The sequence below is a fragment of the Macaca mulatta genome, chromosome 6 (genome assembly GCF_049350105.2).
Source record: "Macaca mulatta isolate MMU2019108-1 chromosome 6, T2T-MMU8v2.0, whole genome shotgun sequence".
NCBI classification, from domain to species: domain Eukaryota; kingdom Metazoa; phylum Chordata; class Mammalia; order Primates; family Cercopithecidae; genus Macaca; species Macaca mulatta.
This window is the reverse complement of record NC_133411.1, coordinates 79,911,302-80,403,677: the sequence shown is the minus strand read 5'-3', so window position 1 is coordinate 80,403,677 and position 492,376 is coordinate 79,911,302. Positions and strand designations below refer to the sequence as shown.

Below are 492,376 nucleotides of genomic sequence, written 5' to 3'. Positions count from 1 at the left end.
ATCTGATCCTTATGTTTGTGTATCACTGGGCCCCATTCCTCTGGCTTCCAGTTGGTTTCCGTCAAAGGGAGGCACCAGCAGGAAAGTGGAGGGCAAATGGTTCTTACCTTAAGTTGTCTTAAAAATCTCAGCTGAGACTGGGCACAGTGGCTCACGCCTGTAATCCCAGCACTTTGGTCGGGCAAAACAGGTGGATTACCTGGGGTCAGGAGTTCAAGACCAACCTGGCCAACATGGTGAAACCCTGTCTCTACTAAAAGTACAAAAATTACCCAGGTGTGGTGACATGTACCCATAATCCCAGCTACTCAGGAAGCTGTGGCAGGAGAATCACTTGAACCCGGGAGGCAGAGGTTGCAGTGAGCCAAGATCACTCCACTGTACTCCAGCCTGGATGACAGAGTGACACTCTTTCTCAAAAGAAAAAAAAAAAAAAACTCAGCTGAATGTGCCTCCTGGTCCCCCTGGTTCTTGCCAGGACCCTGTGTGACACACCACATTCTGTGCCGATGTCCTCCTGCCCAGCAACAATGCCATCCAACAATTCATCTAGTTGTTTGTGCCCCATAAACTGTTGGATGTCATTGGTAGGGGGTTTGAGAGCTTGCCTTTGTAAACAAGGAGAATCTGCTTGAATGTTAAGGATGGCATCTTTATTGGTTATTGAAAAAAGAGGTTGGAAAATATGTAGGTGGAGTGGGGGATGAAGAAGGTCTTCTGTGTAAAAGTAAGAATACTTTCCAATTTGTTTCTTTCATATTTTTCATGAAGGTCTCATGTGCTGGATACTGTACCAGGTCCTGGGAATGCCAAGATTAGTGGGGGAGGAAGAAGTACAAGGAAATAATTAGAGTATAGGAAGAGCTAGGTCAGAGATATGCATGAATCTGAGACAAATACAGAAGGGAGTAGCTAACTAGAGGACCAGGAAAGGCTGCCCAAAGGAGGTGATCTCCAATGTGAGCCTTAGTGGTGAGTGGGAATCAGTTAGGAGATGCCTGGAAGCGAAATTTCCAAACAAAGACATTCTAGGCAGAGACAAACAGGTTACCACGTACTTTCATACTCTGGGGTAACAACCTTTGGATTGAAAACCTATCTACACCAGTTGTTCTCACACAGCAACTGTGCATGGTGAAATCACATGGGGAACGTTTGCAACATATTGATGCCTGGGCATCCTTAGACTTACTCTCAAACAATAAAGTTAACCTTCAGGGTCACTCATTTGCACGAACTGTTTCCAAGGCTCTGGGATAGAAGGGACCACAGTGATGTGTTCATAAAGTCATACTTCTGTAAAAGTCGTAAAAGTAAGATATTTTGTTCTTCTTAACCAGGCCCTCAAACTGAATGCTCCTCAGGCCCCATAGACCTGGATCTGTCCCTGGACCTAGGTACTACACCAGCCCAAGTCAGAGTCTCTGGAGATGTGGCCTGGCCATCAGCATGTTTGGAAAGCTGCCTGGGTTTGAATTTAATGCGTGCCCAGAGTTGAAAACATTATACATTTTAAAAGCTGGAAGAGATCGCAGAGTCCTAGTAAAATTCTCTCACTTTAAAACTGAAGTAACCATAACCCAGGGAGGAGAAATGATGGGCTGAAGGTCCCATAAGTCATTATTGAAGAACCAGGACCAAGTTTCCCCAGCTCCAGATACATGCCCCTCCTGCTTAAATAGCTGGCTATTTCAGGAACAAATGCCAGATACCAAAACACATATGCCAGGGCTTGCCCTAGCTTTGTTCAAAATCTGGGTCTTCCAGCCCTGAGCCCATTAGCAATTTGTGGGGCTTGCTGAATCAAGGAGGCCCAGACGGGACTGCAGTGGGGGCAGAGAAGGCAGGGGAGTGGAGGTGTGTGATGAGGGCCCTCAAAGGCTGGAATCAACAGGGAATGCCTTTGGCTAATCCAGCTGAAAGTCCCCAGGGTCAGAGAGAATAGGCACAAAATTATAGCTGTCCTAGCCAGAATCTCCCATGAGAGGCTTTTCCAGAGCTGGTTTTTACCACACTTGCCGTCTATGTAATTATCACCTGGGCAGAGCCTCCCCTTTTCAGACAACTCTGTATTGTGAGAAGCCCATGGAACCCACTGAAATATGCCCAAGGGCCCCACTGAGTCATGCAAAACGTTTTACCCTCGGCCTGTAAAGCTATTCATTTCATCATAGTGCACTTCCCAATATACTCATAATTAGTCTTTAAAGACTTCAAAATGCCTTTTAAAGAAGTACTCCTGTATAAAAAATCGCTAGGGAAAATAGAAATCACAAAATGATTTAGGGAAACTAGAATAGCCCCATCTTGCCTAGGAACTAAAGTAGTCCCTGGGCATTTTCAGACAGGCCAGCTGGGGGCAGAGGGGACGACAGGAGGGATGGAACTCCAGGTCTCCAAGTCTGTGTGTGGAAGGAGGGGGCAACTGGGGCTTTCACCCTTGGAAGGAGGCTGTGTTTAAAAGCCTATAGGAGGCACAAAAGTGTTTGAGTTATGGTAAGAGAGGAGCGAGGAGGAGGAATGCCCACACTAAGACACGTGATGAAAAGCATCTCCCACCATCCTCCCGCATAATGATGGCTGGATGTGGGGCAATGTCTCTTGGATACTAATTTGCTCTTTAAAATATAGAATTGGTATTACTACTATGATGTTGATGAGATACGGATATTACTAGTTCTGCCTTTACATACCTGAAATTTCTGCTTCTTCCTACCCACCACAGCCATGCACCCCTGACTGCTCCTGACAGGCGTGTAGGTGATTTGGGCAGTGCCATGTTGCTGGGGGCCAGGCGTGGTTGGCCAGTTGTGGATCCAGCCCTGGATCTTTCAGCTCCCATAATGTTAGACTCATGTTCAGGAGGACAGATTCTTGCTCGTGTACATGGGGAAAGAGGATGAGAAACTGCTTCCCTCGAGAGACACTTTATAGGGATCTTCTATTCAACAGAGCGTAAAAGTTTGAAAGAGGATCTCAGCCGTCAGGTGTTACCTGGCCTCCTGCCACAGATCCCTGATTTAATAAGTATTGATAGAATGATGGAGCCAAATGTTGGAATCCAAACAGGATGGATTTGAGGAGAAATCTGGAGTGCCCTAGCTTCAGAAAATTTATGGTCATCCTTGCTTCCTTGCTGTGGGAATAAATCAGTCTCAGGGGCATCTAAATTACATGTTTGCATTGTTACATCCTAACTGACAAAATATAAGTATCTACTTCAGTTTAGGAGCTATCATAAGAAGATTAAGACACAGCTCCCATTCTTAAGAAACATCAGTCTAGACAGGGGAGAAAAAGAAACTCATGGGAAACAACCAGAGAGCGCCAGAAGCTGCGTGTACTTGGACAAAGCTTCACAATACGGGTGAGCTCAGAGAAAAGGGGGATGCTTGAAATCGCAGCCCTGTCCTTACTTATGAGTGTCAAATGTGCTAATATGTATAAAGACCTTCGACAGTGCCTGGCCGTTAGTAAGTCTTCAATAAGTGGCAGCCACTGTTGTTGCTGTTGTTTCAAAGATTTGAGTCCAGGCCAAACATGCATTAAGGAAAGATTCCTCTCTTTCCCAGGGGTGCAGTGTTTACCCCCAGCTTCCCCTTTTCTACTCTCTGCTAATCTACAAGGAATAATTCAACTCCCCCTACCCCCACCAAAAAAATCCCTTAGTTCAAATTTTCATTATCCTTCCCTCGGATTATTGCAATAGCTTCCAAAGTGGTGTTCCTGCCTCTTGGACTAGATTCTCTATTTCCAAACCATTCTCTGCTTTGCCCAGAGAATGATGTTTCCAAAATGTAGATATGGTCTCTGCTTGAAAGCCTTGAATAACTTTCATTCCCTGCAAAGAAACAGTTACGTAAAACATGAAAGCTAAGGAACATGGACCCTGCTTCTCCCAGAAACAGTTATATAAAACATGAAAGCTAAGGGACATGGACCCTGCTTCTCCCTAACTGTTCTGTTGTCCCAGACTTCAAAAATAACAACTTAGTTTCCTAAACTTGCCACACTGTATGCTGGTTTTATGGTTCCTTATATTTGAATGCTAATCTCTCTGCTTTCATTCTCCACCCTGAATTCCGAGAGCTTCTGGGTAAATTCGATTTATTCTTCAAATTCCTTGCTATGGACTGAATATGCATGTCCTCCCCAAATTCATAGGTTGAAGCCCTTATCCCTCAAGTGACGGTATTTGGAGATGGGGCCTTCGGAAGGTAATTAGGTTTAGATGCAATTATGAGACACTAGTGCCCTTACAGGAAGAGCCAAGATCTCTCGCGCTCTCTCTCTCTCTCTCTCTCTCTCTCTCTCTCTCTCTCTCTCTCTCTCTCTCTCTCTCTCTCTCTGCCATGTGAGGAAACAACAAGAAGGTAGCCATCTGCAACCCAGGACTAAGGCCTTTGCCAGACATCAAATCTGCCAGCACCTTGGTTTTAGACTCCCCAGCCTCCAGAACTGTGAGAAATACATATTTGTTGTTTAAGCCATCCAGTCTATGGTATTTTGTCATAGCAGCCAAGACTAAGACACTCCTAAGTAACATCGGTCTCCAATGCCCTTCTTCATCTTTTCATTCATATATATATATATATCTATCTTAACTGAGCATCAAGCATATAGCAGAGTTTTGCTGCATTCTAGGGATATAAAAACTATCTCTGGCCGGGCACGGTGGCTCACGCCTGTAATCCCAACACTTTGGAAGGCCAAGGTGGATGGATCAAGAGGTCAGGAGATCCAGACCATCGTGGCTAACAGGCTGAAACCCCATCTCTACTGAAAATACAAAAAATTAGCCGGGTGTGGTGGCGGGCGCCTGTAGTCCCAGCTACTCAGGAGGCTGAGGCAGGAGAATGGCGTGAACCCTGGAGGCGGAGCTTGCAGTGAGCGGAGATCGCGCCACTGCGCTCTAGCCTGGGCGACAGAGCCAGGCTCTGTCTCAAAAAAAAAAAAAAAAGAAAGAAAATCTATCTCTGCCCTCAAGATGTACTTAGTTTAGATAGAGAGACAGATAAATAAGGCTACAATTACAATAGGTTGCCACCACAGAATAGATGAGGGACAGTTAAACCAGACCAAGGATTGAAGAAGGGCTTTCTACGGGGGTGGTGCTGGAATTCAGACTTCCGTTATCTCAGGTGCTTTCTAGCCCCATCACATAAAGTTCATCACTCTTCTCACTACCAAGCTTCTCTGTGTATGTGCTCTTACTGTCACCTCCTCTCTAGTTGTACTGTAATTTAATTATACATATGTCTTCCTGCTAGAATGAACTTTTAAGGGCAAAACACTATCTTACTCATCTCTGTATTCCCGAACACTGTTACAGTATCTAAAACGTAGTGGATACTCGGTTAACGTTTGATAATTAAATGGATAGAGTTTCACTCTGCCTTTGGATGGATGGATAGATGCTTAATAAACATTTCCAGTGTTTCGTTATCTGAGCAAAATTGAAACTTGGAAAGAACCCTTTAAATCACTTAAAATCTACATGACAAAGAAAAAATTAACCTAAATTTTATGTTAAAATGACATTAAAATTATTAAAGTAAGTTCTTTTATAATACAAATATAGATTATATATAATTAGGTACTATTTTTAGAAATTGAGGGTGAAAATTTTTCAAAAAAAAATTTATGATAGCATCAATGAGGACATTGTAATTTCAGGTTGGATTATTGTGCCATAAGTAAAAGGAATACTTTTGAAAAAATATTGACAGTTTCACAACTTTTCAGTAGGGCCTGTCTTCATATTTTTATATGTAATACATTACATTTAAGTGTGTATTTGGCCAATTTCCCTTCTTTAGTTGATAACTTACAAAATTCTCTGGTGTCTTTATTTGTCAATGGCTATGTGTGTTTTGAACAGCAGCTCAATATCACTTTCATCAATGTCTTAAAATTTTCAATCTTTTGCAAAATTTTATAGAGTATATAGTTTCACTTTGCCTTTTGTTTACTGAATTTTTATTTTATTTTAGGCGTTTTCAACAATCAGTAGTAAGTGGTCCAGCAATAATAATAACCCAATGGACATGAACAAATCCAGTGATTTTCTGGTAATTTAAAAAAAATTATCAGAAAGCCAAAAGCTCTGACTTATACTGTTGGCCAACTGCCATAGTGTAAATACTGCACTATGGCCAATGTCAAGCTTCCAGTGTGATGTCACTGAATTGGGAGTTCGGAAAAGATCTGTATGTTGACTCTGAAAGTCCCTCTGAGCCAGCTTGAGCACACCATTGGCCAGGTACTAGTGTTCAGCAGGAAGTGATGTTTGAGTGGTCACTAACTGTTAAATTGGTTCATTTTCTGGTGGATATGTCTACGCTATGATGACTTCTTTCTTTCTTTCTTTCTTTTCTTTCGTTCGTTCGTTTTTTGTTTTTTGTTTTTTTTTTTTTTTTTGAGACAGGGTCTGGCTCTGTTGCCCAGGCTGGAGTGCAGTGGCACAATCTCAGCTCACTGCAACCTCTGCCTCCTGAGCTAAAGTGATCCTCCCACCTCAGGCTCCCAAGTAACTGGGGCTACAGGCACACACTACCATACCTGCCTAATTTTTGTATTTTTTTTTTTTTTTTTTTTTGTAGAGATGGGGTTTCACCATGTTGTCCAGGCTGGTCTTGAACTCCTGAGCTCAAGCAATCCGCTGACCTTGACCTCCCAAATGCTAGGATTACAGGTGTGAGCCTCTGTGTCTGGCCTGACTTTTGTTTTTCGAGTAAGCCTTGAACCCAAAAGGATTCAAAAATTAGGAAACACATGTACATCATTTAAAGCTTCCTAGTTGCCTTTAAAAAGGAAATAAAACCTTGGTAATATTCTGTAGTATCTCTAGAGGTAGACCCTGGTTCACTGATGTTTCCTGTGCCTTGGTGAATTATCTTGTTCCCAAACATAATACTCTTCCCAGACCGACCACCACTCCTATATTCAGGGTCTATAATAGCAAGATGCTCATGCCTTCTTAACAATATTCTTCCTAAAACCATCAGGAAACTGGAACGAAGCCTAAATTCTGTATTTCCCTTGCTCCTCTTGAAGCCTGGAACCCCCTTGCAAATTGTTATGGACTGCATTGTTTCCCCACAAAATTTATATGTTGAAACTCTAACCCCCAGTGTGACTGTATTTGAGATAGGGCCTTTTAAGAGACAACTAAGATTAAGTAAGGTCCTGTGGGTGGGGCACTAATCCAACAGGACTGGTGTCCTTAGAAGAGGAAGAGACACCCAGCAGGTGTGCACACAGAGAAAAGGCCACATGCAGCAAGAATTATTTTATAAAATAAAATTGCGGCCATCTACCAGCCAGGGAGAGAGGCCTTTGGAGAACCAACCCTGATGGCACCTTGATCATGGACTTCTAGAATGCAGAAATGAGAGAAAAACAATTTCTATTGTTTAAGCCACCATGTCTGTGGTATTTTGCTATGGCAGCCTGAGCAGACTAATATACAAATGAATCACTGGAATACCTTTGACCAGCTCCTAATTCTTTATAGTAAATGCACAAACTAACAATGACCCTGGTATATGTGTGAATATGCTTACATATAGATATTTTGTATTATTCCAACCCTGTAATTTGGCATATAGGTTCCTTATTTAAAGATTGTTGAGAAGATTGACACTGGACAGTCTGCAGATTATTATAACTTGATCTGCCAAGTTAAACTTGTCAGTCTCATTTTAAGATATTTATTCTTTTTGGGAATTGACATAATTAATATAAAATATTCTTGCACATACTATATTAAAGTCATATAATCAAAGATATGTAGGCTATTTAAAAAACAACCTTTCAGTTTGCTGAAGTGAACCTGGAATTTAACATAACCCTGTCTCTACTCACTCTTATCTGTGTGTTTCTCAATAGGATAATGAGGGCAATTAATGAAATTGCCATTTTTTTCCCAAATGAAATGGGCCAAAGAATGAACATAATTTTATTTAAAATAGTTTTATTTGGCCCAAGCACACACGAATTCGAGTAATCTCGGACCTCACCAATACAGTTCTATTTGCCAGAACACCCCAGTCACTTCTACAAGGTTGCCAGTAAATCCAGATCACTGGTATCACCTGCAAACACACACAGGAAGCCCATAGTCGGAAGAAACTTAGATTTGGTTCTTAGATTTTAATTCCATCTCCATTTGCTGCTAACAAAGAACCTAGTTAGTTGATATTCTGGGTTAGGTAATAGGCTCTCTCTGGCTTTCAGAGCACCTTAGCTTATCTTCTCCATCCGACTTCACCCCTCCTCCTGTTCCACAGCCTCTCTGCACACAGAGCAGGAACAGGAATCTGAAGGGTTTGACTGGCCTCTGTGCCCTTGGTGCCCACTCTGATACTACTCCTTGAAACTTAATGAAAATATGACAAAGGTGATGAACAGTCAGTACCACCAAAGAGGAAATAGAAATGGCAGATAAAGAGGTGAAAGTACATTATGTCTCATGGGTCTTTAAAAGAATGGCATATTTAAAAATATTTGCTACTTATCAAATTGACACATATTTAATAAAATGATAGCCATTAAGATAAATAACCTTGGGTTCAACATCTCTGTCATTTATTATCTGATGTTACTGAACAGCAATTTTGCTTTATGTATTAAAAACATTTAAAGTGTTCATTTGCCTTCTGCTTTTCAGCCAAGATGAAGTAAAAGGTATTGGATTGACTCTCCTGCCTGCCTGAAATTACAAAAAAGAAAAAGAAAAAATATGTTAAATAATGATTTTCAAGACACTAGACTGCAAGGAATGAAAGATGATTACCATTAAAAGACAGGAAACAAGTGAGGTAAACCCTACAATTGCTTAACTTACTGCCTTGAGAGTTCCTAGACCACGATACAGGGAGGGGAAACTCAAGTGGAGTCCAGAGGCTTCCTAGAGTTTAGGATGTGTGGAGCTGAAAGTGTCAGAAACTCAAATTAGAGTTCTCTGAGCAAAGTACTGGAAAAGTAAGAGCTTCACAGAGATCCGCAGAAGGTCTTCCTTGAGTATTCAGCTGAGTATTGATCAGAAAATACATGTGAGGAAACCACCAAAGGCTGGAGAAAGAACCACCTAATAGGATTAGAGGTCAAAATTCCTGTCACACACTATTCACGATAGCAAAGACAGAGCCAACCTAATGCTTATCAACAGTGATTTGGATAAAGAAGATGTGGTACATATATACCATGGAATACTATGCAGCCATAAAAATGAAATTATGTCTTTTGCAGCAACACAGATGCAGCTGGAGGCCATTATCCTAAGTGAACAGAAATGCGGAAACAGAAACCTGAACACCACAAGTTCTCACTTATACGTGGGAGCTCAACATTGGGTACACATGGACATAAAGATGGGAACAATAGACACTGAGGACTACTAGAGGGACGAGGGAGGAATGGGGGAAACAACTGAAAAACTACCTATTGGGTAGCATGCTCACTACCTAGGTGATGGGATCATTTATACCCCAAACCTCAGCATCACACAATATACCCATGTAACAAAGCTGCACATGCACCCCCTGAACCTAAAATAAATGTTGACAATTTTTTAAAAAACCAAACACTACACAGGGCTGAATATAGAGCATGTTCCCACAGACAGATTTTTAAAACTTCACAATTGATTAAATAGCTACACAGAAGGATCTTACCTCAGCAACGGAAAATAATAAGCCCTAGACTAAGCACTACTCACGTCTTATATAACAAATCTTAAAATTAAGACTACAAGGATCCAATTGTTTCCTACTAAGTTAACTGCATCACAGAACAAAGTCTATGAATATTGATAGGAATATAAAAAATGTATCCAGCAAGACAAAATTTAAAATGTCCAGAATATCATAAAAAAGTCATGCAAATAAGCAAGAAAATGGGATCCACAATGAGAATGATCTATCAAAACTGACCCAGAATGGACACAGATGTTAGAATTATCAGACAAGGACATGAAAGCATTTATAACTATATTCCATACATTCAAGTAGGGACATAGAAGATTTCTTAAAGATCCAAATCACACTTCTAAATGTAAAATTTACAATATCTGATATTTAAAAATACAGTAGATGGTATTGTGACAGATTTGATACTGCAGAAGAAAAAATTAGTGAATCTGAAGATATAGCAAGATAAAATAGTATAAGAAAATAGTTTTTTTAAAAAATTAAAGCATCAGAAAGCTGTGTGACAACTTCAAGTAACCTCATATATGTATAATCAGAGCCTCCAAAGTGGGAGTCAGGAGGGAGGGAAGTGACAAAAAGTGTTTATAGAAATAATGGCCAAAATTTTACTGAATCTAATGAATATTATAACCCCCAAATTTCAAGAAGCCCAACAAACACCAAGCACAAGAATCAAGCACAAATAATGAAAACAGTGGAAAAAAAAATCTTCAAATCAGCAGGAGAAAAAGGACACATTATATACAGAGCAACAAAAGTAAGGATGATATCAGATTTCTTATCAGAAAACAGAACAGTGGAGCAATGTCTTTAAGTACTAAAAGAAGTTGTCAACATGAATTCTATACCCAGGAAAAAAATTTTTAATTGCTTAGTTAAAATACTTTTTTAGACATACAAAAGCCAAAATAATTCATCACCATCAAACCCCAACTGTGAGAAATATTAAAGGATATCAATCAGATAGAAGAAAAATCAGATATCCCACAAACAAAATAAGAGAACCAAAACTACTTGGATAAATATATAAACTGTTTAATTATGAACTAAGCATCTTTGATAACTCATTGCTTAAACAAAAATAACAAAGTGTGGTGTTTATAATGTATGTACAAGTACATGGTATGACAATAATACCACAGTGGTTGAGGGAGAAGGAATGGAAGTATGCCATTGTTAGATTCTCATAGTGTATATGAAGTCATACGATATCATTTGACAGTAGAGTGTGATAAATTAAAGATGTATGCTATATGTCCTACAGCTACCACTTAAATTTTTTTTAAAAATGTAACTACTAAGTCAACAGAGGATACAAAATAGAATCATTTATGATATTTAATACAAAAAATAAGATATAACAATGAGGAAAAAGGGAATGAAGAACAGATTGAAAAAATGAAAAGCAATAGCATGATAAATTTAAACATAAAAACATAAGTAATCATTTTAAATGTAAGTGGTCTGAATATTCCAATTAAAAGGCAGAGTGTTAGATTAGAATAAAAGAGCAAGACCCAACTCTGTACTGCTTATAGGAAACACACTTCAAATATAAAAGCACAAAGAGGTTAAGAGTGAAAATATGGAGAAAAAAAAAAAAGACGTGTCGTGGTAACAGTAATCAAAAGAAAGCTGGAATGGGCTATATTATGAAGTAGATTTCAGAGCAAAGAATATCACCAAGGATCAAGAAAGTCATTGTATAATTATAAAGAGACCATTTCATGAGAAGAATCCCAAGAGTTCATGCACCTAATAACAGAGCTTTAAACTACATGAAGAAAAAACTGATAGAACTACAAGGAGAATTAAACAAGTCCACAATTATAGTCAGAGGTTTCAATATCCTCTTAATAACTGATGGGACAAGTGCATTTAAAATTCGGTAAAAATACAGAATATTTTAACAATATTATCAACCAACTTATTGACATTTATAGAACACTTCGACTTACAATGCTTTGCCTAGTTACACACAGAACATTTATCAAGATGGATAAGATATTCTAAGGCATAAAATAAGCCTCAATAAATTTAAAATGACTTAAGTTATATAAAATATGTACTCTGGCTACAATGGAATTAAATTGGATATCAATAGCAGAAACAGCTCTGAAAAATTCTGTATTTTAAATATGAAGTTGAGGTTCATAACAGATGTACAAGTAAGTTGTATGTTTTATATAATACAATTTTAAAGAAATTAGAAATAATTTTGAATTGAATGATAATTTTAAAAATGTAAAAATTTGTAGGATATTACTAAAGCAGAACTTGAGAGAAATGTATTGCACTAAGTGCCTTTACTTGAAAAGAAGAAAGTTAAGCTGCAGTGGCACATGCCTGTAGTTCCAGCTACTTGGGAGCTGAGATGGGAGGATACATTGAGCTCAGGTAGGCTACAAGACCAGCCTGAGCAACATAGGCCAGGCCCAAGAAGAAAGTTCATAGATCTTAGCTCTCACTATAAGAAGTTAGAAATAGAAGAGAAAATGAAACCCAAAATAACTAAAAGAATGGAAATAATAAAGATGACAGTAGAAATCAATAAAATAGAAAACAGGAAAAAAATAAAGTCAATAAAACAAAAAACTGGTTCTTTTGAGATTTATAAAATTGATAAATTTCTAGCCAGATGGAATAGGAAAAAAGGAGAGAAGACACACATATTACCGATATCAAGAACGAGAAAGGTGATATTACTACAGATTATATAAATATTAAAAGGATAATAAGGAAATATTGCAACTTTATGCCTACAAATCTGACAACTTGGATAAAATGTAAAAATTTATTGAAAGACACAAATGACCAAAACTCATTCAAGAAGAAATAGATAACCTGAATAGCCCTATATCCATTAAAGAAATTTAATTTGTACTTTAAAATTTTTCCCACAGAGAAAATTTCTATGCCCAGATGGTTTCACTGGTACTAGAGCAAACATTTATGAAGAAATATCCACCCTGCATAAACTCCTCCAGAAAGCTGAAGAGAAAGGAACCCATTCTTCGAAACCAGCATTATCCTAATATGATCACACGAAGGTATGGCCAAAAAACTAAAGAACAGTATCTCTTGTGAACATAGATACAAAAAATTCTAAACAAAATTTTAGTAAATTATTCCAAGAATATATATAAGGGATAATACATCATGACCAAGTAAGATTTATCCAGGAATGCATGATAGGTTTAACATTCAAAAATCAATTAATTTGCCCTATATGGTAGTTGATTGTAAGTATTGACTTGATTGTGTTAAGGGATACTTATACTCAGAGAGCTGGTAAAGCATTATAGCTGGGTGTGTCTGAGAGGGTGTTTCCAGAAGAGACTGACATTAGAATCAGTGGACTGAGTGAGGAAAATCTACCCTCACGCATTGTGAGCAGGCACCATCCAATAAGTTGAGGGCCCAGATAGGACAAAAAGTCAGAGGAAAAGCAAATTCATTCTTCTAAAGTTTCTTCTCCCTTGGACATCAGAACTCCAGGTACTCTGCCTTCGGAGTCCAGGATTTGGAACTCTCCGTTTCTCAGGCATTTTGCCTCATTCTGAGAGTTATAGCATAGGCTCTCCTGTTTCTCAGGCCTTCAGACTTGGACTGAGCTACACCACTGACTTCCATGATTCTCCACCTTGCAGATGACCAATTGAGGGGCTTCTCAGCTTCCATAATTGCATAAACCAATTCCCATACTGAATCCCCTCACACTGATCTGTACATATATATCTGGTTTATTCTATTTCTCTGGAGAACCCTGACTAATTCATCATATTAACAAACTAAAAAATAAGAATAAATTTGATCATCTTAATAAAGAAATGAAAAGCATTTGACAAAATCCAACATCCATTCCTGATTTAAAAAAAAAAAAAAAAAAAAAAAAAAAACAACCTCTTAGCAAAGTAAGAATCGATGGAAAGTTCCTCAACCTGGTAAGAGACATCTACAGAAACCCTACAACCAACCGTACAACTATATTTGATAGTGAAGATCCCCCTAAGATCAGAAATAAGACAGGGTTTTTGCCCTCATCACTTCAGGTAGACAATGTACTGGAGACCCTAGCCAGTGCAAGAAGTCAAGTAAAAAAAAAAAAAAAAAAAAAAAAAAAGACATATGTATTGAAAAGGAAGCAATGTTGTCTTTATTCACAGATGAGATAATTGTCTGCATAGAATATACAGTGGATCTGCCCAAGACCTACTTGAACTAACAAGTGCATTTAACAAGGTTAGAGATGATAAGAGCAACATACAAAAAAGCAGTTGTATTTCTTTATATTAAACACAAAAAATCAGACATCAAAATTTAAAAACTTTACCACTTAAAATAGCATAAAAAATATGAAATACTTGGAAATAAATCCAACAAAAGATGTGAATAACCTAAACACAAAAAACTACAAAATATTGCTAAGGTAAATTTTAAAGGATCTAAATAAATGAAAAGATATATCATTAAAAGTAATAGCAAAGGGAGCAGTTGCTTTTCCACCAACCCAATATTAGCATATCAGTGCTCCCCAAATTGGACTATAGATTCAACACAATTCAAATCAAAATCCCAGTACTATTTTTTATAAAAATTAACAAACTGACTCTCAAATTTGCATAGAAATACAAAGGACTTAACCTAAACAACTTTGAGAAAGAATGAAGTTGGAGAACAAACACTACCTGAATTCAAGGCTAATTACAAAGTTATACCAATCATGGCAATGTGAGATTCGCATCCAGATAGATAAACTATCAAGGGCATAGATACAGAGTTCAGAAATAGACACCCACAAAATGGGCAGCGATTTCTGACAAAGGTGCAAAGGCAATTCAGTGGAGAAAAAATTGTATTTTCAACAAATATGCTGAAATAATTGGACATATATTTGCAAAAACTTGAAACTCAAGCACATCCAAAAATTTACCCAAAATATTTAAGAATTCAAAATGCATCACAGCCAAAGCTAAATAAAGACAGTTACATTCTCAGTTAGTACTTTGCCTGATGTTATTTGCTTTGGGACAGGTGGGATAGGAGAAGCTGTTCTTAAGCACCTGACCCCACAAAAAGACGGGAAGGCATAACCTACAAAGCCATGGGGCAGAATGGGAGGCATCACACTCCCTTCTAAGCAGGCTATATGGAAGGCTAAGGAGGCTCTAGTGTCTCTAGACACCAAGAATATTTTGCAGACTCAAGATCCCAGGAGAACAGCCTACTGGGCAGGGAAGCAGGGCTCCTCTCACAGAGCACTCCTGCTCCCTGGAGGGATGACCACATGACTCCCTCAAGTCTCTGTGGCCAGGGCACATCCACAGTGCAGAACAGGAGAGGGTGAGTATGTGGGATCCGGGGCTACCTCAGATTCTCCCAGATGACTGCTGGAAAAGTTGAGGCAGCACTGGAGATCCATCCCACACTCTTCAGCTGGCAGGAAAATGTGAGCAAAGACACTCATTTTTAAGAGACCTCATGTGATCCTATAAATGGGTGAGGCAGACGGACTTTGGGTTACAAGGGCACCATAGAAAAAACTCTGGAAGAAAATAAATCATTTTCAGTTGCTATCTTTAAATGGTGGAGTTCCAGGTCATTTTCATTTTCTTTATAATTTCCATTGTATGTGGATGTTTTACACTAAATATGTAATTACCTTGATAGTCATAAAAAGCAATATGGCCATTTTTAATTTATTAAAAATCTCTGAAGCAAAATCAGATCTTAAAAGTTTTATAGTATATGGCCCCATTATTATGAAATACAAATTCATTATAAATGTATAGAAAAGGATGAGAGTAAATATACCAAAATATTAATGGAATGAGGATTTGAATGGTAGAATTGAGTACTTTTTTTTCCATTTTGCTATTTTGGGTTCTATTTTCCTCATTTTGCTCCAGTGAACATTTGTCACTTTTATAGTCAGAAAGATTGTAAAGCTATTACAAATGTGTTTTAAATCTTGTAAAGAGAAATGAAGGCTGCCTGGATATGTAACTATATACAAGTCTGACTCTCTGTGATCTTACTTCTACTTGCAAAATGAGAAGGTTGAACTAGATACATTTGAAAGGCCTTTTTACTATAAAATTTACTCACTTAAAATTTTCAGAGATTACATGTGAAAAACTCTGGTTCTCTTATGTTTAAGCTTAAAAATAAAAATGCTACTAGGAGAGGTTTTTAATTTCTCCCAAAGCTCTTCCTTCCTCATACTGTCTACTGAGCCAGGCATTGTGCCCTAGATTTTCTTCTTTCAAACTGAGTCCCTTATTGGTTCAGATGAGATTAATTCTGAAGTTCAAGATTGCTAGGCCTTCATGTTTATTTATAAGTTCCTTATTGAAGCACATAACTTGTACTTGCTCACACTGATGCAGCCTTGTTCATGCCATATTGCCCATAAATTATCTAAATACCAAGTTTCCAGATTGACTTTTATTCTCCTCTCCCCCATTAAGTCATTATATTAATCACTCCAACATTTTCCTTCATTGAGGGTATTGATGAATGGGAAGTAAATTATCTGCCAATTGCATATTCACCAAAATATGTAAGACTATTCCAGACTTCTTAAAAAAGTAGCCATCCAGAGCTGCTCACTAGAAATACCAGGAGTCTGATTTCTTTTGAGTTACAGCAACAGATGTGCTGGACTCTCCCTGGAAAGGCTAACGTTCAAGTAATCACATTGGTGCACATGAATTGGATTTTATTAGTTGCCATTATTATTTATGGTTTGCTGAGGAGCACTGATGCGTAGCTCTTTGCAGACTCATGTCTTAGCTCATTTGCCATGGCAATACTGAGCCTAGGGTATATTTTTCCTTTTAAATATCTCTTCCTTAAAGGCATCAATTCACAAGCTCAAAACCAAACAAGTCTGGAACAAATGTAGGATAAGATGTGATGTTTCCCTACCCCTGTTATGGTTGATGACCTCTTTTTGGAGGAGCCTTTTTTTTAATATCTTTCCCAGACAGGTATCCTAGAGGACAATAGGACTCACCACACATTAATGTGGGAGGTATTGTGGCATCATGGTTACAAATGTGAGCCTTAGAGTCACACGGATCCCGATTAAATTCTGGCTCTGCCACTTACTGGCTATCATCTTCAGAAAGTTACTTAACCTTTCGGGGCTTCTCTTTGCTCAACTATAAAATGAAAATAACAACGATAGCTATCCCTTGGGTTTTTAATCAGGATTAAAAGACATAAGGTATTATCGTAGACCCCTTATGAGAGTGCTTAGAGCACAGATAATATCCAACAGGTTTTCACAAGTGTGATTAAGGAGATTAAAAAAACAGGGCTGCTGCACAGGTTCACAGTGAATTGCAATTTTCTTTTACCTATTCCAGAGAGGTTATCTGACTTCCCCAGGCAGCTATTACAATATTTTGTGTGCATGGGTTACTTTTTTTCTAGGCAGGTCATTTTCATTGCTCACTGTGTTTTCTGCTATTGCTTGGACAAAGATCTCATACGTTCCTTTGTTCTGTGTTCTCACTGCTGCTTAGTGTTCCCCTATGTTGACACGTCTCTGGACACAAATTGTGTTGATGAGCTAATGACTGAATGACCTAGCTTAACACAATAAGCTCTAAAAGCAGTTCTTTCACTTCCAAACATTTTAAAGCCCCTTTTCTGTAAAATGACAGTAAAAGAAAGAAAAGAGACTATATCACCTGTGTTAGTGGTAGGGAATAAAAGTCTGAGCATCCTCATGGCTGAAAAGAAAACCACAATAATAATACCTTGCATTTCCCTTTCCAGAGTGCTTCGCAAAAAATATTTTATTGTTTTTATAGAAAACCAGGGAGAGGAGCAGAGGTACACATACTTTAAATGTATTTTATCAGCTAAGAGATGAAAGCCAAAAGGAGGCTAAGGAGCATGTTTTCTTTTGCAGCTGGTCAGCTATTCAGAAACCAGTAGTTTCACTAATGGGGGGCGGAGCAAGATGGCCGAATAGGAACAGCTCCAGTCTCCAACTCCCAGCGCGAGCGACACAGAAGACCGGTGATTTCTGCATTTTCAACTGAGGTACTGGGTTCATCTCACTGGGGAGTGCCGGACGAATGGTGCTGGTCAGCTGCTGCAGCCCGACCAGTGAGAGCTGAAGCAGGGCGAGGCATCGACTCACCTGGGAAGCGCAAGGGGGAAGGGAATCCCTTTTCCTAGCCAGGGGAACTGAGACACACAACACCTGGAAAATCGGGTAACTCCCACCCCAATACTGCGCTTTAAGCAAACAGGCACACCAGGAGATCATATCCCACACCTGGCCGGGAGGGTCCCACACCCACGGAGCCTCCCTCATTGCTAGCACAGCAGTCTGTGATCTACCGGCAAGGCAGCAGCGAGGCTGGGGGAGGGGCGCCCGCCATTGCTGAGGCTTAAGTAGGTAAACAAAGCTGCTGGGAAGCTCGAACTGGGTGAAGCTCACAGCAGCTCAAGGAAACCTGCCTGTCTCTGTAGACTCCACCTCTGGGGACAGGACACAGTAAACAATAACAAACACAGCAGAAGCCTCTGCAGACGCAAACGACTCTGTCTGACAGCTTTGAAGAGAGCAGTGGATCTCCCAACACGGAGGTTGAGATCTGAGAAGGGACAGACTCCCTGCTAAAGTGGGTCCCTGACCCCTGAGTAGCCTAACTGGGAGACATCCCCCACTAGGGGCAGTCTGACACCACACACCTCACAGGGTGGAGTACACCCCTGAGAGGAAGCTTCCAAAGCAAGAATCAGACAGGTACACTCGCTGTTCAGAAATATTCTATCTTCTGCAGCCTCTGCTGCTGATACCCAGGCAAACAGGGTCTGGAGTGGACCTCAAGCAATCTCCAACAGACCTACAGCTGAGGGTCCTGACTGTTAGAAGGAAAACTATCAAACAGGAAGGACACCTACACCAAAACCCCATCAGTACATCACCATCATCAAAGACCAGAGGCAGATAAAACCACAAAGATGGGGAAAAGGCAGGGCAGAAAAGCTGGAAATTCAAAAAATAAGAGTGCATCTCCCCTGGCAAAGGAGCGCAGCTCATGGCCAGCAACGGATCAAAGCTGGACGGAGAATGACTTTGATGAGATGAGAGAAGAAGGCTTCAGTCCATCAAATTTCTCAGAGCTAAAGGAGGAATTACGTACCCAGCGCAAAGAAACTAAAAATCTTGAAAAAAAAGTGGAAGAATTGATGGCTAGAGTAATTAATGCAGAGAAGGTCATAAACGAAATGAAAGAGATGAAAACCATGACACGAGAAATACGTGACAAATGCACAAGTTTCAGTAACCGACTCGATCAACTGGAAGAAAGAGTATCTGCGATTGAGGAGCAAATGAATGAAATGAAGCGAGAAGAGAAACCAAAAGAAAAAAGAATAAAAAGAAATGAACAAAGCCTGCAAGAAGTATGGGATTATGTAAAAAGACCAAATCTACGTCTGATTGGGGTGCCTGAAAGTGAGGGGGAAAATGGAACCAAGTTGGAAAACACTCTTCAGGATATCATCCAGGAGAACTTCCCCAACCTAGTAGGGCAGGCCAACATTCAAATCCAGGAAATACAGAGAACGCCACAAAGATACTCCTCAAGAAACTTGGCAACTCCAAGACACATAATTGCCAGATTCACCAAAGTTGAAATGAAGGAAAAAATCTTAAGGGCAGCCAGAGAGAAAGGTCGGGTTACCCACAAAGGGAAGCCCATCAGACTAACAGCAGATCTCTCGGCAGAAACTCTCCAAGCCAGAAGAGAGTGGGGGCCAATATTCAACATTCTTAAAGAAAAGAATTTTAAACCCAGAATTTCATATCCAGCCAAACTAAGTTTCATAAGTGAAGGAGAAATAAAATCCTTTACAGATAAGCAAATGCTTAGAGATTTTGTCACCACTAGGCCTGCCTTACAAGAGACCCTGAAGGAAGCACTAAACATGGAAAGGAACAACCGGTACCAGCCATTGCAAAAACATGCCAAAATGTAAAGACCATCGAGGCTAGGGAGAAACTGCATCAACTAACGAGCAAAATAACCAGTTAATATCATAATGGCAGGATCAAGTTCACACATAACAATCTTAACCTTAAATGTAAATGGACTAAATGGTCCAATTAAAAGACACAGACTGGCAAACTGGATAAAGAGTCCAGACCCATCTCACACGCAGAGACATACATAGGCTCAAAATAAAGGGATGGAGGAAGATTTACCAAGCAAATGGAGAACAAAAAAAAGCGGGGGTTGCAATACTAGTCTCTGATAAAACAGACTTTAAACCATCAAAGATCAAAAGAGACAAAGAAGGCCATTACATAATGGTAAAGGGATCAATTCAACAGGAAGAGCTAACTATCCTAAATATATATGCACCCAATACAGGAGCACCCAGATTCATAAAGCAAGTCCTTAGAGACTTACAGAGACTTAGACTCCCATACAATAATAATGGGAGACTTCAACACTCCACTGTCAACATTAGACAGATCAATGAGACAGAAAGTTAACAAGGATATCCAGGAATTGAACTCATCTCTGCAGCAAGCAGACCTAATAGACATCTATAGAACTCTCCACCCCAAATCAACAGAATATACATTCTTCTCAGCACCACATCGTACTTACTGCAAAATCGACCACGTAATTGGAAGTAAAGCACTCCTCAGCAAATGTACAAGAACAGAAATTATAACAAACTGTCTCTCAGACCACAGTGCAATCAAACTAGAACTCAGGACTAAGAAACTCAATCCAAACCGCTCAACTACATGGAAACTGAACAACCTGCTCCTGAATGACTACTGGGTACATAACGAAATGAAGGCAGAAATAAAGATGTTCTTTGAAACCAATGAGAACAAAGATACAACATACCAGAATCTCTGGGACACATTTAAAGCAGTGTGTAGAGGGAAATTTATAGCACTAAATGCCCACAAGAGAAAGCAGGAAAGATCTAAAATTGACACTCTAACATCGCAATTAAAAGAACTAGAGAAGCAAGAGCAAACACATTCGAAAGCTAGCAGAAGGCAAGAAATAACTAAGATCAGAGCAGAACTGAAGGAGATAGAAACACAAAAAACCCTCCAAAAAATCAATGAATCCAGGAGTTGGTTTTTTGAAAAGATCAACAAAATTGACAGACCACTAGCCAGACTAATAAAGAAGAAAAGAGAGAAGAATCAAATCGACGCAATTAAAAATGATCAAGGGGATATCACCACCGACCCCACAGAAATACAAACTACCATCAGAGAATACTATAAACACCTCTACGCAAATAAACTGGAAAATCTAGAAGAAATGGATAATTTCCTGGACACTTACACTCTTCCAAGACTAAACCAGGAAGAAGTTGAATCCCTGAATAGACCAATAGCAGGCTCTGAAATTGAGGCAACAATTAATAGCCTACCAACCAAAAAAAGTCCAGGACCAGATGGATTCACAGCTGAATTCTACCAGAGGTACAAAGAGGAGTTGGTACCATTGCTTCTGAAACTATTCCAATCAATAGAAAAAGAGGGAATCCTCCCTAACTCATTTTATGAGGCCAACATCATCCTGATACCAAAGCCTGGCAGAGACACAACAAAAAAAGAGAATTTTAGACCAATATCCCTGATGAACATCGATGCAAAAATCCTCAATAAAATACTGGCAAACCGGATTCAGCAACACATCAAAAAGCTTATCCACCATGATCAAGTGGGCTTCATCCCTGGGATGCAAGGCTGGTTCAACATTCGCAAATCAATAAACATAATCCAGCATATAAACAGAACCAAAGACAAGAACCACATGATTATCTCAATAGATGCAGAAAAGGCTTTTGACAAAATTCAACAGCCCTTCATGCTAAAAACTCTCAATAAATTCGGTATTGATGGAACGTACCTCAAAATAATAAGAGCTATTTATGACAAACCCACAGCCAATATCATACTGAATGGGCAAAAACTGGAAAAATTCCCTTTGAAAACTGGCACAAGACAGGGATGCCCTCTCTCACCACTCCTATTCAACATAGTGTTGGAAGTTCTGGCTAGGGCAATCAGGCAAGAGAAAGAAATCAAGGGTATTCAGTTAGGAAAAGAAGAAGTCAAATTGTCCCTGTTTGCAGATGACATGATTGTATATTTAGAAAACCCCATTGTCTCAGCCCAAAATCTCCTTAAGCTGATAAGCAACTTCAGCAAAGTCTCAGGATACAAAATTAATGTGCAAAAATCACAAGCATTCTTATACACCAGTAACAGACAAACAGAGAGCCAAATCAGGAATGAACTTCCATTCACAATTGCTTCAAAGAGAATAAAATACCTAGGAATCCAACTTACAAGGGATGTAAAGGACCTCTTCAAGGAGAACTACAAACCACTGCTCAGTGAAATAAAAGAGGACACAAACAAATGGAAGAACATACCATGCTCATGGATAGGAAGAATCAATATCATGAAAATGGCCATACTGCCCAAGGTAATTTATAGATTCAATGCCATCCCCATCAAGCTACCAATGAGTTTCTTCACAGAATTGGAAAAAACTGCTTTAAAGTTCATATGGAACCAAAAAAGAGCCCGCATCTCCAAGACAAACCTAAGTCAAAAGAACAAAGCTGGAGGCATCACGCTACCTGACTTCAAACTATACTACAAGGCTACAGTAACCAAAACAGCATGGTACTGGTACCAAAACAGAGATATAGACCAATGGAACAGAACAGAGTCCTCAGAAATAATACCACACATCTACAGCCATCTGATCTTTGACAAACCTGACAAAAACAAGAAATGGGGAAAGGATTCCCTATTTAATAAATGGTGCTGGGAAAATTGGCTAGCCATAAGTAGAAAGCTGAAACTGGATCCTTTCCTTACTCCTTATACGAAAATTAATTCAAGATGGATTAGAGACTTAAATGTTAGACCTAATACCATAAAATCCTAGAGGAAAACCTAGGTAGTACCATTCAGGACATAGGCATGGGCAAAGACTTCATGTCTAAAACACCAAAAGCAACAGCAGCAAAAGCCAAAATTGACAAATGGGATCTCATTAAACTAAAGAGCTTCTGCACAGCAAAAGAAACTACCATCAGAGTGAACAGGCAACCTACAGAATGGGAGAAAATTTTTGCAATCTACTCATCTGACAAAGGGCTAATATCCAGAACCTACAAAGAACTCAAACAAATTTACAAGAAAAAAACAACCCCATCAAAAAGTGGGCAAAGGATATGAACAGACATTTCTCAAAAGAAGACATTCATACAGCCAACAGACACATGAAAAAATGCTCATCATCACTGGCCATCAGAGAAATGCAAATCAAAACCACAATGAGATACCATCTCACACCAGTTAGAATGGCGATCATTAAAAAGTCAGGAAACAACAGGTGCTGGAGAGGATGTGGAGAAATAGGAACACTTTTACACTGTTGGTGGGATTGTAAACTAGTTCAACCATTATGGAAAACAGTATGGCGATTCCTCAAGGATCTAGAACTAGATGTACCATATGACCCAGCCATCCCATTACTGGGTATATACCCAAAGGATTATAAATTATGCTGCTATAAAGACACATGCACACATATGTTTATTGCAGCACTATTCACAATAGCAAAGACTTGGAATCAACCCAAATGTCCATCAGTGACAGATTGGATTAAGAAAATGTGGCACATATACACCATGGAATACTATGCAGCCATAAAAAAGGATGAGTTTGTGTCCTTTGTAGGGACATGGATGCAGCTGGAAACCATCATTCTTAGCAAACTATCACAAGAACAGAAAACCAAACACCGCATGTTCTCACTCATAGGTGGGAACTGAACAATGAGATCACTTGGACTCAGGAAGGGGAACATCACACACCGGGGCCTATCATGGGGAGGGGGGAGGGGTGAGGGGGGAGGGATTGCATTGGGAGTTATACCTGATGTAAATGACGAGTTGATGGGTGCAGCACACCAACATGGCACAAGTATACATATGTAACAAACCTGCACGTTATGCACATGTACCCTACAACTTAAAGTATGATAATAATAAATAAATTAAAAAAAAAAGAAACCAGTAGTTCACGGCACCATGAATCACCGTGTCATTTAACCTCCTCAACCAGAGGCTTCCATTCGCAGTTTACTGGAGCTGCTTCTGATCATCCTCATCATCATAACAACAGCAGCAATAACAGTGACTAACATCACTGAATCCCTATATACCAGATGTTCTGAGTTTTTCACAGGTATTCACTCATTTCACTCATTGAATCCTTCCACAACCATAGGAGGTAGGTATAATTATTCCCATTATAATGAAGAAAATGTGGTACAGCAGATCCTCAAATGTCATTTTATTATAACATTGAGGGAAAAAAAAAAGGAAACAACGCTTCCCAGCTGGGGCCGCTGTCTGTGTGGGTTTTCTCCAGGTACTCCAGCTTCTTCCCACATTCTAAAGCTGTTGGCGTGCCTTTGGATCCCAGTCTGAGTATGCGTGTGTGCTTATGTTGAGGGGAGAGGGGCTGGCTCCTACCCTGTGCTCTAAACTTCTGGGATAAGCTCAGAGCCACCCATATGACCCTGAACTGGAAAAATTGAATAAATAATGATCTTACCTGTTTGTATTCATCTTTCTTAAATGTATGTATGGCTCACATTTATTTCAATGTTTAGTGTTAGCAGTGTTTTTCATTTTGAAATTTGGTGATGTTTTTGTGAACATAAATATGCTGCAGTAACTTAACTCTTATTTATATCAATTCATCTATGGTAAAATTGGTTTCCTTATCTGTCATTTTGCTTAATGTCACAGTTTCCAAGAACCTATCTATGACATTAGGGGAGGACTTGCTGAACTTGTTAGGGGACACACAACTGGTGTGTAGTGTGGAAGCCAAGGGCATGGGACTGGCAAAGATGACCCTGATGAGCAGCTCTCTGGACCCTCTGTCTCTTTCCATTCATCCACCTTCTCATCCACGGCTCCCTGCCACTGTGAACTAAGAGCATGACGCTGTTCCAAGGCAACTACTTCTGGGTCCATGAGTTGACACAGCTTTAAATGAAATAAATTTTAAAGGAAAAAAAAGTATGGGCATAGACCCAAACCTCAACTTCTTTTATCAAACTTCTGCCATTTCTTATCCATAGTCATGAGTGATTAGAAGAAAGATGAAGGCGCATAAACAAAGTTGGATCAACTTGAATAATAAAAGAACAACAACTTGGGGACCAGCTGTTCAATCTAATGCAGACTGCATGTTGAATCTCTAACCAGACTTTCATCACACATTTAATATTAGAATTTTCTCTCTCTCCATTATCAAATGGATGTGTCAGCTATCATAGAGTTGCACAGAAATCATCATAAGTATTGCTGTTCCATCATTAGGAGGCAGTCAAGCCTTCAATAAATTCATGCTAAGGTGAGAGAGGGAAAGGAGAATGGCTCTATTTCATTGATAGTCACAGGTTGAAAGCTGATTAAAATCTAGAGTCATTACCAAACCCTAACACCTGACATACATTTGTGAAATAAGGCTACTCTGAGAAGAACTTCTTTAGGCCTCTTGAGGCAGAAAAACATCATGTTCTTACTTGGAAAAATCAAACTTCTAAGTAAAAGACTTGCCTTGAAAAAGGTCCCTGCCTAATGATTACCTGGTTAATGCTGAGAGCAGGGACAGAAAGAAACTGGGAGGCCTGTTTGTCTTTAGGCCAGCTGGGGGCTCATTAAAACCCCAAATCATTCTCAAGCAGGAGAAAAAATGAGGCTGATGGCAGAAGGCTCAAGCAGGTGAGAATGTCACTATTATGAAAGTAGCCATCCACCCAGATCCCCTGAGCCACAGAACCACAGAGATTCTCCACATTGCCTGCTGCCGTGTAAGCCTTGTGACACTTCCCTGGAGTGTAGGCTGCATGGGACATAAAGGATGTGGAAAAAATAAACTCATGCCAAGAGGCTGGCTTCAAAGTTTGCTGAGGATTTTGGTTTCTTTGGGAGGCAGTCATTCAAGCATGAGCTCCTGCTCTGCCCAACAGATGGGCTGTTATATTGCTCCTGTCCCATGAGGATTCCAAATTCGTATGAAGATAAGAGGAAAAGAAGACAAATAAGTTTTTAAAAAAATCCTCAATACCTAAATAAAGGTATTGGGTAATAGGTGTCGCTCACCTTTACGGAAACAAAATATTTTGTTCAACAGGAGTCTTGGGCCAGGCACAGTGCCTCACACCTGAAATGCCAGCATGTTGGGAGGGTGAGACAGGAGGATTGCTTGAGCCCAGGAGTTTGAGACCAGCCTGTGCAACATAGGGAGACCCCATCTCTACAAAAACTTAAAAATTTTTTTAAAAAAAGAGTCTTGCACCCCAGCAGAGTTTGGAAGACCAACCACTCTGAGAGGTCATGAGGGGCTCATAGAAGTGGAAGGGCAGCTGAGATGAGGTAAAGATGTTACAGTCAGAACAATGGCCAGGCAGAGAAGACCAGAGGCTGGGCCTGGCATCGAAGGGTACTTAATGTTGCTTACACACACTGCATGCCTTATCTGCATCAGTTTTTACATTACTCATGCATTATTAGATATTTTCTGCGCTGCATACTCATGGATTATTATTTTCCTGGCATTTGCTTATTTAAAGCATTCCAAGAGCCTAACATATAAGTGTAAAAATCATGAAAGAGAAAATATGAGTTTAAAATTATAAAATGTCAAGTATCAGAAGTTCAAATTAAAACCACAGTAAACTAGCATTTTTCACTTCCAAAATTAGCAAAGAGTTTTATAATGTGATACCTGTCGTTGGTAATAATGTATTAAAGGAATGTATTGCCCTTTCATCATAATGAGGAGGAGGAGGATAGTATCTGTTAGAGACCTGGAACCTATTCAGTGCTTAATAAAGAATTGAGTGAATGAATAAGTTCAAGAAATTTTGTCTTTCAGTTCACCTTGGACTTAGCCTGGCTCACTCATGCTGGTAATGGCTTTTCCGTGCAGGACAGCAAGGACACTGCAAAGCCTCCTAAAGGAGAGTATTGTAGGAGCCTCTGTCTGCCCTGGAAGAGTTTCTTTATCATTCCAACAAATGACTTCAGGGCAAATGACTGTCTTCATCCACGTTGAAAATTCTCCTTGCCCCTGGTGGAAAATATAATGAATTTTGCCATGGACTTGAAGTTTAAGGTGTGATTCATGTTCTCTGACAGTAATCTGTGCAGAGAACATTCAACAGTAGAAATTTCCCTTCTGGGAAGGTTTGGCTAGTGGTGTGATGGTTATAAACAGAAGCACTTGATTCTTTCTATCAATATATAAGTGAACCATAGAAATGGGAGTGGGTTATCATTTGTTCATCTTGGGCAGGTCCTGCACTGGTGGTGGGTTGACACTTAAAAAGGAGTCCTCAGGACACATTTTGGGGTAGAAAGTGGTGAAGCGCTTATACAGGAAGCACAGGGTTCTGGAACTATTAGGACTAACTTTCACATATTGCAGATGAGAAACCCAAGGCCCAGAGAGGTTAAATAAATGCCCAAAGCTAAACAACCAGAATGGGAGCCGTGACAAGCTAATACCCAGTCATTGGCTTTTTCTACTTTGACCATGTAGACCATAGACTATTTCATGAAACACAACTTCTAAAAGATTTTCCAGAGAATGAGAGCAGAAGGAGGTTTTATGGTAAAAGAAATGTTGGAATCATATATGCACTATACTCTATTCACTCCCTCCCAGTTCCACTTCTACCTGGAGATTTACAATGAACCTCAGCATTTCAAAGGCTCTGAGAAGACATGCAGCAAGGAAAGCTTTTTAACATCGTTTAAATCAATGTTTCGAAGTTCATTTTACCACAGAATCTATTACATTTAATGATATTCTATAGTATTTGCATTCCTCAAAACCCACTTTCAGAGATGCTGTACTGTAACTTGCCCAAGTATTGCCTTGTCTGAAATCAACCTCACACAAATGCTAAAAATTATTGCAGGACTAAAGACAGGACTTACAAATAAATATATATTGCTCCTCCAGGAAATCTGGTGTGGAACATTGGAAGGGATCAACAGACTTTAACCTCTATTTATCCGTAAGACCTCAATCCTTCAACAATATTGTAAACCCTGTCTATTTTTTGTCCCTCTGAAATCTCAACTTTGCCAGCATTTTAGTTATGCCATCTCCAATAATGATATAGACAAGAGGCAGGGAAATACTGGGTAGAAGAGGGCGGTTCCCCAGCAAAGGCCCCCACCCTCAAGCCTGGAACCCTTGACCCTAAATGGAAACAGGCATTCCTGTTTTCATGCTCCCCTATCCTGTACTCATATAAACCCCAAACCCCAGGCTCCACAAACAGAAGATCAGAAGAGCCACAGAGCGGCATGGCAGAGAAAAAGAGAAGAGAAAGAGCGTCTGAACGTCGAAAGGAGTTCGGCTGTGGGATGACCAAACTCCAGGAGAAGATCATCTTCCCACTCCATCCTCTTTCCAGCTCCTTATCCATCCTGCTGAGAGCCACCTCCATCACTCAATAAAATCCCTGCATTCACCATCCTTCAAGTTTGAGTGACCCGATACTTCCTAGACACCAGACAAGGACCCGGGTACCAAGAGGGCAGGGTGTAAATAACTGTCACCCTGACTCTCCACTGAGCTGGTTTAACACTTAGCCATCTGTGGACAACAACTGCTAAAAGAGCATTAACTGTAACACATCCCTGGACACTACCATAGGGCTGGAGCCCAAAAACGCTCACCCCAGTTCCTACACCTGCCTGTCTGTGTGCTCCCCCCTCCCATAAGGGGTTTGAGCGCAGCTCAAACGAGCCACATCCCTGTCTCATGTCTTGCGAGGGGGTCAGGGAGCACTCCCATTTCAATAATACCTGATGTGCTCCACTCCCCAGTCTGCCTGGTATGTCTTCTTCCATAATCTCTGCCCAGAAAGATGGCCCTTCTTAGTAAAATTACCACTTGGTTGTTTAAAAAAAAAAAATGCTTCCTCTTCAAATAATTAGAATAAATGTTTGCATTTTTCTCATTATAGAACTTTGCCTTAGCTTTAACTAAAATGTAAATAATTAAATAGCTTCCCAAGGTCACTTCATTGACATGATCTATCATGAGAAAGAAGTTGATACCCCCCAAAATGTTGTCGTCCAATATCAGAGAATCAAAGAACTTTCCCTAGGTGACCCATTTCAGAGTTCAGAATGCACTCATTAAAATATTGGCCTCTCCTACATATTATTTCTCAATTCTTTTTTCAGATTCCAGACATCCTTTTAGCTCTCTGTGGTTTGTGAAGAAACATTGGCTCAGGTGTGGCTCATTCATTCTTGTCAGCAGAATCACTTCCCACTTTGGAAGGTCCCCTAATGGCTCCTTGTCAGGCTAGCAGTAAGGCTGCGATAGCCCATTGCTGCCTCCCGCTCTCTTCTACCATCTTGAATTTCTCTGAAAGGTATATTACTCAGAACTGAGCAGGGCCACAGACGGAGTTTGAGGACCTCTTCCCCAGCTTAGAAAAACACACCCAGGACATGGCTTATACCACCCGTAAAGGGACGATGGGTAGTTAGGACAGGCATGGCTCGCACTCCGAAAGGACCTAGGAACTCCTCTCAGGGGAACTGAACCAGAAGCTTAGTTACGGGAGGCAGAAAGGAGGTGGGGTAAAGGGAAGGGGTAAATGGTACCCTCTCATAAAGATTTTAAGCTATTGATATGCAGTTAATGAGATGTGAACTTGCATGAAATGTGTGATTAAATCACCAGTGGGCAGCTCATGGGACAAACTGAAAAATGTGATGCATTTGTCACGTGCCCTCTCCCTCAGTCACCACAGGGACATAATCCCCTCATACTCCAGCCCACTGCAGTCAAGTTCCCCAGATGTTAAAACCTAGCGAAGCTTCTGTGTGGAAAAGCCTGGAGGGTATTTTCTTTGCTGCTTGACCACTCCAATGGAAATGTTGTCCATTTTGAGTTAAGTGGGCACTTGAATGTGTTTAAAGTAGTAGCAGAAAATCCTGTGTTCCTGAAGCTTTCAGATTTATACCTAATTCAGACTAAACCATGTGAGACCCAGAGAGAATCTGGGGGCAGATCTGGACAATTGTGACTTCCACTCTGGGCACCTGAGAAACAAGAACGAGGCTGATAGGTTAGGGTGAAAAAGGAAGAGGCATAGAGTGATTTATGAGAAAGATTAAAGCAGTTAAAAGAGCTTGGGCAAGGCATAACTAAGATTAGAATGAAGGTTAAAAAGTCCATAAATATTTGCATCAGGAAAAATTTTCATACACACATACGCACATACACACACACGCACATACACACGCACACACTCCAGCAGCCCAGAGAGAGGGTTAAATGTCTTTCTTTTAAGGGTTTTAAAATACACTGGTGGAAGATTTACTGCATACCTGAAAAGGTCTGTTGGCTTTTCTCAGGAGAACTGAACCACAGTATTGAAACCAGAAGTTTAGCTTGGGGAAGACAGAGGGGAGTCATCAGGGAGAAAGGAGTGATTTCTGTCCCAAGCGCATTCTCCAAAAGTATCATTGTCTTTTGTTGTCAGGGTACATGGTCATGCAAGGTGGGCAGCATTGAAATAATCTCTCATGACTGTGATTTGGTGCTTTGGTTGTGATAAGACTTTGGTTGGGAAAAGTCAGAAGAAAGGTCCTAAGATAATGAATTATTGTCACTGCTGGGTTCCTTGAGATAAGGACATATTGGCTGCCCTGCTTGCTCACCATTGCTAGCCCAGTTGGATGTACGCTTCATTGCCCCATTTGAGATTTGCAGAACGGTACAAAAGGACTTCTGGTGACTTTGGTGTCTGCCCATTTTGGAATACAGTGACTAGCAGCCGCTCTTGCTTTCAGTTTTATATTCCTTGTAAAATCATGCAGCATTCCATGTCATTCTCTCAAGGTACAGGAACTCTTCTTACTCAGGGAATTTGATAAGATAAGGCCTGCAAGATTGCTCAAATCAGAAGGCAAGTTCTTCCTGGGAGTGTCCTAAGGATACTGGTAGAAACTGGCAGGATGAGATTAGAGATAATCCACATAGCCAGTAAATATGCTGTAGATCTCAGCCAGAGAAGAACTAAGCAAAGCACCACTGCTCCCGACTCTTTATTTTACTGCTCATCTTTCTGAGTCAGAGGCATTTGAACCAGAGCAACTCCACCTTGAGTAGGGGCTGGGTAAAATAAGGCTGAGACCTACTGGGCTACATTCACTGACAATTAGGCATTCCAAGTCACATGATGAGATAGGAGGTCAGCACAAAATACAGGTCATAAAGACCTTGCTGATAAAACAGCTTGCAGTAACAAAACTGGCTAAAACCCACCAAAACCGAGATGGTTCTGGTCACCCTCACTGCTACACTCCTACCAGCACGATGACAGTTTACAAATGCCATGGCAAAGTCAGGAAGTTACCCAATATGGTCTGAAAAGGGGAGGCATGAATAATTCACCTCTTGTTTTTAACATATTATCAAGAAATAATCATAAAAATGGGCTACCAGCAGCCCTCTAGGCTGCCCTGTCTATGGAGTAGTCATTTTTTTATTCCCTGCTTTCCAAATAAACTTGCTTTTACTTTATTCTATGGACTTGACCTGAATTCTTTCTTGCACAAGATCCAAGAACCCTCTGGGAGTCTGGATCAGGACCCCTTTTTGGTAACATGAGGAACCACATATTAAATAATAAGATTATTATTCCACAAGTGACATACATGCACAGTGGGGTAAATTAGAAAACACATTTAAGTTGTGTTAGATTACATGATAGTTTCCAAATTTCACCACTTCCTACCATGCCCTTTGCCATGTGGCTTTACAGACCCTTCCACTAGAAATAAAGTCTATTTTTCTCCCCCACTGATTTAGGACATGGGAGCAGAAAGGGCAACGTACTAACCTCAAATCAAACCTTAAGAGATAGCACAGGTTCCCACTTGCCCCTTTGCATATCTGTCATTGCCAAGAAAAGAACACACCCTGCTGAGCCTGCTGGTCCAAGGAAGATGTGATACAGAGAGCAGACCTAGACCCAAACTACAGTTGGAAGCCAATCTTAGCTGTGCTGAGCTCAACCTAAAACAGCTGACCCCATAGACATATGGTCGTGAATGAGAAAAAAATGGCTGTTGTTTTAAGGCACTGTGTTTTGGAGTGGTTTGTTACACATCAACCCTGTGGAAAAAGTTAACTGTTACAAGTATAAAGAGGAAAAGAAAAGATACTATCATCTCACCATTCAAAAATAACTACCATTTAGTGTGTGTTTGTCTCTAATATCTGTATGTGTGTGCTATACATGTGATAACTTTTATAAAGCAATATATATATACTGTTCATATTGCTCTGAAATATGGTGGGTGGTTTTTTCTACTTAATGGGAAAATTTCCAAATCAAAAAGTGTATCTTACAGCATAACATATTAATGACCACATAGTGTTTTACAGTACTGATGTAGCATATATATTTTTTAATTTTAGTTGCTGAATTTGAGTAGTAGCTGAATGTATTTTCTTTGTAAACAATACAAAAGTATGTAGACTAAAATTCAAATCCTCCTTAATATATGCTCTCCCTAATATATCCCTCCCTTCTCAAAGATAATAACTGTTAAATGTTTGATTTGTCTTCTTCCAGACTTTTTTTGTGTATTAATATGTATATATAGATCACCTAAGGCCAGGAGTTTGAGACCAGCCTGGCCAACATGATGAAACCCCTGTCTCTACTAAAAATACAAAAATTAGCTAGGCATGGTGGGGGGTGCATATAATCACAGCTACTTGGGAGGTTGAGGCCGGAGAATCGCTTGAACCCAGGGGGCGGAAGTTGCAGTGAGCTCTAGCCTGGGTGAAAGAGCGAAACTCTGTCTTTAAAAAAAAAAAAAAAAGTGTGTGTGTGTACACATGTATAGGATTTTAAAGACCTGTGACTTTTCTTTTTTTCTAAATAACCTCTTCTAGAGCTTGTTACATGTCAGTCATGTTATACTAAAGTATTAAGTAACCTACCACAATATGGACATGCCAGTACTTAGAATGCTTAAGTACTCTATCATTTGCAGACATGTGAGTCATATCCAAGTTTTTGGAGTGTTCAGTGAACATTCTTCTTCATGCCTTTTTGATTACGTATGCAAATGTTTCTCCAGGGTCAATATTTTGATGTAAAATTAACAATTTTACTAAATGCTGTCTAAGTGCTCTCAAAAGCTTGTGTCCAATTTATCCTCTACCAACCGCATATGAGAGGACCCATCCTCACCAACACCAACCAAGGCCTCTGTATTTGTTTACAACTAACTTTGCCACTTGTCTCAAAACTTCAGCTTCGTAATCTGTAAAATAGCCATGATAATTCTTATGTCATCATGTTATTAAAGGAAAGAATTTACCATGATTCATAGCAGTAGCATGGCTGTCATTTTTCTTACTATTGTCTACCAGAATTTCTCCATGAGAACCTTCTATTTCATCCATCCAAGCCCATCCTTTTTCCCACCTCTGAGTTTGAATCACACATTTCCCTAGACCTTCTCCCCTTCCTATTTTTCAAAACCCAACTGTTATCTTTCAAGGTTAATTGTAGGTTCCTTGGCCACTCTTTTGAACTCCCACATGTCTTTTCTGCTGACCCATTTTTTGACTTTACCTAGAATCACCAGCCATCTAATAATAATGTTAAAATAGCTACTATTTGATTCATAACCCTGTATGAACCACTGTGCCAAATGCTTTTATAGACATCTCATTTGTCATCCAGACATTATTATTATCCTCATTGTACAAAAGAAAATTCACAAGCTCAAACAGTTTAGACAACCTGCTGAAGGCCACACATAAGTGGCAGAGCAGGGATTCAAAGCCACATCACCATGCTGTGAATCCTATGCTATCAGTCACCCTACAATATGGTTCTTACCCCGTCAGTGAGTGCTATGGTCTGAGTGTTTTTGTCCCCTTCAACCTTGTATGTTGAAACCTAATTCTCCACACAATAAGAGTATTAAGAGGTGGAGCTTTTAGGAGGTGACATGGTCATGAGACTGGAGCCTCATGAATGAGATTAGTGCCTTTGTATAAGAAGCTCAAGGGAGCTTGTTTGTCTCTTCTACCATGTGAAGAGATAGCAAGAAGATAGGAACAGGCCCTCACCAGACATTGAATCTGCTGATGCCTTGATCTTGGACTTCCCAGCCTCTAGAACTGTAAGCAACAAATGCCTGTTATTTACAAGCCACCCAGTTTATGATAGCAGCCCAGACTGAGACAATGAGACTGGAAATTCCTGAAGGCAGAGGCAGAATCCTGCCTTTCTTTGCATCCTCCTCATATCACAACTCAACGTCCTGCATACGGTGAATACTCAATTATTCTGTTATTTGGTTGAGTGGTTGAGTCTTTTTCTTCCCAGGTCCACGTTCTAGGCATGAATCATCCATCATTCCTGTGGGGCATATCCTGTCATCTACATCATTGGAAGAGATCTAAGATTTTGTTGAACCAATACTATGTACCCTCTCCCCACTACACTACAAGAACTAGTTGGGCCACAAAAGAAATTACCTAGCCCTTTGGCTTAAGGAACTTCTTTTCCATATTTGAGGGATAAAATATAAACAACTGAAATAAATTAGGGTGAATCAAAATGCCCCAGAACACCTACCTAGAAAACAAAGGCCTGAACCGAATCTAGAGTCATATGGAATGCAAGTGGTTGGAAGAGAAAATCTCTGTAAAGTTGAGGAAGATGTTTGATTTGTCTTCTTCCAGACTTTTTTTGTGTGTATTAATATGTGTATACAAATATAACTGTACACATGTATAGGATTTTAAGATCTGTGACTTTTCTTCTAAATAGCCTCTTCTAGAGTGACATCGTGGGGAATGGGAGGAGGACACGGCCAATGCGAGGAGCAGCCAGAGCAGGGGCATGGGTCCAGATTTCCAACTCCTCTTTCTTTCCCATGCTGAGGGCTTCCCTGCAGTTTCCTCTCCATAAAGTGGTGATAATAATATAGCACAGCACTCATACTTAACCAGCATAATAAAAATGATATAATTACGCTATGACTATAAAGCACTTTGAACTCCAAAACGGAACTGACTACAGAGTGGAAAGTTGTTATTAGTGTGAACGTGGGATAGCCCGTTTGAAAAAACATAGCAAATGTCCTCTCACAACTAATTCTAGCCCTAGAAAGCAGTGGCCCTGCAGATTCCTACACAGAGAATGTTCTCTATGTTTCAGACAAAGGCATTGGACTGGAAATAAAAATTCTACCCTGAAAATAGAAAAGTCAAAGATGATCAGGTCCCACTGATATCAGAAGAGATAAAATATTCCATATATAGGAAACAAAACAAGGCAGGCGATAAAGGTGATTAAGAACTAGTGATTCAATTGTAAGCCTGAAACTTGGCCTTGGGCTGAAATGACCAAATCTCATACTTATGCCCACTAGAACATGTTTGCACAAAACTGTTAAGCAATGCTGATTGTTTTGGTCCAAAAAACAATCCACACAGAAAGTACTTTGTTTCTAGCATAATACTAAGACTAGTCTTCAAGGATTGGAGCACTTTCTCTCAGAAAACAGATTTTGGAAAGGAATAAATTGCCAACTACCGAAACTGTACTTAGGTGATACCTCCCTCTTGTGGGAGAGGGTGGGGTGGTACTCCATGTAGACAAGAAGGCAGGATGAGTGTCCATTTGTAGATGTTGTTAGAGGGAAGCAGATTTCAGATTAGCTCAGAGAAAGAATTTGTAATAGAGCTAGCGGGGAGTCACTCTGACGTTGTCTCAAGGTCAGGAGTGCCCCAGCACTGGGGTCATTCAAATGCTAGTAGAGAATCTCCAGTGGAGGGATTACCGAAATGGGAAAAATAGACCCAGATGGCTCAGGGTGGCCTATTTATGTCTGTAATCAGTGTGTTTCTTCATAATCCACCGTGGTTCTGCTGAATAGAAAGTGAACCTGGACCCAGGAATGGGGTGGAAAATGTTGTCCAGTTGCAAATTATTCAGCATCAACTGTGAGCATTGAACACAGCCCTGTCTTCAGTGTTTCTTGAATGAGAATTAGCAGAGTTTGGGATCCGGGAATCCTTTTCCCTTTTTCAAAAAAATAAAAAAGAAAGCAAGGATGCCATGATGTGATGGGAAAGAGAGTGTGCCCTGCTTCTTCTTCCAAGATCCTCTTAATCCCAGTGGTATCATAGCCCAAGGAGCTCAAGGTGTGTCCTCATCAAACACACTTAAGAAAGCCATCATAATAATAATGAGGGCAATAAGAAGAAGAACACAACTACCACAGAGAGTGCTTATTGGTCTTAATATTCTTCTAACTATATCAACTCGTTTAAACCCATTTCACAGATAAGTGGAAACAACAGTCAGAAGAAGTCTGGTTCCAAGTCCAGGCATTTAATCATTATGCTATACTCTTGACATTTTAAAATTCTTTTTCTATCTCAATGTTATCTGTTATATGTGCTGCATTTCCAGCCTTTTCTCCCTGATGCTTTCAGAGGATGTGCCCTTGGGGTCCATGGCGGTAGCCCTGCTGACAGGCAAATCGGATCCTCTCGTCTCTCATCTCTGTCACTTACCAGCTTATTCTCATCAAGCCTGCTTCCTCATCTAGAAAACAAGGGTAGTACTATCGACTTCTCACCTTTCTTGTGAGGATGAAGAGCGGTCATGTCTGTGCTGGCCTGGCATGATGGCTAGCCCAGAGGGATCCCTCAATGCATGGGGTGGCTCACCAGGGAGCACCCTGGAATTCCTCTGTCACGTGTTTCCAAATGTGGTTTTTTTTTTGCGGGCATCATGTTGATTTCCAGGGTAGCCATTCTAATCTGTAAATGCAGGTCACTTGCCAATATCCAGGCCTTCGAAAAACCAGCCCTAAGACTGGGCAGGCAGAGCCCACCAGAAACCTGTACTTTGGATTCAGTACCTGAGACATGTCAGAGCAAAGGCCAGTCTCCTTGGTGTTTACTGCAAAAGCTGCCAAACATGCTCAGTGAGCAGGAATGACTGCCTCCCTCTTTCCATGGTTGGATTCAGGAGCCCGTGGGAAGTCAGAATCAAATGAGATTCCATGAAATCCAGTCAAGATGCTTGCAAGGGGGTGGGGTGCTTCTCAAAGTTACACATTAATTTGGGTAAGTTCAGATTTATCTCACATCCCTTGTAACTTGATTGGAATCAGAATCACAGGACGCTTCAAAGAGGCCTGATAATCTTCAGGTGTTGGGATTTAGCAAAAGACAACAGAAGAAAAACAACAGTGCTATCAGCCAAGTCTTTTCTCAAATAACAGGGCCCTGTAATAAATCCACCGATCCAGGTTGGTGCTAGAATTTGTATGGATGTTAGCTATGCCCTGCACCACAGTGCAATGCAAAGGGAACGCAGATCAGAAGAGCAAAGGTATATGTTTGTTTCGCTAGAATTCAAATGGAATGAGATTGTTTATTTCCATATAAGAACCATGTGGTTTTAAACTGTTGTGTAAAGAGAGGTTTTGTCTATTTCCCATAGACAAAGATTGTCATTTGAGAGCCTTTGTCTTTACCTAACACCCGGAAATGTACTGGGGTGACCAGCCATCCTGGTTTGCCTGGGACTGAGGGGTTTCAAAAAACACAGGATTTTCAGTTTTCAATTCAGAATAATCCCTGGCAAAGTGGAATGGGTTGGTCACTCTAAGAGCTTCCTTAACCCTTTAGACTGTGGGTTTCTTCCCTACTCTCCTATTCTCACTACCAATCTAAATCAATAGTTCTGAATTCTGGCTGCATGTTAGGACCATGTGGGGAGCTTTTGAAACTCTCAATGCCCAGGCTGCACCTTCAGATCCATTCCACAGCGAGCTCCTGAGTGGCGAGCAGGGACCCCAGCAGCTGGCAGGAGGCAGCAGGGTGTAGAAGTACTGCTCTGAGTAGGCACCAAGTTGACAATTGGTGGATAGGGCTGCTAATGCCTATGCCTATTAAAGGAAATACTTTTGTAAACCAAAATGGTTCATGATAACAATAATCTTATGCTAACAGGTTTGATAAATTGGTATTTTTCTCTCATTGTCTTCTGAAAGCAAAACCCAGCGGCAGATGCTTATGTCTAGGCACTCATCATCTGCAGCACTAAGCGTTTTGCAAAATAATTTACATCTATAGTTTTACAATCAAATAAGTTTGAACAGCAACAACCCAAACTAGACTGAGATGTGACCAAAGAGCTCTTGTCCTTGAGAATACCAGCAATCTTCATAGCTCTTAAAATATCTTTCTTCACCTGATTCATGATTTGTGCTTCAAGGAACGGAGGACAAAGTATGGGCACTGAAGGTGGACAGACCAGGGTTCAAATCATTCCTCTGACGTTTCCCATTTACTCTCCATAGGAAGTTCAAGTCATTTCACCACTCTGAACCTCAATGTGCTGACCTTCAAAATAGGGGAGTGATCATGAAGTCTTCTTTAGCCAAGCCACTACTGAGGCTAGTAAGAAAATTAATGTGTTGAGTTTGGTCCAGTGCCTGGGGGCAATTCACAAGTGGTAATGTCTTCACTCACCCAAGGGACAATGAAGCAGGTGGATACCTACCTGGTAAATGACAGTTGACACTATGGAAAAGTCAATATATGTGGGGGAAAAATGGCTTTGAAAATTGGGGCTCCCCTTCTGAGCCAACAGAATTCTTCTTCCAGAACAAGAGGCAATGGAAGTCCTCAGCTCATTTGCAATATAGTTCCTCCCAGCTCCCCAGAAGACACTGTATTAAAATTTGAGCCATGGGCTTTGGTCAGCACCTCCCTGAGCTGTTGCTTTAGAAGAGGGCTTAGAGCTCAGATCTTTGGTAACAAAGCTCTCATCAGCAGAAACAAGAAAGGAGAGGACCATGTGCTCTGGGCAAGGAATCCGCCTAGAGTTTAACTCCATCTGTTCCAGAGACAGGGAAGGGAAAGGGGAAGCACCTGGGTACAACTTAAAGCTTCTCATAACCAAGTGAAGTGCCTGCACTTGGCATACAGGAGCCACATGAAGAGGGAAGGACTGTTACCATCTGCCCTAAAATGGAGACTACTGTCCAGCTATGTGCACGCTGAGACCTAACTCACTCTCCAATTCTGCATATTTGAGAGTTTCAGGGTGAGTCCTTCCTGCTCATTTCTGATTTTTACCAAATGGAGGGCCTTTGCCCCAAGGTTTCTCATCTATGTATTGGTTAACAAGCTCAGTTTCTATTGTCTTACAGCCTCCTATAGAAGGATAATGGCTCTTTCTCCGGTCCCCAGATGCTATCACCTTGCAGAACAGTGTATGCACACCACTAGCTCACTTCATTCCTTCCTTCCAGGAAAGATTAAAAAGGTCAGATGTTCTAATTTTCAAGTACTCACTGTCTACAGGATTAATCCCCAACAGTTTGTTGGGAATGCAGAGATTCCTATGTAGGCCAGTGGCTGCCTAGTCTGGATGATTATCAGAATCAACCAGGGTGCAGTCCAGAAATATCTTGGAAGTGTTCTCTCATTTTGAATAGATTCTGCATTGCCTCTTGTGGTAAACATTACTGACTGATTGACTCTAATATCCATTCTCTTCTGCCTTGCCACCATTTTCCCAGCCTCGCTGGTGGCCAAGAAAGTGATGGGATTTTATACTGGAGTGTGTGACATAAGCAGAAATCTGGTCATTTATGGAAAGTTTTGCTATGTTGCAAATAGGGATTGGTCCCTGCCTATCCCCTTCCCATTTCCTGTGCCTTGAAGACAGACTTGATAGCTAGAACTACAGCAGCCACTTTGTGACCATGAGGCATGTCAGGAAAGCCAACAGAATCACAAAGACCTTAGCCAGGACCAAGCCACTGACAAAAGTTAGGAAATATCCAAACTTGTTATGCTTTGAGAAAAATGGACCCCTCTTTAAGCCACTATAAAGTGGGCTTTTAGTTACTCACAGTTGAATACATTTCTAATTGATATACCTTTTCTTTTTCCTTTTAACTTTTTTTATTCATCTTTCCAGTAGGGTTGGGTAGGATGGGAGCCAGGGATAAAAGGAGGAAGAGAAGGGACAGAGAAAACCTTATGAGCTGGCTGCTGGTGGAGGGCATGGCCACTGGAGCTGACCTATTTGGGGGCCTGCTGTGTGCTGCTCTCTTACTGTGGGCCGGGCATCTTTCCAGACCTGGCCCGGCACCTTCACACTGTGAGTTACTGCTTCAGATATGTCCTTCCCAGTCCCTCCATGAGTCCTTTGTGTTCTAGTCCCTCTCCACATTTTCAACATTTTTTTCTAAATGGGAAGTTTCTTAAGGACTACTATGGCTTTAAATTTAAAAAAAAAAAAAAAAAGGCTTGGCGCAGTAGCTCACACCTGTAATCCCAGCACTTTGGGAGGCCGAGGTGGGCGGATCACGAGGTTGGAGATCAAGAACAGCTTGGCCAACATGGTGAAACCCTGTCTCTACTAAAAATACAAAAAAAAAAAAAAAAAAAAAGCCAGGCATGGTGGCATGCATCTGCAGTTCCAGCTACTCAGGAGGCTGAGGCAGGAGAATTGCTTGAACCTGGGAGGTGGAGGCTACAGTGAGCCAAGATCATGCCACTGCACTCCAGCCTGGGAGACAGAGCGGGACTCCGTCTCAAAAAAAAAAAAAAAAAAAAAAGTGCCACTGGGTAGCAGTAGACATATTAGTAATTCAACAATACCACTCCAGGGTGACTTTCTTCTTAAACTGTTTTGGGAGCCTGATTGTATGGTCTTAAATCCTCTGGGAGAATAGCCTCCCAAAATATATATCTCTTGGCTGGTTTTTCCTGTGAGATAACCATTTGACGAGTGTGGAGTTGAGGCAAACCCAACTCCGCTATCCACAAACCCAACTGGGAATGTGGATAGTCCATGGGAAACAGGCACATCACACACTGGAGTGTTTGACCAGAGGTCAGAAACTGGTGGTCTCTGGTGAGTCTTTGAAGCTTTGATGGCACTTTTCATAGGCAATCTTGTGCCTGCTCAAATTGGGGTGGGCAATAGAAAGATGGGGAGACATGGGGAAGGGGTAATGCCCTCTACTCTCAGGCCTGAAGAGAAAGAAACCAGTCTACCAGCTTGGTTTGTTGCACTGTCTTGAAAGCCAGGGATAATCATATTCATTTATCTTTCTAAATAAGCTCTTTATGAGGTTCAGGCTGCCTGCAGTTCTCCCTAAGACTTATCTCAAGCCATTGGCAGACGCGCCTTTCTGCTTCTCCTTCTGACTCCTGCAAAACGAGCTTTTTGTAAAAGGCCAACCATTCTGTTTTAGGCTTCTCTGTGCTGAAATGTTTTCCCAAATAGGTGAAATCAATTGATTTCTTTCAGGATATACTTAATGGTTTCTTCTGAAATCAGCTTTTAAACTTCGTTTTCAGCTAAACATTGTATTTAGAACACTTAGGAGTCTACAAGGATCAGAAATGAATACTTTTCCAGCTCTCGGTGAATGTGCTTCACTTACTACGATTCTTGGTTGGTCAGATGGGACCCTTTTGTAATGATATTATGGTCTTAAAAGAGTAATTGACCTTCCCAACATCCTAAAATTTTCCCTAAAGTCAAAGTCCTTCCACTGCCAGGAGATAGAAAATGTGAGCACCTTAAAATTACCTTTTCTGGATACACTTTTATAATAATATGTGTTCCAATGACAATACGGACAGATATGCATGACTGAATGTGAAGAGAATTCTTAGCTCCAAGAAAGACAGGTTGGCAGGGACACTCACGAAGTGGCATCACAATTCTAGACCTAGATTTAATACCTTCTAGTTTTTTATTTGCCTATTTTGGTTTTGCTGAATCTGTTACCTTTGAATAACACGGTTAGCTATAATAAGAGTTAATATTTTTGAGGTCTTCCTGTGTGTCTAGCATTGCTAAGGTCTTCATATGTGTGCTGCCTTGCTGAATCACTACAGAAGTCTGTGGGGTTAGCAGTATTGCAACCCTTTCCTCCCCATTTTAGAGAGGAGAAAGTTAAGGCAAAGAAAGGCTACATGAGTTATCTAAGGCCCTATGTACCAAACCTGCTTCCAGAATCTGTGCCCTAAACCCCTGAGCACACTGCCAAATCCTCTTGCAGGCCCACTGACATATGTAGAGAAAAGGATACCCTCCGCCCCCATCTCCACCCTACTTCCATGGCTGGTGTCATCGTTGTTAACCTCCATAGGACCTGAGAGACGGCACAGGCACATAGATTCTTTTCTTAAGTCATTACCCAGTTATTCCTGAAGCTCAAAATTATCTTTTCATACCACACTGTTTCCAGTGCCAGCATATCTGAGCAAAACATCTGGGGCATGTCTCTTTCTGCCTGGTCCCACCACTCCTTAGTCTCCTGCATGTTGGAATCCAAGGATGGGACTCAAATCAGAAAAACTTCTCTAAATAGTATTACTCTAAAGTGACCATGTTTTTGTTTCAGGCTTCATTCTTATTGTAATAGTAATTCAGCAGAAGTAGTAGAAACAGCAGCAGCGGGTATCACTAATGAGCGTTGTATAGGTGCCGCGCACAGTGCTAATTGAATCACTTCCTGTCTCAGTCTGTTTTCTGTTGCTTATAACAGAATACTTGAAACTGGATAATTTATTTAAAAAGAAAAAGAAATTTATGTCTTAGAGTTATGGAGGTTGAGAAGTTCAAGGTTGAGTGACTTCATCTGGTGAGAGCCTTCTTGCTGTCGGGGGGCTCTCTGCAGAGTCCCGAGGAGGTGCAGGGCATCACGTGGCAAGGGGGCTGAGCATCTTTGCTCAGGTCTCTCTTCCTCTTCTTGCAAAGCCACAAGTCCCACTCTCATGATAACCCATTAACCCGTGAATAGATTGATCCATAAATGAGGGCAGAGCTCTCACAGCCCAGTCATCTCCTAAAGGCCGTACCTCTCACTACTGCCACATTGGGGATTAAGTTTCAACATGATTTTCAGAAGAGACAAAGAGCAAAACCATAGCACTGCCTAATTTAATCACTTCAAACACCTTACAAGGTTGTTGTTATCTCCATCTTAGAACTGAGAAAACAGGCTCGAGGAGACTCTACCCAATTTTATAGCTAAGTTGTTGAGCCAGAAATTAAATCAGGCATATGATTCCTAATTCATTCTTCTCAGCTTTTGCCCTTGGAAACTAACAATGTGACCCACTCATTGTTACCCAATCATTGAGCTCTTTTCTCCACCAAGTGTTTAAAATACTTCTATTTATCAGGAAGTTTTCTGTTTACTCACTTATTGTCTATGTTCTAAAAGTGAACTGAGAAAATGTTCCAGTGGCATTCTGGAGTGACGTCTGAGGCTCCAGGATTGGATTGTGTTCTGCAAAGGCTCATAATAATATCTCATGGATACTGCTTGTTTCTCATCAACAGCATCTCCCCCTCTCCACCCACAGCTGATCTTTTTCCTCTCTTCTCTACCTTCACACTTAAAAGTATCTGTTTAAATGAAAAGTGCAAAGTGTTATTGCATCTACCCAGTACGTCAAAAATTATCTCACTTTGTCCTTCAAACAAGGCAAGTTTTATTTGAAAATTGAGAAATGAATGCTGCAGGCATTGGAGTGATCTGCCCTGTGCTACAAGTGGTGGTACCTGGCCAAACTGGGACTCAGCAGAGCCCGTTGGTGTCAAACCCATCAGAAATGCAACCAAGCTACTCAGGGCTAATGGGGCTCCCTGCTGCCTGCCCAGGACACTTGCAGCCCCCCAGGGCCTTCTCTCTCCCTACTCAGGATAATTTGCACCATGTTAGTATCTTCTCTCTTCCATTGCTCACCGTTCAGACAACATCATGCAGTGGAAACAATGCAGGCTTCAGTGCCAGAAGGACTTTGGATCTGACTCTGGGCTCAGCTTCTCACTAGCGACTTTTGAGCATCAATGTCTTCATCTGCAAAAAGAAGGTAATCAAATAATAGGCTTCCACAGTATTTCTGAGGATCAAGTGAGACAATGGTGAGTGAGAAACATTGCACACTGCCTGAAACCTAGCGGGTGCTCCTCTAGTATGTATATCTCCTGAATTGTTTCCCTCTGTCTACAATTACAGGCCCACCTCCCTGCAACTAAGCAAACAAATAAGAACCCACAGTTTTTCTCCCCTTTTGTGTCATTTATATCAGCATTTCTTGACTGTAATTTTACAGCACTTAAGTTGAAAGGTGAGTTGCCAGCAGTAAAATGGGAAAATGCTACAGAATAGCTCATAAGACGGAGGGTTCCGGAGTACAGCTGCTTCATATTTTTCCATCTAAGGCTTCACCACTGACCAGCTGGGTTAAGCAAATAAGCTCAGGCTCCATCTCTATAAAAAGGGAATAATAGTACCTACTTATGAGGTGTTGTAAAGACCAAATGAGATGCTCATGTCATAGCATTTCATAGACTGGAAAGTCTATGAATGTGTGTATGTTGGAAAACATACAGTAAATGCTCAAATTCAGCTGTCATTATTATTACTTATGAGAACTGAAATTTATAGATCATTTAATTTTTAAAAATCAGTCCTCGTTCAGACTTACCCCTAGAGTAATGTCACTTTCTTTTTAGCATTCTGAAATGCTGCCCTGAGTGGAAGAGAAAGGAACAGAGCCATAGCTACAAGCCAAGAAATGCCCAGAATCCTAAGCATGCCCATGGGAATGTCGTGCGTATGGATGGTATGTGATGCCTGCCGTCCTAACCCAGATCATAGTGAGCACATAGACAGGGTTTATGAGGAGCCAGGCATTATTCTAAGCGCTTCACACATATTAACTAATTTCTTCCTCACTACCACTCCATGAAGTAAGTGCTATTATTAACACCATTGATATTAATACATGAGGAAAACGGCACAGAGATGCTGAATGACTTGCCCAAAACTACACAGTATCAGTCAGGATTTGAACCCAGGCAGTCTGGCTCTAAGGTCTACCTTCTATGCTATATTACCTAGAAAAAGAAAGTCCTTCATTAACTTCACTTCCAACAACTGACTGCCTAATGGAGCTTTAGGGCACAACTAGAGTGTAAAGCTGGGATCATTCACACTTTCTGTATTCCATGTGGAATTCCATTTCTGCATTTAAATTCATTTAAGCAGATGAATCCCAGATAAAGTAGAAGCCTTTGGATCCAGCCCTCCCTGGCAGCTGGGCGGCCTTCCCAACCACCTGTGGCAGGCAGCATCCTAGGATGGCCACAGCGAGTCACAGCCATCTAGCAGTCCCTCCCCTTCAGTGCAGGCAGAAACTGTAACTGGATTCTAGCAGACAGGGAGCATGAAGAAGGCAGTGGGATGTCACTCTCATGGTCATATTACAGAGGGAGAGATTCTCTCACTGGCCTTGAAGAAATGAGCAGCTATGTTGTGAGAAGGCCCAGGAATTGCGAGGAATCCAGATGCGGAGAGCATTCCCCAGCTAGCAGCCAGCAATAGAGCAGGGACCTCAGTCCTCCAGCTGAAAGGAACTGAAGTCAGCTGACAATCATGAAAGCTTGGAAGAGGATCCCAAACTCCAGAAAGAAACACAGGCCACTGGCACTCTGATGGCAGCCTTGTGAGATCCTGAGGACAGGATCCAGAAGTCATGTCTAGACTCCTGGCCTATGCAAACTGTGAGATAATAACTATGCTATTTTAAGCTGCTAAGTTTGTGATTGGTTATGTTGCAATAGAAAACAAATATGTACTACTTTTGTCGTCCTGCAGGTGAAAAAAATTGGATTTGAAAAGCCTAGATAAGGCCAGGTGCAGTGGCTCATGCCTGTAGTCCCAGCACTTTAGAAGGCCGAGGTGGGCAGATTACGAGGTCAGGAGTTTGAGACCAGCCTGGCCAACATGGTGAAACCCTATCTCTATTAAAAACACAAAAAGTTAGCTGGGCATGGTGGTGGGTGCCTGTAATCCCAGCTACTCAAGAAGCTGAAGCAGGAGAATTGCTTGAACCCGGGAGGCAGAGGTTGCAGTGAGCCAAGATTGTGCCACTGCACTCCAGCCTGGGCAACAGCACAAGACTCCGTTTCAAAAAACAAATTTAAAAAAAAAAAAAAAAAAAAAAAAAGCCTAGATAATACCAGAGGGATTAAAAAGCAAAGGTTCTAACCAATCTCACTCCTTAATTTAACACAAAAGAGTGTCCATATAGGTACTCAATTAAAAATATAAAATAAAAAATGCAGGCAGATTCCCTATCTAGGAGCACAAATATATCAACAGAGAGGTGTTTCTTTCCTTTGAGTTAATTTTTTTCCCAAATGGACATTTTTTTTTTCTTGCTTTTTCAAGTTTGCAGACTCAAAAAGCAGAGAGCACCTCCTAAGTCTATCTTGTTCATTGCCTGGCTCCAGGAAGGGGCCCATCTAAATCAAATTTAATAAAGAGGTGTCTACTCTTGCTTAAAATTCTCCCTTGACATTCCAGCGACTTAAAACCTTCAACCTCAGAAAATTCTTTCTGTCCACTCGAAGTTCTTCTTCCTAAGCCTGCCTGCTTTTGGCTTATTCTCGGAGGAGATGGAAAGCAGGCTGTCTGCATCTTATGCACAGCAACACTTCATATATTTGAAGGCAGATAAATCCCTCTTAATGCTTGTCTTCCTGAAGCCAAAATCCCCTCACTCCCACCCCGTCTCTCCAGTTCCCTGATGGCTCTTGCAGCGGTTTCCTGCTACCTGTGTCTTTTTCTTCCTAGAGTGTGTGAAATCCAACCACATGAAGTAACAATTCCCTATCAGGATGGAGGAATCAGAGATCCCATTTTACCACAACATAGCTGGAAAGGGCCCCCATGGATTACAAAGGGTTAAAAAGATCAGGAACAAGAATCAGGGAAGTATTAAGGAACCAGGAGCTGGTGAAAATTCTTCTTAGGGAATTAAGAAGGTGCTGGCAGATGCAAGTAGAAATTATTTTGGAAAGAAAATTCATCATGGACACTGTAAGGGCAGATAGGAGTTGAAGAAGAAGGAAACAATCTAATTAATTTCCCTAAGTGGTTCTTAAAGGGCCATATCAGGACCACCAATATCAGCATCTCCTGTACTCATGTCCTAGGGCTGCCCATAACAAATTACCACAAGCTGGTGGCTTAAAACAACAGAGGCATATTCTCTAACAGTTCTGGAGGCTAAAAGTCCAAAACGAAGATGTCAGCAGGGGCACTCTCTCTCTGAAGGCACCAAGGAAGGATCTGTGCCACGCCTTTCTCTTGGTTTGTGCCATTGCCAGAAATTATTGGCCTACTTGGTTTGTAGACACATCACTCCCCTCTCTGCTTCTGTTGTCACATGGCATTCTCTGTGTACCTGTCTGAGGCTCTCTCCTTATTAGGATGCCAGGCAAATTCGATTAAGGGCCCACCCTACTCTAGTATGACCTCATCATAACTAATCACATCAGCAACAATTCTATTCCCAAATAAGTTTTTATTATGAGGTCCCGGGAAGGACATGAATTTGGGGTTTGCTATGGGCTGAATGTTTGCAATACCCCAAAACTTATATGTTGAAATCCTAACCCTCAAGGTGATGGTATTAGGATGTGGGGCCTTTGGGAGGTGATTAGGTCATGAGTATGGAGCCCTCAGGAATGCAATTAGTGCCCTTATAAAAGATTCCAAGAGACATCCCTTGGCCCTTCTGCCATGTGAGGTTATAGTAAGATGACAGAAGGTTTTGAGGAAGCAGGCCCTCGCCAGACATCAAATCTTTTAGCGCCTTGATTTTAGACTTCCCAGACTCTAGAACTGTGAAAAATCAATCTCTGTTGTTTATAAGCCACCCAGTCTACAGTATTTTTTTAATGGTGCCCAAAATGGATTAAGACAGAGGACACACTATCTGACCCAGCATATCCAGGAACTAGACATAAATGCAAACTTTGAGTCCCACCTAAGACCTACTGAATCAGAAGCTCTGGGGGAGGGGCCCAGTGAGCCATTTTTAACAAGCCCACAAGGTGATTCTGATGCTTTGGAGAACCATTGATTTTGATGCAACTGAGGTATTTCCCAAAATGCACCAAAGTGATCTTGACACAGTTCAGAAATGTATAGAAATAGAGGAGAGGCCGGGTGCAGTGGCTCATGCTTGTAATCCTAGCACTTTGGGAGGCTGAGGTGGGTGGATCACGAGGTCAGGAGTTCAAAACCATCCTGACCAACATGGTGAAACCCCGTCTCCACTAAAACTACAAAAATTAGCCGGGCATGGTGATGCACACCTGTAGCCCCAGCTACTCGGTAGGCTGAGACAGGAGAATCACTTAAATCCGGGAGGCAGAGGTTGCAGTGAGCCGAGATCCTGCCATTGCACTCCAGCCTGAGCGACAGAGTGAGACTCTGAAGAAATAGGGGAGACTCCTCGGCAACACGTGAGGTTACATGGAGTAAACTTCTAGGCCACTTCATCTGAAATCAGCTCTATGAGTATATTTTGGTGGTGAAACATACTGTTTTGCTATGAATACGTTTAGAGGGTGCCTTGTATTTAGAGACCAAGGACTGATTATGACTGTTTTCTGTCATCATGCACTCAGGGGCCGTTGAGAAAAGCTCTGAGTGGAAGAAGATTCTGATCATAGACCACAGTTCATAAAGGGCCTTCCACCCCTGCTGAGGGGACTCATCCCCAGGGCATCACAGTACTAAAGATCCAGGCAACCATAACCTCCAGAATGCAAACAGAGCCCCCGGAAACTGGTCTGACATTCAGAACTGGCCAAGTCAGGGATCAAGGCAGTCCAGAAGGAAAATACACCAACTCTTAGCCCATGGGAAGAAGAGAAGCCATCCTCGAAGGAAACATTTCCGGCTTCCTATTCGCTGAATAGACACACCTGCCTGGGATGCTAGATGAGGCTCCTGAATTTTAGTACCGTCAGCAGAACTTCCTGGCCGTCTGGGAAGCTTCATGCTGTATCCTCTAAACTTGCTGAGTTTTTATTGCAGAGTGTGGCCTGGAGATTTTGACTGTCTCTCGGGGTGCAGTAAATGAAGGGACATGAAAAGACAGTAAGATAGTGTTCAAAAACACCCCTTGCACAGTGTGTAATGGAAAATAATCACACCGAAAATAAATGGGAATGTGTCCTTCGGGGACCCTGCGCTGCTGCCTTGAGCCTGTGTTTCTATTCTTCTGGAAGGAATTACGCAGTGATGGCGGCTCCTGCGCAGGCTGCAGGCTCAGGTTTCCTAGACAATATCCTGACTGTGGACGCATGTGTCTTAGCAAGATATATGTCCACTGGCTTGGGAGAGTACAATGGCTGCTTGGTGGCTTATTAGAAGAGAGAATATATTAAGCAAGACAGCAGTTTTTATTTTTAAAATTCAAGCTCTTTCTGACACAAAGATACCTGGTGGAATAATACCGATTGCTACCTTGATTTTTATGTGACCTTATTTCTCCTAAAAGCTTCTTAAGAGAGAAATTGGGCCATTTAGATAGTCAGATGTTGCTCAGGTTCTGTGACTATTCTACAGTGTGCTTGAGATTTGGGGAATTCACAGCCATGTAGGTTCTGTGTCTAAATAGTATGGATGCTCCCAGTCAGCTGCCTCATTTGCAGGCATATTTTTCAGGGACTCAACTAGGACTCCCCCTCCCCGCCCCCCACCCCTTGCAGAGGTTAGGAGTAGATGAGACAAGACATTATGTAGATGAGACCTGTTGCCCTCTCTAAGGTCCACCCTGCTCACCTCCTTCCACAGAGGAAACCCTCACACATCCACCCCTTCCCAACCCCAGCCTACTAATCCTTCCTCCCTCCCCACTCCCTACCAATCCCCAACAACAGAGCAAGGGGGGAAGCTTTGTACTCTGCCTGCCCCATGACTGCTTCTCATGGGCAACAGCATTTGAAACTAAGACACAATTTCTATTTCCAGCAGGTGGGCACACAAGAGGAAGGAGAGGCTGTCTCCCCAGTCCACCCTTGACACCGTCTCCTCCCAGGAGGGAAAGTTACTTAGCAGTACTCCCAGAGCCAAAGGAGGAAACCAGGCCCAGTGGGAGAAATGTCTACTGGAAAGTAAATGAGCTCTTCTAATGAGATGCTTACGTGGCTGCACCTGATATTCCAAGTAGTTCCTCCTGTTCTAGCCCACTCTAGGGCAGAATCCTCAACCATTTGTATGTGAAAATACAGAGATGGTTATTCTATGGAAAAAATCTCTAACTCCATGAGTTCTAGAATGTTTATAAGATCTATTGAAGATTAGCCATCAATGACAAATGTCAATGCTGAGTAAAACAGAAAAAAGAAAGTTTCCTAAAACAGAGTTCAGTGCTTGCTGTTCACTTTAATTTCAGCAGACTATTCAATCCAACTGGGGCTGTGGGTGACAGGAAGTAGACAATTTAGAAATGTAGCTGTATTATGTTGTGTCTGTTTTCTCTTTCTTTTTTAATAGAGATAGTAGACTCACTGTGTTGACCAGGCTGGCCTCAAGCCATCTTCTCGCCTCAGCCTCCCGAGTAGCAGGGCCTACAGGTGTGTGCCACCATGCGGACTTGTTATGTCTATTTTCTAATCTGCTTCATTAATGAGTAGATTTATTTTGGTGCCATTAAATTATGATAAATTATGAAGCTGCAAACAAAACGTGAGGCACCTGAACTCTTTCTGATAGTATTGTCAAATGCCTTCATAATACTGTCAACTGTACAAAATTGGGAATGCTCTTACAAGCTATACTGTTAAAGATAAGGGATTCCCATCCCAGCTATTATGCACAGGTTGATTAATCTTTTTAATTAGAAAATTTGAAATATAATACATAATATCCCAAAGAAGTTCCTGCCTAAGGCAATATTGTGTAAATTTTTTTTTTTTAATGAACGTTTTTGAGTCTCATGCTGTTTTTGTTTCTTCTGCACATAATTATTTAACATCTCTCCTTTGTTCTAGTCCTTGTGCAAACTTTTTATTTTTTTATTTTTTTAGTGCTTTTTATGGGCTTGTCTCTCTTTCTCACATTTCCTGTCATGGAGTAGGAGGATACATTTTTATTTTGTAATAAAGTTGCTTAAATCGCTTCCTCAATCTCTCTCTGGAGAACAGGGTTTCAATAAAAACGTTTCATGGGCTCTTAGAATGTCTTTCCTTTGTTGCTCACTGCTTGGGAGATGGGGAGAAATGGAAACTGTTGTCATAGATCCGGGCCTGGCAATGAAAAAAACATACAGGGCTAGGGAGATTAAATACAAATTGGGAGGGGTGGGGGATGCTCAGCACTTCCAACAGCAGCCATCCCCCACCACCAGCCTCCCTCCCTGGGGCAAACAGGAAAGATAAGTGGCTGTCCCGTTGGGTTAGTCTTCCCACACTCCCTCGCTGGCTGCACTTCTCTGCTCCCAGGGGCCAGTCTGTACAGGGCGGTTAGTGTTAGAGTAACTGCTTTTATCTCTCTTGAAAATATTTATGGCTAAACACTGGAAATTGCTCTGGGAAGCAGCCCTATAAATTTCAAGACCCCCACCTTTCCCTATCTTGAAATTCAAGATGAATTAATCCTAGAGTGAGAAAAGGGAGGAAGAACTTTCAAGGGTGAAATCTGATAGCAGTTTCTTATCTTATTGGCAACTCTGAGTCTTACATGAGCTGCTTTGTTGGGCCCAGGTGACTGATCGCTGGCTGGGAAAACACAATTTCTGAGAGAGGTTCAAAGCCTCCCATCAGAAACTGGAGATAGCTCAAAGATGCTTCACTCTGTTTTGGAGATAGTGACACCTCATTCTGCGGGAAGAGGTGCCTGCAAGCCTCCAGGAAAAGAGGTCACCCGCTCCAAAACCGCACCGTGGCAAGAAGAGAACATTTGGAATGCAGAAGCACCAGCCCCATCCAGGGCTTTGTTGAAATTCAGCTGCAAGGCCTCCTTTGCTTTGTATGTGAATTTTAGGAGACTCCCTTTCATCTGATTCAAGCTGGGTTCTAAATGTCACATGAAGAATCCAGTGTGGCATTCAGACAAGACTTACCATCAGAGTGGCTTCAAAAGCTCAGGTGCCCCTAAGGCTTCTCACCCAGCCTCGTGCAAGGTGAGTCCCAGGCTTTGAGTGTAGGGTCACACTGACCTGCATTTGCTTTTGGCTCTGCCTCTTATCCATGGTGTGAGGAGGGAAAGTTTCTTAAACTATCTGAGCTTCCTTTTCTTCATCTCTGGGAAATGAGTAAAATAGAAATAAGAATGTCTACTTCATATGGTAATGGTGAGAACTAAATAAGACAACACACATAAATCTCTTGCACAGTATCAGGCACAGAGTAATCCCTAGGGAAAAGCTAGTTGTCGCTGTCATTGGTGGAATGGTGATATGATGGTTTCCTAGCCACCTCTGGGTTCTTGGTGATTTCGATCCTAGCAGTAACTGAGAGAGTCCATGCTGACTGCAGAGCCTGCTTCTGGCACCTGGCCCAGACCCAAGGATGGGTCAAATGTCTTGTTAGGAAATTTAGCCCACCTTGACATGTAAGGCACCAAAGCCTCCCCATCAATGCCCTCTAAAAAGAATTTACATTACAGACAAATCTCCCTGACATATAAGTAACACATGTTGAGCCCATGAATATCAGCGTTTTGGCTGGAATCAAGTATCACAGTCTTACGCTGTCAAGTACTATTCATGACCCTTTTCATGTATCCTTGTCATGAGACCTCAGTGGTAAGCAGCTCACATATATGACTGTAACTGGTCTGACTTACACACAATTAAACTCTAAGTTTCATTTTATTTTCTCATTTTTCTAGTTCTCCAGAACATAGAAACAGTATTTATGGAGACTATTTTCCTGATTCTGGAAAAATTTCAAGAGATGATGAAAGTTAGATAATGCTTTCAAAATTTCTGAGATGTATCACCACTTCCCACTGTCTCTAAGGCCAAGTGGACGAGGCTTCCAAGGCTCCATTACTATCTTCCCAGACAGTGTATTCATCTGTTCTTGCACTGCTATAAAGAAATATCTGACGACTGGGTGCGGTGGCTCACGCCTATAACCCCAGCACTTTGGGAGGCCGAGGCAGGCGGATCACGTGGTCAGGAGACCATCCTGGCTAACATGGTGGGACCCCGTCTCTACTAAAAATATAAAAAATTAGCCAGGTGTGGTGGCGGGCACCTGTAGTCCCAGGTACTCGGGAGGCTGAGGCAGGAGAATGGCATGAACTGGGGAGGCAGAGCTTGTAGTGAGCCGAGATCATACCACTGCACTCCAGCCTGGGTGACACAGCGAGACTCTGTCTCAAAAAAAAAAAAAAAAAAAGGCCGGGCGCAGTGGCTCAAGCCTGTAATCCCAGCACTTTGGGAGGCCGAGACGGGCGGATCACAAGGTCAGGAGATCGAGACCATCCTGGCTAACATGGTGAAACCCCGTCTCTACTAAAAATACAAAAAACTAGCCGGGCGAGGTGGCGGGCGCCTGTAGTCCCAGCTACTTGGGAGGCTGAGGCAAGAGAATGGCGTAAACCCGGGAGGCGGAGCTTGCAGTGAGCTGAGATCCGGCCACTGCACTCCAGCCTGGGCGACAGAGCGAGACTCTGTCTCAAAAAAAAAAAAAAAAAAAAAAAAAATACAAAACAAAACCTGACACTGGGTAAAAAAGAAAAGAGGTTTAATTGGCTCTTGGTTCTGCAGGCTCTACAGGAAGCATGGCTGGGGAGGGCTCAGGAAACTTACAATTATGGCAGAAGATGAAGGGGAAGCAGGCACATCTTACATGGCTAGAGGAGGAGGAAGAGAGACAAGGGGGAGGTGCTACATACTTTTAAACAATCAGATCTAATGATAACTCACTCACTATCATGAGAACAGCACCAAAGGGGAATTCTGCCTCCATGATCCAATCACTCCTACCAGGTTCCACTTCTAATATTGGGGATTACAATTTGACATGAGATTTGGTGGGGAACACAGACCCAAACCATATCAGACAGCAAACTGAATTTCTTTTTACCTTGAAAGGCTTCCCTTGAAGTTCATTTCTATATGAACTGCCTGCAAAAACTCCCGTGTGTACTGCAGGAGGGAGCCTGCATCCCCCAAGAAGGCTTCTGCAGACAGTGTACTCTCTCTCTCCTCCATCCTTACCTCCAGGCTGTCCCACCTTACCACAAGGACCAGTGCCTCATGCCCCTGCGTGCATCTCAAGGGATCTAAAGCATTCCCCAATGCCAGGAGCCATGACCAGTGTTTGCCACTTGCTCCACAGACCATCCTTGACCTGCTCAGATCTCACTTCCTTCACCCACAGATCCACAACTGGTGACAATGTCTTCAGCCTCACTGGAGTCCTGGGAGGAGATTTCTAAAGGGTGAATAGATAGTAAAGCCAGTGAGTTTAGTAACCTGAAGTCAAACATTGGTGCTGCCTACCTCACAAGAAAGAAACATATCTTTGCCACTGTGGGGGGTCCTGTTGCAAAGGAAGAATGGAAACCAGCATTTCAAGAGGCTCAGCCCTTTCGTTCCTTGGCTTAAACCCTTAGCCTTCTCGGCTCTGATTGGTTGTAAATGAATTTAGGTCAACAAATTCCAGGATATTTTTTTCCCCTAATTTGCCATCCCCACTCATGACCAGAAATAAAATCTCTCTGGGAACTAGTCCCATTTTGAATGGCATGTGGTTGCTAACACTCTTTCAGTGGAACAACATTGAAAGGCTCTCCTTTATATTTTGAGGTCCCTGAGCCTATAATTAAATCACTTATGATCAAAGAACATTACTCATATTACCACTGAAATACACAATCCCTATATTCCTAGACAGAGCAATCATGAGTTACCACCAAAGCAATGCCCTTAGGCAATTGGTACAATCATTTCCATCTTAGAAATTGGCTTTGGTTTCCTTTAGCTCATATGAAGGCCCTACCCAGGGTACACTCTGAGCCTTCCTACTCATGGCTGCTATTGATTTCTGTATAAAGTTAAGGTTCTGTTAGGAAAGAATAGAAAGGATGGGATAAATATTGGGTAGGCAACCAATATCCTACTCATTATCCTTTTATGGAGCAAATAGAACACTGAGGTTATCCTCAATCCTCAGAGCATCCCCATTTATTGGAGAAAAATGTGGGTGGTTGCTAATTCCATATGGAAAAATACTACACAGAAATGGCCTACTATAAATTTCAAGGTAAGTTCATAACAAAGACCAGGATACTACCTTGTACTCCCCACTTCCTACTTCTCTTGGATAAGCCCTCTTCAGAGGTAAAACTTCACTGTCCACTGTCTTATATAGCCTTCCAGAATTTTTGCCTATACTCTTCTCTCTTACTTGAGAAGGAACTTGATACTAGTAAGAAGGCACACTTCACTTCACTGTGCTTCCTTGCCATGCAGTTGTTCCTTTAGAGGTGGTGAAGATGAAGTTGAAAGAGTTGCAGGAAAAAGAGGAAAGCAGGTTGTGTGGTGAAGACAGGCTTGTCCTTGTCACAGCATTATGTGGCTTGTTGGCTGAAGAGTTGGAGGACCTGGATATGAATGTCACCAGATGCTTCTGCTGTCTCTATCACTCATGTCCATTGCAAAGTTAAAATCCCCTTTTGTCTCTCTTCCCTCAAGAATGGCTGATATGTGATTGGGAATAAGAAAAAACCCAACTCAATGGTGCTTAAATGAAGAAGACTGATTGGCTCATCTAAGGAAAATGTAGGGAGACCAGTCACCAGGTGTGGTTTATCCACAGTCCTGACTCTACATTTTGTGACTCTCAAGGTTATGGAGAGACATGAAAACTCCATGGATAGGTTTCATTTTTAAGCTATTATTAATGCAGCTCCAAGAGTTCTGGACCTTATGTCTCTGCATAACAACTTCCATTCTAACATTCCAGGCAAGAGTCCTGAGATTCATCCTCCCTGGATTACTTTGGTCACATGGGTTTCTCCTCAATAGACTGTTCAGTGGCATAAAATGCCGATTGTCTTAATTGATAGAAATAATCCCTGAATCATGGAATATTATTAGGCCAAACCATATGAAACTACTACTAATAGTCAATGATTTTTGACCTGTGAAAACATTAATTTCTTATGGTTCAATCTAATATATGAGATGTGCATGCAAAATGATAAAAACCAAATAAAAACCCAGGTGACTAAGAGCAGGAAGGAAGTGAACATATCCAATGTGTGAACATCGTGGGGTTGTGGGGAAAGGAATTCTTCCCTGGCTGGCTTCACTATGCACTAGCTGTGTGAACTTGGTTAAGTTTTTGTTTGTTTGGTTTTTTAAATCTCTCTCTGACTTAGATTCCAAATTTACAAAATGGAGATTACAACACCACCTACTTCACAGAATGGTTGTGAAGATTCAATGAGTTAGTTCACAAAAATTTTAGAATGGTGCCTGGCTCTTGGCAGATATAAGCCTCTGTTATTGTCATTGTTTTTATTGTTGTTTCTAGGCAAATGTGATGGCCTCCATTTGTCATCACCATGGTGCTTCATTCATTTTGGGGTGATATTTGATCTTGTAACTATCATCAATAGCTGCACTCCCAGAGCACTCATGTTCTGGGGGTTATTAAAAATTGGAGTCATCATTCAATTACATTTCATCACACTGAGAAAAGGTTGTTTTCATTTGTGTGTTACCCACAGAGGCTCTGCAATCACTATACTCTCAAAGCCAATTACAGTCAGCGAATTACCCAAAGACATAAAATTAATGAAATTTACTGGCATAATTGTTTTCTAGAAAGCACAAGGTAGCTAGAGAGGCATAGACTCAAATAAGATAACTCATTTCATGTGCTTCTCAATCCCAAGGGAAATGCCAAGCTTGCTCATTCTCCCCCATCCCTCTTGAAGTGGGTTCTCTCTCTCTCTCTCTCTCTCTCTCTCTCTCTCTCTTTCTCTCTCTCTTTCTTTCTCTCTTTCTTTCTCTCTCTCTTTCTCTCTCTCATTCTCTCTCTCTCCCCCTCTGTCTCTGTGTGTGTGTGTAAAATCCTGGGCCTCAGTATTACCAGCAGCATCCTAGGAAAGTCATCTTGGTTCATCCCTACACCTCTAGGCAGAATTATATCAAAATCATCGCAGGCTAGAGGGACAGCCATACTACCCCCTGGGGAACAGCTCAGCTCCTGCAGGAAGCACACCTTCTACTAATTCCTGTGCTCTGCTTCAGTGGGAACAGGAGCTGCATTGACTGAGCAGTGGCAGGAACAAGAGCAACAACACAAGCCCACCCCTCCCCAAGCTCCATTCCTCCTAGCAATCGCCCCTCTGAGTAACATGGATACAGGCAAGCAGGTTTCTTCTTCCATAAAATAAGCTCTTTAGACTGAATGACTTTTACAATAATGTTCAGCTTCAACCTTTTAGGGCTTGGATTTGGGGGCTCTGGTGATGTCCCTCCTACTAAATTCTAAATTCCCAGGGAAGCCATCTGTTAATGCATTTTACACAGCACTAGACTCCAAGAAAACAAAGCCACATGAGGCCATACTCTGCTTTGTACCTACCAGAGCATCTTCCTCGGGACCACCCTCACAACACAATTCAAGGGTACAACTTCGGCCGGATATTGTGATTTATATCTGTCTGCCTGGACAATAAGGCCATCATGTGGGAACTCTCTCTAATTCAGTCTTTTGTATGATGCCGAGTTGTCACAGCCACAAAGACATGAGCCAACACTTAATGTATGTGGACTCTGTGCCAGGAAACTCTACTAAGCTCTTTTCCCCACTTTATCTCATTGAACCCTGCAGAACCTTTGGGTTAAGATGTGCTAGCCCCATTCTATGTATGAAGACCACTGAAGTTCAAAGAAGTTAAGTACCATCCCCCATGTCATACATGTCAGTGATGGGACTGGCAGATGAAAGTAGGGGTCTGCTTCTCTACTGAATCCTCTTAATGTTTAAAGTGCCCACGTTGTAGGCTCCTTGGGGGCAAACACAGACAACCTGCATTTCTTTGGGCCTTTTCATAGCACGCAGCACAGGGCTGTGTACCTCCTAGAACATCATTTGCTGTTCTCCTACCAGCCCATCATTCTGGGCTAAGGCCTATGAAGTCAGCTGAACTCCACTTCTGCCTTCCAACAGCTGCCATGTCCATTTCTGGCTTTCACCCCATCTTATTATTCTTGTCATAATATCATCCATGACTACTGTGTACCAAACAAAAACAAAAACTATTAGTTTGGGAAGCTATCACAGGTATGAAATGAATTCAGAAAATTTGGCTCCCAGCCTGCTGAAACTTGAGGAATTGAGCAAGCACATGTTGTTGGTCAAGTTTAGGGATTTTTTTTAAAAGATGTGTGGCTCCCTTAGCTTTCGTTTCACATTCTTTGGGTGCTTGGCTGGATGTTTGATGTGTAGCATTAAATTAACTTCCCAGCCCCGAAAACATCCCAGGGTTGTTAAATGCACCGAGGTACTTGGTAATTCATCTCACTTGAAATTTTCACAGCTCGGTAAGCATGCGTTCATTATCATAGAAATCACTTTAATGCTTAACAAACATATCTGGCATATTCTCAGCGTTCACATTTTCCACTTTCACCTAACCTGTCGTGAAACATGCTATGTGTATACAAATAAACAATTCACGCAGAGATGATTTTTCACTGTGTCTAAGGAAAGACAGTCAAGTTTCAGGTTCTTTTCAGAGAGAGGTTTCTCGTCCTCAAAAGTCTCTACATTTTGATTCTGAGTAGTAGTTTTCCTGTAACTTGGTGGGTCCTCCTTCCATTTAAGACCCGGTTTAAGATTCATCCCTTGCACGAAGGTTTCCCTGAGTAACAACACATCTTCTCATTCCCCCAGGTCGTAAGCATGCAGTTTGTGCATCACTTTCTTTCCTGTGTTTACAGGCTGTGGTTGCTGCTTCCCTCAGGTTGTGAGGTCATGTGAGTGTGCTCCCTTCCATGAGACCACAGGGATTGCTGCATTTTTTTCTAATCCCTTTTCGTTTCTCCTGCACTCTTCTGTGTTTCTCACTGTGTTATGCCCTCTGTAATAAATGCGTATCAGCGTTGGGTACCATGACACTATATTTCCTTGAAAATCTCCTACAAAGACCCAACAGACATGAAAAATCTATGTATTCAACCACACAGAGGGCATCCAAAGGAAGTGAAAGATGTAGCCTGTTTCTTTCTTTCAGGTTGCCTACAATGGACTTGTAGAAGTAAGATTTCATAGATAAACTAATAACAACATACATTAGTATGATACATCCTTAGCGTTCTCCAGTGCACAATTTGAATGAGTTCTCATGAATCATGATTGAAGATATAAAATTACAACCAGCCAAATTGTCCAGGTATACATTTATAGATTATCTTATACATTGTCAACTCAGAGTATTTAAAAATTTAAAAATTGGTCGCCAATAAATTTATAAAGATAGGACATATTACCAATGTCCATATTTCTGTCTTCTCTTGAAAAATTCCTCGTGCAACCTGTGATGTCCACCTGAAAAGTGGATTTTGTTTCCCTTTGTCAGCTTCCATGCAGTAATGTTGGAGAAATTATAAAATTGCATTTCTTTGTAAGAAGTGGTGCTAAAAATATAGTGAACTAGCTTTATAAATAACTTAAGTCCTATATTTATACACATTAAGAGACTGAAGGAGCACTTAACTTTTTCTACAACACTTTATTGCATTGCATGAAGGATACTATTATGTTGTCATAATTTTTGCAATTTTGAGATTTGCTAAGGTTTTAGAATGTATCTCTGGTGAATTTCAGGGGTCTACTGAATATAATAAGCCACTAACTGTGTGGTAGAGATCAAAATGCTAACCTTAAGGAATCAGGGAAGGGATTCATGTGGGTTAGAATGATTAGGAAGACTTGTACCATTCACTACTGGAGCTAATGGACACACAGGCAAACTAATTTAAAGAGATAGATTAGTTTTTCAAGATCACAGCAACATCTCTCAATTACCTAGAATTAAGATGTCTTGTAAATTTCCCTATCTAGAAAACTTTGGGGAAACATCAAAAGGACACTACAGTATTCAAAATACATCTCACAACATCCATGTACTGAAATGTACCTATTTTATTCCTAAGAAAATCTCATTCAGAGACTCTTTACTCTCACCTTACTTAAAAGTCCACTGAGATTGGGTACTGGTCTCTTCATTCAAAGTTGTGTAGAAATGACTAATTTAAGGAGAAACCGTAGAAGTAGGCCTACTGATAGCAGCAAGAAGTTACACCAACAGAATGACAGCAATGAAAGACAGAATAAATATTCTAAAAATCAGAATCAAGAATTCCAAAGGCCTCTACCCAGAGCCATCTAGTGACAGAATCTTGAAAACACTTTGGCCAAGCCTGGACCAGTATAATGATGATGGTTTAATGCTCACTCTGACTTATCAAAAAAAAGGCTAACTTGTGCTGAGGATTGTTGTTCAGGACGTCAGAGAACTATGTTACACATTTCCAAAAAGATTTTCATTTAAATGACTAAAATAAATACATATTTACTCAAACGGAATAAGTCTCAGTTATCTGGAATATTCTTATCCTGGAAGACTTAATTCCCCAATAATGCTGGAGAGGTGTGACTGTATTGTATCTCGTAAAGTTATGTGTGTATGTTCAATTTGTAAAAACATAAGGAAACAATCAATGTTCAGGGAGATAACCATTCTTTTTAATTATAATCCATTTGAGTCAAACTGTAAATATTGCCATACTTGAACACAAAATGAAATAAACATGCTCAAGGATATTTACTGACCCACACTAACTCTGTAAGTCAATTTGATTTCAGAATGAATTGCCTCCAAAGCACTCTCAACCCCCTTCCTCTCACATGTAACAGAGGCAAGGCTGGACATTACAAGACAGAAAACAGAACAACCAAAATATAATGCTCATTAACCACAAGCATATGGAACACTCAGGCATGTTTTAATCAGTGTGGTCCAACTGAACCACAGTACTGAGGTACATCACTTCCAGTAAATGGACACTAAATATTTTCCATTAAAGAAGTATCAAGTAGCAGCCTCAAAATCAGGCCCTTCTAAATTACTCTTCTGTTCAATAACCCTGCCATCTATAAGGGTATGCATTATGTGGTGTTTGATACCCCAACGGAAGTAATACAGAGCTACTCTGCAGTCAGTTCTTCTCATGTCACTTTGATAGAGAGGGTGCTTTCTCCTCCAACTCAAATGGAAAAAGGGTTTGGCCTTTAGTGAGTGTCTTCTCTCAGGTGTTTGTGGTTAGGTCAGGCAGGACCATCTGCACCAGAAGTGGGATAGATAGCAAAGGAAAAACACTGCTCTGGAGGCTGGAGACAGTGTGGAAAAAAAGAGGAAATGAACATCTTGTTCGCATATATGAGTCCACACTTAGGTCCAATGTCTGCAGGAAAATTAAGGCTTTTGGAAAGCATCTGGAGAGCAAAGTTAAACACAAAGAAGAAATCGGCTGGGCATGGTGGCTCATGCTTGTAATCCCAGCACTTTGGGAGGCTGAGGCGGGTGGATCACGAGGTCAGGAGTTCAAGACCAGCCTGGCCAAGATGGTGAAACCCCATCTCTACTAAAAATACAAAAATTAGCTGGGTGTGGTGGTGCAAACCTGTAATCCCAGCTACTTGGGAGGCTGAGGCAGAAGAATTGCTTGAACCTGGGAGACGGAGGTTGCAGTGAGCCGAGACTGCGCCACTGCACTCCAGCCTGGGCAACAGAGCAAGACTCCATCTAAATAAATAAATAAATAAATAAATAAATAAATAAATAAATAAGATTTCTGAAGTTGAAAACTGAAGCATCTTTTTTCACTATCAACTCTGACTCTCAAACTAAGAATTAGCATCATTACCATCATTTTCATCATCATCATTATTACATCACTTATTTTTTCAGTATTTTGTATAAATGAAGCCCTATGCCAAGCATTTTACATACACACATGCTCTTACTTAATCCTATGAGGTAGCTATGACTTTCCTATTTTTATTGTTAAGGAAACAAAAAAGTAGCTAAAGAGACTTGCTTAAGTGGTACTAAGTGGTAAAACTGGGATTTGAATCCAGACATCTGACTCCAAAACCCATTCACTAATCAACATTCTTACACCCATCGAAGTAACCACATCACCCCTACAATCTCTTCCACGGTGTCAGGCTCAAGGAAACCCTCTAAGTCCTGGTTGGAGGAAGTGGCCTAGTCCAAAAAGGGTTTCAGTTTAGAAGTAGAAGGGCTCCAACTCTCTGAGACTTGCATGGCCAAGCTCAGATTCCTGTCTTTGCTGCCCTCTGGCCCCCTATACCTCCCAATCAAAATGTCTAGTGTCTCATTATACCCTAAATTTGCTTTCACTGCCATGCCCAAGTAGTGTGACTACAACCCATCCATGTAATTATACCTTAGGGAAAGAATGATTGAACTCTAGGGAAAGGACTTTCCTCGTTGTAGTTGTCTTTAAACATACAAAAGATCAATTGCCTAGTCCGAGAGCTGCCAGGTCTTAAATAAGTCCTAGGTAGGTTAAAACACCAATTAGTGGTTTCTTCTCATCCATCTGCCAATCATCTCAAATGTGCTTATCATAATCATTTTTATTTTTGCATAAAGTTGATTGGTTTCTTGCAATTAAAATCATTCAGCATCACCTTCCCTTGAGTTCTCATTCCCAAATCTTTAAAATTTCCATCTTCTTAATTAGTTGGCCCATGGAGATGAAGCCAAATTCTTTGGCTGGCCAGGAAGAAAAATGTGCCATAAGGGAAGAGGTGACAAAACAGTTGATCTACCCTTTTGCATCCCATCTGTTCCATCCCCAGTCACTGCTTTTGCTTAGGGAAAGAGGAAGACTTAATACATTTTCCTTTTCAGTTGAACTGTGGGAATTAGCTTCTTCTTTCTTTCATCTCTCTCTTTAGGTACATAACCTGCTTATTTCTTTTGCCTGGTTGATAGTTTCCTCTGGGAACTGTGAAAGTTATCAAAATCAAAACGGAGTCACTAATGTGAGAAGGAAAAAAAAAAGCTGACAAATAGAGCTGGGGAAGGTCATGAAAAGAGAGTTCTCATGCTTTTATGCCTGATAACAAAAATTATCACAAAAAGACTGCACAAACCACAACCTTGGCCAACAGCCATCACAACCTTACACACACAAAAAAATACTTCTGCAAGGACATCTGCTCATCAACTACCCGTCCAACCTCAGACTCGTGTCACCCTTGTTATTGATCTTTGTAGCCAAAGATAATTATTTTAAAACAAATGTGTAACCCTCCTTATTTTTTTCCTTTAAAAACCTTTGTCTTCCTTTACCTTCCTAATATGCATATCATTTGCTGTACCACACATATTCCCATGGCATTGCTCCATTCCCAAATAAATATCTTTTTCTATTAGAGAGCCTCTCCCTGTTATTTAGGTCGACAGAACTAAGCTGTTAGGTGATTTGCATACTTGGGTAGCCAACAACACTTAATCCCTATATTTTTTTCCCTCCCTCCCCATTTACTATCGGACCCTTTTATTACAGCTATCCTTCTCCTGAAATCATAAATAGCCATCAGCTTCTCATGGCCTTTGCCAGAGTTGCCCACTCTCTGAAGACTCCTCCCTACTTGTGGGAACCAAACAGAACTAGCTGCGTTTCCCACCTCCTCCAAACTTATCACCAAAACCTTCAAAGCCTGTTGTGTCCCTGCCCACACAGTTGGTTGGGGAAAAGGGAGGGAAGTCAGATCAGCTGGAGCCTAGCACAGAAGAGTGGCTGGTGTGGAAAACTGGGAACTGAGGGAACATCAAGGTCAGCTCCAGGCAGGGCTGGGCCCAGGCAGGGCTGAGCCTGGGAGCAGGAGCCAGAAGCCCTGGAGGGTTAAATTGAGAGCAAAAGTACATAGACCCAGAGTGAGGCAAGAGGTGGGAACCAGAGGAGGAGATGAGTCACACGGAGCAACAGAATACCGGGGGCCTATCCAAAGGAAGAGCTCCGTCCAAACAAGTCAGGACAGGAGACACACGAGTGTGAGGTGAATCCAAGGGCAGGAATCATGGAGTCCTGAAGGGAACAGGAGCTAAAGGGAAGCAGGGGTCATGTGCAAAGCAACAAGAAGACAGAAGGGGTATGTGGTGTGCTCTCCAAGGACTGAGTCTATCATCTACCACTGAGACAGCATTCCCACCATCTTCCTCATCTGCTCATTCTAGAAGCATGTGACAATCCACACGCTGTAAAGCCACCATGAGTGGCTTCTGACAGTCTGTCATTCTTCTCTGATCTGGGGCATTGTTTTCCAATCAACAGTAAGGACAATTGAATCCAATTTTGCACTCTAAAGACTATTCCTTTGCTAGTTAGGGGTCAGACCTTGACTCGACTTCCAATTTTGCTAGGTACTATTGATTAACTTGATTGGTTTTGACCTACAAATGGCAATTTCACATGGTTCAACCTAATTTTACATGACCTTGGACAGGTTACATCACTTCTCCAAGCCTCAATTTTCTTTCCTTTAAAATGAAGAAAATAATATCTACCATTCACTGGTGATTAGATGAAGTCATATACTTTAAAGTGCTTGGTATAATGTCTTATACCTGGTAAATGCTCAATAAATATTAGGTATTATTATCCTGGATTTGCATGAATAATAAACATCTTAGAATTGAATTTGACAGTAAAACACTCTGAATTTCTCCCTTAGGTAGCCTTTGACATATATAACACATTTGGTATTCTGTAGAACAAGGCCCATCATAGGTGTTTTATCTGCCTCTAAGTACAGTGGAGCATATGCTTAAAACTATGCATGGGCTTTGGAGTCTAGCAGTCATTGGTTGAATCCTAGCCTCACCACTGATTGACCTTCAGCAAATTACTCAACTTCTCTGAACCTCAGCCTGCTTATCTGTAAATTCAGGATACTAATAGTACCCGCAGAGACATACTGCCTGTGAAGTGCTAGCATAGTGCATGGTAGATCATGAGTGCTTGATGAATGGTGGTCCCTGCATGCTGGCCAGATCTCAATTCCAACCTAGATCTGTCCACTCATTCCAGCTCCAGTATGAAGCCACACCAACCCTTATGTAGGAAGGAGAACATTAAGCACGTGCTCCTACCCTCCATTCTGGTGGTCCTCGATTTACCCTGCCATTGGCTCGTTTTGTTGGGTGGCCAATTGTTTCATTTCAGGTAAATCTGGAAGGCAGTTTGGCTTGGTCTTAGAACAATTCTTTGCTTGTGGTTTCTGAGTTTTAGTTTGATAAAGAATTCTTGGCGGAAGGAGACTTTCTCATTCAAAATAAAACAGCTTGTTCTTAATTTAAAAAAAAAAAAGCTCATTAAGTTTCTGGGACATAAAATGGCTCTTCTAAAGGAGAATGTAAATTGGCTTCAGCAGAAGTGTCATACAGAAGCAGGGAGAGTACATTTCTTCTACATGCAGATGGTTTTCAGAACTTGGTGCAAAGAGCCAGCAAGGCACACATTGTGTGCAGTTGAGGCTGAAATGTCTGGAGGCGTCTGGCTGAGCCTGGTCTGCCTGCTGCTTTTCCCAGTGGGGAGTGAGCGATACCAACAGCACTGCAGCCAGATGGCATGTCATTACTGGGAAACATGTTATATCATCTCATAGAAAAATCTGCACTAACATGCCAACTTTCTTCGGCTCAAATCAAAGGCCCACTCCTCTTTCATCTTTCTGGCTCTGTATCTTCCAGGCCCCCAAGTTGCCATGTGTGGCTCATTCTTTGCATTGAGATCATCAGAGTTTATCAGTTCAGCTAGAGTAGAGTAAGTCACACTGCAAAAACAAACCACAGTGGTAACATGGAAGCTGCGAAAGTAGCTAAGTAAACACCATCAGAACATGGGCATACTGCAGGGAAGTAACAAGGGCCATAGGGCAATTGCATTTTGGGCAAAGGGAATGAGATATTTGGACTCTATAACATAAGGGGATAATTCTGTTGGAATTACTGGCTTAAGAAAAGGTATTAGTGGTCAATTAATGAATCCATCAAGATGCTGATATCCTTTTATCTTTTGATATGAAATAATCTATGGATTCAGAGTGGTCTTTGTGGAATCTGTAGGAACAGGTTCAAGCACGGGAAGAAAATTAGAGCTGGACCCAGTTAGTCTCCAATATACCTGCAGAGATTCAGGGGATTTTTCTGCCTTATATAATAACATATCACACTGGGTTCAACAAATTGTAACTGAGAATTCGCTGTGTCAGAAGACAGAACCGATAGGAATTCCTATGATACCCAAATAGAGACAGCCAGAAGCCTCCACTCCTGGGAAGTGACTCCTTTGTCTCCGAGTCTAGTCTAGGGAATATAATTAATCTTGGCCCAGGGAAATGGATTGAAACTAAATTGGTCTTGTTGTGTCTTATACTAACAGCCAATGTCTCACCCCTCTTGATTACATGTACTACACTGGAACAATCAGATCATTTCTCCTAAAATTAGCATCTTGCTTGAGAGGTAGCTTTCATCAAAACAACAGCAAATGCCATTCCTTTTTGTTCTTTGGGTTTTGTGGTGACTCTAGCAGAAGTTTCTGAGTAGAAAAACAAAAACCATTATACTTCTGTATCACTCAAGTGGTGACAACTTGAGGATCTCTTCATTTCTCCTTCCCTTTACCATCCCTTCTGGAGGGGTGGAAAATTCACCATCAGCAGTTCCCAGGGGAAGTCATGAAGTTCATGGTGCTCTGGTGAAAAGAGACAGATGGTGAAAGGCCAGAGAACGAACCAGCTAATGATGATCTAAGAGCATGCAGCATCATTCTTCTATCTTTGACAATGATCAATTAGAAAAACCCTCTTTCCTTTTCTACTGTGGGAAAGTGGCTTATACCTGTTCTCTTATCTACTTCTGGATGATATTGTGAGAATGAACAAAGGGTCTGAAATCTACTTTTAATTTCTCAGATAAAAGAACTTCTATAAATAAAAGTTTTATCAAGGGAGTAGTGGGGATGGTGAATGCCTTTGTTCAAATGAAGTATCAGGAAGTCAGCTCCAAATAACAGCTATTGATATAGTGATGGAAGGGTCCTGAGGGCTTGCTATGCATTCTCTAAGAGCTTTACATGTACCTCAAAATAGCCTTACGAGGTGGTATCAGTCCGTCTGGGCTGCCATAATAAAGCACCATAACTGTGTGGCTTATAAACAACAGAAATTTGTTTTCTCACAGTTCTGGAGGCTGGAAATCTGAGATCAGGGTGCCACGCTGGTTGGGCCATGATGAGGGCTTTCTTTCTGATTGCAGACTGCCAACTTCTTGTTGTATCCTCACATGATATAGAGCACAGAGACAGAGCCTGCATCTCCTCCTTTTTCATAAGGGCATTAATCCTAGTCTGAGGGTCCCACTCTCATAACCTTATTTAACTTAATTTCCTCCCAAAGGCCCTACCTCCAAATACCATCACACTGGGTCTAGGGGTTAGGGTTTCAACATATGAGCGGGCGAGGGGGACACAAACCTTCAGTCCATAACTGAGGAAGATAATATTATTATCCCCAGCTAACAGATGAAAAATAGAGGCACAGAAAGACTAGGTTCCAACTTAAGGACTTACAGGTAGTAATAGTAGCACTGGGCGTCAAATCCAGGCAGTCAGGCTCTAGAACCTAGGCTCATAACCACTACTTTGTGTTGCCTTCTATATTCACTTTAGGTCTATTGAGGCCCCTGGCTCTATGGCATCCTATTTAAGCTATTTCTGTGAAGTAGAGAAAATGATGTGGACAAATTTTTCGGAGGCTAGGATTCTCTCTGGCAGATTCCAGTGGATGAACACCTACGTAATGAATTCTGGATGAGTTAAGCTTAAATCACTTTTGCCCCCTATGCTCTCCCTGCACCACTCCCATGCTTAGTGGACACCTTCAGACTGCTCCTCCTGGAGGAGTACTTTGGAGCTTCAATACAAACCCTGTTGAACGTTTTGGAGGCAAAATGTCTACACTGGCAGCATAAACCCTAACCCTGTTCATGAGCAGGGCCAGCAATGAAGCTCTGCCCCCTGGAATTATGCCAAGCATTTCTAGATGCTAATTTGTAATGTGATGTTGCCCAGATGAGTCCATCAGCAAACTTGTCACTGGCAGTTGTTAGAATTACCCAGCCCGCTAAAGCCCTTTCTTGCTTTGCAGTCAGGGTTGGAGCCAAGGGTGGGATGGCTGTGCCCAGTGGGCTACACAAGGCTGGCAGCCAGTGCTCAGAGCCTCTGGCAATTAGCACAGTTCCTACAGTTCCTTAAACAATGCTGATGGACCCTTGTCTTTCATTAAGCTGCCGGAAAGTCAATCTCCTGATGGATCCCAGAGGAAAAATCAAAAAGGAAAGAGTTTATTTTCAGACAGTTTAATAGCAACCAACTTAAGTACCTAAAAAATGATAATTAAATATTTCTCCAAGGAGCAAATTAAGATAAATACCCTAAGAGTTATTTCACATAGATCTGTTTAGAAAATGTCCAATTAGGATAATATATACCACATTTAAGGACTGAAAGGACTGTTTTGCTTCACTCTTTTTTGCCATTGTTGATATTTTAGGTTTCTAAGGGAATTATTTTTTTTTACAAGTTCAGGAGTAGCATACCCTCTCAAGGGAAGTACTGGGATATGATTTGGCGGCACAGTATTTTATTCCACCCTCGACTTTGTGAGTCAATGCCTTCTTAACAAGAGTCCGAACTGAAGTGAATTTAAACCACTGAATTGGAGCCTCATTAAGATGACAAACCTCATTGTCAATCAAATATTGTGCCTTTTGATATGACTTCTAGGGTAGACTTGTGCTTTTCTCTCCCTTTAACAAAACGAGCATCTACTTTTTCTGAAAGGAAACTAAGGGTTCCTTTGTCTGGTCGATGTTGACTGGGCTTCCAGAAGGCCCTTGTCAATCTGGCTTCCAGATAAATATCCCCTGGAATAATTTCATTCCAAAGAATTTAAAGTATCTGGAGTTGATCCTTTGAGTTAAAATCCTTTACAAGTCTCACTTCATTAATCTTCAGTGAGAGGGTGAACTTTACGATGAGACCATTTTATGGATGGGGAAAACTGAAGCACAAGGGTTTTATGGCAACTGAGAAGGGCCTGAGGATGGCTCTCAATGATGGCTTCTTCCCACTCACAGCCTTCTGGCTCTATCGTGCCTCACAGCAAAGCAGAGTCAGCCTGTTCCCAAAACAGATGATCGATTTCCAAAGGAGGGTGGGTGGTTTAGCTTTCTGGTCTGAGTTTTTCAAACCTCCCACGTTTGGCAGGTCAAGGCAGGACCAATCTACTTCTAGACTCAATTTTTTGTTGGTTGCCTATAAGGCTAGTACGTCTCAAGCACATTGGGAAATTAAATAAAACAACCGTTAGTATTTCTGACACATGAAATGCATACCAGGGTCTTTTCTACCAGGGTCTTTTTCCTGCTCATTATCAAGGCTAATATGAAAATATTGCTATAGTGAACAGAAGAAAAGCAGTATCTGAATGACTTTTTGTCTCAATGCAGTGCAAATGCCTGCAGTTCAAATGCAGGAACTGCCTCATCTCCTTTGCTTTTGGCCAGGAAGAGCTCATTTATTACCCATCACTAGGAAGAGCATGGCAGAGCCCTCATTATCTTGGATCCATGCTTTCCAAATCAATCAGCTCCCCGCTACACTGCTGGGCTTTCTAATTTAAATGTCAGCTAAAGTTAGAATATGTTCTTTAAAAATGTCAGAGCCTCATTAACTTTGGCTTTGTGTTGTCCTGTCTATCACAATTAGGTTGGCAATGTTAAGGAAATTATTTTTCTAAGAATGCTTGAACTAAGGCTCCTCTTTGAATTTCAATGATACTCTTCCTAAAAATCTTGCTCTGGTTAAAAATCAAGATGTTCCATATTACCGGCATCTACAAACAGCCACTTTTTAGAATGTATAAGGATTTCCAAATACCTTCTCACTTTTGAATTCACATTGTGAAAAATATTCTAAAAGCTGAAATTTGATCAGTGTTTCTCAGTGGGCTTTTGGGGTTTGGCAGCTGATCTTGCACAGGACTGTCCTACTCATCACAGGACCTTCAGCTTTCCCGCTTCTCCTGCTTACTTAATGCCAGTAATTCTTCCCAGTTATTGTGATACTGGAGTGCAGAACATGATACCTCAAAGTATGACACCTTGGTGTGTTGAGTACTTTAAACTGAATGAGACTGGAAGGGCCTCAAAAGCAAGATCTTCTGACCTTCCCACACCCTCCTGTCTCCTGTCCCTCTCTCTTCCCCAAGCAAGTCATACGAACCAGAATTCCTCTTCCCCAAAGGTGAGTCATAGAAACTCAAGTCCCTCTCTCCCAAAGCAAGCCATAAAACCTAGAAAGGTCACTGTCTTCCTTTTCTCTTCTCCTTTGAAGACCCTTATTCTAGAGAGGTCCTGTTCCATACCTGGGAAGAGGAAATGCTACACGGAGAGGGGACTGGGATTAGTGCCCTTACAAAAGAAGCCTCAGAGAGCTGCCTTGCCTCTTCCGCCGTGTAAGGACTCAGCTAGAAAGAGCCATCTATGAACCAGAAAAGGAGCCCTCACCAGACACTGAATTTGCCAGAGCCTTTAGCTTGGGCTTCTCAGCTTCCAGAACTATGAACAATAAATTCTGTCTTCTATAAGCTACCCCATCTATGGTATTTCCTTATAACAGCCAAAAGACTAAGACAGTGGAATGGTAAATCGTGTCTACAGCATGGTAGCAACTGGGCAATTGGGTACTTTTGGCCTCATACTAACATATGGAAGGACAAAATGGAAGGAAAATGGCAGTTTGTTTAAGTTATACCAAAGTGACTTCAAACAGAGTGTGTGTATACAAACAAGTATGGATGAAGGCACACACACAGAGAATACATACTAACGTCTGCCAAATATAAAATACTTCTTGAAATTTGATGATTTAGAGGGAAAGTGGATTTTCTTCTTGAATTAACTCCCTGTGCTGGCTCTATTTTTATTGGTTTCAAGCTTTCCATTGTTGCTCTTTTACTAAAGCATTTAACAGATGTCCCTTCAAAGGCATCGAACCACTGCTGTTGTTTTTTCTCCCACCCCAATTTCCTTTTCAGTTCACAAAGTACCCAGAATATACTTTCTCCTGTATCTATACATGGTGGGGAGAAAGAAAAGGCAAACAGAATGATATTTAATAAGTCACTTTTCTTATTAATACCCAGAGATGTAAAAATCAGTCACAGTTGATTCAAATGGCAAATACTACTTTCTGTAGTCTCTCACTAAATGCTTTCTCCAATGAGATAAATGGACATAATCCTCAAATGACAAGAAACGTGGAATATACAACAGATTTAACAGTCATGTTTAAGGGTGAGTGAACTTTAGGTCACAGTTGTAGAGGACAATGTGGAAATGAAGATGCTGACTTAAGTTTTCTCCCCAGATAGTGATAAATTCACATTTATCCAATTTGTCCCTGTTTCCCTGTCTCTATGGCTCTTAATAGCACAACCCAAAGATGTCTGATTTCTAAGATGGAAGACTGCTGCCTGTAGCCTTCACCTAGTTTTTTTTTAAAAAAAAAAAAAAAAAAAAAACAAGCAAACAAAAAACAACTGCCCCATTTATAGACTGAAACCCTCACAGAACCAGGCTGTTTAATTAGTGGCATGTAGGGACTGGGAAAAAGTTATATCTGTGCATGTGCCTGACTCCTCAGAGGTTTAGGAGTTTGGCCAGACACATGCTTTAGTTAAGAGTGTGCTCTTGCACACACCACCACACACACACACACACACACACAAACACTTGACCTCCCAGGCCACGCAATTCCCCATTGCATTATTACTTTCTAACTCACCCTGCATGGTCTGTGGGTGGGAAGAGGCCAAATTTGGGCCACTAGGACACTGTCCACCAAGAGACAAAGTACCTCTGTGATGCTTTTTGATTCAGACAATTCCACCTCCACAGTTGCGAGACAAACAAAAAATGATCATGCTTCGAAAGCTACCAGTTCAAGCAAAACTGCTGCCAACCCAGCAGAAAAGCCTTTAGACATTTTTAAGCCATTAACTACTTCCTGCCAATCAGGAGGCTATATGGGGACACCACTCACTGGGGCCACTAAGCAGTATTCCAATGGAACCTAATCTGCTGAATTCAGACCTAAACCTAATGTTAATATTTTACTTAAGGGGAAATAGAAATACAGTGTTGTAAAGAGCAAAAGATTTCATTCAAACTGAAACAAATATTCTCCAAATTAAACTCAAACCAGATTGATGTTTCATTGACTTTCCAATCTTAAAGGCATTCCCATGACAATTTCTGCTTGGCAGTTGGGCAGCCAATGTCTCTCTTGGCTATCAATTCACTGATGACAATACTACCAGGGGGTTGGACAACTAATAGAGCTCCAGTCTGCAAACTTGGCCTTCCTGCCAGCTAGCTTAAAAACCATTTACACAGTCCAGTTTGATTTTTAGTGTTCAGACAGATGGGTCGTTTGAACCCACTGATCCAAGAACGTGTTTTTGTATATTCCTGTGCCTCTTATAAATCAGACCAAAAAAGAAAGAAAGGTTGGACTGCTTGGCCATTTCAAGCAATTATTCTGTCTGGCATGGGTGGAGGAGAAAATAGAGTAGTGTCAGCAGAGTTATCAGCAGTTAGTTTTACTGAAGAAAATGTCACATGTCCAGTGCCAAGCACGTCTGACTGCTTTGTCTTGGATTGTCTCTATTTTTCTTTCTCTCTCACGTACACACATACCCTCTTTAATTACTAACAGAAAATAGTGCATTCTGCACACTTCACATCTGTTCAAGCCTTAATTAATCCAACTCTCATAGTCTCCATAGCAACGATGCTTAACAGGCTCAGATTCCACATTAGAAAACCTTCCTCTAAGTGAGTGACTCAAAATATGGCCATTACAAAAATATGTTTACATTAATTCTGTGTCAGATATAATGAGAACTTTGCACGGAGGGAGTTTGCATGGAAAGATCGAGTTGTATGATCATATTCAGCATCATGATAGTAAAAACAACTGCCCCAAACTAGGAACAGAAGTTAACATTAATTTTCTAAGCTATTGCAAAAAAAAAAAAAAAGAAAAGAAAAAAAGTCCCATTACTACCTTGATGTTACTAGCAATTACTGTGCTACAGAAGATTAATGACTACAGTTGCCTCAATGGAGCACAGTTACTGTTTGTAGGGTAGCGAGAAGAAATGCAAGTGTTTTTTTTATTTAAAAAAAAAAAAAAAAAAAAAAAACCTCTTCAGGAGGTGTGTTTCCTGAGCTATGGCTCTACAGACGTTAATTAAAAGCCTATTGTCCTTTGCTGGCATGTGCCATACCCAAATCAGAGCTTGTCAGCAGCAGAGAGGTGGACCAAGGCTTTCCAAGGAGGCTGTGAAGCTGCCAAGGGAAATGTCAAGCCCATTTCTAAGAGCCTGTTTTAGCTCCGTGGCCGATGCAGATGCTGTCGTTCATGCTGGCTATGTTTGTGTTTATATTTGAAGCTGTTATGTTAGAGATTGTAAAAATAAGCACTGGCAACTATGCAGAAAACCTGCTCAGACATTATACAGGGTGTGGGGGGCTGGGGCAAGTAGTGGTAAAGAGAGCATGAAAAAATGAAGCCAGGAATTTACCCCCAAATGGCATTTCAGCCCATACCCACTTCCATCATTAAATGTTTAACTTGGGTTGCTAACAAGAAGTAAACCATTCATCAGAGTTCTAGCTGCTTTCTCCCTCACTGTTTCCTTCTATGAATAGGCAAACATCCCAAAACCGGCTCAGGAGAGAAAGAAAAGAACGTAGACACGCTCTTGAGTAAGTAGAAATACATGTTCGGAGACAAATCAGATCTCATTTATGAAATAAAATGGAGACACTCAAATGAGCTTCTGAACAAGAAGAGAACATTTTCAAACTTTCCCTAGGGACTGAAATTTTGTGCCCCAGGAGACAGTTTAACCCTGGATTGCCTGGAGACTGAGCCAAGTTAAATTTATTGCCAGACCTATGCATAAAAAAGGGGAAGGTAGAAATTGGGGCTCTTGCAGAAATAAGGAACAGTTCTCTAATGTAACTATAGAATCTAGTGAAATCAGCAGAGAAAATATAATCCTATGTTTGTACCAAGTTCATTATTTCTCCTTAGGCATTTGTTGTGAGACCCATAGCTGCTGGTAGTATCTAAAACCTTTGACTTTCTGCCTTTCAAAGAGTTTTATTAGTAGACAGACAACTAGGATTCAATTAATGGCATGTTGAAGTTTCTCAGCCATGCAGCTTCTACAGAACCACTGAACCATGCTCCCTTGTTACTTCACCCAAAACGATGTTCAATCATCAACTTGAGCTGACTGCTTTGAACTCACCAGCCAGAGGCAAAGAAATGTAATGGATCAGGGTTCTAGTTCTAGTTCTGTCAACTCTTTGATCTCTGATTTCCAAAGACTCTTGTTCATCCTCTCATCCAATAAGTAGTATGAAGCTCTTACTCTGAGCCCAGCATCCTAACAGACTTTGATCTTTGACATCTCTCAGCACAGGAAAATGAGCTGGACAAAACTGAAGTAGTGATGCCCCACTTACTTCGGTTCTTGAGCATGCCCAAGCCTGCCGCCTTTCTACCCCTATCCCCAGCATATAACAACTGCTCTCATATTTAGAGTGCCGACTGTATGCCATTTACTGCACTGGGCTTCTTCAAGTAGTTCACAACAGCCCTGCAAGACATGGCTATTATTATTGTTTTTTATTTTTTTTTTTTTTTGAGACAAAGTCTCGCTCTTGTCCCCCAGGCTGGAGTGCAGTGACACGATCTTGGCTCACTGCAACCTCTGCCTCCCAGGTTCAAGCAATTCACCTGCCTCAGCCTCCTGAGTAGCTGGGATTACAGGCGCCTGCCACCATGCCTGGCTAATTTTTGTAGTTTTAGTAGAGACAGGGTTTCACCATGTTGGCCAGGCTGGTCTCGAACTCCTGACTTCAGGTGATCCGGACATAGCTATTATTATTATCATCATTTCATAGGTAAGCAAACCTAGCTCAGAAGCAAGGTTGCAGGATTGTACAACTCCATAAGTTTCCACTCATGTTAGAATCTACAAGCATGTGTGCTCCAGAGCATGCGTAGTGCCCCCTGGTGGTGTGCAACCCTGTGGCCCTGGGGGAGATCCAGTAAGTAGGGCCCAAGTCTGTTTGGCTTTTCCATATTTTTCACTGCCTCTCTCACACTGGTAGAGGGACATCTGTGCATGAGAGGCAGTCAGGAAAGAAAAGAGCAAACTCTGCATGTCAATCAAGATAATTCTGGAATCTTCCATGTGTTCCCCTCCTTTTTTTCTTTTCCATTCTCCACACAGCCTTAGGTGGTAGATTAAAACAGGGAGCTATGAGTAGCATCAGGGTTGGGTAAAAAATAAAGCAGAAGAGGTACATCAGCCTGTCTTTTTTTCTCTACTTACAATCTTGCCTTGTGGGTTATCATACAAGTCATCAATCCGCCCCTTAGCAGTACACTTAGGCATCCTCCTGGTCCCCTTTGTTCCAATAAGCATCTTCAGGTGATCCCAGGACTCCTTTTACTCTTAGTTTCTTCTGACTTGGGATCAAATGGGAAGATATCCAATTCCCCATTTGACTAGAACCTACATTGCTCTATGGAAGAGGTGGATGTGGAAAGGTGAGGGGATGAAGGGGCATTTGATTACACTTTAAGTGCATAGCATCCCAGGAAGGAGTCTGCTATTGCTCCATAGCCTGGAACCTGATCAGTTACCAATGAGGTCAGGGGTGGACTTCCACATTCCCCCACTTCTTATATAGAGTACTTGAAAGAGGCAGAGATAGATGGACATTCTCATTGGACACCTTAATCTAGAGGGGAGGAACTCTTTTTAGGTATCTCCAAATATATGCCACAGTGTCTCTCTTGTCTTTTGTTTCAAACCTCCAGACTTTGGCTCAGGTTTCCCTCTGTCTTAGTCCATTTTCTGTTATGATAACTGAATATCTGAGACTGGGTAATTTATTTCAAAATGTTACAGTCTTACAGTTCTAGAGGCTGGGAAGTCCAAGAGCATGGTGAAGGCCTTCTTTGCTTTGTCATAACATGGCAGAATGCATCATATGGCAAGAGGGCAAGAGCATGCATGTCAGCTCAAGTCTCTCTTCCTCTTGTTAGAAGGTAACGAAGTACCATCATAGAGGCCTAACTCCGATGACTTTATCTAATCCTAATTACCTTCCAAAGACCTCACCTCCAATCAATATAAAAATTTGGGGATTAAGTTTCCAACAAATGAAATTTGAGGACATATTCAAACCATAGCATTTTGCTTGCTTAGAATGTCTTTCCCTACTCCCGCTCTCTATCCTTCCAGCCTCAAGCATCTTCTTTAAAACAACTCCATTTCACATATTACTAGCCTCCAGTGTGCTCTTCCTATGAGCTCCTATGGCAACTTGTACTTCTCTATATAATTATTGGCACCTCTCTACTTTAGGATCATCTGTTCATGTGTTAGTCTTCTCCAATGGCTTGCATGCTTATTCATCTTTATTTTGTCCCGCACAGATTGCTTGGCCTTTAGCAGACCGTCAATAAATGTTTACTGAATACCTGAGTTAAGAGGAGATTTAGAAATGCAAATAAGTTGAAAGCTAACTTTCAACTTACCTAACTTTCCCCAGTCTTATGTCTAGCAATCTCCAGACGTTTGAATTTTCTATTCAGTTTTTCTGGCTATGCGGAAGCAATCTGCCTAAAGACTGGGACTAGGCTGAGCAATTATTAACAGATTTTTTAAACAGTATGATAATACTGGCTAGCATATATTTAGTGATTACTATATCCCAAGCTCTATTCTAAGCATATTGCATATATTAATCATTTAATTCTTGCAACGATTCCGTAAGGTAGTCATCCCTGTTTTATAAATAAGGAAATGGAAACAGCACGAGGTGAAGTAACATGCCAAGGACACACAACGAGTTAGTGGCAGATGTGGATCCAGAATCCATACTTTCAATTTCTATGCTCTGCTGCCTCTCAATGAGAGAGATACAGAGGGTTGGACATTAACAATCTCAGGTTGGTTCTCAGTTTGAAAGTAACTCATGCATTCCTAGGTCACAGGAAGAAATACATATTCCTCTCCACTTCTTTGTCACCCCATGATGTAATTATACTCACATTCTTCACCTTACATAACTCTCACACACACAGCAAGTCCTCTGCACCAAGGGCTGTTACCCTTTTCTGAATGAATAGGGGCTTCAACTGTGAGTGGGCTGGGAAGTGTTGCACGATTCCAGGAATGATATAGTCCTGATGAAATGCAGAGTAGCTTGGACTCTAAATGAAATGATGAATAAATTCATGCAGCCTGGAAGGGACAGAGCAAAAAATATTGCTTTTCTTTCTAGGACAAATCTCTAAAGGAATGAATGTTTCCTTTAAGCTCTTAACTTGGTGAGAAAAGTAGGTCCTTTTGGGGAAACTCATTTATGATCCTGAAAAATAGAGTGGTCATCTCTTAAGATTAGTAAATTTGTGCTAGAGTCACTCTGTGACTCTGTCTTGAGACCTTAGTCTGTTTGGGCTACTATAACAAAAGAGACCATAAACTCGGTGTATTACACACAATAGAAACTGATTTCTCACAGTTTGGAGGCTGGGAAGTCCAAGGTCAAGGAACCATCAGATTCCATGTCTGGTGAGGGCCAACTTCCTGGTTCACAGAAAGTGTCCTCTTGCTGCATCCTCCACATGGCAAAGGGGCAAGAGAGCTCTCTAGTGCCGCTTTTATAAGGGCACTAATCCCATTCACAAGGGCCCCATCCTTATGATCTAGTCACCCCCTAAAGGCCCACCTCCTAATTCAATGCATTGGTGATTAGGTTTTCAACATATAAATCTGGGGGGACACAAACATTCAGACATTCAGACCATAGTAGGATTTGAGCTCATTACATAGTGAGGACATGGAGAAAAGGAAGAACTTATCAAGAAAGCTTTAAAATGTAGTTATATGCCATTGAAAAGTCATCATATTAAATAAGAGAATTGCCCAGAGGAACCTATGAATGTAGGTACTTAAAAAAATGCTCCAGCTTTCCCAGAGGAACTGCATGCAGACCTGTTTTGCAGGTCTTGAAAATCCAGAGCTCGCACATTTTTAAAGAAAGAACGCCATGAGGATTTTGAACATCTTAACATATTTTCACTATTTCTATATATAATGTCATGAAGAAAGGAAAGGTATTTATAGTTATTGGAGAAAGGATTTAGAATGAAATATCTATATGCTTTTCATTCAAGAGATAGAGGATTCTGGACTAGACCTTATTGAAAAAGGAAAGACAGATATTTCTAGATGTCTTTAGGAATGGGAGATACATGTTGTAATTGAGGAATTCAGCTTGGAGGTGAAGTGATTGAATAGAATTTTAATAAGTTATATCCATTCTGTGAAAAGATCACTGAATTTTTAATGTAATTGTGACAAAAATAGCCAGAAGCAGCAAAAGCCAGAAAAAGACAGCCCCCGAAAGGGGCTTTTTAAAAAATTAGGATTGGACTTGCCTAAGTAAAAATATAATGTAGATATCCAACTTAACAACTTTAAGTAGGGAGAAAAAACTATTGGAATCTGGGTGATTTTTTTTTTTCTGTTCCTATCACATCTCACTCCTAGTAAGTGTTGCATTTTTGGATGAATCTAATAGTCTTCCTTTATTTTCACTTTTCATGAGGTGAGATTATATGTGTGTGTGAAATGAGTGTTTTACTATGGTCCTACACACAATGTTAAAATTACAAAGTAAAATAATGAGGTAAAAGATATTTATTGACACCAAAATACATACAAGTACTTCCGAACAAGATAAAAATATCTCCTGGTTTCTCACACAGACCCATACTACTCAGAAGGCAGGATATGCCAGTTTTCCTTTGTGGAAACGTGTTTCCAGGCAGCAAGCTTCATGAGGAGTGGGCAGTTTTGTCCTTAAAAAAACTGCAGAGAAGGGTTCTTTCCAGGGAGTGGTAGTTGGTGCTCTAGGTGCTGGGAGGGACAGGCCAGCTGATAGAACTGAGGGCTCTAACAAAGTTCACTATTTACATCAAAATGACTTACTGGGAGCTCTAGGCCTCTGGGCCTCGTTAAAAGATGATGCTGAACTGTGTCTTGAAACCCCACCAGCATTAGGCTTAGGTACTAAGCAAGTCCGGACTGTATCCCTAGCTCAGTGACTGACCAATCACAACAGGTGCCCAGTTGAATAGTGACTGTAACAGATCACCACTTTTAATGCTCCCAGAAGAAATAAGCACATAAAAACTAGCTGAGAAAAGCCCTTTCCCACATCCTCCTCTGCCTATGTGGGCACTGAGGCAACTGCCCTGGCTGTGAAAGTTCACCCCTTGTGAATACCACTCTTTAAATCCAAATTGCTTCATTGAGATCTTAAAAGGAATCTCGAAATCCAGTGATTGGATAGAAAATGTGACATGGAATTTTACTCTAGAGTCAAAACAACTTTTAAAATATTTCTGCTTGTTCAAGTTAGCTTCTCCTCCAGAAATCTGAAATTAGATGTGATAAGTTAAAGATTATACAAACAGGGCTGCTTTCAATAATTTAATTAGACTTATGCCAAAAAATGAGCTTGCAGGAAATATTAAATATTATTCTTAAAGCAATTTGGACACAGACAATCACACATACATAAGGAATGGAAAAAAAAAAAAGTTTCTCCCAAAAGTGCCAGTGTTTTGTTTTGTTTGGAAAAATGACAACACAATTAGAGGTAAACAATATTTTCTTTGGCGCCATCTCCAGTTTCCCCATCTTGTCTGGTCATTGTCCTTGCCGGTAGATTTAGCTTTCCTTCTGTTATAAACGCCTGCAGTTGAGAGCGGTGTGAATTTGAGTCATGAGGGGTTGGGGACTCAGTGTGGGAGGTTTCCAAATCTGCAAGAAACAGACAGCACAGGTTATAGGAGTCTGCCTGAGATGTACAAGACAGATGTCTTGGCGTTCGAGCTAAGATTAGGAAATGCAGTGCCCATATAGTCAGCCACGGAATGGCCAGGCCCAAGGAGAAAGGAACATAATAGTGTCAAAATCATTCATCAGTATCATTAAGATGTGTTCGATTGTGTGCACAAATGTCTCCTGTGACTAAATATGGGTCACCGTTCATAGGCCCGTAAACCACTGCTATGGCTGAAAAAGGGATGCCCGTTTATTTTTAAAATGGGTGAAGGTCATGGAAATACAGTATATACTCCAGCTATGTGTAAATCAACTGTATTTGCATCTGCAGAGCACCTTCCCTCAGCATATCTGTAAGTCAAGAATTGACTTCAAGGCTCCAATAACATATTTGGCACTTTACTGATGTGGGCAAGGGGTGGGGGCAAAAAGTGAAAGAATGAAGGAGACCCTCCAGCCTCACCATTATGCTGTTAATAACAAATCTGTTAATACTACACAAAGTACTCAGCAAGAGCAGCCAGGTTCCTAGGGAAAATCGAGCCAGTTTCAGCTCTGACTGGGTTTGATGTTTTCTGGTTACCTAGCAACAGCAGGACACTGTGTATTCTCCCTTTTTCTGATAAAATCCTCTAATATTATCGTTTCAAGGAAAGACAAAAGGGAGGCTTGATTTTTGAAGAAAGACACTTGCTGCAAACCATTTTCCCTGCACTTGTTCCACTGACCACTCACCCTCAGGCTCAGCCATATGGCAAAATTACAAATAACCACCTTGTGTTGGAACAAAAACCTAAGTAGGAATGGAAGTCCAGGTGGGAAAGGAGGGCAAATAGCTCTCAGGCCCACCTGCTTTTTTTTTTTTTTTTTTTTTCAGTCATTAAGAGGCCACACACACCTACTACAAACTTATACAAATTAAAATTTTTAAAAAATTAAAGAACATAAAGAAAAAAAAGAGGCCATTGTAACCCTCGCCACATTTTCTCAAAGCCTCTGTTATTTAGATGGATACACACATGTGCAGACATTCTAATGACACAAATGCTTGTGGCCTTTGCCCTCCTGACAAGGATCTTTGGTTGCTAGAGAAGGTAGTAAGCAAGGCTTGGCAAGAATGAAAGGAAAACTGCCCCCAGAAGGCTCCGTCTTTGGGGACATGGTGGCCTTGCCACACCTCATTTCATCCCATCTTCCAATAGGAGGTGGGTCAATAGGGGAGGAGCAGCCAGGACCACAGGAGCAGATAAAGATCCCTGGAGGAGCTGCACCAAAGCTGGACTGTGCCTCTGAAGCAAAGGAGGACCCTCGAGGCAGGTGAGAGGAGGAAGAGAGGTAGGGAGGCACGGGGGTGAGGCTGCAACCACAGCTCTGCTCAAAGGCTTAGCCCATCCCTGACCCTTTAGATGCCAATAGGCACAAAGCTTGATTTTACTGCTCCTGATTCTAAATGCCGTACATCCAATTCCAGGAACTGACTAACAACTGAAAGTATACCTGCAGAAAGTGCCTCTAACTGCCACCATTTACAGACAGATTTCTCTGGGCACAGGAGTTGTCCCAGGTCTTTTACATTCGTCATCTCTCTCTAAGTCTCAAAATGCTAAAACCCACAATTTACAGGCTGGGAAACCAAGGCTCAGGCTAGTGAAATTCTGCCCCTCATCGTGCAGCTAGGAAGTGATCTGGATCTGAGCTCAGAGGACGGCGGCCATGTGATGAGGCCTTGCTCTGATGATCAAGACTCTCATGCTTCTCATTTCTTTTTGTGCGGAAAATGGCTTGGCCATCTTTTCTAAATTAAGAGACCCTCGATGTTTAACACTTTCCCTCCCTTCAATACTACATTTTGAAGAGTCACTTGCCAAAAAAAAGAAGAAAGCAAAGGCAAAAAAAAAAAAAAAAGACATATTAATGTTAAGCTTCTCAAAACTGACACAGCAATTGTTATAGAACTAGGAACCTCCCTTAATTGGGCAAACAAAAATATTCCCAGGCAATGATTTCCTTGTCAGGGCAACATTACAAATCAACCTGGAATGCTCTGAATCCTATTTTACCACATTGGGAGACAAAGCATGCCTGTGGTCACGACACGCAGTCACACTTCCAATTCCTTTTCCCAGCCTTCAACTGAAGCTATTTCACCTCTAAATACAAATATGCACAGCTAAATTGCTGATGTTTAATTTTATACAACTTCAAAAAAATGCCCCCAAATTTCCATCCAGCAGACACTGGCAGACTGAACAGGTCACCAGAGCCACAACAGTGCTGCCTCCTTGCCAACAGAAGGACCAGCCAGGGCATAAAATGTACTACATTGAGGATGAAAAATCATCCAGTGAATGAGGCAGCTGGGAGGTGATTGCTGACACATCTGACAATGCCAGACATACTGGAAGCCCTTAATCTAGGTAGGTTTTCTTCATCTGGGGTGTGAAACATGGAGGAAAAAATTCAAAATACTGATATTTTGAGGTACATGGAAAGTCTCCTTAATGGCTTCAAGAGAAGACTTATTCAAAAACAGCCAAATTGAATGTATATTTAAAAAGAATTATTTCTAAGTTACACTGTATGCTCTAGTTCGGGAAGATAGAGAACCAAGAATGAATGGGGATGGGGGGTAGGGAGTAGAGTGTCTGTGTGTGTGTGTGTGTGGTGTAGTGTGGAAGTTTAATCAGAACTTTTTCAAATAAGAATAAAAATACAGGAGAAACACATTCCTAGGTGAGAGCTCATCGTGCCCTAAGTGAACGGCCCATGTTGTAATTCCAGATGTATTACTGGAGGTGGCTGTGGTTGTATGTCACCTGGACGGTAACTCAATTTCCTTCTCCATGTTCCTTCTTGGTTTCTACCTGAACTATGTAGGCAAGGTCAGACAGTCTGTCTTTGAAATTAGAAACCGTTTGGTGATTTCTGATTTTGTTACTCCATTTCAACTCTGAAAGAACCAGCACAGCAATTGTATATTTCTCAAGGCCAGCCACCTTTTTCCACACTTTTTACCCTAGAGAATATGATCATCATATAGAACCCTAAACTGAAAAAACATTTGTTAATATTAAACCTCACTGACTCAGAAAGCAGAATTCTTGCTATGTAAAACTAATCATCCAATTTCATTTGTGATTGAATTGCCTGTAAACCGATGGACATAAAAATGTAATAACTTATTTATAATAAGCAAGGAAACAGTAATACAATCACAATTTGGTCAACTAAAAACCAATACTATTATAATGAAACAAAACCCAAACAACTACAAAAAAACCTTTCAGCCAAGTATCTCAACACAATTTTGCCTCTTGACATAAAAGAAATAATTTGATCCCTATCATTATCTCTGGAAACTAAACAGACTGAGTATTATTAACCTTTAGAGCAAATAAGCTAAAACACACAAAAGCCCCAAAGTCTGACTAAACCAAGTAGAAAAGTGGGATCTTGGTTGAGGGTTTTTTCTGCTACATTACTGAGCTTTTGTTCACAAACTAAAATTTCAGCCTCTGCAGGAAACTTCGATACTCACATTATGAGGACCACTGTAGGGGGTCTAAGTTAGTCTCCTAACATGGTTTCAAAAAATTACAGGTACCTACATTTTGGCTGGCACCATTCCTTTTCCTTCTGGGTATGTGGGGCATGAAATACTTAGACTGTCAGGAGACACACTTGCAGATAGCACTGATATCCAGAGAAAGTTTCCTAAATCTTCCAGTATTTAACCCTTAGGTGCAACCTGCTGGTTGGCACTTGCGTTTATTATTTTCACACTTTTCTCTGTTTACCCAATATTGACATTTCTAACAGTGAAGAGAAATCAGCCTTCCCTCCATTGGCTCACCATTATCATCATTCTTTTGAGCCAACTGACTAGTTGGCTATTTTCAAGACCAGACTATCATCACAGTGCATAAAATGCAACTATGTGTCATATTTAAAATGAACAAAGTGGCTGGGCAATGGTAGTTCACACCTGTAATCTCAGCACTTTGCCGGGCCAAGGCAGGAGGATCACTTAATAAAAATAAAAGTAAAAATAATAAAATGAACAAAGTGCCCCCTAAACTGGGAAGTGAATAAAATCTTTTAAATCACAAGGTAAAATGTAATCTTAGGCAAGTCATTGCCCCTCTCTGGGCTTCAGTTCGTGAAGGATTGAAGTGAAATCATCATTAAGGCCTCTTACACTTCTTATGTTACGTGTGAAATTTTACATTTGTATTTGGGCTCAGTGATTCACCAAATAATATTCTGGAGGTACAAAAAAAAAAGCATGCATTTTTCAATTGCTTTATACTTGAGAAACACAACCAAATTTATTACCTGATGCAGGTATGAAGCATTGAAATGCAGTGTGAAGCATTTCAAAATCATGGTTTTAAGGCAATTGCCACACTTGTCCCATCACTATATTTTCAGTCTTCCTAAGAACATACATTTGAAGTGAGCCCACACACCATCCTCAAAAGATAGTATTTGCAAAGTTAACTAATGAGTAGAAGATACTGTCCATAATCAAACTCCACACTTGATCTTCCCTCTGATGAATAGCAAACTTGAGTAATTTGTCATAAAGAACAGGACTGTGACAAGTAAAAAAGGGTTGTCTTACAGTTGAAAAATACTTAATGTAGCCTTCGCCTTTTTCTGAATTTCTTCCTGCTGAATAGAAAAGCATCATGATCGTGATCATTGTTAAATCAAAGTTTTATTTAAATCTAAATGCAGCAGTATCATTTTCATCATAAACATCCACTGTCAAGGTCTGAATTTAGCTCACCAGTGCACCCCATGGCCAGGCACCCAGAAGCCCAGGGCTGCACAAAGCGTGTTTAGTCTGCTGTTGAGAGCACTGATGACGCGCTGTTCAGTTCTCTCCCTGTCTTATCCCATTCCATCCTCCCCAACAAAGGTCACAAAACAGAACTTCATGTCTTCTGAGCCTTGGCTCTATTCTTGCTTATTTTAATCATATGTCTGACTTGTACTTCTTATTACTATATCCCTTGTGCATGTTCCTAAATCCAAAATTCACACTTTCCTAGAACAACTCTACTTCAAAAAAAAGCGGGGGGGGGGGCTTATCATTAATGTTCCAACTCTGTAAAATAAGTTATATTCCCTATTTAGTGGTTGATTCATATTTACCCTCTGAAACATTTAAAAAATCATTTCCTGATGGCATTACTGGCAATCTCTAAGTTTTCTCAGGAGCATTAATGCACAGCATTGTTTCTTCTGATGGAAAACATTTATCATACAGAGCTCGAGGTATCTTCAGAACAAATAAAAATTGGTCTCTGTCCCTAATTTTGTGCAACTCAATTTTCTGTAGTGAGCCATAAATAGGATGTGAGCCCCTGGCATGAAAACCAGTCTGGAGTTTATATCTGAAGCAAACACTCTAAATTAGTGTTATAATTCCCTTTTCTATTCTTCATATCAATACCGCACCTGATATAAAACAACTGAAGTGTGCTTTGGGGTGGGCATGTGTTTGTGTTTGCATGGGGCATGTATAATACATGTATAAATTTGTAAAGTAAGAGCAAATTGTGTTACAATTTTTTAAGTTGTGATTGTGAGAGTTGAACTTTAATCAGTACTTAACATATTTGGAATAGTCAATATGGGCTATATAAGTAATGCTGAGAAGAAACAGAAATGAAAGCAATCCATACAATGAAGATGGCATTATATTAACAGGAGATATGATATGGTACATCAGTCCTCTCTGCTGTCTGAACTTTGATTCGTTCTCATGCTCTTCATTCCCTCAAGAAGAAGGCTACTGTTAGGGAGTCATGGCCTTCATGTCACAAGCCCCATGGGAGTATGGGGCAAACAATTCTACTTTTCCCTCTTCCTTGAGATGCATTTCAAAGTATGTTTCTCTAAACAGGATGCCAATAGATATTGATGATAAAATAATGCAGTGGTCAAATAAATTGATGAAATTCTGGGTAAATCAAGTTTGTTAATCAACGGATCCCCCCGAACTTCAATAGGCTCATGTGTATTATCAATTTCTCAGAGCAGAAACCAGTATGTAGCATCCCCCAAACTCAGGGAGCCTTTTCTCACAGTTACCCTACAGCATTGTGTTCCCTGTAACATAGTTGGAGAATAGTGCATTCAAGAATTATAAGTCTATTAAAGATTAAGAGACAAAAATGGTCAAGATGCCAGAACAAATCAGGAGTGAGAAGGTGGAAATAGGTGAACTTTTCCAAATTCAGAAGCTTCTAAATTCTGTATGTAACATCTATATTAGACCCAGGCAATAATTATCAATGGCTATTAAAATCATTAGGAAAAAAGCTGATGTGAAACTTCATAACAGATCAAGCTGACAACATCTGAACCCAAGGATCAATTTTAATAACACAGAAAGAGAAACAGACATTGTGTGCCACGTGATGAGATGCAATTTACAACACCATCTATGTATTTTTTTTTCATGTCAAAAAATAAAGCCTGCATCTAATCAAATTTATATTCCCAGCTACTAATTTACAGGAAATATAGGAGCAGAAGAAGATTTCAAATGACACGATGGGAATGCAATCAGGAAAATCCAGAATGTGGGGAATATTTCAGGAAAAAAATTGAACTGGTCTTTTCCACAAATAACACAGTCCTTATGACTCAAGAGGCATTTAATAAAATAAAAAACAAACAAACCCAACCCAGTCTTCTTAACAATTGTAAAATTTTTAAAGGAGGCAACAGAACTTTAGATTAAAAGAGACTTAAGAGACATACCAACCAAATGCAATATATGAAATTATTTGGATTCCAACTCAGAGGGGAAAAAAAATTCATGAGACAATCCAGAGAAGTCCAAATACTGACAGCATGATTTTAAGTAACAACTGTCAATTTTTTTTTAGATGTGATGATCATATTGTGGTTATGTTACAGAAAAAAAAAAGTGCTTATCTTGTAGAGAAAAGTATTTCTGGATGAAATGATAGGATGTCCTGGATTTGCTTTAAGAGAGCCCAATGCAAGAGAAGAGGGAAAAAGCACTGAATTAAGGTTGGCTGTGGGCAGATGGGGTTCACTAAACAATTCTCTCTACTTTTGAATAGGTTTGAAAATTTCTATAACATTTTAAAAGTCTATAGGCTTCCATATATTTGGACTACAATATTATAAAGGGTTCTGTTATTCCAACAGTCTAGCTTCTATATATCTGATATAAATGGAACACTGTGGTAATAAATTAGAAGCCTCCTCTGGATGCCAACTATGTTTAGATCAATTTTAATGCAACTGTATGACAAGTCATTGGCTAGGGCATGTATGGGTTTATATCTATTTAGAAAGATACACAAATTGTGTGAACCTACGCTATAAAATGGATAAGCTCATTTGAGCTTATAGCTACCCATTAAAAAGAAGACAGATTCAGGTATGGTCTTTGCTCTTGCCTAGAAAATCTAATAACATCTCCTATGTAAAACAGAATTCAGGAAATATTTCATTTTATAGCCTCGGTGTATCTGTCCTTAGAAATGAGTTAAGGTTTTCTTGGAATTTGGATTTCTATTCTCCAGTCTTTAAAATTTGTGTTCATTTGAAGCTTAAAAAGTAATATTTAAGAAATAGGAAATAAAAAGTAGTATAACTAGTCCAAAACTACCAAAGTAAATTTCAGGTTATAATAGTGGTAGGTTTCAACGTATATTGTCAGATGAATAAATGAATTAGTGAATACTTAATTTGAAAATTCTAATATAATTAGAGTCATGGGAAATCACTAATTTGGAATTCTTATGTTTAGAGAGGATATTAAAATTTAATTTAGCCTAATCCTTGTCGTCTTAGCAAAAACAAACTGAAAATGTAGTCAAGATAGGATTACATTGCAGGGCTTCTCCTGTTCAGCCACTAGCATTATTTGACCTTGGGTAATAACTTTATCTGGAACTTCCATTTCCTTATTTGTAAAGCACTTGAACTAGATAGAAGTCAGCCCTCAACTTTTTCCCACAATGACACTCAGAATGACATTCACTCCCATAGATTTACCCAAATTATAGGCTGTGTCACAGATGAAACAGACTGTAAATTATTAGCAATTCCTAGGCTAACGCAGTCACTTCAAGCATTTCACTCCACGAAAAAGTATGTCAGAATTAAGTGAGGGAGAGAACTGTTATTACGAGGAAAACTAGAATTTTCTCTAATTTATAATGATACATATCAAACTTTAGTAGTTTACAAACTTTAGTAGTCTCTCTATTATTTCTGACATAATACTTGGGCCACTTCTCAATACTGACAAAAATAGATGAAGGTACACATATGCTTGAACTGAAAGATTTCAAGTTTCTTAGAACACTAACCTTTTACATTTTAACACCAAAAACTTCAACATTTACGTTTGTTTTTAAGGTATTTCAAGGTGATCTATAAATGTAAACAGCCAGGCTGTGGAAAACCTTTAAAATTACGAAAACAACATAACGTATGGAGTACTTACTAAATGCCAGGCATTGTTCTACATATTTTGTATACATCTCTTATTTGATTCAATCCCACGCCAATCCAAAATGGTAGGTAAACTATGAAATAGGAAAACAGGAGTCTAAAATAGAGACAAATCTAACTTGGAGAAAACAACACAACTCGGGAACACAGAAAGCTGAAGAAAACTTCCAAAAACCATAGTTACTGTCTTCAAAGAACTCTTTAAGAGACATTTTGAGCCACAAAACCAGATTCTTTTGAGCCACAAAACAAGATTCCATAAAATAGGAGCTGTAACAGGAAAAATACCTTGAAAATTTTCAGTATGCTAGCTAATATTTTTTAAACAATCAATGGAATAGCAGGAGTTAAAGAACAACAAAAAAATCCCCCAGAAAATAGAACAAAAGTGCGAAGAAATGGAAATAGAAGGAAAATGAAACAGAAAAATCAGAGGATATAAAAGGTCCAATTTCCAAGCAGCAACAGTTACAGTAAGAAAAAACTGAAGAGAAGCAAGTATTTTTTTTTTAAATAGAATATCTCCCAGAACTGAGGGAAAAACATCTCTAAAGTGAAAGAGCCTAATAAATAACCAGTAAAAATGACTTTAACAAAAGATCTCACTGAAGCACGTGATAAAATGCAGATGAGGGGACAAAAAAGACAATTCTAAAATGATGCAGAAACTAAGAACAGGTTACCAAAAGAGAACCCGGAAGCGGAAAGGCATCAGACTTCTCAACTGCAACCCTGGAAAGTGGAATCAAACCCTTCAACAGGCTGGAGGAAAAGTTTTGTATTCTAGAATTCTAAGCCCAGACAAATTATTTAAAGACAAGTGTCAGAGTCGCAAAAATAAAATGAGAAGGACACTTCAGCTAATCTGGAAAAAAATTTCCTTTTATCAGACTTTTTCTTAGGGAGGTCCTGGAGATACGTCCAACCAAATAAAGGAAAAGACTATAAAGGGGAAGCATGAGACTGAGGGCACAGAGGTTTCAACACAGGAGAGAGAAGGAATGGCCCTGGGTGAGCATGCAGAGCAGGCCTGGAGAGCAACAAGTCCGTATTGGAACAGAAGTACAGAGGACCCTAAAGGCAAAATTTCCAGGAAAGAAAATGAAGCAGATAGACGTTGACTATATTGAGTGTGTGTAAAATAATATTGATAAGCTATTGAGAGAGGCACAGGAACTTTGGAGGAAAACATAGCAAGGAGTAAGGAAAAAGGTATGCAAAGAAAACACAAGGCACATGGTTAGTCTCAGCAGGATGGAACAGCACAGCCAATAACATTTTGTGTAGTTTCTGCACTTGCAATTGAGTCTTCTCCACCTAGAAAAAGCTTAGTTCTCACGAATGTCCTTTCCAATTTTAAAGTGTTCACATGTCATTGTAAACATGATTTCTCTGAAAACTACTCAAAGTACAAAATATATTAAAGGTATTCCAAAAGAGTTGTCTATATAATTAAGAGTGAACACATTTGAAATTCCAAAATCTGCTGTGAGTCAGAAAATACTTTTATGAACAGGAAACTCACAGAAGGAGGCATCTAAACAGCCAAAAAAATGAAATGATACTAAATCTCACTGGTAATCAGAGAAGTATGAAAGAATGGGTTACCATTTCATGCCCAGCATGTGGGCAAATTTTAGAAGCCTAACAATGCTACAGGCTGGGGAAGGTCTGGAGGAACTGGAGTTCTCATATCTTGCTGATGATAGTTATATTGTACAACAACTTTGGAGAAAAATCAATCATTCCTGGCAATAGTGAAGACATCCTTCCCACTTCTAGGTGTTATACTTGAAATAAATTCTCACTCATGTGACTAAGGAGATGTACATAAAAAGGTGTTTACTGATCTTCACTTCTAATAGGAAAAAACTGGTAAGCTCCCCTAAATGCTCCTTAGTAATATACTAAAATTTTTTCATTAGAGTGAAATAATATATAGCAGTTTAAAATGAGCAATTTGTGTCGCATGTAGGAATATGCATTTTGAGTGAAAAAACCAAGTTGCAGAAAGTACATATATATTTAAATGGCTATATGTGTTAAAAACAAAATTATGATATTTTGTTTTTAGATATAAATATGTAGCATTATAAAAATGTAGCAATAACATAGAAACATACTGTGGAAATCATATCCACCAATTTTAAGATATTTGCTGAGTAGGAAAAACAAGGGAAAAGATATGGGTAAGGGCCTTTAGCAATATCTGTAACATTTTATTTCTTTAAAAAAGCAAAAAGGCAAAGATCTGAAATAAATATGGCAAAATGGCCGGGCGCGGTGGCTCAAGCCTGTAATCCCAGCACTTTGGGAGGCCGAGGCGGGCGGATCACGAGGTCAGGAGATCGAGACCATCCTGGCTAACACGGTGAAACCCCGTCTCTACTAAAAATACAAAAAGAAATTAGCCGGGCGTGGTGGCGGGCGCCTGTAGTCCCAGCTACTCCGGAGGCTGAGGCAGGAGAATGGCGTGAACCCGGGAGGCGGAGCTTGCAGTGAGCCGAGATCGCGCCACTGCACTCCAGTCTGGGCGACAGAGCGAGACTCCGTCTCAAAAAAATAAATAAATAAATAAATAAATAAATAAATATGGCAAAATGGAAACATTTGTTAATTGCCTAATACATATTTTCTATACTTTAAAAATTTTCACAATTAAAACTTTCATATTAAAAATTTTATTAAACTACAACACACAATGTGTGGCCTTTATTTGAATCCTGAGTCAAAAATACACTGGAAAAAGCATACACACACATGACATTGTGAAATAACTGGCAATCTAAACATATGACTATATGTTGATATTATGGAAATATTTTTTCCTAGGTGTGATAACGATTTTTAAAAGAGAGCCTTATCTTCTAGAGACAAATACTGAAATGCTTATGGATGAATAAATGCTTATAGATGCTGTTTAAGATCCGCTTCAAAATAATACAGTGTGTACTGGGCGTAGGAGTCTAGAAGAAACACAATGAGGCATAAGTTCCTGAATTTTTGAAGTTGACTGATCAGAACATGAGTGGTTATTATATTCTAATTTTGTATATGTTTAAAATTGTCCATAATACAATCAGGTAGACAAGAAATATGTCAAATTCAATTTGTAAATAATCAAAACAAATTCAGATATTCAATCTTGGAGTCCCTGTTAAGAAGTAGGAACTTTTCTCAGGAGGCTGAGGCAGGAGAATGGCGTGAACCCGGGAGGCGGAGCTTGCAGCGAGCCCAGATCGCACCGCTGCGCTCAAGCATGGGCGACAGAGTGAGACTCCATCTCTAAATAAATAAATAAATAAATAAATAAATAAATAAATAAATACAAGTCGGAACTTTTTCTGAGTGCACTGAATTAAATGACGTACAGGTCATCAGCCTCAAGAATAGGGTAGTATTTTCATGACACTGAATTCCTCTTAAGGCTCTAGAGACCAGAGACTTCTAAGACTTCTAAGCCAACTTTCTGGGGAACTGCCTGCCTCACAATCCTACCCACACTAAAAGAGTTATGCCTCTCATTTTGCTGAGAATAGAAAAATCAAATTCATTTCTCTGCCAGCTGAGTAAGGCAGGAAATCAACCTAGGAATTTTAATGCTGCAGTTATACTTCTTACTGGTTCAGTAGAGGGAAAAACAGCTGTTAAAATTCTTAAGCATACAAGATGCAATGCTTTTCTTTGAGCCAGAGAAGAAGGCAAGCAATTAAACCTAACACACCCAAGCTAATTAGTTCTACCTGCTTCTTAATAATTATGTTATTACCAGACTTCTTAAAAACTGGCAACCCATTCTTTTTAATTTTTTTTTTTTTTTTTTTTTTTTTGAGAAAGAGTACGACTTTGTCACCCAGGCTGGAGTACAGTGGCGCGATCTCAGCTCTCTCAGCTCACTGCAACCTCCACCTCCCAGGTTCAAGCCATTCTCCTGCCTCAGCCTCCCAAGTAGCTGGAATTAAAGACACCTGCCACCATGCCTGGCTAATTTTTGTACTTTTAGTAGAGACGGGGTTTCACCATGTTGGTCAGGCTCTCGAACTCCTGACCTCAAATGATCTGCTGGCCTCAGCCTCCCGAAGTGCTGAGGGTACTTCTAAGGTCTACAAATGATTGTTTCTTCCTCTTTGTCAGCTACAAAATTGAGATGTCAAAGAACTTACAGACCTATTCTGGTTTCAGAAATTGATACAGTAATCAAGACAACATAAAACTTTTTCCTTTTAAAAATGAGAAACATTATTTTTTAAATTCTTATTTGTTTGAAATGACATTTGCTAAGAAACCAAGCCCTGAAACATCTTTCCCAACCACAGCCACAGCCTTGCATTTGCGTCACTCATAAATGATTATAATCTTAAAAGTACAATATAACATATAGACAGTGTTTTGTTTAGTGCAGATACTAATACCCTCAGGTGTTCTTTCCACATGTAAGTTTGCTATACGAATAAAGGTCCCTCTTCCATATTTCTAGAAATTAAACATTTTTAGGAATTATACAATTATAAAATTAGGCAGTTTGTAAAACAGAAGCAAAATTAGGACCTTAAGTACCAAAACAGCAATCAAAAGAGAACATAAAGCCATGTGTGGTGGCTCTTGCCTGTAGTCCCAGCTCTATTCCTTTACTCCTTGGAGACATCTTTCCCTATGGGAGATGACTTTAAATTGTTTTGTGCATGCAAATGATACATAGCAATAATCTAGCTTTTGATATCTGTGCTTCCTGACAACATCTGACCTGTGACTAACACTGGATCCTAAAGCATTTTTTAAAAGCCAGTTTTGTTTTGTCACACAAACTGGAGTGCAGTGGTGCAAACACAGCTTACTTCAGCCTCCCAGGTTCATGTGATCCTCCTGCCTCAGCCCCCCAAGTAGCTAGGACTACAGGTGCACTCTGCCATGCCTGGCTAATTTTTTGATTTTTTTTTTTTTTTTTTGCGATGGGGCGGGGGTCTCACTATGTTGCCTAGGCTGGTCTTGAACTCCTGGGCTCAAGCAATCCTTCCACCTCAGCCTCCCAAAGTGTTGAGGTTATAGGCATGAGCCACTGCACCTGGCCAAGAAAGCGGCTTCCTTTCAATTGTCCACCAGGTGACATGAATTCCCAAGTTTGTACTAAAGCCTCCTCTTAAGAAGGAGCTGTGACATTACCATGTAATTAACTCCTCTTTAGTGGAATCAGCCATCAAGAGCAAGGATCATGAAGAGTAGCATCAGCTACTTAGTGGCCAGCAGACTCAGCTCCTACTAGACTTCTGAGGGCCACTACATATGTGTCCCTGAAGAAGCCTGTTACCTCACAGAGCAGAAAGACACAAGTAGAAGAAAGGCAGAATATCCTGCTAAGTGGCTAATGAACATTGTCCGCAGGTGGACACCATCTCAAAGACTCTCCAAAGAGAGCAATCTTCCAGACGTGGTGGCCAAAGCAGGCTTCAGAGAGGAGAAAGCGTATGAACTGAGCCTTGAAAGCCGCCCAGGGTGTCAACAGGAAGAGATGGTTTGGCCGCATGTGGGAGGCCTTCCGGGTGGAGTCTGCAGCCATTGCAAAAGGGAGAACATGCAAGATGTCACAAAGAAGGGAGAGTTGTCAAGTTTGAGTGAAACACGGATTTGTGCAGGTGAGCCAAAGGGTAGCGGGGATGAAAAAGGAGGTTTGGGAAGGTCTTGAATGGGAGTGTTGGGAGATTTAACTGCAGGAGGTGAGCTCAGCTACTACTGGTGATCAGGACCCTTCTATGGCCTGTGTCAACTTGCACACCTGATTATACCTGCACATGCTGCCACCCTGAAACGAGAGAGGCAAGTCTAAGAGCAGAGTAAGAAGGAAGCTGTGTCTTTCTTGTTTTTTCCTGCCTATAATCAGCCCACATTTAGCCAATAAAATTTCCATCTACTTAATGGACAAAGCATACATTTTTTGTCAGTTAGTAGTGGGGATGTCAGAATGAAAACTGATTTGAACTTCCTATCCATTCATTCTTCAATAAACACTGAGTGTCTAGCATGTGCCCTGCCCTCAACTGGACACCAGGAAAGTCAGGTTGAACAAAACCTGGTCTCAGCACCGTGGAGGTTTGTAGTCAGGACAATCACTATTTCACAGTGTAAAGCTGTTGCACAGTTTCTTGGAAGTTAAGCAGACACCCACCCTAGTAGCAATTCTCCTAAGTATTAATTCAAGAGAAATATAAACATAATTCACAAAAGCCTGTATAAGAATGTGTAGAACAGCTTTATTCAGACTGGCCAAAAATTAGAAATAAGCCAGATGTCCATCAACAAGGAAGGGATAAGTAAACTTTGGGATATTCATCAATGAAATGTAATACAAGGGAACCAATTATGGGCTCATGCAACAACATGGTTGCCTCTCAAAAATAATATGCTGAGTGAAAAAAGCAGACACCAAAAGGTAGAGTGTTCCATTCCATTCCATTCTAGAATCAGCGAAATTCACCCATGGTGATGGACTGCAGAGGAGTCGCTGCTTTGAAGGGGAGGCGTTGACTGAAAAGGGGCATATGGGAACTTTCTAGGGTGACAGAGTGCTCTGTCCCTTGATATTCTTCCCACAAAACTGACTGGACAGTAAACAGTATCTGAGCATTTCCCTCTCTATAAATTATGTCTCAATAAATAAACTGCATAAAGCAAACAACTGAGAAAATATTGTGGAAGCACCTGGCCCTGGAGCCAAGTCCTGAAAGATGAGTACAAGGTCTTCCGGTTGAGAATAAAAGGTAGAGGACAGAATATTCTCAATAGAGGAAACACATGTACAAAAGGTTGGGGATGTGGGGGGCGTAGCCTTCCACACAATGGACAGAACTTCCTATGGCTAGAACGCAGGATGAGAAAGAGAACAGCATGAGCTGAGGCTGAGATCGAGGTGCAAGCACATTGCCTACTGTGCCTCATAAAGGGTGAGGGACTTCCAGCACATGGAGGGTTTGAATAAGCCCTGGAATGCTGATGCAGAAACGCCCTAAGAGGTCTGGATACCAACCCTTATCCACAGGACCAAATACTGGCCCGGGGGCTAAACAAAGCTCTATCTGAAATTTGTTGTGTTAGATTTGGGTTTCAAAACACAACCCATGTGGCAAATTATGCTAGGATATGTCATTTGAATTTCAACTGTTCCAAAGGGAGGAAAAATGTATTTGAAGGGTGTGCCACATGCAGTGAGTTTATTTCAATATCCCCTGACATCAGCGTTTTTTCCAAAGCATGTTTCAAGGAATAAGTAGTCCTGCAAGATGCTGGTCTCCAAAGGAGGATGCTGTGGTTAGAAGGGTTTGAGTACTCGGGAAGCTGAGGCAGGAGAATGGCATAAACCCTGGAGGCGGAGCTTGCAGTGAGCTGAAATCCGGCCACTGTACTCCAGTCTGGGTGACAGAGTGAGACTCCATCTCAAAAAAAGAAAGGGTTTGAGGAGGGCCACTTCTGCAGATTCACAGTGCACAGGAGCACAACAGAAGTTTGGAAAAAGTTGTGCAGTCCCAAAAATCAGCATTTCTCAATATTATTTGATTATGGGAGATTCTTGTATAATACCTAATACTAACAGCCAGTCAAATTGTGGAACAAGTTTTGAGATGTGCTGATTCATGTGATACACAAATGAGGCATAACAAGTCTCTCTGGTCACCACAGCAACCACTTTAGAAGCAGCCCAGTGGCTCGAATGCAGCAGATGCACTTCCTAATAATGTACTCCTTTCTCACCACAAGATATAATAGTAACAGTGATAATGGTAGTGTTCATTAAGTGCTCACAAAGGTCTAAGAGTTGTACACACACTGTTTTATGTAATCGTCATACCACCTCCAAAGTAGATAGATACTATCGGAAATCCAACTGTAGAGATGAGGAAACTGAGACACCAAGTAAGTTAAACATCTGCTTACAATTTCACAGATAATGACTGAGTTGGAATCTGAACCCAGGCATAATTCCCAAGCCTTCCATCTTAATCACTATGCCAGCCTGTCATCTCCATTTTTCAGTATAAATAAAGTACACTTGATATACTCATCTATTCTTGTCTTCACTCAAGTCCCTCACTTAATAGTGAAGTATCAGTAAATGCACATAAGGCTCACTACATTGGAAAAGTGTGTTTTTAGTCAACTTTTGCTGAAACTTGGCTGCAGGCAATGGGGGTTGGATTCATTATTTTTTCGTCTTTGAATGGCAGTTCCTCACAGGAACATGTCTGGTCTGATTCAGTTCTTGGTCATTCTGGTCAAAAATGCTATTGCTAAGCATTTCACTCTATGTAAATTATGTATCAATAAATAATATAAATTGGATAAAGCATTTTAGAGTCTATTGCTAAACAACATCATTTTTGACCAGAAGAAACTAGGGTTTGTTTCAACCCTAGTGTTTTTTTCTGGGTTAGTGTTAACTCAGTCATTTAATTATCCCTTCATGCAGCATATTTTCTGAAACTTTCCTGAACCATACATCCTCAAAGTTAGCCAATAGTCTCTCCAAAGAAACTGAAAATAGTCACCACCAGAAGTCCTATAAGTTTGTTTGAAGAGATCAATGTTTTACCTTTAAGCCCACCTTGATTTATACAAAGAAGAATTTAATTGTGTGTCTATCCTATTGTAGAGGGGGTGAAGGGACTGGCTATCATAGTAGGCAAGAGATTGAACCTGACAAATATATTCATCTTATCTAAATCTGACAAATATATTAATCTTATCTTACATCTATATCTCTTACCTGACAAATACAAAGAGAAAATATTTTAATTTATTGTCAGCAGCATTTGAAAAATCCTCTGTAGTCTTGCCAAGACCAATGATAACTTCTACCAGTAGCATACTTTGATGTAATTTTTCCCAGTACTTTGTTTGCTTCCAGCCGACAGAGTTCAGATTTAGGCTTTTTTGCCCCATATTCATGAAGGTAACAGACTCATAGTCGGCTCATCAGAGAAAAGGAGCTCATAAAGACAAATTTAGTATTTGACTTTTTTTTACCATGCTTTATCTCAGACTGCTTGTTTAGCATAAACTAAAACATTTTAAAAACCAAATTATGTAGGTAGTCCAGTGGAGTACCTTAAAGAAGGCTAAGCACCCCCCTTGCAGTATTACCTTTCAAAGTGGATGTGGTTCTAGTCCACAGTCCCAGGGGAGATGTCAATGTACAACTGCACTTTCTCATACTGGAGCCCGAATGCAAAATATGGCCTCATTACCAGATGCTGACTAACAGACCATCACATTTTGGCCAAAATATTCATTGTGTTTTTTCCCTCCAATTTCCATGCCGATGAAAAGTACTTTGCATTTGCAAAACTTGGTATTTTTTAGGGCTTATGCTGAACAGAAGCATCAAGCATCTAAAAATACAGGATGTGCTCTACTTGTGTCTAACATGCCAATCTGGATACATTAACAAGTAATCAAAAATAGTACAACTTTTTGATAGGAATAAATCCATCATGAACTAGAAGCTTAAACTACTCACTGGAAGTAAAACAGTCTTGAAAACCTTTAGTTTCTTTAAAGAGGGTTCAGTTTTAGTCAGATGGAATATATATTAAACTTCCAGGTTCTTGTTATAAGAACATTCCAAAAACAAAACCATATGAAAATGAACAAAGACAACACAATATATACACATCCAAGGGTTTAGGCTTACATAATTTTAAGAATGTTTAATAGCTCTATATTTACTATGCTAAAATTAGAAAAAAAAAATCCATCATAGTTAAACAGTTAACTGCAAGGGCACATCTGAAATGACAAGCCCACAAGCTTAAGATCCTGAACACGCAGATTCCAGAAGCTTTTGGCAAAGCCAAGTACGTGACGTCTTCTTGACTTCTGATGTCACACTATCCTATCTTCTGCCATCTGCCTCTAGCAAATGTCAGTGTATTCCCAGGATGGAAACATGCCTCCTTTCTGAATCATTTCTACAAAGACTCCCCAAACTACAGCCTCTCGCAGTTGAAAGTGACTGCCCTAAATTCAGAGGAAAACACAAAGTCATGGGCTTCTCTTGGTAATTCAGAATCAAGAATTCCCCATCTAAATGATCAGTGACTAAACTGAATGAGGTGAAAACTTATAAACTCCTATGTTGACAGCCCAGTAAAGGGCCAAACAGTATTTAAGAAATGGGAACTTCAAAACCCAGAATCCACAAGAAAGTCTTAAGGCTTCTGAGGACACTTTAGAAAACAACATAAAATCACCTTCTCATTTGGGGTTTTGCATGAAGAAGTCTTTAAGCATGCAATTCCTGTTTTTTGTTTCTGGTGGATTTATGAGACTCTTAGAGTGCAATGCCCTCATTGCAGTGTTACAACATTCTGTATGATGAATTGATTGCAAATCACTGCCAAGATCACTGGTAGGAAGCAGGTCATTAAATATAATTAAAACTCTGCCAATGTTTTGCTTGTAAACGGTTCTTCCAAAGCCTTACAGCACCATTCCTTAAAAACAGTCTCAATTCATCAGAGAAGCAGAGTCTCCCAAATTTCTAGTGGATGATCCAAATATTCTATATTTAATACAAGCATTCACTATGTTATGTTTTAGAAAAAGCCATAGTGTAATAAAACTTGTACAAAAAGAGCATGGAAAAGAGTCACCATGAAAAACAATTAAATTTTGAACAGGCTTACTATGAAATTGTTCAGCAAAAGGTTCAGAAACCTATCCTGCATAACTACACCCTTTGGAAGCCTACATTTTTCCTTAAGTATATCTTCAAACATTTCAAATTAAACTGAATTAATATCTTATCCAGAAAGAGAATGGATACTGTGGCCCCTTATCCAAAGAAACTCTACAGTGATTTATTGTGGCAAATTAACATCTCCACAGATCAAAACTAAGGCCCAGGCTTATTCATCATCTGGTCAAAGGTCTGAGCAGAACAACTCTTCCCCCTTAGCTGTGTCTGAAAGTGACCCACTAAGAATACAGTATGTTTCAGTCAGTCTGGGGTAAGCAAAGGGATCTATTTCTTAAGATTCAATCACACTCTTGCTACAATAAATATGTGATGTTTCAGGCAACATTTTAAGGCTGATAAGTAGAAGGCCATGCCAGGCAAATTGGTTCACATTCTAGGAGCATATTTAACTAAACAAATACTGATTGTTTTTGCCTGGGGAGATGCGCTGGACTGTTGAGTAGGATTTAGCAGAAGCAAAAAGAGTTTAAGAAAGTGTTTCATTGATGTTGAGCTGGGCACCCATGCTTGATGTCGTGGGAGTCACGCTACTTTCTGGTTAAAAAAGAAATACCCCAATGAACAGATAAGCTGACTAATTGTTATTGACATAACAATTAAATGGTAAATGTGTTGTCTTCCTACAATGACAGCACTGGATTCATTTCTAAAGCTCGAGGTACCATAAAGCATTTTATGGGAAACACATTTTAACTTTTTAAGTTCTCATCTCCTATGCATGGCCATATGGGGGCTATATGTACAATGTTCTAATGGAAAAATAACTCATATCAAGAGATGCTCTCCATTAGGGTAAATACCTAATGCATGAGGGGCTTAAAACCTAGATGACAGGTTGATAGGTACAGCAAATTACCATGGCACATGTATACCTATGTAAAACAAACCTGCATGTTCTGCACATGTCTCCCAGAACTTAAAGTTAAATAAAAAAAGATGCTCTCTAGAATTGAACAAAAAGTACCTATGCCAAACTGATACATATAGTACTATATACATTGATAAATTTACTCCAATACTAATGAGGTGGAAGAAAAGCTTGTGATTTTTTAAGTCTACTGCTAGGAATCCAGGAAGGTATTAAAGGCAAACAATCTTACAGTTACCCCAACATTTTAAGAATGCTGGCCGGGCGCGGTGGCTCAAGCCTGTTATCCCAGCACTTTGGGAGGCCGAGATGGGCAGATCACGAGGTCAGGAGATCAAGACCATCCTGGCTAACACGGTGAAACCCCGTCTCTACTAAAAAATACAAAAAACTAGCCGAGCGAGGTGGCGGGCGCCTGTAGTCCCAGCTACTCGGGAGGCTGAGGCAGGAGAATGGTGTAAACCTGGGAGGCGGAGCTTGCAGTGAGCTGAGATCCGGCCACTGCACTCCAGCCTGGGCGACAGAGCGAGACTCCATCTCAAAAAAAAAAAAAAAAAAAAAAAAAAAGAATGCTATCTAACATGTACCCATATTACAAAAAGTTTAAAACAAACACTTGATCCAGTTAGCCAGCCAGAGACACTCATCTGTCCTGCTTGTGTTAACCACCATCACACACCCCATTTCTCTGATACCTCAACTTCTTTCAATGCCTTAGTAAAAGAGTCAACTGTGTGGTTTCAGCTCATGGTTGCTTTCATTTCTGCTAATGAGTGTGGACCTGGACTCCTCCATTCATTTCATAAATGTTTATCAAACCTTCATCATATATCAGACACTGCTTGGTGCTGGTGATAGAGCAATTAACAAGAAAGAAATATGCAATGCTCTACCCACATGAAGCGTCCTCTCTAGTGGGACAGACATTACATAAATTATTACACCACATAATTCAAATTATAAGTGCTAACAAGAGATGCTTTCTGGTGATTCTGAACCATGATTTTTATCAGTTTATCCAGAACTAACAAGTTCGAATTGATTCAGGATAACCAAACTCAAAAAGAGATTAAGATGATAAACTAGAACAGAATTTTTAGACTTAATGACAAAGAGTTTACACTAGAATATTCCTGTAGGCTGCTTTTGACATTTTCTTTCTAGTAGGAGAGCCCACTCTGGAAACCAAAGTATAATTAGAAGTCTTCCTGGGGGTACGTTTACATGATGTAACCAACAAGCGTTGGATGGTCTGTAGATAAGGAAGCTTTCCATCCCAAATGGAGGTGATGTTCAGTCATGTTGTCAGAGTATTTGACATTTGGGTGTTTATATCTGGTTCTAAAAATGTGGTTGACTTACATAACTTGTTCCAGTAGAGAGAGGAACAAAAGGAAGAAGCAAAATGCTGTGCTATCAGAGCTTCATCCCCAAAACAATTCTGGTGATCCACTGACAAACCCCTCCTCTGAGATCACTATGGAAAGATAGTTACCCTTTTTATTCTAATGTATTTCCAATCTGAGTAAAAAATTTCCCAATTTACAGCTAATTATTTTATATTTTAAACTATTGGCTCTCTAATAACATTTAGGAAACACTTTCCTTTTGTTGGCAGGCGACCCCTGAATCACAATCAGAATAAATTTATTTATTATTTCCAGAATGTAGGAAGCTGATGCTCACTGGATCCCCGGGACATGTCAGGCCTTTTTTTTAAATAGTTATGTTAACACTTCCTTCCCGTTTGTATAGATAGGGAAACTAAGACCTAGGGATCACACAACATTAGGAGCCAGAGTCAGGGTTTGAAGTGAAGTCCTCTTATATGAAGTCCAGTGTCCCAGGCCAGCAATCCGGGGACATGCATCAGGCTGGCTGCTTCAGAATCAACTAAGAAGAATGTTAGATACACAAGTTTGCAGGCTCCAGCCAAGCCCTGATTCAAATCACAATCTCTGAACAGAGGAATCTGTATTTTTTTTGTTTGCCACAGTAAACTCAGATGCATAGTCAGCTATGGGAAGCATGATTCTAGCAAAAAATTCCTATCTATGTATCTTACTTCTCATTAGCTGCATAGTCAGAGGGTGGCCCTCCCCAACACCATCACAGGATTTGGGGAGCTGGAGTTGAGAAGAAGGGTTTCTCCAAGTTTTGAGCCTCTGGCCTTAAACTCCATCCAGCATATTCAGCTATCTCTTTCTGAATTTATGTTTTCAGAGACTGAACAAAAAGTGAAAGAGAAAAGTTGTCTCTTTACAGAGACAATAACCATCATTTCACAAAATCATTATAAAGAGCAAATGAGATCATGATTTCAAATCTGCTTTTGAATGGCATGAAGTGCCATATAATATTGCACTATTAATTCACCCAAAGGTGAACATTCCAAACAAGGAGGAGTGTAATTGTCACTCTTCAACTTAAGTGGAGGCAAAGAAAGTTTGGAAACCAGTCTCTGGGGTAGGCAAACTACAGCCACCTGTTTTTATAAAGTTCACTGCAACACAGCTAAACTCATTATTTACATATTGTCTATGGCTGCTTTGCAAGCTACAATGACAGAGTTGACTAGTTGTAACAAAGATCTGATGGCTTGCAAAAACTAAAATATTTACTATAGGACCCTTTAAGGAAAAGTTTGCCACCCCCTAAGATAGATGGTCATATTCTTCTTAGGCAAACATAAATCGATGGTACTCAGCTGAACATTCCACATTTTAAGCAAACCTTAAGAACAAAATCTGCATGGCTGGATGGAGAGAAGACAGTCCCCAGATTCTGATACATGGAGAGTGATGCTTCCTTTCCTTTGCTGAAGCCAGATTATTACCTCATCAGTCACTGTGACTGATGGCAGCAAGCCTCATCCTTCAGTTATGTTTGGTATATAAATTTCCCCTCCAAACCCAAGCCTTAGTCTCTTTGAGAGTAGTCACATCATACTAGAGGTCAAACATGTAGCCGATAGATCACGTGTGTATGTATATCTGTGCATGTATTATTTTTTCATTTTTAAAGCTAAGGATGGCCAGGGCCAGGCCTAACCTCTGAGGCTCTTTGGAGCATTCATACCACGTGGACTCCCACACTTCAGCAGCTTGTCCAAACTAAACTGGAACCCGGGGTGGAGATGAACAGGCAGCCGCATGGCTGGCTGGCTGCCTCTGAATCCACCCACCTGCTGGTTTGCTCTCCTGCTGTGTCTTAGGCTCTGTGTGCTGAGGTGGGATGGCCCTGGCCCAGTTGGCTCACATAGCCAACCTGCCCCCAGAGAAATATGCAATCAGGAAGTTGGCAGTAAGCACTCCTGGCTCACCAGGCTCTACAAGCGAATGTCATGTTTCCTTTTCCTGGTATAAAATCTGCAAAAGGCTAAAGTCAATCATCTCCACTTGTCGATGAGAAAGATGAAAATTAAGCCCTTGAGCCCAATACTTTATATTTTTGTCATGATATAGATTACCAAGAGCAAGCAATATTATAGTTTCCTTTAAAACATCACCTAATGTGATAATCGCGATTCTAGAAGAAAGAGTTGCCAGATGATTCCCTCAGTTTGATTTCCTCAAACTCCTATATATCTCTGGATAATAATTTGATGTTGTAATTAATGTCCTCAACCCTTCAGCTTTGTTTTCATTTAAGCAATCCAAAATAAAGGCACATAATGTCCCTCCCAATCAGAGAGTACTCACAATTCCCAAAGCCCCTTAGTTAAGGTCTAGGCTTGGAAATATAACTATAAGTAGGAAATGAACCTATAGACTCAATATTTTCTGCTCTAGTTTCACTAAGTAGGAAGTGGATTCAATATGTCCTGCCTTAATTTCTATGTGTTGAACTAGGCTTGATAACAAACATCAATATCTATCAATATACAGATATAAATATTCATCACAATTTTGCTATCATGTAATTATTATTATTTTTTTTACAAAGTTCAATTCACTTCCCTTACCAAGTCAAAAAACTAAAAATGTTATAGTTCAACTTTGGGGTGGGTGTGTGTGTGTGTGTGTGTGTGTGTGTGTGTGTATGTGTGTATATATATATATATTTTTTTAATTAAGGCTTTCATGATACCTAAAACTATGGTAAGGAGAAAAATCATCATTTTGTCCCCTGTTAAGAGCTGAACTGTGTCCCCCCAAAATTCACATGTTGAGGTCCTACCCCCCAGCCCCCGGGTAGCTCAGAATGTATTTGGAGATAGAGCTTTAAAGAATAAAGTTAACTGAGGTCATTACGGTGGGCCCTAATCCAATATCACTGATATCCTTATAAAGAGAGATTGGAGCACAGACAGGCACAGGGGGAAGACCAGGTGAAGACACAGGAAGAAGATGGCCATCCATCTGCAAACCAAGGACAGAGACCTCAGAAGAAACCAATATTGCCAACACCTTGATCTCTAATTCTAGCCTCCAGAAATGAAGAAATAAATTTCTGTTGTCTAAGCCCCCTAGCTTGTGGTACTTCGTTATGGCAACCATGGTCGACAAATACATTCCCCCTCTTCAAATACACTCACAACATAGGAGTTTATGGTGTCTAATACCAGTTTCAACTTCTGGGAAAATTGCCTTAAGTTCTTTGGGCAAAGCTTCTCTCCACATAGATTACACAAGTAAGACATCAATTTCTGAATTATGAAATATTTCAAAGCATGAGAAATTATCATCCTCTCACTTCTTAAGACTGTTATTTAAATACTAAGTATGGCATGGGTTTTCATTTGGAAATTTTCTATTTTCTTGCCTTACATAAAAAACTTGTCATTGAAAGTTTAACACAGCTGTCTTTAAAAAAAATTATCAAGATGAGGTATTCTAAATACAATGCTTTGAATTTTGAAAATAGTTTTCTTGGCAGCAAATTCTAATATGTAGTAAAAGGAAAGAGAACTCAAACTTAATAAAGTTACTTTTTTTCCCAGTATCTGTATCATTAACATAAAATTTGGCTTCACTTAAATTTTATCAAATGCATAACAAAATCATAATGATTTAACTGAATTGAAGAGAACTTCTGGGAAACCTGCAAATATTGAGGTATACAGAAAAATATAACTGAAAAGGGAGATTAAGATTTCAGATTTTTATACCATAAAATGTTTTCTCTGTTAATGAAAAAGGCAACACATATATAGTTCAATATATAGTTCTAAAATGCATTCAATATATAGTTCTAAAATGTTAACGCTAGGAGATAGAAAGTCACAAGAATAAAATGTTGGGGGTTTTTGTTGTTTTTGTTTTCTGTTTTTGCCTTTCAGAGTAATGCTGTTGAGCATCTCATAGGGCCGATTACATACCAATTGTCCCACAGAGACTATTGTTTAAGGAAATTCAAATACTCTGTAGTCTTGGCTGGTGTCCCACAGAGGAGTACAGAAAAAGTTCTTAAACCAACCATCTCTTCCACTACAAATAAAATACCAATTTGGATTTAATGTTTGAACATCCAAGAATTTTGTTCATGAAATAACTTCCAAAGCTAGAAAGTTCTTTAAAGTGCTATCTTAAAAAATATTTACAGATAACATGGGGTATTAGGCAACATTAGAGAAACAAAATATTTTTAAGAAAATGTCCCATATGGGGAAAAAGTAAAGCTAAAGAGTATTTATGATACTGAAGACGTTCAGGCCCCATGCAAGAGTTGGCCACAGCAATCCAAAACATTTAGAAATATTTTCCAAATGTTGCTATTAAAGAGGGAAGGAGGGGAGGGAATAAAAACAATAAAAACAAAAACCTGGTCCTTAATCATGAACATCCCACTAGGCATTACAAAAGGATTAGGTTAATTCTATATCTAAACCAACTTCCTTAAAAAGTACAACTCATAGCTGGGTGTGGTGGCTCATGCCTGTAATCCCAGCACTTTGGGAGGCTGAAACAGTCTGATCGCTTGAGTCCTGGAGTTCAAGACCAGCCTGGGCAATATGGGGAAACCCCATCTCTATAAAAAAGCCAATAATTAGCTGGGCATAGTGCAAGTCTGTAGTCCTAGCTACTCAGGAGGCTGAAGTGGGAGGAACCACTTGAGCCCACGAGGTGGAAGTTGCAGTGAGCCAAAATCACGCCACTATACTCCAACCTGGGCGACAGACTGAGACTCTCAATCTCAAAAAAAAAAAAAAAAAGTAAAACTCAAAACAGCTTTCTAGAAATTAGTAATTTAGGCCGGGCATGGTGGCTCAAGCCTGTAATTCCAGCACTTTGGGAGGCCAAGGCGGGTGGATTGCTTGACATCAGGAGTTCAAGACCAGCCTGGACAACCTGGCAAAACTCTATCTCTACTAAAAATACAAAAATTAGCCAGGTGTGATGGCGGGCACCTGTAATCCCAGCTACTCAGGAGGCTGAGGCAGGAGAATCACCTGAACTTGGGAGGTGGAGGTTGCAGTGAGCCCAGATGTTACCACTGCACTCCAGCCTGGGCGACAGAGAGAAAGGCTCCTTCTCAAAAAAAAAAAAAAAAAAAAAAAAAAAGTAATTAAGAACGTAGAGTGTAATGATTGACAGCATGGGCTGTAAAGTCAATCTTCCCAGGTTCAATTCCTGGCTCTGCCATTTACTAGGTGTGTGACCTGGACAAGTTACTTGGCCTTTCTGTATCCCAGCTGCCCCTCTCAAACGACAGAACCATCTCAGTGGGTTGTTGGGAGTATTAAATGAGTTTCTCCATGTAAAACCTTAGCACGGTGCCTGAAATTTGATGTGTCATATAAATACTCGTGGCAGGGGTGGGGGTAGAGCAATTCAGAAACCAATCACAATTAGAACACAAAAATGTCTGCTGAGGCTGTACTGAACAAACCAACAGAAATTCCTATCTAGGTGGTATCTAAACACATTGGAGAATTGTATTTATATACAATTTTTCCCATCAGCTTTACTGTTCCAGAAATTCACATTTTCACTGATCTGAGCTGATCCTCTACCCACAGTACCAGACTAGGCAAAAGAGCAAACCATTCTTTAAGGTGTTACCTAAAACAGCTGACCTTAAGGTCTAACAATGAAAGAGTGACTGAAGACTGAATGAAATCATGGTTAAGTGCACATTTAGCAAAAATACCAGCCCACAACATTATAGGCAAATTATGTTAGATTGTGGTGAACTATGGAGGTCCTCAGTAGTGGTCACTGATGGCCACTCACCCAGATTCAGTAGCAAAACACAGAAGAGGGGACAACAACACTGTGTGGTCCTTGGTTCTGCCACATCAACTGTCACCAACCAGCACACCCTGGAGCCTACTTCTTCCTGTCCAGCCCCCCGCAGTCACTGTCCCCCAAGGTCATGTGTGGCAAGCACCCATGAAGCCCAGCTAAGGCCATCACCAGCGGCTGATGTTGTGTTACTGTCAATGATAAAAGCTGTGAAAGCTCTGCAGTGGTTTGAATAATTTTATCTAGCCTTGACCACTCTTTTAAGTATATATATCCAATTTTCATTCTACTTTATTATCACCTCCTATTCTCTGACTTTCTTTTCTCTCCTCTAGAAATTGCTTATCATGAAGTAAACAAACTTAAAGAAGGTTTTTTGACTAGTTGCAAAACTCCAGTGGTGAACAGTACACACAGCATTTCTGATGTAATCCCTACTTATAGAAACCAGGACGTTCCTGAGAGATTTAAGCCAAAGTTGATTTTCCTCTCTCCTGTCAATGTCCTGAGTGTCCTTGGCCTACTCTGGACATACAATTTCTTAAGCATAAGTACATTTCTCAGCATTTCCTTTGGCTCTAATTCCTTACATGTGGATAGACTGGTTTTGTATATAATCACTGTTTATTTCCTTAGTACATTTTCTATCTACTGCAAGTATGCTGCCAAATGGTTTAAAAAGTTTTTACTTTGAAGCACAAGTCAATAGAAAAAGATGGGAGATACACAAAAAGTAAAAGAGACATGCTTCTTTTAAACAAAAGCTGAATGTGGTTTAACTCAAACTGAGTTTTGGAATTATACCAAAGCCAGTATGTAAAACCATGCTGACAAAAACACAGGAAGCACTGTAAATAGCAGGTTAATGGATCAACACAGCAAAGCAATATGTGCTTAGAAAAAGCATTCTGCAATGTGCTCTCTATTGTAGTAAAGTTGCAAGATAATATATTAAAGAAGTTACATTTTCTAAATTTTGCTTGACCTTTTATTTAGTCTGAACTATTCCATCATATTTTTTCTTTATCTAAAGAATATTTGAAACAATACTTTAAAAAACTATTTCATTCTCTCCTATATGCTGACAAGAAATAAGAATGTTACCACAGTGACTTAAGTAATGTAAAGAATTAGTCACCAGTAAGAATCAACATCTTTTGGATCAGTAATAAATCAACTTATAAGCAGTGTCAGAATTATTACTCTTGAATTGGGGGAAGCCAAATACCTTCTTTTTTGTTGCTGAAAAATTATCCTCCAACTGACAATCTAAGAATATATATTAAGCATAGAAACAAATCTGTATCCAGTTCTGAAGACTTCTATACTACTGCTTGTTTTATGTTTCTGAAACATTTTGCTGTGGGTGATTTATTTCATATCCATGTGGCCAGCCATTTGTTTATTCTATTGCATACCATCTGTTTTTCAGTAGAGAGGTTTCAAGTTCTTCTCATTCCCTACCTCATGTCCCACAGAAAACAATTTATAATAGACATAGATTTAAATCATTCGGATTCATGTAGAGCTGGTAACACGAGCTGCCTTTCATTTATACTTGGCAAATGCTTTAATGGGATTAGCAAATTGTGTTATTATGAGGTACTTGTGGAGAGACAACACCTTTTTTTTTTTTTCTTTTTTTTTTCTTTTTTTTTACAATGACAAATGATGTTAACAGTTTCATTTTGGGTGTTTAACAGCAGTACAGAAGATTTCACTAATGTTACAGGAAATTGCCCTGATAAAGTGCCACTACCAACCCTGTTGGTATCTTTTATTTCTGAGTGTCAACGTAGGTGTTTCAGGATGTAGTGGGGTCCACAATAGTGGGGAGTAAATACCAAGTTGCTTTACTTTTAAGAGGACATTATCATTTTAACCCACATATCTAAAAATCCTGTCTGGTTCTTACATGTTGTGAGCATTCGCTAAGCCCTATGACCATAGTCTCACTTGTCTAGGTAACTTACAAGCAAAGGCCGTCCCCAGACTTCTCCAAAGAAAAGTGAATGCCGCAAACTCCAGCTCATCAGTACCAATTTATTCCCATGCTAGGGAGGACTTTGATGCACTCTACACAAGAGCCAACCGTTCAGAGGGACAACTTCTTGTTCAAACTATACAGATGACATTTAAAGTGTTAATTACCATTTTTACAAGAATCCTTGCTGCTTTCGTGGAAAGGAAGTATCTGATGGCTGGACCCAGCGGCGGCTGTCCACAGTTCGTGACTGACATTCGAAGGCTGAGAAGGGTCCATCTTGAGGTCTACTTGATTTTCACTAGTCCTTACCAAGTCAGAAGGAGATCGAGTTGTGGGGTAAGTGGCATCCTGATGTATAACTGATGGATTCGGTTTGTTGAAAGTGTTAAATGACATTTGTACTAAAGCTTCATTGATGAAGAATGAGTTTTCATGACACAAACTCTCAGATCGATTAAGTTCCATTACCTATGGAAAGAAACAGAGGAAAAGTACAATAATTTTTCTAACTTATACAAGTTTCATAAAGTATTTATTCCTGAGAGAATCTTAGGAATCAAGATTTCAGTAAAAGTAAGGTCAAGATTACCACTTCTTTTCTCCCCCCACCCCATCCTCTTTTAATGAGCTAGTACCAAAAACTTCAATTTGTTATGCATGGCATGTCTTTAACAAAAAAAAAAAAAAAAAAAAAAAAAAGAGTGGCGAGAGTGGCGTTCTATGACATTAAAGTGTTTCCACTTTATTTTAATCAGAGAAAGCAGCATTTTTTACTTTTGCTAAATAAAAAAGTTGAAAACATATCCATATATACATGAGGAGTTAGCAATAAACATAATTTAGCCAACTTAAAAGGAAAAACAGATTGCAACAGAGATCTTGTAAGCTTATCAACTTCTACAACTTCATGCACTATCAATAAAAAAACATACATGCTCATAACACAGGAAAATAAACTCCTGGGACCAATGGGATTGTCAAGCATGGTTAGAAAAGATGCAAATAAATAACTCTTACTAGTGAAATGGATTTTGAATTTACTATATCAAATTTACAAAGAGAGAATAAGCTCGGCATAACAGAATAGTATTATACTTGCTAAATTCAGTGCCTATAGTATTTATTAATAGTTAATTGATCTTCTAAAAGCTACTTCTACATAGAACTCTTAAGACAGATCATATAAAGACAGTCCTTCAAATACTGGGAAAGAGCAAGCTCACGGTGAGTGTGACTCCAGGACAAACCCACTTGGGCCTTTCTAGGACAACTAGATTCTATGTTTGTTCCTTAGGTAAGGGCATCTCAGGCAGAGTGCAGTGATCCCATAGGACCTGGGCCCTTACACTGTCCATTTTTTTTGAAACGGAGTTTCACTCTTGTCACCCAGGCTGGAGTGCAATGGCGCAATCTCGGCTCAATGCAACCTCTGCCTCATGGGTTCAAGCGATTCTTCTGCCTCAGCCTCCTGAGTAGCTGGGATTACAGGCGCCCCCCCACCAAGCCCAGCTAATTTTTGTATTTTTAGTAGACACCAGGTTTCACCATGTTGGCCAGGCTGGTTTCGAACTCCCAATCTCAGGTGATCTGCCCGCCTCGGCCTCCCAAAGTGCTGGGATTACAGGCGTGAGCCACCGCGCTTGGCCCACACCATCCATATTTTAAGTCAACATGGATATGTACTGTCTCTGAAAGCTTCCCGCTTTGGCTACCTACAAATTGAGAAATCCTCATGAGGTCTTACACAAAAACCAAAATGACAGATGTGTGGTTAGTGTCCTAGGAACCCCCAGGCCCAGCCCTGTCTTTGAGAGGCTGCCTCACAGCACCCTAGAAGGTCCATACCTCGGGGCCACCTGGAAGGAACACCGCGGGCAGGCTCCTCTGCCGGCCGTGCTTCCAGTGGCTCAGCAGGCTCTGCTGGGCCTGCATCCTCGCCCGCTCCCTCTCTACCAGGCGCTGGCCCTCCCTCAGCCGCTCCAGGCTGTGCTGATACTCCTGGAGCTGGAGGTCCAGCTCCCCACGGCTCCGCAGCAGCAGCTCCTCCTGCGACTGGCACTCCCGCTCCCGCTCCTGCAGCCAGCTCTCCTTGGCCGCCTGCGCCCGCTGCTGCTGGTCACACCTGCGGAGCCAGCGCCGCTGCTCCTGCTGGAGCTGGTGCTGGAGCTGATGCACGTTGGCCAGCTCCTCATGCTGCCTGTCCGCGTCGCGGGACTTCTGGTCCTGCAAAGGGCCGCCTCGGAGGACAGAGTGGCCGAGAGACAGGCCCTCCTGCTGCTCGAGAACCAGCCTGTGGATCTCAATGTGGCTGTCCTGAATGGTCAAGGCGGCCTGTCAGAGCAGACAGAGGAAAAATAATCAAACACAGGCTTCCATTGTTATTGTTTACGCTTTCCGCTGGAACTACCTCGAAACACAAAACGCAGGCCCGAACTCATTTCTCTTAATATTTCTGGCCTTTTCCTAAGTTACCTCCAAAGGCAAGATTTGTGGCATTCCACAGAGGCTTGTCTACATATGTCCTAGGGGTATGACCTGTGAATTCATAGAGAAAAGAAACAAAGCCCAAAAGCTGTATCATCCTCTCCTATGGAAAGGTAATTTGGTGCTGGTTGTTGGGTGATAGTTAAGCCAGTCTCCCGAATACGAACTCGGCATGTAAATTCACAAGGCTGTGCATTCCTGTTCTACATCTCACTCTCTTGCTGAGGTCTCCCTAGTCAATCGTTCATGAGAACTTAAGAATCCACATAAACCTAGTAGTATCCTTTCTTTGAGTCCCAAACCAGAAATTACTTGAGCTACATTGCATTACAAAGACATAAAAATAAAAATCAACTATTTGGAGACTTTTGGTAAATAATGTTTTTATAACATAATGCCTGAGAATAGCAGTTAATACCATTTTTAGGAGATACGTAAGTGGCTAAAGCTAGTCTCATTACTGTTACATCTTTGTATTATAGCAGGAAGGTCATGCACACAAAAACTAAGCTGAAATTTATTTGTTTAATAGATCGCTAACAGGAGGCTGAAATGATGAAGGGAAAATAGATACTCTAAAGCCCAGAGGACATTACCAACCAGATTAAAAAAACATTTTGAGTTACGGTATCTGCCTATGAAAAGTTTGGCAACATCACAGGAAATAATTACCAAGATTTGGAAAGATTCCACAAAACCAAAAAGATCTCTGTGAATGCCCTTGGAAGCTTTTAATTTTAAAAGTTCCCATTTAGAGTGCAAAGCAGAACAGAAGGGACAAATTGAAAATGGACACATACTGGGTATGTGTGTATGTTTTGACTCCATATGAGAAATCATTACTCTCCTAGGGATAAATTCACATTTTTCCTTCCTCAGAATTTTTTAAACTGTCCATATAACAGATATTGGGAAGATGGGGATTTGACCATAAGTTCTTTGTCAGCTCAGCAGTTTCCTATACTTTTGAAAGTTAAAGAACTAAGGTATATTTTAAATTCATACTTGTCTTGGAATACGACTCAAAAATGTATTCACTGGGGCCTTTTGAAAGAAAATTCATATTTTTAAATTTGGAAATTAATCTTTAAAATTTCAGACACATGACTAGTTAGTGGCTTTTGGGAGTTGTTATAAATAAAACAATGATTATCATTCAGAATAGGTATTAATTACTATGATCTTTAAATATGAAATAATGAGCATGCAATAAACCACTTAGGACTCTGTTGATCTGGCTAAATAAAATTGTAGACTTTACATCACCACTTAACTCTAATAAATCCTAAGGGACAGTATGGTAAGACAAACAAAAATCCAATACTTTCTAGGTCAAAACTACCACAACAACGCTCACGTAAGGGTTACAGTTATAGTAATTAAGTGCTGCTGTGAGGTACTCTTCATGTCTATCTAACATTTGGGATAAGGCCATTCTTTTCCCTTGTATAGAGGTGGAATCTGAAGATTGGATATTCATCTAAATTTAAATATTCATTTAAAGCTAAATGAATAATCTTCACACTTAAAGTTTACATTTATATTTAGGACAGAGAACAGCACTTGCTTTTCAAGTTTAGGGAAATTCCCAATTCACTCGCTTAACTTTACTTTGCTAGAATATCTGTGTCTTTTCCTTTTTGCCCTGTCTATGCCTCATTTATAACTCTATTTTCCTAATACAGGGATCAAATTTCATTCCACCTGATTCAAAATTGTTTATATAAAAACTTCAGTCACGTATAAGACATTCAGCTTCAAAAAAGACGACTGTGCCATGAACAGAAATCTTTCAAAGCCCATGGCCTTGGACCAGCTCAGAAGCTCTGGTTAGGTTAGGAGAATTCACTGTAGACTTTGATATTTCCCATGTTGCTTTAACCTAATGTGTTGCAAAAATTAGGTCATTCAGGTGATCAAGCTTTTCTGGACCTTGAATCTACACAGAGCTGCACTCAGGGTTGAAAAGAAGACACATGACCTGTGAGTGTTTTCATCAGGCAACACCAGCCAGAATGCTCAATGTTTTCATCCCCCAAGTTAATGGCTGCTGCTCAAACTGTATCCCTTCTCAGCTGACATTTAAAATAAAGATTATTTGTCTTACATGATACATTGATTTCTAAGAACATCAACCCCAGAACCGCACCTCTAGCCCAAGACACTAAAAGCATTCTCACTAAATCTTGAGCAAGACAAAGAGCTTGCTATCACCACTATTATTTAACACATTTTTAAAAGTCCTAGCCTAAGCAGTAAGCCAAGAAAATGAAATTCATGTAATTATTGACAAATAGCCATAATATCATTACTTTCTAATTTTTATTTTCTACCTGGAATACTTCAAAAAATCAATGGAAAAACTATTAAAATGAAAAATAAAGTTCAATGAGTTGGCCAGTTACAATATAAGTACCCCAAATCAATACTTTTATTTATATTAGCAACAACCATTGGGGACACAAAATGAAAAAAAAAAATGTATTCATAATAGCAGTAAAGAGAACTATGAATAAACTTAGTGAAAAAAATGTATATATACACACACATCATACTATATGAAGACAATTACAAAGCTCTCCAGCAAATCATAAAATAAGAGATGACTGACCAATGTTCTTATATGAGTAAGTGATTAAGGTAAAGGTGTTGATTCTCTCCAATTTAATTCAAAAATGTAATGAAATTTTAATTTAATGGCGTTGGTAAGAGATAAGAAACTTGTTTAAGAGCTCTCGTGGGGCTGGGCGCAGTGACTCAGATCTGTAATCCCAGAACTTTGGGAGGCCAAGGCAGGTAGATCACTTTGAGCCCAGGAGTTGGAGACCAGCCTGGGCAATATGGTGAAACCCTGTCTCTACTAAAAATAGAAAAACTCACCAGGTTTGGCGGCACATGCCTATAGTCTCAGCTCCTTGGGAGGCTGAGGCGGGAGGATGGCTTCAGCCCGGGAGACGGAGGTTGCAGTGAGTTGAGATCGTGCCACTGCACTCCAGCCTGGGTAACAGAGCCAGACCCTGTCTCAAAAAACTAAATAAATAAAAAATAAGAGCTCTTGTGGAAGAATATATAAATATGCATAGAAAAATAAGATTAGCACTGTCATATACTCAAATGTAATCCAAGGCTTTAACAATTCAGATTTTGGTCCTAGAGCAAGAATAAAAGGTCATAAGAGAAAGAAGTCCTGATGGAGTCAAAATCTAAATAACTAAACACTGAATGCAGCATGCCTTTATATTTTCTGCTGAGAACTTAGGCTTCATTTTATTTTCTTTTAAATTCAACAAGATATGAAGCATGAATGAATAATAAACCAGTGAGGGAAAAATGTTTTGTCTCAGTAGTAGTCAAAGAAGTACAAATAAAATAATCAGATACCCTAATCCATCTTCAAATGGAAGAGAAAAAGAGAGAATGTTGGTTGATTTGATTATTTTGGCAAAGTCTATTGAAAACCTAAACAAAATGATTCTTCTTATTTATCCTAAGGAAACGGTCAGATGTATTCAAAGAGATGAGTACACAAGGATGTCCTCTACAGTGTTGTTAATAATACAAAAGTGTAAACAATAAGGGATTGAATAAACCCCACAGACTTGAATTTAATATATACTCATTAAAAAGTATGCTACAGAACAATAATTGATGACAGAGAAAGTTACATGTTACAGAAGAGTGCATAGGAAACAATTCTAAAATCGAGCTTTATATACCAACATGATAATTTTAATTCTCTTTGTAGAATCAGAAATAATTTTCTTTCATTTACTTGTATTCTCAAATTTTTCTACAAATTTCTCAACAATCCAAACATTGCATGCATGTATATCCTTTTGAGATATATTTTAATGAGTAAATTAAGCCATCGGACACACTGAGCCTCTTTCTTGTGCATGGTCTAAGCTAGTGGTCTCCAACCTTTCTGGCAGCAGGGACCTGTTTTGTGGAAGACAGTTTTTTTTTTTAATGGATGGGGTGCGGTGTGGTGAGAATGGTTTCAGGATGAAACTGTACCACCTCAGATCATCAGGCATTAGATTCTCATAAAGAGTGGGCAACCTACATCACTAAATTGCATGCGCAGTTCACAATAGGGTTCACGCTCCTAGGAGAGTCTAATGCCACCACTGATCTCACAGCAGGCGGAGCTCAGGTGGTACGGCTCACTTGCCCCTGGCGCACCTCCTGCTGTGCATCCTAGACGGGTACCACCCTGCACCTAGGGGTTTGGAGACCCCAGCCTAAGGGATCATCCCACCATTTAATCCTAAATGCAAGCATGATTTTTTTTTTAATGTCTCCTTTTCCTTGAAAGACAGTAAGCCATTTGAGAGCAGGCTGTGTGGCTCATTTGCCTTTGTGTGCTCAGCCCTCAGCATACTCAGCACAGAGACGGGCACCGCGTGTTCATCCCCTCAACATTAATAAATTTATAAATGTTGAGTGGATGAACAAACAAAAGAGTAAAGCAACATATGAATTACTTAACTACTCTAAAGGCTGATGGCCACATGGAGAAGTCAAAGTTGTTTAGGTGTGAATTTAGGTTTTCATCAGAAAATGTGAAGTCATGCTATACTCACCTAAGAGTTTCATTGTAAATGTCAAGCCAGATCATATTCAACAATATTTTTTAAAGATATGAACTGTTTTATTATTTCAGAGAAGAATGGTATAAAATGTAGTCATGGTGTTGCCTCTGATTACAAAACCATGTGGGTCCAACACATTATACTTAGAAGGTTGCCATTCTTTTAAGATCATTCCCTACCTCTCACTTTTTCTCATTTTTAAAGTCTGGGAATCATCAAAGAGAATTGCATTAAGAGAAACATTCACAAGGTCAAAGATTAGAGGAGGGTAGTTACCTGAAGGCTATATAAGAGACGGGTTAAATTCTGTATGGCTTGTATAATCTGAAAAACAAAATCCTAAGTGTCAAATTCTTGAAAAAACTTTCGTTCTCCACAAATAAAGGCTGGTGATACATTTAAGGTATGTGCAGCTCACCTCTGACTGTGAAGAACCTGGAAAATTTCTACATTCCACCTAAAATACATAAAAAAACAAGAAAATGAATAACCATTCTACTTTTGAAAAGCTGCCCTGTAGTGTCCCAAAATGTATGACTTGGGTAAATCACTTTGCTGTCTCTAAACTTGATTACCTCATCTATTTCGACTCAGTTTCCTCCCAGAAATAAAAGCCTATAGAATTAAACAAACACTTGACAAGAGCGTCCTTCACGCAAAGTTGATGTTTGAGATACATGGCAATTTTCACCCAATCACCCCTTAAAACAACAAGGGATGACAGTAAGAACACCCTGAAAACTCAAGTGGCAACATTTACCTTGTGCAAACCACAATGTGAATTGAGTTCTCTGTGCTCGGATTGCGGTTGTCTTTTGGGTCAGGCTGACCTTTTATATTCTAGAGGCCAGATTGGAAGTTATATCATGTCTGGCCTCAACTCCTTTTCTCAATATTTGAGATTCATGATACCAAAATATACAGCAGTTGGGGAAAAAAAAAAAAAAAAAAAAAAACAGACTCAGACCCTGGCCATAGGGGCATGCTTAGCTGGGCTGCTCTAGATCCCACCACAGTCAGAGATCACCAGACCAGTGACTGCCTTAGTAGAAGTACTAGCAGCAGAGGCCATGAACCAGACACAGGAGACCATCTGTTCTTTAGGGACAGGGTCTATGCCTCATTCATTGTCTCTTCGACAGCACACATTAAGGGCACATGTGGATAGTGATGGTTTGCAGTCTCCAGAATTGAACACTTGTTTATTCATTTATTGTCTGCCTTCTTTCCCTAGGATGCAAATCAGTGAGTAGCGAGACTTTATCCGTGTGCTCCATATTATAAGAATGATGCCTGATGTAGCATGGACACTCAACGAGTGAATGATTCTAAGTTGAACTCGACGGCATGCCATTCAATCAATAAATATCGATCACCCACTATAAACTTCACACCTTATGCTATGGGAGACCATCGGATACCCTGTCCTCAAGGGCCTACAGTCTCCTGTATGCTGCTTGCTTTCATCTGGGCACATCTAATTTTAAGCCATAAAAAGCAGCCAGCCATGGTCATGTCCTCAGGTAATTTTGAACTTGTTAAATTCAATTAGTTTAGGCTGATGATGCCAGGATGAGTTAGCCAGACCTCTGCTTCCCCTGGACTGCCAATTAAAGATTTCACTCGTGTAAGCAGCACCTCTGATAGGGAAAGGACAGAGGCTGAAAAAGGAGATGAAGCTTAAAGACATTAGATCTGTGCCCAACCCTGTGGGAGAGAACAGGCTCTAAGAACCCCCGCCCTAGAGGAATTGTTGGCGTTCTCGCAGCTCTTCTGGCTCTGTCTTGGCCCATCCACACTCCACTGCTTCTGTAGTAAGACCATATGGCACAGAGTTTTTATAGTCTATAAAAATTAGAACCATAGAAATGAGCTGGACTGTGCTACCTGTGGTTATGCCCAAAAGCGCACTAGGTTTGACACAAGACAGGAAATTTCGCGTTTTTAATGGAGTTGTTCCGCCACCTTGTGGTGAATATTTAAAACTGCAGTTGGTGATTTATCCATTATTTCTGCATTTGAGTTAGATTTCATTTTTAAAAATTATTTCAGAAATTTGTTCTAACCTTACCTTGTAGAGGAAGCTAATGACAAAATATCAATTATACACCTTTTAAAAGTTTGGTTTCAAGGGATCCTTCCCTTTACCTGGGTTTATTAATTTATTAATTTTTCAAAATGCCTTATTAAGAGAAAAATTTTGCAGATAGCTTAATCCAAAGAAGAACCTGGACACTTAACCTCAGTTGTCTACCTGTAGCTGAACTGGAGTGAGAGAGGGAGACTTCAGGGGTAGCAGCCACCCAACTTTGAATTCAAAATTAAACTATTACTAATTCACTCTCTCTTTTCTATTAACACAGCTGGACACCACAAATTTCGCACTTAAAAGTGAAGTCTTCACCGAAAAGGATGAAAAGCAGGAACATTTTAAGAAGCAATACATTAGAAAGCTTACAATCAGAAGGAGTAGAGTAAAATATTACATTCCTATGCTCATTTTGGCCTGTGAAGTTTAAAAAAGAACACTCAGTCACAGCTGTCTTTTCTCTGGATTTTAAAAGTTCTGGACTTGATTTCTCAGTCCTATGTAATATACACAAAAAGTATATAATATGTAAAATATGTTGTATATATAAGAGCAGATCTGACATTTGCCATTTTTTCACATTGACACATATTGGCACCTAGTAATGTACCTAATTCAATTTTAGAGAAAGCTAAACTCTGGAGCCCCGACAAGTCGGAAGAGGCCAACTTGCCACCTCCCAGAATCATATTTTATTCCTTCCCTATTTCTGACATCTCACTTTTAGTGGACATTAGTAGGAAGTTTTATGTATTTAATTCTTAAAGAGAGAGTTAACACCTATGTATATAGCAGTAAGTCAAAAAAAGAAGCATTTAGAATCGCTGTGCCCCAAGGAAAAATTGGTCAAATTAATTAAAAATTGACCACAAAAAAAGTAGGTGAAATGTGGGTGGTGACAGGAAATCAACTGTGCAAGGAGAGGAGGGTCAAGGAAGGTGAAAGAAGCAAGAATATTCCAAAGGAAAAGGTGTTTCAATTACTTTGGCGCCATCTGGTTGCAAAAGGGCCCCCGGGTGCCAGAGCTGCCAGACAGAGTGCGTGAGAAGCAAAGGTTTGCAGGGCAGAAAGACCAGGAGTCAGAGAGCACAGACACACATATACACAGGAGAGTTTTTAATCTTTTTAATAACTTTTCAATCGTCGCTTTGTTTACGCCTACATGACACAGGAAGTGCAAGGACATTTGAAGAAGAAATGAGTTAGAAAGTTTAAATATGAATATTTAAATCAATCGAGAACAATTCAGAAAAGCACCTTGGTCCCACTCACTGCCGTGACAGACCAGAACCTGAGGCTATTTTATTACACACAGTAACCGCTGCCGTTTACTAACAAATCAGTTCACAATACCTTCTCCCCTGCATCAGAGACGGCCAAGTCGGTTACCACACCCTGGATCCCGGGATCCACATCCGAACAGCCTCTTTCTTCTCTCCCTCCTGTGACTAATGCTGGAAGCACGCCATCGAGACAGAAACAAAAAGGACAGCGTCAAACATCAGCCAGCCGATCGGGTTCTCCTGTACACGGCCGACACATATTTCAAAATAAGAAACATCACAAAATACTACGTATTGAGTATTCTTAGACGAGGTGCTTGGATGAGCGCAGAGCAATGCACGTGGTCCCTGCCCGCATGGGGCTTACAGGCTAACAGACAGCAACTGACGAACAGCACAACGTATCACCATCTTTGCGCTTTTCTTTCTTGTGCTGAAGTGTTCGTGTGTTGTTTGTGGTACAGAGGTTAGACTCTACATCTCACTCTCACTTAATAGGAAAAAGCCTCCTGGGAAGGGTGAAATTTAAAACAGGTGCTGTAGAACAAAGCAAGGTCTCTTGGCAGACCCAAGTCTGTAAAAAGTCTCCCTTGTGGCCAGTGCAAGAGCAGCAGATGATTAACAAGGGTTAGGAGGAAGGAGGATTCCGAAGGAGGAGGGAAACGTCTTTCTAGGAAGGCGGAGATGGCTCATACTTCACAGTCTCATAGTCATACAAACCAAGAACCTGTCCTTATCTCTGAATAACTTATTTTTGAACAATTTTTAAATGTGTTGTTTTTCTCACATTTCTTATTTATGCTTTAAATTTACAAATACTATGTATTTAACCTATGAAAACACAGAAACTAGTCCAGAAATATTTTTAAATACCAAATACAGATTTCACTTCATCCATTAAATCTCTGTTGGCAGGATTTTATTTATTTCTTTACCCATGTGAACTCAGTTAAAACTTAAACTGTGCCCACCTTGCACTGATTAAAACTAGAATTTTCAAAGCCCAAAACACAGTGTTTTATTAGAACCATGTCCAGTCTTGACCCTGACAAAATCGATATTCACTTTGTGACACTGTTTGTATAATTTTTTATTGTGTCATCTGGGAACTTTATTTCCAATACAGGAAATGTTTTTCTTTAAATTAATAAAAATACTTATGTCTTTGGAAAATGAGAGTCCTCTAGGATTTCAAAGTCCTCTTCTAATACAAAGACATTTTTGTCTAAATAGAAATGGCTTCAGATGAGATCAGCTGAAAACAAGTCCATTTTGTTCAAGCTGATCAGCACTTACTCACTTAGTGAGGGGACATTTCATAGGTTTCTCTGTCATTTGAAAAATGGTTCTACTATTGGGTGCTATTCCTAACTCTTAAAGAGTGGCCAAAGGCATCACTAAAGAATTCACCATTCTGTTTCTCACTCCCTCATAGAAATTAGGAAAATCAAATGGGAAAGAAGCTGATGACAAGGCAGAAGAATAAAACACAGATCAGGTCCCTGTCCCTGTATCCAGTTTCAGGGGGACTAGAAGGTCTCCAGTGGACAGAACTTTCCTAGAAGTAGAAGATATTCATCATGTATACTGAAGACTGAAAATAGAGCGGTCTGCTTGGCTTATAACCTCAGGCTGACATAAGCCTGATGCAGAAGAGCCCAGTCCTCCAAGTCACTTGCAGAACCAACCCATTCGGTCACAGTTGTAGACCTTCATTTAGGAATAGCCTTGCGCCTTGAACAACTTTATAAAGAGAATCAAACTCTCATAGCACCATGTTCCAGTCTGACCCGGAACTGAAGAGGCCTTGGGGTACAGGACCCCACCAGCCTGCTTTGGTACTTCCTCTGCCTGAATCCCGATATCAGACCCCTCTAAAGAGCCTCTCAGTGGTTCTGGCAAATGCCACGTGTGTCCCTTTGGAAACTCTCCCCGGTCAGGAGAGATGTGGATACAGACAAGGAGACCTTCACTGCCTGGCCTGAAGGGAGGGAAGGCTCGGCGCGGGCTCGGGCAGCTGCGGAGCGGAGCCTCTCCAGCTGTCCCTGGGGCGAGGCTGAGAGCAGCAGATCCCTGCATGTATTTTTAGACAGAGCCTCCTCAATGGCATAATGAGGTTCTTCTTTTAAAAGGAAATCACCCAGGGCAGTACAACTCCCCTGATGAATCTGGGCTGTGTCAAAATGAAAAACATATGTGCGCATTCTGAAAATAGAAACCCAGGATTAGATAAAGCAGAACTTGACAGAGGAAGATAATTAGTGGTGCTGGTATTTAAAAAAGGAAAAAAGAAGTATAGAATGAAAAAGCTATACTGCATCTATATATCTTAATCAAGGGATGTTGTTAAAGAAGTTCTGAGTTCAATTGTACCTTCCAATCTCTAACTATTGAAGACATTTTATCCATTTTATCTTACGCACATAAGACCTTGTGGAAGTAAGGTCGTTACCACCTGCACAGGATGAAAAGTATACTCTTTATGCTTTTATCTTAGAAACCTTTCTGGAACTAAGTAGCCTACAACTATACATGTAACAGGATAGCTAGGTTCTGGGAAATCACCTAAACCAACTCTCTACGTTCTATTTTTTTATATTTAAAATGTATTGAAACAGTGTTTTAATAAATGAATTCTGACATGAACTAAAGTGTAGGATGGCACAGAACAAGAATTTTCTGGCACTTCCGCTTTAACCATACCACTAAACTTGGTGTGTGAGAGACAGAGAGAGAGAGAGAAAGGAGGGAGGCGGAGGGAGCCGTGTGTATATTTCTGGTTTTCTGAGTTATTTTCTCAGTTGATGCACATGAGATTAGGTTTAAGTGCTTGTTCTGTAATCAACTGCAGGGACTCCCTTTTTAAAAAACCAGAAAAGTTAAAAAGTGCTTTCAAAACTGTATTCAATAAATCTTATCAAAAATGAGGCAGAGTAGGTGTTGGGGAAGGTCCAACATTTGGCTGGCAAACAGAGCAGTATAACCCACCAACTCCTCTTCAGATCCTCATACTTGAAACCCCAGTGTCATTATTATATGCATATGATATTCATTTTGGCTAGCATATTTATTCTCAGTGTTTTTCTAATTTAAAAAAATATATCAAGTCCCCTGCAACCAGAGACAGTCATTGCCTTTACTTTATGTGACCACTGTAAGCTCCAGGGGCTGCGCTCGGGCTCATTGCCAAGGCCTGCATTTTCACTTACAGGCAGTCGGCGATCCTGGTACATCATGAGAACTGAGTGTGTCCACCAAGACAGAGTCTCCACGGCTGTCCTCGCGTGATTGACTCACGTCGCCCATCTGTGAGGCCTTCACTGCAACTTGTAGGCTCTCAGCTAAGATAGAGAAAAACAAAAATAAATCTAAAAAAACAAAGATAGGCATATATTTAATCTAGACCAGGAGTTGGCAAATTGCATTTGGCCTGTCCCTGTTTTTATATGACCCAGGGGCTAAAAATGATTTTTACATTTTTAAAGGTTGTCAAAACACGGGCATGTGCCTGCGTGCGCACTCACACACACACATGCACACACACCACTGCATCCCAGAGACTGTGACTTACAAAACCCAAAACACTTCATATCTGGCCCTTTATAGGAAAAGTTTGCAGACCTTTAATCTAGACCAATACTTTTAGCATCATTTTACAACAGAGAATTAACTCAATAAAAAACTATAAACCCATTATATAAAAATATCTCAAATGCAACTTTCAGTAAATTGGTAGGCCTAAAAACTTCCTGTCATTCAGTTAGTATCAACATACCAGGCATTAAAATTTTAAAACCTGTTACTCAGAAATATTAGCTATTCCTCAAAAGAGTATTTTCCCTACACTTGTCTTTAGAAATACAGATTCCCAGTCTTTGGCTCTAGACTTACTGGATTTGATTCTCTGGAGGAGAAAACAGGATTTGTATTTTAAACAAGCACCTGTTCTAGGGGCTATTGGGCATTTGACAACTAAGAGGGTAGTTTACAGATTGGAGGAGGAAAGAGACATACATGACTCACTAGGCTATGCAGAAGCAAGTGTTCAGCACTCATCTCCATCAGCTTTATTAGAGCATCATAAATGCTACTGCAGCATGGAGGAGGAAGAGCATTCTATTAGCTAGCAGGATTCGGAATATGTTTTTACAGGAGGTGAAAACTGAGCAGGACTTGGAAGGATGGATGGGTTTCAAGAGGCAGAGACAGAAGAAAAGAAAAGAAGGAGGAAAAGCTGTCCAGCAGAGTGAAGTCTCAAGGAGACCATTCAAGGTGCACTACGGAACTGGTTTTTTGTCAGAAGATAACTCCCTCACTCTGATAAGAACTCCTGCTCAATCTTTTGGCTGCAGCTGGTGCTGGATGCTCAGTGACCGAGGGTGGATTATCCAACTGCAGCTAAGGCAGCACCTCCATTGCTCTGGGTTCTAAGCAGCTGGGTCTGCCGCTGCCCTGGCACCTCTGTCACTGTGTGCCAGAGGAATGGAAGCAGATGGGCGTACAACCCAGCATTAGTGAAAGTTTTGGTGGGGGAGAAAGTTAAAGCCACTGGCTGATACTGAGAGTGGGCGATCTATTTGATCAAGGCTTTATCAAAGATAATGAGGGAGGTCACTGCTTCTTGTCAACCCACTTGGAAGTTTCTTTCTGGCTTTATTTCTAAAATATATCTTGACTCGGCCTCTTCTCTCTGCTCCCATTGTCAATGGCACTGGTCTAGACCAAGGCTCATCTCAACTTCTGTTATCACTTCCTAATAGGTCTCCAGGCAGATTTGTCTCCTTCTAGTCTCTTGTCCATTCAGCAGCCAGTGAGTTAAGACATAAACAAGATCACGCCACACCCATGATTCAAAGCTTCCAATGCTTTCCATCATGTTTGGAATAACATCCTCTTTTAAAATTATTTAAACATGGCCTACAATGATCCGATCCCAGCCTGCCTGGCCCACATCACCTCATTTAATGGTGATCCATGCTGACATCTGCCACCCTGGCCTCCTTTCTTTCCTTAAACACGTGAAGCTCACTGCAGCCTCAGGGGCTTTGCACTTCCTTCTCTCTGCCCAAAATGATCCTCCCCAAGCTCTTGAGACAGCTGGCTTCTCATTTCTCAATCCCCATCTCAAAAAGAGGTCTTTAGGCTAATCTCTCTGAAGCAACACCTTCACCTTATCACAATCCCATTATGTTTGGGATAGATAACTATCCGAAGTTCTCTTTTTTCCTTAAGTATTGTCTGTCTTTCATCACTAAAAGTTTTACAAAAGCATCACTGCCTCCCAAGCACCAGCAACAGTACAAGGTAGATGCTCAATGGATATCTGAGAAACAGATGGATGAGGGGTTCTATCAGTGAACCCTACTTCAGACCTCTATGCCCTTCTCAAGACCTCAGTTTCCTCAATTGGGAAATAAAGATGGCTGATTCTAAGATTTCTAAATTCTCTTCCAGAGCTAATATTCTGAGATTCTAAACCAGAGGCCGGCAAACATTTTCTGCAAAGAGCCAGTTAATAGTTTAGGTTTTGTGGACTAAACAGTCTGTCAAAACTGCTCATCTCTGCCACTGTAGGAAAAAGTAGCCACAAGCGACACATAAACAAGCAGATGTGGCTGAGTTCTGGTAAAACTAAACTTACAAAAGCAGGTGGTGGGACGTGTGTAGTCCGTGGTCTGTAATTTACCAGCCCTTCTTCTGTACAACAGCATTTCCTGCCAGCCTCTCAGGAGGTAGCTGGTTTATCTCCGAAGCCCTTTGTCCCACTGTCACTTCCAGACCATTATCTCCACCTCTTCTTCAACTCCTTTCTGCTTTGAAGCTCCTGCCCTCCGGTCATACTGCTTACTACCTTTCCTTGTTGATTTTCCTCTATAGACCTTCAGCCACTCGCCTGCCTTCTCTGAATGAGTCAGCACACGGCACAAGTTCTCCGCATCCCACCAATGCTAATCCTGTCAAAATTCTCAATATTTTCAATTCTATAAACTTAGTCCTTCCATCACCCTGGCCTCTCATCCTCTGGACTTTCTCATCTCCAGTGATCGTGCCCTTCACCCGACCTCGACCACCATCTCCCATTGTTATTACCAACATCTGCACTTCGCCCCCTTAAGTCTATTCGCCACACAGCAGTCAGGAGGTACCTTTCAAACCACAGGTCAAGTCCCTGCTCCACTCAAAATTCTCTAATGCTTCCCATCCCACTCAGGATGAAACTCCAAGTCCTTCTCTCCTGCCATGCAACCTGAGACCTAGTGAACCCTGGACTCATAGAACCCTGGACTCATCCCCTGCACTGCTCACCCCACCCTCCCTTCCCTCTGCCTGTGCTGTCCCCCTGCCTGCTCCTCAGGCGAGCCTGGCACTTCCCTGCACCAGGACCTTTGTGCCGGCCATTCCCTATACCTGGAAGACTCTCCCTCAAGATATCACTCGGCTTTCTTCCTTCATATCCACTTACACATCATTATATCAAAGAGGCCTTCCCTGACCCCCCATCTAAAACAGAGCCATCCCAACTCCATCACCCTCTCTCCCCCTTATACTGCTTATTTTTCTTCATAGCACTTGATACAATCTGACATATTTATTTCTTTATATTTGGTGTTTCTAGAAATACAAGTTCTAGCTGAGTAAGGACCTTGTCTTGTTCTGCTGTATCCTCAGCACCAAGACCACAGTGCAAGGCACATAGTAGGTGTTCAATAAACATTTTCTGAACGTGTCAACCCAAACCCTTCTCAAAGCGACTTACCTTCTTTCAGTGCTGCTGCCAGTAATGAGGCTGCCTGGGGAGGCTCGCCTGGGTCAGGTTTAATAAGGAGGTGGGGCTCTAGATGGACGTCCTCAAATCCACTCAGTTCTCCAAGTTCAGCATAGATATGCAGCTTCTCCTCCAAATACGCACAAATTTGTTGGTCTTGGTTAGTGAGCATTTCTATGAAATAGTATTTACCAGAGAAGATTATCACTAACATGAATACTACCACTAATGTGAAAGTCCACGAAAAAGATGTAGCTAATTAGCAAGCAGTATGACCTCCAAGAGAAAGCCCAGGCTGATGAGTAGGGTAGATGCAGGTATCAGTCCTGACCATGCTGCTTAGTGACTCTGGCCTCCAGCAAGTGACTTAACAACTTTCTCAGCTTCCATTGTCTTTTCTGTAAATAAGGTTCCTCTCTCAGTCCCTTAATTCCAGAAAATTTGCAAAGCTATTCTTTGTTTATTCAGGCTGGTTTCTATTAAGACTAAACATTAAGCTTGGGAATGAAAATTGAGGTAGTCCCGTTCATGATGAGTGAACAATACAAATGCCTGGAACGGCACAGGCTTCAGCCAGTTTTGGTCAAAACCAAACATACTGGTTTAAGTTTTTGTTTCTAAACATCCAATTTCTTTGCCCATCTTTGCATGCATCATTGTCCTCAGATTTCAACATATTGCAGAATTCTTAAAGCTCAAAGGGACCTTAACCAGCATTGAATCCAGGAATTCTCAGTCTCCTCTGTGCTTCAAAGTCACCTTGGGAGAGCTGAAAACCCCAAAGTCTACATCCCACCGGCCACAGATTCGGATTCAATTGGTGGAGGGTGAGGCCCAGGTATTCGTATTTTTAAAGACCTCTCAACTGATTCCAATGTCAAACCAGAGTTGAAAATCACTGAGCTAGTCTAATCTCCTTCTTTCACAAACTTGGAAACTGGGGACCAGATCTGTTGGGTTCCTTGTCCAAAATCATTGACATGACAGTGTTGAGACCTAAAATTAAACCATGAGACAAGTAACTCCAACATTCCTCTGTACCACACTGCCCACAGCTATTGTTTCATGTGCATTTTTTACATCCATTTTAATCACTAAGGTGGAAGTGAAGAGAATGTCATCTTATTTGAGCATTTCTAGTGTAAGTTTTTGGTTTTCAGTGTTTCTTGGGAGGGTGGTCCAGATGGGCCTCAGGTGCACAGGATGAATCATGTAGTTATAACCTCCTGTTCATGACACTCAGGCTTTCCCAACACCCAGGAGAACACCACGATCAGGGAGCCAGAAGTGCCTGCACTGTACCTTGACATTGCTGAATTTTGGCCACTCTGGCTTCAGCTTTCCTCTTGTCTTCGTCAGATTCACTTGTCCTTCCCCCTTTTTCTTCAGGACAACTTTAAAAGACAATAGTCAGGAGACACAACTGAAACCAAATGCAAGTATCTGTAGATTCATTGGAAAAACTTGGGAACTTGGCAATGGATTTATTCATAAAGGGAGAAAATTTCAGCATAAAGGGAATGCATCATGCCCCCTGGCCAGAGACTTGTTTTCTTGAGAATACAAAAAATCTTGCATAACATTACATGACTCTCAAAATCAGCGGTGTGGGATGACTCAAATATTCCAGTGAACACAAACACACTCACCACACACACCCATAATGGGAATAAAGTATAAGAATTTTAGGGAATAGAAGTGGGGTGCCAGATCAGATGAGGTGCAGTGGAGGTACAGAAATTGTATATAACTTCAGGATCTAACTAATTAAATTACTGTTGAGAATGATCTCCTCCACCCTTGTGCTCCCAATTATAAAAACTGTCCTTGCACAAGTAATGAGGAATAAATTGACTTAGAATACTTAGATCCACCAATTCAGAAACATTTATTGAATGATTTCTCAGCACTAGGCACACAGAGAAACATAAGACATTGACCCCTGCCCTCGAGGAGCTTCCAATCTAATTAAAGAAACACACACATATGTACATAAAAAAGATAATAGCTACAAGGCAGTATATAAGAAGCATTGAGTAAATGCTTTAGTGAGCAGGTGTTAAAGAATTTCAGGCAAGAAAGAGATCACCAGGACTGAAGAGGTCCTCATGGAGGAGGGGAGGCCCGAGCTGCATCAACGCCTGGCAGGGCACACACAGGCAGAGGGAGGTGCGGGCATTACATGCAGGGAGGCGTGGAGGAGAAAGCTGCAGATGGGGGGCTATCGCAGGCAGGTGCAGGGGGCAGGGAGCAGACCATTCTGGCAGAGGCAAAGTTTTCATGCAGGAAGACATGGTTAGAATATTTTCCCCAGTTGAACAACTCTGTTCCATAGATTATGGACAGAAGGAAATGTTACCTTTCTACAGCCTGCTGGATCCGTCTCATCCAGTTATTGCGTTCCTCCTTGGAATTGGTATGAATTTCATACATCTCAGGACCAGCAGACGAAGCACTGATCAGAAACATTCCTCTCTCCTCATTAGCAACTTCTCTAGCAATAAGCTTTTGAAGGGAAATAACCGATGGCTTCTGATCCTACATAAAATAGGAAGGTGCGCAGATGAAACAGCGTCCTAGCTAAAGTAAGGCTCTCGTAAAACATGAGCTAAAGGAAGCAACGGTAGTAGGTAAACCTTTCTCCACTTCCAATCTTTTCAAAAGAGCTGTAGACGTTGATACAATCTCCCATGGAGACGGTATGGAAAAGAGAGGATGGAAAAAGAGGAATTACGGGAATGCTCATCCTTAAGACCTGGTGATTTAGGCTGGGCACGGCTCCCTCCTATAATACCAGCACTTTGGGAGGCTGAGGCAGGTGAATCACCTGAGGTCAGCAGTTCAAGACCAGCCTGACCAATGTGGTGAAACCCCATCTATACTAAAAATACAAAAATTAGCTGGATGTGGTGGTGTGCGCCTGTAGTCCCAGCTGCTTGGGAGGCTGAGGCACGAGAATTGCTTGAACCTTGGAGGTGCAGGTTGCAGTGAGTGCACTCCAGCCTGGGCAATAGAGCAAGACTCTGTCTCAAAAAAAAAAAAAAAAAAAAAAAGGAATTGGTTGTTTAAAAATTGAACTGTTTAAAATACAGAACAATCAGAGAAGAAAAATATCAAAATGCCATAGTCAAGGCAGGAGTTTTTCTAAGACAGCATGAGATAGGAAACTCATGTGTCAAATGTCACAGAGATTGAGAAGGATGGAGGCCCTAAAAAGTCCATTTGACTTGCAATATTGTTTCAATGAGGTAACTGAAAAGAAGCCCAGAAACTCAGAAGCCCAGCCCGTGGACTATAAAAGATACTAATAGGTGGTAAGACCTTCGACTCCCCAGGCATAACCAATCCTTTTTGCTACTGTCATGTGGGCCACAGCAACAAAATGCCTACAAGTTCTTGCCTCTTCTCACCTAGCAGATGAGCCCTTGGTGGGCAGGAATGGGTCTCATTCATCTTCATGCACCTAGCACATAGCCTTGCATAGAGTAGGCACTCAATAAATGTTGGTAGGACTATTTTCACATAAGTCCACCAGAGGGTAATAGGAAGAAAGTCTAAAATTTGGCATGTACGCCATGATTAAACCACCTCTTCTATCAGCATCTACTGTGATCCTCCAATGTTCCTTTCTAAACACTGGGGATTGAAAGAGGAACAGCACACTGATGATGCCTGGTAGGTAGATGTAGTTGAAAGAATGGTGAAAAGAATGACTTCAGGATGAACAGTTTGGGGGATAACATGAAGAATTCTTCTTTGGTCTGTGGCTTCCACCACTGTTTACAGAGCTGGTTACAGTGTGTGGTTTTGCTTCACCATCATGGACTAAGCGACACCTTTATCCAGAACAAGCCACAGTCCCCTCACTGCTGACTCCTTAGTGCTGGCTTGTCAGCTTTCCCAGCATCATACAACTTGGCCACATCTGATGCCGTGTGCCATGGTGACCCAGAGTACCTCCTCACCCCATGCTTCTCAGAGTAGCATGAGAGAAAAAAATATGATGAGACAAGACCACTGGTCTATGAGGCCCTGTGCTCAGCCTCTGAAAATGGAAGCAAATGCAGCCCCGTGGCAGAGTTGTTGGAATACTGCCCTCTCTAATTAGGGAGATCCTTGGAGCATTGGTAATCTGGCTTATTCTATTATGGACCTACTCCCAAGACCTTATCTGTTTCCCTGATTCCATGTGCAGTTTTAGCTTCCTCAGCTGACAAAGTAAACAGCCTCTGTATATAAAAAGGCAGAGTAGGTTTACTTGCTTAAGACATGAGCAAGAGTGAAATTATTTGAACTAGTTGGTTAGTGTTGCAGGGGAGGGGAGGTGGCAGGGTAAGATCTTTTCAAAGTGAAGAACAGGTAAGTGCAAGGAAAGTAACATTCATTCGATCACCATCAGACCAGGGGGCATAGGAACCTGTCCATCGGTATTCATACTAACCACGCACAAACACTGGAGATGAGCAAAAATTCAATTAACTCTCCAGGAATGGAAGTAGCATGTCTGCCTTGGAGGTAGATGTCAAACACTAGTGATGCAAAGGCCTAACCCAGCTTGCAGAGATGTTTTATTTGTGCCACGGCATTTAACAAACAAAGTTTAAAAATAAGTTCTCGGTATTTAAATACTAGGGGATATCACTTTTTAAAACCTTTAGATTTCTGGGTTCTTGGGGAAAGCAGAAGATTAGCAATCCTGGGCCCATATTCCCATTTTAAAACACTGGCTATAGCCCAATAATCCCTGCCATCTTTGAGACAGGGCGCAGACTCACTTTTCACTACAGTCCCTACAACTTTCTATTGTCTCCTCGCTTCTGACCCTGTCATGTTCACTCAATCACACTTCTGCCCAATCCCTACAGGCATTAGGAGTTGAAGACCTCTAATGTAGGAGAAGAGGAAAGGAACTGCTACGCTTAGCTGTATTGTTACACCGTATCCATTCTGTGCTGATTCTACTATTCAGGGATTCCATTGCGATAAAGACATTTTATTTATTTATTTTATTTTATTTTTATCTTTTGAGATGGAGTCTCACTCTGTCGCCCAGGCTGGAGTGCAGTGGCGCGATCTCGGCTCACTGCAAGCTCCGCCTCCTGGGTTCACGCCATTCTCCTGCCTCAGCCTCCCGAGTAGCTGGAACTACAGGCACCTGCCACCAAGCCTGGCTAATTTTTTGTATTTTTAGTAGAATGGGGTTTCACTGTGTTAGCCAGGATGGTCTCGATCTCCTGACCTCGTGATCCACCCACCTCGGCCTCCCAAAGTGCTAGGATTACAGGTGTGAGCCACCGCACCCGGCCATGATACAGAGATTTTGAGACTGCTTCCTATTTGGAACTTCAGCTTGCAAGTCCACACGTTCACTATGTCTTGGTTGTTTGCTCCTTTTGAATTTGCCTTCTTTGATGTTCAAGAGATTCCTCCTAGACTCAGTATTCTAAGACTTAGTGAACACATCTACTTTTTCTTACACATTTTGTAGGTTTGGGCTTTGCCCCAATTTCCAGCTGAGTCCTTTATAAAAACAAAAACAAAGCAAAACTTTCTTGTAGGGACCCACTATTCCATCCTCTTGTTACTTTCAGCTGTTAATCTTCTGGCTATTTCCAAATTAATCACATCTTCTGTAACATACAGCAAGACAAGCACCTGAGGAAGAAGTTTTTTCTAAAGGGCACAAGGAGTGGAGAATCTCACCTGTACTAGCATGAGGGAAACTTTCTAAAATTCTAGGATGAGAACTAGGAAATCCAGATATCTGTATACCGCTAGCCAAATGCTTCAATTCCCTACAATTTAAACTATAAGATATTGTGACACATGGGCTGTTGTCAGATAGATGTAACTCAGGAGTGTATGAACAGTAGGGTGCACCTGACTCTTCAAGGATAAAATGATGCTTTCTCTTTTGCCCTCTGATACCACCAAGGGCTTAGCTGTCATTTATGAATGCAGCTACCTGTCAGGTTAACATCTTTAAAAAACAGTATCAGTAACATTTTACTGTTGTCCATAGCCAAACACATTCCACCAAGAACAGCTAGGTTGTAACTGTCTTCATTCTCCCATTTGGTGGATTGCATTCCTAATACCCCACTTAATGGTAAATGTGGTCTAAGGGTAGCACAGATAATGCCTCAGGAGGTCATATGAGACAAGAGGGAAAGAATCACATTGCAAGTCACTCTCTAAGTTGAGCATTACAGGATCTGAATCCATATGCTACCTTGTCCTAAAAAACAATGTAGTTGTCTTTATGTTATCTACTTCATGATCAATCAGCAGGACATCTGTCCGGTAATATCATCCAAGAAGCAGAATTTGCTTTTCTTTTAGGTCTTTGGTTTTAAAGAAGCATTGGTTTCTATAAAGATGTGAATCTGTTTTCTCTTCCTACATGGCCCTCACCATCCCACAGGTTAAACAAAATGGTACCCACCTTCCCACTTATTTTCTCATGTTCTTTCAGAGAATCTCTGAGCATCTCAGATAACAGCCTAGAGAAGCCACTGGACAAACCAATAGGTTTTCATGAAATTTGTAATACAGTTCAAATCGATTGGGAACGTAGAGACTTCTTTAAGTCTTCTTATTATCCTCTAGTGTAGCTCTGTGAAAATGTCTTTGACCTTTATACAACTCAACATCATTGTGTTGATGAAAGGGAATGTGCCAAACAGGATGAAGAAGCCTCTCAAGTCAGCCTGCCTAGTACACAGCGGCAGATGAGGCACGGCTCCCGCCTCTTTCCCAGAATCTCATCCCTGGATAGACATGCTTCTTTGTTTTCTCTGAACGAGGTAACAGAAGCCACATTAAGCTTTGCATTTGCCAAAATTGATTGGAATTAATGGTATCTGCTAATGGTACCCAAATGTCCTAACATTCAGTGGATGATAAGCACTAGCGTTTTAGGGAGCCACCATTACACTGCCCATATTGCTATTATGTGTCTTGGATTCTTTCCTCCAACGGGGTCTGATGCTCCATGATGCTAACAAGGAATTAACTGGCAATATCGTCCTTCTCTAAGTCATTTGGACCAATCAGATGCCATGTAGTAAATGTCATAAAATACTGGTTTTATTGCTAGTGTAACTCGACTATACAAAATGTCTTAAATTCTCATTTTATGGCTAGTCTAAGTCTATGTGCTAGAAATTAGATTACTCTAACACACTACAAAAATAGTTTCATACACTGTCTTTAGAAGCTACTATAGTAAAAAGAAGAAAGAATCTTCTCTAAACATTTAAGCATCAGGATGGTATCCCTTGTCTGGCGGAAGGCACATGATGGCAGTCACAGGGTTAGTAAGTGGGAAAGCAGGGCCAATGGGCATGGAGAAAGCCCAGTGCTGGAAGAGATCAGCTGTGCCCAGCATTCACATTTTAGTTGCTGGATCTAAGGGAAGGGGTTTTGGGGCCGAAGGGGCAGGGAAGAGAAGAGTCTGGAGGAAAGACCAAGATAACTAGATGGTATGGGGACATTTGGGAGGCTCAGAGCAGTGCCTGTTCACTAACCACTACTGAAGGACTGCAATATTCTCACAGTTGGTTATGCTGCCGAAACAGCTAAGTACCAGCCCTGGTTGTCATGAAGCAACACTTACCATGCTAATTTAACCTAATGAGATGCTTGTCTCTAAACACTGCAATCACAAATAATAATGGAAACGTAACATAAGCATATACTTCCCTGTGACTATTTTATTTCACTAAGAATTTTAGGCATTTTTCAAGAAAATGTGCGATTAAACCTATTTTTTAAATGCATCACATGGTCATATACTTACAACGGCTGCAAAGATGTATTTCTGGTCTTTTTCTTGTAAAAAGAGCAGCACATCAGTTAGAAGTAGAGCTAGGATATCTTCAAAGAAAAAACATTACTAGTATTAATGAAGCAAACCACAGTTCAAATAAACTTAATAAAAATAAAAAGACTAACATTTAGTCTAAGTATTAAACTTTTATAAAAAAACACCTGTGTTATGATAGCCAAAGATATATGCTATTAACAATTTAATAGAAAGCTGTCTTTAAGTGTGCATGTTTGTGTGTAGCTGTAGGTATAGGTAAATCTCCAGCAAAGTTTAATGTAGTCACTTTCAAAACAGAAGAAAAATACCCATAAAAAAGGAAGTTTTAATAAAATGGAGCAAACTCTTACCTTTGGCAGGAAAAGTGCTGAATTAAAAATGTAAAAGGGCAGCTTCTACCTCAAATTATATATGCCTGCTATTTTGTTTCATCTAGATCTAAGTAAGATTTAGGATTCCGTACTTCCCTTACAAATTGTTCACAAGAAGTCATCTTCATTGCATCCACTGAATAGTCTAACACAAAGTTACCAAACTGATTCTACTAAACAGATAAAGAGCAAATGACTTCGAGCAATAGAATCTACAGGTTGTGGTTAATATTTTTTTCAATACAACATTGCTAGTTGTTGATCAACAAATCCCATTTCAGATATTAGTTGCAACCTCCATCAAAACTTGATCATCCTCCGATGGGTAATAATTTTTGACTAGCTAGAATTTAACAACCTCTTCTTCTCACTGCCTACCTATGGATGCTATTAAGACGAACTGTTAGAAACAGTGGTTCTTAGGCCTGGCTGCATAGTAGACTCACTTGGGGAGCCTTTAAACATCCCATGGGTTTTGGTTTCATCCTCACAGCGATAAAATCAGAATCTCTGGGAGGAGACATGAGCATTCGTAATGTTTTTAAGCTCCAGAGGTGATTCTAGTGTGTGGCCACGGTGAGAAAGCCTGGGTTAGGCAGTGTGACAGCTAATAATGAGTCCTTAAGAAATGGAATTATCCGCTTTAGACTCCTGAACAGAGTCAAGTTCGTGCCAGTTAGCAAACAGTAGCACTGAGGAAGAGCTTAAACCAGTGTCAGCAGGTGTGTGGATGTATTCTATTAGTCAGTAACAAAGATGACATTCAGAGTTCTTTTTATTTCTCCCCTCCATGGTCTGACAGCCCTAGGCTGTGTTGACACACAACAGACCCTAGGTGTGTAGGTGTACTGCCTTGCTTTCAACACACCACAGTTACCAGAATAATTTTTCTGTGCCAACGATTAGCAGAACTCTCAGTTCCTTTGATTTCAGACATCACAAACTTGCAAATTCATAAAATACGTATAAAGGTTTTAGCTTGGGCAACAAACTCCCACCAAAGATTTGTATCATTGGCCAGATTTGCCTACTGAAATTCACAAATCAATCTTTCAACTGACCTGGGGTTTGTGCATGTGTACCTGCAATTCTGAACTGTTTTTCTTTTGAAAATCTGTCCTCTGTTAAATGAATAATGTATATGAAGGGAGAAATTGGTATGGTCGAGCCACAGTACCTTTGAAACGACCTGTAGCAGTTTTCCAGTAAACAAGGCCATCATATAACAGAGTCCTTTCTTCACTCATCAGTGCCTGCTTCCTAAACACATGTCCATTTTTGAGCTTCGTGTATGTTTTGTTTTCAATCTTATTTAGGATCTCAAGCCATTTTTGGTTTTTCTCATATTCATTGACTTTTAAATCCACTGTTGCGATCATGTCTTTAATTAAGCAAAGAGCTTTGCATAAGTCCTTATGTTCTTCGGTTCTTTCTGTGTGGGGAAAAAGAAACAAAAAAATATTATATAAATAAACCAGAGTACTAAGGAAGACAATTTTTTCTTTAGTTTAAAAATATAGTTAAATACATTATCTAAACAATAAAAACCCCATAAGAAAAATGTTGGATGAAACTTAAATCCCTAGCCTGAGCAACATGGCAAAACCCTGTCTCTACCAAAAAAGATACAAAAATTAGCCGGGCATGGTGGTGTGAGCCTTTTGTCCAGCTACTCAAGAGGCTGAGGTGGGAGGATAGTTTGAGCCTGGGAGGTAGAGGTTGCAGGGAGCCAAGATTGTACCACTGCATTCCAGCCTACGAGACAGAGCAAGACTCTGTCTCAAAAATAATAATAATAATAATAATTAAATCCTATAATATCACTCTGTACCTTCCCCCCACCAAAAAGATGTTAAAATATTTTATTATGAAAGGTTTGCATTATTGAATGTGCTTCAGCTGACAGTAAGATGTCTGAATTCTAGGGATGAGTCTGAGCTTCCCCCTAGGGCAGGAAATGTGTTATATAATAACTTAGGCCTTCCTTCTACCTTCTTAGACGTGGGTAATCAATAATCCTCATGCCAAGTTTCTTAAAACTTAAGCCAGCTGTGGGGCCAAGCCAGTAATACTCTCAGAGTCACACGGTGATATGAACAGCCTCAGAATCACTTATATTCCTTGATCCCTTCCTCCATAAAATAATATTCAAAATCATACTTTATAACTGCATTAGCATAAATCTGAATATATTACTACTATAATTAAACCATTTTCTTTGACCATTTTCTTTAAAATTAAATATTTTAATTTCTTTTACCATCAGAAGAAAAAAATGAATTTTTTTCTTCTGATGGGTACCATGAAAATATTTTCTTTTACCAAGTGCTGTGCTAATAGATAAATCAGCCATGCTCATACCAAGAGCAAATAATTATTGATTTCAGTTGTTATTCTTTAAAATACTGGCTACCTGCTCTTGTCTCTAGATTATCTTATGAAAATACTCTGAAGGAGTCTCTGAAGCAGCCTCCTGAGACTCCATATAAAAGTATATTTGGTGATAAAGACCACCTAGTTGATGTTTATTGAGGCAACTGGAACTGAAATGTAATGTTTCATGTCATTTTGTAGTGGAGATAACTGAGGCTCAGTTAATAATTTGCCCAGTGAATGAGTGGCAGAGCTGAGTATATACAATGCAACGCGAGTGTACAATATTCCAAACCCAAGCCCTTTTTAACATAACACGCTACCACCCTAATAATAATCTTTACTCAAGATCAATATGTTAGCTTGAGGATTAGACCATTTTATTTATTCATTCATGGCATTGATGTTTTTATTTATTGATCATCTAGTCTGTACCAGCCATTGCACTAGACATTGAAGACCCAGCTGTAAACCAGACAGACACAGGTCTTGTAGATCCCACAAGGAGCTTACAGACCAGCCATGTGCATTCATAGCTTCTTAAAAGATGCCCATATGTTACTCCCTGGAACTTGATGAATTGACAGGGTCAAAAATAAATCCTTCTTATAATCCCTCTCAACTTAGTAACTGATTGCTTGGGAGAGTTGACATTTCATGATAGGATCAATAGCATGTTTCATCAGACTGTTGTGAAGGTAATAGGAAAATAAGGAAGAGGAGGTAGTAAGAAAGCCCAGTGGTGGGGAAAATAAAGAGGGGAAACGCAGGTTCAAAGTAAGAAGAAGCCAGCTTGGTTTGAGCTACCTGTAGAAATTCAGACTATTATCCATGCTGCAATATAAAAGATAATTTCTAAAATTGAATCCAAATTCTAAGGCTTTAACAGTTTCTCCATCATGAAACTCTTTATGAATCAGAGACCACAAACATTTATGCCTGTTTAGAACACCTCAGCTATGTTTAAAACTAATAAGAGGGGCAAATGTTTATCCCACAAATCACAACTTACCCTTTGTGTACTGCAATATCCTTTCCACCAAGACAGGGTATTTTGTAATACGCTGAGTGACCAACAGAATGCATTCTGGAATTCCTCGGCGTCGAGCCAAAAGATTACTATTTCGGAGCTTAAAAAATATATACATTTTATATACACAAATTCTACCTGTCTTTACTTTTCAGGTGTGAATTTAACAATACAAAGAATCTGCAAGAGTACAATTTTATGCAGACTTAACATTCATTGTTATCAAAATGATGCATTATCACTAATTTAAGTTGTATACTTTGTCATAAATTTTAATACCCCAACTCTCCAAGATTTTAAGAAGTTTCAAGTTACTCTGATGTATTTGTAGTTAATTCCAAAAGAAGTTCCAATACTTCTAAGTGTTTTGATTTATAAATAGCGAAATTTTTGAAAAATAATCAGAAATCAAAGTCAGACTTTGAACATCAGTTTGCAGTTTACCATTTGTTTTCCCAACAGGTCTTCCTTCACATTTGCTGTTATTCATTATAGCCCTTAGAGTTCCCTTGAATCAGGACAACTTTTTTTCTAAAAATATCAAAGTATTCCTCATAGCATTCAAGTCCTCAACACATATTTATGTGGGAAAAAAGGGAGAAAATCTGGTAGCATTCTTAACATGGCAGATAAAAATTTAGAATCCAGGAAACTTTATAAGACAAATTTCTTCAACAAATAAATCAGCAGAAGAAAAAAAGGGTGGGATAACATTCAAATTAAAAGAGATTTAAGAGATATAACCACCTCATACAATGTATGAACCTTGGTCAGATCCTGATTTAAGTAATCCAATTTTATGAGATAATCAGTGAAATTTTAAGATATCAAAAATTATGGTTAGTTTATTTGTATAATAATGTCATAATTTTTAAGTTTTTCATCTGGACAAAAATATTACAGATGAAATTATATGATGTCATGAATCTACTTCAAGCTAATTCAGAAGTGGAGTAGATTCTGTGTTTATTTTCACTTTGATTTTTCTGATATATAACTTGTCAGGGCATAAAACAGCTTCCTAGTATGTTACAAATATTCTCAGATGGTTGGAAGACATGACCTCACAAATATACAAAAGGAAATGATTTGGGGGCAATATCATTTGAGTCTTCAGAAAAAGAGACTTTACATCTTTGCCACAAACCTTCCACCTCCCTTCTTCCCCTGAAAAGCATCATCTAGCTACGAAATTTGTTTAAATCATTAAAAAACAAGCATAAACTATTTCTCCATGCTGATTTATCACTTTGTAATAAACTTTTAAAATACTTGCCTTAATAAAATTCTGAAACTTTTTATTCTGCTGGAGTTCTTTAAAGAGGTTAACAGCTTCTTTATGATGGCTACAGAATTCTCCATATATTTTCTTCATTTTACTTGCATTTTCTTCTGAAAACTGGGAAGAATAGCATTTCAATAATGGTTTGTAAATTTAGTAAGTTCTAAACACACAAAAAATATGCAATTTTCATCTATTTCAAAAGAGTATTTGCAAATAAAAAAATAAACATCATAGAGTTTCTGAACACAATCACTTATCTCCTCAGACATTTTTAAAATTAAAATAAAAGAAAGTTGAGTGGTAAGGGTCAACATAATGTGATATTATATTGAACTAATATAATTATCAAATAGCCAAATAAAAAACATTTGATATATTTTATTCTCTTCTTAGTTTTTAATACAAATTTATCATTTCAATTTATAGTTTTAATACTTTTATAGATTGAAAGAAAAGTATATGGCAACATTTGGGGGCCTTCAGGAAGGTCTGACACCCTCCCCCCAAAAAAATCACTCATTTGGCATTTACACTGGCTAATGACCATGTCCACAGACTCAGTCCTTAGTAAGGAATTTTGCTTTTTTGTTCACACATTACAAGTAGATCAAGAGCAGGCTATCATCAGCCAAGATGAAAGAGACCAGTGAATAATAAGACTGCCTGTTTATTGGCTAATGAAGAGAAGTGGAGATGTGAGCTGGATGTTTCAATAAGCCTTACCTGTAGAAAAACACCTATAGAAAATCCACATAGGAATCAACTTAGAATCATAAAGTGGTGTGAAGAGAACTAGCTGAATGACTTGAAAGCCATTTTTTTGGACTGTGATGGCCTTACATGCACATGTACACACTGAAGAGCATTGTAATGGAAACCAGAACACATCCATCCCCTTAAAAGTACTTAAAATTTACATCACAACCTCTTATCTTTTCATCTTTGCTTATATGAATGTGTGGGGCCAATAAGCCTCAAATGATAATTCTTAAACTACTTACAATCATTCAAAAAATTACTTGAGTACAAATCTAACAAAACACATATATGACTCATATAGTAAAAACTATACAATGCCAGTGAAAGATGACAAAAACCTAAATAAATGAAGTGCTATACGATGTACATGGATTAGAAGACTCAAAATAGTAAAGATGTCAATTTTCTCCAAACTGATAGACAGTTTTAATACAATTCTTAACAAAATCCCAGTATGCTTTTTAAAACTATAAATAAGACTATTCTAGAATATATATGAAAAGGCAAAAGAACTAGAATAGCTAAAACAATTTTGGAAAAAATAATACAGTGGAAGGACTCAGTCTTCTAAGATTATATAGCTACAGTTATTAACACTATGGAAAGACAGACCCATAGATCAGTGAAACAAAATAGGAACCCGGATACCCACATGATTTTGACAAAAGTGGAAAAGCAATTAGACAGAGGAAGAACAGCCTTTTCAATGAATGGCCCTGGAGCAACTGGACATCCATAGACAAAAAGAAAAAAAAAAAAAAAAAAACCCTCAACCTAACCTAAGTCTTATAACCTGCACCAAAAAAAACTCAAAATGCAACACACACTTAAATGTAAAACATCAAACTGTAAAACTTTTTTTTTTTTTTTGAGACAGGGTGCCACTTCTGATGCCCAGGCTGGAGTGCAGTGGTAAGATCTTGGCACACTGCAATCTCAACCTCCCAGGCTCAAGAGATCTGCCTACCTCAGCCCACAAATAGCTGGGACTACAGGTGCATATTACCACGCTCAGCTAATTTTTATATTTTTTGTAGAGACGGGGATTCATCCTGTTGCCCAGGCTGGTCTCAAACTCTTAAGCTCAAGTGATCCATCCACCTCAGCCCCCCAAAGTGCCGGGCTTTACAGGCGTGCGCCAACATGCCCAGCCAAAACTGTAAATCCTTTTTTAAAATAGGAGAAAATGTTTGAGACCTAGGGCTAGACAAAGAATCCTTAAACTTGAAACAACAGCACAATTATTAAGAGGAAAAACTAATAAACTAGACTTCATCAAAATTAGCAAATGAGAAGACAAGTTACAGATTTGGAGAAAGTTTGTCAATCACATATCTGACAAGAACTAATGTCTAGAATATGTAAACAAACCTTAATATTCATCAATAAGAAAACAAACAATCCAATTAGAACATGAGCAAAAGACATAAACAGAAATTCCACTGAAAGGGATATACAGATGGCAAATAAGCACGTGAAAAGATATTTAATATCATTAGCCATGAGGGAAGTGCAACTTGAACCATAATGAGGTGACTTTATACCTCTAAAAATAGCCAAAATTAAAAACAGTGGCAATATCAGATGCTGGTGAGGATGTAGAGAAACTGGATTACTTGCACAGTGTTGATGAGAGTGTAAAATGGTACAACCACTCTGGAAAACAGTTAGCAGTTTCTTACAAAACTGAACATACAACTCCCATACAACCCAGAAACTGCATTCCTGGGCATTTATCCCAGAAAAAATGAAAGCTTAGGTTTGCACCAAAAATCTGCACATGAGTGTTCATAGCAGCTTTATTTATAACTAAATAAAAACTGGAAAGCTAAAAACTGGAAAGAAGAAGATATCCTTCAATAAGTGAATGAGTAAACGGTGACACATCAATAGCATGGAATACTACTCAGCATAACTCCCCCATTTTCTGCATACAGACCAACAGCTGAATTCCATTGCTGTAAATGACAGGACGAAACAGCTTCAAAAAACAGTACCTTTGGAGAAGATGGCATTCTAGCATCTACCTAGGGAAAGCCATGCTAAAGCAACTGCAGATGGAGCTCCCTGCCTTTCCAAGTGTTGCAGACCACTGTAAAACATGACATTCAGGTGAATTCCTGATTTTTTTCCCCTAAGTGGCCCACTCATTCAATAAATATTTATAGTATCATGCACTGTTCCAGGTGCTGAAATATAGCAGTAATCAAATAGCCAAGAATCCCTGCCTTACTGGGACTTACGAGCTAATGATGGTCAATACATCCTCAGAATGTCACTATGAATGTTTCAAAATAACATTTTTTTACTCTTGTTGATGAAAGGGCAGATTTTGATTCAAATCCCACTTACATCCTAAAGGTCAAGGACTTTAAGCTTTTCTTACCTGCTGTACCAGAATATCTCCAATTCGGTCGATCACAAAATTCCTGTCACTGCCGGCACAGGATTCCTGCCTTCGTTCCTTCATACTGTAGAAGAAAAGCCTGTGGATTTCAAGCAACTCATCTAAACAGGGGAAAATTTTATCCACGGTGCTGTGGTCCAGCTGAAGCTCCTCTTTCATGCCTTTCCTGAAGATCTCAGACATGATGAACAGGGTCTGGATGTGATGCATCTCTGTTTGCATTAGCTCTGAAATGTGTGAGCACACATAAGCCTTAAGCTTTAAAAAGCAAGTATCACTATTAAACTAAATTAGTAACTCAACACTATATGTTACACAAATAAAAAATAAATGTTTGAGAATATCAATAATATTCCAATATAAAAGTCAGCCTTAAACATTTCATTCACCCTAAAATATTAAACCATTTTCTTTTATCCAGATATTAAAGAGGATATATATGTCAGGTCCAATATACAAGAATCTAATGTATCTGAAACTCAATAATATAACTAGCTAGGATCTTTAGATACCTTCAGCTAGGAACTAGGTCTTATTCCAACCTGAATGCCCTTTAAAATACAACTTAGTTTGTTGGCTTCCTTTCTTCCTTTCTTTGTTTGTTTGGTTTTTGCATTGAGCAAGAGCACAATTAATTTGGTGAAATGAATGGAACTAAATAAAGGTCTTCAATGCAGAAAACCATAAGTCCTTTCTATTGCAGAATCTGTCTCCAAAATTCCACTTTCTCCAGGGGAAAGCAATGCATCACAACCAATCGAAGGACACCATCAAGAAAGTGGAAAGACAACCCACAGAATGGGAGAAAATATTTGTAAATAATTTATCTGATAAGGAACTTGTATCCAGAATATATATTTTTAAAAATCTTGTAACTCAACAATATAAATAAATAAATAATCAATTCAAAAATAGTCAAAGGATTTGAACAGATGTTTCTCCAAAAGGATATACAAATGGCCAATAAGAACATGAAAAGATGCTCAACGCCATTAGCTATTGGGGACATGCAAATCAAAACCAAAATGAGACATCACTTCACACACATTAGGATAATTATAATAAAAAAGCAATAAACAACTGTTGGTGAGGAGGCAGAGAAACCGGAACCCTCATACATTGCTGGTGGGAATGCAAAATGGTATAGCTGCTTTGGAAAACAGTCTGGCAGTTTCTCAAGTGATTAAACATAAAGCCACGGTAAGACCCCAAAAGTGGAAAAACCCAAAATGTCCATCAACTGATGATTAGATAAACAAAATAGAATATTCGTCATCTATTAAAAGGAATGGTGTACCCGTACGTATTGCGACTAGGATGAACCTTAAAAACAGTATGCTAAGTGACAAAAGTCAGCCACAAAAGACCGCATATTGTACCATTCATGTAGAATGTCTAGAATAGGCAAATCCGTAGAGACAGAAAGTAGATTAGTGTTTGCCGGAGGCTGGCAGAAGGGGTAAATGGGGGGAGTGACTGGTAACATGTACAGGATTTTTGAAGTGATGAAGATGCTCTGAAATTGTGATGGCTACCCAACTTTGTGAATATACTAAAAACTACTAGATTGTGTACTTGGAGTGAATTTTGAGCAGGTGAATTATACCTCAATTTTTAAAACGCATCAGGAGAGAAAATAACAACTCACAATTTACAGGTACACCAAAAGTACTAGTTGCACATTAATGAGTATTTCCAAACTTACTGCAAGTTTTGGGAAAGAACCTTAAATATCAGCCATGGAGAGACAGCAAGTCTAAACATAGCTTTAATATTTTATCAAAAATAAAAATTTCTTTAATTAGAAATTCACTAACTTTGAATTATTATTTCCTATCATGTTTTTAGTGCCTACTCTATGCTAAGCACTTACCTATATCATTTCATTTAATCTTTTAACCCATTAATACATTATGACCCAGAAAATAGGAATGATTTTCCTCATCTTGAAAAGAGAAACAGTGAGGAAGAGAGGGTAAAGAATTCGCCCAGGAACACAAGCCTTTCTGACACAAAAGGCCATGTAATAATTCATTCCAATGGGTTAGATTATTTTTAATAATATGAAATTGAGAGGTAAATGAAGAAAATTGACAGAATATAAATTGCCTAAGAAATACTAAAAGGGACAGCATCTTCCTTTCCAAAGTAACTCACACCTACACAGCTCTTGACAGATTTCTAAGCACACTCGTACACCATCTCACCTCATGTCCATAACCACCACCTGAGGTAGGTGACAAGGTATCCTAACTGCCTATGGACTTTGGGGCCCATATTTGCATACACAGGATTAGTGAAAAGACCCAGTGTTATCTTTAAAGTAGGGCATCTTCTTGGAACCACATTTTGGCATCTACTTTGTACTTGAAATTTTTCAAAGTTTCATTTCTTTCCTAGTCTACAATTTAACTTTCCCCAATCCAGAATGCCTTCATCCCAAATAGCATGACAAAATACAGTCTCACCACAGCTGAATTCTGTACTCAGGATGGCAGCACACAGTCAAACCCTGCCCTAACCCAGGTGCAGCTACTCGGACTGCCCCTGGTCTCTGTGAATGGCTGGTGTATGCAGCCAAACTGGAAAGCCATATGCAATAGCCCTACATTAAAATATGTGAAGGTGTACTGCAGTTCTTATATAGAAGAGGTAAGAGTATAGGCCAAACCGAAGTAAACTTGAAAGGAATATGGGAAATAACATTTGCTCTGTGCCAAATACATATTATACCTCATTGCAATCTCAAAACGGTATTTAAAACCTGAGTATTATTAGGTTATTGCAAAACTGATTGCGGTTTTTGCTATTAATATTATCCTCTTTTTACAGATGGAGAAACTAAGGTCGAGGTGATTTAAATAATTTGTCTGTGATCAGGTAAACAGCAAATGATAGAACCGGGATTTTACCCAACTCTGTACAGTTGCAAATTCCATGTTCTGTTCTCTGCACCATACTGCTTCAACCCAAAAAGCATATTTGAAATGCTTACCAAAAATGACATCCTGTCTTTTGATGACATCCTTCTCCTGCCTATTACAAAATGAGGGATCCACCACAAGACTCCAAGATTCTGCTTCAAACTCCTGGGCATCACTGCTGAGGTCACTCCACAGAGAATAATCCACAACATCTAACGTGTGTTTAGAAAAGAAAAGCCAGAAGTATAATAACGCAGCACAAATACACCTTCGTAAGTCTACGGATTCCTCACCCTAAATAAATCTGCTATGAACATGGAAACTATTAAACCAAAATATATTAACATGGAGTGAAACACTTTTTTTTTTTTTTTTTTTTTTTTTTTTTGAGACAGAGTCTCTCTCTGTCGCGCAGGCTGGAGTGCAATGGTGCGATAGCTCACTGCAACCTCCGCCTCCCAGGTTCAAGCAATTCGCCTGCCTCAGCCTCCTGAGTAGCAAGGATTACAGGCATGTGCCACCACACCTGGCTTAGTTTTTATATTTTTGGTAGAGATGGGCTTTCACCATGTTGGCCAGGATGGTCTTGAACTCCTGACCTCAAGTGATCCGCCCGCCTCAGCCTCCCAAAGTGCTAGGATTACAGGCCTGAGCCACTGTGCCCAGCCAGAGTAAAAACTTCTTAAAACTGGACTGATGAAATAGTCCAAATTAAGACAGCTTTCATGAACGCAAAGAAAAATCAGATATTTAAAAAGAGTGATTGTTTATATGAAGGAAAAAAGACATTTGAAGATTATTTTGCTTGTTTTGGCCTGCTCTATTTTAGTTTTATTTTTGGTAACCTACAGAGTCCATAATGTGTGTACACAATCTTGAACACATGAACTTCTTCTGCTCTGGGTTATTTTGCACCGTTTACTAAAATCTGAATTGTGTACTCATCCATTTGGTTTGCTCTTGACTTGCTAAGACACAAAGCAGTAAGTACTTGAGTCACAAATGAGTGCAGATTTTTCTGATAAAATTACAAACAAACCACACATACATACATGCAACCCTCCCCCACCACTCCCCCCATACACACTCCTCAGGAAAACTAAACCCTATTTACCCAACGGCACTCATTAGAGAAGTTCCAGCTCAGAGCAGTACAAATGAGATGACAATGAATTTAAAGACTTAAGATTAAAATAAAACAGATTCCTGGGGCAGAGTCCACTCCTCTCTCTTGTCACTACTCTCTTTCCATTTGTTTTTCCTTCTTACTGGTGGATACAAAAACCAATTTCCTAGATTAAGTACTGCCCTATAAAATACGCTTTAAAAAAATGCTTTAATGGCTGGGCACAGTGGCTCATGCCTGTAATCCTAGCACTTTGAGAGGCCGAGGCAGTTGGATCACCTGAGGTCAGGAGTTCAAGACCAGCCTGGCCAATGTGGTGAAACCCCATCTCTACAAACAATACAAAAATTAGCTGGGGGGGAGGGGGGATGTGCACCTGTAGTCCCAGCTGCTCGGGAGGCTATGGCAGGAGAATCGCTTGAACCTGGGAGCTGGAGGTTGCAGTGAGCCGAGATCATACCACTGCACTCCAGCATGGGCAAGAGTGAGACTCCATCTCAAAACAAAATGTTTTTATTCCCCTAGGAGGCAACAGATGGGGTAAGTATCTCAGAGATCCAAAGAAGACCAGTCTCAACTAATTAAAGTATGTTTTGATATAGGATCCTATTCCAATTCATCAATGGCTAGAAAACATTTTTAATAATAAGCACATAATATATTTCATTCTCCTCATTATGCTTGTGACATTCTTTTAGTAATATGTCTATTTAAAATTTACATCATATTTCCTTGGTCACTATCTGGTTGTCTCCTCTGGGGCTAAATTTTCATTCTTTTAAAAAGTAGAACCTGTACCAAAGAGATACCCTGAAACAGACTTCATTGAAAAAGAAAAAAAAAATGCTTCAATCTTATTTCCTTCAGAAAATATCCTTTTGGCAAATGCTAACAAAAACACAAATAAATGGAAGTGTGTCTTCTCCTCACCTTCCATTATGAAAGACTCTGTAGAGGGAGAAGAGCCCATGGACTGTAGCAGCTCATCAGAATGAGACCTGCTTCTGCAGCTGTTACTGTCACTCTCAGACTCCAAGGATGTGGCTGACCTCCTGAAGTTAGGAGAGAGGGAGGGTAGCAAAGTTAGCCCCAGCAGCCTCTCTGAGCCATTAACACGTAAAAACACACTCAGCCTTACCTTTCCAAGGTGGTGCCTGGAACACTTCTGGACAATGGATGAGCGTGTCCCGCAGTCTCCCTCTTTCCAGTCGGCAATCCAACAGGCATGGAGGAAGAAGGGTGCAAGGAGAGACCAGGCTGTGGGATGTCTCTAAATGAAGAATCTGGAAATCGGAACAGATGCTTCATGTGGTTTCCAGGTCAGTAATTACAAGTAAAAGTAGTCACTTAAAAGCCAGAAAGCTAAACCCTGCAATGACCACTTGTAATCTGTCGCATGCTCTGCCTTAAAACCAGTCTCCCTGCTACATCCTGACCCTTGCTCCTAGTGTCCCTTTCATTTGACACCCTCCTGACACCCATGCAGCAGGCCTACTTCCGCATCTCCACTTGGAGACTGTGGGTGTTTTGGATTGCACAAACAAACAAGACAATGGAATGGAGAAATACTGCGCCAGCTTTCCATAAATCACTGCTTGTACTCCTTGGAGCCAGCTTTAAATAGTTGCAAGGTGTTATTAGTACTGTTACTGAATGCATATTGTGTGTATAAACAAGCATCCACACACAGAGAACACATCAATGGAATGGAATGATGCTGGAGAGCCTATTCTTCACAGTATAAGGATCTCAGGCAAATGAAACCTGCAAGCCAAGCTGGGCTATTCTCTCTCACACATGGAAAACTAAATAGGGCTTCTGTATTTTTCTGGTCAGTTCTAAAATATTCTGGGCAGAGATGCATTTACATTTGATGTGTACTATAAATGACTCAGAAGACATTTCAGTCCCATATTACAGCTGTGTAGCATATACATTCTCAAGCAAAAGGGGAAAAATACTAACATAGATCCCAGACATTACAAACCATTTTACACATGCATAAGTTAGTTTTATTCTTACAACTCCCATGTGACGAGGAGTAATACATGGTATTTCATCAATTCTAATATACTATTTTCACATTTAACCCTACGAAAATGAGAAGCCCCTTATAACTAACATCATCAAAGAGACTTTTGGGGTCAAGGCAAAAGAGTGATGTGACAGCTGTTACTACCTACACCAACTTAACCTAATATAACGTTACACCCAATAGCATGTTACCACAAATTTGCATGCCTAATTGTCCCCTGATTAAAGTGGTTTTAAAATATCAGTCACACTTTGTTACATGGAAATGAAAAGTTACTATGCACTTAAAATTCCTGCCACATGTCAAGCAACACAACTTTACGCAGAAGACATCACAAAATCTCTCACAATAAAGCAAGAGATTTTCCAGTTTAGGAGACATTGGTGTGATTGGTTCTTGTATGCAATGTAAAGAACTGTCAAAGGGCACCAATTATTTTCAAGAGAAACTGCTTAAATTTCAGCAATATACACTTCAGGAAACACACAGCCACCGAATTTTAAAATATGCAAACAAAACTCCAGCATGCCTTGAAATTTCACGGTCATTCTAAAGGTGCTAATGAGATCATAGCCTCAAGCACAGCTAATGAAACACCAGGTAACTATAATAATGAACAACAGAAACTGATAAGAATCTATAGACTCCAAATTTGAAGATTTTTTCCATCAAACATTGCAATTCTTAAGAAGAATGTGGTGTGTATTTGTATAGACAAATATATTACTGCAATATTACTATACTATGCTACTGCTAGGAAAACAAAGTAATGTACATTTCATGTAGTATTTCTCTTTTCCTCGAAGGATTATTAATACATCAGCAGAGCATATTCCACTAGACAGCATCTTAGAATTGAAGCAACATGGTAATACCTTCTCCTTATAGCCTTCCCTAATATAAAAGATCATATGTACATACAACACAAAAGTTCTTAGGCTGGGCTAGAAGTTGATAGCCTTCTTGACCACTTTATAAAACTAAAAATTATGCCAAGCATATGTTATGAAAGAAGAAATAACTGGATAAATGAGAAAACAAAAGGAGATATTTTTATAATGGAAAAATGTGTAGTATGTATTAAATTTTTTAAAGTTCTTGTCGTTTTCCACATCACTTACTTCCAAGGATGGTCTGTGGTTTGTTCTTGTTATGTTTCTCTTGGAATTTCTGGTAAAGAATATTAGAAACACATAAAGTAAGATCAAAGTATCACTGGACTGCAAGAATATCCACATAGTTACACAGAACAGGATTCTTATCTACATCATTTTTGTTATTTTATTTCTAAGAGGAATTCAAAGCGAAATACATTAAATGCAATGAAGAGTAAAATGTGATAAAACGCGCAAGTTGTAATGAAGGGGGCCCCAAGAACACGTGCCTTGCCTCCTGAACACTCCTGGCTTCATTAAAAGCCTCGGGGAACCAGAAGTCTCCAGCTCACGTGTCCAGACCCAGGCTGAAAGTTCCTATCAATGCTGCCTTTCTCCTTCTTGTTTCTTTGTACCTCCTGCTATCCTTCCTAACTATAGGAGACAACCACCTGGAGCATTGAAATGTCACATTCAAAACAGCCCTCAACTCTGTAATCTGACACAATATGTGTTCCTATCGACATAGAGGTTTGCAACTGCAAGTTTCCCCCTGAAGGATCATCATGCTCACTCACGTGCATCTGTGACATGACTACTGAGTGGGAAAGAAAGGAACAGAATCACAGACACCTTCACCTACTCAAGCCCATTCCCAACTACAAAGGACATTCTTCTAGTCCAGTGGTTCTCAAACTGAGGTCTCAGAACCAGCAGCAGCATCATTACCTGCAAACTTGTTAGAAATGCACATTCTCAGGCCCCACCTCAGATCTATGGAATCAGAAATTCTGGAAGTGGGGCCCAGAAATCTGTGTTGTCACAGGTCTTCCAGTGATTGTGAGGCTTTCAGACATTTGTGACTTCCTACTCTGCTCTTCATTTGCATATACCCAGGGCTTGCACTGGTAAACCAAGCAGGTCTCTACAGAAAGCCTAACCTAGCCACAGCATATAACACAAATATCTGGACTTGAGCTTTCCTTCCATTTCTAACAGTGTACAGTTAAGCAAATAACTATACACTTTGAGCACATGTTATATTATTGCTATCATGATCATTTTAGAAATAAATCTATAGACGGCAATAAAAGAGTAAAAGCTCAAATAGATACTATGAAGCAACCATGCTAGATACAATATTCACAGATTACTGAGCAATTACCTTGGTGCATGGAGGCGCAGCATCTTTACAACCCTTGTGCACATTTGCATTACAGTCTGAAATAAAGGGAAAAGATACAAAAGCATCCATCTTAATTAGTCTGAAATTAATAAGACTGCATCATGCTTTTACTGGTCATTATAAAAATAACACATAAACATTACAGATATCTGGAAAACTGAAGAAGGAAAGACAAATATTTAAATCACAGGTATCCTCACACCTCAAGCACAAGCAGACTGCTATTATTTTAATCTCTTTGGCGATATTTCTCCCCATATGCACAGGATCTTATCAATTACTAAATCTGGAGTTAGGAATGACATATACTTCTGCGAAGCTTCTGTGTCTCCCTGAGAACTCACTTCCTATTACATGTTTTACATTGCATGGGATTTCTGACACCTGGCTGGTAGTAACTCCCCACTCCCACATTGGGTAAAATGCCTATCACAACCAGAAGAAAGAAACTCTTAATGCTGGAAAAAAAATGTATTGTGAGGTTTTGGCAAGAATTCCTACTAACTAGAAGTTTTAAGTAGTCTAATTAAATGAGAAATGTTAGCCCTGTGCCCATTGTTTTATATCATAAAAGATCCCATGTTTTATATCATAAAACAATGGACACATGTCATAAAACAATGTCATCTCACTGGAAGAATGTAAGGGAATGTAAGAATGTAAGGGAATACTTTCCCTGCCCCTTTCTGCCCACGAACACAGACACTGAGGCTGTCCTCATGGAAAGCTCCACTGTATGGGCACTGGTTGCTGCCAGGGTGCTATCTTTGGGTCCTTTCCCCTTCCACCTCCACATCACCACCCCCCACATACTGTAGCATAGACAGAGGAGCCTGGGTGCACTGGAAATGTATGCAGAAGGAATCCTTCTGTGGGAGTGGAAGATCCCATGTTGGTCCATCAAAGCCACACTGCATAAGTGCCACTGACCCACTGAGAACTGGGCAGGAAGCTGAGCCCTACAACTGTCCTCAGGCTGCCGGTCTGAAGAGGCATTTCAGTCAACACGCCAGTGGCCAGCAAGCAGGGCCCAAGGCTAATCTATGCATTGGCCAGGCTGATAAGTATCAGATTCAGACAGCCCTCTCCTCATGGCAGAGTGAGTAAATAATAGAGAAAATGTAGACGCCGTAAGATACCACAGAACAAAGTTACACCAACAACTCACCAGAAGAAGCAGCCACTGAATACTAGATCCAGAAATAGGAAAGAAACTTTAGATACCTGAAAAATTGTTCTTGATAAGAGGCAGAAGACGGGGGCCTCAGTAAAATAGAATGAAAGGGCATGAAGGGAGAACAGGATGTGAGACTTGGCCTGCAGGAGGAGAGGAAAACAGAGCTTCATGAGACAGGCAAGGACTGCAAGGAAGGGAAAGAGACAAGAGCGCAATCTGAACTGAATTGAGAAGAATCTGTGTGGTGCAGACATCAAAACCAAGCTATGAAATTACACTGGAAAGCCTCCCTCCAGAATGTGGAGAAGAGGAAGGGTATAATTATCAAATAGACGTCATACAAACAACATAGACAGCAGAGTTCACACTTACCCAAGGAAGAGATCAGAAAAATTAGATCAGAAGCAGTGACAAAGCCACCATAGACAAGAATTCTATAAAGCTGAAAAAGCACCCAAAACGACACATCAAAAGTTCTCACTGTTTCCTAAGAAAAATAATTAAATGACACCTATACTATAGACACATCTTGACAATATCCATATGATTAAAAAATGAAAAGTCCTCAAGCATAAGGCAGAAAATGAGGGTTATCAACAAAGGAACAGGGTCAGGTTGGCCCTAGACTTTTCCACTATGATAATAAATGCCCAAATCTATTGCAGCAATGTTGGCAAAGCAACGAAGGGAAAAGACTTTGGTCTAAGAATTTATTTAACTAGGTAAGTTGTTTTTCTTGTGTGGAAAAAAAAAAGAAAAAGGAAGATATGTCCCTTGGTACACAAAGTTTCAGATCGACAGATCACTCCTATTTTAGCCTCTTGAGGACAGAATCAAAATTAGGAGTTCGAGAAGGATTCACTGTAGTTTTTCTGTTTTTTAAAGAAAAAAAGTGAGCAGTAAAACAAGTGAAACTAAAAATCCCATCTAAAAAGTTGTAGGTAGAGACAGTTGAATAAAAATGTCAACTTTTTTTGAAACAGAAAATTATACTTGAAAGATTAAACATAATAATCTTATAAAGAGAATACTTTAATAATTAATTCAGTGTATTAACAGAGGCTGGGTGGGGGAGAATAAACATAAGGGAAATAAAAAAGTATTAAATTAGTAGCCTTCCACAGCCTTAAAGCTACCATTAGTTGATATTAAAAGAGCATATCTTGCCAAATCCCTGGAGAAGACAAAAGCAAACACCACATGGTCTAAATAGCTAAACTAGACATCAAGGAAAACAGCAAAGACCTATAAAAGATATGTTGGTAGCAGTAAAATTAAATGTAAAATTTTGAAAACCCTGTTATAAAACAAGGTCCTTCAGCTACATTGTAGATTATGCCTAGCTAAATTAAAGACATGCACCACAAATCGAAAACACTGAAATAGTTGAGAGAAATACAAACAAATGGAAAGCAGGAGGAATATTAAGTTCAGACAAAGTAAAATTAAATGCAAAAGGCATCTAATGACATTAAAAGGATAACTTTATGTTAAGGTTAAATCTACAATGAAGGTATGATATATAAATTTCTGTGTAACAGATAATGTAACATCAAAATAATAGCCAAGAAACTTATTTATAAGCAAGGGGAATTTTATAGAAATAGAATTGTGTGGAAAATTAGCAACTCAGGCTTTAACAGAGGAAAATTACACAAGAATTTTGAATACTTATGCAATACTATGTGTTGTTTTATATCATATCTTGCTTTAAGATTAGGAATATTAACCTTCACAATTAAAAACAAAAATGCACCCATGGAAAAAGATTATTTAACCAAAACAGCTGTACGTGTCATATTTGTAGTGCTCAATGGAAAAACCTTAATGTGAATAAGCAAAGTTTAAACCACCCTCTCCCCCGCCAAAAAGAAATGCTGTAAATTTTGAAATTACTTCTAAAAAAATTGTGGGTAAAAGAGGAAATCAAATATACACTTTGACCTACTCATCTGATTCTATAATTTAATCTTAGGCAATTGCCAAATATGTGGACAATCATATGTGTGAAAGAATGCTCATTGCCAAATTATTTATGTTGTTTAAAAAATTAGGAAAAAATTAAATGTTCAAAAACAAATAATTAAAAACATTTGATGTCAGCATCAAATGAAACAGCATTAAAAGCTCACATATAGCCGGGCATTGTGGCATGTGCCTGTAGTCCCAGCTACTCAGGAGGCAGAGGCAGGAGAATCGCTTGAGCCCGGGAGGCAGTGGTTGCAGTAAGCCGAGATCGCACCACTGGACTCCAGCCTGGGCAACAGAGCAAGGCTCTCATAATTGTTTATGGTTATAAGGAACTCCCTTAAAATATTAATAGTCTTTAAGTGGTAATACTATAAATAAAAAGTTTCTGCTTAAACCTTGTAACCTCTATGAATACTATTCCTTTATTAAGAAATGACTGTTTTTAAAGCTAAATGTATCCTAGGTACTTAATTTCCATCACATTCACTCAACTCAATGAACTACAAAAGTTTCCCTTTCAGTGAGCCCTGGCTCCCTAGGCTTTACTGGTCGCCAGCTCTGCATGAGTGATTCGGGACCAGCTTTGTTAGAGCTGCTGTAGGGGCTACACGGGAGTCACCATGTGATTAGGGCCCTAAAATAACCTTGTTTCTTTTAATAGTTAAAACCCAAGGAGACTGTACATAATCCAATTTTAAATGGATATGAAAGTGACAGGCAGGAGTTTGGGCCACAGTGGTCAGGGAAGACCTCCAATGAGGAGGTAAAATACCAGGATCTATGCAGAGGAGTGGGAGAAACTGAGAGGAAGGAGATGATCACAGGCAAAACGGCAACGGCAGGAAATCACCTGCAGTGGGAGGAAAGGGCAACGGAACTGGCAGGGCCTGACTGTAAACTGAGGCTGAAGGGGGCCTAGGGGTCTAATGAGCAGGTCACAGGCGAGGGAACCAAATGCCCATGGGAAGAGCTCGGACTTAGCCCAGTAGACAACAGAGGTCCTTAAGTTTATGTGGGCTGATGAAAGTGGTATTTTATAAAGATTACTGTGGGAAAAGTACGGATCATAAATTGTAGATGAACATATCTGGAAAGGAAGAAACTAGCACAGCTCCCTCCCAGCATTCTAGAAGACGGTGATGAGAATCTCCCAGAGTGGCAACAGTGAGAAGGGAAAGAAAAGAGTGACTGCGCGACATTGACAGGAGGGACAAGAGGGCAGTGGAATCAAAGCAGCCAGGGTTGAAGCTTGTGATGCCAGGAGCACGAGCCCAAGGATGGCCTGTTGGGCGTGGACTTTGAGGTCGGTTTTAGACACGGTGGGTTTCGGAGACGATGAAATCTCTGAGTGATGATTCCCACACATGGTCTTTCTACGAGCTCCTGTGCCTGCCACAGTCTTAGTTTATACCTGTAGTTTTTACCATAATTCTCAAAAGGGGCCATAAATTACACAGGTACTCAGCCTCTGGGCAACTGAACATGGAAATACAAAGTGAGGAAAGAAGATATTAATATAGGAGTAATAGGTCTAAATATGATATTTTAGAATATAAGATTGGATGACTATACTTAGGAACAATCAAGGAAAAACGAACAAGTGCCCAAGAACTAAGTTCTGAGCGTACCCAGTATTAGGGAAAAGGAGACAACCCAGGTGGTAAAAGAGAAGAGTAGTGTGCCACGGAAAAGAAGAAACATCCCTGAAAGGAGAGATGTCACCCTGGAAACAAGAGACCAGTGAGTCTGAACAATGAGGAAAGACTCAGACTTGACTAGAGAGTGACTCTCACTTTCCATCAAAAGCAGAACTTCTGCTAAGCAATATGCACAGAGGTCAAAATGCAGATGGTTAATGAAGAAATGGCAGGGACAGGCTTAAAAGCAGTGGGTGGAGATTATCCAACTTGAGGAGTCTGTCTTTAAACAGGGAAGGGAAAGGTCTTGGGTATGGCCAGGGATGCATCGAAGGGCTCAAGTCCACAAGTCCACCCACAAGGGTGGAACAACAACCTAAGAAACACATGCTCATCACACGAATGAACCGACCGCTGAAGTGTGGGCAGCCCAGAAACAACCCATAAATGCTACTTGGAGCAAATCTCTAAAAATGTAGGAAATTAAACCACATCTGAGCAGCCTGATGCTACTTCAGATCCAGGAAAAGAAAGAAATCAAGTGTTCAAGGAAAGCAAAATTCAAACATGCAATAAAGACAGCATAATCAAAGACAGGGTCAACTGTGAGAAGAAAATTCGATCTGCCTCTAATGCCATATGCGGATTGTATTTTCATCAGATGTCCAGCTGTAGATAAATTTTTAGTTCAATCATTTTCAACAAATTTAATGAGGAACTTCAGATGTAAACTTCCCCTGCTCCTCTCTTCCCTTTGTGCTCCCATCCCACCTCCCAAATATTCCCACAATTCTGGCAATCAACAAATACCCTGAAATCTATTCCGCCTGCCTGCACCTCACTACTTTTTCTCTGAATTATTCTTTCATTCATCAGTTATTTACTAAGCCCCTAGTATGTTCTAGCCACTCTGCATATAGCAGAGAACAAATTCAACAGACAAAAATCTAGCCCCCATATGCAAACTGTATAGTAAGTTAGATAGTGGTAAATATTCTAATGGGGAAAAGTGCCAGGAGGAGGCAAGGACGAGCCAGGTACTGGGTGATCAGGAAAGGCTGCCTGAGAAGCTGTCGTCTGAGTGATCCACGTGGGTATCTGAGGAAAGAGGGTTGCAGTCAGAAGGAACAGCCAGAGAAGGCCCTAAGGCAGGAGCATGACTGCCATGTTTGAAAAACAGCAAAGATGCCAGTGTGACTGGAGCAGAGGGAGTAAGGGAGGGAGAGGATAGATCGCATGGGAACTTGTTGTCATTGCAAGGACTTAAGGACTTCAGTCTATACTTGGGGTATAGGAAGCCATTGGGAGATTTTTTGAATGCAGTGATATATGCCTTAGCAAGCTCACTCTGGCTAATGCTTTGAGAACAGACTTTAGGGGTAAAAGCACAAGGAAGCCAGTTGGAATGCTGTAGAAATGGTAGCTTTAGAGCGGAATATCAGTGGTAGTAGTGACAAGTGCCTGGGTTTTATATGTTTTCTGAAAATAGAGCCAAGAGGATTGTTGATGGATTGGATGTAGGATGTGAGAAAATGGGAGGTATAAAGATGTACTCCAAAAGTTTTGGCATGAACATGTGGTTGGAATGATCAAGTTGCCATTAAAAGCTGAGAGCATCAGCTTTTAGGTGAGCACAGAAGGAGGAGATTGTAACATCTGAAACACTCTTTAGACATCCAGGTGGAGACATAAAGCAGACAGTGAGGCATACAAATCTGGGGTTAAGACAAGTTATCAGTTATGGACAAAACATACTGACTCTAACCAGTATCAGTCATTGCTTGGTAAATGGTTCAGTCATATGTGTCGCACTGAAAAGGTTTATGTAAATGTATTGAGCAATAAGCCTCTTCTCAAGGTTACTGTCAGGAGATGAAATGCAAAGACAGCGCACATAGACCTGAGAACTTACTGGAACACTGCAGTGACTCTTTCCCCAGGAGTGTTTTATCACAAACCAAGCACTGCAGAACCCCAGAGAAGGTTCCTGGGGCAAACTGATGTCGATTTAGCTTCTCTTTATCTTTGGCATCCTTGCTTTTTGTCTTCAGATGCAGCAGCAGCAGTAGCAGGAAAGTGGGGAAAAATGAGAAAAGGAAAACGCTGTGAGCCAACCTTCTTACAGACATCATCAAGCAAAGTCTCTACATTTTCCATCAGAATATAAGGATTGCACACAGAGGGACACCATAACACCTAAATGTGATATTCTGGGCTTTAGCAATATTCCATAAGAAATATATGTAAACAAAATCTAAAGTAAGTGATTTTAAAGGGAAAGTAGAAACTATACTAACTGCTGAGAAACTAAAACATCTATATTTTATAGAAAATACGTGAATAAGTTTAATTACCTTTGATTTATTCCGAGGGCTAGTCATCCTATTCATGAGGAAACTGAAAGTTCGACTCACTTTATATTTTTCAGACTCTGATTTGGCAGGTATGATGTATTTATCCCATTCTTCTTCCTGAATTCTACAAAAACAGAATCTGTTATCATGGCTTATAGGACGTAAAGAGGAAGAACAGCATATATGTGTGTGTGTGTGTGTACACATATATGTATGTGTATATATTTTTTTCGGTTTTAGTGGTTGTTCTAAAGAGAAAATTTATTTAAAATACACTTATAGCATAAGTGAACAGACATGTGATTAGAGCAACAATCTCACAATGTCAACAATTACAGAACACAGGTGGTGGAAGTGGGTATACAGTATATAATTCTCTCAACTTTTCTGTGTACTTGAAAATTTTCATAATATAATATTAAGGAAATAAACCTTAGACTTATAATTTTACCCTGAAAACACTCATCTTCCTGTTTACTATGCTAGTAAGAATTCCCTAGAGCACAGACAAGCCAAATACCCAACAACATGCAACTGGATTTTATTTATTTTTGGAACACAGAGATAATAGTCAGTAGACACAGGTTTCCTTTGTTGATACAGCCTGAGAAACAGACTGCCTGCCACTCTGTGCAGCCTCTCCCACTCAGCACGATCTGAGACTCTCCAGGTTGTGGAGGAGAGAGGCTGTGGATACTCCATAAAATCAGCAGCAAGATAGAGGTAACTGTACCCACCCATGAATGCCCTGAACACCACTTATTTTCTTCTAATCCACAATACAATTATTCTCTAGAAAAAAAACATATCCAGACTATGAAAGTTACAATTCTCCCTAGAGCTTCCTCTGATAGTCTTATATTTCTATTATTATTACTGAGGAAAGAATAAATTAAAAATCAACCTAAATATCATGTCAAACCAGGTAACACTTCTGTAGATGATTTCCACAGGGATTATTTCCTAACTAAAGTCTCTCCTACCCCCTAAAATTCTCACCTTTCCGTACTGATAACTAACATATTTATCTCTGGGAAGTATTTAAAAGCAATCAAATTACTGATACACACCAAAATATATATTATTATATTTTGTGAAAATATTGCTTTCAATGACAACTTTCTAGGACTTTGATTTTTCTTATCTAATTAATGACAGGCTTAGACTAAATTATTTCCAAGACCCGTTCCACACTTTAATATGGTACATATTATAATAAAACTTTAAGTTATTTAAGCTCTACATTAGGTTTTAGAGTTCAAACCTGTTAATGCATTTAGAAAAAATAATAATAATAACACATGGCTTAAGAGCTGCCTCTTGACCACATAGATCTAAAGGTATAGTCAGAACAGTGTTATGTCCTGTTACTCAAAGCCTACACAGTAAATGAAATTAGATTTGCTGCGTAGAGAAAACATTTTGAAAGGCAGAAGAAAAAGGAAGTGAATAGAATTAAATATACTCTATGCCAAAAGAGTAGTGAAAGAATCTCGGACCCTCTTAATTTCCTTTCTACTTCCATGCTACCTCTAGTCATTTTTACCTAGGATAACTGACTGGTTAATAGAATCCAAAATTTTCCATAACCTCTGGTGTCTTACACATCCTAATTTGAAAAATTTGTGCCATAATATTCAATAGGCTCACTTTCAGAACTGGGGGAAAAATACATTTGAGAGTTTGAAAAGAGTCCTCTCTTGGAAGGCCTTTTGTGACCCCACAAAATGCTATCCAATGTCTAAGAGAAGAGAAGAGTGATGAGGAGAACTAATGTCAGAATTAAAAAATGATTAGGTCATTGCGGATTTTGAGGTCAAGAAACCCCTTTTCTATTTCCCAGGAAGAACACAACTAAACTATTGCAAATAAAAGAAAATTAATTCTTGGTTACCCAACTCTACTCTCAACTCCCCTGCTACAGAAGACTATATCAAAAACGACAGTTTCCACATTGGTTAAAAACTTATAAAATGCACAATTTACCATATCCTTTATACTTCTACAACATGATACTTTTTTTTTTTTTTTTTTTTTTGAGACGGAGTTTTGCTCTTGTTGCCTAGGCTGGAGTGCAATGGCGTGATCTTGGCTCACTGCAACCTCAGGCTCCCAGGTTCAAGCGATTCACCTGCCTCAGCCTCCTGAGTAGCTGGAATTACAGGCACCCACCACCACGCCCGGCTAATTTTTGTATTTTTAATAGAGATGGGATTTTGCCATGTTGGCCAGGCTGGTCTGGAACTCCTGACCTCAGGTGATCCGCCCACCCTGGCCTCCCAAAATGCTGGGATTACAAACGTGAGCCACCGAGTCCGGCCAACACTTCAACTTTTTAAGCTGAGGTTGATAAGACCTGAGAGATAACAATGTAAACATAAAAATGCTGAAACATTAAATATAAAAACTTAAACCATCACCCAGCCTGGCAGAAATGTGAATATCATAGTCATAATCCACTATCAGATTATGAAGATGGGTAATACAGTATAACCTCTGGGCAAATGTAGAAGGTTGGTTGCTTCATGTCAGATCTAATTTAACTATGTGATATTTACCTATATTAAAATTAGGCACTTTAGAAAATAACTGAGAAGAGAAAACCCTCAAATAATTTCATAATAGAATTTAAATAGCTTTTACATTTGTAAGAATCTGGAAAGATTAAGTTCTTTTTAACATCCCAGAACAAGAATGTCTAATCTCTATTATGAATTTGTTGACCGATAGCATCACTCACAATAAAGTTTTACAAACCCTTCTTTAGGGCCTCTAATGGTATTGCCTTTTCCATAGGTAAATAGACATTTAAAATATATTAAGAATACAGATTCTTAATATTTTAACCCTTAATCTATTTAAAGAATTGGCATCTGAAGTGTTTTTTTCTTGTTGTTTTTGGGGTTTGTTTTTTTTTTTTTTTTGAGATGGCTGTGTCACCCAGGCTAGGGTGCCATGGCGCGATCTTGGCTCATTGCAACCTCCGCCCTCCAGGTTCAAGCTATTCTCTTGCCTCAGCCTCCTGAGTAGCTGGGATTACAAGCGCCCACCACCACATCTGGCTAATTTTTGTATTTTTTAGTAGAGACAGGGTTTCCTCATATTGACCAGGCTGGTCTCAAAGTCCTGACCTTAGATGATCCGCCCGCCTCGGCCTCCCAAAGTGCTGGGATTATAGGCATGAGCCACCGCCCCTGGCCTAAAGGGATGAAAGAAGTTCCTGCTGTGCAGATTGAAAACTGACACAGTGGAACTTTTGTTAACACTCAGATCCTCAGATTTGAAGAAAGAGGAGGAGAAGGAGGAAATATATATAATAGATTTAAGACAGACGGTGGTAGTAAAATAATCAAGTCGTGCCATATAATCCTTAAGAAATTAGAATAGAGTGCTGGAATGAGCCTGCAAGGTATAGAGTAAGCTCATTTTTTACATGGATGTCTCCTTTTCTAGAAACTAAGTGATTCGTACAAATAAAAGAATATCAAAGAAGGCACCATCTCAGGTAAATACCTACAACATGACCAAAGCAAAGCATTAGGTGTGGCTTGGGATCTTATTGGCATATCCAACAAGATAAGATAGCAGGAATAGAGTGCATGAGATGAAAGATCTACTTTACTAGATACACCAAGGAATATGACTGAGAGAGTAAGATGCTTTCAGGATGTGAACCAAGAAAGATTAAAGAATAGAAATAAATAGAAAACAAAAACAGGAGTGACAAAGAACGAATACTCAGATAAAAAGAAACTTCATACGCGTGCCATCGAAGTTAAAATATTTTATAGACTACTATTTAGCCAAGTATAACATTGGCTCCTTTGGTCTTAAATCTCTCTCTTAATGAAAAATAAATATTTTTTATATTTTTAATTTAAAAATATCTTGATAACAATCCATTACTTCTCCAGTTGTTAAAAAGATAACAGGGAGAAGACTGCTAATCAAAATGATGACCAAGATGAAGATCAAATTCCAGAATGAGGAAGTAAATTGCTTAAATGAGGTAATAAATGTAAGCTGCTTAAAACAGTACAAGGCACATACAAATGTTCAATAACTGTCAGTAATTACTGCTTTTGCTATCATCATCCTCACTGCCATTGTCATGAAGTCATCTTCATCATCATCCTATCTTTCAAGGGCATTCGTAACCTTCCTCTGTTTGTATCATTTGAAAGTTTCTATTCTGGTTTCAGAAAAAAGAGAAATGAACCAAAGGAGGCATTTTCTTATTAATACTTTGATTCTGAGATTTAAAACAAAACACCCCATCTTGATCCGTATACTAAAACGTTTCAAAGTTTTAGCATTAATCTCAAACAAAATTAAACCATTTCACTCTTTTCAGATGGTCTCTTAAAGTCAAACATGTGTGCCATTCTGGCACTTGTTTTGCATATAACCCTGGGGCTATTTCACAGTGTGACTCATGGGCAGTCAGTTATTCAACACCAACAAAAACCAACCATCATGCTTGCACACTAGTCTGCTTCCCAAGCTATACTACAACAACAGTTTTACCTTCTAGGAGAAAGAGAAGCTTAGGTTAAATCTGCCTCTCAACCAGGAAACTGATCATGCTTAAAAGTCTTCTGCATTGCTTATTCTTTGTTTCCAGCTGAAGGGCTACTAGGCAAAAATCCATAGAGAGACAGTAGGGATATTTAGGCACTTTCTATAATTGACCACCCAGGGTTCTATTACTAAAGGAAGTCCCCTAGTCACGGTGGAACAGAGCTAGAGAAGACATGTTGCTTTTCTAAAACAGGTGGTCCTCACACTGCTCCCCTTGAAGGTGTTTGGCTTTGAAGATACCCAAACAGAACATGCTGTCCCCAGTCCTGAGGCCTGCACAGCCAAGGACTGAATGGAGAGGGCTGGCAGATCTATCCTGATGCAGATCCCAGAGGGAGCAAAGGGTCTTAGGCAGGCTTGTTACATGGAAACCTCTCAAGAACTAGTGAACAGATAGCAAAAATGATGTGCGGACATTTCCAAAGGAGGATCATGCAGTTCTTCAGGAAAACTGGAACAGTTAAAGTACCTTTTTCCTCTTGGTGGCTCCGGTAGGCTGTAAGCTCTTTGCTCTACAAAACACAACAATAAAATGAAAACTAAGGCAGACAAACTGGCAGTCATATGTTAGTCTGAAATGCATACTCAACCATATTGTATCATTATACACAATACCAGCTAGAAAATAATGAGAAAATGAGTAATCTTATATAAGTAAGGCATTGCTCTGGCTTTTTTTTTTTAATCACTTCCTGTAATTTAAAGAGGGTAGGGAGAAATATGCCAACATTTAATGACTTTATGAACTAAGTTAGCATCAGCAAGGGACAGCAAACATTTTCAGAAGTGCAGAAAATTAGTTCTATCTTTTTGGATACTTTTCACTAGAGTCATCCGTATTCTTCATAACACTAATCCCCTAACATACGGAACCAATAAATAACCACTTTTAAACAAAGCTCAAATGAAGTCTTGAAGGACAGCATAAGAAGAGTTAATTTTCATATAGCTGCAATGTCCTTATAAAATCCTAGCAGCAGCAACTTCAGAGATGTCCTCTGTGGCTCATGAGAAAGGGAGGACCGCTTTTTTCATTGGACTTGTAGAGGGAGGCAGAAGGGGAGGCTCATGCAAGCAGCTTGGAGCCATCTTGTTTCCAGAGTCGAAGTACTTACTACAGGGGTGGAGGAGAGACACTGATTTAGGCAGTGAGAGAGCCTGAAGGAGGAGGCAGCCACTGTGGAGCACACCATCTACACAGCAGGGACAAATCCTTCACTCTTGCAATCCACAACAGTGAAGAGGCAAAACTAGGTTGCAAGGGGAAATGACACATAAGGAGGAAAACAAATACATATCCCCTGAAATGGGTAATATCAAATGTTGCACCTAAAACTATCTTGTATGTAATAGGAAATCTACTTTGAAGAATTTGAAGGCTTTATTTTATGAGCCATTATCAAGTGTTTCTCAAATTAAGTCATAGGCAGAAATCACTATTCTTATGGTAAATAGGCCGAGGTACCAAGAGAATAAGCCACCAACTGTTCAAAATCCAATCAAATTCCATCCATCAGCTCACAACGTTTTCAAAAGTACGTTTATGTCATTCCTCAAATTCTTAAATGCAGAACACCTTTGTCCCCCTTGGTGAGACTGTAGTTATCATTTTAATATTGGCGATGTTCCTATCTACATAAATCTACAATAGACCAAAGGGAATTATAAAACTAGATTCTGTTTTACAAACATCAAAAATAAAGTTGCCATCATTGTACTCTTGCCTCAAAAAAAAAAAAAAAAGACACATGAGATATTACAGTAAGTAACTCTTTGGAAGTGACAAGGAAGACAGAATATCACAAATAATAATAAAAAGGACAGAAAGCATCCTAGATTTGTATATCTGCATTACAGCTCTTATATGGGAGCTTCCCGCTGGGACGTAAGGAGACTTGGACTCTGTTCGAATAGACCTGAAATTTTTTAGGACTATTCAAAACTCATCAAGAAAGGATTTGCGGCAACACAAACGTCAATTTACTTTTCATAGTCCTATGGTATTGACTGACCTAAATGGTATCAATCCAAATGTTTGCAGCCATATAAGTCTATCCATTGGAATCTTCATATATTTAGTGAGTAGCCTCAACCTAAATTGCCTGGTTCTGTTACCTTCTGGATAGTATCAAACTTCATTCAAGTGGCCTTGTCTTTAAATATACTGTCTAAAGATAAGGTTTTGTTTACTGAAAACCAAAGCAGTTGATATCAGCTTTTTATTCTTTCTAACTCAAATGCAAAGGTTTCAGGCTTGCATGTAAGGTAAAGATATCCTTCCTTGATCATTAAAGAATAAGTAAATTAGGGCTATTTTCCCTGGTGAACAATCAGTTTCCTCTTAATTGTGTGGTCAATAATTTCAAACTCTAGAGATATCTGACTTCATAGATCAAGGACCACAGATCTAAAGGCAACGCCATAATCTGAAGCACAGAAAACTTAAACATGTTTTCCAAATAATAACAATGTGAAGTTAATTCACCAGCTGGGACTATCAGTGAAAAGGTGTCAAGCTGCTATTAAAAATATACCAACCTAAACTAAGGCTGGGGAGACCCAGAGACCTAGAAAGAATCCATAAAACAAAAAACAAAAATCCAGAACAAATTCAATCCATCTTTATCCTGTCCTCTCAAGGGAGTTGTATCCTTTCTTTCTCTTGTAACTTTTCCTCTTCTCCCATTCCAAAAATAAAAACTGACATGTATTATCAGTCTTGATCTCTTCTCTTCTACCATTACATCCCAGAAAAAGGAAAACAAAAATCATGGTAGCATTTCTTTTGTATTTTATCTATCTTTTTTCTCATATTCACTCAACAAATATTTATTGAACATCTAGCATATATGTCATTATTCTAGGACAGTATTTCAAGCACCAAGATTATGTCTTTAGTATTGTTCTGCATGGCATAAAAATGCAAAATAACAATTTAATAAGCAAGAATAAGAAAAAAGAGAGGGAATAAAATAAATCCTATCTTATATATTTTATCTTGAGAAAATATTTGAGTAGTACTTAAGAGTACTTAAATTCATCTCTTGCTTTCTGAATCTTTTAAGTCCCTTTAAGGATAATAGACTAATTGACAATAAAGATATTCTCTAAGACACTGACAAAAATTTCATTATAATGCTATGTATTATGCATTGGCATACTTTCAAATATGCTTTTTAATATAATTATTACATATTAATTACAGAAAGTATGAAATAATTACATTTCAAAATGGGGGCAGGTGAAAATGGGAGGAGTGACTTAGAGAGGATACAAGAGGAGCTCCAAGTTGTACATAATTTTTCCATTTATAGATCTGAATTCACTTGAAAATTCAAGATGCATGTTTATGATTTGCACTCCTTTTTGTATGTATCCTATATTTCAATTAAAAGTTTATCGCCTAAAAGTTATATTTCTAATTGCTTACATTGCCAACAAAAAAATGTTGAGATATATTTACTCATGTTACAAATATGTTATTTCAACTCTCCAAAGTCCCTTTCTAAAAAAAGAAAGAAGAAAATCCATTCTGCAACACTCCGGCTCTGAGGAGTTGGATTATGTTAGCAACGTATATGTGAGACAAAAGTAATTTTTATAATTTACTCAAATAAAATCCTCTAAAGCCCTCATAATAATATAACTGGAATCAATTCCAATTTACACTATCCTTGAGGAAAACATTTTACTCAAAGAATAAAGCAGCAGAGAGGTGTGTATGCATTTGTAATTTCAACAAAATCAAATCTGATCAAAATCAAATTTGGCTGTTATCCAATGAGAAAAGAATTTTGTCAGGCTTAGCAAAACCAGTTACGAAAACAGAACTAAAAATTCTTGTCTGCTGTTCTTGAATATTTTAGGTACTTATACTAACTGAAAAATCTGTTCTGGAATAAAGTGTTTTCAAAGCCAAATGTCAAATGATGCTTACCTTCACTTGAATTGCACACTGTTAATTCACGCACCAAACGAGTTTTTCCTAAAGAAATTTTGGGTGATGAGCAAGAGTAAGAACGTGAGCGAACTCCAGAAAGCAATGATTCCTAAAAGAGATTATAATAAAGTTTTTAAAAATTTATACATGAGATCTGAAAATATATGTTTACCACCTCAAATGTTACTAAATTAGCACCTTTGAAAAGAGATTCAACCTGAACATTTCTCATATGATCTCATTATGTGTTTCTGTTTTCCTCTCACAATTTTTAAAACGTTATTGTCATTTTAATACTTTAGCAACCTTCAGTCTGGGGAATAGTTCCTGTATATACTATAGAATGCAACTATGATATCCTAGCCAACTTGACTAAAAATGAAAACTTAAGACAAATGACTTTTTCTTTGTATATTCAACGAGTTTGACTTATTATTTTTACCTGAGGTGTCAGTTATTTTGTTATTTTACTGTAGCCCTCCAACAAAATTCTATATTAACTGAGATTTCTACATTTAAGGATTACTAGAGGATAGTGGAATAGCCACTTACAATTATAAGAGTTTTTTAGACTTCCAAACCGTGATTTAAATTTATAACATTAGCTGCAATATTTAGGGAAAAATATATCCAATTAATATACAAATTCTTCCAATCTGTACTCAATTTTTGATGGACCTTCCATCTAGCACTTTCTGAGATGGATGTTTGAATATCACTAATTTATACATCCTTAATATTACTGCTTTTAAATGACCTGCCAGTTTTGTTCCTGTTGTCCCAATTACTTATTATTCCTATCATTATATTGGCAACATACATGAAAATGCAAGATGGCAAGATCATTAAGACATAGTTTTCTTATATATTCCAGAAAATTTAAGTGAATATGCAATAGAACTCCATTGAAGCCATTTATAGCACCCAACTTCTATCCCATAAAGGCCTTAGGATTGATCCTGCCCATGCATTTTTAAGATATCGCTTAAGGTTAAAGCTAAAAGAAAATAATGCAAAACTCTTTACTAAAATTAAACCATCAGAAACTGACCTTCACGAGCACTGGTCCCTTTTGTTCCCTCTAAGGAAAAACACATGGTTACCCTAAGTTCATTAGTTCAGTTAAGGAGCCTGGAGGAAAGCTGAAAAATAGAAGCCTGACCTTGCTTCAAAGGGCCTTGGGCTGTGGCTGCTATCTTATTGGGGAGCACCTACCGGGCCTGGATGTCAAGAAGGCCAACCCAAGTTGTCCTATAACCGTAAACAGTGAGCTGGCCACTAAGAGCCCTCCTCAAAGTCATGTATATGTGGTAACCATTTGTCATGACAATGGAACTTTGAAAATTGTCCAAAACTTTGGCAAAAAGTTATACTGGGTAATAACAGAGGCAAGGCAGATATACTTATGGGACAGATTCTTCCTAAAAATGAGCAACATGAAACTGTTTCAAAGGACTGGATTATTTTTCATCTAAGTAATGATGAACTTTTCACAATTCCACTCAACATGCAAAACTTAGAATTATCTACATAACAACCATACAAATTTCTCATTATCCAGAAATATCACATGACCTTCAGATGCAAAAGATGATGGCAGCTCTACAGGTCTTAGAATAGAGGGTAGAGGATGCAGGATCTGTGCTTAAAAGACCCCGAATTGAGTTCTGATTCTATCACCAAGCTGGTGATACAAAGCTGGATAAAACTCTAACCTTTCCAGAATCTCATCTACTCAAAAAATAAAATTAAATAAAAGCACTACTTATGTAATAGGTGAGTTATGAGGCAATTATATATTGTGTACATACATAAAACATATTTTGTATATTATAGGGCATGCTACAAAAATAAGGTATTATCATAACAACCATACGTTAGAAAAAGAAGTTTTGCCATAGCACACATTGTTTTACAGTAATAAGTAAACTCAAGAAGAAAACAAGTAGAAAATAGCAAATCAAATAGGAAAAAAATAATATGTTCAAACACAAAGGGCTTTCTTACATTCAGAGGAATGTATTTAGTTTTTAATAAATAAATAAGTAAATAAATAACAAATAAACAAGCACACCTAAATGAAACTCCAATGTGAAATGGCCAACAAGAGAAAACCTGGCTCCTATGGAAAAGTTGACAAAATTTGTGATGTTCCGGATTAGTTCAAGCACCCAGAAATGCTCAATAAACATCACTTCTACCTTTTTAACATCATTTACCTCATCACCAGGGCCACGCAATAATTTACATGAGCAAAACAAGATTGATCACTAAACTCATTTAATACTATCAGTTTTTCTCCCTTTGCTTAAGAGATGATGGGAGAAATCATTGTATGAAATGATAAAATTTTCCAAGTATGTGAAAGAAAGATCGTATGTACTCATGGTGAATTAATGAAAACGTAAATCAGCCATTTTGAGTAAAAATCATAAAAATTAAAACACAGTGGAAAGATTTAAAAGACAGACTCAATCAGATATCACATGGGTCCCAAAAAGTAGTTCATATGTATGAATAAAATATAATATGTCTTTCAGACACAGATGGGTAAATGTAGACAACATATTCTCCACACTTGCAATATACCAAATTTATACCAATAAGAATACCTTCGACTGTAGATTACTTGAAAGAGGAAGTGATTCAGCCCTGGAGATATTAAAATCTGGTTCAGTGTTAGTCTCAAAAGAGTCCAATTCATCCCCACTAGGAATCCCAGTTCTTGAGGAGCTCTGAGACCCTGGAGTGTAACAGATGTGCGACGGCTCAGAATGCCCTTCCCCTTCACTGTCGGCGTCCAAGGCATCAAGGCTGGAACTAAAGCACAAAGCCAGCAAGTAAGTAAAGAAGCAAGGAAGGACACAGAGCGTCATTGGTTTCTAATTCTCTGAATTCAGATTCATCGGGGTGGGGTGCAATAGGTATTCATTTAATTTCCAACTCGTATTTAATTAGCCTTTTTCTCCTCCCTCCAAATCTCTTTTTAAATAAAATTTTATCTTACCCCAAATGAACATTCCTACCTTGCAAAAGCCATTTCTTTCTTTCATTTTCTTTCTTTCTTTTGTTTTTTTGTTTTTTTGTTTTTTTGAGACACTTGTGTTCTGTCGCCCAGGCTGGAGTGCAGTGACACAATCTTGGTTCACTACAACCTCCACTTCCCAGGCTCAAAGGATCCTCCCACCTCAGCCTTCAGAGTAGCTGGGACTACAGGTGTGCGCCACCACGCCTGGCTAATTTTTGTGATTTTTGTGTTTTTTGCCATGTTGCCCAGGCTGGTCTCAAACTCCTGGGCTCAATGGATCCACCCACCTCAGTCTCCCAAAGTGCTGGGATTGCTGGAGTGAGCCACCACACCTGGGGCAAAAGACAGTTCAAATACCTGAAGAAACAAAAGCTGGTTTGAGTTAGTACTAACCTCACCACTTCTGTTTTGTAAATATAATTATTGATATCGCAAGTCCCAAGTGGTAACCCATCAAATATTTCAAATGCTGGTGGAAACAAAGCCACTGGGCTGTTTGCAGGGAAGCCTCTGGGGGGGATCTGCATGTGACTAAGCTGCAGAAGTGTCATTCTCTCCCCTGTCCCTCAGCTGGGAAGCTCAGGAGGGCAGAGGCACACCAAGGAGAGATGTGTGAAGGTCCCACCCATCCGCCCCAGGGCCATGTCAAGACACAGTTCTGAAGTGAGTCGTGCAATGTCCCAAACATGTCATACTAAATGATCATTTTTAGAGGTTAAAAAAAGATGATTCCGAGGCTGGGCATGGTGGCTCACACCTGCAATCCCAGCACTTTGGGAGGCTGAGGTGGGCGGATCATGAGGTCAGGAGATTGAGACCATCCTGGCTAACACAGTGAAAACCCGTTTCTACTAAAAATAAAAAAAATTAACTGGCTGTTGTGGCGGGTGCCTGTAATCCCAGCTACTTGGGAAGCTGAGGCAGGAGAATGGTGTGAACCCAGGAGGCAGAGCTTGCAGTGAGCTGAGATCGCGCCACTGCACGCCAGTCTGGGCGACAGAGCGAGACTCCGTCTCAAAAAAAAAAAAGATTCCTTTGAAAACTCTACCTTAGAACCAGGTAGTAATTCTGTTTGACAACAACTTTTTCCTCATTTAACTTTAATAAACCATGAAATTAAAAGGAAAGAATTTGACCTTCCACATCCCAGGTCTATTCCATAATATTACATTTTAAACTATTCAAACTTGGAGGCCAGTAGCTTTCCTGGGTGCATGTTAATGCACGAAGCATTTCAAATGTATGTTTTGTGGGGTTTTTTTTTTTTCGGTTGTTACAGTTCTGGAGTTATAATTTTAATTAAAAAACAATGAAACTGTCTTGATTTTGAAATATGAGAACCAGAAAATGAAACTTTGAATTAACCTGTTTAGGTTATTTTTTTAAAAAAAAACAAACCATAGGCTATTTAATGGACACAGTAAGTCAACTGAACACATGGTGTGAGTCCTGGTCTTACTCTACCATGCCTCTAACGCAAACACAGAGCAGTTTCTAACCCTTGAACACCTTCCCAGGCACTACTGGGTACCAGAAAACCCAGCAGTGAGAAGAAGCCTTGGCTGGCACCACCAAGGATTTCCAAAGTGGGGTTTTCTCCTTTGGGAACTCATTGAGGGCCAAAGTGAAGACCTTGGCATTGAGAAGAAGAACACATTAGAAGTGGACTTCACACTTTACCTCAATCAAACACCCAAATATCATGGAGTCTATTCGAGTATTTCTCATAAAACACTGAAACTTCATGTTAAGAATATCTTCCTGGTAAACATTGGTGATTTAAATGCTCCGGTAAATGTATTATGTCGGTGCAAAAGTAATTGTGGTTTTGGACTAATCTAATAATTACAGGTATTTCAAGTTGCTACGTGGCTTCCTAGTACAACAACAATCTGAGACGGAAGGAGACTTCAAGGCGGGTTGAAGCTTGCCGATGTCTTGTACCTCAGCACTTGTCTTTCAACTTGTGATCTCTGTACTAGTGGAAAATAGTTCTTCAAATGATTGGCAGCCCGCAATAATATCCGATTTTAACACAAGCCTTTCCAGTTACAGACAGCATTTCATCATCACTATGAATACATCCTAGAAGTATCAGTATTTTATTTTGCATACTATAAAACATTGTTTCTATTCATTCAAATGGGGCTACTACTTTTCTTTGTTAAGCTATTGACATAAGATATTGGTGGCACAGGCAATGTTCTTCAGGATAACCTCTAGGTTCTTGTTTTATGGTATTATTTTTCTAATTCCCAGTAGTGGGATAAGAAATCAATTCATTAGGTTGTAACTAGAGTTTTTTTAAAAAAATACAGAATAGAAAATATCAGAATATGTTGCACATGTCATTTTATAAGACTTCACTTAAATTTTAAGGGAGATAGGGGACGTTCATGGCGGCATGTATTTCTTACTGTGGATTGTAGTTTTTTAAAAAGGTTTGAAAAATACAAGCTTTAGAATGAAACAAACACTTGTCTACTGCTTAATTTTTTGTTGCATAGTATTTTTAAATTAATGTTTTATTACTTCCCTTTGTGGTTTCTCAAAACAGTTATTACATTTAAATAATATAACATATGGCTATATAGTATGCATGTTTTAGTTTCACCAAAATATTCTTTTAAACGCTAGAAAACTTAGGACTCAGGTCCCAGTCAGCCATGTCTTTATATTAACTCCAGTTTTTACTGTGTGCCCCCAAATTTCTCCTTCATTAGAAGTTTCCAGCCTCTAGGGCTATTATCCACTTATTAACAAATTAAGTACATCTCACTTTGAGTTTGTTATCAACTTGCTTCCTACCATGACATCTACTGAAGGGAAGGACCCACAGCCACCCTAGGGCTTTCCAGGGATTGCGACTTCTCTCCCTTCATTCCTACAGTTTTCAGAGGAGAGGGAGGGCAAAGGAGATGAAGTCAGCTCGTGGAACCAGCCAGAAGGCTTTTCTGTAGAATGGCTTCTCCGTCCTCTCCTGGCCTCCTCCCTTTCCCCCAAGCAGTGACATCTTCACAGAGGCTTCTAATTACCTTTACTCAGAACAGATATTTTTTCTAAATTATATTCTACGAGGAAAAATTATATCTGTAGCAGTGAAATGTTTAAACTTTCCAAGGCAAGACCATGATCAGAAAGTATAATTTAGATACTCTGCAAGTATCTGCATAAGTATTAATAAAACAGAGACCATTTGTGTCTTTTCCATGCTATATTCCTAGAGGGCTTCTTCTAAAGAACTTATTTATCTCTTGAGATGTGGGGGCTCACACACTTGACAGATTTTTTTTTTTTTTTCTTTAAGACAGAGTCTCAGTCTGTCCCCCAGGCTGGAGTGCAGTGGTGTGATCTCTGCTCACTGAAATCTCTGCCTCCCGGGTTCAGGCAATTTGCCTGCCTCAGCCCCTCCCCTGAGTAGATGGGATTACAGATGCTTGTCACCACGCCCAGCTAATTTTTGTATTTTCAGTAGAGAGGGAGTTTCACCATGTTGGCCGCCTAGGCTGGTCTCGAACTCCTGACCTCAGGTGATCTACCTGCCTCAGCCTCCCAAAGTGCTGGGATTGCAGGCATGAGCCACCATACCTGGCCACTTGACAGATCTTAAAGATCCACTAGAATGGATTTATCACATATAGCTCAATTTACTTTTGCAAAACTGTACAGAAGCTTGTCTGGACTGGCAGTCTCTTGTCCCAAGCAGACGTGTGGACAGTTCAAATTAGCCTTCACTTCAAATTACAGTAGTGACTACCTAGCATCTATAAAACCATAATTCACAAAGCATAAATGTAAAGCAAGTCTTTTATTATTTACACATCACACATAACCCTTGGTACCAATATGTGCTAATGTTTTACAACCTCAAATTGCATATTGTGCTGTATCTCAGTGTCGGGCACCTACTGATTGCTGGTTCCTCTCCCTTTCTCTCCCCTCTATATTAACTCTCTGCTGAATACTCATTCACCTATGTGCATGTTCATTCATAGAGAAATATTTATATACATAGTCACATATGTGTATTTTACGTTCACTTTGATTCATTTTATATGTGAAAATGAACATATAATCACATGGGTAGGATACGGGGGAAAAAATAAGCTACTCCCTAAGGAAAGTGTGATCAACAGGATAAAATGAAATTAGTGGAAATTGGCCTGTTCCCTAAAGAAAATAGACAATCAGATAGACAGATACAGATATACAGATACAGACACACACATGTGTGCACACACACTAATATGTGCAATCATATCAGATGCAATGAAATATCATTTTAATGACTTTTATATACACAAGAAAATATAAGGTAACTGAAAGTAAAATAAAGATAAATTTTATGTTAAAATATAAAATATATATTATGTAAAATAAAACAAACATTCATGAGCCTACCCAACTTGAAACTTGGATACTGGCCATCAACCATGGAAACTCTGTAATGATTCATTCCATTTCCATTTCCCTATTTTCCCTCCCTAGATATAACAACCATTTTGAATTCAGGAATTTTTTTCGCCTTCATTATTTTGTTTTTCTTTTTTTCCTTTTTTTTCTTCTTTTTGAGACAGGTCTCACTCTGTCACCCAGGTTGGGGGTTCAGTGGTGCCATCTTGGCTCACTGCAACTTCTGCCTCCCAGGTTCAAGCGATCTTCCCACCCCAACCTGCCAAGTATCAGGGCCACATGTGTGTGCCGCCGTGCCTCGCTAATTTTTGTATTTTTGGTAGAGATGGGGTTTTACCATGTTGCCCAGGCTGGTCTTGAGCTCCTAAGCTCAAGCGTTCTGCCTGCCTTGGCCTCCCAAAGTGCTGGGATTACAGGCGTGAGCCACCACACCCAGTCTCTTGTTTTTCTTTATAGCTTATGCACATATGTAGGCCCTATAATAATATATTGTTTAATTTGCATTTTATAAAAATGAAATCTAACAAGTATTTTGGGGCTTTTTTTTGTTCCTTCATGCTTCTAAGGTCTATGTTATTATTCACACAGATGTATTTGTAGTTAATTCACTTTCATTACTGTACAGTATTCCCTTGTGTAACTATATATAATTTATTTATTCCACTTTTGGGTTATTTCCTGCTGGTATAAATACTCACATATAGGTCTCCTAGTACACAAGAGGAAAATGCGTATTTGACTTTACATGATAATGTCAAATTATTTTCCCAAGTTATACAATTTTCTCTCCTATCATCTTTACGCAGGAATTTCCATGTTACCCATTCTCACCAAAACATGGGATTGCTAGATTTTTAAATTTTTGCCAGTCATGTGAGTATAAACTGGTATCTCATCGTGGTTTTCCTTTATCATATTTTAATCAGTTTTCTTAAGTGTCTTACTTTCAAATCAATGAATATAGGAATCTAAAAGGGGACAACATTTTGATGGACAGATAAAAGTGGTAGAGACAATAAAAAGTTTAAAACTAGAATTTTTGAAGTTTACCTATAAGGTTCTTTGATTTTCTACAGTTTTCTTCTACAATATAGAATCTTACCTTCTTTTCTTTAGATGACTTTGTTGCTTTTCAAATCCATGCCAACCAAAAGAAAGATTCAAGTTGGAAGCACACGAACTCGATGGTGACATGAAGGACCTCTGGGCTTCAGTATGTACTGTCCCTTCGTCATTTTCACTTAGTGGGTACACACTGGGGCTGGTTTCTGTAGGAAGGGTGTGTTTGCTGCTCTGAGGCCCCAGAGTGCAACCTCTGGATTCAGGGCTGGTAGTTGCAGTGATTCCCTCTATATTAATATAGCTGATATCCAAATCGCCAACCTGGAAGTTGAAAGAAAAACATTTCCTGAGTAAAAGCAGGTAAGATTGGCCTAGCTAAGAATTAATAAAATTTTCCCAATTTAAAAAACTTCTGGCCAAGCGTGGTGGGAGGCTGAGGCTGGCAGATGACTTGAGGTCAGGAGTTCAAGACTAGCCTGGCCAACATGGTGAAACCCTGCCTCTACTAAAAATACAAAAATTAGCCAGGGTGTGGTGGTGGGCGCCTGTAATCCCAGCTACTCAGAGATTGAAGCAGGAGAATGGCCTGAATGGGAGGCAGAGGTTGCAATGAGCAGATACTGCACTAGTGCACTCTAGCCTGGGTTACAGAGTGAGATTCCATCTCTAAAAAAAAAAAAAAAAAAAAAAAGACCAAAAAAAAAAAAAAAAAAAAAAAAACCTTCTACCTTATTTCCTTATTTATATTTTTTGTTTATTCTTGTTGTATGTAAACAGAATTACTGTATATGTTTTTGTCCACATGGCAGCTATCCTATAATTCACAAAAAGGAAGACCAACTGAGTATTTTATAAAGTTGTTCCTTTATTACAAAACCAGAAGCTGATTATGCCTCTAACATTTTATGAACCACTGACTCAAAATGAGGGGGAAATGTTTTAAATACTTGAGGAAAAAAACTAAAGACTATACAGCTTTATTCAAAAAGTAGCTCATAGGAATCTGGGTACCAAGGTAATAGTGGTCACATAAAGCTGAGTCTCACAAAAAGCAACACCAAACAAAAAGAACAAATAAAGTTACATAAAGCGCACGTACGTAGCATCATTAGAAGAAAGAAAATGCCCAAATTTCAAATTACCTGTAAATAATAAAATCAACAGCAAATCCAGCAGGCAAGCCCTCGTGCTCCTGCTGTAAGACTCAGTGGAGGGTAAGGGGAGTCGGGAAAATCTGAACGGCAGAGAAAGGACGGAACTTCTGGAGGTCGTGAGACTTACTTAAAAATCCTCCCCAGAAAGAGAAAGCCCAACCCACATGCATGAAAGAGTCCTAGCTGATCAAAGCACTTGCTCTAAGAAAGGCATACTTTTAAGTACTCATGATTTGAGGTGGCGGTCATCAAAAGACATCATGTCTGGGGTGAGGACAGTAAAAAGGAAGAGAGTAACACCATTTGGAGATAGAGCAGTGAAAGGAAAAAAGAAGCAAAAGGGGAAATGCTAGAATCCTAAATCATCGGGCATCATCATAATTTATTAAAGCAAAAACCGTTAATGAATGCTTAATTAATGGGTGAAAGTCTAATGAGCAACAGGGTATTTACAAGGGCTTAAAATATCTCCTGACATGATACTTAGTAATTTTTTAAAAAACAGTAATTTTACTAAAAAAGGAACTTGGCAGATGAAAGATACTAATAAAATCACCAGTAATGGGACAGATTGATGTCCTATGCCTCCTGATACAATGCACTGAGAAGCACCCATCATCACTTCCATAGTATTCCTGCTACACATGCCTAACCTGAATCCTATTATGAGGAAATAACAGATAAACCAAAACTGAAAGACACTCTAGCAAAACACAAGAACAAAAACACCAGTCTGTATTCTTTTAAAATATCAGCATCATAAAACACAAAGACTGAGGAACTGTCCCAGATTAAAGGAGACTACAGAGACACAACAACTATATGTAACACATGTAATGGAATTTTCTTCTGCAACAGAGAGCATTATTGGGACAACTCGCTAAAATTGAATAAGGTCTGGAGATAGCTAATAGTATTGTATCAATGATAACTTTATGATTTTGGTAACTGTACTGTGCTTATGTAAGAAACTATCCATGTTTTTAGGAAAATACACCATGAAAGATTAAGGGGTAAAGGGGCACCATATTTTTCATTTATTCTCAAATGGTTAAGAAATATTTATAGAGATAATTTAACTATTTGCATGCACACATAACCACCCACTCAGGGAATGACAAAGTAGAATGTAGTAAAATATTACCACTTGAGGAATTTGAGTAAAGTGTATATAGGGATTCTCTGTACTGAAATTATGAAACAAATGTTTTTTTCAAAGTAGTTTATATGACAGAAATTTTCAAAGTAACTTTCATCATGTGAATTTTCTCAACAGGAAGGTGATAACCTTGAAAATTAATAGGAAACATTAATATAAGCTAGTAATGTTTTTAGGTTTCCTTGCCAGGTTGAGGAAGATAAAGAAAATTAGATAAGATTATTTTCAGATATTGCTGGAAAGCATTTTAAATATGCAGAATTTGAACTCCTTACATTGTCCTTGCTATTCAAATAGATACAGGGGCAATAAAAAAAAAGTACTATGCTAATATAATGGACTTTGTGATTTTGTTGCAGACTTAGTTTTATTTCTCAATTTTCAATTCACAACTTGGCAATCTGCTGTTTCCATTTGTTGAATTAACTTGTTTGCGTTCTCTCTAAATGCATACTTTACTTTTTCTTTTTGGCTTCACATCATTAAAGCAATACTTCTTTCACCCAGAATATTCCAAAATAAAAATTATATCTTGGCCGGGTGTACTGGCTCATGCCTGTAATCCCAGTACTTGGGAGGCCAAGGTGGGCAGATCATTTGAGGCCAAGATTTCAAGACCAGCCTGGCCAACATGGCAAAACTCTCTCTTCTAAAAATACCCAAATTAGCCAGGTGTTGTGGCACACACCTGTAACCCCAGCTACTCTGGAGGCTAAGGCACAAGAATTGCTTGAGCCTGGGGGGTGGAGGTTGCAGTGAGCCAAGATGGCACCACTGCACTCCTGCCTGAATGACAGAGCAAGACTCTGTCTCAAAACACAAAACGGAAGGAAGGCAGGAAGGCAGGAAGGCAGGAAGGAAGGAAGGAAGGAAGGAAATTATATCCTAACCTTTTATTTACCAAATCTTTGGTTTGATAAATTTTGCATTTTTAATGTATCTAAGAACATATAAAAGCATAATATATATATAGTTTTTCCCACATAATATCGAGTAATTTACAATTTTAGTTACTTGAAGTAAATGGAAATACTATAGTTATAGTACTCACTAAGGCTCAGAACAAAAAAAAGATAAGGTCTCAAGAAGTATTTTATTTAAACAGCTGAGAAAATATAGCAACAGAATAAATCTGTTAAAATCAAAACATGACAAAAAATATATGCGCTGAAAACTATAAAACACCAATGAAAGAAATTGAAGCAACACAAATAAATGGAAACAAACTAGAAGAATGTTCACAAACTAGAAGAATTCATATGAAAGATATCCTATATTCATGGATTGGAAGAATTCATGTTGTCAAAATATCTATACTACCCAAAGTGAACTACAGATTCTATGTAATCTCTATCAAAATTACAATGGTAATTTTTCACAGAAATAGAAAAAAATTCCTAAAATTTGTATGGAATCCCAAAAGACCCAGAATAGCTCAAGCAATCTTTAGCAGGAAGAACAAAGTCAGAAGCATCACATTGCCTAGCTTAAAATTATATTACAAAGATATGGTAATCCAAACATTATGGTACTGACATAAAAACAGACACATGAGCACATGAAACAGAATAGAAAGTCCAGAAATAAACCCACACATAAATACAGTCAATTAGTCTTCAACAAATGTGCTAAAAATACACAATGGAGAAAGGATAGATCCTTCAATAAATGATACCAGGAAAACTGGATAGCTACATGCAAAAAAATTAAACTGGATCCCTATCTTACAACATACACAAATATCAACTCAAAATGCAATAAAGGCTTTAACATAAAACATGAGGCCTTAAAACTCCTAGGAGAAAGCATAGAGGAAAAACTCCTTGACATTGGTCTTGGCAATCATTTTTTGGATGTGACACTAAAAGCACAAGCAAGAAAAGCAAAATAAATGTGACTACATCAAACCAAAAAATCTCTGCACAGCAAAGGAAACAACAAAATAAAACAGCAACTTATGGAATTGGAGAAGATATTTACAAATCATGCACCTGATATGGAGTTAATACCCAAAATATGTAAGGAACTCACACAACTCAATAGCAAAAAAACAAAACAAACAAACAAAAAAAAACCCACAAATAACCAGATTTAAAAATAGATAAAGTACCTGAATAGACATTTTTCCAAAAAATAACACACACAAATGGCCAATAGGTATATGCAAAAGTGCTCAACATCACTAATCATCAGGAAAATGAACAAAACTACAATGAGATATCACCTCACACCTGTTAGAATGGCTAGTACCAAAAGGACAAAAGAAAAAAAAAAAAGAAAAAAGCTGGCAAGGATGTGGAGAAAGGGGAATTCTTATACACTGTTGGGAATGTAAATCAGCACAGTCACAGTGGAAAACAGTATGAAAGTTCCTAAAAAAAATTAGAATACAACTACCATATGATCCAGCAATTCCACCTCTGGGTATATATCCAAAGGAAACAGAATCACTATCCCAAAGAGATGTCTGCACTCCCATGTTCACTGCAGCACTATTCACAGTAGCCAAGAGATGGAATCAACCTAGGTGTCCATCAACAGATAAATAAAGAAAATGTGGCACATGTGTGATTTTCTGAAAATATAGGGATAAAAACAGTGTTTTTTCTATTCTCTCACTCAACAGTCAACACAGAACTCTTCTGTGACTAAATGTATGGGGTTTTCCCCTGACATGTAGCAAGGAAGCAATCCGCCACTGAATTTCCTCTAATTCAGTTCAATTCATTTCTGGCACTATCAACCTGCAGATGGAGTCAGGTCCCACAGGGCTCAGTCCCACAAGACTCCCCCACCACTTCCAATGACAAACCACTAGCCCCAGATTGTTTTATCAACCAGCTATAAAATGGGGTTCCCACAGCCCCTCCTCAGGTTCAATCAATTTGCTAGAGCAACTCACAGAACTCAGGGAAACACTTACATTTCCTGGTTTATTATAGTGAATACTACAAAAGATACAGAGAACAGCCAGATGGAAGAGTTGCTTAGGGCAAGGAACTCCAGAAGGGGCACAGAGCTTCCAGGCCCTCTGCAAGTGCACCACCCTCCAGGAACCCCCATGTATTCAGCTACCCAGAATCTCTTGAACCCAGTTCTTTTGGGTTTTTATGAAAGCTTAATTATGCAGGCATGATTGGTTAAATTATTAGTCATTAGTGATCAATTTAACCTTCAGCCCCTCCTCCCTCTATGGATGCCAGTGGGTGGAGCTAAAAATCCCAATCCTGTAATCCTGCCTTGGCCTCTCCTGTGACCAGCCCACATCCTGAAGTTACCTAGGGGCTGCCAGCCACCAGTCATCTCATTAGCATACAAAAGATATCACTTTGGAAATGTGAAGGATAAATACAGTAATTCCTCACTTAAGTATGGAGCTATGTTCTGAGAAACGCATCCTTAGGTTATCTTGTTATTGTGCGACCATCATAGAGTGTACTAACATAAACCTGGTAGTATAGCCTTCTACACACCTAGGCTATATGGTAATAACCTATTTCTCCTAAGCTACAAATCTATACAGCATGTTACTGTACTGAATACTGTAGACAACTGGGACGCAATGGTAAGTACTTGTATATCTAAATATAGAAAAGTAATACAGTAAAAATATGGTATTATAATCTTATGGGATCACTTTTGCATATGCACTCTGCCATTGTGACAGATTCCATACACATGCACACACAAACACACGTGCACACACACACTCACACAGAGGAATATTATTCAACCCTAGAAAAGAAAAAAAAATCCGGCCATTTGTGACAACATGGATGAATCTGGAAGACATTATGCTAAGTAAAATAAGCCAAACACAGAAAAACAAATACTGCATGATCTGACTTATATGTGGAATGTAAAAAAGTCAAACTCATAAAAACAGTGAGTAGAAGGGTAGTTACTGGGCGTTGGAGGGTGGGGAAAATGGTGAAGTACTGGTAAAATGGGTACAAACTTTCAGTTACACAATGAATAAGTTCTTGAGACCTAATGTACGACATGGTGACTATAGTTAATAATGCACTTTGTACTTGAAATTTGCTGTAGATCTTAAGTATTCTCACTACAAAAATAAATAAGTATATGAGATGATATATGTGCTTAATTAGCTTGATTGTGGTCATTATTTCAAAATATGTACATGTATCAAAACATTACATTGTACAGTTTAAATATATATAATTTCTATTTGTTCATTATACCTTAATAAAGCTGGAAAAGAATAAATAAATACCAGAACATGGCTAGATCACACCAAGTCCAACTACCCTGTGGTATGGTTTGGCTCTGTATCCCCATCCAAATCTCACTTTGAATTATAATAATTCCCATGTGTCAAGCGCGGGACCAGGTGGAGATAACTGAATCACGGGGGTGGTTTTTCCCCATGCTGTTCTCATGACAGTGAGGGAGTTCTCATGAGATTTGATGGTTTTATCAGGGGCTTCCCTCTTCACTCAGCACTCATTTTCTCTCCTGCTGCCCTGTGAAGAGATGCCTTCTGCCATTATGGTAAGTTTCCTGAGGCCTCCTCAGTCATGCAGAAGTATGAGTCAATTAAACCTCTTTTCTTTATAAATCATCCGGTCTCAGGTATTTCATCATAGCAGTGTGGGAAGGGACTAACACACCCTGTATCTTGAAAATGTCCTCAGAACTCCCACTGTGTCCTACACTCCATGCCCCATTCTAGATTTCTATAACTACGACTGACATTCAGTTAGTTTATACCAAAAAAAAACCCCAGTTATTTACAGCTGAAGTCCATTCTGATTAATTGGTTTCTCTGTCATTATGACAACCATCCCAATCTGTGGTGCATTTGATGTAACAGTGCTTTGTAACACAAAAGGAAAATGCAGAGATGTGCTACTAAAGGGCTGAAAATGAGCTCTAGATGGAAAAAACAGTTTAGATCACAGAATGTATCTATAAATAGGGTAAAATATATGCATATTAACAACATAAAAGGGTTAAATGTCTTACTGCTCAGTGAGTAGACAGGGTGCATCTTATATGGGGATTAGGTTTTAAAGTCAGTTTATAAGGCAGAAATTGTGTTGTCAAAACTACCCTTGAAAAACCCTTAAATCCTCCATATATTAGTGTGTAGAAATATTCAGATATATATTTTAATTTTTATAAATACTAAAATTTGAAGATCACTGAGCCAGAGAAAAGAACAAAAGACAAGAAGATGCCAGCACATTCAAACCATCTGCTTCTATGAGATTTAGCTCAAAAGTCTCTATCAGGGAATGAGTGGAAAGTTCAAAAGGATTCCAGCTTTCTTATAATATGATACCATTCTGTATTAGTATGATACCATCCTGTATTAGTATGATACCATTCTGTATTGATATGAAAGCTCTACAATCTTACTACATGTTAACAGATGTGTTGTAACGATTAACCAAGTAATTTATGTGACAGCTTCCTATGGTGCTGGGACCAAGCACCTGCTCATTCCATTTGCTGGATTTGAATACAAATATTGCATAATCAAGTCATACACATACTGTTTTTTGAAAAGCTGTAGAGGAGACATTGGTTGCACAGTTGTCATTTCCTACTTGGGCCCCGAAGAAGAGTTCTCACACTCTTCCCATTTGGCAGTATCTCAAGACCCCTCCCTGACAGTGCCTCTCAGTTGAGTAAGGTGTATTGTGTTCTGAAGTAAGCACCTAAGTTAAATGCTTAAATGCTCATACAATGAGACTCCGCAACAGCAGCCTCTTTGCTGCTCTTAGGCTAAAACTGTCAAAGGAACACAACAACATTGAATCTATTTCTTACAAATCCAGGTTTTGGAGAGAGGTAGAAACCCTCCTGTAATGTCAGTTGGGCCTTACCTGATCGATCACCATACAGTTAGCATAGACTTCATCACCTCCGTTCAGCATGTCCGAAAGCCGGCCTGCAGCAAGCAAAGTAGAGGGTGGCTTGGATTTTTTTAGGACATCGAAGGAGCGATCTAGAGTACAAAAATGAAAACAGGGCAAACAAAGGAGAAGGGGTTTATTTTACAGTCAAGCTTTACCTTCTTAGACCATAAGAAAAAAAGTCAAGTGCATTTTTTTAAGGTGGCTTTTTGCTAGATTTTAAGATCTACGTGCAAGTAATTTTTCATGTATATCCAAACCTCAGCTATCTAGAATTTTCATATAGGATGAAAAGTTCTAGATAGATAAATATTTGCCCACCTCAAGCGTTATTTTCCCCATCATTAGAGGGGGAAAAATCAATTAAATCTTTGTAAAAATCAATTAAATCTTTGCTTTCAATTTCTACTATATTTTAAAACTAAACTTCATTTCCCTTTATTAGCAACTAAATTTCAGGCTGGGCACAGTGTCTCATGCCTGTAATCCCAGCACTTTGGGAAGCCTAGACGGGCAGATCACCTGAGGTTGGGAGTTTGAGACCAGTCTGACCAACATGGGGAAACCCCATCTCTCCTAAAAATGCAAAATTAGCTGGGTGTGGTGGCGCATGCCTGTAATCCCAGCTACTCAGGAGGCTGATGCAGGAGAAGCACTTGAACCTGGGAGGCGGAGGTTGTGGTGAGCTGAGACTGCACCATTGCACTCCAGCCTAGGCAACAAGAGCGAAACTCCATCTCAAAACAAACAAAAACTAAACTACATTTCCCTTTATTGATAACTAAACTTAATTTTCTTTTATTAATAATTTAGAAGTATTAGTGACTGTACTGTGATCCTCAGTTTCCACTGATGTGCTCAGATTCAACGACCCTCTACTAAAGAACCCAAGAGAGTACACAGCCTAGCAGTTCTGGCTCAGTACTGCTTGCTAACATGCAGAATCTCACACGTGGAGAATTTGCCTTCTATTTTGGTTACAGAAATGTTTATGCTTGCTTTCATGTCTCAGCTTTGTTCCAAATAGATGAGGTGGCCTAAAAATTGAGTCCCAGAGAGTTAAGCTGTTACTGTGTTTGTAGAGAATGAAGAGTCAAAGGCAATAAAACACATTCGAGCTAGAATGCCTTGTTTCTTGTGACCTTGGCTAGTTTACTCCCCCTCCAGATATCTTCACAAAGTTTCCTCATCCATAAAAGCAGATTACTATTATGCATTCCTCATAGTGTGGTTATGAGGATTAAGTGCGTTCAGACATGTAAAAACTTGACACATGCCTGGCACAAAGTGCTCAACAAATGTTATTTGTCAGAATTACTATTATAATTATTACAGATAGCAATTTTTAACCATATTCAGTGTGAAGCGCAAGGTTATTAATACTAATCATAGTGTGTTATGGTAATAACAGATTTTCAGTATGTGTAAATGACTTTCAGAGGGCAGAGTCAATGTTATACCTATAGTAAATGTCATCCTCACTTACATCCCAGTAAGTTTTCTTGAATGGGTACATAGTGATAGTACTGCTGTTATTCCATTAGAAATGTCACCTGTCCCACTGCCTGTCTTATCTATGTCATAACATAAAACCTCGTAAGCCCATGGGAGCAAATCAGGAAATAAAAAAAGATTAATAACTGTTGGGCTGATGTACCATGAGCAAAAAAATATCCATTCTTTCTTGGAAAGTAATGAGGACATCACAAAAGTTCCAAAGTTGTATGAATTGTAGTTTAATAAGTCAAATGGCCCTGGCTTCAGATTTTGCTTCTAAATCTATCTCTTCTCCACACAGAACACTGAAGTGTGAGATTCATTAAGCTTCTGAAGGAAACATACAATGTTAAAGAAAAACAGTTTCTTTTTTTTTTTTTTTGAGATGGAGTTTCGCTCTGTCACCAGGCTGGAGTGCAGTGGCGCCATCTAGGCTCACTGAACCTCCAACTCCCTGGTTCAAGCAATTCTCCTGCTTCAGCCTCCCAAGTAGCCTGTATTACAGGCACGCACCACCATACCCAGCTAATTTTTGTTTTTTTAGTAGAGACGGGGTTTCACCATGTTGGCCAGGATGGTCGTGACCTCCTGATCTCATGATCCACCCACCTCAGCCTCCCAAAGTGCTGGGATTGCAGGCATGAGCCACCACGCTCGGTCATATTTTCTTCTTACATACACAATGTATTCTTTATAGCAATGTCTTTTTTTTTTTTTTTTTTTTTGAGAAGGAGTCTGACTCTGTTGCCCAGGCTGGAATGCAGTGCAGTGGCGTGATCTTGGCTCACTGCAATCTCCACCTCCTGGGTTCACGCCATTCTCCTGCCTCAGCCTCCTGAGTAGCTTGGACTACAGGCGCCTGCCACCACACCCGGCTAATTTTTTGTATTTTTTAGTAGAGACAGGGTTTCACCATGTTAGCAAGGATGGTTTTGATCTCCTGACCTTATGATCCACCCGCCTCGGCCTCCCAAAGTGCTGGCATTACAGGTGTGAGCCACCGCGCCCAGCCAGTCCACATTGTCTTAACTGCAATTCTGAAATCCAGAAAGCTCTAAAAATCAGAATTTTCCCCATAAGTTTGGTTCAAAAACATATTGTGTAGTACAATCTGACCTGAGCCCACATTGGACCATATATATTCTTTATTTGCTCTACTTGGTGTCAATGATGACACATTTTGCTGCAGAAATATTAATAGACTTGATGATAGCATTCCCCCATTTCTCCTGTGGGAGTCATATCATACCAGTATGAACACCAGGCCAAAAAGATCTGAAAATTCTGAATTCCAAAACAAATCTGGTCCCAAGAATTTCAAAGAAGAGATTGTGGGTCTCTACAAAATCAGCCATCTGAGATATCAGAACACTTCCCAAGCTTTTATCATTCTTCTACCAAACTCACAAATTTGCCATATTTATATATCACCTATACTATTTCCTGGATATATTCACCTATATTCTTTTGTACTCATCTTTAAATGGACTCACCTTTTTTCTTTAAATGAAATTAATTTAAGAAATACCTTTAATATTAAGAAAAATCTTATCCCCACTGTACATAGAAAGCCAGTATTATTCCTGTCAAAAGCAGAAGGGAGGACCGGGTATGGTGGCTCACGCCTATAATCCCAGCACTTTGGGAGGCTGAGGCAGGCAGATCAGGAGAATGGCTTGAACCCAGAGATGGAGGTTGCAGAGAGCCGAGATGGCACCACTGCACTCCAGCCTTGGCGAAAGAGTGAGATTCCATCTCAAAAAAAAAAAAAAAAGAAAAAAAAAAGTAGAAGGGAATTAAATGTACTGAAATAATGCAAACAAAACAATGAAATTAGAGTCTGACTAAATATTTGCCTATCAAAACTGAAAGTCTGAGAGGCCTGCTCTCTCTTTGTTGTAAAGGGAGATTCTGAAGGATTCAAGAAATGTTAAAGATGCAAGAGTACCACACTGAGACTTTCTCCTTCAATCAACAGAATTATCAAAAGAAAATATCTGCATGACTATTCCTAGAGGAATTCACCCTACACTTTCAAAAAGTGGCCTACGCCGGGTGCGGTGGTTCACACACCTATAATTCCCAGCACTTTGTGAGACTGAGGCAGGTGAATCACTTGAGCCCAGGAGTTCAAGACCAGCCTGGGCAACATGACTAAACCCTGTCTCCACTAACAATACAAAAATCAGGTGGGTGTGGTGGCACACACCTGTAGTCCCAGCTACTTGGGAAGCTGAAATGAGAGGATTGCTTGAGCCTGGGAGGCGGAGGCTGCAGTGAGCTGTGATAGCGCCACTACACTCCAGCCTGGATGACAGAATAAGTAAGACCCTGTTCTCAAAGGAGAAAAAGAACGGAAGGAAAGGAAGGAAGGAGAGAAAGAGAGAAAGAGAAAGAGAGAGAGAGGGAAGGAAGGAAGGAAAGGGAGGGAAGGAAAGAAGGGAAGGAAGGAAGGAGAGAAAGAAAGAAAGAGAAAGAAAGAGAAAGAAAAGAAAGAAAGAAAGAAAGAAAGAAAGAAAGAAAGAAAGAAAGAAAGAAAGAAAGAAAGAAAGAAAGAAAGAAAGAAAGAAAGAGAAAGAAAGAAAGAAAGAAAGAAAGAAAGAAAAGAAAGAAAGAAAGAAAGAAAGAAAGAAAGAAAGAAAGAAAGAAAGAAAGAAAGAAAGAAAGAGAAAGAAAGAGAAAGAAAGAAAGAAAGAAAAAGAAAGAAAGAAAAAGAAAGAGAAGGTGGCTTAGCCCATGTCATCATCCTGTCACTCGAGTAATGGCTCCACTGAGACGGTAAGTCTTGTGAAGGACATGGGTGTGCAAGAGTATAATCCAGCATAATCTCCTCTCTACTTCTGCCACCTAGAACCTGACATGTAAATTTAGTCACTTGCTGCAATCATTAATAACACTAGCATAAACATCCTTTTGAGTATTTTTCTGAGGCATACATAGCCTCTACCTGTCAAAAGATGTCTCAAGACAATAGGATCTAGAAGAGAACACAGACTCACAAACCAGAAAATGACGCAGACTAACAGGACCACCAATCCTTTAACTTCAACACTAAACACTGCAAATAACGGGCTTAAAACCAGCAGAAGACTGATCATGAAAGGAAAATAAGACTTAAAGAACACTTTCAAGTAAGCATCAGCTACTTATATTAAAATGGCTAATTGCTCCACCATGTGTCAGCCTATTCAAAGGAAAAGCTATAATAGTTTCATTTTTTTTTAAGTGTTACAGCTCTTTTCAAATTTGTCTAGCACGCTTTTTGGGTTAGGCCAGAAAGTCCCCAAAAATAGTTTCTTTTTCTTAAAGGTATCTTTTCAATATTTTCAAGAAATATGATTTTATCACTTCCATATGTAACTACTCCAGTAACAAATTAAGTGAAAAAGTTATTGATCCCCAAAAATGGACTTTTTCAATGAGCATGTAGAAATAATTTGCAGTAAGAACCAGCTACTTGTTTTAAATTAATGCTGTTTTATAGGAAGTTTTTCTTAGCTAAAAATTAACTTTATAATTTTGTTGATAACATTAATTTTTAATATTTAGTAAGCATATATTTCAAAGACAATACAAAAGTAGCCAAAGCTCAACTCCCATTTTTAAATGGCTGCAGATTTTAAATTAGTGAAAAGCACTAGTGTGTTGCAGTGGTTAAAAGCATGAGCCCTGGACTGCCTGGGTTCAAGTCTCTACTCCATTATCTATTAGCTGTGTGACCTGGGGCAAGTTACCTAAGCTCTCTGTGCTTCCATTTCCTGATCTGTAAAATAAGGCAATAATATATCCATCTCATAGAATTATTGTGAAAATTAAATGAGTTAATATTTTCAGTGATTAGAGCAGACTCTGACATAGTAAGCACCCTATAAATGCTTTATTAGTTATGCTTCCTAAATATTTAAAAAGTAAATGAGGTGGCATAAGTTTAGTTCTGATTCTTTTTAAAAATAATTTCAACCTCTGCTATAACGTTACACATTCAAAAACAACCCAAGGCCACTGGCATGCACAAAACATTCCATTTGCTTCACGAAGAGCATTTAAAATGTTGTAACTTTTATTTCAGACTTAGTTGGTGTTAAGAAATTTTGAAAAATCTATCCTGGACATGGTTAACTGAAAAACATAAATTGTGAAGAGAAAGAAAAGCTGTCAAACTGCCCACAGGATTTACCTCCAAGGACTGAAGGATGAGCTCTCATGAAATGGGAGGGATTATAACTGCAGGATAAAGTCAGACAATCAGAGACAGCATTTCTCAAGAACAAAGGCAGGATTTCAGAAACTAAGATGTCCTAACATGATGAAGTGGACTTGGGCCAGTTTCTCACTGCAAAGTGCCTGGAGGATAAACAGCAACTCCAAGGGGATCCCCAGCTCTCCACTCTCCTATTCTCACTGCTTTGTAATGTGATCTAGGTGACTCCATAAGGGCTCTGTGAAGTCAAAATTTTCATAAGCCTGTCCTTGCTGTACTGAATCCTCTAATCAGGTGACACGGGTGACAATAGAAAGTAAATAGATTCCACTCATAGAAAGAAGAGGAATTGGAACTAGTAAGGGGGAGAGGAAGAGGCAGCTGCAGATGCCTCCCTTCACTCTGACATTTACAACTACTTCCAATCTAGCAGGAAACAGTTAATGGCACGGCCCAGCCTAGGGTCTCTTCAAACCTGATTTCCAACAAAATCCACCTCTCCCTTAAGAAGCTAAGAGCCTCGTAGCTAAAGCAAAATGTGGCCTACTTGACTGGTTATGTAAATGACCCACGCCCAGACATAAACAAACCCAGCTAAGGCAGTTTTCCGCAAACCTGCTGCCGACCTGATTTGGCCCACTCTGGATGCCAGAGTGCAAAAGTCAGGTGAGGGCCTCTCAGTCCAGATATCTCTTAACTATGGCTGAGTAGATTGGTTTCATTTATTCATTGTATTTTACTTTAACTCTAGACCTTTATGAACAGCAGAAACATTCACTGAGAATAACCACCATAAAATGGGGGAGACTTACTTTAGAGTTCAATTCCCAACACTCTCCTGAAACAGTGCCCATTATGGTCACCAAAGACCTTCAAATGACAGACCCTATAGTCAGTTCTCAGTCCTTCTGTGACTTACAGTAGTATTTAATACAGTTGATCACTTCCTGTCCTTATCCTCCAGGACACCAGGCTCTCCAGGTCCTCCCACCTTGCTGGCCTTTTCTTCTCAGGCCCCATGGCAGGTTCCTCCTCATCTTCTGGATGTTGGCAGGTTGTACTACTTTAGGGTCAGTCCTCAAACTCCACTCTCTCCACCCTTCCCTTGGTTATCTGACAGCGTGGCATCACACACCATCATATGATGATGACTCTCACATTTTCAACTCCAGTCCAGATGTCCAGAGCACTCCCCTGAGTCACAACTATCCCCTCAATACTCCTCCTAGTTGTCCAGCAGTCATGCCGAGCACAACAGGTCCAAAGCTGAATTCTTGATTCCCACCCCCACACCCAACTTCTCCCAAAAAATGGCAACTCTGTCTTTCCTTGGAGTCACCCTTGACTGTTTCCTTTCACAACTGGATTCAGAATCTGACCTTTCTCATCACCTCCACTGCAACACCAGGCAAGCCACCACTGTCTTCTTCCTAAACTGTTACATCAGTAGTCTCTCTGCTCCCACTCTTGGCCCTCCATAGCCTTTTCTCCACAGGACAGACAAAGGAAATCGAGTCATGCCATGCCTCTGCAAAATTCTCCAACGGCTTCCCATCTCATTCTGAGTGAAGGCCAGAAGGATGACCTAGAGTGCCTCCCGTTGCCTGCCCCTCTCCACTCTCTCCCAGCCTCTCTGAAGCCCTGCCCACTACTCTACTCCAGCCCCACAAGCCTCCTTGCTGTTTTTGCCTCAGACCATTTGCACTTGCTGCTCCACCTTCCAGCATGGCTCCGCCCCTGGATATGCAGATGCCTTGCTTTCTCCCTTTCTTCTCATCTCTGCCCCAGTGTCATCTTACCAAAGAGACTCTCCCTGATCATCTTATATGAAATGGCAACCGCCAAGCCTTGCTTTATTTTCACTCATGCCCCTTACCATCACCTAGCATATTAGAGATTTATTTGCTCGTTGTATGTCATCTGTTTCCTTCCACTAAAACATAAGCTCCATGAGAACAGCAACTTCAAAGAGAGTTTTGTTCACCATCTCCCCAGTACATACAACCATATAGGCAGGCAGTGGATAATGAATATTCACTGAAGAGATAAATCATTTCTCATCAAGAACAGAAAATTCTCTTCAGGTCTGGTAATGTTTTCTCAGATTCTGAGGTTTTCTTGTGATAGGCTCTCCTTGCTACATGTTGTGATGGGAGTGTCACTGTCTACTTTCATTCACTTATTCACCTATTCATTCATTCATTCTTTTTTCCCATACTTACTGAGTGTCTACTGATCACCAGGTACTGTGCAACCTGCTGGGCCCAGAACGGAACCCTCAGCCTCTATCAGCGACTCTTAAAAACACATCTTCAGGCTGGGCACTGTGGCTCACACCTGTAATCCCAGCACTTTGGGAGGCCAAGGTAGGCAGATCACCTGAGTACAGGAGTTCGAGACCACCCTGGACAACATGGCAAAACCCCGTCTCTACTAAAAATACAAAAATTAGCCAGGCATGGTGGCGCATGCCTGTAATCCCAGCTACTCGGGCAGCTGAGGCAGGAGAATCGCTTGAACCTGGGAGGCAGAGGTTGCAGTGAGCCAAGATCGTGCCACTGCACTCCAACCCCTGGGCGACAGACTGAGACTCCGTCTCAAAAAAAAAAAAAAAAAAAAAAAAAAAAAAAGTCTTCAGAGCCCAGTGAGTATTGTCTATTCCCCAGGAGGTCCCCTGACCCAACCAGGAGGCTTTCCTTCTTCTCTGAGCTCTTCCTATTATCTCTGTATTTTGTCCTATGTCATCTATCACACTCTGATGATGAGAGTTTTCTTTTGCTCTTCCTGGTAGGATAAGCAACCTCCCAACTAGGGTCTCAGCTACAGATTGTCTAAAACACCACAATACCATGCACCTCTTATGCCTTCTGGTAGCAGTAGCCCAAGAGTATTACTGTTTAATCCCTTTATTTAAAATATCAGATAGGCTACCTCTTTGCTAACAAAATAATGGGATAATCAGGCAGATATGCAAAGTAAAGGTACTGGGAAGAAGATATCAGGAAGAGAAACATTAAAAAGGAGGAAATAGACATAAAATATGAACTACTATAAGAGTCAGCATCTCTGGAACACCTGCTACACACTGGGTAATTGTATCAGACACTACTACTATTGTAGCTAACATAACTATGGTGCTTACTCTGAACCAGGCACTGTATGATTAATATTTATTAACACATTTCATCCCCAAAACAATTCCATTTGACAGATGAGGAAACTGCAGTGCTATTTAAGTAACTTCCCAAGGGCACACAGCTAATCAATGGTGGCTCTCTGCAGACACTCTGCTATGTAGTTCAAAGTCCTTTGTGTAATAATTAGGGTTACCAAGTATCCTATTTTGAACCAAAGAAAATGGTATTTGAAAAATGTCTGGTATTTTTCCATTAAGAAGTTTCATTAATGTGTTACAGTGTGACTTGTACCTAGGTACGTTCACCCGCTTCCTGGCGCTGTCCTATTCACCCCTGGCAGTTTGCTGAGTCTTGCTGAGAAAACATTCATAGAACAGTAGATACATTATCTCATTTTGTTTAAGAGCACAACACTCAAGATACTCAAGACTCAAAGACCTAAAAGATAAACTAAGGTGTCAACTGCTATTTCTAGGTGATAGAATACAAGCAGTTTTTATTTTCAACTAAATTTCTAGATTTTTAACAATAACCATCTTTATATCTAAAGTAAGAGTCTGGAAAAGTCATATTTTTAAAATGTGCCTCTTATGTAAAGAAAAGCTGTGTGATTTTATGCAAAATGGTAGGTTATCAGTAAGTCGACCATATCAGATAATATATGTATAAATATATTAACTGGAAACGTTTTACCCAAGCATATACAGAATTGTTTTTTAACCATCTGCCAAACTTACTCTCCATAATTGCATGAGTCATTATCATATTTGTTTTGTAGACAAGAAAGCTAAGGCCCAGGGAAAGTGATTAACCTGCCCGGGTTATTATATTAAGTGGTTGAACCAGAACGCAAACAGTCCTGACAGAGAGCAAAGCCCACCCGCTGCAGTATACAATCTCCCAAATTCCCTCATTCAAAGGGACCTTCACCAACTTCTGAGGTTTATAGAAAGTCCTTTTCACCTATGGTCTTAGTGTGACCCAGAAGAAAGAAAAAACCTACCCTCGCAATGAAAGTGAACATCTATGAGCTGGGTGCAGTGGCTCATGCCTATAATCCCAGCACTTTGGGAGGCCAAGGTGGGAGGAATGCTTGAGTCCAGGAGTTCGAGACCAGCCTGGACAATACAGCGAGACCTTGTTTCTATAAAAAAATGAAACAAATTAGCTGGATGTGGTGGTGCATGTCTGTACATGCAAGCTACTCAGGAGGCTGAGGCAGGAGGATCACTTGAACCCAGCAGTTAGAAGCTGCAGTGAGCTATGTTCTTGTCACTGCACTCCAGCCTGGGTGAGACCCAGTCTCTAAAAATTGGGGTGGACAGGACATTTCCAGAGGCAAACTAGCATTCATCTCCTCGCCCATTCCTCTTCTAAGGTTCTCTCAGGATTTTTCCTGATATTAGTCTTGGCCGTACTCTTCTGAGCTGGATCTAAGGTTACAGAGAGGATCCATCCAAATTCCAAAATTATCCTCAGCCCAGGAATTTCCTGTGGGTCACATGTAAGCTAAAGTAACTCTGTAGATTTTAATACATAGCAAGAGTATCTGAGAGAACCCAGGGAACCTCCGTTCACCAAACTAGAGTCTCAATCCAAATACCCAATTCACCCTCAGAACTTACCTCACCTTCCTGGTGATCCTTTAACAAGAAAAGTGGTCCCTGGAAGGAGGTCAGGCCTCTCAGGGCAGTCCTGTTAGCCACAGTAACAGCTAGGGACAAAGCCAGTGGATTCCAGAGGTGCTGGGAGTGAGAGCTGTTTCTCCAGCTCCTCCCTGCCCCCTGGAAAAGCACAGTTTAAACTCCCTCCTAAATAACAGGTACACTTAGGGTCTCTAAAATGAGATCCTTAAAAAAAAGTCCTATTCTGCTGTTTTGAAAGAACTAATCAAAATTATTGAAGAAGAAAACAAGCCTTTTCCCTTGTAATAGAGGAGAGACATAGAAGGAAGTCAGGAGAAGCAGGGTGAAATGCAGGCCTCTGAAAACAAAAACCAATCTTTCCAAGTCCTCACTCCTCATTGTAGTAGCACCAAGTAGCCTTCAAGAGTCCCTATGTTTATGTTTGGAAAAAGGACTCTTGAATGTATAAATAACTTTTTCTTTCCTTGCTTCCCTCACACAATCAAGCAGATATTCAGTCATGTGTGGTGTGTGGACTTTGGCATGATTAGATTTAATCAGCAAGCCCCTTCCTTCTGATGCAGTTCTCTAAGGCCTAAAGCAAATTAGTCCACATCAAGGAAAAACTGGCAAACTGAGGGGAGGAAAACCTGATATATAAAAACACCATGATAAAACCGAAAGACCTCAAATGAAGTGGCGGACTCTGATAAGACCACTTCAAGTGACTCTAAAAATACAAACTAATGAGGAAGATGCCCCATATGTCATCATCACAAAGAACTCTACAAATAAGTTAAATCCCCTATAATCTTATGGAAAGACACTGGCACACAAAAATATTTTGTTTCTTTATAATTCATGAGGAGCTCCATTCTCCAGTGCCCATCCCTACAGCCACATGTGTTTCAGGCCCCCTAAATATCCTCAAAAGTAATTGAGTTCTATAGACAAAAAACTATGCTAGCAAAATAGAGAATTCTCCATGGAAATGTATGTTTTTTCACTTATTTTTTATGTGTTCTCAATGGAAACATTTTGAATGAATGAATAAATGGACAAATGGATGAATGAATGATGAAAGCCAAGTACTACCTGGCGTTCCTCCAAATTGTTCTGTTTCTTCTGGTTGAGAAGCCCTACTTAATTCCTGAATCCTGTTTCATTATCCTGCGCAAGTCGGAAACACCACCGGGTAGGTAGGGATGAATGAGAGCTGGATGTGAGAGTTGTCAACATTCTTAACCAGGACGCTCCATTGTCAGGAACGTCACAGACCAGACAGATGAGACAAGTGATTTCCCTGCCTCTGCGGAACAGTGTGAAATAAGCTGGGGGCTACTCTGAGGGCCGGTGGGTTTTTCCTGCTTCCGTCTGGGGCTCTGCAGTAGATCCCTTTGCAGGCTACCCCACACTATCATGAGGACGACCGTTACCCAAGCACACTTGCAGGAAGAGCAAGGTCAAGCAGCGGGGCCAGGCTCAGCTTTCCTGGGCCACTCTCAGGTGCCTACATGGTGAGAATGGGATCCCATAAATCCCGAAGGCCTCGGAGAAGAACAGGAAGTGGCCTGAATTGAGCGCTTGTGGCCTGTCGTGAGGCCCACCACGGTGCAAAGGAAGAGACCAGATGGCAGACGTTTCTGGGGGAAGCATCTGGGTCAGCAGCCAGGGGAAGAGAGTCCAAGGTTTCTGTAGCGGAAGAGCCAGGGTGGGGCCAAGTCAGGGTGAAGCCAGAAGGAGAATCACCAGGTCCTGACTAGCACCACAATCCCAGCTGCTGACCTTTATCACAGATGCCAGAACACCCAGTAATAAAGCACTCATGCCTTAGGGAAGAGCCTAGACCAGTCAAGCCACAGCAGAACCCAGGAGGACCCAGGAGGTGCAGTGCAGATTGAAGGATTGGGACTTTCCATCCCTCCACCTCCACCCCCCGCCATTAACCTCCACTGTCGCCAGGAAATCACATTCAACAGCAGCTTGACAAGGAAGAGTAGGAGAGGGAAAAAACTTGAGACACTGAATATTTTACGTAAAGACACTGATCAGTCACCAAAAATGACTATTTAGATTATTGTATCAGACCAAGTTTTCTATATTAGACTAAAATATATCCTTTCCCCTCCCCTGCCCCACTGCCTATAGAGTGGGACCCCATGAAGATGATCAGATCAATTGTAGATAAAGACTATCTGGGTGTAGCGTGGGTAAATTTGTGCCACGAGACACTTTCAATATTTACTGCCTACTTTCTGGGATCTAAGTGCTGCCAGAGATGTGATAACAGGCTCGCTGCCTTCAAAGAATTCAGTGTCTTAGGATATAGAGGTTTAATAACAGCTGTAATACAGTAATGAGACGGCCTTTCCTAAACATATACACAAGGCAGAGTGGCACTGGAGTTACAATGCTGAACTCCAAGGGAATTCAGAGAATGCCTCTTGGAAAAAAGGACACTCAAGCTGCATCTTAAACAGCAAATTGGAGATTAATAGTTAAAAGTGGGATAAATATTCACTTGTATTTGCTAAAACAAACATAAAAGAGTGAGGGAGGAGATTTATGGAAGGCATGTGAGGGTGGCTCACAAACCTAAAAGAATTAAGCATCCAAGTCTTGAGAGGTAGGAACCTGGGCAGCAACAAGGGCCTGGAACCCAGGTAGGACCCTCTCACTCATCTACTTCTCATGTTTGCAGTATTTCCTCCTACTACAGGCTGGTTTCTTCCAGCTAAAGGTTTTCACTCCAATCTATCCAGCATTGCCACCCAAAAAAGAAGACATTGCCCACCAACCTCCAGTTTGAATAATCCCAGGGAAGGATTCTGATTGGCTATGATTAAATCATGTGCCCAACCCGGGCCAATCATTGTGAACCAGGCAGGAGGAGTGCTGTGATTGGCCTAGTCTGGGTGGGATGCCCATCCCGCTGCACTCAGCAAGGCAAAGTTATGTGAGAAGTCGGTAGCAACATTTGGACGTATGGCCAGAGTAACGGAGGGGCCACTTCCTAAAGAGCAAAGGGAAGAAACATACTAAGCACGCAAAACTAACCATCCAGGCCAGCACAACATTTGGCACCTCTCTACATTTCTGTATCGCCATGAATCAACAGGCCACAAGGCTAGGCTATTTTCTATCACTTTGATACATTCTATGTATATCTGACTCTGTCCTTTGCTTAGAAGGAACATCCTGCCATTAAAACCCCACCAAACTCACCACAGCCTTACAGGCTATTGAAATGACATTCTTTTCATGATACCCCCAACTTGAACTGGTCTCTTTGCCTTGAACTTTGACGGTAATTTTTCCTGATCTCTCCTATGGGACTTAATCACTTTCTACCTTACTTAATTAATGTATCTGAATAAATAATCATTTGTCCTTCCCTAAAACCAGGAGTGATGGAGAGGAGTCCCCTGAACAAGAATACAGTTAATGATAATACTGTCTCCCTTCCACCTGCAGAGATTAACGGAGAACGATACCTTGTCCAAGAATTTGAGCAGCCAAAAATAAACAAAAATTTACTTTCAAAAATTTGGCAAAGTATTTGTTTAACTAAAGGGAGCTTTGAGGGTATTCAGCTATGTTGTTTGGCGAAGGGTTTGCAATGGGTCTCCTCTACTCCGCTGACAATGGTAGACCTCTAGGCAGAGTCTGGAATTGAAACGGCTCTGTATGAGGTTAAACACTCTCTTCATTGAGAGCCAAAGAAATCTTAGCAGGTTATGTCACCTTTAGGAAAATGTTTCTCTTCCTTAATAAGGATTTCTCTAGTGACTTACTCATCCTGTGGTATTCAGCTATCATTTGGGGAGTTTTTAGACTGAATACACACACGCATGTGTACATCTGATGTATCATCCACATGCATGTGTACATCTGATGAAACTTGACAAAATGGAGGAAGGGAAAGAAAAAAAGACAAATAAGTCCATGAGAAAAAAGTATCTCACCTTTAAAAATCATTAACATTTCTAAAATGCCATCATACCTCCACCTACTTACTGTGTCAAGGATTATTTTTTCAGATTAGGTGCCTGCCCTCTAAACATGAAATGAGCTCATGAAATAGGCCAAAACAATGGTCTCAGGGTCTTAGGTCTCCATTCCGAGCATGCTAAATCTCTCTAACTGTATCTTTTTGTCTGGGATAAACCTGTAAACCTTCCAGGCCACAGTGGAAAGCACTCCCAGCCCCTTTTTTTTCCCAATTCATCCTGTCTCTTCCTCTCCTAAGCCAACCATCCTGTGCTCCAGGCATCTGTGCATCTGTTCCCAATCCCAATCCAATGATGTATTTAAGTACTGTATCTGTGTATAGGAGGAAGGTATCAAGATGCAGAAACAACCCTACCATCTTGCTCCTCCAGAGTCTCCCCCTGTCAATTCTCCTCCTAGTAAAGATACACAAAGGAGAGGGAGGAGCTAAGATGGGGAGGCACGATGGCACCTTTTGAACCCAAGGTAGCTACCTATTGAAGTTTACCATCCCTTACCTCTACTAAGAGGTGGTGAAACATACCAGGAAGAACAAAGCCTTTTGAGTGTCCCGGTTCTTGGCCTGGCTCTGCTATTTATTAGCTCTAATTTGTGGCAACTCATTTCTCCTCTCTGAGCCTTGGAGTCCCCAACTAATAAATGAAGATGACAAACACATCTAATATACAGGTCTTTTACAAGACAACATGTGCAAAAAACACATTATTCATATGTCATTTTTCACTTCTTCTCCTTCTTGATTCTACCTTGGTTACTGTTCCCTATGTGTCCTGGTATGACTTTGGGAATAACTGTAAAACTCAGCCTCAGTTTCTTCACCTATGAAACAGAGACAATATCTGTATTACAGAGTTATTTTGGGACTCATATATCATAGATATAAAGCATATACGATAGCTTAGTAAAGAGTAGTTATGATTAATAGGGTACCATATAAATATTAGTTATTTTTATTATTATTAGAGAAAATACAGTGCTATCTGAGCTCTCCAAGGTTGTCAAGCTTTCTGGTATGCATCGCCCTCTTTGGCAACTGTAGCCTGGTTTTGCACCAGCAAAAAGAAAAAAGAGAGAAAAAAAATGTTCACACTATGTGTCATTGGAGAGGTAGCATATGATATAAACTGGGGAAGGAGAGAACAAGAGAAGTTGCACAAGTGGATAAAAGGCATAAAAGAATGATTTCAACATTTCCTGGGGCCTAATGATTTATACTAAAGTATGCATTTTAAAGACTGAATGACAATTATGAGAACCTTGGGTAAAGCCTAATTCCTACATTTTTCAACCCTTGATTAATAAGCAATAAATTTGTTGACTGAATCTCCTACTTAAAAAAAAAAAAAAAAAAAAAAAAAAAAAAAAAAGAAAAGAAAATCAGGCATTCCTGGAGCCCTTCAAGTGGAACAGTAATGGATTCTGGCCCACTCCAATCATTAACTGCTGGGCTGCTAGTACAGCCTTTCCTGGCGCTACCTATGAAAGGAACAAGCCAACTTTTGGGAACCCTAGGAGTACATTTTGGGCAGCCTGGTTTTAACTGCTTTCATCGTGCTCCGTGCTGGACATGGGTCTTTTCCAAAGGCCCTGCTTCCAAGTCACATCCTCTTATCTTCCCTCTGAAGGGGTGAGGATAAGAAAGTACTAGATATACTTTTTAATTGAAATATGGTATTAGTGAGTTTCTGCTAATGTTATTTTCCTCTTGTTACCAATCCTTGCTCTAAATTTTGACATCACTCCCTCCACAAGCCAGTAATATATATGTGTCTGGGTTTCTATCAAAAAAATAGTGAAAACTAGGACAGGAGGAGATATTAAACAAAGGAAATACTTGACAATGGCGGTCAGGACAAGGAAAGAACAAGAGAGAACATCAGACACTATTTCTGATCAAATTCAAGAGAGGTTTGCCAATAAGCCAGTAATTCCAAGCCCTCAAAGCCACCTTCATGATTTCTCGGGTGACTTGAACCTACATCTGAGAATGATGTTGGTGGTGATTAGAAGGAAGGGAAGAATGATTAAATAATTCAAGCCACCTCAGTTCTGAAGACTGACAAAAATTCTTATGATATCCTTTAAGCAACAAGAGACCACAGTTCCCAAATGGCCATCAGGCTAAAAAACCAAGTCCCTTGGCATTTCTTCCACTATATGGAGGGGGCATGTCTGAGTCCTGGGAGATGGGTCCCCACATTAAGATCCCTGTAAGCAGAGACAGCATCTGTCAGGGTCATTACTTCACCATACCCTCAAGAACAGTGCCTGCCACCCCCTACCCCAGATGTTTGTTGAACATATGAATAATGCCCCCTTACATCACTGTTGCCCTCATCTGTCAAATGAGGGAATTGGACCAGATTGTCTCTAAGGCCCTTTAGGCTCTAAGGATCTGTGATTCGGGGACTCCGTCCAGCTAGCATTACAGCATGACCAAACCCACTCTTCATAACTAAATCACCATGATTTCATAAAGAACATAAGTGTGGAACATGGTCTAACAATCCCCACCTCTCTGCTACCAACCTAATTTTCACTCATCTTTTATCAGTGGCAAATAGTTAATCATTTCCATATCCCAGGTACCTGCTTTCACTTGAATCATGTTTAATTTATACATAGCTATGCTATGACTTTCTGTTGCAGCTCATACTAGCCATGCTTCAACTTTGGATTTAAAAGGAGAGCATGATGAATGCATTCCCTACAACTCCAACAGACTCTCAAAGCTCTCCACTGGCCTCCTCATCATTAATCCCATGTCCCTCTAGTGTTAGGCCACCCAGGTCCCAACAACGTTGGGCCACATAAATACAAAACTAAATAAAGCAGATTACACCCCAAATTTAACTGGGTTAGAATTGACACAGAGATTTGGTAGACTCTACAGAACGGTACCTACCCTCTAGAAGCTTTCAATGTACCAGAACTAATAATATTCACTCCAAAGTAATAATAACTTTGTGTATCTCCTCTCTCAAAAACAATTTACATGGTTTTTTATTTACTATTTGGGAATAATTTTGAACTTACAGAAAAGCTAAAGGATATCCACTAATTTTTTTTAAGCTGAAAGAGTAACAGCAGCACAAAAAAAATAGCAATATATACTATTTACCCAGATTTACATATTGTTAACATTTTACTCCATTTTCTATTTGTGTACAAGCTTGTTTTATAAGCACATGCTTGTACTGTTTTTTATATATATATACACACACACACACACATATGATTCACCCCCTGAATCATTTAATAGTAAGTTACATATATCATGGCCTTTTAATATACGACTGTATCCACCAAAGATATACAGTCTTTTGTGTTGAAATTTTTTTCAATCTGTTCCTTATAACATCTATAAAATCAATAAAATAGAAAAATCAATTTTCTTAGATAAAAAAATAAATTTTTAAAACATTAATTTTAATGTCTTAAAATAGTATATTGAATATAAGCTATTCAAGTCTTCAATGATAGAATTTGAAGGATGGCAGCTGAGCAACATGAAAAATGTGTTCAGGCTGAGTCTTTCTACTAGCCCTAGATGGTAAGCACATCTTATTCCTGGGGTTGGCCTTGGTCTAAGCTAAAGAGCAAACAAGCCAAATAAACACTTCTATTTTATTTCAGAAGGAAGAAAGAAGATGCTCGAAGCTAGGCTGGTATGCTGCCAACTGCTCGTGTCCATCCTCCTCTGGGAGAAGCACAGGGTGACAGGGTAAGCCATCCTGCTCCCTAGGACAGGTATGCTCCCGAAGGACAGTGCTGCAGAGGCAACCCGCTTAGAAACACCTTTCCTGCTTGTAAGTTTATGAAAATGTTCCTTTTCTCCTTGAATTAAAAACATAACCACACGCGTCCCTGCACAAGACAAGAAAGGGGAAGGATTACACACTATCTTATTTTTTTAAACCTCAGAAGGCAACAATCACCGCCAGCTAAGCCCAGCCGAGGACAGGACAACAGCTTCTCAGGGTACCGCTTCTGCACCCTAACACCAGCTTGCCCCTTGTTTCCATGGCCCACACTACAACAAGAATGAGCTTTAAGTAAGAGAGAATAAGCAATGCAAACCCATTATATTATCAATCATGCTCAGATAAATGGCTCTTCTTCCTTCAGCAGTAAAGGATTTTACTTACTTGATAATTATTTTTGGTAAACTATTTAATATGTGACTATATTCTCTGAAGATATACAGGCTTTTGTGTTGAAAGTATTTTTTTCAAATCCTTTCCTTATAACATCTATAAAATCAATAAAATAGTATAAAATAGAAAAATTTTCTTAATTACAAAAAAAATTTTTTAATTACTATACACTTGAAAACTAAAACAAAAGATGCAGAAACTGGGTATGAAACACATGCGTATTCTCTGCAAATCCCACAAAGACTGAACATGTTTAAATCAACAGGACTCTTTATTGTCAAGGTAACTCCAAGGTAATTCTGATTTAAGTGAATCCAAAACATTTACCTTATACTAAACTCCCTTCTTTCTTTTTTTTAAAAAGAGAATTGCACATACATAATAACACCAAGGTAGGTAGATTCGAAGTGAAAGGAACATAAGAATTAGTAGGTTTGCCTCAGAAACCTGTATGTATCGGTACAGCGAGAGTTTTATAAAGGCACGTATAAACACGCGCTACATTGGAAAAACAGTCTGGCAAAGAAACAAGGAAAAGAAAGGTAAGAATAGAATGTCTCGTTTTGCCCATGAAAGAAAGAAAAGATACTGCAATCTACCTTGTTTGGGCGTCCTTCTTCGAATCTTCATTTTGGGAAAGGAAGGCCACGAGTAGTTAAAAGGTGAGTCGGAGTCAGAATCCATCTTTTTGTTTTGGTGAAATCAACAGATGAAACAGTAGAGACTCGGGAAGAACTCGGGGCGTCCCCAGTCAGGAGGCAAGCCTCCCCGTGTGATGTAAAGGGAAGGAATGAGACTGGATGAAATAGCTCCTGCACACCAGGGAGGGAAAGGCAATAAATGTTTTGCTTCCTTCGGGCATTCAGGCGTGTAGACCGACAAGGAGGCTGTAAATATTAAAGCCAAACTAGGGAAGTAAAGGAGGGAGAAGGCGGGGAGCTAAGAGTGGCTCAAACACTGCAGTCCACTTATTCAAAAGGTCATTGGGAGCAAATGAATCATTAACTCCCCTCTTCTCGTTGCTGGAAATGGAAATGAAGGAGGACGGTAACTGGGAATTAAAAGAGAACTGCCTGTGATTGAAGAAAAGCCCCCGAATGCAGGCTTGTTTTGAGTGAGAGTATCGCTTCTCGGAAGAGCCACCCAGTGCTGTGTTAGATAAAGGTTGAGGTTTATGTGTGTGGACAGCCAGAAAGCTTGATCCCCAGGCAAATGAAGGGCAGCAGACTCCAGGAAGAGCTCTTTCCAGAGCAGACTGTTCTTTCATACCATTGGCAGCTTGGGCAGCTTTTCGGATCTAAGAACCAAAACAGCTCTGATCATTCATTTAAGAATCCAGTCTCACCACCCTTTTAATCCTAATGTGGTTGGAAGTTTTAACTTTTATATAGATTGTACTCGTTTCATTAGATTCATACAAAGTTATCTGCCACTGTTTAGCACAATTGGGGTATTTCCATATTGGTCCTGTCACCAAGTTTGGCCGTCAATCATCAGGATTTTGGCGCCTTTTAGCTCTGATCTAAACTTTCAGTCCATCTCAATAGAGTTGGTGACTAATTTACCACAAACCAACAGTTCTTGCAGTCTCCCTGAACAATTCTCCAGTAATTAGCATTCAGGAGAAGCTCATTACTGCCTCCCCATAAATCGTGGCACTGCTCAGGCTCACTTCTCCGCTTCCTATAGGCACATAGATATGCATGCCCCAAATAAGCTCAAGCACAACAGCCGAGATCTGCAGTGGAAAAAAAAAGATATCCCAAATGTTATCAGGGAGTCTCTTTTAAGCATTTCTTTTAGTAGAAACGATAGCAAGAAATGTTTGTTTTGTTTTGTGAGGTCACCTGATGTCCAAATAAACTAAAGGACATTGGAAATAATATGAGGATCCATTAAGTCTGCAGATTTAGAAGCTGACAGTATGTGTCTTAATTAACATTCATTTCTTTGCTTCAATTATTTCCTAAATTGTCAGTACTACTGTGCCACGCTGTGCAAGAAAATAGCTGCATAGCCTGCTCCATGGAAGCTAATCCTGTCTGATTGGATAGGGGTTGAGTGCGGGCTACAGGGAGAAGAGGAAAAAGGGGAGAGACTACTTAATTTCAAATTTAAATCAAAATCAGAATTACATAAATCACTGCTGTGTTTTTATATAGTTTGTCACATAAACATACAACTAAAACAAAATACAACTATAGTTACAAACATTGCAACTAAGTGGAAAGAAATATTGATACATTTTCTATTTTGTGGCTTTTTTTTTTTTTTTTTTTTTTTTTTTTTTTTTTTTTTTGAGCCTATTCAGGCTCACTCTGTCACCCAGGCTGGAGTGCAGTGGCAGGATCTTGGCTCACTTCAACCTCTGCCTCCTGGGTTCAAGCAATTCTCCTGCCTCAGCCTCCTGAATAGTCGCATCTACAGGCATGCGCCACCACACCCGGCTACTTTTTGTATTTTTAGTAGAGATGTGTTATTGCTATGTCAGCCAGGCTGGTCTCGAACTCCTGACCTCAGGTGATCCACCCACCTTGGCCTCCCAAAGTGCTGAGATTACAGGCAGAGCCACCGTGCCAAGCCTCTGGCTTTTAATTTGATGAATAAGTACATATTATTCTCAACCAGCTGGGTATAATTATAAGAATATGTAACTTTCAGCCCTTATATCCAGTAAAAGAGTTTTAGTCCATATGGATCTTTAATTAGAAAATATACCAAATCTTGTGGAAGAGTATTTACATTCACTCTCAATTTTAGAGCACAAAATGGTGCCCAGGATGCTGTAGGCAGTTGCTGAAGGAATTAATGATTTACAATAGTCAGTCTCCCATATAAATGACCTTTACCCTGTGGATGAAGAACCTGTACATGACAACTGATTAAAAGCACATATATTGACAAAAACATCTACAAGAACTATTATAAAGTATTTAGAATATATATTTGTGTTTTGTTTAGCACAACAGTTGTCAAAAGAATAGTACTTCTGGGTAGAGAAAATCCATTGTTCTGAGGCTGCAGACAATGATGAGAGTGTGCATAAGTCTATGGCCCTTTGGCTGCTTCTAAGTTGTCTGTAGACCAAGGAAAGGGGACCTTCACTAGTGTGGACAATCACCAAACCAAAATACTGTTGGATCAGGAGATGTTGTTACTTTTCTTCAGGTCTACTTGTTACCATTAAAGAATCCTTTGAAATGCAACATTTCCGAGGTGGTCAGAAATACTAAAGTCCTCATCCTGAATTGGTGGGAGTGGGTTTTGTAGCTCCTAGCTACACAGCCCATGTTAAACCTCTACTACACTATCCCCTTAACTAAAGGTACAGGAACACTTTACTTCTTACAGTTGACTGATGCTATGGGAAAGAGGGAGACATGTTTCTTATTAAATTACAAACAGAAGGAAAGTAATACAATCTATAGGGGCTCCCTAACTTGTTTTATTAAGTTGGTCAGAAATGCGACAAAGTGTTCAGAAGGCTACAAATGTAGAGAAAGCAGAATCGGGGGCAGAATTTCTCAGAGGCATCAGAATGGAGGTAGGGGCCTAAGGGAAAACTGTTCATTGTAAATGCAGATTATGAGATTCCCATCCCAGGTGTGTTGAATCAGTCTCTCTGAGGGTGGCCCAGGAACCTGCAATAATTTACAACAAGCACCACCCCTATCCCAAGCAATTCTTATGCCTATAGAAGTTTTAGAGTCACTCAACTAGGAGGTAGATAAACCCCACATCAGCAAGTTACTGGAATAGGCTGTTCCTCCTATGACTACTAGTGACAGGTCAGAAGAACTTCAGGGCAATACAGACAAAGAGAGAGACGAAAAAACTCCATAAAAAGTATTTCTATTAGTTGAGATTCCAGACAGATTCATCCTGATCTAATTCTCCCAAATGCAGTCCCTGTTGACCAATTACATATCAAGTGATTTCTTGATGTCAAAATTATTCTGAAATAGTATTGAACAACTTAACTAATACATGTGAGACACCCAACTGATATATGTGAAAATACCTCAGATATCAAAAGAAGAGACTTTCCAATGTCTTCATTTGCTTCACTATTTTTCAGTGTTTTCTAAATAATAAAATGATTTCTACTGACCAGCCATGTTTGCACAGCCCCTTTTATTTTTAGGCCAGCTTACTTCCTTGCTCACCAACACATTTCTTCTGAAGATGTGGGTCATTTATTCTCCTTGTTTTCTATAGTAATTGAGGTGGGTATTTTTTTTTTCATTTTATCAATATAATTGCATTCAAATTAATTCAAGATGTTATTTACATCTCATTCATATTCAACAGGTGACTGTTACTGGCTGATTGCAATTGCAGACAGCAGAATTCAATGACATATCCCCCAGGCCACCCTTTCACCATATATCATACAACCATTACCATGTAAGAGTATGAATGCTTTCACAGAAGATACCTTCACCTGAATATGCCTCCTTTAATTAGAAAATTCTTCACCTAGAAAAGAACTTCCATGAGGTTATAATTATTTAGGGAAGATGCTGCCACCTTGAAGTTTCAGCTTTCTAAAAGACCCACATAAAAAAACTTTCCTTGATCTTCATTTAGACATTAACCTGCCTTTCAACCTTGATGAAATTAAATCTCAAAGAAGTATTTACAGTTTGGTCTGAATTACAGTATTTGTACAGTTTTCTCATCTTCCAGGGGGACCCAAAATTCTTAGTGGGCAAGAACTGTGTCACATTTTTAATGCACCACAAGCTAAAAAGAAAAATCATGGGTTTGGGAAACACAGATATCTGGACTCAGATAATGGCTCCATCACTTAGTGGCCCTAAACAAGTCATTCACATTTTCTGAGACTTAGTTGTCTCATAGCAAATGGAATCATAACACCTGTACTTTAAAGGGTTATTGTGAGGATCCAATGAGATTATAACAGTGAAGAACTTAACATAAGTAAATTTTCAACAACTTTAAATGTTGAATGTAAATAAAATTTCCCTTTCATATATTACTCTTCTATGTTATAGACACTGAAATAGTCTGTCTCAAAAAAAAAAAAAAAAAAAAAAACCACACACACACACACAGTCTTGCTCTATCACCCAGGTTGGAGTGCAATCACGTGATCTCGGCTCACTGCTACTTCCGCCATCCAGGCTCAAGCGATTTTCCTGTCTCCTCAGCTTCCCAAGTAGCTGGGATTACAAAAAATGTGCCATGGCCAGGCTGGTCTTGAATTCATGACCTCAAGTGATCTGCCTGCCACGGCCCGCCAAAGTGCTGGGATTACAGGCATGAGCCATGGTTCCTGGCCACTGAAATAGTCTCAATTTGACCCTCAGAAGTAATCATTTGGTTTTCAAAACTGAGACATGGCAATGTGCAAGGAAGTTCCAAGAAAATCATACCAAGACAGAAACAGCAGGAGGAGAAGAAGGAAGAAGAAGAAGAAGAAGGGAAGGAGCTCGAAGAGGAAGATTTGCTTTGCTTCTCTACTCCATTGTTAAGCCACCAAGACACCACAGTTTTTACTACTACTAGACATTGTTCCTGGAACAAATCCAGATAAAAGGAGGCAAGGCCTCTGAGGCTAGGATAAGCCTTTCCTGGATAACTTGAACCACTGCAGTGACAACTTAAACATATGCTTCATCATATGCAGCCTTAACTTCTAGAATAAGGTGAAAATCAGGGATAGATAAAGCCTTCCTCAAAATCCCTTAGAAGCCACGATGTCATCTCTCAGCAAGCTCAACACAAACAGTCCTCCTGTGGATCTAACAATGCCAGGCACCCGGTGAAATGGGTGGCTTTCATGGGGAGGCTATTATGTTGTACAGAAAATGAAGATCTTTACGAGCATGGTTCCTACCTTTGTGCCAAGACGCCGTCACTCTGAGAAGCATGGTAGGAACAGCACGTTGACATCTGCAGTGTCACACTCATTCATGGACTTTATCCTCTCAAAATGAAATGATAGGTGCAGACACCATGAGGTGTGAATTCTGATTTTCCTCCCGAGTTCCCCCCACCCCCAGTGCTTTTTATTTTTTACAGAGCCCATAAAATTGAAATCACAAAAAAATAGACATGAATTGGGAGCATGGTACAACCACTGTTGTCAAAAATTGGAATCACATGATGCCACTGTCCATAATACCATCTTGCTTAAAACAAAATGTTTTAATTTATTGTCTACCGTTATTACCCTTATTTATTTGAACAAAAGAATTTATGTGCACCTGCAGAGGTTCTGATATGGTCTTTACATCCCCTATTCTCTAAGAGGAAAAAAATGAATACCACCTAGAAGCCCAGCTAGAAGAAGTTACTGATATTATGATATGTGTCTACATATAATACATATAATAAGAAAATAAGAAAATACTCAAAACACCTCGGGGTAGGAAAATAGTAATAATTATCTATTATTAATAAAGATAAATATTAATAAAATATTAATGATAGATTTCCTGATCGAAGCAACATGTTAAAGAATTATATTGTCAAGCCAGGCATGGTAGCTCATGCCTGCAATCCCAGAACTTTGGAAGGGTCAGGTGGATGGATTGCCTGAGGTCAGGAGTTCGAGACCAGCCTGGCCAAATAGTGAAACCCCATCTCTACTAAAAACACAAAAAAATTAGCTGGGCGTGGTGGCAGGTGCCTGTAATCCCAGCTACTAGGGAGGCTGAGGCAGGAGAATCTCTTGAACCCAGGAGGTGGAGGTTGCAGTGATCTGAGATCATACCATTGCATTCCAGCCTGGGCAATAAGAGGGAAACTCTGTCTCAAAAGAAAAAAAAAAAAATTACGTTGTCAACGCTTCCACCACTTGGTTAATATTGCTACAGATATAAAGTTCTACCTAGATGATTATCTTAAGAAAAATAACAGACAAACAACAGGAAACTTTGGTGAAGCTCTTTTTGTTTCAAATGCTGAAGTTTCTGAGCATAACTTGAAAGGAAAGAATAAGGACGAATTTGCTCAGTTGTTCTGAATAATAAATCATATGGAATTTTGAATTTATCTTGCTTAGGCAGCACAGATAGTGGATGTGAGTGAGGGGTTCTGGAGGTGGGAGAAACAAGAGCCCCAAGTCTGGACAGAGGAGGGGTGCAGGGGTAGGGAAGTGCCTGGTGTAGCCTAAGGAGAAAGAAATCCCCCCTATTAGGAAGAACCCACGGACTTCAGGAGAACAGCATCTGATAATGTTCCTTTCCAATTTTACCAAACCCCCAACAAAACCTCTTACATGCCATAGACTTGTTCACAGACTTATTTTATCAATTTTAAAATGCAAAGTTTAACTGACTATAGATTTTATATTGTTATCCATGTGTAAATAAGTTAACTATGAGGTATCAAATGAGCAAAGAGTTTAATAATTAATAAGCTATAAATTCCATAGATCCGAAGCTAAAATTCACATAAAATATGATAAATAAAACTCACTTAAAAAGAAAAAAATGGGCAGGCTCATCTTATATATGCTTCTTAGGTGTGGTTCCATCTAGGACTCTTAACTGACAGATCAAGAAAATATATAAGTGTATCCTAACCTGTGTATACACACATATCTACAAATATTTCTGTATGCAACCATGTGTATCTGTATTAACTGAACATGAGTGCCTGCTGATATCTACAACTCTAGTCTGTTACCACATGGATTACTCTAGCCTCTTTCCCCTGCTTATCTGTAAGCACCCACTCCAACAGGGAGAAACGTGGCAGCTGCTAGCCACAATCCATTTACTTATTTGTGCAATACATATAGAGTGGTATCAAAATTCTTAATCTTTTTACCTGCGAGAAAAACTGTATCAACTAGAGGACGGTGCTTATTGTACAGTTTATGTTGCCTTTATTTTTATAGACTCCACTCATTTGCAAAGTTAATAGCTCTGCACCTGCCTCCACCACACCCAAAATTCCCTTTGGTAAGGTTATTTCTTACATTTTTAATACAGCTAGATTGTTTTGTCACATTCTGCATTCCATCCTAGGATACCCCAACCTCAAGGTCTTCTTAAATTTGCATACATTAAGGTTTACTCAGTGCACTCTAATGTTCTGTGGGTTTTGATATATACATAGTGTCATGTATCTACAATTCAAGAATCAAAGAACGCTTTCACCACCCTAAAAGATACATACAATGCTGATGATATGTGAAAAGGATACAAGAGCCAACTAAAAGAGTTCCCAGCTTACCAAAAATGGAACACTTTGACAACAAATAAAGTAGTATTTGATTATTACCCAGAGTGCAAAATAAATATCCATGACTCTATACAGACATAAATAAATGATTGAATAAGTAATGGGGGAAACAAAATTCCCATGTAGAAGAATTCCAGATAATTTATGTAGACACCACACCCACAAGTATACAGATTAACTCCCTACTTTTTCCTTATGTGTGGACTACACATAGTATGGAAAAGGAGGTGAGGAAGAGTAACTTTACAGTGGAGAAACCAGACCAACACTACCTCAGCCAGGTGATCAAGGTCAACATCAACAGTGACAATGAACATTGATAGTATGTACCTTTTATATGGTGTGATGAAAACAGCACTTTACCTTTGGGTCTTCTTCCCAAAACCCGTAATTCTCAGTGTAATGATGAAAACAAGCAGAAAAACCCCAATAAAGGGACATTCTACAAAATTCCTGACTAGAATTTATTAACGGCAGCTTGATTGTAATGGGATCCCGGAAGAGAAAATGGAAATCAGGTGAAAAATAAGGAATCGAAATAAAGTATGTAAACCTATAACTCTTCTTAAAAAACTTTATTTAAAAAATTTTAAAGAATGGGAGCAACAAGTATAGAATCTATATTCACTAAATGTTTGTGGAACTGATGCTAAAAGAATGTTTGCATCCATATTCAGATATGTAGAATTCAAGTCCTGCATTAAGCTCCATTGATTTTGCTTAAGTTCTTACTATGTGAAGTTGCCATGTAACTCTAAGGAAACTAATTAAAGTATGCTGAAAGTAATTCTGATTCACAGGAAAAAAACAGTGTCTCCATGGGGTTAATGAGATCTCAAGAGTGAACTCCCTGAGAGGTTTCCATTTGGCATCTGTGTGGCAGATGAATCTATCTCAGTTAGATGGGCTGAAATTTCATTGGCAGACAAATCTCAATAACCTGGATGAACCTACCTAGCTCAATTCAAGTTTCCCCAAGCTGTGGACACCATCAACTTGACTTTTTTTTTTTTTTTTTTTTTTTTTAAACAGGGTCTCACTCTGTCATCCAGGCTGGAGTGCAGAGGTGCAATCACTGCTCACTACAGCCTTGAACTCCTGGGCTCAAGCCATCCTCCCACCTCAGCCTCCTGAATAGCTAGGACCACAGGCATGTACCATGCCCGGCTAATTTTTTAAAATTTTTGTAGAGACAGGGTCTCGCTATGTTGCCCAGGTTGGTCTTGAACTTGTGAGCTCAGGTGATCCTCCCACCTTGGCCTCCCAAAGTGCTGAGATTACAGGCATGAGGCACTGCACCCAGCCCAACTTAACTCTTTATTCTGATTTTCTGTTATTTTAAATATTATGAAGAATCAACAGACTGCTTCCTAGTGGGTCTCCTATTTGACCTCTGATTGTACCACTTCTCCCTATACTTGAGCAGCACATCTTCAGTGAAGCCTCATAATGTAAAGAATAGATTCTGACAGCAGTGGCAGAGGTGGTGGCTCAGGCACACAGAGTCACCATGATTCTTCAGAGGATTTTCAGGTTCTCCTCTGTCATTCAGTCAGTAGTCTCACTCCATTTGCAGAGGCACATTGGTGTTACACAGTGGCATTTAACAAGGAACTTGATCCCATCCAGAAACTCTTCATGGACAAGATTAGGGAATACAAATCTAAGCAACAGGCATCTGGAGGACCTGCTGATACTGGCCCAGAGCACCACCAAGAGCTGGAGAGTGAGCTTCTAAAGCTTAAAGCAGACAGGAATATGTTATCTAATTTCAAATTTGAAGACCTTAAATTTGAAACCATCGAAAAACCCCAGTCCTGAAGAAATAAAGTAAAAATTAATCTGGTAATTTTTCGTGAATTTGTTGCACAACTAATCAGAAGTATCAGAGTAAGTACCCATTTCATAACTGTCAAATGTTCTTTTAATTCTGATTGCAAATCAATTATTTGGTGATGTTGCAGGGGAAAAGGAATAAATTCTGTTGGCTTTCTTGCCCATGCTTCAAGTAAGGGGCCATGTTTCATAAAAATGTCATTTAAATTAGCCACTCTAAAACGTAAAGCAAATTGTACCAATAAATGGTTAGAACTTATGCTGCCTGGCATGAAAGCTAACCAGAATCTTAATTGCCCTAAAGTCCCTTCCATGGAATTAGCCACTGGATAATCAGTGTAAAACAAGCCTACACACACATACACAGACACATACACACTCACACACACTCACTCTTACACTGCAATCAAGCCTGCTGGCCAATGATCCCTTTGTAAATATATTTTTTTTTTTTTGTAAATGCCTGTATATATGGGTATTCTGAAGTGTTTCAACACAAGAAAAGGGGAAGAAATCCCTCAGTGGTATTATTTTAACTTTTTATAAAACAAACTTTATAGATATCATTTCCAGAATATATTTCATATTTTTCATTTGTTTCATGTTTTGTAGATTTGTTGTTGTTTTCTTAAGAGTTTCTACTTGTTTGAAGTTTATAATCTAATCATTTGATTGAAATATCAAACTAAAGGAGTCTTTAGGAATAGAATACATGAAATTTGCTTAGTCACTAAGCTGGTTTATTTGGGGTCAAGAATCTCATTTTGGAGAAGGAAAATTTAGAGTTCAGAGAAAGTACTGCCATTTTTCCCTCCCTTACTACACTTCAAAAAGTTGGCTTGTAAAATGAAAGAAAAAGGTAATTTAGAATGAACTAACAGTAGGTTAGTACTAATGCCAAGCATCAGGTATCCTCATAATGCCCTTAAGACATTAGTGTAAACATCAACCCACTCTCTTCATCCCATTCTGTACACTTCAAAGTCCAACAAATGACCCTGTGACAGCAAATTACAGTCACGTGATTTTTCTTAATGTTCAAAAATAATTAACTTTTAAAGGTTTAATCATCTTATAAGTTGAAGTGATTAGGAAATTTTTTCACCACTTTCTTCCCCCAAAGTTTTCCCATTTCCCACACATCTGTGATCTCACTGGTGATAATCATTGAAAATCTGTGAACTAATACACATGGACTTTCATTAATACTTTCTGTAATCAGTTGAGATAAAAGTAGAACTCCATTTCTCTAATTCCCAAAAATACTGAAAACCCACTATGTTAGGGGTGATTTCAGAACTGCAGAGCTCCCTCAGGGATCTCTGACCATGATTCTCAACCTTGGTTTTGAAACCTCAACAACCATAATGAGAAAATTTCCTTGAAGTGAACAAAAAGAATAAAATTTGAGTTGGAATTTATACAAATAACTATGCCTTCGCAGTGGTCTTCTTGGGATATTTCACTGTCTCCCAGCCCCTTTACTTCAAAATGATTCACTGGGAAGCTTTAGTTTGTGGTAAAGAGATAACTCCCCAATTCCCCAAAAAAAGAGAAAAGAAAAAAAGAAAGGTCTCCACAGAAACTCTGTAGCCTGGTACATAGAGAGAGATCTGCCAAAAATTAGGATTGAAAACATATTTTTCAGAAGAGTTCTGCTAAGGTCCTCCTGCTCCCATGTTTCAGGAAACATTCTTAAGGTTTCAGTCTAGATATACGTGTGTTATTAAATAACAGCCAAGAGGGTCAGCTTCCACTCACAGGGGTCACAGATCCTAAGATGCCATGCTTAAGAGCCTCTTTAAAAACATCTCAAAACATTATTTTCCACAGGCAACTTACAAGTGCTATTTTATAATAGCACTTTTAGTTAATATAAGAACTTTTGGTTAATATAAGAAGAGAAACTAACCTAATTAGTTCTATTATCTGGTTGTCTGCCAAACCAGCACTAGTGACTACAGCATCTCCCACCAGCTCACCACTAGCACATATACGACTGGACTCTCCCAGATATGCCCACAAATGGAGAACCTGAAAACCTGTATTATACACCACCTAACATTCTGTTCAGAAGGACTGTTCTTTGGTTCTTCCAATCATTTCCTACCAGTTTCCTTTTCCTGATGTTTTTCCTTTCGGGGGACTTTCAGGGTGGGGAGGCTTTGTTTCTCTCTCAGTCTTGTCTACAGTCATGAAAGGTCTGTGTTTTTTTGGTAAAGAAACCTGAACCTCATATCCTATTGTTTGTTTCTGTCTGTTTCTGCTTCCTTCTCTTCCCAACTGGCCTCTAGATGGTTTTTTCTTTCTTTTTTGTTTTGTTTTCTGGTATGAAGTCAGGTTTCCTTCCATACCCAGCTTTGGTTCATCTGTCCCCAATGCCCACCCTCCCAGTCCCAATACCCACCAAAAGGTTTTCTTTTCCTCATCTTACATATTAGTAACAAGCAATAATAGCAATGAAGTAGCCCAAAGTATTAAAGAATAGCTGTGATTTGAGCCCGTGGATGTACATTGATCAGGTCACTCTATAAAATCAACAATATGTATTATAAAAAGGGGGTTTGGAGGGAAATAAGTACTTGTGCAGAGGATCTACAACATTTTCCCTTTCTTCTTATTAACGTAATCCACATGCTTTATAAAAACATAAACAAACAAAAACAAATGTACGGCATCATTTTGTTACTTTCTAAAATGGAGCTTACTTATGGAATATGTCAAATGAGTAACACAGGACATGAATTATCTTGTTTTCACGATCACAGCTACGTAAAAAAGAAACGCATGCATAAGAAAAAATGCTTGTAGGAAATATACCCAAATTTAATAGTAACTGCCTTTGGGTGAGGAAATTATAGGGATTTCTTTTTCTACTCTTTCTAAAATTCCCAATTTTTCTATTGTGAACATTTATTATTTCTATAATTATAGAAGACTAAGATAATTTTTTCCAAGAGGCTTACTTTGCAAGATATTATGCTCTTCTCTGGCACTTGCACCAAGCCCTCTCTACCAGCCAGACCTGGAACAGTAGATGAGGCAGTGCTTCATGCCTAGAGCTTCAAAGTACTGAGACTCTCCAAGCAGAAAGGAGGATGCCAACCAATGCTATCCTCTTGTCTCCTATCACCTATAGGGAGTGTCTCTATCTCCCTATCACCTTCCCTCATAGGGAAAGTCAGAACATGCTCACATAGTTCTTGTTTTGACATGTCAGTTTCACCAACCCTTCATTTTTTCCATCCAAATAGTCAGAAGATACTCAGCTTTGGCCAAATAGATTTCATGTCCTCTTTAATCTAATGCAGACCATGAGTGATAAATAATTGCAGGAAAATCAGCTTCAGTATGAGTGTCACCACATCTGGTCTGTCACCCACAACCTCACTCACACTTTGACATATTATTTGATGAAAGAACAGGAGCATCATGTTCCAGGAGCTTCTGTAATTCCCCTGAGACACTGGCACTATGGTTTCACAGTCCTCAAGGAGGAACTTAACTTTTAACTGAATATCTTAATTTCTAACCAAAGCCATGCAGCTTTATTTTTTCAGATTCAACCTCTTAAAAGTAGAGTTTGCAAGACAGTGTCTAATCAAGCCATTCGCAGCTTTGCTGATTCAGTGATCGTTTATGCATCTTTGTTTGCAATTGGGATTCCAGTTTTACAGCTGAGACTCCCCATCTACTCCATTTCCCACAGGCTGTCCGCTTGTTCCTGCAAGATGTTCACTCCCCTTCTCCTTTTGGCACAACACTTGCTGCTGCCCAAAGGGTCCATTTGGCTCAAGTAAATGGCATTAAATATGATTAAGAAATAGGATCAAAACTTTAAGCAGTTCTTATTTCTTTTTGAGATGGAATTGCTCTGTCGCCCAGGCTGGAGTACAATGAATGGTACGATCTCGGCTCACTGCAACCTCTGCCTCCCGGGTTCAAGTCATTCTCCTGCCTCGGCCTCCCAAGTAGCTGGACTGCAGGCATGCACCACCACACCCGGCTAATTTTGGTATTTTTAGTAGAAACAGGGTTTCACCATGTTGGCCAGCCTGGTCTCGAACTCCTGACCTCAAGTGATCCTCCCACCTTGACCTCCCAAACTGCTGGGATTCCAGGCATGAGCCACCACGCCCAGCCATATCCTATTTCTTAATCACATTTAGTGCCATTTACTTGAGCCAAGTGGATCCTCTGTTTCTTATTTTTGGTATTGACCCATTTCATTTCATCTACCTTCTATTCTTCTGTTTCCTTCAAATGCTTTGCCACCTTTCCCCATCTGACCTGCCTAGAATATGAAGGAGTCCCACTCTGCACTGTGACAGCAACAGAAGCAGATCTTAGCCCTTCAACTGATGATTCTCCCCTTCGACAAAATGCCAACCCCTTACAGCATCTGCAGAGAATGGGGCCATAATTCCCGCATTTGACATAAATGTCAGCTCCTTGCGGAGGTAGTTCTGGGGCACTGGCTTGGATGAGCTTGCCAGTTGTTACACACCCAAGACATTTCGCCAACCACGATTTTCAGTGTGTAAACTAATGGTAAGTGTGATTCTGGATGTCCTGAAAGGTCAATAAAACATTACAAAGGATGGGTACAAAAAAAAAAAAAATAGAAAGAATGAATAAGACCTACTATTTGATAGCACAATAGGTAACTATACTAAAAAATAATTTAATCCATACATTTTAAAGAGTGTAATTGGATTGTTTGTAAACTCAAAAGATACATGCTTGAGGGGATGGATACTCCTTTCCCCATGATGTGCTTATTTCATATTGCACACCTGTACCAAAACATCTCACATACCCTACAAATATATACACCTCCTATGTACCATGAAAACTTAAAAAAATAGAAAACAATAAACACACAAAACACTTCCAGAAGGAGAAAGAAAACACCACCACAAAGGGAACTTACTCTGTTCTGCCCTGTCCAATACAACAAAATTAGATAATTAAAAATCCGATTCCTCAGTCACAAGTCACATGCTCAACAGACGTAGGTGGCCACAGGCTACTACACTGGATAGAACAGCGAGAGAATGTGTCCATCAGCACAGAGGGCGTCACTGGAGCCGTGCTTGTGTCACTGATGAAGCCCCACCCACACCACACAATTCTGAATAATACAAGTCAGCAAAGACTTACACATCTATTTATCAGCATTTATCATGTGTTTATCCCACGCTATTTATCAACATTTCCTGAGACTGGGCAGAATAAAGCACTTATAAAATATCAAAAGAGGCCAGGTGGGGTGGCTCATGACTGTAATCCCAGCACTTTGGGAGGCCAAGGCGGGCAGATCACTTGAGGTCAGGAGTTTGAAGGTGAAACCCCAACTCCACTAACAATACAAAAATTACCTGCACATGGTGATGGGCGCCTGTAATCCCAACTACTCGGGAGGCTGAGGCAGGGGAATTGCTTGAACCCAGGAGGCAGAAGTTGCAGTGAGCCAAGATGGTGCCACTGCATGCCAGCCTGGCTAACAGAGCAAAACTCCATCTCAAAAAATAAAAAATAACACATAAGAAATAACAAAAAGAGTGTTGAAGTAGCCTCCAGGGCGAGCCGTTTCCTATTCCAGACCGTGTCTGACCATCTGACTATTGCTCACAGCTTGCTGTCCCCTTCTCTGTCTCAGGTTCTTTGAAAATCTGTTATAATTTCCTTTGCAAAAACTCAGGGGACTTTATTAATTCAAAAAGTTTAAATGAACCAAAAAGAAAATGCCAGCACAACAAACACTCATCACGGTCCTTTTCATAAATCACTGCATTAAAGTTGTGCTCATTTGTCTTTCTCAAGTCCTTCACAGACTTCATGATGTTACTGACAAAACACTCAGACGAGGCCAAACTACTACAATTTCCACAGCATGTGTCTTCTTGCTCACAAATATACAAGTTTGAAACTAGAGTGAGTTTTTAAAACCTGAAATTAAGATCATCTCAATGTTTCATACTTTTAGTAGCCTACCTCCCTCCCCCAGCAATTCGTCTTAGTAAACATTCTTCAAAGCTAACATTCCCAGGAGCATGATGCAATCTGTAGCTGAGACATCCTGTGTGTGTGAGTAACAGCTATGGCCCTGACATCAGTGACCCACGACAGCCACCTATACAGAGATGTTTGCTTTCTTTTTGCCTTCCTCTTACCCTCTTCTGTAAGTAAATCATTACTCTTACCTTAAATAGCAAAAATGTGGAGGACGTGTATATCGCTTAGTGTGGGTCTAAATTTCTCTTCCAATTTCAGTAGAGCCGTGTGCAGCAAGATCCTGGAAACCACCTCTGGCACGTGGCCAAGCTACTAGCAACACCGTCAGCCAACACTGTGGGTGCTTCCTCCTTGCTCTGCTCTACACAGCATGATTTCTGAATGCTTGTAACTGCTCTGCCGTGTGTCGGCGCAGCATACCAACCACACTCCCCCAGCCTCCAGGGAGCCAGCCCCAGGCACGTGTAGGCTCACGGTGACCCTGTGGGTCATCCACCTTCTTCATTAATCTCACTCTGAGCATTGATTTCGTTTTTCCTGATTTCACATCAGCTTGAGCCCTCAGTCACCACCATCAGCAACACCTCACCCCTTGCAACTTCTAAGGCTGTCCTGCCCGTGTGTGCCTTTCCAGGTGTGTGAGCTGCCTCAGGTTTACAGAACCAGAGGAAACCAACTGGGATGGTTCGTGCTCATCTGCCTCTCACTTGTCAGCCCCAGAGGTCTTCACAGACCATCCAGGTGCCCAAACTCAGCCTGTGCTGATTGCTCAGCCTATGTCTTCAAACACCCCATCAGCTTCATGATGCTCTATTCACCTCTAAGTAACTCAAGAGATAGGGCTGGGGCCCAAATTAGCCTTGAAGAAATAGAGAGTGCCTGGTAGAAGATTTAGGAAGGAGTCCTCAGGGAGTTGTGAAATAGAATATTGTAAGCAGATGAGAATTCCCAGGTCCAAGGGAGGAAATACGTCCACCTTGCCAAGGGTGGAGGAACACCTGGTTCCTCTGAAAGGACACTCACATCAGACTCAAATCCCAGAACAAGCATCTGGTCTTTTCTTGAGCTCAGCAGGGTAGATCACACAGGCTGAGCTCCAAGGGGACCCCACTGGGCATCAAAATGGGATATTGATAAACTTGGAGATTCTAGGGCCAGGTGGAATGACGTTATGAGTCTCGGTTCCACCGTCTACTCTCCACCAGTGGTTCAATGGCTTCACCTGAACCTGAGGCTGGTAGTGCCTACTTCCTAGGAATAACAAGGGAACATATGACAAGTCCAAAGCCAGCTTCTGGCTCAGAGTAAAACTGTTCATGAAAAGCTTTAATTGCCTTGTTTTTTAGATTGTAAACGGAGTCTCAACCTCTAGAGTCATGGTATTCCAAATGATCCTACAAATAAAATTTATCTGGATGGGTTTCAGGAAACAGATAAGGTTCCCAGGAAGGAATATTTTAAGTTAAAATGTACTTGCTTCTTGTCCACTCTAAACCTGGATCTGGGATATCATTATGAGTATAGGTAAAAGCGTTATTTCAGAACATACCCAAATCTAGGCTGTGCTGGTCTTCATGTTCATTCTGTTGAACCACCAGGCTTTTGACACACTGAAAAAGATAAAGTCAGGTGGGTTTTTAAAAAATTACATATATGCTACACTAATATTTATTTTTGTGAACTAGAAAAACAACCTTGGAAAGCATCAATGAAAACATGTTACATGTATCATCACATGTAAACAGAAAACTAGTCTTACACTTATTATTTAACAGCTAAAAATGAGTGATGAATCTATCCCAAGCTGAAACACATCTGAAAGCTGTACACAGGTTATTTCATTCTTAGAGGACATCTCCCAGATTTACTCTTATAATCACATTGTTGTCAAATATCTATAAACATCAAACTTCAAGTAGAAATTTGTTTTGCAGAATGTATTCAATCATCTTGCATATACAACTACAACTCAGAAAGATAGCTAGGTTTGGTTATAAAGAATAGGGATTAAGAATTGGATAAAGAAAATGGGGCTGGGTACAGTGGCTCATGCCTGTAATCCCAGCACTTTGGGAGACGGAGGCAGGCAGATCACCTGAGGTCATGAGCTCGAGACCAGCTTGGCCAACATGGTGAAACCCCATCTCTACTAAAAACACAAAAATTAGCCAGGCATAGTGGTGGGTGCCTATAATCCCAGCTACTCAGGAGACTGAGGCAGGAGAATCGCTTGAACCTGGGAGGCAGAAGTTTCAGTGAGCCAAGATTGTGGCACTGTACTCCAGTCTGGGTGACAGAGTGAGGCTCCATCTCAAAAAAAAAAAAGAAAGAAACAGAAAAAAGAAAAAAAGAAAATGAAATTTCACATTGTTCTGAAAGTGACTTGGGGTACATCCTTTTTTTAGTGTTTTTTAAACATTTTTATTACCACTAAATCTTCATTTCTACTTTATGGAAAGACACGCAAAGAAGAAAGAAGCAAATAGAGCAGGGAGTCATTTATTACCTTTACATCTTCCTTTTCGGCTGCTGAGCTGCTGGACACTGAATTCTTAACCTCTGCAAAAGAAATAATTCCCATCAGGATCTGCTGCATGGAGCTTTTGTTAAGAAGAATAACAACTACTACTCGCTGACAAGTGTAAATGAGTTGCCTGGGAGCCTTCTGCATAGAGGTAGGTTTTTAGATTAGGCCTCTTAAAAATCAGCTGTCCACAGAGCAGAGTGTCTAATAACCTGACTGTCCATACTCTGGTATTATCTGTCTGGACCAAGATGTAAACAAGCCCGGGAGCTCTCACAGGAAATCCTGAGGGGGAAAAAATATCATTAAATAAATAAATGCCCTTGATTCCAAAGGAAGGCTGCTCACTACCGAAGGTTCTTCAAAACAGCAGATTGCAAGGACGTGACTCGTACCCACCTGAGGAAATCCCACTTGTCTATTTCCTCAAATACCACAGATTTCAATATGTTTCAAAAGAGCATAATTCATTACACAGGAGGTCTGGCTTTTCCTTCCACATCACTGAAAGTCAAGAACACCAGCATAGCCCTCAGCTCCAACCTCAGCCCCAGGCACACCGGGTGTCCTCTTTCTGAATAAAGGGTTTCCTGGAAACAGTAGTGGTCAGGATGTACTGGGATGGAAAAAAAAAAAAAAAAAAAAAAGGTTCACCCAAGGCAGCATTTTGCTCTGTGGTTTGATTTATTGGTTGTGTTTGCAAATACTCAGTTGCCCGTAAACAAGAGCCACTATTGTCGAAATAACCACCAATAACAGGTTTGGGCCTGGGGAAAATTAAAGCACTTGACATCCCTAGCAAGGACAGATGACTGAAAGTCTAAGACTCTACCCCAGATCTGCGCTAACATATAACATTGTGGGGTCTCACTTCTTTTCTGGAAGTTCCACATCCCTTCCCCCACAGCCCTGCTTTAAACAGGAAACCCCTGAAGCTTTCCAGCAGGTTCATTACCTAGACCTTGTCACTCATATTAATTTACCCAATGCCTCAAACCTGCAGGTTGATTTAAAGCTCTTCTCACTTCTGGGCAACAATGCTAGGAGTTATCATCCATGTTTATGCTTAGAAAATGTATAAAGTATTCATTTATATGGCTCTACATGACAAATCATAATAAAGATGACAAATTACAAGGCTGGAGCTATAAGTAGTAAGACCAGGATGGAGCAGAGAAACCAACAATCCTTGTCTTGTGTTTCTAAAAATCTGGACAACAATAACTTTGAATTTGCTTTGCAGAAAGCAGGTAATACCATATTTGCATGCCACAATAGTATATTGCTCTTGAATTTATAATGCATATTAGCTTCTATGATTAAACCAACAAGGTAATAACCAGCAAACAAGGTAATAACCCTAATTTTGTGTGGTCATGTCAACTGATCTCAGCAGGGAATGAGGACAAGATCATAGCGGACACCCAGCCCAGGCAGCACGTGTACACAGCATCTCTGCCTGCCTTTAAATGCACATCCCACAGAAGGCCTCCAGGTGGCAGCAGAGTAACATCGGCATGAACGGCATTGCCAGAGGTAGGAATGTCAAAATGGGCTAGCTTCACCCTTCACGAACCTGCTTTCAAGTGCCAAAGTCCAAAACACATGGTTAAAATTAACATTTTTGTCCCACTACATAGATGCAGAAAATTGATGTGAAGCACCTACCATGGTATTTGGCACATTATAAGTGTACAGTAGAGATTTGGTTTGGTTTTGAAACTCACATACTCAAACCCTAAAAATTGGGATAAGTAGGAAAGAGATTACAAAGGCGTTAAAAAAAAAAAAAAAAAAGAAGAAGAAGAAGAAGAAGAAGGAGGAGGAGGGAAGGATAACCAGGACCAGAGTTTCAATAGATACATCTGCACAGACATCAAGAGTCACACCCTTCTATTTTGCCTGTTTTAGGACATTCATTCCTTTCAAGTTATCTCAGCCATAAACTCTTAAATGATCATTATGCTGCATTTCTAAAGAATTCTGTACATATAGCATTTATTCAGAAGAACAGTATAGATTTTATCCAGATTGCTAATCGAAAAGGCAATCTTGTCTGTTAACGAAGTTTGCAGTAACAGAGGATGTGTTCACACCTGGTAGTGCATTTAGGTTCCAGCTTCCTTTCTCTTCTCAAAAGGCCAGTGAACTAGCCTTTATAGATTGTCATGCCTACGTTTTTCTATGTAGTCCAGTGCAATTTTTTTCACTTCAAAACAAATACCACAAACTATATTAAAATATACAAGTCTTCATTAAAAATTGTACCTCATCATTTAAAAAATAACTTCCAAATATAGAAAGTCTTTATCCAAAAATCATTTCAAAATATTTGTGATATTGTGCTGATTCAAGATAATAATGTATCTTTAATTAACCTAGAACTAAACAGAACTATATCTTAGAGCTTTCAAAGAATTTGGCATTCATTCTACCAGAGTTTAATTAAATTGCTCTAGGAGAGTTTCTGTTAAATTAGTAGGATCCTTTTACACTAACCCACCGTACCACCAATTACACAGTGCAATCAAACCACTCATTGCTATAGCAACCTGTAGCAGATAATGGTATCAGTAACTCTACCTATTCTGTTTTAAAGGCCTATTAATCTTGCCCTCAAGCCCACCCAGAAGGAAGGATTACTCCTCTAAATCAGACTTCCCAAACTTGATAAACACATTGTTGTTGTTTTTTTATTGCCAAGCTATAATGGAACAAGAGATAATCTCTAAGACTTACGTTTACTAGTGACACTGCACCAGCCAACAGGGTTAAGTCACTGTAAGATTCATGCCAGTGTCTCATTAAGAGGCAGATTCGCCTAAAAAATCTCAACTCCATGCACAAGTCTTACTGTCTTACTTTGCAAATGAGACCACAGAACCTAGACTTAAGCAAATAAAAAACTTACACCCAAAACACAGGATGCTCGGTATTCTGATTTTACCATTTGGCTGTGGCAGAAGATTCATGGTCAGAGGCAGCCAGACCACCAGTGTTGTCTTGTTGCCAACCAAGTCCACCACTGGCTTACATCTACAGAGTCGTGTCAAAAGCACAGGTGGAAAACCAGGATCATGCTCTCAGTTGCTCTGCCTGCCCCCACAAATGTCAGAAAAACAGCCTGATGGTAGTGTTCATAGCAGCCTCTGTGCCTCTCTGGCATACATGGCGGGTAGCTCATACTCTTTGAATGAATCTTTTTCTCTCAATAGGCTGTAAATTCTGGGATAGCTGGGACCAGATCGATTTCGGCTCAACCCTTGTATCCTCAGCACCAAGCTGGGTGCTTTTCACTTAACAGGTGCTAAATAAATGCTTCTCGTCTCCACCTGCAACTGGTGGCCCAAAATATACATAGCTGACAAGATGTGGTGGATCGTTAGACAAGCTGTGGATCAGGACAAAGAAGGAAAAGTTGTTTACTTTTTGGAATTAACTAACTGAAACACTTCCAATATCAAAGCTATTTTGTCACAACTTCTGAACGGCCAGATTCATAGATAGATTAATGCTTTTCTCCTTACTTCCTCCCACCCTTCTGGCTCTGTAAGTCCAAAAGCCAACCCTTTTCCTCTCCACTTAGTAAGTATTGCTGTTTGACTAGGAACTACTGCACCTGCATGTGTTGCTACAATGTTTTATCCTAGTGAGCAAATGCAATTCACAACGGCCACAGAATTAAAATGGCAAAGGCACTGGAGAGACTACTTGCCACTCTTAATTCAGAGGCTCTTGTAACACTTTGAAATTTTGTTTCAATGTCCCAGTTATTCCTTTCTCTTTTTTTTCTAAAAGCAGGACAACTAGTAAGAACTTTCGTTTTGCCTGTTCGGTATAAATATGGACTGGGAGCAACAATGAGGCACTCATTTACAGAATATCAAAATGAGACTTAGTGAGCGAGAGCCCAACATTCCACTCAATTCAACAAGTTCCACTGGTCCCTACTGAGCAGCAGCTGGGGAGAAGAAACCAAGATGGAAGAAGAAATCCTTGGAATCAAGTAACTCCAAAATGTGCTCCTTGGCATATTATTTTTATATTTATATTCTACATTGTTTCAGAAAGAATTTAAGACATCTTCTTTAAAATACAGGATTTTTTTCATTTAAATTGCTTGTGATTTTTTTAAAGACAAAAGTAATTATTTAAGACAGTGGAGAATTCCCTCCTCTTATACAGGTTTTTGTCTGGAGGTTAACATATGATCCAATTCTGGCCAGAGTCTTAATAGAAACTTTCCTGACACCTCTCTAAGAAAGGCTTCTATCACTAATAAAATAATAATAAAAAAAAATGTTGTAGGGCAAAAGGATCTTTTTCCATTGCTCTTTTTGTCTGAATAGAGTTCATTGAAGAAATGATTTTTGAGCCACAGTAGACCTCTTGCAACACCAGACTGCTGCAGGCCATTCTCCACAGTGGGCCTACTCTTACTGTGAAAACGTTTATACCGGATTATCTTTTGAAAGATGGTTTTGTGGCCAACAGTCTTGAAACTAAGAAATAGTGTTTCTTTTGGGAATGAAGGCAGATTTGTCTTCAGACCAGGGTAGTAAAGATAATAGCCCCTTCCAGTGCAAGGGTTGGGCAAGCTTGCTAGCAGTCTCCTTATAAGATTTGGGATTTTTTAGTCAGGGTTCCTCAGCTGTGACACAAACTGTGTGTGTGTGCAGCATCTATCTGAGCTGCTCACAAGGCCCCTGGGGGACTTGCTGGACAAGGAGAACCAATGTGAACATGAAGCCCATGCTGCCTATGCCATGAGCAATAAAGTCTTTTGTATCCAAAAAAAACAATAAAAACTTGGGGACAAAAATTTAAAAAATCAATATAACTACCATTAAATGTTGGTATATACTCCCCCATATAGGTTTTTATGATAGCTTTATTAAGGTATAATTCATATACCAAACAATTCACCCACTTAGAGTATACAATTCAATGGGTTTTAGTATATTGAGTTCTGCAACCATCACCATAATCAATTTTAGGACATTTTCATCACTCCAATGAGAAAACCCCACATCCATTAACAATCGCTCCACATTTCTCCCCAACCACCTCACCATCCTCCCTCCACACCCCAGCCCTAGGCAACCACTGACCTATTTTCTGTCTCAACAGAATTGCCTATTCTGGATATTTCATATAAATTGAACTGCACAATATGTAGTCTTTTGAAACTGGATTCTTTCATGCAGCATAACGTTTTCAAGATTCATCCATGCTGTAGCATGTATTAGTACTTCATTCCTTTTTACTGCCAAGTAGTATTCCATTAGATAGATAGATACATAGATAGATAGATAGATAGATAGATAGATAGATAGATAGATAGATAGATAGACAGACAGACAGACAGACAGATAGATAGATAGATAGATAGAAGGTAGCTATTTTGTTTTGTTTATTCCTCAGCTGATGGATATTTGAGTTGTTTCCACTTTTTGTCTATTATTAATAATGCCACAATAAACATTCAAGTAAAATTTTTTGTGTAGATACATGTTTTCATTTCTCTTAAGTATATACCTAGGAATGCAATTGTTGAATCTTATAACTCCATGGTCGATAAATTTTTATGACACAGATTTTTACATCTCCTGAACCCCACCCCTGCCCACCATAGAAATCTCTAAAGCAAAGAATTCAATTATGGAGAAAAAGTATCCTCCGCCCCAAAATTTGGTTGCAATTATCAATTACACAGAAGCTCTAAATCAATATACAGTTGATCCTTAAACAACACAGGTTTGAACTGCATGAGTCCACTTTTATATGGATTGTTTCCAATAAATATGTTGGTAATTTTTTCGGAAGTTTTTTGACAATTTGATAAAACTCACAGACAAACCACCCTTTCCTAATCCTCCTGCTCCTCAGCCTACTCAGTGTGAAGACAACAAGGATGAAGACCTTTGTGGTGGTCCAGTCCCACTTAATAAATGGTAAATGTATTTTATCTTCCTTATGATTTTGTTAAGAACATGTTTTTCTCTAGTTTACTTTATTATACAAATATAGTACATAATACATGTAACATACAAAATATGTGTTGACCAATGGTTTATGTTACTGGCAAGGCTTCTGGTCAACAGTGGGCTATGAGAAGTTAAGCTTCGGTAGAATTAACTTTGACTCACATGAATTCTTGACTGCAGGGGATTGGTGCCCCTAATCCAAGTTGTTCAAGGGTTAATTGCATTTTTAAATTGAAGTCAGGGCATAATTTTCCTAAGTTAATCAATGGCTTGAATAAAATTAAGCAAGTCATCTTTCAAAGACATAAACAAAATTCCATTTTTATCAAACTTAGATTCTACTTCAACTCAAGAAACTAACTTTTAGCTATATTTTCAAGATCATTGCAATTCCATTAGAATACTTAGTTGAGTTTAATACTTGTTGTTTCTCTCTAGCCTGCTTATCTGACTAAGCTAGAATAAAGTATCTATATTAGATATGAATCAAATGTGCTGCATCTAGGTGAGCTCCGGGGAACCTCCGAGTCGTAAGCTCAAACATACAGTGGGTTCAACCTGATGATTTCTAAAGTTCTTTCCAGGTCAAACCATGATTCTTTAATCCTTTGATAAACCAAGTGGTGAGGAGAATTTTTATTTATGTGTGAGAAAATACAGATATTTTTATAATATACAAAATGAGTATCATATCATCATGATATCCTACCTGTATCCTTGTCCCTTTAATGATGAAGATTGCTCTTTTCTGTGCCAAGGAGAAGAAAGAGGACTGGCAAAGTCAGTCACTAAGGGAAATACAGAAAAGGCTGAATTGCTCTGTAAAATGCAGCCATAAAAAAGAGAATAAGTTCATGTCCTTTGCAGGGACATGGATGAAGCTGGAAACCATCATTCTCAGCAAACTAACACAGGAACAGAAAACCAAACACCGCATGTTCTCATTCATAAGTGGGAGTTGAACAAAGTAGACACAGGGAGGGGAACATCACACACCAGGGCCTGTCAGGGGGGTGGGGGGCTAGGGGAGGGATAGCATTGGGAGAAATATCTAATGTAGATGACAGGTTGATGGGTGCAGCAAGCAACTATGGCATGTGTATACCTATGTAATAAACCTGCACATTCTCCACATGCATCCCAGAACTTAATAATAATAATAATAAATGAAAGCAACAATTACAAATCATTTCCTGGGGCTGTGTATGATTTTCTTGTTGAAAATGCCAAAAATACCCTACTTCTAGGAAAAAAATATTTATCAAGTCCTTGACCAGATATTCCACATGAGAGTCAAGGTAGAGCTGTGTATGCAAGTGAATGATCAGCTCTGCAGAATGGCCTGCCTAGTACTGCTGTCTTAAGTCCCCAACACCCAAGTCCCAGCTGTCCTGGCTTAAAGGACCTATATCTTGATATTTGGACCATCTGCAACAGTTCTCCTAAAATGCCCTTGTGTTAGAGTGTCTCAAACGACAAATCTTGGAAACAATACTTTGTGTGGATAAAAGCCCTATTGTTTTCCCAGTCATATCTCACAGGCGATATTGAAATAAGGCGAATCCACCACACAACTCTCTCTACGTTTCACAAACCAAAGCACAGAGGGAAGTGCTGCACCCCAGCCTACAGAATGCTCAAGCAAAATATCTGCTGACTTCTAGTCACCATGACATGAATGGCTAGGTCCTGGTATCTCAAAACACATATCTTTACCATTGAATCCACCATAGGCATGTGTTATATAACTTGCACTCATGATTAGACATCATTCAGTAAACATTCACTATGTTCAATACTGGGCAAGGAGCTTTATCCGTACTTCCTCACTGAAGTAAGTATTAAATGACACCCCACCTCCACCCCTACCCCATCATTTTTCACAAAAGCAAACAGCCTAATCACTTGCATTATGCTCAAAAAGCCAGCTCACCACAGAGCTGAGGTTTTTAGCAAAGTCAGCTTATTACTGACATGTGTCATTGAGACATGTCTGTGCACGCGGGTCATAAGGACATGAGAGAGATGAACCATTTGGAATAGGGCATTTCAAGGCAATGTTTCCAATGTTTGTGCTTTTTCTATCCCCCAAATGCTGGAGAGAACTCTAGACCAGCAGTCCAGACAAAAAATAGATCAGTCCTCTACTCTATAGGGGTAGTGGTAGTCTGTAGTGTGGTCGGTAAGGGAGTGGACTCTTCACCTGAGTTCTGATGGCCTGGGCCAGTATCACCTCAGGTAAGTTACATAACCTTTCTGTGCTTCCGTTTCCACATGCATAAAGTGGGGAGGGTTGATTCCTGACTCCCAGAAATGCCCCTCCCCATGACCGCAGGTATGAGTGCTCCATGAGTGTATAGACTTAACTCAGGTTGTGCCTAATGCCTAGAACAATACCCAGCATATAGCAGGTGCTAACAAATGCTTGAATGAAATTAAATGCAAGCAAACTCCTTGAGGGCAAAGGTTTTTTCTCCTTGCCATTTTGTTTTTTTGGTTACTGCCAAGAACAGTAGCTGGTAAAAAGTGATGGGCAGTCAACACATATTTACTGAATGGATGGATAAGGAAATGGGCCTAAGGACACATGTCCAGGTGTCCTGCCTGAATCTTGCATTTGGACCAACGGCCTCTTCTGCCTCCCACACAGAATCACGATGGGGAAGCCCCTTTGAGCCTGGTGAGAGCGGCTGCCTCCACCCTGAAGGAAATAATTTTGCCCTCTCTCTCCTTGGTGATTGTAACACATGTTCCAATCCCAACTCCCTATTTCCTTGTCAATGAAAATGTGGAAGATGATTTATTGGGAGAAGCCAACAAAGTAACAAATGAGTGACACCAAGTTAAGACAGTTAGCAAATGTAGAGAGTTTTGAATGACAAAATAATTTTTTAAGCGGATTCATACAGTGGCAAACGGTATTGTAGTCATTCTCAGGTTGTGTTATAGTCCAGTAGACACCAGGGAGGCAATAGCCTCCCATGTGATATCAAGAATTGAAGTGGGATGTCGGAGGAGGTGTGGATGATCTGGAATATTCAAGATGACTGTGAACAGTTTGAAAAATTCTTCCTTGCACCTCTCTAGTGTGCGTATTACTGGACTAACAGATGGTGGGAACCAGGTAATAGTGAAAATGGAGGACATAAGATCTAGAGAGGGAGGTGCCACAGAGCTGAGGAAGAACAACATTTTCAAAGTACCTTCCACAGACCATTTCTATGAGAGGTTGAGAACTGCAAAAAAAAGGACTCTTGTGTGATCAGTTAATTTAGAGAACTGCTAAGTTAAACAAGATTATATAGGTTTCTTGACTTACTAAAGCCCACAAAACATTAAATGCATTATAAATCTCAAACGTGGGAGTTTCATATACAGTAGCCCCCGCCATCAGGGATTTCATGTTCTACGGCTTTGATTACCTGCAGTTGACTTCAGTCCAAAAATACTAAATAGAAAATTCCAGAAATAATTCCTACGTTTTTTAAATTGCAGACCATTCTTGAGTAGTATGATGAAATCTCATGATATCTCATTCCTTCCCACCAGGAAAGTGAATTATTTCATTGTCCAGTGTCCTTATGCTGCCTACGCTACCTGCCCATTAGTCTTTTAGTAGCTCTTAGTTATCAGATCAACTGTTTCAATATGGCAGTGCTTATGTCCAAGTAACCTTATTTTACTTACCAATGACCCCAAAGCACAAGAGTAGTGATACTTGCATATTGTTATAATTGTTCTACTTTATTAGTAGTTATCATTGTTAATCTTTACTATGCCTAATTTATAAATTAAACTTTGTAATAGGTGTGTATGTATAGAAAAAAAGCATAGTATATATAAAGTTCAGTATTATCCAGGGTTGCAGGTATCCACTAGAGATCTTGGAACTTATCCCCCAAAGATAAAAAGGAACTACTGCACAGCATTTTCTACTTATTTGGCCAAAGAATCCTTATTTTTCAAAATATCTTCCAAGATCAGTGTTCTGTACAATGTTCTTTGGAAAGCCTAGGACAGAGAGATCAAATAAGGATAAGAAGGCAAGGGGAAAATATGGAGCCAGGTTTTTGATTAATACTAATAATTAGCTTATTAATATGAGCATATTAAAATAAGATGACTTTTTGGCCATTCGATTTATTTGAAATAATGTCCCATTATTCTGAGAGTACAACTAGAATCGTGAAACTATAGAAGCATAACTGGATCATAGGCAATAATAAAACCATTTATCACACTCACAGAGACAGCAAAGTTAATGTCCAGGCTAGAATTACTATAGTCTTTTAATTAATAACAGCTACAGATATAAGCTTAGAGTTTCCCCCCTACTACACATTGTCCCAGAGGGAACAGAAAATATAATCTACTAAGAATCTTCTAATAGATTTCAAAGTGGAGGTTTGCTTTAGGGTTTTTTTTTTTTTAAGAGGGAGCTCTTATGCTCAAAATGTTTTGTTTTTTCAGTTGAGTCTCCTCCAGACTCATGAATGGACACAAACTGATTGAATGTTTCCACTTCAGTTGAATATTGCCCTCTGCTGGAATATGCATACAATTTCTAGTATTCTTTCAAGGGTAGACAAATACAAAAGCATTGTCTAGATTCAAGGGCTATAAAGTATACCTACTAACTATTTGGAGTCAGAGGGCTTGGATTTCTGTCCAAATTCTTGTGCTTATTGGTTGAGTAATTTCAGTCAAATTGGCAGCCACGTATATTACCTTGACTGCCCCAAACACCTGTCAAATTCAACTTGTCTAAAATTGAACATATATTGTCACAATTCTGCTTCCTGGAAGGCCCATCCCACCCAGCACCACACCCCAGGAATGGAGGCACCATCCTTCTCCTTTACCACTGACAGCCAATCAGATCCTACACTTTCAGGACCACACTTGCGTGTCCCCACCTCTCCCATCTTGTCACACGGGTGTAGGGCAGATCCTCTTCTGCGTCGTTTTCAGCTGCCCCCTGGCTGGTCCCTGTCTTCCACTAGGCCTCTCCCATCCATTCCCCATACTCCCACCAAAGTGAACTTTAAAACACTTCCCAGAGCTGTCAGGGTAGAATTCTAACAACTTGCCTCATGTAGAGCCGTGCCAATCTGCCTACTTCTTAAGCCTATGTTCTTGGCATCACTGCCACCACCATACAGAAGCACACACACACAACACACACACACACACCCTATATTCCACGGCTTCAAAATGAGCTGCATTTTCCCCAGTGCATCATTTGGCTCAGGACTTTGTATTGCATGTAGAATTCCCTTCCCTCCATTAGATCACGGCTCCAGGGCCACTTCTTCCCGGAAGCTTTCCCTGACCACTCCACTGTCACAGTCTACAGCATGCTAATAAACAGAGCTACTTGCAAATATCTCCTGTAACAATTATCATACCATGCCATGAGAGCTTGTTTTTCTGCCCCAACCTCAAACTGTAAGCCCCTTAAGAACAACTTGGAATTAAAGTACTCCTTTAGACCTCAGTGTTCTAAATTAATTTGAAGGTAGAATACAAGAAGAAAAGTTTGCAAGAGGATTTTTTAAAATCAGAAGTTGATTTTAAAAAAGAAAAAGTAAGGGTAGAGGCTTAAATAAGCAACAAGGTAACATAAAAATGCAGTCAGCATTGCCACAGGCACTTGTAATCAAGTGCCCAGAAACTTAGCTCCAAGTTTATCAGAAAGCTAGAAGTAAGAAACCTGATCAGCCACAGGTACAGCAGTAAAAGCGAGCTGAGCCGGGCACTCAGGCGAAGCTGCGTTCCCAATACAAAAAAAGAAAGAGCTTTCTCCTGCAGGTCTTCAAGGAGAAAGCACAAAGTAACCCACCACCTTGTTGGGCAGCAGGGTCAACAGTGGCTCCCTCAACACAGCCAGTAGCAAGTGTCACCCACAGGGGAGAATAGTAAAGGCAATTCCCTGGGGTTCCAAGCAGGTGCAGTCTGAGGAGGAGGCTCAGCTGCTCAGGCTTAACCCAGGAACATATGCAGTCAGGATGGGCCACACAGAGTCAGCAACTCACCAGAAATATGCCTTCTCTAAGATTACTTTTTTTTTTTTTTTTTTTTGAGATGGAGTCTCGCTGTGTCACCCAGGCTGGAATGCAGTGGCGCGATCTCAGCTCACTGCAACCTCGCCTCCCAGGTTCAAGCAATTCTCTTGTCTCAGCCTCCCAAGTAGCTGGGATTACAGGTGCACACCACCATGCCTTGCTAATTTTTGTATTTTTAGTAAAGACGGGGTTTTGCCATGTTGGTCAGGCTGGTCTTGAACCCCCGACCTCAGGTGATCCACCTGCCTCGGCCTCCCAAAGTGCTGGGATTACAGGCATGAGCCACCGTGCCCAGCCAAGACTACTTTTTAACAAACATGCAGGTAAAGAGTTTAAGATCATAGTACCTGACAAAATACCTAGAATCCAACTCTTTTGTGAGGCCAGTTAAAAGCAGAATCAAAAGGATTGACCAGCTATTAACATTGGTGGCTTAGGAACAAGGGCCTTGTTGGATTTTTCCTCCTAGCCCCAGCATGAAGCTTGGTGGTTCTCAACCCTATCAGACCTATGCCTTTTACATTAACAGGTATTTTGTGTTGCTCCCTTCACTATCTTGAAATTAAGTTAGTAGATCACATAACTCTACCCCCTAGATACATACAACCTTATCTTTATGTATAATTAAAAATAAAAATCAATACAATATCCTAACTAAAATATGAAGCAAATGGAGAGGAACTGATAAGAAGATAATATGTATTTCAATACATAAAACTTTTGCCCTAACTACCCTAGGAGACGCACTAATGTAGTTAGATTTTTGCAACCACTGGGTTTTGAAAACACACAATCAGGATTTATTCCAGACAAGAAATACTGGAATATGCAAAAATATGCTTCCTAGAATAAAAACTTCTGTTTATTACTACAACTTACTAAAAGACCAAAATTATTTGCACATGCAAAAGCAGAAGTCACCTGAAATGAAGTAAGAATTGCATGCCTAGATAAACTGTCAAGTTGGGGAAAATGAGGAATGATGATGTTCTGCAAATGAGCTAGGTACTATGCACAAGTGGGGTGTCCGAATGATTCCATGTGGCACGTTGTGGAATAGAGTAGGAACAATGTAGCATAAAAAATATATCTTCTTTTATGAACTTCCACCACGAGTAGAATCGCACATGCCGTCTCTGAATCACCATCAGAACTGTAAACAGCTGTACAGGACAACTCTTAGTTGCATAGGACTGTACATTGATGAACATCCAGCAGCCCTGGTGCCTCAGTTCTAAATGCCAGTGGTGCCCCCCAACCCTCATGATGACAAAAACTCCATGACTTCCAGAGTATCCTTGCTAAGCAAACAGTAGGAGATCCACAAAGGTGGAAGGAACTAAAGAACAAATGGTTGAACGAAGGACTCAATGAATGTACAAACTGAATGAGGAAAACAATCAGAATGTCAAGAGAGCATCCTGAAGATCAGGAATGAGAGAGGACCTGGCCCCGGTCCCAGCAAACAGCACTCAGGACATCCCAGTTACATAGAGAGTGGAAACAAACAGTATACTTCATTTCATGCTATCCGAGGACCCAGGGGCTTTGCTGTATCCCACACCCCTAACCTTGGCTCTGAGCCCCTTGGTTCCTGGCCAGCTTCACCACACACTTCAATGGACTGGTTAGCTTGTTGGTCCGGAGCACTTTCTGGCTGCCCTAAGTGGGAAAGGAGCATGCGTACCTTCTTCAGTTTCTGCACCGCTGGAGGGCATAGCTGTTCTTTCCTCTGGCCTGGTTTCTTGCTCAAAGGCCTAGGAAACAATGGGGGGAAAAACAAGAAAGCACAGAAAACGATTTGAGGTTTCAGATATACAACAAAGAGGCAAAAGTCACTATCAATGATCTCAGAGCTAGGAGGTTGGGAAATAGTGGGTGGGTGAAAGCCGCTGGGAGAACATATAGCCAGCACCCCAGGAGGAGGGTGAGCAAAATCAGGAGAAACTCCAAGGCAGGGGCCAAAATTGTCCCTGCCACTAATCTTTTATTGCTTCTGCAGGTCACACCAAGCAGAAGGTTCTCAGGAATATCATGCAGAATATCACCAGAAACAGAACCAAAAATCTTGACGCCAGAGAGAAGGGCTTCTGGTCTGTGCATCTGCCACCTGGAGCAGACCAAATCCACATCCTAAGACATAGGAATATCAGAGGACCAGGTGAGGGGCTAGGACCATGATCACAAGGAATATCCAGGATGACCATGGGTCCTGCGCCACAGGTTGGCACACACTGGTGCAGGCTGGCCCTGGGTGAAACTAAGTTGATGAGCCTTCCAAAAGGCTTTAGCAAAAAGTTGCCCTCTTGGGACCATCCGAATTTTCTTTTGACAGATTCCCCAGAGCCAGTGAAAATGTGAAGAAACACAGAATTATGTATTGATGTGCCGAATAGTAAACCAGCCCAAGATGGCCCCAGCACAGGTTCTGAAATCAATCATCAGTATACTTGGGCAGGTAATCACATGACTGACATAGGTCTCTTATCCCCTTGGGTGTATCATTAAGACCCGTGGTGCTTCATTCTTTGACTATTTAGGAACAATGCCCTGCAGCCAGAGTAAAAGGAATGTAAAAAATATATACAATTTAGCAAACCCAGAAACAGACAGGGAGCAACAAGTGCCTGGTCACCCACCCTCCATGGGCTGTTAAGTCACCCCAGCCCCACCTCCAGGACACCATGTTCTCTCCTAAGGCCCACCATGGAATGAGTGGCTGGACCAGAGCAGGTCCATATTAAGGGGTAGTGAGGAGATGGCTGCATGAGCACCCATGGATGGAAGAGGGGTCACCACACAGGCTCAAGGCCCCATGTGTCTACCTGGGCTGAACCTTAGCCCCGATCCCCCTGTCTTTCAATGAAGAGAGTTGCCAAGCCTGTGTGAGAAAAGAACATCAGGCAATGCTGGTTTCTGATTACACAACAAAACTTGAAATAAGGAAATGCTATTTTCTCTTGAAAATAGAATATATTCAAACTTAATTTTTATCCTTATAAGTAATTTTGAATATACCTTTAAAAACTTAAATTTCCTAGTTGCTTATTAATTTTAGCCAAGCTCTAGAGTAGAATTATCAGCATTCGGATTGTTATGATGAAATAACTAAAAAGTGATTAAAAGACATGGCTACAGTTTGCTTATTGTTTAATTTCCTAATATTCTGTCTTTACGGTTTGGATATTTAGCACCACCTTCCATTTTAACATTTAATGTTTATTAGAAACTGTCAGGCCATCACTGTCAACTGAAATACAGTATGAAAGCACCAACCCTTTACAACTCTGAACAAGTATGACTTCTGACTGGGTTCACCTGGAGAGCTCTTATATATCGTAAAGCAAACTCAGGTTTCCACAGCAAGGTTTTACTGTCATTGTTCTACAGGACTACAAATAACTAAGCAACGCCCAAATCCAGAGACTAAACATATCTCCTTGGAGAAGACTGAATATGGGCTGTAGTTCAGTGAGAACAGATCAGTCACTCAAATCAAAGTCACCATCTATAGCTGTCATATCAAAACGGACTTTTAGATAAGATTCAATAAAGCATGAATACTTTTATACAAAATCTGTATGTAATCTCATAATATTTATTATCCAAAGTTGTAAAGCTTTAGTGTGGACAACCTATAAAGTAACTATCACCTGCTTACATTTAAAATAATATCTAACCAAGTAATATGCACCACAAAAAAATTTAGATAAGAATACAATAGAATCACTTTGTCAGGCAAGTAACAACATCTTTGGATGTCATAAAGAATCTCTCAGCCCTTCCTTCTTGGTTTCTCTGCTCGCTAACAGCCATATACCTCAAGAAAGGAAGGAAAAAGAGGGATGTGGAAACTTGAAACATAAGGCCATTCCACTTCACTGATTCTTGTATCAGGTGTTTTTCATAAGATGAAAATCTCATAGAAACCGGAGAACCATCTCCATTTGGCCTTTGTGATTATGAAGTCCACTACAATAAATTATTGAGGTATCTAGATTTACTCATCATAAATCTTCCCCAAGGTCATCAGTATTATCTCAAACGTATATGAGAAATCACAAATGTAGCCTAAGACTTTAGAGGATTTTATAATGAAGCAAACATTCAATAGAGTTTGTTCTGTTCTTTTCAGGATAGTCACCAAGTGCCACGCCGCTGTCTGAGCATGTCTTCCGAGGAAAGGCATTTGGCTGAGCTCTGTCCCCCCGGAACTGATGCATGGCAAAACCAAGTGTCTGCCCAGCCGGAATAACCACCACTTGGTGCTTTGGTGAGAAACCACAATGATGGCTGAGCGCATGCCACTGTGCCCAGCTAATTTTTGTATTTTTAGTAGAGACGAGGTTTCACCATGTTGGCCAGATTGGTCTCGATTTCCCGGCCTCATGATCCACCCACCTCGGCCTCCCAAAGTGCCGGGATTACAGGCATGAGCCACCGTGCCCAGCTGGCTTGAGTAGTTTTAAATGACAAGCATCCTTAAAAGACGACCCTCATTCTGTATATACTGTATGTGATGCTGTATGTCAGAAAATTACAAACCAAATTCCCTAAAACCTAGCAAAGAGAGAAAGATCATACTCTGAAGACCATGTTTTATTTTAACTGTTTAAATAAAACTCTATATGGAGTAAGCCAATAATAATCTTTGTTTGATACATAACATTTTTGGCTTATTTCAATTATATGAATTATATGAATAATTATTTCAATTACATGAAGCAAATATTCTACAAAAGCTGAACCTGTGGTCAATGATAATATTGGTTTTCTAAGCTGACTTTTTACTCTGTAAAGCCTAAATAGTCATGAGACCTGTGCCTTGTGAAGCAATGTGCTTGAGAACACAGGAGGCCACAGGATCTGGTGAGTGTGTCCATTAGACCCCGGAGCACTGCCAACTAGATTGACTCAAGCCCCGTTACTCAAAATAACACTTTGATTAATCATAATTAAAAGATGGAAATATTCTTAGTATTCTTTCAAAATCTACCAAAAAAAAAAAAAAAGAGAGATAAAGTTGAAATGTTTTAAACCCTGAGATGGGCATGCTATGATAGCACTCAAAGGTGGGGTTTGGACCATGATGGGAAGGGGAAAACCTCTTTGGAAAAGAACTAGGTTTTTACCTGTTTCCATTCAAGTAGAATCTGTACTGGCTTCTGTACTGGATTCTGCACTGGAACAAATGCTTAGCTACATTTGAGCAATACGAAAATCCGGGAGTAGATATTATACATGTAAGATAGCCCTAAATGTAACTGCTTTAGATAATAATTATAATACAATCAATACATTAAGAGAAAATATCCAATATTAAAGTATTAAAAGCCAACTATGGAAAGGCTCAGAAAAGAAAATGAAAATATTATACAAACTACTACAAAATATATAATAATCTTCATTCTACTGATCTAATGCAGTTTCCAATTTCATGTCCCCCAAGGTTTCATTAAAAAAAAGTCCTACCCCCAAAAAACACTGTTCTCATAATAAGAAATTGATGCCTGCATTCTCTGAAGCATGCATTATTGTATGCCAGGATCACTGTGTACAAACCTTGACAAGAAAGGCTCTATCCCAAAAGTATTTCCGGAAGAGTTTAATATCTGCCTCCAACAAATGCTCAGCTGTGTGGTTAAGGGTCAGGGTCAGCGTTTCCGATGAGTGAATGTAATGCAAGGAGGCTTCTTCACTGAGCTGCACTCGGGAGAAGCTCGGCGACCATCTGCCCTGAAAACTGAAACAACACAAATCAAAACCCACACAGAGCTTCAAAGACACCAGCCCCAGGATCCCAGCACTTAGGATCACTGCCCCGATCTTACAAATCCAACTGGCAAAATGATCCTTGAAAGTCACCTACATGCAATAAAATACATAAGATCATGAAAACAGATACTAACACAGCCACCTTTCTTTTTCCACCTAGAGAAGAAGTCTATTGAAAACCACTGACATATACTACATACTTTAAAGGTTTACATAAAGAATGAAATGGTACTGAATTTTAAACACAGTACTTTACCTCAACATTTCATTCTCCTTTTAATCTGAAAAGATGCCTCTCACTTTACCGGGGCTACCTGTAGTAGAACAAATTAGCTGGCAGCCAATGGTTTATTAGGTGATTACTGTGGAAACAGATATGCTCTCCAGGGAACATGGTGAGGTTTGGATGTTATAAACAAGTGAGATATTCATAACACATGGTACCATTGTTGTAAATCCTTTCTTATGCAAATTAAAACATGCACAAATTTGATCATGTTGTATTTCTGAATACACTCATACATAAAGGAACGACATTTCCACCTAAATTCTTGACTATATACTTATTTTCTGTTGTATCTTGGCTGAGAACATTTGTACATTTGTAAATTACATGTAGGCTTCATGGTTAGTATTGCAATATTTTGGATGGCTTATAACATCCTGTAAGAGTAACAGTAAAGAAACCTCAAAGGGAAATATTAATGTTCTTGGATTACAGCACACCTCAACATGTCATTTCCCACCAGATTGTTTCCAGATTCCTCAATTCACAGAACTAGCTCTATGCCCCTTTCCTCTTTTAACATGACCTTATTTTGTTAATGAATGCTTGCTTTACAAAAATATAGTATATTTCCAATGAAGTATATGTTATCTCCATCAGATGGAGTGACAAAAAGAGATCCATAAAGAACAGGTGTACTCTAAGTCTTGGGGGACCTCTCCAAACTCTTGACACTCATTACTGGCAAGGACTCCAGAAGTTTCCAGAAAACAACTCCCCATGCCAGTAACAAGTCACTGAGATGAATGGTCTCTGAACCTGAGCAATAAGGTCATTGCTGTTAATTTAGAATATGGAAGCTCTATTATCATATCACCAGAATTTAGCTTACAGTCTACTTCTAATCCCATCCATGAATGGATTTATTAGACCTAGAAACTTTTTAAACATGTATCGTCTTGTCTTGGACACAGTAAAAAGATATAAAGCTACCAACAGATGAATGTGCCTCTAGGACCTCAGTGGAACACAGAACTGTTCACAATGAATGAGTCAAAGGAAGTGTTCTTGCCTTGCCCTTTTTAGCCAAGGAAGTGGGGTCATGTTAAAACAAGGAAAAGGACAATTCCCTCCAGATAGGCTTGCCCCTTGGTTGATGGTCATTTGATCAAATGAGAAAAAAATAAATAAACAAAAAGCTCTGATTTAATGTCCACTTATGTACTACATAACCATAAATTAATTACACGGAGTTCCATGAGCCAAACAAGAAAAGCCAGTCCATCTGAACATGCCACGTAATAATACTGTAATAATATTTAATATTTATGTAGCATTTACTCTAACAATGGTTAATATTTATGTAGCATGTTATAATTTTCAATGTACTTTCCCATTTATACTTTGGTTTTTTACCACGTTAAGTAAAAAAAAATCACTATATATGAATCCATCTTTCATAAGCTAAGAATAATGACTGACCTGAACCATTCTAAGTAACCAACAATACACTCATTATTCAATGGAAGTGTTGATACCCTCTTTAACATAGATAACATTATAGTTTACAAATTATTTTCTTTACACTATTTCATCAGACCATACTGACCATCACATTGGTTAAATCATACCATAGCATTTGTCTGTTATTCATTGATACAAAAAAAATTTATATCATTTCAACAAATATTATATGCTGGACATTGTACTAGAGTATTGCAGTGGGTAAAACAGAAATAGTCCCAGACCTCAAATGATTAAGAGATATATATGAAACACATGATCACATATATAATTATAAATTAATATTATGAATTAGTCATAATGTTACTCATACTTAACATTGTGAATTAATCATAATCATCAAAGAGAATAACACAGAAGGGGGTGACATTTAAGCTGAAATCTAAATGCTAGCATTTCCCCAATTTTTTTCATTATCACTCGTTTCAGAGCCTTTTGAGACCTTTTTTCCTGTCTCACCCTCATGAAACATTAATACCAATTACATCAATATATCTGTTTATATGATCTACGTATGTGCATGAGAGCTAACAGTAAAACATAAACCAACATTAGCTTGTGATTTGGTTATTTCCATTTTTCTATAATGCTTGGCCAACTTTACAGAAATAGATTAAGAGAGAGACTATCAAGTAGCTAAACTCACTTTGTGACATCTTCCACCAGCTTGGAGTGTCCGCCACGTAAAGCTAAGTCTAATGGTGTGGCACCGTCTTCGTTAGGTAAAGCTAAGGCCTGGACTCCCCCCGGGAGACGCAAGAAGAACTGGGAAAGCTTAGCCAGGCCCCATCTCATAGCCAGGTGTAGAAGAGATTCTCTGTGAGAAGATACTGAAGAGGAAAAAACACATACCATATTAATTCCTCCATTTACAAAGTTTGTTTTACACATTTTATCAAAGGGACAATGTATTTAGACATAATAAGAATGTCAGAGTTGGAAGAAATTAACAATGGCACCTAATTGCTATATCTCATTTTACAAATTTGGAGAGTTCAAGAGGTTTGTGAATGGCCAGGTAGGCAGTAGGTGCTGGGGCCAGGTCCGCTCAGCACAGGTAGAGCGTTCTTTCCACCTACTGCATTACACATTCACGTCCTCTTTCACTAGACATGCAGTGCAGTCATCTAGGGAAGCAGGTTCTAGGAAAAGACCATTCTTTGAAAACAGACACTTGTTGATATGCAGAGAGTTCCTTGAGGAGATCCTGCTGCTCAGGCAGGGAGGCTCTCAGAGGCCAAGGCTGTAGAGGGACCTCCGTGTCCACCCTTTGTCCTCAACGCTGCTCCTCCCCTGATGAGAAGCAGTAACAGAAATGGCTTCATATGGGTCGTTCTCAAACTTCACAGCAGTGCTTTTACCCATCTACTAAATCCCTGAGATTATGTCAATATTGTCAAAGCCACCCCAATGCGCTGCTCAGGAAGCTCGGCCTGTAAGGCCCCTGCACAGAGGGCCCTTGGTCGGTCCGTGTGCGTCAGCTCCACTGTGGTGTTGGCCACTCTCCGTTATCATCTTCCAGGAAGAGGGGTCCTTGAGGTATTTTATTCCCAATATCTAGCATAGTGTCTGGCAAACGAAAGCTATTGAGCATTTGTGGCATTGCATGGCAATTGGCTGTTAAAATCTCTACAGTTTGTGTATGTTTAAATTACTTAGTTTGAATAGTCTATACATTGAATTGTTCACTTTAAAATGGACACTGAGAACAAAATGACCTACTTCTCCACAGTTTCCTGTCCATATTAACACTATTTTACTATTCCATTATCTTCATTAGCACGATTTTACTATTCCAGGAGCCACTTGCCCAGGCAAATGAATGATTGCTCATTATAGGAACCTTCCGCAAGACTAACCAACTGTTCAGTAGAAACCAACAAAATGCAGTTTAAACCCTAAAAGCAATCCTAACTACGTTATGATCCTTCCCAAGTCCTGATCAAGCTTCTTCCTTGTCCAACATGCCCCGCCCACCACCATCCCCAATATTAAAAGACCCTTATAAGGCCGGGCATGGTGGTTCATGCCTGTAATCCCAGCACTTTGGGAGGCCAATGTGGGAGAATCACTTGAGCCCAGGAGCTCAAGACCAGCCTGGTGAATGTGGTAAAACCCACTCTCTGCAAAAAATACAAAAATTAAACTGGCATGGTGGCACTCGCCTGTGGTTCCAGCTAATCAGCAGGCTGAGGTGGGAGGATCGCTTGAGCCCAGGAGGCAGAGGTTGCAGTGAGTGGAGATTACACCACTGCACTCCAACCTGGGCCACAAAGTGAGGCCCTGTCTCAAAAAAAAAGACCCTCATTAAGCCAAACTTCAAGTTCTCAGTAAATTCTCACCTCACTGCTCCCCCTTCAAGACACCTCTAAGGCCCTGTGGAGGTTGTGTTCTCCCCTACCATAGTAGCCAATAAACTCAACTTTGTCTTACCAGCAGGCTGTGATAATGATGATATTTGGGAAGCCAGGTTTCTACAAAGCTCTAATTTGAAACAATTAGAAGGAAACACTCCACCATAAATGAATGCAAAAAAAAAGGCTTAGTTTAAATTTTTAATTGTTTATATATCTATAGAGATATAGGTATCTAGATCAATGAATGCAAGGCATTATACTTACAATATGTAAATGAACTCATCACAGTGAAACGCCACCAACTTACCAGTATATTTGCTCTATCAGTCAGCTGTGTGACACAGAACATATCCCCCCAGTAAAACAACATTCAAAATACCAAAATATCTAAAAACAGACAAGGCAATACATTCCTGCCAGACATTTGTTTAATATACTTGATATCTTCAGCTTTATGAAAATTGAAAGAACTATGTTAGCTATTACAGAACTTATCTTTGACTATTTTATCCTTTAACTTTTGACCATTATACTCCTTTGATTAAAAAGTAAGGTTTTTGTTTTTAGATTCCCAGCAGGGTATCTAAAATGTTGGATAATATTTGCATTTTTCTTCCTTTTTAAGTAATAACCAGGAAGAGACTTGTTAGGATCAGGTAACAAATATACATATGCATACATATGTGCATGTGTACTCTCCAACACAGGAAAACCTGTCAGCATGAGATATTAACCAGGCATACTAGGATGGAATTTCTTTCTTTTTTTTTTTTTTTTTTTTTTTTTTTTTTGAGATGGAGTCGCACTCTGTTGCCCAGGCTGGAATGCAGTGGTGCAATTTTGGCTCACTGCAACCTCTGCCTCCCAGTTTCAAGTGACTCTCCTGCTTCAGCCTCCTGAGTAGCTAGGATTACAGGCACGTGCCATTGCCCTCAGCTAATTTTTGTATTTTTAGTAGAGATGGGTTTTTACCATGTTGGCCAGTCTCATCTTGAACTCCTGACCTCAGGTTATCCACCTGCCTTGGCCTCCCAAAGTGCTGGGATTATAGGCATGAGCCACCGTACCTGGCCAGGATGGAATTTCTAAGACATATTTCCTAACCTGGATATAGTGAGAAATATTCCATGGTTGTATGGATTGTAATTTTCTTTCCCCTCCCAAAAAAATGATCAAAAGGGAACATCTAAACCTTTTGTGTCCCCTTTTCAAATTATACCATTGGTAAAGGGAAGCATGGTATCAATTTAAGTAACACTTTCTGCCATGTCTGGTGCAATGCCCTAAATACCATTAAACCTGGAGTGTATTTCACTGTATTCAACCTGACCAACAGTGTGAGTGTGAGCAGATCTGTTTCCTCCAACAGGAGAGCTCTCCAAGCTTGTTCTGCTAATCCAGCTCCCTCTTCTCTCCTTCTGGCTCCATCCTCACATCTTGTTCAATGAGAGAGAACAGTAAACATACAGGCCTGAATGGCTCACTGTTGACTCTCTTTCTGAGAATCTACCCACTTCCCGGGGAGGAGGGAAGGCAGTGGAAGAGAGAATCTTCTGATGTTTAAAGAAAACAAATAGAAACTGACCAAAATGTTGTAAGAGAGAGCTTTCTCATTCAGTATGAAAGTTCAGAGTGCAGAGTAAGGCAAACAGCTTGAAATAGGAAGCATCATGACATATATAAATAATTCTGCTTGTTATAGAGTTTCAGATTTCTTAACATCAGCCAGGAAAACAAATTGTGGAAAGAGGTTATACAATTTGGCAGAGGTAGGAGTGTTTAAAATAATTTCTTTAACTAACTAAATGTCTCTTCCTGTTTGGTTGGTGCCAGGAGTTATTTGAACTAATGTAACCAAAGCAGAATTACTAATAATTGCTCTAATGGCAAACATTAAAAGGTATGACCTATAACATCATGACAGCACGAACACTGAGACACAAAAAGGAACTGAACAGGCTGTGCCATTCAATAAGCCATTCCTTACTGCATAACAGGAGTCCATCTGACCCAGATAGGAAGGGAGTGCAGACTTTGTGCTTCTCATTCTGCCAGGCATCAGTTTCTTTGCCCATCAAATGAGTCTGTCACAATAAAGATCCAAGGTTCCTAAGAGTGTTCAATCCTGTTCTAACTCTATGGTTATGATCTGCAAAAACAGCACAGGTCAAGAGAGCTTCCAGGCATCTGAAGCACAAGGTTAAGGAATGTCAGACAGTTTGAGTGTTACTAAAGGAAAGTGGTTTTGTTACTGGTCAATTTGGAACCATTATCATATCTACACAAGATCTGGTCATACCTTTCAATTAGCCAAAGGCTTAGCTTGGGAGATTGAAGAATAAATTAACCTTTCAAATGTAGGCTAATCGATCATAGCCAAATGTGCCACTCTGTGGGGCGTATTGATAATAGGGGAGGCTGTACATGTGTAGGGGCAGAGAATATATGGGAAAATATCTGTACCTTCCACTCAATTTTGCTATGAACCTAAAACTGTTCTTAAAAAGTCTATTACAAATAATAAAATAAGTTAAATAATTAATCAAGGTCTCCAGAACTCACAATCACTGCTAGAGGAAATGTAAACTGTTACAACCCCTTTGGAAAACACAGCAACATAACCTAATAAAGTCAGAGAAACTAACGCAAATCCAGTCCACAACAATTCCATTCCTACCTATAAACCCTAGCAAGAAACCGTGTAATAAATTATAAATGGTCAAAATTCAAAGTAATCTTAATGTTCATCAAAGGAATAAATTGCAGTGCAATCATACAACAATATTCTAACAATCAAAATGAATTACAGATTAACACAGAAGGAAGTAATGAATATAATGTCAAGGGGGGAAAATCAAGTCACAAAATACACAGGATATGTTTCAATTAATATGAAGTTCAAGAAGAGTAAAAGTTAAAATTATTACTTAGGCATATATACATAGGTTATAACACTATGCATAATACCTGTTATAACACTATGCATAATACCTGTTAGGAAAAAGAGAAGAATGTGATTAGGAAAGGAAAAGGGGTATTTGTACCCCCGGGGTCCATTGCTATGAGTGTATCTCTCTGTTTTTCTGTCTCTGTCTCCCTCTGCCTCTCTCTCACACACACATATATATACACATACAGACACGGGATAAACTATTTTTTCTGATATTTGCATGTGTATTAGTCCATTTTCACGCTGCTGATAAAGACATACCTGAGACTGGGCAATCTACAAAAGAAAGAGGTTTAATGGACTTACAGTTCCACGTGGCTAGGGAGGCCTCACACTCATGGTGGAAGGCAAAAGGCACTTCTTACATGGCAGCGGCAAGAGAGAGCTCGTGCAGGGAAGCTCCCATCTTGAAAACCATCCGATCTCATGAGACTCATTCACCATCATGAGAACAGTGCGGAAAAGACCCATCCTCATAATTCAATCACCTCTCACCAGGTTCCTCCCATGATACATGGGAATTGTGGGAGTTATAATTCAAGATGAGATTTGTGTGAGGACACAGCCAAATCATATCATTCTGCCCCAGCCCCTCCCAAATTACATTTTAAAACCAATCATGCCTTCCCAGCAGTCCCCCAAAGGCTTAACTCATTTCAGCATTAACTCAGAAGTCCACAGTCCAAAGTCTCATCTGAGACAAGGCAAGCCTCTTCCGCCTATGAGCCTGTAAAATCAAAAGCAAGCTAGTTACTTCCTAGATACAATGGGGGTACAGGCATTGGGTAAATACACTCATTCCAAATGGGAGAAATTGGCCAAAACAAAGAGGCTACCGGCCCTATGTAATTCTGAAATTCAGCGGAGCAGTCAAATCTTAAAGCTCCAAAAACGATCTCCTTTGACTCCATGTCTCACATCCAGGTCACACTGATGCAAGAGGTGGATTCCCACGGTCTTGGGCAGTTCTGCTGCTGTGGCTTCGCAGGGTAGAGCCTCCCTCCCAGCTGCTTTCATGAGCTGATGTTGAGTGTCTGTGGCTTTTCCAGGTGCACAGTGCAAGCTGTCAGTGGATCTACCATTCTGGGGTCTGGAAGATGGTGGCCCTCTTCTCACAGCTCCACTAGGCAGTGTCCCAGTAGGAACTCTGTGTCGGGGCCCCACCTCATATTTCCCTTCCACACTACCCTAGCAGAGGTTCTCCATGAGAGCCCCACCCCTGCAGCAAACTTCTGTCATGGACATCCAGGCATTTCTATACATCCTTTGAAATCTAGGTGGAGGTTCCCAAACCTCAATTCTTGACTTCCGTGCACTCGCAGGCTCAACACCATTGTAGAAGCTGCCAAGGCTTGAGGTTTGCACCCTTGGAAGCCATGGCCCAAGTTCTGCATTGGCTCCTTTCAGCTACAGCTGGAGCAGCTGGGATGCCAGGCACCAAGTCCCTAGACTGCACAATATGGGAACCCTGGGCCCAGCCCATGAAACGATTTTCTCCTAGGCCTCTGGGACTGTGATGGGAGGGTCTCCCATGAAGACCTCTGACATGCCCTGGAGACATTTTCTCCATTGTCTTGGGGATTAATATTCAGTTCTTCATTACTTATGCAAATTTCTGCAGCCAGCTTGAATTTCTCCTCGGAAAATGGGATTTTCTTTTCTATCGCACTGTCAGGCTGCAAATTTTCCAATCTTTTATGCTCTGCTTCCATTATAAAACTGAATGCCTTTAACAACACCCAAGTCACTTCTTGAAGGCTTTGCTGCTTAGAAATTTCTTCCACCAGATGCCCTAAATCATGACTCTCAAGTTCAAAATTCCATGAATCTCTAGAACAGGAGCAAAATGCTGTCAGTCTCTTTGCTAAAATGTAACCTTTGTTCCAGTTCTCAACAAGTTTCTCATTTCCATCTGAGACTATCTCAGCCTGGACTTTATTGTCCATATTGCTATCATCGTTTTGGGCAAAGCCATTCAATAAGTCTCTAGGAAGTTCCAAACTTTTGCACATTTTCCTGTCCTCTTCTGAGCCCTCCAAACTGTTCCAACCCCTGCCTGTTACCCAGTTCCAAAGTTGCTTCCACATTTTCAGGTATCCGCTCAGCAGCACCCCACTCTACTGGTACCAATTTACCGTATTAATCCATTTTCATACTACTGATAAAAACATACCTGAGACTGGGCAATTTACAAAAGAGGTTTAATGGACTTACAATTCCATGTGGCTAGGGAGACCTAGCAATCATGGCAGAAGGCAAAAGGCACTTCTTACATGGTGGCGGCAAGAGAGAGAGAGTGTGCAGGGAAACTCCCATTTTAAAAACCATCAGATCTCATGAGACTCATTCACTATCATAAGTACAGTATGGGAAAGACCCACCCCCATAATTCAATCACCTCCCACCAGTTTCTCTCATGACATGTAGGAATTGTGGGAGTTACAATTCAAGATGAGATTTGGGTGGGGACACAGCCAAACCATATCAGCATGTTTTCTTGCTAGGGTTTATAGGTAGGAATGGAATTGCTGTGGAACGGATTTGCTATGAGATACTAGTTTCTCTAAATGTATTAGATAATGCTGCTGTGTTTTCCAGAATGGTTGTAATAACTTACATTTCCTCTAGCAGCAATTGTGAGTTCTGGAGACCTTGGTTAATTATTTAACTTATTTTATTATTTTTTAATAAGACTGATGTTCAAGGTCCTCTCCAGAAAAATTAAATCAGAACTTCTGGGGCAGAGCCAAGGCATCACACTTTTCCAAAGATTCTAAGTGATTCCAATGCAAAGCCAGAGTTGGGATCTGCTAATTTAAATAAATAAGTGGTTAGCAATATGCAAACCTATATCTTCCTTTTATAACACAGCCTACCCAGTCAGCTCTTAATTAAGATCTATTACATATAAGATTTTACCAAAGAACAACAAAAAGAGTTTTCTGTGAGTCTTAAAAGTGATTTTTAATCTACATTACTTACTGCTAAACCAGGAAAGCACTTAAACATTTAGCAAAATATTAAAGCTAAAATGTGATGGATACAATAATCTAGAAGCAAATAATATTTTTCAATACAAGTCAATTCAGAAGTACTTATATTTTTTAGGGCTAAGTAATGTTTCACAACACCTGAGTGGAGCCATTGAAATGTATTCAACACAATACATTTTTAGAAGACTAATTTTTTTAAATTCACATTAAATTCAACTTATTAAAATAAGTTCCATTCTGATTTCCAAAGCCACATATGTATTCATACAAGTCTCAATTTGTTCATCTAAGTCATTCAGTAGACAAACATTGATGAGACCATTATTATCTGTCAGGCCCTGTGGATACAAAGATGGGTGTGGTGGTCCCTGCCCTTGCGAAGCATACAGCTAGCTTACTTTTGTTCAGAATAAAATACAGATACTCTTTGACTCATGATGGAATTATATCTCAATAAACCAGTCATAAGTAGAAAATAGTGTAAGTTGAAAATAGGTGTTTTGTAAATATGATGGGATGGCCAAACACAAAACATAATATCCAAAAACCACTGGCCACGCAATGCACTGTGGAGTATTGACTGATTACTCTTGTGATTGTGTGGCTGGTTGACTGGGAGCTGTGGCTCGCCATTACTGTCTAGCATCACAAGAGCATCATACTGCATATGGCTAGCCCAGGAAAAGGTCAAAATTCAAAATTTGAAGTACGCTTTCTACTGAATGTATATTGCTTTCACACCATCAGCTTTTACACAATGATAAAATCAAAATCATAAATCAAACCATCATAAATCAGGTACTGTCTATAAATATCTGGCCCATGAAATCACTATGTGATGAACTACAGCTCTAGGCTTAGTTCATTATTTGTAGCTCTAGACACAAAGAGTGTGAATAGAAGTAAGGAAACTGTCTGGACTACAAGAAAACTAATCTGCATGTTAAATTAATTCAACCTACATCATGTATCATGATATGAAAATTTACAGATATTTATAAAATGCCAAAAATGATGAACAAAAAGTACAATGAAAAAAAAATTATCAAAAATTTACATGGAAAGCAGAAGAGAGAATTTGGCATGGGTATCATACACAATCTTTAAGATGTTTTCAGGATTCTCAATGAGAATGAGAAAGGGGTTGTGCCTTAGAGCATCTTCCATTTACACAGCCTACTCAGAGCTCTGGCATGATAAACAAATCAGCCTTTTATACAGGAGATCAGAGGTTGGTGAGTCCAAGATAGCAATTGCATATACAAATACACTCATAAGAAAGACATGAAATCAGGACGTTCTACAGAGCATGAGACCAACATGGTGGGCATGGCTGGATCATAAGCCCAAAAGGTAGAGGAGGAGGACTGAAACAAGCATAATGGCAGATTTTTGCTCCCTAAAACTTCTTTTCTGCTTCAGCACAGTCGAGACACTCATATTACAACCACCCCCGGCTGAAGATCACCTGAAAATAATCTGGGAAAACACCCATCACACACACTTTCATTCCAGAAAATTCACATAGTGATGTATAACACTGGAAGGTACTTCCTGGATTTTGCATCTCATATTGGCAAGATATACTTTATTTTAGCTTGTGGAATGAGTACTAAATCAGTTGCAACTTTAAAAAGTCTTTATCAGAATTTCAAGATGGCAACTCAATTTTTGACCTTCACATTCTGGGGATATTTCCAAACTAAATTATGCATGTAGCCACCAGTATAAGACATTAAGAATCCAGATACAACACTGTATGGTGCAAAGGTGGGGATACCAAGGATTCCAAGCTCTGGATTTGAACACATACCAAGCCTTCAGCTAACAGCTAGAATGAAATGGAAAGCCATTTAATTCTCAAGTTTCAAGTTGCTTGATCTGTAAAACGGACATGATATCTGCCCAGCCTACTACCTGGGATTGCGAGGGGGCTGTAATGAAAATAACAAATTGGGACAGGGCTCTCAAGAACTATAAATGCCAGTATTGGGGGGACTAAGCAGTTTTACACATTTCTCTGATCTTTTTAATACAAAAAACTACAATAAACAGTCACTAAATAGATATGTGGTATGTTTGAAAACAATTTTCCTCTGGTTACAATTTAAGGGCATAATTGCAAGGAGCTAGCTCCCTGCTTACCGGCCCTGTAATTGCATCAGTGTAGCATACCAGATGTGCTATTAAGACAAATGTGCTGTAATCCCATGCTTCGGGCAGCAGGCGGTCATTAGGTGTTGTAAGTAGCAATTATGGCATACCTCCTCCTTTTCAGCCTGTATCGATTTTTCTTCCATTTGTTAATGTTGCTTCAAGGCTATGATTCAACTCCACCATTCATTCACCCAACAGATATTTGCTGATAGCCAACTGTGTGCAGGCACTCTTCTGCAAGAACTCCCCTTCCACCCCAGACGAGCTAGAATTCTCAGACGCCCTCCCACTTGACTCTCCAGGGACCCTGTTTTGTTTGGGAGACAAATGAAAATACATTGCAGTCTAATTTTATTATGGACAAGCAGAAAAAGTGTGGACTCATCATGCCTCGCAGATGGCGCTTTGAAGTCTGCATTGGTAGTCTGCCTTCAAACACAACCAGGAAACTGGCCATTCGCCTACAGCCAGGCAGGGTCCACTCAGTGCCCTTGCACTGGAAGCCAGTGTCTTGTGTCCAAAGTCCCAGATTTAGAAATATTATACTCTTTGGGTATGAGCTACAGCTTCACTGGATAATTTCATCCTTTCCTTCACCAGTAAGGCACAATCCACAAGGGATATTCTGGTGAGACTAGAAGAGGAAGGTAAATGGGATAAACCAAACAGGAAATCGGTATAAAAGGTGCTGCCATATCTTGAGGGAGGAAGGGGAGGTTGGAAAAAAGTCAACCAGGAATACAGATGGGCAACGATTATCCATGAATGAAAAAAAGAAATGAACCTCCACACCACATTTCTTTCATTCTTACTCAGTGTCAGTGACTATAAGGATGTTACCTTTCTTGTTTCTATAAAGAGCTAACCTTTATTCAGCACTTTATATGCATTATCTCATTTAATCCTGACAGTCATTCTATGATGTATATACTATTATTATCCTTATTTTATAGGGGCAGAAACTAACCCTTGACATAATTATGCAATTGCTCAGGCTCACTTAAGTAGTATATGGAACATGAAGGATTTGAACCTAGATTTTTCTACCTCCAAAACTCAAGTTCTTAACTATTATGCCTCCTATTATACAAAGGATGGCCTGAATTGGCCTCAACTGCAGTGATATATCTCATGTACTTGTCAAGGAAAAATACATTAAAATCAACAACAAAAAAATCAAGACTATAAAAATTAAAAGTTTTGACAAGAAACATAGGAGAGTCATATACTATAAGAACTGGGGACTACTTTTTAAAAATCAAGGATTGACTCATATAATACCATATATACTTGTATCTCCTACTATAAACTGCAGATGGGAAGATGGGAGTAGTGAAGAAAAATTTATACAAGAATAAAAAGCTCAAAATAGATTTTTGTTGTTGTTGTTGTTGTTGTTGTTGTTGTTTGAGAGGGAGTCTTGCTTTGTCACCCAGGTTGGAGTGCAGTGGTGCGATCTTGGCTCACCGCAACCTCCATCTCCTGGGTTCATGCAATTCTCCTGCCTCAGCCTCCCAAGTAGCTGGGACTACAGGCATGTGCCACCACGCCTGGCTAATTTTTGTATTTTTAGTAAAGACACGGTTTCACCATATTGGTCAGGCTGGTCTTGAACTCCTGACCTCAAGTGATCCACCCACCTGAGCCTCCCAAACTGCTGGGATTACAGGTGTGAGCCACCACGCCCAGCCTCAAAATAGATTTTTTTTAAAGAGGGCAAGAAAAGAGAACCAGCCAGGTGTGGTGGCTCGTGCCTGTAGTCCCAGCTACTCAGAGGCTGAGGTAGGAGGATCATTTGAGCCCAAAAAGATTACCTAGTTGTGGTGGCACACACCTATAGTCCCAGTTACTTGGGAGGATAAGGAAAGAGAATCACTTGAGCCCAGAAGTCTGAGACCAGCCTGGGCAATACAGTGAGACTCCATCTTAAAAAAAAAAAAAAAAAAGAAAAAAAAAGGTCAACAAATTGAGAGTGAGGGGAAAATAAGCAGAAGGAACCCGAGCTGAGCGAATTCTAAGGACCCAGGCTAACGCCCGTCACTCATGCTTCTTCTCTCCTCCAGATATTGACCTGATGTGTCGCTACTCACAGCACACATACATTCTCATGTCAAACTTGCAAAGTAAAGCAACTGCAGTTATAGGTGTGGAAGAGGACAGTAGGTATGTGGGGACCTAGGGTAGGATTACAGAATATTTTTTGAGGTTTCTATCTATACAGCTTCATCCCCACACCAAGGCTTATATCTGAGAGAGTCAAGACAAGGCCTCTTAAACAACACTGGGCCAAGTAAAGAGGACTTTGCAACAGGATGCACAATTAGTCACTTCCCTAAGAATGTACCATCTTTTCTGACTCCCTGCCTCACTGTGCTCCCCAGATCTCTCCTACCCAACTTTTTCAATCGTGGGGATTTTAACCTCCAAACATCGCTAGTTTTAAAACCAGTGTTTTCTCTACAAACCAATGTTTCATTTGGTTTGTAGATAAAATAGTACAAGGACAACTGCCAGCATTCAAATCCTATTAAGAAATCTATGAGAATAGCAAAATTTTAAGTTTTTCCTTCAAGGTTATGAAGATATTCCTTGGTTACTGTCATTTTTTAAATTCAGTTTTAATCCCCTGCGTGCAAGCAAAAACTGCTATATGCATCCTGCTACGTTTTAAGAGGAGAAAAGCCCCAGAGGAGGTAAGCCAAGAACGGGACTTCAAAACCTTCTACAGTCCCGAATGCTTTGGGAAGCACATTAGGGTAGGCTGTTGGCTTCCCTTTACATTTTTTGTTCTTGAAAATTATAATTGAGGGAGAGAAAGTGACCTGAATCCAACTCTACGTTCTATTTCCCAGAAGTGAGAGTAAGTGCGTAATTCTCTATTCCAGTATGAGGGCCATTGTGGCCAGACAAAAGTAGGAAGCTTATTTTTTAAGGAAGAGTTGAAGCTGCTGTTTCTTATTGAACATGTAGTACCTTAAACAGAGAATGTGTTCAATAAGAGTTTACCTACTTAAACTGAAAAATGAATTCAAATGATTGGGGGGAGAGGAGTCCTTTTCCTTAGAAGTTTAATTCTATATTAAATTCTTTACTGCCAGAAAACACATTCCTCAAAAATTAAAAACTACAAAAGGAAGGTAAGACAAAGAAGATATTTTAAAATTAAGGATTTAAAACTTCACAAATAATATACATATATATATATATAGTGCTGAGGATTGTAAAACAATTTTATCAATTTACCATCGTAACAAGTGCCATAGGATCTAAAGAACATTCTCTCCACCCCTAGTATTCATCCAGTGAGTTGCCTTAGCAACAGAAAGAGTATACTACCAGCTTGAAATGTCAGAAAAGATGTAGAGATGTTTGTCTAATTAGATACTATCAGAAGTGACAGAAGGCCAGACAGCAATACTGAGTATGTACACAATCCCTTGAAAAATGTCAAGATTTCCAAGAGAAACATACAAAACCCCAGAATCAGTTGTTATCCATAATGTATTGATTTCAAAATTAAAAAACAAAAACCCAGAAACTTGTATTTCCTGTATTTTGTAATAAACCTGTCCTTTATGGGTTTCCTACCCACTGGTGTTTCAGCTAATGTTATTTCAAACTTGTCGTCCAGTACACAGCTTTACAGCAGAGTAACAAAGCTGACATTTCACCTCGTCTGTGGGCCAGCAAGTAAGTCTCATAAATCAGTTTACCCTTCTCTGGTTAGTAAGACCCGGACACAGTGCAGTCATCAGGCCAACCCACAGTGCCAGGCTCTGGGGCCTTGCTCTATTTTCTTTCTATATCTACGGCCAGCAGACAGTATTCAAAGATAAAAACACAAGCCACGCTCCATTTCAATCATTAAACAAATCTTGCTTCCTACTGGCTACAGATCTCTTTTCTCTATTCAAAGAAAGAGAAACAGATATTTTTCTCTGTCAAATATTGCTAGGCCACACATTCCCTTCTCTTGTTGCCTAGAAAGTTCAGGGTATGTGACTTGAAGCAAGATGTGGCTGTCACATAAAATGAGTAGTTCCCATCCACTCTTTTGTAATGAACTGTTAATTCCTATGTAATGGCTTTTCCTGCAGATAAGAAGCAATATTAAAACTGCTTTTTAAACTTCTTAAGTGAACACCAAACAATCAAGACACATTTTAAGAACTGCTGGACCAAACATCTACTGTTTCCCAAAAAGCTGCTGAAATTAAAAAAATAATAAATTTAGGGGAAAAAAAAGAACTGCTAGATAACCCTAACTCTTACAAACTTTCTTCTAAAGTCTTTCGGGCCTCTGCAATTCTTTTCCTTTTCTTTCCATTATGTGTAAAGCATAGAAAAACAAACATTCTCCTTCAAAAGGAACTAATTTATGAAGACCCTATTAAGGCAAGAGCAGAGCGTTACACTAACGACCCTTCTCCATAGTAAAGCATCACATTACTTTACCTATACATTACACGTATGGGCCGTGACAAGGTTTTCTATATTTCCTTTAACTTACTACTCATTATGCTGTGACTTGTACTTGGATTTGTCCTTGCAACTAATGAATCATTTCTCTAATTTCTGGATTCAAGTTTAAATCTGTTGTGGTTGTTATAACTCTATTGGTGCTATTGCAAGTTAAGGAGTGTACTCTTAATCTGATTTTTGGAATAAATAATTAAAATATTAAATTCTCTAAGCCACCCTCAATGGGTTCTACTAGTTCCACTAGTTGGTTTTCTTTGGGGACAGCTCTCCAACCAACCATAGACCCACAGAATGAGAATGAGAAGCTGATCCTCTAAATACATCAGCTGTGTTTAAGTCCAAAACATTCCTGTAGAAGAGTTCCAAAAGTTCAATTGGCTTACTTTAAAATTTTCTTTCACTCATAGAACCAATTACAAAGGCAGGAGAAAAGCTTAACTCTTAAACTTGACAAAGCAATCTACCAGGCAATGCTTTGTTTTGTTAAATATTTTAATATTTTTTCCCTGCAGATTCAATTCATGGTAGCACCTTTACAAAACCAGGTTTGGCACTTTGTGAGGCCGAGGCAGGTGGATAACTTGAGGCCAGGAGTTCGAGACCAGCCTGGCCAACATGGTGAAACCCCATCTCTACTAAAAATACAAAAATTGGCCAGGCACGGTGGCACACACCTGTAGTCCCAGCTACTCAGGAGGCTGAGGCAGGAGAACCATTGGAACCCAGGAGGCAGAGGTCACAGTGAGCCAAGATCATGCCACTGTACTCCAGCCTGGGCAACAGAGTGAGGCTTTGTCTCAAAATAAATAAATAAATAAACAAACAGGTTTGGTTATTTTTTATGATTGATATAACAAAGAATCCACCTGTTCCATAATGAGCAGAAGAACTTCTGCTTGTTAGGAGACCTTTGATCCTATGAACTACTTTTACCTAGACAACTGGAAGAGTCCAAGTTCATTTTTCAAAATAATAGTAATTTACTCTGGCAAAAAATATCTTGAGTCTTCCAAACTGTTATATATTTGTTTGTAAGTGTAAACATATATGAGAAATATTCTTTATATGACCTCTTTGTTTTTTTAAGGATCTAGGCTTTATTTTTCTCTTAAATTAGAAAACCTAACCAGGACAAGCTCGACCTACTCCATAGGTTAGGAGAGAAGCTACTGTGTTCACAGGAATGATGCCATCTGTCTTTGCAGATGCCACTTGTGGTCCCCCTTGGGTTCTTTACCCACATGGCATCCCCTCACTGGTGCTGGCAAGCTTGGTGCTTGCCAGACATGTCAAGCTACTGGGAACACAAGTAAAGGAAGGTAGTTTGATGGAGCAGGAAGGTCGGGGAGGCTTTCAACTCCAAAGTCATCTGAGCATCAACACATAAAACATCAGAATGTGTTATCCCAGTTAACCTAATTGTCAAAATTATACAAATCTCTGAGAAAAGATTTCTGCCCAAAAAACAAACAAGCAAAAACCTCAAAACAAAAAAAAAATTAAATTAAATTGTGAGATTCTGTTGAATAATTACATTACTATTCAATGCTTTACTCCAAATTTGAGCTTCTGAGACCCTGAACAAGGCACTATTATGAATGCTATTTCATAAAAGGAATGGTCATAATTTTATGAACTAGAAATCCAATTTTATTTATGGTCTAAAATTAAATAAAATCTGGGATATTTCCTTTCCTCGAACACATAATGAAGTTGCATTGTGACTAATGACGGGTAAGACACAGGGCTGAAAGAAGGCTCTGCTTTTTGTTACAAGATCCATGCTCCACTCAGACTCTGGCCTTTTTCCAGGTTCCCAGTCCTTCCTCATAACTCTCAATGATTGACAAGGTAAAAAAAAATAAGAAGTTTATTACAAAATGCAAAGAATACAGTAATGTGTCGCAGAAGGGTTTTGATCACTCTTCCAAGACAAAGTCATTATAGAAATCAATGAATACTCATTCGGTAAGATCTATTTATATTTGAATAAATCATAAATAAATAAACACCAAAAATTTTTAATAAGAGTGAACACTGAGTATTAAAATAATTTTTGGACAAGTACTGGAAGAAATAATTGCTAGGAAAGAAATTGTTTTCCACCTGTGATGCCACTGCCACTAATACATTATAACTTCCAGTGGGTCCAATGTCACAGTTTATTTCTCACATCATTATTACAATTTATCTACCTCAAGACAAGCAATACAAATAAAATATGTATACTAAAAAAGATGTATAAGCACATGAGTTTTTAAACTGCTTAGATTAAAACTCTATTAAATTAAAAGCACAACAAAAAACAAACCCAAACAGCTCAAGATTAGTAGAAGCCCACCAAATGGTTATGAATAGGCAATGAGTCAAAATACATCCATAGAGTATACGTGTGCATTGTAAAAATCTAATATAATCCAGTTAATCTAGGGCATCAATGTTAGTCCTTCACCAAATACTTTTGTTTATTCCCAACTATAAAATGATTAATTTATGTCCAACTACTTAGTTTAGTAAATACAATAAAAACTCCACGTTTTCCTTCTACCTAGTATCTAATACAATTTCTGAAGTACAAAATTAAAACACAGAAGAATTTATATTTCAATCTACTCATCTAACTGCCCAATTTGTTTTTTAATGTGGAATAATTTTGACAGAAATGTACTGATAAATACATCTGTTAAGGCCTACCAATCTAAACTTAGCCATTATCCATATATGAGCCCCTACATACATACATGACAGAACTGAGGTGTGAAAAGGCAGACACAGAGATTTAAACACATGGCGGGCTGAATGAAATCTCATAAGATGGTCATAACTTTCAGATTAAAATTCAGCTTCAAACATGAGCATTAACCCTGTCGCTTGACACTGATGTTGTAAAAAAGCTACACTACAAGTCTAGGCTGCAGACAATGTTACCTCAAATACTATAAACTGCCTTTAGAGAAAGTCTAGAAACATTCCTAGAAATTTGCAAAGAATTACTTAAATACCAGGATTTTATACTTTGCCTTTAGCTTCATGTGTCCAAACCAATTGTATCTGCTTTCTACCTATGCACATATAAGTACATACAATACACTCTATATATGAAAATTTATTCACATGCACATACCAACATCACCTCTTACTGAAAACTTAATATGTTCAGATACTCTTCTAGAGGTCTTACCATACATTATCTAATTAAATCATCACAACCAGCTAACAAAGCAGGTACTACTATGCCTCATTGTAGAAATTAAAAATGTGCAGCACCAGAACTAAAATATCTTGCCCAGGTCTCACAGCCAGGAGGTAACAAGGTCAGGATTTGAACCTGGCTCCACAGCACACATTCTTAACAACTAGGACACTAGAATAGAAAAGTGTTTTACCATGAAAAGAAACTGCTCCAATTTTTCTCTCATGAAAATACATATATTACGTATAAATACTGACAGTGGGGACAGAAAGGACCTCCTCGTGACATAAATCTGTCTGTTATAAAAATATAGATAAATCAAAGTCCATGACAGCTAAAAGCTTGGCAAACAAGAATGTATACCCAAATAGTAATGAAAATGGCAATAGGATGACCCTTGACAACTTGGGGTTTAGCTCAGTGTTCTCCAAACTTACTTTTTCATGTATCTCCACCAGCAAAAATAACTTTGAGCAGGCATGCCCAGCATGGAAAATTGTATGCTTGTATTATGGCAATCCACAGATTAAATACTAGAGAGTATTAATGTATTTCTAAATATCGACATGAAAAATAAATAAAATGTGGGTAACATGAATTCCATTGTGGAGACCCTTAGTTTAAGCTATTCATGTGCAGTTATGAGGTTCCATGACCTTCAATAATTTGTAATTTTTCAGAGGCACAAATTAAACTGCTGTAGACACCAAGCTGCTGTGCTGAGACTTGCTGGCCTGAGGAGGAGCTGTGGGACTGACCTGCTTCTGCCCCTGCATGAGGCTGTGATGCTCTTCCTTTACTTAAGGGAAATCATGAAACCTTTGTGTCTTTGTCAAAATGGATCCGCGCCCCCCCTGCCCAGAAAAAGCCACCCTCCAATATTATAGTTAGAAATATTTTTAGAAATCCAAGAGACTTAAGAAAATGAAGTTTCTTAGCCAGAAAACATTATATGTATATAATATTTAGATATAGATAATATATATCATAGATATATAAATTTATATATACTATATATATATTAATATAGATCATACATGTCATCTATCACTTACATATGTGAGATAGAAAGGGTGTATCTCCAGACGATCAAGTATTACTATTGCAATTCCCCTGTATAAAAGGGCTTAGCACATAGCAAGAGTTTAAGAAACATTTGTTGAGCCAGGTGCCTATAATCCCAGCTACTGGGGAGGCTGAGGTGGGAGGCTCACTTGAGGCCAGGTGTTTGAGACAAGCCTGAGAAATACAACAAGACTCTGTCTCTAAAAAAAAAAGAAAAGAAAAATTTAATTAGCCAAGCATGTGACACACACCTGTAATCTTCGATACCTGGGAAGCTGAGGCAGGAGGATCACATAAGCCCAAGAATTTGAGGTTGCAGTGAGTTATGATTGTGCCACCATCCTCCAGCCTGGGCAACAGAGCAAGAGGACCCTGTCTCTAAACCAGCTAATGAAGCAGGTACTACTGTGACTCATTGTAGAAATTAAAAATGTACAGCACATTTATTAAATAATTTATTTAAAATATTTTATTAATACTGTATTTTAAAAAGTATTTGTTGAATGAATGTTGTATCCAAAGACCTTTCAAGTATCATCACTGCAACTCCCCCTTATATTTCATATCTCTTTGCTGAGTCCTTGGGGATAATAGCGAGCAGAACAAACACCACCCACACCCTCAGGGAGCCTACGCCATACGTATCAATCAGCCACCACACAGGAGAGTGCAGCACACAGGATTCAGGCATGGCTCGGTGCCGGACTAGACTTGTGACTTCCCTTATCCAAGGTCTTAAAAACAAGAGACGTCTTTAAGTGCCCAGGAGAGTTTTAGTGTGACCCTGATTAAAGGAAAGAAACAGAGATCCTCTTGGTTTGTGACTTACGGCCTTATAATTCTGTTTATAAAACTCACACCCCTTTACCCAGAGTAGTGCATTTAATCTCATCCATGATCGAATTTAAGCCAACCTGAAACTTACAACTAGAATTTATCAGGAAGCAGAAACTCTCAAAAACAGCATCATCTGACTACAAAGCTAAGGACACAGGAACGATACAAAAAAAACCCAATATGTGTTGTATTCAATAAATTACAAAACAACATCTGTGTATTTCCAATAAAATTATATATAACTTGTAATCACCAATAAAAAGCAGCTATTGGCTGGACACGTTGGTACATGCCTATAATCCCAGCACTTTGGTAGCCTGAGGCAGAAGGATCACTGAAGTCAGAAGTTCAAGTTCAGCCTGAGCAACACAGTGAGACCCCAGCTCTCAAAATAAGATTTTATTTTTTCATTTTTAAAAAGCATCTATTGATCAGTTTAGCCTCATGTCTAGTATGGGCCTATATATGACATCTATAGCCATGTTCCTATGCAGATTCCAAATACTTGGTATTCAGAGTCCATTTGGTCTTTAGTACTCCAAAACCTAGTACAAATGTACCACAAATGCTCTCGGTGACACTGACATTTTCAAAGATGTCAATTCATTGGTTATGTTTCCCATGTTGTCACATGTCTTCTAAGTGTTTCACAAAGTTGGCGACGTGAGCTTTCTTGTCCAGTGACCCTACCTATTTGGAAATGGGGCAGCAATGTCCTCTTCCCATAGCAAGAAAACTTTCCAAGGGAAGTGGAGCCACAGCCCAGAGCAGCTGACTCAAGAGCATACCATAAAGAAACAGTCTTTTCCCCACTTGAGACAAGGCCTTTCCATTTATTGCACACCTCCTGGCACAAGTCACATAAGCCAGCCCAGAGATGAGTGGCTCAGGACCTCAGGGAACCCCTTCACATCACAGCAAGGTTCAGGTAAAATGTGGGCAGGAAAACCTGCCCAGGGGAACAGACAGTATAGCATAAGGAACATTCTGAACTTGACACACACAGGGGATATCTGAATTTTCTGGTGATGACCCACCTTCAAGTGAAGAACTTCCCAACACAGTCCACTCTAGAGGCAATTCCAGATGGGTCAGAGCCAGCACGAGCTCCTCATCCAAGGCAGGCAGTGCTCCCGCCGTCAAGGCAAATGGGGTCAGCAGGGTCTGGTGGCTACAGGCTGTGAGGCGATTGGCCTGCGTCACCAGCAGACGAGCCAGCCTGCAAGCCATGTTGTCCACGTAGGTCACTGAGCCGGAGCCCATGGTCACTGGAGAGTAACCTTCTGAGCAGAGGCACACAGATACCGTCACCGTCTCCTGAAGCCCATGGCCTGGACAACAAGACAGTGAACAGTTCACCCCAAGTCTGTAGGAGATGCTCTCACAGGGGTCCAATGTGCTAGCTCTACCTCACAGCTTAAGCAGACAACACGCCCCGGGAGAACAAGGTGGAAAGGAAAGCCAGCCCATTACCCTTACACACTGCCAAGCACGTGGGCCAAACTAATGCTGACTCCATCTTCTTTCAGTAACTCCTGATTTTAAAACTTACCTTTATGAGCTCTGAGCATTTGAGCGTCTGTTCTTCTATCATTACCAAACACTGCTATTCAGCATTCCTTTAACCTTTTACTCCTACCCTGACCCCTGAATTTGTGTTTGTCTTCAAGTCCTCTGCTCTTTTCCACTCACATATTCCAAAAATATGTGACTCCTGAGTCACATATTTTTACATATTTATTTAAGCGATAAGTTTATAAGATAGCACCATACAATTACACAAGTTTGCCCTAATTTCATAGAGCTCCTTTGAATGTGAGTAAAGGTGGGTGAAGACTACCCAAGAGAAAACAAAAGGGAAAATATATATATTTTATACATATCTATGTGTGTGTGTTGTTGTTCACTGCCCCCTCTTCTGATAAGTGTCTTGTCTTGTAGGTGTTCTCAATATTTCTCCTGAGAGTGTCACCAAATCCTGCTGTTTGTCCCTCCCTCCATTCTTCCTCTTCTTTGTCCCACTCTCTTATATTGCCAGAGTTGGGAAGCTCTTACCCAGGTACATTTTTATGCTGCCCTTGGCAGAATTTTCAGGAATTGATGGCACCATATCACTATGATCATGATAATCATGACTGGACAGAGAAGAGTTATTCAGCTACCACTGGTCCATAGCACCCTGTTGCCCCCAATCAAATGGCTAACAGGTACAAGTCATTCCTCCTCTGCCTTATTCTCCAAAGACTTTCCCCAGAGGCTGTGCAGCTAGGGCTTCAAGGAACAAGAGCATCCTAAGTTCACTGAAAGAGAACTAGTGTCACTTTGTCATTGACTCTTAAAAGTGGTCTCATGGTACAGGCACAGAATGCACCCACCTCCCACCAGACTACACATACCCAGTAAATATTAAATAAATCTCTCTTACAAATTTTTGAAAGGTTGTCCTGGTAAAGCTGTCACCAGGAAAATTCAAGGTTCAGAAATAGAAACTGTGACCTGCCTCTAGATTCTGTTAAAATGAAGGCAAGAAACCTCACTTTTAAGTAGACCACAATATAAACAAAAGATTACATTCTCTTTCTCCTAAGGAAGGAGGAGGAGAGTCACCACCACATGCCAGTAAAGGAAAAGATTAAAAGTTTTGAAAATAAGAGTGGCACTTTAGTTATTATTTTTTCTCCTTTCTCTATAAGGGCTTGATAAAAGAGAAAACCAAGAAAAGAGGGTGAAACTAAAGGTAGGGAAAACATTAGCCAGAGCAAAAGGGCAGAGGGAAAGCAACCAACAGCCGAAGTAACTATGTGCCATGAATTAGGTTTGTTTTTGTTTTTGTTTTGAGATGGAGTCTCGCTCTGTCTCACAGGCTGGAGTGCAGTGACACGATTTCAGCTCACTGCAACCTCCGCTTCCCAGGTTCAAGCAATTCTCCTGCCTTAGTCTCCCAAGTAGCTGGGACTAAAGGCACCGGCCACCATGCCCAGCTAATCTTATATTTTTAATAGAGATGGGGTTTCCCCACGTTGGCCAGGCTGGTCTCAAACTCCTGACCTCAGGTGATCCTCCCACCTCGGCCTCCTGTAGTGCTGGGATTACAGGCGTGAGTCACCATGACTGGCCCATTAATTTGGTTTGACTGTTTCTTTGTTTGTTTTTGTTTTTTTTTTTTAATGATGAAGATTACTGGGCTAAAGAGAGAAGTGCTTAAAATTACCGATGGTCTCAGAAATTGGACAACAGATTAATTCACTGACCAAGACCAGGGAGAGCTAAGAGGTATCTGCACTTCTCTACAATTCTCACTGTGTCTGTGTTGTTTGCATATTCACTGGCTACCTTCTTTCCACGTGTAGCAGATATGTTACAGAAGCACATAGGAACATATTGCTTTAAAAATGATCTCAATCTTAACTCTAAGAAAAATTAAAGAGTCTCTTTATGATCCAAAATAAAAGGACCTGAAAGACCCACAGTTAAGAAAAACCAAATCAATAAAAAAGAATTCTAAAATGCCCTCCCTGTCCTGTAGGTAATGACATTTTAATTCTACCATTAAAGCCTGATGACCCTTAAATGCACAACCCACATACCAATAAAAATATAAAACAACTATATCAAGAAGGGCTATTAGCTCATCACAATATATGAACAGGATGCATTAATTTATCATCTATCAAGAAGACAACTAGGGAAATTACAGGTTTCAAAATGTAAGCATTTTGATAATGGGGAGAGAAAGTTCTGGAGCTGGAGATACCCCAAGGAAGATTCTGGATGGACAGGGCATCAAGGAAAGAACCCCAATGACCAAAGGGAGCAAGCAGAGGAGAGGCAGACCTGTAACTGCCAGGCTGCCCACAGAAGAATGAGGAAGAGAGAAGACAAACTTTGTCAATGTCAGTTCTGCCTGAGCCAACCCTGGCAATGGGTCTGAGGTTATAGGCGGTGATTAGGAGGTGATACTCAATAGACAGTGTTTCCTCCATTTGATTGCATCCAAAGCACACCCAACCATAAAAGTTGGGTGCAGTCAATAGGATGAGTCTGCCTGGTCTAAGTTAAGACTCCTAATTAAGCAGCAGATACAGCTGGAAGAATCTCAGATGTGAGTGTTCTTCCTAATGTACACACACACACACACACACACACACACACACAGAGGCACACACATTCCTGACCTTGCAGCACTGTTTTCTTTTTCTTCCTGGCTCTCTTCCTGGCCTACATCCCTAGAGGGAAGTTATTTGCAGACCAGTTTCCCAGTCACACAACAAAGAGGACACCTCACCTGGAATGCTGGACTGGAGAACGTTATCCTCGATGCGCTCTGCAATCATGACATGTCGCTGATGAGATCCGTCATAAGTAAAGTAAAACTCAGCATCTTCAGGAAGATACACATTTTTGTCAAACTTCGCATAGACCGTCATCTGCCCCTGAAAAAGGAATAAGTCGGGGCATTGTCACACTTCCTTGTCCTGGCTCTAAGAAAGCACAATACAAAGGGCCTGGGTCCATAACAGTGTCATTTGTTATATTCACTTCACGTGGTTGAGTTCAAATAGCATGAGTGCTTCCTTCCAACAACAACACATTTGACATTAGGGAAGATGCTTCCTGATGTATTAGGTATGGGTATCAGAGCTGGTTTGTTCTGTTTTTAAAGTTAAAGAAGTTCAGGGCATAGGAAAGAATTTTTCTTTCTCTAAAATGTACTAGATGTAGGAGTGTGGTACTTCATTGCCTTTTGCTTTTCAAAAATTATTTTTAGAGACAGGGTCTCACTATGTTGCCCAGGCTGGTCTCAAACTCCTCTGCACAAGCCATCCTCTCACTTCAGCCTCCCTGGTAGCTGGGACTACAAGGATGTGCCACCACACCCAGCAGTCTTTTACTCTGAATTTCTACCAGCTGAACATCATGGCTTGAGTTAATTTTTATCCTGTACCTAAAATGCCATTATTAGTACAAAAGTTCATGATAATTATTCTTATCTCTGGCCTTACCCTGTACTAGACCATAGTCAGTTGTAAGAACTTAAATATTTACAAACATTGCCAAATAAATAGGACTACTCCCTCTCCCTTGCTATGCTATTTCCATTTGCTATTTCTCTTCTCTGAGGGGTTTCCAAGTGCTGTTTCCTCACACTTTCTCTTAAGAGCTTCTGGTTGGCACAAAGCCCTGCAAAATGCCTTGGTCTCAAGGACAGGAGCTGCCACCTCAGGTCACTGAGGCATCCTCTGAGGACTAATGGCAAAGGAAGTGGGGCAGCAGGCTGGGGCTCTTAGGTATGTTGTCATCCTGAGGCTTTACGGAGGGGCTATAGCAGCCGTGTTGCACCCAGGGGAACAGCAGCTATGGTAGGGACTGCCAGGTCATCTCCAGACCCCAGAGGCTTTGAAGGATTTGTGCTACTCCCTACCCAAAACACAAAAAGCAATACAAAGTGGGGCCTCCAGAGAGAGAGCGCATTCTGCCCAGCCTGTGGGAGTGGCGGGGAAATGGAAACCTGGAGGCGGAAAGGGTCGCCCACTTTGGAGGGCCTCCAGAGCTTGGCCCGGCGTGGAGAAGCATCTGGGCTTTTGTGTGCTTGCCCAACAAAAACAAACCTGTTCGCCAAGATATCTTTACCCTGTGATAGAGGAGAAGGTGAACAGAGAAAAGCCTACACAGACTCCTTAACATCAATTTGCCTCTGACAAATATCAGCAAGACATTTCATAGGACACTAAGAGTTAAGCCAATCAGGATCAAAAACAAAATCAGTGCAGGGTTTTCTAGTAGCCACATGGTTATTTAATCTCAATTTTTTACAATAAACAAAAAGCTATGCATTTCTAGTGGTTTGCAACCTATCACACACACAGTTATCTGAAATTATGAAATGGTATAAATACAAAGTACGGAGTTCTGAAAAGTCACTGGTTGGCAGTTTTAATTGCCCTTTTTCTGCATATGAGCATGCATGTGTATGTGCACACATAAACGTAATCAATAGAAAAGCAACATGCCAAGAAAAATCTACCATACAATAGCTTCCAAAAAAGTTCAGGAAGGAGATCTGAAAAGCAAAAAACAACAAATGTCTAACATGACTGAGAGAGGAAACTCAGACGAAATTCCATTTCCTAAAAAAGGAAGAACAGCTTGCTTTAGTCATGTTCCTGGTTGCTAAAAAGACTGTTAACTATCCACAGGCAGATCTAACCTGACCTGTTCGTGATTTTTTTAAAATAAAAAACAAATTATATAAACAGATCAAAAATTTTCACAGATCACAAGGATATCTAATCTGCATCTATTCAAAACAATGATCATATTACTATTATATTTGGTTGGGTGTTCAAGGACTACAACTTATGAGAGTTTAATTGCAACCCTTTCTAATGCAATACAGCCCTGAACATTACAGTCTTGTAATTCATCACGCCTGCCTTTCAAGAACCATGCCATGCTTTACACTAGTAAAAGGATAACCAAAAGTTATGTGAGTAATAAGACATGCCCATTAAGGAAATTAAAGAGAGATGCCCAGAAGTCCTAACACTCAGAAGAGATTCAGCAATAAAAAGAGTCTCTTATATGGTAACCAGAAAAACATCAGAAAGACCTGGATAAACATGCTATGGGAAAAGAGGGGGTGATACAGAAACCAACAGAGAGACCCTATTAGACAGAAATGGATGGGCAGGAGAGGAAGACAAGGAACGAAAATATGAAGATGAAATAACAAGAACATTTTCATTCAGAAAACGCAGATAAAGCTCAAAGGAGATGGATTTAGATAAAGCACTTAAGAGATCAGCAGGAAGAGCGGTCTTCTGAAAGAATATGCAAGTTGAAAGAATATGCAAGTACAGCTTAAATAGCCAACCACAGGTGGCAATTTTTTGGGTAACAGTGGGATCTTTCTAATCACTGAGGCCACTGAAAATCTGCTACTCTTCTTAAAAGGCCACCAATTTCATATATGACAAAGACAAAATTCCAATGTACAGAATTCCAGAGTACCTCTTTCAGTTCCTCATCTGGATCCAATTGCATTCTTTGTTCAGGCAATTGAAAACTAGAAACTTTCCTGAATAAATTTGTTGGCATAAATATCAGAATCACTCTGCTCCTACACAGAAGCAATAGAGATGTGTTCTCACGTTTCTATAAACTATTTCCAAAATATAAAACACTCAAATATGCCAATGAAATTTCTGGAAACAATAAGAAGCATGCTAGGCAAAATTATATCCCCAAATTAATCAACAAGTTTAGTGTACTCTAGTCAAAACCCATTTTTCAAATGAAACTCAACAAGCTTATTCTAAAGTTCATCTGGAGGAATAAATACACTAGAATTGAATTGATACTGTTGAGAGAGAATGTTTGGACTGTCAAAGCTTGCTCTACCACAAAGCAAAACATACAATAAAACCAGGGTCATTTAAACAGAGTAATAGTAGCATAGAGACAGACAAGTGCAAAGTCCGAGGCAGACACATGTACCCATGGAAATTATGCAATAATAGATAGCATTTCAAATCAGCAGAGAAAGAATGGACAATTCAATAAACGGTTTTAGAACAATAGCTATCCATTAGGAGCAAAAACATGCATTCTACCAAATGATTAAATTTCTAATTAATTCAATATCTAACAAAAAATCCATAAAAGCATAAAATTAGAAGACTGTTTAAAAGTTTTCATTATTTAATAAATAACAGCAGTTAAAGGTATTTAGATTTCATCTGCATTGATATGATCCTAAACTATCAACCTTTTTTCATTTTTCCTATTATCTTCCAGTCTTTATTCATATGCACAGGTAATTATTACACAGTTATACTCATGGCATAATACATTAATACATACTGGTGTGCTTTCTTCTCTTCTATCAAAAATATTTTTCCACGTTGTTACAATCTTTGGCACCCCTTTTAATTGTATTCCACCAAGCGTTTGATGTTCTATAATTCCATGATTACTTAAATATTCATCTATTGTTCGTTAAGAGTACTTCTGACTTTTTAACATTTTAAACAACTCCTGATAAACATTTTAAGTATTTTTTATCCTTTGAGATGCTATTTTAGAATACAATTCTAGAAATGCTTCCAAAAATATGAACACGTTGTCATAAATTGCCAAACTTCTTTCCAAAAATTTTGTATCAACTTTTATCACCATATGTGCTGGTTAAGAGGATCATTTTCACCCCGACCTTGCCAAAACTATCTTTGGAATTATTTCCTGTGTTAACAGATCATAAACAGTTCCTCACTGATTTAATTCACTTTTTTCCATTGCCACTGAAATTTGTTGCCCACTTTTATAAAAGTCTATTGCAAGATAATGCAAACATTGTTAGTGGCCAAACCAAATTTCAATTTGAATAAATTTAGTCTTCCCTCTTCTGTTTCACATACGAATTCACCTATAAACTTTGCCTTTGGCAAATCAAAATTTTTAGTTTCCCAAGTGAACCAGTTGGAATCAGTGTCGGAATCATTTCCTTTCCCCGTCAAATAGTGAAGGTGTATCACCTCTTTCCCAATCATGCCCAAATAAAAAATACTCATCAGTACTCCCATAAAACCTTGGAAGGCCAAGTCACATGGAAAATAGGAATCACAAATGTAGAGCAGAAGAGCTGAATTGACTATAATCATAATAAACACAGTTCAATGTAAATGCACACAAAGTATCAGGTAAATTAAACTAACATTTTTTACCATCAAGCATCCTCTAGAGAAATTCTACTTGTAAAACTCAATAATTTTCAAAGACCAAGCCTTCTGCTGACATGCTGTGACATCTGTGGATTTCTTCCCAGAGAACCAAAAAGGTAGCAAATGTTTTTGCCACCTTAAACTATCTCATCCAACTTTCCTATTCCTTTCCAGATGGTATTTAAAGTGGAAATGGCTGTCAACACTAGTTTGCATGTTCTAAACATTTTTTCATTAATCAATGTCTCTAATAACCTGGGTAATTGAGTGGCTGTATTAGCCTAATCACTGGGTATTCTTGTACTCATGTTTTCTCTCTCTTCCTCCCTTTCTTCCCTCTCACTATAAACAATGCATCTGTATATAATTACACTTTGTTCATAACAATGCTATTTGCTGAACAACACCTTAACTCTCTGGTTTCTTAAATATACGGCATGAGTGGGCAATGAACAAATACTGCATTTTCAAATTATGACAATGAGAAAAAAGGATACATCTTTTTATAGTGGGGTTTCTTAACCAAGGGAAGAATCTGAATACGGATTTCAGACAGTTTGAGAACCTCTGAAAATTATTAGCAAAACTGGTTTTGTGTGTGCATATATGTCCATTTTCTGAGGAAAGGTTTATGGCTTTCATCATAGTCTCAAAGGCATCTAAAGATTCAAAAAAAGTTTATGAACTCTAGCTTTTATAGTAACAGGCAAAAATGGGAAGTTAATAAATACTTTTCAATAGTAATTGTCACCTTTTTATTTGACAGGAAGACATAAACTATCTTCCAATGGATTCTAGTATTATACACAGCCTTTATATGGGATGATTAGGCAAAGAAGCATAATAAAGGTAAAAATAAGTTGATAATCAATGTTTACTAATACATGCCATGAAAACCATTATCCTAAAATATAGTGCTATGTGAACTATCAAATTTGATTTGTAGTCAATATTTGAAACTTGTCTTCTTTACAATAATAAAAAAAATCTATACAGAGCCTTTCCTATAGAACACAGTGCATTAAACTTTCTAAGATCCTTGAAAAGTTAAAAGAAAAGAAAAGGATGCATTGTTATTATTCCATTTTATAGGTAAGTAAATACAAATATAGGTACTACTGCTAACTAGCTCAGGATCTCAGAGCCAGATGTGTAATATTAGGTTTCTTGATTTCTGCCCCAACCTCCAAGTTAGGTTATCCTCTTTACAGTTTCTCAAGTACAATAGCATACGTGGTACCAAAGGAAGCACTGTGGGCACAAAGTATTTTATTCAAATTACTGTGTGGAGCTGAAGTACTTCTTTAAAAGAAAGTGTGGAAATGCAAATATTATTTCTTATATGTGTGTGCACATATCTACAAATACAGACATCGATATATCTATATACTTATACATATTATCTATGTGTACAGTACATCACAATTTATACAGTGCTTTCTTGTGTGTTTTCTTGTCTTATTCCCACAATAATACCTGGGAGGTATTATTATGAACCTTGTTTATTAAAGAGAACACTGAAAATACTAGATCTAGTGAGGAGCAGAGCCAGAAATCAAATCTACATCTTTCTGTGCCAGGCTCAGTACATTTTCTCCCCACCATGTTAGTGAACAAACAGCAAATGCGCAAATATTTAGTGACTTATCTACAGCTTTTCATTTAACTCAGTCTTTGCTTCATGTTCTTAATGTAGGAGTTCCCATCCTGAAATCTGCGGACAGATACGGTGAGGGGGAAATGTTCCTTAATCCTCTGGAAAATGTATGCAGCAGTTTTGGGCATTTATCTGAGGAGTCTGTCTATCAGTCACAGATCCTGAGAAGGGTACGCAAAGAACATGTGAATCAAAAAACTGAAGAACCACTGATTTGAAGCATGTTTAAAAGCATCTGACTTTTATATAATTTAAAATATCAAGATTATTCAGATGTATCGTCCCAGTCATGTAAATACAAATTGGTTAAATCCAGGGGGAAGTATCACAATGCCATTTTTTTAAAGGAAGGTTAACTAAAATAACTTAAAAGACTTATAAGACATTTTTTCAGAAATAGCCTTTAGAGTAGGCATCCATCTCCAGATAGGATAAAATAGACCACACAGGCCAACAGTCCTGCTGAAAACAACTAGGAATAACAAGGGCTGACAAATAAAAAGTCATGGAAACAATGAGGACAAAAATGTAACAAAATACCAGACAGGAGAACCACTCAGAGAAGTAATGGAAGCCAAAAGACAATTGTGTAATATTTGTAAAAGGGTGAAAGAAAATCCCATGTCTAACAAAAATATCTTTAAAAACGAAACTGAAATTAAAATGTTTAAGACAAATACTGAGAGAATTCAGTGCCAACAGACCAGCACTGAAAGAAATACTGAAGACGTTATTCAAGAAGAAATGAAATGATCTCAAACAGAAACATGGAAATGCAGGAAAGAATGAGGAATAGTGAGTAGGTAAATATGTGAATAAATATATCAAATATATAAACAATTTTACAAAATTATAAAAGCACGTATTTTGTGTAATATATAAGAAAATGTTTTACAAAATATTATAATGTCATGGAGTTTAAAATATTTGTAGAACTACAACGTGTGACAACAATAATGTAAAAGGTAGATGAAACTAAAGTATGTAGCCATATTAGGAAATTGCTGAAAAAGTACTTTTACTATATTTATAATATATTATATATATTTTGACTTGAGAGTAGCCACCAAAAGAATGCATAACTAATGAGTTATAGAGGGGAAACTTAAATAATAAGAATAGTTGATTCATCAAAAAGAAAACAAGACAGGAGAAACAAAAAACATAAAAATAAAACATGTGTGCCAAGCAGAGAGCAAATAGCTATATGTAGATATAAATCCAACTATTTCAGCAATTATATTAAATGTAGATAGACTACTCCAAATAGTACACCAAGTCTGCCAGTATGGATTTTTTTTAATCCAAAAACAATAACAATATCTGTACACTGCCAACAAGAGATATACCTTAAAAATAACACAGCTTAAAAGTAAAATGACATCCATGCAAAACTAACCAAGGAAAAGCTAGCACAGACAAAATAATATCAGACAAAGTAGACTTTAAAGCAACATATATTACTAGGGAAAAAGAAATTTTTCATCATAAAAAGAGTCAGTTGAATAAGATAATATTATAATATTACATCTGTATGCCCCTAATAACACATCTTTAAAAGATATAAACCAAAAGTTAACAAATCCGATAGAGTAGACAAATCCACAATCGCAGTGGATAACTTTAGCCTGCCTGTTTCAATAGCTAATAGAACAAGTAAGTAAAAAATTGACAAGGATATCAAAGATCTAAATTACACAATTAAAATAACTTACCCAAAGAAATAATTAGCATAAATTAAATGCATATATTAATAATTGTAAAAGATACCCATTATTCAAACCTCTGCATTAAACACAATAATTCAAAAAATATAAACACACAGGCTGGGTGCAGTGGCTCATGCCTGTAATCCCAGCATTTTGGGAGGCCGAGGCAGGTGGATCACTTGAGGTCAGGCGTTTGAGACCAGCCTGGCCAACATGGTGAAACCCCATCTCTACTAAAAATACAAAAAAATTAGCCAGGCGTGGTGGCGCCCATCTATAATCCCAGCTACTCAGGAGGCTGAGAAAAGAGAACCGCTTGAACCCAGGAGGCAGAGGTTGCAGTGAGCCGAGATCATGCCATTGCACTCCAGCCTGGGTGACAGAGTGAGAACTCGTCTCAAAAAATAAAAAATTATATATACATACACACACATACACACACACACACATATATATACACACATACACACACAGACACATATATATAAATTTAAAATCTAGATGACTTTCATCCTTGATGGAATGATTCACCACTATCAAATTGAAATTGCCTTTGTTTCTGTAACACAGCAGAACTGAGTAAAAGACAATTCATAACAGAGGTCAGCAAATGACTCCAGATTCCTCACAAGACCAGAAGTAGGCTTTATAAAGCCCCTTAGCTTGTTTCCCTTTCAAACCCCTAACTTAACAGATTCCATGGAAACAGAGAACTCCTAGAAAGTGAAAACAAATATCTGGCACTTTAAGCAGCAGATCATAGTGGTAAATATACTGGCTTGGGTATAAGAAAACTTGTAATCACTCTTGCATTATTCTGATAATCCTTTAGGAATAAAGGCCCTATACTGGCCCCCAAATCATCAACTACATAAACCAAGAAGGAAGCAGTTTAACAGTTAGACACAAGTTGGGATTTTAATCAATAATCCACTAGCGTCACTGAGGGAGCAACCTGCCCTACCCTATATTGATGAAAATTTAGTAACTCCATTAAGAGTGAGTATGGTCAAGCTCTGCTTTATGCCTGTCAGACACACCTGGGCCATGGAATACTTTAATACAAATATAGACAAAGCTGACAACACGTTCAGAGGAAAAGGACAAGGATGCCAAAGGGATGCAAAAAGCATGCTGTCATATGAGGAACAATTGAAGGAACTGGGACTGTTTTGCTAAAGAAGAGACGAGTCATGGGCAAACAGTCACCACTGCAAATATCTGAGGGTCTATCATGCAGACATGGGATTAGACATGTTCTGCAGGCCCCAAGGGAAGAGCACAAAACAATACGGGGAAGGACAGGGGACGGAGTTCAGCTCCACAGTGAGAGCCCTCTAAGGAACAGAGATGTCCAAAGATGACAAGGATTGCTTCAGCTTAGGAGGAACAAGCACTACTAGGAGATGGTGTGTTTTGTTTGTTTTTCTGTTTTGCTTATTTCGTCTGAGAAAGAATGAGGCTAAAGAACTTAAAGAACTATCTAATCTTCAGTGTCTAGAATCTATAATATCTGGTATATAATTCTAGATTAATTGCTTCAATATATTTTAAAATTGGGGGGCCTACATGAGCAGATTTGGATTTTGTGGGGTTTCTATTTGCTCGTTTTTTGCTTCTCCTTCTTTTTTTTTTTTTTTTTTTGAGATAGGTTCTCACTGTATCACCCAGGCTGGAGTACAGTGGCATGATCATAGCTCACTGCAGCCTCAAGCAGCCTCAAATTCCCAGGCTCAAGGGATCATCCCACCTCAGTCTCCTGAGTAGCTAGGACTGCAGGCACCACCACCACACCACATCTAGTTAATTTTTTTATTATTATTTGTTTTTTTGTTTTTTTGTTTTGTTTTGTTTTTGTTTTTGTTTTTGGAGGGGAGAAACAAAGTCTCACTATGTTTCCCAGGCTGGTATTGAACTCCTGGGCCTCAAATGACCCTCCTACCTCAACCTCCCAAAGCGCTGGAATTACACACATGAGCCACCACATCCAGCCCCAGGTTTGTTTTTTATTTTTTATTTCTTTATTTCTTATTTCTTCTTATTATTATTAGAGACAGGACCTTGTTCACTACCTCAAACTGGAGTGCAGTGGCATGATCTCAGCTCACCACAACCATGGCCTCCTGGGCACAAGTGATCCTCCACTTCAGTCTCCTGAGGAGCTGGAACTACAGGCACACACCACCACGCCCAGCTAATTTTTTGGTAGAGACAGGGTTTTGCCTGTTGCACAGGCTGGTCCAGAACTCCTGGGCTCAAGCAATCCGCCCGCCTCAGCCTCCTGAAGTGCTAGGATTATAGGTGTGAGTCACTGTGTCCAGCCCCAGCTTTGTTTTTTAATTTCTCCCTTATATTTTTGCTTTGGTTTGTTTTTCTAGTTCCTTGGATTTATGCTTAGTTTATTTTTATTCTCTGTATTAACGGTTTTCAAACAGATCAGGGGAACCCTAAGTTGTAATGGGAGGATGTTGGGAGTTCGTAAACATTCCATTTAAATTTCATTTGGGAAATACGTTTCCAATTGATATTAAATCTAAAAGGATTGTCATCCACTTAAATTTATTATTTACCAAATTTTAAGACACTGGAGAGGACCTGAAGTGCCAGGTTGTCATTTTTCCATTGAATTGACAAATGCAATAAACTTAAAGAACACATTTATAATAATAAAGTTTTATCAAGCTTACATATTGTTCCTCATAATACTTGTTTGGATAAAAAAAAAAAGGTTTCCTTTTACCTAATAAGAAAAGATCTCTAAAGCCCCTCTAAGGACTATAGGATACCCTCTGTTGTCTTATGGGAAGACAACTAAGTTCTGTTAGTGACCAAAGTCACTAATGATCTAAGAAAATATTCCTCTAAGCCCTTTTTATGGTTCATGTCCCAAACAAGCTTTACATTTGCATCACAGTAAAGACTACAATTTATCAACTTCAAATTCAGCTTGAACCCATGCAGACGGTAACATCACATGGTTATTATTTAGCACTTGAGGTCTACAGATTTATAATCAAGTGCTGTCTAAAGGTTATTGTGGGCCAACTAACAGCACTGAACATCCCAAACGAAAATGAAGACTATCAGGAATACAAACAACCCAAGTCTCCATGGATTGATTACCCCTGGGCATAACCTGATCATAACTATCCATTCTTATTTCATGATAGACCACCAAGTCTTTGTGTTCCACAGGAAGTCCTCTCCTTTGTACAAAGGGATAAAAGCTGGGGACAGTTCCCCTTGTCCCTCTCATCTGGCCAGCACCTGTGCGAGAACATTCCTCCCACCCTCTATCCTCAGTGCAGTACACACGCATGTGCACACATAACAGCAGGCCACTCTTAAAAGAGTGCTAAACATATACACCATGGAATACTATGCAGCCATAAAAAAGGATGAGTTCGTGTCCTTCATAGGGACATGGATGAAGCTGGAAACCATCATTCTCAGCAAACTATCTCAAGAACAAAAAACCAAATACTACATGTTCTCACTCATAGATGGGAATTGAACAATGGGAACACTTGGACACAGGAAGGGGAACATCACACACTGGGGCCTGTTGTAGGGTGGGGGGAGTGGAGAGGGATAGCATTAGGGGAAATACCTAATGTAAATGACGAGTTAATGGGTGCAGCACACCAACATGGAACATGTATACATATGTAACAAATCTGCACGTTATAACACATGTACCCTAGAACTTAAAGTATAATAAAAAATAAAAATAAATAAACTTGTAGTTCTGTCAGAAAAAAAAAAAAAAAAAAAAGAGTGCTAAATACTCTGCCAAGTAATGCTCATTGCAAGATACTGGGAATCCTCAGTAAGAAAAGCAGAGATTCAGAAATTACAAAAAACTAGCCGGGCGAGATGGCGGGCGCCTGTAGTCCCAGCTACTCGGGAGGCTGAGGCAGGAGAATGGCGTAAACCCCGGAGGCGGAGCTTGCAGTGAGCTGAGATCCGGCCACTGCACTCCAGCCCGGGCGACAGAGCGAGACTCCGTCTCAAAAAAAAAAAAAAAAAAAAAAAAAAAAAAAAAAAAAATGTACAATTTAGAGATCTGAAAGAAACCTTAGAGCTCATCGGGACCAAACCCCTTACATTACAGGAAACTGAAGACCCATAACCTTGATCTAGGTTCTATCACACAGCTAACCTTGGACCAGAAATCCCTGGTGGTCACCTTCCATCCAATACCTTTCCCACTCCCCCAAGCTACTAGGGGGGAAGAGCAACAGTCTGACCCCCAAATGAATCCTATTCCTCCCCCAGGGACTGGGAAGAGCCTTTATGGAAAGAAGTCAGGATTAGAATCAATGAACTCTCCCTGAAGTTCCTCAGCGCCCACTTCACAGCATCCCCAGCCTCCCTTGTCGTGTCTCTTCTCTTCTGGGCTCCCGTCACCTTTGTTAAACTATAGAGCACTTTCAGGTCCTGTTGCTCTTCTCCTCAAATCGAAGCAAAAGCAGGAAAAAAGCCAGCCCAGTCACAGCATGGAAAACTTGAAGCCCCAGTGGAAACTAGAGAAGCAGGGCACATGGAAGGAGCAGCTAGCAGTCAGTCAGCCCCGGCTCCAAGAGCCTACAGAAGAGGGGAAAGAAGGACACAAGGGGCTGGGCACGGTGGCTCATGCCTGTAATCCCAACATTTTGGGAGATCGACACAGGCAGATCACCTGAGGTCAGCAGTTCAAGACCAGCCTGGCCAACATGGTGACTCCCCTTCTCTACTAAAAAATACAAAAAAAAAAATAGCTGGACGTGGTGGCGGGCACCTGTAATCCCAACTACTTGGGAGGCTGAGGCAGAAAAATCACTTGAACCTGGGAGGCAGAGGTTTCAGTGAGCCGAGATCGCACCATTGCACTCCAGGCTGGGCAACAAGAGCAAAACTCCATCTCAAAAAAGCAAAGCAAAGCAAGGAAAAAAGGAAAAAAAGGAAAAAAGGAAAGGAAGGGAAAGGAAAAGGAAGAGGGCTCGGTGGGGAGAGAAACAAAAACAATGGCAGTGGGCTGCGGAGTAAGACGGGGCAAGCAGAGAAAGCTGGGAAAACAAAGCAACATGGAGCTTAGTCGAAATAGGAAAAGCATGAGAAAGATGGAAAATAAATAGACAAATAAAAATGAGCAGGAGAGAAAAAGCTTCATCCCACCAGGAATGGCAATCTGAAAACACGTTTGTAAAAAGGAGGGGAGAGGGAGGCAGAAAAGGATCTAAACTTTGGTGCTGACAAGGAACACTGCATCTAATCCAGATCAAGAGCTGAGGGCCAAAAAGCACCTTGGATGTGTCTCTTTGAAACACATCATAAAGTGGGGGTGGGAGGTTTCACACTACTCACATCCTGCTAATGGCACATCCCCATTCTGGGGAACCCATCTTTCCATACAACCCTGCAGGGAGAAAGGAGAGCATACTTGGGGACTCCTTTCTCATTCCCATCCACTTTAGGCAGAAGCAGCCATGGCTTTAAAAGGAAGGAGCTCATTTTTCCGGCCTTATCCTTTCTTTCCCCTCACTGTTTCTTTCTCCCTCTTCTACCTCCCTCCCTCCCTCCCCTCACCAGCTTTCAATGGTCCCATACAATTCGACATTGTTTACAAACCTTACCATGGCAGACATTTTACTGTCATCAAACTCCTACCATACAGATGTTACTGAAGCTATCTCAGGTATAAAGGGACATCAGGTACTGTATTAACTCACGTTAAATATTAAATTTCTCATTTTCTAAGAGAAAGCGTTAATGAAAAAACAGTAGTATTTACCAGTTTATTAATGTGGTTGCTTGGGAACACATAAGGATAAAAATGGCCATGATAGGACCCTTGGTGTTTTAATTAACAGTACTGTGCATTTGAATGTACCAAGCACCATTCTAAGTGAATTATCTCATTAATTGCTTACAATTGGCCTATGAGGTAGAAACCATCATCCTCATTTTATAGATGAGGAAACAGAGGCTTTGAGAGGTAAATGCCCTGATTATACAGTGATCTGGAGGGTCAGGAAGAACCAGGAGTCACGCCCATGCTTCCCTCTTAACTCCCGTCAAGCCCTGCCGCTGTGGTCAGTGCTGCATCCCCCAGAGCAAAGCCTCTGCAGAAAACAAGAGACAGCCCAGTGCATTGATTGATTCCGTGACCATCTGCTCACACCTAACTCTACAGTGAAGTCTTAAGAAGTTACACATGAGTATCCATTGAGTCCTTTGAAGAAATGACCACGTTCAAGGACTGTGAATATTATGACCTCTTTTAGATTATTTTCTCTTCTTCCTTCATTCAACAAATACCTGATGTGTGCCAGGCACTGTGTTAGGTACAGATGGTATGAAGATGATGAGACCTATCCTTTCTTTCCTTCATGGAGTTCACAGCCTAGTAGGAAGAGAAGAGGTTAAACAAACACAAGTGAGCACAAGGATCTCTGTATGAATGGGAGAAGGAGTAACAGTTCAGGAAAGGCATCTCTGAACATGGAGAGGACCCTGTGAATGGAAGGGAATTCCAAATAAAGGCATGAAGACCAGTGAGAGAATGGCTCATTTGGAGAATGACAGTTAATTATCGCCAGGCTGTGATTCCTGAAGTAGAAAGTAGGACAGAAGGGGAAGCTGGACATGAAGGCAGAGGCCAGCGCATGGAGGGCTTGGAACACAAAGAGTTCCTGGAAGAGTTTTAAGCAGGGGAGTAACACCATCAGATTTGCATTTTACAAAGACCAGTCTAGGAGACAGAGGCAGTTATGCCAGGAAGGCTGCTATCGAGATCGGCTTTCCTTGAGGTACAGTCTCTTTCTCAGTACCCTGCTGCTCTGGAATTTTTAAGAGTACCAAAAATAACCTAGAGATTAGAAAAACATGGGTCTGGCTCAACGACTGAACATGCAGACCAGAGATACTGGTCTGGATCTCCACTCACCTCCTGAAGCTCTAGTGAAAAGTGTAAGGCCTCTAAGATTCAATTAGACCTGGACTCCAATCCTGGCTGCCTCTGCTACCAAACTGTAAAACGGGAATAAAAACAGTGCTTGCCTATCTCAGAGAATTCTTAACATTGCTAAATGAAATAAAATATATCGACGCTTGCACAGCACTTCTGACACTTAATAAGTGCTTAATAAATTAATAAATTAGCCAGCTACTCGGAGATTACTAAAATCAATATCACTCTTATTATTCAGTATTGTTCACTGAAGAAACATCTATTGAATATCTAATGAGTGCCAGGCAGTTTCCTCAACTTTCTCAAAACAGCACAGTGAGGTCGGCAGCACAGCATGAGTACTCTCATTTTGCAGAAGAGGATATTTTGTTCAGAAGGCTACATTATTTGACCAAAGTTACAATGACCCTCCTCAAGTTCTCCCAGCTGGCAACAGGATTCAGAGAAATAAAACAGAAGGTGTAGTAAGCACTCATTTGAAAGAGTTCATTTTATAAATAAAAGCCTTCTCTACTTCAAAATAGTCTTCCCTCTACACTGCAAAAATACAACTTAAAAAAAAGAAAAAGATAAAACAGAGGTATTTTTATCCTGAAGACAGTTCACTCTAATTTGGCAAAGTAATATCAGTTCTTGCATTCTTCTGGAACTGGATGCTACCTACCATCTGTTTAGAAGATCAACAGAGCACTCATTTCCCAGGATCTTAATCTACCTCAGTTGTGTATCTGATTTTTTTCTGGGATATAAAGTGGTACAAGCACTAGCTTATGAGTGCACAGAGAAATATTACCTGTGCTATATGCTAACTCGTCACTTTGTCTATCCTTTACGTGGCCTTCCAAGGACACAGGATCATCTTCCTTCCTCTTTAATGCACAAATTCTATCAGCACATTTGCCTAGAAGTATGTCCTGCTCCTCTGTCTTCCCAAAGACCCTGAAGTGAAATCCCCAGGATTTCATACCTTTCATTACCAGCGAGCATGCTGCTCTGGCCCTTCTGCTCATCCCAATCCCAGCTATCCTGAAAGGCCCCACTCTTCTGGGCATGCCCATGATGTCCCTCTGAATTTCAGGCCATCTCATCCCAACCTATCTCATAGTATTTAACTGTCCCTCCCTATTCTTCTCTTTTCTCTCTGCCAACACTATGGGCCTTCATTTTACCAATTTATGTTCCTTCCATCTTTTTTTTAACCCTCTTACAGCGCTTAGATCCATGTCCCTACCCAAATCTCATGTTCAATTATAATCTCCAGGGTTGGAAGTGGGCCCTGGTGGGAGGTGATTGGATCACGGAGGTAGATCCTTCACCAATGGTTTAGTGCCATCCCTTTGGTGCTGTTCTTGTGATAGCAAGTTCTTGCAAAATCTTGTTGTTTAAAAGGGTGTAGCGGGTCCCCCTTTGCTCTATTGTTCCTGCTCTGGCCATATGACTCTGTGCTCCCCCTTTGCCTTCTGCCATGATTGTAAGTTTTCTGAGGCCTCCCCAGAAGCCAAGCAAATGCCAGCACCATGCTTCCTATACAGCTTACAGAACTGTGAGCCAATTATACCTCTTTTCTTTATAAATTAGCCACTCTCAGGTATTTCTTTTTCATGCTTCATCTCATTTCTTATTTTCAAGAAAAATCTGATTTTTCTTGCCTTAATGAATTATTGCTGTAATAGTTGTCAAATGATGATTTTCTAGTTCCATCATTCCTTTTAAATTATTTTTTCTTTCAATAGTTTTCAGGGTACAGGTGGGTTTTAGTTACATGGATAAGTTCTTTAGTGGTGATTTCTGAGATTTTAGTGTAATCGGTCTTAGATATTTCTTGATAGCAATGCAAGAATGTACTAATAGACCCTCCCACATAATGAAGGCCAGAGAGCATCATGGTTAAGTGAGGTAGCCCTGGAACTGGAGTCAGATGGCCTGGATCCCAAGCCTGACTCTACCACTTATCACTGTTTAGCTTTAAACAACTGGCTTAATTTCTGTACCTTAATTTCCTTTCCTCATCTGAAAATGGAATTAAATATAATCCTTTAGATTTTAGTGACAGTCAAATGTAATAATGAATGCCTCTGCCTGGCATGGAGTAAGACCCCACTATGTGTTCAGTCTTTTTATTTTTCATTGTTAAACTACCCCAATTTCTTTTAGGAATAATGCAGGATATACAAAGGCATAAAAATGACACAATGGACTTTGGGGACTCTGGGGAAAGGGTGAGAGGGGGTGAGAGATAAAAGAATACACATTGGGTACAGTGTACACTTCTTGGGTGATGGGTGCACCAAAATCTCAGAAATCACCACTAAATAACTTATTCATGTAACTAAACACCACCTATTCCCCCAAAACCTATTGAAATAAAAAATTTTTTAAAAAATAAAAATGAATAAAGCAGGATATAAAGTAATTATTTCCTCTCAAATTTCCCTCAAATATTCTTACGCACAAAAAAGACTCAAAGTTAATTAACTAGAATGGAAGAACATATTTGTAAACCAAAAGAATCTTTTCCTACTGTTTGTGTGTTTCCACTATACTTTCATATACCACTTTTTTCTTAATAAAAGTGAAATATAGCTTTATACATTAATTCATCAAACATATATTAAGCCCTTACTAAAATATATTCAAAACACTGTTCAAGGAACAAGGGATGCAACAATAAACTGAGCAAATCCCTGTTCTCATGATCTAAAGCCTTCTGTTGGAAAGATTGAGTAAATAAGAAAATATCAGATAAGTACTATACAGAGAATTAAAAATAGGAGAATAACACTCAATATTTACCAAAAGGAACTAAAAATTTAATCCACACAAAAGCCTACACATGGATATTTACAGCAGCTCTATTCAAAATTGCCAAAACTTGGAAACAACCAAGATGTCTTTCAGTAGGCAAATGATAAATAAATTGTGGTACATCCAGTTGATGGTATTAGCATTAGCATTTAGCATTAAAAAGAAATTAGCTATCAAGTCATGAAAAGACATGAAGGAACCTTAAATGCGTGTCACTGAGTGAAAAAAAAAAAAGCTGATCTGAACAAGTTACATACTACATGATGCCAACTCTATGACATTCTGGAAAGGGCAAAACAATGGAGATGGTTAAAAGCCTAGTGGTTGCCAAGGGTTGGCAGGCAGGGGAGGGATGAATAGGCAGAGCACAGAGGATTCTCAGGGCAGTGAAAACACCCTGTGTAATACTATAAAGGTGGATACACATCATTATACATTTGTGCAAACCCACAGAATATGCAACATCAGGAGCGAACCCTAATGTAAACTACGGATTTTGGGTAATGATGATGTGTCAATGTTGGTTCATCAATTGTTTAAAAAAAAAATAAAAAAAATTCACTACATTGTGATATTCCTGGTGGGGGATGTGGATAATGGGGGAAGCTATGCTGGGCACACACATACAGCCCTCTCCCTCTCAATCTCAACAATTTTACCGCAAATGTAGTGCTAGATGTACTGCTACAAGTGTCCCTTAATTCAGAAATGAGAGGAGCTAGGAGAAAATAGTTTCATCGATAAATAACTGTTTACATAATAAAGAAAAACTGTATCATTTTAAATGCCATTTCTAATAATTTAGGATATTTCTGACACTGTAGATTATATTAATAATATGCTGTCTACTCTGGGCCCCTTGAAATCACCCAAAATCCCAGCACACATAAAGAATACAAAAAGTTTTCCAGAGACACATGACTTTATAATTTACCTATCAGAAAGGAAAGCAATTCTCATTCCATGACCACCCTATCCCTTCAAAACCAACAATTAAAAGAGAAGTTTGCTGGCCACAGAGGAATTATGGGGCTTCCCTGGAAGTACATTATCACACAGTAACTTGTCAAATATCCTGATGACTATGCCACAGTATCCCAATTTTTTCCCTAAAACCAAATGGCCACTATGTATTACACAAGACCCCTTCTCTCAGAACAAATTCTTTAATAGCCAAGCAAACGCATGCTTCCAAAACTTATGATGATTTGAGCCTTTAAAGATATTTGCCTAAGGCCAGACGCGGTGGCTCATGCCTGTAATCCAAGCACTTTGGGAGGCCGAGGCACGCAGATCACGAGGTCAGGAGATCGAGACCATCCTGGCAAACACAGTGAAACCCCGTCTCTACTAAAAATACAAAAAAAATTAGCCGGGTGTAGTGGCGGGCTCCTGTAGTCCCAGCTACTCACTACTGGGGAGGCTAAGGCAAGAGAATGGTGTGAACCCGGGAGGCGGAGCTTGCAGTGAGCCAAGATCGCACTACTGCACTCTAGCCTGGGTGACAGAGCAAGACTCCGTCTCAAAAAAAAAAAAGAAAAGAAATCCTTAAGTTATAGTAACCCCTTAAGTTATCTCATTCCTAACAAGATAGACACAGACCTACATTTGTTTTTTTAACTGGTTATACCCTTCTTCCAAACTATACAACTCCAAACCTTTTGACCACATAAGGAAAGCACACGTAACTCCCAAGTCAATAAAAACATCTTCCCAACAATCACAGAAATTAAAGCATTCCCATTGAAGTCCAATATGCTAAATTAGGTTGCGCACAGTTACTAAAAATGGATTATTCTTGTCACAGAGAACATCAAGAGCTTTCTACTTTTCTACATAAGAGATTACAGGGTTTTTTTAGCCTAAAGGCAGAGAAGAGGAAAAAATTACAGAATTTCATCTGATCATTGCAAAAAAAAAAAATCTAGCTCAGTACATACTGTCCTAAAGACATCTAAGATGTTAATTTTCAACTGTTTGAATAAAGACTCAACACAGAGCAAGTAAAAAACCAAAAGATTCTAAATTCTAAATTTAATTCTAAACAGCTACTTAATTTTTAGAATAAATTCAAGAATAAATTTTTCATTTTCAAATCTAAAATTTCCAACCATTAAAAATATCAACCTTCAAAACAATTCCAACCTGTCCAACATGGCAAAACCCTGTCTCTACAAAAATATACAAAAATTAGTCAGCCATGGTGGCACACACCTCCTGTAGTTCCAACTACTCAGGGACCTGAGGTACAAGGATCACCGGAGCCCAGGAAGGCCGATGCTGCAGGAGCTGTGATCTTGAGCTCTACTGCACTTAATCCTGGGCAACAGACGAAACTCTGACCAAAAAAAAAAAAAAATTCCTCCTCATGGTGGATAGTTTGAACCTATATTGATTCTAGGTTGCATACATGATCAAGTCAGCAGTCTACTGAAATATATTTTCCTTTGTTTTGCTTTAAAGGTACCTACTGAGGCAAAGTAACACTGGAATCCAACAAGATAAGTAGGACATCCCTACCTATCTAACCACCTACACGGCAATTGTCAGTCATTCTCCTAGCCTTGCTTCCTCTTCACAGGGGAAGAAGCATTTTTACCCCCAACTACTGCTCTGTGGGTCACAGACATACACAACATATCTGACTTGGAGAGTTTACTATTTAAAAAACTCTACATTTGAGGATAAGTTGAGTAGACTTCATTAAATTCATTTTATAAACTTATAAACAGAACTATAAGCTATAAACTTAACCATAAACTATAAGTAATATGCTTGTTAATGCTTTACATTTAAACTTGAACCTTAGAAAAAACTATTTTTAGATCAGAATTAGATGGCGATATATGCATTGAATAACTCTGGAAACCACTATTTGGCAATACATTTAAATCTCACAACACTGCAAGCTAGGTTTTGTTATTCCCACCTTATAAATGGGAAAGTGAGATAGTACAAATTGGAAGGTCACAGCTGGGACACAAATTCAGGTCTATCTACTATCTACTCCTTGCTCTTATTTCAAGATTAAAACAATAGTGTGTAACTGGTTCACAGGTATTTAAAGGCACCAAAAAGACAAACTCCTAACTTGTGAAGTTCTACTCTCTAACACTAACAAAAATAGTCTATACAATTTGAGTAAAATTAGCTACTTACTACACATCTTGAGGAAAGAAAAGTATCTGCCTCCATAATATCGAAAGAAGCTGCCCACTTGAAATGTGATCAGTGACTAAATAAACTTGAGAAATCTAACACATTCTGTGTATTGAAATAAAGGGTGATGTTGTGATGAAGAAGACAAACAAAAGGATGGCCGTCTAAATGACTTTTAGAAATAGAAAATCTAGAGAATGAGAATTGTTCAATATTTATTTAGCATTGTCCTTGGGACAAGATCCAGCCAGCAAACATGAATGTTTCACACTATTTGACAGGAGATAGAGTAGATACTGCAGCTCCCCCTAAAGCAGCATTCCTTTAGCCCAGAGGATATGTTCTTAAAAATAAAATCAGCACTAGACATGGTCATCCTCATGATAAGAGCAACACATATCATCATTTAACCAACCTGTCAATCTCAGTTCTAACAGCTTTCAGTTAATCAGTTTAATCCCACAACAGTCCTTTGAGGTAGGTGTCTATTATAATCCTCATTTGACAAATGAGGAAACTGAGGCAGGGAGCACTTAAATAACTTGCCTAAGATCACACAGCTTGTCAGGAGGCTGAGCCAGGCAGTCTCTTAAACTCTCATAGCCAAGTCCTCATAGAGATGCAGCTACCCACACTGGCAATCCTTACAGGTTCTTTAAATCCCTTGAAGTCAAGAATTGCCTCTAGCTATACACAACTGTGGTCAGTCCCTTCAGACTGCAGTGATATTTATGAGGCCTTTTATCATATCCAGGGTTTTCTGCCATTTTCTGCTTTTCTTTATTATTTATTTTCTTGATTGTCTCTTGAACTGCTGTAAAGCTCACATTTTAATGCCAGGCACCATACTCTTGTTTCTTGGGGCAAGTTCACACACCTATGGTCAACTATCCTGAATCAAAACTGCTCCTTTGGAACACAAGATAAATGTTGGAAAGAGCAGCCACAGAAAGCAACATGATTTGCAGAACCCTCTCAACCCAGAGTCGTTTGGCAGCACTCTCATTGGCTGATCTCATCAGGGTTCTCCAATGAGAAACTTTTTCTCTTTGGCCAGAACATTCAGTACCGTGTGTTTAGTACAGGGTGCCACAACAGCTCTCTGTGGCTGACAACATTCTTTAGCTTTCTGGACGAGAAGGAAAAACATTAACCTTTCAACTTGTCTTAACTATAGGTGATAAGTTAAAAGAGGGCTTTGTTATATTACTTGCTGTACTGTTCTCTATGATTCCAATATTTCATAATTTAAACTCTTTTTACAAAGCAATTTCCAACACTAGATTTAGATAGCATCTGACTTGAAAGAAAACTTGTTTTCAGACTTGCAAGGCTAAGGATTTGAGTGGAGGTCTGTAGGGGCACAACAAAGGGAAGCCACCAGTTGTGACCCATTTAATCAGCCATTAGCCTGACCATTTCTTTACTACATTGGGATGAAACAAATAAATTATCATTTTAAGAAAAAGAAGGCTTTCCACAAAGCAAGCAATGCTCTATTTTGTTCTACATGTTTACTTATGGTTTCAATGACAGCATAGGTATCATTATCAAATTTACCAGTGGTAGAAGCAAAGTTGGAAGGGTCAGTCAGGATGAATCAAGTCTCAAAAAGATCTCAACAGGACCAACACTAACAAGATGAACTTCACCAACTAACAGTGAAAATGCTGTACTTAAGTTAAGAAAACTCAGCGGCACAACAGAGGATGCAAGAGGACCAGATAAACAGATAAATAGCATCGACGTGGAAAGGACCTAGAAATTTCAGACTGCAGTAAGCTCAGGATGGGTCAACAGTTTGATACAGTCACCCAAAATGAACTCAGACTACCTGAGACTGAAGGACTGTAGGCAGAACAGGGAAGGTGATGACCCCATAATCTTCTGCATTGGCCAGAGCCTGCTGAGGGATTCTGTTCAATTAGAGGCACTGCATTTTAACTGGATGTTGAGGGCCACGTTATGAGAAGAAAGGCTTTTGAAATCAGGGATTTATTCTGGCAAAGAGGACACTTAATGAGAGGATATGACAGCTGTTCTCAAAGTCTTGAAGGATTATATCCAAGAAAAAACAGAGTTACTACACAATGTCTCAGAACCAAGAACAAGAACCAAGAACAAGTGGAGAGAATTACCAGAGGCAGATTTTAGACCACAGTTAAAAATTATGTTGTAGCAAGTAGAGCTGTCCAAATATGGACTCTCTTCCTTATCCAGGAAAGTGGGTTCTCATCACCATTAGAAGAGCTTACGGAGAGTAGATGGCCATCTATTCCTGTCATCAGAGGGAATTGCTACACGTAAGTTTCCATGATAAAAATCATTCAGACTTACACTGGATATGTACATGCAGAGAATTACAAAAGCACAAAGTGAAAGTGGTCACAAAATGTTATTTCACGGACCCCCTCAGGTCTAAGCAAGGAGGCAAACTGCCCAAGAAGATCACTTTTAAAATGTTTCTTTATATGTTTCCGAGAAGAAACCTGCCCATCTTCTCAGTATTCCCACAGTTCTGGCTTTTCAGAAAGTTCTTCCTGATGCCTAATCTGAATTTCACCTGCTCCAATTATACCAATTCACATGGATAGCAAATTGGGCTCTGTAATGATCAGGACAGGAAGAAAACTGACATGAGGACAGGTAATGAAAAATATTTGCAGAGGAAAAATATTAAGCAATGAATTTTAAAAGCTTCCAATCTCTAAATGCCAATGTCATTCAGAGCAGTTATAAAAACCATTAGAAGTCTAGTTTACATACTTTCTTTTCTGAGTACAAACACTGACCTCCTTGTATAAAAGCTCTGCTTTTATTTTCAGACCCAGCTTTCTATCTCTGCAGAAAGAACAAGACAAAAACTTAATGTGTTTAGATTAAAACCACTCAACACTGAAGGGAAACTACAGTTGGGCAGCAGGAACAAAAGATAGCTTTAAAAGGCTGGTGACCACGTTAAGTGCTTAAAAATGCCTAGTTCACATAAAAGGTACCAAAATACAAATTAAATAAAACATGTTCTCTCATTTCTTTAGTAACTGTCTAGCATATGTTGCCAAAATACAAAGGCACCCTGAAACGCTATTTAGCATAGATTCTGGATGGCCTTTTTCCTAAAAACTTACACTGTGCTTAGTAAATTCATCATACACTGTATTGATACACTCTTGCACCGAACTAATTTACCTACTAGTGGACCAATCAATTTTCCGTTAAAACTCCCTTTATCTTAGTTAGGTGGATAGCATATTTTAGATTCTCTTTAAATGCCTCCCTAGCAAAAATAAAACCAAAGCTAAGCTCTAAATCAACTCTTTGAAAATAAATTATTTTTTTGTAACTGCTACAGCTTGGTTTTAGATAAAACATGTCAGTAAACAAGACAGCAAACTGGTATCTATAAAACTTGAATTTTGTTTACAGTTTGGCTAGTCACACCTGGCAGACAGGGAGTGCGGTGCCCAGAAGTTCCAAAGGACTTCCTTGTCATTCTCAAGACTGAACCCCACTCTGTTCTAAGCTGGCAGTGAGCTTTTCACTGAGAGGTATTTGTGCACACACAGGCACATACATGCACATACACTTTCTCCCCCGGTTTAACCTTTTAGGGATATGGTCTTTGCAGCCAAACTCAGGCTAATAGGGAAAACTTAGATTAAAACCACTCAACACAGGGGGAAACTGCACAAGTTACATACTGCCCAAGGCAGTCACCTTGATTGCTAGTTTAACAATCGACCCTGACAGGCATTTTATTGTGAATGCACTCTTAATTCAGAAATGTCTTGCAGTTGAGCCCTGAAAGGATAAAGGGTTGATACTTAGGTAAAGAAAAAGTTTCCAGACATCCAAAATAGTAGCCAAGTCTTTAAACTCTTCTCAGACCCTTTTTCCACTCTTCCTCATTGTCCAGCCAAATGCCGTGAGCATATTCCTCAGAAAATCAGGAAGATAGACCCGGCTTTACAAATCAGGCATGTGAATGAATTACACCACACCCCAAGCATATCCCTAGCTTTCTCAAATACCAACGAAAACAGCCAACTTACTGATTCTCTCAAAACAGAGACCTCACTTGAACCGCTAATGCAGGTAGCATTAAAAAAAAAAGAAACGAAAAAAGATCTTTAGTGATGAGCTGGTTATTTAACCTGATAGTCCCTAAACTTAATTTCACTTAAGAAGATTAGTATAAATTATTTTATGAAAGTAAAGGATAATAATACTCTTACAGTCACCATTTAAATAACAGTTAAGAGGTATTGAGTTTATCCAAGGGAAAAATAATGTCCAGTGGACCAACATTCTATTCATACCTATAAGCCTCAAACCTAAAGGGCATATCTATACAAGGCAATTTGCCATATTAGTTTTTACTGTTCCTAAATGAATTCATATAATAGATGACTATGTAAATATGAGAAGGGTGTTCAAATAACCACAAAGATTCTAAGTTCCTCTGTACAAAAATATCTCCTCTATCAGTCTGCCATGGTTTATGTTACTCCTATCATTAAATGTACTTCTTGGATATTATGAGAAGTTATTTAATATTTAATGATACAGAAAATATTTGTGAAACAAAAAATAGGACACCAAACAATTGGTAAATAGATTATGCACGTACCCAGAAGAAAATGAAATACATATGGAATTAAGGGTTTTTTTAACCTTCTTGGTACTTTTCTATATTTTTTAAGTTTTCTACAACAAACATGCATCACTTTTATAATTAGAAGAAAAATAAAATCTGAAATACATTTAACAATCTCCCTTTGATAAGTATAAACTTACCATATGACCTGGAAATTCTACTCCTAGGTATTTGTTTAGATGTTGTATAAACTTACATTCACACGAAACCTGTGTATGGATGGTTATAGCAGCTCTATTTGTAATCACCAAAAACTGGAATCATCTCAAATATCCTTCAGTGAATAAGCTGTATTACCTCCACACAATGTAATACTACTAAGAAATACAAAGGAACAAAGTATGAAAACATGAAACTAACGGATGAATCTCAAATGACTTAAGCTGAATGGTAAAAGTCAGACTCGAATGGCACATAACATAGGATTCCAATTATATGACATTTTGGAAATGTCATCTTTTACAGTTATAGGGAAAAGAACATCAGTTGACAGGGATTGAGGTTAAAGGAAGCACTGGCTACAACAAAGGGGCAGCACAGGGAATTTTGGGTGATGTTAATGTTCCATATTTGGTTGCAGTACTGCGTGTATTTGTCAACAGAACTGTATACTAAAAAGGGTGAATTTTACTATATGCATATTCACACTGCATATAGTATCTGCCTTTTTAAAAAGAATCATGCATTTAGAACTGAAATTCTATTCATGTCCAGATTATATTTAGATTCTGGGCAATTCTTTCTCAAAAATGTATCTATATTTCCTAAGGGAAAAAAGAGGTTGATTTTTAAGATTACACAATTATTACCTAGTAGGCACAGAATTCTTAATTTTTAATAGAGAATTTTAAATCGAGGTTTGAGAATTTTGCTTGAACATCCATGACAAACCAGACATTGTGCTAGCTGTTTCATCAACCTTTGGTCTAATTCCCGTGACAGTTTAATAGAGGAATGAGAATTTTTAACAGAGGTGCATGGATGAAATAAGGTTCAGGATGTTCAGGCCTGCCTGGAATGCGCCCCTAGATCCTGGAACAGGTACCTCTGTGGACCACTGGACAACCACCCAGGGATTCCAAGGAGCTTGAGAGAAAAGGGAACAGAGACAGAGGATGACATTTTCTAGCCTGATACTTTTGGGAACTGCCTCCAAAAGCAAACCCCAGAATCTACTCCACAGAGTGGATTTAGGTGTAGTTGAATACTTCTAATTTTCTTCATGCTCATGCTAGAACCATTCTTAGATCCATTAATGCATGGCTAAATAGTCACAAGGCCAATTTATTTTGCTCAATTTAGGGCTTGGAATGCCCTCCACGCCTTTGTGATGTTAGAAAAATATGTCTGAGAGGTGACAGAGGAGATCTCAAATGGCTTATCCTCTTAAATGGATTTGAGAACAAGAAGCTTCCTCTTGAGCTTAATGGGGGAACTGGTTTTTTGTTTTGTTCTTTTCTTCCCCCTTCGTTTAGAAAAGCATACAAATAAACCTTAACTGATCTTTGTTGAAAATTAAAACAACATAATTAAACCAAAGATGTGAAACTGATTTTCATAAAGCAAGAAATTGTTTTTCTTAAAAAACATTGTTGCGGCTGGGCATGGTGGCTCACGCCTGTAATCCCAGCACTTTGGGAGGCCAAGGAGGGTGGATCATGAGGTCAAGAGATTGAGACCAGCCTGGCCAACATGGTGAAACCCTGTCTCTACTAAAAGTACAAAAATTAGCTGGGCGTGGTGGCACGTGCCTGTAGTCCCAGCTACTCAGGAGGCTGAGGCAGGAGAATTGCTTGAACCTGAGAGGCAGAGGTTGCAGTGAGCCAAGATTGTGTCACTGCACTCCAGCCTGGCGACAGAGCGAGATTCCATCACAAAGGCAAAAAAAAAAAAAATGCCTCCAAATGGAAAACAGTGATACCCATTTTCTATGGAGAAGATAAGAGAGGTGACGAACCTAGAACAGGGACAAGAATAATTACTGAACCACAATTATATTAATCTCTTTCAGAGATACTTTGAAAATAATGTAAAACTTTACTAAATTAGAATATGGACTAAAATATATCTTCATATTACATAAGAAAGGATGACTAGCAAGCTAATGTCCTTGAAAGGGAATGCTTTGGCTAATTAATAAATTATTTTTAAGGCCTCAATATGACTGTCTAAATTAAAAAATAAAAAGCTACAGTACTATACTAATCTGTTCATTAAAACAGATCACCAAAAAAATGGCTACTTTAAAACATGGTTAGCCTTATTGGTTAATATATATGGATAGAGAGATGTATATGCATTTGTCTTTTTCATCTTCATTGCCTCTGAAATTCTGAATGAATAAGGATTTATCATAAAATAGATATCTATCTGCCTGTTTCTCATCAGGGATTTTCTGGAGATTAAACTCGCATAGGAGTCATACTTTGAAGTTTAAATCAGGAACCAAATGTTCAACAATAAATAGGAATAAGAATATCCACACCCATTATTTTCATGTCCCATTCAAAGAAAAGTGGGTCTTCCTAAAAGATAAACAAAGCATTTTATGTTTTGAAACACACGGTGAGATGAGAGACAAATGGTAATGTGAAAGCTTGCCCGGGCTGCAGGCCATTTCGTTCATTCCATTCATCCATAGCACAAACATTTATTGAGTCCTTACACTCTGGTAGTCCCAGGACATCTGGTAAATAGCTGTGCAGCTTTGGACACAGCATTCATAATTTCTCTGAGTTTTACAGAGGGGAAATCATACTTAGCACACTGGGTAAGTAATGGGAATTAAATAAAAGGTTGATGAAACAGCTAGCACAGTGTCTGCTGTGTCATAGATGTTCAAGAATATTAATTATCTTTCCCTCTCTCCCTTCCTTCTGAAAAGCTATTGTTACATATTCACAATGAAGCTTTTTGCTTAGTCTATTAAATAGTTTAGCATAGCAGCAAGCTTTTCTATCGCTAAGTCACACGTGTCAGATATATCTGTGTGCTACTGCTTAATTATTTTTCAATTACCACTGAATAGCAGCAAAAGATCATAATTGACAGGCTCCCAGATATACTCATTAGATATTGTGTGCCTAAACCTGTAGAGAAATTTCCAGGTTAGGGTGGGGCCAACACTGAGCTCATGACAAAACTGCTGCTAAGCCCTTTATACCAAGAGCATCTCTAACAAAGGGAATACCAACAGATGGGAACAAGATTCCTAAATAGTTCCCATGCAAAGGGCACAGGACTGACAACTATTAGTTATATGGACAAAATCAAGGATACCATTCATTTTAAAAATAAATAAAACCACTAGGGCAATTCTAAATCAAAAACAGCTAGTCTGGGGCTGGGCATGGTGGCTCATACCTGTAATTCCAGCTACTTGGGAGGTCAAGTGGGAGGATCCCTTGAGCCCAGGAGGTCCAGGCTGCAGTGAGCTATGATCACACCACTGCACTCCAGCCTGAGGGACAGACTGAGACCCTGTCTCTGAAAAAACAAATGCAGCCAGCCTAATAAGCCAATTTCAGGTTCATTTTAAACAGAGGTTTCAACAGTGATCACAACAGAGGCAGCTTCTGGGGGGAAAATATACCTGAAGTCGCTGACCAGTAGCCCAAACCCAGGCAGTATAGAGGTTTCAGATTTTTCCCTATTTGCACATTCAACAGGATCTAAGTACATATGCTTTTACTTTACTTCTCAAGGGTTTCACTAGAGGGTTCATGTAGGCAGTGACTCAAGAAGATGGTAAAAGTGAGAAGGTTGAAGAAGGAAGCTAACAGGTGCCCCCAAAGTCCTGAAGTAGAAGTTCATACTACAGAGTCCCCACAGACACCAGGGCAGGACAATGCAACCCAGCCTATTCCCAGGCCCCCATCCTTCCTCGTACATGGTGGTGAGCAGCCTCTGTGGCTTCCCCTGCTCTTCCAGGCCAAAGAGAAAAGAAAAAGAGAGAAAGAAGGAAAGAGATGTCCAGATTCAATAATTTCCTGTTCTTCCCCCAGATTCTCAAAACAAAGACTTTAGTGAGAAGTAAAATAATGAAATTCTCTAACCTCTATTTTAAAACTAATGATGAATGGAATGAGCTTGAACCTCTCTTGCTATGAAGAAATTTGAGAAGCAATATGTTTTCTATAAAGGCTGTTATTCTGAGCAGGCATGGATCTTTCAGATTCTCCCAGAAGTTCTTCAGATCCTAAGGTGGTCAGCAAAATGACTAAGTATATGTTTCTTTGATTTTTGTCAGAGTTGGCACTTTAGGTTTTTGTGGGGCTGTTTGGATGTCAACTTTGAGATAAGCATGTTTATGTGCCATTTGTAAGGAGCAATCGGTCAGCAGGAAGAACAATAAACAAGGCTAGAAGACCTGGATGCATATCTCTGGTCCGTCCAGACCATGACTCTCCTTCACGCCTTTCTTCAAGGCTCAGAGGAGGACATTTCTCCCACCTTGTGAACCTCCTCCCAACTTGTCAAATTTTATCATCCCACCCATCATTCCCCTTCCTCCTCTTGCATTTTCCCTATTTCCCTTCTAACCAACCACACTCTGGCTGACATCTCACCTCTGAAATCCCTGGATCAAAGCCTCCACTGAGGTCACAGAGGCTGAGTCCAATCTCTCCCGACCTCTCTCTGCCTGCTATTTTTGATGACTACTCCCTTGTCAAAAGTCTACACTTCCCCGCCTTCAAACTACCATTTTCCCTTCCTTTTTCTTCTTTTTCAACTGTCCCTTAGTTTTCCAAGGTTCTGTCTTTCATTCATTTAAAGAGAAAGACTATGCTTCCTCCAGGGAGCACCTGTCATATCTATTCATGGGGTCATTTGACCCTTCTCCTCTGTAAAATACAAGGATTATTCATCTCTACAATCTAAAATGGCACAACTGGAAATACATATCTATGTTATTTTAAATATTTATAACTAATACTCCTTAGGAAAATTGCCATATTCAAAGCACCTTAACGTACATTAACTCATTTGTATTTTATAGGAACTCATTTTTTAATTTTTACTATTTGCCTCTGAGACAATGAGCAGGATTAATATTGGGATCTGTGCCTGCTCATTCTTCAGCCTATAGTTTTTCTTCATTGCATGGTATTCGGTAGCTTTCCTTTAATGACACCTGGCAACTAGTCATATCCAGTAATTAGTTAGAGATACAATCCCCAGTGTAAGAATGTAATCTGCCTTGCCTCCATTACACTGGTTATCGATTATAGTGGCACAACCGAGGGCTTGCCTCTAGGAACAGACACTTGCTGTGGAATGGCAAGCATTCACCTTGGACGTATGTGTATACTACAGTGCTATGCACATATTTTCAAAATTGTACAGAAGGGATCATTTATGAATCACTGACATCTACTATAACAAATTCGAAAAATCATGATGTGCATCTTTTTTTCTTTCTCATTTTGTGTATGGGAGCTTTTCTTTGTCAGCCTGAAACGTCCACCTGCCTTGGGGCTCTTAGGGCTGGAAGTGAGGAGAGGAAACATTTTAGCACTGCTGCAGCAGAAAGGAAAAGAGAAATGTCAGTTTCTGAGATCCTAAGTATGATTTAACAACAAGACAATGGGCTGGAAATACAGGCCTTATCAAGAACAGAGTTTGAAAAATTCAGATCATGATGTCTTTTTTTGTTTTCTTTCCTGAGATGGAGCCTCGCTCTGTTGCCCAGGCTGGAGTGCAGTAGCGCGATCTCGGCTCACTGTAAGCTCCGCCTCCCAGGTTCACACCATTCTCCTGCCTCAGCCTCCCCAGTAGCTGGGACTATAGGTGGGACTATAGGACTATAATTTTTAGTAATTTTTGTATTTTTGCATTTTTAGTTGGTCTCCTTTATAGAAGACAAAGCTTCTTATTAATGCTAGGGATGAAGATGGCTGCCTTAGGATAAGAGAAGAAAAGAAGGTTTGAAAGCCCAACATTCACTGGCTTCTGGGACCAGGGAATTACAAGGAAAGGCAGGAGGCGAAACAGCTGAGTCTTGATCTTTTCTGGGTTTTGGCCCCAGAGAAGGAAATGGTTGTCAGATGAGTTATGACACACTTCTGAGTGAGTGGCATCTGACTCTGATTTGGGGAGGCTGTTCTTGCATCAGCCCAGGAGACAAGCAGAGCACAGTAAACACAGCAATGCCGAGAGGCTGGGTGAGGGAAGGATAGTGTTTAGCTTTCCCTAGCCAGCTTCAGTTCTAGTGCGGTGTGGATGGGACCAGAAGTTCCTGTGCACCCCTGGGGAGGATGAAGACAGTAGTGAGTTGAGTAGCAACAGGCTCAGCCTGGTGAGAAGAAGAAAGAAAAATCACTCCTTAGGAGTGATTACAAGGGTGACATCCTAGGCCATGGGCTATATGTGTACTGCTAACTAGTATACATACTGAAAACAAATTCTGGCCCAGTGTGGTGGCTCACGCCTGTAATCTCAGCACTTTGGGAGGCTGAGGTGGGTGGATCCCTTGAGGTCAGGAATTTGAGACCAGCCAATATAGCGAAACCCCATCTCTACTAAAAATACAGAATTAGCTGGGCATGCTGGTGTGTGCCTATAATCCAGCTACTTGGGAGGCTGAGGCAGGAGAATCATTTGAACTCGGGAGGCAGAGATTGCAGTGAGCCAAGATGATCATGCCAGTGCACTCCAGCCTGGTGACAGAATGAAACTCTGTCACAAAAAAAAAAAAGACAAATTCCATATCGATAAATACTATTTTCAATGTAATAGCATCATTTCCAGGGCCAACAGCAACCGTTCATTATTGCTGTGATTGATACAATAATAAACTTACACATGACACTCTTTCAAAGGCTTACACGATATCATCATGATCTACTTTCTTCTACCTTATCTACAAGCTCCCTTCATGTCGTATTTCCAGCACCTAGAGCAATACCTGACATGTAGTTGACACTTTAACTTTTTACTGAATAAATGAGAGCAGTAACAAATGATGAACTTTCAGTAACAAATAAAAATACAACACTTTCTACATTATTCTTATTGGTGGCGTGGCTATACTGCCTGACACTTAAGTTATTGTAATCATTACAGTTTTCCCAAATATCATACTGATATTATATAAAGGGATTTCCCAGAAAGGACTAGATGGTGGCAGCTACAGGGAAGAGAATGGGGAGATTGGCCACAATGTGAAGAAGACAAGGTTAAAGACAAGAAAGAAATAAAGGAGCATAACCATCCAACTGATGTGAACAATTTAATAAGCAGATTCCCAGAAAGACAGTCAGGAGATAGGGAATGGAGAAGAGGAAGAGGGGGCAAATAGGCCTCAGGCTTGAGTCTACAATGGGAGCAAAGCCAGCATACCAAATAATTTGTTTTGTTAGAGTAGCAACAGGCCTGCATTTACAAAGTTGACCATAGCTGCAAACCATCACTGTGGAATTATGGGGTCGCATTCTGTTAATTAACCTGAGCTACCTAAGGATTTGCTTGGGTGGATTTTTCAGGATTCTAAAAAATTCATTCTGAATCCTCTGTCTCAAGAAATTGTCTAAGGTCACCAACTACAATGATTCAAACAAAGAATACACTTCAAGGATATTCACAAGTCACATCTACAAGCAGCAGTATCCTTTTTATACTGGGAAACCAGTAGAAATTCCAAGCACAGGAGGCATAGAGCATCTCTTAGTAACAGGACTTAAGTGCTAAACATGAACTTTATAATAGTCACAAATCTTTAGAATTCACATTTTCTTCTCTAGTATTTAGTTTAACTAAATATTTTTAAATAAAATTCATTTAGCTGAAACAGACATTTTCTCCAGGCCATCAAATAATCCTTCAAATTACCTTCATCATTGAGCACTGATATTACTACAGTCAATGCTGAAAAACAAGCACTCTGAAAAAGTCTAAAGAAGGTAACTAAGAGCCTGTGGTAGCTGGGGCTTGCTAGGTATGACATAAGTGGTGTATCCATAACAAAGCAAACTGAAACAAACAGTGGCCTGAGCTCAGGTGCTCAGACTCTCCCCACAATGAGGACACTCCCAGGGCCACAGAGTCGTCCTGCAAAAACTAGTTGGATGGGACACCACTGCCCTGAATAGGACAACTGGCTATACTAGCAATAAGCTGTATCTTCCTCTGAATTGACTCAAGTGAAAACAAACATAAGCAAAATCCAGGCCGTAACAGGCTATGTAACAGGTGAACCTACTATTAATACAAACAAATATCCTGAATAAAAAGAATAGAATGTCTCCAAACAGGTCCTCAACATTCCAAACCCTTCATGCTGGCATGGACGTTACACAGAATTTTGATCTGATTCTCAAGATTTGCCATCAAAACACAAAAAGCAATAATTCTCAACTAACAGAATCATGACAGGTTAGGTGACAACATTAATTCAGGAAATAAAGGTGCCTGGTACATTACAGCTTGTCATAAAAAAAAGAAAGAAAAAAAAATAGTCTTCCCTGGATAGTTTTTAACTTCTTAAGGACAAGTAAATTCAATTTACATTGGTCTTCATTCTAAAACAAACCTGTAGTTTTAATCAAAAGAGATTATCCTCCCTTCCTTTTGTAACAAATTAAACTGATAACCCCTCATCTCTGAGCACCTGCTGAACTGAACGACAGCAGCTGATACCCATATAAGTGCATGAAGATGGAATTCCGATTAGCACATATCACCTCTCAGTTGCAGGGAAGCCTTCTTTGCAAAGCCAGATGCACAGAAATTACATCGAAATAGTTTCGTTTGAAAATTCAAGGCACTACTCCTCAGAGATGACTGTTAGGAGTTCCATGAATGGTTAAATATGCAAGTGAACAGCATATCAAGATAGTAACACTTTGTTCTGCAGGTACCTGGCATCTTCTATCCAACACATAATTATACTTTGAATGTGCTATGAGCTATAGGTAAAATCTATTTTGGCAGTAAATAATGTGCTTTAAAATAACATCAAAATAGCAATAATTAAATAACATTAATAAAAGAAACTTTATGGTATTGTAGACATTTGCCTTTTGGGTTTTTTTTTTTTTTTTTTTTTTTTTTTTTTTTTTTTTTTGTCTGAACAGCATCCAAACCTCCTTTCTATTTTTAGAGAATTACCCATTGTGTGAGTTTCAGTGGCAGAAGAGACCCTACCTTATGATACGGAAGTGGACATTTCCTCTCTTGGTCCTTAGCAGTCATATGACCTAGCTCCTGCTAGGCTTTGAATTTACAGTGAGTGACACAAAGGCCCAGGGTCCTTAGAGCTTATTCATGGTAGTGGCAGGGGCAACCACAATTGAGTCGGCAGCACAATTCAACAGCAGCAAGAGCACCAGAGCCAGACTCCACCTGGGACAGGACAAGGCTTTGACTGTGGGTCGGTGACCTTCTTTGTTCCTATCTCTTTTCTGAGCTTGGTTTCCAGCCATCTCCCAATTACTTTATTTTTTGCCTAAATCAGAGTTTTGTTGCTTGCAATTAAGAGCTCTGATTCACACAAGGGGAGACATGTTTTCACATGGGTGGTAAGAAATGAATAAACCTCATGAATTAGCATTCACTTTGTATTAAGGAGTGATAATAGATTTGTTGATAAAGATCATATCGTCAAAGATCTCACCTTTTTTTCCCTAAGTTAAATATGTTCGTGCCTTGCTGAAGTTTTACTTTCTCAACACTCACATCCTAGGGAGAAAACCATTCTATTCACACCTTTCTCTGCATGAAGCTAATCTCTGATGATGCAAGTCTAAATGGTGTTTATCTTTAGAGAGGGTAATGACCAGAAGTGGGCACAAGGGAGAGTTGGGGTGCTAGAAATGTATGTCTTACTCTGGGTGATGGTGACATGGGTGTACCTATTTGTAAATATTTATCATGTGTACTCTTAAGATTTGTGCATATGACTGCATAGAAGTTTATCTAAATAAATAAATATACATACATACACACAGAGTCATACCCCCAGAGATATAGAGACATATGGCCCAAAAATTGTGTTGATGTAGATACCATAGTATTGATGGTAAAGCAAACACAACAGATGTCCTCAGAATAATCTTCATTTGTGCTTGCTGTCTCCTTTGACCTTGGACTTTCCTGGGCATTCTATTCTGAGGATAGAAGAATTATCACTGGACGCATTTCAACACCCAGTGATATTCTTTAGTGCCTCCCGGGGATGGACACGTGATCAGTTCCAGTTTTATTTTTCTTCACACCTTCAACCTTTTAATCAAAAACTCGAAAATTTCTAACAGAAAGAGCTCAGTAGCATTCCCCACCTCACTGCATCTTAATCTCCAAAGCTAGAAACTGATTCCTTTGTTCTTTAAATCCTGCCCTCATACTTCCTGTCAGTTTCAAGTGACCTTGATCTTCTCCTTATCTGGTCCCAGAGATGATAATAATGATAATAACTATTTGTCAGTCACTGATGCAGGCACTTTACATGGCCAAGAGCTACACATTATCATCACTCTGCGCTGAAGAAAACCAAGACACAGGGGGGTTAAAGTCCCCAGTATAAGTGCTAATACAGCAGACCTAGCTTGACCTGTAATTGACCTGTACCTCTCAGCTCATTCCTCTTATTTAGGTCTAAAATCCAAGATATGCTCAGCTTCTTTCTTTCCTTCATTTTCCCTGGTGATAAACTAATGATTTCTGTTTAAAGACATCTATTTGCCATTTTTAATTTTGCACATATTTTTTTCTCTCTCTCTGAAAAACATCAATAATGCCGAATAAGAAAAGAGAGGATACTTCAGCCCAGAAGCTGTATATATTGTTAGTCCATATGTCTTCCTTTAAGATGAGCACAAAAAATATTTCATTTGCCATGCAAAATTCTATAGTCATTCCTAAGTTTAAAAAGTCTACTTTATAAATAACATGTATTCAGAATAGCCTACCCTTTAGTGACCTTTCTTGCTTACCCTCCCCCCACAAAAAAAAAAAAAAAAAAAAAAAAAAAACATGTTTCGGTGTTTTTGGACTTCTGAGTGGTAACGATATTCACAAACATGTCAAGATTACATCTTAAATAGTTCTGCTAGAACTTCTATCTGTTCAGAATTGAAGTCAACAGGACTGAAAAGATGCTAGTAGTCCACCTTCCTCTTACTCACTCACTCTCCCCATCAAGTCCATCTCTCACCCATTCCAAGAGGTAAAGGTAAGTTGTGACTGCAAGAAAATTACATCATCTTGGATTTAACACTTAGCCCTGAATTCTCAATACCAGCTAATAGACAGAAAAGAGACAAAGACAGAGAAACATAATAAAAACAAAGAATGTTGAAAAACAAGTCTGAAGAAAACAAAATAGAGAGAAGTCCTGGGAGAATGGTTGCACGCATTTGAGGATATATGTCATTGGAGTTCACTTGGGCAATACGTTTCACCAGTCTGACCCCTGACAAATAGGTTTTCTACACTGACTTAAACCCTTTGTGGGAAAGTTAAAATTTTTTCACAATTAGAATAGTAACTGCCGTAAATACTGCATTTTCATATAAAGTTGGTCTTCATACAGTAATTATATTTCATTTCCTTAGGGTGGTTGAATTTACCCCATCTGCAAGAGAAAGGGAAGAAAATATAATTCTATTTGGGGAAACCACAATAAATGGTGAATAAAGAAACCCCCTCAACTAATGCTCATTGTATTTATATTTAAATAATTACATTTAATAGATTGATAAAGTAATTATCTCCAATCCCAGAACAAAGTTATATTATCATACAACTTACTTATTTCTTCCATTTTTCCTCCAAAAGAGATTAAAATAAGGGTAACTCATGAACTAGGTTATGAGCCTGGAATGCAAGTAGTGGGAATATGCCTCTGTTCTATTAGTTTAATGAGGACTTTTCTATTGTTCTGCATATAATAGAAGCATGCTGATAATTTCAAGGGAAAAGTTCACTGAACTTTGTGCCAGTTCCAAATACTTATTTTTCATTTCTCCTCACTGGCTAACATGCATGCAAAATTCTATGCAAATTGGGTCTGAGTTTGCTGGAATTTTTAAACACTACCCTTTGTAGAAGGCTGGCACAGCTTTAGCAACAAGATATATGCCTGCACTGGTGCTAGCATTGTAGGTACCAAGCCACTTATGGAGGAGAAAAAAGCATCCACCACACCAAGAGGTAGAGAAAGATGAACAGAGATCAAGAGATCTACAATTTCACCTCAGTCAAAAAGGTAGACTATCTATAGTATCACAGTATTATTAACCATTTTATTCCCTCACAATTCACAAGCACATAGGGTCCCTGGTCTACTTATATGGAATTTATTTCTTCAAATAAAATAGAATTATACTAATACCAAAACCTGACAAACATTTTACAAGAGAACTACAGATCAGTAGTCCTCATGAACATAAATGTAAAACTTATCAACAAAATATTAGCAAATTAAATCCAATAATATATTAAAAAGATAATATATCACAATCAGTGGGGTTCATCACAGAAATGTAAGGCTCGTTCAATATTCAAATATTAATCAATGTAATTCACCATCTTAACAGACTAAAGAAGAAAAACCATACCATCTAGTAGATGCAGAAAAAGCATTACACAATTCAACATTTGTTCATAATTTAAAAGTAAAACTCTCAGTAAACTAGAAGGCAAATTTCTTAACCTAATAAACAGGAAAAAAAAAAAAAAAAACCCAAACCTAGAACTAATATTTAATGGTGAGAGACTAAATGCTTTCCCACGAAGATCGAAAACAAGAAAAGTATGTCCTTTCTCACTAACTTCTATTCAACATGGAAAAAAATGGCACAAAGATAGCGATAAAGGAAATAAAACTGCCTCTATCTGTAGATGACATGATTATCATCCACAAAACAGATACAGAGATTATCATCTCTGTAAAAAAAATTCTCAAAGCACCAATAGAAAAGCTCTTACAACTAATAAGTGAGGTTGGCAAAATTACAGAATACAAAAGTTAACTGTATTCCCATATACTAGCAATGAACAGCTGGAATTTGAAATTTTAGAAACAAAAATCATAATAGCACCAAAAATTAAAATGTTTATATATAAATCTAACAAAATATGTGTGAAATCAGTATGCTAAAAACAATTAAACCCTGATGAAAGAAATAAGACCTAAATTAATGGAGAAATATACAATGTTCATAGATCACAAGCCTCAATATTTTTAAGATTTTAGTTTTTCCCAATTTGATCTATAGATATAACACAATTTTAAGCAAAATCTTAAGAAGCTTTATTCATATATATAGTCAAATTGATTATAAAATTTGTGTGAAAAGGAAAATAGGAAGAGTCAAAATAACTCTGAAAAAGAAGAAAGTTGGAGGACCAACGCTGCTGAATTTCAAAACAATAAAGCTACAATAATTAATACAGTATAATACCAGTAAAATGGCATATAATCTAGAAAACAAAACACGGTACAGAGCCTAAATACACACATTTATAAAATACGTTAAAATAATAAAATCAGTTGCCTTAGTCAACTGATTTTTGACAAAGTGACAAAGGCAATTTAATGGAGAAAGGACAGTATTTTCACCAGATTGTGCTGGAACAATTGAACAAACATATTTTTAAAAATGTTAAGGTTGGGAGTGGTGGCTCGTGGATGTAATCCCAGCACTTTGGGAGGCCGAGGCAGGCAAATTACTTGAGGTCAAGAGTTCTACATGAGCCTGGCCTACATGACAAAACCCTGTCTCTAATAAAAACTACAAAAAGTAGCCAGGCATGGGTGGTGCACACCAATAGTCCTAGCTACTCAGGAAGCTGAGGTGGGAGAATCGCTTGAACCTGGGAGGCCAACACTTCATTGAGCCGAGATCATACCACTGCCCTCCAGCCTGGGCAACAGAGCAAGACTCTGTCTCAAAAAAAATTAATTCAGAGGTATCACAGATCTAAATGTAAAATGTAAGACCACATGATTTCTAAAACTTTTTTTTTAAATCTGCATGACCTTGAGTTTAGCAAAGCATTTTTAAATATGCCAAAGTATGATCTATAAAAAGAAAATTTGATAGACTACACTTAGTTTATCAAAATTTAAAACTTTTGCTGTGTGAAAACCATGATTAAAATACTGAAAATATAAGCCAGAGACTAGGAGAAAATATTTTAAATCACATATCTGAAAAGGAAGCTGTATCCAGAACTGTTATATCTCAACAATAAGAAAACAATCCAATAAAAAAGGAGAGGGAGTAAAATTTCTGAGCAGACCTTTCACCAAAGAAAAGATAAATAGCAAATAAGCATATGAAAAGATACTCACTGTTCACTAGGGAAGTGCAAATTAAAATCACAATAAGATACTGCTACATACCTTTTAGAAGGGCTAAAATGAAACAACTGATAATACAACATGCTGGTGAATATGTGGGACAACTGGAGTAACACTCATATGTTTCTGGTGGAAATACAAAACAAGACAGCTACTTTGGAAAACAGTTTTGCAGTTTTTTATAAAATTAAACATAGCTTATAAGACCCAGGAATACTACTCTTAGTATTTTATCCAAGTGAATTGAAACATATGTTCACACAAAAACCTATTCACAAATAACTAGAGCAGCATCATTCATAAGCATGAAAAACCATGCCTTTGACACATGAATGGTTGAACAAACTGTGGTACATCTATACCATGGAATACTACTCAGCAATATAAAGGAACAAACTATTGTTTCACACAAAAGCAGGAACGAATCGGAAATGCATTTTGCTAAGTATAAGAAGCCATATACAAAAGGCTATGTATTGTTGGAGGCTGAAAGAATGAGGGTCATGACCAACTCAGTATACCACTGGAGGCTATACGAGCAAACAGCTCATGAATGCAGGTTGTTGGCAAACTGACAAACTACATCTGCTGCCCAGAAGGAATGCTGAGGGCAGTCATGCCCCAGGTGCAGTGTTTCTTGTGATTATCTATAAGGCACCTCCGAAGCCTGTTAGCAATGATGTGAACCTGTGATAAATCAAGCAGCTGACCAACCATTACCTCCCCCTCCCTGCTGTTTCTACCCAATAAATACAAAGTGCTTTAGAAGCTCAGGGCCCTTGCTCACTAGAGGCAAACTTTGTCTTCATTTCTGCATTCATCCCCCTTTTTTCAGTCCCATAGTAACCATCACAAGGTATCATAGGATTCTATTTATATTACATACTAGAAAAGGCAAAACTATAGGAAGGAAAAACAGATTAATGGTTGCCAGGGATTAGAGATGGGAGTGGGGTTTGACTGTAAGAGAGCAGCATGAGAAAATTTGAGAGGTGGTGGAAGTGTTTTATATGGTTCTGTGGAGATGAATACAACACTGTACATTTGCCACACTCCACAGAACTCTACAACACAAGAAGTAAATTTTGCTATATGTAAAATTTTTAAAATCAACCAGGACTATAGGAGAATCGAGTGAAACACAGACTGTAGCAATGAATCTAACTGTATTCCACATGTATGACAGAAGCATACCAAGGTGGATTGTAAAGAAAGGAGTTGACCTAAATAGCCTTGTTTTAGATCAACAAGCCAAATACAAATAACCCCATTCAAAAGTGGGCAAAAGACATTAACAGACACTTCTCAAAAGAAGACAGACAAGTGGCCAAAAAGCATGAAAAAAAGCTCAACATCACTAATCGTTAGAGAGATAATGAGATTCTATCTCACACAAGTCAGAATGGCTACTATTAAAAAGTCCAAAAATAATAGATGCTGGTAAGACTGCAGAGAAAAGGGAATGCTTATACGCTGTGGATAGGAATGTAAATTAGTTCAACCACTGTGGAAAGCAGTTGGGAAATTTCCTGAAGAAATTAAAACAGAACTACCATTTGACCCAGCAATCCTATTGCCAGGTATATAATCAAAGGAAAATTAATTGCTCTACCAAAAAGATATACATGCATTTGTATGTTTATTGGAGCACTATTCACAAAGCAAATAAATGAAATCAACCTAGGTATCCATCAACAGTAGAGTGAATAAAGAAAATATAGTACATATACAACATGGAATACTACACAGCCATAAAAAAGAATGAAATCATGTCCATGGATGCAGCTGAGGGTCAATATCCTAAGCAAAGTAATGCAGGAACAGAAAATGAAATACTGCATGTCCCCAAGTATAAGTGGGAGCTAAATATTGGAACACACATGAACACAAAGATGGGAACAACAGACACTGGGGACTATTAAGCGGGGAGACAGGGAAGGAGGTAAGGGCTGAAAAACTACCTATTGGCTACTACACTCAGTGTCTGGGTAGCGAGATCAATCGTGTCCCAAACTTCAGCATCATGCAATATACCCATGTAACAAACCTGCATATATAACCCCTGAACCTGCTTGCAGTGAGCTGAGATCCGGCCACTGCACTCCAGCCTGGGTGACAGAGCGAGACTCCGTCTCAAAAAAAAAAAAAAAAAAAAAAAAAAAGTTGAAATAAAAAAAAAAAAAAAACTTTGACAGTAAGGCTAAGTGTTTTGATTGTAAGACAAAAAGAACCATACACAAACTCTATATCTAGTTGGTAAATCTATATTCTAAGAGAGGCACAGGTCTATATTCTCTCACAAAGTACAGGTTAGCAACATAAAACTACAAGTATACTAGGCTTGAAAATACAGTAAATATATTGTAGATCATGATAGCCGAGTTTCTCACTGTCAGAGAAAAAGTCATAAGCAAAGAGTCATAAGCAAATACTAGAATGAACTTTGTGGTGTTAGACTGGAATCAAAAATATCAGTAATACCAGCCAGGATAGGATTACTCATCAACTTCTATTTTCCAGAGATACACATACCTTTTCATACTAGAAAGTACAAAAAATTTTGCCATTAATACATACTATGTTCATTTTGGGTTTTTTGTGTGTATTTAGCTTAATTAGAACAGAACTAATGAATTTCTTTGGTTAATGGAGAGAGATTCTTCCAAGACAATAAAAAATTCACATAAGTTAAAAATGACTTTACAAATAAAAAAATAGAAATCTATGAGCTTGCCTCTGCATACTAGTCAGGGACAGTTAAATTAAATTGACCATATGGCTATATTCAAGAATACATATGATAATAATTTACATCTGCATATCTGGACATTCCCCAATTTCTGCTCAGATTCATTACTAAAACACCATTTATAGGCCTGTTCTTTGGAAGTCCCCAGCCAGCCAACTCTATCAAGCCTTTCTCCTATGTGGGACTGAGATAGGAATGCCATTTCCTGGACAGAGGCAGATATGAATCCCAAAGCTTTGGATGGCCAAACCATAGTCATCCACTTACTGCCAGCTACTGTCTCCTTCCACACTTTACATACGGACACCATCACTATCACCACAAAACAAACGTGCCTTCCAAATACTCCAAACTTCTGAATTTGCCTCTCTGCTCTGGTCATAGGCAGCTTTGAGACCAGCAAGGAAGGGCCAGGACTTAGGGGACACTGATTCTAAAGTTCCACTCTAGCCAGCTGCTCGTGTAGGGTACATACAGCATGTGATGCTGTACTTCTGGGGGCAAGGTGGCAGTCACACAGTCCAAGGGGAGGACCTGGGGTCAGCGGGGAGGTCAGACTCAGATGGAACAGAAGACAGCAGATTTCAAGTGACCAGGCCAGGATCCCAATTCTAGCACTCTCAGCTCTGCAGAACCTAAGCTGTACAGGGACAGTACTGCTAGTCTAGAAGAAGGTAGGGTACTCCTAGTCACTGAAAAGCCCTGCAAGTTAAGGACTCAAGTCATACATTACTCATACACATCCTCAGATAATCATATTTGCTGATGCTGTGGCCGTAGCAGGAAGGGAGGAAAGAAGAAAAGGGGAAGGAGAAGAGAGGGCACCTACCAAGGAAGTTGTTTGCTCCCCTGGCAGCATCTTGACTTCCCCTAAGTAATGACTTCTGGTCTTATTCAGGGCACACACTGGGGTGTTTTCTCCCAGTTTTCTTAGTTGACCTAGAGCTTCCTTAAAAGTTGAGATTTATAAATATAACACTAAGTATCATTTTGTTTTATGTAAGCTTCATTCATTCATTCAGTCAATAAATACTTACTGAATGCCTACTCTGTGCCAGACACAGTATCCAAAAATCAACAGGAAAAACCAGAAGCAAAGTTTCTGCTCTCACAGAGCTCATATTCAAGTGAGAAAACAAACTAAATGTGATACATGAACTTCAATAGACTTTTTTTTTTCAATGTTGTGTGTTTCTCCATGGGATATTTAACACAGAGAAATCAAAATCATCGTCAATGTAGTTTTGTTTCTTGGTTTGTTGTTGTTGTTGTTTTTGCTTTGAGACGGAGTCTCACTCTGTCACCCAGGCTGGAGTGCAGTGGCGTGATCTCGGCTCACTGCAACCTCTGCCTCCCGGGTTCAAGCGATTCTCCTCTGTCTCTTGGTTTATTTTTAATGGGCTTCATTTGAATGGTCTACCTTAGAGGCTAAGGACAACAAACTAGATTTCATCTGCTTCCTGTCCAGTCTATTTCGGTTCCTTTGGCCAAGAAGGCTGCCTGAAGGAGTGTGGCCCAAGGGTGTGAAAATGCAAGCCCCTCCCCTGGCTCAGCTCCACTCAGAGCTTTGATGGCTGCTGGAACTTCCTCCCTTCTGGGTAAACAGTTTATTCCACCAGAGTTCAGTTAAGTGTACCAGCATAATAAGGCAGTAGTTGCTGAACACCACCACATGCTCAGCACTTCTGAAACCTGGGTCTAAGCAGACCGTAAACAGGGAGTCACTGGTTTACACTCACCTGCCCACCAGTAAGCCACTTCATTCACTGTCAGGTTCATTTCTATCATCGGAGGTCAACATTTGAGATGATAACATGGTCTATAAAAATATATCCTTCAAACACCTAGGAGAGTCCAGGAAATCACAGTCTCTGAAAACTCTAGCCAGAGACTGGATTTCCCTTAGCCCATAGCAAGTACTCTAAAATGAGAACTCCTTCAGCAGGCTGCCCTTATCCCCCAGCTCCCCTTCCCATCCCATCAAATCAAAAACCAAATCCACATGGCCAGCTCTTCTTTCAGAGGCATGCACACAATGGCCACCAGGTGGTCTTAATTTATGGAAAAACCAAGAAGCACAGTGCTAATCACAGTAGGAATAGTCCAGTCAATAAGCATGTATTGAGTGCATATTATGTGCCAGGTGCTGCTTGATGCTTACATCAAATGTCACATAGTGAAAGCCGGAAAGAGAAAGACAGTAGGTGGAAGGTATAAAGTGGGCAGGCGTCAACAGAGAAGGTGAGAGCGATGGATGAGTAAAGAAGGTTGAAATCGAGCCAGAACAGAGGAGGAAGAGTGTAACTCAAAGAGGTGGCAGCCAAGTGTCTATCTTTAAAGTGTTTTTTAAGCCTGATTCAGTGGTTGAGTTGCTTCTCTGGGTTGCTTCTGTCCCCACGTGCCAATGACTTTCAATAGATAAGAGCACCTCCACTTCTGTTTTAAATGCTTTATGCAGACAAAGCAATTCATGAGGTAAATTGCCACCTATAGAAAAGAGATTACAGGACACAAGCAGAAATATCATAGGTCTAAAATGTCTAAATACCTCAGTTCTCAAAATGTTAAATCTTTCAACACACACATGAAAGTGTTCCATCTACCTCTCCAAGTTGTGTACATGAACCTCCTGTCCCTTTCCGGTCCTGCCTCTGTTAAAGATTGACAAATAGTAGTGCAGACATTACAACACACCAGGATAACATCCCAGTGAGCCAAAGTTACCTGGCTATTACGGGGCTTCTGCTCAGATGTGATGATACCGTGGTGGCCGTCACGGCCAACCACAAATCCCAACCAAAGAGGTTTAACAACTGTATGATGAGGCAAAATGTGGCCTTTCTGGGCACACATTTTATGTTTTCCTGCCTTTATTTAAAAATATAATAGTAATGGGCGGGCATGGTGGCTCATGCCTGTAATCCCAGCAGTTTGGGAGGCTGAGGCAGGCAGATCACTTGAGGTCAGCAATTTGAGACCAGCCTGGCCAACATGACAAAACCCCATTTCTACTAAAAATACAAAAATTAGCCAGGTGTGGTGGCACACACCTGTAATGCCAGCTACTCAGGAGGCTGAGGCAGGAGAATCACTTCAATACAGGAGACAGAGGTTGCAGTGAGCCGAGATCGCTCCACTGCACTTCAGCCTGGGTAACAGAGTGAGACCCTGTCTCAAAAAATAAAATTAAATAAATAAATAATAAAAAATAATAGTAATAATAATCCTCCGTGGGTTCACAGACGGGCTTCCTGCCTCTGCACTGGTCATGTTTGCACTTAGAAGGCTATTTGGTATTTTCCATGTGGCAACCTCTGAAAATAAGAAGATTGAAGCAGTTACTTTCTAACAGGTAGATGATGTCCTTTAGTTATTTTGGAAAATTCACTGACCTACCCTGGGTGAATGAGTAAATTCCCCCAGGGCTGTTAACATCATGAGGCCAAGATAGTTATATTCACTAGTCTATCTGGGGAGAAGCACAGCTCTGCCAGCACCTTGTCTTAGTCAAAGCAGGAAATGCCCTAAATGACATTTCCCCATTCCCTCCCCATATTCCCACCCACATTAAGTGACTTGTATTTTTACAATTTTTTTTTCAGACGGAGTCTCGCTCTGTCGTCCAGGCTGAAGTGCAGCAGCGCAATCTCGGCTCACTGCAACCCTCGCCTCCTGGGTTCAAGAGGTTCTCCTGCCTCATCCTCCTGAATAGCTGGGACTACAGGTGCACATCACATTTTTGTATTTTTTAGTAGAGACGGGGTTTCACCATATTGGCCAGGCTGGTCTCAAAACTCCTGACCTTATGATCTGCCCACCTCAGCCTCCCAAAGTGCTAGATTACAGGCATCAGCCACTGCACCTAGCCACAAATTATCTTCTATACCAACCAAGATGACTGGTAAAAAAGAGTGGCGTTTATACTTCTATATAAAGATAAACAAAACTCATAACACACACACACACACACACACAATGTTGGGAAAGGATAGGTAGAGATTTTTAAAGCCTTTCAAATAATTGAATTAAAGAGAGAGAGGAAAACAGGCAAAGTCTATAACCTTCCCTCCTGGCCTCCTTGAAGGTAGCAGGTGACCACAATAGACTTTTATTTTAGCTAAATATTCCTGTGGGCTACCTGACCTCCTCTTCCTCGGGACTCCTGAATCTGGCCAGGCCCAGGGCCTGAGATCTACCCGAGTGCTGTCCTGTTCCCACGGGAAACTCCCAAAAGGAGCCAGATTCTACCCTATTTTTTCATACCTACTAAGAGCTTGCCTTCTAGGAATCAAAGTAAAGAATCAATACAATGAGAAACAGAGAACCCCAATCCCCTGAAAAAAAAAAATCTAGATTTGGATTTGCAAGGTATTATAGAAATTATTATTGTCTTCAGTACCATTCAGGCAATTTGACTAAGTGCTATCAATTTAACCATGGAACACAGAGTTGCACAAACTGACTGAGCTTTCCCTACCATATTGTCTGTTTGCCAACTGACATTAAAATAGAGACAACCTCCATTCTTTGAACTTCCACTCTCTGAACTCTGGTTTTCCATTTGGATTCAGGTAACTTTTTAGATTAATCTATTATTATCTGATCTATCACTTTTCCTACCCAAACAGATTCAGATATTCTTTGCTATCTAAATTCGCCATATAAACTCTTGCTATCTCAACTCAGGATCCAAACACATTCAGATGTCAGGGAATGCCTAAAATTTTAGTGATGCATAAATCAACGTTAATCTCACCCTGACGGGGGATGAAGATTGGTTGCAACTTGAAAGGTTGGAAGGACCCTAATCAGAAATCCCTACTCCCAAGGGGACTACATAATCATTTCAAATATCTTTATCAAAATCTATACCATACCACTTCATACTCATCAGGATGGCTATTATTTAAAAGAATAGAAAATAAAAAGTGTTGGCAAAAATGGGGAGAAAATAGAACACTTGGGCACTGTTGGTGAAAATGTAAAATGGTGCAGCCACTGTGGGAAAGTTTGGCGGTTCCCCAAAAAGCTAACACCATATGATCCAGCAATTCTACTTCTAGGTATATGCCTAAAAAATTGAAAGCAGGGACTCAAATGGATACTTGTACATCAATGTTCCTAGAGTAATAAAATTCACAGAGGCAGAGTAGAATGACATTTGCGGGGGGCTTTGGCAAAAGGAAGGATGAGGAGTTATCGCCCAGAGGATACAGAGTTTCAGTTGGAGAAGATGTAAAAGTTCTACAGATGCATAGTCATTAACAGCTGCACAACAATGTGAATGTATTCAATGCCACCAAAATTATACACTTAAAAATTGATTAAATAAATTATATGTTACGGTATTTTACCAGAATTTCTAAAAAGAAAAATGATCTATACCAGAGACCATAATGAGATATCACTATACACCTATCAGAATAACTAGAATAAAAAATAGTGGCAATGCCAAATACTCACAAGGATGCAAAGAAATTGGCTCTCTCATATGATGCTGGTGAGAATGTAAAAATGATACAGCCATTCTGGAAAATTGTTTGTCAGTTCCTTTAAAAACTAAACATACAGTTACTATACAACCCAGCAATCACACTCCTGGACGTTTATCCCAAGAACATCCACGTTTGAAACATTATGAAAATTATGTCCACACAAAAACCTATACACAATTGTCCATAGCAGTTTTATTCATAATAGCCAAAACCTGGAAACAACCTGGAATGGTTAAACAAAGTGGAATGGATAAACGAACTGGAAAAACATGGAATGGTTAAACAAACTGGACACCCACATCATGGAATACAACTCATCAACAAAATAGAATGAGCCCTCGATACATGCAACAACTGGCTGCTTCTTAAGGGCATTACGCCGAGTGATTAAAAAGGCAGTCCCAAAAGATCGTAAGCTGTATTACTTCACATATATATAAATTATTGAAATGACAAAATTATAGAGATCAAGAACAGATTAATGGTTGTCAGGGGTTAGGAATGGTGGGGGGAGGGGAGAGTGGGCATATGTATGCACCATAGTTTATCTACTCATCGATGAAAGCTGAAGATACTGGCAATTCTGAACCATCAAAAATGCTTCAAAAATTATCCTGCATCCACATTTTTAACTAACGACCACATGCAATTTAATGGCTAATAGCCCCTTCCCATCATCCCAGCTTCCACTGAGAGCACAATGGCGGTCACCAATAGAAATCTCACTGACAACTTGTCAGGTATCATCTTATATGGCTTATTTTTTTCCCCTGTTTTGCCTGGGGGAAAACTCCCTTTTGAGTTCAGTCAAAGGTTTTAATACAATATCATCTATTTTCACATTTAATCCTCTGCCATCTATGCATAAATACCTTTTTAAAATTCAAAAACACAATGACAGGTGTTCCCACTTCAAAACAAACCTAGTATTTAAAAATCTGATTTCAAACATACAATTTAGTGTATTTATCAAAAGTATTCTCTACTGGGTTTTATTAAAGAGGACACTTTACTGCTAAAACAGGATTTTATATATAGGTAACTTTTCTAAAATACCTTCATTAATAAATTCCTAATGAGGAATTCAGTAAAGATATAAAGAACAATAAAAGTCACAATTCAAAATAAAAACAGAACTGCATTATTATGAAAGCTAATCTTGGACTTCCCACTGAAAAAGTTATTTAACTCATTTTGTTCCACTAGCCCTTGGGATATTCTTGTATCAACTCACGGGAGGTGTTTTCAATTTCTTACCAAAATATGCACTATTCCTTTCACACAACATTTTATGGTGACTTTATTTTTTAAATTTTTTTCAGACCTCTCAGGGATGAATTTAATTTTTAATCAATACATTGTAATTATACATATTTATAGGGGACACTTTGATATTTTGATATGTACATTTTGTACAATGATCCAATCAAGGTACTTGTTGTATTCAATCACCTCTTGCACTTATCATATCTTTGTGGTAAGAATATTCAAAAGCTTCTCCTCCAGCTCTTTCGTAATATACGATACTTTACTGTTAACCATAGTCACCCTACGGTGCAACAGAACACCTGTGCAATAGAACACCCGAACTTATTCCTCCTCTACAATTGCAACTTTGTACCCACTGACCAACCTATCCCCATCTTCTCCTCTCTCCTTGACCTTAAATGGAAAAAATCTGTGATTCCTGCTAGACTCACAAATTTTTTTAATTTTTTTCTTCTTTATTTAAAAACTGATTATACAATTTGGGCTCATAGTAAAAAATTCAAACAGTAGAAGAGTGTGTATGTAGAAGGCATTCCCCACCCCACTCCAGGAGTTCGGGTATCATTCTAGAAGTGTTCTGTCAATACATAAGTGTCTTTGATTTAAAAATACACACACATGGGTTCCCATATTCTCCTATAACTTGTGTTTTTAAAAAACCACCACATTTCCTAGATATCTTTCCACTTCAGCACATTCAGACTTCCATCATTCTTTTCAAAGATCAGATAATTGATTTAACCGTCTAAAGATGGACATTTTGATTGATCTCAGTATTGTATATGTAACTTTCTTTACATATTGGAACACTGAATGGGAGTGGGTGAGTCCTAGGAAACATTCTCTCCTAAAAGCTTACATTTTTCATTGGCTAGAAGTGATCAAAATAGATTCTGCTGATGAGAATAGACTTTTGAAAGCAGTATGGTCAGGTTGGCAGGTGAGGCTCACAAATTTTTAAAATCTAATTTATGAGTGGTCAAGTACATTTAAATAGATATATGCTTTAATGATGCAACTTTATTAGATAATCTGCTGAAAATGAGTACTTCAATAATCACTTTATTTTTTCTGTAGTTTCATGGTTGTCTGTTCTCAAAGGGATACAAGAAGCTATGTTTCCTCTTCCTACACAGTCACTTTCAATAACCACAACCATATTCTAAATGATAGTTATATCAGATGCTTTAATGTATTGTTTCAGTAACCTAGATTTTCAAATTCCCTCCCATCAGCACACCTGCTGCTCAGCACGTTCCACACCCAGATTGCCCATAAAGAGAGTCCTCCTGTATATGTTACTCCACAGCCTGGTCATTTCTAATTCCAAGGTGGCACAAAAGTCTTTGGCAACTTTATAAAAGGCAACCGTAAGTCTTTGACATGGTGTATACCTGCAACTCTTCCTAAATTGTTTAGAGTTTTCCCCTAAATAAATCTCTCTCTCCTCTCTCTCCCCTCCCCCCCTTCCTTTCTCTCTCTCTCTCGATTCCCCTTATTATTGATCTGCACAAAAGAAGGAAGGGCTGAAGACAAGTCCCTGGGGAAACATGGAACCTTGCTAGCCATGCACTTCAAAAGATTCCCACATCAGGGCCACGTTTCATGACCATAACTTCATGGTTATTCAGAAATTGCACTCCCCACCCCGCCACACACACACACACACACACAGAGCTCTAGGAGAGAAACTAGGGCAGCCTCTTCTGCCCCCCAGTAATTCCACCATCTGTAAGCAAAGCTTGATGTTCTTCTCTACACTCAGAAGAAGAGGGTTTGCAAAATTAAGTATAAGTACATGGAGAACACAAGGACCATCATATAATGTGGTGATGCAGGTAGAGGCTGAAGACGTGGGTTCCAATGCAAGCATTGCCCTCACCAGAGGTGTGATGGCTCCAGCCTCCTCTCCCAGGCTCACAGCAACCCTCCCCTCCAGTCAGCTGCTGCCAACCAGTGCAGGCGCCCTCTCTCAGACCATGACCTCTCCTTGGACCACCCTTCACCTGCCTGTGACCCGGCTAATTCCAGTCTCTATTGTGAACCCAGCTCCTACACAGGCTCTGCAGTCCATTCGCCTCTCCTGTGGCTTCAGGCGGATTCTCAGCATGTTTTTATCCAACCATTTATCAAAATTATCACACATAATCACTTTCTGTAATGATGCCATTGCCTCCCCAGTAGTGAATTCTCAAGTCAGGGCAGCCAGTTTCCTCCATCTTTGGAAAAAAACCCAGAAACCAGAGGCCGATTTTCCATACCACACTAATGAAGCTTCAAGGCTCCCAAAGACCTCTTTCAACATTTAGGGAAGACCTTAGCAACATGGTCATACAGCCATTTCCTTCTAATCTGCAAAGCAAGAGACATTTCAAAATGGATCGAATTTGACTTGTACAAATCAGGGGTGGTCACCAGATTTCCATCAGAGGAAAACAACAATAACAACATAGAATATCACAAGATTTGCTTGTAATCTGGTGTTTATCCAAAGTGTTCTTGGTGGATGATGTTACAGAAAAATTAAAAGTATTCTATGCAGAATAGAAGCAACTACAATTTGTTAAGTTGGCTTTCTCTTTCCACTCAATTTCCCCTCAGACACACTCCCCTTCCTGTTGGGTGGCACTGGAATGTCTGAGGGCATTTTCAGGATCTGGACAAGAGGAATCTTAATTGGAAATGTGACGTTTGTGGAATTTGCCAGCTTTTTTAAATTTGTAACTTATTGTTGTAAATGAATATTCCCTTTAAATCTAATGTTGTTTTTATAATTGTATTCCTTTTCTGAAAGGGAATCTTTCCAATGGCATCATCTTCAGGCCTCACAAAACCTGCATCTGCCCTTGCCTGTATTTCACTTCGTATTTGAAACTTAAAATCTAAAATCTGCCATGTGAATTAATGCATGCACAAACGCACGTGGGGCAAGTCACTTAACATCACCAAGTTCATCTCCACTGCCAAATGATGTGTGGTTCTAATGAAAGAGCTAATGTGTGAAACCATTTTGTAGGGCACCATGAGATGTTCTGATCAAGTAAGGTAGTAACTTCGTGGTTGCTATGGTTTGAAAGTCCCCTCCAGAAACTCACGTTGACATTTAATCCCCAATGTGGTTGTATTGAGAGATAGGGCCTTTAAGAGGTGACTGGATCATGAGGGCAGAGACCTCATGAATGGGTCAATCTATTCATGGATTAATGGGTTATCATGGGAGGGGGACTGGTGGCTCTATAAGAAGAGGGAGAGAGACCTGAGCTATCGTGTGGGCACACTCAGCCCCTCAGATGCGATGCCCTCTGCCATCTCGGGACTCTTCAGAGAGTCCCTACCAGTCTCATACACATGCCCCCTCAACTTTGGACTTACCAGCTTCTAGTTCTCTAAGATATAAATTTTGTTTCTTATAAATTAGCCAGTTCCAGGTATTCTGTTACAAGTAATGGAAAACAGACTAACATAATGGTTGTTCAAAGATGCAGATTATAGTAACTATAAGTGCTGGGAGATACTAATAAAGAATGCTAAAGAAGGGGGTAAAAAAAGAGTTCACGTGGCATCGTTCACAGATAATCTTTTCTGAGTTAGGAGATTCTTCAGGAACTTCCTGTCTGATAAAGTAAGCTTTTCATTCCCTACAGTTTTAACACAACTTCCTGTTAAGTTCTAGTTCTCAGCCGCCAGGAATTGTCTACCTGGAAAAGACTTCCTTAATTTTTTTATTGCACAATGTTTACATATGCCATATAGTGCCTTAAAAATGTTAAGTTTCGAACTCTGAGACATGTTCCCCAAACATCCACATTTACTGAAGATTATGACGACAGCCCCCTCCTGCTGGACCATCTCTCTATCTCTTCGTGCAGCTGGAATACAAAAACTCAAATGACAGTCCCATTCCCAAAATAGTGATGGTCACATACCTGCTGGGAAAACCCACAGTACAGAAACAAGCAAACAACAGAATTAAAGAGTGCTCCAGGAGGAGCCTCAACCACCGTTTATTGAATGGCACTAAATTAGAACTGTGTATTAATTCAACAAATATTTATTATGTAATACATGCCAAGCACTAAACTAGTGTTGGAAAATCAGTGGACGAAAACAATAGTCCACTAGAAGATTATGCCATTGGAAGGATTCCCTTTCAGAAAAGGAATAAAATTATAAAAACAAAATTAGATTGAAAATGAATATTCATTTATAAAAATAAATTACAAATTTTAATTGAATGTTTGAGTCTCTGCTGTATTGATGCTTACAATAGAAAGGACGCTAAACAAAACAATAACAACAATACTCTCTCAAAATAGAAAATGTCCAGAGGACTACATTAAGGATGTGACATTTGAGCTGAAATCTGCAAAGTGAGTAAGAATTTAATTATACAAAGGGGAAGGAAGCAAGAGTAGGCCAGGTGAAGACAACAGCACATACAAAGGTCCTGGCCGGGAAGAAGCATGGCATTCACGAAGAAATGAGAGCAGAAGGGTATGGCTGGAGCTTATGGTGTAAAAGGTTTCTGCAATCCTACATGTGACCCCAAATCATCTTTAATTATCAACCATTTGGTCGATGGGACCCTCCCCCTAATGACCACAGCCATTGCCTGGAATGCTCCTAGAAAGGGTCAGAGAGCAAGCTTGCCTCCCCTCAATGATTCTCTAGAAACTCAATCCACAAACGTTCACTGAAAGCCTATAGTGCACTGGGCACTGCACTAGGTATTGCAGTGCAATGAAGGGTAACAATCTACATTCAGGAGATGATGCACAGCCAGATGCATAGCTGTCCAAGGTTATAACCAACATACAATATTGCATCCCATTCCTACCTTAGGGGCATTCCTGGATATGGAACGAAAACAGCTTGGGCGATGTCCTAGAAATAAGAGAATGAAGAAAGTCCACTAGGGTAGAGAGAGGACTTGTCAGATCAGAACAGATAAATGATATGGTTGCGAGTTGAGACATGAATGCAGAGAAATAATACTAGAAAGGCATGATAAAGTCTTCACCAATTCCGAGAAAATGGCAACTCTGAAGAGGCCGGGGCAATTATCCAAAGGTGAATTAGAACAATGGCTGAGGAGAGAGAGGGGACAGCCATGGCCATCAGCAGGTCTTGATGACTGATCAAGACAGAGGACAAAGGATGGAGGAATTACAAAAACTCAGCTTAAAGCAGGACACCTGGGAGAGTGGTGGGATGGTAACAGAAATCAGGAAGTTGGAAAGAGGAGCTGCTTAGAGGAAAACTTGGAAAACTTTTTAAAAATAGAACAGTCTGAACTTAAAGTCAAATTCTGGCTAATTGAGTGATAATAGCAAACAGGCCAGCTGGAAATGGAAGATGAGACCTGGGCAGAGGTCAAGACGAAAGGGCCTGCATGTGGGAGTCTTCCAGGAGGAGTGATGGTCTAAATAACAAGAATAGATGAGCTTGCAAGAAAAAGAGGGGAAAGAAGAGGGCCCTGGGGAACACCCACACAACAGAGGAGAAGAAAGCGCAATAGACAAAGAGATAACTTGAAAAAGAACCAGCAGAGTTCACGAACACCAAAAGTACACTTTTTAAACATAAATCATGCAACTGCCCCCCAGCCTATGGTAATGACCTGGCCCCTCCCACCCCTCTGACCTGTCTCCTCTCCTCTCCCCTCCCTCACAAATACAAGGGCCATGTTGGCCTTTTGTTGGCCTTCAAATACAAAAAGTTCATTTCCACTCTAGGGCTTTTGTGCTATCTGATCCCTCTACTAGACTGCTCTCCAGGAGAGCCCAGAGAGACTAATGACACACACACACCATTCTCTGCCATGTCATAGCCTTGTACTGTCCTAACCCATATCGCCATCTGAAATTCTTATTTATTTGTTTACCTACTTATTTTCTGTCTCCCACTCCCAAGTGTGTTCTGGGAGAGCAGGGATGTGGGACCTTGTTTCTCACTCTCTGCTCTTACAGTGCATGGCACTAAATGGGGACTCGAGAAAATAAACACCTTAGATTAAGCAAGAGCAAACTTAGTGACCTGCATAAGATCCGTTTCGATAAAAGTAACAGCATCAAGATATGGAGAGGTAAAGTAGGCAAGGGCTAGAGACACTTATTTAAAACATACACACCCTCCTCAGGCGTAAGCAGGAGGAACTGTTGAGAAGGTAGTATAGCTAAATCACATCTTCTCTAAGGGCTGCCTTTCTAGAATACGGAAATAAAACATTTTACCTGGATCACATGTTATGTCTTTTACTGAGGCTTCTCCCAGAGAAAACTCTGACCCATTTCCATTATGCCTAAAATCCTTGCTTAGATGGTAAAACATTTTAAAAACTCAAATAGAACAAAAATATCGGCTACTTCAAGTTCTTTATTAAAAATACAGGCTGCACATCACCCAAATTGTGGGAGCTGTCACTGAAATACAGGAAGTGAGGCAGCATCAGACTTTAAGAACACTTGGCACTTATTTACCCGCGGACCTGAAACCCACACCCACCAAGAAATTTCTTCAAAGCTGGGTGCTAGACTGACTCTTCCTGTGGTCTTCTGTAGTTGTATATTCGCCTTTGGGCCTTTCCCCAGAAGCTCATCATCTCAGTTGTGACAGTAGGAGGGGGCACCATAAAGTGGCACTGTATTGAGAGAAGAGGGAACTGTTTCTTTCAAAACGTGAAATGGGATGAAGCTAATGGAGGATTTGTAAAATGTTTCTAAGTCAAAGGTTTTACTAAAGTCTGAGAAGTGGCTTTTCCCCTCTCTGGTCCTGCCAGAACTACCAAGCAATCTCCTGCAGCAGCTAAGGAGCTTCAGACTTCCCAGGAATTGACATCTCGTGGCTGCTGGCCAGGCTGGGTAAAACAGTTACCACGGTCCTCTTTGCTCTATGGCTAGAACATGCTGCTTTGGAATTTGTTTGCCGCCTCAGAAGGAAAACAGGAGAAATGGCAAAGAGATAAAAGCAGGACCATTCAGAGAGGGTAGGAAAAGGTCAAGTTACGTTGGTAGAAACAAAAACCACCAAAGAGAACCAACTTCAGGAAGCATAGATTAACCGACGATGGCAGAAACACCCCAGCAGGTGGCAATTCTCTGAGATGCACATGCTTCTGTGTTTTAAGTCAAGACACAAGTAAAGTTAATATAATTTGCTGTAAAAAATGTGTACAAAGTAAACGCGTGATCTAGAAGTTGAATTCAGGCAAAAGCCCCGCCTGATTCCATTGGCTAAGCCAGACTTAGCTGTATTAACCTACTTTAAAAGACACCCTTACCTACCACCCTCTGACACCTGAGCTAATGAAAATTTCTATTATTTTGAGCTGGGAGGAACTGAATGGAGCAAATGACCATCAATTAATAGGTCTGGCTTCTTGTGAGCAAATGAGCTTTAGAAGGTCAGGGCTTGCCTAGACATAGTTATCAGCAACATCCTCTCGTGAGATCAAAGACAGACCCTTTAATTTAAGGTCCAGGAAGGAGCACCATTCTTCATGTCAGAAAGCTCGAAGGCAGCTGCAGGGCAGGAAAGGATAAAATGGTGCCCTTGAGTACTTGGTCAATGAGGAAATGGAGATGTGGCAGAGCAGTGGGGGAGGTTGTTACCAGTGAAGGTGGGAAAACCCCAGACTTATTGTGGGATCTGCCACTAACAAACTTTCTGAGCAAAAAAATTATTCTTATGACTTCTAATAGAGCATTTTAAAATCCAGAGAGTCAAACCAGCTGAGTTAACTTAGTTGAGCCAGTCAATTTCCCTCTTGGAGACTAATCTCCTCATCAGCAAAGTGAGGGTGCCCAGGCAACGGTCCCCAAGATGCCCTCACAGACCAATATTTTGAGTTGATGGGCATAAGGCCAGTCATAGGTAGCCCACTGGGGGATGCAGAGCCACCAAGAGAGAAGGGCAGTGTCGAGAGGACAGGATTTCCCTCCACAGGAACCAAAAGCCACAGGGAATCTGCAGGGTTCTGGAAGAAGGCCCCTGCTGGGTGACCCCATAACAAAGCCACCAAGTCACTTACCACCTCAATAGGAAGCTGCTTCCCTGGGCTGGGGAAGAGTCCATCCAGACAACTTGGACCCTGTGCTCCGGCCCTCCCTCCAGAAGGCTGGGACCAAGGGGAGTATGCTCCACCAAGTATTCAAGGAAGCTATACCAACATCTAGAAATTAGAAAAGGCTGAATAGGAGAGAGTTTCACCCCACTACCTCTAGACATCAGATTACACCTTCAATACACACGATGAGCCCAGCAGCAACCAACATTCTTGGGACCAAACACAGCAGGAGACAGTGACCCAGAATAAAAGAATAATATAAACATAAAATGCTAAGGGAATAGCGAAGCATCTTAGATCCAGCTGGAAACAAGCTACTGAAGCAAAAACTCCACTGCCCAAATGGTTATACAATTTGCAGCCTCCGGAGAAAAAAGTGATCACACTCTTCTCAGTCAGTTGCTATGATTAACGCGTCTGCACAGCACATCAGAAGGGTGGAAGAGAGCAAGAACCCACACACACAGTCTCACACATGCACCCTCTGCAGATGTTAAAAAATCTCCATGGATTAGAGGCTCATATTAGTCAGAATTTGAGAAATGGGAGAAATGAAGGGACCATGGCAAAAAAGGGAGGATTAAAGCAAGCAAGGAGATTTCTTCCTTCTAACCCTTCACCAACTTAATCAACATACAAAATTTAACATCCCTCCTTTCTTTGCACAATGAAAATGAGAACATAATCCCCAGTTACATAATTATCAGTTATTAAAGACATTAAATATTTCTGAAAGTTGCTTAATAAAATGTCAACTATTAGATCTCATTTGCAAAGTAATCCACTAAAATTTAAAATATGTATGTCCTTCATCCAGCAATTCTACTCTTAGGAATCTATCCCACAGAGATGAAAGTATCAGCGTATAAGGACATATGCACAGGATGTCTGGTGAATAATTGTTCCTGACTGCCAAAAACTGAAACAAAGTGAATGGCCATCAATAGGGAATGAGCTTGGCCCATTCCTATTCATTAATTACAGTAAGTTTGAGCTATGTTTGATGGCTTATAGGAGTTTCTACGAAGTATCACTGAGTTGGAAAAGATACAGAGGTCCACCTAATATGATCGTTCTACTAAAGCTTGTATATGTATATATGAAAACAGAAAAACATGAAAATGTTTGCACTGAGTCCATGGTTCTCAAACTTCAGCACACAGCAGAATCACTTGAAGGTTTTATTAAAACACAGATTGCTGGGCCCCATCCACAGAGTGTCTGATTCAGGAGGTCCAGCGTGAGGTCTGAGAATTTGCATTTCTGGCAAGTTCCTAGGGATGCTGATGCCGCTGAGAACCACTGCAGGCAGTGACTCTAAGAGTTAGCTCAGAGTACAGGAAGGGGAAGTATAAAACGGGGTTGAGGGGAAATGGGGTCCTGTCCATTATAAGAAAAACAGCATTTCCATATAATTCCTTATGAAATACTGTGTGTGTGTGCATGTGTGTGTGTGTATATACATTTGCCAAACAAATTTTACTGTATACCAAAATACTAATAAAGTTCTCTCAAAAGAAGAATTTCGCCAGGCGCAGTGGCTCATGCCTGTAATTCCAGCACTTTAGGAGTACAAGGTGGGTGGATTGCTTGAGCCCAGAAGTTTGAGACCAGCCTAGGCAACATGGCAAGACCTCACCTCTACAAAAAATACAAAAATTAGCCAGGTGTGGTGGCACATGCCTCTAGTCCCAGCTACTCTGGGGGCTGAGGCAGGAGGATTGCTTGAACCTGGGAGGTGGAGGCTGCAGTGAGCCAAGATCCCACTACACTCCCCAGCCTGGGTGACACAGCGAGAACTTGTCCCAAAAAAAAAAAGGTAGAACTTCAAATGATCTTCACTTTCTTTTTAATAATTTTACTTACTATTATAGTCTTTATAATAAGTGTTATTTAATCATTTTAAATAAAGCCATTTTAATTGAGGAAAAATGGAAAAATCTTTGGAACCAACAGTTTCTCAAGCAAGACTTTTCTGTTTTATTCACAGCACTAAACCGATATTTCGGAAAGACTAGCATTAATTATACTTTACAAACAGGTTTTGTTTTTGTTGAGATAGGGTATTGCTCTGTCACCCAGGCTGGAGTGCAATGGTATGATTATAGCTCGGTGCTGCCTTGAACTCCTTGGCTTAAGTGATCCTCCCACCTCAGCCTCCCAAGTAGTTGGGACTATAGGCTTGAGCCACCACACCTGGGTAATTTTTTTTTTTTTTTTTGTAAAGACAGAGACAGCCTGTTACCAGGCTGATCTTGGGAGGACTAAGCAGCCTCTCAAAGTGCTGAAATTACAGGTGTATGCCACTACACCCAGCCAATTATACTTTATACAAAAATAAAATATAATTAATATTTTAAAAAAGGAGCTCTTGGATAAATAAGTAGAATGCGTATTTGTTTTATAACTCTCCTTGATTTACAAATTTAGAGAAAACTCAATATAAAAAGTAATCAAAAAGCACTCATTAGCAAAAATACAAATTGGCTTGTAAATGCAAAATCTCTTCCTCTCTCAGAATTTAATTAAATGCCCAGTAAGCAAAATCTCTCCTGGTAAGCTGTCCTTGCATTGTTTCCTATCTCTGTTTACATGTAAGCTGGGAAAAAGAAGACTAAGAGCAATAATCTAAAAGTAAAATTATCTACTTTCTCATGGCAATGTGAAATTTAAAAATAAAAACAAAATAGAAATATCTTTATAATTTCCAGTACAGAACTTTTAAGCTCCCAAGTGGTGTCAACTGAAGAATTTTAAGCCAGAAAAATAAACACCTTAGGTTGATTCCATTGATTCTAATTTACAGTTTTCCAGGTTTTTGCACTTCTCATTAGCTTCACCACCACAACTCTTTTTCTAGCTTAAAATATACCTCCTAATACTATTGTACCATTCAGTCTAAAAACTAAGCATAGACTTCAAACCAGACTGCCGGCCTCTGTATTTTAGTTGTTTTGTTTGTTTGTTTGTTTTGGTTCATTTTGCTTTCTTTTTTTTTCTCCTTGGAATAAACAGGCTAGCCTTCCAGTGCTGCTCCTTCAGTTTCCTTTCAAGCACAAATGCAGGAAGCTGCTTAGAGACTAAAAATTGGATTTGCAATGCTCATATATATCCCTAAGTTCCACGAAGTGATATTATAAAGCTCTTGGCTGCCAGTCTTGCCAACTCCTGCTTCTTCTCTGATCTTAGTACAGTGTTTCTCTTTTTCTGCAACTGCAACTCAGGGAACTGCCACGGATTCTTTTAAAAATTAGACTAAAGCTGGCCATGGTGGCATATGCCTGTAGTCCCAGCTACTGGGGAGGCTAAGGCAGGAGGCTTGCCAGGGCCCAGGTGGTCGAGGGTGCAGTGAGCTAAGATCGTGCCAGTGCACTCCAGCCTGCACAACAGTGAGGCCCCATCTCAAAATAAATTTTAAAAAATAAATAAATAAAATAAAATTTTCACTGAATCTGTGGCTGAGTTCAGGAATATTACTATATCTCCCAGAAGAAGAGAATCTCCTTCCTAAAAACGAGCAAACAGAAATGAGCCAAAAAAAATTCTATAGCACAAGAGGCAGAGCCAAAGACTGCACCTGCTTCTGAAACAGATTCCTGAAAGGTATAGAAAAAAAATAATAATTTTTGCGTGTGCTCATAATAAAATGTAAAAGATTATCTCTATAAAACTATGTGCGCATAAAATGGCCAAGATTTGACAATGCTACATAAAAACTAAAAGTGCTGGAATCAAAAATTGTGCTGCCAAGCACAAAAAAACAACTTGATGCTACTGAAAACTTAAGTGGAAAACAAAGATAAAAACATTCTTGGCTGGGCGCGGTGGCTCATGCCTGTAATCCCAGCAGTTTGGGAGGCCGACATGGGTGGATCACAAGGTCAAGAGATTGAGGTCATCCTGGCTAACATGGTGAAACCCTGTCTCTACTAAAAATACAAAAAAATTAGCCAGGAGTGGTGGTGGGCCCCTGTAGTCCCAGCTACTCAGGAGGCTGAGGCAGGAGAATCACCTGAACCTGAGAGGCTGAGGTTACAGTGAGCCAAGATCGTGCCACTGCACTCCAGCCTGGAGACAGAGCAAGACTCAGTCTCAAAAAAAATTCTTCCAGAATGCAACCCTCCTTTCTCCCCAAAAAGAAAAAAAAAATCCAATCTTTGGATATTAGTTGTTCTATCTAGAAGGGGAAAACAATAGTGGAAGAAACAATCTTTAAAAAGAAAAATCGAAAGTGTTCTTCATCAATCCAAGCAAAATGCAGGGGGAATTTAAGAAAATATTTACATCTGTAGATTTTCTATAGGTATAAAGTTGTCTATCATCTTCAGGAAAGATTCTCTATAGTGACCCGACAAATAGAGACAAAGAAGCATTTTAGCCATAAAAATGTTATAAGAATTCCATCAAAACAGATTATAAGCAAAGAAATAAAAAATCACCTATAAGACCCATCTGAATGAGGTGCCCTTTTTCGAGAGGTGGGTAGAAATTGGGGAATAATTTCAATCAATTCTTTTCCTTCCTGATTATTGTTCCACTTATGTAATCTAATTGTCCTCCAGGTAAATCTTATTAATTTATATATTTTTTAAAGTCTGTTGTAATTAGATTTTTCTAGGGCATTAACATACAATTATGCATAGTGTTATTCTATAATTTTAATACAGCCTCCCAATATGTAATGGACTCTTCACAATTTCCAATGGAGAGGGTATCTTTATTATACACTTGCCAGAGTTATTTTAATTTGTTTTTCCAAAAGAAATAGTCAAAATAACTAAGTAGGATTACTAGAAGTACATACATTAAAGTCTCCAAAATTAAGAGATGCAATAAATCACAATCAAATGAGAAAACACAGTATCAACTAAATAAATGTCAAAAGAACCCTTGCTAAAATTCAACACAGATACAGATAAAACTCTGGAAAAATCTGTATCAAAATGTCAACAGAGCTTATCATTCATCATGGGATTAAACATGAGGTTTTAATTTTTTCTTTTTGCTGTGTCTCTTTCTAACGTCTTACAATAAATATATATAAATAAGAAAAAATATTAAGGGTTTATGAACCAAAATGTAGTAAACTAAGAGAAACTAGAAGTGAATATTTATCAAACCTCTGAAGACAGAAGGGCAGAGAGCAGTTTCTTCCCCAAAATACAGAAACAAATTGTAGGAGAGTTTTGAGTCTGCTGTGTCTGCACAACATTACTCATCTGGTAGATTTTGGTTTAAGACTTGTTTTCATTATAGCATGTCTCTACTGACCTCTTACTGGATGAGGCCAGGTGGCTAGATTGGCTTAAGTCAGTTTGCAATAATATTGACCAAAAATGTTAAATTAAATTAAAAAAAGGTATACACTCTACCATATGTAGTAAGAGTTATGTTAAATATATTTCATATATTTTATCTAAGATATCATTATTTATAACATACATTTAATATTCTACTAGAAAAGAAAAATTGCCAATTAGGATATAATTTTTAATTACCTAGAATCTTATATTTATCAAAAGATCTTTTCTAAATTAATCTATACATAGATTTTTATCATGTAACATGCTGTTACTTCCATGTCTTGGCCGGGCGTGGTGGCTCACCCCTGTAATCCCAGCACTTTGGGAGGCTGAGGCGGGTGGATCACGAGGTCAAGAGATCGAGACCATCCTGGCCAACATGCTGAAACCCCATCTCTACTGAAAATACAAAAATTAGCCAGGCATGATGGCACGCACCTGTAGTCCCAGCTATTCAGGAGGCTGAGGCAGGAGAATTGCTTGAATCTGGGAGGCAGACGTTGCAGTGAACTGAGATCGCGCCACTGCACTCCAGCCTGCCAATAGAGTGAGACTCCATCCCAAAAAAAAGAAAAAAAAAATTCCATGTCTTTCTAGTTACAAAGTAACTTTGCCTTATAAAAGAAAAAAAAAATTCCATGTCTTTCTAGTTACATAGTAACTTTGCCTTATAATGCTAGATCATGGTGAAGTCATTTTGAAAGCAATTAACTTATGTAGTACCAGCAAGGTATATAAACTGAAATGACAATAATATGAAACTCTGTGACCAAGGTAACACACGTGTAGGCAATGACATCTGCCAGGAAGCACAGCGAATGTAAGAGCATCTCAATTTTAGAGATGTTAAAATGAGAAAAAAAAATTACACCTTAAAATTGATAAAATATATCAGTATTTCAATATAATAACATTATCCATAGGGGGTGCAATTATGACATTTTCTTAACACTTTCCTATCCTTTTCATTTTACTCTAATCAGCATTTTTTTTAATAACTAGAAAAACTTGTTTTTGTTTTTATTTGATTCATTTAAATCTCTTCTCTTCTTGGGCAATGTGTATTAGTTTTTCCCCAAATCTGGTCACAATCTAGTAACTCTGTTCAAAACAGCTACATGAGGAGGTTGGTCAGCTACAAGGCTTCTATCATGATTAGGCTTGTGGATTTGTCTGTTTTGAGGTAGGGAAGGAGGGTGGAATGAGTAAGGAATAGGAAGGCACACACAGAAAAAACAACAGTAAGATTTGGGAGTACTCTACAATTTAGCCTCAGACCAGCCTTTTTTTTTTTTTTTTTTTTTTTTTTTTTTTAAACCTTTAATCATGGCTGGGCCAAACCCTACTGTCTACAGGCACATTTTATGGCCTGAAAATCACAACCTACAGAGAGTACTAGAGATCACTGGGCAACCCAAGGGGCAACTTTTCTACTATTCTGGAATCAATTTGGTTCATGACTCTGTCTTCCTCCAGAGAAGTATGTGTGGTGTGTTGAAGGGAGTGAGGGTGAGTGAGTAGGAACTTGGCTGGGTAATGAAGTGTAGGAAGTGGATGAATCTATTCTCATCAATTGAGGATTCTGATTAAATTTGTTCCAATTCTGGCCAGGTATGGTGGCTCACACCTGTAATCCCAACACTTTGGGAGGCTGAGTCATTTGGATCACGAGGTCAGGAGATCAAGACCATCTTGGCCAACATGGTGAAATCCTATCTCTACTAAAATACAAAAAAATTAGCCAGGTGTGGTGGTGCATGCCTGTAGTCCCAGCTACTTGGGAGGCTGAGGCAGGGGAATCGCTTGAACCTGGGAGGCAGAGGTTGCAGTGAGCCGAGATCCCACCATTGCACTCCAGCCTGGCAACAGAGCAAGACTCTGTCTCAAAACAAAACAAAACAAAACTGTTTCAATTCCTTGAAATTTTGTTCTAAACCCTGGTTTCCTCACACATTCAGGCTCACCTGCCCAGGTCCGCCCCACACCAACACAGTTCCCTTCCAACAAAGGAAGTTTTGTTTGAAATCAGAAGGAAGGAGGCGAGATGAGCCCATCTGCCATTTTCTGTGTGAGGAAACAATCTGTTCACTTCCCTGTTAACCCGAGGAGTTGTTCTCAGAATGGCATCCTCCTGGGCCTAGACAGCACATCTAACTACAAATCTCATTGGGCATTCCTGTCCCCCAGTGCCAACTCCCACTTCTGTTTATGTCCCAGCACTTTTTGTTTGAATTCTTATTTTGTACTTTTAGCTAACACAATTATCACGAAACCTTCCCCTCAAAAAGACACACAGAGAAGTTATTGACTATTATCAGGATATAATCATAAAATAATATGTTCACACACCACTTATATGAGTGAAGTGAGTGTTTCTGAGTCCAGAAATTACACAGTTAAAAAAAATACTGAGGGAAATATAAAAACCAGACTTTAAAATAGGAGCCAACCAGTTTTAAAAGGCTCCATGCAAATACTTGAACTAGACAGTAATGCTCAGTGTATTGTTTTTAAAAAGCCTTAACTCAATAGCAAGAAAAACATTTCTCCCCACTTCAGTCACATGGTTTGGAGTTAAGAAAGCGCCCCTTGGACCTGAAGCCCAGTGCTTAGCAACTTACGTAAAGAGGTGCTTCGCTGCAGCTCAACTCCATGGCTTTCGCATCTGCAATGAAAATAGTAAACAAGAGCAGTTATTGCAGGAGGCCCCATGGAACCCACCAGCTGAGCTCTCCCTGTCCTGCCTGCAGTTATCAACATTGTGGAGGGAGGAGCAAACTCATTAGATAGGAAAACTGCAGAGACAAAATATAAAAGAATGAAGGACTAACATGCTATCTAAATAACATATCCTCTCGAGAACACAATATGATGGCCTCTCAAAAATTACACGTAGAATTACCATATGACTTAGCAATTCTACTTCCAGGTATATACCCAAAGAATTGAAAGCAGGGACTCAAACAAATTTTTATACCTATGTTCATAGCAGCATTATTCACAATAGCCAAAAGATAGGAAAAAAAACAAATGTCCACTGACAGATGGATAATCAAAATGTGGTATACACATGCAATGGAATATTATTCAACCTTAAAAAGAAACAAAATTCTAGTACGTGTTATAACATGAATGAGCCTTAAAGACACTACGCTAAGTAAAATAAGCCAATCACAAAAGGACAAATACTGTATGATTTGACTTAAATGAGGTATCTAGATAGTCAAACTCATAGAAAAAGAAAGTAGAATAGAGATTACCAGAAGCTGGACATTGGGGAGAATGGAGAGTTATTTAATGTCTATAGAGTTTCAGTTTAGAAAGACAAAGAAGTTCTGGAGATGGCTGGTGGGGGTGATGGTTGCACAACAATGTGAATGTACCTAGTTCCACTGAGTTGTACCTGAAAAAATGGTTCAAATGGTAAGTCTTGCATATATTATCGAAATAAAAAATCATAGTAATTATAGTACATGTCGTGTCTACATGAAGCAAAATAATTTGAATTTGAAAAAATATATATCCCACCACCTTATTATTTTATATTAGTTTCCACACATATGGAAACCCTGTGACACCAGACACTATCCCATAGACTGCTCCTAAAATAAAAATATTTCAGAAAGCCAAGAAAGGTCAACATAAGCATGTTGAAAGTTTCACCTGTGTTCATCGCTTGGCTCACAGGTAATTCCAAAGTCAGAGTCCACTTTTGGCCAGGTGAGGCAGAACAGCACAGTGACAAGATAGTTCTATTGCCTCCCTTACACAGAGGGCCAGAGAATTCAGCTGCATGATTGCATGAGGCAGAACAGCACAGTGACAAGATAGTTCTATTGCCTCCCTTACACAGAGGGCCAGAGAATTCAGCTGCATGATTGCATGAGGCAGAACAGCACAGTGACAAGATAGTTCTATTGCCTCCCTTACACAGAGGGCCAGAGAGTTCAGCTGCATGATTGCATGGGTAGGATGCAGCCCACTGTCAAGCTAACCAACCTCTCTGCCAGGCGTGCGCACCTGGATCTGCTTCTGGGTGTGCCTGCCCCTTTAAAATAGCACAGATGGATGGATAAACAAAATGTGGTGTGTACATACAGTGGAATGTTATTCAGCCTTAAGAAGGAATATAATTCCAACAAATGCTACAACTGGACAAGCCTTGACAACATTACCCTAAGTGAAATAACTCAGACAGAAAGGACAAATACTCTATGATGCCAGTTCTATGAGGTACCTAGAGTAATCAAACATGAGTTTGACATGAGAAGCAGAAAAAAAATGATTGGTAGTTGCCAGGGTGGGGTACACAGGAGTGTATTGTTTATTGGATATGGACTTTCAGTTTTGCATAGATGAAAGTGTTCTGGAGATGCACAATGGTTATGGTTTCACAGCAATGCAAATATACTTACCACTACTGGCCTGTGTTAAAAATGGTTAAGATGGTAATTTTTATGTTGTCTATTTTGCCACAATTAAAAATTTTAAAGTAAACAAATAGCACTTAGAAACTTGTTTCCTACTTAGAAAAAACAAAAAAACCCAGCATCACTCACTGAACACCAACTGTGGGCCAGGTATTACACAAAGATAATAAAGACATGCCTTCTGGGTCTGCCAGAAAGTGGTCCAGCCTTCAAGGAGTTCCAAGCTGAACAAAAGAGAATGAAAGATTGGGAGACAGGGAGGAGCAGGTTGCATGAGAATTCTAAATGGGGCAGACAGGGAGACTCACTTGTCCCTGCACCCTTGCCTCCTTCCCACTGCACACCTGAGGCCTGGGTTCTGCTCCTTAGGCCAAGCCTGGCTCTGCAACCTCTGCCTCCCAGGTTCAGGCGATTCTTATGCCTTAGCCTCCCGAGTGGCTGGCATTACAAGTGTGCACCATCATGCCCAGCCTCAGCCCTGCTGCAGTAATTTAGGGGCTTCTCTTAAGAATGAATTGTGGGGCTAGGCACAGTGGCTCACGCCTGTAATCCCAGCACTTTGGGAGGCTGAGGTGGGTGGATCACCTGAGGTCAGGAGTTCAAGACCAGCCTGACCAACATGGTGAAACCCCATATCTACTAAAACACAAAAATTAGCTGGGCATGCTGGCAGGCACCAGTAATCTCAGCTACTCTGGAGGCTGAGGCAGAAGAATCACTTGAACCTAGGAGGCAGAGGTTGCAATGAGCTGAGATTGTGCCATTGTACTCCAGCCTGGGCAATAAGAGTGAAACTTCATCTCAAAAAAAAAAAAAAAAAAAAAGAATGAATGAATTGTGACATTTAGTACAGTAATCCCCAAAGGATACACTTGGCAAGAAAGCGAATATGAAAAGTTCTATTTTTAGGTATTTTTTATAAAACAATTTAAGTTTTACTAATACTTCATATACACACTGGTGATAGCACCCTCCTAGGTCCCAAGACATGTTTCCTGAGATATCTTGAGAGATGACTGAGGGTCCTACAAGGCAGAGGGTTTGACAACAGGGCCCTTCTCAGCCCTCAATTTTATTTAAAATATCATGTCCTGTGGCAGTTTATGTGGACCCACTTAAATGGGTTTATAGATTATAATAATCCATTTATTATTGTTACTATTTGAAACAGTATCACTCTGCCATCCAGGCTGGAATGCAGCCGTACAATCACAGTTCACTGTAACCTTGATATCCTGGGCTCAAGCGCTCCTCCTGCTTCAGGCTCCCACATGGTTAAGATGATAGGTGTGCTAACTTGTTTTTTTTTTTGTTTTTTTTTGTTTTTTTTTGTTTTTTTGAGATAGGGTCTTGCTACATTGTTTAGGTGGTCTCAAACCCCTGGCCTCAAGTGATCCTCCTGCCTTGGCCTCCCACAGTGCTGGGATTACAGAAAATAATCAATTTTTTTTTTTTTTTTTTTTTAAACAGAGTCTCGCTCTATTGCCCAGGCTAGAGTACAGTGGCATGATCTCGGCTCACTGCAAACTCTGCCTCCCGGGTTCAACCAATTATTGTGCCTTAGCCTAGCAAATAGCTGGCATCACAGGCATGCACCACCATGCCCAGCTAATTTTTGTATTTTTTAGGAGAGATGAGGTTTCACTATGTTGGCCAGGATTGTCTCCAACTCCTGACCTCAAGTGATCTGCCTGCCTCAGCTTCCCAAAGTTCTAGGGTTACAGGTGTGAGCCACCATGCCCAGCCTATATTCATCAATTTTTAATGAAACTAACTTTACAAACCAGAGTGTGAGAAACTTCAAATTAAAGATAATACTAACAAGAATATGAAAGAACTGAGACTCCTATTCCGAATATAAATTGTTCACCAGCCACCCATAAAATAAAAATAATGGCCAACCCAGGAACATCAATAAGCTGATCCCTCCAAAATTCTAAATTATCAAGAAGGCATTTAAAAAATTAATTTATATCCACTAGCACATACTATGATCCTCATCTTAAATGTCTGCTGCACTTCAATATATTAGCAATTTGTCATCTATGTTTATAGTCATGCCTCATACAATTCCAGTCTTTCACAAAATTTGCTTAACTTGACGATAAAATTAGAAGATCCTTGGCCGGGCGCAGTGGCTCATGCCTGTAATCCCAGCACTTTGGGAGGCTGAGGCGGGCGGATCACGGGGTCAGGAGATGGAGACCACCCTGGCTAACACGGTGAAACCCCATCTCTACTAAAAATACAAAAAACTAGCCGGGCGTGGTGGCGGGCGCCTGTAGTCCCAGCTACTGGGGAGGCTGAGGCAGGAGAATGGCATGAACCCGGGAGGCGGAGCTTGCAGATCTCACCACTGCACTCCAGCCTGGGCGACAAAGCGAGACTCCAACTCAAAAAAAAAAAAAAAAAAAAAAAAGATCCTTATGTATTTTTGTACATAATCCTAGTACTTTGAGATTTCCACTTAATAGCCCCCTCAAAAAAATGCATTAGTATAGGAAATGTGGTAGCTTAAAAAAAAAATTTAAAAAAAAAAGCAGAAATAGCAAACACTTGGAACCAACCCAAATGTCCATCAATGATAGACTGGATTAAGAAAAGGTGGCACATATACACCATGAAATACTATATAGCCATAAAAAAGGATGAGTTCATGTCCTTTGTAGGGACATGGATGAAGCTGGAAACCATTCTGAGCAAACTATCACAAGGACAGAAAACCAAACACTGCATGTTCTCACTCATAGGTGGGAATTGAACAATGAGAACACCAGGACACAGGAAGGGGAACATCACATACCAGGGCCTATTGTGGGGTGGGGGGAGTGGGGAGGGATAGCATTAGGAGATATACCTAATGTAAATGAGGTGGAGCACAGCAACATGGCACATGTATACGTATGTAACAAACATGCACATAGTGCACATGTACCCTAGAACTTAAAGTATAATTTAAAAAAAAAAAAAAAGAGGGAAAAAATAGCTGAAATAATACAGAGAAATAAAGCAGCAAACTAAAATGTATTCCTTGGCCAGGCTCAGTGGTTCATGCCTATAATCCCAGCACTTTGGGAGGCTGAGGCAGGTGGATTGCTTGAGCCCAGGAGTTTGAGACCAGCCTGGGCAACATGACGACACTCCATCTCTAAAGACAAAAAAGATAAAATGCATTTCTTTATGAGTAAAACTATGGAAGACTGTTGAATATTTTAAAAAACAAGTCTATCAGAGCAAATTCAATTGTGCAAGTTTGCTGTACACTTAGAAAAAAGTACAGATGTTTTCCACAACTCGTGTGGCATTTGCTAGATTTTCTCTGATAATAAAATATACTCAAATTTTTTTTAATTTTTATTTTTATTTCAATAGGTTTTTGGAGAAACACGTGGTGTCCGGTTACATAGATAAGTTCCTTAGTGGTGATTTCTGAGATTTGGGTACACCCATCACCCAAGCAGTGTACACTGTACCCAATGTGTAGTCTTTTATCCCTCACTCCCCTCCCATCCAAAACCCATCATTTTAAGTGAGAATATGGAGACATATTCTGAAGAGTGAATTACTTTTTTTTTTGAGATGGCATCTCATTCTGTTGCCCAGGCTGGAATACAGTGGCTCAATCTCAGCTCACTGCAAGCTCTGCCTCCCAGGTTCAAGTGATTCTCCTGCCTCAGCCTCCTGAGTAGCTGGGACTACAGATGCCCACCACAATGCCCAGCTAATTTTTGTATTATTAGTAGAGATGGGGTTTCACCATGTTGGCCAGGCTGGTCTTGAACTCCTGACCTAAGGTGATCCACCCACGTCAGCCTCCCAAAGTGCTGGGATTACAGGTGTGAGCCACGGTGCCCAGCTGTGAATTGCTTTTTTAATAAAAAATAGTGTTCTATCAAAAACTGTTCAAGTACAACCACTGGTAAGGCAGCTGCTCTTATAAGTAGTTTAAAAAACACCACACACGAGATTCATTCACTTTGTCATTCATGAGCAAGGTACTGCAACAAAGAACTTGAAGCCAAAAGCACAAAATGTTCTATGGGACATTAATCAATCAACATGGTTAATTTTGTGGAAATAAGAAATCCAATGTGGTCAAATCTTTGCAGTGTATGTAATGAGATAGGAAGTAACCATAAAAATCTATACTACATTGAGATGTGCTGGTTATATTGTGGCAAAGTACTTTAAAAAGGTGAAACCCCGTCTCTACTAAAAAATACAAAAAAAAACTAGCCGGGCGAGGTGGCGGGCGCCTGTAGTCCCGGCTACTCGGGAGGCTGAGGCAGGAGAATGGCGGGAACCCGGGAGGCGGAGCTTGCAGTGAGCTGAGATCCGGCCACAGCACTCCAGCCTGGGTGACAGAGCGAGACTCCGTCTCAAAAAAAAAAAAAAAAAAAAAAGTTGTCAAAGTTAAACATGTACTACATAATTTTCTCTTACAAAAATAGAAGTCTTATAAACTTACTGGTTTTTCAAACAATTAGCCTGTTCCTTCAAGAAAAAAGTAATTTTCTTTTTCTTTTTATGACCTGCCATTTCAGGGAAAAAAAAAAAAGTGATATTTTAATAAGTGAAAGAGAAAATGTATTTCAAAAGAAACAGATTATAGATAGTACATGCCACAGTAAGAACTTTTTTTTGTTTGTTTGTTTGAGACAGAGTCTCGCTCTGTGGCCCAGGCTGGAGTGCAGTGGCGCAATCTTGGCTCACTGCAACCTCTACCTCCTGGGTTCAAATGATTCTCCTGCCTCAGCCTCCCAAGTGGCTGAGATTACAGCTGTATGCCACCACACCCAGCTAATTTTTGTATTTTTAGTAGAGACAGGATTTCACCATGTTGGCCAGGCTAGTCTCGAACTCCTGACCTCAAGTGATCTGCCTGCCTTGGCCTCCCAAAGTGCCGGGATTACAGGCGTAAGCCACCATGCCCAGCCAGTAAGAACATTTTGAAAGAGTATCTGTCCATGTTTCCATTGATTTTGTTGCAAAAAAAAACAAAAAAACAAAAAAATCATTTAAAGTTTGTTACCCACAAAAGCCCTCATACGGCATTCTGTAAATTTTTGGAGAAATATATTTCTGGGTTTTTTTATCTTCCAAAGGGAACATGTCATGGAGTTTGAGATCAGCCTGGGCAACATAGCAAGACCCTGTCTCTACAAAAATAATTTTGAAATTAGCCAGGCATGGTGGTGCATGCCTGTAGTCCTAGCTACTCAGGAGGCTGAGGCAGGAGGATCTCTCAAACCCAGGAGTTGCAGGCTACAGTGAGGTATGATCATGCCATTGCACCACTGCCCTTCAGTCTGAGCAACAGAGCAAGACCCTGTCCCCAGTCAAAAAACAAATATATATATATACATTGTTACAGTAATATGATTTATATGTTTTATAAATGATTTATAAATAAATACATTAAATAGAATACATGCTAATCCCCCCCCCTTTTTTTTAAACTTGATAAGGGTACATTTTGAAGATCTGCCCCCAAAAGTGAGCCTTTTTCCCTAGTTGTCAAGCTATAAGTATTTTTCCCAGCAGTTTTCCTTCAGGCTTTGTAGAATGAGGCATGGCCTGTGGCGTGTGACAAGCTCACGGGAGCCCATGTAGTTGTGTATTTACACAGTGAGAAGGCAGGCTACAGTGGACTACAGTGCAAAGTCCAGCATCACACAGTTTCACGAAGGACCCAGATGCCAACGCTTTGCACTTTTCAGTCAGGAAGAAACCAGCTGCATCAAAGGCCTCCCTCAAATTTGGATTATACTATGATCTCAGCAAGAGGTGAAATGTCAAGGGCTAGACAATGTTATTTACATTTCACTTTATATCCAATAACTTGTATTTCATTATTCATTACTCTACCATTTGCCATTTTTCAATACTGAAATTTAAAAACCATTTGAACAGCAATTAATTTTGTTTTTCAGAGCAAACACTTTTCACGCCTTGAAAAAAAATAAAGTCCCCGCAGTTCTCACCCTCAGTCCTAATCCTTCTAAAAGCCCTATAGAATTTCCCAGGTTAATTGTAGAAAAAAATATGCTAGAGCAAATATATACTCAATAAAACCATGAAACTTCAAACTGAAATATATTTTAAAATTTTATATTCTCATTTGGATTTTCTCCAAGTTAATTCCTCTTTCACAGTAGAGCACTGAGTTCTGTGCTCACTTGCAGAGTCACGTGGCTAAACCATGCTATGCCTCCTTTCACACCAAGTTTGATAATAAAACAAGTTTGTATTTGCTAGGCAAGTTACAACTGCTTAAGTCCTTGATGTGGTGTCACTTTTCACTATATAAATGCCACCCTCTATATTTCCTTTTATCTGTGAAAGTTTGAGTTCTTCATCTGCAATTACCAAGTTTCTCATAGTCAAGTACTTAAAAAAATTGTACCACATTTTCCAGAAATGTTTCTTGGGACATAAAAAAAACCAAAGTATTTCCAAACATTTGCTGGCAGACACCAGGGAATGACTTGGGGCCTTATTACACATCCAGAATTTTTAAGTTTGTTCCCCAAGTGGGGGAAGCTCTTATAAAAAGAACATCAAGATACAGTATTATAGACTTACGAGGAATACATAATATCCAAATATCTTTTCTTGCTTAACTCTAAAAAAAAGTATTAGACTATTTTAAACAGGCTAAAAATGTTTTTAATAAAAGAAGAAAGTAAATATAACATTTACACAGAAAAATATCAATTCTTGACTTTATGAAATTTCTGAATTTCTCACATTTTTGCATCTAAATAAAATATTCTAAGGCAGAATGAATACAAAACCTATGACTTTAATTTTGTCTTTGAATATGTCAATAAACATTGGTTTGTGTGCCTTTTTACAAAACTAATTAACAAGCAATACTCAGGCACCTTGCTCAATATTCTACAAATATCATCTCAGATGATCCTTTTAGCAGCCTTGAAAGGAATATATAGGAAATCCGTGTTACTTAACTAGTCCTTTCCAAGTCCCTGTCATTACAAGGTTATATGAAGAAGCCAATGCTATCTACACATAAAAATACTCAAAAAGTGAACTGAACACTTATATTATAAAATAAAGCTTATGCAAGCAACTGCCTCCCTGTTCATTCTCTATTCCCCTCCCTCTACTCCACTGAATGCTGGCATCTATTCTCTAATCATTCCATACTTAGAGAGAACAGATTTTGTGTATATTGTTTGTTTGCATTGGTCTTGGTGTTGTTACTGAATGGTGTAAACAAAAGACAAATCAACTTACAATACATTTAGAACATTTTTTAAAGCATGACATTTTTAATAAAGAATAGTATCATGAGAACTGCTGAAATTACATATGAAGCTATTATTCAATGAGAATTTAACTTGATAAGCTTGCCACATGCCATTGGCCATGCCTAATTCTACAAACCCTGAAGAAAACTATTGGGAAAAATACTTGCAGCTTGACAACTAGAGAAAAAGGCTCACTTTTTAGGTGCAGATTTTCAAAATGTACCCTTATCAAGTTAAATGAGAATGTGGCAGAGACCCATTAACAACTTAAAAAGAAAATCATGATAAGACAAAGGTTTCAAAGGTAACAGTGTCCATATTAAAGGAATAAGAGCACGTCCCCACTCCTTGAGAAAATGGAAGAAGTTTTTGGGTATTTCTAATAAAAATGACCCTCATAATCATACTTTGAAAATCAAATGTGAGGCCTGGTGTGGTGGCTCATGCCTGTAATCCCAGTACTTTGGGAGGCTGAGGTGGGTGGATCACCTGAGGTCAGGAATTCAAGACCAGCCTGGTCAACATGGCAAAACCCCATTGCTACTAAAATAATACAAAAAATTAGCTGGATGTGGTGGCAGGTGCCTGTAATCCCAGCTACTCGGAAGGCTGAGGCAGGAGAATCACTTGAACCCAGGAGGCAGAGGTTGCAGTGAGCCAAGATCGTGCCATTGCACTCCAACCTGGGCAACAAGAGCAAAACTCTGTATAAAAAAAAAAAAAAAAGAAAAGAAAACAATTAGCCCGGTGTGGTGGTGGGCACCTGTAATCCCAGTGACTTGGGAGGCTGAGGCAGGAGAATAACTTGAACCCAGGAGAATGAAACTGCAGTGAACCGAGATCACACCATTGCACTCTGGCCTGGGCGACAAGAGCAAAACTCTGTCTCAAAAAAAAAGAAAAGAAAAGAAAAGAAAATCAAATGTGACAGTGTAGATTGTATGTATGGTGTAGTCAATCAGTTTGATCAGAAAATTTCATACCCCCCTCCTTAATTAATCACATACTACACACACACACACACACACACACACACACACACAGTTCATGTTCTGTTCATTCCTAGAATTACCACAAAATTGAAAAATATAATTTGCATAAGACTACATAGTTAGAAAACGGCAGAGCTGGTGTTCAAATGCAGCCTGCTCCAGAGCCTGTACCGCTCACCATGATCTTATGTTCCTTTTTAGCCAAGGAATTAAAACACAAACTTTACAAATATGCTTATTTTCATACTTTATTTTCATTTTCAGAAAATGGAGGCTGGGCGCGGTGGCTCAAGCCTGTAATCCCAGCACTTTGAGAGGCCGAGACGGGCGGATCACGAGGTCAGGAGATCGAGACCATCCTGGCTAACACAGTGAAACCCCGTCTCTACTAAAAATACAAAAAATTAGCCAGGCGTGGTGGTGCGCGCCTGTAGTCACAGCTACTCAGGAGGCTGAGGCAGGAGAATGGCGTGAACCCGGGAGGCGGAGCTTGCAATGAGCTGAGATCAGGCCACTGCACTCCAGCCTGGGCGACAGAGCAAGACTTCGTCTCAAAAAAAAAAAAAAAAAAAAAAAAAAAAAAAAAAAAAGAAAATGGAACTTTAGGCAAATCTTTTTTCCACCACTGCTTCCTATGAAATGTTGGTCCCCGTTTTAAGGAGATTCACATAAAGGGACTTTCCCTGTGACCCCCTCAGTAGGAAAAAAAAAAAAAAAAAACAGTTTCTTCTACTGTACTCTCACAACATGCTTCAGCAGGGGGATGGGGAATTTCCTGGCTTGTTGAAGCAAACAAGCAATTCTGCAGCAGACAGGAGCTGGGTGTCCTCCAGTTCCCACACTACCTGGAGATAGCATCAGATCCCACAGGCTGAGGGCTCAGTCCCACAAGACTGTCCCGCATTTCTGATGCCAGTGCAAGTCCCAGGTGTTTCACCTGTGCTCTGACCAAATGGCTACAAATCAGGCATCTCACAACCCCCTCCCTAGGTTTCACTAATTTGCTGGTGTGGCTCACAGAACTTAGGGAAACACTTACATGCACTGGTTTATTATAAAGGATATTACAAAGAATACAGACGAAGAGATGCATACATAGGGTGAAGCATGTGGAAAAGGGCAAGGGGCTTCCCTGCCCTCCCCTGGGTGCACCACCCTCCAGGAACCTCCACGTGTTCAGCTATCCAGTAGTTCCAAGAACCCAGTCTTTTTGGGTTTCCAAGGAAGCTTCATTATGTAAGCATGAGTGATTACATCATCGGCCATTTGTGATCAGTTTAGCCTTCAGCCCCCTCTTCTCCCCAGAGGTTGGGGGGTGGAGCAGAATATCCCAATCCTCTAATCTTCCCTTAGTCTTTCCTGTGATCAGTGCCTATCCTGAAACTACTTAGGGGCTTCCAGCCACCAGTCACCTCACTAGCATACAAAAATACATCATTTGGGAGAGTCTAAGGATTTTAGGCATTGTTGCCAGGAAACAGTAGAAAGAACGAAGTCAAAATACTGTGTACATTTCACAATATCATACCTGCTATCTTCAGATAAGGGGACCTCACATGTTCCTGTCCTCACTTTACATATGAGGAAAAGCTCAGCAAAGTTGTGGCACTTGACTGAGGTCCAGCAGCTAGAAATGGCTTAGTAGATGTAAAACTAGCCTGTCTGATCCCATCCCATGTTCTCTGTAGCCTCAGCATAAAGTCCTTTTGTAACATACAACTGGTCTGAAAGCCAGTGATTTGCCTGGCTAAAAGGCAGCAAAACTTCACAGTTAGGAATACAGGCTTGGGAACAAGCTGCATTGAATCTCAGCTATGGTAGTTTTGTTTTGGGTTTTGTTTTTATTTTTTATTTTTTTATTTTTTGGGGGGAGGGGGACGGAGTCTATCTAGCTCTGTTGCCCAGGCTGCAGTGCAGTGGGCAGATCTCAGCTCACTGCAAGCTCCGCCTCCAGGGTTCACGCCATTCTCCTGCCTCAGCCTCCCGAGTAGCTGGGACTACAGGCGCCCGCCACTGCGCCCGGCTAATTTTTTTTTTTTTTTTGTATTTTTAGTAGAGACGGGGTTTCACTGTGGTCTGGATCTCCTGACCTCGTGATCCGCCCGCCTCGGCCTCCCAAAGTGCTGGGATTACAGGCATGAACCACCGCGTCCGGCCTTGTTTTTATTTTGAAACAGGGTCTCACTCTGTCACCTAGGCTGGAGAGCAGTGGCACAATCAAGGCTCACTGTAGCCTTGACCTCCCCAGTTCAAGTGATCCTCCCCAACCTCAGCCCTCTGAGTAGCTGGAACTGCAGGAGCACACCACCACACCCACTTTTTTTTTTTTTTTTTTTTTTTTTTTTTAGAGATGGAATGTCACTATGTTGCCCAGGCTGGTCTTGAACTCCTGAGCTCAAGCAATCCTCCCACCTCAGCCTCCCAGTGTTGGGATTACAGACGTGAGCCACTGCCCTGGCCTACTTTAGGTTCACTATTTTACTTTCCTTGGCCAGTTCCTCATCTGTCAAGTAGAACTAATCATAATACCTCCCCCAAAGACTGTTGGGAGGATTAAGACATTTGACAGGGTAAAAAGAGAAAAACTAGTGTCTACCAGAAACACTAAATGCTAGTTGCAACTATTAATTATTATTATTACTACATGTTAAGTATATAAAAGGATTTTTTAAGACTTTGAATATTTATTTCAAATAAAATCACTCAGAATCTCTAAATATTAAACTGACCAAAATGACTCAGCAGTAATTGGTAATTGGGGTCAGAAGGGTCTGAAATAGCCCTACCCAGCTCAGCCTAAACCTGATGGCCCAGAGGAACCTCCAGGGATCAGGAATTCCAAATACATTGTACCACACAAATGTAAGACATAAAGCTCCACAGAATTTTATTTGATTTTATGGAGCTGAATGGTCCCCCTACAGTTTGAAAATTCAAAGGGCAGAGCAACAACTATTGAGGCAATTCTATTTGCCATGTTAATTTGAAACTTTCTGCATTTGGAAGGAAATGCTGACTCACAGTTCCTTATACTAACCTAGGAATGTAGGCTTATAATTGCATTTCACAACTGTTATACTAACTGGAAAAGAACAGTAAACTACTGGGAGATAAGGCCAAGTCTAAGTAAAAACCTTCAATGCCAGCACAATGGAAATGGGTAGGGAGAGAGCATTTGAAATAAACCTATTATTGAGCACACAACGGTGTCTATAGACCTGTTTCAGACTAGAGTTATCTACCTGAGCTATGCAGGTCTAAGCAGCTTTAAGTGGAAGGGTTGAATTATTTGGTAAACTCAGTGGGGAGATGTCTGAAGATTAGAAAGGAAACAACACAGTAACTATTCACTAAGATCTCATTAATTCAAACTAATGGTGGTGATGGGGATAGGGAGGAAGGAGAGCCAGTCAGTCTGAAATTGTGCAGCCTAATGTTTATAAAGTACAAAGAGGAGCATGAGCTAGCTGCTAACAAAATGTTCCGCCAAACCTGTCACACTCACTTGTATTTCTCAGGATATATTTGCACACACACAAAGTGATTAAGCCCTTTAAAAGCTTTTTCTAAATCTATCAGACATCCCCTTTACAATCTTACTTACGCTATTAATCTGTTTAATGTATTGTTCATGTCAACGCAAAGCTCAATCATCACTCAAGCATCATGGGCAAGATACGACCTACCAAGGTATCAATTTCCTCATTAGCAATAAATTTCTAAAGTATGTCTTTCATGTCCAAATCCCAATGTACTGTCACTTACTATGTGCAAAGCACTATGCAGGCCATCTAGGGAAGGATATTAAAATATATAGAATGCTGACTGTATCATTGATGAGCTCAAAATCTAGTTGGGATGATAAGATCTACATTCATGAGAAGCTAGAGGATGCAAGCAGGAAGACCACTGGACTGGCAGAACATGGTAATGTCAGGCAAGAATGAACAGAGAAAGAAGTTCTCTAAATGGAAAGTCGGGGTTCAGTATGAAGACAGATATGGACACATGTTATCTTTAGGAAACACAAAGGAGTTTGAGGGGTTGAAGCAACAGGTTTATGAACCAGAGAGAGCAAACATCATCAGCCTCCTACGTTTATACACAATCCATCCCTAAAACACACATACTACATTTGTGACAAAAAATGAATAGACTCATAGGGGCCAGGAGTCCTTCTGCCAGAGATCTAGCAATAACACTGTTAATTACACATTTCCTTTTAGCCAGAATTTTCAACAACATACATTCTAGCTTTTCCTACATGTGCTTTACTTTTGCTCTCCCCTCACAATGAAATATATTATCAAGTTCTTTGGGAGGCCAAGGCGGGTGGATCACCTGAGGTCAGGAGTTCGAGACCAGCCTGACCAACATAGTGAAACCCCATCTCTACTAAAAATACAAAAATTAGCTGGGCGTGGTGGCAGGCACTTGTAATCCCAGCTACTCTGGAGGCTGAGGCAGGAGAATCACTTGAAACTGGGAGGTGGAAGTCGCAGTGAGCTGAGATCGTGCCACTGTACTCCAGCCTGGGTAACAGAGAGAGATTCCATCTCAAATAAATAAATAAAATATATATAATCAAGTTCAGTGAAAACCCAGCTGATACTGACAATTCTCTGCTTGGGCACACCTAAGTATCTCTGTATTGTTTCTCACAACTGCATGTAATCATATCAAATTTATCAGATCCATGCTTCTTCAATATCTCATTTCTATTTCTTTATTTTCTCCTCATTTTTATAAAGGTAGAGCAAGAAAAATAATAAATCACATAGACAAGAGTCATGCTGCTAAACTGAACTGGTAGGTACAAAAGCCCAAAAGTTCATTCATTTGCTGATGCCTAAAAGTCTGAGTTCAATATGAAAAGATTTCTTCTTTGTGGAGTAGCTCTTCAATCTACAAATGTTTAAAGTAGCAATCTGGCAATGCCTCCCAGAGAAGTAAAGGAATGTATCACTATGAAAAGAACACTTGAGTCAGGTCCTAGATAAAGCCTGGCTAAGAAACTTGCTCTTATTTTGTAAGCTACAGGGTTTCCCACTTTTTACTTTGATGAGGGAGGGTAACTCTCCCTGGAGTCTCACGTGGGATTGCTGGAAATTAATGCAACACTAATTAAGCCATGAGTTCATAACATATGGTCCATCAACAAACTTTATAGAGGCCATGAATTCCATGAAATTAGATGCAAATTATTGTGTGCATGTACATTTTTCTGTCACTATTTTATAGTTTTCATCAGATTCTCAAGGGCCCAGTAGACCCGAAAAAAAAAAAAGGCTAAGAATGTTTCTTTTAAACCATGCCAGACATCAAAATTTCTGCTCTGTGAAAGCCCATGTAAGGAGGATGAAAAGACATGCTCCAGAGTGGGAGAAAATATTTGCAAACCACATATCCATCAAAAGGCTAGTAAGCAAAACATATAAAGAACTCTCAAACAATGCAATTAGAAAATGGACAAAAGACATGGACAGACATTTCACTAAAAAGGATATACAGATGGCAAATGAACATGTTCAACATCATTAGCCATTGGGGAAATGGAAATTAAAACCGCAATGAGATATCAATGCATACCATTCAAAATGGCTAACACACACACAAAAAAATAGTGCCATCACCAAATGCTATAGCAGATGTGGAAAAACTGGATCACTCATACATTGCTGGTAGAGACACAAAACAATGAAACCACTCTGGAAAGCAGTTTAGCAGTTTCTTAAAAACCGAACATGCAACTGCCACCAGCAACTGTGCAAAAGGGCATTTTCCCCTTGGAGAAATAAAATGTGTTCACACAAAAACCTGTACATGATTGCTCATAGCAGCCTTATTTGTAATAGCCAAAAATTAGAATCAGCCCAAATGTCTTTCAACAGGTTAAACTTCAGTATTATAGATAACAGAGACCAGAGCAATGTATACTACATATCAATAAAAGGGAGCAAATTATTGATACGTATGAGAACATGGATGAAACCTCAGGAAATTATGCTGAGCGATAAAAGTCAATCCCAAAGGTTACAATCTGTATAATTCCATATATATAATATTTTTAAATGAAAAATTTACAGATATGGAAGACAGATTAGCGGTTGCCAAAGGTTAGACACCACACTGGAGGAATAGAGGTGGCTCTGACTATAAAAGGGTAACAGGAGGGATCCTTGTGGTTTTGGAACTGTTCAGTATCTTGCCTGTGGTTGTAGACACATGAACTTACACAAATGATAAAATGGTATTGAAATTTTAAAACACACATACTAAAGTATAAGTAAAACTGGCCTAGTACCTTGGCTCATGCCTGTAATCCCAGCACTGTAGGAGGCCAAGGTGGGTGGATCACTTGAAGTCAGGAGTTCAAGACCAGCCTGGCCAACATGGCAAAACCCCATCTCTACTAAAACTACAAAAATTAGCTGGGTGTGGTGGTGCATGCCTGTAATCCCAGCTACTCTGGAGGCTGAGTCACCAGAATTGCTTGAATCTGGGAGGCAGAGGTTGCAGCTATGGGAAATTGTGCCTCTGCACTCCAGCCTGGATGACAGAGTTAGATTCTGTCTCTAAATAATAAAGTAAAACTTAGTAAACGTGAATTAGATGGATAAAATGTGTCAATGTCTATACTGGTTGTTATATTAAGACTACAACAAGTCTGAATATAGCTTTATAAAATGTTTCCAATGTGGGAACTGGGCAGAGTATACAAAGTATCTCTATTGTTTCTTACAACTGATAACATGTGTCAATGTCTAGATTGGTTGTTATATTGAGACTACAACAAGTCTGAATATGGCTTTATAAAATGTTTCCATTGGGGGAACTTGGCAGAGTATATGAAGTATCTCTGCTGCTTCTTACAACTGCATGTGGGTCTACAATTATGTCAATAAAAATTTCAATTAAAAATTATGCTAGAATGTATACCTCCTATTAGTTTTTTCTCCTTTGTGGTGGCTACTATAGGTGGTGTTTTCTTTTTTAGTATTATTATTTACATTTTCCAATGAATTTGCTACTACTGAAAACATTTTTAGAATTTATTTCACAGCTAAAGTTTTATTTTCATGAGACTAACCCAAAGACTGCTGAATAGACTGAAGAGACAAAAAAAAGTAGAAGCAGAAAGAGTAGTTGTGGAGGCACAGGCACACAAAAAGTCTTCCTGCTACTCAGAAGGGTTTCCAAGTAAGAGTCCTTAGAAGTTAATAAATCTAACTACTCAGAGACAACACCACCTCTCTCTTTTGTCTGCATTTTCAGGCAGCCTATTCATAGGGCTATGACCACTTCCAGGACTATTGAGAAAAACGTATATGGGGGCCGGGCGGTGGCTCAAGCCTGTAATCCCAGCACTTTGGGAGGCCGAGACGGGCGGATCACGAGGTCAGGAGATCGAGACCATCCTGGCTAACACAATGAAACCCCGTCTCCACTAAAAACACAAAAAAATTAGCCGGGCGTGGTGGCGGCGCCTGTACTCCCAGCTACTCGGGAGGCTGAGGCAGGAGAATGGCGGGAACCCGGGAGGCGGAGCTTGCAGTGAGCCGAGATCGCGCCACTGCACTCCAGCCTGGGCGACAGAACGAGACTCCGCCTCAAAAAAAAAAAAAAAAAAAGAAAAAGAAAAAGAAAAACGTATATGGGTGGTTACTGTGGTTCAAATGTGTTCCCCAAAAAGCATGGGTTGGAAACTTAGTCCCCGTGCAACAGTATTGACAAGTGGAACCTTTAAGAGGTCTCTGCCCTTGTGAATGGATTAATGTGGTTATTGGATGAGTGGTTTTGTTATCATGAGAGTGGGTTTGTTATAAAAGTGGTTTGCCCCCCTCTTGCTCTGCCATGCTCTCTTGCCCTTCCAGCTTCCACCATGGGATAGTGTGGCAAGAAGACCCTAAGCAGATGTGGTCCCCCAGTCTTGGACTTCCCAGCCTCCAGAACCATAAGCCAAATACATTTCTTTTCCTTATAAATTACCCAGTCTGCGTTATTCCACTACAGCAGCATGAAACAGACTAAGACAGGAAATTGGTACTGAGAAGGAGGACTGACCATAACAAACACCCAAAAATAAAGCAGCTTTGAAACTAGGTAATGGGTGGAGGCTGAAAGAATTTGGAGGGGCAAGCTAGAAAAAGCCTAGATTGCCATAAGTGGAGCACTCAAGGCAATGCTGGTGAGGGCTCAGAAGACAAGATCTGTATGGAGAGCATAAATCTTCTTAGAGATTCCTTAAGCACCATGATCAGAATTTGGTAGAAATATGAATGGTAAAGGACATTCTGATGAGGTTTCAGACAGAAATGAGGAACAAGATATTAAAAACTGGAATAAATGCCATCCTCATTATAAAGTTGCAAAGAACTTGTCAAATTTATGTCCATGTCTTAGGACTTTGTGGAAGGCAGAATCTAATAGAAATGAACTAGGATATCTGTCAAAAGAAATATCTAAGCAGCATAATATTCAAAGTGCTGCATAATATTCAAGCAACATAATATTCCTTTGGCCACTTCTAATAAAATGAGAGAAGGCAAATTATTTTTAAATGAAATTTATGATTGAAAGGAACACACAACATAAAGGTTTGGGAAACTCTCAGCCCAGCCATGTAAAGAAGAGAAAAGCTGTCCAGGAAAGAATACCAAAGGTGTGGCCAATCAACTGTTTGCTGAGAGATTAATATGGATAGAAGCAAGCCAGAGTCTATTCATCAAGACGATGGGAGAATGGCCCTGATGGCACTTTGGAGATTACTGTTGTCACCCTCTTTCATCACAGGTCCAGAGTGCCAAGGCCGGGGAGAAGGAAATATGTCAAAAGAAAGGCCCAGGGCATCCTTGGGAACTTGGGGCTAGTTTCCCAGTGTTGCCCTCAAGTCTCTTCTCTCCATATTCTATGGCAACACTCCTTAGTTATGCCAGGAATGGCTCAAGGGCCTCAAGTGTGGCTCAGGCCACAACTTCAGGAAGTGTGTAAACTAAAAATAAAATTCTAAGTCCCCCAACTGACTGAACAGATCATCTCTTGGCAAAGCGGACCCCAGAGTAACCTTGAAAACTGAATTATTGGCCACAATAGGATGGAGGCTCAGACACATCTCTTGTTACAACCACTCCCTAGCTAACCACAATGAGGTTTTCTTTCCTCAAGGCTTTACAGCTCTTTCAAAAGACTCCACCACTGATATCAACCAACTACCTGATGCTGCCCCTCCTTTTTTGCCTAAGAGACCACCCACCACGGAGTGGTTCTGACCAGTCTACAGAGAATGCACAGTAAGGATTTCTGTGTCCTCTGCTTCAGCATTTGAGGTCAGAGGTCAGAGGACCAAAAACTCCACCCTTGGATTATGCTAAGGCTGCCAGTTTTTGAACATGGGACCCATGAAGGGACATGAAGCTCAACTGTGCATGCTCATGTTTCTCCTTTCCTAAATATTCATAGCTTCTCCTGTAGCTTACTGAACTTATATTCAGCCACCTTGCTCAGCAAACATTTTTGTTCTTTTTGTCCCTCTCTCAAAGTGTCTGTTTTGGGGCTTCTGGCAGGAGGCTACCCTTCCCAGTCTGTCAGAATGGCCACTCTGCTGGCTGCAACCCTTTACGAGAAATAAAGTTCTCCATTTCAAATTTATGAACCTCATCATTCTTCAGTTGACAGGTGTAGGCAGCAAATCTTAGCAGCATCCACATGGTGTTAATTCTGCAGGAGTGCAGAATGCAGAAGCTGTGGGGCCATGGCAGAATCCACCTACATGTCAAAGGACACTTGGGACAGGCTGGGAACCAACACAGAGACTTGTCATAGGAATGGAGCCACCACAGAGAGCCTCCACTAGGGTAATTGTGAGTAGAGTCATGACAGTGAGGCAACCCCTGAGACCCCAGAACTGTAGGGTCACCAGCTTGCAACTCCAGCCTGGGAAAGCTGCAGACACAAGCCTCCAACCTGTGAGAGCTGCTGGGTTGAGTGAGCCCAGCAATGCTATAGGGCAGGGCTTCCTAAGACCTTGGAGGTCCAACCCCCATCCCCGTGCGCCAAAGGTGTGGGACATGGAATCAAAGATTATCCTCTAGCTTTAAGACGTAATGTTGCTTTTCCTAATGGGTTTTAGACTTACTCAGGAGCAGGCCCCCGTTTTGTCTTGCCTTTTTTCCCTCTTGGAAAGGGAATGTCTATCCTATACCTGTCCCATCATTATATTTTGGAAGTACATATTCTTTTGATTTCACAGGCTCGCAACTGGAGGGAATTTGCCTCAGGATAAATCATGCCTTGAATCTTACCCATTTCTGATTTATATGACAGTTTGTACTTTGAACTTCTGAGTTGATGCTGGAATGAGTTAAGATTTTGAGACTATTGGGATAAAATGAATGTATTTTACATTGTGAGAAGAACAGGAATTTGGGGGGTCCAGAGGCAGAATGCTATGGTTTGAATATGTCCTCCAGAAAAGCACCTGTTGGAAACTTAATCCCCAATGCAACAGTATTGAGAGGTGGGCCTTTAAGAGGTGATTAGGTCATGAGGACTCTGCCCTCATGAATGGATTAATGTCATTATCATGGGTGTGGGTTTATTATCATGAGAGGGTTTGTTACAAAAGGACGTTTGGCCCCCTCTTCCTCTCTCATGCTCTCTTGCCCTTCTGCCATGAGATGATTCAGCCGCACCAGCTAGAACTTCTTAGCCTCCAGAACTATGAACCAAATAAATTTATTTTCTTTATAAATTACCCCATCTGTGTTATTCCATTAGAGCAGCACAAAACAGACTAAGACAGAAACAAATTAGCCAGGTGTGATAAGAGGTGCCTGTAGTCCCAACTACTTGGGAGACTGAGGTAGGATCTCTTGAGCCCAGGAGTTTGAGGCTGCAGTGAGCTGTGATTGCACCACTGCACTCCAGCCTGGAAGCAAGAGCAAGACCCTGTCTCTAAAAAAATAAATAAATAGACTAAGGGAATGGTGGCAGGAGAGAAGGATGGGAACTTTTTCTGCACCTCAATGATACGTTTTACTAAGTATTGTGAACTTCAAGCCAATAAGTGGATTTTTAAGTGGGGAAGGGATGTGAGGCGAATTGTTTTTTAAGATCTTCTGGCAGAAGGTGAAGGATGGACTAGAAGGGGAGAAAGACCAAAGTCAAGGAAACTAAGTAAGAGACCACTGTGATCCTTTAGGCAAAGAACACTGAGAGGCTGAGTGAAAGCAATGTCAGAGGGAGAGGAAAGATAAATTCAAGAGATATTAGGAGACAAAATGGACAGGCCTTGGTGCTGAACTAGATGTAGTGGGAAACAAGAACTAGGGGGAATTAACATGACTCCTTGGTTCCTAGTATGGCAAACTAGGTGAATGGTGCCGTTGACCAAGGAGAAGCACATGAGAAGAAGAAAACAATGAAATGTGGTGACTTGTGTCTCGGAAGGGTTGAAAACACAGTTCTGAAGCTCCAGAAAGAGAAGTCTGGGTTGGAAAGAAAGATTTTTGATCTGACATAGTAGTTAAGGCCATTGGATATAAATGAGATAATCAAGGGAGTTGCTACTTGCAAGTCCAAAATGACTTATTTTCGAACAGAAACTTGGAGAACTCCAAGAGAAAACTAGAGGAAGAGGAGCTCACAAAAGACATCGAGAAAGAATAGTCTGAGAAACAACAATGAGAGCCGATATTTCTTGAGCACTCTGTTATACGGGGCAATGTTCTGAGTGCTTCTTAGTTTATTTAACCTTTACAACCATAAGTAATACCTACTATTATTATCCCAATTTTACATATAAGGAAAGTGAGGCACAGGGAGGTTGAGCACCTTGCCCAAGGTCACACAACAACTAAGTGACAGAACCAGGATTCAAACCCAGACAAGGTTCAAATCCAGATCCCTCACTCCCAACCACCCAACTCCATTGTTAAGTTAGAAATGTAGAAGCGGCGTATGTGACAAAATCCAAGAAAGGAGACAGTTTCAATAAATAGATGGACAAGAAGGCAAATGTCAGGGTAAATGAAGCAAACCAACATTAAGAACTGAAAAGAACCCACTGGTTCCACGATTTGACAAGTTGCTGGCCCCTTGGCCACAGCCGTGTTGGTGGAAAAAGTAGCGTGACCTAGGCAGGTGGAGCAGTAAGGAGGGAAATGTGGGGATGACCAAGTTAAACAATCAGTGTTGTGAGAGTTCAGGAAAAGACAGGGCTTTCTGGCTGAAGTCATCAGAAAAGCCTGCACTGGGAAAAGGACTCATAAGTCGTGTCTTAAGAAAGAAGAAACAATTTGAGAACTGAAGATCAGATGGTTTCACTGGTGAAAGGTGAGTCAAAAAATTGCTATTGTGATTGAAATCTACCTCCACCCTAGGGCTCCTGTGACTTGCACAAATGTAACTACATATGCTGAGAACAAGAACTACAAATTTCTCTCCCATACAAAACAGAAGCTTGTGAGAGTCAGCATTTAAAATCCAAAGTTAAACCAAAAAAGAACTTTCCTACAACACTCCGATAAGTTACAAAGAAATCTTCAACTAACAAATATTTATTTTTAAAAATCGTCCTGAAATATTACGAAGGGCGTGAAGAAATACAAGGTCCTGCCCTTGAAAAGTTTACAGAGGGCCAAGTCCAAACACATGAACTGTTTGCCAACAATCGAAAGCTAAACAAATAGTTCGACAGTAATGCACAATGCTTGGAGCTTACAGAGGACTGTGGTGAGGCCAAGAAAGACAAGGACTCAAAATGGCCATAGTCTTCGTAAACCAGAAAGTTGCTAGTTACCATTTCAAGTGCAATGGAGATAAAATGAAGGGAGCTTTGGTTTTACTTTGGTCTTTAAGTTACTGGAGACCTGTGCCTGCTTGCAAGGACAGAGGAAAGAAACAAGGGCACGCCAGTCCTGGAGAGATCCAGCACTCGGTGCCTAGTGCCTACCGATGTTAAATGTCCTGTAACAGGAGCAGTCCTGCACACTGAAGAAGTGTCCCACATCCTTCTTTGAAAATTGGTCAGATTTTGGCTGGGCACAGTAGCTCACGCTTGTAATCCCAGCACTTTGGGAGGCTGAAGTGGGTGGATCACCTGAGGTCACGAGTTCGAGACCAGCCTGGCCAACATGGCGAAACCCTGTCTGTACAAAAATTACAAAAATTATCCAGGTGTGGTGGTGTGCATCTGTAATCCCAGCTACTTGGGAAGCTGAGGCAGGATAATTGCTTGAACCTGGGAGGCGGAGGTTGCAGTTAACCGAGATTACACTATTGCACTACAGCCTGGGCAGCAGATTGAGATCCGTCTCAAAATAATAATAATAATAATAATAATAATAATTTTTTTAAAAAGAAATTTGGCCAGATTTTAATTTTGCTTTGGTTACTTAGCTGGACCTTTTCCTTAAAGCAAAGAGAAAAGGTTAGCTCCCTCAAAAACTTCTCCAGAAAGAGTATTCTGCACAGGCAGGTTCCTACATTCTAGGAAAGTCATACCAATTAACTACATAATAATATCCTTGGTGTAATCCCCTAGGATAGTAGTATATAAATTTCTGTCTTAAAAGATATCTACCAGACAAAATCATGAATATTTTAGTTTACATTATAATTTAATTGAAACTCATACTTTATATTAAAATCCATGTTAAGATAGGAAGACATAATATTAGTTGTATTCTAATATTTCAAATATTTTGTGAAGAAAATTAAAAATGTATAATCTGCATAGATTCTATTGTAGTGTGTGGTTTTGTTTTGTGATATGTAAGTTCCTCATTGATATTTCACACCAACAGAAACCAAAGAATAAGGTTTTGTCTTTCCAGGCTATCTTCACTTGGACAAGTGGGTAACTCTTAATATTGGATGTACTCCAAAAATACCATGCCTGCTGTGAGGCAGAAAGAACTTGGGCTTTTTCCTTCTCCACAGTATTAACTTATCCTCAAGTCCTCAGAAAACTAAAAGTCCCCTTCTCAGATCATATTTCCTATGGCTCTCCCATATCAATGTGTTTCCTAAAGCAACACTAAGCTCAATATTTTGGCCAATGCACTATTATAAAGACACTAGAAACTAAATGCTAAGTTTTACAGAACCTAAGTCAGTAAATGCCAAATGAAAGCAGATCTTCACATGCCATGAACTGAACTACTCTCTACCTGTTCTGGAAAACAAATGTAATCCAAGAAACTAACATTAGCAGCAACAGGATACACAAGCTTGTGCATACCAAATACAGGCATGTCTTGTTTTATTTTGCTTCAGGTTATTGCATTTTGCTTTTTCTGTGTGCTGTGTGAATTGCGTTTCTTACAAATTGAAAGTTTGTGGCAATCCTGCATTGAGCAAGTCTATCCCCGCTATTTTTGCAATAACATGTGCTCGCTTTGTGTCTCTGTGCCACATTTTGAAAATTCTCACAATGTTTCAAACTTTTTCACTATTATTATATCTAATATGGTGATCTGCAACCAGTAATCTTTGATGTTACTATTGTCATTGTTTTGGGGTGCCACAAACTGTACCCATAAAAGACAGTGAATTGAATAAATGTTATGTGTGTTCTGACTGCTTCACCATCTGGCCATTCCCTCTTCCCTCCCACTCTCCTTGGGCCTTTCCTATTCCCTGAGACACAATTAATAACCCTACAATGGTTATTAATTGTAATAACCATTTTCACTTGAAAATGAAAGTGAAAGGAAGTGAAAGGAAGAGTTGCATGTCTCTCACTTCAAATCAAAAGCAAGAGATTATTGAGCTTAGTGAGAAAGGCATTTCAAAAGCCAAGATGAGCTGAAAGCTAGGCCTCTTGTGCCAAATGGTCAAAGTGTGAATGTGAAGGAAAAGTTCTAGAAAGAAATTAAAAGTACTTCTCCAGGAACACACGAATGATAAGAAAGTGAAACAGCCTTATTGCTGATATGGAGAAAGTTTGAGTGGTGTGGCTAGAAGATCAAACTAGATACAACATTCCCTTAAGCTAAAGCCTAATCCAGAGCAAAGCCCTAACTCTTCCATTCTATGAAGGCTAAGAGAGGTATGGAAGCTGCAGCAGAAAAGTTGGAAACTAGCAGAGGTTGGTTCACGAGGTTTAAGAAGCCATCTCCAGAACATCAAAGTGCAAGGGAAGCAAGTTCTGATGTAGACCTTGCAGCAAGTTATCCAGACAATCTGACTAAGATCATTAATGAAGATGGCTACACTAAACAATAGATTTTCAATGTAGGCAAAACAACCTTTTATTGGAAAAAGATGTCATCTAGGACTTTCATAGGTAAGAAGGAGGTGTCAATGCCTAGCTTCAAAGCTACAAAGCACAGGCTGACTCTCTCATTAGGAGCTAATACAGCTGGTGACCAGAAGTTGAAGCTAATGTTTATTTACCATTTCAAAAGTCCTAGGACCCTTAGGAAGTATGCTAAATCTACTCTGCTTATGCTCTATAAACAGAAAAACAAAGCCTGGATGACAGTACATCTCCCTACAGCATGGTTTACTGAATTTTTTAAGGCCATTATTGAGACCTACTGCTCAGAAAAAAAGATCTCTTTCAAAATATTACCGCTCACTGACAATGTACCTGGTAACCCAAGAGCTCTGATGGAGATGTACAGGGAGATTAAATGTTGTTTTTATGCCTGCCAACATAATATTAATTCTGCAGCCCATGGATCAATGAGTAATTTTTACTTTCAAGTCTTATTATTTAAGAAATACATTTTGTAAGGACAGTTGCCATAAATAATGATTAACCTGATGGATCTGAGCAAAGTAAATTGAAAATCCTCTGGAAAGAATTCACCATTCTAGATGTCATTAAGGACATTTGTGATTCATGGGAGGTCAAGATAGCAACATTAACAGGAATTTGGAAGAAGTTGATTTTAACCCTTGTGGATGATGTGGATGAGGGTTCGAGAGGTCCAAGACTTCAGTGAAGAAAGTAACTACAGCTGTGATGGAAACAGCAAGAGAATTAGAATTGGAAGTGGAGCGTTAAGATGGGACTGAACTGCTGCAATCTCATGATCAAACTTGAGTGGATGAAGAGTTGCTTCTTATGCATGAGCAAAGAAAGTGGTTTCTTGATATGGAAACTACTCCTAGTAAAGATGCTGTGAACACTGTTGAAATGACAATAAAAAATTTAGAATATTACATAAACTTAGTTTATAAGGCATAGGCAAGGTTAAGAGGATTGACTCCAGATTTGAAAGAAGTATTACCATGAATAAAATGCTATTTCAAACAGCATCACATGCTACAGAGAAATCTTTCATGAAAGGAAGAGTCAATCAATGCACCAAACTTCATGAAGGTTTTAAGAAATTGTCACAGCCACCCCAACCTTCAGCAATCACCAAACTGATCAGTCAGCAGCCATCAACATCAAGGCAAGATTCTCCACCAGAAAAAAAATTTTTTTTGACTTACTAAAGGTTCAGATGATCCTTAGCATTTTTTAGCAATGAAGTATTTTTAATTAGGTATTTACATTTTTTAGCCAAACCGCTATTGTATACCTAGTGGACTACAATATAAATATAAATTTCATAAGCACTGGAAAACCAAAAAACTCATGCAACCCATTTTATTGCAATATTTCCTTTATTGTGGTGATGTGGAACCAAACTTGTAATATCTTCAAGATATGCCTGTATATGGTCATTACTTAATCAGTACTTCTCATCGCATTAATAGGACTAACTTTTAGTTCATCTCAAACCCACTACCAACATACACATGTACATACACACACAAACACATAAACTTTTACCTATCTTGTTCCCTAGTGCTTTAAGTTCATATTCTGTACTAGGTGATAGTTAATTAACTTGGTGATATAACTCAGGTTAATATGACAGTGAGTAGAAATGAGTTTAAAATCTTGATCTTTCCTACCAGCAGCCTGTACCTTGATTCAGAACACTGACTCAAAGATGGGAACACAGAAGGCAGTCAGTATACACAGTTTGGGGCAAGCAGGCCTATTAGCCAAGTAACAAGAAATATACAGTCCCCTGCCTGTGAATGTGTGTGGGGTGTGTGTGTGTGTGTGTGTGTGTGTGTGTGTACCTGTACGCATCACAGACCTGTCTAGGTATGTGGTCTATAAATTTACATTACACATTTGTGAAGAAAATCTCATTTCAGATGAGAATGTACAGAGCACCTAGTAAAATACAGATACTATGCAAAATTCCCCAGATGTGGAATGTGCCTAGCAAAACTCAATTATAATATAATGATTGATTGCTAGATAGTCTATAAGACCAATTCTAGACTAAATCCATTGTACAATTTTCTGTCATGAGCTCACACCAGGTTATGTTTTGCCAATTCAGTTTCACCTTTCTAACTGCAATATTTTTTTTTAAAGAACCACAGTGGCGCTTTCAGTTTTCCTCCATCCTTAAGATCCCACCTCATTCTGAACAGAAGATATTACTCTCTACTTTGAAATCAATATTTTTCGTTAACTGGTCATAGGTTAGGCCTTTGAAACTCTTCCTTTCTGGCTCTGCATCTATTCCCTCCACCCATCTCTTCTCCATCCTCTTGTGGCCTGAATCCCATTCATTCCTAACAACTGCGGGATTTCATGCCCACAATAGCCCCTTCTTCTCTGATGTGTTCTAATCCTCCCTTTTCAGTGTTCCCCTCCCCTTCTACCCTGTGCTCGGCACTGGAAATTCTAAGGTGAATAAGACAGGTCTCTGCCATCAGGAATTCTTGCTCTATCAGAAGAAGCACAGGATGAAATAGCCAATGCCAGGTAATGAACATTAGAGTAAAGAGAAGAACTGGGGCGCTAGCAGAGAACACAGGAGAGGGACTAATCCTGCCAAGAGTGGGCAGGGTGAGCTTGCAGGAGGACTTGATAAAGATTTGTTAATTGAGTTTTTTTTTAAAGGACTTTCTTCCTACCCAAATAATGCATTGAATAACATGAGAACCTTATTGCTTGAAGCATTAGATAGACTATGTTTCAGAGTTACTCAAATGCACGGTTGCGCTCTCCCAAGAAAACAAGGGAGCCCTCAAAAAGTCATAAAATAAAGACTCAGTGAAAAGCAGAGTGATGTCCTACCAAGAATCTTTGCCTGAAGAGTTTTAAAGGTCTCAGCAGCCCAGAAGATTGGATTTAATGGCCACTGAGGGCAGGGGACAACATCTTGCCCATGTGTGGTAAGGAGTTAGAACTAAATAAAGCAGTACCCCCAAAGGGCCACGCCTTTATTCAAATAATGATAATAGAAAAATACGACCACCATCCAAAGGAAAAAACAAGAAATGTTTTTGGTCTCAGCCTAAGTCTTTGATGAGTGAGGAAAGAAGGGTTCCCTGGAGCTCTTTAACTGAAAAATTAACATATAAAATGGTTCCATACTGGTAATGCATTTGGGATTAACTCACAATTACAGGACTCCCCCAGTTAAAGTTTCATTGGACTTAGGCTCACCATTCAATATTATGAAACACTTGACAAAACCATCCACCATAAAAAAGACAGTAGAAACAGCAGTTAGGCCTTTCAGAACTTCAAATAATAGGCTGTTCGAATATTTTGTAGAATAACTATGTTTAAATAAAGATGTTAAAAAATAACTCAAAGCATCAGAAAGTAGCAGGCCAACTTGACAAAGAACCAGACAGAACTCTTAAAAATGAAAGTATTGTGTATGAAATTTCACTGGACAAGTTAAAAAGCAAAGGAGAAAAGTGGAAAGGTCAGTAATATATCAGAATTTGGATCTTGGAAATTACCCAGAATATATATAGCACAGAGATAGAGAAAGTGAAAAATAGGAAAGATATGCTAAGAAATATGAAATATACAATTGAAGAGTCCAACATTCTTTTTTTTTTTTTTAGACGGAGTCTTGCTCTATTGCCCAGTGCAGTGCAGTGGCATGATGTCTCGGCTCACTACGAACTCCGCCTCCTGGGTTCACCCCATTCTCCTGCCTCAGCCTCCCAAGTAGCTGGGACTACAGGTGCCTGCCACCACACCTGGCTAATTTTTTATATATATATATATATATTTTTTTTTTTTTTTTGATAGAGACGAGGCTTCACCATGTTAGCCAGGATGGTCTCCATCTCCTGACCTCGTGATCCGCCCGCCTCGGCCTCCCAAAGTGCTAGGATTACAGGCATGAGCCACTGCGCCCATCCTCCAACATTTTTATAGGAACAGCAAGGGGGCCAGTATGTCTGCAGCAGAGTGAAGTGGAGAGTAATAGAAGATGAGGACACAGAGGAAAATGAAGGGTCTATTATGCAAGGCCTTGTAGGTCCTCCTAAGGACGTTGATTTTTCTTCTGAGTATGCAGAGGATCCATTTGAGGGTTCTGAGCTGAGTGACATAATCTGACAGACACACAAACAGGATCATTCTGACAATAGTCACAGGCAGACTAAGAGGGATCAAGGGTAGATGCAGGAGGATGTACTTAGATGCAGTTGCCATAATCCAGGCAAGAGACGATGGTGTCTGAGAACTTAGGGTAGCAAAATGGTGGTGAGAAGTAACTGGCTATATTCTGAAGAGAGAACCAGTAGGATTTCCCGACAATTTGGAAGAGGGATACGAAAGAAAGAGACAAAAATCTCCCAGGTTTGAAGTCTAAGAAAATAATGAAAATGCCAATGAAATAACGAAATTGAATTAGCAGAAATAGGGAATGACATAGATGGTACAGATTTGGGAAAGGAAACCAGGAACTCAGTAAGTCTGAGGTGTCCACATGTGGCGAGCTGCCTCCTGGATACCAAGATATACAGATCTGGGCCTTATTCTGCCCACCAAATCCTTTACTGAGGTACTCTCTTGCCAAAGCACTGGTGGGAAAAAGAAAAGAGGTAAAAAGGAGGAAGAGTAGAGACCATTCTCACCCTTAAGGATGTTGAAATCTGAGAAGGGAGGAAGGGAGGCTTTTCGGCACCTATTGCAGAGGCTGAGCTGGAGTAGCAGATGCTGCCTTGCTCGTCTGACACTTGGAAAGGTATCAGCAGCAAAACAAGATGGGGACATTCAAAAAATGGTTCTTAGAAACAAAAACATACTGCCATACTGACCATCTGGTTTCTGGCTACAGCAGACAAAATACGTGGTGACAACATAAGAAAATGAAACCATATCAACCATTTTGTGAGAAAACTGCCCCCAAACTCTTCCCTTTTACAGTTCAGTTCTCCGGGTAGAATTTGGCTTTCAGGGCTATTTTCCTTGGAAATCATGATTATTTTCCAAAGAAAAACATGTTCAGGTTTTCTAATGGTCAAGAAAGAGGGCTAGACTAAGAACTGGGCGGCCCAAATTACCCCTGGCTCCCTGTGGACCAGCCCAACCCTGCTGTGCCTCATGAATTAGTTTCTCGATGTGTAAATACTGCCACAGGGAAAAGAATATTTTCCACTGCCTACACCCAGTGCTTTGTTGAGGGTTAATGAATTAGTGTGCATCAAATACTATGAGCTACTCAAATAAAGGGAAAATGAAACTCTATTTGTAGAGTTAAGGACAGGGCAACTTTAACTCTCTTCTTACAAACCCCGCTCGAAATTAGACTAAGATATCATAAGTTATCTTGCATGGGCCTATGGAGATAAAGAAGATAATGTGTTAAAGGTCTCTGTGAAGTACAATTCCAATGTAAGGATATGTAGAAATAATTTCTCAAGATAAAACACAATATTACACAGGTAAAAAAATCATTAAAAACTACCAAGAAGCTGTCACTCTAGTAAGGCTCCATGTAAATGTTAAACATGTTGACCTGTGAACCATAGTTAGGCCAAACTCCTAGTTGTTGTGCAAGCTGAGAGCATGACAAACCCAGGGAGAAAATATGGACTTTTGTTCAAGAGCCATAGAATTGAGCACATTGTAAAAGCTGTCCATGAAAAGAGCTTTGTTGAAGGCGTTATTCCTCATTTTCTAAATGCTGTCCAGCTCTACTAAATGGTGACAATTAACATTGAAGTGAATAGGCCACTGTACAGATTCTATTCATAATCCAAATAGACAGTTTTCCTTTCCCAATGTGATTTCACATTAGTATTCAAACAATCTTTCATTTTGTCTAATTCCTGGCTCAGAACATGCCAAAGACCAGATGAGCGCACCATCTGGAGGCAGAATTCCTCCCTGACAGAGCAAGGATGTGCTTGGATTACTGTGAACATCAGGTTTTCACATGCCTTGACTTTTCATTTCAGAAAAAAAGGAGTGGTGGCTAGAAAATTATCAGACACACAAGGGGTAGAAACAAGCAATGAGCTAAACATGACACCACGATGAATCTGAATCTGGACTAAAGATATGACTGAGTTCATTCCGGCAGCATTTCACTGGGTGGACCAACATATTTATGCCACTGTGTTCACCTGAGGCAAGAAAAGTCTGATGACTTCCCCAAGGTCAATGAGTTATAATCCCCATCTGCTAATGACTCATGGTGAATTCCAGATTTCCAGTTCCGTGTTTACTGCACACGGACACTAATCTCCCAACTGGTCCCCCCACTTTCAGCCCCAACACTCTCCAGGCCATGAAGCCCATGACTAAAGATTCAGCTTCTGAAAATGCTGCTCTGGGTGCCTAGCCCACTCCCCTACTGCCAATCCCTCAGTGGCTCCTAGAGAGGAAAAGCCTCTCCCTGTACCTGCCATTTGAGGCTGCTGTTGAGAGCCCTCGAGTGCCTCAGGCCACGCTTCCTTCCTGGTTTCTCCAGAGCAGACATTTATGGGGTTCTGGTTGTCTGGTATCCTTCCCTTTTTTCTACTAACACCTGGATCTCCCTTCTGGGGAAATCCCCCATTGTGACTAGCACTGACAGGAAGTAGGATCCCATTGTCCTTACAGAAGCCAATGGGATTTCATTGTCCCTCTCCCTGCCCCAGGGCAGCCAGGGGCTGGTACGTGACTAGGATGCTTAAGCAGGGGTCCACTCTTAAGCAGATAATAGCAGGAGAGAAGTTAGGGTGATATTTAGACACCAAAAAGTCTATATATGTTGTTTGCATCCAAAATCTATGGCTGAAGCATTCTACAACTGAGGCCCCTTTCTTTCACACATCTTTCCTGTGCAAACTCATTCTACCCAGAGTGGCCAATTCAGTATCTCTGCATACCACACATACACTTCCACCTCTGTGCCATCTTCCTGGAGAAAGCAGAGCAGAAGTGCACTGACGGGGGGTAAGCAGAGGGCAGGAATGCCAAACCTGGTCCAAGGGCTGGAAAGGAGCAGTAGGGGAAGCCCAGAGGAGACTGAATGTTGTGTTTAGTCTTGACGGGTGAACACAAGTTACCTAGGCTAAAGGGAAAGACAGATAGGGGCTATAGAGAGGAGGCACATTTCAGCACCTTGCAGCACATGCATGGAGCACAGAGAACATGTGAAACTCTGTGCAGGAGTTGATATTCCTTCCATGTAGCTATGTGCAAGACACAAGGAGGCAGAAGCTGAGACTAGAGACATAAGCAAGGGTCTGCTCACTAGGCACCTTGCATGCTATACTGAGAACAGGAATCTCCATCCTGAAGTTAAGAGAGCCTTAGAAGAAGTATAAGCATATATCCTCAAACTCGTAACAGAGATCAAACTTCTGCTTTTCCTAATTAGTTTCTTGAAATTACTAACATTCACTCAATATACTCGATATACAGACACCTCCATAAAATAGAATGTAATAGTCAGCCAGGACACTTGCTTTAAACTCATTCCAAAATAATTTAATTTTGTATATGTAACCCGAAAATCAACCCCTCACATTCCTGAGCAAAGCAAGAAGTAGAAGTAGCTGCAGTGTGTCAAAGTGTCAGGTGTGGGAAGAACCAAGGCAAGAAATGGTCATGCACACTTGGAGAAGGGTCCCTCACTCTGCCTCTAACTGGATGTGTGACTTTGGGCAAGTTGTTTAACCTCCTTAAGTCTCAGTTTCCTTATCTGTAAAACAGAGCTATTGACCAACAGCTAGAAGACCATTAGGCTGATGATGCCAAATGTATGTAAAGTACCTGATACACATTAACTACATGCTAATGGCATCTTTTTCTTTCCAAGAAGTAGTTCCCTTAACAATGGAAGATGTGTCCCTTGCACCCTGAGGCATCACGGAAAAACCAATGGGCCAGGAATGAGGAGATCTGGGTTCCTTCATCTCTCTGTTTTCTAACTGTGTGATACTGAGAGGTCACTCAACCACTTGAAAGCTCAATTTCCCCATCTGTGAATTGGGGATAATAATCATTGGCCACTCCTGGACATAGAAGCATTAAGTAAGATCTGTGGAAGCTTTAAAGGAGTCCAGATGTGTAACATATTATTATTGCCAAATATCGGTGTACTTATAAACGACCTTTTTGGAGCATTATTTCTGACACCACCTTTGAATTTCCAGTTCAACCACTTTCCTCATGTCACTCACAAACCTACAAAGACTCTTTATTTCTTATTATGCCTCTCAACTGTTTGGCTTCCAGCCCTCCTGAATGTGGCCCCACCCTGCCTAGCCCCCAGTGCTATTTCCTCCTGCTCCCCCAAATGTGCACACTGTGCCTTCTCATGCCCCACACTCATTCCTACTCCTGCTCCTTTGCTCATGCTGGTGCTCCTGCCCAGAATCCCAAAGATCTTCTATCTCTATGAACAGGTAAATCCTAAAATCTGCCTCGCTTCACTTCCTCCATGAAACCCTCTCTGATGAGTCTATAGCAGTAAGAATTCTCTGCTAGTTCTGAACTCCTAACCAGACTTTTAGTTGCCATTATATGACTTGACTAACTTCTCTAGTTATTTACTTTCTGCTAGTGTGACCTTCTCAACTGGATAATAAGCTTCTTAAAGGAAACGATCATATTGTCTTTTATATCCACTATTCCCTAGCACTTAAAAATAGTTAATATAACATAGAGGAGGAAAACATGGACTGACAGTTCTCAAACCTCTTTGCAACCCCAAAACTTTTATCCTCAATTTATCTCCAGAAACCTTTAACAAGCACTTACTCTGCACTTGAGGCCTGAGGGAACCAAAATGAGGCAACTTCACAGGTCTCAGAAGCCTAAGAAACAAACAGGCCAATGACAAACAACAGAGCATGGTAGCTGGGCCCAGGATGGTTGTGGCATCAGATTCTGACTCAGACTTGCCATTGACAACCATAGTTAAAACAGAATTGCCTCTCCCCTTGCAAGAATTTAGCTATAAGTTCAGACAAAGATACACTTCACAAGTTATAAGAAAAATGTTGGAAATAGCCTAAAAGTCACACAAGGAGAATAATACAGTAACAGATAATTGTATATATAGTCACTGAATGTGATCATTTTAGAAGGACACTTAATAATATAAAAAACATTAGTAACATAAAAAGTGAAAAATCAAAGACTTCAGTGTATACACTAGGCGATCTCAATTGTGCTCACATGAAATAACAACAAGCTGTCATTGACTGCAGGTTTTCTACACACCAGGCCCCATGCTAGCACTTCACAAAGTAAAAGCAATGAGAATAGCTTGGGTGAGATATTAACATTCCTCACAATCTCTACCAGCTTCCCCTAAATAATAAATCTAAGTAAAACAACATGTTTGGTTTCAAAACAAGATCTTCTTCTAATGCAATGATTTTCCCTCCATTATTGCTATCTGTAAAATCTGGAGTTGTTTCAACATAGCATACTTATTCTGCACAACAATTCATAAAATGTTACTATTCCCACTTTATGAATGAGAAAACAGACTGGGGTCCAATGTCACCAGCTAAAACACAGTCGAGCCAGGAACTAAGCCCAAGTCTATCTCACTCTAGAGCTCATGACCTGGACTACACCTCCAAGAGCATTTTCCATCCCCTTCTTCTTAGGCTCAACCAAACTCGGTGACTGTTAAAACCCCACCTATGTAAACAGGTCAGGGCTGAGTTCTCACAGAATCTTACCCAGTTCAAGCCCTCATTCTAATTTTCCTAAATGTCTAAGAACTAATTGTAGCATCTGTCTTTTGAAAGTACTTTGGTCTTTCAGAGTTTCTACTATTAATTCCTCCAAGCACTAGCTGTCGGGACATGTTTACAAAAAGCTTTTTCTTTGGATACATCAGAAGGTATGTATTAATAATTTTAGGAGGCCGAGGCGGGTGGATCACTTGAGGCCAGGAGTTCAAGACTGGCCTGGCAACATGACAAAATCCTGTCTCTACCAAAAATACAAAAAGTGAGCTGGGCATGGTGGCGCATGCGTGTGGTCCCAGCTACTCAGAAGGCTGAGGTGGGAGGATCGCTTGAACCTGGGAGCAGAGGCTGCAGTGAGCTGAGATTGCACCACTGTGCTCCAGCCTGGGCAACAGCCTGGATGACAGGGTGAGACATCGTCCAAAAAAAAAAAAAAACAAAAAACAAAAAAAAAAAGGAAGAAGAAAGAAGAAGAGGAAGAAGAAACGAGAAAGAGGAGGAGGAGGAAGAAAAAGAAGAAGAAAGAAAGGAAAAAAGAAAGAAAGAAAAGAAAAGAAGGAAGGAAGGAAGGAAGGAAGGAAGGAAGGAAGGAAGGAAGGAAGGAAGGAAGGGAGGGAGGGAGGGAGGGAGGGAGGGAGGAAGGGAAGGAGAAAAAGAGGCGGCAGCGGCGGTGGCCAGGCGCGGTGGCTCAAGCCTGTAATCCAGCACTTTGCAAGGCCGAGACGGGCGGATCACGAGGTCAGGAGATCGAGACCATCCTGGCTAACACAGTGAAACCCCGTCTCTACTAAAAAATACAAAAAACTAGACGGCCGAGGTGGCGGGCGCCTGTAGTCCCAGCACTTTGCGAGGCCGAGACGGGCGGATCACGAGGTCAGGAGATCGAGACCATCCTGGCTAACACAGTGAAACCCTGTCTCTACTAAAAAATACAAAAAAACTAGCCGGGTGAGGTGGCAGGTGCCTGTAGTCCCAGCTACCCGGGAGGCTGAGGCAGGAGAATGGTGTAAACCCGGGAGGCGGAGCTTGCAGTGAGCTGAGATCTGGCTACTGCACTCCAGCCTGGGCGACAGAGCGAGACTCTGTCTCAAAAAAAGAAGAAGAAGAAGAAGAAGAAAGAAGAAGAAGAAGAAAAGGAAGGAGGGAGAAGAAGGAGGGAGAAGAAGAAGAAGGAGGGAGAAGAAGAAGAAGGGAGAAGGAGGGAGAAGAAGAAGGGAGAAGAAGGGAGAAGGAGAGGGAGAAGAAGGGAGAAGGGAGAAGGGAGAAGAAGAAGAAGAAGAAGAAGAAGAAGAAGAAGAAGAAGAAGAAGAAGAAGAAGAAGAAGAGGAGGAGGAGGAGGAGGAGGAGGAGGAGGAGGAGGAGGAGGAGGAGGAGGAGGAGGAGGAGGAGGAAGAGGAGGAGGAAGAGGAAGAAAGAAGCCTATGTATACAGGTAATTTCCATCATTAGAAAACATCTCTTGGCCGGGCGCGGTGGCTCACACCTGTAATCCCATCGAGACCAGCCTGGCCAACATAGTGAAACCCCATCTCTACTAAAAATACAAAAATTAGCTGGGTGTGGTGGCATGCACCTGTAGTCCCAGCTACTCAGGAGGCTGAGGTAGGAGAATCACTGGAACCCAAGAGGCAGAAGTTGCAGTGAGCTGAGAACATGCCGTTGCACTGCAGCCTGGGTGACAGAGTGAGACTCTGTCAAAGGAAGGAAGGAAGGAAGGAAGGAAGGAAGGAAGGAAGGAAGGAAGGAAGGAAGGAAGGAAGGCAGGCAGGCAGGCAGGAAGGAAGACACGACAAGACACGACACGACACGACACAAACCAAAAAAACATCTCTCAGGTGATGAATGGGCCAGATCCCAATGCCTATAAGTGGATTACTGGCAGCTCTAAAACAACCCTACACATTATGGCAGACCAGCTTACACGAGCCACTTAAACTCATATCCTGACCCATGAGTACTGTCCTAAGCAGCATGTTTAGCCATGTTTCCCAGGAGAATCAGGGTTCCTGTTTAGAATTCCAAGAACATACTTTCTCCTGATACACCCTGGCAGTGGGATTGCACTTCTCCCTCCCCGCCACATACACGGAGCTATGGAAACCAGGACACCCAAATCAGGTGACAAAAAGGACTTGGGTACAGGTTGCCACAGTGTGGGGAGAGGGACTCTGAGGGCCTCCACTAAGTGGTCTGTGCCCACTTTATTGCAGAGGGACCAAGGGCTCGCCCACCAGCCTCCTTTCTTTGCCACCACCCACTGTGCCAGCCCGTCTTTTCTCTGGCTACTTGGGCAATGGAGAAACAGATTTCTGTCCCAGTTTCTCCATTACCCTGCTATTCCTCCTGAAGCAAGCACACATTCCCTTCTGATATTTTTTAGACTCTTTTCCCACTGGTAACAAGTAGCAACATACAACAGAAATAACAAATAAGGGTTGGTTACAAAAGTCTAAAAGGTCATACTAAAACAGAGTAACTAAATAAAATTAATGTGGAACCAAAGAGCAGGTTCAAGTACAGAGAATTCACTTTACTCACTAGGAGCATACCCATGGGCAAGTAATCTCATGTCTCTGAGCTCCCGTTTCCTGATTGATAGAACAACACAGTCGAACCACCTTATGGCTACAGCTTCTTCATCTTAAAATGGGCCACAATGAAAGTTTTTCCAATACTCAGAATACAAATGAGTCTGATATTTCTGACTCCTCCTTGCTCTTTGGGCATGCTTTTTCCCAAAAAGCCTCATCCAAACCCTCCTGTACTCTTTTGATTCCAGATCGGGTGCTCCTTCCTGGGCTCCTGTCCCCCTTCCATTCCCAACCTCTTTCCCACTCACCCTCTACCACAAATAAATATATCAAAAGCCACATGAGTGATATTTAGGAGGCAGGACCATCTAACATTTAAAAACCCAAGATTTAGATTCAGACACACATGTCAATCTGCTTAGCAACTCAGCTTATGACCCTAGGCAAGCTACTTAGTCTGTCTTTATCTATATAATGGGGATCATACATGATAATGCCTATTCATACGATAGTTGTAAGGATAAATGAGTAACACACATAAAGACCTTAGCAAGAGCCTGGCACATGCACACATTATAACACCATTATCATGGTGATGGCGGTGACTGCTATAAATCTTATTTTCCTGAAAGATGGCACCGCCTGATTGAAGTGAGATTACTCCCCAGAGGTTTGCAGGGAGAATGAGAGACAGGATGAGTGGTGTGGGAAGCTGTTAATGAAGAGGAGGAGGAAGAGGTGCAGTCCTATTCATTTATCCTTCCTCTTAGCCCTCACCTCACTACTCTTCATTCTTGACAGAGAAGGGCTGTGATATCTCAGGGGCCAGCCCAGGAAAGGCATTTCTGCAGCCACCTGACTGCAATGATGCAAGGCCAAGCATGTGAAAGAGAGGAACAGCCTGTAACTTCTAGAATTTACCTTGTTTAGGGAACATTCAGCCCTCCATTTCATTTAATGAGAATCTGCATTCATGATTCATTTAATTCCAGGAATCATTGATAAGTTTTGTTGACTTGTTGACTTCTGGTAATACTGTTTCACATGTAAAATATTATCCTCTGCCTCTGTCTTCTGACATTAATAGACTTATAATAATAATTCCTAGAAATGGCATATTTCCCAAAGGACAGAACAGGAACTGACAGTATTAGGGTTCCACATAAACTACTCTATCTTGTTCTTTTATAGTGGAGAAATACCCTCCACAGAAGCAACATTCAATATTTCACGGAAAATATGGATTTCCCAGACACTGGACATATTGTTTCCTGAAACATTATTTGTGGAAACAGAGACCTGCCATTATATTCCAATGTGAATGTCAACCAAAAGCATCTCTGAATGTAAGTTAATGGCAAGTTTATTAAATAGAATCAAAGTAAATCCATCCCCCCAAGAACAATATTAAACTTTTTTCTTTTTTATCTACTTGCCTTTATTCTTAAAATATTACAACTTTTGATGGATAAGAGTCAAAACATTTGCCTAAGAATAACAAAAATAGTTGAGCAATTTTATAAAAGCTTCACTCCATTCATTCATTCATTCACTCAACTAAAATGTATCAATGTACTGAATAACAGGCAAAGATCTCAAGAAAAGATGATGCAATCTTTGCCCTTCAGATGCTCAATATACACTGAAACAGATCATTACATGCACATGTCCTGGGCAACATCAAATAGTAAGATCAAATTGGGACAGGTAGGAGCAGACAGTAATTAAGAGAAGATACGACAGAGACTACTGGTTGACCCTCTATATCAATTCTCCCCTTCATTTTATGGTAGGCTCCCTCAACTTTAGCAGGGTGCATGGCTAACCAACTAAAGCTGTTCTGTCCAATATGGTAGCCACTTGCCACATGTGGCTACGGAGCTCTTGAAATGTGGCTAGTCTTACGTGTTGAAATAACAATATTTTAGATCTAGTAGGTTAAATAAACTGGATTAATTTCACCTACCACTTTTGACTTTGTAATATGGTTACTCAAAAATTTTAAATTATGTGGCTTACATTGTATTCATATTGGACAGTGCTGAGCCAAAGACTACATCACTCAGCCTTCCCTGAAGTTAGGCGTGAGTATGCGATGTTTTGGCTAATGAGACTAAATACAGATTGAGTATTCCCTACCCAAAATGCTTGGGGCAAGAAGTGGTTCAGATTTTGAATTTTTTCACATTTTTGGAATATTTTCATATACATAATGAGATATCTTGGGGATAGGACCTAAGTCTAAATATTAAATTTATATTTCATATATATCTTATATGCATAGCCTAAAGGTAATTGTATTTAACATTTTTAATAATTTTATACATAAAATGAAATTTTGACTGCAACTCATCACTTGAGGTCAGGTGTGGAAATTTCCTCTTGTGGCATTATGTTAGTCCTCAACAAGTTTCAGATTATAGAGCATTTCAGATTTTGGATATTTAGATTAGTCATGCTTAACCTGTATATACAACGTCTGAGTTGGGCTCTTCAAAGGAAGGGATATGCCCACCACAATGTCCTTCTCTGTTCTTACTGGCAAGATGCAGATGAGTGGTGGTGAGCCAGTTGCCACCACACCAACAAGCATAATGTCCTAGTGATGATGGGGCAAGAAAATGGAAGGAATGTGGTCCCCAGGTAGCCTCACAGGTGGGCCACTCTCCTGTCCAGATGAGTAAGTGTACTGCTTACACTTACATAAGAGACACACTCGTGTCTTATTTAAGCCTCTGTTTAAATCTCTTTAAAATAACCTAAACTATACTCTAGGTAATCCAGGAGAGTAGAAAAGAAAGGCTCCTATAGAGCAGATACTTTTAAGGAGATCTTAAAGAACAGATGTCAGTCAGGGGAAGGAGAGTGGTTATATTGATCCGAAGGGCCAGAAGCAAGATGAAGGGTGTTTGGGGCAGAGGAGACAACAGAGCAAAGGCAGAAAGCCAAGGACCCACAGGATATGTACAGTGTGAGCTCTCAGACAGGAGCATGAGCTTGGAGATGGGGAGCACAGAAAGGCAGAGAGAGAGAACACCAAGGAATAGGCTGCAAAAGCAGGTCAAATCCTAGAAAGTCTTGAATGGTGGCTGGAGAACCTTGAACTCTTTTGTGTGTAGGAATAAGGAGGTACTGAAGATCCTACCCAAGGAGGGAACAGCCAATTCTCTTTTCAGATGGATCATTCTGGCACCAGTGAAGACAACGGATTTTCAGGAGGCCAAACTGAAGTCAAGGAGAATAGCAGCAATCCAGACACAATATAATCAGGGTCTGATCTGCAGCAATGCAGTACGAAGAGGATGTGACAGAATTAAGCCCTGTGCAACAGGTAAAATCATCCCAGGAAATAAAGAAGAGGGAGACGTATAAAACAGACTTTTGGGTATCTGGCTTAGAGTGCCAACATCCAGGGCAGGGAAGGCAGGAGGAGGAGCCATTTCTGGTATGGCAGGGAAGTGGGGTGCAGTTTCAGACACTGGGTGTAAGATGTCAGCCTTTGTGCCAAATCATGTCATTAACGGCTTCCCCTCACCCAGTGCTTAAGTATGGTACCAGAATCATATCAAAGATGTAGATTTCAAGTGGGCATTTATGTAGTTACCCAGTGACCACAGATATGGACATCCAAACCAAGAGGAAGGGGAGGAGGGGGGAAGGAAAGGAGGGGAAATTAATCAAAATCACAAGAATTTAAAGACACTGCTGAAACTCTCCATGTTCTTCTCAGAAAAAAAAAAAAAGTGGGAAAATAGAAATGCACAAGACCTCTAGGGGAAATGGGGAATAAAAGAGTTAAAGCTATTACAAGAATTTAAAACTTTTGTTCAAAATGGTTATTAACATCTGCATTAATTTTGTTAGTAATAATAACACATCCCAGGTAGCTTAGAATACTTCATTTTCTCTAGTTCATTATCATGTATTCTGAGGAAGGTTCAGACATATCAAGATATAATCCCATTTAAGTTTTATTCAAAATTAAAATTAGCCAAGGGAGATGGAAATTCATAGTGAGTAATTTCTTATTACTCCGAACTATCAGAGTATGGTATCTTCTCAGGACTTGCATACTCATTTTGGCTATTTTTTAGGAAACAATCTGAGAAGAAATTCCATCACTTCTGAATTTTGAAAAATGCCAGTGATTAGAAACCCTAACAACCTAATTATGTAAATACTTTTTAATTTTGAAAAATGCCAGTGATTAGAAACCCTAACAACCTAATTATGTAAATACTTTTTAAAAATACAACCCTGAGAAGTCAGACATAGTACCCACCTGCAGTCCCAGCTACTAGAGAGATGGAGGTAGAAGGATTGCTTGAGCTCAGGAGTGTGAGCTCAGCCTGGGCAAATAGTAAGACCCTATCTCTTAAAAAACAAACAAACAAAAAAAAAACTTTGATTTTTGTTAATGACCCTAAGCAAGTTGCTTAAATTCTCTGAACTCCAATTTCCACATCTTTAAAATGACCAAATCTGATCTACCTTCCTAACCTCCCAGAATTGTTGAGGATTGAATGAAATGTTAATAGAAGCCCTCTGAAAACTATAAAAAGATATAAAAATTTTATTTCCTTACACAAAAGAAACTCCACAAGACTACTAAAATCCCTTTCTTGTATAGAGACGCAAACTAGTGGATAGAAGGAAAGCAATAGCAATAATTAACCATGATTTCCACAGAAAATCTTCCTAAGCAAAAAACAATCTTTATCAGTGGGGTTTAATACAGGTTCCCAGCTCCCACCTGCCAGAGATTCTAATTCAACCGGTCTCAGTGTCCAGGGATTTGTAATTCGAAGACCTCTCCAAGTGGTTCTAATGACTAGCAACAGAAGCTAGCCAGGTTTGTGCAGGGAGGAGACAGTGAAGAGAAAAATAAATGGTAGGCAAAAGAAAAGTAAATGCAAAGGCAGAAGAGCAGGCAGCAATGTATGTTCAAGGAGCTCCTGGGACATCTGTTTGGCAGGAGGCAGGGCCAGAGAGGAATACAGGAGCCAGAGCCTGAAGGGTCATGAGGACTGAAGATTATCAGGGCTAGCGAGCGACTGAAAATGGAAAATGGACATGCTCAGGTTCGCGTTTTAGAAACTTTGCGCTGACAACAGAGTGGAGTATGGATGGTGCTGGGGGAGCAAGCAGGGATGCAAACAGGTACACGAGAGCATGGAAACGCAGACTATAGCCAGGAAATCATCACAGTAACCCAGAGAAACGGTAAAATCTGAAATATAGGTGAACATAGGTGAGGAAGAATTCCACAGAAATTAACTCAGGGTCTGCTACTTTAAATGCTTACCTATAACACAGACTCTCACTAACTGCAGATAATACATCATAGGAGACACAAGAGCTACATACTGAGTGGTCCTAGCAGTGGCACACCTAGCGCATCTGATGCCTAAATAGGTAGGTCATTTAATATTCCCCACCTCTAGATGACAAAGGTATTTCCAGTGATAATCTCAAAATAAAATGCATGGTAATAATGACCAGAAAAGGAATGCAGTGAAAAAAATTTTCTTTTGTTTTGTTTTGTTTTTGTTTTTGAAACAGGGTCTCACCATTTTGCCCAGGCTGGAGTGCAATGGCACAATCTCATCTCACCACAGCCTTGGCCTCCCGGGCTCAAGCGATCCTCACATCTCAGCCTCCTGAGTAGCTGGGACTACATGCACACACCACCACACTGAGTTGATTTTTGCATTTTTTGTAAAGATGGAGTTTTGCCATGTTGCCTAAGCTGGTCTCAAACTTCTGTGTTCAAGTGATCTGCCTGCCTACACCTCCCAGAGTGTTAGGATTACAGGCGTGAGCCACTATGCCCAGCTGAAATTTTTACCTCATTGAACTGCATACTGTATATAATTGTGCCAATAAAAAATAAAGCAAATATAAATAAAACTATTAAATGTCTTCCAAAAATATAATGAAGGTAACCACTAAATTGCACTAGTCATCTAATCTTTTCTTCACTTGTTTTTCAGTTTTAAAACTATTTTAAAAATTGAATTTGAGTTTAAAAGATATTCAAATTCAATAAATTATTTGAAGCATAAAATGTTCACTTATGAAACTAAAAATATAACTTACAGCTCTCACTCTGTTTCACTGCTTAACATTTTAAACACAAAAACTCCAAGTGGTCACACAGAATGACAGATTTAAAGTAACCTAAGCTTTGTTTTTGGTCTTTAACATCACTGTGTTACCATTGCTTATTTCAAACCTACCATTTAAATGTACTGCTAAATCATACTATAGAAATCAAACACTTGTTCATGATGTGAATTTTAACTATGCTAAACCTTTGTGAATTTACTCTCAGAACAAATACTTGTAGCATGTGTGGGACTCAACTATATAACTGGGAGCTATCATGAACATAAATTTTATGTCGAATACAACATGTATTAAAGGATAAGTCATTAAAATGTGCAAGTTTGAAGTTTACATAGATATTAAGATGTAGCAGTGACTGCAACAATTGTTTAGAACTTAAACCAACAGATTTTTTTTCAGGGAGCAGCCACATGAACATGATGATAGTAAAAACCAGCTAACTAAAATCAGTCTTAAAGTGTTTTTAAATTCTTTACAGATAATACACCCCTCATTGTCTGTACCCTGGGAGTGGGAGCAGAGGAGTGTGCCCACTGTCCTTGGGATGCCACTGGAAAATGAAAAGAACCAAGAAGACAGAATCAAGGCCGATAAAGAACAAGTGCAGTGTGGTAGAGCGGAACAACAAAAAAAATCAGGGTAATCTTTGGGAGTGACTGAATGAGAAGAAGTCACCCTCAGTTCAAAATGCAATGCATTTAAAATGCAAACAGACTCCTGGAATGCATTAAACATGCTGGGAACAGAGCATAGGTATCGAGAGGTCAGAATTCTGGGTCAAGAGTATTGTGTCTAGTCTGAAGCTTTTCCTCTAAAAAACAACTATGAACTTGGAGAAGTCATAATTGAACAAGCAAATAGCCAATTAACTCTAGGGGGAAAGTTAAAAAAACAAAAACAAAACCCTGTTTTTCATCCTGGAAATATTTAGGATGACAAACTATGCAAATCAGATCTCCAAACACAGACCGGTATCTAACAGAGATGGTGGTAAGTATAAACAAGGCATTTAGTTTCACTATAAAAACAAATCTGCAAACGTAGAGGCAGGAAAAATTTTAGATCAGTTGAGTGGAATATAACCTCTTCTGGTCTTTTTCATGGTGGACAAGCAGGATTTCCCCTCCAAGCCTTCTATAGAGGCCGCATGGGAAAGTGATGAGAGCAAGGGCTTAGAGCCCCACAAACTAGGGATTAATAAACAGGCTACAAATCCTGCAGCAGGTTGCTTAACCTCTCAGCTCCTTAGTTCCCTTATCTGCAAGGCAGGAATAGTAACATTGTTGCAGGAATTCAAGATAGCAACATGAGGCTCCAAGCACAGTGCCTAATAAGGAAAAGCAATCGATAAATGGCCATCATCCTCTTCGTTATTCATATCAAACTCCAAACTCCAAATAATATAAAGTGATCTTTCTATAGCTGATGAAAATGTCACCAGATACTCCCTATAACACAGCCCTCAAATGCTGCAGGGACTGCTTAGATGGTTGACTAAACCTCGTAGGCTCCATTTATACAACTGTGCAAATACGTTCAGGGGTTTTGCTAATTATGAGAGATCCCTGTCTTCTGTGGTAGGAATACCATGCATCGCCAGCAGACAAGATCCAGATGGGATTTTTAAGAATATATTAAAAGCCATATCCTTCTCAAGGAGGCAACAAAAACTCAAGACTCCAAGACAGTCAGTGTACTTAGGCCCTAAACATTTCTGATATGGAGAAGCAACTAATTTTTTTAAGAGTGTTATTGTTATAAACAAGCATGACTCCAAATCCAGATGAAATGAGAAAAAAAAAAAAAAAAAAAAGCCTTTCCCCTGCCATTATTTTTCCATTATGCCCTCTAATCCAAGAGAAGAGAGTCTTTTAGTCACCAGGTTTGAAGGATTAGAAAAGACTAGTGCTTGGGGGCACTGAAACTGTCTTTCCTCATGGAAGAGGAAGACAAGCATTTACAAACCATTTAAACGCATATATTTCCACCAATATATGACAGATGTACTTACACAAATCTCTTTGGTGGTAACTCATTTTTCCTGAAAGAGGGATTTGTGGTTAAACAATGCCTTTTCTCAAGTGGCCTAATGCTCTAGCTAAACAATGGAAGAATATAAGAACAGTGTCTTTGTGACCATGAGTACAGAACCAGGGATTCCTACCAGAAGATGGCCACTCATTAGTCCCTCCTTCTACACAACAGCCTCTTTGAGACTTTCTTCCCCTAATTTGAATTGGCTCCACATTTTTCTTACACATTACTAAATGCAGAAGTGCTAAATTAACAAAGAGACTTAGGAACTGGCACAGTACCAACTGATTACACTCCCTGCTTTTCCACACATATATTTACAGCAATAGTAAATCTATGTCATAAATAACTCTCTGCAAATGGAGCTACAGTTTTGGTTTTTTCTTTTTTTTTTTTTTTTTTGAGACGGAGTCTTGCTCTGTCGCCCAGGCTGGAGTGCAGTGGCCAGATCTCAGCTCGCTGCAAGCTCCACCTCCCGGGTTCACTCCATTCTCCTGCCTCAGCCTCCCGAGTAGCTGGGACCACAGGCGCCGCCACCTCACCCGGCTAATTTTTTGTGTTTTTAGTAGAGACGGGGTTTCGCCGTGTTAGCCAGGATGGTCTCGATCTCCTGACCTTGTGATCCGCCCGTCTCGGCCTCCCAAAGTGCTGGGATTACAGGCTTGAGCCACCGCGCCCGGCCAGTTTTGGTTTTATATTTAAATATCATTTAAACTTTTGAAAGTGTTTCCAAAGTTAAGTTCTATAACTTCATTTCATCAGCAAACTACCCAGTTTTATCTAAAGGGCTGGTATTGTTCCCATTTCATAGATGAGGAAACTGGAAACGCAAAACACTCATCATCTAAATTAAACTAGATTGAAACTAGATTTAAACTAGATTTAAACTCAAGTTTAATTTTGAGACTCTAAGTAAGAACAACTGTATTTTAGACAAAACTTGCTAATAAATCATCAGCTGGCTGACTCGTAGAGATAATAATTTCTTCTTTTTCATTTAATTTTTTTAAAAATTCTGTTAACATTAATAACACAGAAGAACGTTTGGCTTAAACAGGGTATATGATCATTTGCCCTCCACTAGCTGAAACTTCCTCTGGCACTATAAATATTATATCTCTGCCAAACTGGTAGCTAAGTGGCATTTTGATGTAAGAAGCATGAAAGAACAAGGCCGTTCAACTTTCTTAGAGGCTTTTCACATTGTACATGCAACTATTCATATATTGCTTATAGAATCACAGAAGGTGACAGATGAGGAAACTGAGGACTAGAGTACCAGTAGCATTTATGGGATTATGTCCAGGTACCTGTCTGATCCCTTCAAGAGGAAAGCAGAGAAGAATCAAAGGAAGAGAGCTAACAAAGAGCAGGAGCCCAGATAAGAAATGTCCACCCCAGGCCTAGCTTACCACCCTCTACTCTATTCTAGTGGTCATAACATTATGGTACTAATGTCCCATACCTGTCATTTTCAATAATGCTAGCTATTTCCTGTATGTGCATCTAATTTTAACCATATTCTGGTTTAGACATTCATCTGTGTTAAGAATATAAAAAGCAACACTTACTACAGTATTGACCTTTATAAACCACTGATTGATTCGCGAATACGTATTCATTTTTATACAATTTGTTATTTCTAAATAAGAAAATGAAAAAGCATAAATGTGAAAAAGCATACCACTAATTTGAACAGCAAGAATGCCTCTAATGGCATAAATGTCAACCCCCAACACATCTTCTTAAAATCTATTTATAGACTTCAGTTTTACATGGGATACAGTATAGTCATATGCCTTTAAATGTCTAGTGATGTAAGGCTCACTATGCTATGCAGTCCTACATTACAAGCAAAGGAAGACTTCTGGTAGAAGAAACCACTTATTTTTCACTATTAGAACTTATCTATGGTATACTTGTACTCAAACTGCAATAATTCTATATTCAATAAAGAGACTATGGCTGACAATTCACCGATAAAATCAATAAAATAAAAAATTTATAGAAATGGTAAAATGCATATAAACTTATAGTTATGGTGTGCATATATATGTATACATACACACATTTTTTTACTAGCCAAAAATACACTAACCCAAATATCCAAAAACAAACATACGAATGTTCTCAACAGCTGCACAAGTTACTGAGCTAATTACAAATGTCTCTTTGTATACATCTGTGTAATCTTTTAATTTAGAAAAAGATTTCTAATTTGTTTTACTTCAAGATAGCTCATGCTGATTGTTAAAAAAATTATGTGTGTGTGTATATATATTTAATAGAAAATAAAAATCCTCCCTAATCTCTCAAGAGATGATTGAATGAACAATACTTCATGTAAGTTTGGCCTTAGACATGGTACATTTGAAAACCTACTTGGTAAAATCCTACGTGCTAGGGCCATGAAGATCTGCTTACCAGAAAAAGGCATTAGGCTGGACATCAGTCTCCAAAACAGCTGCTCATTCTCTCTTCCCTGTAAGAAGCCTTAGATTTGCATACAAACACTAGCTACAAGCACTGGCTACTCTAAAGAAGGGAAAAAAGGAAAAAGAACTGTGAAAGTATATCAGTGGGGAAATCAACCACATATTTGGAATTCTATAGAAAAAAGTTAACAACAAGAAGAAAACAGGCACCTGGCAGGAAAAAATGTTAAGGAAATTATTGAGACGTGATACACTTCCTGTCAAAACAACACATGAGGTGGTGATTCATTCGATTAGTATTTTCTAAATACTGTGCAATGTTAAGTGCTCCATAAATTCAGTGATATTCAACTGTGGCAGCGAAGGATTTTATATTTTTAATTTTAGGTACTAATCAGTTCAAATCACCCTGCACCCCAAAATAAATAAAGACCAGTATGTACTCAGTGTATTCACAACAGTATTCTTTAACATCACAAAGGCAAAATAATCCACTATAATTTACTTTCCCTAGTTTAGTTTTGGCTTAAGCTGTGGTCTTCAATGTAACTCAAAGTTGTAGGATATGTGGCCCTGGACTAGAGGCCTCTCCTCAAACAATAGAAACATTAGAATCAATTTGCTGTTGACATCTCAAGAACAACATCAAGACCTTTATCAAACATTTCCAGGATTCTATAAAAATTGTTTCAATTCTCAGGTATCTGCACTTATAAAAATACATTCATACACATATAACTAAGTTTTTTTCCATACAAATTTAAGATGTAAAGTCATGGCAAGCATATTGCCACAATAAAACAAATTGGAATATAAAGGAATCGTCCTTTCTGTTTGATAATATTTGAGTTTCCCTCCCACCAAATAACTACAGTAAATATTTATTTATAAGCCCAACTTTGAAAGGGTTTAAAAAAATTATTAGCAGCAAGAAATTATGTGTGTTCAAAAAATAATAGTTTTAAAGCAAGTGCGACAGTCTGTGGTTGCATTCTAACATCTGAAAGATAATCACTCCAATTACACAAATTTTAATTAAAACATCAATTTCTTTTTTTTTTTTTTTTTTTTTTTTTTTGAGAAGGAGTCTCGCTTTGTCGCCCAGGCTGGAGTGCAGTGGCCGGATCTCAGCTCACTGCAAGCTCCGCCTCCCGGGTTTACGCCATTCTCCTGCCTCAGCCTCCCGAGTAGCTGGGACTACAGGCGCCCACCACCTCGCCCGGCTAGTTTTTTGTATTTTTAGTAGAGACGGGGTTTCACCATATTAGCCAGGATGGTCTCGATCTCCTGACCTCGTGATCCGCCCGTCTCGGCCTCCCAAAGTGCTGGGATTACAGGCTTGAGCCACCGCGCCCAGCCAAAACATCAATTTCTTAAATTCACTGGTTTTTATAACATCACTGGAGCAGATGCATATTTACAATATAGACTACAGTTAGAATACCATAACAGGAAAGAAGAAAAAAAAACTAAATAATACTTTGATCTCTATTACACCAGGTATGGCTCCCAGAAAATTGCCTTTGCTCAGGCTGCTGAGAGCACGCTGGCCCACTGCTTCTCCATATCACAGTGTATTTACTGGCTTTTATGGCAGCTAATTTGTCAGCATTGAGAGCTCCTCAAGAGCTACCTCTAAGCTTCTTATCTCTGAACCTCCAGCATGCAGCATATGTCTGCCTTATAGCAATTACTAGCTAAACCCAACTCAATAAAGGCTCAAAAAATCAAATAACACTCCCAAACTCCCTGGAGTGAAAAAGCTTTGGAAAGAACTCCTAGATGATAAGAGGGCTTAGAGCCCCTACACTCAGCAACTAAAATCTCAAATAGAATAAATCCATTGTCCAAATCTCCAATATAATAAAATATCTTTATCTTGAGGCTCTGTGAAAAGTGGAAGGATGTCATGCCTTAAAATACTACCTTTTGGCTGGGCGTGGTGGCTCACGCCTGTAATCCCAGCACTTTGGGAGGCCGAGGCAGACAGATCATGAGGTCGGGAGATCGAGACCATCCTAGCTAACACGGTAAAACCCCGTCTCTACTAAAAATACAAAAAATTAGCCGGGTGTGGTGGTGGGCGCCTGTAGTCCCAGCTACTCGGAAGGCAGAGGCAGGAGAATGGCATGAACCCGGGAGGCGGAGCTTGCAGTGAGCTCAGATGGCACCACTGCGTTCCAGCCTGGGCAACAGAGCGAGACTGTCTCAAAAACAAACAAACAAAACTACCTTTTTAGAAGCACAAGTGTGTTTTCTTTCATACTGCTAGTCAGGAACTACATAAAATACCAGAGGTTTTAGAGATTTGCTATCTCTTTTTGAGGAAAAAAGTGTGAGACTAAACAGAAGGAAAATCCGTAGGTTTCTTGAGAGAAAGAGGAGAGGTAGAGAAAGATGGGAGCAGGGATAGGGGTAGGGAGAGAGGGGATGGAACCATTATAAAAGTTCTTATTTTAGCTAAAAACTGATATTTATCAAAAATGCCACACATTTCAGAGCATATTCTCCACCCAGACTCAGTGGGGTTAGGTACATTAAGTTCAATATGTTAAAATGAAATTAATACCCATTTTCATTCATCCTAAAATTCTATTAAAGATAATTATTCGATTATTACTGGCTGATTCCACCTCACTGCTCATGAAGTATTCTGACAACAATAACATGAGCTGCCATGACAGGGCAATCTCAAAGTATCTGCAATCATTTCTCCCCATAAAGATGCAACGCTGAAGTACCATCTTCAAACTCAACTTCCTGAACAATCTAGATGTTGCCAGTCAAGTGTCTGAAAGCACTCTGGGAGCCAAGCGTGATGCTCATAATGTGAGGGAGGCTTAAGACACCATCCTTACCTCCGTAGAAACATAGAACTTGAGAGATGGAACACAGCATGGAGGTGGTCTGACCCTGGCCCCTTAGGTTTCAGATGAGGTCACCAGAGCCCAGAAAGGTGATATGACCCACCCGATATATCAGTGGCAATGCTAAGACTTCAACCCAAATCTACTTGTGGTCCAACCTTTGCTACATTCAGACTGACAATCTTCTTAAAACCTTCCTCTTGCACACACTCTACTATCCTACCATGATGAATGGTGTGAACCACTAGCAATCACTTTCAACTCACACTAAAGAGACTGTCTTTCAATTAACTGAACTCCAAACATCTCTCTACTTCTAATTTCTTCTGCTGCTGCCCACAAAGGTGCAACACAGCTCGTGAAGATAAACCTTCCTACCATAAATGCAAAAGAGGAAAAAACTTACCCTTTATTTTTAATACTAAAAAACCCTCGATAAACCAATATGCAAATTACTGTTAGCATTCCTATCAAGATGTAGTTTCTTTAAACTGTTCGTGGTAAAGGTGAATTTTCTCTAGCTCAGCCCTATCATTGTGAGACAAGCATGCCAAGTGAGAAGTTAATTTGGGACTTTCTGTAGATATGAAAAAGATAACCTAGAGGGTTCATTTTTATTGTAACAACGTACGTTATCTATAGGTGAAATCTTAAGCACCTTTTTATTAACACTAAAACATTTTTACAAGAAGACTAAAAATCAAAGGACATAAGACCTTTGTCTCATAATAAACAAATTTCTATCCAAGTTGGAACCTTTCTAACTAAACATCAAGGAGTCATTGATACTGTTTTATTGTCAATGAGTAAGATATCAATATTTCTGGTGATCAAACGAGAGAAGAAACAATATACATGTATTTTACATAACAGCTACATGTGTCAGGAAACATAGAACTTAAGAGAAATACTTATATTTCACTCCCCCTTAAGAATCCATCAGTTAAAACCCTATTAAAGCATTGGCAATGGGTTTTGTGCATTGTTCTTTATCTCCGAGAATAGGAATGGCCAGCTGAATCCTGCTTTGTCTCTAGGGGCTGTGATAACTGCTATAAAAGCAACTTCCAGAAATCCATTCCTGAAAAGTTTTTGACAAGTTGCAAAGTTGACAACTCCATGAAAGACAACATTTATGTTAGATGAGCTGATTCTTATTCCTAAATGTGGGTTTCTGATAATAAACAAAAAAGGAGACAGGTTATTCCACAGAGTGATAAACCCGGATTTTAATTTCCCTACTACACTACCACATCCAAATTCCACCTCCATCAAGCTTTATAAATAGCAAATGAAATCACTACCTCAAGAAATCATCACAGTTCATAGAAACAACCAAAGTCCTTCTGTTTGGAAAAGATACTGATTCTTAGAGATATGAAGAGATTACTTTCAATGAGCTCAAGACTAAAGCCAGGTGTCCTGATTCCTAGGTGTGTGCTATTTTCCACTCATACATAAATGGTAAAAAGAATGGCTTGTTTGCTTTTTTTATTATTTTTTTTATTTTTTATTTTTTATTTTTTTGAGATGGAGCTTCACTCTTGTTGCTCAGGCTGGAGTGCAATGGCGCGATCTCGGCTCACTCGCAACCTCTGCCCCCCAGGTTCAAGAGATTCTCCTGCCTCAGCCTCCCGAGTAGCTGGGACTACAGGCGCGTGCCACCAAGCCCAGCTAATTTTGTATTTTTAGTAGAGACAGGGTTTCTCCATGTTGGTCAGACTGGTCTCAAACTCTCTACCTCAGGTGATCCGCCTGCTTCGACCTCCCAAAGTGCTGGGATTACAAGCGTGAGCCACTGCGCCTGGCCCATGAGTGGCTTTCTTTTTACCCTCCTCCCTGGCCCTTTGTAAGAACAAACATGAGGGAGTCATGCTCTTTCGAATTGTATCAGGCAGTCTAAAGGCCTAAATAACCTAAGGTTTTCTAAAAATCTAAGGATACTAAAATTTTTATTTCAACTTATTTTTAAAGCCAGAATGTCAAGAAAGGGATAGGTTGACTTGGGGCTGGTGATAGAGTGTAGAAGACTGATAAAGAAGTGAGAATTCCTCCATGTCTATTTGTATTTTGTCTCTTTTTAGAAGGTAATGATTTTTCAATTAAAGAGGAGAGAAAGAACATCTCTAACTGGGAAAGTCCATTGTAAGAGAGCATCAGGCTGGTCTGAATCAGTTCCAGGCTGCTGGACATGCCAGGATAGTAAAGAATCTGATGAGATTTCCTAACCATAATCCATCAGGAACTGTGGACAATGGCAGAGGGATTCGATACAGGAGACAAGCGCATGTCATTCTGACCTTCAAAACGGCAGATTCTACAAATTATAGACAGAAGGCATTTCATGTTGATCCTAGATTAAGATTCTAGAGCAGATTATTAAAACTGTGGTGTATGAGGACCTCGAAGAAAAAGTAGTGGCTTTTTGGAGCCAGTGTGTGCTCCCAAAGAATAAGTCACTTGAGAATAACCCCATTTTATTATGTGGTGATAATTTACTAGACTGGTAGACAAAGAGATATAATAGACACGGTATATATCTTTATGAGGAGATGGGGGATTAAGAACCAGATGCTGGTACAAATAAGTAGTAATTAGTTGAACAAGTCTACTTGAAAATGATAAACATCAACCTGAACTGAAGTTTGCATAGACACATCAAATAGCTCTGCCCTAGATTTCAGCCTAAATAACAGTTTTATTATTTCCCTAGGCATTGAATAAATGTATATCAAACCTATGGATAACTTGAAACTAAAAGGGGTAGTGAATATGAAAAATGTATAAACACTCTAAAAGACTAGGAAAAAATGGTCAAATACAGGAAAATAAATTCAAGAGAGATAAATATTAAGATTATTCCTAAGACTAAAAACCCAAATGCACAAGTCCATGAATGAGGAGATATGGCGCCATAGCAACATATGTAAAAAGAAACTAATTTTGAGATGACTATGAACATGGAAACTCAATAGTATGGTTAAGAAATACTTTTAGGCCAGGCACGGTGGCTCATGCCTGTAGATCATGCCAGGTAGATCACCTGAGGTCAGGAGTTCGAGACCAGCCTGGCCAACATGGTAAAACTCTGTCTCTACTAAAAATACAAAAATTAGCTGGGCATGGCGGCACGCACCCCTAATCCCAGCTATTTGGGAAGCGGAGACAGGAGAATCGCTTGAATCCAGGAGGCGGAGGTTGCAGTGAGCTGAGATCACACCACTGCACTCCAGCCTGGGTGATGGAACGAGACTCTGTCGCAAAAAAAAAAAAAAAAAAAAATTTAAAGCTATTGTTTATTGAGGAGTTATTCTATCTGAGGCTAAAAGTTTAGGTGACTTGGCCAAGACAAGCTAGAAGCAGCATGCCATGAGTCTCCCCAAGTCTCTCTGACCTGCAGCTGCTAATCTTAACCATGAGCTATCACTCCTTCCCTAGAAGAAAGGGGGCCAGATCTGTGTTCTACACCAGAGGTCCCCAACTCCTGGGGCCACAGACCAGTACAGGTCCATGGCCTGTTAGGAACCAGGTCACACAGCAGGAGTTGAGCAGTAGGCAAGGGAGGGAAGCTTCATCTGTATTTACAGCCGCACCCTATCGTTCACATTACTGCCTGAGCTCCACCTCCTGTCAGAGCAGTGGCGGCATCAGATTCTCATAGGAACGCGAACACTATTGTGAACTGCGCATGCAAGGGATCTAGGTTGTGGGCTTCTTATGAGACTCTAATGCCTGATGATCTGTCACTGTCTCCCATCAACCCCAGATGGGACCATCTAGTTGCAGGAAAACAAGCTCAGGGCTCCCATTGATTCTACATTATGGTGAGTTGCATAATTATTTCATTATATAAAATGTACAATAAACATAATGCACTTGAATCATCCTGAAACCATCCCCCTCACCCAAGTCCATTGAAAAACTGTGTTCTACAACACCAATTCCTGGTGCCAAAAAGGTTGGGAACTGCTGCTCTACACTGTCAGATAGCATCTGGAAGAATTACATTTTAAAAAGAAAATAGCGAATTGGAATATGTCCAACATTCAGGTTTGTGAAAGGATTCAAAATCATGTCACTTAACAAGGGCTGAAGAGATTTTTATTTTCCAACCTCAATAAAAGAAGACTTGAAGACAGGATATATAATTAATTTTTTATGGCCTGGCGCGGTGGCTCAAGCCTGTAATCCCAGCACTTTGGGAGGCCAAGATGGGCAGATCACGAGGTCAGGAGATCGAGACCATCCTGGCTAACACGGTGAAACCCCGTCTCTACTAAAAAATACAAAAATCTAGCCAGGCAAGGTGGCAGGCACCTGTAGTCCCAGGTACTCAGGAGGCTGAGGTAGGAGAATGCTGAGGGAGGTGGAGTTGCAGTGAGCCGAGATCCAGCCACTGCACTCCAGCCTGGGTGACAGAGCCAGACTCTGTCTCAAAAAAAAAAAAAAAAAAAAAGAATGGCCTCCACACAGCAGAAATATGACAAACTTAGGATGAGGGAGAATTGTTTTTAAAAGCCTAAGCTTTCCAAATAGATGGATTATCTTTATGGCCATGAGGTCCTCATCACTGAAGGTATTCAAGGACAGACTGGTCAACCATTTGGAGATAGGCCATGCAGGGGAACTGTGCACCTTCTGGAGACTAGAGAAAAACTTTTAGGCTTCTTTCAATCCAAAGACTCAGATTTTAATCAAGAATTTCATTCATTTCCCCATGCAGGTTGATACAATTTCCTGAGAGGTCCATGAGGTCTCCCATTTACATCTGTGAAGGACTGTCTACTTCCTGAGTAAACTTTGCCCTTCTCCCCCTGCATCCCAGTGTTTTCCAACACAATCCACATCAGATACCTAGTAGTCCTTGCAGTGGTGCTGTAAACAAGGACTTGGGATGACAGTTAGCAAAATAACTAAATAACCAACCAACATGTGTATATTCTGCTTTAAGCACCCTACAAAGTAGCCTAAATCAGGGTCCCTGTCATTAATGGGCTACAGTCATGATGTAAAGTTGAGACTTATATACAGGAACACACAAAGAACCCAGGGGCAGGAGGTAAGAAATGAGAGAGTGATAGGAGTTCAGAAGGGAAAGCAGCACAGTTGCTACTAAGTTAGTTGAAGGTTACAGAGAGAAAGTGGTTTAAGCTGGGCTTTGAGGAATGCAACACATGTTGGCGAGGGAGAAAAAGGGGCCCACTATGAAAAAGTCAAAGAAGTTAGAAACACACGTGTTCCATAGGCAGTTACTAGTACTGGCTAACAGAACTGGAGAGTTCACAAGGGGGAAACAGCAGGGGACAGTTGACACACCACCAATAGCAGAAAAGTAACACCATGAGAAATAGCAGGTGTTACCCTTTCCCTAGGCACTGTGCGATGTAGGAAGCCAGAAACACCTAAAGATTAGGAAAGTAGCTATCAAACCCAGCTGTACGTTAGAATCGCCTCTTTAGAAAATGATGCTAGGTCCACTTGAGAGATTCTGAACCCAGGTGGTTCCAGTGAACAACAGGGCTTGAAATCCTGGGTTAGAGGCTCAACGTAAAGAACCCATAGTCAGTAGTCTCATTAATCACTGAACATCCCCTACCTTTCAGAACTCTAACACCTGATCATACAGCAAACCAGGAGGCTGGTGAAGCAAGAAAAGGAGAAGCACTGTTGACAAAGAACCAGTGACAATGTACAGACAATAAATCAGGGTCTTAGTGGGAAAAGACAAAAATATAAGCCCCCGAGGGACTTTGTCTGAACCATCCAACCCAATGAAAACCTCTTGCTTTTCACCATACTTAGAAGTCCTTCATGAGACTTCTTTGCCTGATAGAAATTATTTTTATCATAAAATTAAACCATCCACTTGTCTTTCCTCTTTCCAGAACTGTACCACCCCTCTTCTACATGAGGGGTTCTTCAGAAGAAAAGGACTAGGGCAGCCATATGGCCCACACAAAGGATCTGGACTTGCATGTCTGAAATCTCTTTGGACTAAATCCAGGAAGATAAGTCCAAGTCATTTCACCCTGATGACTGGTAGTCAAGGAGAGATAAAGTAATAAGAGTGACAGCTCATCATCTATTCAAATGCCTGTTGCAGGCACAATGCTAACCTTGTAGACAGTACATTTCTAGTAGTGTTGACCAAGACAAGTAAAGCAAATTGACTAATACATCACATTCAAATTCTACTCATCACGACCGAGTAGAATGTTAAAAAATGGGTTGCTTTTAGAGACCATCCAGTCTAATCCTTTCCATTTTACTGAATGAGGAAACTGGGACCAGAAAGGGTTCCAGAAGGAATACTCACTCAAGGTCATAAAACTGGAAAGCCAGAGGACTCCATCCCTTCATCCAACTCCCAGCCTAGGGCAATTTCTCCTGGGGTCACACTGACATCTCACTACCTTCTGAAAGCTGAAAAACCTGCTACCCCTTTCATTCTTTTTAAATGGTTATTTTCCATTTGCTATAACTACAATCATCACTTACTCTCTGTCAGGCACTACCAGGAGGGTTCTCTGTAAGTTAAATCACGGAGTCCTCACAACAGTTGAAGCAGGTTACTATTATTATCCGCATTTTACAAACGGAAAAACCTGAGGTAGAGAGAGGTCACATAGCCAGGGCAAAGCTGGGGCTATTTAACCCAAACAGTCTGGCTCCAAAGTCCACATTCTAAACCACTTCGTGAGAATTTATGAAATATAATTTCTTGAATTATAAAATGATAGAAGAAAAGGAGTAAGCCTTAAACACAAAGGGCATGGTCACTAGTGTTTGATAATGGATTGAAGAGCTAAACCATAAATGTCATTAATAGATGCAATATATACTTCATCTATTTATTAAAGGAATGCATATATATATATATCTGAAGCATATTAACATTTCAAGTGTATATTTTTTAAAGGCACAATGATCATGTGCACAGCCATCACACAAAGCTTGTAACTTGAAATAGGCAGAATGTTATTTCCCTGCTGGTTTTGGAAGGATCTCTTCTGAACAGGCTACTATGGAAAGCAAAGCCACCACTGCCGATTTCTGCCTGTTGGTCCTCATTCATAGATACGTTTTCATCTGCTCTTAAGAGAACATCACCTATATGTTAACTTTCTACAGAAATCAAACCTCGAGTTATTTATAATTGAGGCAAAGATTAAACCAAAACAAGAGAAAACACCTCTGAAAATTAAAATACATTTTTATACAAGTGTTCAAAACCAACATCACTGGAACAAATGCCCACTATTCAATTATATACTTTTTTGCTTTCTCTCATTAAAAAATGATGTCAGATCTCATTATCTTGGTTATCCAAGAGAAGAAGTCCAGGAGCAATAATGTTACAAATAAGCAAATTACTATTGTGCCTAAGATCAAATTTCAAAGGAAAAATGGAAGTCAATTAAGAAGATGCACTATCGCATAAAAAAAAAAAAATAAGTTACATGACTTATTTTGCCAGCCAAATGTCTTTAATTTTTTTTTGAGACAGGGTCTTGCTCTGTCACCTAGACTGGAACGTAGTGGCACCATCTCAGCTCACTTCAGCCTCAACTTGCCCAACTCAAGCTGTCCTCCCCCATTCAGCCTCCCAAGTAGCTGGGACTATAGGCACACACCACACACCACCATGCCTGGCTAGTTTTTGTATTTTTTGTAGAGACAGGGTTTTGCCATGTTGCCCAGGCTGGTCTTGAACTCCTGGGCTCAAGCAATCCTCCCATCTCAGCCTCCCCAAGTGTTGGGGTTATGGGTGTGAGCCATCACTCCCACCCTGGCCAGCCAAATGTCTTAATGTGGAGTGTGCAAAATTCTACTCTGAAAATGCAAAAGACCCTAAAAACTCTAAAGCTGGAAAAGTGTCACCTTCAACATGGAATCCAAAGATCAGAGAATCAAAGCAAAGAGCAGTCCTGGGCACATAGTAAGCCTTCAACAAATATTAGTTGAATGAATGTAAATGAAGAACATGTTCAGAAAGAGAGCCCCATAATAGAGATTGTCAAAATGGCAAAACAGTAGAGTGACACTGTTTTGGGCTTCTGAGAATTTCCAATACCATGATAATAACAAAAGAACTAAGGGTCACAGAGACTGGACAAAATGACAGAGTGTCATCCAATCAGAGCAAAATGTTCTGTGATACAGGACCTGACCTACACTTCTTAAGCAAGAAAAATATCTCAAAGCCCCGCTTTGCCTAAGTAAGAGATGTGGACTCAAGCTGGACAGGGTGGCATATTTACAGCACAACTTTAGCATGGCAGAATTCCCTGAATTTGGTGCACTTCAAATGTAACACTGTTTTTACATCCTCAGTAGGAGTTGCCCAGGTTGACCCACCTCTTCATAACAAATATTTAAGGTTCTGGGTGGGGGCCAGGGGCAGGGGGGAATCCCAGAGCTACTCTGCTTCACTAAAAGCAACATAAATACAAATGCAATTACACAAAACCCACCCAAACCAGATCTGTCATATCTGATTAGTGAATAAAAGCATAATAAAATTATAGTCAGCCTAGGTAATTTAGGTGACTTTTCCAACATTTATATCATGAATTTTTTTTGAGGCTTTTCCAACATTTATATCATGAATCTTTTTTTCTTGGAATTCAGCCCTTGGTCATAAACTGGCAGGACTTGTTGGAGCTTGGGTACCAATATAGTGGTGTACAGAATGTTTAATATAAAAGTAATAGTATGTGCTGCAATTTGTTTCAATACCTACTTAGAACACATAGTCTTTTCTCACAGGGCATACTAAAGGAGGTCATGTATCAGAGCTCACCTGAAATTCCTGCCCAATTTAAGTCTTAGCCACAAGTGCAGTTTCTTATAACACAATAAGAAAAGATTCCAAACATGATTAAAAAAAAAAAAGCATGAAACCCACCCAAGTGAGTCTCCTGAGACATCTCATAGAAACTTAGTTATTAACTACTATTTTCTTCTGTATGTTTAAGCGTTTATAAACTGCTTAAAAAACAATTGGGTACTTCAGAGGAAAGTCTAATGACACGCCTGTTATACAACCTGTTCTTAGCTGGCCAGATTGTGTGGTTTTGATAAGGAAAAAAAAAAGAAACAGTCAAAAGCAGAACAAACACTGATTCTCTGTTCACCATTCTCCCCTTACCCAAGACATTCATCTGAGTCACACTATAGCTAGCTCTGTGCCTCAGTTTCCCTAACCATTAGCTATAATATCTGATGCTAGCCAAATTCCTATTTGATCAAAGTTAATCAGCACAATAATCACATACAAAGTCCACATCAGACATTACATTGAAATACTATGTTGTATTAAAAATTCCAAAGGGTTTTGCAGATTCATCTCTTTTCTCCAAATATTCCAAAGGGGTTACTTTGGACTATTAATCAAGATTAGGCAAATACCCATGTGCTTTAAGAATGTGTAACTAAAAACCCAGGACAGATCTGGAGAAACCTTCCCAGGTTTCCCAGAAGTTACCACTCTGCTTGGATTGTCATGTACAAAGCAGATGCCACAGAACCTAACAAGGGCAGGTCCTTGATTTGTTTTTGCAGCGAAAACAGGATTTCACTTACCCCTGACAGCTTCAGGGCTTAGGAACACGAGATAACAACGCTTCAGAAAGCCAGGGTCCCCATGGAATCCCAAATGATCAGTTCTTTATAAACGAATATTAAAGACCTTACTTTCTTTGGTATTTTGCCCAATTGGTGTGGTCCGTGGTGAACCTCTACAACTCCTGGTGTGGGGAGATTTGTGGAGACGCAGGCCGGGGTCTAGGCGGGAGAAGCTGCTCAAACACAGATGTTACCACTGTTTCTCGGCCCACCCAGTCAACCAACGCGGGGACGCTGTGGGCCTCTAGAGATGGATTCTTTCTTAGAAATCTAACTGGTCTCTGGGAAACCAGAGCTGGGTTTCCAGGGCCGCCTGAGCACCCAGTTTCCATACAGCCCTCGACCCAAATGGTGCCTTCTTGGCCAAACACCCGCCTGTCATTCGGAAACCCTAAGCACGGGAAGGCTGTGGCACCACCACATACACCCCGGGTATTTAAGGGGAAACAAATGCATAAAATAAGCGTAAGGAGTCCCACATAATTCTGACCGCCTTTCCCAACCAAGGTAACTATAAATGCCTTTTGAAACACAGCAAATGCTTCCACACGAGTAAGTGGTAGTGCGTGTGTCCTGAGCTTGCGCTCCGTCTGCATTCTGCGGTCCTGGCCCTGCCAAGCACCCTCCGCCCCGGAGCAGAAGCATGGATGGGAAGGACGGACACCAACTCTCGACGCTCTCCCTTCTCCACCGCCGGAGCGCTGTTTATTTCCCTGGCTCCCGAAGGACACTGGCTGGGCTTTCATCCGCCCAGCCCCCAGCTCTCAGTGCGCCGGAGCGACCCCGCGCTCCGCAGCTGCCGCCGCCGCCGCACGAGGCTGCACCGCCCTCTCCACTTGTTGCCGCTCCCAGGAGAGCGAGAGGCGGCGCCCAGCCCTCGCGCCGCAACGCCTGCAGAGCTCCCGGGTCACCTCTGCTGACTCTCGCATCCCTGGAGAAAGTGGCCCTGCGGATGCGAACTCAGGTGGGCAAACTTTTCCACCCAGAGCTGCAGGGAAACGCAGACCATGGAGCCCCAAAGAGCATTTACCTGCAGCGATGGCCCCACAGCCTCCAGAGCCCAGGCGAGGCGCTGCCCCCGTGCCCTGCCCGAGGGCGCCTCGGAACGCGCCCCCCGCCAGCCGCCGCCCGGAGTCCGGAAGGCTCTACCCGGCGATGCCAACGCCTGGCGGCGGCAGGACTGAAGCCAGGCTTTAGGGGGTGGAGCTGCGGCCGCGCGCCCGGGCCGGGCTGGCTGCGCCCTCAGCGGGTGACGCCCCCGCCCCCCCCGCGCCTCCCCCCTGCCACTGGATCCCCGCCTGCCCACCTCCCGGCCCGGCTCGCGGCGGCAGCATCACATGGCGAGGCCCGCCCGCCTGCCTCGCCCGACACCGGCTCCAGGAGGAAACCTGAAGCTGCCCCGACCGCGCTGTCTCCGCCAGCCCCCTCCCGCTGCGGGGCGGCGGCCGGTGGCCTCGGCTTCCCTCCCCCGGCCCGGAGCTCTGAGGCACGGAGGCTGGCGCGGACCTGCCGGGCCACAGGAGGGCCAGTTGCGCCCCGGGCGCCTCCACGCCTCGGCGCCTCCCGAGGAAGGCGCTGGGCTGCCGGCTCGCAAAAGGAGTTGTGCCAGGCCCAAGGGAGGCTCAGGGTGTTCCCAGCCAAAAGCCACCACACCCGTGACATAATACGGCCCAGGTCTATTACAATAGGAAATATTATTTTTAAAAACAGCATTTGCCCTCTATTTGAAGCTCATGTTCCCCGGCCGAGCTTTGCAAGCTGCGATTCCCTTCGCGTTTATCCACGCAAGTGGCTGCAAGTCTTAATTCAAAAACGTATGAAAACCATAACCACTTTTACAATGAACAGCAATGTGAAGGGGACTCCCTTATCCTCCAAAGCGGTTTTCCTCTTAGATGTGATGACAACCCCAAGAGCAGAAGCCAAGCCTCTTCATCAGTCAGGCTTTCATCATACAGACTTAAGACCATTGTTACAGCTTTAAAGGTACAATTACCGATCTGAGTCTTCTGTGGCAGGAAGTGTTGTAGTTAAGACTATTTGTAAGGAAATTAGTATTGAAATATAAAGTTTCTAATAAAATTTATAAAATCACCTTGAGTCTCTGCTTTGTTTTTCCTTTTAAGACTGGCTACCCACAGAACCATAACAAAGGTGTGGCCCGAGGAAGCTGGCCACCAAGATACCAAGCCAGAAAGGAGCCCAGCTCCCAGGCTGCCACCACTTCTCTTGGGCCTGGGCCTTTTCTGTCTCCCTTCCAGCCGCCACCTTCCCCAGCCCACCTTGCTGATAGGAATGCTGAGAAAGGCTGAGATTAGTAAGAGAAGACCATCGTGTGTCTGAATGGCCTTAGCCCTGTTCCAAGGCAAAGTCTACAATTCCTCCTTGGGAAAAGGGCCCCAACGTTGGCATTACGCTGCTGACCTGGGCTGTCATCCCAGCTGATTCCACCGCTCAGCCCCACAGAGCTGTGAATTCAAGGCCTGGCCTCAGGCGCTGCCACAAAAAAAAAAAAAAAAAAAAAAAAAAAAAAAAAAAAAAGAGTTCCTGCTCATTGTCAAGGTACACAAGATAAAAATAAAAGCAGTAGCCGGGCGGCGTGGCTCAAGCCTGTAATCCCAGCACTTTGGGAGGCCGAGACGGGCGGATCACGAGGTCAGGAGATCGACACCATCCTGGCTAACACGGTGAAACCCCCGTCTCTACTAAAAAAACTTAAAAAACTAGCCGGGTGAGTTGGCGGGCGCCTGTAGTCCCAGCTACTCGGGAGGCTGAGGCAGGAGAATGGCGTAAACCCCGGAGGCGGAGCTTGCAGTGAGCTGAGATCCGGCCACTGCACTCCAGCCCGGGCGACAGAGCGAGACTCCGTCTCAAAAATAATAATAATAATAATAATAACAGCAGTAATATTCTTTTCAAAAATAGAAAAAATTTCGATCGGGACGTGGTGGCTCACACCTGTAATCCCAGCACTTTGGGAGGTTGAAGTGGATGGATCACCTGAGGTCAGGAGCTCGAGACCAGCCTGACCAGCATAGTGAAACCCTGTCTCTACAAAAACACAAAATTTAGCTGGGTGTGTTGGTGCGGGCCTGTGATCCCAGCTACTCGAGAGGCTGAGGCAGGAGAATCGCTAGAACTGAAGATGAACTAAATCAACATGCCAGACAAAAATGATTTTCAAACTCTGATGAATAAACATGGTGATGTGTTAGAAACCTTTGTTGTTATTGTCCTTTTTCATATCACTAGTACTGAATCTCTATTTTTTTTTTAATTCTGGCAGGTATGTATATGTTTTTTTAAAAAACCAGAAAATGTGGAAAGAGGAACAAATATTATAAGAAGTTATCCCCAAGTCCCTTCCCCACTAAAAAGAAAGAAACCAGCAAAACTAGTAATTGTGAAACTCTTACCACTAAGGACATACAATGCTAGCTGCAGTTTTCTTGCCTGCTCTCAAGCCCCGAGCTTGATCAATATTTAAATAAGTACTTGGCTTTCAACTTCTCTAGGTTCAAATATTAAGCAAAGTGTTTGCTCCAGCAACCTTAAAAGAAGCCGTGACTGTCTGAGGCAGGAAGCTATCAGTTGTGTAAATAACCCTTTGCATCTGATTGATTTCACTGCTCCAGATGTAGGTCACTCAGGACATTGCTGGCGCTAAGCTTGGCTGGGACAGCATTTGTTTTGAATTCAAAGACTATGTATTCTCTACAGACAAGGGACATTCAGGCAGCAAGAAACCAGGCTGACCATTCAGTTGGGGAAATTCTAACTTTCATGATAGTGAGTATCATGCCAATGTCCTAGCTCAGCTCTGTCTTTTCTAGAGATTCAATCCCCATTCATCCTTACATACTTCACTCCAGATAGACCTCCTCCATAAATCCTTACATTGTCCTGGTTTCTGCTACCCTCTGAACTTTGGCAAAGCATAATGGCCTTACTACATAGTGTAGCACCTGATTATATTAACTGTCACATGTTGGACAACTGCAGGCTCTTACCCTCTCTTCAACTTGAAATTCAAGGACAAAGCCTGTTCCTCACCCCTGTAATCTTCACAGTCCCAATGCAGGGCACTTTTGGAGTATTTAATATTTGTTTTTTAATCGAACTATCACATCCATTATGCAAGAAGAAAACTGTCACCATTTTCAAACTTTAATGAACTATAACCACTGCTAATTATATTATGTATTTAATTCTTTCCTGGCCTTTATTATATTTCCTTTGTCAATAATTCTCAAAAATTGAATAATTGTAAATCCGATGTTTAGCCATGTGAGTTAGGAAATTACTAGTGTTTCTTAAGTGAAAGCAAGATACTAGAAAATGGTAGATTTAATAGGAGATGAACAAACTCTGGAATAGAAATAGGATGACCTTGGGAAGATACAACCTTTCTAAGCCTCCATTTCCTCATCTGTATAATGGGCATAAGAATAGCATCTACTATCATTGTGAGAATTACGTGACTGAAAGTGATTATAGGACACACAATAAGGATTCATAAAATGGTGGCAGTTAATCTTTTAGTGTATGGATGTATTAGGAGAAGGCTTCAGAGCTTTGAGTTAATTAATAGGGCATGGCAGACCCCAAGACAAGAAATTATTTCTGGATTATAAACTTGGGTCTCCAGCCTAAGAAGGTTGGAGAACACAGAGACGAGTCCAACATGATTAAAGCCAGGGGACAGATCTCATGGGGAAATCCGCACAGTAGTTCTCATTCTGGCTACATATTAGCATCACCTGGGAAGCTTTAACACACTCTTGATTCCCAGAACTCCAACCTCATCAATCATTCGGAATCTCCAGAAAATGGGGCCCATGTATTGGTCATTTCTGAAAGCTCTCCAAGTGATTCCAATGTTCAACCAAAGTTGGGAACCACTTGACTAAAGGAACTGAATGTATTGCCACTGGAGGAGGGTGAGGATTGCCCTCAATTATATGAGGTTAAGGGGAATCAGCTCTTCCATTTCTAATGTTAAACCATCAGGTTTAAGTTGCCTGTGAGCAGGGCTTCCGTGTAATCTGCACATGAGTCACTTGTTTGTTAAAATGCAGATTCTGACTTCGTATCAGGTGGAGTCTGATATTCTTCATTTCTGACAAGTTTGAGTTGGGGCTGAGGCTACTGGACTGTGGACAATACTCTGAGAAGCAAAATATTAGAGAGATTTAGAGAGAAATATTCAGATTTGTTACAGGAGAAGTCTTAACATCTCTGAATATTTTTAGTCAATTGGCATTTATTGAGCACCAACTATGCACAAAATTAATATTTTGCAATCTTTGAAGAAAATAATAGGTTGTTTTTGGCCAGTTTTCAGTATGAGATCTTCCCTAAAGGGGCAACTTACCTATCAGGTATCGCAAGCTCAGTGCCTAAGGTCTATAATACTTATAGGGGCCAAAAAATATTTTAATTTCTTTTAAAATCCAAAGAGAAAAATGAACTTTTAGGTCAAAGGAAATGTTTTAGTATTTTCTATTTTAGTATTAATACTAAAAAATATTTAGTATTAATATATTTGTATCTATAACAATGCAAGAGTGAAATATAATTTTTATTTACATTTTTATTTTTCTGCAGGAAGGGGCATATGAAGGCAAAAGGGCCCAGAGCCTACAAAAGTCATCATGCAGCTATGTTCTCCAAGTCCATATTAGTCTCAGGTATTTTCAGGAAAGCACATGGAACTCATTGTGGCTGATACTTTCACATTGATATTTATATGAGCAAAAAGAAGATATTGGGGAAATTATAAATATGCCTTTTGAGTGGAGCCAGCCCAATAATTATGAAGAGTTCAACAGTTTTCATGTGTGCAATTTGGAAACACTGGGGATGCTCCATTGATGAAACGTTGTTTCTTTTCAGCTGATTCCTTAGGGTCTAAAATTCTATCATTAGAGATTTACTCCACCTCCAGAGCCAGTCTCTAGAGATTCACAGTATTGAGACCCTTCCTTTGCATATTGACTTTTTTTTTTTTTTTTTTTTGAGACAAGGTCTCACTCTGTCACTCAGGCTGGAATAAAGTGGTGCAATTGCACCTCACTGCAGCCTCAACTCTCAGGCCCAAATAATCCTCCCACCTCAGTCTCCCAAGTAGCCAGTAGCCAGGACCACAGGCATGTGCCACAAACCTGGCTATTTATTTATTTATTTTTGTAGAGATGGGGTCTTGCCCAGGTTGGTCTCAAACTCCTGGCATCAAGCAATCCTCAGTCCTCCCACTTCCACCTCCACCTCCCAAAGTGCTGGGATTACAGGCGTGAGCACTGCGCCAGGCCTGACCTTCTTTTAGGTGCAATTTTTTTACCCTCTAGAGCCAGGCCCATACCTCAAGAACTTCTCAGGGGATTCACTCTGAAAAGAGGAAAATATAATAATGAGATTCCATTTTATAGGAAACACCAATTCTATTCAGTTCCTAAATACTGAGATGTGGCCACTTGTAGCTAAAGAACATCACCATCGTCACTGCTCAATGTAGTAACCCCAACGAAAATTACTGACTGTTTTACTCTCCAGTATAACTATTAGCCTCATGTGGCTATTTAAATTTATTAAAATTAAGTAAAATGAAAAATTCATTTCCTCATTGCAGTAGCCACATATTGAGTGCTCAATAGCCACGTGTTCCCATTGGACAGCACAGATCGAGAATATTTCCATCATCAGAGAAAGTTCTGTCGCACAGTCCTGTTTCAAAGGGCTTTGGGTAGAGAGGGAACCACCCTTCCTGGGCATCCTGAAATGCAAGGGTAGTTTGGGAAGTATTTAGACTCTAGCCCAGATACTTTTTTTTTTTCCACCTGTCAACCAATCCATAACTATATAGATAATCAGTTACTCTGCTCCTTTCTAAACCTTCCAAACCCAAATTTCTAGGAAACCAATTTTCAGCTTATATCTCCTGGCCTTCAAGAGAGCCAGACCTTTTTGACTTGTGAAGGGCCAATAACTACAGAGGTTTTTCTTAGGATCTAGAACAGTCTTCATCTCAGAAAGTGATTATTTAGATCACTGCTTTTTCTTGCCAAAATGGTTCCAGGTATCCTCAAGTTGTAGGCAACCTTTTAAATTTTAAAACAACTGAAAGGCCCCTTTTCGATCTCCAGGGCGTAACTGTACAAGGCAGGCCAGCTGGATGATGTTCCAAATGCATGGTTTGTCTATAAATCTTCCATTAGTCAGCAGTTTTGTTGCCAGGCACACCACCAGAGTGCTCAGGTGTGAAGAACAACTCAAAATCTAGCATTTCTCCAGTCCTCTAACACCTGCTGAACACTGACATAAACATGTTAAATCTCAGCCCAGAGCAAGTTTTCATAGTTATATAATAAAAACCCTTAAAAAACAGAGTTGATAATTGAGACACTAACACCATTTTAATTAGGGTGCTTCAACTAGTCACTGATAATACCTGTGGGAAATAATGGGTGTGCAACTGTCACATGGGCTGTAATTATATTTAAGACTTCTGGTGACATGACAGATGGTGAGAATGAAGCTCTCATGTTCTGAACATGATGTCATGTGGAAGTTGCAAAATGCACGTATAGCTTTGGACAGCTATTACTCATTAAAGAGGATCAAGATCCTGTTTTTCTATTTACAAAGAGCAGGCAGAGGAAGGGAAAAGACAGGAAAATCTATAAATAAAATTGGTATGAATCAGTTTCCCACCCTTCAAAAAAACTATATACAAATATTTTAACTAAGTCTTTTTAAAATTCATTCAGATATATTTGATTGTTCATAACATATAACCCAAGAACTAAGTTTGGAAACTTCAGAGAAATGCAAATCAAAACCACAAGGCAGTATCATCTCATCTCAGTTAAAATGGGTTGTATCAAAAAGACAAGCAATAACAGATGCAGCTGAGGATGTGGAGAAAGGAGAACCCTCATACACTACTGGTGGGAATGTAAATTTGTATATCTACCACTATGGGGAACAGTATGGAGGTTCCTCAAAAAAACTAAAAATAGAACTTCCATATGATCCTGTAATCCCATTGTTGGGTATATATCCAAAAGAAAGAAAATCAATATATCAAAGAGATATCTGCATTTCCATGTTTACTGCAGCACCATTAATAGCCAAAATATGGAACTGGAACTGTTTCAGAATAACCCAGGGAATTTTAAAAACCACAGATGCCTGGATACTACCTCAAAGATGGACAGCTAGTCATATTGCCTAGTTGGGAGTCCAAAATTAAGCTATAGAATTAAATGACAGAAAAAAGAAAACAAAGATAATACAGGGGAAAAAAGAGAACTTTGCAGAAATTTTCATTAATATACTCCAGAGGTATACAAGAAACCAATATATTTATGAAACAAGCACAGGCACTATGAAAATGGAACAATCAGAGGTCAAGAAAATGTACTCAAAAATTAAAAATATGAGAAAGTAAACTTTAAAAATTCAACAGAAGGTTAAAGATAAAGTTAAGGAAATATCCCAGAAAGTTTTTAAAAATAGAAATGCACAAAAAATATGAAATCACAAATGAAAGTGTTCAAGATTAATCTCACATGGCCAACAACCCACTAAAAAGAATTCCCGGAGATGAGAGAAACGATAGTGAAATAAATGATTAAAGATATAATATTACTGAGCTCAGAATTAAGGGGAACATAGGTCTGCTTCTAATAATTTATCCTAAAGATATATGCAAAGGCATGAGGATACATATACAACTATGCTCAGTGCACTATTTTTGTAACAGCAAAAATTGAAAACAACCTAATTGTTTACATGGTTATTTGGTTAGATAAATTATGGAACACCTATACTATGTGTTGTTTAAAAATTATAGTGTGGCTCCGAGTATACCTATGTAACAAACCTGCACATTCTGCGCATGTACCCCAGAACTTAAAGTATAATTTCAAAAAATTATAGTGTGGCTCTAGATGTACTAACATGGAAAGATATCCAGGATAGGCTACTGAGTGAGAAAAGCAAGTTGCAGAACATTATGTTTACTGGGAGTCCATTTTTATATTAACAAATGTTTATAGATCAATGTATGATTATAAATGGATTGCAGCAGGTCTATAAAGCTACTCAGGAAGCTGTCAACAGTGGTTATCTCAGGAGAGGAGTAGGATTGGGGCAGAGGGTGGTTAGCAAACAACCCTTTAACTTTGCATTTACAAATGTCTATATATACTGTTTACAATGTGCATGTGTTTCTTCTATAATTCTTAAAAATTAAAGGCAACTTAAAATTATTTACAATGTTATAGAAGAGAAAAAAAGTTTTCCTTTTATAGTGTCTCTGGGAAACAGCAGCAGATTACCAAGGGCCAAGGTGAAAAGAAAATAATATTTTTGATTAGAGAAAGACATGAGCCCAGATAAGGAATACAAGCAGTAAAAGACATTGCTCTGCCCTTCAGGAGCTTACAGTAGAGTCAGAAAGGCAGACCCACACGGACAGCCAATAGTGACCAGTGCTCGGTGGTACAGCTTCCTGCCAAATTGTGCAGTATGTTAAGGCCTGGAAGTTGGAAGGAGAGAGGCCAATGAAGGCTGGAGAAGCCAAAGATGCTTCATGGAAGAAGTGGACCTTGAAGGACAGTAAGGCTTTACAAAGGCAGAACGGAGAACATTATAAGCCAGATAACCAGCAAGAGTGAATGCACTGATCCTAATGAGCATGCAGCAATCATGCACTGGTGAAGAGTGTAACCCATCTAGATTAGAGGAATCACGTTGGTATAAATTAGGTTTGGCTGCATACAACAGAGAACTCAAGAAACAATGGCTTAAACAAGACAGAGGTTTGCTTTTCTCTTATGACAAAGAAGTCCAGAGGTGGACAGTCCTGGGCTATGTTCATAGTTTCATTATCAGAAAGGCCTCATGTTCCTTCTACCTTCCTGCTTTACCAGCTCTAGTACTGGCTTTCATCTTCAAGTTAGCTTCATAATTGCAGGATAGTTGTTAAAGCACCAGGCATCATAGCTACGCTCCACTCGGCAGAAAGGAGGAAACAGCAAGGGAAAAGAGGCAGACCTCCCGGGCCAGTCAGCCTCCTTTACAGGATTTCCCTGGAAGCCTCACCCAACTCCTAGGTACATCTCATTGGCTACCGCTATCCATTACAGGGGGCTGGAAACATGTAGCTGTTTAAGCTGAGTGCATTGCTGCTCCTATTAATACAGGATTTCCAGGAGTAAAGAAAAATGGCTGTTCACTATGAAAACAAAGCAGACAAAAGATTTTAAGTTTAAAAGAGGAGGATAGGTAGTTAGAAAATGACTTATTATCTATAAAGAAATAGGTAGAAAAGGGCTGGGCATGGTGGCTCACGCCTGTAATCCCAGCACTTTGGGAGGCCGAGGTGGGCAGATCACTTGAGGTCAGGAGTTCGAGACCAGCCTGGCCAACATGGTGAAACCCCGTCTCTACTAAAACTACAAAAAAAGAAAAAAAAGAAAAATTAGTTGGGCATGGTGGTGGGCGCCTGTAATCCCAGCTACTTGGGAGACTGAGACAGGGAGAATTGCTTGAACCCAGGAGGCGGAGGTTGCAGTGAGCCGAGATCATGCCACTACACTCCAGCCTGGGCAACAGAGTGAGACTCCGTCTCAAAAAAAAAAAAAAGGTAGAAAAATGAATAAACTTAGAGTTTAAAAAGCACAGAAGAAACAAGCTTGAAAAACAAACAAGAAAAACTCTAATAGCTACTTACTTCTAAAAGCAACTGATTGATTGGCCCTGCTCCATTCACTCATTTTCAACCTTCTACGACCTTTTTCAATTTTCTGGAGAGATGTATTAACTCTCAACTATATGCCCCTTTTGAACCAATATGGAGTAGATGCCCAGTCTGCACATGGTGCCAGAATCAGCCTTTCTCCCTTCTCAGCCATACGCCTGTAGTACTTTGAGGATACTATTATAATAATAGTTATCATATCATGCTTTAGTTACTTATCATTTGCTGGTTAAAAGGCAAGGTGATTGAGTAGAAAAGGCAGCAAGAACTTTGTCATCAGACAGACCTAACTTTCTACTTGCTGGCTTCACTATGTTCCTTTGGCAAGTTCCCTTAACTTTCTACAACATACCTTCCTTGCCCTTAAAATGAAGAACATCGTGCGACTCTCAGAGGCATTTCTGAGGTTGTGGTGAAGACTGGAGCCTAGTACTCAGCAGAAACTTAGGAAATGGACTTTTGTTATTATTGTATCTTCCCTGCTGGATTGCAAGGTCATTAAGGGCAGGGTTTTTTTGTTTTTTGTTTGTTTGTTTGTTTTACAATGTGCATGTGTTTCTTCTATAATTCTTAAAAATTAAGGCAACTTAAAAATTATTTACAATGTTATGGAATAGAAAAAAAAGTCTCACATATCTCTACATGAACCCCCAGTGTCTTAACACCCTACTGAATGCCTCATTTCAGCAAAGAGAAGGTCACCTGGCAGGCCTCAGGAGAGCTCTAAGAAACAACAGCATGCAGGCCAGCCCACGCCGGTGGAATGAATGTCACTGGCCTATCGTATTACCCCAGAGCCAGGTGGGAAGTTATAGGAACTACACCACCCCCAGGGATGGCGAGTGACATTGTAGAATTCTCCTTGTGGGGCGTTCTAAGTTCTGAGATTCGCAACCCCTAACAATGGTTGTGTCTTTTCTTTTTTCCTGTTTCATAGTTTAATAAATAGGTTTTATATTAACAAAGATGCCTTTAGTTATGCTGTGGCAAGAGTGCTTGTTTTAGAGTGTTTCCTGCCAAACACCCACATGAGACATTCCCTCCCAGTATCAGATGTGGAGATGCGTTCAGGCCTGGCCAGTTCCATCTCATTCCCTTCCTCCATGGTTAGCTTGTATCTAACCATGTTACTCAGTGTCTTCCATGGGTGGTTGTGATGCAAGATGCACAAAGCCTGTTGCAAAGTCTTCCTCAGACCATCTCTTGCTTTTCTGAAGTCAAATTTCTAAGCCCAGGGCATTCCGCCCTACTATCCCCTCTATCCTCTTTGCTGGCAAACTCTTCTGTTGCTCCCATCCTTTTCCCTTTTGTCTCCCCCTATCTCTTGACACTTGCACATTGAAGCATTAAATTGCAGGGTGGAAAGGAAGACAATTTCTTCTGTGTATTTAGAAAAACTACAGAGCAGCATATTGTTCTCAGCACACATCTATGTTAAATGAATTCCCCTGTCCAGTTGATATCCCAAGGCTGGGCAGCGCCAATGGCGTTGTCAGGCCGGAGACCTGGGCAGAAATATCACCAGAAGCCTTTTCCCATTACTCAGTCCTGGGCTCCACCCCTAGAGATATTGATTCAGCCGTTCCAGGGTGAATCCCAGACAATGCTCCTCAGGTAATTCGGTTAGACTCCTCCCTGACTCTGCCCTTGGGAAATACCAGCATAGCTCGAATTGCCTTCTGAAGAGCTACTCTTGGCAATGGCTTCTAGGGAGCCACTTTCTCACTGGCCACTGGTCTCAGTCACCCAGTCCTGCAGGGAATTGTACTATGCATCACAATCTCAGAATCACAATAATGGCAACCAATACTTACGCTTAACATGTTCTAGGCACACTTCTAAGCTCTAACATAACTCCTTTAATCCTCATAACAACACTATTAGATACTACAGGTGTCTCCTTTTAGTCAAGGAAGAAACTAACAGGTGCTAAAGCCTAGATTCAAACACAGTCCATATTCTATTTATTTATTTATTTATTTATTTATTTATTTATTTATTTGAGACATGTTCTGGCTCTATCACCCAGGCTGGAGAATGGTGGCCCCCCATCTCGGCTCACTGCAACCACCGCCTCCCAGGCTCATATGATCCTCCCACCTCAGCCTCCTGAGTAGCTGGGACTACAGGCACGTACCACCACACCTGGCTAATTTTTGTACCTTTTGTAGAGATGGAGTTTTACCATGTTGCCCAAGCTGGTCTTGAACTCCTGACCTCAAGTGATCCTCCTGCTTCAGCTTCCCAAAGTGCTGGGATTACAGGTGTGAGCCACCATACCCAGCCGAGCCCATATTCTTAACCAATATCCTCTATGGCCTCATGCAGTGAGTGTCAGAAGATCTCAGGAGTCATATTTTTTGTGGCCAAACCAAGCCAAATCACTGTGCCAACCACTGCTACCCTGATCCACCTGGTTTCACCACCAACCCCAGCTTTCCCATCTCTTTGGTCTGCTCAGCCGCATAAATTCTGAAAACAGTATCAGTTCTCACTGTTTTTCTACAGATCTCCTAAGCCTTAGCTCAGACTCTCCTCCCAGAAAACTTTGATCAACACCCCCACCCATGCCAAGCTGGGTTAGGCATCTTTATTTATACTTACCGCCTACTTTGTGCATATCTTGATCACCAGACTTAGCATGTGGCATTCTGATAGTCTGTTTCTGCCTCCATCTCCCTCAGTTGAGGGCTAGGTAAGGTCAAAAACAGGATTCAATCATCTTTGATTCTCTGATGCCTAGTGCAAGATCTTGTGGAAGAAACATAGAAACTGTTGAATAAACAATGTTGGCTTCAGTGATACTTCTATCCCTCAATTTACAGGAAACGCTTAGTAATTCATCCCTGGGGTCTGGGGCAAGATGGGACATCTATCTTCCAAAGGCCCTATTAAAACTTTATCTCCAGAAACTACATACTCATATTATTTTATCTTTTCCTATTTTCCCTTTCAATCCTCTGCCTCAATATAATTATGTTAATTTTTTCTACAGCTGAGGAGCCAGGGACATAATAGTCTTACTTAATATGGAAAGGATAAGCTCCCATTCAAACTCCAACTTTTCTAACAGGAAAGTCTTCTTTATTATCTTTACATTCTCTTTTTTTCTACCCTATGTGGACTTATTGGTGGGGAACCTCTTATAACAGGTGAAATTGGGTTCCTGGGGGCTCTGGATGGAGACAAACATGTGACAGATGAAAACCCTTCATAGCTGTCATCAACATAACAGTTGCAGATATAAACTTCCTTGTCTTTATCTTCTAAAATTTAAGGTCTTCAGAATTAGTTGCGTCTTGTGAAGTGCAAGGAGATACAGATAAAGGAGGTGAATAGGAGCTGCCAATGGAATCGCAATAAGCAGTCAAGGGGATAAATCAGCCAAGAGAGAAAAAAGCACACAATGACATTTACCCTTGACAGTTTTTCTGTAAGGTTTTGCATTTGGCTTTATAAATAACAAATATTCTCTTATAGTTTCTATTAACAATTGTATAATTTCTATCAATCCCCTAGAACACTCATGATGTACTCCACAATCACTATATAAAAATCAAATCTTACCACCATTCTCACACCTCAATCACACTTACACAGGACAAGATCTATTTGTTTGGCCAGTCATTTTGGCACTGTTGAAATGTGCCACTAAAACGATTTGATCACAAATATGAGATAAAGTCCTCAAAAGGTTCCTTAGTATGAAACATGGCATTCCTCTTTTGTACAATGTAAGATGCAGTAAGAAACTGGTTTAAAGTGTTTAAGAAAGAATGGAAATGGTATTCTGTACAACCCCGCACGTACTGCAGTTTGACTTTCACCTTTGATACTGACTGCATGACAAATTGTATAAACCATAATAAGTAAACACCACACTGCAAGATTAAAGCTCCAAGCGCAAAAGAATCATTAATCATAACAAACATGTATTTGCTTTTCTGTTGGCATCAAAACGTAATTGTTTCGCTATAAGTTAAACATACGCCATGGTACAATGCTGATCCAAATCTGTGCACTTGGCAACAGAAAAGGGAAACTTATCATCTTTGGTCTATGGTATGGCATGTTTTCCTCCAACTAAAATGATCAACTTGAATGAAAGTTTATTCTGTCCTCCTCTGCAAATGTTGCCAAGCCCAGTATTTCAAATTTGAGTAAGGAAAAAAGAATGACCTGTTTGCCCACTAGGTTCCATTAAAGCATTAAGGGTTCAGTGGAGAGAAGAAGTGTGGTCAAAACCCACTTGAGAATCTTAAAAACGCTCAAACCTTCACCCCCAAAATAATGCACACTCACTCATATTCCCCAAATTGTGGATTAATTTTCAGGAGACTCTTGGCTACCTAAAAGCCAGTCACTTGCATTTCCTGGTAGCAATAGCATACATAAGTTGAGTGACCACTTAATTCTTATTATTAATGGGATAATTTGTCTGATTAATTGTATCACATGACCTAAGATGAAAAGATGATCGTGTTCTGAAGTAGAAGTCAGTAATAAAACCCCTTTTATTTATTTATTTATTTATTTATTTATTTATTTATTTATTGAGACTGAGTCTCACTGTCACCCAAGCTAGAGTGTAGTGGCACGATCTTGACTCATTACAACCTCTGCCTCTGGGTTCAAGAGATTCTCCTACCTCAGCCTCCCGAGTAGCTAGGATTAAAGGCACTCGCCACCACGCCCAGCTAATTTTTGCATTTCACCATGTTGGCCAGGTGATCTCAAACTCCTGACCTCAAATGATACATCATCCTCAGCCCCACAAAGTGCTGGGATTACAGGCATGAGCCACCATGCCCAGCCTATACCCCTAATTTTAGAAAGGAGCTTTACAGATCCTTCTCCTCCTGACCCAATTTGTCCATAGCATTTCCTTTCAGTCTCACTCTATATACCACATGATACTGTGAACCCTTCTGAGGCCTGTTTCTTAACTTCCTAACTGGAGACATTGGCTTACACCTCTGTTTGGTCATAATAGGTACCTAAATTGCCTGTGCATTGGGGTTTTTTCTCTGCCTACTCCCTTTTGGACAAGCGTCCTATGTTTGGAAATTTTCCACCTTTGACTTTCTCAAAGTAAAAGCCAGAAACTCACCTTCCCAGCTCCCTTGTAGCTGGACTCTGGCAAGTGATCTAGTTCTTCCAATCAGATGCATTCGCTTAAGGATTTAATTCCAAAGAAAATGAGGTAAAAAGACAGTGATTGTTGGGATCAACTTTGCCAAGGACAGGAGAGACTCTATTGACGAGAGCTCCCCAAGATTTCACCAGTGGTTCTGACAGAGGGTCCTAGTGCTCAGCATCCACAATACAGGCTGCAAGCCCCCTGCCCATGCTGGCAGTGGTGGGGCTCACCTGATGATCTGATGGTATCATCTGGGCATTGCTCCTGCTCTGTAGACTCCAAGCCTAATTCTGTGGTCCCTCTGGAGATTCTGCAAGCCACTTTCATTTCCTTTAAAATATTCTCTTCTGCATCATTAATTCACTTAATATTTATTGAGTGTACCAGGCACTGTTGTTGGTGCTGGCAATACAGGAGTAATGAAACAAAATTTCTGTCCTTGGAGAGCTTACATTCTAATGCAGGGCAGATACGAAGGACAATGATATGCTTTGGCTCTGTGTCCCCACCCAAATCTCATCTTGGATTGTATTCCCATAATTCCCACGTGTTTTGAGAGGGACCCCGTGGGAGACAATTTGAGTCATGGGGGCCGTTTCTTCCATGCTGTTCTCATGGTAGTGAATAAGTCTCATGAGATCTGATGGTTTTTTCAGGGGTTTCCGCTTTTGTATCTTCCTCATTTTCTCTTGCCACCGCCATGTAAGAAGTGCCTTTCACCTCCCACCTTCCCAGCCATGTGGAACTGTAACTCCAATTAAACCTCTTTTTCTTCCCAGTCTTGGGTAGGTCTTTATCAGCAGCATGAAAATGGACTAAAATAGACAGTAGAAGCAAATTTATTTTACAAATAAGTAAAATGAATACACAGTATGCTAGAGAAGTATTTCGGGAAAGGAGACGGGGAATGCCAAGGGGAGCCATGAAGTTGCGATCTTAGATAGCTTGGTCAGAAAAGATCTCACCCAGATGAAAAGGCGACATTTGAGCAGATGTGAACAAGGGAGCATGCCTGGTGTACATGGGGGCAGTGTTCACACAGCAGGAATAGCAAGGGCCAACATTGGGAGGTGGGAGGGAGCCTGCCCTAGAAATGTTTTTCCATAGTAATCATAGAATCCCCCTAAAGTCAGTCCCCTATCCTAGGAGAAATAGTACATGGAGAGAGCTATCACCCTTCTCCTGATCTGATAGTTGGAGCTCAATTTATCCAGATGGAATGTGATAAGATCCTGGAAATATCAAGTCTAATGTAAGCAATATTAGTGAACTACAGCCAAACCAACCCATCTCCCCACACACAGCATATATTTACTTATTCACAAAAATGAATTAAAGAGAAATTAGGTACACTCATTAATCTGATTGTGTGGTTCCTCTGAAACTTCTGTGAGCCACTTTAACACACTTTAAAATATTTTCTTCTCCATCATTAAATCACTCAATATTTATTGAGGGGTTACCTGTGGTTATCAGGGGGAGCTGGTCTGGGCACGTACACCTGAAGTCCCAGCAACTTGGGAGGCTAAGGCGGGAGGATTGGCTGAGCTCAGGAGTTCAAGGCTGCAGTGAGCTTTGAGTCTTCAATGATTGTACCATTACATTTCACCCTGGGTGACAGAGTGAGACTCCATCTTAAAAACAAAAACAAAAACTTCAGGTGGGTTTATTTTGGTATTCTTTCCTTATAAATATTTGTTTAGAGGCAAATTGGCACTCGAGGAGACATTTTCTTCATCAAATATTCACAGCTTTAAAAAATTAAAAATCTGGGAGTATTCATCTTGGTACAGAGTTTTTAAGTCTAACCATGACTCAAAATCTAGAGGCAACAAAAGAAAAGGTTGACGAATTTGACTACATAAAAATAAAAATTTATATAGCAAAAACACCACAACAAAAGACAAGACACCTGACAAGTTGGAAGAAAATATTTATAATACATACCATGGGAGAAAAAGAAAGGATATATAATATTCCTTTAAATAAAGAACTCTTAAAAATTGAGGGACAAGGCTGGGTGTGGTGGCTCACGCCTGTTATCCCAGCACTTAGGGAGTCTGAGGTGGGCGAATCACAAGGTTATGAGTTCAAGACAAGCCTAGACAACATGGTGAAACCCCATCTCTACTAAAAATACCAAAAATTAGCTGGGCATAATGGCGGGTGCCTGTAATCCCAGCTACTCGGGAGGCAGAGGCAGGAGAATCGCTTGAACCCAGGAGGCGGAGATTGCAGTGATCTGAGATCATGCCACTGCACTCCAGCCTGGGCGATAGAGTAAGACTTTGTCTCAAAAAGAAAAAAAAAAAAAAAAAAAAAAATGGAGGGACAAAACACATTTTTTCAGATAGAAAAAAATGGAGACAATATATGAACAGACAACTCACAAAAATGATATAAAACTGGCCCACGAATACATGAAATAAACATTCAAACTCACTCATAGAGAAATTCAAATTAAAACAATACTATTATTTCTCTTCAATCAAATTGAGAAAAATTTTAAGACTTGACATTTGTTGGCAAGGCATTGGGGCAATGAACACTCTCATATATTGCTGGCAGAAATGCAAATTGGCATAGCCCTTCTGGAGGAAAATTTGGCAATACCTAGCAAAACTAAATATTCACTTACCTTTAGACCCCAGCAATCTCATTTTTAAAAATGTATCCTAGGCAGGTGTGATGGCTCACACCTGTAATCCCAGCACTTTGGGAGGCCGAGGAGGGTGGATCACTTGAGGTCAGAAGTTTGAGACCAGCCTGGCCAACATAGTGAAACCCTGTCTCTACTAAACATACAAAAATTAGTCGGGCATGGTGCCAGGTGCCTGTAATTCCAGCTACTCAGGAGACTGAGGCAGGAGAATCACTTGAACCTAGGAAGCAGAGGTTGCAGTAATCCAAGATCACTGTACTCCAGCTTGGGCGACAGAGTGAGACTCCGTCTCAAAAAAAAAAAAAAAAAAAAAAAAGCAGGGCACAGTGGCTCACGCCTGTAATCCCAGCACTTTGGGAGTCCAAGGCGGGTGGATCACGAGGTCAGGAGATCAAGACTATCCTGGCTAACACAGTGAAACCCGGTCTCTACTAAATATACAAAAAATTAGCCAGGCATGGTGGTGGGTGCCTGTAGTCCCAGCTACTTGGGAGGCTGAGGCAGGAGAATGGCGTGAACCCAGGAGGCGGAGGTTGCAGTGAGCGGAGATTGCGCCATTGCACTCCAGCCTGGGCATCAAGAATGAAACTCCATCTCAAAAAAAAAAAAAAAAAATTACCCTTAAGTTATACCTCCAAAATTACATATGCACAAGCTTATTCATTGCAGCATTTAAAAAATAATCACAAAATATTGCAAACAATTTGGCCGGGCATGGTGGCTCACACCTGTAACTCCAACACTTTGGGAGGCCAAGGCAGGCAGATCACCTGAGGTCAGGAGTTTGAGACCAGCCTGGCCAACATGGGGAAACTCTGTCTCTACTAATAATACAAAAATTAGCCAGGCGTGGTGGCAGGCATCTGTAATCTCAACTACTTGGGAGGCTGAGGCAAGAGAATCACTTGAACCCACAAGGCAGAGGCAGTGAGCCGAGATTGTGCCACTGCACTCCAGCCTGGGGTATAGAGTGAAACTCTGTCTCAAAAGAAAAAAAAAAGAAGGAAGGAAGGAAGGAAGGAAGGAAGGAAGGAAGGAAGGAAGGAAGGAAGGAAGGAAGGAAGGAAGGAAGGAAGGAAGGGAGAGAAAGAAAGAAAGAGAAAGAAAGAAAGGGAAAGGAAAGGAAAGGAAAGGAAAGGAAAGGAAAAAGAATCTAAATGACCATATGTAAGAGAGTCATTGAATAAATTTATGTACTTCCACACTGAAGTACAAAGCAGCTGTAAAAAGAATGGGCTAGATCTGTATGAACTGATATCGTTATTTCCAGGGCACACCATTAAATGAAAAAAGGAAAGTGTGGAGGCATATCTATAGCATGCTACATTTCATGTAAAAAATAAGGGATAAAAAAATACACATGTATTGCTCATTTGTGAAAAAGAAAAACGGAAAGTAAATCAGAAGTGAAAGAGACTGATTACCTACACAGGACAGACAAAAAAGAGGTGGAAAGATGGGGAGAGGAGGAGAATGGGAATAGGGTAGTAGGGATGAGGTGGATGCTTTAACTCTTAAAATCGTAACGATCTTTCACATACTCCAAAAAAATTTAAAATGAATGAAAATCATCCAGGATATGGAGGAAGCCCAAAGTGTAATACAAACAGTAACAGATGAAATGAATCATATTATAAATAAATATAACTACACTGCAGGGGGTGTGGAAGAAATAAACTAGCCTAAGTGCTTTTGAAAAGATTTTGATACTATAAAGCTTAAAACAAAAAGAACTGTGCACAAATACCATAGACTTACTAATAAATCTATTTCTCACCTGGGCATGGGTTATTCTACAACATTTTTATATGCACGCTAGGATTAAACAAGTGAGTATTTATAGATGAAAGTCATGTTTCCCATTGTTGGAGAAAGACATTACAGATTTAAAAAAGAAGAAAGGTAGAATAAACCCTATGGCATCAAATTGAAAGAAGCAGTATGAAATCATACATACGCACACAGATAAACAGACACAATCATTAACATAGGGCCAGGCGCAGTGGCTCACACCTGTAATCCCGGCACTTTGGGAGTCTGAGGCGGATGGATCAGAAGTTCAAGACCAGCCTGGCCAACATGGAGAAACTCTGTCTCTACTAAACATTAGCCAGGTGTGGTGGTGCATGCCTGTCATCTCAGCTACTCAGGAGGCTGAGGCAGGAGAATGGCTAGAACCCAGGAGGCAGAGGTTGCAGTGAGCTGAGATCATGCCACTATATTCTAGCCTGGGTGACAGTGAGACTCTGTCAAAAAAAAAAAAAAAAACCATAAACATAGATATACATTTATCAGTATACATTTATATATATATTTCCCAGCTCTGTCCACAAAAAAAAGGGGAGGCCTGGGAGCAATGACACCCTGGAAGCAATGAGCACACCTAGAGCTCAGAACTTGCATTCCACCACTCTCCAATACAGAGAACTTCTTGGAGAGATATTTGATTGCAGAGCTGGAGCAGGGAAAATACCAGATGAGCCAGGAGCATTTTGTGCCAGCAAACAAGGAAGTACTCGAAAAAGGATGGGGGAATGTTGAATGGATGCAGAAGCCAGACTGAAGGAACTCCCAATAACCAAAGCTGGAACAGCTGGAGCAACAAAAGACATAATAACAGTATTGGATTACAACCCATAGAATAGAATAAAATAAATATTCATGAGCCCATACTCATGGATAAATGCGGTAGAAGGGACGACTCCTCATCACCAAAGAAATCCAGTCATGAAGGGAAAAGATAATCTTCATTTCAACCCCTAGTATTAATTGTGACAAGCAAGGTCCACCAGTGGGTGCTAAAATTAGTGAATAAAAGTTTAAGCAGAAACATAATATTTACATACTCTCAAGTATCTCCCCCAAGATATTTCTCAATTACAAAAAATAATAATAATAACTTAATGATGGAGAAACTTGGCCAACAATACTTTAAGTGATCAAAGTTAACATCACTAGCAATAAGACATATGAACATCAGGAAGGCCTAATATGATATTCTGACAGAGATACAATATTGCTTCTGTGGTATTCTTGCCAAAAACATGTAACCTAAATCAAATAATGAGAAAACATCAGACAAATCCAAATTGAGAGACCTGCAACATAGCTGACCGATATTCATCACAAGTTGCAAGGTCCTGAAGAACAAGGAATGACTCAGGAACCATCACAGATTGTAGGAGATAAGACACAACAACTACATGCAATGTAGCATCCTGGATTGGATCCTAAAACAGAAAAAGGAGATGGGGTGCAGGAGGAAGGGACTGGTGAAACCGGTATGTTTTAGTTAATAGCACACACCAATGTTAATTTCCTGGTTTTGATCATTGTATTGTGGTTATGTAAGTTGTTAACATGAGGGGAGGTGGAGCGAAGCCTCACTATTCTTGGAACTGTTCTGTAAAGGATTTCAAAATAAAAATAAAACTCTAAGGTTCTAAAGCCTGCTTTATCCTTGAAAGTTCCATTTTTGTCTAATTCTCAAGAGATCAAAGACTCATTTCCTTGTTTGGTCCAGACAGAGCAAGCCGCCTCCCTCTGGTAACCCTGCTCACCCCGTCACAGGTCTGACATTTGCCCTCCTCCCCTCCCTGAATCAACATCCAAGCAGCAAACATTTATTTTTGCTGTATGTCACACCCTGTGTGTGAGGCTGATTTGGTTCCTGTCTTCTCACTGCTTACTTCTCTTACCAATTCAACCCATGTCAGCTACTGGGTAAGTAAGTCACTGCTCACATGCGAAATATTGCCCTTAGTCCTGTTTTTCCACAATGGATCCAGGAGATCCATATTCTTATCTTCTATACTGTTAAGAAAGAAATCCAGAGATAAACTAATACATATTACTATTTGGACTATTGATATAAAGTTTATATCAGTAGACCTGAACATTACATGAATGTTCCTCTATCAAACGACCTCCATGTCCTGTTGCCTAAGAAAATGTATAAGAGAGGCCGGGCGCGGTGGCTCAAGCCTGTAATCCCAGCACTTTGGGAGGCCGAGATGGGCGGATCACGAGGTCAGGAGATCGAGACCATCCTGGCTAACACGGTGAAACCCCGTCTCTACTAAAAAATACAAAAAACTAGCTGGGTGTGGTGGCGGGCGCCTGTAGTCCCAGCTACACGGGAGGCTGAGGCAGGAGAATGGCGTGAACCCGGGAGGCGGAGCTTGCAGTGAGCTGAGATCTGGCCACTGCACTCCAGCCCGGGCGACAGAGCAAGACTCCGTCTCAAAAAAAAAAAAAAAAAAGAAAATGTATAAGAGATCACATGGCCTACTTATAGCAATAGCACAGTGTTTTATTTGTAGTGACAGCCAGTTATCTAAGGTTTCCTTGCAAGAGCTTGATGGAATCATCTTTTTTTTTTTTTTTTTTTTTTTTTTTTTGAGATGGAGTCTTGCTCTGTCACCCAGGCTAGAATCATCTTTTAATGACTTAGAAATCATCATATCATTATGACTTGAAGAAAAAGAAAGAAGAAACTACAACAAGCATTATTAGTTTGTAGTAAAGACACTAGAAACCTATTGACTTAGGCAATGGTAGATTATTTTAAAAAACAAAACAAGAAAAGATCATAAAATAAAACTACATCAGGAGCTTGGTGATCTAAGTCCAAAGCAGAGTGTCCCTATTAACTACAGCTAACCCTTGAAGAACACAGGGGTTAGGGATATCCACCCCACATGCAGCCAAAAATCAGCATACAACTTAGGACTCCCCAAAAACTTAATTATAAATAGCCTACTGTTGACCAGAAGCCTTACTGATAATATAAACAGTCGATTGACACATATTTTGTAGATTGTATGTATTTTGTACTATATTCTTACAATAAGGCTAGAAAAAGAAAAATCGTATTAAGAAAATCATAAGAAAGAGAAAATACTTTTACAGTACTGTATTTATCAATATCATAAGTTTACATCATCTGTTTATAAGATGAATCATCTGTCTAAAATGGCAATAACTGCAGCTGTAGTCTTAAATCTATGGTATGTATCAAGAAATTCAACTTTTTATTGTAATGTCATGATTTTTCTCTGCTTCTTGGGAGCACTTCCATCATCACTAGTGGTCCTCTGTATAGATCTCGTGGTGTTATTCAAAGTTTACGGTATTGAAACTAAACATGATGAAAAATGTGCAAGAACCAAGAGAGATCGCAATTTACTGGAGAGATGAGCTGCTCACTCAGAGGCGATTAGCATCACATGGTATTTTAAGCAGATATTCGCAACACTTGAGCTCACTGAAATAGCAACAGGAATTGGCTATGCAATTATTACAGTAGTACAGTATGTACTACAGCCTATTTTATGCAATTAAAATTCAATACTGTATCTTTACGTCTGTTTAGATTTCTCTTTAGTGTGAGTAGTGCTATGTAAGATCTGTAACTGTGCGTATAAGTTTTGATAAATTTTAACTTTGGATAACAGATTTGTATATATTTTACAATAGTAAATGATTTTTAAAAGACTAGTATATACATACATCTCATGCATTCATGACATACCTTTATCTTAATTTTTTAGTATTTCTAGTCTACATGGTTCATCTGTGAGTTTTTTTGAATTGTTGCGAATCTCCAAAAACAATTTTTGATATATTTAGTTCAAACCTGTGTTGTACAAGTGTCAACTGTACTTCAATTTCTCCTCTTGCAGAATAGGGGTAATATTCATTTCCTGTGCCTTCACAGGAAAAACTGCATTGTGAAATTTTATAAAGCAATGACCCCTAGGAACTTTCATTTAATGTACTCCTCACTCCATAACTCACCTTTCAGACACATTTTCCCACCTAAGGTTGTTTTTTGATATCGTGAAGCCATTGAATCCTTAACCCTGTTTTTGATAATGACACAATGGATTGAGGAGAGGGACACAGCTACTTATATATTTTACAAACGAATCCACATTACCTTTTCTTGAGACAAGAACATACAAACATAAAGTGGGAGATTTCCAAGTGCTAATATGAGTATTTAGTGGGGAGCATACTAACTTGTTTAGAGATATTAAAAGTCCATATTGAATTAAAACAGAGGACAGAGTGACTCCTATGGATTCCTGCTAATTGGGGGGTTTTATATTTATTTTTGTGTTGCTTCCTTCTATTCCTAGACCTAAGACAATGCTGGTAAGCAGACTCTATAAAACCAGGCAACTTCAAAACTGTCCATCCCTGAAACTGACCAAAATAATCAGTGAGGCCGGGCGCGGTGGCTCATGCCTGTAATCCCAGCACTTTGGGAGACTGAGGCAGGTGGATCACTTGAGGTCAGGAGTTTGAGACCAGCCTGGCCAACATGGTGAAACCCCATCTCTACTAAAAATACAAAAATTAGCCAGGCGTGGTGGTGCACACCTGTAGCTACTCAGGAGGGTGAGGTGGGGGAACCACTTGAACCCAGAAAGCAGAAGTTGCAGTGAGCCGAGATTGTACCATTGCACTCCAGGCTGGGTGACAGAGTGAGACACCATCACAAATAATAATAATAATAATAATAATAATAATAATAATAAGTGAGAAAAAGTAGGGAAAAACATCCTTGTTGCTAAAACAATCTCACATCACAAACTATAAGAAATTTGTTCAGGATATAGTGAAGCATAGATGAAGTTGAAAGAGACCAAAAACTGATTCAAATAAGTGAAATTTCCCCACTCATTCAGTGAACCCAGTATTATCCTGATGCCAAAAGCCAACAAGGCATCACAAGAAAAGTACAGACCAATCTCCCTCATGAATATAGATGCAAAATCCTTAATACTAGCAAACCATATCCAGCAACATATCCAAAGGATTATATACTATAACCAAGTGGGATGTATCCCAGCAACGTAAGGTTGGTTCAACATTAAACAATCAATATTATATACTACATTAATAAAATGAAGGGCAAATACCACATGATTATCTTTATAGAAGCAGAAAAACATTTGACAAAATCCAACATCCTTTTATTATAAAAACACTCAACAAACTAGGAGTAGAAGGCAACTGCCTTAACCTGATATACAACATGAAGGAAAAACCCAAAACTAACATCATACTTAATGGTGAAAGACAAAAGCTTTTCCCCCAGCATCAGGAACAAGACAAAGATCTCTGTTCTTGCCATTTCTATTAAACATTGTGCTGGGAGTTCTACCCAGAGCAATTAGGCCAGAAAAAAAGAAATGAAATACATTTGAATTTTAAAGGAAGAAGCAAAACTATCTCTATTTCCAATTGGCATCCTCTTTTATATAGAAAATCCTAAGGAATTACCTAAAAAACTATTAGAGCTAATAAGCAAGCTTAGCAGGATTGCAGGTTACAAGATACATATAAAAGTCAATTGTATTTTCCTACACTAGCAACTTTGCATTCTCTTGGGATAGACTCCACTTGGTTGTGATGTATAATCTTTTTGTGCTAATATCAAGAGCAAGGCAAGAATGTCTACTCTTGTGACTCCTATTCAACATAACATTGGAAGTTCTAGCTAATGCAATAAGACAAGAAAAGGAAATTAAAAGTATGGAGATGGGGAAGAGAGAAAGAAAACTGTCTTTGTTTGAAGATGACAAAACTGCCTATGTAGAAAATCCCAAAGGATCAACAACAAACACCTGGAACTAATAAGCAATAATGTCAAGCTTGCAGGATACAAAGTTAATACACAAATGTCAACTGCTTTTTATACACCAGCAATTAGCAATTGAATTTAAATTGAAATTTAAAATTAAGAACCAATACCATTGACATTAACACCAAAAAATGAAACACATATGTATAAATCTACCAAATATGTGTAAAACCTATATGAAGGAAACTATAAAACTCTGATGACAGAAAATTTAAAAATCCAAAGAAATGGAGATATTCCATGTACATGGAAAGGAAGATTCAATATTGTCAAGATGTCAGTTTTTTCCAACTTAATCTATAGAATCAATGCAATTCCAATCAAAATCCCATTTTGTATATATTGACAAACTTATTCTAAAGTTCCTATGTCAAAACAAAAAACTCAGAATAGCCACCATAATATTGAAGGAGAAGAAAAAAGTTGAAGGACTAATACTACTTACTTCAAGACTTAATATAATGCTTCAATAATTAAGACAGTGTCACGTTGGCAAAAGGACAGACAAATAAATCAGTGGAACAGAATAGAAAACTCAGAAATAAACCCACACAAATATAATTATTTGATCTTTGACAAAGGAGCAAAGGCAATTCAATGGAGAAAGAATGGTCTTTAAAAAAAATGGTGTTGAAACAACTGCACGGGACATCCACATGTTAAAAAAAAAATCTAGACACAGACTTGACCTATCACAAAATTTTACTTAAAATGGATCATAGACCTAAATGTAAAGTACAAAACTTAAAATTCGTAGGTAATAACACAGAAGAAAATCTAGATAACCCAGGGTTTGGAAATGACTTTTTAAGATATAACACAAAAAACACACTTCATGAAAGAAAAAATTAGTAAGTTGGACTTCATTAAAATTAAAAACTTCTGTTCTGTGAAAAACACTGAGAGGAGAATGAAAAGTTAAGTTACTGACTGGGAGAAAATCTTTCCAAAACAAATATCTGATAAAGGACTGGTATCTAAGATATACAAATAACTCAACAATAAGAAACAAGAACTCTCATTTGTTGTTGATGGGAATGCAAAATGCTTCCACTCTGGAAGACAGTTTGGCAGTTTTATACAAAACTAAACATACCTTTACCATATGATTCAGCAAACATGCTCTTTGATGTTTATCCAAATGATTTGAAAACTTACGCCCACAAAAATACTGCATACAAATGTTTAAAACAACTTAATTCATAATTTCCAAAACTTGGAAGCAACCAAGATGCCCTTCAATAGTTGAATGAATAAACTGTGGTACATCCATACAATGGAATATTATTTAGCAATTTTAAAAATGAACTACCAAGCCATGAAAACACATGGAGAAAACTTAAGTGCATATTGCTAAGTGAAAGATGCTAATCTGGAAAAGCCACATACTGTGTGGGTATTCCCTGAGGCCAGGATTAAGGGTACTATTACCCATTTCATTTGCTTCTTCCAAGTGTCTGGGGGTGTTAGTAGGCCAAACAGCTTTAAACAATATTTGTGGCTTATGTTTGGGGGGCTTTGAAGAAGGGGAGTGGTGAAAGTTTTTTAAGACTATCCAGATAATGTGAGTTTGTGCTGCAAATCTGCAAGAAAGCAGCATTATGATTACAATTCTCAGGGACGTTTGTAAATTCTCTTACTATGCTGTGAGTTAAGAAAAAATTCTGGCCAGGCATGGTGGCTCATGCCTGTCATCCCAGCACTTTGGGAAGCCGAGACGGACAGATCACCTAAGGTCACGAGTTCAACACCAGCACCTAAGGTCACGAATTCAAGACCAGCCTGGCCAACATGATGAAACTCTGTCTCTACTAAAAATACAAAAATTAGCTGGGTGTGGTGGTGCATGCCTGTAATCTCATCTACTCGGGAGGCTGAGGCAGGAGAATCACTTGAACCTGGGAGGCGGAGGTTGCAGTGAGCTGAGATCGTGCCACTGCACTCCAGCCTGGGTGACAGAGCAAGACTCCATCTCAAACAAACAAACAAAAAACTTCATAGTATTCTGGAGGTCAGGGGTTAGGGCACAGAGTGGGTTTACTTCCAGTTAATCCTTTCCCTGAGACTGTAGTCCAGTAGAGATCCACCCTTATTGATAAAGCTCTCCACTAGGCTACCCACCCTCCTCTGGCCCTGGGCATTTGTCTCCTTTACCCCATGAGACCATCAAAACTAAAGTCCAAATTTGCTAAGATCGGCAAATAAGATCCAGGTAAAAGTGGCTCCAGTGCTGTCTTTGCTTCTGTAGGTTTCAGTATTTATATATATTTTGACCTGATAATTTCTTCCTATCTCGTCAGCTCTCAACAATGTTAGACAAAGTTGACCACTGACTCCTTCTCTCTTCTTTTTTTTTTTTTGCAAGTGATTAAAGTTTACCATTACTTTTTTTAAATTAATACATAATTGATATACATATTTTCAGGGTATAGGTGATAATATGATACATTCATATAATGTGTAAATATCAAATAAGGATAATTGGGATATCCATCACCTTAAATATTTATCTTTTCTTTATGCTAAGAACATTCAAATTATTCTAGCTATTTTGAAATGTATAATAGATTAGTGTTAAGAACAGTCGGCCAGGTGCAGAGGCTCACGCCTGTAATCCCAGCACTTTGGGAGGCTGAGGCGGGTGGATCACTTGAGTTCTGGAGTTCAAGACCAGCCTGGCCAACATGGCAAAACCCCGTCGCTACTAAAAAATACAAAAATTAGCCGGGCGTGGGGGCGGGCACCTTTAATCCCAGCTACTGGGGAGGCTGAGGCAGGAGAATCGCCTGAACCAGGAGGCGGAAGTTGCAGTGAGCCAAGATCACGCCACTGTACTCCAGCCTGGGCGACACAGTGAGACTCTGTCTCTGAGGGAAAAAAAAAAAAAAAAAAGTCATCCAGCCACTGACTCCTTTCTGTGACTTCTCACTACTGGAAATTCCCAGAGATCTTTCTTTCCCTAGGTGATCTACTCTGATCTTACGGCTTTGACAACTCCCAAATACAGATCTTCAACTTTAACCTGTCTGTTAGTTCCAAACTCATTCATGAGTGCCATTCAAACTATAGTCCTTAGATTGGTGCCAGTCTATGAGGTGTTTATTACCTATCGGTAATGAAGTAAGTACAGAAATTGAGAGTAAGCATTCAGAAAATTTTACAGCCATTTGACGCTGCCGTGATACGCAAGCACCTGGTCAGTGGACTCATCTTCTCGAATAGGGTGTAGACCATTAGGGTGACTCGCATGTGGCAGGACTCACATAATAGTCATGCACAGTAGGACGTCATTACAGAGTGCAAGGTTATTGAGAGGTTAGTTCATCAACTTTAACCCAAAAGTATATAAAAAATCTGAAAAAAGGTATTCATTTTTATAAAATTATTTTTATGAAAATTTACATTGTAATCAAGTTTCTCTTTTTTTTTTCTTTATTTTTTTAGATGGAGTCTTGCTCTTTTGCCCAGGCTGGAGTATACTGGTACAATCTTAGCTTGCTGGAACCTCCATCTCCTGGGTTCAAGCGATTCTCCTGCCTCAGACTCTGGGGTAGCTGGAATTACAGGTGCTCACCACCATGCCCAGCTATTTTTTGTATTTTTGGTAGTGATAGGGTTTCACCACGTTGGCCAGGCTGATCTTGAACTCCTGACCTCAAGTGAACCACCCGCCTCGGCCTCCCATAGTGCTGGGATTATAGGCATGAGCCACTGCGACTGGCCTCAAGTTTTTCTTTATTGGGAAATAAATACCTATGTCTTTAACCTCAATTAACTAATGGTGAAACAAAATTCACTGAACGTTTTTATCAAGAAAATATAGACCTATTCTAAAGGCAGCAGTAAAGGTAAACAAAATAAGTATCATGGAAGTGATTCCAGAGAACAGGAAAAAGAAAGAGTTCATTGAGTTTTCCTCCAAAATATGATACCTCATGTACTCAGTTCAGCTTTGAGGCTATAATTGATAGTGGAATGCTAAAACCTCAGTTTATAAGGCTATAGTACATCTGCACAAATACAATTTATTGTGTATTTGTGAAGATGTACTATTGGCTAATAAACCAATGAAACCATCAAAACTTAGGCATATTTAGGTGCAAAATATAAAGAGGTTTCAAACCAAAAGAATTCTTTAAAGGAAAGAATACTGAATTAGAACAAATGTTCAACATTTCACATATAAACATTTAGTGTTTGGCAGGATTAAAAAAAAAAACTAAGCTGAAAATACAATAGATGTAAAGGTTAAATAATAGGGGAGCTAATAACCTGTCTTGTCACACTCTTGACTTTAATGGGAATATTTCTAGTATTTCATTATTGAGCTACTATAGATTTCATGTCAGGGTAATATAAATCTCTTCTTATTTTATCAGGAACATCAAATTTGCATTCCTGAAATGAATCTCAGTTGGGGGTATATTATTCCTACAATGTATGCCTGAAATCTTTTCCTTATTAAAGATTTTTAAAATTGGTGTTTATAAGTCAATGTAGTCCATAGTTTTCTTGTGTGGGAAAAGAGGAATGCATCAGTCAGAGTAGGCTAGGTTATGCTGTGATAAAAAACATCTCAAAATGTTAGCAGCTTACAGTAACAAAGGTTTAATTCTTATTCATGGTCTGTGTCCACCATCTGCTGTGCCTCTCTTCCACGCCATCTTCCCTCCGGAATGAAGTGGATAAAGCAGCTGATCTGACGTACTGCTGGTCATCATGGTAGAGATAAGAGAGACATGGTGAACCGTGAACTCTATTTTAAAACTTCTGCTTCTAAGTGGCATAATGTCACTTCTGCCCTTATTTCATTGACCATTTGGCCAAGGCAAATTGGAGAACTACTCTTGGCTTCAACGGGATGGGAATAAGTAATCCAGCGACAAGGAGGAGCACGTCAAGTCCTAAAGCAGGCCAGATGTCAGTGGGATGAAGGCCTATAATTAATCCATCCCCCAGGAGGGACAGCAAATGTTTTGAACAATAGTACAACCCACCACAATAGTGCAACATACCAAAAACAAATTTTTCAGGTTTATATTGTGTTTTGCTGGCTTTAGAAAATGATGTTGGAAGTTTTTTCTCTAAGTCCTAGACCAGTTTAAGTATCATTAGAATTTTATTTTCCTTGAAAGTTTGGAAGAAGTCACTAATAAAATATTTGAGTCCAGAGCTTCTCAGATTACCTTCTCAATGAATTCCCTGGCCAGTGACCATTTTCAGTTTTCTGTCTCTTTGGGAATTTATTTTATTTATTTATGTTTTTTAAAACAGCATTCATGTAATCACACTTTTAAAATGTATTTGTATAAAGTTTTATCAAGTACTCGTATAAATTGTTTAAATTTTCTCTGCATCTATGGTTACTTCCTGTTACTTGCTTCTTTCTGATTGTGTTTAATTTTTATTAACCTACATGTATAGAAATATCTATTTGCAAAAATAGGAATGTTGATAGGAATAGTAAGAGTACTGGCTGCCACAGTTATCATGAAGATTAAATAAGCTAATATACGTACATTAGTGAGAACAGTGCCTTAGTAAGCACATTATCAGTGTTAGTCATCATCACATTATTTGTAATTTTCCAGTTTTGATCAACCTTATACTTACTAGAATTATACACTGTTCTCTTTAAAAGTTGATCATAGACTCCTCTCATTAATGATTACTGACTTATGCTATCTTTTAACTCGTGTTTTTTAAACATTTTGAACCACTTTGTTAAGAATACATTTTTTATATGAGTCTAACACCTCATAACACTGCTTGTAGAAAATTGCCAACTCTCATTAAATAACACAGTATATAGATACATATGTGTGTGTGTATATATATGTGTATGTGTGTGTATATATCCTATATATACATATATACGTATGTGCACACACAGGCTGGAATGCAGTGGCTTGAGATCTGCTCACTGCCACCTCCACCTCCCAGGTTCAAGCAATTCGCCTCCTGAGTAGCTGCCATTACAGGCACCCGCTACCACCCAATTTTTGTATTTTTAGTAGAGATGAGGTTTTGCCATGTTGGCCAGGCTGGTCTTGAACTCCTGATCTCAGGTGATCCACCCGCCTCAGTCTCCCAAAGTGCTGGGATTATAGGCGTGAACCACTGCACCTGACCAATTAACACAGTTTATATTTTTAACTTTCTGCTCAGTTAAGTCATCACAAAGTACCACCTGTAGTTAACTACAGTCTCATACAGCAGTTAATTTGAATAAAGGAAAATCTGCCATAATAAATATGTTTTGAGACATAAACAACATTATTTAAAATGTCTAGTATAACAGTAATGAGGGAGTGGGAACTGGCATCTAACTTTCATGAACAAGTGGTTAGTGGTTAGTATCTTACTATTTTTTGTATGTTTGTTTGTTTTTGTTTTTGAGACTGATTCTCACTCTGTCACCCAGGCTGGGGTGCAGTGGTGTGATCACAGCTCTCTGCAGCCTCAGCCTCCCCAGTCTCAGGTGATCCTCCCACTTCGGCCTCCTGAGTAGCTGGGACTATAGGTGCACCCAGATAATTTTTGGTTTATTTTTGTAGACGGGGTTTCGCCATGTTGTTCAGGTTGGTCTCGAACTCCTGGGCTCAAGTGATCAGCCTGCCTTGGCCTCCCAAAGCGCTACAGTTACAGGCATGAGCCACCGTGCCCAGCCCAGTATCTTATTTGTATGAACTGCAATTATATCATTTACTTTCAAAATGCTTGTAAGCAGTCAGTCCCAAGTCAGTTATATTCTTTTATGGAAATAATTTATTTAGAAAACATCCTTTATAATAACATAAAAAGAAAATTTTAACTTAACCCTTATCCAAGTGATCCAAATGATGTTAGTAATCAGGTTAACTAAGAAAATACTTCCAACTGGTGCAGGGCAAGCAGACTTTCCATAATCACAAACATGTGAAAAACATAGTAAGTAGGTAAGACACAGTTCATATATCATTGTATTTATTCTCACAACAATCCTGCAAGAGAAGTAATATTTGCCCCATTTGACAGATGTCAAAGCCGAGGCCCAGGGAAGCTAGGACTTACCCAAGATTATTATAGCTTGTGTTCTTTCCATTATTACACATTGTTGAAAAGTTTAATTGAAATAGAATGCTGGGAGATAAAAGATCTCTACATGAAAACTACAAAACACAGATGAAAGAAATTGAAGAGCATACAAACAAATGGAAAAATATCCCTTGCTCATGGATTGAAAGAATTAATATAGTTACAAAGACCATACTGCCCAAAGCAGTCTACAGATTCAATGCAATCCCTATCAAAACATCAATGTCGTTTTTCACAGAAAAAGAAAACACAATCCTAAAATTTGTATGGAACCAAAGATGATTGTTAATAGCCAATCCTGAGCAAAAAGAACAAAGCTGGAGGCATCACTCTACCTGATTTCAAAACATATTTATTACAAGGCTATAGTAACCAAAACAGCATGGTATTGGAATAAAAACAGACATGTAGACCAAAGGAACAAAATACAGAAGCCAGAAAATAATGCTACATATTTACAGTCAACTGATTTTCAACAAAGTTTCCAAGAGCATTTATGGCGGAAATGACACCCTCTTCAATAAGAGGGGCTAGGAAAATTAGATACCCATACACAGACAACTAAAACCGAACCCCTATCTCTCACTATAGACAAAATCAACTCAAGACAGATTAAACGCTTAAACATAAGACCTGACACTATAAAACTACTAGAAGAAAACATAGGGGAAACATTTCAGGACACTGGCCCAGGCAAAGATTTTATGGCTAAGACCTCAAAAGCACAGGAAACAAAAACAAAAATTGACAAATGGGACTATATTAAACTAAAAAGCAAGGGAAACAGTCAACAGAGGGAAGAGACAATCCATTGAATGGGAGAAAATATTTGCAAACTATTCATCCAGCAAGGGACTAATATCCAAAATATGCAAGGAACTCAAACAACTCAACAGTAAAATAATAATAATAACAATAATCATCATCATCATCATCATCATTCCAGGAAACAGTGGACAGATAACATGAATAAACAGAAGACATACAAATGGGCAGATACGTCAAAAAATGCTCAACGTTACTAATCGTTAGGGAAATGCAAATCAAAACCATGTTGAGATACCATCTTTTACCAGTCAGAATGGGCTATTACTGAAAAGATAAGAAATAACAGGAGAGAAAAAGTAACTCTTATGTACTGTTGTGGGAATGTAAATTAGTAGAGCTATTATGAAAAACAGTATGAAGATGTCTCAAGAAACTAAAAATAGAACTAACATACAATCCAGCAATCCTATTGCTGGGCATTTATCCAAAGGAAGAGGAATTTGTATATTAAACAGACACCTGCACTCCGTGTTTATTGCAGGACCATTCACAATAGCAAAGATATGGAATGAAGCTAAGTGATTATCAACAGATGACTGGAGAGAGAAAATGTGCTATATATACACAACGGAGTACTATTAGGCCATAAAAAGGAATGAACTCATCATTTGCAGCAACATGCGTGGAACTGGAAGTCATTATATTAAGTGAAATAAGCCAGGCACAGAAAGACAAGTATCACATGAGATAGAGTAGAATGATATATAACAGATGCTGAGAAGGGTGTGTCAGGGGAGAGGATAGGCGGATGAAGAAAGGTTGGTTAATGGGTAAAAACATACAATTAGATAGAAGGAATAAGTTCTAATATTCAATAGTAGAGTGGGGTGACTACAGTTAACAACAATGTATATTTCAAAACAGCAAGAAGACTTGAAATGTTCCCGACACATAGAAATGATAAATCCTTGAGGTGATGGATACCAAAAGACCCTGACTTGCTGGGCACAGTGGTTCATAGCTATAATCCCAGTACTTTGAGAGGCCTCCTGGGGAGGATGGCTTGCAGCCAGGATTTCAAGATCAGCCTGGCCAATATAGCGAGACCTGGTCTCTAAAATAAATAAATAAATAATTAACTGGGCATGGTGATGCATACCCATAGTCCTAGCTACTTGGGAGGCTGAGATGGAAGGATCACTTGAGCCCAGGAGTTCAGGGCTGCAGTGAGCTATGATCATACCACCGCAGCCCAGCCTGGACAACCGTGTAGACCTGGACCCTTTCTCAAAAAAAAATTAAAAAAAAAAAAATCCCTGACCTGATCATTAAACATTCCACGGGTGCAACAAAATACCACATGCCATTCATAAATACGTACAAAGAGTATATACCAATTTAAAAAAGAAATAGAACCTTGGTTAGATTTTATTTCCACATTTCTGGTTAGTATCAATAACTATAGCTGAACTTTCAAAGCTACTTTGTCAACATAGTAATAACCAAATATCTTGGGGTTTTTTTCTGCGCCAACTCTGATGACTCTAAAACACCAATTCAGGGAAAACGGCTGGGGAGAAAGTAGGCTTCTTGTGGTTTTTCAGGATAATACTGCCACCTGGTGGACTAATGGTGAGCTGAGGTAGGTTGTCTAATGCATGATTTCCATTTTACTTGATTAAAATTCTCAATGGACAAGAAGGGCAGCTTCCAGAAACATCTTTGCTTTGAGTTGTGTCTCAGGCAAAATGATATTATAATAATTTCATGTTGTGCATAGTAACCAAACTGCTGTTTTCATATAAATTGCCAATTAGATCCAATAAGAATTCATTTACTCATTCATTCAACACATATTACCAGCTATTTATTGTGGATAAAGTCAAGGACACAAAGGTGACTAAGGACGTGCTCCACGTTTCTAGATAATAAGATGCTATTCCTGTAGTGGTTGAGAATATGTACTCTTGAAGGAGATGGCCTGAGTTCAAATCCCATATCTGCCACTAACCAGCTATGTGATTTTGGACAAGTCACCTAAACTTTCTATGTCACCTCAGTGTCATTATGTGCAGAACTGGACTAATCACAGCTTCTTGTTCAGTTATCAGGTACTCTGTGGAGTGTTAAGTTCCGTGTATGCATGAGAAGGAGGTCTCCAGGGTGAACAGCATCCCTGTAGATGAAGATGAGCAGCAGGGATGAGGCATTACCACACAAAGACTTTGGGGTGGGAAAACAAAGTCTTGTTCTGTGGGATCGGAATAATCCATGTTGATTTATTCTACCATACTCCTCAAAACACACACAAACTTAGGCAAAAGCTTGCTCAGTGCAGAATTGCTTGTGACTGCAAAAGACTGAAAACTACCTAAATAACCATGAATAGGGGACCGGTTAAACTGATTACGGTATAGTAATATAGGAGGCCAGCATAAAAAAGAATGAAGTAGAACTATCTGTACCGAGATGGATCAACCACTAACACACAATACGTGGAAAACCTGAAATGCAGAACAGAGGTATAGTGTGGTCTCATTTGTTTAGAAGTGAGGTTGTGCATTCACACGGTTAAAGATGTGTAGAATATTTGGGGGAGAATATTGTGTGGATTGGCTCTCTTACCTTCTGCTCCATCCTCTTCTGCTCTATCCTCCTTCTAGGATGTCTTCAAAACTGTAGAGCTGGAAAGCTAAAAGCCGTAGTTCCCAAAGTCCTTTCCAGATAATGCTCTGGATGCAAAATTGGGCTCCTCCAATTAAATATACTAACACGATATGCAAGTCAGGGATGAGCGGAAGGCCAGCTTCCTTCTTGTTACTGTCAGCAAGCAAGGCAAGGAGATGGGGATTGAGACGCAATTGTGATGAAGTGACCCAGCTTGCCAGGGTCTATCCTCTGGCTTCATGGTGGCAGGAGCAGTAGCTTTTTGCTCTCTGGAGCCATGCTCTTGAACAGTGGCTCCATCTGGAGCACTCCCTCCCTCCTATCCCTACTCTTCTAGCCCTTCCAATGATTTCATAAGGACCTACTTCCCTGTATTAAGTCCTGTCTACTTTAGCTTCCCAGAAGATTTCTATTTCCTGCACTGAACTTTGATTATTACAGCCATTTAAGAAACTGGTAAGAATCTTGTCATGGTTAGTATCATGTGTCAACTCGACTGGGCTAAGGGATGCCCAGATAGCCGGAAAAGCACTTACTGGGTTTGTCTGTGAGGTTATTTCTGGAATAGATTAGCATCTGAATCAGGGGACTGAGTAAAGATCCCTGAGGAAATATCTCTCACCAGTGTGGGAGTGCAACATCCAGTCTGTTAGGACCTGGATAGAACAATGTGGGGGAAGGACAAATTCACTCTCTCTTCTTCAGCCAGGACATCTATCTTCTCCTATCCTTGGATGTCAAAGCTGCTGGTTCTCAGGCCTTCAGACTTGAACTGAGTTATACCACCACCTTTCCTGGTTCTCCACCTTGCACGTGGCAAATCATGAAACTTCCTGGCTTCCATAATCTCACTATATATATATATATATATACACACACACACACACACACACGTATCTATATGTATGTATGTGTGTATATATATATATATCTCCTATTGGTTCTGTTCCCCTGAAGAACCCTAATACAAGCCATTACCTTAGAAGAAAGTGGGCTGAGATCCAGAAGGAATGGAGACTTTTTTTTTACTCTATTGTATATACTGTTTTGTACTGTCAGAAAAGTTTTCTATATGTGTATTTTTTGAGGCAGTTCTATGTGTACTGATAGGGAACTAGAGCTACAGTATGTTATTACTTTTTCCAAACAAAAAAAACAGAGCAACGTGAACAGTATTATATATATATATATTACGCTTATTACATTGGGGAAAATCTATATAGAGATATATCTATACCTATTTAGATATATATCTAAAAATGTATGTTTATAAACACCTCCAGATAGGACAACTGGGTGACTAGGGGAAAGGATGAGAGAAAGACTTATCACTGTCTACTTTGTACTTTAGAATTTTATGCCCTGTCCATATGTTATTTAAAACTATATTGTTAACTAAAATGAGAAACTAGTAAGTTTTAAACGAATAATCCACTTTGGTCAAAGCACATGCATCTTGTTGGGGATTACTGGGATGTAAGACCAAAATAAAAATGTAGGTTGGAGCTTAGGCAAGACAAATGAGAGTGAGGAAGATCTCATTATGCTGGCATTTGCTTCCCTCCATCCCTGGAAGCCACTGGGAATGGTCTTTCCATAGTTCCAACTGGGCTGCTCCCTCCCTACTCGACCTCCCCAAAATCTAAGATCTCTCTCAGGGAAAGCCTCAAGCTTTTCAACTCAATCTCCCTCCCTCTCTTTCCCTGGCAAGGTAAAGAAAATTATCAAAAGCAAGTATATGTTCAGGGCTGGGCTTTTTAATAAACATTACTGAGTTTCAAAAGCAGAAACTCTTTTCCCCACCTCCCAACTCTCTCTTTCCTGGTTCATGTCAAAAACAAAGTCCACCGTTAGTCACAGTGCTTAAATTTTAATGCATTGACTAAAACATGGACACATTATAATGGAAATAATTCAGGGGATTCCCTCTTTTGATTAGAGAAGGAAGAAGAAGGGAGAGGGGCCTGATGATTCTGCAAGCATTAGGTATTCCTCCAACAAAGAGGAGGGCAACCATTGAGGGCGGTGGGGTGTCAGCAAGGAGGCTGAAGAAAACAAAGTCTGCAATGGCCAGAGTTTGCCTAGAACTCACTCTGCTGTTTCACTGTATCCTCTTGAATCTCAGTTTCAATGTGCAGCTGCCTATACTCTATCCAAGAGGATGTGAGGTAAGCATTTCTAGTTAGAGTGGTGAGAGCTTCCACAGCATGGTGGTGGCTGTCTTCAACACGAGAAATCTCAAGACATCAGACGGCTGCTTCATTCCCCAATGTTATCACAGCCCAAGGACCTCCGGCACACAGCTTGTGGCCTAGAAATATCTGTTAAATGAATAAACAGAAGAATGCCAATGTGTGTGCACAAACTACGATGCTGCCTCAGCATCACCCAAGACTGCTGAGGTGTGGTCCCTCTCCCCCAGCCTGGTCAGGGGAGGTAGTGCATGGATGGCAGTCCTAAGAGACCTCTTCGACCCTGAGCTGCTAGATAAAATACCTGGGGAGCTGGTGCCAAGCAACAGGGCTGGCAGAATCAAGCCATGGGAAGAGTTTATGAGCAAGAATCAGTGAGAGGAAGAAAACTCAGGGGCAGATCTGGGGCAGTCAGGGCCAGGGAACTAAGTTAGGAACAGATGGGCCAGAGCCAGGAAGGACCAAGCCAGTGGCTGTGTTGGCAGATAAAGTAGCTGCCAGATGAGTACTTCAGACCAGATCAACGAAGTGGATTCAAGTCTCCAGAAAGAAAGAGTCTGCCCTTCTCCAAAGATCCAAGGCTGTCTGGTAGAAACTTCTCCAATTATGGAAATGTTCTGTATCTGTGCTGTCCAATATGGTAGCCACAAGCCACATGTGGCTATTTTCAGCCATCTCAAAATGTGGCAAATGTGACTATGGAACTGAATTCTTAATTTTAATTAACTTTAATTTAAGATCTCTAGAAAACCCTTAGTAGGGCCGGGCATGGTGACTCACACCTGTAATCCCAGCACTTTGGGAGGCCAAGGCAGGAGGGTCAGTTGAGCTCAGGAGTTGGAGACCAGCCTGGGCAATAAAGTGAGATCTCATCTGAAAAAAAAATTAGCTGGGCATGGTGGCGTGAACCTGTAGTCCCAGCTACTCGGAAGGCTGAGGTGGGAGAATCACTTAAGCCTGGGAGGTTGAGACTGCAATGAGCCATGATCGCACCACTGCACTCCAGCCTGGGCAACAGAGCAAGACCCTGTCTCAAAAACAACAACAAAAGCAAAAACAACAGAAAACCATTAGGAGAAATAGCTCAAGACTTTAACCCTGTGCCAAAAGCACGGTGACCCAGCAGGAATCCCTTCCTCTATGTTCTCAGGTCAGAATGGAGAGTAGCTGGATGTTTGAACTGTGTAAACAGATGCAAAAACAGTTTAGGAATAAACATCAACTGAAAAAATAAGTGGCGACAGGCTCTGAATCAGAATAAAGATCTCCAAAAAAACCAAATTCCCAACCGAGGAAAACATCAGTATTACAAGCCAAAGAGCCTTCTACGTGGAAGCTGCCTGAGCTAAAGCGAAGGATGGAAGGAGGGTTTGGTCGTTTTACCTCCTACATCATCACTTCCATTCAGTTGCCACCCTGTCCTTTTAATTCCCCCTGACAGTATGATAGACTATCGCCAGGGAGTGATGAGATCAAATGTTTCTGAAGACCACTCCAGCCATGATACAGAGGATGGATTGGAGGACTCCCAAGCTGGAGGAGCTGTTAAGGCAGGGTGCTGCAGAAGTCCAAAGGAATTGGGGCCACCAAGAATGGCGATGGGAATGAAAAAACAAAAGGACATCTAGGATGTGGCAGCTGAGGGTTATGTTGAAAACTGCTTGAATGTGGGAGGAAGACAGAACAAGAGGTCTCAAGTAATGATAAATGGTGCAGGTTGTAAAAACAGACTACGTGAATGCCAATCCTGTTTTTATGTTTGTTTGTTTTTCGCTTACAAACTGAGGGACCTGGAGTGAACTTAACCTGTTTTCCTGTTTCTGTAGAAGTGATTGCCCCTCTCCCACCCTCCACAGCACCTGTGGGCAGGTGTGATGAATGGTGCCCGGAATTCTATAAGCCCCTGTGGAGAGCTCACTTCTCTCCCTCCCTCACACCCAGCCTCTACCTGAAGATGATCAGGGCTGTCATCATGCCCTCTAACCCTCTTTGTGCCAGTTAATGCCACAAGAAGCCAGGAGCCCTAGATCATGCCTTATCCTCTAGACTCCATACATTGTCTCTTTCGGTCCCATTTCTATCCTTCTCTAGCTCCCAAAACCCTTTGCCTCTGCCCTCTGGGTCTCACAGTCATCAGCAACAACCCTCATACTCTCAATCTCTTGTGTTGACATTCTCTCCAAGACTTTGATCTGAGCCTTGGCTCTCTGCTGAGGACACTGTTTGTTCTGCAGCCCTCTCCAGTGCTGCTGATGTTGTTCTCCTATCTCCTGTACAACTCCTAACAGTTGTGTAGGTAATCCTCAATGCTGTTTCCAGACCATTCTCCCACCTTCCTTCCCAAGAAAGCCTCACCACTGAATCTCATGTCATCCGACTATATCCCTAATACCCCACCTTGTTGGTCACCACGCATCACAAGACCACTCCTTATCATGTTTTTACCTTTTTAGCTCCTGGCTTGCTGTCACTCTTTCAAATACTGCTGCTGTCATAATGCTTAGTTCTCTCAACATCTTTCATGCCTCTAGCTCGCTATCTCTAGTAGGCAAACTGCAACTCTTCAACCACACACAGACCAACAATCCATTGATCCAGGTGTTTTCACTGTCCTCAATCCCATGTGGCCTCCCTTCCATACTTACCCAGCTTAGCTTCCATGCTCTATCATTACAATCACTTCTTCGCATCAATCTTACCACCACCTTTGTCCCTGCCCAGTTGTGTCGCATTCACCTACAAAAATCCCACTGCTTGTTAAATCCGTATCTCAACCTGTTCCACATCTGCCTCCTAACAGGCGAATGTAAAGGGAAAAACATGCCACTGTGCTGATGGGTCTCAGTGTAAATCCAGAACGCTCCTTCAGTTCCTTAGTCATGTGGGCCTCTGGTGCTGCTGGGAACCCTAGTTCATTTTCCAGTCCATTCATTCCCCACGTCATACTAGCTGACAATAGAAATATTCTAGGGGCTGGACTGAAGGTAGTGTTATCTCGATTGTTCAGTTAGTTACAGACAGAATTCCTTGTTCTACTCTCCCTTCTCAATACTGTTCTTTAAAAACAACTTTTTAGCAGAAATATTCTAGGTACATTTATGGGTATTAGCACAATTCTCACAACTACCCTATGTGATTCTGTTTGTCTGATTAACAGATGAAGAAAATGAGATACCAAATGTCAAAATAACTTCCCCCAGATACTGTAGGCAGTGAGTGGTCAAGCCAAGATTCAAATCTATGCAGATGGCTCCAAAGTTTGAGTTCTTGACCTTATTAGGATTAATTCATATCTTGTTATCTATCAAACTTCCAACACCTCCAAAAGAGCAACACCTGCTCTTCCTCTAACCTCATTTCATTTGGTTAGTTTTGGGTTTTTTCCAATTTAACTTCCACAAACCCTCACGATCACATCTACCCACCTAATTACATCTGGGCCCATATATGCCTTCCTTCCTGAACTATGCCCAAATTATTATTCTCCTATCTTCTCCTATCTAAACCAACCCTTCCACTTGAGCACTTGACCCTGTCCCACCTCCCAGCCACTGCTCCAGCAATGCCACCTCCCCTGGATCCTATATCATGTTTTTCCTATATCATGTTTTTCCTTCTCTACAGGATTATCCCCGCTGGCACACATTCATTGTCATTGTTGCCAATTTAAATCTCAAATGAATTATAAATCTCAAAACAATTATGCTAACTGAAAGAAGCCAGACCCCCAAATCCTAAATTCTGATTCCGTTTTATAAAATTCTAGAAAATGAACACTAATCTATGGTGACAGAAAGTATATCAGTAGTTACCTGAGGGGAAGCGGCCAAGGGATGGATTACCAAGGGCAGGAGGAAACTTGAGGGTATTAAACATGTTCATTAACTTGATTGTGGTTTCAAGGGTGTATAAATGTCAAAACATATCAAATGAACACTTCAAATATGTGTAGTTTATAGCATATCAATTATACCTAATTTTAAAAAAATCTCTTGACCCCACATACCTCCAGCCATTGTCCAATTTTGCTATTGCCTTTTATGTTAAAACTCCCTAAAGAGCTGTCAAAATGTACTATCTCCAGTTTCTACACCATTTTTTATCTTACTACTCTCCCCTGCCTTGCTCCACACCAGCTAAATGGGCCACCTTGCCATTCCTAACTCCCCAGGCATGCTTCTGCACTCTGCCCCCAGACAGCAATGAGGATCCTTCACTTCCTAAAGAACTTTGCTCAGTTGTCATCCCAGAGAGGCCTTCCTGAACTACTCTATTTGGAACTCCAACCCACCTATCACCCCTGACATTTGCCATCTCCCTCCCCTGCCTGATTGGTCTCCATCTCATTTAGCACCACCCTACCCCACTACATACGTACTTGTTTACTGAGTATCTCCCCCAATCAGAACATTGAGGGAGATATTTTGTCTATTTTGTTCATTGCCTATAACCTTGATTCCCTGGCCTCTAATGTGTCTCAATAAATATGAGGACCAGTGGATTAGTGTTTTCCGAGTCATTTGGTTGTAAATTAGAGAAACCCACTCACAGTCACCTAAGCAAACAAGTGTTAGAGGAAATTCAAAAAATATCATGGACTCCTAGGGGAAGAGGTACAACCAGAATAGGGCAATAGGAAGGCATCAGGAACTAAGGTGGTTTCTCTCTCTTCTAGTCTGATCTATTAAAGCAGGATAATCTTTATTTTCTTTGCACTTAGGTTGCATTCTTGTTCATTCTCTACAAACCAACTTTCTCCACTGATGACCTAGATACAGCATTCCCAGCCTCCCACTTTCTCAGATCAGGAATTTCACTATAAATCCCAATTACAAATCCCTGCTTAGAGAAGGGTTGAGTCCGTTGTACCACCATGGTCCAGTTAACTATAGCCTAGGGAAGAGGCATGTGGCTTTTTAGTGTCTAAGAGGGTATTTTGTTCATAGAAAATGAAATGCCCTCTCTTGAGTTGAACAGACTAAATTTGTTTTAATAGTCCCATTTACAATTCAAATTCCCTTAAACAACTTAATAGCATTTATACATTTAAAAAAATGATTCTCTTTTAAGCAGCACTGCAAATGCTTGACCCCATTAACAAAACCTTCCCGAGTGCTTAACTCTCATAAATATAATAAATTAAACATACGGTGACTTTCCAAGTTCTCTGAAACATTTCAGTACTTTTGCAGACTTAGTAACATTTTAAAGTACCTTTCAACTAAAACTCACAAGTCTAAAAATCTGTTAAGCATTTTAAATTAGAATCTTAAGGCCAGTGTCACATATTGTAATATGCCAATTATGTTTAAATACTTCAAAGAGCAAATACTATAGTTTGTCTCAATGAATATAATAACCATTCCTGCTGGGTGCAGTGGCTCATGCCTTTAATCCCAGTCATTAGGGAGGCTGAGGTGGGAAGATCGCCTGAGACTAGGAGATTGCCTCAGGCCTGGGCAACATGGTGAGAACTCTTCTATCAAAAAATCAAAATAAAAAATAAGCTGGGCATGGTGGCTCATCCCTGTAGCCCCAGTTTCTCAGGAGGCTGAGGTGGGAGGATGGCTTCAGCCTAGGAGACAGAAGCTGCAGTGAGCTATGATCACACCACTACACTCTAGCCTGGACAACAGAACAAGACCTTGTCTCTAAAAAAAACAAAACAAACAAACAAACAAAAAAGTATTCCTGAATTTAAGTATTAATGGCTATGGGAATTGCTTCCTAACCTGTTTGAAAATGTGTAACTGTTCCATATTTTGAGACCTACAGCACTCAGTGAAGCTTTGTTAAAAGGAATGAGTAGTTTAGGCCTCAGCAGGCAAGCCACTGCACAGTGCTAGGATGAAGAGCTCACATTCAGGGACTTCAAGAGTGAATCAACTACTTTTGTTAATTCAATGTTAAATGAGAATAATATCAACCTTCAATGGTTGTGTTGAGAATCAAATGAAATGACATATGGGAAAACCTTTGTTACATGTTACAAAATTGATGGCAACTACAGCTTTAGGTAGAATTTCAACTTCTAATTTTTACTACTATGCAAATTATCAGAATATTTATGATGTTAACTTTTTAAAAAGGTTTTTAAATAGAAACTTTATTTAAATAAATGAACCCTTCTCAACCCCAAAACCCAGCTTCTGATCTTGACGAACATCATAATTACTCAGGGAAACACACTGCTAGTTCCCTTACAAGCCAGTGTGCTGTGTGATTGCTGAAACCAACTCATGAAAAGGAAACTGGCCCTATTTCCAAGCATACCCGTATGAGAACATATTAAGTATATTCACTTTATATTAATTTAAACGTTAATGTTAGTCTAAATGTTAAATTAATATGTTAAACTTAATATGTTTATTTTTTACTTAAATAAGTAAAAATTACTTATTTTTACATAAAAGTACAATTACTTGCTGGAACACATTAAACATTTTTTCCAGAAAAAAAAAAAAAAAAACCCTGAATTTACAGAACTAAAATTATGAGAGGAAATTCGCATTACAAAATCTTCCTCTATGGGTTCTTCTAGCTCAAGACATTTTTCTTACTGATTTTTAACTACTTGAGTTGGGGTAAGAATTAGAGAAAGGTCAGAGAGGTAGCAACTGTGAAATCAATGTACTAGGAGTTACTAGCCAACAATTATCTATCAAGAATGGATACATCAAAAAGCCAAGAAAATAAGAATCTCTTTATAAAAAAATAATATTTACAGGCTGGACAAAGTGGCTCACACCTGTAATCCCAGCACTTTGGGAGGCTGAGGCGGGTAGATCACTTGAGGTCAGGAGTTTGAGACCAGCCTGGCCAGTAAGGTGAAACCCCGTCTCTACTAAAAGTATAAAAATTAGCCAGGCCTGGTGGCACACACTTGTAATCCCAGCTACTCAGGAGGCTGAGGCAGGAGACTTGCTTGAACCCAGGAGGGCAGAGGTTGCAGCGAGCTGAGATTGCATCACTGCACTCCAGCCTGGGCGACAGAGTGAGACCCTGTCTTTAAAAAAAAAAAAAAAAAAACTTCTAAAAATAATTATTTACATTAAACTTCAAAAACAACTATTTTTCAAAGCAAACTGCTCTGGATTGGGGTTCTGAAACACAATATGATTGTGAATAATGGGGGGGGAATCTAAATACAAATCAGAGAAAATAGTTTTCAGAGGATTAGGTAGCTAGCTGTAAGATTAGCTGGAAACATATGAAGAATAGTCTGAAAGGCTATTGTAAGAAAAACGACAAATTCTATCATTCCTCTGACCTGAAACAAGGTGAAAACTTGGTATAAAGGCTGCATGAAGAGAAGAAAAAAAAAGTAGTCCAATAAGGTCTATCTGTAGAGCTTTCACTCACACTCTGATTACAAACCTAGCTAGTGTCAGTTCTTCAGAGCCTTACTTGCCACACTTGGAACCGATGCAGTCCCATTACCAGCTGAAGCAGGGCATGTGATCTAAGACAAGTGTAAATATAAAGGAGAAAGGAAGCAAGCTAAGCAAGGGCCTAGAAATCCCAAAGGCACTGATCAAAGTGAAGAAAGAGGCTTTTTGTTGTTGCCATTTGTTTTTGTTGTTGTTTTCCAGAAGTAACACAAGGCTTTGTTCCTTTAGCAGGATTCCCCGTTGGACCCTCTCCAGAGAGGATTCAAATTTGAATTCCCATCTGAATACCAACCCGAATGTTGATACAGAACACTCCTGTACTAAAATTAATATCCATCCCAGATAAACCTACTCTGTGACCAAGACAATTGAGATCTTCTAGGTGAAGATGCTATGATTCAAAATATTACATGGAAAACCATGTCTTACTTAAAACAGGTACTTGTTTTCCGGCCATAATTATTCCAGTCTCTTCCATGGAACTGCTTCTGCAAATAGTTTTTTTAATGTATCAAAGACAGTCTCTTTCCGACATTTAATACATCAAATCTATTCCAACTTCAGAGTTTCTGTATGTCTTATTTAGCAGACACTATGATTCTATCTTCTTATTCTCTGGAAATCCATCAGATGTATGTTCCAACACAGAAGTGCCTTCCTTCCTTCTCATGGTGGCAAAAAGCATATCCATCATCCCCAAGGTTTCTAATAATTCTCTTTGGTAATCAATCTCTTTTTCTACAAGTCCTTGAAGTAGCAAAAACTTTTTATCAACTACAGGGGACTGACCAATTACAGGCAGATATATATCTAAAAAGAGAGAAAGGAAACACATTAACTAGCAATATCTTTCTATATATTAAGTGAAAAGCCAAAGTTTTCAAAAGTATAAAAATATTAACCATAAGAACACTGAAAATCTGTACTTACTTTATAATTAATTTATGATTTATAGAAAGTATAACAATCCCTCTGAGTAAATTTATTTCACAAAATAATAATTACAGCAAGTATAGAAGTCTTGACTTACTTTCATTTTCCCATCTGAAAAATTGTCGTCATTATAGATGTCTATAAAAAGTTTTTTTATAATAACCCTAGCAAAGTCACGCCACTATAAACATTTTACTACCTTTTAAACTGCATTGCCTTGTTATTTTCTCCATGAAAATCCATATTGAGATTTGATAAAAGCAAGATATTTTGATCTACTTGATTTCCAAATTTGATTATTTGACATCTCTACTTTTGCAAGCATGTTAGGATTTTCAAGTTTTAACGACCACTTACCAATAATTATTTCAGCAGCATTGATTAAAACAGGGGCAAATCTTGGCTGAGAAAGATGCCTACAAAGTAAAAATTCAGTTTAGTGAAACTTGTAAACTTAAAAATAAAATCCTTAAAGCAGATTTAGTTGTTTCATCAGTTCTCTATAAAGATCAAACTAAATGTCTTTTATTTGGTGATAAAGGATTTCAGATGCAAAATGTGTTTCACAGACATAAAACATACCTTATCAAAAAATTAAGAACATGACTGATTTCCTTCTCATCCCGACCTGCAAGTGCATTTGCAAGGACTCCTCTTCGATTTAACTCCTTTATGATGGACACCGTAATCTCGGGTGTCTTTATTGTACAAGTGGGCTAGAAAAATTGTCAAAGTCAACATGAGCAGACAAAACAGCACAAAAAACATCACTGTCTTGCACTACATTATCAAGTTTGAATAGGTATTTATCTTCACAGTTCCAAGTCATGGTAATATGCAGGGTAAATAATAACATGACTTTAAAAAAAAATGCTCACTCACATCAAGAACTCTGTCGAGTGCCTTAGAGATCCGAAAATGTTTCAGATCCCTGTCGTACAATTCTAGGTGTTTCTTTGCTGGCCTGTTAATCAAAATGTCATCCTGCAACGAAAAGCACATTTATAAAGAAGAAAAATCAGTATCTGTATAAAGATACACTTAATATAAACTTTTCCATAATGAAGTGGTATCTCTGAACTATGCCACAAATAATGTTCATATGCCCATAATAAACATAATAAATAAATGTTCATATGCCCGTAGATTAAATAAAAATGAATCCTGCTAATCAGAGTCAGAAAAAAAAAATGGAGTAACTTGCTACATCAACATGTTCTTACTTTGTTAGAATTTTAACTTACAACATGCAACACTGCCTTAATTCTAGGTAAAAATTCCTCATTTCAGTTCTCTTTATGTGGCAGGCAGTGTAATACAATAGAAAGAGAAACAAAACAACAATCAGAGATAATGAGATCTAGTCTCAACAACTCTGGATACCAGTAATGAAATCCTTAATCAATCACAAATTCTTTGTCTCTCAATCTTCTCAGGTGCCAAACAGGGACATGATTGGTTCTACTACTTCTTGGGATTTAGATCAAATCAGGTAGTATGTGAAAGACAATATTTTGAATGAAGTAAAGCATTATAACATTATGTTATGATGCAGACTATTACAAAAAGTAGTCCTTGTTCCCCATTACTCATCAATAATGTCCCCAATCTAGCAATCCAGAAATAATTCTGATGTAGAGAAATGCAAAATAAAGTTAAAGTGCCATGTGAACTACACTTTCCCGTAATGTGCAGGGACGAAGCTGGTTACTCTAAAAAATTTCACCCTTTAAACAAAAATGAGAAATGCACAAATACCCGTTGCTTCATGTAATTTTTTCCTTTAATAAAGGTTCGATATGCAGGCCTTCTTCTTCTGGGAAGTGATTCCTTCTTTGCTTCAGATTTCCGATGTTTAACACTCAGTATTCCATTGGTCATTCCTACAACTATTGTCTCATCTTCATGCTAATAACAATTAGAAAAATAAGTTAGTCTATTCTTAACTCATAATTTATAGTACTTTTACTTCAAAACACATTTATAATGTGTTTGCTGCTTGTCCATACATTCACCAACAGTTCCATTCAGACACACATAGTCTGCCTAACAATGATTGGTGTAAGACGTTAAAGTAAAATCATTTTTTCCTTAGGATACAAGTACATTGACAGAACTTATACTTGTAAAATATCACCGGCAAAGTTTGTATAATAATACAAAGTTAACGGCATCAAGGATTACACAGTAGCATGACTTTTACGATCTTGCCCCTCAAAAATATTTTTAATAAGCTTTTCCTCTCCCAAATCAGATTTCTGTATAATATAGTCAAATGCCTTCCTGCCCAAATGTGGCTTCTCATAAAACTTGACAGTATACATTTCAGAAAGAGCAGTAACAAAGAAAAGGAGAGATTTCATTTTGTTGTCCCCTTCCCCCTCAATCTTTTTTTCTGCTCAGAGAGCTAATCTGCCTTTCTAGTGTACTATAATACTCTTGAATTAAATGAGTTGAAGAGAGATTTACCAGCTTCCCAGGACCTGCGTTTAGTGTTAACAATGCCTAGAGCACTGTACTTAGTTTGAAGTTATGCAGTGAGTGGGACCTAAACCCAAATTCATGCTAAGTCATTAGGACAAGTTACATATTCCAGTAATTGTCTTAACTCAAATATCTAATGTGGTAAGAAAAGTTACTCAAATCCAAAAATAAAGCCCAAAATTCCATTTTAGTTTCATTTAACAGGCAGGGTTAGTGACAGACTTAAAAACAGGTAAAGGTACTTACTGCAAGGGCAAGACTCAAAATCGAAGCTGCATAATCAAAGCTGTGGACTACTTTGTAGGCAGTTGTGCTGTACACTTTCACCTTCCTAATAAAAAGAAAAGCTTTCTCAAAAATCACCTTGAAAATGAGTATAAAATGCAAATTTCTATTTTCTGAAAACTCAAAATACAAACATTAAAATCTATACAACAGTGAAGAAAAACAAAGATTAGTAATGTTAGTTACAAACTAATTCATCACTGAATCCCTTAAAAAATGAGCTGCAGGCAGGGCACGGTGGCTCACACCTGTAATCCAAGCACTTTGGGAGGCCAAGGTGGGTGAATCAACTGAGGTCAGGAGTTTGAGACCAGCCTGACCAACATAGTGAAACCCCACCTCTATTAAAAATACAAAATTAGCGAGGCATGGTGGCACATGCTTGTAATCCCAGCTACTTGGGAGGCTGAGGCTGGAGAATTGCTTGAACCTGGGACGTGGAGGTTGCAGCGAGCCGAGATTGCACCACTGCACTCCAGCCTGGGCAACAAGAGCGAAACTCTGTCTAAAAAAAAAAAAAGGGCTGTATACCAGCTCTAACTATAACATCTGTATAAAGACTTTGACTAGCCATTTATAAAAAAAATAGAAGGGCCGAGTGTGGTGGCTCAGGCCTGTAATCCCAGCACTTTGGAGGCCAAGGTGGGCAGATCCCTTGAGGCCAGGAGTTCAAGACTAGCCTGGCCAACATGGCATAACCCGATGTCTACCAAAAATAATAAAAACTAGCCAGGTGTGGTGACACATGCCTGTAATCCCACCTACTCAGGAGGCTGAGGTATGAGAATTGCTTGAACCTTGGAGGCAGAGGTTGCAGTGAGCCAAAATCATGCCACTGCCCTTCAGCCTGGGTCACAGAGTAAGACTCTGTCTCAAAAATTTTTTAAGAAAACAAAACAAAACAGAACAAAAAAAAACGACAGGATAGACCATGAGCCACTGTCATCTGAAGATCAAACTTGGGAGTAAAGAAAAGGTATCAGCCGGGCACAGTGGCTCACACCTGTAGTAATCCCAGCACTTTTGGAGGCTGAGGCAGGTGGATCACCTGAGGTTGGGAGTTAGACAGCAGCCTAACCAATATAGAGAAACCCTGTCTCTACTGAAAATACAAAATCAGCCGGGCATGGTGGCACACGCCTGTAATACCAGCTACTCAGGAGGCTGAAGCAGGAGAATCGCATGAACCCAGGAGGCAGAAGTTGCGGTGAGCCAAGACCGCGCCATTGTACTCCAGCCTGAGCAACAAGAGTGAAACTCCGTCTTTAAAAAAATAAAAGAAAAAGTATCAATGAAAGCACATCAGAAAGCCTAGTGTGATGGCTCACACCTGTAATCCCAGCACTTTGGGAGGCCAAGGTCAGCAGATTGCTTGAGCCCAGGAGTTCAAGACCAGCCTGGGCAACATGATGAAACCCCATCTCTACAAAAAATAAATCAAAAAAAAAAAAGAAAGAAAGAAAGAAAGCACATATGAAGCCAAAGATCAGGGCTTCTCAACCTCAGAATTACTGTCATTTTGGGGCACAGAATTCTTTTTTGTAAGGGCTGTTCTGTGCATTGTAGGATGTTTAGCAGCCTTCCTGGCCTCTATCCCCTATATGGCAAGTACCACGAGTTGTGATAAAAAAAAAAATACTTTCTCAAGATATTGTCAAACATTCCTTGAGGAACAAAAATCACTCTTGGTTGAAACCACCACAAATAGAGGCAATTTACACTTAGCTTTTAGGAACATACCTAAGAATCCAGTCCCAAATTGCCTAGTAACATGATTTCAGTAACATGTGTAAATACTTGCCATGTATTTACACAAAAAATTCCTTTGTATTAAAAATATTTTCTAGCTTTTAAAATATATACATTCAATCCTTATGGCAGGTTCCACATCTGCAGATTCAACCAACCATGGATTAAAAATATCCATAAATACATAAATAAAATAATACAGAATTTTAAAATACAGTGTAACAACTATTTACATAGCATTTGCATTGTATTAGGTATTACAAATAAGCTAGAGATGATTTAAAGTATACAGTGGATGTGTGTAGGTTATACGCAAATATGCCATTTTAAATAAGGGACTTGGGCATCCACAACCAATTCCCCTCAGTTACCAAGGGGTGACTGTATACCTTTTAATTAACATGCTGAAAACTAAAGTTTTTCATAACAGCAGAAAAAAATGAAAATATGGAAATAAAATAATTAAAAATAGATCGTGTAAGCCAGTCACGGTAGCTCACGCCAGTAATCCTAGTACTTTGGGAGGCCGAGGCGGGAGGATCTGTCGAACTCAGGAGTTTTGAGACCAGCCTGGGCAACATGGCAAAACTCCATCTCAACAAAAATACAAAAATGAGTCAGGTACAGTGGCATATGCTTGTGGTTCCAGCTACTCAGGAGGCTGAGGTGAGGGGATCGCTTGAAGCCGGGAGGTGGAGGTTATAGTCAGCCAAGATCATACCACTGCCCTCCAGCCTGGGCAACACAGCAAAACCCTGTCTCAAAAAAAAATACTAATAATAAATCATGTAAATCCTAGAACTGTGCCATACTTCTAGCCACACGTGGCTACTGACCACTTGAAATGTGGCTAGTGAAAATGAGAAACTAATTTTTTATTTTACCTAATTTTAATTTAAAAACTGAGACAGTAATTTTTACAAAATATTAACGTTCTTTTTTTTTTTTAGAGACAGGGTATCGCTGTCACCCAGGCTAGAGTACAGTGGTACTATCACAACTCACTGCAACCTCAAACTCCTGAGCTCAAGTGCTTCTCCTGCCTCAGCCTCCCTAGCAGCTATGATTAAAGGTGTGTACTACTGTGGCCAGCTAATTTTTAAAATTTTTTGTAGAGATGGGGTCTCACTATATTGCCCAGGCTGGTCTCAAACTCCTGCCCTCAAGTGATCCTCCCACCTTGGCCTCCCAAAGCACTGGGATTACAGGTATAAGTCACTGCACTCAACCTAAAATATGATTATTGTATCACAGTGCACATGTTTAGATGCTTAATTTATTTCTAGTATCTTAACAATTTTGACATAGATTACATGCTGAAATTAAATTTTATATGTAATATATATTGTATTTTTACATTAGATATTAGGCTAAACAAAATGTGCTATCTAACTTTTAGGCCAGGCACAGTGGCTCATGCCTGTAATCCCAGCACTTTGGGAGGCCAAGGTGGGTGGATCATGTGAGGTCAGGAGTTCGAGACCAGCCTGGCCATTATGGCAAAACTCCACCTCTACTAAAAATACAAAAACTAGCCAGGCAGGGTGGGAGGCGTCTATAATCCCAGCCAATCGGAAAGCTGAGGCAGAATCGCTTGAATCCAGGTGGTGGAGGTTGCAGTGAGCTGAGATCACACCACTGCATTCTAGCCTGGGCAACTGAGTGAGACTCCATCTCAAAAAAAAAAAAAAAAATTATCTATATTTTAAAAAACTTTTTAGGTCCGGCACAGTGGTTCACGCCTGTAATCCCAGCACTTTGGGAGGGCGACATGGGCAGATCACAAGAGGCCAGAAGTTCAAGACCAGTCTGGGCAATATGGCAAAACCCCATCTCTATGAAAAATACAAAAATTAGCCAGGTGTGGTGTTGCACACCTGTAATCCCAGCTACTCAGGAAGGTCACAAGAATCAATTGAACCTGGGAAGCAGAGGTTGCAGTAAGCCCAGATTGTACCACTGCACACCAGCCTGGGCGACAGAACAAGACTCTGTCTCCAAAAAAAAAAAAAAAAGAAAAAAGAAAACCTCAAAATATATGAATGTACAATAATGGTTTTAAAATATGGTTCATAGAATAACATTATTTAAAAGGTTATCATTCAAATGGTTCAATAATGTTGTTTAAGTATATAAGTTAAAACAAATTGTGTCAAAAGAGAAAATAAGTAGCTATGTGTAAACAAAAGGTCAAAACTATTTTCAACTCAACAGGTTTTTATCTCCTGGAAATCATTATCAGAATACTTATCACAAATATTGCTGAAATAACTCATTTCCTCAAACAGTAAACATCTGTACACTAATAATAATATACAAAAAAATTAAAATGCCAACCTATCCAGTGAGCCAGAGAGTAACCTCTGTCCAGAGCTGCTTAGACATAAACATGTCACGGTTTTGTGATGATTTTTCAAAGATACGAGCAATTGTCCTCCTTTTAACATATCCCAGACTTTAACATAACGACCTCCTATAAAAAGAAATCATCATTAGTTGGATATTCTGCCAACAGATTCAACATATTAAAGAACTGAAAAGCATTCTTCCCTGGACACTCCACAAAGCATGCAGGCTGAGTGAGGGAGTCCAGGCCAGGCTGCCTGGTAAAATCCTGGCTCCACCACTTCCTGGGTTATTGGTAATAACAGTTCCTACCTCACAGAACTGTTATGACAAATAATATTTGTGAAGCATACAGAAATTCCAGCAAAATAAATGTATAACTGAAAGAGTTCATTTTAAGAAAATTGTAATAAAATCATTTTTTAAAAGAAATTCTATATAGCGGTGGGAGTGAATAATGTAGATTTGCAGCAAAATATCAAGCAGAAAAGTCTAATATGGAAAAACAGAAAAAGGGATGGAAGGGAAGACCGAAATCTTGACTGGGGAACAGGAGTTGGAACCCAACTCACAGTTCCCACCTCTCCACTCCTATGTGGCACCTCACAAGAGGGATCACAGTTGAAATCACTGATCTAGTTCAACCCTCTCATTTTCAAGGTCTAGAGACCTTAAGGGATTGCCCAAGGTCACAATTAGCTAGTGACACACAGTGGAGATTAGCATTCTATTCTCGCTGTTCAACTTGATATTTTTTCCATTTGTCAGAATAACAGCAAGAAAAGTAGAAATATCTGACTGAGTCTTAGAGTCTTGCTATGTTGCCCAGGCTGGTCTCAAACTCCTGGACTCAAGCTATCCACCTGCTTCGGCCTCCCAAAGGCCGAAGGTGGGTGGATCATGTGAGGTCAGGAGTTCGAGACCAGCCTGGCCATTATGGCAAAACTCCACCTCTACTAAAAATACAAAAACTAGCCAGGCAGGGTGGGAGGCGTGAGCGACCACGCCCCACCTCAACTTATTTTTAAATCAAATAGCTACTGGGGAAAAGAATATAAAACAGAGTAATTTCTAGCCAAATTTTAGAATTAAAAAAAAAAAAAAGGATGCACACACAGCAACATAGCAACACATATGTTGTCAAGTGTACGTACTACCAATACATTCTTCTAATATGAACACATTTTACTTTATTTACAAATGAAAAAAACCAATTTACTTCTTCCATTGTAATTATGAAAATGCAATATGTGCAAAATGAGAAAAACATCTCAGTCCCAACTTGTTGAAAAATGTACCAAGGCCCCTTTTGAGGTCACATTATCTCCTTTCTCTAGTACTAGCAGCTATCCGCTGGGTAGGGGCATTTCAATCAAGAGAGGCACAGAAAAAGAGACAAGCCTACAAGATCTCAAATAACTGATATTCAAAAGCTGCTGCAGATCTGTTAGGTAGGAGTAAAAGGAGTATGAGCTAAATTTCTGGGGTTAAATAAGATGGCACAGGGCTAAATATATAAGGTAGGCTCTCGAGTTCTGTGATTTCAGATCACTTACCACTTTGCCTTGGAAAAATCAGTTAAAACTTTCATTTCATTAGCTGTAAAATAGGGAAAAAGCTAACTACCTTGTAGCATCGTCTAGGGCATTAGAGTTAATATGTATATAACAGCACAGTGCCTGGCTCACATTAGGTACACAATAAATGATAACTGCTTGCCAGTCCTACCTATCAACTGTTTGAACAAAAACTTAGATATGCAATTCAAGTGCACACTGATAAATTATAAAGAGCAACTGATTTTAAACAAATGTGATTCAAAACCAACAATATTGGTGAAAGCTATTTTTAAGAAGTACCTGCTGACACCAGAAGACCTCCAGAGGGGAAAAGCAGGACACTCTCCACTGGCTGCCCATGCTCAACAGAGAGAACACTCGTATTCGTTCGTGCATCAAACATCTTCACAGTATGATCATATGATCCTAAAATGTCAATTTTTGTATTTTTAGTTTGACTGTTTAAAACAACAAAAACTGTATGTATCCAGGTACAAATTTTAAAAGGAAAAAAAGTTTAGATGGAATTTTAAAAAGACATATATGTATATTCATGAAGATACAGGACCTCCAAACCCTCTACTACTGATCGTGCCTGAAGAAGCACTACACAATACTATACAAAATCTAACTTGCTCTGATCTTAAAATATTCCTTTCTTTGGACTACTGTCACTACTAAATCATCTGGAAATCTTTGTAAAGGCACCCACAAAGGCTAAACTGCACTGTCTTTGTTTCTTGGCTGCTTGAGGCAGGGAACTATCCATTACAGTTCTGAGAGTCTATTATGTTTTCAAGACAGCCTGATTTTTCCAAACACATTTGGAAGACATGAACAATCAACAAAAGAAGAATAAGAAAATAAAAAACAATTGGAAGCCACGCACGGTGGCTCACACTTGTAATCCCAGCCCTCTGGGAGGAAACTGATGCAGGTTGATCACTTGAGCCCAGGAGTTTGAGACCGGCCTGGGTGACATGGCGAAACCCTGTCTCTACAAAAAAAAAAAAAAAAATACACAAAGTAGCTGCACGTGGTGGTGGGCACCTGTAGTCCCAGCTACTTGGGAGGCTTAGGTGGGAGGATCACTTGAGCCTGGGGGTAGCAGATGCAGTGAGCTGTGATCACATCACTGCACTCCAGCCTGGGCAACAGAGTGAGACCCTGTCTCAAAATAAATACAAATATACATACATAAAAATTAATTTAAAAATTGGAGAATTAATCAGAAACATATTTCTTCATAAAAAAAATTTTAAATCCCTCCATCCCAAGAGTCCCTTAGCAACATTAAAGTACATCCCCGTGAGATTATTTGCTTCAGGAGGGAATAGAGTTCACCAACCTGTTATAAAGAGATCCGGATTAAGTTTGCTAGCACATCCACACCTCACATAATCAGAATGTTCTTTAAATGTCAAAATTTCTTTGGAGTTTGGAATATCCCATAATTTAACTGTATAATCATCAGCTCCAGAGACCACATGATATTTGTCAGCTGTAAAATCTACTGTATGCACTGCTCTGAAAGATTGAAGATCAGTACATTAGAAAGCAAGAAAATTATTTTTCTGGTACCTTCTAACATAAAATGTTCCTTTTTCTCAGATTAAAAAAAAAAAGCAGCTGAGTTTCAGGGAGTCTTCATAGAGGGAAATCATGAAAGAAAGAGAAAACTTACAAGTGTTTGCCCCCAAGCCAATTAAGAAATGTAAATACTCCTATATTGTAAAGTTTAAAAAAAATATTAAAGAATAGCCTTAAAATCATACTTTCTAAAATGTTAACAATTCCATTTAGCTGCTGAATATGGGCGCAAAGGCAGTTCAATTTTTAAAATTTCAAAAAGTTCTTTAAAAAACTCTAAAAAGATTTACCACTAAATAGAATCATGTTACATAAATTTCTGTTATATTTTATCAAGTTTCAGCAAGGACATTGGTAATCCTGAAAATGAAGTTATAATATAAAATTGTGATGGCCACTTAATTTATCAAGGGGCAAAATACTATAAATCCAAGAGGAAAATCCACCTTCCAACTTGACTTCAACATGAGAGCTTCCAAGACAGTACAGGCCGATAGAGCTCTCATTACTAGCTGTAAGGTTGTCTTTAGATCAGTAATTCATCACCTCAACTGGGCCACAGACCCCACTAAAGTTAACCAAAAGCTACAGAATAGCTCCCTAGATAAACGTATATTTCCTAAAATATCACATACAATTCTAGGGAATTCATAAGCCCCATGAAACTGGACCACGGAACCGAAGTTAAGCACTCTTAGAACAATCAGGAAATATAGTACACACAGGCAAATAATCTTCATAAAACTGCTCTATGTTTTTCATCAAAGCCCAGAGAAAAAAAGAGCTTACAACAAAATAAAACCAGAACACATAAAAACCAACTGTCTCTTACTTTGTATGGCCTTCAAACTGCCTGAGGGGAGCCCTCCCACTTATATCAAAAAGTTGAACTCCACCGTCTTCACTGCCAGCCACAAGCAATCTACCATCTTGTCGAAAAGTAGCACAGTAGGCTGTGTCTTTAAATCGAGAAAAGGTTTTTATAGGTTCTTGGGAGTATCGGCCATAAATGTGAATCTACAAGAGGAAAGACAGTATTTCACCAGATGACTCAAGATCAGTAGTAAACTATACAAAAGAAAAATAAAGAAATTCAATATTATACTTACTCTTGAGGAAGCTGTGACAGCATAATTATATGGAGGCTGAGGAGAAAAGTCTACTTTTGAAACTGCACCAAATTCCTTAATCTGAACAGGGGTCTTAATAAAAAATAATAGCATGTTAACAGAGTTACCGCTGGTGAGACCTATCTAAGTATTACATAATTTCTTACAGACCATTTCTCTTTGTTCTTAGTAACATTTCTTAGGTTGTATTTAACATAAAATTACAAAGAAAGCAAAAAAGGTCCATATCTCATCACCCAGACTATTCTTGTTGCCACTGAAATAAATGTATGGTTAGAAAGCCACACTCCACTCTGTCTCTTCAGCTATTGAGTTTACTGTGATTTCTACCAGGAAAAAAAAAAAAAAAAAGTTATCATGTCTATGCCAGCATATAATAACCATGTACTTTTAAAATAACACAAAGATAATCATACCATGCAGGCTGTTCCACATCTTGCTTCTTTTCACTTAGTAACACATCTTAGCTATCATAGGAGCAACAGACTTACCATCCATTTTAAGGACACACTGTAATTTACTATACCAGTCCACTACTAACAGACATAGGTTTTTCAAGATTTCTACTATTACAAGCAATACTTCATTAAACATCTTTACATACATGAGATTCAAATTTTAAAATTTAATTCATTTGGCATTGATTGATCATCTATTGTGTGCTAGGTATTTGTATGGTTACTCTGATTAAGCAGTATGGACTTTTACATAAAATTCCAAGAAAAAATAGATATCAAATTATCTGCCCAAACTATAAGCTGCTGATAGTTTTTAGTTAACAATTCTCTGTTAGAGCATCCAGAGTATAACATATGCTAGAGAAACTGGCATAAACACAAATCCCTCCTCCCTCATTATCTCCCACACTCACCTTATAGTTGTTCCAGTACAGTGTATCTTGCGTGATTTTTTCACCAAGTATAGGATATGTCTGAATAGCTACAGGCTTATAACCAGCCATAATTCCATATAATTGCACTATTGTCCAAGGGTCACTATTTTGGAATTGGTATTAGAAATAATTGCAGTGACTCTGTCGTAATTCTGAAAAAGAAAATATTTTATATACATATTATAAACTTGTACATATAGTTGATTTCCACTTTGCTTTCTTTAAAAGGTCTGTGTGGAAGTATATAGAGACCAATAAGCCATGTAATTGTAACCCAGAAAAGGCAATCTATAGGAAACAGGAATAATTAAAGTAAGGGCTATCATATCGCACCATCTATTCAGCTGTACACAAAGGTTCTTACACCTAGCCAACCGTTTTACAACACTTGGGAATAAATCTAGCACAGCCTTACAGTAGCCAAATCAAAAAGGATCATGCTGGCTTTGAGTGTCCATTTTTTGGCAACAGGAAACATTAAGGTGAAACTGCAAATACAAGTTTCCTGAATCCAAGTTTTGGATGACATTTAATCCATAACAATTACAGTTACGGACTTGATTTCCTGAAAGCCTAAAAATGCTAATAATTAAGAAACACAAAGCTTCTAATGTAGAAGCTTAAAATTAAATTTACTTTAAAAGGTTTAAACTGTAGGAACGAAAACTGTAATAAAGCAATCCTGAAATTAAATTCAACACTAAAGTGGTAGAACAGGATAAAACTTTTAAATAACATGCAATCGAGCCAAAACATCTTTCCAGAACGATTCAATTGCAAAAGAGATTCAGTTATCAGGTAAATGATTCCAGAGGTGGTACTCATCATCTATTCCAAGAAGCCTGAAAACTTTACATCAGTAACACCACAACAAATAGGTATAACATATATTTAAAAGGTGCTTTAATGAAATACAACGACCAATGATTAACAGGGGAACACTCTTCTGTTCATTCAAGTACCTACCAACGTGCAGGACACTGTTCTAGGCACTGGGGATATAATGGTGAATGAAATAAAGACATGGTCTGTGCCCTCGCTTACTCCAGTATACTCCATTTTGGCTGGTGACTGGCACCAGATATTAACATAGACTCAGCCTTTCCGTGTCCTTCTTCCTCACTCCCTACATCCAAATAGTTAACAAGATCTGCTGATTTTATCTCCCAAATCTTTTAAAACTCCATTACGTTCACTTCACCTGAGGGAACCTCGTAAGCAAAGACAAAGATGGAAATGTGTCCATTGCCTTGGAGAGTTGCTGATTACTCCGGGAACTAACAACGGTGGACAGGAGAGGGTGCAATCGCAGAGAAGAATCTAGGTCGAAGCTTAACTGAGGGGAACTTGAGCCGGTTAAAGAATTTAGCCACTCTACTATACAGCCTGGGAAGCCCCAAGAGCATGCCAGATAACACAGAAAGGCCGGGTGTGTGGGCTTCCCTCAATGGGAGCCGCCTTCACCTACCTCCACCGAGCCCCAAAGGGTCCGACGAGACACCTCGACCCAAGGACAATTAATCGGACTGGGCCAGCTCCCTATCCCCTGGACAGTTCAGCAGCACTGGCGTAAAAATCACGTGGACCCTCAAGGAGCCGGCGACACACACAGCGAACCTAACGTCGCGCGAAAATGACGTACCAGCGCACGCTCAAGATACTCACGCAACCCGGCGGCGCGGAGGCGAGTCAGGTGGGCGGGGCGATCTGGAGCAGGAGGCGTGACCGGAGGGCGAAATTGGGGCTTCCTCTGCTCTGGTGACCCAGAACCGTCAACTGAAATGACCCTATCTGTGTAGTACTCCGGCAGGATGGGCCTTGGAGCGTAAAGGCGGCAAAAAAAATAAAAAAAAGGAGAGAGAGACAAAGAAAAGAAAACCTGAAAATCTCAGCTGCACTGCCACAGAACGTTTTTCAGCCAGAAGGCGAAAGAAGAAATCGGAAGTGACGTCGCGGCCAAAACAAGCCCGGGCTTGGAGGCCTGTACTGAAGCTGGCCTCAGATGGGAAGGCTCCACTCGCTGTCTGCTGTCGTCGGTGGTCGCGAGACCCTGCACTCTCACCGGGTCGGCCTCCAGCCCCCGTGTCCGGGATCCGCTCGCCGCGGATGAGCGAGAGTTTCTTCCTGGGACTTTTCGGGCACAGCTGGCGGGTGGCTACAGAACGGACTTCCTTTCCTACAAGAGTCTCCCCTCCAGCGGGCTCCTGTCTCGGGACGCTGGGACACCTGTAGCCTGTGAGGCATCATTTATTTTCATAGCACCTTCCTCTCCTTGTAGGATAATTCCAGAATCAGGAAGAAACGAGGGGCTCCTGTTATTAGCATCCGCAGGAACTAGCATAGCTGCTCACTTTATCTCCTTAGACTCTCTATCCCTTCATCCCTGGGCTCTGACAGATCGAGGTGAACCTAGCTATCTATTTAGCCTTACCCCCTTTTTCTCACCACCTCCTCTTCTAAGTCGTGTTTACCTCACCCCCCGCCACCCTCACCCCCGCCTCCCTCTCCTGTTCTTCAAAATTTTGTCTTACCAATCAACTTTGCTTCTCCTCGCATTAGACTGCTGTGCCAAGATAAGCGTTCTTTTTCCACCCACCCCCTTCCCCTAAACACATTTGCTATTCGCCTCTCGAAGACCTGTAATTCCATCTATAAACCTTGATTTGTAACATGGAAACTGTTTAGAGCTGGAAAGAATATTAGAAAGGCCTATTTCAACACCTTTTTATAATAGGTGAATTTCAGAAAACTTGTATTATTTATTTGTCCAGGATTGCCCAGCTCTTTAGTAGCGATGTTGGGAGTGGAAAGCCAGGTCTAATCAGCAAATGTTAGAAATCGAAAAAAGAGTATGGAAAAAATTATTAAAGTTAAGATCAGAAAACATTTACGGAGCACCTGGTAGGACCAAGTACTGTTTTGTGTGCAGAGATTGGTAAGAGTGGTCCCCATCCTAGGGGAGTTTTCAATTTAGATTTATGTAAATGGTCAAGAAAATGGTAAATGCTAAAATACAGATATATGCAGGGCACTCAGCTTAGGGGAGTTGCACTTAGCCAACTGCTGGATAGGAAAAAGGGGGAGATGGTTCTTCCCTCAGGAAACACAGTTGGGATTGTCCAGTACTTTTTAAGACGCATGGACTAATGCATTGCACATCCATCTCCCTTTGAATCTCTGAACTTACTTTCTTTTCTGGTTTCCTTCTTTTAGCCGAAATGTATTAACCTTCTTCCTGCCTTTTTTTTGTTTTTTTTTTTTCCTTACTATACTATGTGTTATTTATTCAACTCTCTCTTGGAGGTTTTGGCTTTGTTCAGTGCTGCCTCATTATTAAAATTAATGGTCAGAGTGATGGAGTCAGAAGAGCTGAGTAAGCCCTCATAATTCATGAGCTTCCTTTTTCTCCTCTCCTAGGTGGACATATGATTATCTGACCTGCCTACTCAAAGGATTATTACAAGGATTAATCTTTGAAAATGTTTTTAAAATTGTCAAAGGTGGTTATCTGTAAATGTAGGGTTTGGTGACCCTTGCTCCACTGTGATCCTAATGCATTTTTCTTTTAATTCAAATTCCAATTTTATAACACCCTGCACCCTCTCAAAACTTCTAAGAGGCAATAAACCCTAACGTGAAAAAATTAACTGGATGTTATTAATTGCCTTCCTGTCCCAAATGATAATGTATCTAAGACAATTATACATCTTGGAAAGCCAATCCATAATCTACCTACTTTATTTTTCATGAAACCTACATTAAGTTGCTAATGCTTAATCTGAACAAAAATTGATAAATGTACCTTCAGTTCAAGAAAACCAAAGTTTTGTAAAGTCTTTCACGGTCTAGGAATCACAGGTGTTACAGATAACAATGCCAATAAACTTGGATACAACATGAATTATATCATTTCTAAATTCAAACTAAGGGCCACCTATATAAACATAACATATTAAAGAACTAACCTGAGGTAAGAAGTTAAAGTTTATTTTCATTGTTAGCCTGATCTTTTATCCATTTGGCAATATTCAGATATAGGAAATGGGAGAAACAGTAACTAAAATTTATTGGAATTTAATGATGGAGGTGAGAATGTCACTGTCCAGTATTTCATTTGGTCTTTACCAGAACCCTGTAAGGTTAATGGTGGTATCCCTATTTTATAAACGACACGGAAACTCAGAGGGATTGAGTAAGTTATACAGGTCACACAGCTAATTAATGGCAAAGCTTGGATACATACTCAGGTTTCTCTACCTCTGAACATTATATGCTTTCCATTATGTGTAGGTGCTTTCAAGAGCATTGTTTCGATACTTGATTGATTATTTTGTGTATTTTTACCTAAGTTGATAGAATACTTTTAATTTTCTAATTTTTTTCTTTCAGATTTTTAAATATCCAAATTCCAAGAATACACTGGATACTGCTCTTATAAAACCAAGAGGAAATCATGAAGAAATGTTTTAATTACTGAAACTACAGTTGAAATCATGGCTACATCAACAAATCTGGATATTGGAGCCCAGCTTATAGTGGAAGAGTGTCCCAGCACTTATAGCCTAACTGGCATGCCAGACATTAAAATAGAACATCCACTGGACCCAAATTCAGAAGAAGGGTCAGCTCAGGGTGTTGCCATGGGAATGAAATTCATATTGCCTAACCGATTTGATATGAATGTGTGTTCTCGATTTGTGAAGTCCTTAAATGAAGAAGATAGTAAAAATATTCAAGATCAGGTTAATTCTGACCTGGAGGTGGCATCTGTCCTATTTAAAGGTTGAAAGTTATGGTATAAATATCTGCATTTGTTTTTGTTTTTGTGTATTTGGGTTTTTTCCCCAATCATGAAATTTTGAGTTTGGGAAGACAGTTTAGAAGTCATTTTTTAATATGATTTTCTGGAATCTCACAGAAGCCAAATTAAAATAATTTCAGATTATATAATATTTAAAGGAAGTACATGTTGATTTTTTTAAAAACTTCTTTTTTAATATTTGTTTACAAATTCCCTAATGAAGTTCCCTATTGTTCCTTTAAAAATCATAGGGCTGAGCACGGTGGCTCATGCCTGTAATCCCAGCACTTTGGGAGACCGAGGCGGGCAAATCACTTGAGGTCAGGAGTTCAAGACCAGCCTAGCCAACATGGTGAAACCTCGTCTCTACTAAAAATACAAAAATCAGCCAGGCGTGGTGGGACACACCTGTAATCCCAGCTACTCAGGAGGCTGAGGCACGAGAACTGCTTGAACCAGAGAGGCGGTGGTTGCAGTGAGCTGAGATTATGCCACTGCACTCCAGCCTGGGCAACAGAGTGAGACTCTGTCTCAAAAAATAAAATCATAAGAAAAAAAATTCGTGTTCCTTTTAGAAATGAATTAGTGTAATATCCCTTCCTGAATATTCCTGTTCTATGAATATTTAATGTGCATTTACTTTCTATGCTTTAATGCATTGAAGTCTGTCATCATGCCCTAGATTTGCTTTTTTTTTTTTTTTTTTTTGAGACGGAGTCTTGCTCTGTCGCCCAGGCTGGAGTGCAGTGGCGCGATCTCGGCTTACTGCAAGCTCCGCTCCCCGGGTTCACGTCATTCTCCTGCCTCAGCCTCCCGAGTAGCTGGGACTACAGGCGCCCGCCACCTCGCCCGGCAAGTTTTTTGTATTTTTTTAGTAGAGACGGGGTTTCACGGCGTTAGCCAGGATGGTCTCGATCTCCTGACCTTGTGATCCGCCTGCCTCGGCCTCCCAAAGTGCTGGGATTACAGGCTTGAGCCACCGAGCCCGGCCCTAGATTTGCTTTTACAATGATACCCTGAATAATAAAACTATTCTCTTAGGATAACATCACTCAAGATTAATATTTTTTTCCAGAACTTTCACTGTGGTAGTACAGTACAGACTTTTTTTTTTTTTTTGAGTGGAAGTCTCGCTCTGTTGCCCAGGCTGGAGTGCAGTGGCGAGATCTTGGGTCACTGCAACCTCCACCTCCTGGGTTCAAGCAGTTCTCCTGCCTCAGCCTCCCGAGTAGCTGGGATTACAGGTGTGCACCACCATGCCCAGCTAAGTTTTTGTATTTTTAGTAGAGACGGGGTTTCACCATGTTGGCCAGGCTGGTCTCGAACTCCTGACCTCAGGTGATCCACCTGCCTTGGCCTCCCAAAGTGATGGAATTACAGGCTTGAGCACCATGCGCAGCCTAGATTAACTCGCCACTATGCAAACAAGGAAGTATAGACTTTCTATGATAAAAACAATTTAGTATCACTTGATAAATAGTTTAATTGAAGCTATTATACCTCATGTATTTCTTTTTAAATGTAGCCATTGACATAGAACTCTTACTGAAATGCTTTTAATGTGTTTACATTTGTTTTTTACTTAGCTGAATGCAATATCCATACATCTCCTTCTCCGGGAATTCAAGTAAGGCATGTCTACACCCCATCTACAACAAAGCATTTCTCACCCATAAAACAGTCAACTACTTTAACCAACAAACACAGAGGAAATGAGGTCTCTACCACACCTCTGTTAGCAAATTGTAAGTATTTGCCACTGATGTATTACTATATTCTTAATATAATACTTTCAAGAATTTGACTTTAAAACATTATTTTCATTAAATGCATATTCTTTGGATAAAGAAAATGTTTTATACTACACAATGGAATACTATTCAACCTTAAAAAAGAAGGAAATTCTGTCACTTAGCGACACATGGATGAACCTGGAGGACATTATGCTAAGTGAAATAAGTCAGGCATAGAAAGACAAATACCACATGATCTCACTATATGGGACATCTGGAAAAGTAGAACTCAGTGGAAGTACACAGTAAACTGGTGTTTACCAGAGGCTGGGAGAGGTGAGTAGATGCTGAAAGGGTAGAGATATTGATCAAAGGATACAGAGTTTTAGCTAGACAGGAGGACTACTTAATAACGTATTGTGCACAATGGTGACTATAATAAATATAATGCAGTGAAGGCTGGGCATGGTGGCTTACACCTGTAATCCCAACACTTTGGGAGGCCAAGGCTGGTGGATCGCTTGAGCTCAGGAATTCGAGACTGGCCAGGGCAACACAAACTAAAAATACAAAAAATAAAAAATGCAAAAATTTTTTAAAATAGCCAGGTGTGGTGGTGCATGTCTGTGTTCCCAGCTATTTGGGAGACTGAGGTGAGAGGATCACTTGAACCTGGGAGGAGGAGGTTGCAATGAGCTGAGATTGCACCGTTGTACTCCAGCCTGGGTGACAGAGTGAAACCCTGTCTCAGAAAAATAAAAATAAAAAATAATAATGCATTATATTTTTCAAAATCGCTAAAAGAGTAAATTTTAAATGTTTTCACCACAAAAAAGTAAGTATATGAGGTGATAGATTTGTTAATTGGCTTTAATCATTCCACAATATAAACATATATTAAAATACCCCTTTGTACTCCATAGATATACACAATTATTGTCAATTAAAAATAAATAAATAAATGCATTATACTTAAGTTTTTTGAAAGCTTAAGTGATATCCTGGTAGTTTTAGCAATTGAAAACTTTTTCATATATTATTACATTTTTTAATATTTCACGTGGGGCTAGACACAGTGGGTCACACCTATAATCCCAGCACTTTGGGATACTGAAGTAGGATTACTTGAGCTCAGGAGTTCAAGACCAGCCTAAGCAACATAACAAGACGCCATCTCTACCAAAAAAAATTTTTTAAATTAGCCAGGTGTGGTGGCATGCACCTGTAGTCCCAGATACTCAAGAGGCTAAGGCAAGAGGATCACTTGAGCCCAGGAGGTCAAGGCTGCAATGAGCTGTGATCACGCCACTGCAGCCCAGCCTGAGCAGCAGAGTGAGACCCTGATTCCAATCAATCAATAATAAATAAACAGTTCATGTGTTATATTTCTCTGTTGAGAGAGCAAATACAGATTAAAATATTACGAAAACTTAAAAGTTTTACTATAGAAATCAGTTAATAATGAGATTAAAGATAATAATTCGGAGCCCTTTGAAATTAAAATACAGTCAGTGTTTTCATGTTCTTGGAGTTCAAGGCTTCACATTTTACTTATAAACCAGATCACTGATCAATAAATGATTTTGTAGTAAAAGCTGAGTGATTTGCACTGTAATTTTGAATTTGAATATAATATGAATATGAAACCACCTCTTTTAATACCTTGAATCTACAACTTTTTAAATGTAGAATCATTCTAGAGGAAGTAAAGTTTTTCTATTGAAACTACAAAAATATTCTATGTAGCATAAGTATGTTAAAAAGAGAAAAACAACTATTTGTGTTAGTATTTAACTGTATATATGTTAGTCACTGTATTTGAGAATGTAATATAAATATATCTATATTCTAAAGCATGACAAAATCTGTCTTTTCTTTGGAAACACTAAATCCCTCCTGATTTCTGAGTCACATACTGTAACAGTTGAGCTAGGAAGAATCTTCCTGTAGGACTCTCACCCCACTGTTGGCCGTTTCTGGTTTACTTACATAAATTTGCATAGGACACCAGTTGCTTTTCTTTCTGTAGTAAGGCCATCCAATCATATCATTGAAGTCAATGATCAAATGCTACTAATTTTTAAGGAGAACTCTCCCTACTTGGCATTGTCTTTAAAGAAGTTATCTTAAAATAATCCACTATAGAATTTTTGAGCTAAAAACAAATACCTAAGATCATTTGATTTACATCCCACATTACAGACAAAAATGTTTAAAGTTACCCAAGATCACATAGCTAATCAGCCACAGCTGGGCCTACACTCAAGAATTTATTCTCAGGCCAGGCGCAGTGGCTCATGCCTATAACCCTAGCATTTTGGGAGGCTGAGGCTGGCGGATTGCTTGAGCTCAGGAGTTGAAGACCTGGGCAACATGGCAAAACCCTGTCTCTACAAAAAATATGAAAATTACCCAGACATGGTGGCACCCACCTGTAGTTCCAGCTATTTAGGGGCATGAGGCAGGAAGATCACTTGAGCACAGGAGGTTGAGGATGGGTGACAAATTGAGACCCTGTCTCGAAATAAATAAATAAATTTACTCTCAAGCCTGTTTTTCATTTATGACCTCATTCCTTGTAAAAAGAAAACCCCATAGAGTCTTGAAATAAAAATATTTAAGACCACAATGGGGTCAGTCAATAAAAAGACAAAAAGTGTCTTCCTGTCTTTTAGACCCATCTTCCTCATAAGTTTGGATACAGAAATAGCATTTTAAAAATTAAATACCTAAGCCATTTCTTCAGAATAGATTTCATTGATAATAACAATTTGTAGATTTTTAAAAAAGGCCGAGGCATGGGGGCTCATGCCTGTAATCCCAGCACTTTGGGAGGTCAAGGTGGGAGGATCTGCTTGAGCCCTGGAGTTCAAGGCCAACCTGAGCAACATGACGAAACCTTGTCTCATAAAAATAAAATTGTAGATATCAAAATTACCTTAAGTGAATATGAATCAATTCTCAGATACAGAATGAGTACTTGTAATTTTAGGATACTTTTTTTTTTTTTCTGTCACTCAGACTGGAGTGCAGTGGTGCAATCTCAGTTCACTGCAACCTCTGCTTCCCTGATTCAAGTGATTCCCCCCGCCTCAGCCTCCCAAGTAGCTGGGATTATAGGCGTGCGCCATCACGCCTAGCTAATTTTTGTATTTTTTGTAGAGACAGGGTTTTGCCACATTGGCCAGGCTGGTCTCAAACTCCTGACCTCAAGTGATCCACCTGCCTCTGCCTACCAAGGTGCTGGGATTACAGGCATGAGCGACCGTGCCCAGCCTTAATTTTAGGATACATTTTAAGTTATATTTTTAAAACAGTAAAATTATAGTTTTTGTTTTGGAAAAGAAAATTGTGACACAAACATGAACCCTGGGATGATGCAAGTGTACCCTATAGATAATGCATGAAGTATTTTCTGTACTGTTTCAGCTTTGTCTGTTCACCAGTTGGCTGCTCAGGGAGAGATGCTGTATCTGGCTACTCGTATCGAACAAGGTAATAGCCTATTTAAAAATATTTAAACAAATTCAGTAGGATTTATTAGATTTGTTATTTTATTTTAATATAAGAAAGTATAAAGACAAAAACAAATAGTTACATAAACTCACCAGGCAGATAACCCAATGGATAGTAAAAAAAAAAAAAGGAATATAAAATGTAAAAGTTCCTTTACCACCCTTGCCTTTTCCCCAAAAGCAAACATTATAAGTTTCTTACATTTTCAGAAAATTTTTATGGAAAACGTTTCTATTTGTGTTTCAGGTTATGTGTGAGAATGTGTATGTGCTTGTTACTTACACAAAAGGCAAAATATGCACTACATTGCACCATTTTACACTGAATACTGTGGAGAGCTTTCTATATAAGCACATATTAAAGACCTGTTTTATTGTTTTTCTAGTTCCGTAAGTGTGCATTGTATTGCATGTACATGTTCTATGTTATTTGTTTTAACTGCCCCCCCTTAAGTTTTAGGTTTATACTTAAAACTTAAAGTATATCTATAGGGCAGATTCCCACAAGTAGATTTGCTGAGTCAAAGGGTGTGTGTGTATGTGTGTATATATATACATACATACATATATACATGTATATGCATATATACATACATATATATACATACAACTTATACATGTAAATATATAACATATATATCTAAAACCAGATGTATGTCCTTACACCAGAGCTAGAGTTTCTGTTTCCCCATGCCCTCACTGATATAGGATATTAGCAGACTCCAAATTTTGCTAATCTGACGGGTGAAAAATGGCATCTCAGAGTAGTTTCATTTACATTTTTTAAGTTATGGTCTACTGGAATTTTTTGTGTGTGAACTGCCTGCTATATACTGGTATGTAAACTCTAAATTAAGGAAATTAGCTTTTTGTTGTTGTTTATGTTGCATATATTGTTCCCCAGCTTGTCATTTTTCCTTTGACTTCCTTTATGAAGTTCTGAAAGCATAACATTTGTAAGTCATAAATTTATTTTCTTCTTTGTGACTTCTGGATTTTATATCTTTCTTAGAAAGGATTTCCCATTTTAAGATTATAAATAAATTCACTCATTCCTTATTCTAGAACTTCTGGGGCTTCCTTTTTACATTTCAATCTTTAACTCACATGGAATATGTTTTGTTGTAATGAAGTAAAGATTGAGCTGTATTTTTATTTTCATGCTTTAAAAGTTAGCCAGTTGTCCCAAAACTGTTTATTGAATACAGGGAGTCTGATCAAAGAGTTTTATTTTGCTTAATCACATCATTTTTATAAGAAAGACTTAATCATTATATTTCTGTTTGTTTATGAATATTTGGAGGCTTCTTCAATCTACTAAATAAATTTAGAGACAAGGCTGTGGACTTAATAACTAGTAGACAATCTAGGGAAGAAAATGGGGTTCAAGGTAGAATTGCATGGTACTGTATTTGAGACTATTCTTCATTCACATTATATTATCTGTCATCCACATAACATCGTGTTAGCAAACCACAAGAATGAGAGAAATTCACAGGCAGCAATGTTAGCTATGGAGTAGAAGATAGCTTTAATAAGATTCAGTAAGTTTATGTATTTCTGTAATGCTGAGGGCTATCATATAATCTCATTTTTATTATGATCCTCCCAACTGTACGTCGAGGTAAGCAAGGAATTCTGTATATTGAAGAAATTAAGTGTCTTGCCCAGGGTCACATGGCTAGAAAGTGACAGAGCCAGAATTCAAACTCTGGTCTCCTGATTCTGAGACCAGTATTCTTTTGACTGCCTTGTACCTGGCATTATGTCATGTCTGGTAGTTTGTACTTTAAGTAATATGTTATCTGAACCCGGCTATGTACACTGAGGCATATTTTAATACATTCAGACTACAAATTACAACAACATGCAATAGGACACCAATCAAAAGTCAGCAAAAAGTGAACTTTGTTAAGTATTATAATCAACTCTTCGGAATGCCAGTTTTTCATAGTGATATTAAGATGTGGTTGTTAAATTAGATCACAAAAATTGCTTTTCTTTTAAATAGAAAATGTTATCAATCACACGGATGAAGAAGGATTTACTCCTCTGATGTGGGCTGCAGCACACGGGCAAATAGCTGTGGTAGAGTTCCTACTTCAGAATGTAAGGAAAATGCCTCAGAAAATGTATATGTATAGTTACTTAAGTTCAGTTAAGTCATTAGTAGAGTTTTTATATATCCAGCCAGCTAGGTATAATGGTAGAGGCTACCAAAAAAAGTTTAATGCTTTTCATATTCTCGTGGAACTTGGATCTAGTTGGGAAGGCAAGACTAATCATACATGCAACAGTAAGAAATAATTTGATGCCCAGACCTTTCTAAGTCCCACGGGAACAGAAGTACTGTCAGCTTTAAAGGAGAGGGCTTCATGGAGGAGCTGTGACTTGACTCCAGAATGAAAGGATAATTAGGATTGATACAGGACAGAGGAAGGAAGGCATCCAGGCAATCTCAATAAAAGCATCCATGAGTAAAAGTTTTCATTATTTCTATATTAAGCCCAGAACATTACCAGGCCTAGTGTTTTACTATAATTATTGTAGACAAGGATAACAATATTCTTGTTTAATTGAGAAGTCTTTTATCTCTACTTCCCATATCAGGGTGCTGATCCCCAACTTTTAGGAAAAGGTCGAGAAAGTGCACTGTCGTTGGCCTGTAGTAAAGGCTACACAGATATTGTCAAAATGCTGCTTGATTGTGGAGTTGATGTAAATGAATATGATTGGGTAAGTTTGTGATACTACATTTAAAATTACTCTAACAAGTTTTAGAATTTGTTTGGTTCAGGAGAGATGCAGTAAGTTTTATTAAAGAAGAAATAGACTGGGCATGGTGATGTACGCCTGTAGTCCCAGCTGCTTGGGAGGCTGAAGCAGGAGGATGGCTGGAGCCCAGAAGTTTGAGGCTGCAGTGAGCTATGATTGCACCACTGCACTCCAACCTGGGTGACACAGACCCTGTTTCTAAAAAATAAATCAAAGAATAAATAAAGAAGAATAATTAATTAGCTAAATACCTAGAAGAAAAAGTGAATATCACAGACTCAATTATTAGTTCTGATTTAAGTATCCTTCACAAAATATTAAAATTACTTTAAATGATTGTATGTCCAATTCTAGTAAAACTTCTCACAGCAGCATTAAATTACTTGAGTCTTGCTCACCCTGAAAAACTGAATTGCCTTTTTGTTTTGCAGAATGGAGGAACACCTCTGCTTTATGCTGTACATGGAAATCATGTGAAATGTGTAAAGATGCTCTTAGGTAAGCAGATGAAAGTGAATACTATTTAGAAAATGCCATGTGAGGACTTGATTTTATTTTTTCAACCTGGCCTCCCCTGGTGCTACTCAGGAGAATCGTTAACTATTGTTAAATACATGAATCTTGCTGCTCTTCACCCCTAGAGCACCTGCTACCATAAAGTTGCCCATGTGAGAAGCAGCTCCATCACATACCACACTTGCAATTGGACCTTATGTCCTTGTTGCTTTCACTGGGGGGGTCACATGTGAATCCACTATGTGGCCGGGCACAGTGGCTCATGCCTGTAATCCCACACTTTGGGAGGCCAAGGTGGGTGGATTACTTGAGGTCAGGAGTTCAAACCAGTCTGGCCAACATGGTGAAACCCCATCTCTACAAAAAATATAAAAATTAGCCAGGCAGGTGGGCGCCTGTAATCCCAGCTACTCAGGATGCTAAGGCAGGAGGATCGCTTGAACCCCAGGGGCAGAGGTTGCAATGAGCCGACACTGCACCGCAGCATTCCAGCCTGGGCGATGGAGCAAGGCTCTGTCAGGGGGGAAAAAAAAAGAAGAAAAGAAAATGAATTCACTATTGTTTTCTTTCTACAGTGTCCTTACGCATGAGCTTTATCTTTTTTTTTTTTTTTTTTTGAGACGGAGTCTCGCTCTGTTGCCCAGGCTGGAGTGCAGATGAGCTTTATCTTTAACTGTGTATGAGTTTCAGCTACTCCAGAGGATGCTGTTTGTTTGAAGTGTCTTCCCTCCAATCCACTAAAATAAATTCTGAGTACCCCATGCATTCTGTACTTTGTCAGACTATCCTAAAAACATTCTCCAAACTATTTCTACATGAGCCAATAATAGACAAACATACCTGCATTTTCATTTCATTTATGTAGATTTTTCTATTTTGGTATAGAAAGTGGGGCTGACCCAACAATTGAAACTGACTCTGGATATAATTCTATGGATCTAGCTGTAGCCCTGGGCTATAGAAGTGGTAAGTATGTCGAACTCTTGTGTCTCATCTTAGTAAAGCTCTGTAAATAGTATAAGCCAGTACTCCAAACCATCTTCATCACTGTAATCCTAAAACATGTTATCCCAACTCCTGACATACACTTTTAACTTTGGGAAAAGTCCACAAATTCCTATAAAGTCTAGAAATAAGTTTGTTACTATACTTTTCACCAACTCAAATACTTAGTTACCGGAGGATAAGTGCATACATGTTTATAAGATTTATTTCATATTTTGATAGCAAACCATTTATAGGGCAACCTTAGGATAATCTTGTATTCTGGACTCTACTTCAGTTTCAGAAATACAGAAACCAAGATACAACGTCCAGTAACTTGGACAGTTCCTCAGGGACAGACTAAGTTTCCCAAGTTTTTTAAAGTTTTGCATTGTATTATCGCCCTCAGACTATGCATGTATCCTGCTTAGAAATAACTTTATTTTAGGAAAAGATTGGGGATAAGTTAAATTTGATAGTTTTTTAAGAAATTTATAGTCAGTGTGCTGTAATCTTGATTACCTATCTGTTCTAGTTCAACAGGTTATTGAGTCACATTTGTTGAAGCTGCTTCAAAATATCAAGGAGTAGACACATTCATCAGAAAATGTCTGCCCTTTTGTTTACTTGGTCCTTATAAGTGATAGTTTTGTTTACTTATAAATTTTTACCTCAGTTGCAATATTTACTGGTTTTTAGTAGGTTTTAATAAATATTTCTCTGAGTGATTCACTGGTTTATAATAAATTTAATACCCTTTTTATAACTATGTTTTACTGTGTATTTAAAATTATAAATTAATGTTTCATGGCATGTAAATTTTTATGGTACAGATAGTTATCATCGGTCTTTGTATCAAGTGCTGTAATTTGACATTTTCAGAAATTATTCTACCCTAGTCATCTTCACTCATGTATTAAGTCATTCACTTTATATAGGGTTTGTTATAAATCCCTAGAAAAAAATTGTTCTTATTGTTGAATTAAAAAGTGCACAGTGTGATTGTTTACAAAATGATATTATAAATAAATAAAATACTTTGTCTGTCAGTTTGCATAATACTTTTTTTAAGTATACGAGATTATTAGAGATTTCTTTAGGATTTTTAATTTCACCCTTCTGTCCTGCCGTAATACTTCATTAGATCAAACAATATATGTAATTAAAATAAACTGAATCTAAGTCAATCAACAAAGACTTACTGTCATTTCTAGAAGTATATTTAGAATATTTTTCTCTTTTAAGGAAGTTTTTCAGTAGGAAAAGACCTCTGTGAAGAGAAGTCAGTTCTTCAGTACAAGTGAGATATTCTCTAATGGCACAAAGGGAGCACTATAAATCCGTGTTTCACAGAAGCCGTGAAGAGCGAGCCGTGGGTGCAGGGGCCTTTGAAAACAGTATGCTGAGAATAGATAGGGCTCAAGGACAGTATCTCCAATTGAACTTTTAATGAACTCCCGTAGGCGCCAAGAAGGCGGGCAGATAAGGAAGAGCATAGAAACAAAGAACTGAGTAGAAGGTTACATCTGGGAAAAGAAAGTTTGTTTTGCATTGCATTCTTTCTGCTGACGTGGGGTTTATGGAGTATAAATAAAGTGAGGCGGAGGCTCTGAGCGCGGCCGCCATGTTCTCTGTGTGTCTTTGTCTTTTGTGTGTTCTTTCATTCTCCACCACCCCCGGCACGGACCCCAACAAGTGGCGCAGGGAGCAGGGTCAGCACAGGTGAGTAGGGGAGAACAAGAAGGGGAACCCCCTAGGAGCGGGTAAGGCTCGGATATTGTTAAGGGGAACCTTCTTAAGCTTTCATTATGGGAATTCCATCTCTCTGGCCTCAGAATATTTATGGCTGTTTCAAGGACTGTTGCTGTCTATGGGAGTAGAAGTGAAAGAAAAAGACTTTGAAGCGATTGTTTGCCCATGTTGAACAACATTGTTACTGGTTTCAGTATCAGACTAAAGTGCAGCTGAATCGGGAAAAAATGGTTACAGGTAGTAAAAGCTCTGCTTAGAGCGCTCCAGTTAGGGAATATTATGCCTCTAAAATTGTGGACCTTGTGTAACTCTATCACTCAGACATTAGAGTTACTTGAGACTGATTCGGAGTGTGGTAACGTAGCCACAGGAGGAAAGGTATCTGAGGATTTGGAAAAATAAAATAAATCTGAAATGGAGCCCATTTGTGCCAGGGTAGCAAAAGGGGGAGAGGAGAAAAAGCCAGCTCTTCCTTCTTCTAAGGGAAATTCTGACATGCAGTGTATTATGGAAATGCTTCAACTAATATTACAGATACATTTTTCTAATTCACCTTTGTGAGCTTTCCCTGTTTCTTTTCCTTCCGCCCTGTTAAAAGAGGATTTTCCAGTGCCTCCAACCCCCAGGCTTCCTTATCTTTACCTTTGTTTGGCAAAGTTTTCTCAGTGCCTTGCCCGCCATTGGGGGAGGGAGAGAAGAGAAAAAAAAAAAAATTTTAAGGAGCTGGATCTGTTTCCAATTATTTGTGCTTCTTTTGCTCCTAATGCTCAGTTTTCAAATGGTGGCAATAATGTCCAATTCAATGCCTTACAAATTAAATTTTTAAAAGAAATGAAAGCTGCCATTTCTAACTATGAACCCCTATCCTTGGTCTTCTTGATATTTTTTCATCAGAAAATTTGATAATTCCTGTAGACTGGAAGACTTTGGGGAAGGCTTTTCTCGATCGTTCTCAGTGGTTACAATTGCACAGCTGGTAAATGAACAAGGTGCATGTACAGGCTAGAAAAAATGTTACATGTGATCCCCCAGGAGCCACTGAGGAACAACTCACAGGCACGGGCCAATATGCTACTCTTAATGCTCAGGCTGGTCTAGATGATGTTGCCCTTACTCAAATAAAGACTTTGTTTTTAAGGGCCTAAAATAAGGTAGAGATAACAGGAAAATCTTCCCTTTCCTCTGTGAAGATTTTACAGGGCACAAATGAACAATATCCAGATTTCGTAGCCCGTCTTCAGGATGCTGTCTTGAAAATTGTGGGTGCTGACCTTGCTTCAAAAATTTTGTTACAAACGTTGTCTTTTAAAAATGCTTATGCTGACTGTCAAAAATTGTTAAAATCGTTAAAGGCCAATGGGGCCAATTTAGATAAGTATATTAAAACTTGTGTTAGTGTTGGAGGGGCTATTTATAATGCTCAATTATTTGCTGGAGCTTTGTCTAAAGCCTTAAAAGGAAATAACAAATAAGGTGTTTGCTTTCAGTGTGGTAAACCTAGACATTTCAAAAAAGAATGTCATAAAAATTGAACACTTTTATCCCTCAAGGCAGAAAGCTGCCTTCAGAGGTGTACAAATGTTGTGGTAAAGGTCGACATTGGACAAATAAATGTCGTTTCAAAACTGATAAAAGTGGAAATTTACTGTCTCCTCTCCTGGGAAATGGGAGCCGTGGCCCACAGGCTTGGGGCCCCAACAATTTATGTCACCAGGTCTGAAAATGTAGTTGGTTTATCAGTCTTTACAAATGAGAAATATAAGAAAGGAAAAGAATGCACAAACTAACTAGGTTTCTTGTAATAAATCACTAAACTAGTCAAAGGACCAAAAAAATACAAGATCAGCGTGACTCTGAAGGATGTGAGATTATGGTTCTGCACTTGTTACATTAAAGAGCTAAAATAAATAGACGTAATATTAACAATAATAACAGTAATAATAGCCATAGTATACTGAGTACTTACTATGTGTCCACTACTGTGAAAAAATCTTCACTTGCATTTAGTTCTTCCAACATCCCTTTAAGGCTGACAAATTTTATAATTATTACCATTTTGTAGACAGGAAAACAGAGTTAAGACAGTTTTATAAATGTATCCAAGGTCATATAGCTATTATATTTTGAAAATATGACTTTCTGTCCCCAGAGCTTACATGCTTAACCCTTTCCTCTAGACTGATCTATAAAGTACAAAATTGGTAGTCACCCTCCTTGGAATAATCGGAGGAAAGAAAAATCAATAAGTAAAAGTTGTATCTCAGCACCAGATCCAATCCCAATTTCAAGTACCCATTTAGCCTTGGATTATTGACTGAATCTGCATACAATACCCATTGAGCAATGGCCTACAACATCAAGGAATAAATTCAAGTCCTCCTTAAGGATCCCACACCTTACCCCAGTTTCTCAACCTTATGCGGCAACTAAGCAGAGCGCCGCTGCTGACTTAGCTATTACTCAGCCTTATACTTTGTCTCCTAATAGAGGAGTATATAAATTAGCTATTAGAGTATGTGGCCCTTTGCCAAAAGGACATGATGTTACTAATAAAATTCTTATTATGTTCAAGTCTCACAATTTATATGCCTAGAGGCAGGGGAACGTATTCTCAATAGGAAGGGTCTGGTAGCACAGAAAAAACTGTTTTTTGGGAAACTTTAGTTTCTAATCAAAAGCCCTTATGTTCATTGCATATTAATGAAATAGTTTTTAAGGGGTTAATTGATACGGGGGTGAATATGTCTATTATTTGTTTAAATTAGTGGCCTATACAATGGGAAAAAAGACAAGTTTCAGTTATACTCACTGGCTTGGGTGCTGCTTCTGTGATTTATCAAGACGTAGAACCTTTAACCTGTGTCGGTCCTAAAGGTCAACAAGGTCAAGTGTTTTTTTTTTATTATTTTTATATTGTTCCTATCAATATTAATTTTTGGGAACAAGATCTTTCACAACAATTTGCTGCTTTTTTAAACATTCCTTATATTTCCTCAGCTGCCAAAAATATGATGTTCAAAATAGGCTACAATCCTTTAAACTCATAGCCACCACTCCTATTTAGGTGAAACAGTGACCATTATTTAAAGAAATACTTAGGACTCTAAAAGAGTAACTCAAAAAACAAATGGCCGAGAGAAATATAAAGCCACGTATTTCTGCATGGAATTCCCATCTTTGTCTTGTCTTAAAACTATAAATGTTTACATTAAACCTAGGGAAAGTTTACAGCCTGGTCTTCCTAATCCTGCCCTTATCCCACAAAGTTAAAAATTAATGGTCATAGATCTCAAAAATTGTTTTTTCTATATTCAGTTACAACCTCAAGATTGTAAAAAGTTTGCCTTTATTATTCCTAAATATAATAATGGACAACCCATTCAAAAATATCAGCAGAAGCTTCTTCCTCAGGGTATACTTAATAGCTCTACTATATGTCAAAAATTCGTACATAGGACTTTAAATCCTGTAAAAAATCAGTTTCCAACTGTGTTAATTTATCATTGTATGGATCTTCTCTGTCCCTGTTTTAATAATTCTCAGCCACTTTCTCGATATCAATGGAAAGTTTTACCTCAAGGTATGTTAAACAGCCCTACCTTGTCTCAAGAACTTGTCCTTTTGCATCATTACAAACTCAGCTTTCTTTCTATTCACTTAATATTGCCCCAGAAAAAAGTCAACTGGATTTTCCTATTCAATATTTAGGTTATACCTTAGGAGCACAAAATATTCGACCCCAAAAAATTCAAAGTCAACGTGATCATTTCAAAATATTAAATGACTTTCAAACGATGCGTCCTGTTTTAGGAATATAACATCTTTTTTCTGTTCTAGAAGGAGACAGTCACTTGGACAACTCACGCCATTTAACTCCTTTGGCTTTACAGGAACTCCAGCTTGTAGAAGAGCAACTTTAAAAGGCCCCTTCCTGATGTTCCCCTTTCCTTTTGTTTATTTCATACTTCACATTCTCCTACAGGAATGATTCATCAGACCAATCGGCCGCTAGAATGGATCTTTTTGTCCAATAAAACATCTAAATGCTTGGCTACTTATATCGATCGTTTAGCTGAACTGATCATCAAAGGACGGCATCACTGTTGACAACTTTGGGGAGGAGATCCTTCCTTAATTATCTCTCAATTCACTCATAGTCAGATCACTTATCTTCTTGCAACTTCTGATTCTTGGCAAGAAGCTTCATCAATCTTGAGTTACAGTTTATCCTTATCCCTCGGTGCAATAGGGAGAATTGTTTGCTATTCTCATGGTCTTACTTGATTTCCCTACTACTGGTTGTAACATTGTTAGTGATTCTCAATACGCCGTTTATGTTACTTCTTATATTTCTCAGGCCACTTTACCTCTTTGTGCTACTTCTTCTCTTCAGAAATTATTTTCTTTGTTATCCTTTACTTTGAGCCAACGTCGAGCTCCTTTATTCATCACTCATCTTCGTTCTCATTCTCAACTTTCTGGACCATTAGTTCATGGTAATACTCAGATTGATTTGCTTTTAATCGGCCACCTACATGCTGCAGAACAAAAATATACTCTACATCACACTAATAGTTCTGGCCTTCAACAATGGTTTCATTTAACTCATAAACAAGCTCGTTCTCTTATTCGAGCTTGTCCTTCCTGTGCTCCTTTGAGCATTCCATCCTTCCATCCTGGGGTTAATCCACGAGGTGTCCCTTCTTTTGGACGATTAAAATGTTCATCATACCATTGATACCTTTTCTCATTTCTGTTATTACTCACCTCTTAGTTTGTTTCGCCATCATGGGCATTCCTCTTATACTTAAAACGGATAATGCCCCTGCTTATGTCTCTCATAAATTACAAGTTTTCTTACAGCAATACAATATTCAACATATCACCGGTATCCCGGGCAACAGTCAAGCTCAAGCCATCATTAAGCACGCAAATTTAACCTTAAAAACTCAACTGCTAAAACAAAAAGGGGGAAATGAGCCCCCCAAAAAACCGGATTTTTTGAAGGTTAACCTTTCTACCTTAATTTTTTTGATTTTGAAGGTTCTTTTTACCTCAATTATTTTTTGAATCAATGGAGACAATTGCAAGACTCTGCTGTCGTAACCCATCTTTCTTCATCTCCCTTGGTGATAGTCCCCGCTGACAATTTAAAGATTTGGTATCCTAATGAAGAAGGTAAGTATGTTCTAGGGCAAGTTCTAAAACAGGGACGGGGCTATGCTCTTGTCCTTACAGGGAGCGGACCTGAGTGGTTTCCTACAAGATGATTGAAACCCTGTTGAAAAGAAAACTGGATTCAGCATGCATTTCTTCTTTTGTTGGATGTGCCTCGGCGGGGGACTTATTTCCCTTAGTGAGGCTTTGTATGAATATTGCACTTATATTCCCTTTCCACCCTTGTATCAGGGAGTCGCCTGGGGAGAGGCGGAAATTAAGGTTTTCACCAATGACACTACTTGGATGCCGTCCCCCTATATAGACAAGGACAATATAGAACAGGAAACGGGAATTATAAACAACACATATCAATTTGGAGTGGAAGAACTTCCAATATGCATGGGAAATAGTTCTCATTGTCTCCAAAAATTGCATGAAGCCTGGGTTGTTCGCTATAATCAGTCATGTGGCTGCTAATACTGTTATTATAATCATACTGTATATAGTAATGAAACTATTCCTAGTTCTTTATCTTTTTGTCCTATTCCAGAGGTTTCTCCTAATATTGAGGTGCTGGAGTGGCAACAATGTCGGGGAAATAAACCCCGGATTTTATTAGAATACAATGGGATGCAAATAACTGATTGAAGTGTGCACGGTGATTTTCAAACAAAATTTAGTCACATACCTTTGAAATGGCACCGGGTAAATAAAAGTATTGCTGCTAACAGTAATGAAACCTTGGTACGGCGTGAAGGAGGCCTAAGTACAGAGTCATCTTTGGAAGTTGTTAGCTGCAGGCAATGCCATTAGCATTTTTGTGGGGAATATGCCCCTTAATCTTTCTAACCCAAATAACTCCTTTCATATTCAGTTATATCGAAATACCTCCTGATATATTATTGCTTGTGTCTGTAAGCCCTACCTATTATTAGCAGGGAATTTGACATGGGATAATGATATGGGGATTGTTAATTGTACAGATACGTGTACATTTTTGTCTTGCCTCAATCATTCCTGGTGGCACAACTTTACTGAGGAAATTTATATCCTCAGGGCTCGTAAGGAAATTTGGCTACCTGTTAACCTTACGCGACCGTGGGGGGCATCACCTCTTGAGACTTATATTTGGACTTCTCTCCAGCGAACCCTCCGTGCCCTTGGACTTATAATTGCCTCGGTGATGAGCCTTGTCGCCATCGTCTCCACTGCGGCCATAGCAGGGCTCGCTCTTCATCAAAGCATACAAAATGCTGAATTTGTGCAGCAATGGCACGAATAATCTCACCGGTTATGGCTTCAACAACGAAACATTGATTCTCAACTTGCTGAAAGATTGGACAACATGGAACAAGCCTTGACATGGCTTGGAGATCAGCTCACTGTCCTCAGTACTCGGATAACATTACAATGTGATTGGAACTCCACTCAATTTTGTGTAACGCCTGTGCTTTTTAACATCTCTCAAAATTGGACCGTAATCCGAAAATTATTAATAGGCCATAAAAATATTAGTTTGGACATCCAAGAGCTCACTCAGAACATTTCCGAAGCATTTCGACAACAACTACATGTGTTGTCCGGAACTGTAACCCTTCAGGAGCTGGGTCAGCGCCTTGTTGCCTTTAACCCATGGACCCAGATGAAGACATGGATTTCTACAATCTCTGGAAGTATATTGCTTTGGGCACTTGGATTGGGTCTACTTCTTTTGGTGATTCGATGCTCCCTCCGTCGCCTCCAAAAACAAAAGAAAACACAAGAACAAATATGGGCTACCTTTTTAGGATTGAGGCAAAACAAAAAAAAAGGGGGGGAAATGCAGGGGCCTTTGAAAACAGTATGCTGAGAATAGATAGGGTTCAAGGACAGTATCTCCAATTGAACTTTTAATGAACTCCCGTAGGCGCCAAGAAGGCGGGCAGATAAGGAAGAGCATAGAAACAAAGAACTGAGTAGAAGGTTACATCTGGGAAAAGAAAGTTTGTTTTGCATTGCATTCTTTCTGCTGACGTGGGGTTTATGGAGTATAAATAAAGTGAGGCGGAGGCTCTGAGCGCGGCCGCCATGTTCTCTGTGTGTCTTTGTCTTTTGTGTGTTCTTTCATTCTCCACCACCCCCGGCACGGACCCCAACAGTGGGTTAGAAGTTGATTTGACCACTGAGTATAGGACTTGACTTAAATCACTTCACCTAGAAAATAGATGTTTTGTCAGTTATGGTACTTGGTTATAAGCCACATAAACTTGATCTAGCTAATCTAAACAGAATGGAAGGATACAGAATGGAAGGGAAAGCTGAAGAAGCAGGCAGTCCCAAGGAATGAAAGGCAGCTAAGGATCTCGGTCAGGAAACCATGGCCAGGCATTTCGGATGCTGTTACTATGATGTTTAGCTTTAAACCCCTTGTTTGTCATTCTGCTCAGGATTTACATTCCCAGGAGGCAGAACTCTGTTAAGCATGGAATATAAATGTACCGCTGAGTTGGGGGAGAAGGGGTGACTGATTAACAACATCCAGCATTGCCCCCAGACCACAGGGAATGTGGCAGGCAAAGGTTACCTAAAGGAGAAGCAGGGGGGAGAGAAAAACAATAGATGTTTACACCAAATGCAAATCTAAATAATATGTGAGGCCAGGTGTGGTGGTGCACACCTGTAAGCCTGACACTTTGGGAGGTCAAGGTGGGCAGATCCCTTGAGGTCGGGTGTTCGAGACCAGCCTGGCCAACATGGTGTAGCCCCATCTCTACTAAAAATACAAAAATTAGCTGGGTGTGGTGGCACATGCCTGTAATCCCAGCTACGCAAGAGGCTGAGGCAGGAGAATTGCTTGAACCCAGGAGACAGATTGCAGTGAGTCAAGATTGTACCACTGCACTCCAGCCTGGGTGACAGAGTGAGACTCTAAATAAATAAATAATATGTGAAAATAGTACTAATGTTTCACCCACTGTCTGTAAGACATACACTTTAAATTGATTTTCTAGTACTCTTGGTGCATTAACCTAAAACCATTTACCCTTCCATTTGGTTCCTTTTATTACTAGTGGTACTTATCCATGAGGTGTTGATTCCTGTTCATATTATACAGTAACAAAATCCAATGATCTATTTGGGCACATCACTTTGAGTATTGCTTGCAAGTGCTTTCCCCACTGAAGAGCAACGAAACAATCTCGGCCAGAATTGACTAGCATAACCATTTCACCCCAGTGTGACTCAAGATTGACAATCAGCAGATCTCAGAATTCTCAGGCCTGGCTGGGGACTGCACCGTCGGCTTCCATGGTTCTGAGGCTTCGGACTTGGACTGAGCCATGCTGCCAGCTTCTCTGCTTCTCCAGCTTGCAGTCAGCATGTGGTGGGACTTCTCCACCTCTGTGATTGTGTGAGCCATTTCCTCCTAATAAATGCCCTTCCATGTATCCCACCGGTTCTGTCTCTCTGGAGAAGCCTGACTAACATAGCAAGTAATTCTTGGTTGCTTTAAGGTTGCTTATAAACAAACAGATTAACATAACAAAACAGAAACAAAAAAAGACCAATAAATCGAATTCTCTATCAAATCTCACCCAACAAAGAACAGGTCTCCCTTATTCATCCAACTGAGATAACCAAATAGACCATAAAAGCAGGTCCCCAATCATTGTTTTGTTGCTACCAATAGGGAATAAGTTACTGAAGGTGTACAAACCAGAAACAAAAACAAATATGAATACATAAAATCAGAAAGGGCAAAAGAACTAGAGAGTCAGAAAAGTTCAAGTTCTGTCGCCACCCAGGATTCACTTCGGAGGTCAAGAAAAGATGAGTAGGCAAATCAGTGTCTTGGGCTCCACTAGGCTAATCCTCTCGAACATCTCAGTACATGACCTTCAAAAATGATCACGTGTAATTTCCAAAAGGTCACAAGACATGACTCTCTCTTACACATAAACACGTGACAAGGACTTTATTCAACTCATTAATTAATGAGGAAAACAATAAAATGACAACTGACTCCAAGAGCATTTGAGAAGCTGGGTAATTCTTGGCAACATTAAGATAAGATTACTGGATTGAATACAAACCTAGCTACTGTTCAACAGGGACACAAATTACCATTTGGGGGCAAAATAAATCATTTCCTTCTTTACCAGACAAAAATCTTCAAATTAACGTGCGACTTCACTAATTCTAAGAACTTGAATAAATAGTAAAGACAGGGCCAGGCGCGGTGGCTCATGCCAGTAATTCCAGCACTTTGGGAAGCTGAGGCAGGTGGATCACTTGAGGTCAGGAGTTCGAGACCAGCCTGGCCAACATGGCAAAACCCTGTCTCTACTAAAAATACAAAAATTAGCCAGGCATGGTGGCGCACGCCTACAATCCCAGCTACAATCCTCGGAAGGCTGAGGCAGGAGAATCAATCGAACCTAAGAGACAAAGGTTGCAGTGAGTCGAGACTGCGCCACTGCATTCTAGCCTGGATGACAGAGTAAGACTGTCTCAAAAAAAAACAAAACAAGACAAAAACAAAAACAAAAAATAATAAAGACTGAATCAAATTACATTTTTCTAGATAGTGTCTTTGGGCAGCCTTTGTGCCTTATGACATGGAAGGACATGTCACCATGACCTTTAACTACTTCAGTGAAAGCCAGCTGGGGTTAAGGTAATCACCCTTGTAATTAATCTCCTTTCTTTCATGACCTGAGAGGTATAGTAATGTAGGTGTCCTGAAGTGTTGGTGACAACACTTTTCTTACATCACTCGCTGACTAGATGACGAAATTCACTCGAGAGTTACTTACTGCAAAAGAAGCTACAAGCTGCAAATCTGAGTGAAAAGGTTAATATTTTTAATATTCTTGATCTTTACAAAAGCATGCCAACAGCTTAGACACATGTATATATTTTTAGGGAAATTATAAAGGATGATTTTTAGTCATTATATGGTAAAGATTTTAAAAGTTTTTAGCTTTGAAATTTTCTCTAAAATATAAGTTAGCCTCCTAATTTTTAGAAAAGACTCTTTTAAGCTCTCATTATCATACCTTTTTATCTTTATATGTACAAAAAGTTAAAACTTGAAATGCTTGGCCGGGTGCGGTGGCTCAAGCCTGTAATCCCAGCACTCTGGGAGGCCGAGGCGGGCGGATCACGAGGTCAGGAGATCGAGACCATCCTGGCTAACACGGTGAAACCCCGTCTCTACTAAAAAAATACAAAAAACTTGCCGGGCGAGGTGGCGGGCGCCTGTAGCCCCAGCTACTTGGGAGGCTGAGGCAGGAGAATGGCGTGAACCCGGGAGGCGGAGCTTGCAGTGAGCTAAGATCCGGCCACTGCACTCCAGCCCCGGCGACAGAGCGAGACTCCGTCTCAAAAAAAAAAAAAAAAAAAAAAAAACTTGAAATTCTTTTGTTAGAACAAACTGCTTATAACCAGTTGGATACATATACATACACTATACATATCTAAATGTTTTGTGCAAGTTATATCATTGAATATTAATATTTCTATTGAGTGGCATTGTATTCATAGCTGTTAAGTGACTTGTTGTGTAATGAATAAAATGTTTACAAATATGAGAGTTATAAACTAAATAAAAATAGAATAAGGCCAGGTGCACTGGCTCACACCTGTAATCCTAGCACTTTCGGAGGCTGAGGTGGGAGATCACTTGTGGTCAAGAGTTCAAATCCAGCCTGGACAACATAGAAAGACCCTGTCTCTACAAAAACTAAAAAAAAAAAAGTAGCTGAGTGTGATAGCACACGCCTGTAGTCCCAGCCACTTGGGAGGCAGAGGTGGAAGGATCACTTGAGCCCGGGAGTTCAAAGCTGCAGTGAATTGTGACCACGCCACTGCACTCCAGCCCAGGTGACAGAGTGAGAATCGACCTTTTGAAAAAAAAAGAATGAAGGACAGGACAGACTCTGGCTATTGTAAAATTCTTAAATTAATTAATTGTTGGTTTACTCTTTAATATTTTCTGTGACCAGTTCTCATATTTACATACCTACTGAGAGCTTTAAAAGTTATCACCTTACTCCTTTGTGGTAGATACTACTAATAAAATTCAAACTGGTAGCAGTAACTTTCTACATTTTTTCTTGTCTAGAAACTTTTACCGTATGTGTGTGTTGGTTTTATAATAAAAATAACACTAAAGAGGCTGGGCGCGGTGGCTCACGCCTGTAATCCCAGCACTTTGGGAGGCCGAGGCGGGCAGATCACGAGGTCAGGAGATCAAGACCACCCTGGCTAACATGGTGAAACCCCGTCTCTACTAAAAATACAAAAAAATTAGCCGGGTGCGGTGGCAGGCGCCTGTGGTCCCAGCTAGTCGGGAGGCTGAGGCAGGAAAATGGCGTGAACCCGGGAGGCGGAGCTTGCAGTGAGCCGAGATCGTGCCACTGCACTCCAGCCTGGGCGACAGAGGGAGACTCCGTCTCAAAAAATAAATAAATAAATAAATAATAATAATAATAATAACACTAAATATACGAAAAAGAACTATAGCATGATTGAAATATTTTTGGGTGTGCATTTAAACAGGAAATACAACCATTTAAGAAAAGAGGTACGTTGCAAAGAGAATTGTGTAACTATTCTTTGATTAAAGTAAACTTCGAAGGTTTATTCTGTCTTTTGCATACATTTTCCTCTTCAGATAGTAAAGTCCTTCCTATTGGAGTAAGAGCCATGTGATACCAATTGGCATGCACAGGAATGCAATCCACATGCTTTATGCCATGTTGCTATCTGGAAGCAAGAAACTATTGCTGGGGATTTTATGCTCTATGGAATTGAAATTCAAATCAGATTCATAATTATTACACTGGAAATCAAATGTTGCACAGTCATTGCCTACTGAGTTCTCCTGTCTGTAGAGTTCAGGCCACTGTATGATACATTTGCCCAAGTTTTATTTTTTATTCATAAATTCAGTGAAATTGTTCTCAATTTGACAGGTTCCAAATGTTAGTTGTTCTCCAAAGTGACAGATTCACTCATGTTACTTTGTTTAAAAAATGTAAAGCACGTTAAATTTTTAGGTGTTTGTTATTTCCCCTCTTCACATCCATGAGGATGTTATAATTGGATATATTACATCTCCCACAATCAATTTATGGAAAGCATTATAAATACTTTCTTGGGGCTCAGTTGACCTGTTCACCATCTCTTCTGCAAAAGCTTAATGTAGGAAAAAGGAAATTTCCTCTTAAAGTCATCCAATCCTTCAGCAAACATTTATGGGCTAGAGACTGGGCTGGGCCCTGGGGACACTGGAGACCAACACAGCATGGTTCCCTGCCCTACTCAGAATGATCTCCCCTCAACCCATACATCCTGGGGACAAGTTAAAAATGTCATGTGTTAACCAAGGTATGTTTGCACTTGTAATATGCCTATTACAGGTTTCTCCTATGCTAATCGTGCTGCTGTATCAACATCAATTGATTCAACAGAAGCCTCTATCTCCTGAGAATGAGAGGACTGAAGACCTTACAGTGGTGCAAGAAAGTTTCACTCCAAGGGGAATTGGTTCTCTGCCTAGGATGTTCAGTGGAATCATCTGGAGAGGTTTGAAAATACTGAAGCCAGGCCTTATCTCCAGAGGGTCTGATTTAATCAGCCTGGGCTGCCACATGGAGACTTACAATCTCTTCTCAGTTGATTCTAATGTACATCAAGGCTGGGAACCCCTGCTCTAGGGGCGATTATCTCCTGGCAGGTGGACAAGCCACATTCTCACACTTGCCTCTTGCATTGCCGTCCTGTGTATGAAAGAACTTAGTCATTTATCCTTTGTCTCTGGCCTGTTGGTACCTGCTACAATGCTTTTGTAAAGAGGAACATGTTGCCTTTTAAGACTATATGACAAAATAAGAAATTCTGAAACGGTAATCTTAACTGTGAGTTACTAATTTACCTTCTGTCACTCAATGAATTGCTTGTTGTGGTTGAGCGTCCTTTATGAATATGCATGTGAAAGAGAGCCCACTTTGTATGCCACGTGACTGTTTGCTTCCCTTGTTTATCTTCTGGATAATAAGGAGTCCTGAACATCCAGTACAGCAGTTTGTACCAACAAACACTTAAGAGCTTGTCTTGTGATTCCTTTGTTCTAGGACTTCCTTGAACATCAGACACGGGTGTTGACTGAAGCACCGCCCTTCCAGGACTCATGCCAGCTCACAGTGTCTATCCACAAGGCCAGGTAACCCCTCCTCCATGATGCATGTCTGTTATGAAATCTCTCTCCTCTTACTTGCATGTCCTGGCATTGCCCCTTTGCCAAGGAGACCGTCAGCAACAAAGAGGTCAATTGCTTGCACCCCTCTCTCAGTGAACCCCTGCCTCGAAGGTCTCTCAGCTACTTCAGGAACAGGTTGTCAGTATTTAAGGAGGAGCCTGCTCACCCAATGGAGCCAGAGATTGGCCTTGCTGCCCTCTGAAAAGAATAAGCCATTCTCCTTGTGCTATTCTAGATTTTTCTTTGAAAGATAATGTTGCCATGTCTACAATGATGAGATGCTATAGGGTCCTCCCAAAGACAGCATTGTATACTTTGTCAGCTTTGACACAGCATCCTGTTTGGGGAGAAATCCAATGCATCAATCCATGTCTTATGTGAAAAAGTCCATCCGGGCGTGGTTGCATTCCCCAGTCCTCTTTTCTGCAATAAACAATGAGATTTCAGGGAGAAGAGGGGATGCAGTTGGGCTCTCTTTGGTGGGTCCAGTCTTAGGTAGATAAGGGTATATCAGAGGAGAGCCTCTTGCAGCATCTGCTGACCTTCAAGAGTCTTAAATTTAAAATATAGGCATGTCAGAGTGCCATAGAAATTCCCTGGGCTCCTTCACTATAGTTTACTGTTTAGTATAATATTGTAATGAGCTCTTATGTACATATTTGTGCATTTGTGGGAATTTATCTGTGAGATAAATTTCTAGTAGTGGAATTGCCTGATCACAGGATATGCTCACCTAAAATCTCGGTAGATATTGCCAATTGCCTTCCAATTTATTACCCCCAACCGCCTGTCCCTGCCAGTACTGAGTACGTGTTTGCCCTTTGTTCACCAACCTGTATGGTTTCTCACTGTTTGATCTTCATCATTCCAGTTATTAAAAATGGTAGTCCATTTTCATTTTAACATACAATTCTTTAATCACAAATAAGATAGAACACTTTTCACGTATTTATTAGCTATTTCTTTTTAAGTGCTTTTGTTCTTTGCTTTCTATTAGGTCATTATACTTTTTCTTAATTTTAAAAATTATTTGTATACCATGAAAATTATATACTAAGAAATACTTTTTTGTACTAAGGAATATTTTAATACCTACATACTGAGATACTTGAAGACTGTTTAGTTACAAGTGTGTTTTTTTTTTTTTTCAGTCCATCAATGAGAGATCATTCAATTACAAGAGACAGAACTCAACTCATTTAAACAACAAAGGAGCCTGGTGTGGTGGCTCACTCCTGTAATCCCAGCTCTTTGGGAGGCAAGGCAGGAAGATCACTTGAGTCCAGCAGTTCAAGACCAGCCTGGGTAACATGGTGAAACCTCTGTATCCACAAAAAATGGGTTTTTTTGTTTGTGTTTTGTTTTGAGACGGAGTTTCACTCTTCTTGCACAGGCTGGAGTGCAATGGCATGATCTCCGCTCAGGCTCACTGCAGCCTCTGCCTCCCAGGTTCAACTGATTCTCCTGGCTCAGCCTCCTGAGTAGCTGGGATTACAGGCACCCGCCACCATGGCCGGGCTCATTTTGTATTTGTAGTAGAGACAGGGTTTCACCATGTTGGTCAGGCTGGTCTCGAACTCCTGACCTCTGATGATCCGCCCGCCTTGGCCTCCCAAAGTGCTAGGATTACAGGTGTGAACCACTGCGCCAGGCCTAAAAATGGTTTTAAATTAGTCAGGCATGGTGGCACGTGCCTGTAGTCCCAGCTACTTGGTAGGCTGAGGTGGGAGGATTGAGCCCAGGAAGCTGAGGCTGCAGTGAGCTGTATTCCTGCCACTGCACTCCAGCCTGGGCAACAGAGCAAGACCTTGTCTCAAAAATAAATAAATAATAAAGGATATTTATTGGCTCACAAAATTAAAAAGTGATTACAATGTTAGGTGAGACCTGATCTAGCAACTGAAGAATCTCATTTCTTTATTTCCCTGTCTTCTGCTTTCCACATGGTTGGCTTCATCCATCAGCTCCAGCAACTGCAAGACCTCACTCTCACTCTGTGCTTTCCAGAGAGAGATTCTGTCTTCCGGGGGCTCCTGCCCAAGTCCTGGGAATTTTTCTTTCTCTATCTCTATCTCTGTCTCTGTCTCTCTGTCTCTCTGTCTCTGTTTCTCTCTCTCTCTCTCTCACACACACACACACTGACATGATCATGTACCCATTCCTGATCTAATCAGTTCGGTCAAGGGGGAGAGCATGCTAATTAGTTTAAGTCAATTAGGATCCACCCCTCACCCAAAGTACATAAATGAGAATAGGGAATTAAAAATTCCCCCAAGAGGCTGGGCGCTGTGGCTCACGCCTGTAATCCCAGCACTTTGGGAGGCCGAGGTGGGAGGATCACGAGGTCAGGAGATCGAGTCCATCCTGGTCAACACGGTGAAACCCCGTCGCTACTAAAAATAAAAAAAATTAGCCGGGCGCGGTGGTGGGCACCTGTAGTCCCAGCTACTCGGGAGGCTGAGGCAGGAGAATGGCATGTACCCGGGAGGTGGAGCTTGCAGTGAGCCGAGATTGCGCCACTGCACTCCAGCCTGGGTGACAGAGCGAGACTCTGTCTCAGAAGAAAAAAAAAAAAAAATTCCCCCAAGAAAGATGAGCCTCTATGAATAACTTCAGGATCAGGGGGTTATGAGCATCCATTGTATAAGAGGAGACCAGTACAGCCTCAGAGTCCCTTATGAGTTTCCCAAGTCATAGATTTCCTTAAGGCCTGCCTGAGCTTTTGGACTCAATTCTAGCAAATGGAATTCTGTGGCTTTAAAAGGCAAGTCCTCCTAACTGCAGACAAGAGAGAAAAGAGCTACTGATGCCAGCAGGAAAGATGAAATCTAGACCTAATTTTTAAAATTTTCATTAAATTTGGAGGCTAAAATGTTTACAAAAATGCAATCCTATTTTATATTTAGTAACCATAACAGTTTCCTTGTGAGGTCTGTAAAAAGTCCTTTTCCAAGATTATCTGGCTTTCATAGTTTGATATAACTCCTGCAAAATAAGATTCTAATCTCTAAAAACCTTGAATGCTGAGTGGCAGTCATGGATAACTCTATTCAAACTGAGATTTGTAATTTTAGAAGTATAAACTACCATTCTATTCTTTGTTAAGCACAATCATCTTAGAACACCCTCTTTCTCTCTTCTCCTTTTGTGCATAAAGGTAAGTAAATAGATGGCTGACTGATTCGTCTTGAAACAATGTGTTCCAGGAAGTTTATTCCAACAGCCAGTTTATCTTTCAGCTTTATGTTAATGTTTTCAGAGCAGGCTGTGTGTGTGTGTGTGTGTGTGTGTGTGTGTGTGTGTGTGTGTGGAAATTTACCAGTACTCCGGTGCTCCCAAAACAAAGTCTCAAATTGGCTAAGCAGTGTGGGTTTCCTTTGGTAAACCACATGGTACTGAGCAGGAAAATGGTGCACATTTGTGGACCTTTTTGACTCTCCACCTCCTTTTAAGAAAGCCAAAGAGTCCAGTCTTTCCACCCCAGCCTTCCTCTTCCAGCCTCCCTTGCAGCTGGAGTACAAGGATTGATCTGGGCTTAACCAGTCAGACATGCTAGCCCCGGAGTTTTGAATTGGTGGCTGCTGATCCAAAGCAGTATGAGAAATGGAGTCAGAGTGGCTACAGCAATAACTGGTTTCCGGGAGCAGCAGATGCTGCACAAAACATGACGGCCATGTCCTCACTGGCAAGATTTTGGCTGTGGACCTGCAGCCGCCTGGTCTCGCTAATTCCTGACCCTTTCTCCTGTCTGCTTCTCAGGATTTCCCCATGTTTCTGTGAACCCAGTGCTCTTCAGTCAGTTCCTTTTTGGTTTAACCAGAGTTGGTTTCTGATGCTAAGAATGTTGACAGTTACAAGAAATAAAGAGAACATCCCTGCCCTAGACTCTGTGTCCCATTTTGCCACCTGAGCACCAGGAGTCCTTTGTGAAGACAGTCCATCTGGTTCTGGTCATGTTTGCTGTCTTGTTCCCTCCCCTCCTCCCCTCCTTCCTTCTTTCCTTCTTTCCTTTTTTCCCTCCTCCTCTCCTCCTTCTCTCCTCTCTGAGGGACGAGCATCAGAGACACTCACCACACGCTCCCACCATGCCTCACTGGCTCAATATCCTCCACAAACCTTCCCTGAGAAGAGGCTCCACCCCGTACAACACAGCCTTCATCAGCAGAGCCCTGGGGCCACCCATTCCACTGGTTCATCCATCATGCCCAGACTCACCGCCAGGCGAGGACACAAGTTGTACCTAGTTTGCAACCCCCCAAATACTGCGAAATGAATTACTTTGGGAAATACTTTGTCCTTTTTCTGAAAAGATCCTTCCAGATTATCTTTGGCAGCGCTAAATTATTCCAGCTGAGCCTGACACCTGCTTCCTGAAGGCTCGGACCCTGCCACTTACCTCCCTCCCTCCCTCAACACTCCCTCCCTTCCTTTTCATAAGCATTCACTGAGCATCTCCTAGGAATGAGACAAGATGATGGAGTCTCAGCTCAACTCTCTGTCACTGAAGTCTCCATCTAGTAAGGCGCATTTACTCTAGTATGTCCTGTAACCCACAACGAGTCACCGCGTTCAGTGCAGTCAAGGCTATTCCTTCTCTTGTAGGTAACAGGAGCCTCTTCTCTTTCCACTGCAAAGGATGTGCCTTCGGATCATCTGAATCATAAAAAAGGTGATATTCCTACTTTTTTCAAAAATAAATAAAAGAGCCCTCCTAAGCAGGAACCCCTCAGTTATGTCACAAGAGCCGTCCAGTAACAACTTCTCTCTGTCATAGCCAATGGCTTAAAGGCACAAAGTCCCAGTAAGGTTTTCCCAGACTCTAGTTCCTGGGAACCTTTACCTGGAGGACAGTTGCAGATAAAAGCCAAGCAACCAAGCTGATGAGGAAGAAACCCACTGCCTGGGCCATGCTCAGTCCTTCAGGGTTTCCAGGGACCAAAGATGATGCACAAGAACAGGCCAGTTATATCCACTACCAGTTACTTCCAATAACCAACTTTGCATAAATGTGTCTGCTGCTGACATATACAGAACATGCACCCATATGCACATCTTTATAATAGTTTCATTATAAAGACATACTTTCAAAAAGTTATTGGCATACATAAACATATGCCCATCTCCAATTAAAATAAACATATACTGAAGCTGTTTTTAGTTTTTGCTTCATAAGTTATAAATAGACTAAACCATTTACAAAATAATAAAACCCAGCACTAATCTGTTCTCTGCCGAAGACCTCTTTCTGTGATCCTTACCTGAGAGCATTTTTCACAGGCCACAGGACTGGAGGGTCAGATTTCCTGCATCTCCAGGTGCCTGGGTCATGCTGGTTTACAATCCTTCTGGCAGCTGGGCACAGTGGTGCATGCCTGTAATCCCGGCACCTTGGGAGGCCAAAGCAGGTGGATCACTTTAGGCCAGGAGTTTGAGACCAGCCTGGCCAACATGGTGAAACCCCACCTGTACTAAGAATGCAGCAATTAGCTAGGCATGGTGGTGCACACCTGTCATCCCAGCTACTGGGATGGCTGGGACAGGAGAATCTCTTGAACCTGGGAGGCAGAGGTTACAGTGAGCCAATCTGTGACACTGCACTGCAGCCTGGGCAACGGAATGAGACTCTGTTGGAAAAAAAAAAAAAAAAAGCCTTCTGGCAGAAATTTAGTCAGGACCTGGGAAGGATTATTTAAAACTAGGTCCATCAAGAGGAAAAGGGGGAAGGAATTCCCAAGTGACACCACCCCTCCCACCGCACGACAGTTTGAGGATGCCTCTGTCTTGCCCTGCTTTGTGCAGATCTAGGTTCATTGTCTCCAAGGAACTAGCTTCCTGCAGCTTCTAGAAGGGTCCATTTTGGAAACTACAGGGGGCTCTGAGGTTTGGCTTTCTGAAGTTCTGAGAGAGGTATCTGCTGCAGCTCAGGAGGTCCCTACGCACCTGCCAAGTAAATGCAAGTTTCCCTGGGAGAGAATCAAGCCTGCTTTTGAGTCCTAGGGCTTAAAGTCTCAGCAGCTTACACAGAAAACTGTGTTCCTCAGCCCCCTCACTGAGCAGGACTTTAAGTCCTTGGCAATGCTCTAATGGCAATCCCTTAGGAAAATAATTTGTCATCAATTTAAACCCTAAAAATAGACTGCATTCCTTACACTACATAGATTTTCAACCAACCTTTTTGATTGTTTTCCAAATAGTTTATTTTATTTTATTTTTGAGACAGGGTCTTACTCTGTCACCCAGGTTGGAGTGCAGTGGCATGGTCGTGGGTCATAGCAGTCTCGACTTCCCTGGGCTCAGGTGATAGGCCCACCTCAGCCTCTGGAGTAGTTAGGACTACAGGCACACGCCACCATGCCAGGTTAATTTTGTTATATTTTTTGCAGAGATAGAGATTTCATCATGTTGCCCAGGCTGGTCCTGAACTCCGGGACTCAAGGGGTCCACCTGCCTCGGCCTCCCAAAGTGCTGGGATTACAGGCGTGAGCCACTGCACCTGACCTCAGATATTTTAAGTAAAAAAAATTTTACCTGAAAAAATTTGTTTCAACTGCCAGGCACTTGGCAAAACACTCTCCAAATATTATTTCAGTGATTCTCATCAAACATTTGTATAGAACTTTAAATAGTTACCAATGGCCAGGTGCACAGGCTCACACCTGTAATCCCAGCACTTTGGGAGGCTGAGGCAGGCGGATCACTTGAGGTCAAGAGTTGCTGATCAGCCTGGCCAACACAGCAAAACCCCGTCTCCACAAAAAATACAAAAATTAGCCGGGTATGTTGGCACATGCCTGTAGTACCAGCTACTTGGGGAGGCTGAGGCAGGAGAATCACTTGAACCTGGGAGGTGGAGGTTGCAGTGAGCAGAGATCGAGCCACTGCACTCCAGCCTGGGCAACAGAGCGAAACTTGTCTCAAAAACAAAACAAAACAAAACAAGGCTGGGTGCAGTGGCTCACGCCTGTAATCCAGCATTTTGGGAGGCTGAGGTGGGCAGACCACCTGAGGTCAGGAATTTGAGACCAGCCTGGCCAACATGGTGAAACCTGTCTCTACTAAAAATACAAAATTAGCCGGGCATGGTGACACATACCTTAATCCCAGCTAACTGAGAGGCTGAGGTGGGAGAATCACTTGAACCTGGGAGGCAGAGATTGCAGTGAGCCGAGTTAATGCCATTGCACTCCAGCCTGGGCAACAAGAGTGAAACTCCGTCTCAAAAAAAAAAAGTTACCAACATGTTTCCACACACGGCCTCATTGGATTCCCCCAGGAGACCCTCAGAGTTGGTAGGACTTGGAAGCATTGATTTGACAAGCGAGGAAACTAAGACCCAAAGGGTTATAAAGACTTGCACAGCTAGTAAATAACAGTAAAGGGCTCGGGCCTCCTAAGCATTTTCAAAGTTCATGCTCAACATAGAAATGGAGGACTCTATCTTGTCATTTTCTAAGTTGAAATTTTCTAAGCTGAGGCAAAAAAAAAAAAAAAAAAAAAAAAAAAAAAAAAACAGGAAGGCTATCTTCTGAGACCTGCTATTAAATTTTTTATTTGAGAGAGAAGATGCCAACCGTAAATAATTTCCTATTGTCTACATTTTCCAAAAGAAAGAAGGAAAGAATAACAGGACTAAACGTAAGTTCTGACATAAGAGCCTTCTCTTTCAGCATCTTAGAGGCGGCCACATGTGCTGCTCCTACGCGGTGAGCTGCGCACTTGTCACTTGCTTTGCACAACAGTGATATGCCATCAATGCTGTGTGCCAGCTAGGATTCAGGAAGTCAAATTATAGTTTAGGGTCAGGATCATTATTTAAAAGTGTACTATGGTAAATTTTTTTCCCCTCATTTTAACCGCTCTGAAAGCAGGATGCAGTCAATGCTGTCATACAACAACTGTCCGCCAGGTGGCAGTCGTGATGAAGTATGAAATGTGAAAAATCCCTGACATCTGTTAGGAACAGTAATCGTTGGCTGGGCACGGTGGCTCACGCCTGTAATCCCAACGCTTTGGGAGGCCGAGGCGGGTGGATCACCTGAGGTCAGGAGTTACAGGCATGCACCATCATATCCAGCTAATTAATTTTTTAAAAAAATTTTTTAGGGACAGGGTCTCACTATGTTGCCCAGGCTGGTGTCAAATTCCTAGACTCAAGCAATCCTCCTGCCTTGACTTCTCAAAGTGCTAGGATTACAGGTATAAGCCACTGCACCTAGCCAAGTTCACTCTTATGGATGGCAATAACAATTATAATGCAAACATTTTAGCTGTTATCTTGTGGGACAAACCTCTTCCAGGGTGGAGAGTGGGGTCAGCAGTACACATGTATCACCCTTTCATCCCCCAGTAGTTTCCTATTCATGCCTCTACAAATTATCTCAAATTTAGTGGCTGAAAACACACAAATTTGTTCTCTTAGAATTCTGTAGAAGTCCAATGAGAATCCCTCTTTGCTAAGATCAAGGTGTTGGCAGGTCTGTGCATCTCACTTTCTGAAAGGCTTACGGGAGCATCCACTTCCTCACCCTTTCCAGCGTTTAGAGGCTGCCACAGCTCCGGGCTCTCAGTCTCTTCTCCGTCTGTAAAGCCAGCAATGCTGCATCACTCTGGCCCCACTTCTGTCATCTTAGCTCCCTCTGCTCCTCTCTTATGCCTCCCTCTTTGACTTTTAAGAGTGGTTGTGCGGCCGGGTGCGGTGGCTCACACCTGTAATCCCAGTACTTTGGGAGGCCAAGGCGGGTGGATCACCTGAGGTCAGGAGTTCGAGACCAGCCTGACCAACATGGAGAAACCGCCTCTCTACTAAAAATGCAAAATTAGCCAGAGGTGGTGGCGCAAGCCTGTAATCCCAACTACTCAGGAGCCTGAGGCAAGACAATCACTTGAACCCGGGAAGTGGAGGCTCTGGTGAGCCAAGACGGTGCCATTGCACTCAAGCCTGGACAACAAGAGTGAGACTCTGTCTCAAAAAAAAAAAAAAAAAAAAGAACTGTTGTGCTTACACTGGGCCCACTCAGATAATCTAGGATAGTCTTCCTATTTTAAGGTCAACTGATTAGCAACCTTAAATCCTCTCTGCCATGTAACCTAACAAAGTCACAGGTCCTGGGAGTTAGGATGTGGATATCTTTGATCTCTGGGAGCCTGTTATTCTGCCTACTAAAGTCCCTGTCTATCTTCTACAGTACTTAAAATGAATCTCAAAGCCCCGGTTTAAGAAAAAAGTGGCCATTTCCCCTTTCTCTTATCCTTCTCCTTGAGTGGTTGCGACGATCTTCAAAGAGAGGCTCTGAGCTCATTACTGTCTCCCATCTATGGTGTTAAAAAGGTGCTTCAATTTCTTTCCAGGATGAGGAAGTCATTTCAATTTGCCATAAATCTCTGTACCCATCACTGCCCCAACCTTGTAATAACTAAATCCGCTACAAGTCTTTTTCCCTTTCAATAGCTAACCTCAACCCTCCTCCTGAGGAAAAGCATCTGCCCTCAGCCTTCTCAGAGTGTCTATCACCTTACTTTCTCTCTGTCTCGATGGTTTATGGGAAATCTTTTGACTAAAAGATAATTATTTGCTCTTGTTTTTTAAGCTGCCTTCATTTTGCTGAGTTTCTGATTATTTTCCTCCTCCCACTGTGGTTTTTTCCAGAGTCAGAGAGTTCCAGGCACAGACAGAGCTTTTCTCTAAGCTCTCAGCATGTAACTACTCTACCAAGTTGTTTAACCATCTCAATCCAAGAAGAGGATACAATCTTTGTATAATAGGAGTCCCCATTCCTCTTTTTCTCTTCATTGAGAAAATCCTTATGTTAAACTGAACCCATAATCTGGGTCCTTGACACCCAAGGACATACTCAGAATTTATTTAATGACTATGTGAGGTGTTGAGCAATCAGGTTTAGTCAATTAGAACAACAACCCACACTGAGAGTAATAGTCAAGGCTTTATTCACTTACTGTAACAGTGCAAGCAAGAGAAGTGCTGGCTTCCTAGGGTTCCATTTTCATCATGGAACAGCATTGAAAAATAAAAATGAAATCCTAAGCCCCCCAACTGATGGAACAGACCTCTCCTTGGCCAAGGAGACCCCAGAGAAACCTTGAGCCTGAGTTCCCAACAGTGATGGGATGGAAGGGCAGACACACCTCGTTATGCACCTTCCCTCCCTCACTGACTGCCACTGGGCTTTCCTCCACAAGGGCTTAACAGAAACCAGCCCTTTCAAAGACCCCACCATGGATATCCACCAACAGCCCGACACTGCCCCTCCTTTTTTGCCTGATAAGTGACCACTGACCCGTGGTTCTGGCCAGTCTACGGAAATGCACCGTGAGGGTTTTTGTGTCCTCTGTCACACCTTTGGACATCAGAGGGCTGAAAACTCCACCCTCAGATGATACTAATGCTGACATTGTTTGAACGTGAGTCCCATGGAGAGGCGTGAAGCTCCATTGCACATGCACATGTTTTTTCTTTCATAAATATCCATGACTCCTCCTTGAATATGTATATTTGACCACCCTGCTCAGCATGAATTCCTGTTCCCTTTGCCTCTCCCTCAAAGTGTCTGTTTCTGGCTTCTGGCCAGAGGCTATGCTTCCCAGCCTGTCAGAATGGCCACCCTGCAGGCTGCAACCCTTTATGAGAAATAAAGCTCTCCTTTCCACATGTAGGGACTTCATCATTCTTCAGTTGACAGCATGGAGCAAATTGGGTGAGTCACCATTGGGTGAGTCACTCATTGGGTGAGTCACCACACTGCCCAGAATTCAAGAATAGAAGGCTTGTGCCTCTTCATGACTGCCTGTGGATTTGGGGAGAGAGAAGAGTGTGGGGGCCAAGGCCCTTGACTCCCTTAATGTTCACTGAAAAAACTACTGACATGAGGCAGATTAATAGGAGACAAGGCATATGAATTTATTTAATGTGTACATATAAGTGCCTTCAGAATGAAGACCCAAGCTCCCAGTGAGGTACAGAAGCTTTTATACTGTGGATGAAAAGAGCCAAACTCCATAAAATTTTGAAAAGATTAGTTCTGAGTAAAATATGAGTGACCATGGCCCAAGGTGTGGTCTCAGGAGATCCTGAGAACATGAGTCCAAGGTAGTTGGGTTATAGCTTAGTTTTATATGTTTTAGGGAGACATGAGACATCAGTCATAATGTACAATATACATTGGTTCCATCTGAAAAGGCAGGACAACTCAAAGTAGGGTGGTGAGGGGCTTACGGATCATAGGTGGATTCAAAGATTTTCTGATATGCAATTGGTTGAGAGAGTCAAGTTACCTAAAAACCTGTTTAATAGAAATTCTTTACAGATGCAAATTTTCTCCCACAAAAGAAGGCTTTGTGGAGCCATTTCAAAATATGAGAAAGAAACATATTATGGCATAAAATATTTGATTTCCTTCATCTGCCATTTGATATTATGCCAGATTGGAAAGTAAGCCATGTTATATGTCCATCTGATGAGATTTTATGGTTGTAGGATGGGCCTCCCCAGATCCCTTAGATAGGAACTTGGGCAACAGAGGAAAAAGGGTCAGAGTTTAGTCTTCAATATCATCTTGAAGTTACAGAAAGAATGGGGGCTTGGATCCTAGTGAAACAGGATGGGAAGGGAAAGAACAGGAATTCTATTGCAGGGATTACCAGGGAGAATGAATGGATCTGGGAACAGTTATTACCTTGTAAATAGTTATCCTTGGAACTTAAATGATCTTAGAGGCAGTCATTGTACTTGTAAAAGGGTATGTTCAGGTGTGGCTACATTCTTGTTTTTTGTTTTTGTTTTTGTTTTCTGTAATAGATAACAAGAGGGAGGGGAAGAAAATACAATTATTCTCCTCAGTGGGTCTGGATTTTTGGCAGGTAAAGGAACTTCAACTTCCATGGGAGAGACAGAAGGGAGGGGGAGGTCACTGAGACCTTGAGTCTTCTTCAGTTCAGTATGTCCAAATGCTGTGGTGGGAGCAATGATTTCTGAGCCCCAACAGGAGAAAGGTCCAGATCATAGGTGGATTTAAAGAATAGAAAGATATTGAAGCAGTGTCATTGTCTGGGGTAATACCCAAGGTTTGTTGTCCCACGCCACAGAAAACTAGGACACAGACACACCAGAGTGAAGTTAAGAATGGAAGTTTAATAGGCGAAAGAAAGAGAAGACCTCTCTGCACATAGAGGGGTCCCTGAAAACATGGGTTGCCTCTTCCATATTGAAATGCAGAAGGCCTTGTAGATGAGCTTGAGGGGGTGGTGTCTGACTTAACAAGGGGCATAAAAGGTTGGTTGGACCAGGTGTGCCATCTGCATAGCAGGAGAAGAAGCTGGCCGCCCCACCCTAATTTTTATTAAGAAATGGTTTCTGTACCTGGCTGAGGCCATGTTGCTTGGTTCTTTTTTGTTTGTTTGTTTTTTGAGGCGCCCAGGCTGGAGTTCAGTGGCGTGATCTCGGCTCACTGCAAGCTCCCCCTCCCCGGTTCATGCCATTCTCCTGCCTTAGCCTCAGGAGTAGCTGGGACTGCAGGCGCCTGCCACCATGCCTGGCTAATTTTTTTTTTCTTGTATTTTTAGTAGAGATGGGTTTCACCTTGTTAGCCAGGATGGTCTCTATCTCCTGACTTCGTGATCCGCCCGCCTTGGCCTCCCAAAGTGCTGGGATTACAGGCGTGAGCCACCGTGCCTGCCCACTTGGTTCTTTACCATACACGTGGTGATAAAGAAAAGGGAAGATGGAGCCTCCATGTTGAATATGCCTGGCCCCTGGGTAGCCTTTTCCTATTGGCACAGCTGCTGGCATTCACCGTGCAAACTTCCAGCTTGCTTGTCTATGTCTGCAGCTCAATTTTTCAGGCTGTTCTTTGTTAGAAAAGAAATTTCGTGGGGAGCTGCTTTTTGTTAAAAGGGAAGCCTTGCTGAGGACTTCTTTACCCTCACTATCTGCCTAAAATAATTTCTTTCTAGCTCCTGTATCAATATTGAGTCAAAGTAGAGAAAAGGGCCTTATCCAAGGCCACCAATAAGAAGACCTATGAAGGGAGGCTTCTGGGCTAGGACCACTGATGTGCCTGTGGGAGTGGCTAGCCTGGGAAAGGGTGGGGGTCTGAGTCCTTGGCTGCAACTTCTTCCAGAAAACTGCAGTGCACTGGCTGACCACCAAGTCTGCTATGGGGAGGGGACCTTCTCCCCACGAGGTCTGCAAAGCAAAACCTTGTCTTTGCTTATAGTTGGACCTGCAAAATCACACATAAGACTCCTCACAAGGGTCAATTCAAATGCAGATGATAGCGAAAACAGGAGAGTTAAATGAAGTTAATTTCACTTTATGATATTCAAAATAGTTTAAAGAAGAGTGGAACTTGAGACAGGCATCTGTAAACCAAAGAAAGAGCATGTCTTGATCACTTTAGAGCGGGGATCGCCAGCCCTCGAGCCATGGACTGGTGCCAGTCTGTGTGGGCTGTTAGG

General features: G+C 39.9%; 3 protein-coding genes, 1 non-coding gene and 1 pseudogene across 14 annotated transcripts; 3 read left to right on the top strand and 2 right to left on the bottom strand.

Annotated features, from left to right (window-relative positions):
• Window positions 1-78,694: 78,694 nt before the first annotated feature.
• On the bottom strand, window positions 78,695-391,762 carry ARHGEF28 (Rho guanine nucleotide exchange factor 28). Of its 8 annotated transcripts, none has more exons than XM_078004863.1 (36): window positions 391,448-391,762; window positions 329,464-329,507; window positions 264,283-264,430; window positions 261,035-261,328; window positions 240,610-240,793; window positions 238,001-238,181; window positions 234,126-234,195; window positions 220,369-220,421; window positions 219,412-219,472; window positions 183,131-183,252; window positions 175,003-175,283; window positions 169,072-169,279; window positions 166,457-166,568; window positions 162,989-163,031; window positions 157,939-158,062; window positions 157,497-157,629; window positions 150,779-150,834; window positions 149,641-149,689; window positions 147,623-147,767; window positions 147,415-147,536; window positions 145,430-145,570; window positions 142,414-142,661; window positions 139,260-139,382; window positions 137,966-138,083; window positions 135,758-136,012; window positions 134,183-134,259; window positions 128,741-128,919; window positions 127,684-127,775; window positions 126,373-126,555; window positions 122,825-122,956; window positions 119,686-119,786; window positions 116,662-116,700; window positions 116,520-116,567; window positions 111,010-111,495; window positions 109,329-109,632; window positions 78,695-79,840 (listed from the first exon to the last, which is right to left on the bottom strand). In XM_078004863.1, the coding sequence occupies exons 1-36, from the start codon at window positions 391,473-391,475 to the stop codon at window positions 79,671-79,673; spliced, it is 5,154 nt and encodes a 1,717-aa protein (XP_077860989.1). In that variant the 5' UTR covers window positions 391,476-391,762; the 3' UTR covers window positions 78,695-79,670. The 8 variants fall into 8 exon arrangements, with proteins under 8 accessions (XP_077860989.1, XP_014995758.3, XP_077860988.1 ...); XM_015140272.3 differs by lacking the exon at window positions 391,448-391,762 and adding an exon at window positions 391,172-391,373; XM_078004862.1 differs by lacking the exon at window positions 261,035-261,328 and having other exon boundaries at window positions 391,448-391,672.
• LOC114679131 (U7 small nuclear RNA) lies at window positions 187,881-187,942 on the top strand. Its single transcript, XR_003730810.1, has one exon. It is a non-coding gene; the product is annotated as a U7 small nuclear RNA (small nuclear RNA).
• LOC100428780 (ATP synthase peripheral stalk subunit F6, mitochondrial pseudogene) lies at window positions 211,385-211,829 on the top strand (annotated as a pseudogene).
• A 44,444-nt stretch (window positions 391,763-436,206) lies between the features above and the next one.
• On the bottom strand, window positions 436,207-450,999 carry UTP15 (UTP15 small subunit processome component). The gene is given in 13 exon segments (NM_001260832.1): window positions 436,207-437,267; window positions 437,748-437,806; window positions 437,973-438,106; window positions 438,273-438,374; window positions 439,149-439,298; window positions 440,121-440,205; window positions 444,246-444,381; window positions 446,114-446,239; window positions 447,162-447,340; window positions 448,236-448,420; window positions 448,513-448,605; window positions 449,405-449,577; window positions 450,894-450,999. Coding segments are annotated over 12 exon segments (1,557 nt in total). The 5' UTR covers window positions 449,495-449,577; window positions 450,894-450,999; the 3' UTR covers window positions 436,207-437,049.
• A 130-nt stretch (window positions 451,000-451,129) lies between these two features.
• On the top strand, window positions 451,130-472,740 carry ANKRA2 (ankyrin repeat family A member 2). Of its 4 annotated transcripts, none has more exons than XM_078004009.1 (10): window positions 451,130-451,660; window positions 453,815-454,207; window positions 455,813-455,971; window positions 459,389-459,454; window positions 461,486-461,583; window positions 462,085-462,210; window positions 462,681-462,747; window positions 463,651-463,731; window positions 470,545-470,679; window positions 471,718-472,740. In XM_078004009.1, the coding sequence occupies exons 2-10, from the start codon at window positions 453,919-453,921 to the stop codon at window positions 471,831-471,833; spliced, it is 1,137 nt and encodes a 378-aa protein (XP_077860135.1). In that variant the 5' UTR covers window positions 451,130-451,660; window positions 453,815-453,918; the 3' UTR covers window positions 471,834-472,740. The 4 variants fall into 4 exon arrangements, with proteins under 4 accessions (XP_077860135.1, XP_077860136.1, XP_014995685.1 ...); XM_078004010.1 differs by having other exon boundaries at window positions 453,815-454,220; XM_015140199.3 differs by lacking the exons at window positions 470,545-470,679; window positions 471,718-472,740 and adding an exon at window positions 464,285-464,944 and having other exon boundaries at window positions 453,815-454,220.
• Window positions 472,741-492,376: the final 19,636 nt, after the last annotated feature.

Excerpts from the sequence above, each read along its gene's own strand:
- ARHGEF28 (XM_078004863.1), bottom strand. The coding sequence starts at position 391,475 with ATGCTGCCGCCGCGAGCCGGGCCGGGAG. Across the intron at positions 175,284-183,130 it reads ACTGTATGGTGATCGATCAG|GTTGGCGATTTGGATATCAG; the intron begins GTAAGGCCCAAC and ends TTCAACTTCCAG. Across the intron at positions 157,630-157,938 it reads GCCCTCGGAATAAATCAAAG|ACAAAAAGCAAGGATGCCAA; the intron begins GTAATTAAACTT and ends CTGCATCTGAAG.
- ANKRA2 (XM_078004009.1), top strand. The coding sequence starts at position 453,919 with ATGGCTACATCAACAAATCTGGATATTGGAGCCCAGCTTATAGTGGAA. Across the intron at positions 462,748-463,650 it reads ATGTGTAAAGATGCTCTTAG|AAAGTGGGGCTGACCCAACA; the intron begins GTAAGCAGATGA and ends ATTTTGGTATAG. Across the intron at positions 463,732-470,544 it reads AGCCCTGGGCTATAGAAGTG|GTTCTTTTTACCTCAATTAT; the intron begins GTAAGTATGTCG and ends TTGATTTTGAAG.